The 576716-nt window shown below is 37.3% G+C and overlaps 6 protein-coding genes and 3 pseudogenes across 50 annotated transcripts; 4 read left to right on the top strand and 5 right to left on the bottom strand.

Moving 5' to 3' along the window:
- Positions 1-22258: 22258 nt before the first annotated feature.
- LOC105481136 (myosin light chain 1) lies at positions 22259-48193 on the top strand. 4 transcript variants are annotated; one of them, XM_011740467.3, is made up of 7 exons: positions 22259-22555; positions 35861-35888; positions 39823-39966; positions 43967-44140; positions 44589-44666; positions 47282-47324; positions 47880-48193. In XM_011740467.3, exons 1-6 carry the CDS (start codon positions 22277-22279, stop codon positions 47308-47310), a joined length of 732 nt encoding a protein of 243 aa, XP_011738769.2. In that variant the 5' UTR covers positions 22259-22276; the 3' UTR covers positions 47311-47324; positions 47880-48193. The 4 variants fall into 4 exon arrangements, with proteins under 4 accessions (XP_011738769.2, XP_011738768.2, XP_011738771.1 ...); XM_011740466.3 differs by having other exon boundaries at positions 22269-22555; positions 47868-48193; XM_011740469.2 differs by lacking the exons at positions 22259-22555; positions 35861-35888 and adding exons at positions 34745-34841; positions 35584-35608.
- Positions 29794-31587, top strand: LOC105481135 (ATP synthase subunit f, mitochondrial pseudogene; annotated as a pseudogene).
- A 74522-nt stretch (positions 48194-122715) lies between the features above and the next one.
- On the top strand, positions 122716-172418 carry LOC105481134 (acyl-CoA dehydrogenase long chain). Of its 2 annotated transcripts, none has more exons than XM_011740465.2 (11): positions 122716-123000; positions 127512-127667; positions 130174-130311; positions 131727-131891; positions 138670-138736; positions 143121-143285; positions 144242-144343; positions 145790-145903; positions 154120-154247; positions 156564-156650; positions 160434-172418. In XM_011740465.2, exons 1-11 carry the CDS (start codon positions 122924-122926, stop codon positions 160525-160527), a joined length of 1293 nt encoding a protein of 430 aa, XP_011738767.1. In that variant the 5' UTR covers positions 122716-122923; the 3' UTR covers positions 160528-172418. The 2 variants fall into 2 exon arrangements, with proteins under 2 accessions (XP_011738767.1, XP_011738766.2); XM_011740464.3 differs by lacking the exon at positions 122716-123000 and adding an exon at positions 123098-123779.
- Positions 172419-178124: 5706 nt separating this feature from the next.
- On the top strand, positions 178125-317490 carry LOC105481132 (KAT8 regulatory NSL complex subunit 1 like). Of its 6 annotated transcripts, none has more exons than XM_011740455.3 (15): positions 178125-178145; positions 195304-196420; positions 221239-221380; positions 236314-236511; positions 240924-241045; positions 263343-263547; positions 295914-296076; positions 299503-299610; positions 308024-308152; positions 310073-310191; positions 311000-311124; positions 312619-312673; positions 314435-314547; positions 315441-315609; positions 316473-317490. In XM_011740455.3, the coding sequence occupies exons 2-15, from the start codon at positions 195333-195335 to the stop codon at positions 316701-316703; spliced, it is 2967 nt and encodes a 988-aa protein (XP_011738757.2). In that variant the 5' UTR covers positions 178125-178145; positions 195304-195332; the 3' UTR covers positions 316704-317490. The 6 variants fall into 6 exon arrangements, with proteins under 6 accessions (XP_011738757.2, XP_011738753.2, XP_011738755.2 ...); XM_011740451.3 differs by lacking the exon at positions 178125-178145 and adding an exon at positions 178319-178555; XM_011740453.3 differs by lacking the exon at positions 178125-178145 and adding an exon at positions 178417-178519.
- Positions 247847-253250, bottom strand: LOC139357301 (large ribosomal subunit protein eL6 pseudogene; annotated as a pseudogene).
- Positions 272158-314435, bottom strand: LOC139357303 (uncharacterized). 4 transcript variants are annotated; one of them, XM_071073907.1, is made up of 3 exons: positions 311119-314435; positions 304665-307411; positions 272158-283238 (listed from the first exon to the last, which is right to left on the bottom strand). In XM_071073907.1, exon 3 carries the CDS (start codon positions 283037-283039, stop codon positions 282245-282247), a length of 795 nt encoding a protein of 264 aa, XP_070930008.1. In that variant the 5' UTR covers positions 283040-283238; positions 304665-307411; positions 311119-314435; the 3' UTR covers positions 272158-282244. The 4 variants fall into 4 exon arrangements, with proteins under 4 accessions (XP_070930008.1, XP_070930010.1, XP_070930009.1 ...); XM_071073909.1 differs by having other exon boundaries at positions 304665-304751; XM_071073908.1 differs by having other exon boundaries at positions 311139-314435.
- On the bottom strand, positions 317480-336773 carry LOC105481133 (ribulose-5-phosphate-3-epimerase). 11 transcript variants are annotated; one of them, XM_071073913.1, is made up of 8 exons: positions 336582-336719; positions 335899-335929; positions 333131-333224; positions 329569-329648; positions 323529-323668; positions 323005-323139; positions 322077-322163; positions 317480-319966 (listed from the first exon to the last, which is right to left on the bottom strand). In XM_071073913.1, the coding sequence occupies exons 3-8, from the start codon at positions 333157-333159 to the stop codon at positions 319844-319846; spliced, it is 594 nt and encodes a 197-aa protein (XP_070930014.1). In that variant the 5' UTR covers positions 333160-333224; positions 335899-335929; positions 336582-336719; the 3' UTR covers positions 317480-319843. The 11 variants fall into 11 exon arrangements, with proteins under 11 accessions (XP_070930014.1, XP_011738759.1, XP_070930015.1 ...); XM_011740457.3 differs by lacking the exon at positions 335899-335929 and having other exon boundaries at positions 336582-336721; XM_071073914.1 differs by lacking the exon at positions 329569-329648.
- A 1805-nt stretch (positions 336774-338578) lies between these two features.
- On the bottom strand, positions 338579-570191 carry LOC105481129 (unc-80 homolog, NALCN channel complex subunit). Of its 23 annotated transcripts, none has more exons than XM_071073862.1 (66): positions 569855-570059; positions 568864-568912; positions 565925-566081; positions 564408-564709; positions 555436-555559; positions 551652-551725; positions 547964-548103; positions 525298-525559; positions 524067-524201; positions 522090-522306; positions 521248-521388; positions 519933-520201; positions 518526-518894; positions 513017-513163; positions 509484-509631; positions 508354-508502; positions 505764-505930; positions 504922-505020; positions 500708-500922; positions 499496-499602; positions 497696-497792; positions 490235-490407; positions 463221-463433; positions 457437-457608; positions 454430-454563; positions 452321-452486; positions 446265-446468; positions 444203-444303; positions 435669-435869; positions 427354-427461; positions 426062-426200; positions 422312-422493; positions 421608-421739; positions 418251-418437; positions 417266-417397; positions 412350-412493; positions 409389-409489; positions 408304-408390; positions 405352-405535; positions 403547-403641; positions 402388-402477; positions 401691-401792; positions 399653-399833; positions 397973-398241; positions 395941-396075; positions 394272-394410; positions 393495-393591; positions 385206-385322; positions 383645-383815; positions 380004-380096; positions 378585-378620; positions 378032-378250; positions 370161-370361; positions 367882-368215; positions 366814-366939; positions 365430-365553; positions 364487-364693; positions 361474-361658; positions 360713-360878; positions 358775-358954; positions 355508-355646; positions 352931-352987; positions 345597-345678; positions 344414-344525; positions 343575-343774; positions 338579-342509 (listed from the first exon to the last, which is right to left on the bottom strand). In XM_071073862.1, exons 1-66 carry the CDS (start codon positions 569944-569946, stop codon positions 342243-342245), a joined length of 10344 nt encoding a protein of 3447 aa, XP_070929963.1. In that variant the 5' UTR covers positions 569947-570059; the 3' UTR covers positions 338579-342242. The 23 variants fall into 23 exon arrangements, with proteins under 23 accessions (XP_070929963.1, XP_070929966.1, XP_070929964.1 ...); XM_071073865.1 differs by having other exon boundaries at positions 343575-343771; XM_071073863.1 differs by having other exon boundaries at positions 417266-417394.
- Positions 529098-534188, bottom strand: LOC139357302 (zinc finger protein SNAI1 pseudogene; annotated as a pseudogene).
- Positions 570192-576716: the final 6525 nt, after the last annotated feature.

Genomic DNA, 576716 nt, shown 5'->3' with positions numbered 1-576716 from the left:
TACATATATAGTATATACATATTATATAGTGTATATTATATAGTATATATTATATATAGTATATAGAATACATGTCATATATGATATATAGTATATATAATATATAGTATATGATATATATTTTATATCTCTCTCTCTCTCTCTCACCACAAGAAAGTCACTGCACCAACCTAACTGCAGCCAAAAGACCCATACAGATATTTGGTCCTGTAAAAGCACCCAGAAACAAAACCAAGTGATTATACACACATACACCAGAGTCACACCCTCAAGGGAAAAAGAATAAAAAGTCAAAAATCCCAATCCAAATGATAGCAGCTTCCAAAAAGAAGTGTCAGCTCCCTGTGTTCAGAGGGAATCAGCACATGAACTCTGGCAGTACAAAAACCCAGAGAGTTTGTCACCTCCAAAAGACTGTACTAGCTCCCTAGCAATGAATCTTTTTTTTTTTTTTTTTTTTTTTTTTTTTGAGACAGAGTCTCGCTCTGTCACCCAGGCTGGGGTGCAGTGGCGCGATCTCGGCTCACGGCAAGCTCCGCCTCCCGGGTTCGTGCCATTCTCCTGCCTCAGCCTCCCGAGTAGCTGGGACTACAGGCGCCCGCCACCTCGCCCGGCTAGTCTTTTGTATTTTTTAGTAGAGACGGGGTTTCACCATGTTAGCCAGGATGGTCTTGATCTCCTGACCTTGTGATCCGCCCACCTCGGCCTCCCAAAGTGCTGGGATTATAGGAGTGAGCCAACGCGCGGGGCCCCCTAGCAGTGAATCTTAACCAGAATGAAATGTCTGAAATGAGAGGTGCTGAATTCAGAATCCAACACAAAGAAAACAGGAAAATGATCCAGGATCTGAAAGACAACATAGCTATATAAGAAAGAACCAAACAGAACTTCTCAAATGGCAAAATTCACTTAAGGAACTTCAAAATACAACTGAAAGCCTTAACAATAGACCAGACCAAGCAGAAGAAAGAATTTCAGAGCTCAAAGACCAGTCCTTCAAATCAGTTAAGTCAGACAAAAATAAAGAAAAAAAAATTTTTTCAACATGAGCAAAGTCTTTGAGAAATACAGAATTATGTCAAGTGACCAAATCTATAACTTGTTGGCATTTCTGAGAGAGAATAAGAGAAAGTAAGAAACTTGGAAAATATATTTGAGGATATAATTCAAAAAAATTTCCCCAGTCTTGCTAGAGAGGTCAACATGCAGATACAAGAAATCCAAGTGTATTAGTTAACTTTCATGCTGTTGATAAAGACATACCCAAAACTGGAACAAAAAAGGTTTAATTGGACCTACAGTTTCACATGGCTGGGGAGGACTCAGAATCATGGTGGGAGGCAAAAGGCACTTCTTACATGGCGGCTGCAAGAGAAAAATGAGGAAGAAGCAAAAGCATAAACCCCCATGATATCCATCAGATCTCACGAGACTTATTCACTCTCATGAGAATAGCATGGGAAAGACTGGCCCACGATATTCAATTACCTCCCCTTGGGTCCCTTTCACAACATGTGGGAATTCTGGGAAATACAATTCAAGTTGTGATTTGGGTGGGGTCACAGCCAAACCATATCACCAAGGAACTCCAGTGAAACACTATAGATAATGACCATCCTGAAGGCACTTAATCATCAGACTATCCAAAGTCAACACAAGAGAAAAAATCTTAAAAGCAGTGAGAGAAAAGGACCATATTACCTAAAAAAGAAAACCCATCAGACTAAGAGGCAGGTTTCTAATTTTTAACATTCTTAATGAAAAGAAATATCAGCCAACCATTTTATATCCTGGCAATCTAAGCTTCATAAATGAAGAAGAACTAGAGTCTTTCCACACAAGCAATTGGTACCAGAAATTTTTACCACCAGATGAGTCCTATAATAGATACTTAAGGGAGTTTTAACCATGGAAGTGAAAGAATGATATTCACTACCAGAAAAGCAGATGTAAAAACATAGCCCACAGATACTATAAAGCAACTATAAAATCAAGACTACAAAGCAACTAACTAACAACACTATGATAAGAACAAAACCTCACATATCAATACTAAGCTTAAATGTGAATGGCCTAAACACTCCACTTAAAAGACAGAGTGGCAAATTGGATTTAAAAACCACCCATCCTTCTGCTGTCTTCAAGAGACCCATCTCACATGTAGTGACACTTACAGGCTCAAAGTAAGGGATGAAGAAAGTTCTATCATGTAAATGAAAAACAAAAATAATAGAAATCTTTTTTATTATTATACTTTAAGTTCTGGGATACATGTGCAGAATGTGCAGGTTTGTTACATAGGTATACACGTGCCATGGTGGTTTACTGCACCCATCGACCCATCATATACATTAGGTATTTCTCCTAATGCTATCCCTCCCCTAACCCCCCACCTGCTGAACGACCTTGGTCTGTGATGTTCCCCTCACTGTGTCCATGTGTTCTCATTGTTCCACTCCCACTTATGAGTGAGAAGACATGGTGTTTGGTTTTCTTTTCCTGTGTTAGTTTGCAGAGAATGATTTTTAGCTTCATCCATGTCCCTGCAAAGGACATGAACTTGTCCTTTTTAATAACTGCATGGTACTCCATGGTATATATGTGCCACATTTTCTTTATCCAGTCTATCATTGATGGGCATTTGCATTGATTCCAAGACTTTGCTATTGTGAACAGTCTTGCAGTAAACATATGTGTGTATGTGTCTTTATAGCAGAATGATTTCTAATCCTTTGGGTACACACACAGTAATGGAATTGCTGGGTCAAATGGTATTTCTGGTTCTAGATCTTTGAGGAATCGCTACACTGTCTTCCACAATGACTAATTTACACTCTCACCAACACTGTAAAAGTGTTCCTATTTTTCCACATCCTCTCCGGCATTTGTTGTTTCCTGATATTTTAATGATCGCCATTCTGACTGGCATAAGATAGTATCTCATTGTGGTTTTGATTTGCATTGCTCTAATGACCAGTGATGACGAGCTTTTTGTCATATGTTTGTTGGCTGCATAAATGTCTTTTGAGAAGTGTCTGTTCATATCCTTTGCCTACTTTTTGATGGGGTTTCTTCTTGTAAATTTGTTTAAGTTCTTTGTAGATTCTGGATGTTAGCCCTTTGTCAGATGGATAGATAGCAAAAATTTTCTCCCATTCTATAGTTGCCTGTTCAATCTGATGATAATTTCTTTTACTGTGCAGAAGCTCTTTAGATTAATTAGATCCCATTTGTCAATTTTGGCTTTTGTTGCCATTGCTTTCGGTGTTTTAGTCATGAAGTCTTTGCCCATGCCTATGTCCTAAATGGTATTACCTAGATATTCTTCTAGGGTTTTTATGGTTTTAGGTCTTACCTTTAAGTCTTTAATCTATCTTGAGTTAATTTTTGTATAAGGTGTAAGGAGGGGGTCCAGTTTCAGTTTTCTACATATGGCTACCCAGTTTTCCCAACACTATTATTAAATAGGCAATCCTTTCTCCATTGCCTGTTTTTGTTGGGTTTTCAAAGATCAGATTTTTGTAGATGTGTGACTTTATTTCTAAGGCCTCTGTTCTGTTACATTGGTCTATATATCTGTTTTGGTACCAGTACCATGCTGTTTTGGTTACTGTAGCCTTGCAGTATAGTTTGAAGTCAGGCAGCGTGATGCCTCCAGCTTTGTTTCTTTGCTTAGCATTATCCTAGCTATACAGGCTCTTTTTTGGTTCCATATGAAATTTAAAGTAGTTTTTTCTAATTCTGTGAAGAAAGTCAATGGTAGTTTGATGGGGATAGCATTGAATCTATAAATTACTTTGGGCAGTATGGCCATTTTCACTATATTGATTCTTCCTATCCATGACCATGGATTGGTTTTCCATGGTTTGGGTCCTCTCTGATTTCCTTGAGCAGTGGTTTGTAGTCCTCCTTGAAGAGGTCCTTCACATCCCTTGTAATTTTTATTCCTAGGTATTTTATCCTCTTTGTAGCAATTGTGAATGAGAGTTCACTCATGATTTGGCTGTCTGTCTATTATGGGTATATAGAAATCCTTGTGATTTTTGCACTTAATTTTGTCTCCTGAGACTTTGCTGAAGTTGCTTATCAGCTTAAGCAGATTTGGGGCTGAAACAATGGAGTTTTCTAAATATACAATCATGTCATCTGTAAACAGAGTCAATTTGACTTCCTCTCTTCCTATTTGAATACACTTTATTTATTTTTCTTGCATGATTCCCCTGGCCAGAACTTCCAATATTATGTTGACTGGGAGTGGTGAGAGAGGGCATCCTTGTCTTGTGCTGGTTTTCAAAGGGCATGCTTCCAGCTTTCTCCCATTTAGTATGATATACTGTGAGTTTGTCATAAATCGTTCTTATTATTTTGAGATAGGTTCCATCAATATCAAGTTTATTGAGAGTTTTTAGCATGAAGCGGTGTTGAATTTTATTAAAGGCCTTTTCTGCCTGTACTGAGATAATCATAACTGATCCCAAAGAAATACAAACTACCATCAGAGAATACTAAAAACACCTCTATGCAAATAAATTTAAAAATCTAGAAGAAATGGATACATTCCTGGACACATATACCCTCCCAAGACTAAACCAGAAAGAAGTTGAATTCCTGAATAGACCAATAACAAGTTCTGAAATTGAGGCAGTAATTGTTAGCCTACCACCAAAAAAAACCCAGGACCAGATGGATTCACAGCCAAATTCTACCAGAGCTACAAAGAGGAGCTGGTACCATTCCTTCTGAAACTATTCCAAACAATAGAAAAAGAGGAGCTTCTCTCTAACTCATTTTATGGAGACCAACATCATCCTGATACCAAAATCTGGCAGATAACACGACAAAAAAAATTTCAGGCCAATATCCCTAATGAATATTGATGCAAAAATCCTCAATAAAATACTGGCAAACTGAATCCAGCAGCAAATCAAAAAGCTTATCCACCATGAGAAAGTCAGCTTCATCCCTGGGATGCAAGGCTGGTACAACATACACAAATCAATAAATGCAATCCATCACATAAACAGAACTAATGACAGGAGTCACTATTCCTATGTCAGATAAAACAGACTTTAAACCAACAACAGTAAAAAAGGACAATGAAGGGCATTGTGTAATGATAAAGCATTCAACTCAACAAGCAGATTTAACTATCCTAAATATATATGTACCCAACTGGAGCACCAGATCTGTAAAACAATTACTTCTAGATCCAAGAAAAGGCTTAAATTGCCACATGATAATCGTGGAAGACTTTAATACTTCACTGATAGCATTAGACAGATCATTGATGCAGAAAACAGTGAAATCCTAAACTTAAATTTAACCCTTGACGTATGAGAGTTAATCGACATCTACAAAATACTCCAACAACCACAGAATATACATTCTTCTAATCTGCACATGGAACATAAACTAAGATTGACCACATCCTGAGTCTTAAAGTAAATCTCAATAAATTCAACAAAATTGAAATCATATCAAGCATCTTCTTGGACCACAGTGGAATAAACCAGAAATCAGTACCAAGTGGAACTCTCAAAACCACACAAATATATGGAAACTAAAAAACTTGCTTCTGAATAACTCTTTGGTAAATGATAAAAGTAAGGCAGAAATTTAAAAATTCATTTCAACAAATGAAAATAAGACACAACATACCAAAACCTCTGGATGCAGCAAAAGTAGTGTTAAGAGGAATATTTATAGCACTAACCACCTACATCAATAATATAGAAAAATCTCAAGTTAAAAATCAAATATCACACCCAGAGGAACTAGAAAATCAAAGACAATCAAAACTCAAAGCTAGCAGAAGAAAAGAAATAATTACAATCATTGCAGAACTTAATTAAATTGGAGACCAAAAAAAAAAAATCACAAAGGGTCAATGAAATGAAAAGTTGGTGAAAAGATAAACAAATTGATGGACCTCTAGCTAGATTAATAAAGAAGAAAAGAAAGAAGAGATCTAAATAAGCACAATCAGGAATGACAAAGGTGATATTACAACCAATCCCACAGAAATACAAGAGATTTTCAGAGACTATTATGAACCCCTACATATATAAACAAATTAGGAAACCTAGAAGAAATACATCAATCCTGGGAAACACATAATCTCCCAAGATTTAATTAGTAAGAAATGGAAACCATGAACAGACCAATAATTTGTTCCAAAGTTGAACCAGTAATTTCAAAAACCTACCAATCAAGAAAAGCCCCTGATCAGATGGATTCACAGCTAAATTCCACAGGACAGACAAAGAGGAAATGGCACCAATTCTACTGAAACTATTCCCAAAACTTGAGGAAGGATTCTTCTCATACTCATTCTATGAAACCAGTATTATCCTGATAAAAAATCTGGCAAAGACACAACACAAAAGAAACCCATAGGCCTATACTCCTGAAGAACATAGATTCAAAAATTCTAAACAAAATACTAGTAAACTGCATTCAGCTGTACATTAAAAAGTTAATTTACTGTGATCAAATGAGCTTTATTTTGGAGATGCAAGAATGGTTCAACATATGCAAATCAATAAATATGATTCCTACTCACCGTAGCAAAGACATGGAATCAACCTAGTTTCCCATAACTGGTCAATTATAAAATGAAAATGATACACCGTAGAATACTAGGTTGTCATAAAAAAGAACAAAATCATGTCCTTTGCAGCAACATGAAAGCCATTATCCTAAGCAAATTAATGCAGGAAAAGAAAACCAATACTGCATATTCTCATTTATAAGTGAGAGCCAAACACTGGGTACTCTGGACATAGATATGGGAACAATAGACACTGGGGACTACTGTGGGGAGTGAGGAAGAGGGTAAGGGTTGAAAAACTTAACTGTTGGGTACTGTGCTCACTATCTGGGTGATGGGATCATTTGTAACCCAAATCTCATCATCATGCAATATACCCATGTAGCAACTTGCACACATACCCCTGAAACTAAAAAAGTTGAAATTATAAAAAAATTTTAATGTGATTCACCATATAAACAGAACTAAAAACCATCTCAATAAATGCAGAAACAACTTTTGATAAGATCTAACATCTCTTCATGATAAAAACTCTCAAAAAACTAGGCATTATAGGAACGTGCCTCAAAATAATAAGAGCCATCTATGACAGACCCACAGCCAATATCGTACTGAATGGACAAAGTTGGAGGCATTCCCTGTAAGAACTGAAACAAGACAAAGATGTCTACTCTCACCTCTCCTATTCAACATAGTACTGGAAGTCCTAGCCAGAGCAATCAGGCAAGATAAAGAAATAAATGGCACCCAAATAGAAAGAGAAGAAGTCAGATTACCTCTTCACTGATGATATAATCCTATATCCAAAAAAAACAAAAGATCCTGCCAAAAGACGCCTAGGCCTAATAAACAACTTCAGTAAAGTTTCAGGATACAAAATCAATGTATAAAAATCAGTAGCACTTCTATCACCAATAGCCCCTGTGGAAAGGAGTTTGGAGATTTAAAATCATTCTGAAAAAAAAAAAAAAAAAAAAAAAAAACCTGCACTCATATTTATCACAGTAATATTCACAATAACAAAGACATGAAATCAATGTAGGGGCCCATCAATGGTGAATTGGATAAAGAAAATGTGGTACACATACACAATGGAATACTACATAGTTATAAAAAAGAATGAAATTTCCTTTGCAGCAACATGAAGGCAGCTGGCAGCCATTATCCTTAGCAAATTAATGCAGAAACAAAAAAGCAAATACCACGTTCTCACTTATAAGTGGGAACTAAACACTGGATCCACACAGATATAAAGATAGAAATAATACAATGAGGACTGCAAAGGGAAGTTGGGGGGATGGAAGGTTGAAAAACTCTCTGTTGGGTATTATATTTACTATTTGGGTAACAGGATCAATAGAAGCCCAAACCTCATCATTATGCCATGTAATAAACCTGCACATTTACCCCATGAATCTAAAATTTTTAAAAACGATAAGAGAAACTTCGGAAACTGTGCAAATAAATGGAAATCAAACAATAACAATATGCTCCTGAATGACCATTATTGGGTCAAAAAATAAATGGAGGAAATCAAAAATAAAATGGATGAAATCAAAATACAAAATGCCAAAACCTATGAGATACAGGAAAACCAGTGCTATGAGGAAAGCTTATAGCCATAAATACCTACATCAAAAAATAGAAAGATTTAAAATAAACAATCTAATGATGCACCTCAGGTAACTAGAAAAACAAGACCAAACCAAACCAAAATTAGAAGAAAAATAAAGATCAGAGAAGAAATAAATAAAATACAGAAAAAACCCCAAAGAATTAATGGAACAAAAAGTTGTTTTTTTCAAACAAATAAAAAATTAACTACTTTCTATACTAACCAAGAAAAAAGGTGAAAAGACAAATAAACAAAATGGAAATAAAAAACATATTACACCTGGTACCACAGAAATACAATAGATCAAAGACTATTTGAACAAATATATATAAACAAACTGGAAAACCTAAAAGAAATGGATAAATTCCTAGACACATACAACCTACCAAGACTGAATAAAAAAAAATTAGAAAACCCAAACAGACCAATAACAAGTAATGAGATCAAAGCAGTAACAAAAAGTCTTCTAACAAAGAAAAGTCCAGGACCAGATGGCTTCACTGCTGAATTCTACCAAATTCAAAGAAAAACTAACACCAATTCTCCTCAAACTATTTCAGACATTGGAGAGGAAAGAATTCTTTCTAATTCATTCTACCAGGCCAGAATTACCCTCAGCCTAAAATCAGATAAGAAAGCAAAACCACCACTAAAAATACTGTAGACTAATAGCCCTGATGAACATAGATGCAAAATGCAAAAATCCTCAACAAAATACTAGCAAGGTAAATCCAATAGCACATCAAAAAAATAATACACCATGATCCCTGGTATTTATCCCAGTGATTCATGGATAGTTCAACATATGCAAATCATTGAATGTGACACCTCACATCAACAGAATGAAGAATAAAAACCATACAATTATTTCAATGAATGCAGAGAAAGTATTTGATAAATTTCAACATCCCTTCATGATAAAAACCTCAACAAAGTAGGCATAGAAGGGATGTACCTCAACATAATGGAAGGCACATATGACAAACCCATAGCTAAGATAATACTGAATGAAGAAAAGCTGAAATCCTTCCCTCCAAGAACTAGAATAAAACAAGAATGCCCACTTTCACCACTCCTATTCAACATAGTGCTAGAAATCCTAGCCAGAACAATCAGGCAAGAGAAAGAAATAAAAGGCAGCCAAATTGGAAAAGAGGAAGTCAAATTGTCTCTCTTTGCCAATAATATAATTTTTTGTCTAGGAAAACTTAAAGACTTCACCAAAAACGTTTTAGACATGATAAATTCAATAAAGTTTCAGGATACAAAAATCAATTACAAAAATCAGTAGCATTTGTATACACAATAATGAAGTAGCTGAGAAAGAAATTAAAAATGCAATACCACTTATAATAGCTACAAGAAGATAATGAAATACCTAGGAATAAATTTAACTGAGATAAAAGACCTGTACAAGGAAAACTAAAAAGTACTGGTGAAAGAAATTGAAGACACAAAAAATGGAAATACATTTCATGCTCATGGATCAGAAGAATTAATATTGTTAAAATGGCCATGCTGCCCAAAGCAATCAACAGTTTCAGTGGAATCCCTATCAAAATACCGATGTCATTTTTCACAGGATTAGAAAAAACAATCCTAAAATTTTCATGGAACCAAATAAGAGCCCAAAAAGCCAAAGCAACATGAGCAAAAGGAACAAAGCTAGAGGCATCACATTACCTGATTTCAGCATATATTACAAGGCTATAACTAAAACAGCATAGTATTAGTAAAAAAAAAAAACAAAAACAAAAACAAAAAAACAGTTACATAGACTAATGGAATAGAATGGAGAATCCAGGCCAGGTGCAGTGGCTAATGCCTGTAATCCCAGCATTTTGGGAGCTCGAGGCAGGCAGATCACTTAAGACCAAGAGTTTGAGCTCAGTCTGGCCAACATGGCAAAAACCCATCTCTACTAAAAATACAAAAAATTAGCCAGGCATGGTAGTATGTACCTGTAATCCCAGCTACTCGGAGGGTAAGGCAGGAGAATCACTTAAACCTAGGAGGTAAAGGTTGCAGTGAGCTGAGATTTGCCTCTGCTCTCCAGCCTGGGCAACAGAGCAAGACTCTGTCTCAGGAGAAAAAAAAAAATAGAGAGAATCCAGAAATAAATCTATGTATTTACAGCCAACTGATTTTTGACAAAGGTGCCAAGAACACACATTAGGGAAATGACAGTATCTTCAATTAATGGCGATGGGAAATTTAGATATCTACATGCAGAAGAATATAGATATCTTCTATCTAAGCCCCTATCTTCACTACATCAAATAATAATTCAAGGTAGATTATAGACTTAAACATAACATTTAGAACTATAAAACTACTAGAAGAAAACGGAGGGAAAACTCTTCAGTACATTGGTCTGGGCAAAGATTTTACAGCTAAGATCTCAAAATCACAGGCAACAAAAATTAAAATAGACAAATGGTAGCATATTAAATTAAAAAGCTTCTGCATATCAAAAGAAACAACCAAGAGAGTGAAGAGACAACCTGTTAAATGGGAGAAAATATTTGTAAGCTATTCATCCATCAAGGCATTAATATCCAGAATAGATAAGGAACTCAAACAACTCAACAACCAAAAAACCCCCACAAATAATCATATTAAAGTGGGCAAAGGACACAGATATTTCTGAAAATAAGGCATACAAATGGCCATATACAAATGGTATATGAAAAAATACCCAACATCCACTATGCATCAGAGAAATGCAAATGGAAACCACAATGAGATATCATCTTACTCCAGTTAGAATGGCTGTCATTAAAAAGACGAAAAATACCAGATGCTGGTGAGAATGCAGACAAAAGGAAACTCTTACCTGTCGATGGGAAGGTAAATTAGTACAACCACTATGAAAAATAGTATGATGATTTCATTAAAAACTAAAAATAGAACTACCATACAATCCAGCAATTCTACTTCTGAGTATTTATCCAAAGGAAAAAGAAATCAGTACATGAATATCTGTACTTGCATGTTTGTCTCAGTCCTAGTCACAATGGCAATAGCACAATAGCACTATCCAAACATCCATTTGTCTGTTGATAGACACTTAGGTTAGAATCAATTCAGTAAACAATATAACCATGAGCACTGTCTCATGGAATTTATGGTCTAAGTGAGATGGACAATAATCAATAAATGATGCAAGTATTATAAGCTATGAGTCCACCAAATGAAGTATTGCAATATGGGATGAGAGGAGTGTGAAACCCCTTTGAAGAGAGGACTCACTTCTAAGGTAAGACCTGAAAGACAGGGAATAAAAGCCTTCATCGAAAGAAAGATTAGAAGAACAATTCAGGAAGAAAGAACATCATATCATACCAAAGAATGAACTGAAGAAGGCCAGAATGACTGTATTCCAGTATGTGAGGGGGACAGTGACACGAGATGTTGTGGGAGCTCATCCATTCCTCATGAATATTCTAGGAAACATAAATCACTGGGAGGGGACATACTATAAAAATAACTCTACTCAAACACTGGTCTGCTTTAGATAGGCCCCCTCCTTTACACCTAAAGAAGTATTTACAATTTGAGGGAAGAAATGGAATCAGACTAAGCATAAGACATGAAGACTCAGAACCTGTTGGTTCCTCATCCTCCATGCTCCAACTAGGTGTTTCTCCCTTTGCCAAGATATCTGGAATTTCCAGACTTGCAATATTAATGCACAGCCCTGTACATGGTCTTATATACCTAAGATAAGAGAGCCCAGTCATGAAGCCAGAGAAATGCAAAATAAGAAATTTTGCTACAATTATTTAGCAAAAGTTAAAGAATATGAAGACTAAATCTGAGGGAAACCCTAAGGTATATTGGATTTAACCATTATTGGAGACATAAACAGGTTTAGTCAGAAAGTTTCTGGTGCATCTCAAGGAATTATGTGACAGCTTTAGAGTTTGAAGACCACATTTCTTGAGTGTTCAGACTTAAAATTCTGTCTTTGTGTAAGACCTTTCAGACTGTTTGTTGAAGAAAGAGACTGTGAAATGTAAGGCCTAGAAGTCATATTGTAACGTTGCAGGCTAGCCAGGTGTTGAGGGACCCCTTGCTATTTATTTGGCCATGTTGTAATGCCCTTTCCAATCCCAAATTCAGTCTTGCTTCTAGAAGATTATTGAAATGGGACTTGTGAGATATATAGTCTCTTTCAACAAACAGCAATATAATTCTTCCTTTACACATTCCAGGGAAGAAAAAAAAAATCTCCTTTCCAGTCGGTACACAGGCTGTGATGCACTGAAACTACCTGAATCCTAACTGCCAAAAGGGCACCAGGGAGGATTTTAATATATGCAGTACCAGTGTGTCAAAAGCAGCATCTTACGAGAGATTTAATCTTCATTTGAAAGAGTGCGACACAAATGGTCCCGTGGGGCTCACCTCCAGGGCTGCTGATGTTTTCACACTTGATGAGAATCAATATGTGTGCTTGATCTTGACTACAAATATTTCATTAGAAGCTGAGAAAAGGGCCCCTGCTACCCCATTTTGCTTTCTTCCCGGCTTTACTGGTCCCAGTTTCTTCCATGTCAGAAATGCCCATCACATTTCATATAAAAGAATGCATCCAGCAAATTAAAAAGCTAGAGACCTGAAGTGGAAATTAATAATTACAGGGAAACAGGTGTCTCACATTTTTAAAATCCTGGCCCTGGTTTACAGCAGCATAAGGGTGCCCTTTGTGCTGTTTCCTCCTCTAGCAGAACTGCTCCAAACACAAGGACCGGGGCTGCCAGTCCCTCAAGAATGCCTAACGTGCCATAGGGTGGCCTCCTGGAGACATGAATACTCTCTTGGGCCCGAATTAGAAAACCTTGACCAGGACAAGTAGAAGCAAATGCACTGTCAGCCATGGGCTATTCTTGTCCCTGCAGTTGTTGCCCATCTTCAAAATGGAGACAGCCAGACTCATGCTGTCTGAAGACCCTAAGACAGGCTTGACACAGGGTCCCTCTGTTTTTTATCCCACCCAATGTCATTCATTTTTACCTTGGAAGGCAGTATTATTTCTTCTCCCTATCAAACTTTGTATTAAAGCATAACATACATTTGGAAAAATGCAGAAATCTTAAGTGTACAACTTGATGAATTATCGCAAAGTGAACAAATTTGTGTAACCAACAGCTCCTTCACTACCCGATCCTCCTCTCCACTACCCAACACTCCTCTCCACTACTATCCTGTCTTTGAATACCATCAGGTAGTTTCTCTTAGTCTTGAACTTTATATAAATGGAGCCATAACACTATGTGAGACTGATTCATCTTACTACATGTACCTGTAGTTTGTTCATTCTTATTGCTGGGTAGTGTTCCATTACAAGGATATATGATATTCTATCCATTTTACTGCTAATGGGCATTTGGGTTGTTTCCAGTTTTGTGCATTTATGAATATTATTGCTAAAGATGTTTATGTACTTTTTTTTTTTGAGATAGAGTCTTGCTCTTATCACCCAGGTTGGAGTGCAATGGTGTGATCTCAGGTCACTGCAACCTCTGCCTCCCAGGTTCAAGCAATTCTCCTGCCTCAGCCTCCCAAATAACTGGGATTACAGGTGCCCACCACCACGCCTGGCTAAATTTTTGTTTTTTTAATAGAGACAGGGTTTTGCCATGTTGGTCAGGCTGACCTCAAATTCCTGACCTCAGGTGATCCACCGACCTTGGCATCCCAAAATGCTGGGATTACAGGCATGAGCCATCATGCCCAGTCTATGTACATCTTTATGCATATACATACACATCTGTGTGGGACATATGACTATGAGCGAAATTGTTGACTTTTAAGATATGCACATGTTTAGTATTTATTCTTGGCCTTTTTGTCCTGGATGGTGCTTTTCACTTTATTTCCCAGAAAAATATCAGCGGCCAAAATGTCTTTTGCCAGTTTCTTCTTGGAATTATGCTAAATACTGTAGGATGATGATGAGTTAATGAGCAGTCATTGCCCTTGTACATTTCTGCTCTCAACTCCTTCTCAGGAGGCAACCAAGAAGGATTTCTGATCACTAGTCTGACCATTTGGTTACTGTTCTCTTACTGCCACAGCCCCTTTTCTTGAGGTAGTCCCTGCATCGTGTGCCCTTCCTTGCCATGGTCTGGGATTTTCTGTCCCTTTCATACTCCCTGCCTCTTGCCAGAATCACATACTACAGCATCAGAATTACCCAGTGAAGCAATCTCTGAGCAATTTTAATCACTATAAATGTCCTTCCTTGAGAAATCCTACACCCCCACCTCCAGGGGAAGCAGCATGTTAACCATGTAAAGAATCACGCTGACTCAATTTCTACATGACTTACTATCTGCTTCATAAAACAAGATTCCTGAGCACTGGTTCCAGGCTGGCCCTGGACACATCATGACCTCTAACAAGGTAACTCTGAGAGCAAAAGAAGAAAAATACCAGTCTTCACTTACACAAGGATTGGATTTATGAAGTGTTAAAGAAACAATACTAATTTAAAACTTAGCGATGAAAGGAGTGTAAACATTAAAAAAAAATCATCTTTATTATTCAGTCCCAGTCCTTTATCAAGCTTGCACTTAAACACCCATCTATTCTTAAAAGGAAACAGTTTACATTTTAGAACATTTTTGGAGTACCTCATAGTCCCCAGTTAGAAAGTTATTTATTTGTAACTGAAAATTATTTTACTCATCCCTGATAGTCACACATAAAGAACAGCTGATGACTATTCTCTTAATAGCAACATTTTATCAATTAAAATTGCTTTTAAGCCACCATTTTCTTCCTTCAACTAAATACCTCCAAAGCCATTAACTTCTCTGAATGGGTTCTAATAGTCAATTTTGTTCATCTTCATTCTTCTCTTCTAATTATTCAAATATTCAAAATTATTTCTCTGGCTCAGATTTTGGGGCTCCAAACTGTCTTGAATCATTTAAGTATATCTGGCAACAGCAAAACCCATAACATTCTTTCATTCATTTATTCATCCATTCCTTTAAAAAATGTTTTGAGCTTACTATGAGTTGGGAGCTGGAGATTCATTGGAGAACCAGAAAGATGAGTCCCTGATCTGATAAAGCTCACTTCCTAAATATATTAGAAAACAAATAAAAATTTAAAAATTATAAAGTCCATGAGAATAATAAAAACAGTTGCTGGGCTAAGTAATAACTGGAGTAGGAGTAGCATGATTCCATTAGGTCTTTCAGAGAAAGTAACATTTGGATTAAAATCGAAACGATCTTGGGTAGTAGCCGTGAAAGAGTATATAGAAAAAGTGTTCTGAGAAAATGGTACAGCAATGTCAGGCACTGAGGAGAGAAAGTCAGAATGGCCAGAATATAACCAACAAGCAGGCAAGAACTCAGAGAAGTTCAGGGAGACAAGTGGGGACTAGAGCAAATCCAGCCTTGTTGGCCATTGTTAGGAGTTCATCTTGTAAGTTCCAAATGTGATGATACCATTAATGAATAATGACATACATAAAATTTTCTCAGATAAGTGCTAGGCTTATGATTATTTAGTTATTGTGCATTCTTCCAATTTGTGTACACCCAAGATCTCCCTGCCATTGGCATTGCTAACATTCCAGTAATTCTTTTGCTTCTTTGAGGCCCTCTTCTTCTAAAACATAAACTTCAATTGGATCCTTTTTTTTTTTTTTTTTTTTTTTTGAGACAGAGTCTCGCCCTGTCACCCAAGATGGAGTGCAATGGCGCAGTCTTGGCTCACTGCAACCTCTGCTTCCTGGGTTCAAATGATTTCCCTGCCTCAACCTCCAAAGTCACCCACCACCACGCCCAACTAATTTTTCATATTTTAGTAGAGACAGGGTTTCACCATGTTGGCCAGGCTGGTCTCAAACTCCTGACCTCGTGATCCGCCCACCTTGGCCTCCTAAAGTGCTGGGATTACAGGCATGAGCCACTGTGCCCGGCCGTATCATTTTTTTTTAACAAGGCAAAATGTAATTCTACTACAACTGAATAGCTGAGGTGTGATCCTCGTTGTTTTTCACATGTCGTTATCCTTCCCTTAGTCATTACGAAGTGGTAGGGTTTAGATTTCATTAAAACTGGGTTGTACTTCTGTTTTTGACACTTTGTTTTTTGTTTTATGGGTGTTTTTATTCTGTTGCCCAGGCTAGAGTGCAGTGGCATAATCATGACTTACTGCAGCCTCCAACTACGGAGCTCAAGCGATCCTCTTGCCTCAGCCTCCCTTCAAGGAGGGAGTACAGGTGTGCACACCATGGCTGGCTTGTTTTTAACACTTTTACTGTGGGCAACTAGCATGTAACTTTACCTCTGAGTCTTTTTATCCATAAAGTGAAAATGATAATACCTACCTCAGAATTGTGGGGATTAAAGGAAATGGAAATGTTAACCCTCAACAGATGGCCACTAATAATACACTTTTCAAAAAGCAAAAACCATAGAACTTTGCAGTAAAAATGAGACACTGGATTTTACCCTATCCATTCTTCTAATTTTGTATTTAAGCATCTCTGAAGCTAAAATAATTGTCAGTAGTCACACAGCTAGTAGCTAGTTAGGAATAAACCAGATCTCACTAAATCAATATTCTAATAGAAAAATAATTCAACCACCTACTATTTGCTTTAGCTTTGAGGTTGGGCTTTATGAACTCCATAATTATTCTCTGAATCAATCACAAATGCAGTCTGATTCTTAATGAGGCAAGTTGAAATTGGAAAAAACTGTGGTCCAATAAATGCTACTTATTAGGGCTTGGGAGATTCAGAACCATGAACTCTACTTTTTACTCAATTTGTTAAGGGGGAAAAAGTCAATAAGATGATGTGGTTTCTGTATAGATTTCATCCACCAAATGTGGATTGTGACTTATAGACAGCTCAGGAGAGGAAATAAACCTTAGTTGACCGAAGAACCTTGGTAAGCAAATTATTGGAGATAGTGGATGTGTCAACTTAGGGCCAAAATCTTGAGGAGGAACTGTGGTGTCATTAAATAATGTGAAAGCCACTTACTTCAAGTGCTTACTATTGAAAAGTTTTCAAGTAGTTATCACACATATGAACTGATTTATGTAAATGTAAGGGGAAACAATCCTGAGTCTTAATTGCAAGTTTAACAAGTTGGCTTTTACATATGGTTTTGCTTATATTTAATCTTTATTGTTGACTTTTTAATTTTTTATTTTATTGTTTATTTATTGTATAAGCAAAGTGTAGTCAGAGAAGAAAAATAAAAATATAGATTAGCAAATAAAATTAACTCATAATTCTACCACTCAGAAATAACTATTAACACAAGTATGCACACACAGACACACACATGTTAATTCACACACTTAAATTCTTACTTTGCTCTATGACAAAGGGAATTAACATAAGCTTTTAAACCTAATATAGTACTTCATTATATCAAAAAAATTCATAAAAATGAAAAAGATATTTCATACTATACACTTCAAAATTTCACAATTATTGTGCTAAGTACTTAATTACCCAACAATCCCTTTTCTTCAGGAATGTATAAAGGCGTTATGACAACAAATTCAACTATAATTCAACAAGCTTTATTAAACACTTTTAATTGTTCCAATATTTAAGAAAATATAAAATAAGGACTATATTTTTAAGGAATTATTCCTGCAAGGAGCACACAAAAATTTCAACTTGGGCAAAATGATTGATAGGAAGCAAGAAATACACATTGAATTTCTGATCAATGTCCCTCTTCAGTGTTTCCATTACAAAGTGGCAACAACACTTCCTAACTCCTCCTTCATAACAGTATTATAAAAGCAGATAAATTTCATTATGCACTTTGCTCTCTCAATATTTTTTAAAGTTTGCTGTCACCTACTTGCTATTCCAGTCCTCTGGATAGATGGAATTTCTACTATAGTTTGCAGACACAGAAGATGAATTTTTAAATTTTATATATCTAGAGAGAAATCAATCTTTTTGTGGGGTAGCAGGAAGGACAATTGATGAAGCCACTTTTAACCTACTTTGTAAGTTTGGGCTCTTTTACATTTTTTTCTAACTTGGTTTAGTATCTCCTTAATACTACCAGGTGCCTTATACACTGCTGCTTCTTTTGCTTGGAGTTCTCTTCCCCTTCCCTTCACCTATAAACTCCCCTCTTCCTGTGGTTCCCAATCCAATTATCCCTTCCTTAAGGAGGCCTTTGCCAATGCCTACAAGTCAGTTTTCCCAGCTCCCATGTTTGCATATTCCCAGTTTATATCCTCTTTCAAATATCTCAGTTTTCCAAGGGAACAAGAACCAAATTCATCTTGTTCAACCAGTAATACTAATGCCTATCATATAATAGGTGAGAAATATATGTGGAATGAGTGAATGCCTGTGGTTGCCTGGTCAGTGAAATGAAGGAGAAATACTGGTCGCTCTCATTTCCCAGGCCCAACATTTCCAAATAGAAAATAATTATTTTATCTTAGCCAAAAGAACCAAAAAACTTATACTATCATACAAGAAATAGATTAATAACGTGGCAAAGCTTGGCTATGTGGCAAAAGAAACACAATGGATTAGAGATAGACTACAATAGACCAACTTTAGTAATGATTTTTTTTTTCCTTTTGCCATTCCCTGCATTTTGGTATCTAAAAAAACTTAAGCAAATGGTACAGTTAAGTATGAGGAATACTTGGAAGATCTGGACACACAGCATGTCAGCTGTCACCAAGAACATGAATCCTCAGCTGTTGCCCTTTTTTTCTCCTTAGAAGTAAGTCCTGTCACACAGCACTATAAAAAGGAGGGGGCATGTCAAGAGAAATTTCATTTTGTTCTGATTATCATATTAAGTTACTCATGATCATTGTTTCAGAACACCTCTAAATTTGTTCTCCACGTGTAATTTCTATGAAACTAATAATGCCTATGTGACATACATATACATTGTGTCCAATAGGATCAACCATTTCAAAAAGACCTCAGTGCTATAAATTGTGAATATTTTTAGACTTTCCTTCTATAATATACCAGACCCCAAACACAAAGAATGTTGACTAAGAATGAGATCTTACACCTCTTTTCTTTGAAGTTTCAGATTTTCTACGTTTTGTTGTTGTTGTCATTGGTTTGTTTTAGTTCTTGGTTGTTTTTTCTAAAATAAACTTTTTATTTTAGAATACTTTTAGATTAGCAAAATAGTTGAGAGGAGAGTTCAGAGAGTTCTCAAGTATCCCACACCAAGTTTTCTCTATTGTTAACATCTTACAGTATATGGTACATTTGTCATAACTAATGAGCCAATATTGATGCATCATTATTAGCAAAAGTCTATGTTTTATTCAGATATGCTTAGTTTTCACCTATGTCTTTTTTGAGATGGAGTTTCACTCTGGTCACCCAGGCTGGCGTGCAGTGGCATGATTTCAGCTTACGGCAACCTCCGCCTCCCGGGTTCAAGCGACTCTCCTGACTCAGCCTCCCGAGTAGCTGGGACTACAGGCATGCCACCATACTCAGCTAATTTTTGTATTTTTAGTAGAGACAGAGTTTGGCAATGTTGGCCAAGATGTTCTCCATCTCCTGACCTTGTGATCCGCCCTCCTCGGCCTCCCAAAGTCCTGGGATTACAGGAGTGAGCCACAGTGCCCGGCCACTAATGCCCCTTTCTTTTCGGGATTCCATCTAGGATACTACATTACGCTTACTCACGATGTTTCCTTAAGCTTTTCAAGGCAGTAAAAGCTTCTCAAACAGTCCTTATTTTGGTAACATTGACAATTTTAAGAAGTTATTGTCAGAAATTTTGTAGAATATTCCCATAATTTGGGTTTGATGGGTGCTTTTCCTCATGATTAGACTGGGCTATGGGTTTTTGGTGGTCAAAGACTACCTCAACCACATGGTCAAGGTTAACATCAAAGTAATGTCATGCCATGCTAAGAGCAGATACCCTTGATATAAGAATGGTACTTTGTGATTTCTACTTTGAGGGAAAAATTCTACACCAACATATATTCCTCTGTGCATTCACAAATCAGTAATATATGTAGTTAATAACACAAAGGGATTTAGATATATAGTAGAATCAAGCAATTTCCCTTCATATTATGAAATAAAGTGCTCCTATTTCAAATTTGGGGTATTTGAGTTTTTAAGTCCAAGATCATTGGTGACATTACTAATGTAAAGCATATTTGGAGTGAGTGGATAAAACATATGGATTAATATATTTTATATTGTTTTAATTTCTTTTTTGAATGCAAGGAAGATCAAAATATTTTTGCCCAGAACACATAAATCTCCTTTATCTGTTTAACTTTGTCATAGATTTTAAGGGGTTTGTGCACATGAAACAAAGTATTGATGCAAACTATGAGTTAAAGCAAAATATATCTATCTATCAGTAATTGCAGAAAATCCCAGTCTATCTTTGAATGATCCAAAGGAAAACTGGTGAACAAATTTCTGCTATTTATGAAGATATTTCTGTTATAAACATAGCATTATTTTTAAAATCTATTCTGATTATTTAAATATGAGAATATTCTAGGTAAAATATGTTCAGATTCTTCTGTCTTGTATGTAAAAAATGAGCACCAGCAGCTAAATTTAGGTAATGATTGAGTCCTTGGTATGGGGAAACAAGGGAAGGAGCTATCAAAATGTTTTTCCTGTAACATACATGGATAAAATAATCCAGTAGTTCATGCCACCATGTGAAATAGGAGACTGATTAATTGTGGGTCAATTGTAACTAAGGTGAATTATTTCTGCTCTGAGAGTCTTAATCTTGCTTAGTTGTAATATATGGCAGAAATAGTGACCTTCTCCAAGTTGGTGAATGCTTTTATATCAGACCCAAGAAAGTGGCTAATGAATCTATATCTTTAAACACAACTACATTTAACAATTAGAATATGTGTGTATTTATAATACATTTGTATACTTGTATGGATGTATATATACACACATAAAGTAAATGTATATGTGATGTATATATACCCTTTATATATCTAAAATGTATAAATGTGCTTTTAAAACCCAAACTATTTTTTAAACTAGTTAATAACTACTCATTAATTAAATATTTCACAAGTTAAAACAACAGAAATGAGAGTGGGATTGAGCAATAACTGATTACTAATTGTAATCCCCTCTCTGGGCAGAATTTACCACATGCAAAGTTATAAAGTGCCCATTGGTTGTTTTATATTTCTTAATATGAGTCTAGCCTTGCAAACGGAGGAAACCAAGGACAGAAAAGGAAAAACTTTCAAGTTACCACAACTTGCACAGTGTTGATAATTAAAGCTCTTTTCTCTCTTTATGTCTCTAAAAATGTATTTTGTCTCTCTCATATGGACAAAAGATTTATGTGATAATGAGACTTTGCACCATTTAGAAAATAAATATCTACTTTTATTGAAAGCTACTTTACTATTAGAAAATTTGTTTTGCAAGAAGGTAAATCTTGCTGTCATTTCCATCCATTTGATATGCTCCATTAAATTATACAAAGAAAGTTAAATTATAGGAAGTCATGTTGAAGTTATTTTAGCATAGAATTCACTACAATTAAAGGAGAGAAAGACTGCCAGAATCTGTGCTCCCTAGAAGGGAAGCCACTTTAAGACATGATGGGCTTTCCTTATATGTCTGCTTTTTTATTTTTAACCACCACCACCTCTTTGCTGACCAACACTTCCTTGCAAATTATGGCAATGAGGGAGGAGCATGAGCAAAGAACCTGTGTGAAAGTTGGTGATACTCCCTGACAAAATTCCAAGTTGAAATGGAATCCTTCAGTAAAGTCTCTTAGGCAAGGAGGGAAAAAAAAGATTTACAACTTCAGCAGAACTGTAATTCTACCAAGAAAAAGTACAGTCAATCTACCTCACTGTCATCAAAGGATCTGAAGCTGGCTCTGTCATATTTCTTTCTCCTTTATATATGGGGGTGTGGGGGCGGGGGGGGGAAAGGAGAGAGAGTTAAAAAAAAAAATTGATGAAGCCCTGACCCTTTAGATTCCATTTATAGTCTGAGCCGGAATGCCATCCCCCTTGACTAGAGAACTATCCAATCCAGCCGCATGTGTCAAGATTCTATTAGGCACTAAGTGAAATATATATGCATGCCCTTATACCGTTTAACACTCTGGGTCCACCTTCAAGACACTGGGCTGTGGATCAACCGAACCACCACTCCTCTTCCAAGAATCATTTTGACAGGTTCTTTTGGAGGAACTCCTTCTCTTTTTAACCCACCCTTTAAAAAAAAAAAAAAAATGGCACCAAAGAAAGACGTGAAGAAACCTGCGGCCGCGGCTGCCCCGGCACCGGCACCGGCACCTGCACCTGCCCCTGCCCCAGCCAAACCCAAAGAAGAAAAAATTGACCTCTCTGCCATTAAGGTAACTAAACGGATGAATTGTGTGGTCACTGAAACATCTTTCAATAGTAAAGAACTCTAGGAACTTGCAAAGGCGTGTATTTTTCATTGAGAGGAATAGCATTATTTAATGAACTGGTAGATTTTGAAGAAGAGAATTCTGCTTTAAAAAATGAATCCCAGCATATAATTTCAAAGATTATTAGAGTATGGTATCATATGTGAAGCCTGTGCTTGCTCTACTTTTTATTCTCAAGTTTCCATTTTTCCCTAAATTGCACTTTTACTATTTAGGAGAAAAGTATATATATTTAACGGTGTTGCATTTAAGAATACTTAAACCAGTGTTTGGGTTTTAAATAAAATCTCTCTGGAAACCAGATCCCTTACCTTACAACTACATCAAAAGGAAAGTTTTAGCCCCTACTTATTTCCAGAAGTTTAAAAACAGCTGATGGCCCAGTTGTCCTGTATGTATTTGACAGCTGCTCTATTTTTTGCAATTCAAGTTAATTCTCCCTTCAGCTTTGCCTAATAAAATTTGATATAACACTAAATGAGATATCAGTGCAGAAAATTATGCACTCAAGTGTTTCAGTGACTGTAACTGTCATCTTGTTTATTTGTTCACAATATTTAATTCAGAATTTGTGAGTTTCTTCTAAATGAAACTAACAAAAATAATTATAAAACTTGTTATTGCATGGCTTTTAGCTTATGTCTTAGAGTATTTGCATACTGATCTTGAACTAAGAAAAATGTGATTAATTATTGTGTCAACACTTTGCTGTGATCAAAGTTCTCAATTGCCAAAAGATTATCTGCTTTTGGAAAATGGATACGTCTGTTAACTTCCAATGATGTGACTCATTACATGTGCACCTTCTCTTCATTCACTGAGCTCTGATTGGCTCATATCACAATTTGAAAATTTTAATCTAAGGAAACCTGCCTTATATGGAAAACCAATGAGCAAAAGTACCCATGAGGTGATCTTTCCACTTAAACCAAAAGTTGTATACATAATAAATCTCAATTTTGCCAATTTACCATTGTTTACTTGTGACTATGATGCTGACCCATAAACAAACATTTCATTATTTAATATAACTGAAGAATTTTTTAAGACCCAAAAATATTTAGTTAGATCATCCTTAGACATTATGTAATGAAGTTAAATATATTCATAATTTGTATAACATTCCAGTTAAACATGAAATTTTGTTTAAAATATAAGTAAATTATCACAAATATTTAATCTTTAGCTTGTAGGTATTTGAAGTATTTAAAAAAATTGGTCATAGGATATAATATTGGTTAAGAACTGTTCTTAATGTATATCGATTTAGGAGGACATAAAATGCATGTCAGCTCTTCTGATAAATGTTTTTCTACCTTGAGGACTGCATGTATACAGTTCTTTAAGAGGAAACCAAATTTTTCATCTCCAGCAATCCTAGTTAATGTATCCTTTACATATGCATACTGACTACATTACACAGTGAGATCATAGCCATGATAGTAATTCTGACTGTCCCTCATCTTTAACTCTTCACTCTATAGTAACATTAGAAATATGAATCAGTGTCAAAGCTATTCCTTTTTATACTTATTGTGATTTATAAAACAATGTCATCTTTTTGTATCTGGTATTACAAACTTCTGGAAAGAAAAGAAGATGTACCTCTTTACCTAAGAAGCAAACAAAGTGTCTAATAAAAACAGGCATTAATTTTCTTCCCTGAGGACTGTGTAAGAATGAGTACATAAATAAAAATGTAGTTTGGCAGGTGAGAGATCTCCAAGAAAAGACAAAACATCTCTTTTCTAATCCAGAAATTAAGCCAATTACTTATTCATAGTCAGCAGAGAAACAACACTTTTCAGAATCTTGAAAAATTGTTTATTCTTCTGTCAATATGTTAAATTGAGTTGTACAAGCTCAATACTGTGTAATATTGTGAGGATACAATATGAGTTTGTACAACTAAGCAAAAGAAGGAAATACCCCTGGAGTGTCTCTGTGAGAATGGGGCATGCTCCATCTTTATTATTTCATTGCAGAACAAGAGATGTGATGGATTCCAGTAAGGGACACAAATCAAAAAGAAGTTAAATGACTCTTGAAGAAACAAACAAACAAAAAAATAACCTTTATCTTCCATTCAGAAGGCCCATTTGTAACAGACAAAAAAAAAAGAGAAACAAACGGAAACTAACACACTTTTGTAAAGAAATGTAAATGTCTTCAATGCTTTGCGTTCATTAATATGAAATAAATCAGTGCATATTTAGATGTATTCTAGCACAGCCAAGAAACTGATACAACTTGAGAATTTTATAAACTTTAGTTTTATCCCAGGAGGTAACAGGCCTAATTAAAACATACATTAAAACATTTTACATTATGATGCTTTTAATCACTTAATAATGTTTCTAGATATATTACCTCATAAAAGCTATACAATTTTTTCAAGCGGAGAAAATGAACTTTAAAGAAATTAATAAACATACGAGTGCATGTGTCTTTATAGCAGCATAATTTATAATCCTTTGGGTATATACCCAGTAATGGGATGGCTGGCAGCACTATTCACAATAGCAAAGACTTGGAATCAACCCAAATGTCCATCAGTGACAGATTGGATTAAGAAAATGTGGCACATATACACCATGGAATACTATGCAGCCATCAAAAAGGATGAGTTTGTGTCCTTTGTAGGGACATGGATGCAGCTGGAAACCATCATTCTTAGCAATCTATCACAAGAACAGAAAACCAAACACTGCATGTTCTCACTCATAGGTGGGAACTGAACAATGAGATCACTTGGACTCAGGAAGGGGAACATCACACACAGGGGCCTGTCATGGGGAGGGGGGAGGGGGGAGGGATTGCATTGGGAGTTATACCTGATGTAAATGACAAGTTGATGGGTGCAGCACACCAACATGGCACAAGTATACATATGTAACAAACCTGCACGTTATGCACATGTACCCTACAACTTAAAGTATAATAATAATAAATAAATGTTTAAAAAAAAGAAATTAATAGAGCTGTTATATGCATTCATTAACTTCCCAAAAGTTCAACAAAGAACAAAACTTAATTGGATTATAAACTTTCTTTCATAAATCATATAAGATTAGAAACTTAGCTGTCCCTTAGACTTTGAGTAATGCTGTAGTTTAATCATAACTGCCTTTGTGTAGTACTATAGTCACAGCCATGGTAAAATTTAATTTCTCCATAGTATTCCCAGCTAATATCTGTGTTTCATATTGTAACATACTATATTTAATAGCCATATATTTGATTCCTCGATAAATCTTGAATAATCTTGAATATAATTAATTAGTTTTATCACCTTCTTAAATGTGCTTTCCAACCTGATTTCCTGGTTAGTTATTAGTTTACAACATTTCTTCAATTGTTCTGACACAAATTTTATGATACTCTCTGAAGGAATGCTTACTTGATGTCCAATCCTAATGGATTTTCTATGAGTACCCTTTTCAACAACAAAGTACTATTGATATTTGAACACTAAAGTTATTGTCTTTGGTGGTTCTAAGCACTCTTTGCCTTCAGAGAGCTAATACTTCCAGTAACAATGCCAGACCAAAAGAACACAGCCTAACAGAATCCGTTACAGGAATTAAAACCCAGCATAAGTATGGTTGTAGGTTCAAAAACAAGAATACACATTGTTCAAAACTGCAACCAAGTAAAATAATGAAAGTAATAACATAACCATATGCCTAGATTCTAGATCTTCAATGTGTAAGTAAATTTTCTGCATGATGCATGCATTGTATGGCAGTATTGCTGTGAGGTGATGGTATTGTGAATTATGTCTCTCACTGTGCTGTTTGAGTTTTAATTCTCATTGCATTCACCACTTAATCAGGTCAGCCCTGACTAGATATTGTGAGCGGTATTATAAAACATGGTAAACGTACAGAATGCATTGACAGAAACTATCAAATAAGAAATCTTGCTTCAAAAATTGACCACATGCTTGGGAAGATTTAAACTTTCAATTTAATGTATAAGGTAGAAATCTAATGTTCCCAAATGCATCTACTTACTGATGGGGATTCAATGGAGGCAGATAGTTGTATATGCATTGTGGCACCCAATTTGTTTTGGCCCAGGTATAGGATTACTTTTGTTCACCTGTAAGTTCTTTTTTCTTATTTTTAACAAGACTAATATAAATCCAGTTTCCTTTAGAAGAATTTCTGAGAAAAATCAAATGAAGTCATGCTCCACGAAAGGCTCTGAAGTTTATAAAGCTTTTTGTAACAATAACCAATATTCATTGTGAATTTACTCTTTGCCATGTTATCTTATTTAATCCTCACAATATTACACTGAAGTTGTGGTATCCACAATTTGCAAGTAAAGAAACTGAGCTTAAAAGAGGGTAAGTGCTATACATATGATCAAATAAGTAGTTAAGTGATGGACCTAGGGTTTAACTTAGCAAGCAAAATCCAGAGTCAACTGTGTTATCCATATCCAAAACTATCACCCTCATTTATAAAAAGTAAGTTACTGTTTCTAAGAATGTGTAAAGGAGCCCTTTTTACTCTTAAGGGTATGAGGTAGAGTGGTTTTTATATTGCCCTTCACAGTCCTGTGTAACCAGAAGAGGGGATGACAGACACATCAGAGCAAGTTCACCAAGACTTTGACCTTGACCGTTCACTACTATTCTGTTCTACATTTCCCTGTCTTAGCACCTGACAACTTGGGTGTTCTGTTTTACAGAAGGAGGGTGCAATATCAGGAACCTAGAAATATTCCTACTCCTTTTGTTCCATCTTCCTATAGGATATTGTAAATGGAAAATGGATATTTTTAAATGCTATTAGATATAATGAAACTGATTAAGATTTTTTAGTACTTTTGTTCAATTAAATACACATACATCAAATATGACCCTCAATTTTTGCCATCAGGCTAATATTCTAAGGAGGGTATGAGATCTCTATTTACAAATAAACAGCATTATTTAAACTGGAAATCCCAACCTATATTCTTTGGGATGGTATGCAGAAATACAATGCCACATGTATAATATGATAAAATCTTAACCCTAACTACTCTGAGTAAAAGAACACATGTAGTCAATTTCTAATTAGAAAAACATAGGTAAAAATATGTATAGATTGTTTCTAACTTTTCCTTACATAATCTTAAAAGTTTGTTTTCTTTTACTCTGGCCTTTTAATAGTTCAAATTAATTTTTAATACAACTATAATGTTAGCCAATTGCAATATTAATCCATTTGCAATGTGAATATAACCTCAGGAGCAAATCAGAAATTATTTGACACTATTACTAGGTATCAGTATCACATTTCCTCTTTCAAATATCTATGCTGTAACAGAAGAGAACAGGTGGGGAGAAGTGGGAAAATATTAAAGGGCATTTTGTAATTTTCTCTAGAATTATATTTTGAAGGATAATGTCTTTGAAAGGAAAATGTAGCTTTGAAAATAAGAGATCTGTTCAACAATTAATAGTGAATAACACTTTTAAGTAAAACTAAATATTTGCGGGATAAGGAGACCATAAAGTGACCGTGCCAAATTTAGCTCTCGGCATTTTAGTGCTGCAAATGAACCCCTGGCAAGTTGTTTTTAGAACTCAATCCATAATTACCTAGTATTAAGCACCATCTGACTCATGGTGGAAAGGATTATATTTAGTCTGCTGATACTACACTTTCTTCTGCTGCTCTTCAGACTGAAATACTTTTCATATAAAAATAAGATTTTCTGTGGTTTATTTCTATATCAACTTCTACAGTTTGTTTCTTACCTTAAATCAGAATGTGAAGGGCAAAAATTACAATATAAAAGTAGAAATGGCTTCAATTATACTAGTTAAAAGGTATATTATATGGATGATAAATTCTGGCTATTCTGGTCACAAATTAATAACAGTGAAGCCAGAGAAGAAAAGCATCCCTAAAAATGTAACTACATCTTCTCAACTTTATGCTCTTCCTTTCACTGTGATAAAGTACCTATTAAATGCCCAGTGGAGTATGTCTCCTGTTTATGAAAAAAATCCAACTGGCTTGAATATGGTGTTATGAAGTTATGTTTTGCTTAATTCCTGTTTATCTAAATCACTTCAGACTAATATTACCTGTTGAATTTTTAGGCATCTTTCCTTTTCCATTAAAATGAGTGAATTGAAGTAGATTCTACTGACAAAAGGATGGAAAACTCACAACCTTGAAGAAACATAAGAAATCCTAGAAATCGTGCAGTAGAATATTTTATGCTGACGAAACTATAGCCTAGATGAGAGAAGTTAATCAAAAGACACATGATTTATAAGAAAGCTAAAACAAAATTCCCAATCTAGTTCTCTTTCCATAAGTTCTCGAAGTCTCCAGAATGGCAATGCCAATATTCTTATCCCTGCTGTCACAAAAGGAACTTTTATTCCAAATAGGAAGAAGCAGATACTTATGTCTTAAAACACACAAAGAATTTTTTAAAATAAAAGAATGAACAAAAACACAATGTAGGTTTTTAAGAAATTACATGCAAACAAATGCACAAAGGAGACAAAAGTATGGGCAGCTCTCAAGAAACTTTAAATTTCTTTATCAATTATTAATCATGAGAAAGCTAATGAGAAAACAGAAGAAGTGTAACAGGTTGTGTTTCTAGATTTTTTATTAAAATTCACCTAGACTTAGCTTAGTTCCTGTAGGTCTGAATTGTTTTATTTTAATAATTGAGTTTTTGCTCTTATGTGACTGAATTCAGTTGACTAATCTAGGACTTCATAGCACAAAATTAAATATTTTATCTCAGACCAGATCAATTTATGCAATATAACCATCTAATCTCTCTTATATTAGAGAAACTGGGCTGGTGCCATATTCTCAATACTCTTAATTTCCCCTGTTTATACCATATTATAGTAACTAGCCTAGATATATACTAGCCTAAGTATGTCCTATGTTGAAGTCAAAAATGCAAAAATATTTATTTCCTTTGACTTAAGTGAGTTATTCTGAAGCACAAAACTCCCAAGAGTTCCCAAATAGTGCTTTTCCTGGCCTTTTATGGTGGTTCCTAGAAACTCTGTGAGATTGGAGTGAAAATTAGGTAAAGTAAGTTTAAGGATTTATATACATCCAGGTCTTTGGTCTCTCTGCCAGGCGTTAAATCAGAGAGCATACAGCAGTGTTTTCTTTGATTGAAAACTGGCCCTGATTATATTAGCTTCTTTAGCCTTTCCAGTCATTAGTCCCCATTGTATGTTGCAAGGACCATCGAGTTCTTTGAAGAATGTAGTCCATGTTCCTTCCCAGGGCATTTTCTCCCAGTATTCAATATTACATGTCTCCTCAATTATCTTTAATTACAGCTCTTCTTCTTTTACTAAGGCTTACCCTACATCAATTCCAGAGCCTGTTTGATTAACAGCATTTTAATATTTTTTTCTATAATTCAATTCTTTCTGTTAGGTTGGTACAAAAGTAATGGCAAAACCGCAATTATTTTTGCACCAACCAAATAGATACATTGTATGATGTTTAATCAGTTAACTTAATCTCATTATTACTATTAGATGCTTCTCCAAGTAAAAATGAATTTGTAAACATTGTAATAAAAATTCTTTTTAGTAGCAGTATGTTGTAGACTACTATTACCTAAATCCAACATCATATGATAGCACGAATCATAAAAATGTGGAATGTAACTAGTTTACTAAGAGTCTAAGATAAATATGTAGGCTAGAATTTAAAAGAGCCTTAAAAAAAAATTGGGGATTGGAAAATTAGAAGTCCAGGTCAAAAACATTTATATAAAGTCCAAAGGAAGGTGCTAGAAATATAAAGGTACATATATCAATAATTCAAAATGAGCATGCTAACTTTGAGCAGGTGAAGTCTTTTCCCTCATGGTACACAACCTTCTAGAGAAGAAGTTTATATCTGAAGGGGGAGCTTAGGATATACATATTCTAATGATTTTAACTTAATGAAAATCTATTGAGCTTCAAATATAGGCAAGGTATTCTACAGAGAGTTATGGAGGGATAAATCCTAAGAATAAGGCAAGCATACAGCGGACACCAGGACTCCAAGATGGCGTCAGTCCTACCATTGAAGGACAAGAAACTTCTGGAGGTCAAACTGGGGGAGCTGCCAAGCTGGATCTTGATGCGAGACTTCAGCCCTAGTGGCATTCTCGGAGCATTTCGAAGAGGTTACTACCGGTACTACAACAAGTACATTAACGTGAGGAAGGGGAGCATCTCGGGGATTACCATGGTGCTGGCATGCTACGTGCTCTTCAACTACTGCCTTTCCTACAAGCATCTCAAGCACGAGCGGCTCCGCAAATACCACTGAAGGGGACACACTCTGCACCACCCCCTGACCCCATGACCTTGGCCCCAGCCCCTCCGTGAGGAACATAATCTCGATCTTGCTGAAATTTTTCATATCCTAATGGGAATTAACCTCCAAATAAAAGATGACTGGTACATGTAAAAATAAAATAAAATAAAAAATAAGGCAAGCAAAGTGCTCTATTGGAGACAGGTTGGGGTAGGTTCACATCCAGGTCTACATCAAGAACAAATGACTTCGGGAATGGCCTAAGCTTCCCAGAAGCTTACAATCAAGAAGGTAAAAAATTTTCAGTGGGATGAAGACCTGGGTGATGTTGAATACTGGGGAAAACAGAGAGGAAACGTTTCTCTCAAGGGAAACAAATGTTATCAGGGCTTGTCGCATATTCAATTTCTAAAAAGAAGCAATGAGAGAACATTCCAGAGAGAAGAAAGGTAAATCTGATTTTTAAAACTATTTGATGACAGAGAACTCAAGCGAAAACCAGCCGACATTGTGTATTCATATTACACAATTAATTTGCCTTTGTTCAAAGGACTGATTACCCCATCGTTATAACCCCAAGGAAGAGAGAGAAGATAAGTTGTGCCATTTATGAAAGTAAACCAGACAGAAGAATCGCTTGAGCCTGGGAGGCGGAGGTTGCAGTGAGCCGAGATCGCGCCATAGCACTCCAGCCTGGGCAACAAGAGTGAAACTCCGTCTCAACAACAACAACAAAAAAAGTGTGCCAGAGAAAAAAATTGGATTTCCCGTTTATTCTATGAGCACAGAATCTAGTCTTCTAGTTTTTAAACTACAGTTTTTTTTTTCTCTAGACCATACTGTAGCCTTCCCTACTGTTGTCAAATAAAATGCTCAAATATTTATGTTGATTCTCAGTAAGTACCCAAAAAAATCCAAATGCATTCTCTATGTGACAAAGGTATGAAGAAAGACTAGGGTGAAACAGTTAACAACTGCATATCACTTAACTGCTTCTATTTTAATAACAAACTTTATAGTATCCAAGTCATTAGGAATAGCTTATTCATAACATAAATACAACTTTTTTTTTTTTTTTTTTTTTTTTTGAGATGAAGTCTCACTCTGTAGCCCAGGCTGGGGTACAGTGTCGCGATCTCAGCTCACTGCAACCTCCTCCTCCCGGATTCAAGTGTTTCTCCTGCCTCAGCCTCCTGTGTAGCTGCGACTACGGGCGTATGCCACCAGGCTCGGATAATTCTCGTATTGTTAGTAGAGGCGGGGTTTCACCATGTTGGCCAGGCTGGTCTCAAACTACTGGTCTCAAGTAATCTGCCCACCTAGGCCTCCCAAAATGCAGAGATTACATGCATGAGCCACCACACCTGGCATAAATAAAACGTTTTATTTTATTTTATTTTATTTTATTTTATTTTATTTATTTTGAGATGGAGTTTCACTCTTGCTGCCCAGGCTGGAGTGCAATGGCACGATCTCAGCTCACCGCAACCTCTGCCTCCGGAGTTCAAGCAATTCTCCTTCCTCAGCCTCCCAAGTAGCTGAGATTACAGTCATGCGCCACCACTCCCGGTTAATTTTGTATTTTTAGTAGAAACACGGTTTACTCCATGTTAGTCAGGCTGGTCTTGAACTCCCAACCTCAGATGATCCGCTTGCCTCGGCCTCCAAAAGTACTAGGATTACAGGTGTGAGCCACCACACCCAGCCCTAAATACAAATTTTAAACTTACTTTCCAGTTTACTCAATAGATTTTACACAGATTAACCATATTTTATATCTAGGCAGGGACACTTTTTTACCTGAAAAAAATTATTAAATATGAAAATAATTATGTTTAGTAGGGCAATTTTGATGGTTAATTTTGTATTATAGTTATTAGCTCAACTAATGATATATGCTAGTTCTCAATAAGACAATTCAAATTTAATAATGTAATTACATAAATATAATTAGAAAGCTAAAAAAGAACACAAAGATAACATGGTAGGCTCTGATGCTTTCATTTATGTCAAAAATTGTAAGATTCCAAATCTTGTAATATTCAAAGCTTACACATTTCCACCTTTGTCTTTCCCTTCCATTTGCCCCTAATGATTCAAAGCATTTTTAATTTTTCTATTAAATTTCAGTTCCCAATAACCTTTCAAAAGGTCAAGCTATTTATGAAAATGTTTACCTGGGTACTAATAATTTTAAAATTATATTTTCAATCTTCATTTTGGGACTCAAGATTCTATGAGATTTTTTTCACTACTTATAAACTTAGAGCCAGAAGAGATGTGTATATTAAATGCTGATTTCTTCTGAAATGGTTTGAGGAGAAGCTACAAAGTATATGTCTTTCTAGAAGTGACCATCCCCTTAAAAACAGTTGCTGAAGCAGTACTCAAGTTACAATTAATCTCCAATATACATTATGCCTGTGAGCTGCTTTAAACATGTAGAAAACTGATAAATATTTTGTCTGAACTTTAGCGGACATCCTAGGAGAATCTTTCCCTGTACCACTTTTCCCAATACCATTTCCAGAAGGGAGTTGCCCGCTATTTTCAGGTAAGCTACCATGAAAACCCATTGCTGGCCAATCCCCTAGATACCTTTAAAATTCTAAAATACAGTTTTAGCTAGGCAAGGTGACTCATGCCTGTAATCTCTACACTTTGGGCAGGATGATGGCTGGAGGCCAGGAGTTCAAACTAGCCTGGGCAACCTAACGAGACCCTGTCTCTACAAAAAATCAAAATAAAAATTAATCGGGTGCAGTGGCACATGCCTGTAGTCCTAGCTACTAAGGAGTCTGGGGTGGGAAGATCACTTGAGCCCAGGAGTTCAAGGCCGCAGTGAGCTGTGATTGTGCCATTGCACTCCAGCCAGAGTGACAGAGCAAGACTCTGTCTCAAAAATAATAAAATAAAGTACAATTTTGCATTCCACAAGCTCTGCCTTGCATTCTTTTGCCTTCTTGGTCTAGGGGCTGAGCCACAGAGTATTTGCCAAGGCAGAAGCAGAAACAGAAACAGCATGTTCTAGTAAGAACTTATGCGTAGTTTAAAAAAAAAAAATGTATAGGATGAGAGAAAAAGAATGTAAAAATGATCTATCAGCTTTTCTGCTCAGAAAAACTTCTGAAAATAAAAAAATATGACTACTCAGCCATTATAAAGATAACAAGGAGGGAGGAAAATAACCAGACCTAACGTCAGGAGACTAAAGGAGAATGGTAAAAAGCAGAGATGAAAACTATTCCTGGTTTAGATTATGCTTGCAAAAGAGTGATCTTTAATTGGAGATTGCAAGACCCAACCAGATTGTCACTTGGGTGCACCCTAAGAAACATGCAGAATGTGCACGGCCTTTTCAAGTCCTCTGAATTTTACCATAAAGGATAGCACTTCAGAGGATGTTCCTTCTATTATAGCAGTTGCCATTTGAAACCCCAAACCAGTCCCATTCAAAAACTTGCATTAATACCAAAACTTGCTGACTAGAAGTTTTCAAAATCCATGGTCATCAAGAGAAGGGTCTGGCCCAAGACCTTAAAGAACTTCTAAGCTCTTCTGCCATCGAACAAATAGGAAGCTTCTTAAAAGAAGATGCTCCAAGAGAACTTCTTGGAAATAAAGACCATAAAAGTACTGACAGGCTTCCATCTCACTATGGCTGTCCACTCCCAGGTTCTAGTCACCCAAAAATAGCTCTCAGGGTACAGATCCATCTTTCCCTTTGCCCTAAGAAAGCTAAAGAACTCTCCAAGGGGTGTGGCAACTTATCTCTGAAACCTGATGCTAGCTGTGAGGTCAAAGCTTGCTCAGAAATAAAAGGAAGCCTCAGCCAGGGAGGACCCCACTCAGGGACCGGAGCAACCCTCAACTCACTCTTCGGCTTTCCTGCTGTGTTGCAGCCCAGCCACTCCATCATGGTGGGTCGTATGAGACAATGATTTGTCATTTATAGGAGAAAATAGATAGAGGATATGATCTTACTGAGAAGAAAGATAGGCAAAGAATGGAACTGAGGAGAGAACATATTCAATATGAGTCTTTAGTATCTACTTTTGGGTTTTGTTGAGATCCATTAAAGATAGAAGAAAATAATTAGAGCTGTTTATCAACTGGAAAAATACATGTTACTTACAAGAGCTGTGCTTTATGCTTCACCAACTCTTGCTGTATCACATAAGATTCATTATACCTAAATTTAGAAGAAAAAAACCTGTAGCTACAGCAAAATATTATACCTTAAAATACAATCCAGTGATGCTGATAGCTAAAACTAAGTAAACAGCTTTTGATGCATTGGGTTTTGTATACTTTTCTTTAAGTACTGGCTAAATAGAAGACAGACTTAAGGTAGTCTTTTTAATGGGTATATCTGTACTCAAACAATGTGTATCTTATTAGACATATCTTAAATATACTGTAGATTTTCCTAGAAGTATTAAATGTAGCATTTGTTAAATCATTAAGATACAGAAAGATATTCCCTAATTATCTTTTGCAATAGCTTTTTATGTTCCTAGATTCAAAAGTGTCCTAAGGCAACCTTCTTATGCCAATACACCTACATAGCTTCCTAAAAATCTCAGAGCAACCAGCACTCATTCTTCTGTCAATGCATTTGAAAGAGTACTTGTTTTTTCTTTCTCTTCCTCGCCACTGCAGTCCTTCAGTGCTGACCAGATTGCTGGTAAGTGAATTGAGTTTCTCTGCTACAGATGTAGGCACAGCACTGCCTAGTTTCTGCAATATTACTTATCTTCAAGGCATGTTTCATTGCAGCTCAACCTATTAGTGTCCAAGCTATGCCTGAACTCTGAAAAGTAGGCTGACTTTTGGAGCTTACTTTGAAGATTACTCAGGGAATGAGCTGGATACAACTAAAAATCAGAACATTTTTGTTTGGTTAAAACATTCTTTGTGGTCAATTTCTTTCTAACAGATCGAGTTCTCTAAGGAACAGCAGGATGGTAAGTTTAAAAGCTATGGTTGTTAAATGTGCACACTCATAAAGATGGCATGTGTGAAAACCAACTCCCTTGGGATGAGATTAGCTCTTCCTAATTATCCCCACTGGTGTTGCCATTCTAAATATAAATTGCTCTCGATCACTCTAAATATAAATTAGCTCAACCTGAAACCCTCGCTGATACTCAGTAATCAAAGGTTTAACAAGATAAGCACCACAGAATAGGCCCTTATATTTACTGATACCTAAATAAAACCAATTTGATACAATAGATAATACCATATAGAGAGAGAGATTTTATATATATATATAGTAGATTTTAGATGGCTAAATTGCTAATATAATCCCTAAAGAGGGATTTGACAAGTCTGAATTGTCAATTTGAAAAATAAAATTGATTATAAAACTGCCCAATTACTAAAACTATATCATTTCAATGGATAACATAGTGAGTTGTAGAATAAAAATGAATTCAGAAACAAAGAAGAAGGATTAATTTATCCTAGAACTATAGAAGGAACATTAAATGTATCCTGGTTTAACCCCTCCCTGAGACATGCAAGACAGAGTCCAGAGATGTGACAAGACTTTGTCAATGACTCGAAGAATTAGTGCTAGGATCAAAATCTGACATTAGTTTAAGTTGATTAAAAATTTATTTTATAAAAACAATTACTAGCTAGGAGACTCGAAACTCTTAAGATTCAAGAGAATCTGAATAGTTTCCCTAACAAGTCAACTTTTTCACCTTTGGGTCTTTGGATCCGACAGATCCCATTAGTCCACAGGAGCTTGATGTTTTCTAGGAAGTACAGTGAGGAATGTTTTACGGAGTGAAAGAGTCACATATCTAAATGAACTGAGACATAAATAAACTTATAGATGGAAGGACGAGAAAAAATTAGCTTCAAAATATTGTATAAATTAGAATATCAGTCATAAGTAGTATGTCTATATTACATATATTATGATATGCAAAATATAAATAATTATAATTATAGGTGATTAATAAGAATCTATTCAAATACTCAGTTCTCTACCTAAAGGATTCCTATTCTTAAAGTCTGTTTCTGTGTCTGAAATAGTTCATATTTGAACACAAATTGAGAAAAAAGGGATATTTACTGTAGTTCAGACTCACATGCATCTGCATCATGGTTGATGGCCTCATGTAGACAGATTAGATGATTTAGTGACTCATAACGCAAGATTATTTGAAATTATAGCATGAAGGACTTTTTTCTCATTGAAAACAGTTGGTGATTCTACTATAATTTGTTTGATTTTTAATGCATTTTACTAGTGATGCTGCTACATTGTCACCCGCTGCATCCCAGTCCTCTCAAATAGCTCATTTACAGTTGTTGTGACCAAACTATTGTAGGATCAAGCAAGGGAAGACTTAAAAACCCTTGCAAGGATGCGAGGATTTAATGTTGAACATTAAACCTTTTATTCCGTCTGTGAAATAGATTTCAGACACAGAAGTTCAGTAAACATGGGTGTAGCGTACTGTTTTCTTTGTGGCAGGAAAACAAATGCCAGCATTTTAAATGATGTGGAAAACCTATAGTTTCTTAAATGAAAGTATTCTTTAGTTTGTTTCATTGTTTAGCAGTTAAAGAATTGTGTTCATGGCTGCTCTATTGGAATCTATCACAGGATTGAAGGAAAAGGGGCAAAAACTGGAAAATTACAGCATTCTAAAGGTCTAAGTCTTGTGCTGTCCAGTAGACACTAGGCACATGTGGCTATTTAAACTTTAATTAATTAAAAATAAAATTTTAAATCCATTTTCCTCACTTGCACTAGTCACATTTTAGTGTTCAAGAGCAACAGTTAATAGTCACCTTTTTGGGCAGCCCAGAATGACAACAATTCCATTATTACCAAAAAGTTCTAGAACAATACTGTTATACACCAGAAGTTAGCAAACTTTTTCTTAAAAGGGCCAAATAGTAAATAAGTTAGGCTTTGCGGCCAGTATAGTCTCTGTAAAAGCAACTCCACTCTGTCACTGAGATGTGAAGAAAGCCATAGACTATTCATAAAATGGGAATGGCTGTATCCGAATCAAATTTTATTCAAAAGAAACAGGCAACCAGCCCCTGGAAAATAGTATAACCAGCCCTGGTATTAATTCTTCAAGAGAATAACTAAAGTTTGGGTTAAAAATCTGGAGTAAGAAAAATAGTGTCTTTCTGGTCTCTGCCTTTAAATCACCAAAAGTGTTAATGTCAGAGTGATTCTATTACAGCCCATAAAATCCTCTTTCCCCTTCGGCATCTGACCAGGGTAATAGTGAACCTGCTGAGCAGTCTGTTCATGAAAGCCTGAAGCCAGTAACAAGAATAGTTCAGTTTCACATGTCCCTTAGAAAGATGAAAAATAATATTTGACTAATGACTTCTTAGTGCCTGCAGCAAGTTTTCTAGCGTAGGGAATTGATCTGTAGCCAAACTGCATAGAATCTGAGGGGGAAGTTTTTAACAAATAATGGTAACATGATCTGCAGTGAATTGTGAATATAATGTCAGTGTGATGTTAGATTAGGATATGGAGGAATAGTAAGATGGAATATTTTGCTGAGTAATCTATCTAGACAGCACCTTTTGATCTGAAACCACTGATAGCCTAAAAAATGCTTTCACTTTTACCAATTTATTCAAAAACGATTTTTTGAGTATTGTTGATATTAACTCCAAGTCACTGTCAGTACTTTTGGGTTTCCCAGAAAATGTAATCTAGTTTATAAGTCCTAATTAAAACGGTTTTCCTGGCCCCCAAATTCATAGTAGCACCCCTTTCTGTCTTTGATATACATTTCTAAACTCTTTGTCACTATAATTTTGAAAGTCAAACCAGTTCTATCAAAAGAGAATGATGAAATTTAGAGAAAGTAAGCAATGCAATTATTATAATTAGAATAGAGAACACTTTAAAATATGATTCAGAAAAGAATGGGAATGGCTGTGTATACTTAATATACACACATGCACACAAAATGAATCAAGCAAACTGGGAAAATGTGACTAAAATTGATGGAGCCTACCAATGTGAATATCTTGGTTGTGATAATACAATTTTGCAAAATGTTACTACTGGAAGATACTGGGCAGAGCATACAGGAGATCTTTCTGTATCATTTCTTACAGCTGCATGTGAATCTACAATTTTCTCCATAAAATTGTAATTACAAGGCATACCGAAATTCTGAAGTAGATATAGCAACATATGTCATATGTATTATTTGAAAAAACAGTAAAGTATAAAGAGATTCTCACAGCAACAATGGTATTATCATACCAAAACAAATATTTCTCCTTCTGAATTGATTACACCTGGAGACTAATAGAGTCACACATTAGTTAACAAACTATAGAATGTATGGATTTGTCTCACCTTTCTAAATTTTTCCTGAAAAATAAAGGTATTCCTGGAGAAAACTGGTTAAAGGGATAACCTAGGAAATTTGTACCTCAAGAGGAGGTTTTTCTATATAATTTGAAAAGTCTGAGTTAACCTCACATACCATGAGCCTGATTGAAAATTTGTTCTTTTTGAAATTTTGTTAATCTTGTTAATTATATGAGAGATTATTAAAATTTCTCAGGGCCTTAGAATGTTTTTTAACCCAATCCTGCTTTCCAGGCAGGTAAAGAAAATATGAATATGACTAGGAGCCCCAATTTCCATATCTGATTAACAACAACAGGCAACTTAAAGTTGGAAATGCTGCTTTAAAATAATCCCAAAAAGAAATGCTAAGTTTTTGCCAATGATAGTTGGAGATACAAAAAGAGAATCCAGGAAAACAACTTGCACAGTTGGCAAAAGTTGTAAAACAGAAGAGTTTGAACTGAATTTTTGATTGAGTTAGATTTAATAGGTTAGAGGAAGAAAAAAAGCACTCTAATGCTTCTTGCTTTTTGCAGAATTCAAGGAGGCATTTCTCCTGTTTGACAGAACAGGTGATTCCAAGATCACCTTAAGCCAGGTTGGTGATGTCCTTCGAGCTCTGGGCACAAATCCCACCAATGCAGAGGTCAGGAAAGTTCTGGGAAACCCCAGCAATGAAGGTAACCCATCAATTTTTCCAAGAAGTGTTGAAGTATAGGGAAGTGTGCAGCAGTGTGTGTGTGTGGTATGTGTGGGGTGTGTGTGTGTGTGTGAGAGAGAGAGAGAGAGATTGATTTAAAAATGTTTCACGTAATAGGGCTCAGTTTATTCCTGATTGTGGTAAGTGCGCCTCTTAGCCATATAGTCTCAGCCTTTTTCTTTACAAAATAAGTTAAACTTCATTTGAGAATTTGCAAGCATGATAAAATGTCAATGTTTAAGATTAGATATTAGAAATAATATCTAATGTCAAATGTCAATGTTTAACTTTAGATATTAGAAATAATATCTAATGTCAAATGTCAATGTTTAACTTTAGATATTAGAAATAATACCTAATGCTATCATCATTTCAAATGTTCATAATTAAAGGCTAATGAAATAATATCCAAATCTGCACATTTTTTCAGACTTCAAATCTTCAAAGGCAAAAACACATTTTGGCAAAGATGTTAAATATGACTTAAAACACTTTATAAACAATTCTGAGTAAATTCCAGTGGCACAGTTCTAGAGAACTTCTCTGATAAAAGCTGTGGAAATGAAATTGCAACTTTGTCAAGCAACTGAAAAATACATGCTGCCTACCATGTGCTCTGTCCTTTGACACACTGCTTCTATGAGTGGACAGAAGCAGGGTGTCAAAAGACAGAGCACAGGGATAATTCTAGGAAAAAAATAAGTGAGAAATATAAGTGGCAAAATTGCAGAAGTCATTTACTCCATCCAGAAATCCAGTCATTATTCTAGAATAAGGAAATTACTTTTAATCCCAATGGTTTTACTGAAAAGTATAATAGTCTAACAGAAAATGACACTCAAACAAAACAGACAAGACACATTTGCAAATTGTTTGACAAGGGATTAATATCCCAAATGTATAAGAAACTCAACAGCCAAAAAAAAAAAAAAAAAAAAACCCACAAATAATCCAATCAAAAAATGGGCAAATGAACTGAATAGACATCCTTCAAAAGAAGATATACAAATGGCCAACAGGTATATTTTAAAATGCTCAACATCACTAATCACCAGGGAAACATGAATTAAAAACCATAATGAAACACCACCTCACCCGCTTAGAATGGTCATTGCTAAAAAGACAAAAAATAAATGCTGGGGAAGATGCAGAGAAAGGGGAGCTTTTATACACTGTTGCTGAGAATGTAAGTGCAACCATTGTGGAAAATAGTATGGTTTATCACAAAACTAAAAATAGAACTGTTATATGATCCAGCAATCCCACTACTGGGTATATTTCTAGAGAAAAGGAAATCAGTATGTCAAAAAAAAATCTGTATTCCCATGCTTATTGCAACACTATTCACGATGCCCAAGATATGGAATCAACTTAAATGTCCATCAACAGATGAATGGATAAAGAAAATATGAGAGAGATATATATATACAATGGAATACTATTTAACCATAAAAAATGAAATTTTATCATTTGCTGCAATATGGATGAGCTTGGAAGACATCATGTTAAGTAAAATGAGCCAGGGACAGAAAGATAAGTCTACATGTTCTCACTCATATGTAGAATCTAAAAAATTTTATTTTAGAGAAGTAGAAAGTAGTGCTTTCTAGAGACAGGGAAGGGTGGAAGGAATAAGAGACAGCCAGAGGTTGGTTAATAGATACCAAAGTATAGCTAGATTGGAGGAATAAATTCTAGTGTTCTGAATAAATTCTCGTGCTCTAGTCCCTCCCGAGTAGCTAAGACTACAGATGTGCACCACCATACCCAGCTACTTTTTGTTTTGTTTTAATTTGTTTTGTAGAGACAGGGTCTCGCCATGTTGCCCAGGCTGGTCTCAAGCTCCTGAGCTCAGGTATCTGCCCTCCTTGGCCTCCCAAAGTGCTGGGTTTATAAGCATGAGTCACTGCACCCAACAGAAACCTTATTTTTAAATGCCACTTCCCAACTTACTAAACATCTATCTTTAATGAAGAGAGGAGGGAATAAGAGACAGCCAGAGGTCAGTTAGTGAATACAAAATTAGAACTAGATTGGAGGAATAGCTCTAGTGTTCTAAAGCACTATAGGATGACTATGCTAGCAGCAATTCATTTTCAGATAGCTAAAAGAGTTGATCTTGAATGTTCCCAATACAAAGAAATGATAAGTGTTTGAGGTGATCGGTATGCTAATTATCCTGATTTGGTCATTACACATTGTACATGTATCCAAATATCACACTTTACCCCATAAACACGTACAATAAGTATGTGTCAATAAAAAATAATTTTTGAAAGAGATACAAAACTGAAGTTTTTCAAATAGATATTCAGGCTGTCTATCTTTGCCATTAGGAAACAGAGAGGGGCGTGAGATAACAAATAATCTTTTTCTTTCCCTTGACAACTGAAAATTCTTTGGAGACCTTCCTTTGTTAGAAAAAGAAAACTTGATTTCAACAAAACTCAAAATCAGCCTGCTGACTTCATTTTCTTTGGAAGGAAATATCCAATTATACCGTGCAGAAAAGCCAAGAGCATGAGATCAAGTGAGCAAGCAATAGGACAAACCCTATTTTTATTTTTTCTTTCTTTCCTTCTTTCCCTGAGGCAGAGTCTCACTCTGTCACCCAGGTGGGAATAAGTGGCATGATCATAGTTCATTGCAGCCTCAACCTCCCGGGCTCAAGAAATCCTGCCTCAGCCTTCCAAAGTGCCAGGATTACAGGTGTGAGCCACCACACCCAGTCAAATCTAATTTTAATTTTAATTTATTTATTTGAGATGGGGTCTCACACTGTCATCCAGGCTAGAGTGCAGTGGCGTGATCTTGGCTCACAGCAACCTCCACCTCCCAGGTTTAAGCAATCCTCCCACCTCAGCCTCCCAAGTAGCTGGAGACTACAGGCATGTATCAGCATGCTGGCCTTTTTTTTTTTTTTTTTTTTTTTTTTTTTTTTTTGTAGATATGGGGTCTTGCCATGTTGCCCAGGCTGGTCTCAAACTCCTGAGCTCAAGGAGTCCACCTGCCTTGGCTTCCCAAAGTGGTGATGTTACAGGTGTGAGCCACTGCAACCTGGCTGAAACCCTTAAATGTCACTTTCCAACTTAGCAAACATCCATCTTTCATAAAATTATTTGGTAAAATACTCATTTATTCAGCATTCAAATTTAATTTTTTAAATATTACTCAATATAATTTCAATGTAAAAGTATAAATAACGTATAATAGAAATATAGAAGAGTAGTAAAAAGATTTGATTTGGTGAATACATAACTTTACCCATTTGCATACATCTGGATAGTATAAAATAGACTGTCTAGATTTTCCATGAATAAGATTTACCTTGTCAGAAGACAATAAAGGCCTATCATCTCCAGGCTTCTAAGGTACAAAGAAGTCGGGAGATCACAGAATATTTGACACACACTCTCTCCTTGTAAACTTCTTAAATTACTTAAAATTTAAAGAAAGGGAAGGCCCTCCAAAAGCTGGGGACAAAGGTGGAATATGTACTGAAGTTAAGTTTTACTGTCTTAATCCACTAGTGAGTTTGTTGTATCTCAGTGCATTTTTCTATGGCTTGCAAGTATTTATGGGAAATATTAAATGGACAATACTAAAAATAAGCTACCACTTATTAAGCAATCAGTTTATCCTAGATATTATATTAAACTTTGCATTCATTACCTCATTTAGTTCTCACAATAACCCTATTAGTTATCTCTATTTTACAGATAACTTGAGGCACAAAAAGGTTAACTTGTGCACTGTCAGAGTTGCAAATGGTAGACTAGGAATAAAAGTTCAGGCACTGGAATTCCAACCCTCATGCTATTAACTATTACCATATTCTTGATATTTTAGCAATTTACCAGCTGAAATTTAAGCTGTGTCAAGGTTTTTCAGATAACCTAGAATAACTTTTGAAGTTTAAATTGTGACTCAGAGTTAGTATTATGGTAGCTAATAACCCTCAAAATTGCAATTTCTTACAGAGCTGAATGCCAAGAAAATTGAGTTTGAACAATTTCTGCCTATGATGCAAGCCATTTCCAACAACAAGGACCAGGGCACCTACGAAGACTTTGTTGAGGGTCTACGTGTCTTTGACAAGGAAGGCAATGGCACAGTCATGGGTGCTGAACTCCGCCATGTTCTAGCCACCCTGGGTAAGGGAATTTATTTCAGTGGACTTAGTGAGACAGAATATATAGAAAAGAACATGACAGGAGAATCATGTCATCACCAAAATAGGAGGAAATACTACAAAGGGAAAATGGGGGAAAAAAAATAGTCAAAAGTTAATGACCATTTCAATTGGCCTCAGTGGCAGTGAGTTTGGTGAAAATGTTAACTTAAAATATTGGTAATGAATAAGTAAAGGAAAGCATAGTAGTTCTTATAGGATACAGTTTGTATGACAAGGGATAATTTGTATTTAATTAACTCATTCAAAAACCAATTAGTTGACAATGTATTAAGTACCAAAAGAATGGGAAAGTCACAATTCCTATATGCCAAGAGTTTAGTCTCCAGAAGCCCTTGGCTGATTACCTATGGTGGATTTTGAAAATACCACGTGGACTTCTTTCTAAAAGGAGAGTTTTGTTTCATCAGGTGAAAAGATGAAAGAGGAAGAAGTGGAAGCTCTGATGGCAGGTCAAGAAGACTCCAATGGCTGCATCAACTATGAAGGTAGAATCAATGCTCACTGGTGGTTACAGCAACTCTTAACTGATCAGATTGATGATGGGCTCCTTTTGAACTTCTTTTCCTCTTCCTTCCTAATTGACATACATATGACAACAAATTGCATAACTCTAAAAAGATATGTGAGGATCTGAACATATAAATAACATTTATTCCAGTGTGTTTTAGCAATACTGTGCATTGTTTTTAAGCTTAAAATGTGTTTTCACATATATTTTTTGTTAGTTCTTCAAAACATCCCTATGAGATAGACAGGGCTGATGTCAGAATCAAATTTAATAGAATATTAAACTTGAAGAAATCTCAATGTCTTTTACTAGTATGAAGCAATTATGAAAATGAAACTTCGGGCCAAAGAGGTTTAGTTACTTGGTGAAGGTCAAACAACTGATGGCCAGGCTGGTACTAAAATTTCTTCTCCTTGTCTAGTGTTCTTGCTTTAATGAAAGTCATCCCACAGTTGCCAATTGTTTAAATCCTACCACCAAGTTATAGCAGCTTCACCCAGAGGGTGTGAAAGCAATGCACTACACAAAACAAAGATGCATAATATAATTTACAAATTTAATTTTTTTACATTTTTTTAAGAAAATGTAAAAATTTTTCTGTCCCCAAAGAGAATGAACCCAGTTACATATAAATAAAGACAAAAAGAGAAAAACATAGAATAGAAGAGAACAAGAGGGGAAGAAAAGAGAAGAAAGGAAAGGAGGGAGAAGAGGACAAAAAGAAAGGGTTTAGCCAAGCTTATCTTCACTGACAATCTTGATTAAACTTCACTTTTAATTCTTAATTCTTAATGTGACAATTCTTCACATTTGGCTATTACCATAAATACACTCCATAGAGAATCATTCAATAAATATTGTTTGAACAAGTGGACAGTCATCTAGAAAATAAAGTCAAATCTGAATTTTATGCCAGGACAAATTTCAAATAATTTACATGTGAGATGTAAAAGCTAAAAACAAAGAGCACAAAAATCACGGAAGAATTCATTTTATAACTTTGGAATGATTAAGTTTTTTCTTTCTAACAGTGACACAAAAACCAGAAGGCATTGAAAATGTTGACAAATTTAAACACATACTTTTAAAAGTCTATATGGCAAAAGCCACTAAAGCAGTCAAAAGACGGATAGCAAACCAGAAAAAAAAAATTGCAATTAATATCAGAAAGAGCTAATTTTCCTAATAAAAAAGAACTACTACAAATAAAATATCATATCCAATAGAAAATTAGCAAGTACATGAACAGACAATTCATAGGAAACAAAATGAAAAAATGAAAAACTACATTAATAATTTTTAAAAATGCAAATTAAAACTACACTGACGGCTGGTCGCAGTGGCTCATGCCTGTAATCCCAGCACTTTGGGAGGCCCAGGCAGGCAGATCACTTGAAGTCAGGAGTTCCAGACCAGCCTGGCCAGCATGGTGAAACCCTGACACTACTAAATATTCAAAAATTAGCTGGGCGTGATGGCGCACGCCTGTAGTCCCAGCTACTCAGGAGGCTGAGGCACGAGAATCGCTTGAAACCGGGAGGCAGAGATCACATTACTGCACTCCAGCCTGGGCAACAGAGCAAGACTGCATCTCAAATAATAATAATATAAAACTACACTGCGACATCATTTTTCAATAAGCTGATTGCCAAAGATTAAATGTTTGGGCACACTTTGGGCTGAGTAGAGGGTATGGAAACAGGCAATTTCGTGTATTACCGATGGGAATGCATATTGTTAAAACCCCTAGGTGATGATGTGTTACTACTAATAGCAGCAAATCTACTTCTGGAGAGACTTAGTCTCTAGATATTCTTTCACTCAAGTGAGATGACCATATATAGATGGTTATTCATTACTGTGCTGTTCATAATGGCCAATTTTTTTTAACAATTTAATGTCCATCAATGTATAATTTCACCAACATATCAATGTGAAAACAATCGAATGTCCATCCATGTATCAACGTGAAATTCTCTGCAGCCCTAAAAAACAGGGACACTCTTGTGTACAGTTATAATATCTATAAGATAAATTATTAATTGAAAAAAGAAATACAAAACAGTATATAGAGTATGCCATTTTGTGTTAAAAGATTTTTAGAAACATATTTATGTGTTCTTGTATGTGCATAAACAGCTCTGTCAATTTAGCTATAAAAAGGGGAACCAGTTGCCTGGCAGACAGTGATGGGAAACACTTTGTTGTTATATATCCTTTCATATGTTAAAAAAAAATTTTAACCCTAGCTGGGCACAGTGACATGTGCCTGTAGTCCCAGCTGCTTGGGAGGTAAAGCAGGATCGCTTGAGCCCAGGAGTTTGAGTCAAGCCTTGACAACACGAGACCCCATGTTAAAAAATAAAAATGTATGTGAATGTACCACTTATTCAAAAAATTAACTTGCAAAATCTGGGCAAAGGTCATAAATCCACTACTAAGAATTATGAGCTATACACCTTAAATACAAAAGAAAAGAAACTACTGTTACAGCTAAAAATAGGATTGAGCTAACTCATTAAACCTTTCTTTTATTACATTTGACTGTTTCCTAACTCTAAGTTGTCTATTTTGTCTATTTTGCCCCTACAGCTTTTGTCAAGCACATCATGTCTATCTGAATGGAGCTCTCAAGGTATATACCTGTTCCCTCTTTAATATTTAAGGCTTTCTTGATACTGTGTTTTTTAAAACTTGACAGCTTCAGTTTATATGCTGTAGATTAATATTAGTTCTTAATTAAGAGATGTTTATTTAATTAGAAAATACTAACACCTTGAGATGGGTTATTTAGAAATAAAGCATTTTTGCATGAGTGTATAAGCAAAACTTATGAGGTTTTTGTTTCCATTCATAAATTCTATCTTTGTGACTGTAATACAATTATGCAGTGGACTACCAGAGACTAGTTGATTAATTTAATTGGAACAGAACACTAATAAAAGCACAGGCAAATGTTTTTTGGATAGCTAAAGTAGTTTTTAACAGTTTCTGCTCTAGAAAACCATGTTATAACAGTCCAAATTCAAGCACTTGCAACCAGGTTCTTACAACTAGGAAATGGCTCATCTTTTAAGTGCTGGTTCGCTTTGTGCTTTTTATTCTCTTACACTTCACATTATTTCCTCGGGGGTTTTATTCCTGAAAAGATGCAATCAATATCTAATTCGTTTTCCAGTTTTCTTTACAGAACAAGCATTGTTTAGGAAGACTGGCTGGAAACTTATTTTAATCACACCCATGACAAACTCTCCAGATCTGTTTACCATCATTCAGAAAAACAAAGCAATCTGGACTGTTCATGACTGAGCAACTCCCTGAATTTTTATACATCTTCAGTTTTTCTCTGAATTGTATTCATACCACACAAAGTATCTGCTGCTCTAGACGAGAAGAATAAAATATTGACAATCTCAAATCCAAGCACCATTCTTTATTATCTACTATGAATCAACAAACATTCTTAAAACAATAAATCAATAAACAATTTTGGTCAGTCTGAAATGTTAAAGTCACATTGCATTTTTTATTTTCTTAATGAAAATAATTTTTAAAACTTCAATTATTTTGTTAAATGTAGAGAATATTGACAATTTATAAACTTTTAAAAGAAGAAATCACTGCAGTCTACATAGCAATAACAAATTGAATAATAAAGATAATCGTATGTTATTGAAAAAGTGAAATAGAAATCTGAGGAAATTCAAACTGGATAAGAGACATTTTTCTAAAAACTATGCAGGTAATTTAAAGCGAAAACAGTTTTCTTCAGATTTGTGTAAATCATTTTGTTCATGGCTTGAACTATTTCACTTCTAGTGACAATCTGGCCTATTAGAAAAGTCTAGCAAGACCTTGATCCTTCTCACTTAATGTCTTCAAGGATAAGATTTAGAGTGACCTTTCAGCTGTAACTTTTAAAAAAACCCTCTGGGATGGGACTGTTGCTTAAGGACTCAAGATCCTGTTTATTAATATTCTCTCTCCAACTATAATTCCCTCCCCTTTGCATGCCCATGTCCCAAAATATCAGTTCAATCTTTTAATAGATGTCAAAAGTGGTAAGACAAATTAGCAGAAAAGTTCATAGTATAAACTTTATTTAAGAATGCTATCACCTATCATTTTTTCTTTAGGACACAATCTGAGGGTAAAAAATTGACTATTTAGAAGAGATGAGTGGTCAATAGTTCTCCGTACCACCCTCAAAAGATAATTGTAATATACAGGATTATAAAATATTTGAAAAGTACCTGCCTGCCTATAGATCTTTGGAAGCTGAAACAACTTTCTCCTGATTTTGGGAGCTTCAGATCAACGTGTTCCTTCTGTCTAGCAAAGGTCACTCAGATTTCAGTGGCAGAACTTTGATTTCAGCCTCTGTTTTGTAGTTGATATGATGATGTTGTGACACTGCAATCACTCTTAAGGAAAGTGCACTATAGTCTCATGATCTTTAAGGCCAAGTTTCCCTAAGACCAGGAACTGGAAATATCACACAGCATCATCCAGTAGAACTTTCTGTGAAAATGAAGATCTATATCTGCTCGGTCTTATATGGTAACCACTAGCCACATGCAGCAATTAAAATTTGAAACGTGGCCCATGTGACGGAGGAATTGAATTTTTAATTGCTTTCTTTTAATTAATTTAAATTTGAATTTAAATAGTAACATGTGGCTCTTGACTACTATATTGAACTACTGTTCACAGCCCTCAATATGTATTTATCTGCAGGTGTTATACCAGGCAATTAAAATTGTTTGTTTTAATTACAAATGACACTATGTAGAGAAGTTGACTGGTACAAATAATTCAATCATAAAAGGCTCATTTTTGTTTTGGGATATGTGGCTAAATGTCATTTCTTCTATACTCCTTTAAAAATTTTTAATTAGAAAAATGTGATGTCTGCAAGGTATTACATTTTTAATCTCAAGTTTTATATTTAGTGATTCTCCCTCAAGACCTTATAAAACCAGTTTAACCCTCAATGGGATAATATCTAGTACATTGTCATGGGAACTAACCTTATTAAATTACCATGTGTGAAATGCCTGTAACTCAAGTAACAGCAGGTGCAAAATAAAGTAGCAGGAGGAAGAGTGACAGTAATTTTTAACATCTACACCAGCTGGCAAAAATGACAGGTGCCTAATTCCTCAGTCTTTAAAAATAACTTTTGAGAAGCCTATGCAGCATAAGCAAATATTTTCAAGCTTATTTTTTAGTTATCTTCAAGTTACCTTTCTGACAAAATGTAATACTATACACAAATTTTTGCTGAAAATTTGAAACTTAAAGAGTGCACAGGAACTTAATTTATTCTCTATGGACAAAACAAACTATTATTATATTGGGGAAAAATTTAATTTTTAGATTTCACAAGAAAAATTCAAGAAACATTGTCTCACATGTCCATGTGAAGAGACCCCCAAACAGGCTTTGTGTGAGCAACATGGCTGTTTATTTCACCTGGGTGCAGGCAGGCCAAGTCCGAAAAATGAGTCAGCAAAGGGTGGTGGATTATCATTAGTTCTTATACGTGTTGGGATAGGCGGTGGAGTTTCGAGCAATGTTTTGCAAGCAGCGGGTGGATCTCACAAAGTACATTCTCAAGGGTGGGGAGAATTACAAAGAACCTTCTTAAGGGTGGCGGAGATTACAAAGTACATTGATCAGTTAGGTTGGGGCAGAAATAAATCACAATGGTGGAATGTCATCAGTTAAGGCTATTTTCACTTCTTTTGTGGATCTTCAGTTGCTTCAGACCATCTGGATGTATATGTGCAGGTCACTGGGGATATGATGACTTCGCTTGGGCTCAGAGACCTGAGAAACATTATATAGGAAAGAATTCATAATGTGTCTTTCTTGAATTCTATCTACACTTCTTTTCCCGTGGTGGCAAATATAACTTGAAATTTAAGAGAACAGAGAAAAAGTATCTTCATTTAAGTTCTAAGTCTAGAGGAAGTCCTGAATCTATAGATATATTCGGTAAACCACCTCTATATTCCAAAAAGAAAGAGGAGATTAAACAACAATTATTTGGAGTCCAAAGAATTATGCTCGCTTGAATTATCAAGATAACTGAAGCTAATGAAGAACAAAATGAAGAAATAAATTCAGAAATGATCTTAACTTTACAGTTTCAAGCTATGAGAAGTCAGTGCAAAAGGGAAGGGTGATGAGGTTCCAAAGACCTGCTGGGAATCTTGTCAGAAATTTCACACCAAGATCGATTTTTTAGTTGATTATTAATAATTGGTAAGAAAGAATACTAGCTATACCTTGCGCTAGCCTTCATCTGCCAGCAATGTGATTATCCAGAGCTACTCTGCCTCCACCATGGCCATGCAAAACCAAAAGGCAGTACCATTCTCAGACAAGGGCAAATGTGGCTGATGCCCTGGATCTTATATTTTAGAGGGAGCCACTCCAGCCCTCCTCCAGCCACATACCCACAAAGCCAAGGAATCTATGCAGAAATAGAGCATGCTGCTCCAGAGCTGGTGGCCCCATTTCTAGACCACAATTTGAATTCCCAGGATTCCAGACTACCTTGCTTGAATGGCTGGCTTTAAGCTTTCTTCTAGGACATGGGTGGGATTCTTCTTAGGTCCATCCCCCTAAGGGAAGATTGCCACTAGTGTTTTCAATCCTAAGATCAAGATGTGCCAAAGCCAGCTGTTTTTGTTTTGTTTTGTTTAAAGTAAGGATGAGTTGCCTACAAGATCCCTACAGTGCAGGATGGAGCTAAAGATGGGAATTGAAAGAGGTCAGGCCACTGTATTCTGGGGAAGATGACCAAGGAGGTCAGAAGTTCTAACCTGGTCATCTAAGTTATTATAAAGCTATATTTGTCAAGGGAAGACATAAGAGTATTATTTAACAGTTTGATAACAAATATTTAAATTTATGGTGTGTATCTCTGTTTGTACTTTTGACAAAGGCCTAATAAATGTAGGGGTGAACCTTCTGGGAAGGAATAAAGTTCAGACTTTTCAGGGACAGATATTGAAATTGCCCAGAAATACTCAGTTTCTTTCAACTTTTAAAAAATGATAGCAAATTCCTTAGTCAGTAATCATGTAGTTAGCAAGAGGAATTTTAGTAGCATGAAGGTTAGATTTTTCTTTCTATCCGTGAAAAGACAAAAAAGATTGTCCTTTCCTATTGTCTTCTTTCAACATGTGAAAGAGAAAACATCAACTTATCTCATAATAGTCTGTATAAAATGAGAATAAGTACAATGCTATTAGCATAGTAGTAAGTAATCAATAATGCTTGGTGGTACAATAAAAAAGTGTAACTTTAAAGTAATAAGCAAAAGTGTATTTGGGGAAAAATATTTTTTATACTTTTTAAAAACTATGTTAGAGGTTCAACACATAATATTTATGAAAGTATACTTCATGGTAATCATTTGATGACAACTGGTGAAGTTCAGTTTGAACTATAATTCAGCAAAAATGTCCAAATGTCAAACATGCTTTCTTCTGTTTGCTTTTCCACCTTCATCTGTTAGACTTCTTGAGAGGAATCAATGCATGCCCTAAAGAGTGGATGATTCAGGGTCAGGCTTAGGTTTGAATTCTACTGCTATCACTTCTCAGCTGTTTGACCACAGGAAATTACTTGTAGTCAATTTCAAGGTCATCTTTTACAAAATGGAATTTAAAAGAGTTGTTTTGTGAATTAAAATAAATTAAGAATGTAAAGCAAGATGGCTTACTAGAAGACCCTAACACTCATCCCCCTCATAAAGACAGCCAGAACAACAAATAAACTGCATTTAGTGGAAATAACTGAGGGAGAGGACCCAAGTGCATCAGAGGAGCAACAGAAATCCTGGTGAGCACAAAAACTCAGGACAGTCACATGGAAAACAGAAGGAAACACCAGGTTTCCACCACCCCATCCCCAACTGCAATCAGCTTGGAACCAGGAACAACTTCCTACAGAAAGAAGGTAAAGTCTCAGGACCCCAACAACCCCAATCAACACCTTGGACACCTACAGACCTCACAACTGGGGCCCCCTGCAGCCCTCACAGGCACTAAGCTCCACTGAGAGAGCCAACTGGAGTCCACATAGTTGTGTGCTCCCTCAGAGAAGAAGCTGACACTGTGCTATATTCCCTATGGCTCAAGTAGCTACTGTGCTACACCATTTTGGAACTGGGACTATGACTGGAGTGTGTCTCGTCCGAGGGGTGAGTAGCTATGGCTCCGCTTTATCCCTGAGGCAAAGCCACTACCAAGGCACCACAGCCCAGTGGCCCAACATCCCTGAGCTGAGCTGTGCACAGCTCTTACAATCTTTCCCACTGGGGCCATTCAAGGTGGACCTGCTCCACCTACCCCTACCCCCAACCCCTAGGCCAGAGTTGAAGCAGTACCCTGTCTCCTGGTAAAACAGTATTTTGACCATTCAGAATGGCCATGTCTTCCCAGTGCTAAGGGTGAAGCAGTGCCTTGCATCCCACAAAACAGTGCCTTGGCCACCCAGAGAGGACATTCACTAGTACCTAAGCGGAAGTGGCACTCCACATCCCAGGGAAATAGTGTTCAAACCACCCAGAACAGTCATGGCCTCCAGGCCTGGGCTGAAGCAGCACATCACCCCTGGGGAATAATTGCCCTGGCCATGTTGAGCATCTGTGCATCCTAGGGCTGAGATGACATAGTACCTCACATCACAGGGAAACAGAGCAGTGGCTAGGCTGAGGCATACTGCACTATAGGCCAAACAACTCTAATACCTTGTTTCTCTGGAGCTGGTCACCTAGAGTCTGAGATGCTGAGACACCTCTTTCCCTGTGAAGTGGAATCATTGCTGTGCTGGGTCCTTGTCCCCTGGGGGCCCAAAAGACAACTTAGCTCTGCCATTCTGGGGTACTTGCTGCTGATGCTGCATCTGGCTTCACAGGGCCTGAGATACTGCCAAGCCCAACCATCCATCCCAGGGTCATCTCTGAACCAACCTATTGGCTCAGGTACCTAAATTTCAATCACACCTTGCTCCATGGGTACAAACCTCCAGACTACCGTTTCTTCCCCAGAGTTGGGCCAGCACTATGCCTTGCCCTCCAGGGGTAGAGTCATAGCTACAACCTGGCCCTCCGGGCCCAAGCTGCTAGGGGGTTCCTGAGCCACAGATCCTGGCTCTGTGGACAACCTCCATTCAACTCTGTCACAGAGTACAAACATGTACCCCAAGACTCAGCTACTACAATAGACTTGTAAGACCTTGAACCTAGGACCCCATCCCCACAGCCACTCTGAAAACCTGCACCTGGAACCTAATGCCACTACACCTGCCTATAGGCTGTCTCAGACCTGATACCAAGATGGATCTCCTCAGTTATGTCTCCCCACTGTGGAGAAAATGAGAATAGGAGGTCTCCAAAAACCCTTGACACCTATGACATTAACAATTTATGCCATCACTGCCACTGCCACAAACCTCTACAGCCTAGGCCACTGAGGCACTCACGGTTATTCCTGATATTGAATGCCACTGAAGCAGCTGCACGGAGACTGTACCACTGCACCTATCCAGAAACAATCACAATACCCTTCTCAACTGGTACAGTAAAACCCACCTACAGATGAAAGCTTTTCTTTATAAAAGTTACTCTAGAAAGTTTGACTATATTGTGCTTGTTCCAAATTGTCAAAAGACAAAGCGAAAATTCCAAAAACATCAAGAGAAAAGCATCAAGTCACATATAAGGGAATACCCATTACACTAACAGCAGATTTCTCCACAGAAATTTTATAGGCCAGGACAGAATGGGATGATATATTATATCTAGTAAAACTATCTTTCAGAAATGAGGAAGAAATAGTCTTTCTTAAGCAACTAATGAAGGAATTCATCAACACTAGACTGTCCTTACAAGAAGTGCTCAAGAATGTCCTACATCTGGAAGCAAAAAAATGATAATTATTATCATGAAAACATGCAAAAGTATGAAACTCACTGGTAGAGCAGATACACAAAGAATAAAGAGAAAAGAATCAAAGTTTGTCACTACAGAAAACCACCCAACGACAATGATAAACAATAAAAGAGGCAGAAACAACGGATATACAAAACAACTGCAAAACAAAATGACAAGACTAAGTCCTCACTTATCCATAATAACCTTGAATGTAAACAGATTAAATTTCCCACTTGAAAAACAGACTGGTTGACTGGATTACAAACATAACCCAACTACATGCTACCTACAAGAAACTCACTTTACCTGTAAAGACTGAATTGAAAGTGAAGGGATGAAAAAAGGTATTCTGGCTGGGCGCGGTGGCTCAAGCCTGTAATCCCAGCACTTTGGGAGGCCGAGACGGGTGGATCACGAGGCCAGGAGATCGAGACCATCCTGGCTAACACAGTGAAACCCCGTCTCTACTAAAAAAATACAAAAAAAAAAAAAAAAAACTAGCCAGGCGAGGTGGCAGGTGCCTGTACTCCCAGCTACTCGGGAGGCTGAGGCAGGAGAATGACGTAAACCCGGGAGGCGGAGCTTGCAGTGAGCTGAGATCCGGCCACTGTACTCCAGTCTGGGCGACAAAGTGAGACTCCGTCTCAAAAAAAAAAAAAAAAAAGAAAAAAGGTATTCTATGCACACAGAAACCAAAAGCAAGCATGAGTAGCTATATTTATATTAGAAAATACAGTTTACATCAAAAACTTTGGGGAAGAAAAAGACAAGAAAGATCATTATATAGTAAATGTTCAGCAAAAAAATTAATAACAATTATAAATATATATGGACCCAACCCTGGAACATCCAGATATAAAAAGCAATTATTAGAGTTAAAGGGAGAGATAGACCCCAATACAATACTTAGAAACTTCAACTTCCCTCTCTCATCATTGGACAAATTGTATATACAGAAATCAACAAATAAACATTGCATTTAAACTGCAGTTTAGACTAAATGGACCTACCAGACACTTAAAGAACATTTCACCCAATTGTTCAAAATATACATTCTTCTTTCCATCAGCACACAGAATATTTTCAAGGATAGACCACATTATATGACAGAGAACAAGTCTCAACAAATTTAAGAATTAAAATCATGTCAATTATCTTTTCTGACCTCAATGGAATAAAACTAGAAATCAATAACAAGTGAAACTTTCAAAATTGTACAAATACATGGAAATTAAACAACATGCTTCTAAATAACCCATGGGTCAATGAAGAATTTAAGAAGAAAATTTAAAAATTTCTTGAGGCAAATGAAAATAGAAATACAACATACAAAAACTTATGGGATGCAGCAAAAGCAGTATTAAGAGGGATGTTTATAGCAATAAGAACCAAATCAAAAAAGTACAAAGAAGACAAGCATGATGGCTCATGTTTGTAATCCCAACACTTTGAGAGGCAAAGGCAGGAGGATCACTTGAGCTCAGGAGTTTAAGATCAGCCTGAGCAACCCAGGGAGACCTTGTCTCTACTCAAAATTTTAAAAATGCTAGCTGGGAGTGGTGGTGTGCACCTTTAGTGCCAGCTACTTGGAAGGCTGAGGTGGGAGGATCTCTTCAGCCTGGGAGATCAAGGCTGCAGTGAGCTATGATCATGCTGCTGCACTCCAGCCTGGGTTACAGAAAAGGTCCTGTCTCATAAGGAAAAAAAAAAATAGAAAGGTTTCAAATTAAAAAAAAATCTAACAATGTGTCTCAAATAACTAGAAAAGAATAAACCAAATCCCAAATTAACAGAAGGAAAAAAATAGCAAAGATCAGAGCAGAAATAAATGAAATTGAAACTAAAAAAAATACAAATTATCAATAAGGTGAAGAGTTTATTTTTTGAAAAGATAAACGAAATCAACAACACATTAGCTGGAGTAAGGTAAAAATATAATTAGAAATGAAGGGAGAGGCTGGGTTCCAAGATGGCCAAATAGGAACAGCTCTGATCTGCAACTCCCAGTGTGATCGATGCAGAAGACGGGTGATTTCTCCATTTCCAACTGAGGGACCTGGTTCATCTCACTGGGACTGGTCGGGCAGTGGGTGCAGCTCACAAAGGGCAAGCTGAAGCAGAGTGGGACATCACCTCACCCAGGAAGCACAAGGGGTCAGGGGATTTCCCTTTACTAGCCAAGGGAAGCTGTGACAGACTGTACTGGGAAAATCAGGACATTCCTGCCTTAATATTGTGTTTTTCCAATGGTCTTATCAAACAGCACACCAGGAGAGTATATCCCGTGCCTGGCTCAGTGGGTCCCACACCCACAGAGCCTTGCTCACTGCTAGAGCGGCAGTCCAAGATTGAACTGTGAGGCAGCAGACTGGCTAGGGGAGGGGCATCCGCCATTGCTGAGTCTTGAGTAGGTAAACAAAGCAGCCAGGAAGCTCAAACTGGGTGGAGCCCACCACAGTTCAACGAGGCCTGCCTGCCTCCCTTTGTAGACCCCACCTCTGGAGGCAGGGCATAGCTGAACAAAAGGCAGCAGAAACTTCTGCAGACTTAAATGTCCCTGTCTGACAGCTCTGAAGAGAGAAGTGGTTCTCCCAGCACTGTGTTTGAGATCTGAGAATAGACAGACTGCCTCCTCAAGTGGGTCCCTGACCCCATGTAGCCTAATTGGGAGACATTTCCCAGTAGGGGCCAACTGACACCTCATACAGCTGGGTGCCCCTCTGAGAGGAAGTTTCCAGAGGAAGGATCAGGCAGCAATATTTACTGTTCTACAATATTTGCTGTTCTGCAGCCTCTGCTGGTGATACCCAGGCAAACAGGGTCTGGAGTGGACTTCCAACAAATTCCAACAGACCTGCAGCTGAGGGACCTGACTGTTAGAAGGAAAACTAACAAACAGAAAGGAGTAACATTAACATCAACAAAAAGGACATCCACACCAAAACTCCATCTGTAGGTCACCATCATCAAAGACCAAAGGTAGATAAAACCACAAAGATGGGGAGAAACCAGAGGAGAAAATCTGAAAATTCTAAAAACCAGAGCACCTCTTCTACTCCAAAGGATCACAGCTCCTCGCCAGCAAGACAACAAAGCTGGACAGAGAATGACTTTGACGAGTTGACAGAAGTAGGCTTCAGAAGGTCAGTAATAACAAACTTCTCCGAGCTAAAGGAAGATGTTCAAACCCATCGCAAGGAAGCTAAAAACCTTGAAAAAAGATTAGACGAATGGCTAACTAGAATAAACAGTGTAAAGAAGACTTTAAATGACCTGATGGAGCTGAAAACCATGGCATGAGAACTATGTGACGCATGCAGAAGCTTCAGTAGCTGATTTGATCAAGTATAAGAAAGGGTATCAGTGATTGAAGATCAAATTAATGAAATGAAGTGAGAAGAGAGGTTTAGAGAAAAAGAGTAAAAAGAAATGAACAAAGCCTCCAAGAAATATGGGACTATGTGAAAAGACCAAATCTATGTTCAATTGGTGTACCTTAAAGTGATGGGGAGAATGGAACCAAACTGGAAAACTCTCTTCAGTGTATTATCCAGGAGAACTTCCACAACCTAGCAAGGGAGGCCAACATTCAGAGTCAGGAAAAACAGAGACCACCACAAAGATACTCCCCAAGAAGAGCAACCCCAAGACACATAATTGTCAGATTCACCAAGGTTGAAATGAAGGAAAAAATGTTAAGGGGCAGCCAGAGAGAAAGGTCAGGTTACCCAAAAAGGGAAGCCCATCAGACTAACCACATCTCTCAGCAGAAACTCTACAAGTCAGAAGAGAGTGGGGGCCAATATTCAACATTCTTAAAGAAAAGAATTTTCAACTCAGAATTTCATATCCAGCCAAACTAAGCTTCATACGCTAAGGAGAGAAAAAAAATCCTTTACAAACAAGCAAATGCTGAGAGATTTTTGTCTCCACCAGGCCTGCCTTACAAGAGCTTCTGAAGGAAGCACTAAACATGGAAAGGAACAACTGGTACCAGCCACTGCAAAAACATGCCAAATTGTAAAAACCATCAATGCTAGGAAGTAACTGCATCAACTAATGGGCAAAATAACCAGCTACATCATAATGACAGGATCAGATTCACACATAAGAATATTAACCTTAAATGTAAATGGGCTAAATGCCCCAATTAAAAGACACAGACTGGCAAATTGGATAAAGAGTCAAGACCCATCAGTGTGCTGTTCCAGGAGACCCATCTCACATACAGAGACACACATAGGCTCAAAATGTGTGAGTAAAAAAAAAGATGGAGGAAGATCTACCAAGCAAATGGAAAGCAAAGAAAAATGGGTTGTAATTCTAGTCTCTGACAAAACAGACTTTAAACCAACAAAGATCAAAAGAGACAAAGAAGGCCATTACGTATGATAAAGGGATCAATTCAACAAGAATAGCTAACCTATCCTAAATATATATGCACCCAATACAGGAGCACCCAGATTCATAAAGCAAGTTCTTAGAGACCTACAAAGAGACATAGACTCCCACACAATAATAATGGGAGATTTTTTAACACCCCACTGCCAATATTAGACAGATCAATGAGACAGAATGTTAACAAGGATATCCAGGACTTGAATCAGTGCAGCACCAAGCAGATCTAATAGACATCTGCAGACCTCTCCACCCCAAATCAACAGAGTATACATTCTTCTCAGCACCACATCACACTTACTCCAAAATTGACCACATAGTTGGAAGTAAAGCACTCCTCAACTAATGTAAAAGAACAGAAATCACAACAAACTGTCTCTCAGACCACAGTGCAATCAAATTAGAACTCAGGATTAAGAAACTCACTCAAAACCGTACAACTACATGGAAACTAAACAACCTGCTCCTGAATGACTACTGGGTAAATAACGAAATGAAGGCAGAAATAAAGATGTTCTTTGAAACCAATGAGCACAAAGACACAATGTGTCAGAATCTCTGGGACACATTTAAAGCAGGGTGTAGAGAGAAATTTACAGCATTAAATGCCCACAAGAGAAAGCAGGAAATATCTAAAATCAACACTCTATAACATCACAATTAAAAGAACTAGAACAGCAAGAGCAAACAAATTCAAAAGTTAGAAGACAAGAAATAACTAAGATTAGAGCAGAACTCAAAGAGATGGAGATAAAAAAAAGAAAAGAAAACCTTCAAAAAAAAAAAAAAAAAAAAAAAACAATGAATCCAGGAGCTCATTTTCTTAGAAGATCAACAAAAGAGACCTCTAGCAAGACTAATAAAGAAGAAAAAAGAGAAGAATCAAATAGATGCAAAAAAAAAAAATGATAAAGAGGATATCACCACTGATCCCACAGAAATACAAACTCCCATCACAGAATACTACAAACACCTCTGCACAAATAAACTAGAAAATCTAGAAGAAATGGATAAATTCCTGGACATGTATACCCTCCAGGACTAAACCAGGAAGACACTGAATTCCTGAATAGAACAATAACAGGCTCTGAAATTGAGGCAGTAATTAAGAGCTTACCAACCAAAAAAAGTCCAGGACCAGACAGATGCACAGCCGAATTCTACCAGAGGTACAAAGAGGAGCTGGTACCATTCCTTCTGAAACTATTCCAATCAATAGAAGGAATCCTCCATAACTCATTTTATGAGGCCAGCATCATCCTGATACCAAGATGTGGCAGAGACACAACAAAAAAAGAGAATTTTAGACCAATATCCCTGATGAACATCGATGCAAAAATTCTCAATAAAATACTGGCAAACCAAATCCAGCAGCACATCAAAATCTTGTCCACCAAGATCAAGTCGACTTCATCCCTGGAATGCAAGGCTGGTTCAACATATGCAAATCAATAAACATAATCCATCACATAAACAGAACCAAAGACAAAAATCACATGATTATCTCAATAGATGCAGAAAAGGCCTTCAACAAAATTCAACAGCCCTTCATGCAAAAAACTCAATAAACTAGGTATTGATGGGACGTATCTCAAAATAATAAGAGCTATTTATGACAAGCCCACAGCCAATATCATACTGAATGGGCAAAATCTGGAAGCATTCCCTTTGAAAACTAGTACAAGACAGGGATGTCCTCTCTCACCACTGCTATTCAACATAGTGTTGGAAGTTCTGGCCAGGGCAATCAGGCAGGAGAAAGAAAAAAAGCGTATTCAATTAGGAAAAGAGAAAGTCAAATTGTCCCTGTTTGCAGATGACATGAATGTGTATTTAGAAAACCCCATCGTCTCAGCCCAAAATCTCCTTAAGCTGATAAGCAACTTCAGCAAGTCTCAGCATACAAAATCAATATGCAAAAACCACAAGCCTTCCTATATACCAATAACAGACAAACAGCCAAATCATGAGTAAACTCCCACTCACAGTTGCTACAAAGAGAATAAAATACCTAGGAATCCAACTTACAAGGCATGTGAAGGACCCTTCAAGGAGAACTACAAACTACTGCTCAACAAAACAAAAGAGGACACAAACAAATGGAAGAACATTGCATGCTCATGGATAGGAAGAAGAAATATCATGAAAATGGCCATACTGCCCAAGGTAATTTATAGATTCAATGCCATCCCCATCAAGCTACTAATGACTTTCTTCACAGAGTAGGAAAAAACTACTTTAAAGTTCATATGTAACCCAAAAAGAGCCCACATTGCCAAGACAATCCTAAGCAAAAAGAACAAAGCTGGAGGCATCACGCTACCTGACTTCAAACTATACTACAAGTCTACAGTAACCAAAACAGCTTGGTACTGGTACCAAAACAGATATATAGACCAATGCAACAGAACAGAGGCCTCAGAAAAAACACTACACGTCTACAACCATCTGATCTTGCACAAACCTGACAAAAACAAGCAATGGAAAAAGGATTCCCTATTTAATAAACGGTGCTGGAAAAACTGGCTAGCCATATATAGAAAGCTGAAACTGGATCCCTTCCTTACACCTTATGCAAAAATTAATTCAAGATGGGTTAAAGACTTAAATGTTAGACCTAAAACCATAAAAACCCTAGAAGAAAACCTAGGCAATACCATTCAGGATGTAGGCATGGGCAAGGACTTCGTGACTAAAACACCAAAAGCAATGGCAACAGAGGCCAAAATAGACGAATGGGATCTAATTAAACTAAAGAGCTTCTGCACAGCCAAAGAAACTGCCATCAGAGTGAACAGGCAACCTACAGAATGGGAGAAAACTTTTGCTATCTACCCATCTGACAAAGGGCTAATATCCAGAATCTACAAAGAACTTAAATTTACAAGAAAAAAATTAAACAACCCCATCAAAAAGTGTGTGAAGGATATGAACAGACGCTTTTCAAAAGACAACATTTATGCAGCCAACAGACACACAAAAAAATGCTCATCATCACTGGTCATCAGAGAAATGCAAATCAAAATCACAATGAGATAACGTCTCATACCAGTTAGAATGGTGATCATTAAAAAGTAAGGAAACAACAGGTGCTGAAGAGGATGTGGAGAAATAGGAAGGCTTTTACACTGTTAGTGGGAGTATAAACTAGTTCCACCACTGTGGAAGACAGTGTGGCAATTACTCAAGGATCTAGAACTAGAAATACCATTTGACCCAGCAATCCCATTACTGGGTATATACCCAAAGGATTATAAATCATGCTACTATAAGGACACATGCACACATATGTTTATTGCGGCACTATTCACAATAGCAAAAACTTGGAACCAACCCAAATGTCCATCAAAGATAGACTGTATAAGGAAAATGTGGCACATATACACCATGGAATACTATGCAGCCATAAAAAGGATGAGTTCATGTCCTTCATAGGGACATGGATGAAGCCTGAAACCATAATTCTGAGCAAACTGTCACAAGGACGGAAAACCAAACACCACATGTTCTCACTCATAGGTGGGAACTGAACAATAAGAACACTTGGACACAGGGCAGGGAACATCACACACTGGGGCCTGTTGTCGGTGGGGAGATGGGGGAGAGATAGCCTTAGGAGAAATACCTAACATAAATGATGAATTAATGGGTGCAGCAAACCAACATGGCACATTTATACATATGTAACAAACCTGCACATTGTGCACATGTACCCTAGAACTTAAAGTATAATAATAAAAAAAAAAAGTTAGGAATCAACAGATACTGGAGAGGACGTGGAGAAATAGGAATGCTTTTACACTGTTGGTGGGAGTGTAAATTAATTCAACCATTGTGGAGGACAGTGTCCGATTCCTCAACGATCTAGAACTAGAAATACCTTTTGACCCAGCAATCCCATTACTGTGTATATACCCAAAGGTTTATAAATCATTCTACTATAAATACATATTTATTGCAGCTTGTTCACAATAGCAAAGACTTGGAACCAACCCAAATGCCCATCAATAATAGACTGGATAAAGAAAATGTGGCACATACACTGCATGGAGTACTATGCAGCCATAAAAAAGGATGAGTTCATCACCTTTGCAGGGACACGGATGAAGTTGGAAACCACCATTCTCAACAAACTAACACAGGAACAGAAAACCAAACACTGCATGTTCTCACTCATAAGTGGGAGTTGAACAATGACAACACATGGGCACAGGGAGGGGAACATCACACATCAGAGCCTGTTGGGGGGTCTAGGGGTAGGGGACAGATAGCATTAGGAGCAATACCCAATGTAGGTAACAGGTTGATGGGTGCAGCAAACCACCATGGCACACGTATACCTATGTAACAAACCTGCACATTCTGCACATGTATCTCAGAACTTAAAGTATAATAATTTTAAAAAAGGCAATACAAAAAAAAAAAAAAAGAAATGAGAAGGGAGACATTACAGCTGATACCACAGAAATATGGAAGATCATTAGAGACTATTACAAACAACTGTATGCCCACAAATTAGAAAACCTAGAGAAAACGGATAAATTCCTGGACATATGCAACCTACTAATGTTGAACCAAGAAAAAATAGAAAACCTGAACAGATCAATTATTAGTAACAAGATGGAATCTATAATAAAAAGTCTTCCATCAAAGAAAAGTCCAGGATCTAATCATTTCCATGCTGAATTCTATCAAAAATTTAAAGAGGGACTAAGACCAATTCTTCTCAAATTCTACCAAAAAATTGAAGAGGAGGGAATTCTTCCAAACTCATTCTATGATGTCAGCATTACCCTGATACCAAAACCAGACAAGGACACAAGAAAACTATAGATCAATATCCCTGATGAACATGGATCCAAAAATTCTCAAAATACTACCAAACCAATTTCACCAACACAATAAAAAGATTATTCACCATGATCAAGTGGGACAGATCCACTTGAAAATACATACCATTTCAATAGATGCAGAAAAAAGCATTTGATCTAATTCAACATCCCTTCATGACAAAAATTCTCAACAAGTTAGGTATAGAAGAAACATACCTCAACAAAGTAAAGGCCATATACGGCCTTTAGTAAGTTTTATATGTCCAAACCTACAGCCAATAACACACTGAAAAGGGAAATTTTTAAAGATTTTCCTCTAAGACTTGAAACAAGACAAGGATGCCCACATTCACCACTTTTATTCAACACAGTACTAGAAACCCCAGACGGAGAAATTAAGCAAGAGAAAGAAATGACATCCAAATTAGAAAAGAAGAAGTCAAGTTGTACCTGTTTGCAAACAATATAATCTTAAATATATAAAGCCCTAAACGCTCCACTATAGAACTGATTATGAATTTAGTAAAGTTGCAGGATACAAAATCAACATGCAAAAATTAGTAGTATTTCTATATATCAACAACAAAATAGAAAAAAGAAATCAAGAAAGCAATCCCATTTACAATAGCTACAGAAAACAATACCTAGAAATAAATTTAACTGCGGAGGTGAAATGAAAGATTTCTACAAGGACAAGTATAAAACACTGATGAGAAAAGTTTTAAGAGGATACAAAAAAAAATTGAAAGATATTCCAGTTCATGAATTAGAAGAATATTGTGGAAATGACCATACAACCAAAAGTGATCTACAGATTCAATGAAATCCTTATCAAAATATCAATGACATTCTTCACAGAAACAGGAAAAAAATTCTACATTTATGTGGATTCACAGAGACATCAAACAGCCAAGGCAATCCTAAGCAAAAATAACAAAGCTGGAGGCATCACAATCTTAGTCTTCAAAGTTATATTACATATACACACACACACACACACACATATATATATATATATATACACACACATACACACAAAGCTATATTAGCCAAAATAGCATGCTATTGGAATAAAAACAGATAGACCACTGGAACAGAATAGGAAACCCAGAAGTAAATCCACATATTTAAAACCAATCGATTTTTCACAAAGGCACTAAGAAGATTCATTGAGGAAGGAACAGTCTGTTCAATAAATGGTGCTGGGAAAACTGAATATTCACATGCAGAGGAATGAAACTAGACCCCTCTCTCTCACCATATATAAAAATCAACCTAAAATGGATTAAAGAAGACTTAAATGTCTATGAAAAACTAGAAGAAACAGGGAAAATCCTTTAGGACACTGCAAAGATTTAACAGAGAAGACCTCAAAAGCACAGGCAACCAAAACAAAAATAGACAAATGGGATAATATCAAACTAAAAAGTTTCTGCACAGCAATAATAAATAAATAAATAAATAAATAAATAAATAAGGCCAGCACAGTGGCTCACGCCTGTAATTCCAGCACTTTGGGAGGCCAAGGTAGGCAGATCACAAGGTCCGGAGTTCAAGACCAGCCTGGCCAACATGGCAAAACACCATCTCTACTAAAAATACAAAAATTAGCCAGATGTGGTGGCAGGCACCTGTAATCCCAGCTACTCAGGAGGCTGAGGCAGGAGAATCACTTGAGCCCATGAAGCAGAAGTTACAGTGAGCCAAGATCATGCCATTGCACTCTAGCCTAGGTGACAAGAGAAAGACTCAGTCTCAAAAAAAAAAAAAAAAAAAAAAAAATTCAACAAAGAGAATCTGCAGAATGGGAGAAAATATTTGCAGTGTATTCATCTGTCAAGAGATTAATATCCAAAATATACAAAGAACTCAACAGCAAGATTAATTACAATCCAATTTTAAATAGGGCAAATGAGCTGAATCGACATCTCTCAAAAAAAGACATACAGATGGCCAAAAGGTATATGAAGAAAATGTTTGACATCACTAATTAACAGAGAAACGAAAATCAAAACCACAATGAGATTTATTTTACTCCAGTTAAAACAGCTTTTATTTTATTTTATTTTTGTCTTTTAAAACAGACAGGGAATGATGGGTGCTAGAGAGGACGTGGGGAAAGTGGAATTCTTGTACACTGTTGGTAGAAATGTAAATTAGGCCAGCTACTATGGAAAACAGTATGAAGGTTTTTCAAAAAAACTAAAAATAGAACTACTACATGATCCAGCAATACCACTACTGGGTATATAACTGATATGGTTTGGCTGTGCCCCATCCAAATTTTATCTTGATTTGTAGCTCCCATAATTCCCATGTGTCATGGGAGGAACCTGGTAGGAGATAACTGGATCATGGGGGTGGGTTTTTCCTGTGCTGTTCCCATGATAGTGAATAAGTCTCATGAGATCTGATGGTTTCATAAAGGGCAATTCCCCTGCACATGCTCTCTTGCCTGCCACCATGTAAGATGTTACGTTGCTCCTCCTTTTCCTTCTGCCATGATTGTGAGGCCTCCCTAGCCATGTGGAACTGTGAGTTCATTAAACCTTTCTCTTTATGAATTACCCAGCCTCAGGTATGTCTTTATTAGCAGCATAAGAACAGACTAATACAATTGCCAAAGGAAAGGAAATCAGTATATCAAAGGGATATCTGCACTTGCATATTTATCTCAGCACTATTTACAACAGCCAAGATATGGAATAAACGTAAGTGTCCATCAACAAATGGATAGAAAAAATGTGGTATACACACAGAATGGGATTTTAGCCATTCAAAAAAAATTCTGTCATTCACAGCAACATGGATGAGCTTGGAGGACATCATGTTCAGTGAAATAAGCCAGGCACAGAAAGAGAAACACTGCATCTTCTCACTCATATGTGAAAGCTTTAAAAGTTGATCTCATAGAAGCAGAAAATAGAATAGTGGTTACTAGAGGTAGGGTAGGGCAGGGGTGGAGGAATAATCATAGGTTGGTTAACACATACTACAAAAATACAGCTAGATAGAAGGAATAAATTCTTGTCTTCTATAGTACTGTAGGGTGACCGTAACAATTTATCATATATGTTCAAGCAGCTAGAAGAGTGGATTTTGAGTGTTCCCAACACAAAGAAATGATAAATGTTTGACATGATGGATATGCTAATTACTGATATGATCATTACTCATTACATACAAGTATCCAACTATCAACATTTTATCCCATAAATATAATTATGTTTCAGTTAAAATAAAAATTTTAAAATGTGAATTATTTGGCATGTGGGAAGCACTCATATTTTTCTTCTTTTCTTCTGGTACAGTCCTCTGGGTTTATGAATGTGTCACACTACTGGATATACTTTATTCGTATATTAATCATGCAAAGATCAAGTTCAAACTACAGAGAAATCTATTCATTCAAACTAAGCCAGAAATACGGATGGAAATTAACAATGCCCTACCCCAAAACAATTTATTATAGAATTAGCAAGTTCCATTTAGTTTTTCTCTTGTTTTATCTCTCTGAGACATGTAGTATTATTTATCCACTCTCCTTAAAACACTCTGTTCCTTGGTTTATGAGCTCCTGGGATGCTACACTTTTGCTTTTTTCCCTAACTTTCTTGCTGCTGCTTTCTCTGTTCATCTCTTAAATCTTTTTGCTGCTCAGGGTTCTGTCCTCAGCCCTCTTTTCTTCTCACACTATACACTCTTTCTGGGCAATCTCAATCTCTCCATGTCTTACATTCTCATCTATACACTCCTGACTCCAAATCTTTATCTTATACGAGGTAAAGTTTCTCCCATGAGCTTCAAGACTGTGTTCAACAACTTCCTGGACATAAGCCACTGATGTCTCAAAATCATCTTAAAATCAAATATCCAAAAGAGAACTCTTATAATTTCTTCCAACTAATTCACAATGTCATATTTGACTTTACCCTCTACCTCATCCCTGTTCCTCACACTCAATCAATAATCTATCTCCTTAATATCTTTTTAACCAGTCTAACTCTCTATTTTTTGATTGTCATTGCCTTTGTTCACACAATCATCAACCTCTTCCTGGATGATCACTGCAGCCTACTGTTTTGCAGCCTACTTTGACTCCCATCTTACTACCTTCATCTCCAACTCCATTATAACCTAGTCTCATCATTCAATCAGAGTCATCTTTCTAAAATGTAAATCTGATTATGTCACTCTCCTGCTTTAATCACTTTAAGAGCGCTATTGGTCCCAGGATAAGTTCCAGATACTCTCCACCCAGCTTGCAAAACTTCTAATGATTGATCTTTTTTTTTTTTTAAAGTCTTGTTCTGTCACCAGGCTGGATGGAGTGCAGTGACATGATCTCGGCTCACTGCAATCTCTACCTCTGGGTTTGAGCAATTCCCCTGCCTCAGCCTCCCTAGTAGCTGGGATTACAGGTGTGTACTACCACGCCCGGCTAATTTTTTTTTGTATTTTCGTAGAGATGGGGTTTCACTATGTTGGCCATGATGGTCCCAATCTCCTAACCTCCTGATCTACCTGCCTCAGCCTCCCAAAGTGTTAGGATTATAAGTGTGAGCCACCACACCTGGCCATGATTGATCTCTTTATATTCTCCAATCCTCATCTTTCACTACTCCTCACCTATTCTCACACTATACATGTTAGCCATGCTGAATTCTTGACAGCTGCCCATACTCCCAACACTTGTTCATTTCTGGAAATTTTCAAATGCTGTACCTTATCTTCAAAGGTATTATACTTCCTCCTTCCACAACTTCATCTGACTAACTCCTGCTTAGCCTTCACAGCTCAGCTAAAGTTCTGAAGTCCTGTAGCCTAGGATAAATTGGATATCTCCCCTCTATTTTTCTGTAACATTGTGTTCTAACCCACTATAGCATGTATTAGGCTAGATTTTTACTGCCAGGACTTTCTATTATCTATATCCCTTATTAGATATTGAATATAAACACACAATATTAATACAGATATGATTGAATTAAATGAGATGCTTGAAGACAGGCATTGAGTCTTGTTCACTGCTTTTCTGGTTTCTACTACTTTTCTTCACTATTACACCTTTCAAGAGAATATTATAGTGGATATTCAATTTTTCATGTCCCAGTAACTCAGCAATGAGAAAACAAAATTTTTACAAATGTTTTATTTCCACAGACAGTGAAATCACTCTTTTAGAAATTATTAGTGATCAGGTCTAAAGCTATTTTTTCAGTTCTCAACCTCTCAGAAATATTCAGTATGACCTCTTGAAATTCTCTTCTTTGGTATCTGAGGAAAAGACTGTTTTCTGACTCCATTGCTCTGATTTCTCTTTCTCTGCTTTCCACATGTATTTTTCCTCAGATGTTCCACGTGTTCTGTCCTCTGTCCTCTATTCTCATTTTCCACTTTCTTATTCTCTTGCATTACAAATGTAATTCAACGCTGGCAACACTCATATCTGTGTCTTTACCCAGACCCATCTCCAGAGCACTAAATTCAGCTAACTGACCACTGACCAAACAGGTTTGTTGGACATCAAGAGGCATCTCAGTTTGCACACATCCAAAATCAAAGGAATTATCGTCTCCAAATATATGTTTTCTCTTCTTCTCTTACATTTTGTATCCTACATCCACCTACTAGCCCGAATCAGGAATTTGGGAATTACATTCAATATGTACTTCTCCCTCTCTCCACATCAATCCAATCATCAAAAACCTGATGATTCTACCCTGAAGGTTTTCTTCATTTTCACACTTACATAGTTAAACCTCCATCATCTTGCCATCAGACTACCAAAATAACCTATAAACTGGTCTCCTTATTTTCACTTTTACATCCGATCTTTCTAAATATTAAAACTATTTATGTTATTCTTCTGGTTTAAATATTTAATAACACCCTACTGCCTAGAAGTTAATGTCCAAAGGACTTCAATATGTACAAGGCCCTTTGGGAACTTTCTCAGTTTTATCTTCTGGTATTTCTTAATTATTCTTCCCAATCATGCTTAATGGTGTGGTGGTAGATAAGAGGATAGACTTGAGTTTAATATGTTCTAGCACATCCTAGATACGCAAACTTCATCATTTCATATATTAAATAGAATATTTACAAAGTTCTGCTGTGAAGATTAAATGAGATAACATAGGTAAAGTTCCTGAAATATTGTAGTAGCTAAATAAATGAAAAGGTTGCTATTATTGCAATCATAACTTTTTGAACCAATAACAAAAACCATAAGATTATCTCAATAGATGCAGAAAAGGCCTTCAATAAATTTCAACATTGCTTCATGCTAAAAACTCTCAATAAACTAGGTACTGATGAAATGTATCTCAAAATAATAAGAGCTATTTATGGCAAACCCATAGCCAATATCATGGTACATAGACAAAAGCTGGAAGCATTTCCTTTGAAAACTGGCACAAGACAAGGATTCCCTCTCTTACCACTCCTAGTCAACATAGTATTGGAAGTTCTGGCCAGAACAATCAGGCAAGAGAGAGAAATAAAGGGTATTCAAACAGGAAGAGAGGAAGTCAAATTGTCTCTTCATAGATGACATAATTGTGTATTTAGAAAACCCCATTTCCTCAACCCAAAAACTTCTTAGGCTGATAAGCAACTTTGGCAAAGTCCCAGGATAGAAAATCAATGTGCAAAAATCACAAGCATTCCTATACACCAATAATAGGCAAGCAGAGTGCCACATCATGAGTGAACTCCCATTCACAATTGCTACAAAGAGAATAAAATACCTAGGAATCCAACTTACAAGGAATGTGAAGGACCTCTTCAAGGAGAACTACAAACCACTGCTCAAGGAAATAAGAGAGAACAAAAACAAGGAAAAAAATATTCCATGCTCATAGATAGGAAGAATCAATATCATGAAAATGGCCATACTGCCCAAAGTATTCCCCCAGGCTACCATCGACTTTCTTTGCAGAATCAGAAAAAACTATTTTAAATTTCATATGGAACCATAAAAAAGCCCATATAGCCAAGACAATCCTAAGCAAAAAGAACAAAGCTGAAGGCATCACGCTACCTGACTTCAAACTATACTACAAGTCTACAGTAACCAAAACAGCTTGGTACTGGTACCAAAACAGATGTATAGACCAATGCAACAGAACAGAGGCCTCAGAAATAACACCACACATGTACAACCATCTGATCTTCAACAAACCTGACAAAAAGAAGAAATGGGAAAAGTATCCCTATTTAATAAATGGGCTGGGAAAACTGGCTAGCCATATGCAGAAAACAGAAACTGCACCCCTCCTTTACATCTTATACAAAAATTAACTCAAGATGGATTAAAGACTTAAATGTAAAACCCAAAACCATAAAAAACTAGAAGAAAACCTAGGCAATACCATTCCAGACATAGGCTTGGGCAAAGATTTCATGACTAAAACACCAAAAGCAATGGCAACAAAAGCCAAAATTGACAAACGGGATCTAATTAAACTAAAGAGCTTCTGCACAGCAAAAGAAACTATCATCAGAGGACAGGCAACCTACAGAATGGGAGAACATTTTTGCAATCTACTCATCTGACAAAGGTGTAATATCCAGAACCTACAAGGAACTTCAATGTACAAGAAGAAAACAACCCCATCAGAAAGTGGGCAAAGGATACGAACAGACACTTCTCAAAAGACGACATTTATGTGGCCAATAAACATAAGAAAAACAAGCTCATTACTGGTCATTAGAGATATGCAAATCAAAACCACAATGAGATACCATCTCACACTAGTTAGAATGGCAATTATTAAAAAGTCAGGAAACAACAGATGCTGGAGAGGATGTGGAGAAACAGGAATACCTTTACACTGTTGGTGGGAGTGTAAATTAGTTCAATCATTGTGGAAGACAGTGGTGATTCCTCAAGGATCTGGAACCAGAAATACCATTTGACTCAGCAATCCCATTACTGGGTATATACCCAAAGGATTATAAATAATTCTACTGTAAAGACACATGCCTATGTGTGTTTATTGCAGCACTATTTACAATAGCAAAGACTTGGAACCAACCCAAATGCCCATTAATGATAGACTGGATAAAGAAAATGTGGCACATAACACCATGGAATACTATGCAGCCATAAAAAAGAATGAGTTTATGTCTTTTGCAGGACTTGAATCAAGCTGGAATCCATTATCCTCAGCAAACTAACATAGGAACAGAAAAGCAAACACCTCATGTTCTCACTCATAAGTGGGAGTTGAACAACGAGAACACATGGGCACAGGGAGGGGAACATCACACACTGGGGCTTGTCGGGGGGTGGCAGACAAGGGGAGGGAAAATATTAGGACAAATATCTAATGCATGTGGGGCTTAAAACCTAGATGACAGGTTGATAAGTGCAACAAACCACCATGACAAATGTATACCTATGTAATTAAACTGCATGTACTGCACATGTATCCCAGAACTTAATGTAAAAAAAAAAAAAAGCAGCATTCTTTACATACAAATAAATTGTTATAAAAATTTCTATTCAGAGAATGATTTGACATCTTGTAGGTATCATCTCGTCAGTTGATCTTTCCTCACTTAAGTGGAGAAACCACTTAAAATAGGTGGAACACTATTTTAACCAGGATTATGTGACTGTGCCCAAGTTCAATAGAAAAGCATGTTGATTAGAATTGAAAGAATTGTGAATATTTTGATATCTGACATAAGATGGGGGCGAAACTAAGGGCATGCATGTCATTAAATTGCTGCTCCTGAGAATCTAGGCGATTCTCTTCTTCAGTCTATTAATGTCAAATATTATAAGGACAACATTAAGCTTATCCACATTTTGAAATTATTCATCTGGTTCTGCTCAATTTACACAGGTCAATGAATAAAACATTAAAAAACAGCAGCCCTCATCAATTTATACTCTGTTGCTGGGAAATAGATAATTAAATAAGTTATATAGGAAATTATAAAATAATAGTGCTATAGGAAAATATAAAGTAGGGGAGAGAGAATATGGAGTGCAAAAGGAAAGGGACAGCTAGGGGGAAAAAAAAGACCAGTGAAGAGCAAGTTGAGAAAGTTGAGAAGTTGAGAAAAAAATTGAAATACGTTAACCCAGTTTATTTCACATGGTCTTAATTCCAAAAACGGTTTCTTCTGCATAGATAAGTAATTCAAAATCATTGGTATATTTCCTTACCAATATATAAGTTCAGAATCTCTGTCAAATTCATTAAGTTGAACATCATATAGAAAAAAAAACTTACCGATATTTAATCTAGTAAAACTAGTGCATTTCTGCCATTGATTTTTGTCTCAACAATCCAAATTCAGGTTTCATTACTTTTGGTAAATAAAGTACAATAAAACTTTATGCTACAAAACATAACCACACACTCCAAAAGTGGAGAGATGTACCTTGCTATTATTAATGATTATCTATAGATAAGTAAAATTATAAGGTTTTTGTTTGTTTGCATGTTTTCTTTATGTAGGCATTTTTGGCTTTTTTTAAATTTGCGGTGTATTACTTTTGCTGTTAACAAAAACAAAATAAAAGCTGCGTTTAATCTTTAAAACTCAATGGAAAAGGAATTGGGTCAAAGGAAGATTTCAGTGATGGCTGTTTTCTTTTTTGTCGTTGTTTTGGGTTTTCTAAAATTGTTTTTTAGTACTTGCAACGATGACAACAAAAGAATGCAAGGAATTTTAGGTTCTTAAAAAACCTCAAATTAAATAAAAATTAAACAGATATTTAATGAAAAATAAAAATTAAATAGATATTTAATGAAAAATTCTACACAATTACCAAAGTTACCTAGTTTTTATTTAGTTGTTCACAGAGGAAAAAAAAAAAAAAACAACAGCAATTTTCTCACATGATTTCAAAACACAGGAATGAAGGTATTTCTGTTAGGAATTACTTTGCAAGAACCCTTGAGTTTTCATTTACTTTGGGAAATACGGTGATATGGTTTGACTCTGTCCCCACCCAAATCTCATCTCAAATTGTAATCCCCAGCTGGGTACAGTGGCTCACCCCTGTAATCCCAGCACTTTGGGAGGCCGAGGCGGGTAGATCACGAGGTCAGGAGTTTGAGACTATCCTGGCCAACATGGTGAAACCCTGTCTCTACTAAAAAAAATACAAAAATTAGCTGGGCATGGTGACACATGCCTGTAGTCCCACCTACTCGGGAGGCTGAGGCAAGAGAATCGCTTGAACCTGGGAGGCAGAGGTTGCAGTGAGCCGAGATCACGCCACTGCACTCCAGCTTGGTGACAGAGCAAGACTCCGTCTGAAGGAAAAAAAAAAAAAAAAAAAAGGAATCCCCATGTATCAAGGGAGGGACCAGGTGAGAGGTGATTGGATCATGGGAGCAGTTTCCTCTATGCTGTTCTAGTGATAGTGACGGAGTTCTCAGGAGATCTGATGGTTCAAAAGTGGCATTGGCATTTTCCTCTGCACTCTCTCTCTCCTGCCACCATGTAAGATGTGCCTTGCTTCCTTTTCACCTTCTGCCATGATTATAAGTTTCCTGAGGCTTCCCCAGCCATGCAGAACTGTAAGTCGATTAAACCTCTTTCCTCTATAAATTACCCAGTCTCAGGTAGTATCTTTATGGCAGTGTGAGAACAGACTAATACATGTAGCTGGACAGTGTTCCTGTTTACTGATTTGCTAAGCCTCTGCATTTGTAATGTGATGTGTGTACTATCCATGATGATGGTAAACCAAAGTAGCAGAATTGGCTTCCAAGTAAAATCACTTGGTTTGCCTTTTGCCTTGGCAGTCAGGACGCTCAGAACCATTTTAATATATTTTATAATTCTCCTCATATAGTTATTTTTTATTTCCTCTACACCTTTTCATCTCAATTTTTACCTTTATTTTGAATTGTCCTATTGAAAATTCTTTTACTGTAAGTCATATGAAATCTGTTTGGAAATACTGGTGGTGTAAATTATAATAAGCATATTGTTAGACTACATGGCTTCATCTTTCTGGATATAAACTTTATTTACTACCCATGAAAATCAACTTCCTGGATCAAATAAAAAAGATAATAAAATGGATCATAAGGTTTCTGGACATCAAGCATTTTCCACCAAATAATATTTCAACGAGTAATGTATAACTAAATCAGAAATACATTGAATTTCCCTTGAAATTTACATGGCTTTAGATTGAGCCTAGCACCTTATTTGCTGACTTTGCTAAACCCAGATAAAAAGGGAATTAACTGAAGTTTTCTAAACCAACAAAATTATAGTTTTTCTGTTCTAACTGAAAAAGGTCAAAATTGAGAACTGTTATAATAACATAATAGAAAATATAAAGACCTGCAAGGAACTAATAATAAAATGAACTCCTTTATTGTGGATTTCCTTACTTCAGTGACCCAACTTGCATATGAAAACTCCTTCATAATACCTGTATGTAACCATAATTGAAATTAAAATCCCATTCCATTCTTGATTACTGTGCCATCACAGCCTTCTGTGTGTTTTCTGTTATACTATGCTAAGCTTAAATGCAAACCAAAGAGAATCTGTACATAACACAAGCCTACCACCAGAATCCTCGACAGGCTTAGAAGTCAATCTTGTCATTTGATGAATTTCTGTCCCAGCTTTATTAGAGAGATTGTGGAAAACAGGAAACAAAAGCATACACTAAAGACATTTTTCCCCAATGGCCACTTCTTGATTTTTAAAGAAACAGAAATTAAGTATTTACATTACATGTTTTCCCTTCAAGAAACTCTCGCAGAACCAGAAAAAGTTGTCCTAAACCATGGGTTTCTTTCCAATTTCATGACATTGTAAACCTTGTAATAGTTATTTCTCTTTGCCATGATGGTTGCAACTCATCTCTAGCATCTATGCAAGACTCTATAACATGAATTCCTGTGTATGAGTCTTTGAGGTTTAACTTTTGTACAATTTGCTCTTTTGAACACTATTCAATAACATCCTTTAGCCATGTCTGATATGCTAAATTAATCTTTTTAAACCTCCAGTCAAATGGCTGTTTTCACCTCTCTTGGTGTCATTTCCTACAAAGTAACAGTTCATCTTTGGCCAGCAAAATTATCTGGGTTTGTGCAGTGAATTTACCCTACGGTTGTCTTTCCAGAATTATATTAATGTGATACTGAATTTTGTATATATCCTATAAAAAAGTTCAAAATTGAAAATTAAAGGTGTTTATGGTATGGATAAGAAGTAGATAGTCCATAAACAATGAAAAATAAAATGAGAAAGATAAAAATTAAGTACAATAAAGCATTAAATCAGCCCTAATACCATACTCAATGTGTTGGTTGACTGGATATTCAATTATGAAATAAAAGAATAGAATTTCAAAATGTGAAATACTGGAAATGTATTATCTAATACTTGAGATTAAAAGTCAAGGAAGATTCTCTTTAGTATAAGTCTTTGGGTCACTTTGCAATACAGTTTTTATAAACACTTTATAGTAACTTTATCCCCCTTAATTCATCTAGTTTGCTTTTCTCTTTTGTGTACTACTGAGCTTACTAATGCTTTGATAAGGTTCCTCACCCTTTTAGGAATGAAGAGAAAGATACAATTTTCAATTAAATGTTTATTGAACAAATGACAGCTCATTTACTGTTTCTTAAAGGACTGAGGAAAGTTACTTGCATTTTTTCTGCTCTTTGAGTACAGTGTTGTGATAGAAGGTTACGGACTAGAAAGCCAGAAAGATTTAGATAAGAAATTATAGGCAGGCCACTTAGTCCCACTGAATGTTTCCTTTTTTGTAAAATACGGGGATACTACTACTTTCCCAGGTATGTGCATTAGGTGAAATAGCCTGAATTTGTCATATATAGTAGTTATTCTGTGTTAGCTACTATTCTGATGACCATGTGTAACTTACTGCTCTGTGTTATAAGTTTTGCTTCGGCTACTGTGTGTTCGTGTGTGTGTGTATCTACATACTGTATATATAGATATATAATAATGTAAAACATCTGATTTCTCTGGTTAACTTTAATAAAGGAACTTACATATTTGTGGTTAATTCTCTCACAAAGACCCCTTTGGGATTTAATATAAAAGAATTGGGAGTAAACTATTAATACTTGGACTCATGGAAATGATTTACCCACAGTTAGGGAGTCACCTGGTTGTCTATCATTCTAAAAATACATAATACTATGTAGGCATGGATAAAATAATTTTGGGAAGGAAAATACAAGAATTGGTCTCTTCACAAATACCTAGAAAGCCCTAAAAAACCGTCTACCTAAAGATAGGAGGCATGCCAGTTAGTCTCTAGTGACTCCCTGTGGCAGAGCCAATAAAGGAGCGCTGAGCTTGCTGGAGGAGCAGCAGGCAGTGCTGAGAACGTCATTATAAGGAACCAAGCCTTTGAAGCTGGGGAAGTGGAATGGGATTAACAGGTTTCAAAAAGCAGGAAAAAGTGCTCCTCCTCCAAAGAAAAAGTCTCCATTTACTTTAATTACTGACACTTATCTCACCTTGCAAGCTCTAATTATGTAAAGCAAATGCTTTGGTGGTTTTCTAATAATTTATAACTGGAGATGGTCTCTGTCAGCAAGACTCCTCTAATCCAACGCATATCCCATCAGACAGAAAACAATGCCAACGAATGAAAGTATTTTCCACCATTTCCAATCTCCCTTTTCATTTAATTCCACCAAGCATGCTTGACTAATAAGATAAAGAAACATATTAGAATAGAACTGTTCTTGGGAATCGTATTGTATATGGTTTCAAGAAATACTTTAGTGTGCTCCACGTAATATGGAGTCCAATCCCAAAGTTACTGAACTGCCTTCTAAGGAAGGTAGATCCAACTAATTTCAGGTTTTTATTTTTGGTGTTTGTTTTGTTGAGCACAAAGATAAGCACGACACGGAAATTTGGCCCACGTAATAGAACTGCAGTAGTTCTATTATAACTTATATCATCAGAGAGTGTGACAGAGATTGATGGAGGGTGTTGATAGGCAAGAGGGGCTTTCAAAGAGAGTCAGTCTAAAGGGGATTATGAAGCTATTTGCTATAGGATATATAATATAGAGACTCTTCTTGCTTTCTCTATGAAGTCTCTAGAAATTTCTAAATGACTTCCTCATATTACAAGTGGGTTCTTTCAGGACAGTGAAAGAGGCAGATGAGCTGACAACAGACCTACGCTATTCCTAATGATAACACACACAAGTCTCAATTTTAACACATCCATATTAAAGTGTAGTGGTTAAGAGTGGATTATTGTATCTGCCTGGGTTTAAATCCAAATTCTACTTCTTACTAGTTCTATGAACTTGGGCAAGTTACTTAATTTAAACTCAAGTCGAGATTCCTCAGCTGTAATATAGGAATAATAATAATGAGCACAACAATTTCTACCTAACAGAATTATGATATTTGAGATGATTCACATTAGGCAGTTAGCATAGTTCTTAGCTGTCACTAGATATTGGCCATTGTTATCATTATAAGGACTACAGAAGATCCAAACTTTTACTTCCATACTTTTGTTCATTTTGTTTCATCCATCAGGTATGCCCTTTTCCCTCTTCTCTATAGGGAGAAATCCATTTATCTTTCAATACTCAAGTTATTCATGCCCTTTTAGTTGAAGATGTCTGTAACCTATTCCTTCCCCACACCCAAAACATCTCTGTGCTTTTACAGCATTTATGTTGGCAGTGTGTTAGTTTCTGTTCTTCCCCAATAGTTTGTGGCTCTTTATAGAACACGTATTACATAGTTAACAACAGTTGACAATGTAACCCAAAGGTAATGATTAATAAATCTTGGTCAACAGGAATGAACCGATGTACTAAAATAAACTTATTTACTTTTCTGATAGATAATCAGCATGTGGGAAAAATTTTGTCAAAATATTAGTGAGAATTGTTTTTTACTCTATCTCCTTTTCCCTCTTCTACCATCAGATATTTATGAGATATCTCTTTTATGTCAAGTATTGGGTCTTGAATCCCAAGGTCAGTAAAATATGGTCTTATTCTTAAGGAGCTCACAGTCTGGATAGACTCAGACATAAATAATTACAAGGTAAACTGAGTTTCAGGATGTTGTGGGATGTTTTGTGGTTTTGAGTGGTTTAAGAAATTCAGAAAAGTTTTCCTGAAAGATTTGCTGATAAATTTTAGAAAGGAGATTCTCATGGATGTTTATTTATAGAAAAATGCCAGATAAAGCAATTTTTATAATATGCTAGAGAGTATATAAGTTCTCTAGAACCTGCAATTTTATATGAACAGGAAATTAAAGGCAGGGACTTGTTCAAGTTTGCAAAGCAAGATAAGGATCAGTACTCGTACATTCTTACTTTGCTTAGGGTTCTCTTTAGCACATCCTTCTGCCTCTGTTATATGGCAATAGTTGTTGAGATTCTGTCTCATGACTAAATTAGTAACATGCTATTTTAGCTAAGATACAGATTCTTGTAAGGCAGAGATAATGTCTTTAGAGGATATGGGGGATTTTGACCTTCCAATATCTGTTCCTTCTTCTTAACCATATCCTAATTTTCTTTGAGGAAATACCTCCACCCCCACTGCATTCACTCTTGGTGGGACAGTACACAGAGTTGCCTTCTCCTCTCCCACCAAAGGGGACTTTGGTCCTTCTCTACAGCTTTTCTCCTGTGGTCCAGATAAGATGTGAAGCATGATGTAGCAGTGAGAGTTCTCCCCAGAGAAATAGAGCCAATGGGAGATAGATACCTAGATACCTAGGTAGATAGATATACACACATCCATTTATGTATCTATCTCTATATAGAGGTAGGTAGGTAGATAGGTATGTAGATAGATAGAGAAAGAGAGAGAGAGAGAAGTTAAGGAGTTGGTTCCTGCAATTGTGGAGACTAGCAAGTCTGAAATGCATAGGGCAAGCCAGGAGCCTGGAGATTTGAGTAAAAGTTGATGCTACAGTTTTGAGTCCAAAGGCTGGAAGCTTAGGCAGAATTTCTATGTTGCAGTCTGAAGGAAGAATTACCTCTTCCACAAGTGTCCTCATTTTTGCTCTTAAGACCTTCAACTGACTGGACAATTCTCACCCACATTACAGGGGTTAATCTGCTTTACTTAAAGGCAACCAATTATAAATGTAAATCACATCTAGAAAACACCTCTTCAGCCACATCTAGACTAGTGTTTGACCAAACAACTGTTACCACAGTCTAGCCAAGTTGACACATAAAGTTAACTATCACAGGTAAGCACGTGACCTCAATACTAACAGGAAAGTTTCTTCTAGTGTCTGAATTCTTCAGCAAAGTGACTCCGTGACAGAATAAATTATTAGAGGACATTCGTCCTAGAGCAGCAGTCAGGTAAAAATGTATCAGGGATAAATGTTCCAGGGATCATCTTCCTTTGGGAATCACCACAATTCTATTTCAAGCCTGATCCTCCAGACTTTCCTGTGACCTGGAAGCATCTCCATATTCCTCCATTAATTTTCATTTATCCTAAAAGAAGCCAATCAGATTGTATGACTTGCAGGTCAAGAAACCTCCAATAGCAACTTTTTTTCTGCTTTTTTAGACTAGTCAAGTGCAATAGTAAAATGGGGGGAAAGAGCAGAACAAGGAATTTTATCTGTAACTGACTGTGACCAATCAACTGAGGTAACTCTCTACCTTCGGACCAGCCTAGAAACTTTTTGAGTATTTGATTTTGGATGAGGCCTTGGTTTCACCAACATACCCAGCTTTTTTTTTTTTTTTTTTTTTTTTAAAGAGATGGGGTCTCACCGTGTCTACCAGGGTGATCTCAAACTTTTGGCCCCAAGCAATCCTCCTGCCTTAGCCTCCCAAAGTGCTAGGATTACAGGTGTGAGCCATCATGCCTGACCTCTACTGTTTTAAAAAGAAATAGTTCTAGGCTGGGCGCAGTGGCTCACGCCTATAATCCCAACACTTTGGGAGACCAAGGAAGGCAGATCACGAGGTCGGGAGTTTGAGACGAGTCTGGCCAACATGGTGAAACCCCATCTCTACTAAAAATACAAAAATTAGCTGGACATGGTACTAGGTGCCTATAATCCCAGCTACTCAGGAGGCTGAGGCAGGAGAATCATTTGAACCCAGGCAGCAGAGGTTGCAGTGACCCAAGATCACACCATTGTACTCCAGCCTGGGTGATAGGGCAAGACTCTGTCTCAGAAAAGTAAATAAATAAAAATAGTTCTAAATAATAACAGAAAAAGCTATAATGTTAATTAACTAAGCAGTTTACATACATTTGGTTGTTTACTCATGAAAATCACCCTATGAGCTACTAATACATAGTATTATTATTTCCATTTTAAATATAAGAAAGTCAGAGCTCAGGGAGATGAACTAACTTATTCAGCATTACACAACTGGGAAATAGAGCTGCAATACGCAGAAGGTCCAGGATGACTCCCACATTCATTCTCTAAACCACCTCAAATGTTTTCAGTTTTTTACATTGTAGCTCTTTTGTATGGAAAAATATTTTTATAAGATACATAAAATATCATTTATATATTTCTCATAAATATATATTATATATAGGTTCTCATATGGATACTCAAAAGGAATAATTGAGGAGAAAATAGAAAAAAAAAAAAAAACCACCAAGAGAGAATAAAGTATCCAGGGACTGGCAACAATAGGAAGCCATTACTACCTCAGATCCCAAAAGAGAATGCTCCATCTTCTCTTGCTTCCCATATTTCAGTTGGCTGCAAGTGCCTTCTGGTGACAAAATCCAACCAGAAGAAAGGGGCAAGGGAGTGTAGGTATATATTAGAGTCTGGAAATATTAGATCTCCTGGCCACAGAGCAAAGTAGGAAATGTTAGAAAATGGATTCAGAGAGGCCCACAGAAACTAACTGGGGTACTTTCTTAATAGAATGCTAAACAGTGTTTTCTTGAGAACTTACCATCATGATCCTCATCAAATCAACCTTCATTATGATCTCCCATTGTTAACACATATAGAGACCACAGAAACTTCCCTTCTCCTGCACAGCATGGTGAGTATCCCACATCCTGCTGCATAGCATCGGAACACCTCTGCAGGACTTGCTATGCCATTATGAAACAGTTCAGCCAGCAGCAATAATCCCCAGTCTCCCAACATAAGTGAGTCTGTGTTGGAAAACGGAAGAGAGTTGTCAGGGTGCGTGTACCCTTCAACCCACTGATATCAAACCAAGTGATAGGACTGGCAAGACAGCCACTCAAAGAACTCGGCACAGGCCCCTGAAGTTAGGAAATCTTAAGGTCTTCCATCTTCACTCCTGAAAATGTCTGAAGGGACTTAAAAGGTTCTGCCTAGAGATGCATGTAAGGCAGCAATAGGAAGAGAAAAAGGGTGCATAGGAGGAAATTGTACTGCCTCCTCTGCAGGGCAAGAGGGCAGAGTTTTGCCTTGGGCCAGGTGGACCTGTGGAGGGAATCATCTGGAACCACTCTGAATCCTACTCCAGAGCACTGCCTGGAGGGCCTCTGAGACTCAAAAAGTGCCTGTGTCTGGTAGACTTGGAAGTTCAAGGTTGAGAGCTCAGTAGGATGAGCCAGAGAGGCGATGGCCATCCACAGGCATCAAATGTGCATTCCCCACAGCCAGAGGGAAACCACTGCTCTACCACACCACACCAGCCACTGAAAGTTGTTTTCCTTTTATCTGAATTCTCTCCCCAACCCACTCCCCAGATCTGTCCATCAAGGCTAAGAAAAAGCAGCTAGGGAGGAGGTCCGCGGGGAGTGAGGAAGACAGGAGAGGCTGAGCCCATTTCTCACTACAGCTGTCCAGGAGTGAGTTGGGGCTAAGGAGACATTTTGCACTGGATTTGGAGTTAAAATAAATTGGACATTTTAATTACTAAGATAAAATTTTTCTTTTGACTGAAAGTAACAGGAATGGGTTTTGGTTTTTTGTTTTGTTTTTTAGAGACAGGGTCTCTCGCTCAGGCTGGAAAGCAGCAGCACGATCATAGTTGACTGCAACCTCAAACTCCTGAACTCAAGTGACCATCTTGCCTCAGTCCCCCAAGTAGCTCGGACCACAGGGTCATGCCACCAAACCCAGCTAATTTTTAAAATTTTTTATAGAGACAATTTCTTCCCATATTGCCCAGGCTAGTCTTGAATTCCTGGGCTCAAGCAATCCTCCCACCTCGGCCTCCCAAAGTGTTGGGATTATAGGTGTGAGCCACTGCAGTGGGCCCAGGAGTGTTTTTTTTATGATGTAAGAGTAGAAAATTCACTGTAAATGTTGGAGGATTTTAACCAAGAGGGAAGATGTCAACAGAGAGCAGCTTAAGGGGATTAGTGAGGCTGAATAAAGCTGTTTCTTGGCTTCTACTCCCTCAAGTTCAGCCCACTCAAACACAGTTATTTTGAAATACAAGTCCTTTTTATCTTGCCTCTTTAAAAAAAAAAAAAAAAGGCAATGATGGCTGTGCAGCTATATCACTGTCTTTGTGCTGCATCATACCATCCTCTGCAGAATTATTAAATCAAATGTCAAAAGAACTTTTCTGGCTCACGTCTGAAATCCCAGCACTTTGGGAGGCCGAGGAAGGAAGATCACTTGAGGTCAGGAATTTGAGACTAGCCTGGCCAACATGGTGAAACCCCATCTCTACTAAAAATACAAAAATTAGCCAGGTATGGTGGCACACGCCTGTAATCCCAACTACTCAGGAGGCTGAGGCATGAGAATCGCTTAAACCCAGGAGGCGGAGGCTGCAGTGAGCAGAGATTGCACCACTGCACTCCAGCCTGGGTGACAGAGTGAGACAGAGTGAGACTGTCTCCAAAAAAAAAAAAAAAAAAAACCTTTTATAAATGATTTGCTTAACTCCCCAAATGTCATTTTCTTCTTTTGACTAGTTAAATTCTAAAATCCATTATTTGTATAATACCTATGCAATGACCCTCACCCTAATTACCTCCTTGTTTTTATTAAAGTTATTTTTTAATTTTTTTATTAATAAAAGCTGTTACCTCAGCTTTTATTAAAGTTATTTATGGAGGATTATCTCTTTTTATATTAAAAAACATCCTTTTTATATTAAGAATTTATCATAGAACAATTTGGATGTAGGATGATTTGCTACTCTGAAAAAAAGTAGCAAAAGCCAATCACATTTTATTTCACTTTTTTCTCAAAATCCTTTTAATATTTGACCTTAAACAAAATATGAAGGATGGGCTACATTAAGCAGTTGTGTAACCTGAGTTATTCTAGGCTTCCCCAGATTGTGGAAACAGATGGGCTGACAATAACAGCAAAAAGCCAAATTTCACTAATGTTCCATTTCCCATCCCCAAATTTATTGAGACAAGACATTCAGGCTCTTACATAGGACACTCACTCCCCTCACTCTGCTCCCAGCGTTTCCAAGAATCCCCAGACACTCATGCACATCCTTCCTACCAATCATACTCAGCACCCAATATGAGCCACCATGTGCCTTTGCTTGGTGGCACCTGCTGTGTACTACCAAATCTGCTGAGGACTTGCCATTTTCCACAGGCATCCATTGGTCACCAGAATATTTATTGGACACCCACAATTTGCCAATGTGCATCTGCTGCATTTGGCCATGTTCCTCAGGCACAACTATCTCCTACCCCTACTGAGCCACTGACACCTCTTAAGATGTCAAAACAACAGTTTTCTGTTTAGAATAAAAGATAACGCCACTTTATCCTTATGTTAAATTCTATTAAAGGGTCCCTACACAATGCTGCTGCTATGATCAATATTTACAGTTTAAAGAAATTTGTTTCAGTTAAAGTATGATTTTGTACCATGCACAGGACACTGTGTAAGGATACACAATTTTTGCCCAGATGAAGAGTTGAACAGGGCCTGTTAGCCAATGTACTGCTGGGTAAGCTATTGGCGAGAGGCTATACCTCCTTGAAAGATGAGAAGACTTTCTTTCCACAAAGGATGCATCATCTTGCTGAGCCAGAGTCTTGTGCTCCCAGGGCTGCATCTGCCCAAAGGGGGCATCTTATTCTGGTTTGCGCAACGGTGCTACAAGGCGTGGCAGCAGGTTGGGGCACACACATTCATTTAGCGGGGCTGGGGTGGGGACCCAAACCAAGTGACAGCCACGATGTGGTATTTAGAATCATGCTTCTCTCTATTCACCCACCCCCAAGAACCAAGAACTAAGGCTTTCTTACTTCATCAAATATATCGTGCACATCCTCATCTTTCCTTAATAAATTTTCGCAGAAGTCTCCTGGTCCTCCTTGCGAAGGAGCTTCTGAAAAGCTCTCTCACCTAATACACTAAATATGATCAGACATAGATTGTATCCTTTAGACTGAAGCTAGGCTACTATCATTAAATAGTTCTGTGCAGTGTCTAAATGCTTGATGTGATTTTTCATGAAATCGTTTCTGTAGTAATATTTTATATTTGGAGGAACACCTTGTTCCATAATCTGAAGTAAATTAACTGTACTTCCGGGGTTTACATTCACCTTGGGCTGCACTGTCCTGCCCTTAAGATGTGCAAGTTTTCGATGGAATGATCATAGCAAGCGTGGAGATTCAGCATGTTCCTGCACAGGTCTTTAAGCAACATTTGCAGACTTGACAAGGACTTTTATTTAGTCAAACAAGCACTAAATTTAACATCAGAAGATGTGAGTTCTAATTCTATTATTTCCCCTGGCTCTGGCCACAGTCCAATTTTCTAGGCCACAAAATGATGACAAAACCAATTCCACTTATTTTACATGATTCTTATGAGTATCAAATGGAAAGAATTGAGGAATTAGAAAAGCACTGGACAAATGTAAGTCATCATTATCATCTGCTAGCCACAAAGACCTAGAAATATTTTTTATCATTAAAAACTCTATATATAGTGGTGCCTATTTAAATGTGATATTTTAAAAACACATAAATAGAAAATATATTTCTCCCCTTTATTTTATCACATTTTCAAGTACTTTTACTGTCAATTAAATTTTAAAGTATAATTACTCCTTTTATTAAAAATTATTTAACTTGCTAATGTCATCAATCATTTATATGCATACCTCTTCCCCCAACCTCATGATACATGTGGAAGGAGCACTGGACAGGGAATATGGAGCCCTGCACACATTTCTTACTGGCTGTTGAATTTGAGTAGGCTGTGTCTCTTCTAGTATTTCCTTCTGGATCCTATGATTTTAAGAATTTCAATAAACAGAAGCAATTTAACTATTGGAGCACAGTCTTGCCTGCAGATAGAACACTACATTCCCTTAAGAAAACCTAGGTTATTTCCTAGTATCTGCTATAGGTGGTTAGTGAAACTAAAGAGATAGAAATTGTTCTGGAACAGAGACGCTTTGGTAGTTGGAAGAAGGCGGAGCATAAGCAGGCTGCTCCGAGAAACAAATAAGTTGACTGAGGTTAAATGTGCATTAGATGTGGTAATCAAGTCAGGTTCGTTACTGAAAAACTGAAACAGAGAGGGCCACAGAAGAACTACAGACAGGCTAAGTGACAGAATACTCTTCTTTTACATCTACATTTTAAAAATCTTTGTCCCATTTACCTACTCATGTGTGAAAGTAATTGCTTTTGCTTGTGTGTAAATCTTTTTGTATTTTTCTGATTATTAGCTCTGAACTTTCAAAGAGTCAAAGCAAAAATGAAAACAAGGGACTACATCACCATCACTGTTTTCTAAAAGGAAGTATTAGCAATTTGACTACATAGATATATTTAGTTTATGGAACCCATTTCTAAGGGAAATTACGTCAAGAATGCAGCTTTAAAAAAAGCTAACGGGTTAAGACAAATATGTGAACAGTATTAAAAGTAATTTCCTAGTCTGTTAACTGTCGGAAGGTCAATTGAAGTACCAGTCCATGGTGTCAAAGCATTAAAGACAGGAGAGGTTTCTTTGAGTCACTTTTAAATTTCATACTATTTTTCTTCCACAACTGACCATGGCGTTTTAAAATGATGCACAGATTGATTGCTGTGATTTTTGTTTTATTTCTTAGGGTATCTAGTAGGACTTTTTGAAACTTTATTTTTGTAAATTCACAAGTTAAAAGAAAACATACAGGAAGTCCCATGAATCTTTCATCCTACCTCCCCCAATATGGACATCTTGCATAACTATTGTACAGTAACAAAAGCAGGAATTTGACATCAGTATTAATCCACGGAGCCTATTCAGATGTCACTAGTTACACATACACTCATTTGTACATGTGTGTATATGTTTGTAGTCCTATGAAATTATATCACATATGTAGCTTTATGCAGTTGCCACAATGAAAATATAGAAATATTGCATAACCCCAAGACTCCCTCTTGTTACCTTTTTATAGCCACACACTTCCTCTCAGATCCCTAACCCCTAATTTGTTCTCTATCTCTATAATTGTGTTATTTCAAGAACGTCATCTTATTTCAAGAATTTACATGAATACCTTGCACATGCATTTCTTGTATGCATGTTATACATCAATAAAAATTTAAATGTTAAAAAAAGAATTTCATAAAAACCATCATTCATGATTGGCTTTTTTTGCATTCAGAATAATTTGCTCAAGGTCCATTCAAGTTGTGTTTATCAAACTGGGTTGTTAAAATCTAAAAGAAGTCATCATTCTTCACATGTCTCATTTGAAAGTCAATCCATGAAACTCTAAATATTCATCCTCATTTGGTGTGAAAGAAAAACGGATTTACTTTTAAGTGAGGCAAGTATTTTCAGTAGGAGCTCCTACTATTCCTGTCTTAATACTGTTTCTTTGATCAGATAATTATGTTCAGAACATATGACTAACCACAAAGAAAAAGATATTGTTCTTCCATCGTTCTAGATTAACTGGTCCAATATATCTTAGATTATACTTCATTAGAGCGTTCTAATGAAATTATTACCAAAAATATGCTTCATAAGGAAAATAGAGATTATAAGTATTTCATCTCCAGTTGATGTAGCCATGATGGGCAGCAATATTCTTAAATTAGTTTATGGCAGAATAGACCATTGTTAATCTCTTAAAGGAAAATGCCTCGAACAGTTAAAAAGGGCAGAGAGAAGAAATAAAAGTGCACTCTGAATATCTTAAGTTCACATCATCTTGTTACTTTAACTAAAATATGGCCTTTCCCTGAGAACTGTTTTCTCTGCTAGTGAAAATGTCTTGCTTCCTATTTTACTGACAGAAGAAACTAGAATAGCCGCCATAAACTCTCTCCACCTCTCTACCCACCTACTTGCATTTCTACCCATACAGTCTGCCTTTCCTCCAGTTACTATGGAATAGCCGACTGCGACCACCTGGTTAACTTGTCCATCTTCTGCTTTCTCAAGAACATAACTTCTGCAATTCTGTCCCCCTCATCCCTCCAAGGAATTGTTAATTGTCCCTCTATTTGATCGTTTCTGTCAATATACGTACTTGTAATATTGCCCATGTTTTAAGAAACCTTAATTCCACTTTCCCCTCTATCTCTTACCCCTACTCTCTGCTCTCCCTTACAGTAACACTCCTTGAAAACATCTCTACTTATTGTCTTCCTCTTTTTGAATCTACTAGGGTTTCATGCCCACCACTCCACCAAAACTGCTCTGATCAAAGCAATATTGTACTCCCGTTTTTTAATTGAATTCTCAGACCTAAACTTAATTGACCTGTCAGTTGCATTTGACAAAACTGATCACTCCCTCCTCCTTGAAATACTGTCTTCAGATCCCTATGCTCTCCTGGTTGTCCTCCTGTCTCCTGAAAGTTCTTTTGTTTTCCTGACTTCAACTATCTGGTTTTCTCTTTACTCACTTCCTAGGGGATCCCATTCAGTCTCATAACTTCAGGTACCATTTATATGCTGACAACTCTCAAATTAATTCTGTAGCCTAGCTATCTCCCTGAACTCCAGACTCACATAACATAGTGTCTGGTCAACCTCTTCTTTTGGATGTTTCATAGTTATCTCAAGCATGAGATATCCAAAAATGAAATCCTAATTTGCTCTTCCAAAGCCTCCTCCTCAGTTTTTCTCCTTAGTGAAAAACCTTGAAATAATTCCTGATTCAGCAATTTCTCTCATTCCTCACATTCAATCTATTAACAAATCCTTCAACTCTAGCTGCAGAATAGGTGCAAGTTTTGACCATTCTGCATCTTCCTCTACTACCAGCACTCTGGTTCTCAAGCTCCCAGAACTCAATTGCATTATAGCAACAGCTTTTAGATTCATCTTCCTACTTCTATCATCATCTGTCTTACAGTCCATCCTCCACAACACAGCCACAATTATCCTTTTAAAATTAAATCAGATTATCTCACTCCTCTGATCAAAACCCTCAGTGCATTTTCTGCTCACTCAGGGTAAAAGCCAAAGACCTTACAATGTTCTACAAGGTCTTACATTGTCTAGCTCTCACTACATCTCTCATTTCATCCATTATTCCCCCTCTTTTATATTCTCTTCTTGCTACTCTAGTCTTGCCGCTTCTCGAACATGGTGAGTACACAAGGCCTTTAACCCTGTTATTTTCCTGCCTAGACAGCTTCTCCAAGTTACCCTCTTGGCTCCCTCCCTCACTTCCTGAATCTCGGCTCAGATGTAACTTATCATTGACCCTAACCAGCAACTCATCTCATTCTGATTCATTTATCTTTTTAGACTTTATCACTTTCAGATATGCCATTATTTGTTTATCTAATATCTTCACCACTACTACCACCACCAGCAGAATATAAGCTACATAAGAGCAGTCTTTGTATACAGCACCTTGAACAGTGCCTCGCACAAAGTAGGTAGTCAATAAGAATTCTTGGGAAATATTTATGATACAAAATATAGTTATACTAATTATCTTTAAAAATGAAAACATGTTGTTCTTTTGAATTAGGTTTTTAATGGAAAGAGTTTTAAATGGTTTCTTAATTTTGAGCACCTGAAAGCTTTAAAATTATGTTTATTGATATTCAAGGAAACTTATTTTGGCATTACCCTCAAATCAAACAGTAGAAGAAAATATATTTACGTCTCATATTTTTAAAACAATTTTTTATGAAACAATTTCTGGCTCACAGAAAAATTGCTAGGTAGTACAAAGAACTTCCATGTGTCTTCCACTAAATTCACAACCATTTTTATATAATACAAGTACAATGTTTCCACATTTGCTCTATTGTCCTCTCTCATGTTGTAGGGTCCCCAGCTGTCTTTCTATATTCTGACCAAAAATCATGAAGTGCCTGGGCCACTCTGTGACCCAGCCATCTGCAGGCCTTTCCCAGCAGACTTGAACCAAAACTGGGGCCTTAAACATTCCCAGGTATCTAAGACATTGCCCAAAACACTGAAGCAAACTGTCCCTGCCCTGAGCCAGATTTCTTAAAATCTTAAATTTCACACCCTGACCCCCTCACTGGAGACATACTTAGCTAGAACACCTCTTTTCTCTGTCATGAGGATTGCTGCAGCACTCCGTAAGTAACTTCCCCTAATAAATGCTTTGGCCTGATCACCCTGGCATTTAGTGCTTCTTTCTTTGGAATCTCTACCAGCCCCAAACACATGCATATACAAGGGAGTAAGCTGCAGACATCAGGCCCTTTTATTCCTGAATATTTCAATGTAATACTGATTTCTTAATATCTACTAATTTCAAATAGAAATAAGTAATCTAAAATACCATTAGTGAAATATAAGCCCACAATACAATTCTTTCTGATTGCGTTAAGATTAAAATAATGCATATACTAAGTTCTTAGTTGCTTAATGAGTATATTATTTACTTTGTTCCTCTCATAAAAGAGCATAGAAACACCTAGTAGTATAACTTGGTGAGCTTGGGCAAAAAAATGACATGTCCTATAGAAAAAGTAGCTTGAATTGGAACTATCGGTCTTGTGTATTAGTAATATTTCCACCAGAAAAATGAATGCAGATTGTATATGATTGTCATTCTGAACCCCTATTAACCTCAGCAGGGATGGCACCAGGTTTAAAAGGCCGAAGAAGAGACCCAGATCCAGCAAATAAGACATGGGGTTTCATTTGAGAGAACTCACATACCAGGGCAGTCCAACGGTAGCAGGCTGAACAGGAGAACCAGTCCCTGCTTACAAAAAAAAAAAAAAGCACGCAATTTATACAGCACTTTCGGTTAGCAACCGCCCCCACCAGCCAGCAACTTCCACGTGGCAACACATTTCTTCAGTTAAGTTATTGCTTTCAAGTGTGTCTATTATAAGGCTCATTCTCAGGGTGTGCTTAATTAAGTGATTGCTGTCACGTAAGTCTACCACACAGCGATAGAGGCAATAGATTATCACAAAACTCTAGGAATAAAACAAACAAGCCAATGCAACAACTAATCCTTATAGCAATTCCCAGGTAAAGGAGAGTATGTAGAGTGGAGAGAAAGGGGGGTGAAAACTGGAGGAAGAATTTGAGCTGAACTGATAAGGGTGACTTGGGTTCCAATGAATAAGAAAAGGAGAGGAGGGGGCTATCTTAAGAACCAGGCCAAGAGAAAGACCCAGAGACAAGAATGTGAAATGTGTGCTCTGGGAGCCGCAAGGATACTAGTATGGTCAGAGTGGAAACGTACATGTAAGAGAATAGCACAGAGACTTTAGGCAAAAGTGGCAGGGCCTGATTGTAAAGGACCCTGCGTTTTAGCCTATGGATTTTGAACCCAGTGAAAGTGTTTAAGCAGAGAAGTGAAATGAAACCACTAAAATTATTTGAATGGAAAAGTAAAGATCTCAAAGTGAGGCTCTAAGAATATTTTTAGAAAAATAAGAAATTGAAGAGGAACTCAATTGAGCCACTGTGCCCAGTCTAAACCTAGGAAACATTTTTTAAAAATAATTTATGTTCTTTCCTCCAAAAATTCTGATTTAAGAACTCTGGAAGACTATCACAATGATTCAGCTGTATTGAGCCATTGGGAAAACAAAATATAAAGGATTTGTTGAATGAATGAGAAGTCAGTTATCATTTTAAAATTTTAGGCCTAAATATCTAAAATGTAGTGATATTATAATAAATCAAGAACCTCCTTAGAGGGTAATCTTTATGAAAAAGGGGACCATGTCATCTTTATTTGCCAATGAATTCCTTGTGACTAGCATGGTGCCTGGTGGCTGGTGGTCCTTCGGCCAATATTTGTTGAAAATGTGAATGGATTAATTCAGGAGAATAAATGAAAAAATAGTTTAGGACAAAATAAATTTTTGAGAGCATGAAGAGATAATCAGCAGACCACTAGAAATACAGACTGAAAGTTGGGAGATTGTTAAACTGAACTGATCTAACCTCTACGCGTATTAGAAGCGTCAATCTAACACTGGAGGTTTTAAAAATATACTTAGCACTGGGGATTAAAAAAAAAAGATGCTGTTTTCACTTTCAAGATACTAAATCCATATTTAGATTGCTTTTCTAGATGAAAGTGATAATTTGATGAGATTTTCAAAAAAGGTGAGCTGGAAAATATTAGCCGAACAAACAGATGTCAGAATGGAGAAGGTTAAGAAATGTGTGGGAAACTGAAGGCATGAAATATAAGTTACCCTTTGAATAAATTTGGAAATGAACATAAAAATGGGAAAAAGGACAATAAGAATCAAAGGAAGGTTATTGCCATTTGAGATATACAAAATTAATATTTTTTTCCAGCATAAAAGGAATTAGGTCCAGAAAGATTTGGTAATCACCTTCCTTTTTGCTACTTCTATGTTCTTTACATATTTCCTTTATTGCCCAAATCATACCAAGTATAACTAGGTCTGTATTTCTGTTTCCCTTTCTTGACTCCTCCTTCTCTCATTCTCCTTTGTAGTCTTCGCATCTGGCACTTACGAGGCGTTCAATAGTTTGTTAAGCCTGAACTGAAAACTCAAAATGAGAGAGGATAATTGAAGGAACATGATCCTGAAAGAGGTAGGTATGTTTAACGTGGAGGAGAAAGCCTTGGGTAGGGGAGTGTGGTGGTGAAGACGCTTCAACCTTTGACACAAGGAGAGAGAATTGGATCTGTAAAGTAGAGGCTCATTAGGAAATACAGCGGTAGAAAACTAAGACAATCCCATCAGATGAAGTTGATTTGCTAAAGTAGGGGGTTGTCTTCTGAAAGGTGTGGAAGGGAAGCTGAGGAGAATATTAAATTCACCTAGGAAACTTTTTTTTTTTTTTGAAATGGAGTCTCTCTCCGTGGTCCAGGCTAGAGTGCAGTAGCAAGATCTCAGCTCACTGCAATCTCTGCCTCCCAGTTCAAGTGATTCTCTTGCCTCATTCTCCCAAGTAGCTGGGATTATAGGCATGGGACACCATGCCCCAGCTAATTTTCTTTTTACTTTTTCTTTTTTTTTTTTTAAGTAGAGACAGGGTTTTGCCACATTGGCCAGGCTGGCTGGTCTCGAACTCCTGACCTCAAATGATCTGCCCATCTCAGTTTCCCAAAGTTCTGGTATTACAGTCATGAGCCACTGTGCCCAGCCTATACCTAGGAAACATTTTTTAAAAATAATTTATGTTCCTTCCTCCAGAAATTCTGATTTAAGAGCTCTGGAATGAGACCCTTGGCTTTGACATTTGTAAAACTCTTGGGTGTTACTAACATGCAGCCAGAGATAAGAATTGCTGGCTTGGTAGAACTTTAGTATTCAAATGCAAGTACTTAGCGTCAATTACTCATACTGTCTAGATTCCAAAGAGAAAAAACAACAGTAGACCAGGAAATGTCACATCTACTAAGACAGTGAACGTGATCATTCTGTGTACTTATACTTCACTGACTCTCATCTCTGCTTCAGCTGGTATAAAAGAAGTTGTCAATTATGGTGCTGGTTTTTCTCTACAAGCTCACAGACTTCTGAGAAGGTAAGTTACCCTTAATGATATTTCTCTCTCTCAAGTTAGCGACTGGAACCCCTTTACTCATCTGAATGCAGTTTTTATTTTATGCAAGTTAAAAATGCAAAACTTCATAAACATAACAGTCATGTTCCTGTTGAATATCAGATATCTCGTCGAGCAATAGAAAGATCTCAGTTTATTGATATTTTCAACACCATCGCAGTCACAAATAAGATCACTTCACATAATCCTGCTCTCTAAGTCTCTAACCACATCATCAATAAATGTAAGTGGGCCTATATTTACTTAATAAACTGATTAGGGGAGATTGAATGCAGAGTGTTAAGGATAATAATAATCTTTGGCAAAGAAAGGGAAACTAAATGAAACACTAGTCTGTTTAGCTCTTATATAAAAGTAGTAGTTGGTTAATATCCACAGTAAATAGAAACTTGCAACCTGCTCCTGGAAATTTTTATCTTTTACTTTGCTTCAATTATTTACTTAACAAACAACAAAAATTCTTCTGAAGCCACTCAGTGGTTAGCCTTCTTTCAAAATTAATACAAAATAAGTTTCTTTCATCCAAATTTAGTGTCAAGAATAATAGCTAACATTTTTTAGCTTTCTATTACTTGTCAGACACTGAGCTAAATGTGTTATTTCATTTAATCCTTAAAATGTCACCACAAGATAACAGCTATTATTATTATCCTAGCTTACAGAAGAGGAAATTAAGTGTCAGAAAAACTTGCCCACAGTCACAGATTCTGTAAATGGAAAAACCAGAATTAAACCCAAATCTTTCAGCAAGCACCGGGCACGGTGGCTCATGCCTGTAATCCCAGCACTTCGGAAGCACGTGGAACACCTGAGGTCAGGAGTTCGAGACCAGCCTGACTAACATGGTGAAACGCTGTCTCTACTAAAAATACAAAATTAGGTCAGGCACAGTGGCTCATGCCTACAATCCCAGCACTTTGCGAGCCCGAGGTGGGCAGATCATGAGGTCAGGAGATCGAGACCATCCTGGCTAACATGGTGAAACCCCGTCTCTACTAAAAATACAAAAAATTAGCCAGGCATGGTGGTGGGCACCTGTAGTCCCAGCTACTTGGGAGGCTGAGTTGGGAGAATGGTCTGAACACAGGAGGCGGAGCTTGCAGTGAGCCGAGACTGGCCACTGCACTCCAGCCTGGGCAACAGAGCGAGATCCATCTCAAAAAAAGATAAAATGAAAAAAAGAAAAAAGAAAGAAAAAGAAAAAAAAATACATACATATGGTGGCATATGTATGTAATCCCAGCTACTTGGGAGGCGGAGGCAGGAGAATCACTTGAACTGGGGAGGTGGAGGTTGCAGTGAGCTGAGGTCATGCTATTGCACTCCAGCCTGGGCAACAAGTGTGAAACTCTGTCTTGAATAAATAAATAAACAAATATTTCAGCATAAGCTCAAGTACAAAACCACTGTGTTATATTATATATCAGAAATTAGAGCTGAAAGCAATTACATGTCTCCTAATTAAATCTGGGGTGTGGCAATTTCTCTGGACAGTCTTTTTGTGTTCTCACAAACTTCTTAAATTGAGAACTTACCTGTGTGAGAAGGGCTCCTGCTATTCTTTTGCACACAGCAAGAGGATGCTTATACTACATGGGTTTTTGTTACTGATTCTTTTTAAGGAAAGTGTATGTTTCAGCCCACTTGCATAATAAGGTATTTATAGGAATTGGAGACAAAGGGTTGGAGTGGTCAATGCAAGTATATCGAAGGATAAAGGCTGTATAAAACTACATCAAGTGCCTGTACTGTTTAGATTTATGTTACTCTATTGCCATCTTCTGGTTTTATTATAAAATGCATTTTATAAATGTTGATCTGGTTTGTACAGGTAGGGAAGAAATATTTTCATAGCATTATGTATCACAGAATGTGAACTTTGCATACCTTTGGACTAAGCTCTTTGCTTTATATATAATTTACTCATTTGTTAATTTATGTATTAAACAAATATTAATGAATCTAGGATTGAGCTGACTGCCTGTGGGAGGACAGCCAAGATGTGGCTCATTCCATAGGGAAAATCTAGAGCCTTAAGGAAAGTAAAATGTTTATTCAAAGTCATCCAGATGTTCCACAGACATACGGCAGCCAGAGTTTATCATTACACAAATATATATATGTGTGTGTGTGTGTGTATATGTTCCTTAAAGCTATATGAAGCACTTAATTCCTTCAGAATATATGACTCTTTAAACAGTCATGTAAAGTAATACAAGAATACAATATCCATCCCTTGTCTACACCCTTCCACTCTTATGCCCTGCCATTGTTCCCTTTGAACTTAATGTTCAGCATTATTGAAGGTTTGTAGTCAGCTGCACACAAATTGGAGAATGTTGTTCATTAAAACACTATAGCACTGATACAGTTTCATAAACCCAAATGTATCTGTAGAACAGGACAAATACAAAATCAGATGAAATTATCCTAAACTTTTAATGACTTAGAGTTGACATATCAATAGAAGAGGAAGCAGCAAACTGGTAACCCACTAACTGAAGCTAGCTAAATCCCACTTCGTTCAATCTGCATTGTGGATTTCTTTTCAATTACTTACAAACATTCAAATATTAGGGTATTTATATAACAATCCTAGTTTTTTATTATGCTTGAAAAATTGAAAGATCTACAACTAGATGAGCCCTGCTCAATGGTAACAAATGGGCTGGCGCTGAGTAGACTTTGTCCTCTGTGGATGGGGCCTGGATACTCAGTTTGCCTTAGTCCCCACTGGATATCCCTATATAATCCATTTTTTTATTTAAAATTATTCTCTCTTTAATAGAATATTTCAAGCATAAAAAATTATACAATAATGTAACAGCCACCTGAGTACTCACCACAAAGCTTATCAAATATAAGTTTACAAACAGAAATGAAGTATTTTGTAAAACTCTCCCCTGATCCCATCCCTGCCCTCCCCATCATGAAGTAACTACTATTCTGATTTAGTTCTTATTATGTTGCAGGAAGTCAGGGACCCTGAATGGAGAGACTGGCTGAAGCTGCGGCAGAAGAATATAAATTGTGAAGATTTCATGGACATTTATTAGTTCCCCAAATCAATACTCTTACAATTTCTTATGCCTGTCTTTAATCTCTTAATCCTGTTGTCTTCATAAGCTGAGGATGTATGTCACCCTGTAATGATTGTGTTAATTGTACAAATTGTTTGTAAAGCATGTGTGTTTGAACAATATGAAATCTGATTGTAAAACATGGGTGTTTGAACGATATGAAATCAGTGCACCTGAATAGGAGAAATATCACTGAATTCTTTTCCCAGTAAGGAATAACCCTGGGGAAGGAATGCATTCCCAGGGGTAGGCCTATAGATGACCACTCTGGGAGTGTCTGTCTTACGCAGTTGAGAGAAGGGATAAAATACACCCTGGTCTCCTGCAGTGCCCTCAGGCTTGCTAGGATTGGGAAATTCCAACCTGGTGAATTCTAGTCAGACCAATTATCTGCTCTTGAACCCTGTTTTCTGTTAAGATGTTTATCAAGACAATGCGTGCCCAGTGGGACACGGACCCTCATCAGTAATTCTAATTTCACCCTGGCCTTGTGATCTTGCTCTGCCCTTGTGATCTTTTATTGCCCTTTGAAGCATGTGATCTCTGTGACCTACTACTCCCTATTCGTACACCCCTCCCCTTTTAAAATCCCTAATAAAAACTTGCTGGTTTTGCAGCTGAGGTGGGCATCATGGAACCTGCTAATATGTGATGTCACCCCCGGAGGCCCAGCAGTAAAATTTCTCTCTTTGTACTCTTTCTCTTTATTTCTCAGACTGGCCGACACTTAGGGAAAATAGAAAAGAACCTACATTGAAATATGGGGGGCTGATTCCCCTGATATTATTATTCATATGCATATTTTATACTTTGATGACAAATGTAAATATTCATAAATACAGTATACTATTTTTTAAACTTTTTATAATGATATGCTTTGGCTGTGTCCCCACCCATCTCATCTTGAATTGTAGCTCCCATAATTCCCACGTGTCATGGGAGGGACCCGGTGGGAGGTAACTGAATCATGGAGGTGGGTCTTCCCTGTGCTATTGTCCTGATAGTGAATAAGTTTCACAAAATCTAATGGTTTTATAACGGGCAGTTTCCCTGCACACACCCTCTTGCCTGCCACCATGTAAGATGTGACTTTGCTCCTCCTTTGCCTTCCACCGTGATTGTGAGGCCTCCCCAGTCATGAGGAACCGTGAGTCAATTAAACTTCTTTCCTTTACAAATTACCCAGTCGCAGGTATATCTTTATTAGCAGCATGAGAACAGATTAATACATATAAAGAGTATCTTATTATAGAAAGTCTGTGCCCTGATTTTTTAACTTAGTGTCCTATTTTGGTTTTATGTTTTTGCTTCTTGTTTTGAAACTGGGTCTTGCTCTGTCACCCAAGCTGGAGTACAGTGGCACGATCTTGGCTCACTGAAAACTCTGCCTCCCAGGTTCAAACAATTCTCCTGCCTCAGCCTCCCCCATAGCTGGGATTATAGACACCCACCACCACACCTGGCTAATTTTTGTATTTTTAGTAGAGACAGGGTTTCACCATGTTGGCCAGGTTGCTGTTGAACTCCTGACGTCAAGTGATCCACCCACCTTGGCCTCCCAAAGTGCTGGGATTACAGGCATGAGCCACCACACCCAGCCAACTTAGTATTATATTTTTCAGATTTATCCATATCACCATTTTAACTCCAGTATAGTATTCTATTATAGACTATGACAGAATTTATTTATATATTCTGCCTACTAATAAAGACTTAGGATATTTCTAATTTGTATATGATTACAAATAATTCTGCAATACACTTATAGATGTCCTTTTGTGGGCAGATGTGTTTTTTTCCTAGACTGATGGTTTCAAACAGTGTGTTTCAGAATCACATGAAGGGCTGGTTAAAACAAAGATTGGGGGTCCCACCCCCAGCTTTTCTAACTCAGTAGATCACAAACATTCAAATAATATATTCATTACAACACAAAGAGTTAATTTTGCTCTTTAATCTAAAAATATTTTGTATATATTTGGTCTTTTGTCATATTTTGATATTTTTCTTATTTTTTTCTAAACCTTTTCACTATGTAGAAGCAATTTTCCTATATCATTCTTTTGTTACCTAAGACATTTTACACTTTTGTTCTAGTGACAATTTTAGAATGATGTCTTAATGTAAAACCCATTGATCCTCTATTAACTCTCTCCTATGAGCAATGATAAAATTAGTCTGCTTTCATTACCTGCCCACTAATCTTTCTCTTTCACCATTCATTTTTAGTGAATAATATTATTCTTCTAGTTGTTTTCCTTTGTACTATTAAACATGATTCCCTAATCAAAACTGCATGCAGTCCAACACTCATTCATGATAAGAATTCCCAGCAAACTTAGGAGTAGAAGAGAATTTTCTCCACTTGATAAAGAACACCTACAAAAAAAAAAAAAAAAACCCTACAACTAACATTACATTTACTGTGATAATCTGAAAGCTTTCTTGCTAAGATCAGGAAGAAAGTAAGGACGTCCCTTCTCACCAGTCCTTGTCAACATTTATTGGAAGTCCTAGTTAATACAATAAGAGAAGAAAAAAATTAAAAGTATGTAAATCAGAAGGAAGAAATAAAGCTGCCTTTGTTCACAGATGATATGGTTAATGTATAAAATCCAAAAGAATCGACAAAATGTCCTGAAACTAATAAGTGATTATAGCAAGATTATAGGATACAAGGTTAATGTACAAAAGTAAATTATTTTCCCATATAGTAAATTATTTCCCTATATATGAACAATGCATAAGTGGAATTTGGAATTTAAAACATAATACCATTTACATTAGCACCCAAGAAATGAAGCACATGTGTACAAATCTAAAAAAATGTGCAAGATCTGTATGAGGAAAAGTACAAAACTCTGATTTCTTTTTATCAAAGAACTAAATAAATGGACAGATATTCCATGTTCATTGATAGAAAGACTATGACATTGTCAAAATGTCAGGTTTTCACAATTTGATCAATAGATTCAGTGCAATCCCAATCAAAGCTCAGTAAGTTATTTTGAGATATTAACTAATTGGACTCTAAAATCTACATGGAGAAGCAAAAGATCCAGAATAGCCGACACAGTATTGAAGGAGAAGAACAAAGTCAGAAGTTTGATACTACCTGACTTTAGGACTTACTATTAAACTACAGTAATCAAGACAGTGAAAGAATAGACAAACAGATCAATGAAATAGAACAGAGAATTCAGCAAAAACAGAGTCAACTAATATTTGGCAAAGGAGCAAAGGCAATGCAATGAAGCGAAGATTCTCAACCAGTGGCGTTACAACAACTACACATCCACATTTTAAAAAATGAATCTAGAAACAGACTTTACACCCTTTACAAAAATTCAAAATAGATCATAGACAGAAATAGAAAATGGAAAGGAACTAAACTGCTAGAAGATGACATCAGAGAAAACCCAGATAACCTTGGTTATCACAATGACTTTTCAGATATAATGCCAAAGGCACAATCCATGAAAGAAACAACTAATAAGCTGGACTTCATTAAAATTTAAAACTTCTGCTCTGCAAAAGGCACAGACTGAGAAAAACGCTTGCAAAAAGTGTAATTGATGAGGAACTGTTATCTAAAATATACAAACAATTCTTAAAACTCAGTAAGGAGAAAGCAGGTTTAAAACCTGTTTTAAAAATGGGCCAAAGACTTTAACAGACCCCTCACAAAAGAAGATAAGCAGATGGAAATAAGCAATGAAAAGACGTTCCACATATGTTATCAGAGAGATGTAAATTAAAACAACAATGAGATACTACTACCCACTGGGAATGTTTTTGAATGAACGAAATCCAAAACTCTGAAAACATCAAATGCTGACAAGAATGCAGAGCAACAGGAACTCTCATTTCTGATGGGAAAGTAAAAAGATACGGTTACCTTGGAAAACAGCTCGCTGGGTTCTTACAAAACTAAATATGCTCTTACCATATGATCAGCATTCACATTCCTCAGTAGTTATCCCCAATGAATTGAAAACTTATATCCTACAAAAACCTATACCTGCATGTTTATAGAGGCTTTATTCATAATTGCTGAAACTTGGAAGCAACCAAGATATTCTTTAGTAGGCGAACAGATAAATAAACAGTGGTACAACCAAACATGAAAGCTACATGCTGTATAAGTCCAACTACATGACATTCTGGAAAAGGCAAAACCATAGCAATAGTGAAAAGATCAGTGGTTGCTTAGTGATGAGCAAGGAGGAGGGAATGAATAGGCAGAGCACAGAGGATTTTTATTCCATTATTTAATTATTTTTATTAGGTATAATACTATAACACTAGACACATATTATTATACATTTTTCAAAACCAACAGAATGTACAAACACCAAGAGTTGGCTCTAATGTAAACTATGGACTTTGGGTGGTAATGATGTGTCAATACAGGTTCATTATCTTAACAAATGTACCACTCCGGTGCATTGATGTTGATAGTGGGGAGGTATACCCAAGCAGGACAGGGAACATGTGGGAATTCCCTGTACTTTCTGCTCAATTTTGCTTTGAACCTAAAGCAGATCGAAAAAAATAAGTCTATTTTAAAGATACAAAAACAAAACACACTATATGCAGGCCTTCTACCACCAGTTCGATTGCCAACCCATGTTTTATTTTTATTTATTTATTTTGAGATGGAGTTTTGCTCTGTTGCCCAAGCTAGAGTGCAATGGCGTGATCTCAGCTCACTGCAACCTCCACCTCCCAGGTTCAAGTGATTCTTCTGCCTCAGCCTCCCCAGTAGCTGGGATTACAGGCACCTGCTACCACACCCAGCTAATCTTTGCATTGTTAGTAGAGATGGGGTTTCACCATGTTGGCCAGGCTAGTCTCAAACTCCTGACCTCACGTGATCTGCCCACCTTGGCCTCCCAAAATGCTGGGATTACAGGCGTGAGCCACCATGTCTGGCCTGCCAACCCATTTTTTGTAAATAAATATTGCCTTTGCAATTCAGAGTGAGCCCCTCACCTTTAGAAAGTATATTTTTTCCTGAACTTTCTGAAAACTGCTGCCACTGGTGCTCTAATCATCCTGTATGTTTTTCACTTTTTCCTGTAGGCGTCTGCTCAGTTTCAGCCCTACTCACATCATTTCCCACATATTTTTGCAAACGCAGGAGAAACTTTCTATATTTAAGGGTGAGTTCCTTACTTTCATGAAGCATATTTTTGTGACTTCTGCCCAGTAGCATCCTGCACTTGGTGGTTGCAAAGGAGGGTTATGTCTTTTGCATTTTAGGAGAGGCTTTTCCACAAGCAATTTCTTACATCCATCAATACTGGGCCATCTCATTGTTCTATGTACTTTGTTTCTACTTCTTATGAGGTTTTTATCAGTTCATGGGTGCTTTGTGAAGACTGTATTTATGTTAAACTCTGTAAAATATTCCCATCTCCTAATTCAGGAGAATATTGAGTTTGTAAGTTGTTACAAATGGAGTTTATAAGTTGTAAGTTGTTAGAGTTGCTTTTTAAATAATGTTTATGAGTAGAAAGAGAAAGATGTTGACTCAGGTAGTCAGGTACACATCAAAAGCCTCCTATGAATGCAGAGGTTGTATATTATACTTTATCTAATATGTCTACATGTCTCATAATGGAAACAGCAATAGATGCTATGCACTGGCCAGATTCCCCACTTCAGAAAGGTGGCCCTCATCCCCAGCTCTGGGAGTGTGGTAGAATGACAGCTTCAGCCCAACCTCCAGTGGCAGCCCACATTCAACACCAGGTTAATGCTGGTCTGTAAAGGCCTAGCACTCTTGTCTCAATTCACAAATCTGAAGGGTTATCCTATCTTTAGAGCTCCCTGTGGGATTGGCTGCGTCCCTTGTTGCTACAACATTACAGTTTAATTCCTACTTCTGACTAATGCTATTTTCTTTTATCCTTACAGATATTGATCCTAAGACTACTCCTCAATAAACTTTCTACAGGCACATTTCCATCTTAAAGTCTTCTCTAGGGACCCAGTCTAAGACCACTGGTTCGATGTGCGTACTGAAGAGGCAAATTCTAAAATAAGACTTTTGGAGCTGGATCACATGTCATCACTGGCAATGAGGATTCCATCACTGGAGGTAGAAAAAACATGAATATCCCCCAGCAAGCTGTACCAATGCAATTGTTAAGACTTTCATGAGTAGTAAGCTCAGGTGAAATGTAGATCAAAGGCAGTGCACTGAAAGGAACCAAATCTGAGGCATTTGAGAAATTCAGAGGAAGAAGTAAATATTAGGCCTATGGTATTAGATGACCTTGGGGGATATATTAGTTTGCTAGAATCACTTTCTCAAACTAGCACAAACCACAATAATTTACTGTCTCAGCTCTGAAGACTAGAAGTCTAAGACCAAAATGTCAGCAGGGTTGTTTCCATCTAAAAACTATGAGAGAACCTGTTCTATGCCTCTCACCTATTTTCTGGTGGTTTTCCAGCAATGTTTGGTGTTTCTGGGCTTGCAGAAGCACCACCTTCATCTCTGCCTTCACTTGGCATGCTCCCTTCATGTCCAAATTTCTCCTTTTTTTATACAAATACAAATCATGTTGAATTAGGTCAAACACCAATAACCTTATCTTAACTTAGGTGATTACATATGCAATTACCTTATCTCTAAACACAGTCACAACCTGAGGTAGTGGGGTTTAGCACATAAACCTATGGGTTGGGCATGGTGGTTCACACCTGTAATCCCAGCACTTTGGGAGGCTGAGGCAGGCGGATCATGAGGTCAGGAGTTTGAGATCAGCCTAGACAACATGGTGAAACCTGTCTCTAATAAAAGTACAAAAATTAGCTGGGCATGGTGGTGCACGCCTGTAATCCCAGCTACTCGGGAGGCTGAGGCTACTTGAACCTGGGAGGCAGAGGTTGCAGTGAGCCAAGATCATGCCATTGCACTCCAGCCTGGGCAATAGAGTGAGACTCCACCCAAAAAAAAAAAAAAGGAAGAAGGAAGGAAGGAACAAAAAGTGAGAGAGAGACAGAGAGAGAGAAAGAAAGAAAGAAAAGAGAGAGAGAGAAAAAGAAAGAAAAGAAAAGAGAGACAGACAGAAAGGAAGGAAGGGAGAGAAAAAAGATATGAATTTTGGGGAACACAATTCAACTCATAACAAAGGTGAGGGAGAGATGTGTTAGGGAAAAAATGAGAGGACAGAGGCATATTAAATTTAATTTAATTCTCAATTGAAGCATAGATGTATAAACTAGGGACATTCTTGAAAACATGTAAAGAGATTCTCATCTCTCTCATTTCAGGCAGAGGAATGGCTGAGGATCATGCCTGGGATTTGATTTCAAAGATATCAGGGCTCCAGGGGAAATTGAATTCTCAATCTTGGCAAGTTTGAGGGTTCACTAATTGGAAAGTACTGAGACCCTACAACATAGGATGAGGACTTTGGTTTGAGACAATCAAGAATCTCGAATCTCAGGTCCTCCTAAATCCTCAGGGTCTACAGAGGTGGCCCACTCCTCCCTATTAAAGACTAGTACTCTCTAATGACTCCAGGTGAAGAGGCTCTGTCTTGAAAAGCAATATGTACCTCCTTCAAGATTATTCTCATTCCCTCTCTTCTGACCACAAGAACAATAACTCAGGTTGTCACAGTATAATCTGGTAGAGGAAGTGCTGAGCCTACTAATATAGGAATAGAATTCTATCCCAAGTGAGCTGCAGGAACTAGCCAACATGTACTGGCAGGAGGGATGAGAGTATGTATGAGATTGGATCTTTACGGTGATGGACCAAGAAGAATTGAAAATAAAGTTAAATAAGCAGAGGTGGGCCAGGCGCAGTGGCTCATGCCTATAATCCCAGCATTTTGGGAGGCCAAGGTGGGCAGATTACTTGAGGCCAGAAGTTCAAGACCAGCCTGGCCAACATGGCAAAACACCGTGTCTACTAAAAATACAAAAATTAGCCGGGCGTGGCAATACACACCTATAATCCCAGCTCCTTGACAGGATGAGGCAAGAGAATTGCTTGAACCCAGAAGGCGGAGGTTACAGTGAGCCAAGAGCATGCATTTCAGCCTGGGCACAGAAAGAGGCTCTGTCTAAATAAATAAATAAATAAGGAGAGGTTGTCAATATGGGAGCACTCTCCAGTGGTACAAGATTTAACACCCAATAAAGGACTTCTGTAAATGGTAATATTCTGCTATAAGGATATTTTCAGACAGCATGGAGAAAGCATTTGTCCACAGAAGTGAAATAGAAATGCTAGAACTGACATGACAGTGGGAAAAGGAATCAAAAGACCCTCAGAAGTTGGCATGCTAAAATGGACATATTATGTAAGTCTGAAAAACCCAATAGAGGAGTATATTGAAGGACACTCTGTCTGCAAAAGTAATACATAAGTAGTTCTGAGAGAGGCATCAGCATCATTAAATTCATTGGTTTCTATCTCCCAGAGGCCAGGGTTGACAGCTATTACAGAGCTGAGCTCTTTCATAGGAATTGAGATCATAGGCTCCTAGATTAATAGAGGCCAGATGGGCACACTTACCAATAAGCAAGATGAGCACAGATATTGTAATAACCAGTAAGTTAGAAGGATTAACCAGAGAGACTTGACCTGCAAAGAGAGAGATCTATGGAGATAATTAATAGATCATAGCATAACCAGGAGCAAAACAGAAGCAAGGTATTGCTCAATCTATAAAATCTAAACAAAGCAAGACTGGGTGATCAGGAGCTTGAGGGCAGTTGCTACAAGTAAAGTCACAGTGACCTCTTGCTCAATTTTCAGACATGAACTAGTTTTCAGACCCAGAATTCTCTTCAGACTGAAAAGAAACTGGAGAAACAATCCTGAAACACCACAGCAGAAGTACACAATGATAGTTCCCTCATCTTCCCAAAAGGATCTATGGCCATTTACTCAGATGACTGAGAACTGTTAACATACATACTAGAGACCCAAAGTATTATCGTGGCACCCATGACAGTGTGGTAATATATAGAATCCAGAAAATAAGTGGAGTCCTAGCCCAGATTTGCTTCACGGTGGATCCACTATGTCCATGGACACACCACTGGTCATTCCCTAAGTGTACAATGGAAACAGACATACATGGAAATTTTTCAGAACTCTCACATTTGTATCTTGGCCTACGATATAAGAACTGTTATAGTGGGTATGTGAGTTTTCTAGGGATGCTGTAACAAAGTATCACAAATTGAGTAGCTAAATAAGAGAAATTTATTGTCTCACAGTTCTGGAGCCCAGAAGTCTGAAATAGTGTCAACAGGGTTGGTTCCTTCTGAGGAATATGAGGGCAGAGTCTGTTCCAAGCCTTCCTCCATGGCTTGTAGTTGGCCATTTTTTTCCCTGTCACTTCACATCATCTTCCTTCTATATATGTCTGTCTCCAAATTTTCCCTTCTTATAAGGACACCAGACATAGTGGATTATGAGTCTACTCTCTTCTTAACTGATTGCATCTGGACAGCACTCTTTCCAAATAAGAGTCAAGAAAGGAGCCAGGAGCCAAGATATGCGAGCGACTTCTAGAAAAGAAAAAGACAAGGAAATGGATGCTTCCCTAGAGGATCCAAAAGGAACACTTTGATTTTAGCCCAATGGAACTGATTTCAGACAATAGAGTTGTCTGCATAAGTTCAATGATAGTTTTTTTAAAAACAATTGGAGACATTATTTATTTTACCAAGGCTGAAACTAAAATAGCCTCTTTTTAGGTAAAGTTGCAGCAAAACCAACTCAAAAGGAGTCTATATAGCAATCAATTCTTGCTGCATTTTATGCAGACAGTAAGGCAAGCATAATAAGCCTAAAACTTCCCTTGCACACAAGTTGGCCCTGCTATAATTTTCTCTTTAATAAAAAGGAGTGGCTAAAAAAATTGTTTCAAGGGTAAAGTGTAACACTTAATACTAGATTTCAGTCTTTACTTTTTGAGTACAGATTAAATCATTATTTTTTGGCTACAATAATCCTCTAGAAAGTACCAGATGATCATTTTTCTTCATGTTTTTAGCTGATGCCCTAATGGAATAGGTTCCTTTTTCAGACTCCTGATCTCCAGAACTGTAAGAAAATAAATTAGTGTTCTTATAAGACATCAAAATTGTGGCAATTTGTTACAGCAGCAATAGGAAGTCAATACAGGAAGACAGAATTCTTAAGAGGTGAATGCAGTAAACTAGCGGTTCTCAACCAGGACTCTGCCTTCCAGTCACTAATTCACAAAATCAGATGTGGGAGCAGGTATTTAAAAAATGTTCCTCAGGAGACTGCAATATTCACTCACAGTTGAATGAAAGCTTTCAGTAGGTAAATGAGAGATCAGAATTCAAAATTTCATGCAAGAAATAGGCCTTCTAAGCAAAAACTACATTTCTTTACATCCTGGCAATTATTTATAATTTTCTCAAGTTATTAAATTTTCTCAAGTTATTAAATCCCCCTACTAACTCGAACATTGTAACTAAATAGGTTGGGTACAAAGTTCCTCCCATAAAGTTGGAATTTATGTCTCCAACATATTTGATTCTCTTTGGCCAATAGAGTTAGGTGAAAGTGAACCAAGGCCTCAAGAAGCTTTACATGTTACTGATTATTATTTTGTGTTCCTGCCACCCCATGAGAAGGCAATGAGAAGAACCAGAGCCTTCCTAGCAAAATCCCAGCAGACTTAGGCATGTGAGCAATACATGCTTATCACTGTAGTCCATTGAACTTCTGTGATTTGGGGTTATGCAGCATTACTGCAGCAAAAGGTAACGGATATAATGGGGTTGCTATATTCTTACAGCTGAAAGTTTGTGACTGTGATGATTTTAGAGCCGTACATGTTAATCATGTCCTCTGAAAATAAACTCAATTCTGAGCCTGGAAAGAGAATCTCTTCCCCTGGACTTGATGCCAAGAAAGCAAGAGTGAGCAGATCTGAAATCTAAAGGGAGACTTTAGTGGCCAGGCCTGGAAGTGGCCTATGTTCTTTTGACCTATGTGCCATAGGCTATAACTCATCATGTGATCACACCTGGACTCCCTTGGCTCCATCTAGATGTGAGGGGTCTAAAGAATATAGTCTTCCTTTATGCTCAGGAGGAGAAAGAAATGCTTGGTGACCACGTGGCCTTGACCCTGCCATATATGTCATTTGCATCTGGTAAAATCCTCTGAACATAATGTAACTTTTTTCATATGATCATCTTAAAAATTTGATTTGCAGAGTGAATTTTTTGTGTGTTTACTTTATTCCCCATCCAGATTGATTCCGTCAATCAGGCACACACAGAAGCACACATTTATTGAGTTCTATGGATACAAAGATGAATATGACCTGGTTTTTGCCCTTAAGAGCTTGCCGTCTTGGGAGAGAAATGGGCATAGACATTATAAGCTGATGCAAAAGGCACAGTTATAGAGATATTTACAAACTGCTAATGAAGCACAGATGAAATAGTTTCTTGATGGTGGGGACTATCTCTTATGTGTCTGTGTATCCCCACAAGTACAAAGGATGTGCAAGGGGAGTCTTATGTGTGCTAAATACTCAGAAATATTTGATGAGTGGGTACAAATGGGTAAGTGAGCCATTACAAAAATGACAGATGATTCCTAAGGATTTTAAGACATACAAATCACTCACTTTTTATACATTTATAAACAGGCAGGTACAGATACCAGCAGATACAGATGCAGATACAGGTAGTTATTTGGATTAAAGAAGCTGGCATTTTCATGGGTTTTAGAAAGGACCATGTAGCCCATGACATTTACTACCCGATGTCAGAGGAAAAGCATAAGCAGTTCCTTTCCTTGAACATTTGCCTTCTAATTGAATAGGCATTGGAATACACAAACGAGAGGGTTTTTTTTAAGGATTTGCTCTTTCTTTTGTGTACTACAAAACATGAGTATTTCTCAATGATGACAACAATAACCACCATTTATTGAATGTTTATTGTATTCCTGTCTTTGTGCCAACCACCTGACCTCCATTATCTGAAAAATCTTCCCAACAACCCTATGACATAGATATTGTTATTCTTCATTTACAGGTGAGTAAATGGAGGTTGAGAGAATTTATGCTGTACCTACCAAATCCATGCCTCTTAGTAGCTGGCCTGTTCAAATCAACCTGTGTATAAAGGAGCCTTCAGAAAATTCAGGCCAGCCAGAGTAGTCTCCAGACATTTGGTAAATTCCAGCTGAGCCTTGACCTTGCCCAGCCTTCCTTTGCTTCTGCTTTAATTTTTGAGATAATCTCTTAACTTTGATGGACTTCTTGGCTCCACATTCATGAACTTTCCTGCTGTCTGACATGTGACTCCATCACAGTACATAGTCATCTTTATAGCTAAATGACTATTAAAGCCTCCAAGTATTTGGACAACCTTTCTATATCTTAATTATCTGAAATTTTATGCTCTCCCTTGAAGAATGAATGCTCTAATCTCCAAAAGGTAGAAAAGATAAAAGTCTGACATTTCTAACAATTGCTTATCCTAGACCAGTACAGTTAGCCAAAATTATTACTCAGTTTTAGAAGCTAGACAAAACTCTTTTGCACATTAACCTATTTGGTATTAGTTTTTAAAGTCCCCAGTATTGATTATGAACTCTGGGTCAAAGGATACCAAGGGCAGTATTTTCTTAAATGGTATTAGTAAAGGGGACTTTGACATTTTCTCTCTTGCTTTCTCTAAAATGGAAAGAACAAGCTATTGAAAGACATGAACAAAGTAGAGACTTAAAGCTAACATTGGTAACCCTTATCCAACCCTGGGATTTGGCCACAACACAAGACACACGCTGTCTTGCATTTTAAATCATCTTACACTAGTCTTATCTTCCTAACTTTATTTCAAACTCTTTGAAAGCAGGAATTTTATCATGTACAATGTCATACCCTCAACATTAGGAGGAACTTAGTATTTATTGAAAAAGAGAATGAATAAATTAATTAATAAATACATTTTGCTGTCCTTAGCCTTGGGGACTTTTTAATCTCCTCCCACATCAAATCTAAATTTTTCGGTTTGATAGTCAATAGTAATAAAAAGACTAGCCAAAAATAATTGAATAATTACAATGAAGCCAACACCTGTGCTGTACCTTTCACAAGCAATCAATATACATAATCCCCACAATGACTGTAGACAACTGGCAAAAGGCAGAACCAGAAGTCAAATCCAGGTAATCTCATACCTAAATCTGTACACTAAACCCTATAGCACACTGCCTTACCTACCTACTGAACCTGATTTCCTACTTCTTTTCAATAAACACCTTCCAATTAGACTCATTTCCTTATCATCCTTCCTCTTTTCTTCCTCCCTATAAGCCTTTCTTAATTTTTTTCTGCCCTCTTCTAGTGTCTTGCTTTTTCTCTCCGTTCTGTTCAGTCTTAAAGGTCCAAGTTCAACTACATCTGTTGAACACTTACTCTCACCCTCACTGACATTTCAACTAATAAAAGCATGCCCTGTAGAACTCTCAGGTAAAAGATGTGAAATATCCCTCAAGGGAAACATAAATGGCTCAAAGGGTTCATGAAATCCTGGGTGATTCGCCTAAACTATCTGGGTACTTTGCTTGACTTTTCGTTTCATTTAACACAGCTAATTCTATATTCATAAACATACTTGTTCTTATTTCACAAAAGGAAACATAGTAGACAAAAACTGATAAACATTGTGTTAACCAAATGTGATTCAAATTAACTTTGCCATTAATGGAACAAACTAGCATCAGAGTCACCTGTATTGAAAGAGACATCACATTATTTATATACTGTTGGGAAAATAGCTGAGGGTTGGGAAGAAAACTGAGGCAGGGCTTGCATGACTGACATAATGTCCTCTGGAATGTGTCTAGACTTGCTGGCTCCTTGCTTCTAGCCCTCCTAGTCTCCTATTCCCATTTTCTCAAGTAGCACAACACATTTCATATAAATGCTAAACCATCACAGCTGTAGATCATGCAACTGCCCTTTTGAGCCCCACATTCTCACCACCTGTTTCTCTGTTGGATTACCAATAAATAGCATGGGCTCCCAGAGCTTGGGGCCTTCACAGTCTCCATGATTGTGATGGCCCCCCGGTCCCACTTCTGTCTCTCAAACTGTCTTTTCTCAATCCTTTGACTCCGCCAGACTTCGTCCCCCACAACCTGGTGTGGGGTCTGGCCACCCCAACATTCCTGGTTGCTCAACATGGTGTGGCAAAGACCCCAGTGAAGGAACACCAGAGCATGCGAAAGTGGAGGACGCATTGTCAAAGGACACCAGAGGAGGTCTAAAAGAAGCTCGGTGGGAAAGCTGAGTGCTCAGAAGAACCAGAGTAACAATGGGACAAAGTGAAAGCAGACATTCTGCTTACTTAAATTTCTTAAGGCATTTATTACGAAAAGGGGGAGTGAAAGTTAGTACTCAGAATTTGTTTTCACTCTCTAATGCAGTAAAGCAATGTTGCCCATGGTTCCCGGAACAAAGGACTATGGAATTGGATGAATGGGAGAGAATTGGCAGATTTTTTTTAAAAAGCATGTAAAGATGGAGCAAAAATTCCAGTCTCGGTTTGGTCAATGTGGGCACTAATAAAAGTAGCTCTTGAGGCATTTCAAACAGATGATGAGGCAGATTCAGATGAGGAAGAGGAGGATGAGTGTAAAGAACTAAATTCAGATTCTGAATGTGAGGAACAGGAAACGGGGGAAATTAAAGAAAGGGATACCGAAAAAAGTATGTCGGCTCCACTTGCTGAACTAAGTGAAAGGTCAACTCTTCTCTCTCCCCTTAATGGGTGAGAAGATGGGTTAGCTACAAAACGTTGCTCCTGTAGTTGCAACATTAAAACCTGGAGCAATTGGTGGTACTATACAAAATTCTGTTCAAAAGGCTAGAACTGAGGGAGACCTTGAAGCATGGCAATTTCCCATAACTATAATCCAACAGGGAGGACAGAATATAGCTAACTGGACTACCTTTCCTTTTAAGCTGTTAAAGGAATTCAAGCAAGCCATTGGTCAATATGGGCCAAATGCTCCTTTTGTGCAAACTATTAAAAAATGTTTCTCTTGATAATAGATTAATACCATATGATTGGGATACTTTAACAAAATCTGTTCTCACTCTATCTCAGTACTTGCAGTTTAAAACCTGGTGGGCTGACGAAGCTCAAATTCAGGCAAGGGAACATACACGAGCACAACCACCTGTACCTGTTTCCTTTGAACAGTTAATGGGAGTCAGACCTGATTGGGGTCGACTAGTAAATCAAGCAGTAATGGAGGATGTTGCCATTGCTCAGCTGTGCTCTGGATGCTTACAGGCATGGAAAAGGATAAATGTTACAGGGAAAAAATATCCTTCCTTCAGTTCTGTCCGACAGTGACCTAAAGAATCATATATTGATTTTATTGCTTGGCTCCAAGAGGCTGTGTGTAAAGCTATAACACACAGCTCAGGATGTTGTAATACAGCTTCTTGCATATGATAATGCTAATGCAGAGTGTCAAACTGCTATTAGACCCCTGAGAGGGAAGACTCATTTAGCTGAATATATTAAGGCTTGTGATGGCATTGGAGGTAACTTACATAAGGCTGCTCTTTAAGCTCAGGCTAGGGCTGGATTAAAAGTTAGAAAGAATATGCCCCATTTCTCAGGCTCTTGCTTCAATTGTGGGCAATTTGGACACACAAAAAAAGGAATGCATAAAAGGAAGCCAAAGGTGAAAGCTACTACCTTCAAACAACAGAAAAACCCTGGTGTATGCCCCCATTGTGAAAACAGCAATCACTGGGCAAGTCAGTGTCATTCTAAAATTAGCAAAGATGGACAGACTCTCTCGGGAAATGGGAAGAGGGGCCTGCCTTGAACCGCTCAACAAACTGAGGCATATCTGGCACAGCCAGTGTCCTTACAAATGTACAATTGTCCCCTGCCACAGCAGGCAGTACTGTTGTAGACCTCTGCAGCACAATTCCCATCTCCTTGCTTCCCAGAGAGCCACCAAAAAAGATCCCTACGGGGGTTAGGGGACCCTTACCCTCAGGAACAGTTGGTTTATAACTTGGAAAGTCTAGTCTAAATTTGAAAGGTGTCACTCTGCATATGGGAATAATTGATTGTGATTATACTGGGGAAATTCAATAAGTCATTAGTTCCTCAACTCTGGTCTGCCTCCCCAGCAGAGAGAATTGCTCAGTTGTTGCTGTTACCTTACATAAAACTAGGAAGCAGCACAGTGAAAAGAACAAGAGGCTTTGGTAGTACTAATCCAGCAGGAAAGTCTGTATATTGGGTTAATTAAGTGTCTGACAAAAGACCTATTTGCACAGTAACTATTCAGGGAAAAGATTTTGAAGGACTACTTGACACTGGAGCTGATGTCTCTTATTGCCCCAGAATTGGCCCCATTGGAGCCATTATGGCCCCAGCATTGGCCTAAGCAAAAAGCATCCATTGGTATTGTTGGAGTAGGAGCTACCTTGGAAGTTTTTCAAAGTTTCTTGATTTTACCATGTGAAGGGCTGGATGGCCAGGAAGGGACAATTTAGGCTGTTAATTTATGGAGTAGAGACTTATTGCAACAATGAGATGCTGAAATATCTATTCCTATGGATCAATTCCTATGTATTCCTATATATTCCTATGGATCAATGTAGTAGTAATAGTAGACAAATGATAAGAAATATGGGATATTGCCTGGGAAAAGGACTAGGAAAAGATAAAAATGGCCAATCGGAACCTTTAGAATTAAAAGGACAAATAGATCAGACCCGATTGGGGTGTCATTTTTAGAAGCAGCCATTGTTGAGCCTCCAGCTCCCATTCCTCTTGTTTGGCTAACTGCCAAAATGGTTTGGGTGGAGCAATGGCCACTGAAATAGGAAAAACTGGGGGCTTTAAAAGAACTGGTACAGAAACTGTTGCAAAAGGGTCATATAGAGCCTACTTTCTCCTCCTTGGAATTCTCCTGTATTTGTTATTAAGAAAAAATCAGGGAAATGGAGAATGTTAACAGATTTAAGGGCTGTTAATGCTGTAATTCAACCCATGGGAGTGCTACAACCAGGGTTACCTTACCCAAAAATGATCCCAAAATACTGGCCTCTCCTAGTGATAGATCTAAAGGATTGCTTTTTTACCATTCCCTTAGCTGACCAAGATTATGAAAAATTTGCTTTTACTGTTCCCTCCATAAATAATAAAGAACCAGCATACAGATACCATTGGAAAGTAGTACCACAAGGCATGCTGAATAGCCCAACTATTTGCCAAACTTATGTTGGGAAAGCTATTAAGCCAGTTAGAGAACAGTTTTTAAAATGTTATATTATCCATTACACGAATGATATTTTGTGTGCAGCTAAAACTAGGGAAGAATCGATGATGTGCTACCAACAGAACAAGCTGTAAATGTGGCAGTGTTGATTATAGCCCCCAATAAAGTCCAAACTTCCACTCCCTTTTAATATCTAGGAATGAAGGTAGAGCAAAGTGCTATTAAGCCTCAAAAGGTTCAAATTCAAAGAGATAATTTAAAAACCTTAAATGGCTTTCAAAAATTATTAGGAGACAACAATTAGATTCATCCAACTTTAGGCATTCCTACCTATGCTATGTCTCATCTCTTTTCTACTTTACAAGGTGATTCTACCCTTAACAGTAAATGCCCCACTGTCCAAAGAAGCATTGGATGAACTTTAATTGAGGAAAAAATTCAGCAAGCACAAGTAGAATGAATTCATCTGATACAGCCCTTACAGTTTTTAGTTTTTCCTACTAAGCATTCAACTACAGGAGTTATAGTTCAACCGGATGAACTGGTTGAGTGGCTCTTTCTACTTCACAATACACCCAAAACATTCACTATGTAGTTAGGTCAAATTGCTGTGCTAGTAGGACAAGTGAGGCTGCGCACAACAAAGCTAATGGGATATGATCCAAATCAGATTATAGTTCTGTTGCGGGAAGTCAGGGACCCCGAACAGAGGGACTGGCTGAAGCCACAGCAGAAGAATATAAATTGTGAAGATTTCATGGACATTTATTTGTTCCCCAAATTAATATCTCTATAATTTCTTACGCCTGTCTTTACTGTAATCTCTGAACATAAATTGTGAAGATTTCATGGACATTTATCACTTCCCCAATCAATACTCATAATTTCCTATGCCATTCTTTAATCTCTCAATCCTGTCATCTTCCTATGCTGAGGATGTATGTCACCTCAGGATCCTGTGATGATTGTGGTATCTGCAAAAATAGTTTGTAGAGCATGTGTGTTTGAACAATATGAAATTGGGGCACCTAGGAAAGGACCAGGATAACAGCAATTTTCAGGGAACAAGGGAGATAACTATAAAGTCTGACTGCCTGCAGGGCCTGGTGGAACAGAGTCGTATTTCTCTTCTTGCAAAAGCAAATAAGAGAAATATCACTGAATTCTTTTTCTTAGCAAGGAACAGCCCTGGGAAAAGAATGCACTCCCAGGGGGGAGGCCTCTAAAATGGCCACTCTCGGAGTGTCTGTCCCATGCAGTTGTAGATAAGGGATGAAATACGCCCTGGTCTCCTACAGTGCCCCCAGGCTTGTTAAGATTGGGAAATTCCAGCCTGGCGAAATTCTAGTCAGACTGGTTCTCTGCTCTTGTATCCTGTCTCCTGTTATGATGTTTATCAATGACAATACGTGCACAGCAGGACAGGGAACCTCATCAGTAATTTCGCCCTGGCCTTGAGACCTTGCCCTGCCCATTCACCTTGTTATATTTTATTGCCCTTGAAGCGTGTGATCTCTGTGACCCGCACCCTATTCGTACACCCCTCTCCTTTTGAAATCCATAATAAAAACTTGCTGGTTTTGTGGCTCAGGGGGCATCACGGAATCTGCTGACATATGATATCACCCCCGGAGACCCAGCTGTAAAATTTATTTCTTTTGTACTCTTTCTCTTTATTTCTCAGACTGGCTGACACTTAGGGAAAATGGAAAAGAAATTAAAATGTTTCTTTATTTTTCGGTCTGACACTTAGGGAAAATGGAAAAGAAATTTAAATATTTCTTTATTTTAATTATTAAAATTAGGGGCTGGTTCCTCCAATATCTGGCGCCCAACGTGGGGCTGCCTATTCTTCCAGGAACCAAATGGCCTCCATCTTAAAGTATGCTTACTAGGAAATGCCCCACCTACTTTAGGAATAAATGCAACTTAAGGAAAAAAGTAAGAGAGCTGAAAAAGCTGATGCCATTTGAAAAAAAAAAAAAAAAGGGAAGGAATGAGATTTAAATGGTGCTCAAAGCTTCTCCGATACAAAACATTTGGTCATGTATTCATAATTTGCTTGAAATTTCAAGCAAAGTGAAGATGGCAATAACAAAAGGAACTTCTTACAAGAGAAGAGAGACCCACAGAGCTCTGGAGTTTCTGTTGGAACAAGACTCTTCTGTTTTGCTTAAATGCAGTTAAGTTTGTTAAGCCACATAGTTCTATTAACTAATCAACAAATTCAACAAGCCTATGTTAATTCTCAAGAATGGCAAGTTAATTTGGCAGGTTTTATTGGCATTCTTGATAATCATTATCCTAAATCTAAGATATTTCAGTTTCTAAAATTAGCATCCTGGATATTTTCTTCTATTACTCAAAAAACCCCTATTAAAGGGGCCATTACTGTTTTTAGTGATGGATCTAGTAATGGAAAAGCCTATTTGTAGGACCTTAACAAGTTTTGCAAACTGACTTTGCTTCTGCTCAAAAGGCTGAACTTATGGCTATGATAACAGTGTTAAAAACGTGTAAACAGTCAGTAAACATTGTTTCCGATTCAGCCTATGTAGTGGAAGCCACACAAAGTATTGAATCTGCCTTAATTCGAAATGTGACTGATGAACAACTTATTTTTTTTAATTTCATTCTTTACCACAAGCAGTAAAACAAAGGCACTCACCTTTCTATATCACTCATATGAGAGCACATACTGACCTCCCTGGCCCTTTAAACTTAATCAAAGGGCAGATGCATTGGTGTCTGCAACTTTTGCTGATGCACAAACATTTCATTCTTTAACCCATCTTAATGCTGTAGGCCTTAGAAGAAGACATGGTATATCATGGAAACAAGCTAAATTGTGCAACACTGTTCTGCCTGTCAAGTTCTGCATTAGCCACATCAAGGAATAGGAGTTAACCCTAGAGGTTTATCTCCGAATTCCATCTGGCCGATGGATGTAACGCATATTCCTGCTTTTGTAAAATTGTCTTTTGTCCATGCTTCAGTAGATACCTATTCAAATTTTATCTGGGCCACATGTCAAGCAGGGGAAGATACAGTTCATGTTAAAAGACATCTTTTATCTTGCTTTTCTGTTATGGGAATTCCAGAAAAAATCAAGACTAGTAATGGCCCAGGATACTGTAGTAAAGCCATTGCTACATTTTTGCAGCAATGGAATATTGCCCATACTATGGGTATTCCATACAACTCCCAAGGAAAGGACAGGCAATAGTGGAAAGAGCTAATCATACTTTAAAAACTCAAATACAAAAGCAGAAGGCAGGAGACCAGGAATATAAAACACCACATATGCAACTGCATCTAGCTTTATTAACATTAAATTTTTTTAATTGGCAAAAAGATCAACCCATAACTGCAGTGGAACAACACCTGACAGGGCAAAAGGAAAATAAAAAGACTGGACAAGATATATGGTGGAGGGATGAACACACAAAGAGCTAGGAAAAAGGAAAAATAATTACATGGGGAAGAGGATTTGCTTGTGTCTCTCCAGAAGACAATCAGGTGCCTGTGGGGGTGCCTACCAAACATCTGAGGATCTATCATGAGCCATAGCATCTAGTAGACCCACCTGTACAGTGCGAATTGAAGGTTTGAAAAGACTCTATTTGCTTTCCCCGTGCCTTCTGTTAGAAGGGGCCTGTTTCTCATTATCAGTGGCCTCCTGGCTACAGTCACAAAAATTTTTGTTCTGTTCCAGTAGATTTACTACTGTGGGGGTGAGGGGTATGCTTGTGTTTTTGCAGGAGATGAATGAACCATGTGGATGCCCTCAAGATGTGTACGACCACAGAACAGGAGACTAGAGGGACCCATGGATCCCAACCATGGACTGGGTTCCCCCAGTACAAGCCATGAGCCAGTTAAATCTGAATGCGAAGATGGAACAAACACAGACCGGAGTCACAATGCTTAATGGACCAATGCTTTCTGACTCAGCTCCTCTCTACCACGAATACAAGAGACCCTAATAGCTAGGCAGGAATATCATCACCCCTATTCAGCATGAGGAAGTTATAGAAGACGGACCTTCATCCTTCTGCAACCCCTAGGACTAAGGGTCTTGTAAAAGGAAAAGGGGAGATATATGGGAAGCATTCAAACCAGAGCGACTCTAGTAAGAATGATAGCTAGTAATGAATATACTAATAATGATACCTTCTCTTTTACAAAAAAGAGAAGTGGGGCATGTTGGGAAAAAAGCTGAGGGTTGGGAAGAAAGCTGAGGCAGGGCTTGCATGACTGACATGTCTTCTGGAATGTGTCTAGACTTGCTGGCTCCTTGCTTCTAGCCCTCCTAGGCTTCTATTCCCATTATCTCAAGTAGCAGAACATGTTCCATATAAAGCTATACCGTCACAGCTGTAGATCATGTGCTTGCCCTTTTGACCCTCATGTTCTCACCACTTGTTTCTCTGTTGGATTACCAATAAATAGCATGGGCTTCCAGAGCTCAGCCTTCGCAGCCTCCATGATTACAATGGCCCCTGGTCCCACTTCTCTCTCTCAAACTGTCTTTTCTCAATCCTTTGACTCTGCCAGACTTCATCACCCCCACGAGCTGGTATTGGGTCTGGCCACCCCAACAATATACCAATTCTGCCATTGAAAAACCTAAAAGCAGGCTGGGTGTGGTGGCTCACGCCTATAATCCCAGGACTTTGGGAGGCTGACGTCGGAGAATTTTTGATCCAAGATTGGTTGAATCCTTGGATGTGGAACCTGTGGATTCTGAGGATGGACTGTACTTCCTCTAAAATGAGGAGACTTGGGGAATCTTTCATGTATTTCCTAAGGACATTGGCAGCAATTCTTAAAGCCTGTAGAAGAATCTTGCCTCTGTCATCTACATGGGCACCCCTGACCCTACTCACAGGCTAGAAACATGGCTACCAACATAATTTGATTTGAGGAGCATCACAAAGTCTGGGGTGTCCAATTTATTTCCCCTACAGTTCTGCTTTAGCACTCTTGATCTGAAAAATCACGATTAAAGTCAGTTATTTGTTTCGTTTGTTTTTGTTTGTATGTTTTTTGTTTTCAGACAGTCTTCTCTGTCACCCAGGATGGAATGCAGTGGCACCATCTCGGCTCACTGCAACCTCTGCCTTCAGGTGTCAAATGATTCTTGTTCCTCAGCCTCTGGAGTACCTGGGATTACAGGTGCATGCCACCACACCTGGCTAATTTTTGTGATTTTAGTAAAGACAGGGTTTCACCATGTTGGCCAGGCTGGTCTCGAATTCCTGACCTCAAGTGATCCGCCCCCCCCACCCCAACCACCCTTGGCCTCCCAAAGTGCTGGAATTACAGGTGTGAGTCATGGTGCCTAGCCTAAAGCCAGTATTTGAATTAGAAAAAACAAAAACACAAACAGAAAACCTGATTTTTCCCTAATTGATTATAAAAGGCCATTGTTAAAAGTGACCATCACCTGAAAAGACAAGGAAGGCTTGTGAGTATGTAAGTGGAGAAGAACAGAAACAGCTAACATTTTCTGAGTGTTATGTGCCAAGCCCAGTGCTGTGCATTTACATGAAATATCTTGTTAGTCACTGAAAGCAACTTTAGAAGTGGTCCACACTTCTCACACTTTAGTGTACATGAGTCATCTGTGAGACTTGTTAATAACACAGAATCCTCTACCTCATCATCGGGAATTCTGATTCAACAGGTGCTGTTGCTGATAGTGACTGTCAGAACATACTTAGGCGCACTAAAGTAGTTTTTATTATCATCCTCATTTTTTAGAGGCTCAGCAAGACCATGCAGGAGAAGGGTTCTGTGGTATAATATGAAATATATTTGGTCTTTGTTCCTGGTTCCTGTTACAGAGTTCGTAAAACTCTCGAAATTTCCTGAATGATAGAAATGTCTTTAGTTACTTATAATGAGCCCAGGTCCTAACACTTGAGTTTATGCTAATGAGGTGACTTAGGGTGGGCCCCTAGCTAGCCCAGACTAAGGCTGGTCATCAGAATATTAAGAGGTTAGAAGATTAGAGGGTTGGAATTTACAGCCTCACCCACCAATCTCCAGAAAAGCAGAGGAGGTGGACATGAAGCTCTCTAAAAACGAGATTTTATGAACTTGGAGGCTTCGCAGTCCCCACTCCTCCCACCCCCACCCGGTACCCTCCTTTATGCATCTCTTCCATATGGCTATTCCTCAGTTAGATCCTTTATAATAAACTGGCAAACATAGTAAAGTGTTTCCCTGAGTTCTGTGAGCCATCTTGGAAAATTATGGAACACACAGAGAAAGCGTTGTGGGAACCCTAATTCATAGCTGGTTGGTCAGAAGTAGGGGGCACAACCTGGGACTTGCCATTGGCTTAAGTGGGGGTAGTCTTGTGTAATGGAGCCTTTAGCTTGTGGAATCTGACACTACTCCAGGTAAGTGCATCAGGATTGAATTTAATTGAATTATAGGGCATCAAGTTGGTGTCCTCTGGAAAATTTCTTGTTATGTGGAGGAAAAAAATCCCACATATTTTGGTTGCTGAAGTGGAGTGTATTGAGTATGAAGAGAGAGAAAAATAGTTTTGTATCCTCCTTTACAGGTCCCTTATTGCCCCTACACTGGTAGGTTACTTGATCAGCTAATTATCACCTTGAAAGACCAAGAGTTTTGTTAACAACTGTTGTGAAACCTCCATTCTGGTCTTTGTAGTTTAAGAGAATTTAAACAAGAGACAGGCAGCAAAGGAGATTCAGTATGGAAGGATTTATTGCAATGGAGAAAGAATATTCTGAGGGTTAGGTGCAGAATAGACAGTATACCCTGAAAGATGATTCAGAGAAGGCTTCTGGTGAGGATGGGACAAGGTTGACTGTTACTGGGGAAACTCCCTTTATGGGAGTCTTACATGATTTTTCATAAAGGGGTGAGAAGAAGTGTCATTAGTAAGCATGTTCTGGATGGTCTTCTGGGTGCACATGTGCAGTAGCTTTACATGCTTGTTCATACATCTCATGTCTTATTAGCATCTTAAATCTCCATCCCGGGGTGTGTTTTTTACTATTATAATGAGTAAAAGGGTCAGTCTGAGGACAGGTCAATCAAAAGGCTCATGCTCTCTACAGGGGACATTCTCCACTGGAGATACTTTTGCTTGAATGAGCTTACTACAGTGCAAATGCTGGGGCTTCTTGTGTTGAAGGTTCGGTTGTCACAGCCACTGCTTTTAGAGGACATGGCTACTTCCTTTCCTACCTATCCTGCCTTTGTTTGGTCCCATGAGCCAGCATCCCCTGTCACACACTACAGATGGTAGAGTAGGGATGGTAGGTCATAAGTCCAGAATTCTAGCGAGACTGATGGAGGTTTGTGCTCGAGCCTCTGCCAACTAAAAATATTCACATTCTTCTAATTGTTTATAATATAATTAAATATTTCTTTTTATTTATTTTATAAAGATAGGGTCTCCCTGTGTTGTCCAAGCTGGTTTTGAACTTAGAACCTCAAACTATTCTCCTGCCTTGGCCTCCCAAAGTGCTGGGATTACAGGCATGAGCTGCCTGCCTGGTCAAACTTTCTTTTTAAAACTTCCTCTTTATGTTCTACATTCAGTTAGTTAGTTGCTGATTTCCAATGCAAAATGCCTCTTTTTCACTTCTACCATTTCAAGTCCATAGTAACTGTCCTTGATTAGTAAAATGGCCTTAACCTCCTGCTTTACTTCCTTTGAAATCCACTGTGCACATTCTTTCGAGTTCAAAAATCTTCAGGTATTTTCTATTACCAAAAAAAAAAAAAAAAAAAAAAAATTTCAAGAGCTCAGACTTCACTGAAATGAAATGTAGATTATTAAACACCATTGGTGACTTAAGTGAAAAAGTAATGGCAAGATCTGAATTCAAGTCAAGTATTATTGGAAAACTGAACGTGGCGGTTTTTATTTGCATATTACATATATTTTAATTTTTTTCAGCAGGTAGCCACTAATTTTTTTAAGAAAAAAATGAAAAGGGCACAATTCTTTGAAACCAGTATTTAAATAGTTGCCTACTTTAAGTAAATCAATTTCCAACGTTACAAAATAAACTTCAGGTACTTTTTTTTTTCCCCCCCCTGAGACGGAGTCTCGCTCTGTCACCCAGGCTGGAGTGCAGTGGCAGGATCTCGGCTCACTGCAAGCTCCGCCTACCGGGTTCACGCCATTCTCTTGCCTCAACCTCCCGAGTAGCTGGGACTACAGGCGCCCGCCACCACGCCTGGCTAATTTTTTGTATTTTAGAGGAGTTTCACTGTGTTAGCCAAGGTGGTCTCGAACTCCTGACCTCATGATCCACCCAGCTTGGCCTCCCAAAGTGCTAGGATTACAGGCCTGAGCCACTGCACCCGGCCAACTTCATGTACATTTTTATGGTTAGGTATTTGGCGTATGTGGGGGCTCCATAGCTTTCATCCGTTACTCAAAGCGCTTCGGGACCCTAAAAAGGCTCAGAACTGCTTCGATAAACAAGAAAGAATGCCGCAAGCAAAGGCAGCAGTTTCGCTGTAAAATCCTATTGTTGACATATAAGAGGGCCGTGTTGCCTCGCTACCAGCCTGTGGCGTTGTTGGGGCTCCGGAAGGGCGCGCGCGGCGCCTTTATCAGGGCGTGTGCGAGCGTTTATTTGGGAGGACACCACACGTGGACGCCTCAGCCGACCGTTCTCCTTCCCGGGGCCCTGCCCCGAGTCGCCGAGTAGCCGCAGAGTCGCCTCCGTCGCCCCGCCGCCCCTAGTGTTCCGGCCATGGCCGCGCGCCTCCTCCGAGGGTCCCTACGCTTCCTGGGCGGCCACTGTGCGGCGCGTCCGCTGCCCGCCCTGCGGTGAGTGGCAGCCGGGACTTCCGCGGCTGCCGGCCGGGAGGCTGTGGGGCGAGGCAGCGAGTCACTCCTGTCGCTGGCTTCAGGCGGGGCGGGGCACGCGCGGCTGCGAGTGCTCCCCAACTCCGGCGCGGGGCTAGAGCTGGCCTGGTTTCCCGGATCCTGCGGACTGGGTGCAACCAGCTGCGGGGCGGAGGAAAAAGGGGTGTCAGCCGTGCGAGGCCACGTCGGGGAAAGCCGAAAGATTTCTCCAGAAGCTCATTCCGGAGCCCCATTCCAGCCCGTCTAGTTCAGCGGCCTGCAGTGGGACCCGAGAGCCTGCGTTTTGGGAGGAGGTGGTCACCCACTGGGCCTGGCTGCAGGAGCGCGGGCTGCGATCTATGTCCCAGTTCGAGCTATGAATCCGTCGTTCCCCACGGCTTAGACTCGCCACGCGGTAGTGAACTTGGGACCCGGACACAGTGCCCGGCCTGCGGCGCGGACCAGAAGTGTCCAGGGCAAGCTGGGATAGAAATGACTTGGCGAGGGTTCCATCAAACAAGGAAATTAGGTTTAGATTTATCAACAAATCCTTTAAATACAGAGGATTAATGAAGAGAGAGTCTAAGGTCTGAGTGGCTCAGTGATTCTTAAGGTGGTGTTTATAATATGATCAAAAGTTTCAGATACCGTCTGAAACATAAAATCTATTCACTGGGTAAACAAATTGAAAGCATGGAGAATTCATTATTTAATAAGGGTGAAGGAACTGGCAAATTTGCAAATGACAGCATTGGTGTAAGGTACTCTAATTTTCTTTGAGAGCTATGAAACAAAATGCCTACTCTTCCTGGGGAGGTTTGGGAAGACTTCACTGAGAAGGTGATTTTTCTTTAGGATACATACTTAACTCTTACCTGGAACATTATAAGACAGTGATCCTCAAACTTTTGTTTGTTTTATTTTATTTTATTTTATTTATTTTTGAGACGGAATCTCACTCTGTCGCCCAGGCCGGAATGCAGTGGCACGATCTCCGCTCAGTGCTGCAACCTTTGCCTCCCGGGTTCAAGCGAGTCTCCTGCCTTAGCTTTCCTGGGTAGCTGGGGCTATAGGCGCGTGCCACCAAGCCCTGCTAATTTTTGTATTTTTTTTAGTAGAGACGGGGATTTCACTATATTGACTAGGCTGGTCTCGAACTCCTGAGCTCGTGATCTGCCCGCCTCGGCCTCCCAAAGTGCTGCCTCAAACTTTTTAGTAACAGGACTCCTTATGCTCTTAAACTTAGAGGACCTCAAAGGACTTTTGTTTATGTAGGTTATATCTATCTTATGTCGTTATCAAAGGGTGTCTACAAAACTGAGAAACTTTACAAATATTTAGTTTGTTTAAAAGTTACAATATCTGACGAGTTGATGGGTGCAGCACACCAACATGGCACAAGTATACAGATGTAACAAACCTGCACGTTGTGCACATGTACCCTAGAACTTAAAGTATAATAATAAACCCCCCCAAAAAGTTACAATAATCTCATTACATATTAACATAAATAACAGTTTTTATGAAAAATAACTTTTCCTAAACAGAAAAAAAGTGAAAAGAGTGACATTGTTTTACATTTTTACAACTCCCTTAATGTCTGGCTTAGTAAAAGATAACCAGATAATTATATCTGCTTCTGTATTATCCATTGGCGTAAGTTTGATTGAAGCATGGCAAGAAAATCTACCCTCAAATAGAGAACACTGGAAAAAGGGAGACCTGAGAGACCCTCTGAATGGGCTGGGGGGCTTCAGTTTTGTTGTAACAGCTTTTTGACCTTTAATGTGCAAAGGAATCACTTGGAAATCTTGTTAAAATACAGCTTCTGATTCGGTGGGTCTGGGATGGGGCCTGAGATTGTGTCTTTAAAACCAGCTTCCAGGTGTGTGGAAGGTGCTGGTGGAGATTGTCTCCCTTTTAAAATGTAAAGGAGGCTTAAAAAAAATTATAGCCTAGCAAATAAGATTAGTTGCAGTTTATTGCCTTAGAGAAAAAAATGCCAATTTTTCCATTACAGATTTCTTCATCTTTAGATTAAGAAATACATGTTGCAATAAACTTGCTGCCACGTGTTTTGATTTTCTTCCCTCTGCATATTCTCTCCTGACCACCTTTGACTGACCTGAAAGTCTTTATTGTTTTGGCATTTCTTTTGCTTTCCTGTGTCTTAATGTATTTTACTTAAAAATATTGCAGATATTTCCTTAACACAGGATAGGCTATTCAATTTTAAGATCCAGTAAGACTCGGTTTTAAATTCTGGCTCTATTATTTACTTATTATGTTGACAAATGATTCGGTGTCTTACGGCCCCAGTTTCCTAATCTCAGCATAGTTTTTTCCTGAGGAAAACTCTCTAGTATGGAAAATCTGTATGGACAAATACGTGCTTTATAGTTTTATCTCTACTAGCAAGAAAAAGGAGTCGATCATTTCCAGTATAGGGATAAAGTAAATGTTAGTTTATTTAATGCAACAGGACAATGGTCAAGCTCCCCTGCATGTCTTGGTCCCCTGTTATCTCTTCTTCCTAGAATCTCTGACCTCATCTACTCTTCTCAGCCCACTCTGGCTACACTTGCCTTCTTGCTTTTCTAGAACACATCCGACACGATTCAGACATACAGCCTTTGCTCTAGTTGTTCTTTTATCCTAAAATTATTTGACTCTAGAGGTATGCCTGGCTAACTCTATCACCTTCAAGGGTTTGCTCAAATCTCACCTTTCTGGTTTGACCTACCCTGACTGCAGTATTTTTTTTTTCTTTCTTTTTTTTTTTTTTTTGTTTTGTTTTTAGTGACAGGGGCTCGCTATGTTGCCCAGACTGGTTTCAAACTCCTCAGCTCAAGCAATCTTCATGCCTCAGCCTCCCAAAGTGCTGGGATTACAGGTGTGAGCCACCAAGCCAAGCCTACTACATTATTTCATACAGCAACCTCTGTCTCTGCCTCCCCCCAGCCAGATACTCCTGATACCTTCTCTACTTTTCTTTTTCCATAATACTTATCACCTTCTATGGTATTATATAATTTGCTTATTTATTGTTTATTGTTTATTCAGTCTCCCTTTGTTAGAATGTAAGCTTAAAAGCCAAGATCTTTGTCCTCATCTTAGTCCTTTGTTCATTATTGTATCCCGAGTTACTAGAACAGTGCCTGGCACAGAATTGGCACTCAGTAAATATTTGCTAACTAAATGAATGAATAAGCCACTAAAAACATGATAATTAGGGAAACCTTAGAAATAGGTTGTAATAGCGACTGGGTGCAGTAGCTCATGCCTGTAGTCCCAGCCCTTTGGAGGCCAACATGGGTGTATCACTTGAGATCAGGAATTCAAAAGCAACCTGGTCAACATGGTGAAACTCTATTAAACATGGTGAAACTCTACTAAAAATACAAAAATTGGCTGGGTGTGGTGGCAGCACCTGCAATCCCAGCTACTCCAGAGGCTGAGGTAGAAGAATGGCTTGAACCAGAAAGGCGAAGGTTGCAGTGAGCCAAGATTGTGCCACTGCATTCCAGCCTGGGCGACAGAGCCAGACTCCGTCTCATAAAAAAAAAAAAAAAAGGAAAGAAACATGTAATAGTAGAGTTATTTTTTTTAAGAACGCTTTAAGTCTACTTTGATTAATTACATGAAATAGATCTTTTCTGGATAAGGACTAGAAAGGAAAAGGCAGGGTCCAACTAAGGAAGAAATACACTAAATCAGAATTTAATGCAAAATAGAAAAAGCATCCTTTGGCAAGATTTGAATATATGATAAGTTTTTTAGATGTGAACTTGAAAATGTACAAAATGATGCATAGATTTTCAAAATTTCTTTCAGGGGTACTTCAAGGAAAAAAAAGCTGAAGACCACTGAACTAAAGGAACTACAGAGCAGTCTCATTTTAAGCTCAGTGTGGGAGGGATGGGAGTAGGTCCTAAATAATTCCATTTTACAGAATCTTTATCAGAGATTGATGAGTATTTTTATCTCCACCCAGATTGTCTTTGTAATGTGGCAATTACATCAACACAGTTTGCATCTTATACACCTGCAATTTGAAATTGTGTGATTCTGGTTAAAATACTAATTTTGGAAGCTTTGCATTATTTTAAACATTGTACATGATATGAAAATTTATCAGTATTACTCTATTGTACTATTTGAACTTTACATAATGTAATCCATATGTCACATGACAATACTGCATTTCACCTCAAGTCAGACCTGTGGTTAGTTCTAGGCATCGTCTTCTTTAAGGATTTGGAGATGGAGACTGAGTTGAATACTGATAAGGTACTTCTTAATTCCAGCTATATGAGGTAGATCCCATCAAAAGTGGTGGCACTCAAATTTGAACCCAGGTTTGTCATAATTCAAACTCTCTACTCGCCTCTCAAGTTTCTCTGTGAAAGAAATCCATGTTGTTCAGTGGTATTAATTCGGATATGAAGAGTAACAATTCACTTACTTTTCCTACTGCATATATATTTTTTAAGATGTTCTCATTCTGGAGGGGAAGAACGTCTAGAAACTCCTTCTGCTAAAAACTTAACAGATATAGGAATTCGAAGAATCTTTTCTTCAGAGCATGACATTTTCCGGAAAAGTATAAGGAAGTTTTTCCAAGAAGAAGTGATTCCTCATCACTCAGAGTAAGTGGCACATTTTCCTCTAATGAAATGTATGCTAGGGGTGTGATAGGACCATTTCCTAGAATGCCATATATTACTATACAGAAAACATAATATGTTCAGGGCTTTATTAACATTTTTACTGCTCTTCACTGTAACACTATAAGATCCCAGGATTCTTGCAGTTTTTAAAATGAATTGTAAAATGTACTATACACAAAAAAGAAAATTTAAAAATTTGCAACTTAGTCTAAGAGTAGTATTTTTGAAAACCATGGGTAACTGGCAACAAAATACTAGTCAATTTCTTAGTCTTTCTTTTTCTGCTTCATGAATTAATTAAACTGTAAAAACACAAAAAGTCAGCATAATGCAAACCTTGGTAAGAATTGGTTACCTCTGGATATTTCTTGATTAACTAATTACTATTATTTTATTGATCAGAAACTTATCATTTCTATTACAATAAGATTTTGCTTCATTTCCAAAATTCACTCAATGCCAGTACAGATGCTCCTGAATTTAGTAGGGGTTACAAGTTGAAAATATCATAAGTCAAAAATGCATTGTTATTATGTTAACACTGTTCTTATGTTATAAAAACAAAAAAATCTCAGCACAGTTATATTAGAAGCAGAAATTAGAAGATTAGTAAAAATGAAGAGAGAAATGGTTCAGGAACATCATAGGTTTGTGAGGTTTTACACACCTAGCCTACTACACGCGATAGTTTAGGCCAGCCTACATTAAACATGCTCAGAACAATTACATAAGCCTACAGTTAGGCAAAATCATCTAACACAATGTCCACGTTGTAATAAAGTATTAAATAACTCATGTAGTGTATTAAATATTCTAATGAAAGTGAAAAACAAAACGGTTATATGGATACTTGAAGTAAGCATGTTTTCAACTGAATGTGTATTGCTTTTTCACCGTCATAAGTAAAAAAATTGTAAGTTGAACTGTCATAAATCAGAGACATCTGTATTTTACAACATTTAGAATGGTTTTTAAATAGCATTAAAAGTAACTTCCATTAGGTTTTTACTAATACCTTCTTGGTAAGAATGACCAAAATAAGCTACACTCAGAAGCCGGAAGCCATAACTAGTCTTTGGTGAAAAGCGACTAGCTTCTGTTTTGGGGGGTTTTGTTTGTTTGTGTGTTTGTTTTTTAAGACATGGTCTCACTCTCTTGCCGAGGCTGGGGTGCAGGGACGTGATCATAGCTCACTGCAGCCTTGAACTTCTGGGCTCAAGCAATCCTGCCTCAGCCTCCCAAAGTGCTGGGATTACAGGTGTGAATCACTGCATCAGGCTTCAACTAGCTTCTTATAGACAAGAGAGACATGGTACACTTTGCTCTGGTACAATCTCTTTTGTTTATTTCTTTACTGCTTTTAAATTTTGTTCCAGAAAAAATATTGAGAAGGCTTTGAAATAAAATAACAGGAGCTGACAAATTTTAAGTCAATAATAAAAATATTTCCAAAGCTACTTTAGGCAACAACTGCATTCAAAACACACATGGTAATCCAACTCTTAAAAATTTTTGTAGTGTCTCTAATTACCTTCAATCAGTATCTTCAAATACCCCATGTCTCACTATAATCCACTTAAAAATACAAAAATTCTCTGATATTTTTTCACTATCTCCAGCTAGCCATCTGTTTCCTCATTCTGCCATTCTCATTTTTAAAGAAGAAAAGCTGAGGTTGCCTATCTTACACAAATGTCTAATGTTTTCAGAAGTTCATTTGATATAGAGCTATAGTGCGAGGTGCTTCTGCTCTCCTGTTCTTCCTAAACTATAATGAGGTTCCCTATTTTGTCAGCTTCTATATGCTTGTCCCATAAGTTCAGCACTTTAAGGAAATATGCCAAGGAGAATTGCCTCTTACAATACAGGTTAGGCAGATTCCCATGACGACATGCCACAACTAAGCTTGCATGTAAGAGTACTAGCTGAGCAAAACTACATCAGTGGGTATAATTTTCAAGTCCAATAAATAGTCAAGATGGGGAAAGACAATGGCAAATACAAATAAGAGGAGAGGGCTGGGTGCAGTGGCTCATACCTGTAATCCTAGCACTTTGGGAGGCTAAGGTTTGAGGACTGCTTGAGGCCAAGAGTTCACGACCAGCCTGGGGAACATAATAAGACCCCATCTCTACAAAAGAAAAATTTTTTTTGGCCTTGTGGCATGTGCCTGAAGTCTCAGCTGCTCAAGAGGCTGAGGTGGGAAGATTGCTTGAACCCAGAATTTTGAGGCTTCAGTGATCCATGATTGTGCCACTGCACACCAACCTGGGTGACAGCCCTGTCTCCAAAAAAAAAAAAAAGCAGAAAAAAGGAGGAAGAGAAGTGATCAAAGAGTCAGAGTCAAATAGAAGTATATGGCTAATGCAAATAATTACCTTAAATTAAGAATGCATTTCTGCACAAAATCATTCATAAGTTCAAAGTTGTAGCCATTTAAATAATATGAAAAAATCTCTGATTTTAAAATATTTGGTATTTGCAGATGGGAGAAAGCTGGAGAAGTAAGTAGGGAGGTTTGGGAAAAAGCTGGAAAACAAGGACTGCTTGGTGTCAATATTGCAGAGCATCTTGGTGGAATTGGAGGGGATTTGTACTACGCAGCTGTTGTCTGGGAGGAGCAGTAAGTATGGAGAGCTTTAAGGCTGAGTCTTGTTTTGTAAACACACCACTCAACTTTCTGAAATGACCAAAAAAAAAAGTTTTCTAATCTTGGAAGATTGAAAATTCAGTGTAAAATGTAAAGGACTATACCACTCATGCACTCTTATACATTTTTTGAATGTGGGATAATAAGAAAATCCTTTTAAGTTGCTGAAATAGGTGCTATTAAAAATTAAAGAGATCTTTTTTTTTTTCCTGTCAATGCTTATGATTACTTTTTGCCCTTAGAAAAGATATTTGAAAGAGAACAGCAGAGTAGAAAAATGTTTCCATCAAATATACTAGAATTTTAATATATAAGAGCAAATAAAGATTGCAGTTGAAAAATGGGCAAAGAATTTGAAGCAATAATTCATCAAAAAAGAAATGCAAATAAGTTTTTTTTAATGAGAAAACTTCATCCTTACTAACAAATGCAAATTAAGCTTATCTGGAGGTATCATTTTGAGTATCTATAAAATTAGTGAAAATGAAAAATCCTAATACCCAGGGCTGACAAGATTGCAGTGAAAGTGACACACTGTTGGTGGCTTTATAAATTAGAACAATAAATTTTGGGGGGGATTAAAAAGGTGAAAACATATTTAAAAAATATGTTCCTGCTTTTTGACATAGAATGCTACTTTGGGGAATTCATTTTACGGAAATAATTTACTAGGAAATACAGATGCTGTGTTCAGAAATCATTGTCATGTTAGGTCACAGTCCTCCAAATGTTGAAGCAATCTAAATGTCCAGCAGTGGGAGAATGGATAAGTAAATTATGGTACATAAACAACTTGTAATATTTTGCAGCTATTTCAGATTAAAATCTACTAAGAAAAAATAGGATTTTGTTGTGTCATAGAATTTATTTTTAAATTTTAAATTTTTATTTGTGTGTGTATGTGTGTCATAATTTTAAAAGAAAATAGCAAAGTACACAATTCACTCCATGACTCCATGTTTTGTTTTGTTCTGTTTTTCTTTTTTTCTATTTTTTGCTTTTTTATTTTTGTTCTTTTGTTTCTTTGTTTTACCAAGACTCCATCTGATTAGAATATATCCTCATGGCAAAGGCCGTTAGAGGAATACAGTTATTATTCCACTGTGTTAGAGGAATATAACTGCAGGTGATTCATATTTTAAAATATTTTATCTCTCAATTAAATAAGTGTTCATTGAACTCTGTTTAGCACTGTTATTGTGTTGAAACCAGAAATTTTAAAATTAGTAAAAAAAAAAAAAAGAGAACACAGTCAGAAATGTCATAGGTTTGTGATGAGACAGGCCACTACCAAACAGTTTGACAGGATCTTTAATACGTTGTTGTTATAATAGTCATTTTTTAATTGCTAGTTTATGCTCTAATTTTTCTTCTTTTTTCATTCTAAGAGCTTACTCAAATTGTTCAGGCCCAGGTTTTAGTGTTCATTCAGGTATTGTCATGTCCTATATTACAAACTATGGCTCAGAAGAACAGATTAAGCACTTTATTCCCCAGATGACTGCAGGCAAATGTATTGGTGCTATAGCAATGACAGAGCTTGGAGCTGGAAGGTAAGTTAATATTTAGTTGACTTTGGATTCTTGGAAGCAGTGCCTTGACATTTTCTTAGTACTTGGTTAATACATAGACTGAGCTATGTGCTAGGAGGAATGCAAAGATGAACACAGGATAGTTCATGACCTCAAGTAGGAAAATAACAATAAAGCAGATTATAATGTATGCTATGTTTGAGATATTAACATAGTTTTATGCAAAGAAAATGGTAGTGTGTAAGTCGAATTTTCACCATAATGAATTTTACTTGTAGGGTGAGATTCACATGTAAATGTCAAGCAGTTTGTTACAAAGTTGTACTTGGAATTCTGGAGACAAGGATGGAGTAGCAATAGGTTTTAAAAGTCTTTCATTTATAAGAGTTGATACAATAGGAATGAACAAGATCACCTATTCAGTTATTTGCTGGTTATTTTGTAAATGTCTTCAGTGTGCCAGGTATACAGTAGTGAACAAAACAGATGTGGCCTCTGTGCTTAATGAAGAGAAAGGCAAGAAATAAGCAAGTATATATGTTTGTAATTATAAATTATGATAAGTACTGTGAAGGAAATGTACTGTGCTATAGACTAATGGTATGTTTGTGTTTGGTGGGATATGGAAAAACAAATTTAGATATGAATGCTAACAAAGGCCTATAAAAAGTTGTATTTAAACTGAGGTTTGACAAATGGGAAGGAACCAGTTTTATAAGAATGGGGGAAAGAGCTTCCACAGAGTGGGGACCTGATCCTCAAGAGGAAAAATGAAAGACAAAAAAGGAACAAAGGAGGAAAATCTGGGCATTATGTTTCATTTGGAACTGTACAAAAAATGATGGAGCAAGAGAGACAGAAGGATTGAGAGTTTCAAAGAAATCCAGACACGAATAGGAAGAGAAGTCAGTTGGAAAGGCTGTAGGAAAGGAGAAAGAAGTTAGTAATGTGAAGGCCACCATGATGTTGAGAATGGAGAAGAGGTTCTGGCAGGCCTGATGATCCTTTGTGATTTCAGTAGGGTGGAGGGGCAGAAGTTACTTTTTATGGGAGTGAGGTGGTTGAGAAAACAGAGGCAGAGGACTCAGAGTCATCTTTCTCAGAGCTGAGTGGTAAACAGAAATGGAAAGAGAGGGCAGTGGTTTGAGGCAAACTGGTACGGGAAATGATGTATGTTAAAGACAGTAGCAACTTGTGGGTCAACAGAAAGCGAACAGTGCAAAGGAAGAACTTAAAGATGCCAAAGAAGTGGCAAGTGAAAATCCAGGAATTGTTTTTGCAGAGGTCAGGCCCTCCTTTTTTATTGTAAAATTTTCTTTTCTAACAGTGTTATTTATTTTTAAATCTCTTAATATTCTATAGCATGACTTGCAATATGTTTACATTATATTTATCTTTTTAAGATATAAATCCCTAATTTTAGGTCAATACTAACACTTAATTTTGTCAAAGATTAAACGCTTCTGTTCACTTCTGTTGCCTAAAAGTGTGATCTAAACAAGTAAAAATTTAACCTTCTTCCTTAAAATTTGCTTTTAATTTCATTCTCTAAAATAACTACCTGGCTGACTGCCAATATTCAGATTGAGTTGTATTAGCTCTGTGGTTAGCATGTTCCACTTCCAGCTCATTGCATGTTAGCGCTCACAAAGAGGCTATAGAATAAATGAGATCTTGATTTATCTCTAATTTATACATGCAAACAAAGGTTCGTGTGTGATTTTGGTTTAAAGTCTTTGGCCTTATCTGTGGTTAAGTGTATATAATTAAGAAGGAAATCTAAGAATGAGGATGGAGAAAATAAGCAGATTTCTTTCTTTCTTTCTTTCTTTCTTTGGAAAGTCATTGAAAGTCATGAGAGGATAGTAAATAAGTCAGGTATTTAGAGAGATGAGCAAAGAGTCCATGTGGGTAAGAGAATATAAGAACAGAGAAAAGCCACAGTTGAAGAAGAGTACTAGAGTGTTGAGGAATTATGGAATTATGGTGTAAAATTGGCATGAAATAGGGAAAAACACGTGGGAAGAAAAGAAGATAGAAGATGGAATGTGGTTCATTTTGACTGCCCTCGGAGATGAATTGAGCACTGTCTGTATTTTTGGTTTGATTTGGCCTCCACAGAAAATAAAGGTTGCAATTGCTGAAAAACATCCAGAGTTTCACTGGCCCTTTCCCCTTCCATGGAGGAACGCTTCATTATATATAATTACGTATCTTTGTATGTTGTATTACTTTAGCATTTTATAAATGCTTTCATATTGATTTTATTTTATTATTTTTTAAAGAAATGGAGATGGGGGTCTCGCTATGTTGCCCAGGCTGGTCTCAAACTCCTGGACTCAAGCAATCCTTCTGCCTCAGCCGCTCCAAGTGCTAAGATTATAGGTGTCAGCCACTGCACCTGACCTCATGTTAATTTTATTATATGGCTATTATGAGATATATGGAATATAAAGATACGATTTCTATATAAGAAGAAAACAGAAAATAATAAATGAAGTATTTTGACCAAGTTCATAGAACAAATTGTTGACAGCATTGGAGCCAGAGTGTTCTGATACCAGCTGTGTGATCTTGGGTAAAAATCTCTGAGCTTCAATGTCTCTATCGGTGAAATTGAGATAATGATACTTAAGAAGATTATTGTGAGGGTCTAAACTGTTGGCTTTACTAAGTAGTATACTTTTTCATTTTTAATATTTCATATATAACATTCAAAAACTTAGGAAAAATTTACAAACTGAGCTATGCCATTACCTTTATTTCCTTTGATGTATCCCTGTATAGGAAGATTTTTTTTTTTTTTTTTTTGAGATAGAGTCTTGCTGTTGTCACCCAGGCTAAAGTGCCATGGTGTGATCTCAGCTCACTGCAACCTCCACCTCCCACGCTCAAGCTGTTCTCCTGCCTCAACCCCCGAAGTAGCTGGGATTACGAACACCTGCCACCACATCCAGCTAATTTTTGTATTTTTAGTAGAGACAGGGATTCATCAGGTTGGCCAGGCTGGTCTTGAACTCCTGACCTCCGGTGATCCGTCCGCCTCAGCCTCCCAACGCACTGGGAATACAGATGTGAGCCACCACGCCCAGCCTTAGAAGAATTGTTTTAATAAACTATGTGCAGACATTAGTTAGTGATACTTTATACATACTTATGATGAAAAATATGATGTTAGAATACAATAGTATTCAGGCCAGGCACAGTGGCTCATGCCTGTAATCCCAGCACTTTGGGAGGCCAAGGTGGTGGATCACCTGAGGTCAGGAGTTCAAGACCACCCTGGCCAACATAGCAAAACTCTGTCTCTACTAAAAATACAAAAATTGGCTGGGTGTGGGTAGTGTGCACCTGTAATCCAGCTACTTGGGAGGCTGAGGCAGGAGAATTGCTTGAACCTGGGAGGTGGAGGTTGCAGTGAGCCGAGATCGTGCCACTGCACTTCAACCTCAGTGACAAAGTGAAACTCCATCTCGAAAACAACAACAACAAAAAAGAATACAATAGCATTCAACTTTTGTGTTCACAATCTGCATCCACCCTTTTGATGATAATCAGACTACAGATTGGTTCACATACCTGTGCCATTTAACCTATGTTTCAGATAGGTGGCTCTGTATTATACAGTCTCTTTCTGAAACTTACTGTGATATTTGAAGTGATTAGATGTGTAATGGATAAGCCTTGAATTCGTGTGTTGGGGGGTCCCCAAGACTACCCCCAGGTTCAAATGATTTGCTAAGAGGACTTACAAGACTCAGCATATATTGTACCCATGGCTACAATTTATTATAGTAAAGGATACAAAGCAAAATCAGCCAAGAGAAAGTCTCATGGGCAAAGTCCCTAGAAAGCCAATAGCAGCTTCTAGGAGTTCTCTCCCAATGAGGTCATACAGGACATAATTGCTTCAGCAAGTTGTGACGTGTGAAATGTTGTGTGCCAAGGTGTAGCTCATTAGAGACTTGGTGCCCAAGGATTTTATTGGAGGTCGGTCATATAGGCACCCTCTTCCTGGCATGTACCAAAAGTTCAGATCCCCAGAAGGAAAGCAGGTATTCAGCATAAGCCTCATTGTTTGCACAAACAGTTTATACAGTAAGCCACTTTGATGGGTACTGGGAATGGTGAGAACTCTCCTGAAATCCGGATTCCCAGATGCTAGCCACAGGCAGTGTTGCAACAGGCCTTTCTAAGGATAGCACTCTCAGGCCTGCTCTATTAATTCTTTTCTGTATACTTGGCATTTTAATAATATAATTTAATAAATGTTTATTGAGTGCCTGTTATGTACAAAGCAGCATGCTAGGCACAGAGCATATAAATATGATCTTGATACACCACGTGTTTTCAAAAAACTTGAGTCAGATAAGTGCAGTATGTGGGAAAGATAATTGCTTTTTATTATAATTGCAATTGAAAGTAAGTGCTCTAAGAGAGTATATTTGTTGCCTGATGGCATCTGTGACAAATTATCACAGACTTGGTGGCTTCAGACAATAGAAATTTATTCTCTTACAGTTCTGAAGGCTAGAAGTCCAGAATCAGTATCGCTGGACCCAAATCAGGGTATCAGCAGGGCCACACTTCCTCCAGAGGTTATAGGGGAGGATCCACTCCTTTCCTCTTCTATCTCTTAATGTCTGTTTGGCATTCCTTGCCTTGTTGCCTCATCACTGCAGTCTTTGCCTTTGTGGTCACATTGTCTTCTCTTCTGTCTATGAAATCTCTCTTTACCGCTCTCTTATAAGGACATTTCTGATTGCATTTAGCGCTCATCCAGATCATTCGTGATAATCTCTCTATCAGAACATCCTTAAATTAAACACATCTGCAAGACTGTTTTTCCATGTAAGGTAGCACAGCCTCTAGGGTATCGGACCTGATATCTTTGGTATCATTATTCAGCCTAATACAGAGAGTGATTTTAAAAAAATGCAACTGGGTGCGGTGGCTCACGACTGTAATCCCAACACTTTGGGAGGCCAAGGTGTGCTGATCACCTGAGGTCAGGAGTTCAAGACCAGCCTGGCCAACATGGTGAAACCACGTCTCTACTAATAACACAAAAAATTAGCCTGGCATGGTGGCCTACGCCTGTAATCCCAGATACTGAGGTGGCTGAGGCAGGAGAATCACTTGAACCAGGGAGGCAGAGGTTGCAGTGAGCCGAGATTGTGCCATTGCACTCCAGCCTGGGCAACAAGAGGGAAACTCGGTCTCAAAAAAAAAAAAATGCTGAGGGACGTAAAATATAAACACCACTGTGTTACTCTGTTTTTGTGTTGCTATTAAAAAAACCCTGAAACTGGGTAATTTATAAAGAAAAGAGGTTTAAGTGGCTCACAGTTCCACTGGCTATATAGGAAGCATAGCTGGGGAGGCCTCAGGAAACTTACAATCATGGCCGAAGGCATAGGGGAAGCAGACATGTCCTACATGGCCAGAGAAGGAGGAATAGAGAGAAGAGGGATGTGCTACACACTTTTAAACAACCAGATCTCATGATAAGTAACTCACTAACACAAGAACAGCAAGGGGAAAGTCCATCCCTATGATCCAATCACCCCACCAGGCCCCCTCCTCCAACACTGAAGATCATAGTTGAACATGAGATTTGGGTGGGGACACAAAGCCAAACCATATCACCCACATAAAGAAGAATAGGAAAAATTACACAAGTAATGTGGACTATTTATATACTGTGCTGTTTATTGTAGGATATTTAGATTTTGGGACCTAAGTGTTTTAACAATAGGGGATTATTTTTTAAAATTATGGTAAATCCATGATGATGTTCCGTTCAGCTAATAAGAAGTCATTAGATATTATTAACAGATCAAAATCATATTATATGGTTCCAGTTTTATAAAAATGCATATATATGTATAGTTATATCCATAGGAAAATATTGGAAAGATATACCTTTAAAATGTTCATTCCAGGAGATAAAATTATTTTTAAAATTATTTTTCTCCTTTGGAATGCTCTCTATATTCTTAATATTTTCTTTAGTAATATTTGCTTCTTTTATATTTAGAAAAATAATCTGTTCTACGCTTAGAGCAGGTTTGTTAGAAAAAAAATGGCATTTGAGACATGCTCTTTTTTTTTTTTTTTTAAGATAAATTCTCACTGTGTTACCCAGACTAGAGTGCAGTGGCATGATCATGCCTCACTGCAGCTTCAACTTCCCAGGCCCAAGTGATCCTCTCACTTCAGCCTCCCAAATAGCTGAGACCACAGGCATGTGCCACCACACCCAACTAATTTTTTTTTATAGAGATAGAGTCTAGCTTTGTTTCCCAGGCTGGTCTCAAACTCCTGGGCTCAAGCAGTCCTCCCCCCTCAGTCTCCCAAGGTGCTGGGATTATAAGCATGAGCTACCACGCCCTGCCTAATAGCTAAATTTTAGATCAATAGAGATAGGGGAAGGAACCAAGGTGTTTAAAGGCAGCAAAGTACATGGTGACACGTAATCTCAGGGATACAGTGAGGTTTGAAATATTATGTGAGTCTCATTGGGGTCTTGAATGTTAGTTGGGTTTCGTTATACTACTGTATAAAATCTGGCTAGTTTATATAATAAATCTTAATCATATATTCATTTGTGTAAGTGCTTTAGAATATAATAGGTCAGCATGGTTTTTCAGTGCAATTGTGTGAACATTCTTAATATTCAGCAATTTTATAATGGTGTAGCCAGTTTGAATAATCTAATTTACATACATACTTATATAATTTACATAATTCAATTTTTATCATTTGATGAATTGTTTATCCTTTCTTTCGATTACAGTGACTTACAAGGAATAAAAACAAATGCTAAAAAGGATGGAAGTGACTGGATTCTCAATGGAAGCAAGGTGTGTAGAGAGGGACTTCTATAGCCTTTCTTTTCAGAGTCATGCCGTGGGTAACAATGTCTCAGAGACAACTCATTAATTCTGTTAAATCTAGGGACTCATGCAGGAATTGAATTTACCTAAGCTGTTTTGGAGACAGCAAATTTACAATAAATATTACTTAAGATCTGTGATAGCTTCTTCTATGTTTCATTTTGCATGCCCCCTCACTAATATGGCAAAGGTTGTTTTAGCTTCCAAACAGCCCTTATCAAACCAGAAAAAGACAAGGTGAGACTCACATTGCTCAAATGTGGGACAAATATTAATAATACTTAAACTTTATGTTGATAAAAGATTGGGGAAAAAGCTTTCTCATGTAGATCAAGAAGAATTTCAAAAGATTCTAGGAGAAGGACAGGCACAGTGGCTCACACCTGTAATCCCAGCACTTTGGGAGGCTGAAGCAAGAGATTGCTTGAGCCCAGAAGTTTGAGACCAGCCTAGGCAGCAAAGTGAGACCCTGTCTCTACAAAAGTAAACATTAAAAAAATTAGCTGGGCATGGTGGTGTGCCCTTTGGTCCCAGTTACTCACTCAGGAGGCTGAAGAGGGAGAATCACTTGAGCCAAGGAGGTTGACATAGAGTAAGACCCCCCTCAAAGAAAAAAAAAGATCCTAGGAGAAAAAGATATCAGTGATACAGTGATAGAATTTGAGAACCATTCAGTTCTACTAAATCAAACAACTCACTGATAGAATTGGAGAGTGCTTCCAATTAAGGTTACAGATGGGCTCAGGATCCCTGATATCAATGAGGGCAAATGCATTTGGTATCACCGAGGGCAAGTGATATTACCCACCTAAAATAGTATCTGGTATATACTCAGTAAATATTTGTTGTTGACTGAGTGTTACGTGAAGGAAAGATGATCATTTTATTTATGGTTATAAAACAGTCTTTCTGAAAATATGTGCCAAGGTCTGTTGAAGAATTAGTTTTTATATGTTTGTTTGGGCTAATAGCTCTGTATTTACAAAACTGAATCATTGGTGTTCTTCAAATATACTTTAATAAATATTTGTCTAAATAATTTATCCTAAGGATTATAATTAAACAGATGATAGCTCCAATATATAATCAGTTAACTCCTCGCATACAGAAGGCTTGTTTTGAAAGAGAGTAGGATATTTGGTTCGAAGTGAAAGGGGAACCACATTCTCTTATACCTCTAGCTCTCTAAGCAGGCCTCATCTGCTCAGCCATAGTGTTTTGTGGGAACCACACAGGAAAAGTACCATTGACTCTGTTTCAAAAACTCTATTAGAAATAACAAAAAATTGAAAGCAAGTAAAAGTAAAGGAATGGGTAAGCAAATACAGTGCATCTGAACGAATGTGCAGCCATTAACATTAGCACCACAAAGTTTTTAACGGTACAGGAAATAATTATACATTAAGTGAAAAAACAGGAGATAGAATGCAAGTACAGAAACATTTTTACTATATTAAAATTAAAAAGATGAGAAAGGAAATTATGAATGATAGTTGTATTATATACTTATGGAGGATTATATTTTCCCTTTTCTTTAGAATTTTACATTCTCTATATAATATCTGCAATGAGTTTCTGTTATTTTATAAGCATTTAATATCCTCCCACCACCCCAAAATGTTGACCCTCATTAGAGGTAATTTCAGCCCTATTCAAACTTTTGAGTGTCATAGTTAGAAAACAAACTGAGAAAATCCACTGGCAAGGAAAATTCTCATATAACTCTGTTAGAAAGGGGGATCCATCATGGTGTTAAAATTCACATTAGGTCACACTGTTGTAGAAATGGTTCAGATTTTATTGATCCTTTGCTGTAATTACTTCCAATAAGACCTTCTGGAGAACTCCACTTGATTTACCAAATTGAGCTCAGCGTATTAAAATGAATAGTTTTTGCCCAATGAATTGCTCCTCCCTTCCTTTCCATTCCATTGTTTATTTATTATCTGTAGTTAAAACGTGTATGAGACCACTTTAGAGCATATTGTAGATACTAATTCCTGGATGCTGTGTGATGCAAAACAAACAAAAAGCACTCATAGCATTTCAACTGTGGCAGCTACACAGATACTAGGAACTACACAGAAAGGTAGGAACTTGGTAGACTTTTAAGATTTTTGAGCAAGGGGGTGGTGTAATCGAGCAATACTGTTGAAAAAATATTTTTGCCAAGATGTATAGAAATTTTTTTGAGAAACATCTTTTTCAAAATATATTTTTAAAACATCCTTTGGCCTCATCTGTGCCAAAAAGAATGCTAAGCACTTAAGATAGATATATGAATAGGAAATGGCTAGGAGCTCCTAGTAAGGAGGCATGTTGATGATCTTTTATTATTGTGTCACCTATAACCATACTGCCACCACTATCTTCATTTGCTGTTGTGTAGACAACACTAACGTTATTTGCCCATTTTTCATTATTTGTATGTTTCAGTGCTGTGCATTTTAGGTGATGGGAGTAACCAACATCATTTTATACCCCTACTATTTCAAAGGGAGAGAGATTAAAAACAGATCATTTTGGTAAATTTGAGGTGTTGTAGGAATGCTTAACCCAGCCTGGAGAATTTGAGACCTTTTGGCCAGTCTGATGTCTAAACCGTCCAGGATGAGTACAATTCATTGTAGCAGAGTTGGGAAAGCGCCTTTCCCAAGTAGCAGAAACAAGATTTTCAAAGACTCAAAGGTCAGGAAGATCTCGCAATGTGATGGACAGCAAATAATTTAGTAGCTGACTGGAGAACAGGAAATTGGGGAGAGTGGGACAAGCAATAAGGCAGGTAAGGAGAGGTAAGCTAGTGCCAGTTTGTGATAAGTTTTCTATTTCCTGCTAAGGGTTTTGAATTTACCCTGAAGCCTATTAGGAGCTATTCAAAAATGTTTAAGTGTGAAGGCAATATGATCAGATTGCATTTAGAAAATTCTCTCTGACATCATGATGAATGATACAGCTGTAGAGAGATCAGTTGTAGGAACTTAAGAAATGATGAGGGTTGGAAATAAGGTAATTACAATAGAATTGAAAGGAAGTGAATAAATTCCAAAAGTATTAAGATGGGTTAGAAAAAACTAGATGCTGAATTGAATAAGAAGCAGGATGACAGTGTAATCTATTGAAGCATTCATTGAGATAGAGAAATAGGTTGATAATCAGGATTAGATAGGAGTAGGGGTGGGAAGGAGTATGTCCCACCCATGAGTCATCAAGTGGAACTGTTCAGAAGCAAGTACATATTCAGGTCCAGGTCCTATCAAGAAATGTGGCTTACCAGGAGTTCGAGGCTGCAATGAGCTATGATCACACCACTGCACGCCAGCCTGGGTGAGAGAGACCCTGTCTCTAAAAAAAAAAGAAAGGAAACATGGCATAGATAAATATTTGGAGTCATCAGCATGTAGAGGGTGACTCAAGCCATGAAAATGATTGAGATGAACCAGGAAAGAGGCAGAATGAGAAGATAATTATTAATATTTGCTTGGAGTATATTTTGTTTTCTGAATCAATATCATCTGATAATCCCTCTCATTTGCTTGTCATTTTTCCCTCCTTAATCATAGTTTCCTATTTAGGCCTTTTTAAAGGAAGCAGGATATCAATTACAAAAATCAAAAATAGTCCTTTTCAAAAACTGATACATCTGAGAATAAATAATATAGCGCCATTTACAGCAGATTTTCTTTCTTTTTCTTTTTCTTTTCTTTTCTTTTTTTTTTCTAGAGACAGGATCTCACTCTGTCACCCAGTTTGGCGTGCAGTGGTACAATCATAACTCACTGCAACCTCAAACTCCTAGGCTCAAGCGATCCTCCTGCCTCAGCTTCCTAAGTAGCTTGAACTATATATAGGTGCACACTACCATATCAGCTAATTTTTAATTTTTTTGTCTCTGCTATTTTGGCAAGGCTGGTCATAACTCCTGAGCACAAATGATCCTCTTGCCTCGGCCTCCCAAAGTGCTGGGCTTCCAGGTGTGAGCCAGCAGGTCCCGCCAGATTTTCTTTTCTTACCAGTGTCTTCCTTCTAAAATACAATTTATCATCATAATAGACAATTTGGTTTCATTTTTAAAGAACATAATAATCTCTGCTTATTATTATTGTGTATAATATTAATAGTGAAAAGAAAATCTATAGGTTTCATTCTTTGAAGCATTAAGTAATTTTTCCCCGATCCTTGATAACATCATGTGTGAATAATCAACTCTGCAGGTATTTGGGTAGGGTACTGAGAGACATATCGAGCATGCCTTGTCTGTTTTAGTTTTCTGGAATGTGCTTTCTCCCAATAATAACTTGCACATAGACTTGAATTATCATGGTGCATTACTAGTGTACTTGGGGTTTTACAGGTGTTCATCAGTAATGGGTGGTTAAGTGATGTTGTGATTGTAGTTGCGGTCACAAATCATGAAGCTCCCTCCCCTGCCCGTGGTATTAGCCTTTTTCTGGTGGAAAATGGAATGAAAGGATTTATCAAGGGACGAAAGCTACATAAAATGGGATTAAAAGCACAGGTGAGTGATAATGTAAATCATATTCAGATACTAATTGAGTTTACTATTAATCAGATAGGAGACTTATAAAGAGGATTACATGTGGCACAATTTTATTTCCTATGCTGAATTCCTAAAATACGCTTTTCTGATGTGGTAATGAGATTTATTCCCATTTATACCTCTCTATCTCTTTCTGATGGTCAGCAATAGAAATGAATCAAGGTATTTTGAATATCTGCTTTTAGAAATGGCAGAATTAACTGCATGGTAACAAGCCATCTATTTGTAAAATGTATTAAAGAAAAATATGAAGTAAAAATAGAAAGTGTGGCCAGGCATGGTGGCTCACACCTGTAATCTGAGCACTTTGGGAGGCTGAGGCCGGTGGATCACCTGAGGTCAGGAGTTCGAGACCAGCCTGGACAACATGGTGAAACCCTGTCTCTACTAATAATAAAAAAATTAGCCGGGTGTGGTGGCAGGCGCCTGTAGTCCCAGCTACTCTGGAGGCTGAGGCAGGAGAATCACTTGAACCCAGGAGGTGGAGGTTGCAGTGAGCCGAGATCACGCCACTGCACTTCAGCCTGGGCGACAGAGTAAGGCTCCCTCTCAAAAAAAAATTAAAAATAAAACAAACAAAAAAACAGAAAATGTTCTTTCTATACATTACCAAAAACATATTTTTTGCTTAATATGTATTAGAAATCCTTAGTTCCAAGTACCTTGAGAACTGGACAATATTAGAGCAGGAATGATAGTGTGTTGCAGTAGGAAAGCCACAAGTTTTGGAATCAGATGGCTGTGAGTTCAAATCCCTGGTTTATCACTTACTAGTTATGTTCATTAACCACTCCAACTTGGCTTCCAATTTGTTTTTTGTTTTTTTGGAAAAAATAATATTCACTCCAATATTCACTGGGTTATTGGAAGATTTAAATGAGATCACGCTCTACATTTTTTGTATGGTCTTTTAGGATACTGCAGAACTATTCTTTGAAGATGTACGGTTGCCAGCTAGTGCCCTACTTGGAGAAGAGAATAAAGGCTTCTATTACATCATGAAAGAGCTTCCACAGGTCAGAAGTGTTTAAAGATTCCATCTTTTGACTAAATAATGAATTGGAATAGAATAATATAGAAACATGCTATTTCTATATTATGCATGCAGATTTATACATGCAAAACTTGTGAAATAGCTAATCATTTGAGTATTAAAGTTGTAATAAAAGTATGAGTTTTATAGGGTGGGTAAGTAAAGTAAATAACTGAACTCAGTAATATCCAATCAAAGGTTATAAAGTGAGTAGGAAAAGCTGGGTGCGGTGACTCATGCTTGTAATCCCAGCACTTTGGGAGGCCAAGGTAGGCAGATCACAAGGTCAGGAGATCGAGACCATCCTGGCTAACACAGTGAAACCCCGTCTCTACTAAAAACACAAAAAAATTGGCTGGGCGTGGTGGCGGGCGCCTGTAGTCCCAGCTACTCGGGAGGCTGAGGCAGGAGAATGGCGTGAACCCAGGAGGCGGAGCTTGCAATGAGCTGAGATCCCGCCACTGCACTCCAGCCTGGACGACAGAGCGAGACTCCATCTCAAAAAAAAAAAAGTGAGTAGGAAAAACAGATATTTCAGTTCTGTGATTCCTTCTTAGAATGATTTTAGCTTCTTAACTACAATTCAAAAACTTAGCTCTTTGTAAGGAAATGTCATGTAAAACATTTGATAGTTTGCCAGTTTTTAAATAACAACTGTGAATCAAAGGGAAAAGTGTAAAATTCAGACTGAAAAGTTTTAGCCACATAGGGTCAGTCCCTAAACAGCTATGGTTTTAAAGTATGGTTGACAAGTGATTATTGAGCCTCAGATGCCAGTGTAAGGGGGTACTCCTGCCTAGTGACTACCATGAAAATCACCAGCATGATGGATTTAAACTAAGACTACTTTTACATTAATAGGTAGAATTTAACTTATGTGCTGTAAGATGTTTATTTCCACAGATATATTGAGTCATACAGTGTGCAGAGATTAATAACTTGAAATAAGCAACTAGGGATTGTTTTTAACTCATATGTGAGTAAAGAGAAGAAAAAATTAAATAAATTGCATATATATAATGAAGACAGTCATTCGTGGGCATGGTGTTATGCGCTTGTTATCCCAGCTACTTGGGAGGCTGAGATGGGAGGATCACTTGAGCCCAGGAATTACAGGATGTAGTGAACTGTGATTGTGCAACTGTACTCCATTTTTAGTAACAGAGTGAGACTTCGTCCCTTAAAAATTTAAAAAGATTTAAAAAAAATAAAAGTAGTCATTCATAAAAATAAAGGATTTGCTTTAGAAAGTGACAAGAGGTATGTCAAAAGAATCTCATAAATCTTTTTTCTTATAAAGAGTTAAGACATAAATTAATCTTTATGAGTTTATTATAAAGTTAATTTATAGGATTTATCGTAATTGAAATTGTGTGAAAATCACTTGCATAATTAGAGTAATGTTTAAGACCTAATTTTTGTGTTATAGGAAAGGCTGTTAATTGCTGATATGGCAGTTTCAGCTAGTGAGTTCATGTTTGAAGAAACCAGGAACTATGTTAAACAAAGAAAAGCTTTTGGCAAAACAGTTGCCCACCTACAGGTAAGCTTGTCACTGTGGTTTAGTATTAGATGATATCAACTTACTCATCTGAAATGGCCTGGGGTAAACAGAAGTTTGGGGTTATTTTCATGTAAGGTGATATTAGAAACCATGGAAGTGGATGAGATCACTAAGGGAGAGATAGTAGAGAGTAAGACAGGAAGTGGTCTTAGGACACAGTCCTTGAGGAAGACTACAAGATTTAAAGGTAGAATTCATATGTGGAATTCATATTGTCTGATTAGGAGCAGCCTGTAAGATGACTGATAATGAATGAACAGTTAGAAAGGAGAAAGCAAATTAGGAGAACTTTGTCACAGAAGCTGGAAGGAAAGAGCATTTCATGGAGTAGGGAGTGGGATCAAATGCTGCTTAGGGGAAAAATAAGATGAAGAGCAAAGAGTGCTCATTGAATACAATGATATGGAGATTATTTAGTAGGAGCCATTAATGGACGTGGAGGGTGACAGACCCAAGTGAGTAGACAGAAATGAGGAAGTGAAACAATACTGATGGTGAGCAGCTCTTTCCTGAGTTTGGCTGTGAATGGTAGTTGAGTGAAAGGGTGGTGCGGGAAGAGGGGAGGGGAAGGAGATTTGAGAGTCAAGGGAGATATTTGGGAGTTATTAATTTTTTGTCGTTATTTTTAGGATGGGGATGTGGGTGCATAGTTTAATACCTACATATAAAGAAAGGATTTAATAAACGGGGAAAGGTTGTAGATAGGAAGGAAATAATCAACTGCATAAGGTCTTGGAGAAAGGGTGAGTTTGTGGATGCAGACACATGGAAAGATAGGCCTTCCCATCAACAGGAGAGGGATTCCTTCATTTGCACAGGAAGAAAGGAGCAAAGGACATCTATGAGTTCAGACAGATACATCACTCTGTTGGTAGAAAACTGCAAAAGTTATTTATAGAAGACTTCTCTTTCTTTAAATAACGTGGCCAGGCACAGTGACTCACACCTGTAATCTCAGCACTTTGGGAAGCTGAGGCAGGCAGGATCACTTGAGGTCAGGAGTTTGAGACCAGCCTGGCCAACATGGTGAAACCCTGTCTCTGCTAAAACTACAAAAATTAGCCAGACATGGTGGTGCACGCCTCTAATCCCAGCTACTTGGGAGGCTGAGGCAGGAGAATCACTTGAACCCGGGAGGTGGAGGTTGCAGTGAGCCGAGATCGCACCACTGCACTCCATCCAGCCTGGGCTACAGAGCAAGACCCCATCTCAAAAATAAACAAACAAACAAATAAATAAATAAATAACAATAGGGAAAGTTAGTCCTTGAAAGACAGGTGAGTGAAGGAGGCATGGAGGTGTTGGAGAAGGGTGAGGGAGGTACGAAATACCTTCTTCAGAATGAGAAATTGAACTTTCTGCTTTTTGTGTATCAATCAGCTTTATGATAAGAGTTTAGCTTCCCAGGTACAAACATAGAGAAAAGACAGATGATTGTGTTTACCTAGGGTTAAGTTTCCCCAGGAACTTGAGGGTTTTTGCAAAAGAACTCAGTATATGGTGGCCACAGTCACTAAATATGCTAATTAAATTTTAGACCCTATAGTTTCTTTTTAAATGAAGGAATAGTTTATAATGCCTTCATGCGGTCATCAAATTGGTGAAACATTTCACCAGCAAAAAACCTGGAGTTAGGATTTGACTTAAAAATTTTTCAGTAGAATGACTGGCTGAAAGGCTTTATGAAGGGAAAGGTAGAAATGAAACAACTTGGTGGCTTTTCAGGACCAGCATTCTAGAAATTATGTTCAAGTGTGGTTTATGTCCTAACCCAGCTACTTGAATCTCTGTAGTCTAGGCATGTTCTCTCTCTCAAAAATAGTTTCCTATTTGTAAATTTATAAAATGTGTTTGATTTGCAAAATTGTGAAACCTTATGACTATAAATCTTTAAAATTTATAATGTTTGTAAATATTTATAAAATATTTCCCTATTTGTGAATATCAGAGATTGCCTCATAGCGTTGTTGTGAGGATTATGTTGTAGAAAAAACTGAGTTCTTGTCACATGACCGGGATAATTTAGGCACGCAGACACATTGTAGGTTGACTAGGGCAGGATTTATTAAATGAAAATGAAAAAGGAACTCTCAGCAAAGCGAGACAAAGTCTTGCTAGCAGGTCTCCCACCTCACAGATTGAATCCTAGGTCAGCACACAGGAACAAGAGAGGCTAGGCTCCTCTCCTCTGCAAGCGGTGTGAACTTCCCGAGGCTCCACCCCATCCTCCCGGTGCACAGGCATTATTCAGAAAGGATCAGTTGGGAAAGGGCAGCCTTCATCTGGGACCAGCAGTCGGGGTTTTCAGCCTTTAGGCTGTTTAGGCTTGAAGGCAGGGTTTTGCCAGAGACCCTGGGCTGTCACCTGTCTCTATCAGTTAGATAGGGTAATATACATAAAGCGTTTGGAATATTGCTTGGCAAAGTAAGCCCTCATTAAAAATTAGCTGTTACCCTTATTTTATTTCTTACATAATGCCTTGCTCCGTTTTGTTTCAATATGGGAGAACTTTTTATCATCTACTTCCTCTTGTTCTTGATCTAGACCCTCTCTGTGTCATTTTGGGAACTATTTGCTACCTGTATTGTCATCAAATTAACTTTTTTCATCCTGAAAAAAAGTATTTACATCCTAACTTTTCTTATTGACATAACAAACCTAAAACAGTTGTTCTGAATCTATAAAAATGAGGTACACACTCAATCAAGAAAACATTTAACAAAACAATATGACTTAACTTGCCTAAATTGTGATTTCCTTAAGAGCAAGGATGTTATACTTTATATTCCCTTTCCTTTATGGATCACTGATTTACACGTATCAGTGGTTCTCAGTGCATGCCCTTTCCTCCAGGTGTTTAGAAGTGTCAGGAATGGGGTAGGGGTGGGTGTGCACAGTTGGCTGGAGGTATAACTTGTATAGTGCCCTGGAGGACAGTGTTGTTCAATGTCCTATAATGCACATTTGGATTACAACTAATTGCGTCACTCAAAATATCAATAATTTCCCATTGGGAAACACTGACATATATCATTTATTCCTTTTTGCCTCACTGAACAAATATATATTGATTGCCTCCTAAGGTAATGTGTTCAACTGTAATTTGATGGATGTGACTCTCAAAACACATACTACACTCCTGGCAATATGAAGGAAGTGTTACCACTTGATATCACTCTGATTTTCTCAACTGTCCCCAAAGTGGAATGAGTATCATTTGCTTCTGATATCCAACCACCACCACTTAAACATCAAATGTTTACTAAAACACTTATACCAAGGCCAGCATGTTGGGAGGCCTAGGCAGGCAGATTGTTTGAACCCAGGATTTTGAGACCAGCCTAGGCAACATGGCAAAACCTCATCTCTACAAAAGATACAAAAATTAACCAGGTGTGGTGGCGTGTGCCTGTAGTCCCAGCTACTCAGGAGGCTAAGGTGGGAGGATCGCTTGAGCCCTGGAGTCAGAGGTTGCAGTGAGCTGAGATTGCACCATTGTACTCTAGCCTGAGTAACATAGCAAGACCCTGTCTCCCTGCTACCCACGAAAACAAATACAAAAACAAAAATATAACTTTAACCTTATTTTGGCTTCATACTACATGACAAGGATGACTATAATATTACCCAGATTGCCTGAATGACTCAGAAAGCATGTAATTTGACATTTAACCATGAAGAAAATAGAAAAGTTGTCCATATTGTTTGTTATAGAGGAAAAAGATTCTTTTAAAATATACATTTATTGTATTTTAATAGCAAAAAATAAATAATTTTAATCATTCCTTTTTAAAGAAGTGTCATTTTATTGTTGCCTTCTTTCAAAGTTAGTTCCCTAAACTTTCAGTAGGTGGCAGTAGCATTCTACTTCCACAGGTCACATTGATAGCTAGTAGTATTGTTTTCCAAGTAAGAGAAATTCCAAAGAGAATTCTGAGATTTCTGAGATATGTCTTCTGATCTTCCTATTTTATCTAAATAAATATATTTGAATAATATTTTCATATTTCAAGCTAGGAATATATTCAGAGACGATGAATAACCAATACTGTACATAGCTATACCTTGTATTCGAGAGCTGGTTACACTATGGTTCTAGTTATTCAATTGAAATAGAAGAGCTTTAAATGTTACAATATACTTGGCGACATGTCATTTTATAACTATATAACTATTCAGTTTCCATTCTCTTTGTTATCCTTGAATTTTGAACGTTTTGGGGCTTTCTGACCAGTTGAAATGCATGTCACAAAACTTATTTTCTTTTTAGAACAGAAACCTACCATATGGATGTAGCAATAATTATTGGGCTTTTTAAAATCTATACTCTCCATAGTTTATGTCAATCTTATGATTTTTCATGGAATAGACAATAAAATAGTAAAATCCAGATGTTAAATAGTAATAATGGATATTATGGCTTGACTGCTCCCTATCTGCCAGACACTGCTAAGTGAATTGCCTCATTCTTTTTCTTCACAAATCTATATCATAAGTACTTTAATTATTTTTATTTTACATTTAAGGAAATTGAGGTATAGAGAGGTTAAGTAACTTGCCCCAAATTACACATATATTCTAATTCCAGAACCTACACGCTTCACTTATATACTGTTATTACTGCCCAGAAGTGCAAAGCAGATGAGCCTTTTTTCTATTCCTATTTCCTTCACTCAGTGGACAATGAAGTGAAAATGGAATGTTTTTTCTAATCTAATGAGAGTTCTTGGTTAGTCATTTCCTATGTGGTATGTGTTCTTAATTCTAAGGGCATAAAGAATTAGGCAAAGGAATAGAAAGGAAAAAAATAATAATACTTCTCCTTCACATGTCTCTAAAATGGGAATATCCAGTTCTTAAGACCTTGAGCATGGGATTAATTAACTATCAAATAGCAAACCTAGTGTGTTTTATTTTCTATTTTAACCATAATATATTAGAGCAACTGCTGCTGCTGTTTAAGGGAGTACTGGGCTAGATAACCATTCCAAGGTGTTTTCCAGTTCTGTAATTCTATGATTCTAAGAATTCTGTCATTCAGAACTCTGAAAAAGACTCTATCCAGCCCACTCACTAACTTCATAATAATTTTTTAATGCTAACTGCAGTATTATTTATTAACAAATATAAATGACTTAAAAATACTGCTATGAGCTTGTCGATCATTCACAAAGAGTACTTAGCTAATAATGTGTGGTCCAATTTTTAGTACCTTTGATTAGAGGATGATTTCAGAAAGCATAATGCAGTGTCTGCAGTGAAAAACAAAGACCAAATCTGTTTAGTAATGCTCAACCCAATGGCAAGAATACGTATTTCAAGTTTTTATCCCCACAGAGTAAATTATATACTCTTGGAGACATTATTCTCAGACCTCTGAACTTCACTGAATGCACTGATGCAAGAATTCTAAATCATTCTATTCTGGTTTGAAGTTTTACTTCAGCTTCTAGAAGTTTCCAGCATTTACATTTACAAAGGAACAACTCTTGTATGAGAGAATCAGGCTTAGATATCTTTACTCTTTCATATTGTAAAGACAGTGCATAAATTCCCAAATGTGGCATCACGTAGGCAAAAAAAAAAATCTTAAGATTTGTTGGATCCACCCTTATTTTCCAAATAGAGTGTCATACATAGTGTCATTGAACTAAACTAGGAGTAGACTTAGAAACCATCTTCAGGGATTTTCATGGAATACTCATCTGTTTTTGATATATAGTTTATTTCCCTATTTTTTTTTCTTTCTTTTTTTTTTTTTTTGTTCCATCTTTAGATTGTCTATGAGTAAACTGGAGTGTATGGGCTGGCAGTGGGAAACTTTGTGCTGATTAAAGGGTAGATATTTGACCTAATTAAATATATAATGAATAGAAGTGGAGATAGAAAAAGTAAGGGAAACAACAAGAGGGGAAGAAAGTTTTCATGTGGCCCAGCATGTTCAGAATTAGAGGCCAGAATACAGAGATGGAAGGAGTGGGGTGCCAGTCTTCTCACTGCTTAGTTTTGGAATCATTCAATGCCAGTTACATTCTCTGTTTCTAGAACAGGGTAAAATAAAACCAAGGGAAAGACAGTCAGTTGGAGTTTTCATCAGCACAGTAGTTATGTTGATATACCTGTAAGGAATCTGCCCCTCACAGCTTCTACTCCACCTGATACACCCTGGTCTTGGTTGGTCCTGGGTCTTTTTACACTCCCATTCTACTCTTTTCCAGAAATGGTTAAGTATCAAAACTGTCCCAACCAACAATGACACTGAAAAAATCAGTTTTATAATTTTAGAACTGCTGTAGCCAGCATTAAAAGCAGACCCTGCATCTTCTGAGAATCTGGCCCACCACCCTCCTTTGAGAACACAGCTGTGGCTTTGGACTTGACAGTGTGTGTTTAACTTCTAGTTTGAGTTTCACTGCACCACCTTTGCCGGTAACTTTCCATGTGTATGCTTTCTATAAGCCACAGTGAAGTTCTTACTCATTTCACAGCAGAATGATCAGAACTCTGTTTCTATCTGTATTTTCACAAAGAAGATAGGGCCAGCTGACCATATCGGGGCCTGGGACCTAAGAAATCAACTAGAATGGGGTATACTTTTGGAGGCTACCCAAAGTGGGAACCCAGTATTTCAAGTTCAAGCCAATTTCCTGAGGAAAGCTCAAGAGTCAGTGCCAGAGAGAACAGATATAAACTCCAAGTTCAGTGTGAGATCCTAGAGTCAGGAATGAAATAAAACTTGATTGAAGCAAGGACAGTCAGGAACAATTGACAATGGTCTAAATAGAATGCTTTCCAAAAATGCTAATGGGTTGTCCATGGCCAGCAGGAGGAGGTAGGTACATAGCTGTATTAACATTGATACTCCCAGACCATTCAGTCCAAGCTAGAGACTGGTAAACAAGCTATTGGGAGGTATGGGAGGTATATTTATCCATTTTCATACTGCTATGAAGAAATACCTGAGACTGGGTAATTTATTTTTTTTTAAAAAGGAGGGTGTTTAAAAGACTCACAGATCCACATAGTTGGGGAGGCCTCATAATCATGGTGGAAGGTGAAGGAAGAACAACAGCACATCTTACATGATGGCAGGCAAAAGAGTGTGTACAGGGGAACTGCTCTTTATAAAACCATCAGATCTCATGAGACTTACTATCACAAAAACAGCATGGGACAAACCCGCCCCCATGATTCAATTATCTCCCACCAGGTCCCTCCTACAACATGTGGGGATTATGGGAGCTAAAATTCAAGATGAGATTTGGGTGGGGACACAGCCAAACCATATCAAGAGGGATCATGTGAAGGGATGAAAGAGGATGAGGGTACTGGACTTTGATCTCTTTAGTGCTCTGATTTTATTATATTGCTTTCTACAGATCTAGATTAAATACCATGCAATATTAAATAATACCTTATAAATATTTTGATGTGTTTATGAACATATATAGAACCCCTTTATCCCTCTAGATGTTAGAAGCAGAGCAGGAAAATCTGTATACTTAATTTCATTAATAAAGAAAAATCTTCAAGGATTTAGTCTCTGGAGGAAAATACAATAGGTGTTTTTGACAGCTGTACCTAAATAACTGTACCACAAGACGGTGCTCACACATTAAAGTAATGCTGTTTTTCAAGAAGTTTGCCTCATCTAAATTTTAGAATCTGAAACAAGACATTTATGTTTTAAACTATTTTTGCATCTTTTAGTACAAATTTCCTTAGCACTGAAATACAGTGGGTTTTAAATTTAGCTGATTTGCTAACAAATGCCCTCTTTATGGAGAAAAAAAACAACAATTCCACTTTTGTTTGCCCTAAAGATCTTTTATTGTATAATTTCTGATATGTTAAGTGGGTTAAAGTTTATATTTCTTACTTTGGGAGGCCGAGGCAGGTGGATCACAAGGTCAGGAGATTGAGACCATCCTGGCTAACATGGTGAAACTCCGTCTCTACTAAAAATACAAAAAAAAATTTAGCTGAGCGTGGTGGTGGGCACCTGTAGTCCCAGCTAAATGGGAGGCTGAGGCAGGGGAATGACGTCAACCCAGAAGGCGGAGCTTGCAGTGAGCCGAGATCGTGCCACTGCACTCCAGCCTGGGCGACAGAGCCAGACTCCGTCTCAAAAAAAAAAAAAAAAGTTTATATTTCTACCAGGCTCACTTTTTTCTTTTATTTACTTTAAATTCAAGACAGTGCAACATAAATTAGCAGAATTAAAAACACATATATGTGTAACCAGAGCATTTGTGGACAACTGTCTCCAGCTGCATGAAGCGAAACGTTTGGACTCTGCCACTGCTTGCATGGCGAAATACTGGTATGTATGCTACAGTAATTAGAGTGTGGTGTGTGCTCAGACTGTTATGGAATAATGCCAATTTTAAGCTCAACCTTGAGGGTCTTAAAGGAGGAAATCTGTGAAATGAAAAATAAAAGTAAGACTCAACTTAAAAAAAAAATGCTAAAAAGTTCCATTAAGCATATGTATAATGTGCTAAAAATTATTCAAGTTGGTATTTAATTTTTTTATCCTAATAGGCAAGCAAAGTTAGTATTTAATTATTAACTTGCTATTGAAAATAAAGTATTAAGAGTGGGATAATGAAGAGTGATATTGATAGGATGATGAATTCGTTCATTCAAGTAATAGTTTAATTTCAAATTATATGAAGAGCGACAGTATAGTGAGGCTGAAAGGGAACAGTAAAACTTAGGAGTCTTGAGATAGAGTCCCAATTCTTTTATTAAATAACTATAATAAACTTAATTCCATCCAGGAAAATGTTTTTATCATCTGTGAAATGGCTAAGTTGGACACGATTTTTCTATTTAAGGTGCTTTCCAAATGTAAGAAAAAATTCATGAAGAACTGGCTGTCCAATCAAAGTTTCACAGGCTGTATTAAGTGAAAGGAAAATAAAAATCCTGTTAAGCTTAGAAAGACTTCAATTTCAATTAAAGATTATTAGCGATGGTGTTAAAGATGAGTTGATTGAAAAAACATCCCTGTATGTCAGACTTTTGTATATTTTAAGATTTTGGAATATACGGTCTAAATCAGATTCTGGAAGTAGATTTGGTTTCCTCTTTTTAAAAACAAACATTCTCACATATCATTAGCCCAAGAGTAACCTAGAATAAATTCCTGTCATTATTCATTAACTTGTGTTCAGTTCAGTCACAAGTAGAACAGGGGAAATATTTTGTGCTTTATGTAATGATCCCATAATAATAAAATTGCCAGATTGAAAAGTAGTGTGGAATTACTTTTCAGAAACTTGCACTTTTGAGGAGACTTTTTGTATTTACATTTACAACAAGTTCTTTGACTAGTGGCAAAAAGTGTAAAAAAAATTTACATATTTTTGGAAAAAGAAGTTCAGATAGCCATTGACCTTGTTATTTGAAAACCTCAGGTTTATACACATGCTGGTATTTCACATTGAAGCACAGGAGGCAGCTAGTTATAGCCCAGTAAATATTTCACTAAAATACTTGCCAAACATAAAAAAACTATCAAATTCCAACCATTATTGTCCCCAAAGTCTTTTCTATTAATAATTATATTGTTAATATATTGCTTAGAAATATCCTCACCTGTCGTATGGTTTGAGTTTAAAATTATTGTAAATTTAAAAAAGTATATATCTTTATTTTTGCTTTATGCTTCCCACTATTGAAAAATAAGTAGTGGGGTGCTGTACCTTGCCACTGTAGTAACTCCTACTGGAGAAGCTGAGGTGAGAGGATCCTTTGAGCCCAGGAGTTCAAGACTGTAGTGAGCTATGATTGTGCCACTGTACCCCAACCTGGGCCATAGAGTGAGTGAGACTCCATCACTAAAACAAACACACAAACAAACAAAAGAAAGAAAAGACAAGTAGAAAAAAATTTTGAACTAACATATTTTTATGTTAAGGTGAATAAAATCTCTATTATGAATTTTAATGATTGAATTGTGATATTATCAGAAAAGAATGTTTCTCAAGCACTGCATGTTTATATATACAAACATTATATATAATACTAATATACACACTTAAGGAATAATAATCTCTATATAATTTTCTAATGTTTCCTATATGATCGCATACACTTTGTTAGTGTGCCCTCTCAGGTTTTCACTGTTATCTTCAATTTATTTCTGAAAAGTCAGAACCCTAAAAAATTGCTGTTTTATACTGAAATTCAGAATCATGATCTTCAAGTAGAAAGTGACATCATTGGAGAAAAAATGCATATTACAAGGGCAAAAAGAACTAGGTGGCTGAGTAATTTAGATCATATAGAGAATCCAAATAAATTAGAACATATTCAAGTTTTTACTGTATCTTTTTCTAGCCTGAAATAGCGAAAACCTAATCATCTGAGCTTTCTACCTTTTGTTTCTAGGCTAGCAAAAACCTAGCAAGAAATATACTTGATGAAAAATATATTCTTATATGAAAAGTCTCTTGAAATTTATTTCATATGTAATTTTTATCATCTTCTTTGCTTGGCTAATACACCGTTCTAATCGCTTAATACATGTGCACATTTCAACAATTGTAAATAATTAATTTTCTGGTTTTGAAGCACCTCATGAAAATCCATTTCAAACATTTCTTTTCTGCCTTTTATTTTGGTCATTTAGGGCATCTGAGTTACAAAATAGTGTAGCTTATGACTGTGTACAGCTCCATGGAGGTTGGGGATACATGTGGGATTACCCAATTGCCAAGTAAGTATAGATTTTTGATATACTCCTCTTTATGATGTGAAGAAAAAGGAAAATTTCTTTACTTTGTACATCAAATGTAGAGGGAAAGGAGGTGTGCAATCTTTTGAATTTTTCAGCTCAATACAGACAAAATGTATTCAAGCAAATGGAAACAGCTTTTTAAAAATTTTTTATCAACTCCGTACTAGGATTTTATCTTTCTTAAAGTAAAGAGACCAATATACAAAAGCTTGATCCTTGGCTTTATTTGAATCATTATATAGAAGGACAAATAGTATTTTCAAAAATTTTTTTAATTTTTAATATTTTATTTTATTTTATTTTGTGACAGTCTCACTCTGTCACCAGGTTGAAGTACAGTGGCATGATCTGGACTCACTGCAACATCTGCCTTCCAAGTTCAAATAATTCTTGTGCCTCAGTCTCCAGAGTAGCTGGAATTAACAGGTGCGTGCCATGACACCTGGCTAATTTTTTTGTATTTTTGGTAGAGGTGTGGTTTTGCCATGTTGGCCAGGCTGGTCTCAAATCCCTGGCCTCAAGTAATCCACCTGCCTTGGCCTCCCAAAGTGCTGGGATTACAGGCGTGAGCCACTGCGTCTGGCCAAATACTACTTTTTTTTTTTTTTAACTGAAAAAAAAAAAAAAAAGCAATATAGAAAATTTAACTGGCATATGAAAATGTAAGTTGTCACATATCTTAAATATCTGATTATTTGTTTTGTTCTAAAAAATAAATTTAAAATCTTTGTTTTTTCTAAATAGATTTTTTATTTCCTTCAAATTGAAAAAAATCAAATATATCTTTTTATCATATATGAATATTCTTACCAGTTTGAAGCAGTACTAATTTATAAATAGGCAGTGTCCTCATCCATATTTTTTCCTCAATCTCCAGAATTTCCTTTTCTCTTAACATAGTATTTCACCTCAGAAGTCTCCCCATAGCTTTTCTCCTTATCACCCTAGAAAATATATTTTTCTTATTATTTAGCAATGATTTTGGTTTAGAAAAATTTTCCCAAGGAAATTTTTGGTTTATACAGAAAAGTACAATTTGTTCTGAATCTGAGAGTAAGAATGCTATAGACTTCTAAAAACGTTTTAAGATTTTTATCTTAATATAAAGTATCTAAAGGAAAAAAATATGAAACCCACATTCAAACTGGCAGCCTAATGATTTCAAATTTATCTTTTTGGCAAGTATAATTGGAAACATTTAATATGCTTATAGTCCTTAGTGAGAAAAAATATTTTACTAAAATTACATTAAGAGCAGAAGCTATGTAGTGGCTCAATGTTTGTGTGGTTTAGTTCACATTTAAGAAAGGCCTATTAGGTGGGGAGAAGGCAATCATCTAAATGGCTTAAGATTAGAGTGTGGCATAAGCCTTGGTCTCTGTTTTCTCCGAATCAACTCCTTCAAGTTGGTACCAAGCAAACATTGTAGCTTGATGGCTTATTTGAAATCTCTGGTTTTAGTTTGAGAGACTTATATTCCCTTTAAGAAACAATAATCACCTTTCTTGGCCAGTTTGTTCAAAGATTGTATGAATTTTTAAACTAGACTTCTATTTCTCATCCCATGTATCGCCTAATATCAAAAAAGCCACTTAGGCCAGGCGCGGTGGCTCACTCCTGCTATCCTAGCACTTTGGGAGGCCAAGGCGGGTGGATCACCTGAGGTCAGGAGTTCAATACCAGCCTGGGCAACATGGCAAAACACCATTTCTACTAAAAATACAAAAAAAATAGCTAGGCGTGGTTGCGGGCGCCTGTAGTCCCAGCTACTCCGGAGGCACAAGAATTGCTTGAACCTGGGAGGCGGAGGTTGCAGTGAGTCGAGATTGTACCACTGCACTCCAGCCTGGGCGACAGAGTGAGACTCTGTCTCAAAAAAACAAATCAACAAAACAAAAAAAGCCACATAGACACAGTAGGCAATATGTGGATGTAATGTAGAGACTTTGACTTGATTAAAGTTATTCTAATTGTGTTTCTTATATCCCCCAGACTAAACTGCATTAGTTTATATATATGTTGCTGAGTGTTGGTTTCATAGATAAGAGGTGCTTTCTCTGCTTTTTTATTTTGTTTTTTTGTTTTTGTCTTTTTAAATAACTGGTCTTCAGCATGTGGGTTTATTTAAGTCTTACTCACTAGACTCGAGGCTGTGAGGAGTGAGATTTAAGCTTTGCCACTTAAAGATTTCTCTGCCATGCTAGGAAGAGCAACCTTAGATGTAGAACTTCATTGCAGTGTGGTTAAACATTTCTGCTGCTGCCTTTCACTGTTAATTTTAGTTGATGACTAAATTTAATTAGTAACATATCAAAGGTCTACTAATCTCTGCTTTATCTACTCCATTGGAACTTCTTTAATGTAAAAAGAAGCCTAGCCCATTTAAAAATATATATATATATATCTAAATGCAGTGCGATTGCTGAAGTAGGTTTACAGTAGGTAAGTGCTCAAAATGCAGGTGCTAGATTTTGTAGAGAATAGCAAAATCTGTTCAGAAAAAAAATTTGAAAATATAAATATCTCAAGCTTTTAACGTTTTCAGCCAAAAGTTCTGAGATTCTAAATTTCCTTTGTAATACAGTAAATCATATCAGTAAATATTTACTGAGTGCCCATTTCTTTGTAAGGAACCCTGATGAATATGGAGAAGAGTAAGTCCAAAAATGGTATGTTCCTAGAGAGCTGGCACATTTAATTTGTCTTAAAAATCAAATTTAAACAAAACAAAACACCAAGATTATACTTGAGAAAAAAAAGAAAAAAGAAAAAAAGCCTTTGAGTGGGTCTACCAGGAAAGTCCAAAGTTCAATAACTAGCTGTAAGTGCTTTGGCCAATGAAAGTGTTGCGATATACAAAAAAAATATTTGAAAAAGAGGCAGAATAGCTACATCCTCATTCCAGTCTGCCAATGATGTGTTGTTAGTGACCATTAAACAGCAACCATTAATTAGGAAATGTATTAACTTCTCTCTACCTTAGTTCCTTTACCAGGAAAACAGTACTAACATTTATCCCTCCCCAATCCCAGAGCTGAGAGGATAAAATGAGATGAGAAAAGACAAAAACAACTGCACAGTGGCATGGTCATTATCATGACTATCAAAAGTGAACTTCTGATGATATTTGGTTTTTTTTTTTTTTTTTTCGGGGAGTGGGTGGGTATGGCAATGGACTCAGCCACTTTGTATTTTAACTCCACACATCACTGAAGTGACTATTAACCATTTCCAAAAAACAAGTTACTTGTTAACTTTCTGGGAAATAATATTTGCTAAAGCATCAGTTTATATTTCTAATAGTGATAGTGGTTGTGAGAATGCTAGAAAATATGAATCATTTTTCTTTCGTTTTCTATAAAACCAGTGGATTTCAACTTTTTAAGGAAATGTTAAAGATAAAAAGAAACTAAGACATTCTGTCCTTTTCCTAATCTAAAACAGACTTTTTAAGAGTGTTATCATATGTGCTGAATTTTACAAAATTAAATCAGCTGATATATACTTACTATTTTTATTTTGAATTTGTAATCTCTTTAATCAAATTAATACAAACTATACATACTATTAACGTCTTAATAGTTTTTTTTACTATTACTCCAATGTAGGATGAATGCCATATTGAAAAAATTAGTAATTTGTGAAGGACTTTTATTGTTTGTACTTCATTAAATTAATAGTTTAAGAGTTACCTGGTAAGACAAAATTTACAGTTTCTAAAATGTTTTATTTATTCATTTAATCATCTTCTGATTTATCCAGAGCTTATGTAGATGCCAGAGTTCAGCCAATCTATGGTGGTACAAATGAAATAATGAAGGAGCTGATTGCAAGAGAGATCGTCTTTGACAAGTAGACATCTGCCCACATTCTGGAATCCTATTACAGCTAATATGGTTTTAAATCTGCTCAAGATAAAATGTAACTTGGAAGCGAGGAACACTAAACATGTTTTTACCTGCTCTCTCTGTAGAGAAGGAAATAAAATATAAATATAAAATTAACACAGTGGAAGGACAAATCTTTGAAGCCAAAATTCTAGTTTTCCAATATAAGGTTTAACTTACAGTTTTTTATGTAGCCAAAGGTAAAAGATTTTCTGAATCTAGATGCCTAGGTGTTTCATTTATCTCTAAAATTCTAAAAAGCATAAATTGTTCAAATCTTCAAACTGAGGCAGAAATAATTTTATGTCGTTATAATATGAAAACATTAATAAGATAGCACATTGACTTTTAAAGGGAAAAGTAAATATACTTAGAATGTAAACTCATTTTGGCTACCATTTGCTGCAAATTCCCTAGAACAGTGGTTTTTACCACTGTACTCCAACCCCCTGTTTTTAAGCAATGGAACTCTTTCTTCAAACAAAAGCTTATGCAGAACATCTCTGTGAAAAGCAGTGAGAACTGCTTTGATTGAAGCCGGAAGCCGTAATACCTTACTGCCTTGAAACCCCCAGGACTCAGCTAAGTATTTGCCTAACTCTGACCAGGGAATGCCTTGGCTCTGTCAATTGCTGACACCTGATAACACAGAATAATCCATCATTCTTTAATTTTAAGATATTGGTACATTTTATAGGTATCAAAGCAATGGCTTTTTTGCAACAGTTAATGTGTTTAGTAACTTAATGATTACTTTATGTCTTCTATAAACCAGGCTGTTAATACAGTGATGACAAACAAAACTGGCAAGATCACTAAAAAATAAGTGAATAAACAAATAAGTAGTAAAATAAGATAAGAAGTAAATATGTAAAGGAAATAATTTCAAGCATAAGTGAAATGTAAATAATTAAGCATTTAAAATTCAAAAGTGAGGAAATGACATTTGATTTGAGACTTAAAAGTAATTACAAAAAATAAACCATTAATTTAAAGTAGTTTTAAAATGGAAATAGATGTATTCTTACTCAACTTAGAACACAAACATTTTGTTTGGTATTGTTGATATTAAACATTGTTTTTTAATACAACCATTACAGCTGGAAAGAGGAGAGGGAAGAAAAAATATTTTGATACCATTCTTTTTTTTAAATTTTTTTTTATGCTTTTTTTTTTTTTAAAGATGGAGTCTCGCTTTATCATCCAGGCTGGAGTGCAATGGTGTGATCTCTGCTCACAGCAACCTCCGCCTCCTAGGTTCAAGCGATTCTCCTGCCTCAGCCTCCTGAGTAGCTGGGATTGCAGGCACATACCACCACACCTGGCTAATTTCTGTATTTTTACTAGAGACGGGGTTTCACCACGTTGGTCAGGCTGGTCTTGAACTCCTGGCCTCATGTTCTGCCTGCCTCAGCCTTCCAAAGTGCTGTGATTACAGGTGTGAGCTACCACACCTGGCCTTTTTATTATACTTTAAGCTCTGGGATATATGTGCAGAACATGCAGGTTTGTTACATAGGTATACACACGCCATGGTGGTTTCCTGCACCCATCAACCTGTCATCTACATTAGGTATTTCTCCTAATGCTGTCCCTCCCCTACCTGCCTGTCTTCCACAGGTCCTGGTGGGTGATGTTCCCCTCCCTGTGTCCATGTGTTCTCATTTTTCAGCTGCCACTTATGAATGAGAACATGCAGTGTTTGGTTTTCTGTTCCTGTGTTAGTTTGCTGAGAATGATGGTTTCCAGCTTCATCCATATCCCTGCAAAGGACATGAACGCATCCTTTTTTATGGCTGCATAGTATTCCATGGTGTATATGTGCCACATTTTCTTTATCCAGTCTATCATTGATGGGCATTTGGGTTGGTTCCAAGTCTTTGCTATTGTGAACAGTGCTGCAATAAACATATGTGTGCATGTGTCTTTATAGTAGAGTGATTTATAATCCTTTGGGTATATACCCAGTAATGAGATTGCTGGGTCAAATGGTATTTCTGGTTCTAGATCCTTGAGGAATCGCCACACTATCTTCCACAATGGTTGAACTAATTTCCACCCCCACCAACAGTGTAAAAGTGTTCCTATTTCTTGACATCCTCTCCAGCATCTATTGTTTTCTGACTTTTTAATGATTGGCATTCTAACTGGCATGAGATGGTATCTTATTGTGGTTTAGAGTTGCATTTCTCTAATGACCAGTAATGATGAGCTTTTTTTCATATGTTCGTTGGCCACATAAATGTCTTCTTCTGAGAAGTGTCTCTTCATCTCCTTCACCCACTTTTTGTTGGAGTTGTTTTTTTCTTCTAAATTTGTTTAAGTTCCTTGTATACTCTGGATATTAGCCCTTTGTCAGATGGATAGATTGCAAAAATGTTCTCCCATTCTGTTGGTTGCCTGTTCACACTGATGATAGTTTCTTTTGCTGTGCAGAAGCTCTTTAGTTTAATTATATCCCATTTGTCAACTTTGGCTTTGTTGCAATTGGTTTTGGTGTTTTAGTCATGAAATCTTGGCCCATGCCTATATCCTGAATGGTATTGCCTAGGTTTTCTTCTAGGGTTTTTATGGTTTTTAGGTCTTACATTTAAGTCTTTAATCCATCTTGAGTTAATTTTTGTATAAGGTATAAGGAGGGGGTCCAGTTTCAATTTTCTGCATATGGCTAGCCAGTTTTCCCAACACTATTTATTAAATAGGGAATCATTTCCCCATTGCTTGTTTTTGTCAGGTTTGTCAAAGATCAGATGGTTGTAGATGTGTGGTATTATTTCTGAGGCCTCTGTTCTGTTCCATTGGTCTATATATCTGTATATCCATTTTGGTACCAGTACCATTTTGGTTCCTGTAGCCTTGTAGTATAGTTTGAAGTCAGGTAGCATGATGCCTCTAGCTTTGTTCTTTTTGCTTAAGATTTTCTTGGCTATGTGGTCTCTTTTTTGGTTCCATATGAAATTTAAAGTAGTTTTTTCTAATTCTGTGAAGAAAGTCAATGGTAGCTTGATGGGAATAGCATTGAATCTATAAATTACTTTGGGCACTATAGCCATTTTCACTATATTGATTCTTCCTATCCATGAGCATGTAATGTTTTTCCATTTGTTTGTGTCCTCTCTGATTTCCTTGAGCAGCAGTTTGTAGTTCTCCTTGAAGAGGTCCTTCACATCCCTTGTAAGCTGGATTCCTAGGTATTTTATTCTCTTTGTAGCAACTGTGAATGGGAGTTCACTCATGATTTGGCTGTTTGTCTGTTACTGGTCTATAAGAATGCTTGTGGTTTTTGCACATTGATTTTGTATCCTGAGACTTTGCTGAAGTTACTTATCAGCTTAAGGAGATTTTTGGCTGAGATGATGGGGTTTTCCAAATATACAACCATGTCATCTGCAAACAGAGACAATCTGACTTCCTCTCTTACTGTTTGAATACCTGTATTTCTTTCTCTTGCCTGACTGCCCAGGCCAGAACTTCCAATACTATGTTGAATAGGAGTGGTGAGAGAGGGCATCCTTGTCTTGTGCTGGTTTTCAAAGGGAGTGCTTCCAGTTTTTGCCCATTCAGTATGATATTGGCTATGGGTTTGTCATAAATAGCTCCTATTATTTTGAGATACATTCCATCAATACCTAGTTTATTGTGAAGGGGTGCTGATTTTTATTGGAGGCCTTTTCTGCATCTATTGAGATAATCATGTGGTTTTTGTCATTGGTTCTGTTTATGTGATGGGTTAAGTTTATTCATTTGTGTATGTTGAACCAGCCTTGCATTCCAGGGATGAAGTCAACTTGATCATGGTGGATAAACTTTTCACTGTGCTGCTGGATATGGTTTGCCGGTATTTTATTGAGGATTTTTGCATCGATGTTCATCAGGGATATTGGCCTGAAATTTTCTTTTTTTTTTTTTTTTTTTTTTTGAGACAGAGTCTCGCTCTGTCGCCCAGGCTGGAGTGCAGTGGCGCGATCTCGACTCACTGCAAGCTCCGCCTCCCGGGTTCACGCCATTCTCCTGCCTCAGCCTCCCGAGTAGCTGGGACTACAGGCGCCCACAACCGCGCCCGGCTAATTTTTGGTATTTTTAGTAGAGACGGGGTTTCACCGTGGTCTCGATCTCCTGACCTTGTGATCCGCCCGCCTCAGCCTCCCAAAGTGCTGGGATTACAGGCGTGAGCCACCGCGCCCAGCCGGCCTGAAATTTTCTTTCTTTTTTCTTTTGTTGTTGTGTCTCTGCCAGGTTTTGGCATCAGGGTGATGCTGGCCTCATGAAATGAGTTAGAGAGGAGTCCCTCTTTTTTTATTGTTTGAGATAGTTTCAGAAGGAATGGTACCAGCTCCTCTTTGTACCTCCGACAGAAGATGGCTATGGATTCATCTGGTCCTGGGCTTTTTTTGGTTGGTAAGCTATTAATTCCTGCCTCAATTTCAGAGCCTGTTATTGGTCTATTCAGGGATTGGACTTCTTCCTTGTTTAGTCTTGGGAGGGTGTATGTGTCCAGGAATTTATCTATTCTAGATTTTCTAATTTATTTGTGTAGAGGTGTTTATGGTATTCTCTGGTAGTAGTTTGTATTTTTGTGGAATCAGTGGTGATATCTGCTTTATCAGTTTTTTATTGTGTCTTTTTTATTCTTCTCTCATTTCTTCTTTATTAGTCTGACTATAGGTCTATCTATTTTGTTAATATTTTCAGAAAACCAGTCTCTGGATTCATTGATTTTTTGAAGGCTTTTTCATGTTTCTAACTCCTTCAGTTCTGCTCTGATCTTAGATATTTCTTGTCTTCTGGTAGCTTTTGAATTTGTTTGCTCTTGCTGTTCTAGTTCCTTTAATTGTGATGTTAGGGTGGTGATTTTAGATCTTGCCTGCTTTCTTCTGTGGGCATTTAGTGCTATTAGTTTCCCTGTAAATACTGCTTTAGCTGAGTCCCAGAGATTCTGGTATGTTTTCTCTTTGCTCTCATTCATTTCAAAGAACTTCTTGATTTCTGCCTTAATTTCGTTATTTACCCAGTAGTCATTCAGGAGTAGGTGGTGTTCAGTATCGATGTAGTTGTGCAGTTTTGAGTGAGTTTCTTAATCCTGAGTTCTAATTTGATTGTACTGTGGTCTGAGAGACTGTTTGTTGTGGTTTCTGTTGTTTTGCATTTGCTGAGGAGCGTTTTATGTCCAATTATGTGGTCAATTTCAGAATAAGTACAATGTGGTGCTGAGAAGAATGTATATTCTGTTGATTTGGGGTGGAGAGTTCTGTAGATGTCTATTAGGCTCACTTGGTCCACAGCTGAGTTCAAATCCTGAATATCTTCTTAATTTTCTGTCTTATTGATCTAATATTGACAGTGGGGTGTTAAAGTCTCCCACTATTATTGTGTGGGAGTCTAAGTCTCTTTGTAGGCCTCTAGAAACTTTCTTTATGAATCTGGGTGCTTCTGTATTGGGTGCATATATATTTAGGATAGTTAGTGTTTCTTGCTGCATTGATCCCTGTAATGCCCTTCTTTGTCTTTTTGATCTTTGTTGGTTTAAAATCTGTTTTAGAGAGACTAGGATTACAACCCCTGCTTTTTTTGGCTCTCCATTTGCTTGGTAGATATTCTTCCATCCCTTTATTTTGAGCCTATGTGTGTTTTGCACATGAGATAGGTCTCCTGAATACAGTACACCAATGGGTCTTGACTGTTTATCCAATTTGCCAATCTGTATCTTTTAACTGGGGCATTTAGGCCATTTACATTTAAGGTTAATATTGTTATGTCTGAATTTGATCCTGTCATTATGAGGCTAGCTGTTTATTTTGCCTGTTAGTTGATGCATTTTCTTCATAGTGTCGATGGTCTTTATAATTTGGTACATTTTTGTAGTGGCTGGTACTGGTTTTTCCTTTCCATATTTAGTGCTTCCTTCAGGAGCTCTTGTAATGCAGGCCTGGTGGTGACAAAATCTCTCAGCATTTGCTTGTCGGTAAAGGATTTTATTTCTCCTTTGTTTATGAAGCTTAGTTTGACTGGATATGAAATTCTGGGTGGAAAATTCTTTTCTTTAAAAATGTTGAATATTGGATTTTGAATATTGGCCCCCATTCTCTTCTGGCTTGTAGCATTTCTGCAGAGAGATCTGCTGTTAATCTGATAGGCTTCCCTTTGTGGGTAAACCGACCTTTCTCTCTGGCTGCCCTTAACATTTTTTCATTCATTTCAACCTTGATGATTCTGATGATTATGTGTCTTGGGGTTGCTCTTCTTCAGAAGTATCTTTGTGGTGTTCTCTGTATTTTCTGAATTTGAATGTTGGCCTATCTTGCTAGGTTGGGGAAGTTCTCCTGGATAATATCCTGAAGAATATTTTCCAGCTTGGTTCCGTTCTCCCCATCATTTTCAGGTATACCAGTCAAATGTAGATTTGGTCCTTTCACATAGTCCCATATTTCTTGGAGGCTTTGTTCATTCCTTTTCATTCTTTTTTCTCTAATCTTTTCTTCATGCTTTATTTCATTAAGTTCATCTTTAATCTCTGATATCCTTTCTTCTGCTTGATTGATTTGGCTATTGATACTTGTGTATGCTTCACGAAGGTCTCCTGCTGCGTTTTTCAGCTCCATCAGGCTATTTATGTTCTTCTCTAAACTGGTTATTCTAGTTAGCAATGCCTCTAACCTTTTTTTCAAGATTCTTAGCTTCCTTGCATTGGGTTAGAACATGTTCCTTTAGCTCGGAGGAGTTTGTTATTACCCACCTTCTGAAGCCTACTTCTGTCAATTCGTAAAACCCATTCTCTGTCCAGTTTTGTTCCCTTGCTGGCAAGGAGTTGTGATCCTTTGGAGGAGAATTGGCATTCTGGTGTTTGGAATTTTCAGCCTTTTTGTGCTGGTTTTTCCTCATCTTCGTGGATTTATCTGCCTTTGGTCTTTGATGTTGTTGTCCTTAGGATGGAGTTTCTGTGTGGACGTCCTTTGTGTTGATGTTGATGCTATTCCTTTCTGTTTGTTAGTTTTCCTTCTAACAGACTCCTCTGCTGCAGGTCTTCTGGAGTTTGCTGGAGGTCCACTCCAGACACTTTTGCCTGCGTATCACCAGCGGAGGCTGCAGCACAGCAAAGATTGCTGCCTGTTCCTTCCTCTGGAAGCTTTGTCCCAGAGGGGCACCCACCAGATACCAGCTGGAGCTCTCCTGTATGAGGTGTTTGTCGACCCCTGCTAGGGGATTTCTCCCAGTCAGGAGGCAGGGGAGTCAGGTACCTACTTGAGGAGGCAGTCTGCCCTTAGCAGAGCTTGAGTGCTGTGCTAGGCGATTTGCTGTTCTCTTAAGAGCCAGCAGGCAGGCATGTTTAAGTATACTGAAGCTGTGCCCACAGCCACCCCTTCCTCCGGGTGATCTATAGACGGGAGTTTTATCTATAAGCCCTGACTACTGGGGCTGCTGCGTTTCTTTCAGAGATGCCCTGCCCAGAGAGGAGGAATCTAGGGAGGCAGTCCAGCTACAGCAGCTTTGCAGAGCTGCGGTTGGCTCTGCCCAGTTCAAACTTCCAGGTGGCTTTGTTTACACTGTGAGAGGAAAACCACCTACTCAAGCCTCAGTAATGGCAGATGCCTCTTCCCCCACCAAGCTCAAGCATCCCAGGTTGACTTCAGACTGCTGTGCCTGGAGTGAGAATTTCAAGCCAGGGGATCTTAGCTTGCTGGGCTCTGTGGGGGTGGGATCCGCTGAGCTAGACCACTTGGCTTCCTGGCTTCAGCCTCTTTTCCAGGGGAGTGAATGGTTCTGTCTTACTGGTGTTTCAGGCACCACTGGTGTATGAAAAAAAAAAAAAAAACTCCTGCAGATAGCTCAGTGTCTGTCCAAATGGCTGCTCAGTTTTGTGCTTGAAACCCAGGGCCCTGGTGGTGTAGGCACCCAAGGGAATCTCCTGGTCTGCGGGTTGCAAAGACCGTGGGAAAAATGTAGTATCTGGGCTGGAATGCACAGTTCCTCACAGTACAGTCCTCATGGCTTCCCTTGGCTAGGGAAGGGAGTTCCCTGACCCCTTGCACTTCCTGGGTGAGGCAACACCCCAACCTGTTTCAGCTCATCCTTCGTGGACTGCACCCACTGTCTAATGAGTCCCAGTGAGATGAGTTGGGTACCTCAGTTGGAAATGCAGAAATCACCCTATACCTACACCATTCTTTTCTAGAACTATACAGCTTTGATTTGCTCTTAGGCAGAAGTTTGTATAGTTGCCAGCTTAGGATCTTTATCATATGCAAAGTGGATTAAAATAATTTTTTATTAGATTTTACTGTATTTGTGGCTTTCACTTTTCTCCTACTGCCAGAAAGTGATACAGGACTAGACGGACCCCTTCCACACTGCCCCACTTCACTGCAGCCTCTTTTCCTTCCATTCCCAATCTTGAAGAAAATTAGATTTTAGGAATGAAATATCTGTAGGTTAAAAAAGTAAATTAGCACAGTGGGAAAAGTCTATTGTGTAGAGATGGATAGAGTTAGGTTTGAATGACTACCATTTAGGAGCCACTCAACCTCCGGTATGTTGTTTACCTTCCCAGGATTTTGTCAGGTGCAAATGACAAAAGAAACCCAGTTGAAACCACCCTAGGCAAAAACTTAAGTTTAGTTGCTTAAAAGTATTGCAGAGCAGCTCATATAAAGGCCTGCAGGAAATGGAGTTTCAAGGGCCTGATTCTGGAGCTGAGAACTCCCAGCCTTTATGCTATATCCATTTATTTCTACTTTTCTTTCAAATTGGCCTAATGAACCCTGTAGAAGACCTTCATTATGAGCCCTGTAAAAATGACCTTGTGCTGCTTCAGGCCTGCATCCGTCATTATAAGGTAGGGGAGAAATGGACTATGATTGACAGTTCCATCAGGAATATGTGGACTGGGAAAAGCAGTCTCTGAAGCAGTGTGGTATTATCAAAAGAAAAGGAACAAAAAAGGCTACTGGGCAGACCTAAATCTCTCTCCTTCTCTTCCTCTTTCTCACACACACACGTGCACACATACATAGTGATTACATTCCTCTAGAGCTAGGAATAGGTTCTAGTAATTTTTGTATAGCAGAAAGTGAAAAGATTTCTAAGGTAGGATATTTTCTTGCAATGATCTCTGGTATATTTTCTATTCTAAGCCAGTGGCTTTCTTTATCTTAACAACTACAGTCTTGTTTTACACCCCCAAAAGAAGCATGTTTTGTATCATGGGCTTAAAGCTGAAACAAACAATAAAAGGGAATTCACAATGTGCTTCTTAATCTTTCATTTGGTTTTTATTTCTTAAACAGCTTATCTTTATGTTTTGCTTGTGTAGCTTTGATTGTTGTCCCCTAGGGAGGGAACTTATCATCTGTATCTCATGCAGTGCTGAGTGCTCAAGAAACGATAAATAATAATAATGCTCAAAAGAACAGGCTGGACCAACACAGCAAGAAAGAAACATTGTGTAAATATAAATGAGAGTTTAAAAGCCTGAGTAATTTTGTTTGTTGGCTAAGAGTTTTAGGATCATGATTGCTTTAAAATTACTCTTGACCTTTCTTTCTTTGATGGTGTCATTGAAAACTGTTTTGATTTGCTATTTTAAAATCTAACTCTTCAAATTTTTACTAATCTAGTAATTCTAGTAGTTTATTACTCAAAGTATAAGATTTCTAGCAAACTTTTTCTCATGTCAGTATTATTTTTGGCACACACAGCATTTATTTATTTGGAGTCACTGGAAAGATTTGACATTGAGATTGAAACCAACTGTAGGTCTAAGTCTGTTGCTTTACAATAAATGAGGAAAAGAAGCTCTACTATAGTTTTTAAAATGTCATTTTTAAGAAAAAACGTATGGAAAACGTAAAACTTACTAAAAAATAGAGTACAATAGAATGAACCTCCAGCTTCAACATTTGCCAATCTCCCCCAGTTTTTTCCTCACGTATTATAGGACAAATTCCAGACTTAATGTTACTTCACAAACACAAATGTATTTCAGAATATGTTTCTAACAGGTGAAGATATTTTTATATAGCCACAAGGTTATTATCATACTTTTAAAAACTTAACACATAATTCCAAGTTCACATTAAATTTTCCTTGACTGCATCAAAAATGTCTTTTGTAGTTAGTTTATTCAAATCAGGATCTGAACAAGGTCCTCAAATTGTATTTGGTCTCTCTCTCTCTCTGTCTCTCTCCTTTTTAAAATAGCAGTCCTCCCTTTTCTCTTTTTCCTTTCTCTTTATACATTTTATTTTGAAAGTTAACATATAGCATATTTTCCCTGTTTTGGTATTCATACATAACAGTAAAATTGCCTTTTTTGGTTCTCTGAATTTTAGCTTTTATAGATTGATGTGATCACCACCATAATTAGGATATACAGAACAGTCTTATCATCCCCAAAAAACTCCCTTAACAGTCTTTTCACCTCAAAAAATTCTGCCCTTTATATTCATACCCTCTCCACACCTATTACTGTTGGCACTCACTGATCTAATCTCTGTCTTTACAGTTCTGTCATTTTGAGATGGTCATATAAATGGAATCATATAGTATGTTATCTTTCGAGAATAATTTATTTCTCTTAGCAAAATATATTTATGATCCATCCATGTTGCATGAGTCAATAACTTGTTCCTTTTTTGGTGCTAACTGTAGGCATGTACCACAGTTTATTCATTCATCTGTTTACAGACACAGTGGTTAAGATTAAATCTTACCATCTTGTTAAGGTTAAATATCCAGGAGAGGACTTACTGTGTCACATGGTAAGTGTGTGTTTAAACTTATAAGAAACTGTTTTTCCAAAGTGCCTGTACCACTTTACTGACCAACCAGCAATGTAAGAGTTCCAGTTACTTTGAATCTTCTCCAGCACTTCGTTTTCTTAATTTTTGCCATTATAATAGGTGTGTAGAAGTATGTCACCGTGGTTTTAATTTGAATTTATATCTAATCATGCAGAATAATATATCATGTGCTTACTTGCCTTTCACATATTACCTTTCTTTTGCCCATTTTTTGATTGTATTGTTTGTTTTCTTTATGTTGAGTTTTGAAAATTCTTTATATATTCTGGATACTGTCAAGTACAAGGCAAAGCTAGGCTAACAGATTCAGCTACAAAAAAACAAGACCTTTTTAGACCCAGTTTATTGCTTACATAGAGAGTAAAAAGAAGAGTAGCTAAAGGAGCTAGCTCTTCATTACCTTTGTATAGGGAGACAGTGAAACAGAAGTCAGATGACCACAGCAAGGATGATAGGATACCCTGTTGCTGAGGAGCCCATTCCATGATACTGCTAAGCAGTTTTTTTATAGCTGCATTTGTGCCTTAAGTGTAGTGAAACAGAAACCCTTGTACCTCATCAGAAACCATGAGATAATGACAAAGGGTCTTTGGCAGCCTTCTTGGTATAGAGGGAAGCCAGTAAGCAATGGCATGTAGCAGTACCTCACAAGCCCCCATGCTTTCCCATTCCAGGAGGATCACAAAGCATTCTGCCAAGATTCAGCTGCCATTCAAGCTGTGCCTATGTGGCCTATGCAAGGTTGTCAGCCGCTGTGGAGCTGTTCTTTTATAGATACAAGTCCGTTGTTAGATACGTGGTTTGCAAATATTTTCTCACTGTAGCTGGTTCATTCTCTTAACAGTTCATTTCTCAGAACAAAAGTTTTTAATTTTGATGAATTTCAGTTTACCATTTTTTTTATTTTGTGGGTCATGCATTTGGTGTCATGTCTAAGAACTCTTTACCCAAACCCAAATCATAAGGTTTTCTTTCTATGTTTTCTTCTAAGAAGGTTATATTGTGTATTGTTCACTTAGATCTGTATTCCCTTTAGTAATTTTTTAATAAAGCATGAAGTTTCATGTTAAGGCTCACTTTTTTTTGCACATAAATGTCTAACTGTTCCAACATTACTTATTGAAAAGAGTATCTTTTTAGACTGGATAAAGAAAATGTGGTACATATACACCATGGAATACTATGCAACCATAAAAAAATGAAATGTCCATTGCATGTCCATGGGAGGGACATGGATGGATCTGGAGGCCATTATCCTTAGCAGACTAACTCGGGAACAGAAAACCAAATACCGCATGTTCTCACTTATAAGTGGTAGCTAAATGATGAGAAAACATGAACACATAGAGGGGAGCATCACACACTGGGGCCTTTTGGAGGATGGAGGGTGGGAGGAGGGAGAGGATCAGGGAAAACAACTAATGGGTACTAGGCTTAATACCTGGCTGATGAAATAATCTGAACGCAAAGCCCCGTGACACAAGTTTACCTATGTAACACACCTGCACTTGTACCCCTGAACTTAAAATGTTTAAAAAGAAGAAGAAATAAAACTTTTTTGGGGCAAATTTGTAAAAATGGCAAAAGAAATAAATGGCATCCACATTGGAAAGGAAGAATTATCCTTGTTTGTACATGATATGATCTTATGTTTGGAAAAACCTAGAGTCTCCACCAAAAAAACTATTAACACTGATAAATAAATGCAGTAAGTTGCAGGATACAAAATCAACATACAAAAATCAGTAGCATTTCTGTATGCCAACAGCATACAATCTAGAGAAGAAATCAAGAAAGTAAACCCATTTACCATAGCTACAAGTAAAATAAAATATTAACTTATCCACTTGATGAAGTTGTAGAATTGTTGAGAGGGACTCAGGAGAGTCACTTTAAAGGCCCTGTTTGCTTTCCTGCTCTTCTTTCTGCCTGCTGCCTGGGAAATGGATAGTTATGATTGGGGTTCCAGCAGCCATTTAGGACCATGAGATTGCTTTGAAAATGGAAGCCAGGGCTGAGAATGGAAGAGATAAAATAATAGAAAGGAGCCTGGGTCTCTGGTGACTTTGTGGAGCTGTTATAACAATTCTGGGACAATTAACCTGTAGGCTAATTTTACTGCATTTCATTGATTCTTAAGATGCACTATTTATGTATCATTAAAAAACCACTGCCAATCAAACTCATACAATACTTTCTTACTGCATGAACTGTGAAGTTATTCTGATCTCTGAAATGTTAAAGTATGGAAAAAATGTGTCTTAGAATCAATAAAATATGTTAAAGGATTAACCCTTCTGTTTTAAAGCTATCATTATTTTGAGTTTTCTCATACATTATACACAGTCTATCTTCCTAGTTTTTAATTTTTCTGCCTGTCTACATTTTAGACTGAGAACTTCTTGTGGTTTCTTAGTCCACTTTCATTAGAGAGTTCCCATTTTAAGTATATTTTGATGAGTTTTGACAAATGAGTGTACCCATTTGACTTCCACCATGGTCAGGATATAGAACTTTTTTGTCACCCTTTAATCCCATCCAGGTCAATTCTCCCCACCCCAGCCCTAAAAAACCACCGATTTGTTTTCTGTCATTATTTATTAGATTTGTCTTTCTCTAGAGCTTTATATACATGGAATCATACAATATTTATGATTTTGTCTGGCTTCTTTCAGCATACTGATTGAGACTCATCCTTGTTGTTTTATATATCAGTAGTTTCTTCTTTTTATTTCTGAGTGGTATTCCATTATATAAATGTGCTGTAATTTATTTATTTTTATTTTTTATTTTTTGAGATGGAGTTTCGCTCTTGTTGCCCAGGCTAGAGTGCAATGGCATGATCTCCGCTCACTGCACCCTCTGTCCCCTTGGGTTCAAGTGATTATCCTGCCTCAGCCTCCCAAGTAGCTGGGATTATAGGCATGTACCACCATGCCCGGGTAATTTTGTATTTTTAGTAGAGATAGGATTTCACCATGTTGGTCAGGATGATCTGGAAATCCTGACTTCAGGTGATCTGCCCACTTTGGCCTCCCGAAGTGTTGGGATTACAGGCGTGAGTCACTGTGCCCAGCTCTTTATCCTTTCAAAGGTGATGGATCTTAGGGCTATTTCCAGTTTGAGGCTGTTGTGAATAAAAGTGCCATGGATATTCGTATACACAGGAAGTCATTTTGTTCCCCTTTAGTCATGGGCCAGTTCTGTTCTCTGTTGTACTTAGCCCTGGTTTGAAGATTTTTATAGGTCTTGCTACCTACCTCTACCCTTTGCTTGTCTATAGATACTGGTTAAAGCTAAGTCTGTCCTGAGTAGGGATTATCATGTTTAACCCTTCTGCTTCTTCTGTTTCCCTTTCTAAACCTGATCATACAAAAAGAATTAAATATACTGGAATATAACAGTGGGGGACGGTTTCTCAGGGCATAGAAATATAGAGAAATAAATAGTACAAGCTAGGATAGGATGGGATGGGACGGGACGGGACGGGACGGGATGGGATGGGATAGGATAGCTTTCTATTCTGTGAGAGGTAGTGAGGAAAGAACTCTGGCTTTGGAGCCAGTCAGGTCTGTCTTCAAAATGGGCCATTTATTAGCATAAGAATCTAGGAATACTAATCTCACTGAGCTTCATATTTTTTTTCACCTGGAAAATGAATATAACATTCACTTTGCGGGATGTGAAAATTAATTTATCCAGTCAATAAATATGCGTTGAGAATCCACATGTGACAGAGCCCTGTCCTAGGCTCTGGGGATACAGCAATGAGCAAACCAGCAAAAGTGCCTGACTTCATGGAGCTTATGGTCTAATTTAGGGCGATAGACAACAAAAGTTAAAAAATCAAAATCTATGTTACATTAGATGGTGATAAGTGCTATGGAGAAAAAGTCACGAAGGGGGATAGAAAAGCCCCTTTTTGGCTGTGAGTTGCTTGAAATTAAAGATTGATCTTTCTCCTTTATCTCTAGCATTTATCACAGTGTCAGCTATACTAAGTGTTGCATGAATGTGTTTCTTGAGTGAAAGGAATGACTGAATAAAAACCAGTGTTGAAGAGAGAAGTTTATCTCATGAAATCGTTGTAATACTGCTTACCTGGACATTTTTACAAGCTTCCAGATAGGTAATTATTATGTCAGCAGGAATGGTGCCCTTTACTTCTCCTTGTTCTTGCTGGATTTTAAAGTGTTCTATTCTTACCACTGTTACATTTTTTTCTTGGAAATCAGAATGCTTTTAATGTACCTTCTAAATAATATGTCCTTGATTTAAAAAAAAATTAGCTACATGCACTTTTCAGGCTGTTGCTGAGTAATATAGAAAATAATTTGGCAAATGATTCAGTATGTCAATTTTTGTAATAAGGAGAACTGATATTCTATAGTGTCTGGAAAACTGGCATGTATATGCTACATATAATAAAATCATGCTTTAGAACAATATTCAGTGTCAAGGGATAGTGTGCTTAATATGTAGCTAAATGGGATTTTAAAAACAGTATGCACAGTGTCATACATATAAAATACAGCAGGCTTTGCATATGATTGTGGTTTTCTTCTTTGTGCTTTCCTATATATTTTATATCAAACCCGTATTATTTTGTTAATCATCTCCCCACATTCCTATTAAACTGAATATAAAAGGAATAGGGAAAATGTACATGTATGACAACTTGATAGATTGAAATATTTATTTAAGGTCTGTAACATCTGGCAAGCAGCAGGGCTGACTAGAAGATAAAAGAATTAATCTGGAGTGGCCAGGTGCAGTGGTTCACATCTGTAATCCCAGCACTTTGGGAGGACAAGGTGGGCGGATCACCAGGTCAGGAGATCTAGACCATCCTGGCTAACATGGTGAAACCCCATCTCTACTACAAATACAAAAAAAAAAAAAAAAAAAGCCAGGCGTGGTGGTGGGCACCTGTAGTCCCAGCTAGTCAGGAGGCTGAGGCAGGAGAAAGGCCTGAACCCGGAAGGCGGAGCTTGCAGTCAGCCGAGATGGCACCACTGCACTCCAGCCTGGGCGACAGTGTGAAACTCCGTCTCAAAAAAAAAAAAAAAAAAAAAAAAAAAAAAGAATTAATCTAGAGTATTGGAAACAGCCTACCTCCCATGGCTATGTGATGAACAAATTAGAAAATATATGTAGAAATGCTGTATGAATTACTATTTCTGTAATTACAAAACTTAATACCTTTGTCATACCCTATAAACTCCATGACAGGGACTTTACTAATATATCTTCATTAGCCATCACAAAACGTGTTCAATAAACATTTGGCAAATATATAAATATTTTGTTTGGTAACAAAAAATTATTTCACAGAAAACTGTACCATCAAATGATTTGATGTCTCTACAGTTCCCTCAAGTTAAAATCTGAATTTCTGTCATTCAAGATTTACTCAATCTAGTTGACAACGTACTTTTCTACCCCGCAAATATTCACACAACATCTCCTCAAATCACCCAAGGACACTATCTCCTGAACTACTGATGCCTTCCTCCCCTCTCTAAAGTATTTTAAATATCCAACTCAAATCCAGAATTTTCCTTTGATCTATCTTAACACATGCTTATTAGACGTCTCGAACTGCTAATTAAAAAAACAAAACTTTAAAAAATTTTTTATTCATTTTTGCATTTCTCTCCCCAGGGACTAGGACAGTCCTTTGAATATGGTAAATATCCAATAAATACTTGCTGATTTAATTATTTTTCACAACACATCATTAGCTTACAATTTTTATTACAATGAAAGTAAATCAATTTCCTAAAATTCTTCCCTTGCCCCATATTGAGGTGCAATTATTCAGTAAATTTTTAAAAATTATCTCCAATAAATGCAGCTGGTCATAAAAATTATTTCAGTAATATCACAATCTACTAGAAGAACCAGGAACAAGTAATTTTGCAATTTTGCAATTCCAGTTATCTATGTTACGGATTACGCTTTGTTATGACTGCAGTTCCTTGGATTTCTCCCCTCTCCCGCCCCTGGGATCTTATCCAACTGATAAGGTTAAAATAATGGCAATCATCCTTCTGACTTAAAAAGCCTATTGCTCTTCGTTCCTTAAATCATTTCATGTGTAAATTAGGTGCTTAGGAAAGGCTGTGATACAACATCTAAGAAGCTACATTTAGAGTTGTTTAAAAAAAAATCTAGTTCGTGGCTGGGGAAGTGCCCAGGTGCAGGTTTGTTTTGTGGTGAGTGGAGCGCGGGGTCAGGTGCAAGACGCTCAGAAGTGTTTTTGGGTGTCGCTGGCCAACTATCTCCACATAAACTCCGTTTATTTATTTGACAGTGTTACTACAGAGGGAAGTCCAGCGCCACTCAAACCAGATTTGTAGAGACTTAAAAATGCTTTCTCTGGTGTTTTTTTAAATCATAAAACCACCCTATTGGATCCAAGGCAAATTTGTCACCTACTTCAGGTGAGGTCAGAAAGAATTATGAGTGAATTTGAGCGCACGGCCCAAATAAAAGCAAACGCTTGCGCACTTCACAATTGTGAGAAATCTCTTAAAACTCGTGCTTGGAGCGGCGGGCGAAAGCCGCGGACGCCAAGTGTAGTCGAGGCCCCTGCGCGGGCGGCAGGGAGTGAAATCGACTGATTTTTCCTCAGCATTGTTTTCCTGTCACGGAGGTACAAAAATAGCAAAGCAGGGGTGGAAAGTCTGCCGGCCGTGTTTTTTTTTTTTCCCCTTCCCCCGGGCTGGCACTGGGAAAGAGAAAGGAGGAAGCGGGAGCTGCGTGGAACCCGCCCCAAGGGAGCCGAGGTAAGCCCTGCAGCAGAGTTAAGGGCGTTGTGCTCCTGCCACTTCCAGAACACTCCGAGCCGCTTCCGCAGGCCCCGCCCCCTGCCGGGGTTTCCCCGCCACCCGCTTCATTTGCATGGCGCTGCCCCTCCCCCGTTGCCATTGGCCGGCGCCGGGCCCCGCCCACTGCTCCCAGATCGCGGCGGGGTTCCGTCCCCCCGAGCCGCACGGAGCTGCGGGCAGCGGGCGGACTGTTAAACCGCGGCGGCGGCGGCGGCGGCGGCCGGGGCGGGAGAGGGGCGCGCTCTGGAGACGAGACAGCGGCGCCCCGGGTGGGGGAGGCGGGCGGGCAGCTAGAGATCACCTCAGCAGCCCCCACCACGGCCGGACCGAAGGTGCGGCGGCGGAGGGGAGCCAGGGCGCCCCAGCAGGCGAGTGGCCGGCGTCTCAGCGGCGGGATGACGGGGGTGGGTCTCCCCTCTTGGGGAAGGCGGCAGCGCGGGGAGGGGAGAAGACTGCCGGGTGGACTTGCGGGTCAGGCGACCGACCGGCAGCCCCTTCGCCCCCCGAATCCTCTGGGCTGCTGGACTCTGGTCTCGGCACGGGATCGCGCTCTAGGGCAGGGGTCCGACCGCAGCCAAATTTAAACGGCTAAACTTAACAGCCTTGGCAGCTGGGGAGGGAAGGGGTCTAGGGAGGGGTGGGGGCGGACCTAGACGGCGGTCACGTGGGGGGTGGGGCTTGGCAGACCTCCCTTTTGTTTTGGCTGGCGCGTGCGCAGAAGGCAGAACACGTGGTTTCCTGGACCCGCCTCTTGCCTCTTCGGCTGAGCCTCACCCATTGCGGGTGTGGCGACGGATCTTTTGAGGCAGCTGTGAGGCGGAGCAGACTGGATTTGATGAGACCCCTGTTTTATTTATTTCACACTTTCAGGAAAACGTAGATTTGGGCTTTAGAGTTAGATGGGATCGAGCAGAATCTAGCGCATTATTGAGGGATGGTCCTTCCAAGTTTGTGTCACTTCGGTGTGCTGAGGAAGGGACCCGTCTTGCTGGAAAAAGTGAGACTGCGTGGTGTTTGGTAGCAAGAAATACCAGGCGGTATCCTGGCCGTTTCAGAAACCGCAGGAAAAGAAAGAGCCTGGCTTTGCAGCCCGGAGGGCAGGCACTGGATGGACGTTCTCGTAATGTTTTCTTACTCTGGGAGAGTCCGTTTTTGTTTGTTTATTTGTTTGTTTGAACTGTGGTAAGCACATTGCGTTTTTGATTCCCCAAACATCAGGACAGTCACGTTCTGGCGAGGTTTAAGAAACAAACTTCCTTCGTCTTTAGCCAGTTTGCTTAACTTAATCTGAGTTTGGGTCAGTAATATTTTTAAATATTGCTGGATGAGGCAGGTTTGTTAGCGACAAAACCCAAGTGAAATGTTTGTGAGCACTGCAGACAAAACTGCCAATTTCTGACTAGGAAAAAGTGTCTCTAAAAATAATTCAGTATTGAGAAAGAGGCTTAGTAGTGAGTGGTCTCTGCCTTTCCCGTTCTTAATAAGTAGCCATTTCTTTGGGTTAGTCACCTCTCTGATGTCAAATTTGTTTCCTTTTTGTAAAGTTTCATAGTATGGTTTCTGTCTTAAGAGATTGTAAGAAAGAAGAAATCCCTTGGGTTAGGAAAAGTGATTCCTAATCTCTACCAATTGCTAAGTAGTGTTATTTTTATAACAGAACTCCATTTTTTTTTTAAAAGCCCGCATGTTGGGGAAATTAAACAATGAATTAGTCATGAAATAGAATATATTTGATTATCTTTAAAATCTGTTGTAACTATTATCTTTGGTTCTCCCTCAGTTTCCACCTACTTATTCAGATCAGTGTCTGCGTCTGCAACCATTTCCTCATGGTTTTAATCTACATAGATTATTCTCTCCCGCATAGATTATTCTCTCCCTACATAGATTATTACTCCTGTCTGGAGTAATTTTTTATGTGAAACTTCTTAATCCAGGCCAATTCTCTCACATTGACTTTTAACATTTACATTTTAATTTCGTTTCGTGATGTGCATTTGCAAATAGCAATTGATTATTTTGTTAAATATTATTTATTATAAAGTAACTTGGAAAATAGATGAGTGCAAATAAGAAAAATAAAAATATTTTGTACTTTAAGTATTTCTGTATGCATATATATGTATTTTTCCTAAAACTGAGATCATATGGTATTTGCATTTAACTCAGACGTTCCCATATCATTAAATATTCTTTGAAAAAATATTTTTAATAGCTGCCTAACATTTCACCAGGTAACTATCGTATTTTAAATTTTTTCTATTGGCACATATGTGAGATGTTTCAGGTTTTGCTAGTGTATATTTCACTACAGACAATATCCTTTTACATAAATCTTTGAAATTTCCCCCCCTTAGATTTGTAGAAGACGAATTACTGGGCCCAAAAGTCTGTTTTTGTTGTTTGTTTGTATGTGTGTTTTTTAAGGCTCTTGTGTCATCACCAAATTACTTTACAGAATGTTGTATTGATTTACACTGATCTAGTGGTTTGCGTGTGCCTCCCATTATGTCTTTATCACCTAGTCTTAGGCTTTAAAACTAAAAACCTTGCTTTAATTTGCATTTAAAATTTTTCACTCTAATCTGTGATGTATCTATTTTATTTTTTAACTTATTGTAAAGTGCTTGAGAGAAAGAAATATATTTCATGTTTGACATGCTGCAGATCACTTAGTGGGTGCTCAATAAATACTTGCCAGTTGGTTAATATTTATCTTTTTTGTCTGTGGAAGATCAGGAAATTGTCTTTTGCTTTTTGTTTTACTCAGTTTACTAGTACATTGTTAGTAGTATACTATTATTGTTGGATTCATAACTTTTACTACTTTTTCATTCAGGTGAGGCCTCAGTGATCTGATCACAGTTGTCTACTAAAAGGTCAATTAACTTCTCATAGCCCAGCTGCTGCATTATCAGAGAGATTCATCCAATTTTGATGCCATTTATCATGATACCTTAGATTATTTCATTTCCTTTACTCATTCATCTGTCTGCTATGGAATGAACATAAAGTTTCACTGATCAATGTAGTTTCACTTGTAGCTTTTACTGTATTTGGCAAAAAACGATGCCTACTGTCTAAAGTTCCTTTATTATTGAGATTGTTCTTGGTAGCTCACCTATTATTGCCGATAGCATCCATTATGCCCTTTAATCTACCACATAAATCTTATAAATACTACATAATCCTTGTTTTCATGATGTTTTTCATGCATTCGAATAATCTCTCCATACCCTTATTTTGTCTATGTAGTATTAGATGGTAGTTGGAGGAGGCAGAGAGCTGCTTTCTTCAGGTATAGAATTGTGCTTAGGGTTGTTTACTGATTGGGTTCATCAAGATACAAACAAAAGATTGGGGCTGCTTGCAACAGGAGTGACAGTTATTGGGCAATTAGCAACTAATTTACTAATTTTAAAGCATATCTCTTGTATCTCTATCCTTAAAGCTGATACTGCATTATAGTACTTCAATGGAATAATTTACATCATGATGACCCTGAATCATAAATACAATCTTACATTACTTTTAGTATGTTCCATTTAGAAAGGCAAGGAAGATACATAATTTCCAGGAGATTTCTACCTTTCTTTTTCTTTTAAATGTTGTTTTATAGGGACTTTTCACTGAATTGTACTCCTTATTCCCTAATCATGTGGGATAAATAAACACCCAGCAAATTTAATAAAAATGGTACTATTAAATGTGCCAGTAGATAGTCTATAATAAAAATCCAAAGACTATTCATAATGGAAATTTTAAATACTTAATGTTATTTTTAGGTTCCTAGAAACATTTCTATATGGACGTGAAAATTCAGTAATATTGAGACTTTGTTAATATTTTAAAAATATTTGTGAACTTTTGTTTATATAATATTGAGGCTTTGTTTCCAGTCCAAGACAATTCTCAAGTGTGTTATTTTTATTTAAACAATTTTTTATTTGGCAGTAGGTCATTAATCAGTGTTTATTCATGTGAAGTTGAATTGAAGCCAAAGTATATAGACCGAGTAAATGTGATAGTGTACTTCTACATGTAGATTTTTGGATCCAAATTGATACAGAAAAAAATGACTTCATTTATATTCCTATGAGTCATGCACTTACAAGTGAAAAGTAATAATTCTGCTTGAAGTATGATCTGTTTGATGTGTTATGTAGCCACCCAAGTGGCTTTATCTTTAATTAAATTCCTTTGGTCTTCAAAGAGAATTCCTTTTTAGGCATAGTTTTCGAAGTGGAAGAAGTTCTTGCTTATAAAACATCATTGAATATAAAGTACTGAGCTGACTGAATCCTAATCATGCCAATTACTGCAATGTTTTCTGCAGTAAATTGAGAATTCCTATAAAGTGGCATGAAGAAATCTTGAAAACAACACTGTATTTTGTATTCCTACCTTCCATTAATTCCTGTATTTTTGAGGAATGAAATTGTACCAGTGTGAGGTCATTCTTTTTTTGTTTGTTTAATTGGACTTTTCCCTGCTACAATTCAGAAACTTTGAATCCTCATGTATTTTTTATTTATTTTTAAATTTTTGTAGAGATAGTGTCTCTCTGTCACCCAGGCTGGAATGCAGTGGCACGACTGCACTCCTCTAGTCCCCTTATAGTCTAGTGATAATGTTTAAAAACTTCTCATATTTTGCTAAAAGAATTTGTCTTTTTTCTGCTCTTTCTTTCTTTCTGTGATTAGCCTAGGTTAGCTATATGAAACATTTAGGTCACAAGTGTGGAAATAATTTATTATTTGACCCTACTTCAGGGTTCTCCCCCCTCTCAAAATACTGTTGGCAGTCTTTTCACTTTATTGTAGCATTAAGTGTAAATCTACTGTCTTTCTGATATTTTTTCCTTGTTTGTTTCTTTGCTGTGCATTTAAGAGAGCTGGGATTATCCAGATTCCAGTTAAAAGAATAAATTTAATGTTCAGGGGCAGATTTGGATAGGGTACTTTCCATGGCATATATGGAATATATGTATGCATTCTAGAATATAAATCAGAATCTGGAGCAATATTTTAGGGGATAGGAATTCAGATTTGGCCTTTAATCTTTAATGTACATTCTCAGGAGGAAGAGTGGTTCTTATATAGATTATCAGTTTCAACTCTGAGCGTTGAGATTAGCGAATTTTTAATTTTTCTTTAGGAAGTTTGTCAAAAAGTATTTGAAATATGTGACCTATGTATTAATTTGTAAAGCTCTGATTATTAACTGTCTACACCAACTCAGTAACTATTGACTTGGTAATTATCTCACTGTGTACATGCTCCTTTTGAGGATAATGGCTTTAATGTATTTCATGATGTCCAAGGGATCAGATTGCATTTAATTAATACAAAATTTATAAATATGTATGGTTGATAAATCTTTAAAAATATAGATTAAGCTCTAATGGAAAGTCTGGAGACAACAGGGCAAGATCTTTTATTTGTAGTACAGTAGTCCATCTTTATTTTTGGGGTATATGTTTCCAGATCCCCAGTGGTACCTGAAATCTCAGATAGTACTTAACCCTATATATACTTTATTTTTTTCTAACCATACATACATATGATCCAGTTTAATTTATAAGTTAGGCATAGTAAAAGATTAGCAACAACAGTAGTAGAACAATTGTAACTATACATAAAAGTTGTGTGAATGTGCTGCTCTTGCTCACTCTCAAAATATCTTACTATACTGTATTCACCTGTTTTTGGATTGCAGTTGACCACAGGTTACTGGAGCTATGGAAGTGAAACTGCTGATAAGGGGAGACTACTGTAATACAATTTCAGAACAATTAATAGTAACTCATGCTTTCCTTGATTCACAATGAACGTTTTTTGGATTAAACTGTAGACCCAAAATTAGAATTTTTGGTATAGATTTAACTTTATAGTCTATCCATTGTTTTTATCAGATTAATTTAATTTTATTTATAATAATTTCAGAGCAACCAATAGCGACTAATGCCTTAATTAACAGTGATTGTTCTTTTGATTAAATTGTAGTCTAAAAATTAGAATTGATGGTATAGATTTAACTTTACAATCCCCCCTTGTTTTTTATCAGATTAATTTTATTTATAACAAATTTAACCAAAAACCAAAAAAATTGATTCTAGTTTTTAAAAATATTTATTATTTAAAGACATAAGCTTTGTCTTGTCTTACTGAAATTCTCTCTGGTGTTTTTTAATAAGACACTAAAAAAAAAAAAAACAGAGGTACACTGAGATTGGAATTGCTTACTAGAGGATTATTTACTTGATAGACTATCTGTAACAGTTTTATAACAGACTGGTTTTTGTTTATTTGTTTTGTTTTGCCGTCCATAACACTTCTGGGCTGCTGATGTGCTAAGGAAGTTTTCTTTTTTTTTTTTTTTAAGTGAAATTGGAATGTAAGTTGAAAATTCTGTTCTAAAAACATAAAAGTATCCCAGCACTTTGGGAAGCCAAGGCGGGTGGATCACGAGGTCAGGAGTTTGAGACCAACCTGGCCAACATGGTGAAACCCCGTCTCTACTAAAGATACAAAAAAATGAGCTGGGCATGGTGGCACGCATCTGTAATCGCAGCTACTTGGGAGGCTGGGGCAGGAGAATCACTTGAACCCAGGAGGTGGAGGTTGCAGTGAGCTGAGATTGTGCCATTGCACTCCAGCCTAGGTGGCGAGACTCCGTCTCAAATAAATAAATAAATAAAAGTAAAATTTATACCCAAGAAACATAATTGGTTTTTGGATTATCTAGAACTGTTGCCTATTGACAGAATCGAGATTATGTATCTAGTTGCTCTCTTTGAAAGAGTACTGATATATTTTCATAACTTAAGTTTTGCTTCTTAAATTCCGTAAACTTGATATTTTAGTTTCTGTGTGTTGTGACAAAAAGTTTAATTCTTCTTTCCAGTTTTCTTCCTTCTAGGTTCTTTGAAGTTCTGCATCATTAGACTAAATTCTTTTAGAAAAGGGACCTATTGTGCCTAAGTATCCTGGGTGTATATGAAAGAAATAATCATCAAAGATGATGGTGGTGCCTAGAGTAATATAATGAAGTATTTTGGTAGTCATAAAGACATTTCTTAGATTTAGCAAGGATCCAAATACTCCTGCCCAGTTATGTGTGTAATTGGAAACCTAAATAATTAGAAACTGAGTATTTATAGGAAGATCAAGGTGATTTTTAGAAAGCTATTTGAGGATTTATTTTCCATAAACTTTCCGTATAGCCTAGAATACTATAGGTGCCTGAAAATATTAAGCAATATATTTGGCCAAAAAATTGGGGGACTGAAATACAACAGTCGATAATTGATCCCTGGTTATAAGGCTTGGCACAAATACAGAGGAATAGAAAATATCAAGATGTTTATATATTGATTACATGTTGATATATGATATTTTATATATAGGATGAAATTAAATTTAATTTTTCATGTTTCTTTTAAAAATATGTCTAGTAGTAGAAAGTTTAAAATTACATGTGTAACCACGTCATATATCTGTTGGACAGTTACATTCTATACTAATGTTTCCTAATTTTTTTGCCTTGAGACTCCTTCACAATAAAATATCTCATGAACCTTCTTCCCTGAAACTTTAAAATAATTTTACCATTTTGGGTAGTATTTATTCAAGAAATATTTATTATGAGCCTGCTATGTGCCATAAACTATTCTAGAATACCATGACGAGTGAACACATAACACCTGCCTTCATGTAGCTTTTGATCTATTTGGGGAAAATATGTGATGAAGTAATTTCTAGTAAAAATTTTTTAATGGACTATTTGTTGTAAGAACACTTTTGTATATAAATTTCAGGTAATACAATTTTATATAGTGCTTCATTTATTAAGTGATAGTTTGGTGTTCTCTGAGCTTTCTGGATATGTGGTTTGGTGTCTGACATTAATTTGGAGAAATTCTTAGTCATTATTGTTTCAAGTATTTTTTTCTTTTCTTTTTCTCTTCTTCTGGTATTCCCATTATGCATATGTTACACCATTTGTAATTGTCCCACAGTTCTTGGTTGGATATTCTCTTCTTCTCCAAACCCCCTGCCATCTTTGTTCTCTTCCCTTTTTAGTTTTGGAGGTTTCATCTCTTCAAGCTTAGTGCTTCTTTCTTCCACCACGTTCAGTCTACTACTAAGTCCATCAAAGGCATTATTTCTGTTGCAGTGTTTTTGATTTCTAGCATTTCATTTTTATTCTGTTTTAGAATTTCCATCTCTCTTCTTACATTACCTGTCATTTGTTGCATGTTGGCCTTTTTTTCCATTAGAGGCCTTAGCATATTAATCATAGTTGTCTTAAATTCTTGGTCTGGTAATTCCAACATCCCTGCCATATCTAATCTGGTTCTGATGCTTGCTTTTTCTTCAAACTATGTTGTTTGCCTTTTAGTATGCCTTGTAGTTTTCTCTTGAAAGCTGAACATGATGTGCTGAGTAAAAAGAACTCTAGTAAATAGGCTTTTAATAAGATGTAAGGGTAGAAAAGATGTTCTGTATGCCAGTGGTAAAGTCTGTCTTTCAGTGAGCTTGTGCCCTGGGCTGTGAACTTCACTCCTGCTTCTTAGTTTTTCCTCCACTTAGATAGGATAGAATGGCTAGAGGCTGCTGGAGTTGGATATTTAGTTAATATGTAACTTTTTAAAAGCAAGACTTCTCAATACATTCCTTAAAAAGTAATATTGGCCTTGCCGTCTTCACCTTGCTTGACCTCTTTAGCATTTGACAGAACCAACCATGTTATACACTTCTAAACACGTTGGTATATTGATTTCATACACTTCTGGATTTCTTCCTATCTCACTGATGATCTTTTCAGTTTTCTTTTAGGGCTCTTCCTCTTTTATAGCTCCTCTTCCTTTGCTCAAGTAAATGTTAGTAAACCCCCACATTTTGCCCTGGGCTCCTTTCTCTTCTTTGTTTATACCCACTCCCTAGGGTAAATACTATTTATATGCCAGTGACTCTGCAAAATAATCTCTCTAATTATGAATTCTTGCTTGAACTCCAGACTTGTTTTTATAGCTGTTTCCACTTGAATGTTTAATAGACACTTAAAAAGTAACATATCCAAAACAGAAATTTTTATGTTTTTCTTCTTCAACTTTCTTTCTCCCTGAGTCCGCCCCCTTTCAGAAAATAGCACCACTGACCTGACCACCCAGTGCTCAAGCCAAAAACCTAGGAGTCATCCTTGATTCCTTCCTTTCCCTTAATTCCTGTTAAGTGTTTGTCAAACGTTGTTGACTCTGTCTTGAATTTAATTTTTAAATTTTTATTTTTTTATATATGTAAATATATATACCTGAGGCACTGAATTTGGGGGTAATATATTACACAGTAATAAATAATGAATACACTTGGATATGAACACCAATTCTTCATATCTATTGGATATATCCAATTAGTCTTAGATAAAAATATATGTGTATATATGTTTTTAAAAATAGAGACAGGGTCTCACCATATTACGCAGGCTGGTCTCAAACTCCTGGGCTCAAGTGATCCTCCCGCCTTGGCCTCCCACCATACTAGGATCACAGGCGTGAGCCACCATGCACACTCATCGTCTACCCCATAAATATATACACCTTCTTTGTACCCACAAAAATTAAAACAAATTTTTTAAAAGAATTTTTATGCTTTTCAAATCAGTATTCCTCCTTACTCATTTTGCCTTTAACAAATTGTCTATCTGTATAAATGAAATAATACCTAAAAAAAATAAAATTTAAAACTATATCATGGTCAAAACCACCATTCAGCATTAATCTGAGTGATAAACTCAGTGACTTTCAGTAATATGCACATCTGATTTCTACTAACTCTTGAACACATTGTCTTCTGAATATATATGTCAGAGGTTCCCAGCAGTACTATTTTAAATAATTATTTTTAAAAGTTTAGTATTTAATTTTTAGGAAGTCCAATTTAGCAGCGTTTTGTGAATAATGCTTTTGGTATCATATCTAAAAAAATCTTTGCCTAAAGCAGTGTCACAAACATTTTTTCTAATTTTTTTTCCTAGAAGTTGTACGGAGTCTGGCTCTGTCGACCATGCTGGAGTCCAGTACCAAGATCTCCGCTCACTGCAAGCTCCGCCTCCCGGGTTCACGCCATTCTCCCACCTCAGCCTCCTGTAGCTGGGACTACAGGCGCCCGCCACTACGCCCGGCTAATTTTTTGTATTTTTTTAGTAGAGGCGGGGTTTCACTGTGTTAACCAGGATGGTCTTGATCTCCTGACCTCGTGATCCGGCTGCTCGGCCTCCCAGAGTGCTGGGTTTACAGGCGTGAGCCACCGCGCCTGGCCAATAGGTCTGACCATTTTTATATAAGGTAGAAATATGTATTCAGGTTCCCTTTTTTTTTTGCCTATGGATGTCCAGTTAGTCTAGAGTGATACGATTTAAGAAACAAGGCTTTCTACATTTAATTGCCTTGGTATCTTTGTCAAAATAATCAGGCCAGGCGCAGTGGCTCATGCCTGTAATCCCAGCACTTTGGGAGGCTGAGGTGGGCAGATCACCTGAGGTCAGGAGTTTAAGACCAGCCTGGCCAATATAGTGCAACCCCATCTCTACAAAAATACAAAAATTAGCCGGGCATGATGGCGGCTACCTGTAATCCCAGCTACTCGGGAGGCTAAGGCGGGAGAATCACTTGAACCTGTGAGGCAGAGGTTGCAGCAAGCCGAGATCACTCCATTGCACTCCAGCCTGGGCGACAGTCTCAAAAGAAAAAAAGAAAAAAAAAAAAAAAAAAAAAAAAAAGGCCATATGTGCGTGGGTCTGTTCCTGAGCTCTGTTCTTTCCATTTGTGTGTTTATCCTTTTGCTAATGCCACACTGTCTTGGCTACTATAAATTGGGAAGTAGTGTGAATCCCTCAACTTTGTTCTTTTCCAATTTGTTTTGGCTATTCTGGTTCCTTTAACTTTCATATAAATCTTTGAATTAGCTTGTAGATATCAGCAAAATGTCTTGCCAAGATTTTGTGCCTAAACTTGTAAATCAGTTTGAGGAGAATTCGCATCATAACAATATTGAATAGTTTTATCTGTGAACATAGTGTAATGCACTATTTAGGTCTTGATATTTTTATGGGTGTTTTGTATTTTTCAGTATAAAGATCATGTGCATCATCTTTTATTTAGATTTATACCAAAGCATTTTTGCAGGTGTTAGAATTATGACTGTTTAAAAATTTCTATTTCTAGTTTTTCATTTCTAGCATATAGAAATATAAATGAGTTTTGTATGTCGACCTTGCGTTTGCTGCCTTATTAAATTCATTAGTCGAGGAGTTTGATTCCTTGGGATTTTCTATGTAGAAAATCATGTCATCTGTGAATAGAGATGATTTTACTTACTTTATAATCTGTATGCTTTTTATTTCTTTTTTTTCTTGCCCTACGGTACTAACTAGGTCTTCCACTACAACATTGAATATGAGTGGTGAGAAATGTCTACCTTGCCTCATTCCCAGTCTTAACGGCAGAAACATTCAGTCTTTCACCATTAATTATGAGATGAGCTATAGGCATTTGTGTAGATGCTTTTTATCAGATTAAAGAAATTCCCTCTCCTTGCTAATTTGCTGAGTTTTTCTCATGAATGAATATTGAATTTTGTCAAATGCTTTTTCTCCATTTATTGACATCATATCATATGGTTTCTCTTTAGTCTTTTGATATGATGAGTTTTAGTTATTGTTTTGTTTTGTTTTGTTTTCTTTTTTTTATTTTTTTTTTGAGACAGAGTCTTGCTCTGTCGCCCAGGCTGGAGTGCAGTGGTGAGATCTCCGCTCACTGCAAGCTCTGCCTCCCGGGTTCACGCCATTCTCCTGCCTCAGCCTCCTGAGTAGCTGGGACTACTGGTGCCTGCCACCACACCTGGCTAATTTTTTGTACTTTTAGTAGAGATGGGGTTTCACTGTGTTAGCCAGGATGGTCTCGATCTCCTGACCTTGTGATCCGCCTGCCTCGGCCTTCCAAAGTGCTGGGATTACAGGCGTGAGCCACCGTGCCCAGCCTATTGTTTTCTTTAATGTTGAACCAGTCTTGTATTCATGAAATAAGCCATACTTGAACATAGTATCCTTTCTATATATTTTTGTTTTGTACATTTAAAAAATAGTAATTGAAATAGGTGTTGTTACTACTTGTGAGTACCAGAATCCATTGAAATGCCTTTAAATATCATGATCAATTCATTTATGAATTTAGTCAAGAAATACATGATAATTACTGTGTGCCAGACATTATTCTAGTGCTGGAGATTAGAACATTGAGTTCTTGCACTTAAACTACATTCTTTCCTAGAATGTAATATAATGTCAGGTAGCTATGAAGAGCAATAAAGCAGTGTAAGGGAATGGAGAATCATGAACCAAGAGGCTGAAGCTATTTTAAATATATTGGTCAGTGAAGGACTCTAATGAGGTGACCTTAGAAGAGAAACAAATGAAGTGAGGGAGCCAGCCATCTTATTTGTAAAAAAATTTTTCAGGCTGAGAGAATAGCAAACACAAAGTCCCTGTGTCAGAGACTTGCTTGGTGTGTTTCAAATATAGTATAGAGGCCAGTGTTTCTGGAGTGTAGTAATTCATGGAAAGAGTTGTAGAAGGCAAAGTAGTCAGGAACCTGATAATACCAATTTTGTAGGCTATAGTAAGGACAACTTTGGATTTTAAATATACTGGCAACCACTCATTTTCTCACCAGGTATTTGTTGGGCATCTTCTGTGTGTCAGATAGATTTGCATGTTGAGGATACAGTAGTTAATAAAACTGTTCAAAAATCTAAGCCTTTGAAGAGCTTAGAAGTGTTAGTGGTAAGTGTAGTTGTTTATATAATATGAAGGTCATCAGAAGTGGTAGTTTGGAATATTCAGTTGGGAAACATTGTTATATAAAATGATTATATATCTAGATAATTTAAATAATTGGAAGAAATCTACTTGTATTTTATGCTAAAGCTATACTGAACATAATTTAATCTTTTTTATTTATAGGAGACATAGCTATTTTCATTAGTTTCTTTTGGTTGCAAAGTAGAGAGACTTATTTAGGCTAGGTTTGGAAATCGCAGAATAAGAGCTATGATATATCCAGGTCTTTCATAGACCAGAGCTTAAAAGTCTTCATATCCAAGTGTATTCATTATTTATTACTGTGTAATATGTTACCCCCAAATTTAGTGGCTTAAATTACATACTATTTCATCATTTCTGTGGGTTGAGAATCTAGGCATGTAAGCTTAGCTGGGTGCCTCTGGCTCAAGGTCTCCATAAGGCTGTTGTTAATCAAGGTATTGGCTAGAGCAACAGTCATCTCAAGGCATTACTGGGAAGGATCTGTTTCTCAGATCACTCACATTGCTGTTAGCAGGCTTCAGATTGTTTGCTATATGTTCGTTGAAGACATTGTTTCTTTACCACGTTGGTCTTTCCACTTCATAACATGGCAGCTGGCTTTCCTGAATAAGAGAGGGTGGCCAGATGGAAGCCACAGTCTCTTTGTAACCTAATCTCAGAAGTCATCTCATCACCTCTGCTACATTTTCATTAAAAGTGAGTCACTAAATCCAGTCCTTATTCTAGGAGAGGATTAAACAAGGGCATGAATACTAAGAGGGTGGGGATTATTAAGGTCATTTTGGAAGCTACTTATCCTACCAGTAAGGCCTAGAAATCTCACCAGAGATTTTGTGTATATGTTTTTTCTAGTTCTCTACCATAAATGGGCCTTAGCCACTTTTAATCTTTGCATTTTTTCCCTTTCTCTTTTTGCTACGAATTGTATTTCTTAAATACTAATCTGCTTTTTTTTTTTTTTTTTTTGGACAGGGTCTTGCTCTGTCACTCAAGCTGGAGTGCAGTGGCATTATTTTTTTTTTTTTGTAGAGCCTGGATTTCACCATATTGCCTAGGTTGGTCTTGAAGTCCTGGGCTCAAATGATCCACCTCTTTGGCCTCCCAAAGTGCCGGGATTATAGGCATGAGCCACTGTGCCCAGCCATGTGTATCTTTTTTTTTTTTTTCTGAGACAGTGTCTTGCTCTGTTGCTCAGGCTGAAGGGCAGTGGTATAATCACAGCTCACTGCAGCTTCAACGTCCAGGCTCAAGTGATCTTCCTGCCTTAGCCTCTCAAGTAGCTGGTACCACTGGCACATGTCACCACACCTAGGACATTTTTTAGTATTTGTAGAGAAGAGGTCTCCCTATGTCATCCAGGCTGGTCTCGAACTCCTGGACTCAAGCAATCCTTCACCTTGACTTCCCAAAGTGCTCAAATTACAGGCATGAGCAATTGCACCCAGCCTCATTTCTCTACTTGTTATATTTAGCTTTTCACTATCTTTATCCAGGGACTAAGATGAATTCTCCTGCCTTGTGATATTTCACCTCTGTCCCTGCTGCTAGCTAGTTTGATTATATTCATAGTACCCTGTTCAGATTTTTGAGAGGGACAGGTGTGTGGTGTGGGAGATAAAGTTTAGTATCTTTTGAATATTGCTGTAACATCAGCAAGAACTGTGATTAAAGCAGTTTGCCTCAGAGAACAATGTAGACACTAAATACTATTATGGGTGTTTATTGATTAGAAGATATAGGTCTTTGAGTTGGTCACGGAACAACTTGAATCTTGAAAGAAATTTCCTAATGCTAGCTTGTTTTAGAATTGTTTTTCTATTTCCATAAAAGAAGAGTATAAACTGAAAAAAAAAATCTTTTTTTTTTTTTCCCATTTAGGATAAATGGGAATTTATTTGCTTATTTTTGAGGCATTATATAAAAGTGTATAAATTTTGAGACATACTGAATTTGGGGAAAACTCATTGAGACATACAATAAAGTGTATACATAAAAAAAGTCTATAATTTTTTTCACTCAGTATTAACAACTATTAACATTTATTCATTTTGCATTTAGTCTTTTCCCTTCAAGTAGTAAGATTTTGTAGTTAAAATGCAAATCCCCTTAAACTATTACTTTTAATTCTGTTTTATGGAACCTAACTTGATGCAACTACTGTTACAAGTTTGGTAGATATTTTTCTGGTTCACTTTTTATTCTTGCAGACAGACACGAATGTATACATATATATGGTAAGGTTTTGTGTTTGTATTATATTTATATGGTACTATACTATATATATTTTACAGTGTTCTTTTTTCTTTTTAACTTGATATTGTTTTTAAGGTCTTTCCGTATTGATGCTTTAAGTCATTCCTTTTTAACTGCAATATAGTATTCCGTTACATTTTTTAAAATCTATTTTGTTATTGTTAGGCATCTAGATTGTTTTGAAAGGATGTTTTGCCATTACGAACATTACTCTTTGGTACCTGTGACAAACACATTTTCTACATTGTGGTCAAATTACTGAACCAATTTATGATCCCAATAGATATGAGAAGTCTTACATCTCATGATATGTATGTGATGTTTTCAGAAAAAACATCTGTATCAGTTTGGTGATTGGAAAACTGGGCTCTTGTTTTGTTAATCTATATTCCCCTGATTACTAGTATGATTAAGTCTGTGTTTAGTGACCATTTGAATATCATCATCTGTGAAGTGCCTGACTGCTCTATCTTTTGCTCATTTGTAGGAATTCCTCCTATAATCTAGATACTAATACTTGTCTGATATATATGTTGCAAATATTTTCTCCTACTCTGTCATTTTGCTAATAACCCTTTTTTTTTTATTACATAGACATTGTTGTGCTTTTATTTTCTTCTTGATCATTTTTGTTGGACTTTGTAAAGAATCAGCTTTTGGTTTTGTGTTTTTAAGTAGGAATAAAGGAAGTAGAGTTATAACTAGCTCTTGGGGACAGAAACTGTGAGAGTGTATCCATTTAAATGACTATCAACTGTTATGTGCTGAAACAAAAATTATGGCATATCAAGGTTACAAAATACTAGGTATCTTTAAAAAGTTATAATTGTTGATGATGTACAATTATTTTACTAACCAGGCTTCGTAATGTTTAATGGTACTGGGTTGCCTTTTTCTGTGAATCAATATATGGATTTATACTTTTGATAATATGCAATGAAATTTGTTTAATTATGGGATAAATCTTTAGTGGTTATCTGACACTGTCTCCACTATTTTCTAGGCAGGAGTAATGCCTTCTGGTGCATATTCATTTGTGAAAAGGGTAAAATTGCAGATATTTTTAGAGGAAACATTGCATTAGGCAAGTTTTTACTATTACATATTTTTAACAGCTGTGAAGTTATATGTTTTTAGTTCTGTTCACTTAGGTTGTCTTCTTTTTTTTTTTTTCTTTTTTTTTTTTTTTGCGTCTCACTCTGTTGCACAGGCTGGAGTGCATTGGCGTGATCTCTGCTCACTTCAACCTCTGCCTCTCGGGTTCAAGCGATTCTCCTGCCTCAGCCTCCCAAGTAGCTGGGATTACAGTTGCCCACCACCATGCCTGGCTAATTTTTATATTTTTAGTAGAGACAGAGTTTTGCCATGTTGGCTGTGGTAAACTCCAACTCCTGATCTCAGGTGATCCGCCCACCTCGGCCTCCCAAAGTGCTGGGCTTACAGGTGTGAGCTACCACATCCGGCCTCACTTAGGTCTTCTTACACATTATTTATTATATTTTAATTCTTGTTATTAATACCGTTCAGGCTGTGATGATTAAATTCAGGAATAGAACTTTAGAGCAATTTATTATATTTTATAAAGATAAGTAATTCGTATTTTTGACTGAAAGTGCGCAATTGAGTCACATTTTCAATTGTTATTATCAGATTCTAGGCTGGAATATTTTTTCTTTGGACTGTAACTAAATGTAAAAAAATGGAATTCTGAGATATAATTACATCCACAAATATTTGTTGAACACCTATTGTGTACTAGCAATGTGTAGCTTTAATTGGAGCTTTAGCTATTAGGCCCCCAGTCAGAGGGAAGAATAGCTTTATCTTTGTTGAAATAATGTTGGGAGTTGGGAGATGAAGGGGGAGTTTTGTTCCTTCATGTTTTAATCAGAAATATCGAACATGTTGCCCTTAGAAAAAAGTATAAGCATAAAATTTTTTTCTAGATATTTGACCATTTATTTTTACATTATTGTAGGTTTCCATTACTTATCTACAGGAATCGCCATGACCCCAGCTCTGAGGGAGGCAACAGCAAAGGGTATCGGCTTTTCATCTTTGCCAAGTACCATGGAGTCTGACAAGATGCTCTACGTGGAAAGTCCAAGAACTGGAGATGAAAAGCTAAAGGGAGACACCTTTTCTCAGATGCTTGGATTTCCAACTCCCGAATCTACTCTTAATACTAATTTTGTGAATTTAAAACATTTTGGCTCCCCTCAGTCTTCAAAACATTACCAGACTGTTTTTTTAATGAGATCTAATTCTACATTAAATAAATACAATGAGAATTATAAACAAAAGAAATTAGGGGAGCCCAGTTGCAATAAGCTGAAAAACATACTGTATAATGGCAGCAACATTCAGCTCGGTAAAATCTGTCTTTCTCATTCTGAAGAGTTCATCAAAAAGGAACCTTTATCAGATACCACGAGCCAGTGCATGAAAGATGTACAAATTATTTTGGATTCAAATATAACCAAAGACACTAATGTAGATAAAGTACAACTACAAAACTGTAAATGGTATCAAGAGAATGCACTTTTGGATAAAGTTACTGATGCTGAGATTAAAAAGGGTTTATTGCACTGTGCTCAAAAGAAAATTGTAGCTGGCCACTCAAATGTGTCTATTAGTTCTTCAGCTGCTGAAAAAGAGGAGGAAGTAAATGCTCGTTTACTTCATTGTGTAAGCAAACAGAAAATTTTACTTAGCCAGGCTAGAAGAACTCAGAAACATTTGCAGATGCTCCTGGCAAAGCATGTTGTTAAGCACTATGGTCAGCAGATGAAATTGTCTATGAAACACCAACTCCCCAAAATGAAGATGTTTCATGAACCTACCACAATTTTGAGTAACAGTTTACCTAAATGCACTGAAATTAAGCCAGAAGTTAACACATTGACTGCAGAGAATAAATTGTGGGATGATGCAAAAAATGGCTTTGCACGGTGTACAGCTGCGGAAATCCAAAGATTTGCATTGTCTGCTACAGGGCTGTTGTCTCATGTTGAAGAGGGTTTGGATTCCGATGCAACTGATAGCAGCTCTGATGACGATTTGGATGAATATACCCTTAGAAAAAATATGGCAGTGTAAGTGCAAAATTATTATTAGACTATTTTCTATTCCATATATAGCAGCAATTATCTTAGTTTCCAGGTACATTGACAAGAAATGGATTTTCTAAAATCTTGATGCTATACTCTTTTTTTTTTTTTAATTTTTATTTTTGAGATGGAGTCTCACTCCGTCACCCAGGCTGGAGTGTACTGGTGCAATCCTGCTCACTGCAACCTCCGCCTCCCAAGTGCAAACAATTCTGCTTTAGCCTCCTGAGTAGCTGGGGTTACAGGTGTGTGCCACCACACCCAGCTAATTTTTGTAGTTTTAGTAGAGACAGGGTTTCACCATGTTGGTCAGACTGGTCTCGAACTCCTGACCTTGTGATCCACCCGCCTCGGCCTCCCAAAGTGCTGGGATTACAGGTGTGAGCCACCACACCCAGCCACCATAATCTTTTATGTTATAAAACTTTCAGTGAATTTTTAAAATGTTTTATTTGTTAAATTACTGTGTGTGAGTATATAAATACTATTTAAAAATAAATTTACCAAACTAGGAAAAACCCATACGGGAATAATGAAATTATTGAACTATAAATAGGCATTTTTTCTATTCTTGAATAGAATAGTCTGTAGACAAGGCCTAATCTTTGTTTAAGTGATCTAGTTAATATGTGTATCTAACTAAAAAATCTTAGTCTGTACATACGGAGCCCTCATTGTCTTTGGGAGCGTATCAGTTGAGAGCACATGTGTGTTGACGTACTACTTTTTTTCCTTAACTGTCTACTCGTTGTACTTACAACTTTCAGAACTGGCCTTTACCAACTCAGTTTTTGCTAGCTTAGTATAACTAAAACAAAACTATAATGTCAGCTGTAAGATATCTATTGAATGCTTATAATGTGCTAGACACTAAGATTCAGTTGTGAGCAACGTGTTCACAACCTCTGCCTTTTGGGGCATGTACTTGAGAGACAGGTATCACGATATTAAAAAATAAAAAGCAGAGAAAAGTAGTTTCAATTATCACACCATGATAACACTACAGACCAGCTCTGTCCAATAGAAACTTCTGAGATAATGGATCTTTTATATGTGTGCTATCCAATAGGCACTAGCCTTATGTGGATATTAAACACTTAAGATTTGGCCAGTGATACTAAGGAAATGAGTTTTTAATTTTATTTAATTGACTAAATTTTAATTGGTCTAAAAAGCATAATTTTTAATCTAGTTTTCAGGGAATCTATTACTGTTCCCAAATTAATGTAAATTATTGTTTATATATATGGCATTTTGGGGGAAAGAAGTCTGTCACACATGGATACGTACAGGGGAACAACACTTACTGGGGCTTTTTAAAGGGTACAGGGTGGGAGGAGGGAGAGGATCAGGAATAATTAACTAATGGGCATTAGGGTTAAAACCTGGGCGATGAAATAATCTGTATAACAAACCCACATGACACAAGTTTATCTATGTAACAAACCTGCACTTGTACCCCTGAACTTAAAAGTTAAAAAAAAACTTTTTCAAATTCTCAAAAATAAATGAGAATTACAGTATTGGAAACCAAACACATTGATGTTTACTAAGAAATAGAAGGTCAGTGTATTAGTTTTTATGGTGAGAAATAAAATATAAAGCAAAGTGGGCATTCTAGTCTTCTAGTGTTCTGATATCACTGTAGTTGAAATTTGTTTGCATGTGGAATTTATAGTAGTTAATAAGCACAGATTATTTTTCTGGCTGGCATTGTGCTAGTTATTTAACATATGATATCTCATTTAATTCTTTCAACAACCCTAGCAGGTAGTTGTTATCCTTATTTCACTTAAGAAGAAACAGACTCAGCATGGGTTAAGTAACTTACCCATGATTAAAAAGCCAAGTAAGTGGCAGAAACAGGATTTTGCTCACATACATGACTCTAAACATATGCTTATTCTCTTGTAACATGCTGTTTTCTCAACATTGCATCATTGATACTTATAGCTACAAGAATTATTAGGTACATGTGTTCTGAAAGAAGTCTGAAAGTTTACCAGTTTTTGTGTATACAATACTTTTGAAGTATTTAAATATAATTTAGTGGGCACATTCAGTAAATTAAGTATTTTTTGTTGTTGAGAAGAGCTAATGGAGCGATTTGTCTTTTTTAAGCTAGAAACAAGAATAAGAAACTTTTGGTCAGGGTGTGGTGGCTCACGCCTATAATCCCAGCACTTTGGGAGGCCCAGGTGGCCAGATTGCTTGAACCCAGAAGTTCGAGACCAGCCTGGGCAACATAGCAAAACCTCATCTATACAAAAAATACAATATAAAAATTAGCCCAGCATGGTGGTGTGCACCTGTAGTCCCAGCTACCTGGGAGGCTAAGGCAGGAGAATTGCTTGAACCCAGGAGTTGGAGGTTGCAGTGATTCCATATCACCCCCTTGCACTCCAGTCTGTGTGACGAGAGTAAAACTCATATCAAAAAAAGAAAGAAAATTTTGTTTTCTCAGACCGTTTTGAACTATAATGTTATTTTCATTAGTAGTCCCTTCATTGATTTCCTATAGTGCCTAGTCTGCCATACAATTTGTCATTAAATTGTGTTTTGTCCTATACAGTTTGCTAATATATCTGCTAGTCTTTTTTTTTTTTTTTTTTTTTTGAGACGGAGTCTCGCTGTGTCACCCAGGCTGGAGCGCAGTGGCCGGATCTCAGCTCACTGCAAGCTCCGCCTCCTGGGTTTACGCCATTCTCCTGCCTCAGCCTCCCGAGTAGCTGGGACTACAGGCGCCCTCCACCTCGCCCGGCTAGTTTTTTGTATTTTTTAGTAGAGACGGGGTTTCACCGTGTTAGCCAGGATGGTCTCGATCTCCTGACCTCGTGATCCGCCCGTCTCGGCCTCCCAAAGTGCTGGGATTACAGGCTTGAGCCACCGTGCCCGGCCATATCTGCTAGTCTTAACCAACCCCTATTAAGGGTAGATACCACACTTTTTACTTTCTGATAATTTCTTTTTTTCTTTTTCTTTTTCTCTTTTTTTTTTGAGATGGAGTTTCGCTCTTGTTGCCCAGGCTGGAGTGCAATGGCGCGATCTTGGCTCACCGCAACCTCTGCCTCCTGGGTTCAAGCGATTCTCCTGCTTCAGCCTCCCAAGTAGCTGGGATTACAGGCATGCACCGCCATGCCCAGGTAATTTTGTATTTTTAGTAGACATAGGGTTTCTCCATGTTGGTCAGGCTGGTCTCAAGCTCCTGACCTTAGGTCATCTGCCGACCTTGGCCTCCCAAAGTGCTGGGATTACAGGCGTGAGCCACTGTGCCCGGCCAACTTTCTGATAATTTCTTATCAAAGGCATATAAATTTTGATTTTTCAAAACATTTTGAGATTTACATTTATTTCTTGAATTTGGTGAGGCAACACTAAGTTTAGACATTTGTGTGAAACATAACACAGAAATGGTGAAATTCAAATGATAGAAACACTTTTTTTTACAAAATAATGTACCTCCTATTTTTAACCAACTCTGCAAGTTTGTTAGGTAAACTGAAGGAAAGTAACCTGGAAAAAATTGGGTTCTGGTTTGAGAAGTTTATTTCTCCTACTCTCTTTCTTTTTCCCATAATCAGCTAGAGGGGATTCAGAGACTCTAGACATAAATTTTAAGAAAATAATGAATCTAAGAAATTTACTATCAGTTCATTAAGGTAGGATTCTGGCCTCTTGCATTATTGGCCTCTTAATATTATGATTAATACCTTGGTTGTTAAAGACCCACCTGAATTTTTTGAAGGTCAAATAAACTTTGCTTTAAGGTTAAACTCATCTGATCTATACAAATCAATAATACTAAATTTATGTAACAGCTCTTTATATTTTTTATATCACTGAATTATTCGATACTTGTTTTGTTTTTGTTTTTTTGGGTTTTCTTTAATACTTGAAATCTATTCAACATTTCTTGGTTTCATATATCTTCCCATACATTAAATACAAAATTTTGTTTTGAATATTTTTGCTAACACTAGTAGATTTCTTGTGGGAAAGACTGTATTCAACATTATATTAATTTTGAAGTTGACTAAATATTAAGAACAAATGACATAACTTTATTTGTATCTCTTGGTGTGAATATAAAAGCAGTTTCTGTTTTTTAAAGTTGGAATTAATCAGTTCTATCTCAGGTCATTAAATTCATATTTAAATATAAAATATCCTTATAAGTTTATTTTTGTTATTTTCTTCTCTACGTTTGTGAAAAGAGTTTTCAAATCTACATGAGTATTTTTAATGTATAAAGTTCAGAGTGAAACTTTAAACATAAAATACTAAGTAAACAGATGCATTTTGTGGTTCTAAATTTTTTGGTGAGTGCTAACACAAATTTTCATTGTCTTTATTGAATATGTTGATTTCTTAAAGTATAAGATCTAGAGTGGTAAATACTAAAGTTGACTTCAACTTAATTTTAAGCAGCTTGAGTGTTAGTACTACTCTTTCATCGTATAGCCTAGTATTGTCTTCTGTTTAATGATTGCTTGGTATTTGTTGAGTGAATGAATGACTATTTCTGTATTTGTATATGTAGTTGTAAAGACATAAACATTGAGGCTGGCAATCTGAAATTTCTCTCTTCTATATATGGTTTTTAAAAATTTCATTGTGGAGTTGCATTGTGTTTACTTAATGTTTTTTCCATTCCTTCCTTTGTTTCTAATATTAAACTGGCCACAGGATGTTTCTTGTACAGCATAGACCTTCCCATAAATGTTCAATGACTGAATAAATGAAATATACCAAAATATGGACATTTAAAAGTAATGATTTTATTATAATATTCAATGTTTGCAATTTTTAAAGTTGATAAGTAAAATGCATTATATTTACCTTAAAAATTTTAGATGGTATTAATATTATATGCCTTCTATTTTTCTTTGAGTCAGTAGCCCTAATAGGAAAAATTGATCAGGAAGTTAGCTGTGAAGGAATATAATTGTTTTAGAAAATTGGATACTATTCACATTAGTCATTACAATTACCTTTTTTTAAAAAAAATATATATTTGGCTTGACTTTTTTACTTTTCCTCCAAAAATGTAGTAGGCAATAAATTAGTTCATAATGATATTACTAATAGACTTTAATTCATAATGATGTTACTAATTGACATTAATAATAACTTTTGGTTGAGAGGCTAGTATGCATTCAAAGTAAAAGAAAGTCACTTTCCTTTGGAAAGCATAGTAGGGAGACTTTGTTTTTTGTAGGTTTAAGATGTAGTCCTTCCATTGTAATATGAATAGATTTTTGCCTCCAGTGTTCTTTTTATTTGTCCAGTAAGGTCCATGAGCACTGAACTGGTTAAATGTGAGAGGATGTGGGTGAGTCACTGACAAAAGTTGGCTACGATTATGTTATTTCTCATCTGATGGTAGAGCCATAGAATTCTAGCATTTCTTTTCTTTTTTTTTTCGGGGGAATGAGTATCAGTTACATTTTTCCAGACTGCATTTTGGGGAAGCACAGATTTTGACACAGGCATGTTTTAATTTTCCAAGGGTTGTGGAAAAGGAAGAAATAATGCTGCTTGTCTTATTCCAGGAAACCTACCAATATCTTCCAAATCACACAATTGTTTCAAATGTTGGGGAAAAAAAATCCCACTCTATCCCTAAATTGGTCACCATATATTCAAATTTTCTTAAAGTTTTTACTTAGATATGTAAATAAGCAGACTTGATTAAGGGAATTCTTTTCAATAGATTTAGGCATTCACCAAAGAAGAAAGGGGAATTGTTGATGTTTAGTAAGAGCTTTTGGGAGACTCCAGATTAAAAAATAGAAAATAATTAATTTTTTGCAGACCCATAGAAATGGATACTCATGGTTTTGTTCTTGCTTTCCTGCTTTGCTAATGGAAAGGAAAAGAACTGAAAAGCAAGGTGATCCAGTATTTCCCTTTGAGGAATTGGATAAATAGGAGTAGAAACTCAGTGCCAAGATTCAGAGGGCAAAGAGACTGATAACATTTCATTATTCATTGTAAACAAGAGTAACTTTGTATTTGTATAATGTGGAGTTTATAGGTTTTTTTGTATTTGTTATCTTTTTTTATTCCCTGCATGTCTGACAGATGGGACAAGTTGAATTTTGTTTTATTTTGTTTATAAGGAAAACAAAAAGTTGAGTGAATTCTAGGGAATTTGCAAATGATACTTAAATGAAGAACCTTTTCCTTTCTGTGGGAGAAGTGGAAGGGAAGTAAAGGGCAAAAATTCAAAAGTGTAATTGTGAATGAACTAGTAGCTAAAAATGGGAAAGAAATATTTTATTTATTTTTATTTTTATTTTTAGAGACAAGGTCTCAACTCTGTTGCCCAGGTTGGAGTACAGTGGCATAGTCATAGCTCACTGCAATCTGAACTCTTCAGCTCAAGGGATCCTCCTGCCTGAGTAGCTAGGACTACAGATGTGTGCCATCATGATTGGCTAAATATTAACATTTTTTTATAGAGACAAGGTTTAGCTATGTTGCCCAGGATGGTCTTGAATTCCTGGCTTTAAGCTGTCTTCCTGCCTTGGCCTCCCAAATTGCTGGTATCAGAGCATGAGCTACCATGCCCAAGCAAGAAATATTGTCTACTGTGGCATGTGGACATCTTTGAGGGAAGTAGTACTTCAATCAAAATAAGCTCATTTGATTTTAAAAAGGCTTTTTTTTTTTTTTTTTTGCAACGTGATGTTTAAAAGACTACATGTGTACTAGATTTTCTCTCAGTGTTGTTAGTTAGTTAATGGCAAAGCTGGGATTTTAGCCTGGATCCTTTAACTCCCATTTAAGGCTGTACTTCTATATCTACAGACTTTAGCTGGCTTAGGCCAAAGTTAAATTGACTGAGTCATTTTCAACATCCACATAACAAAAAGAAAAAAAGGTGCTTTGTTTTCAAAGGAAAATTAAGATATTACTATAAAGTTGAAGTTTTTGATGAAAAAAAGCATCAGATTGCTTGTATATGTATTAATTTCTTTAAATCTTGCTATAAATTAGTGAATCACAATCCTCTCTTCTTCACCCCAACACATCTGAGGATGACCAAGTAAATAACTCTTTTGATTGCCTTGATTCTCACAGGCTGGGGAGAAGTGGAGAAACTCATCCTCTTGGACCATATTGCTTAGAAAAGTCTACAGGTGATCATAACATAATTTTCTTTGAGACTTCTATATAATATGTATCACTTAAATGTTCTATATACCTTTACTTAAAAATAAACCACCTTCATAGATGAAACAAAATGGCATTTATGTCCTGTATGGAGAAAGCAGAATAGTAAAGCTGTTTGCAGAAGTTATGCAGGTGTTAATTGTATTTGTCATCGGAAATGATCACCTTTGTTTTCCTAATTTTGACAAGAAAGCACAGCTCAGCTGAGTGATATAAGCAAGATAGTCGGGTAGGAGATACCAGTCTTCATTCCCGAACAAAAAACAAGAACTAGGTATCTTTCCGTGAATGAAAGTAACCTTGGGAGGGCTCAAATGTTTAAGTACAAATCTGCAACAACATAGTGGAGTGAACAAACAAACAAAAATCCAGAGGATAACTGCACAGAAAGGATAGCTGGGGAGACTGGCATACCTGAGACATCTGGAGATGGCTAGAAACAAAGAAAGGTGGGGGCTGTCAGTATCAGGTACATGGTGGGTGCTACCATAGTCACCACTGGCCACAACATCAGTATCTTTTGCCATTGAGGTGATCAACAGCCATCACCACTGTGGATCCCTAGAGAGGAAGATGTGGTTGCATCCCCTACCCCTACCACCGCCACCAAGAAGGAGCTGCGTGTCCAAGATTGGGACCACCACCCTCCCAATCCTAACATGAGCCCCAGACTCTAGAGCTTCAACTGCCCCGTGCATGCCCACACACCAGACCTTGGCTCCATGACCACATATCCACATTCCAGATTCTGTCCCACTATGCACATTCTCACCTCAAACACAAGAGCCATCGTGGCTGAGGACTAGCCTCAATCCAAGCCTTGGAGCCCAGGTTGCTTTGCTATGAACATTGGCTCCATTGCCACTCTTTCAACATCTGTGCCTCTGACATCTGAGCCATCATCACAATGTACTAGCCCACTCCTTGGACCCCAGAACCTTTGTAATTCCCTGTGTGCCCATGCCTCAGAAACAAGAACCACTGCCTTTATGGAATAATCTGTACCCTGGGCCCTGGAGCTGTGGTTTCTCTGTCTATGAAACTACTTCTACCACAGTGAGTCCATGCCCCAGACCCTGGAAACATTGTAGCTCTGTGTGTGCTGCTGCTTTGGATCTCAGCCCCCTGGCAGCTCCAAAAGCAGTCACATCTTGCACATTGTTACTAACATGGGAATGGGGGAACCTGCACTCTGGATATGGGTGCCACCTCAGCACTAGACCCTGGAGCCATGGTTCCTACACATGCCCATGCTCCAGAATCCAAATTGTTAGCTGTTTCATGGATGACTCATATGGGATACCATTGCTGTCACCACTGCAAATGCACCTGCAAGTTAGACCCAGTGCCAAGAGGGATTCCACTGGCCACAGCTTTCCTGGTAGGAGAAAAAGAGATCAGGAGGACTGACCCCACCAGTCTTCATGACTGGAACACCCAATAGCCCTTGCTACTGCTGTAGACAGTGGCTGCTGAGGATCCTTGTGATCTTTGGCAGTGCTAACATCAGTTGATAGAGCTATACAGAGATTTTGCTGCTATGCATTTACTGGAGTCAGACGTGTCACACTGCACCCAGCTGTTGTCCTCACACCCACCTGAAGGAGAAGTTTTTTTCCTCACTGAAACCAGTATATGAAGTCAGAAGGAGGTGACTGCTTCATCAACTATGCAGACATTAATTCAAAGTAACAAGCAACATGAAAAGCCAAAGAAGCATACCACCACCAAAGAACATGATAATTTTGCAGGAACTAACCCTAAAGAAATAGAAGATCTATGAATATCTTGGCAGATAATTCAAAATGATTCTTTTAAGTAAAATACGAGAGAACACAGAGGGGCAATTCAACAAAATCAGGAAAACAATACAGAAATAAAATGAGAAGTTTAACAGAATGATTGAAATTATTAAAAAAAAAGATAGATAACTAGGCAGAAATTCTGGAGCTGAATATAAACTGAAGAAAGTGAAAAATGCAACAGCATCAGCAGCAGAATTGATCAAGCAGAATAAAGAATCTGTGAACTCAAATACAGGTTATTTGAAAATATCCAGTCAGAGAAGGAAAAATAATGAAAAGGAGTGAAGAAAGCCTGTGCAATTTATGGGATATCCTCAAGAGAGCTAATGTTCACATTATAGCAATTAAGGAAGGAGAAGAGAGAAGGGGTAGAAAGTATTTTTAAAGATATAATGACTGAAAACATCACAAATCTGGGGAAGAGAGCTAATTGTTCACATTATAGCAATTAAGGAAGGAGAAGAGAGAAGGGGTAGAAAGTATTTTTAAAGATATAATGACTGAAAACATCACAAATGTGGGGAGAGATACCACATTGAGGTAAAGGACGGTCCAAGGTCTCCAGTCATTTTCAAACCAAAGACCATACTACAACATATTATCATCAAACTGTCAAAAATCACAGAGAGACTATTGAAAATAGCAAGAGAAAATCTTCACATACAAGGGAGCCCTCAGGAAGTTATCTGCACATTTCTAAGCAGAAACTTTGTAAGCCAGGAAAGTGTGGGATGATATATTCAAAGTGCTGGGGGGAAAAAAAAACCTACCAACCAAGAATACTTTACCCAACAAAACTGTCCTTCAGAAAGGGAGAAAGACGACTTTCCCAGACAAACAAAATCTGAGAAAGTTCATCATCACTAACCTGCCTTACAAGAAATGGTAAAGAGAATTCTTCAGGCTGAAAAAAACAGAATGCTAATTAGGAACATGAAAACATATGAAAGTGTAAAACTCACTGGTGATAGTGAGGAAATAGTCAATTCAGAATACTCTAATAATGTAATGGTGGTATATAAATCACTTATGTTTTTATAATTAAAAGACAAAGCTATTAAAAATAGCTACAATAATTTGTCATAGGATGTACAATATGAAAAGATGTAAATTGTGATATCAAAAGCTAGAATAGGAATAAAAGTATAGAGATTTAGTATATGAAATTGAAGTTATTATCAGCTTGAAATAGACTCCTGATAACTATGAATTGTTCTCTTAAGCCTCATTGTAACCACAAAGCAAAAACCTATAGTAGATATACAAAAGATGAAGAGAAAGGAATCCAGGCATATAATTACAGAAAATCACCAGATCACAAAGGAAGACAGCAAGAGAGGAAGAAAGGAACAAAGAATCTGATTTAGAAAAAAAACAGGCCAGGTGTGGTGGCTCACGCTTGTAATCCCAGCACTTTGGGAGGCTGAGGTGGGCGGATCATGAGGTCAGGAGATCAAGACCATCCCGGCTCACACAGTGAAACCCCGTCTCTGCTAAAAATACAAAAAAATTAGCCGGTCGTGGTGGCAGGCGCCTGTAGTCCCAGCTACTGTGGAGGCTGAGGCAGGAGAATGGCGTGAACCTGGGAGGCAGAGCTTGCAGTGAGCGGAGATTGCGCCACTGCATTCCAGCCTGGACAACAGAGCCAGACTCTGTCTAACAACAACAACAAAAAATTTAAAAGAAAAAAATTGTGAACACAAAGGCAATAATAAACCTTTACCTATCAACAATTGCCTTAGATATAAATGTATTAAATTATCCAATTTAAAAACATATTGTCAGTGAATGGATTTTTTTTAACACCCAGCTAGCTATATGTGCCCTGTAAGAGGCTCACTTCAAGTATAAGGACACACACAGACTAAAAGTGAAAGAATAAAATGTGGTATTCCATGCACATGGGAACCAAAAGAGAGCAGGGGTGGCTACATGTATATCAGAAAAAAATACACTTTAGGTCAAAACATGTAAAAAGAGACAAAAAGGTAAGTAGATATTGATAAAGACACCAGTTTGTTAAGAGGATAGTACATTATAAACGTATGTAACCAATATCAGAGAATCTAAATATAGCAAATATTAATCGATCTGAAGGAAGAAATAGACTGCAATACAATAATAGTAGGAGACTTTAATACCCCACTTTCAACAATGAATAAATCATCCAGACAGAAAATCAAAAGGAAGCATTGGGCTGGAACTATAGTTTATGCCAAATGGACCTAACAGACATATATAGAATATTCCATCCAACATCATAATATACATTGTTTCCAAGTGCATATGGAACATTCTTCAGGATCATATGTTAGGCCCCAGAACAAATCTTAACCAACATGATTGAAATCATATCAAGTATTTTTTCCAACCAAAATGGTATGAAATTAGAAATAAGTAACAGGAGGAATTTTGGAAAATTCACAGATATGTGGAAATTAAGCAAAATGTTTCTGAAAAGCCAGACATTAAAAAACACCTACATTAAAAAAGTCATCTCAAACAACATTATACTTCAAGGAAGCAGAAAAAGAAGAACAAACTAATCCCAAAATTAGTACAAGAAGGAAATAAGATCAAAGCAGAAGATATTAGAAAAACAATAGAAAAGATCGATGAAAGCAAGAATTGATTTTTTGTAAAGATAAGCAGAATTAGCAAACCTTAGCTACAGTAAGAAATGAAAAAAGACCCAAATATATAACATCAGAAATGAAAAAGGAGACACTACAGCTGATACCACAGAAATATAATGGATCATAAGAGACTATTATGGAACATCTCTATGCCAACAAATTGCATAACCTATAAATGCATAAATTCCTAGGCACATAGACTCTAACATGAATCATGAAGAAATTGGAACTAACCAATAGCAAATAAAGAGATGAAAACAGTAATAAAGACCCCCATCAAAGGAAAGCCCAGTACCCGATGACTTCACTGTACTCAAAAAAAATTTAAAGAGAAGGGAATACTTTCAAACTCATTTTATGAGGCCAGCATTACTCTGATACCAAACCGAGAAAAGGACGCTATAAGAAAAAAACAAAAAAAAAAAAACAGATTATAGGCCAATGTCCTTTGTGACTATCCTTGCCAAAATACTAACAAACTGAATTTAACTACACATTAAAAGGATCATTCACCACAGTCAAGTGGAATTTATTCCTGGGATGCAAGGATGGTTCCACATATACAAATCAATAAATAGGATACACCACATTGATAGAATGAAGGACAAACACATATTCTTATCTCAATACATTTGCAGCAAAAGGATTTGACAGAATTCAGGCTTTCACCAAATTAGGTATTGAAGAAATGTACCTCTCTACCAATAAAGGCCATATATGATATGAATTGGGTTAACATTCAATTTAGTGGCAAAAACTTGAAACCTTTTCCTCTAAGACCATTTCAGTCTGCTTGGGCTGCTGTAAGAAAATACCTTAGACTCAGTAACGTATTATCAAAAGAATTTTTTTACAGTCTGGAGGCTGGGAAGTCCAAGACCAAGTTGTCAGCAGATTCAGTGTCAGGTGAGGACTTGTTCTTTGCCTCATGTTGGTGTTTTCTGCCTCTCATCTCACATGGTGGACAGGGAAAACAAGCTTCCTCAGGCCTTTTTTATAAGGGTATTAATCTCATGATAAAGGTGGAGCCTAATCACCTAATTGTCTCCAAAGGCCCAACCTCTTAAGGCCACCACATTGGGAATTGGGTTTTAACATATGAATTTTGAGGACACTGTTCAGATCATACCCCTATTCTGACCATTCTATTCAACATATACTGGATTTGCTAGACAGGTTTGTTAGGCGTAAAAATAAATAAGAGAGAAAAAGAAAGGAAAGAAAAGAAGAAAGGAAGAAAAGAAGGACAAACAAGAAAGAAAGGGAGAGAGGAAGAGGAAGGGAGGGAAGGAAGGAAGGAAGGAAGAAAAAGAGAAGAGAGGGAGGAGGGAAAGGGGAAGAGAGAGGAAAGAAAAGAAAAAAGCATCCAAATCAGGGAAAGGAAGAAATTAAATTTTCTTTGCAGATGACATCTTAGAGATAGAAAACTGTAAAGACCCCATCAAAACAATGTTAGAAATACATTAGTTAGAGTTTCAGGATATAAAATCAATCTACAAAGATCTGTATTATTTCTATACACTAATATTAAGCTGTCCAAAAGAAACCATCCTACTTAAAATGGTAAAATACTTAGGAATAAATTTAACCATGGTGGTGAAAGATCTGTACACCAACAACTAAACATTGATGAAAAAATGGAAAAAGAGACAAATGGAAAAACATCCTGTGTTCATGGATTGGAAGAATTGTTAAAATGTCCATACCACCCAAAGCAATCTACAAATTCCATATAATTATTATCAAAATTCCACTGGTATTTTCCATAGAAATGGGAAAAAAATTCTAAAATTTATGTAAAACCAAGCAAGACCCCACGAACCAAAGCAACCTTGAGCAAAAAGAACAAAGCTGGAGGCACCTTATTACCTGACTTCAAAATACATTAAGAAAACTATAATAATCAAAACAGCATGCTACTGGAATTAAAAGCACACATATACTTATGAAACGGAATAGAGAGCCTAGAAATAAATCCATGCATTTATGGCCAATTATTCTTTAACAAAGATGCTATGAGCACACAATGAGGAAGGGATAACCTTTTCAACAGTGTTGGGAAAATGGGTTATCTACATATCAAAGAATGAAATTGGACCCTTATCTTACCCCAAATTCACACATCAACTTGAGGTGATTGAAGACTTCAACATGAGACCTGAAACTGTAAAACTACTAGAGTAAAACAGAGAAAAAGCTTCTCGACATTGGTGTTGGCAAATGTTTTTTGGATATGCACTCCAAAGCACAGGTAACAAAAGCAAAAGTAGACAAATGAAATTGCATCAAACTAAAAAGATTTGACACAGCAAAAGAAACAGCAGAGTGAAGAGACAACCTATGAATCGGAGAAAATATTTGCAAACTATACATCTGAAAAGGGGGGATTTCCAAAGTACATATGGAAGTTTAACAACTCAATAGTAAGAAAACAAATAACCTGATTAAAAAATGGGCAAAGGGGCCAAGGAGGCGTAGGCTGGTGGATTGCTTGAGGTCAGGAATTTGAGACCAACTTGGGTAACATGTCAAAACCCCGTCTTTACAAAGAAATACAAAAATAGCCAGGCATGGTGGTATGCACCTGCAGTTCCAGCTACTCAGGAGACTGAGATGGGAATATCACTTGAGCCCAGGAGGTTGAGGTTGCAGTGAGCCAAGATCGCGCCACTGCACTCCATCCTGGGTGACAGAGTGAGACCCTGAATCAAAAAAAAAAAAAAAAAAAAAAAAAAACTATACAAATGACCAAGACACAGCTGAGAAAGTGCTCAACATCACTAATCATCAGGGAAATACCCATTAGAACTACAGTGAGATACCATCTCCACCTATTAAAATGGGTATTACAAGAAAGACAAAGAATAACAAATGTTGGAGAGGATACAGATAAAAGGAAACTCTTGTACACTGTGGGAATGTAAATAAGCACAGATATTACAGAAAATGGTAAGGAGGTTTCTCTGGAAATTTAAAATAGAATTACCATATGACCCAATAATCCTACTTCTGAGTATATATCAAAAGGAAATTAAATCAGTATGTTGAATTGACACCTGCACTCTCATGTTGATACTCATTTACAGTGGCCAAAGTATGCAGTCAAACTGTGACCACTGACAGATGAATAGATAAGGAAAATGTAGTGTGTGTAGGTGTGGATGTCAGGAGGAATAAGTTCTGGAGATTGTCAGCATGGTGACTGTAGTTAATAATAACATACTGTATTGAGTCCCTGACTTATGATGGCTCAACTTACAATTTTTCAACTTTAAGTTGAGTTTATTGAGACATAATTGAATGCATTTCTTTTCTTTTTGTTTTGTTTTGAGATGGAGTCTTGCTTTGTCACCCAGGCTGGAGTCCAGTGGTACGATCTTGGCTCCCTGCAACCTCTACCTCCCAGGTTCAAGCAATTCTTCTGCCTCAGCCTCCCCAGTAGCTGGGATTACAGGCACCTGCCACCACACCTGGCTAGTTTTTATATTTTTAGTAGAGATGGGGTTTTGCCATGTTCTCCAGGCTGGTCTTGAACTCCTGACCTTAGGTGATCCACCTGCCTTGGCCTCCCAAAGTGCTGGGATTACAGGCATTAGCCACTGCGCCTGACCAATTCAATGCATTTTGACTTACGATATTTTCTATGTTCTTACCATAAAAAATGTTAAATGTTCCTACCATAGAAAAATTATATGAGGCAATGGATATGTTAATTAGCATGGTTTAATCTTATACAATGTGTACATATAGGACAGCATCATGTTAATATATAAATATGTACACCATAAATATGTAATATTTTTGTCATTTGAATCTTAATAAAGCTAAAAATGATTTTTAAAAAGCATGAATCCCAATGTTAAGCTTCCTTAGACAAATCTAAATACTACAAATATTGTTTGTTTCTAAAAGTTTTTTATAGAATTCATATTAACTTTTTAAAATGCTTCTATCTTTTATTTTAGATTTATGGCATACGTATGCAGGCTTGTTACATGTATATATTCCATGATACTGAAGTTTGGGGTCTGATTGATCCCATCGTCCAGGTAGTGAGCATAATACACAAGTTAGCTTTTCAACCCTTACCCACCCCACTTCCTCTCCCCTCCATTAGTCCCCAGTGTCTATTGTTGCCATATTTATGTCTATGTTTAATATTTAGCCCCCACTTATAAGTGAGAACATGCAGTATTTGGTTTTCTGTTACTGTGATTAGCACTGTTTTTAAAAATAAATTTTCATAGTTGTAAAAAAAAAAAAATCACAACTCATGAAAATGTGTACTTTCGATGTAACATGCTTCTTGGATTCCAAAATGCACCTTTTTATCACATTTTAATGTTTCTAATAGTGAGATATACCTTATACAGTTATGTACAATTTCTTTTTTTGAGTCAGAGTCTTGCTGTGTTGCCCAGGGTGGAGTGCAGTGGTACAATCATGACTCACTGCAGCCTCAACCTCCTGGACTCAAGGGATTTTCTCAACTCAGCCTCCCTAGTATCTGGGACTACAGGTATGCACCACCATGCCTGGCTAATTTTTCTATTTTTTGTAGAGGCAGGTTTTTGCTGTGCTGCTTAGTCTAGTCTCAAACTCCTTAGCTCAAATGATCTGCTTGCCTCAGCCTACCGAAGTGCTGGTATTACAGGCGTGAGCCACTGTGCCTGGCCAGATGTATACAATTAATATTATATTATTTTCCCACTTCAGGGAATTATGTTATGAAATTGATGGTATTTAAAATTTATGTCATCTTTAGCACTGAGGAAATGCAATATTCCAAATTTATGCATGTAAGCATCAGGATCATTTAAAATAGCATATTGCATAATATTAAGATTGTCAGAAATATTTTTCATTTAATGTCTAGTGATATTTTAAAAATGTAATTCGTTCTGTTACAGCATTTTAAAATGTAAATTTGTGTGTATATTTGGCATTTAGGAGAATGATGTCAATGTAATGTAGATTTTTACACACTTTGTGTGTATATCCACAATGTGGGTTGTTTCCAGATTACTTCAAACATGTTAGTGTTTTGAAATGATGAAGATCAAGCTTTTCTCAACTAAAGAGGAATTCTTAGCAGTATCTGAAGGTCTAAACAAAATGCTAAAAATCCTGTAGAAATATCTTCCTGTAGCTCAATAAGTTGCTGGTTTATTGGCTATACATTTTTCTGTGTTTATGAAGCTTTAAAGATATTTTGCTTGTGTTAAAAAGAAATTGATTAATGAAAAATGCTGTCTCTAGAAAATATTTTTAATTTTTGTTAAACTGGTTTCTATTAGAACTAATGTCTTCAAGGATGCACATCAAAAAAAGAAGCATGAGACCCGGAATATGAAGCTTTAAATGTGGGCTGCTTTATTTTAGGTACAAATGCCAGTGGAAACTTTCAATTTTTATAATAATCATTATTGTTTTGTTAGGGCTCAGATTTAAAAGTTCCTTAGGTATTGTGTGGTCTGCCACTAATGATCTTCACAATAAGTCTAGCTGTTTTTATTTTGCAGAATATGAGGTTATACAGAAGGGCGTATATTGTGTTAGAGTAGGAATGCCTGTACTTGATTCTGGCTTGGTGGTAGTCGTCTTTTTGATTAATAAAGGTAGTTTTAATTTTTATCCTGTTTCTTTTCAAGGCCCATTATAGTGTTTGGCAGGCCCATCGCTAGCTCATTTGTGTGCATTAGGAAAATATTTTCCTTCCACTGAGCAGATGTAGATTTGCAATGGCAGGGTTTGGAGTACAAAACTCTTGTTGGATTTTACTTGCCCCTTCATCCAGGCCCATGTACAGTTTAGTTTGAAAACACTACATGGTTGCCTGGCTTCCTGAACAAAAGTGACACATGCACATACATACACATAATGCTCATTGAACAGTGAAATTGTTTCTTTAGCAAATAAATGTTTTGATTAGTTTAACATTTATTTACAGTATTTCCTTTTAAAAAATATGTCCTTATTTGTCAATGTTTGTTGTTACACAAAGATTTTACAAACATATTTAAGACTATTTTACAGGCTATAACTTTCAAAATTCTTTCCATACAAGAGAAGAGGTTTGGTAGCGATAGAGTGCATAAATATTTCCCAATCTCTCCTTTTTTTTCTTTTTTTCTTTGGGGGGTGGGAGGATAGCTAATAAGAGAACAAGACTAAATTTGCCCATCCCTTGCATGAATTATTTTTAATTAATACTGAAAATTTCAGTTTAGGCAGTTGACACTAGGTTCTGCCAGAGTTCTAGGCAGAATTGCGTAAGATCTCAAGATGTGTTTACTCCATTTATTCTTCCTTTTTGGAACCCTTTTTAAGTTCCAATCTCAGATAGTCCTTGGACATCCTCAATTGTACCTTTTAATGTGGTTTATTTTCATGCCAGAATTCCTAGAGGTCACAACTGTATAGTTATTTTTTTGTTTCTGTTTGTTGTTTACTTCATGAATGTGTGCATATGTGTGTCTATATTGTGTGTGTACAACTTGATAGAGTATGTAAGTTATTAACATATGTCAATAAGGCTCATCTTAAAGACAATGAACATTTTAAATGCGAGCTTGTTAACCCAAATGATCCTAATAGTATGAAATATTTTTGAGGGAGGAATATGTTATTTAAGGTATATGTTAAGCCGTTATAACAAGGAGAACTCAATATAAATATACATAATTTATTTTTCTCTCATTTAACTGTCAAGAATTAGATACACTTTACAGGATTTAGCAGAGACCTTTTGGCTTTGCTGTTCCTTAGGATGCTGCCCTTGCCTGCATTGTTGAGAGTCACTGGTACTTCATTTCATTTCCATATTCAGTCATTTTTAATGGCAAACCCAATCATTGATAATGGCCAGACCTAGAAGTTGTGCACATAATTTTGGCTCACATTCTATTTTCAAGGACTTTGTTGTATAGTCAGACCTAACTGCAAGTAAGGCTGGGAAAAATAAGGTCTCTAAGCTGAGCTGCTGAGGGCTCAGCTGAAACCCAAGGAACTCTATTATCCAAAAAGTATAGGAGGATGGACATTAGGGGAAAAAAAGAAGTCTATTCAGTTTGCCTCTTTGGCTACCCAAATGTCCATGTACCTCTTTCTCGTTCATAAAACATACCATCTTCTTAAGGATGATAACCCAAAGTCACATTCATTGGGTAAAGTCCTCTGTATCAGGTTTGTATGTGGTTCATCTTGATGTGGTAACCAATGAACTAATAAACAAGTTTCCTAATTTTCTTGACCTCTTGCTTGTATGATGGTATAGGAACAAGGAAAATTCCCACTGGAAAAAAAAAGAATGGGTCATATATGATAGTTCCTATTCCTTACAATAATACACTTCTTGCTCTGGCAGTGGAGTAAGGTCTTGCTAGGACCTTAATTTTGCTTTCTGAGATAAGCTCCCTTGTCTTTTGTCTTTCATTGTCCCTGACCTTGCTCTTTGGGAATTACTCTTTGTCCATGATTCTTTGTGACTGTGTCTAACATGGGTGTTAGTGTACTCTTATTGGAGACACCACTGCATTTTCACCCTGCTTTCTCTTGGTGCGGATTTGGTTCCCAGGGACAGTCTCTGTTAGGCCTGTGGTGGTATTTTGCTAGTCGAGTTCCCTCCGAAATGTAGGTTTCCATTCTCTTTTCTTCCTGTCAGTTATATGTGAAAATATCACAGCCAAAGATCTCATTTGGTCATAGTTGTTAAACCTACACACTTATTAATTTACTAGTTATATTCCTCGGACTATCCACCTCTCCCTCAATTTGATAACTGCCTTAGTGTAATGGCTACCCTACACATGCTCTAACAAAGCTTTAAAGTAAGCTGAAGTTTAAGAAGTTGAACAGCAAGTAATATAATAACCTGTCAGAACAGAATTGATCACTCTTTAAGGAAGACCACAAAATCCACACATTCAACAACATAATATTCATAGTACCATTAATATGTATATTTATATAAAACCTACTAGATGTGTGTATGTGCATATGTGTGTATTCAACTATTAGGCATGCAAAGAAGCAGAGAAAAATCATTAATGGAAACTGACCTGGAAATGATAGTGATCATGAAATTAGTAGGCAAAGAGCTTAAAATATCTATTGTAAATATGCTCAAGGACTTAAGAGGAAAATGTGAACATAATGAAATAAATCGAACATATAAAGAACCATTGAACTTTCAAAAGCTAAAAATATCTGAAATGAAAACGACTTCAGCTAACAAGAGAATAGACATTCAGAAGAAGTGGTTAATAAAAATCACTGCTGACTTCTCACTAGAAGGTATGTAAGCCAGAAAAATGGAATGATATATTTAAAGTGCTGAAAGGTGGGGAAAAAAATCAGTCTAAAATTCTCTGCCCAGTGAAATATTTTAAAAAACAGACACAAAATGACATTTCCAGATAAGTAAAAATAGAAGTTGTCAGTATACCTGCACTAAAGAAATTTTAAAAGATCTTCAGGCTGAAGGAAAATCATACTGGGTAAAAACTGAGATTTACATAAAGGAAAAAAGAAATGTTAAGAAACGGTAAATATGTGGGTCTGAAATATGTAGATTTTAAATCACACATTTCCACATAACTCGTGAATGAAGAAGTCATAAGAAACTTAAAATGTTTTGAACTGAATAATACTAGAAACATGACATATCAGAATTTGAGGGATGCAGGTACTAAATTACTGAAGTAGTGCTGTATGGCTGTACATGTTTATATTAGGAAAGGAGAATAGTGTAGTCTGTGGTCTAAGTCTCCTACTTAAGAAACAATAAAAATAATACTAAATTAAACCCAAAGCAAATAGAAGGAAAAGATGATAAAGTTTGGATATTCACAGATTATAAAACATAAAAACAATGGAGAGAATTACAAACTGCTAGCAAATTATTTAGGAAAATACTAACAGCAGGAAGAAGGAAAAATATCACTATAGGTATTCCGGCATTGTAGAATAATTGGGGAATACAAACCATTCTCTGTATTCCCAGGCTCTTTATCTGTGTATCAAGTAACTATGAATGGAAATAGTCAAGAAAAATATAAAATAATACAATAAAAAATAAGAATTAAAAAGAGTATAACAATTGTTTGTATTAGGTGTTATAAGCAATATTTACATTGTATTAGATATAAGCAATCTAGAAATCAAAGTATACAATAGAGTATATGTAGCTTATGTGCACATGCACGTCATTTTATATAAGGGACTTGACCATTTCCACAGATTTTGGTATCCTCAGGGGATCGTGGAACCAATTCTCCATGGATACTAAGGGATCACTGTATAATGAACAACTACATGCCAATAAATTCAACAATTTAAGCTACATAGGCTAATCGACCAAACTGACACAATGAGAAATAGAAAACCTGAAAAACCTGTTAAAAAGAAAAATTAATAATTATAAACTTTCCCACATAGAAAACTTGTGACCCAGATGGCTTCACTGATTAATTTTTTTGAAACTCAAGGAATAAATCATTCCAGTCCTACATAAACTCCTTCAGAAAATCAAGGAGGAAGGAATACTTCTCATTTTATGAGGGTAGCATTAGCTTGATTCCAAAACCAAATATGACAAGAAAACAGCAGATCCATATCTTCTTTGACTATAGATGCAAAGAGAAATCCTAAATGAAGTAGCAAATAGGGTCTAGCAAACTGTAAAAATTCATCATGACCAAATGAGTTCATACCAGGAGGTCAAAACAAAGATGTAAGTTTGTGATGCCGACAAGTAATTAGTACCAAGAGAAATTACATTCAAAACCACTTAAGTTTAAATAGCTTGTACTTATTTCTTTTAGCAAGCTTAAGTGGTGGCTGAAAGCAAGCAAGGATGGGAATTGAAGTCATAATGCTACCTTTCTGGGGAATGAGTGATCTCTCACTGACCAGTTGGTCTCCACTCACCAATGTCTTTGATCTTTACTAGAGGGACCCCACATTATGGTCAGCATGTGGTGGTCTGTGATCAGTTTTGCATACTCTAGAAAGATTCAGGGAGTCAATGGCAGACCAGGCTTTTATATGCTAACTGGGGAGTTGGGACACTCTGAATATGCTGGTGCATTAGTTATATGCTAATTGGTTACACTGTAAGTTATGTAAACCATTAACATTGATTATATAAGTTGTTTACATAAAATGTTTGACTTTGGGGTATAACATGTTGATCTTGTTTGAGCAAGTTAGCCATATATTTATCTGTAACATCTTAATTATTAACAATCTTACTTTTTTTAGAAAAACATGTTTTCTAGGAGGGAAACATTTTTACCACTTATAAGCATAGCAAACATGTTTTATTCCTCCTATTAAAATGTAGGATAAGTTACCCTCTACAGAAAATTTATTTCAGGCCGGGCTTGCTGGCTCATGCCTGTAATCCAAGCGCTTTGGGGGCCGAGGCGGGTAGATCACTTGAGGACAGGAGTTGAAGCTCAGCTTAGCCAATGTAGTGAAACCCTGTGCCTACTAAAAATACAAACAATTAGCTGGGTGTGGTGGTACATGCCTGTAATCTCAGCTACTCAGGAGGCTGAGGCACAAGAATCACTTGAACCTGGGAGGTGGAGGTTGCAGTGAGGAGAGATCGCACCACTATACTCCAGCCTGGGCGACAGACCAAAACTCTGTCTCAAAAAAAAAAGAAAATTTATTTCATATATCACAAAGCGTCCGATGTAATTTGGTTTACTTAATCTGGTATTGCTATTTTTCTATATGAGTATAATTTAGTGTAGTATATGAACATAACAATGATTTTTATAATCCTAACTTGAGTATCAGAATATCTTTACCAGAAGTACAATAATATGAGTTCTATGACATTTTTTTCTGTTATATTTCATTATTCACTAATCATCAATATTATAGCCAAACCAAATTGCATATTATAGGGGAATTTTCCTACTGGAGCAATACTTAATGTTTAAGATCATCTTTGATTGCCCTATGCTTACTTCTAGGCCATACTTCTGCAAGTCCTATCAACTTTAAAATGAACCTTGAATCTGTCCTTTTATCTACATATCTTTGTCTCCCCTCCCCTTCCCAGTCAAAGCCATTTTTATATTCAGTGTTTTATATTCACTATATTTAGTGTTACAAATTAGCGTCCTAATCTCAGTGGTTTCACACAGCAGAGGTGTACTGCGGCTTACATAAAGTCCAGTGTGATCTAGGCTATTCTCCTCCTCCATTTTGTAGCTATATTATCTGCAGTCGTGGTTTTGAAGATCCTCAGGTGACCTGGAAATGACAATGTCACTTTTGCTTACAGCCCATTTGGTCAGAACTAGTCAAATGGCTCCAACGTAAATGCATAAGCCTGGGAAGTGTAGGGTGGCACGTGAAATATTTGGAGATCACAATGATCTGTACCACACCCAGATTATTATAGGTAACATCTTAGTTGTTTTCTTTACTTTCTTTCATTTCCTACTACAGTGCTTTCTCCACCTAGTAGCCAAAGTTCTTGGAAAAAAAAAAACTACCTCCTTGCCAGTAGTTTCCACTTTGTTTTAAAATCCAAACATTTTATCCTCACCTGTGCAAAATACTACATGCTAGGGCACTTGCCTTCTCTGATTTCATGATTGGCATTTAGTGTTGCTAACTGTTATCTATGAATAGTGTATTTTGAATAGGCATTTTATTTTGTCCACAGTTATGAAAATGTGATTTTTAAGTGTCAAATTTATGAAACCACAGTAATGACTATAAACAATACATAATAATACCAAGAGAAATCGTCAATCATATGGTGTCTTTAATCACATTGTATGCAATTAGAATCCTTAAAAACAGCAGCCTTTCAGAAACATTGATATAATGTAAGATCCTGTTATAGTGAATGAATTCTATATAGCAAAGCCATAATAATTGTGTTCTGTTTATCTGACAGCAAATGATCTCTTAGAATAAATATTTTCTCCGATTAAAGATTATTTGAAAGATATTCCATTATGGTCCAGTGCATTTTAAAAAATTAATAAACTATTTTTTAGAGCAGTTTTAGGTTCACAGCAAAACTGAGTGGGAAATACAAAGAGTTCCCACATATTCCCTGTTCCCACATACTACAAACGCACAACCTTTCCCACTGTTAATATCCCACACCAGAGTGGTGTATTTGTTACAATTGATGAACCTACATTAACACGTCATTGTCACCCAGAGGTCATTATTTACATTAGTCTTCACTCTTGGTGTTCTACAGTCAGTGGGTTTTGACAATAAATGAATTTTTAGATAAGTTTTTTATAAAGTTTATATGTTGTCATTAAGTCATTGTTGCCCTACAGTTATATCTTCATTTTCTGTCAGTTTTTTTTTTTTTTTGTGGCAATCTGCATCTCCTAATTAAATATCACACACATATACCACCCATAATCCCCAATAATTTTTCTCTAGCTGTAGTGCTCTTGCCAAATGACAGAGGTACTAGGAGAAGCTAGGAATCAACCCTTATTTTTAAATATGCATGAAAGAAAGGCTTTATATAAATTCTTTGTGATCTCTAGGTTGTGAATCCTAGGAATCAGATTTTTAATGAACTGTTTATCTTAACAAATATTTTAAGGTCTATATATTTGGTATGCTTATTTGAAATGTAGCAGAGCATTTATATTTTTTATAATTTTTGATGGTTTTAAAAAAATGATTTAAGTAGTTAGCTAATAATGATGCCTATTTTAGCAAATAAAAATTACTTATAGTAAAATTGAATATGCTGCAGTTTATTACATGGACTTAGATTTAGCACCATTCAAATGGATTGTCTGGTACTTGACATCTACTTACATGTAAGTTTTATGTAACAGTTTTTACATGGTGTTTGCATTGTCATTCACGTTTCCTTTTCTTTGCTGATTTATCCCTGTTTAAGACCTTCTGCATTGATAAAGAATTGAGTAGCAGAGGAATTATCCTACTACAGGGTATGTAATATTTAATGAAAATGGGTATTTGTGGGGTGGAAAGGTAAGAAAATTAAATCTTTTTCTTTGATAAGAAGTCAATCTGCCATTCTGTCTTCCTGTAATTACATGTTGTAGAAAGGAAATTTGCTTTTATTATGGGAGTTAAGGAATTATTAAGCAGTGTCTGTGAAACTTGATTGCTTTTGTACTTTGAGTAACAGCGTTTGTTTTGTTCACAGTAACTGTAGTACTGAATGGAAGTGGCTTGTAGACAGAGCACGAGTTGGCAGCCGATGGACTTGGCTTCAAGCCCAGATTTCAGACCTAGAATGCAAAATCCAACAACTAACAGACATTCACAGGCAAATTCGTGCCTCCAAGGTATTGTCTGTCTATGTTCTTCTACTTTTGTTGAAAATTGTTAATGTTTTCATTCCTTCTCATTTCATCACAAAAATAATTGTTACAAGGTTTTATAAGAATGTAGCCAGTTTATGTCAAAATGTTTGGTATATTAGTTATTATAAATTGAAGCTATCTTTGTAATGGCTTTTTGTATTTAAGATCATTTTATCATACTTTTTGAGCAATTCAGAACTTCCTTATTGGATTCCAGTTAATGTAAGTGATAAACTTGTTTTCAAATTTCTAAATCATAAAATACATATAACAAAAACCTTACCATCTTAACCATTTTTTAGTGTATAGTTGTGTTATTAAATACATTCGTAATGTTATTCATGTGTCACTATCCATCTCCATAACTCTTTTTACCTTTTAGAACTGAAGCTCTGTACCCATTAAATAATAACTACCCACTTTCCTCTCTCCTCAACCCCTGGCAACTATGTCTGTCTCTTATGATTTTGACTATTTTAAGTACCTCATATAAGCAGAATCATAACAGTTTTTGTTTGTGGCTAGCTTATTTCACTAGCATAATGTTCTCAAGTTTCATAAATATTGTAGCATATATTAGAATTTCTTTCCTTTTTTAGATTAATAATTTATTGTATGTATATACCACATTTTTCTTATTCAGTCATCCGTTGATGGACACTTGCGTTGCTTCCAGTTTTTAGCTATTGTGAGTATGCTGTGAACATGGATATTAAAATATCTCTTTGAGATGCTGTTTTCAATTCTTTGGGGTAAACACCCACAAGTGGAATTGCTGGATCATATGGTAACTCTATTTTTAATTTTTTTGTGAATCTACCATACTGTTTTTCACAGTGGCTATACCAGTTAACATTTCCACCAGCAGTACACAAGGTTCAAATTTCTCCAGATTCTTGCTAACATTTATTTTCTGTTTATTTTATAGTAACCATCCTAATGAGTGTGAGATGGTATCTCATTTTACTTTTGATTTGCATTTGCCTAATGATTAGTGATGTTGAACATCATTTCATGTGTTACTGGCTTGGCTTTTGGATATCTTCTTTGGAGAAGTACTTATTCAAGTCCTTTGCCCATTTTTGAATGGGGTTGCTTGCTTGTTTATTTTCTTGTTGCGTTTTAATTCTATATGTATTGTGGATATTAATTTCTTATCAGATATATGATTTATAAATATTTTTGCTATTCTGTGTGTTGCTTTTCTTTTTTGAGGCAGAGTCTTGTTCTGTCACCCAGGATGGAGTACAGTAGTGTGATCACTGCTCACTGCAGCCTTGACCTCCCAGGCTCAAGCAATCCTTCCACCTCAGACTCCCAAGTAGCTGAGACTAGAGGCTCGTGTCACCATGACTGGCTAAGTTTTTGATTTTTTGTAGAGATGGGATCTCCCTCTGTTGCCCAGGCTGGTCTTGAACTCTAGACTCAAATGATCCCCGAACCTCGGCCTCTCAAAAAGTGCTGGTATAACAAATGTGAGCTCCTGTGCTCAGCCTTGTTCATTGCATTTTTACCCTGTTGATATTATCTTTTCCTGCCCAAATTTTCAAAAATTTTCTGAAGTCCCATTTGTCTACTTTTTCTTTTATTACCCGTGCCTTTGATGTCATATCTAAGAAATCATTGCTAAATCTAATGTCATGAAGCACTTACCCTATATTTCTTCTTAGGGTTTTATAGTTTTAGGTTTTACATTGAGGCCTTTGATCCGTTTTGTGTTAATTTTTGTGTATGGTGTTAGGTAAGGGTCCAGTTTCATTTGTTTTCATTCAGATATTCAGGTTTACCTGGTTGAAAAGACTGTTTTTCCATTGAATGGCCTTGGATTGGAACCTTTGTCAAAAAACATTTGACCATATATGTTAGGATTTTTTTCCGGGTTGTCTATTCTATCCCATTGGGATATAGGTCTGTCTTTATGCCAGTACCACATGGGTTTTTTTGTTTTTGGTTTTTAATTTATTTTCTTCTTTTTTTTTAAATAGAGACAGAGTTTCCCTATATTCAAGACCAGGCTGGTCTTGAACTCCTGGGTTCAAGCCATCCTCTCACCTCAGCCTCCTAAAGTACTAGGATTATAGGCATGAGCCACCATGCCTGGCCAGTATCACATTGTTTTGATTTCTGTAGTTTTGTAGTAATTTTTGAAATCAGGACATGTGAGTCTTCCAGATTTGTTATTTGTTTATATATATTTTTGAGATAGAGTCTCAGTATGTTGCCAAGGCTGGAGTGCAATGGCATGACATCAGCTCACTGCAACCTCCACCTTCCAGGCTCAAGTGATTTTCATGCCTCAGCCTCCTGAGTAGCTGGGATTACAGGCATGCACCACCATACCCAGCTAATTTTTCTGTTTTTAGTAGAGACGGGATTTCGCCATGTTGGCCAGGCTAGTCTTGAACTCCTGGCCTCAAAGTGATCTGCCTGCCTCAGCATCCCAAAGTGCTGGGATTACAGGCGTGAGCCACCGAGCCCAACTCTAGATTTGTTTTTGTTGTTGTTGTTGTTGTTGTTGTTTTTGATGTTGTGTTGGCTTTGAGGTCTCATGAGATTTTGTATGACCTTTAGGATAAGTTTTTTCTGTCTATAAAAAGAGTTGTGGAGATTTAGATAGGGATGCACTGAAACTCTAGATTGCTTTGAGTAGTTTTGACATCTTAACAACATTAAGTCTTTCAATCCATGAATGTGGGTTGTGTTTCCATTTATTTATATCTTCTTTAATTTCTTTCAGCAATGTTTTGAGGTTTGTACAAGTCTATCAACTCCTTGGTTATTTATTATATTCTGAAGTGTTTTATTATTTTTGATTCTCTTGTAAATATAATTGTTTTTGTGACTTTCTTTGCAGATTGTTCATTGTTAGTATATAGAAATGCACCTGACTTCTGTGTCATGCCACTCACTCCTGACCTGTAAGGTTTCCCATTGAAAAGTCTGCTACCAGACATATTGGAGCTCCATTGTATATTGTTTCTTTTCTTGCTACTTTTTGAATCCTTTCTTTATTCCTTCCCTTTGGGAGTTTGATTATTAAAACTACTTGAGGTAGTTTTCTTTGGATTAAATTTTCTTGGCGCCCTATAACCTTCTTGTACTTGAATATTGATATCTTACTCTAGATTTGGGAAGTTCTTTGTTATTATCCATTTGAATATATTTTCTATGCTGATCTCTTTCTCTTCCTCCTCTTTAAGGCCAGTATCTTAAGTTTGCCCTTTTGAGGGTATTTTTTGGATCTGGTAAGTGTGCTTTATTATTTTTTATTCTTTTTTCCTTTGTCTCTTCTGACGGTATATTTTCACATATTCTGTCTTCAAGCTCACTAATTTTCTTCTTTTTGGTTAATCCTGTTGTTAAGAGACTCTATCTAGTGCAGTCTTCAGAATGTCAAGTGCATTTTTCAGCTCCAGAATTTCTGCTTGTTTCTTTTCAACTGTTTCAGTTTCTTTATTAAATTTATCTGATATAGGATTCTGAATTCCTTCTCGTGTTACCTTAGATTTCATTGAGCTTTCTCAAAACAGCTATTTTCAGTTCTCTGTCTGAAAGATCACATATCCCTGTCTCTCTGGCATTGGTCTTTGGTGCCCTATTTAGTCCATTTGATGAGGCCATGTGTTCCTGGGTGTTCTTTATACTCGTAGATGTTCATCTGTGTCTGGACATTGAAAAGTTAGGTATTTATTAGTCTTTGCAGTGTACACTAATTTGTACGAGTCCTTCTTGAGAATGCTTTCCAGATATTCAAACAGGCTTGGGTGTTGTGATCTAAGTCATTGGTCACTGCAGTCATATCCCCAACTTTAGTAACGCTGCATCTTTTGTAGACTCATAGAGGTACTACCTTAGTAGTCTCGGGTAAGATCCAAAAGCATTCTCTGGATTACCAGTCAGAGACTCTTGTTCTCTTCCCTTACTTTCCCCCAGGGAAACATAGTCTCACCCTCTGTACTGAGCTGCTTGGAGCTAGGAGAGGCATGACACAAGGACCACTGGGACTGCACAGGGTCAGATCCGAAGACAGCACAGCACTGGTCTCACCTAAGGCCCACAATGACCACTACCTGGCTATCGTCTGTGTCTCCTCAAGGCCCAAAGGTTCTACCATCAGCAGGTGGCAAATCCACTCAGGCTTCTGTCCTTCCCTTAAGGGTGGCAAGTTCTCCCCAGCCCCAGGTGGGTCTAGAGATGCCATCTTGGGCCTCCACCTGGTGCTGTATTCTACTGCAGCTGAATTGACACCCAAGTCACAAGACAAAGTCCTCCCTACCCTTCCTTCCTCTTTCCTCAAGGAGAGCAGTCCCTCCCCATGGCCACCACTGCCCCAGGGCCACAGCAAGTAGTGCCTCTCTATGGCCAGTGTTTACTAAAGGCCCAAAACTTCTTCATTCAGCTTTTGGTGAATGCTGCCAGTCCTGAGTCTCTCCCTTCAGGACAGTGGGTTCCCCTCTGGACCAGGGTAGGTCCAGAAATGCTTGGTGCTTTACCCCACTGTGGCCAAGCTGGTAACCAAGCTGACTTTTAGTTCTTACAAAGATGCTCTTTTATGTGGCTAGTGTTCAATTTGGTGTTCCTATGTTGGGAGGTAGTGGGGGTACAGTTGCTGGAGTCTTCTATTCAGCCATCTTGTTCTGCCTCCCCTCTCTCATGCTATTTTTATGGCAACATTTTTATTAGAATAGATTTAGGGGTAGATATTGGTATTAACAGGTGATTGGTAGAAGGAAAGGAGAGTTTTGGAAAGTTCTTGGGCATGTGCAGTTATCGCTTCATGCTAACTCATGGGTTGCATCAAGGGGGTGTTAATACGAAACATGCAGTGGAAATTTACTACAAACTCAAGAATTTTTGCTAGTTATTGACTTCTTACTCTTTGGGTTATAGTTTGAGTTTCAGTATCTCAACAAGTTGTTTCTTTTCTTATCTGTTATCCTATAAACATAGGAATTTAGACTGGTTTTCTTAACTCTTTGTGGCATGGTTTCATAAATGTTTATAATTGTTTTATCTTGTTATACTGAGTCTTATTAATATATAATGTCCTTATCTCTTGTAACTTTTTTTAATTTAAAGTCTCTTTTGTCTGATATTGCGTATGATTTTAAAAAATCCACTTTCAACTTATTTGTGTCATTGGACTTAAGTTGAATCTCTTGTAGACAGTATAGAGTTGGATTCTGTGTTTTTATCTATTCTAATTTCTGTGTTTTAGGGAGTTTAATCCATTTACACTTAATGTAATTACTAAGAAGGATAGACTTTTGTCATTTTGCTATTTTCTATATATCTTATACCTTTTTTTGTTTTTCATTTCCTGAACTACTGTCTTCTGTTGTGTTTAGCTGATTTTTTTTGACCCTGAAATGTTTAAATTTCTTTCTTATTTCCTTTTGTATATATTTGGTAGATATTTTCTTTGTGGTTGCCCATGGGGATTATATTTAACCTCATAAAGTTATTACATTATAATTTTAATTTATTCCAGTTTAACTTTAGTAACATATAAAAACTCATTTCCTTTACAGCTTTGTTCCCACCTCTTTTGGTTATTGATGTCACAAAATTATATCCTTATACTAATGTGTCCCAAAGCATAAATTAATAATTATGTTAAATATATTAGTTTCTTAAATTATGTAGAAAACAAAATGTGGAGTTACAAACCAAAGTTACCACAAGCCTAGCTTTGGAACTAATATATATATTTTTAATGTACTAGTTATTTAAATCATGTAGACAGCAAGGAGTTACAAACTGTTGTTAACAATAATACTAGCTGTTATAATTATGCGTGTATTTAACTTCATTGAGATTTTTATTTCATCAACAGCTTTAAGTTACTATCTAGGTCTTTCATTTAACCTTGCAGGACTTCCTTAAGTATTTTCTGCAGAGTAGGTCTAGTGGTAAATGACTCCCTCAGCTTTTGTTTACTTGAGAGTGTCTTAATTTTTTTTTTACCTTTGAAGGATGATTTTCCCGAATATAATAGGATTTTGGGTTGGCCAGGATTTTTTTTGTTGTTGTTGTTATTTTGTTTTCTACTTTGAATATATTGACCTAACTGCCTTTGGACCTCCAAAGTTTATCATAAGAGGCTACTGATAGTATTATGGAGGATCCCTTGCCTGTGCTTCTCTCTTGCCGCTTTCAAGATTCTTTTTGTCATTTAATAGTTTGATTATAATGTTTCTTTGTAGTACTCTTTGGATTCACCTTATTTGGAGCTCATTCAGCTTCTGATATTTGTAATCATGTCTTTCATCATATTTGGGGAGTTTTTAGCCATAATTTCTTCAAATATTCTCTCTGCCTCTCTATTCTTTTTCTGGAACTCCTACATTTATATGTTGGGCCACTTATTAGTGTTCCACGTGTCCCTTACACTTTGCTCACTTTTCTTTAATCTGTTTTCTTTTTATGCTTTACACTTGATTATTTTTACTGTCCTGGCTTCAAGTTCATTGGTGTTTTTCCTGCCTGTTCACATTTGCCTTTGAATACCTCTAGTGAATTTTTCATTTCAGTTATTATACTTTTCAGCTCTAGAATTTCTGTTTGGTTTCCTTTCAGGTTTTCTATTTCCATACTGATGTTTGCATTTTGTTCATAACATCTTTTTCTTGACTTTTTTTACATCTTTTTTTTAGCCTTTTGAGCATCTTTAAAACAGTTGTTTTAAAGTCTTTGTCTAATAGGTCTTCCATCCTGTTTTCAGGGACAGTTTCTGTTTGTTTTTTTTTCCTTTGAATGCTCCCTTTTTTCCTGTTTCATTGTATGCTTTTTGTTTGTTTGTTTTTGAAAACTGCACATTTGAATCTAATAATGTGTTAACTCTGGAAATCAGATTCTTTCTCTTTCTGCAGGACTTTTAAAATCATTTTTGTTTATTATTTTGATTCTCTCTGTTGTTGTTGGTTGTTGGTGTAGCAAGAATAAGCCTGAAGGGTATAGTTAAAATCTCATTTTTTCTGAGCCTGCACCTTTTCTTGGAAATGCCCAGTTGCTTTCTAATTTTCCTCATTGATGCAGTTGTTTTAAAATGTCCTGCTTTTAATATCTGGCTCACAAAAGGGGAAAAGAGAAAAATGAAGAGAAGATTTATTTTTTTTAAGGGTGCTGGCCCTTTAAATCCCCAGGAAGGCCTTCAGCCAGAGGAGGAGGGAATTGCAATAAAAGGAGGGAGGTACTACAACAATGGTTGTTTGCCTCTTTGTCTGTACCTCTGTGATCAAAGGTTACAATCAGTGATCAGAACACAGATCCCTAATCTTTGCAGAGCAGAGTCCTTTTCCCCTACCCTGGCTTATGCAGGCTGTATGTAGATTGCTTCCGAAATATATGAATGGCTGCCTGCCATGGGACTAGGAGTGGGGATGGGTAGCTGCTATTGTGCTAAGAGCTAAAATTGACTGCACGTTTACTGTCCAAACCTGCCCCTTGAACTTGCAAGTCTTCAGTAAACTCCAGATTTTTGAAATAATGACATTAGACAGATTCTGCCAATGAGGTGGTGTCTAGGTGGGGAGACAGATTCCTGGTGCTTCCTGTTCCAACACATAGAAGTGATAAATATTTGTGGTGATGAATATGCTAATTACCCTGATCTGATCACTATGCATTATATGTATTGAAATATCATTATATATACCATAAATATGTACAATTATTATTTGTCAATTAAAAAATAAAGTAGAAAGAAATAAGAGACATGCATTGATAGGAGTTTTAGACATTTGGTTCTCTGGACACTTAAACTTTGTGTCTTTGTACATCTCAGAATATATTCATTTTACCCTCACTCTTAAATGGTATTTTAGTTTGGTGTTAAATTCTAGTTTGACAGTTATTTTTCTTTAGCACTTTAAAGATTTGTTTTATTGTTTTGTTTGATACTGAGGAGGAGTCTACTGTCAATGTGATTGTTTTTCTTTTTGGAGTACTGTCTTTTCTATCTGGTAACTTTTAAGATGTTCTTGTTTAGTTGATGTTCTACATCCTTACTAACAGGTATCAAAGGATTGTCTTTATGTGCTTGGTACTCAGAGTACACATTTTTAACTGTACAGTTCCCTGAATTTTGACAAATGTTTACTCTTGTAACTGTCACCATGATCATAATGTAGGACGTTTCTATAACCTTCAAAAATTTCACTCCTTCCTTTTTGCAGTCAATCTCTTTCCTTCAGGCTCTTTTCTCTGGCAACCACTAATCTGTTTTCTATTGCTATAGTTTTGCCTTTTCTAGAATTTCATATAAGTCAAATAGTAAAACATGTAATCTCTATTTTGCTCTTTCACTTAGCATAATGCTTTTGAGGTTCATCTGTGTTGCTGTATGCATAAGTAATTTTTTCTTTTTTATTGTTGAGCAGTATTCCATTGTAGGATTGTACTATATATAATTTGTTTATCTGTTTCCTAGGTCATGGGAATTTAGGTTGTTTTAGTTTTTGGCTATTATGAATAATGTTGCTGTATATATTCATGTATAAGTCTTTGTGTAGGCATGTTTTTGTTTTTTTTTTCAGAGTCCACATTTGTTTGTTTTAATTTCTTTTATATTTTTGAGACAGGGCCTTGCTCTGTTGCCCAGGTTGGTGTGCAGTGGCATGATTACGGCTCCCGCAGCCTTGACCTCCCAGGCTCAAGCGATCCTCCTGCCTCAGCTTCCTGGGTAGCTGGGACTCCAAGAATGCACCACCGCAGCTGGCTAATTTTTGTATTTTTGGTGGGGATGGGGTTTCGCCACGTTGCCCAGGCTGGTCTCGAACTCCTGGGCTCAAGCTATCCACCTGCCTCAGGCTCTTAAATTGCTGGGATTACAGGTATGAGCCACTGCAGCCAGCCCAGAGTCCATGTTTAGTCCAAGGTGTTACATCTTTCTTCAATTCTAGCATATTCTCTGCTACTATCATCCAAATAATGCATGTTTGTCAATTTTTTTCTCTTCCATTTTTGTGAAATTCTCATAGGTTGAGAGGTTCAAACAAATTTTTCATGTCTCTTAACCACTCTTTAATGTTTTAATCTCATTTGTCTCTCTGTACCACAAGGAATTCTTTATTGTCTTTTAATTTGCTAATTCTGTCTTTGACCATATTCTGCTTAGACTTTGTCCTGTATATTGGCTTTTATATTGGCTTTTACTTTGTGATAATGCTTTTTATTGATAATTTTTAATTAGGTCGTTTTCAAACCTGTTTAAAAACATGAATGAAAAGGAATAGGTTTCTAGAAATTCAAGACCTTATGAAGTTAGCAAAACTGCCTCTCTCTGCACTTTATATGATAAGAGATAGGATTGAGAAAACCTTTGAATAATAAAGGACAAAAGTGATTTGGAGCTAAAGATCAAACTAAGGATACCATTTTCTGCAAAACCTTTGAGCTGGATAAAATTACACTTAGGGCAGTGGAGGAAGATTAAGAATGTGGATTTTCCATCAGAACTTAATAGCTTATGAGACCCCCCACAAGGAGGCAGAGAAAGAGGGACAGGAGGAAGGAATATATAGGTAGGTACAGGAGTTAGAGGGTGAAAGAAATATCCTTTGAGAATGCATCAGAGAACTGTGGGTGTGATTGTCAGTACATGGAACTGCCTGAAAACAGATAGATGGGAAGCCTTCTGAGTTTCTGAGTGAGTTGTACCAAAGAAATTATAAGCTTGACCTATAAAAAGCATTTTACTGGCCAAGACTTAAACCAGTCCTTAGGATGCCAACCTTCTATGAACAAGAAGCAGGCTAAGAGCTTTGCAGTTCCTAAAGAAGTCATAAACATTTACTGATATTGCCAAGGAAGGTAATATAAAAGAAAGAAACTTTATATTTATATTTTTATTACCAATATAAATTTTAAATTTATATTACCAAGGAAGGTAATATAAAAGAAAGAAGCCGGCTGATTCAGGAGCCATAGAAAACAGTGGATGGAAAGAACCCTTTAATAGGAAGCACAAATCAGGGCCTAATTAAGCCATGCCCCTAGGGTAATGGCTTGCCATTACAATATTGGTCCAGCAGAGTGTTAACATTAATATAGACCAATAGCTGACATATATTTTTTATTCTTTACATTTCCAAGTGGGAATGTTCATTGTGGTCTGTTTTCCCAAAGAATCAATAATACAAATGAGTTCTTATGCATTCTAAATATTGCTAAATATTTATTTGTAACTTTGTTTTTGTGGGAAACAGTATTCTATATGGTCATACTGTAGACATCCTGGAGATAATCTAATATTGAAGGTTGATAGGGATAGATCTTGAAAGAAAAAGCTGAGAAGGGAAGGGATCAGAGCCCTTGAACCATGTAGTTTGCCTAGCCCCACGTCGGGGTCTGCACGTCCACAAAGATTAATAAATTTTAGGCTCTATCTATCATGAGTTTATATTCTGGTAAGGGAGATAAAACATAATCGTTTCAGTATATGTAATATATTCAGTAATACCTGTTTTTTTAAAAAAAAAATTATACTTCAAGTAGAATACATGTTTTTATAAGATATTTGGAGTGCCATAGAGAGAATACTTATGGGTAAGAGGGTCAGAGAAAACATTAAGAGAAGAAAGTGACATCTCAGTATGACTTTGGGGGATGAATAGTAATTTTTTGATGAATCAGTGGAACTAGAGAAAGGCGTTTTTTACAGGTTTGAAGGTGTGAAACAACATGATCATTTTCAGGAATGACAAAGTAGTATGGTATTTAAAGGAGCAGAAAGTATGTGTTATACGAGAAGAGGAAAAGAAGCTAGGAAGTGATGAAGTATGTTTAACACCTTGTAGGAATTAGTGGTGTGGCATCTGTAGGAAGGTAGAAGAAGGACAGACATAAAACCTTAGGCTTACTAGTTCTGTGAGATTTGAGGGAACCACATTCACTAAGTGTTTCCTGATGAAAGTTTCATGTTACATTAGTTACTTTTTCTCATTGTTCACTGTTATCTTTACAGGAGCCTTCAGTTTTTGAAAGCCTTCCCAGTCCTTTCAAGATCACCACATAATCTCTCTTCTTTGATCGGTTTCCTTAAAGGATATAATTTCACACATGTATTTTATAGCAAATAGAGTTCTAAGAATGAGTCCGGTGTAAAATAGTTTAGATATTTCCAAGAAAGTGGGTTTGCAGTTAAATTAATGAATAAGATTTGTATTTCAATCTAGACAATCTGATTCATAATCCTTTAACTTGGGAAAGGGTATTTTAATATTCTCTATTTTCTAAGCAGTACTGTATACTTCTTGGTTAAATTCTTTTAAAAGTTTCATTGCATGTTTATATAACATCTACTGGAATAAATTGTTTTAAGGAAAGCCGTCTAAACTTCCCTGTAATAATTTATATGGCCTTACCTTTTTCTTAATTCAGGATAAATGTGTATCTGGCCCTTTGTTCCCTTAATAATAGCATTATGTATATTTTATGGAAAATGCCACAAAATTATGCTATTAGAATACAATGTTTTAGTTATTTTAGTAGTTTCTCATTACATTTATTAGGAATTAAAGTATTTAGTTGTTTATTTATATGCAGCTTAGTTGAGAAGTTATTATGTAAGAAAAACATCACTTTCCTTGCTCTTACAGCTTCTTGAGTTATTGTAAGAAAAAAATTGAGAAGGATGGCCAGTACTGTCTTGAAACAGAACTTTCTGTTTAATGTATTTTAAATGTAAAAAAAAAAAAAAAAATTGTTCTCAGTTAAATTAGAGATAAAGGGAAATGAAAGAGATTGAGGGATGCTGTTCTGTAAATATCCTGTTTAAATAAGTGCTAGTTTGTGCCTTAAGTCAGAAAACACATCATTTGCCCCTTTACCATTCTTCATATGGTCTAAACTCTGCTTAAATTTTTAGAGAAGAAAGCAGTTATTAGCAACATCCTTTGGTGGTTCTTGTGACAGCTTTGTCAACATATTACAGATTCCTGTATTTCCTCTTCTCCTCGCTTCAAACTTTCTAATAAGACAACAGATTCTTCTCACACTCAGAAAAAAATTGAAATATTTTTCTTGGGAGAACACTGGCTATATCAAATGGTTTGTCTCTTAGATTTATTTTGTTAACCTGCAGTAGGGCCTTCCACATTTTAAATTGTACCTTTTGTGTGTTTCAAATTTTTTATTTAAAGTTTTACTTAAAATTAACTTTGGTGAATTTATGTGAATAATAGAGATGTTGCTGAAGTAGTTTTTTTTTCACACAGTATTTTCTCTGTGAAGACCCTGCGTTGTCAAGAGTTGTCTTCTCAGAAACAGTTGATTGGCTTTCATTTTATGCTAGAGTTTTCACTTGTTTCAGTTGTTGTAACTCATTTTTCTAAAAATATTTCATATCTTTCTTATCTATGTTGTTTTGTGTATGAGAATATCATTTTACTGATTTTAAGAACAGAAACTCTCTGCTGTGTCCCCAGAGGATTAAATATTCAACCCTTTCCTCTCCCTTCTTGGCAGTGGCGGATCAGAATGGGCCACTCTCCTCATACTCCAAGAGTTTTGTGCAGGGTAGTAGTTTATGGGGGAAGAAGCAGATTATGAAGTTGACTATGAAGGTCTCTCTGGTTGAATTCTAATTTTTTTTTTTTAAAACAGAGTCTCTGTCACCCAGGCTGGAGTGCAGTGGTGCAATCTTGGCTCACTGCAACCTCTGCCTCCTGGGTTCAAGCAATTCTTTTGCCTCAGTCTCCCAAGTAGCTGGGACCAAACGCATGTGCCATGATGCCCGGCTAATTTTTATACTTTTAGTAGAGACAGGGTTTTGCTATGTTGGCCAGGCTGGTGTTGAACTCCTGGCCTCAAGTGATCCACCTGCCTCAGCCTCCCAAAGTGCTAGGATTACAGGCGTAAACCACCACGCCCTGCCTCCCTGGTTGAATTTTAAAAATAAAGTTCTTTATTAAACTAACTATAGCAGGCTTTCTACTTACAGAAAGGTAGTATTCTAAAGGTTTGGAAATAGAACTTTGAAATTCAGAATAGAATTTTCCCATAGATGCAGATTTATAAATATGGATTATGAAATCAGACTAATGTGTACAGACTGAAATCAGACTAATCTATACAGACTGGCCCATAATATAAACTGGAATCAAACCAAAGACAATTGAAGTTAAATTGATAAGGTGGAAACTTGTGTTTCTTTTACATGCAGGTACTTATGAAGAAACCTAGTGAGAGACTTGTAGGAATTTTGAATGGATACTCTGAAGAGTTTTTCAGATTGATGATACCATATCTATTATATCTAATTTAATTTTTAAAATACCAAACGAAATAAGAACTTTTGAGCATGTTTCTTCAGATTTCTTGACAACCATATTTGTTCATTCTAAGAAAACAGTAATTGGGATCGAGTGGATCCCCTTCTCCTTGGAAAAGTCAGCATGTTAGCACTATTCAAAATACAGATTTTAAAAAAAGTGCATTTAGTACTTTTACAGAAAATGTTGCTACAAAATAATAATATACACATATAATACCATAACTGAATATGTGCATTCTAAAGTTATATATTCTCTAAATTATGTAGTGCAAACTAAAACTCATATATAACACATTATTACCTATAGGCAATTTCCATCTTATAAATAAGACTTACGCATGATATAGATGGCCCACAGCAATCATTTAATTCATTCCATTTTTGAAATAATGAACACTAATATTAATATGTTAGTTATTTTTTATTACAAGAATATAGTATTTTAGCCACATTAAGAGTGTAATACTTTTCCAACTAGCCTATAGGAATTTATTAGCATTTTTCTAATATGTAATATATATTTGAAAAATACATATTATATATTATTTTTCAAATATATATTATATATTATTTTTCAAATATATATTATATATTATATATGTAAAACCTGTGTGTCTATATAATATATAATATATGTAATATCAGTATATATATAACAATATCTGTGTATGTTTAATATCTATTATACAGTATATATTACTGTATTATTTTCAGGAGGAAGGGTGGTAGAAGGGATAGGAAGGAAAGAAATTTTACAATGAGAACTATGAAACCATTAAGATCATTCCTTTGCACTCCTTTTTTCTCTTTCTCTGTTGTCTCCATTGCCTCTGAGGAACCTAAAGTTGAGAACAGTTGGAGTGAGGAAGCTGGGGAATGGAGGAGAAAGCCGAGCAAACCAGTTGAGGAATAAGTATGTTTGTGAGTAGGAGGCAGGGAGTACAGAGACAACTTAATCCCTATTCATTCCCCTAGTTCCTTACATTTGAGAATATACCCCATCAAAGTTGTAAGCTTGTGTCTTTATTATTAACACAGATATCCTGAAAGCAGTGGGAACTTTGGCCTAGAGAGTACTCTTTCTCAGTGGTGCAATCCTATCCCTGGTTGCTCAGGCTGACAGCAACAGGGGCAGGGCTCCTTAGGGTGCTCTGAAAGGAGTTAGGATAGAGTTAGATTGTTGTTTGGATGTTTGTAAATTTGGTATTTTAATTTATAAAATTGGGAGTGCTCAAATGTAAAGCACAAATAGAAATGCTAGTGACCAAATATCAGAAGATTCTATCAGGAAATATTCTGATTTCAATCTGAAATGTCCATATTCTGTGTATAATATGCCTTTAATTTTATTTTAATGTCATGCTTTTAATGCCAATAATTAAAACCAATTAGAAAAAAACTGCATGTATTTAAGTTAAGAAAATATTTTACAAGTCCAGCCTATCAGCCATATATGTTATTTTAGCTGCACATGTTTTAAACCAGCCAGTTCTTTACAGAGTTAAACTATACTTTCAAGTTTATATTTTCTGAATTCCAAGGGTTAAGAGGAAGCATAGATTCAAGTGCATTGTAGCATTAAAGGTGGTTTAATAATCAGTTTGTTTTCATTTCAACTTTCTCATTGTTTTTTGTCTAGGGGATAGTGGTCCTAGAAGAATGTCAGCTTCCAAAAGACATTTTGAAAAAACAAATGCAATTTGCAGACCAAGCAGCTTCACTAAACATTCTAGGGAATCCTCAGGTTCCCCAAGAGTGTCAAGATCCTGTACCGGAACAAGATTTTGAAATGTCACCAAGCAGCCCTACTTTACTTCTTCGAAACATCGAAAAACAGGTAAAGTCAAAGTAAGGATATCAGTGGTATGAAATAACTTTTCATCGATTTTATAAACTATTCAAATAAACATCATTATATGTGTATCTTCCTGGCATATGGGTTATTAAACTAGGCCATTTGGCATTAAATACAATTAAAATATTTGCCATATGACTGGTTTCCATTATAATACCAATATAATTAAATTTATTTAAATATGATATGTAAAGTAATGGTATTGTTATGGCCATAGGATGATTATTTTTACAGGGATTGGAAAATCTTTTTTCTGACAAAATTGTTTATCATTGGATTTTTTTCAAGGAGAGAGAACAGTGGTACCAGTTAATATGTCTTAATTGGTGTTTGACTAATTTATTGATCAAGATTTTTAGTGAAAGGTAATATTGGAATATGTATTTCTTCATAAAAAATGATTATGTAAATGTAAAGTCGAAAAAGCTCCTAACAATTACTTTGATTCCAAAGCCTTCCTTGATATTTAAATTCCATTGTGGATATCTCTACAAGCTTAATTATTCTGGCCAGTATATCCTATATCTGTCCTTGGAAATTGAACAATTTATTTTGATTTAGACTTTAGTGGCTCTTAAACAAACTCGGTTTCTAGGACTTTTTTACTTTAAAGCTGAGCCATTCTTCACCATAGTTGCATCATTACATTGTTTCTCTGGGAAATGATATAGATTCATGCCTGCCTGCATCTAATTTTCCTGAGTTTTTCTGACATACCAGGAAATAACTAAATACAGGTTACTGTATTGTTCCTGGTAAACCAAAATATGGTATAATTTCTTCCGCCCTGTATTTGTTAAATTTATAATTGCCCAGAGTTTTTCTTAATTGGAATGTATAATCAAGGCACTTATGAATATTTTGTAATTTAGAAAGCTGTTTGGTAATTATCTGATGTCAAATTAGAATGCACTTGACCATATAGGCAGTGATTTAAATTAGTTTTTGTTATATTTCTATATTCCCACTTTCCTCTTTCTTTTCCCTCCCCTCATTCAATAGGATCAAGTTGTGTTGATCCTAGTTCAGTTTGATCCTAGTTGTTTCACATTCTAGAGTAATTTATTTGCTTACTCAGTCAAATCTACTTTCACCATCTTTAGGTCACTACTTATTCATTGGAAATTCATTGGAAATTGTAATCTGATTAAATTAATTCTAAGATATTTTCATTTCTAAAAGATTTCTTGTACTTTTTCCTTTCTCCTTGGTATCCCCAGTTTTCTTAGGTTGGACCTGAGATGACATCAGAACTGCCTAATTTGCGGATCCTAGTTCAGAATGAAATTGTGGAGCCCTTTGTTAAAAAGTTATGAATTTAAAGACAGTGACAGTAGAGCACTAAGCAAGCATAGCCCCCATCTGCGCTTAGCCTGGTGCACAGGTTGCATGCCCATGAAGCTGGCCCTGGGTAGCATTTTAGGTCTCATTGCTGATGAACTATCAGGGGGCTTTGATAGTATAGGGAACCAAGAGTTGTGAGAGCAGTAATGGCTCCATGTAAGGAGAGCAGAAGAAAAAGATTCAGAAAGGGCAACAGCAATTACTTGTAGAGGTTGTTAATAAATTGCCTATGAACAAGTCATTTGTTCTTGAAATGTGGTAATAATGATTTTTATAGGCCAAGTTTTAAAAGCTTAAGTTGTTTTTAAATACTTGTTGGCCAGGCATGGTAGCTCATGCCTGTAATCCCAGCAGTTTGGGAGGCCAAGGTGGGCAGATCACTTGAACCCAAGAGTTTGAGACCAGGCTGGGCAACACAGGGAGACCCCGTCTCTACCAAAAATATGAAAATTAGCTGGCCTTGGTGGCACACACCTGTAGTCCCAGCTACTCAGAAGGCTGAGGTAGAAGGATCACTTAAGCCCAGGTGGCAGAGATTGCAGTAAGCCAGATGGCACCACTGCACTCTAACCTGGACGACAGAACTAGACACTATCTGAAACAAACAAAAAAACTTGTTGCAGAAGATAGTCTAGGAGTGAGTTAAGTGGTAGGGATAGCAAGCCCATTTTTATGCATGGTTTTCTTAGGATAATCTACTGATATATAACTGTTCACTCATAATCTTTCAACTTGACTAAAGTAGTTTTGTTAGAGTTGGAAGTTAACATATAAAGGCAATATTGAGTTGTAGACTATCATTTAAAAAATAACTTATTGATTCATAGTATTAATACATGCTCGCATTGTTAGATAATATATAGTTTATAAATTGAAAAGTATTAATACCTTATTTTTAGTACTTTAGGTCAGCTGTTCGCAGCATTTTTGACATGAGGGACTGGTTTTGTGGAAGACAGTTTTTCCACAGGGTGGGGGTGGGGGGATGGTTTTGAGATGAAACTGTTCCGCCTCAGATCATCAGGCACTAGAGTCTTATAAGGAGCAGCAACCTAGATCCCTTGCACGTGGATTTCACAGTATGGTTCGAGCTCCTATGAGAATCTAATGCTGTGGGTGGTCTGACAGGAGGCGGAGCTCAGGTGGTAATTCTTGCTGGCCTTCTGCCCACCTCCTGCTCCGCAGCCTGGTTTCTAACAGGCCATGGACAGGTACCCATCAGTAGCCCGGGGGTTGGGGACTTCTGCTTTAGGTGATTTAAAATGAATTTGCTACTGGTGTATTTACATTATAAATCTTGTTAAGAGTAGCTAGTGTTTTAACTTACAGTTGATTAGTTTTTGTTTTCAGAGTTCAAATTATGCTTCTCTTAATTTTACTTTTCTCATTCACATTTTCTCTGTGACTTTTCTATTCCCTGTATTCCCCATATGACTCAGGTATGCAAGATTTTATTGGGCCAGAGTAGGCTGATTCTTAGGGTAAAGATAGGGATTGTAATTTCCCCCTTCCTGGCCCATTATTCACATATATCCAACTAGCGACTTCCAGTGGCTTAAAAGATTTTAGATGATGTTTTTTGGAGGTGGAACAATCACAGGAGTGTTTTAGTGTTTCCAGTCAGAAGATATGAGATACTTCAGAATTTATTTGCATGACTAAACTAATGATTACTTGCTAAATGGATGAAGAATCCATTTCTATTGGTGATTTTAAAAATGAGCTTTAATCTAAAAACTGAGTAATAATTTTTAAAATGACATCATTAGGTGCATATTATCTTGAAAATAAATGATGAAAACATTTCAAGGTCTTTCTCATGAAAGACTTTTTGAAAGGATGAAATATTAGTCTTTATTATATTATTTAGTCTCATTTCTAATAGCATGTTATTAGTTTCATACAAATGATGCATTCTAAACTAATTATTCCATATACCCCTTTATTTCACAATAGAGTATCTTGCAGTATTGAAAATGTTGAACTACGTCTGTATGTTTTAAAAAGTTAGTCACACTATATTAAGTAGGAAAACTAGGTTTTAAAAAATTGATGTAGCCTGATTTAATTAAAATTATATGTGTGCATGTTGAATGTACACTCATGTTTACATATACTCAGGAAACTTAGTCTGGAGGGAGAAATATATACCTAAATGTTAGCTCTGGTTTTCTCTTTGAAGTATGATTACAGATGACTCTCTTTTCATTTTTAAAATGTCTGTATATTTTCCACTTCTTCTATGATGAATTACGGGTGTAATGAAAATAGTTGTCATTCTTTTGTAGAAATGTACTATTCCTTTTTATGTGGCCTTTGCTTATTATAATTGTGATTGTTTGAGAATATTTATGCATATTATAATAATTTAATATTTATTGCATATATTTAAATTTGGGACAAATGTCAGTGAAATCTTAGGTGCTAAAAAAAAAAAAAACCCTGATATTTTTGAATTAGGAAAAATATTGAGAAACAGTGTGCTGTTAGATTTAGGCCTGAATTTGAATCCTAGTTCTGTTTCATACCAACTTTATAGCCCTTGATCAAGCTACTTAATCTTTTTTTCTTTGCTAGAATTTACTCATCTGTACAGGTATTAATAATAGTGATGTCAGTACCTCTAATACTATCTTCTTTGCTGGTTAGTTGTAAAGATTAGAAATATTCTATGTGTGGTGCCTGATATAATGCCTGGCACATAGTAGGCACTTAATAAATTGTATCTGTGATTTTTAATTATTAATTTTCCTGCCTCAAGGGAAATATTATATAAAGGCTGTTAGCTGGGTTCAAATGTGTTAGATGATGGGATGGGTAGATGAAGGAACTATAATAAAAAAAGGATATGGAAAAGAATGTATAATTAAAGTATAGATTTATTTGTAATAAATGGAAAAATCAGTTGTATAAATTGTCTATCTAATAAAATGTTTACTGAAATAAAAACACGTGTCATGAGACGTTAAGCATTAATTGGCACTATACATGTGAGCTTTAACTCACATTTCTTGCTTAGCAGTAGTAAAAGGTTGACTGTTTCCTTGCAGAGTGCACAGTTGACTGAGATCATCAACAGTTTGATTGCCCCTCTCAACTTGTCCCCAACTTCATCACCCCTCTCTTCCAAATCCTGTAGCCATAAATGTCTGGCTAATGGCATTTGCAGGAGGTAGGTATCAATGGGATAGCTTAGCTTTTAAATTTGACTTTGCCTGTTTCATCTTATTTTGATTTTGTTTTGACATTTTAAGTATTATAGTTACTTTTTTTAATACATTAGGGACTGCTAGAGTACAATCAGTATACCATGGATACATTTTTTGATAATATTAAATTTACACAATTAAGGTAATGATAAATCTAGGAATGAGGGAGAAAGATTTCCGGGAAGTTTCATAATGTTTCTTAAAAAAAGAATAGCAGTGATAACATTTGCTATAGAAGTACTGCCTTATTTACGATACCTTCCATTTTGTAGCTTTGGTATTCTTGAGCTCCATGCTGTCCTTGCAATGCATTTTGAAGAGAAAAGACCCTAGATATAATTTAGGCACAGAAGATTGGTAGCTGTCACCCATTAGATTCAGCTTAAGTTTTAATCATTTTGTATTTTAGCTTTATATAAGGTAAATTTTTATCTGACTATAATTAATAACTCTGATAATTATTAGCAATTTATCTGTGTTATATTAGCAAAAATTTATATTCTATGAATCCTAATCCTTTTTTGGGAACAGCATTTGTTCTACTTTATTTTGTTTCCTTTTCTCTTAGAACTTTTCCTTTTGAAGATAAAATTAGAAGACATACTAATAGAATATCATTTTATGTGTGCGTTGTCTAATTTTTTTCAGGTAAAATTGGAATGTTGGCTTCTTTGCCTTAATTACCATAGACAACTAAGTATAATTTTATATTGGGAAATATTTGTATTAAAATTATATAATTTATTATTTTAATAACTTTCTAATATAGCATAAAATGAAAATTTATACCATGGTGAAAATTATGCTAAGTAGCCATCAAATTCTTTGTGAGATTAGTGGATATAAACAAAGTCTTAAAATAAAAAGCTGAGGTGGGCAGATTACGTGAGCTCAGGAGTTCGAGATCAGCCTGGCCAACGTGGAGAAACCCCGTCTCTATAAAAATACAAAAAATTAGCCAGGTGTGGTGGTGCGCTCCTGTAGTTCCAGCTACTCAAGAGCCTGAGGCACAAGAATCACTGGAACCTGGGAGATGGAGGCTGCAGTGAGCCAAGATCGCGCCACTGCACTCCAGCCTGGGTGACAGAGCAAGACTCTGTTTCCAAAAAATAAATAAATAAATAATAATAAATAAAAAGCTAACGTTTGATTTTTATTTCCAATTGGTTATTTTGAACATCTAATCTTTAATTTACTGTTTTATTTATATTGAGTTATGTATCCATTGTTCTATCGTGGGAACAGTTCTATTGGTTTTGCTTTATTTTTTCTCGACTTTATATTCATTCCTCATATCAATGATAAAACATGTTGAAAGTAAAGATTCTGTCATATAGTATGGGATAACTATGATATTTTCATTTATGAGAACATATCCTAATTAGGAAAGTCAGAATGTATGTGAATGAATTTTAAGCTGACCCATAAAACACATCAAATTGGTGTGTAAGCATTGTGATTTGGGGCTAATCCCATTTTAGATAATACTTTGTTTAACTAATCAAGTAGTACACAGTTGCACACATAGTTACATGTGTGTGTTCATGTGTTTGTGAATTTTCATTTTAATATACTTGCCTGTATTTCTGGTCATTCATTTGCAGAACATTGATTGCATAACTATTTATTGTATGCCACATAGTCAAAGTCCTAGGGACACAAATATGAAGACAGAAATCTTCACTTGTAAATAACTCAGTCTGGTTGGTGAAACATGTAACTACTTAATAAAATACTATGTAATAAAAATGGAATTGTGTGTAGTTGTTTGAATACTGGCTTTTAATAACTGTTACACTTGAAAAAGATACCTCATAAAGATATGTAGATCCAAATGAAAGAAATGGAAAATTGGCCATGCTTACTAAATTACGTTTTTTTAATTCTGTCTACTAGTAGTTCAAAGGTTTTTGTTGAAATCAGCTACTGAATACTGTCTTTCCTCATGTCAATTAGTTGTTGCTGCAGACTAATTGAAAAGATTTGCTTTCAAAAGTTTTAACAAGTTCAGAACCTATGAAAATGTTTTGATAGATTTAAAAGCAGATAAAAATTTTGTTTTTCATATTTCTGAAGTGTGCTGATATGTTTTAATTAATGACATTTTTGGCAACAATGAACTCTTTTTAAAATAGTTGCTACATAATGTGTATTTCAAAAAGCATTTATTTTCTCATTTTTTGTCAAAATATCATATTTTCCTTGCAGGAAAGGTATTTATTTTCTAACATTTTCTCGATAATGTAATACTTTATCTACTTTTTATCAAAGAGAGAGTGATCAAATTTAGAACAATTGATAGTTATCTAAAATGCATAGTTTATCTTTAAGTTTAATAGTTCTTTATAAATGCTTTGTTACCAGATAACCAGCAAACTACCATGTAAAACAAAAGATTTTGGGGGATACTCCTGACTCCTGATTTCATTAAAATGTTTTGTAAAGATGCCATAAATTGTGATAATATGTATAAAAAAGTCTATAAATCTATTTAACCAGAAACATAGAAACTAGACTATATTGCAGATAAGAAGAAGAATAACACTGAAGGAAAAGTAGCAAATTTTGAGGAAACGTGGTCTATTGTTTCATATGCCAAAGAGAGTACTGAAAATATCTGTTGGTTTTTTCAGTAATGAGTTGAGACTTTGGCAAGAGAGACTTTGACAAGAGCAGGATGGAGAAAGAGGTAAGAATGAATTAATAAGAGAATTGGAGAAGAAGTGGAGAGAGGGAGTCAAGATTACCCTTCAAGGCCACTGATTTTAAAGGCCATGATAAAAGGGACATACAAAGTCACAGAAAATATTTTTGTTTTTAAGATGGAGGAAATTTAAGCATCTTTATTAAAATAAAGGGAAAGGAAGGAGCCACAGGTGAGAAATGTAGAAACACCTTATCACAAAGTTATGGAGGTATCTTATTACAGAAAATATGCCTGTTCTTTAAAAGTAGTGTGAAATAGATTAAGATAGGTGTGGATGCATTTGTTTCTAAGGTGATAATAGAGTAGTTAAGAGTGGTAAAGGGAGCCTGAGGAGCTTTGACAAGCAAAACATTTTACCTTTTCCCTTCTTCCTTCTCATTTTCCCTCCCCTCCTCTCCTGTCCCCTTCTTTATTTTTGGAGCCTGAGTAACCACCCCTAGGAAAGGGTGTTAGTGGTTTATAAGAAGTTTTTTTTTTTTAATCCCTTAACTATAAATATGTTTATAATGAAAAGTACTTAATTGATGCTTATACAACTAGTTAAGAATTCAACTTTTAAAATATTCTCTAATTGAACTTTTTATAAAATAAATACATAGTAGTGAAATTCTACAAATCTAAGTTTTTAAATATTACTCATGTTTGAGAATATTACTATAGATTTTTAAAATTAATTGGAGATACAATTTTATATTATAGCATTATATGAAATAGCTTTGATTCAAAGATATCTGGATTGAAGTAATGTGAAATGTATCTCTATGAGCCTTTTGACACTGGGAGTAGAATATCAAATGAGGCCTAATTTTATTTCTTATGTCTTGCTATTTTCCAATACCTTTGTTATTTTTCCTTCACATAGTTCTATATGAAGAAAACATCTTTCAGATTCAAATGTTTATATGAGTAAGGGCTTAGTCTATTTAATGGTATTTCAGACTTGACAGTTAAACCACAAAGCACTTTCTGAAGACGTCCTTGTTAAGCATATAAATACTTCGCAGAAGCATATAAATACTATTAATGTGTTTATGTATTTATAATAAATGGGTAGGTAAGAAAACTCGTAAATATTTTTCAAAATTATAAAACATACATAACAAAAATGTACCATTTTGACTATTTTTAAATGTAAGTTTAATGGCATTAAATACAATCAAAATGTTGTATAATCATCACCACCATCCATCTTCAGAACTTTTCTTGTCTTCTCAAACTGAAACTCTGTACCCACTAAACAATAACTTCCCATTCTTCCTTGCTGTCAGCTTCTGGCAACTCCCACTTTACCTTCTATATGAATTTGACTACTCTAGGTACCTTATAAGTGGATCACACAGTGTTTGTCCTTTTGTGACAAACTTATTTTACTTACCATAGTATCAGAATTTATCTACGTTGTAGCCTGTGTGTCAAAATTCCCTTTTTAAGGGTGAATAATACTCTATTTTTATATAGACAACATTTGATCTGTGGATAGATATTTGATTGCCTCTGTCTCTTGGCTATTATGAACAAGGCTGCTATTAACATGGATGAACAAATATCTGTTTGAGTCCCTGCTTTTAATTGTTTTGGGTATTCTAGAAGTGAAATTGCTGGATTATGTGATAATTCTGTTTTTAAATTTTGTTTATTTCAAAAATGAGAAATTAGCAAATGTTAATTGCCAAGCCAAAAGCTAAGAGAAAGCCAGAGCTCAAAAAGTAAGCAAATCACAGCAGTCTGCTTTTTGTGAGGCTAAATTTAGACAAAATTAAATTGAAGTTTTGATATATTTTGGGGGAAGGGAGGAGAGAAACTAAAACTAAATCCAGCAAAATCAAGCTGAAGTTTTAATAGATTAAAGGTAAATCAGGCTGGTTGAGATGGCTGATGCCTGTAATCCCAGCACTTTGGAAAGCCAAGATGGGCAAATGGCTTGAGGCCAGGAGTTCAAGACTAGCCTGGCCAACATGGCAAAACCCCACCTCTACTAAAAATACAAAAATTAGCCAGGTGTGGTGATGCATGCCTGTAGTCCCAGCAACTTGGGAGGCTGAGGCACAAGAATCTCTTGAATCCAGGAGTCAGAGGTTGCAGTGAGCCAAGATCGTGCCACTGCCCTTCAGCCTGGGTGACAGAGTGTCTCAAAAAAATAAATAAATAAATAAATAACCTAGGTCGAAGCCCTTGGCTCTGCCCATGGCAGGAAGATGAAATAAAATCCTTGTATTTAGTAGGGACCATTCTCTTTCAGGGGCTATGCCATTACAGTAAAGGTAAATTAGAAGTAAAACTGTTTCCCTTTCTCCACCACTAGGGACCATAGGGAGATTTGCCTTGGGGCTAAGCAGAGCAGAAAATTAAAAAAAAAAAGCCTATCTTTGAGATGGCTAATCATGGTGGAGACTTTTTATGTGGATTTTCAGTCCAAATTTGCATCAATGAGTGATCCAAGAGATCGCTAGTTTTAAATGGTTCTGGAATGGCAGAGGCAAATGCAGATTTCCTCTGGAGGAAGGCACCTTCTTTTTTAGCCTTGGGAAATTCTCATGAATAATTTGCCAAGGGCAGGGGTTAACAAACAGTCAAATATAACCAAACATAAGGAGACAGAGCAAGAAGAGTAAGAATAAGGAGCACATAACAGACAGCAGAAAAAGATCATAAAGTTTTCAGACATTAGAATTATCAAACACTGATCACTTTAAAATGGTAGCCTAATTATAGAAATAAAAGATAGGCCTAAAATACCAGCAGGGAACAAACTATATCAAGTGACATAAGCATATTTGGAAAAAGGCTAAGTAAGACTTCTTAAAAATACTGAATATGATAACTAAGTAAGTGGTTTCTGCAGCAAACTGGACACAATTGAAGAGAGAATGTGTGACATAGAAGAAGTACCAGAAGAAAAGTTCCAAAATGTAGCAAAAGATATGAAACAATGGAAAATACAGAAGAGTCATTTTAAAATGTAGAGAATATAGTGAGAAGGCCTAATATGACACTTAGTTGGAGATGTGGAAGAAGCACTATAGAATGAAATAGAAGAAATATTTGAAGAGAGAGTGACTGAAAAATTACTTGAACTGATGAAAGACACCACATTCAGGAAGCCAAACACAGATTTTGGATCAGGACAACTAAAAAGAAATCTACCTCTGGACATAGAGGAAATGTGAAAAAACAAAGATAAATGGAATGTCCAAAAGCAACCAGAAGTGGGAGAAAGACATAATCTTAATTGAAATATAGACTGACAGCTGACTTCTCAATGGTAACAATAGGAGCCAGAGTACAGTGGAGTGGTACCATTAGTATGTTGAAAGAAAATAACCATTTACCTAGAAACTCTATACACAGAGAAATCATCTTTCAAGTCTGAGTGTGAAGGACAAACATTTGGAGACAAACCAAGGCTGAGAGAGTAGATTAGTAGACTCTAAACATAAAGGATATACTTTGGGCAGTAGTATATTATCTGGATGGAAAATTTGAGATGAAGAAGGGTTGAAGAACAGAATGGTAAGTAACCATATGGGCATGTGTAAGTGAACAGTAGTAAAATAAGTCTAGTGGGGCTAAAAAGAGTCTATAACAGCAATAACATAGAGGTCAGAAGGATAAAATGGATTCAAATTGTACTGAGGTGCTTGAATTATTCAGGATCTCAGTAAAAAGTACTGATTTGGCTTTCATTATTCCTAAATTAAGTATAATAGAAGAGCTTCACATAAGAGGGGCATTTCCTGAGTGCTAATAGTGTTCTGTTTCTTGACCTTTGAGTGGTGGTTATGGGAAAGTGGAAGAGTAAGGGGAGTTATTGCTTCATATTTACAAGCTAAACATGAGATAAATGCTTTAAGTACTTATGCATATGTATCTTACATTTTGTATTTTTTAAAAGGTTAAGAAAAATAGGATATAAACTATATACTTCAAAAAGGATAAATAGAAAATAGTCACATAGGAAGTCACATTTGCCTTCATAGTTTTGAAAAAATACTTAAATGACATTATTCATCCTAAACCTATGAACAAAATTTGACTAGTCCCACAGGAATGTGGTATTTAGTTTGTTGGTATGGAAACAAAATACTAAATCTTATTTCATGTTACCTTAAAATTTGGTGATGGGGACTGATCTAGTTGTTGAGTTTATAATTCTTACCCTTTAGCTGTCAAATCTGTCTTAATCTCAGATGTCTGTTCTGTCTTTCCTGAAAAAAGTCATCTTACATACTTTTAGAAGGCAATGAAAAATGTCTAAAGGAAAGGACCAATAGTTACAGTTATTTTAATTGTCCTCTGTGACCTGAAAAGCACTCTTAAATTTAGTTATGAATTTTGAGGTACACACTGAGCTGAAATGTGTAAATTAATACAAACATTAGATATTATAGTAGCAATATAATAGGAAGTTGCAGAATGTTTATAGATACAGGTAAAAAGGTATATTTAAAATTAACATGGCTGGGCATGGTGGCTCATGCCTGTAATCCCAAGACTTTGGAAGGCTGGGCAGGAGAATGGCTTGAGCCCAGGAGTTTGACACCAGCCTGAACAATATAGTGAGACCCCATCTCTACAAAAATTTTTTAAAATTAGCTGGGCATGGTGGTGCACACCTGTAGTCCCAGCTATTCAGGAAGCTGAGGTGGGAGGATCTCTTGAGTCAGGACAGTTGAGGCTGTAGTGAGCCATGATCATGCCACTGTACTTCCGCCTTGGTGACAGAGTGAGACCCTATCTCAAAAAAACCCAAAAAACAACAAAGCAGGACATTTGGTAATTTACCGTGATAATATATACTTTGTTTTACATAATCTTAAAATTATTATGGTGCCTAAATACTTATATTCTCTGTTCCAAAAAATTTATAAAGTCTTAACCCACATTTGTCAATCACTCAGTGTCCCCTCTAATCCAATTTCTACAGTAATATTATCTTGAAGGGTAAATGCTGGGTCTGTTAAAATGTAGTATGCTACTCAACAGAGCACTGACGAAGAGTTCAAATGTATGGCTTACAGTAAACATACCAGATATTGGGAAACAGTATATGGTTGTATGAGAAGTAAATGAAATAGCATTTATAAAAACTCAGAACAAAACTTGGCATGTAAGAAACAGCCTAATAATGTTAGCCATTGATATTTTAATGTGAGGACATAAAGTATATTAAACTTTTAGATATAGTCTTATTTATTTCTTATCTTAGATAGTATACTAGTCATTGATTCAGCTATTCTTACTCTTTAAAAACAAGTGCTTCAATGTGGACCTGAATTAGGGTAAGGATTTGGGGGCATTTGTAGGTATCCCTTCGCACACAACTGTGTAGATGGCACAGTAGGCCAGCTGTTACTAAAGACATTCATTATACAGTTACTAGGAGTCACTGAGGCACGATCTATTTTTCCATCATCTCTTGGGAAGTTGTTTTCTTTCTTGCCTTTGGTCTACTTCATTTGTATGGGACTCTGTAACTAAATCAAGCACTCTAAAAATCAGCATAAAAACACTGTTAGGTTTTATTCTCATACAAAATCTGTCTCCTCAAAAGACCATCTTGAGACTTTTAATCTCCCCTGCACCCCTCCCCCCAAAATTTTAACTTTTTATTTTTAATCAGTTGTAATGTTTTTATAATTTAGTGGCTTGAAGGCAAAGTAGTTATGAGAATACACAGCTTTTATGTATTTTGTTTGCTTTAGACATTTTGTGACCTTGGGCAGGTGTGTTAATTTTATACTGCACTTCTTTATTTTAAATTTAATGGAACATATTTTCTAAAGTAGTTACTAGTGTTAATATTCTTCCATTTTAAATATTTATTTTAAAGAATTCTATTTTTTCAAACAATTACACTAAAAGCATAAAGGTTCCAATCCAATCTGATGTATATATCTTTATAACATCACTGTTATGCTCTTTTGTATGTAATAATTTTATATTAGCCTAAATTGAGAACTGGTAAATATAGAGAAATTACTGTACTCAATGTGCCTTAATGACTTTAAACCCTACCCTAGAAACTATATGGAAAGAGGTATCCATGACAGTAAGAGGATTGTGGATTCCACTTAAGTTCCTTTTTCAATTAAACTGGGAAGAATTGTTTAAATAAAATGTCTTACACATTGCCTTTTTTGTGTGGTACTGAACTTAATTTTCTCCCCAAAATGTATCAGTCATTTAATGAGATTCTGCATAAGAAATTTAGGACACCCATTTGTGAGGGTAAATTCCGTTCATCAGGGCAAACACAGATTGCAGGTAGCCCTGGAACTGAGGAATAGCTTTGATTTTTGGTAACATTTGCAAGTCCACAGCTTCCTGATCAACCTTACACTACTCTGTAATTTCATATGTCTCTTTTTTGGTGTTGAAAACCCCACCTTCCTGATGTCTGGGTTTCCACAGCTGCTGCTGCTTAAAGTAAGCATCAGTAAGATGTTTGGGGATTTCTATTGCTGAAAGCAATTTTTGTGGAGGTGGCGATGGCAAATTTCTGGTGTGTTCCTTGTAGAGGAACTCGATTGAGGACTAGAGATCCAGTTACAAGTAACAAGCCAATGCCCACCTGCTTCAGGAAAACCACCTTCTTGCCTCTGTGGCGTCCAGTGAGGATGATCAGAATGCTCCTGGGAGCTGGCTTGCAGTTTTCTTACGTACTAACTGGCTTGGAGTTATTTGCTGTGGCTCAACAGCTTTCAAGGCACGTCTTCCCTAAGATAGTATCAAGGCAATTTGTGAAGTTTAACCACCTGGGTACCACTATTCTTGTCACCACCAACTGATTTTCTAATGGCTGCAAGAACCTTCTCCTTTCTGTTTTCAATCTTGGATTTAGAGGGTGAGTATTTCCTTTTATACATGTCTTTTCCTAGAATACATAGCAGATTGGGAGTATCTGCCAATTCTTCTGACAAGGACAGGATTTCGGCCTTTGGATTTTTAGCCTTGAAGTTACCCATTTTCACCTTGCCACTAGTGTCAGCCTTCTTGCCTTCAGGTTTCTTCTCCTTAGTATCCGGCTTCTCGACTTTTTCACCTGCCATCTTGCAAGATGGGAAAGAGCTGAACTTAAGTTTTTTGATAACTCAGGTTCATCACCATGATCACATTCTCAGGGGCTACTGAGATAAATAGCTGTATACCTATAAAACAATTCACTGAATAATCAACAAGTACCTACTGAGTGACTTCTGTGTGCCAGGCATTTGGATTGGGTACCAGGTATTTGGTAATGAACAAAACCAAATGGAATTTCTGTCCTTGTAATATAAAGTCTAGTTGTGAAAAAAAATGACACTACCTAAATGATCACACAGATGTATAATTTTAAACCTTGATCAAGTGCTATGAAGAAAATTTTCATTGTTAAGAATATTACTTTGGAATTAGATCACAGTTCAATCCCAAATTGACCAATTGGTAGTATTGTGATCCTGCACAGCAATCTGAATCACAGATAGAATGAGAACAGCCTGTTTTCTGGGTTGTGTTGTGAAGATCAAATGAGGTAACAAATGTGATATTATTTTGTTAATTTTTTACTTGCTTATTTGTCTTTCTGGACTTGAATGTAAGCTTCAGGAAAGTAAGAATTTTTTGGTCTATCTTACTTAACTGTTATTTTCCTTAGCACTTGGATCAGAGAGTCACATCATGGGCATGAATTAATATTTGTTGAATGAATGAAATGTTCATGATTTTTTGCCCGTACTCAGCATTCATAAGGAATATTTTGTACTTAACATATTTTTTCTTCCCTATCGTCAGATTGATATTCTGTTTGTTGCTCTCGTGGCTGTCTCCTGTAGTTCTGCTTCTCTTCATAATTTGACTTTGGACTAGAAAATCAGATAACCAATGTGATAGATGACACAGATGTCTCTGTAATAAGAGACATTTAAAAAAATCTGCAAGTAAGAGAGAAGGCCTCTCTTAAAAGTAACAGGAGGATGGCCAGGCATGGTGGCTCATGCCTGTTAATTCCAATAATTTGAGAAGCTGATGCAGGAGGATCACCAGGAGTTGAAATCCAGCTTGGGTAACATAGGAAGACTCCATCCCTACAAAAAAAAAAAAAAAAAAGTGAGCCAGATGTGTTGATGCGTGCAGTCTCAGCTGCTTGGGATGCTGAGGTGGGAGGATTGCTTGGTCCCAGGAGGTCAGGGCTGCAGGGAGCCGTGACCATGCCACTGCACTGCACCTAGGTGACAGAGCAAGACCCTGTCTCAAAAAAAAAGAAAAGAAAGAAACAGGAGTGAACTTTCATGCATAGACTTACTGAGATCTCTTTTTGTTATTTGAAGGCCTTTAAAAAATTTCAGCTACATTCTATATATATAGTTGATGTTGCCAGATAAGTAACCTCATAAATGAAATATTACAGTTCTTCTAATAAAGCATGCTTATTATAGCTTTATATCACATTATGTCATAATTTTTGTATATAATTAGGAGACATTTAAATTTTTAATTTTTAAAGGTTAGCCTCATTCTGTTTGTTTACTAATTTTTGTGGATCATATAGAACTTCTGTTTGATATAATTCTCTTAAGTATTTAAGTATTCATACTTAAATATGAATTCTTCATAATTTACGTATTAATTGTAATGATCTGTCCTCACAGTGCATTTAAAGTAAACGTACCTGGTTAATTATTTCCCAGGGCATGTTTGCACACTTGCTATTTATTGATTACTATTATCTTTTAATAACAATATCTCCTAGAAAAATGTCAGAGTTTTTTTTTTTAGCTTTATTAATCTTGGCAGTATGGTCTCAGATGACTCACCAGGAACTGTGCAACTAAGAAGATTGAGTCTTTAAACAAATGAAGCATTACATTTTATTATCATAGGGATAGTTTTTGGTTTTCAGATCTCATACTCTAAAATGAAGATAAAATGTTATAAATTAATCCTTGTTTATCCCATGGGGTATTATCTTTCAGAAAGTGAATTCCTACTTGAAATAGTGTCTAGATTTTTGTCATTGTTTTGTTTTTGCTTTAATGAGTTCCAGAATATGACATGAAATTAAATTCCAATGAATTATTGCCATGCTATTTATTTCTACTAATGATAATTATCTTGTGTGAAATGCAACTATCCTTTCTTAATTGGATATCATAATTGAAAAACTGCAGTTAGGCTGGCAAACTAATCACATAAAAAGTAATTTTTTTACCCTCAATATTTTCAATAGTCACTTCTCAGTTATGAGATAACATTGTTTGTTAGAAGCATATTCTAAGTTGATGTTTTCAGTATAATTTTGGATTCCTGTGAATGACAATATTATAATAATGATTAATATTTAATTATGATACATATTATATACATAGTTTACTTTTTCCTTTATACTCTTAATATAAGCCTAAAACCTAATCTTATATAAGAGAATATATTAACAAATTGTGATACAACCACTAGATCTAATATCATGTAACTATACAAAATTATGTATATAGAAAATGTATAATCATATGGAAACATGCTTATATTGGAATGTTAAGTGGAAAAATCAGGACATTAAAATTATAGTACAATATGATTTTATAGAAAAAAGATTTGAAGGGTATAAATGAAAACTGTATTTCTGTTGAGAAGATGGGATTTTGAAAAATATTTTAGCTTTTATTCAAGTTTTTTTGTGTTTTTGTTTTCCTTAAAATATAAAATAGTAATTATCTGTAAGTGTCTCAGATCAGACAAATATTTGACAAACTTTATGTCTCAATTATCAAGTAGAAAAGTATGGCTATCGGTTTCCTCATCTTTTTGCCTTTGTGTATTAAAACGTCCCACTTTAAGTTAAGAGCCAGAGATAAGAATGACAGGTAGTTCTATAATAAATTGGCATTTTCTCCATCTACTTTTATTGTGGAAAACTTCAGACATATAGAAAGCATAGTAAAGTGAACCCACATATTCTCAGCTTTAACAGTTTTCAAAATTTTGCTAATTCTTTTATTCCTTTTCCTGACACACACTTTCTTTTTCTAGGCGTTTGTAAAGCAGTTTCTAGTGATGGTTATTTTAACTGTAAATAGTTCTTTATATTTCATTGATAAGCCTTTTAACATACCACTTTATTATCAGATTTAATACTGTTAACCATAATTTGTTTGTTTTGACATTCTCTATCCATATTCAAATTTCTGCAGTTGTCTCAAAATTATCTTTTTACGATTAATTTGTTAAAACCAGTATCCAAAGTCCATAAATTACATTTGGTTACTATGTCTCCTAAGTCTCTTTTATTTTCAAAAGCCATTTCAAAATGTATTAGACATCCTAATAAAAGAGAAAAAAAAGTCTGGGCCTGGTGGCTTATGCCTGTAATCCCAGAACTTTGGGAGAGAGGAGGGAGGAGGGAAGAAGAGGAGAAGAGGGGAGGAGGTAGGAGTGAAGGGAAGAGGAGGGGAGGGAGGAGAGGAGGACAGGTGGGTGGATCATGAGGTGAAGAGATTGAGACCATCCTAGCCAACATGATGAAACCGTGTCTCTACTAAAAAATACAAAAATTATCTGGGCGTGGTGGCACACACCTGTAGTCCCAGCTACTTGGGAGGCTCAGGCAGGAGAATCGCTTGAACCTGGGAGGTGGAGGTTGCAGTTATCCGAGATCATCACTGCACTCCAGCCTGGCAACAAAGCAAGACTGTGTCTCAAAAAAGAGAAAAGAAGAAAAAAAAAAAAAAGAAATCACTATATTGCTCAGAGTATATTTTCTTGCCATCTTTTTAATATAGCTTTTCATAGTTGAGATCTATTAGAAGTAATTTTATACCTTTTTCAGTTAATATTATATCTGAAGCTTTTTATACTTAAAATACATATTTCCCACTTTAGTCGCTACAATAAGATGAATCTCAGATTTTCTTTTTGAGACGGAGTCTCGCTCTTGTTGACCAGACTGGAGTACAGTGGTGTGATCTCAGCTCACTGCATCCTCCGTCTCCTGGATTCAAGTGATTTTCGTGCTTCAACTAGGATTACAGGTGCCTGCCATCACACCTGGCTATATTTTGTATTTCTAGTAGAGACAGGATTTCACCATGCTGGCTAGGCTGGTCTCGAATTCCTGACCCCAGGTGATCTGCTTGCCTTGGCCTCCCAAAGTGCTGGGATTACAGGCATGAGCCACTGCACCCGGCCTTAATTTTTTTAGATACCACATTTTATTTGTAAAGAATGTCATTTTACAGTGTGTACTACAACACATTTTCTTATTGTTAGAGTTGAAGAGACTTGCATTTTTGAGTAAGAGGTGTAGTTTCTCTACTTATTACCCAGAGTAAGGGAAATGGTCTAGGCACTGTTTTCTCTATACCAGGCATGCCAGATCTTGATCTATATGATCATTTGAGAGAGGTATTTACTTTTGGCAATTGGAGGATAAGTAATGCTCTTATTAAGTTTAAGTCTTATTTTTTATTAGTTTCTTTCTTTTTTTTTTTTTTTTTTTTTTTTGAGACGGAGTCTCGTTCGGTCACCCAGGCTGGAGTGCAGTGGCACGATTTGGCTCACTGCAAGCTCCGTCTCCCGGGTTTATGCCATTTTACTGCCTCAGCCTCCCGAGTAGCTGGGACTACAGATGCCCGCCACCTCGCCTGGCTAATTTTTTTGTATGTTTAGTAGAGATGGGGTTTCACCATGATAGGATAGTCTCGATCTCCTGACCTCGTGATCCATCCAAATTTGATTACTGCCATCCTAAATGCCATTGAGTTGTCTGAATGTGTGACACATTTGTATCTCCCAGTACTATCAAGGATAAAAGAGGTGATAAATTCAGATATTGGAAGGACTCTGTGTAGCAGGGAAAGTATGGAAAAAGTTGCTGCCTACCTTAGTTACAATAGGTTGAATTCATCAAAGAACTTCCAACTGGAAAAGGAGAAACTTGAAATAGAGATTACAAGTCATGCAAACACGTTGATTCTTAAGTGCATGTGTTTATGGCTATATTAGTTTCCTAGGGCCGCTGTAGTTTAAGCCACTAATTTGTGGCTTAAAATAACAGATGTTTCTTATGACACAGTTCTGGAGGCTAGAAGTTCAAAATTAAGGTGTCAAGACCATGCTCCCTGTGAAGGTTCTAGGGAATCCTTCTTTGCCTCTTCCTAGCTTCTGGTGGTTGCCTGCAGTCCTTGACTTTCCTTGTAGGACATACACACATCACTCCAAACTCTGCCTCTATCTTTACATGGCGTGCGTTCTTTGTGTGTGTCTTCTTGTAAAGAAATCACTGATTTGATTTAGGGCTCATCCTCATCCAGTGTGTCCTTATCTTAACCAATCACATTTGCAAAGTATTTCCAAATAATGTTACATTCTGAGGTTCTGGGTAGACATGAACTTTGAGGAGACACTATACAACCCAGTATAGTGGGTGTGGGTATTTGTGTATATGTGTATGGGTGGAGGGGGGCACCTAGGAATGCACATTCTAATTATTTTATTCAGAGTTTATTTCTACTTAAGTAGTTTAATTTGAGAGTGGTGTGAATGTGGGGGAAATGTTAGAAACTACTGACTTAAAACAATAGTTTCAAATTATATGTTGAATAAGTCCTTATTTGCTGCTATTCCTTGAACTTACTTTCCTTGGCTCCATAGTGTATTTTAAAGCGAAGGGCAGGATATATGCACTATGAAGTCGTAATATGAAAAGATGGAGGCCATTAGTTTAGCATGTGCTGGTATTGGTCTGTTTTTTCCATAAAGTATAGCTCTTCAGTTAATCGTTGTCCTGGTATACAAGGGAAGTCTTTAGTTATGACCACCTTACTGTGAGTAGTTCCTGGCTTTTGAGGATATCTTAAGGATATGGATCTTTCACACTCCTATGCTGAAGATCCTTGAATTTTCTTTTCCTGTGCTTGACATTGAGTGCTGAATGTAGTTTAGTACACGTCTTTGATTCCAAATGTCTAAAACACTTTTATCACATACCATTAAGTAGCAGCATTTTCCAAAGCAGTCATCTATCATGTTGTAATCTTTCTGATTGAATGGTAAATGCATCCTTAGAAATTATCAGCATTATAGTATTTCATCAAAAATGGAATATGCACTTTGGGAGGCCGAGGCAGAAGGATCGCTTGAGCCCAGGAGTTCCAAACCATCCAAGAAACTTGACAAGACTCCGTCTGTATGGAACGTAAAAAATTAGCCAGGCATGGTGGTATGTACCTGTAGTCCCAGCTACTCGGAGGCCTGAGGCAGGAGTATCACTTGAGCCAAGGAGGTTGACACCGCAGTGAGCTATGTTCATACCAGATGCACTCCAGCCTAGGAGACAGAATGAGATTCTGTCTGAAAAACAAAAAACCCTAACTTTTGTAAACCAAAGAGTCAGATTTAGAAGGAAACTTCAAGACAGTGAAAATACGTATCTTTTTTTAAAGTTGTCTTGTAGCCTTCTATTTAGAGCTTTTTTGGCTCTTAAAATGTTCAACATTTACTCATTTGCCAAACTAGTTAGGTGTAGTATATGTTATGCATATGCTGTACTAAACCTGGTTTATATGATAAGCCTGACAACATATATGTATGTATAGTATTTCTTCATTCCGTCAACAAATAATCATTGTGTATCTGCTATATGCAAGGCATAGTATCAGGAATTTCTGATGCAAGGATAAACAAAATAGACACAGTCTCTGCACTACTGACAGTCTAGAGAGGAAGACAGATTCATCAGATAATCATGCAAATAAATATAAAATTATCACTATGAAAATGCTAGGAAGGAGAGGTGAACAGTGAGTGCTCACCTTCCAGAGCTCGTAGGGAATTTGACTTAGTCTTCGGAGGGAAACCATGCAGGAGCTCAAAGAAAACTTCCCCAAGGAACTGACTTTGGAACTGAGTTAGATGATTATTGGAAAGTATGTAGTGAAGAGCATGTGTGAAGATTCTAGGAAGCAAAAATAACATGTAGATCTTGTACAGTATGAAGTGTGAATTATTTATAAAGAAAGGAAGCAGTGTGGTTGGAAATGTCAACCTAAGGAAAGAAAATGAGGCAAAATTAATATAGAGACTTTATTTGGGTCAAGGTTGAGGACTGCAGCCTGGGAAACATTGGGAAGTGCCCCATTTGGCCTTTGTTACAAGCAGGGTTTTTTTTGTTTGTTTTGTTTTGTTTTGAGACAGAGTCTTACTCTGTTGCCCAGGCTGGAGTGCAGTGGCACAGTCTTGGCTCACTGCAACCTTTACCTCCCGGGTTCACGTGATTCTCATGCCTCAGGCTCCCGAGTAGCTGGGACTACAGGCGTGCACCACCACGCCTGGCTGATTTTTGTATTTTTGGTACAGACAGGGTTTCACCATGTTGGCCAGGCTGGTCTCAAACTCCTGGCCTCAAGTGATCCACCTGCTTCAGCCTCCCAAAGTGCTGGGATTACAGGCATGAGCCACCGTGCCCAGCCACAAGCAGATTTTTAAAGGCAAAAAGGGACAAGGGACTTTGTCTAAGCCCACAAAAGGGGTTGATACAAATTTTTGTTTGACATGAATTCTTACTGGCTTACAAAAGTAACATTGATTATTGATTGGCTATATGTTGTTGAACTATAGTTTGTTAAGGTGTCTAGTGTATGGTATGTTATGGCTATTTGGTGTCAATTAGTCTAGAGCCCACATAGCAAGTGACTTCAAGAGTTAAGTATTGAGCTCAAGCGGGGAGCAAAACATGACTGCTGTCACATTTTTGTTTATTTTTGTAGAGACAGGGTCTCGCTTTGTTGCCCAGGTTGGATTCAGACTCCTAGGCTCAAGAGATCCTCCTGCCTCAGCCTGCTTAGTAGCCGGGACTATAGGCATGACATGTCACATTTTAATGCTTCTCTGGGCCCGGTAATTTAAAGGGACTTGCATTTCTCAGATTAAAGGTTTGTTTTCTTTATCAGAACACAGAGAACAAGGGAAAGCATCATGCAAGATGAGGCAAGAGAACTATGGCAGAGGCCAGACCTATCAGGGCCTTTTAAAAGATTAAGGATTTAAGTCTTTCAAGAGCAATGGGAGGTTGTTGGAAGATTTTAAGCGGTGCGTGTGTGTTTGTGTGGCAGGGTGGCAGGGCAAGTATGACAGGATCAGATTGTTCTTTCCAAATAATTGGTATAGAAGGGACTAGAGGGGATGGACAGTTCCAAAGTCAGTTCCTTGGGGAAGTTTTCTTTGAACTCCTGCATGGTCTCCCTCCAAAGACTGGATCAAATTCCCTGTGAGCTCTGAAAGGTGAGCACTCACTGTTCACCTCTCCTTCCTAGCATTTTCATAGTGATAATTTTTTTATTTATTTGCATGATTATCTGATTAACCTGTGTCTTCCTCTCTAGACTGTCAGTAGTGCAGAGACTGTGTCTATTGGACTAGATGGATGAGGGAGACCAGTTACAAGGTTATTGAGTAACCCTGGTACAAGATAGCTTGGATTAGGGAGGAGGCCAGGGAAATATAGAAAAGTATAAGCCTGAAACCCACTGTCACTACTTCTCCGTCCTCAATTATTTAATTCCTTTTCAGACCAAGTTATGTTATATGCCTGCAACCCAAAGGATCTAAACTATATCATTTGGAAGATTTTTATTATTCTCCAGCATCCAGTTGGAAATCTGAAAAAAAACAATAATTTATTTCTTCGCCTGGTTCTCTCCCACTTGTAAGCTTGCTCTTTCAGAAGTACAATGATAACTATATATATATATAGTTTTATATATATATATATATATTTTTTTTTTTTTTTGAGACAGAGTCTTACTCTGTTGCCCAGGCTACAGGGGCTCGATCTCAGCTCACTGCAACCTCTGCCTCCCAGGTTCAAGTGATTCTCCTACCTCAGCCTCCAGAGTAGGTAGGATTATAGGTATGTGCCACCAGGTCTGGCTAATTTTTGTATTTTTAGTAGAGACGGGGTTTAACTATGTTGGCCAGGCCAGTCTTGAACTCCTGACCTCAAGTGATCCGCCCACCTTGGCCTCCCAAAGTGCTGGGATTACAGGTGTGAGCCACTGTGCCCAGCCAATAATTGTATTTTGATAATTATTCTGTAACAATATTTGATGGTGGCCTATTGCATCCTCAGTTTCTAGGATTTCATAGGTACACTTTAATCTCAGTGGGAACACTAAGCCTTATCATTTATTGAAATAGTCTTTTTCTTCTGGACCTTCTCCTCTTCTTATTGTGACTTTAAAAATTTTTTTTAAAGACTGTCATTTAGCCAGGTGTTGTGGTGCACACCTGTAGTCCTAGCTACTCAGAAAGCTAAGACAGGAGAATCCCTTGAGCCCAGGGGTTTAAGGCTGAAGTGAGCTATAATTGTACTACTGCCTTTCAGCCTGGGCAACAGAAGGAAACCCTGTCTGTAAAAAATAAAGAAAGATTTTAAAAAAGCAATAAACCTTATTTTTTTAAAAAAAGAATGTCATGTGATGATGGTGTCTTTTATTGATTTATTAATGATATCCTTGTCTTACAGATATCATTAAGTTCCTATTTTAGTCAATACTTAATTACCTGAATCATCACCTCCTGGGGAAAAAGCTTTAGATTACAAAGGCACAGGATCAGACTTGTGTTGTCTTCCTCAAAATTTTCTCAGGATTTTCCTCATGTTTTGCTTTCAGTGAGGTTCATTGATTGGACTGTCTCATTATTGTTAATGTGTGAAATAAGTGAATTTATCAGTGGTTTGCAATAACCATTTACAGTAACCTTCATCCGTTATTTATGGAAATGATTTTGTACTACATTAGCTTTGATGAGAATATGCAGTTTGCACATTGATTTGTAGTGAAATAAACATATTTCACATCTTTAAATTTTCATGCATTCCTTCATTTATTTGAGGGTAGATGTTGATACTTTGCAAGAATCCTTATTAATTAGAAAGTGTTAGAATCTAAAGATAAATTGCCTGCAGTTGGGAACATAAAGAAAAGAATAAAACTGAACTTTTTTTTCTCTGATAATATGTCAGCCCCTTTAGAAATTTAAAAATTATATACTGTAATGCACTACATAATGATGTTTCTAGTCAACGAAGGACCACATATATAACAGTAGTCCCATAAGATTATAATGAAGCTGAAAAATTTCTATTAATCTGGTGACGTTGTAACTATGATAATGTTGTAGAGCAATGCATTACTTTTTCTATGTTTAGATACACTAATACCATGTCTATCATGTTACAGTTGCCTGCAGCATTCAGTATGGTAACATGTTTTACAGGTTTGTAGCCTAGGAGCAAGAGACTATACCATATAGTCTAGGTGTGTAGTAGGCTCTACCAACTAGGTTTGTGTAAGTACACTCAGTGGTGTTCACACAAATACAAAATCATCTAATGACGCATTTCTCAGAAGGTATCCCCATTGCTAAGTGACACGACTGTATAACATTTAGTGACACAAATAATAAGCTTTCCAATTATCTTTAAGCCAGCCTATGAGCCTCTAGCCAGTACAGAAGTTGTGTCCTTTCATTTCATAAGATGTGGGCTCATCTTCTTTGGGCTAAGCCTTCTGTGGGGAGGGGAAAGCTAATATCTCATTAACAGCTAGAGTTGTAAATAGAGGTAAAAGTTAGTTAAGTAGGTCTCAGGCTCCAGAATAAGCTTTTAATTTTCCCTAGACACTTCTAGAACAATGTCTTTTAAGAGCCAGTGTAAGTTCTGCCTAAAGGTGCTTCTGACTTGCTGGACAAAGAACCTCTTTTGGTGCTGGATCTACTCCTAACTTCCTGGATCCTACGTCTCCTAACTTAACTGCCTCTAATGCCAGCTACCTACTGAAATCTGTCTTCTTCTTGACCTTGACTCCCTTCTATGCCAGCCACTTAGCCTGTTCAGTGCCTAACTTCATACTGGCTCTCCTGTATGCCTTCTGCTCCCCCTTGATATGACAGAAAATAAAATCTAGTTATGAGATTGGACCTGTTAATTTGAGAGAAGCATTATACCCTAAATCTTTCTTAGCCATCAACATGATGAAAGATTTTTAGAACCTTTTATTTTCCGAGACTTAAAGCATTCTTGCTAGAGCTCTCTGGAGACTTAATATTTTAAAAGTGAAATAGTTGTCATCAGCTCTTTTTTTCTGTACTGGTCTGGCCAGTAGTACATAATCAATTATGTATTTGTTGAATGTATGATAGTCACCAAATACCATGTTTAATTATTCTGTTTAGTGTTATCAACATAAGCCATTCAGACACCTTTATTTCTGGTTTCTCATTACTATGTGAAGCATTCTTGAATTATTTACTTTATCCACAAGCTAATATAATATTTTAGAGTAGCCATAAATATGATTCAAACACAATACTGCTATAGAAAAACCATATTTTATATTTACTGGTAAACACCAATTCTACCAAATAGCATATTTAGAACTTACATATTGAACAGCAGTATCACATAGTAGCAGATTCATTTGTTAATATTGGAATACTAAATTGACTAGCTTTTGTCTACATAACTAAGGTTGAAATTGGTACCTTGTAGGGCCTGAAAACCTTAATTATTGTATATATAATAGTGTAAATGAAGTTAAATTTATGTGGCAATGAGGGTTATCCTCTTGATGTTCTGATATTATAAAATATTTGAAATATTTAAATATGTTCAAAAATATATAAAGAACAAATGTAAAATTATTATGCTGTTTTCATGTGTAGCTTAGGTGATCTGTTTCATTATTTTATAGTTGTTTCTGTAGCACTGGAAAATTTTTTTTAAATCCTAAAATATAGTAGGGTTACAGCTCTGTTTCAAAATTCACTGAAATGTTATTAATATATAGTGCTTATATAAGAGCAACTAATAGCCAGGCACACTGACTCATGCCTGTAATCCCAGCACTTTGGGAGGCCAAGGTGGGTGGATCACCTGAGGTCAGGAGTTCAAGACCAGCCTGGCCAACATGGTGAAACCCCATCTCTACTAAAATACAAAAACTAGCAGGCATGATGGCGGGTGCCTGTAATCCTAGCTACTTGGGAGGCTGAGACAGGAGAATCTCTTGAAACCAGGAGACGGTGGTGTGCAGTGAGCCGAGATCGCACCACTGCACTCCAGCCTGGGCGACTGAGAGAGACTCCGTCTCAAAAAAAAAAAAAGAGAAACTGATAATGGAGTGATGACTTTAGCCCTTTTAAATACCTGTAATCTATGTATTTTCATCGTACACAAAAAGAATTTTGTGTAGTTAAAACACTGTAATTGACATGAATTATTGATTTACAATGAGCAATTACATCACACTAGTAAACTCGTGAGCATTTTCTAACTTATGGGATATTTGTTTTGCAGGAGAAAATAGATGTAAAAATGGTTTTCATGACTTGAATATGTAATTTCCCATTAATACAAAATATTTTACTAATTGTTACCACAAAATTGGTTAAAATTAATACTCTTCTGTCATAATAGATCAAGGCAATTTACATTTAGTTTTCTTTGTCTTTTTTGTTTGTTTGTTTTGTTTTGTTTTATTCCCTTCCCATCCCCTAATTATTTCGTGGCATTTCAGTGCATCAGAGAATTTAGATGAGCTGTCTTCCTCCAGTAGCTGGTTACTTAACCAGAAGCACAGTAAGAAAAAGAGAAAAGACAGGACAAGACTGAAATCTTCATCCTTGACTTTCATGAGTACATCAGCCCGAACAAGGCCACTTCAGAGTTTCCACAAACGAAAACTCTACAGATTGAGCCCTACTTTTTACTGGACTCCACAGGTAAGGCTGCCTTTGGGAAGAAAACATGATCAAAGATTCACCATCAGCATATTTCATGTATGAGAAGATGTAGATTGTTATTTAGAATAACACTTATTTTGAATAATTACATGTATAAAACTTACAAATATAGTTTATAAATGATATAGTAGATGTTAATAATACTAAAGTGGGCTTTAGTAATTTTTTAAACATTGCAAGCAGTGTACTCTGAAACTTCTCACGTCCCCAGTTAAAAAAAAAATCTATTATGCCTAAACTAATTTGAGAGATAATGAAATGTCAAGATGATTTTTAAAATGTACTGGCAAAGATAAGAAGGTAAACACAAATGTACTACGTATTTGTCTCATAAATATTTGCTCAGAAGAAGAAAATCTGCACAGCTTCAGTTATTTGGAAGAAGTAACGTTGCTTTCCTTTTTAGGTTTGGTATTTATTAATTTTGTTGAGTGTTCCTTTTCCTTCTTTTAGAATATAAGCAATACAATTTTAGATGTTCATGCTTACAGTTTTTACAAATTAAGTATACTTCATTAGAAACATTCATTTTGAAAAACATATTTTTCATGTGTGAACAAAATAATGGGGATACTTCCGTTAGTGTACTTCTAAACCAGCTGTGATGAAAGGAAAAATAAGTTATCTCTAGTTCTTGCTGGATATGCTTCCCCCCCCCACAATTATTTTAGATTTCTTAATATATCAAAGGAAAGAAATTATTGATACTACTATTTAATAGTTTCTGATTATCATTACATTATCTATTTAAATATGTTTGTATTAAAATAAAGATGTTTGTTTTATTAGGAACCAATTGTAAACTCTTTTATCAGGGTCCAGTTATAAATAGGAATGTGGATTCTGACAAATTAGCTTTTATTAAAAGACTTTTCCTGCTGGGCGTGGTGGCTCATGCCTGTAATCCCAGTACTTTGGGAGGCCAAGGCAGACGGATCACTTGAGGTCAAGAGTTCGAGACCAGCCTGGCCAACATGGCGAAACCCCATCTCTACTAGAAATACAAAAATTAGCCCAGCGTGAAAAATACAAAAATTTGCCCAGCATTGTGGCGGCTGCCTGTAATCCCATCCACTGGGGAAGCTGAGGCAGTAAATCTGATTCCAAAGCCCATGTTCTTTCTATAAACATTTATAGCAACAAGAATAAACCAAATCTTTTGTGGGCCTGAAATCAGTAAAGACAGTATATTTCAGGGTTTGTAAGGTTAGAGGTATTAGGAAATATATAGAAAAGATGAGTTTTGAAAGATAAGCAGAGTTTTGAAGGTTATGGTGAAGAGAAAGAAAGAATTTTAAGTGAATAATTGGAACAAAGATGAAAAAAGTAATGGAGAATAGCAAATTCTGTTACCCTCAGCTTGTCTGCTATATTGTCAACCCAATAATTATTTACCTTTCTAAACTTAATTTAAATGTCATTTCTCTCAGGAAGCCTTCCTTGACATCCCCAGAATGGTATATATATTATCATATATATATACTATACATATATAGATTTTGTTTTAACCTTGCTAAGTTGGAATTTATTATACTATTTTATAATCATTTCTGACTTCTCAGAAAAAAGTATGGTATGTTTTCAGAGAATAGGGGCTGTATCTTTTTATTTCCAGATCTACAGGGCCTTGAAGAGTACCTATCTGATAGAATGTGCTCAATAAATAATCGTTTAATGTGTTAAAGAATTAATGAAGTGGAACATAGGAAAATATTTAAAAGGCAATGGAGAATGGGAACTCAAAGTGTGTGTGTGTGTGTGTGTGTGTGTGTGTTTCCTAGATTTGCCTACTGCGATGGTCTAGAATAGTGATATTCCATATCCCATAGAACTTACATTTTTTTTCTTTATGGAAAGTCTTGAGAACCATAGAACTTTCTGTAATGATTCAAATGCTCTATAAATCTATACTGTCCAATATCGTAGCTCCTAGACACATGTAGCTATTGAGCACATGAAACATGGCTTATGTAATTGAGGAACTGAGGGTTTTTTTTTTTTTTTCATTTTTTTTTTTAGAAGTTTCACTATGTTGCCCAAGCTGGTTTTGAACTCCTGGACTCAAGTGATCCTCCTGCCTTAGCCTCCCAAAGTGCTGGGATTACAGGTGTGAGCTACTGTGCCCATCCTGAATTTTTAATTTATTTTGTTTTTATTAATTTTAATTTAAGTAGCCACATGTGGGTAATGGCTACCAAATTGGACAGCACAGATCTAGACTCAGACTTATCCTGATAAGTAATCAGTATGTCCGGAACTCATATTTTGTTTTCTAATACCATTTCCTACTAAAAGGAATCGGGGATTTCTGGAGAAATGGCTGGTCTCCAGGGCTGGGGAAGAAAAGGTATGATCATCTTGGAACATCGTAATGTTAACAGAAAGCAAGGAAGTGTTTTAAAAAATGATAAAGTCCTGTTGAAAGAACACAGAAGCTAGCTTGAAGAGGCCCCTACTGGCCAAATCTAGGACTATTTGCTATCAAAATAAATAAGGACAATATTGAACCATTGAAAAAATAGGAACTCATGAGTCCATACTGATGATAGATAAATTGGTGAAAAGGAAGACTTTACCATATGCTAGGATGCTGATTAATAAATGTAGAATAAACAGTCACATTAGAGAATCATTTTACAATCATCATAGTAAAGATTGATTGGACAAGAATCATTAATGGGTATAAATCTGGGGTCAGGATTGAGGAGAGGTTTGATGAGGAACAAGATATTTGCATGATCTTAAAGCAGGGGTCCCCAGTCCCCAGGCCACAGACCAGTACTGGTCCGTGGCATATTAGAAATGGACCACACAGCAGGAGGTGAGCAGCAGGTGAGCGAGCATTGCCACCTGAGCTCTGCCTCCTGTCAGATCAGTGGCAGGAACACACGGGAACTCAAATCCTATTGTGAACTGTGCATCTGAGGCATGTAGGTTGTGTGCTCCTTAGGAGAATCTAAAGCTTCCTGATCTGAGGTGGAACAGTTTCATCCTGAAACCATCTCCCCATCTCCTACACCCCCAATCTCCTGTCTGTGGAAAAATTGCTTTACATGAAACTGGTCCCTGTTGCCAAAAAAGTTGGGGACTGCTGTCTTAAAGTGCCTCCTGCCAGTTGCCAGGGGGCATATAGTAACTATATATAGAGAAACAAACAATACTTTGCCTGAGTGATCAAAACTACTATCACCTGTGAGGGAGGATATAATAACACTGTGTAGTATTCTGACCAGAAATGTATAACCTGAATTTAATCATGAGTAAATATCAGACAAAGCCAAAATCAGACATATAGTATTAAAAAACAACAACCGGCCAGTGTTCTTTTAAAAATGTCAATGTCATGAAAGCCAGGAAAGGCTAAGGACTTGTTCTAGATTGAAAGAGACACTAAAAACATACATGACAACTAAATGAATATGTGATCTAGAGCAGAATTCTTTTCAAGGGAAAAAATTACTGGGACAATTGAGGAAACTAGACTATTGATGGTAGATTAGACAAAATATTTTATTAACGTTGAATTCCCTGAATATTATTGTTTTTGCAGTTATGTAAGAAAATATCCTTATTCTATGAAATACACATTGAAATATTAAGGGTAAAGTGGCTAAGGCATCCATTGTATATAATAAATAAACTTTCCTTCTGGAATAGTACCAGCCATGTACAACCAAAAAGAGAGGGGAGTGAAATATTTAAAATATTTAAAAACAAAAGCTAATGCTGTAGTGGGCAGAACTGTGTCTCCCCCCGGCCCGCCCCACACACACACCCTGAAAGATATGTCTATGTCCTAACTCCTGGTTCCTAGGAATATAACTGTTATGGGTTGAACTGTGTCCCTAAGAACTCTTATATTGAAGTTCTAACAGCTAGCACCTCAGAATATGACCTAATTTGGAAATTGGGTCATTAAAGATGTAATTAGTTAAGGTAATCAGGGTGGGCCCTAATCCAATATGACTGATGTCCTTATAAAAAGGGGTAATTTTGGTCGGGCATGGCAGCTCATGCCTATAATCCCAACACTTTGGGAGGCCAAGGTCACCTGAGGTCAAGAGTTTGCAACCAGCTTGGCCAACATGGTGAAATCCCGTCTCTACTAAAAAATACAAAAATTAGCCAGGCATCGTGGTTTGTGCCCGTAGTCCCAGCTACTTGGGAGGCTGAAGCATGAGAATCGCTTGAACCTGAGAGGTGGAGGTTGCAGCGAGCTGAGATCATGCCATTGCACTCCAGCCTGGATAACAGAGTGAGACTCTGTCTCTAAATAATTTAAAAAATAAAAATAAAAAGGAGGAATTTAGACACAGATGCATGCATACAGGGTGAATGCCACATAAACATGAAAGTTGAGGTCAGAATGACACTTCTACAAGCCAAGAAACACCAAAGATTGGCAGCAAACACCAGAAGATAGAGGATACGCCTAACAGAGTCTTCCGCTTAATGCTCAAAGGAAACCAATCCTGCTGACATCTTGATTTGACTTGTTGTGGTATTTTGTTAAAATACACCTAGCAAACTAATACAGTGGATTTTTTGTTAGTAAGGTCTTTGTCGTTGCAATTAAGGATCTTGAGATGAGATCATTTTGAGTTTAGAATGGGTCCTAAGTCCAGTGATTGTTGTCCTTATAAGAGAAAGGAGAGGGCCAGGCACGGTGGCTCTGCCTGTAATCCCAGCACTTCAGGAGGCCAAGGCGGGTGGATCACAAGGTCAGGAGACCGAGACCATCCTGACTAACACAGTGAAACCCCATCTCTACTAAAAATACAAAAAATTAGCTGGGCGTTGTGGCTGGCGCCTGTAGTCCCAGCTACTCGGGAGGCTAAGGCAGGAGAATGACATGAACCCAGGAGGCAGAGCTTGCAGTGAGCTGAGATCGCGCCACTGCACTCCAGCCTGGACAACAGATCGAGACTCTGTCTCAAAAAAAAAAAAAAAAAAAAGAAAGAGAGAGATTTGAGACACAGAGAAGGCTATATGAAGGTGAAGGCAGAGATTTGAGTTATGCTTCCACAAGTTAAAGAATGTCGGGGCCAGGCCAGGCACAGTGGCTCACGCCTGTAATCTCAGCACTTTGGGAGGCTGAGGCGGGCAGATCATTTGAGGTCAGGAGTTCCAAACCAGCCTGACCAACATGGTGAAACCCTGTCTCTACTAAAAGTAAAAAAAATTAGCCAGGTGTGGTGGCAGGCGCCTGTAATCCCAGCTACTCGGGAGGCTGAGACAGGAGAATTGCTTGAACCTGGAAAGCAGAGGTTACAGTGAACAGGGATCCTACCACTGCACTCCAGCCTGGGTGACAGAGTGAGACTCGTCTCCAAAAAAAAAAAAAAAAAAAAAAAAAGGAATGTCAGGGGCATTAATTAATTAATAATTTAAATTAAAATCAAGGTGTTGGCAGAAAAAGTAAAATTTAAATTTAATTTTAAAAGAAGAATGCCAGGAGCCACAGAAGCTGAATGAGTCAAGAAAGGATTCTCCCCTAGAGCCATCAGAGGGAGTGTAGCCCCGCCAACACATCAATTTCAGACCTTTGTCCTTCACAACTATGAGAGAATTAATTTCTGTTGGTTTAAATCACCCGTCTTATGGTAATTTATTATGGCAGCCCTAGGAAACTTATACAGAGTTTGGTGCCAGGAAGTAAGGTGCTGATGTAACAAATACTTAATGGTGGAAGTGGCTTTGGAACCGGGTAATGAGCAAAGGCTGGAAGAATTTTAAGGTGCATGATAGGGAAAAGCCTAGGTTTTGTGAGAGCTCAGAAGGAAATGAGGAAAATAAAAGACAAATCTGCTCTTATCTTAGAGAATACATATGTCATCATGAACAGAATTTGCTAGAATTCTGAGTGAATAACAGAATGAATGTTAAAGGTGCGTTTGGTGAAGTTTCAGAAGGAAATGAGGGACACGTTATTAGAAACTGGAGGGAAGGCTATCCTTGTTATAGTGGCAGAAAACTTGGCTGAATTATATTCTACTGTGAGGTGGAAAACAGAACTTGTAAACCATTTACTTGGATATTTAGCTGAGGAAATTTTCAAGTACAGTGTGGGATTTGTTATCTGGTTTCTTCTTGCTTCTTATAGTAGAATATGAGAGGAAAGAGATAAAGTGAGTAAGGAGCTGTTAGGTTAAAAGCAACCAGAACTTGATGATTTGGAAAATTCTCAGGCTATTACAAAAAGTGATATAGCTTGCTCTGGGGATTACCCAGAGCAGAGACAAACTTTTCCTGGGAAGGTTAGGTATATAACTCATGGATCCAATCAGTCATCTAAGCAGAAGCCAGGAACAGAGATAGGGTTATCCAGAAAGAATTTTGAGAGAAACTCCTGTGTTAATGCCATGGATTCCCTTGACATATGTGAGAATCCCACAAGGATTTTGAGAATTTTATGCCAGAAGCAACACTACCAGCTTAAACCAAAAGGGGCAAAGACGAGACAAAATGAAAAAGGTTGTCAGACCCCCAAAATTTTACAGGCAGGAAATGCACTGATAGAACAACTCAGTTGCAAACACTTATTACCCGTCAATAAAAAGGAAGGTAAATCAGACCTAAATGTGAAAGGAAAACAATAAAGCTTCTAGAAGAAAACACAGGAGAATGTCTTCATGTCCTCGGGGTGGTTGACTTCTTAAACAGAATACAAATATCACTAATCAGAAAAGATTGCTAATTTGGACTTTGTTAATTATGAATTAATTTTCATCAAAGACAGCATTAAGACAATACAGTATACACTGAGCAAAGACATCTGCATTGTCTGTGTGTGTGTGTATATGTTCAACATAGATTTTATATCCTGAATATATGTGTATATTTTAAAATGGCTAAAAAAAGAAAAAAAGAGATAAACAACCTAATTAAAAATAGGCATAAACACAGTTACATACTTTAAAATAGTAAAGTGATAACTTTTGTTATATGTATTTTACCACAATAAAAGTTTTTTTAAATAAAAAATATGCGGCCAGGCGCAGTGGCTCACGCCTGTAATCCCAGCCTTTGGGAGACCGAGGCAGGTGGATCATGAGGTCAGGAGTTTGAGACCAGCCTGGCCAACATGGTGAAACCCCATCTTTACTAAAAATGCAAAAATTAGCCGGGTGTGGTGGCAGGTGCCTGTAATCTCAACTACTTGGGAGGCTGAGGCAGGAAAATTGCTTGAACCCGAGAGGCGGAGGTTGCAGTGAGCTGAGATTGCACCACTGCACTCCAGCCTGGGCAACAGAGCAAGACTCCATCTCAAAATAAATAAATAAATAAAATTAAAATTAAAATATGCATAAGACTTGAACAGATCTTTTGTAAAAGAGGATATCCAAATGGCCAATAAACATATGAAAATATGTTTAAAATCATTGCTTATCAAGGAAATGCAATTAATACTACATCTATCCTTTTTTGTTGTTGTTTTTTTTGGAGACAGGGTCTCATTCTTTCACCTAGGCTAGAGTGCAGTGAAGTGATCTCAGCTCACTGCAGCCTCAACCTCCAGGGCTCAAACTCTGAAACATTCCTCCCACCTCAGTCTCTGGAGTAGCTGAGACGACTGGCACATGCCACCATGCCCGGCCAATTTTTCCTTTGTATTTTTTGCAGAGATGAGGTTTCGTCATATTACCCAGGCTGGTGTCGAACTTCTGAGCTCAAGTATGTGCCCACCTTGGCCTCTCAAAGTGCTGGGATTACAGGCGTGTACTGCTGCACCCAGACTAACATACATCTTATTCTTATAACCCAGCAATTCCACTCTTAGGAACTCACTCAGGAATAATGAATACATATACACACAAAGGCCCTCCGGAGAAAGAGAGCAATAGAATATATATAGATATATAAGAGAAGATTTATTATGGGAATTGGCTCACATGATTATGGAGACCAAGAAGTTTCATAATATGCTGTCTGCCAGCTTGAGAACTAGGAAAAATTCCAGTGGTGTAATTCAGTCCAAGGCCAGAGCCCTAGGACCAGGAGGAGGAGGATGCCTCATATTAAGTACTGGAGTCTAAAGGCCAGAGATCCAGGAACACTGATGTCTGACTGAGGGCAGGAGAAGATGAATGTCCCAGCTTAAGAAGAAAGGGAATTTGCCCTTCCTCTGCCTTTTTGTTTTATTTGTGCTGTCATCAGATTAGGTGAGGGTGATCTTTACTCAGTCTACTGATTCAAATGTTAATCTGTTTTGAAAACACCCTCACAGATACACCTAGAAATAATGTTTTACCAGCTTTCTGGGCATCCATTCACTTAGTCAACCTGACACATAAAATTAACCATCACAGGGCTCATAACGGCTTTACTCATTAAAGCCCCAAACACAAAGCAATCTAAATGCCCACCAGCAGAATTGTGGTATATTTATACAGCAATATAAAGGATGGACTACTGTTAAAACAATAAAGATGTATCTCCCAGACAATATGTTGAGTGAAAGAAGAGAGAACAGGCCTAGTGTGGTGGCCAATGCCTATAATCCCAACACTTTGGGAAGGCTGATGGGGGAGGATCACTTGAGCCCAGGAGTTCAAGACCACCCTAGGCAACAAAGTGACACCCTGTCTCTACCAAAAAAAAAAAAAATTAGCCAGGTTTGGTGGTTAGGGCCTGTGGTCCCAGCCACACAGGAGGCTGAGGCAGGAGCTTATTTGAAGGAAGCTGAGGCTGCAGTGAATCATATCTGTGCCACTGCACTCCAGTCTGGGTGACAGAGTCAGACCCTGTCTCAAACAAAAACAAAAACATACTCTATGATAAATACAAATAAAACTTACGGTGATGATAGAAATGAGAACTGTAGTTACTTCAGTGGAGCATGGGGGAGAGTGTAGAAGTTGACCAGGAAAGGGCACAATCTAGGTTTTTGAATTGAAAATGTGTCATACGCTTGCTGGTGGTTACCAGGGCGTATACCTATGTAAAAATTCATTATGCTGTATATCTTTGCCATAGAAGTGGGCATGTGCCCCATGCTGCACATTCAGAGTAGCCTATCCCTGTTGTTTTGGCCATCTATTGTTGCATAACAAACTATCCCCAAATGTAGTGATTTAAAATCATTTTCTATTATCTTTCATGATTCTGTGGATCACCTAAGTAGTTATTCTTCAGCCTTGCCTAAGGTCTCTCATACAGTTGTAGTAAGATTGTGACTGGGGTTAGCCATCTGGATGCTTGGATGGGCTGGAATAGCTGGGATTCTTTCACTCTCTGTGGCTCCCAGAAATGCAAATATAGAAGCTAACAGTTCTTCTTAAGACTGAATCCTAGAACTAGCACAGTGTTTTTGTGTTTAATTTATTAGTTAAAGTGACTCAGTGTAGGATTTAATATAGGAGGGACTATACAAGGGCAAGAATACTGGGAGTCATGGTTCATTGGGGCTATAATTGAAAACTACTACAGTCCATCCTCTGGTTCCCTCTTTCATATGTAAAAACCATTTAACCCCTTCTTCCAAGACCGCTGATATCTCAACCCATTATGGCATTAGGCTCAGGCTTGAAGTCTTGGACCTCATCATCAAGAATCATGTCCATGGCTGGGTGGAGTGGCTCAAATGCCTGTTATCCCAGCACTTTGGGAGGCTGAGGCAGGTGGATCACCTAAGGTCAGGAGTTTGAGACCAGCCTGGCCAACATGGTGAAACCCCGACTCTTCTAAAAATACAAAAATTAGCCAGGTGTGGTGGGTGGATGCCTGTAATCCCAGCTACTTGGGAGACTGAGGCAGGAGAATCCCTTGAGCCTGGGAGGCAGAGGTTGCAGTTATCGGGAGAACCCCATCCCCAATATTCAATGTGTGTTCTTTTCTCTTTCCCTAAGTGTCAGCTGGTCTGAGAAATAAAGGGAAAGAGTGCAAAAGAGAGCAATTTTAAAGATGGGTGTCTGGGGGAGACAACACATGTCAGCAGGTTCCATGATCTCCCTGAGCTGTAAAACCAGCAAGTTTTTATTAGCGATTTTCAAAAGGGGAGGGAGTGTATGAATAGGGTGTGGGTCACAGAGATCACATACTTCACGAGGTAATAAAATATCACAAAGCAAAGGGAGGCAGGGCGAGATCACAGGACGGGGTGAAATTAAAATTGCTAATGAAGTTTCAGGCACACATTGTCATTGATAACATCAGGGGACAGGGTTTGAGAGCAGACAACCGGTCTGACCAAAATTTATTAGGTCCTCATCCTAATAAGCCTGGGAACGCTACAGGAGACCAGGGCTTATTTCATCCCTTTGTCTTCGACCATAAAAGACAGCTGCCCCCAAAGAAGCCATTTTAGATGCCTACCCTCAGGGATGCATTCTTTCTTAGGGATGTTCCTTGCTGAGAAAAAGAATTCAGTGATATTTCTCCTATTTGCTTTTGAAAGAAGAGAAATATGGCTCTGTTCCACCTGGCTCAGTGGCAGTCAGAGTTGAAGGTCATCTCCCTTGTTCCCTGAACATTGCTGTTATCCTGTTCTTTTTTCAAGGTGCCCAGATTTCATATTGTTCAAGCACACCTGCTCTACAAACAATTTATGCAGTTAACACAATCATCACAGGGTCCTGAGGTGACATACATCCTCCTCAGCTTACGAAGATGACGGGATTCAGATTAAAGTAAAGAGAGGCATAAGAAATCACAAGGGTATTGATTGGGGAAGTGATAAGTGTCCATGAAATCTTCACAATTTATGTTCAGAGATTGCAGTAAAGACAGGCATAAGAAATTTTAAAAGTATTAATTTGGGGAACTAATAAATGTCCATGAAATCTTCACAATTTATGTTATTTTGCCTTGGCTTCAGCCAGTCCCTCTATTCAGGGTCCCTGACTTCCTGCAACAGCTGTGAGCCGAGATCGTGCCACTGCACTCTAGCCTGGATGACAGAGCAAAACTCTGTATCAAAAAAAAAAAAAAAAGAATCATGTCCAGGCACCTCAATTGAGAGGCAGGCAAACCTTTCTGAGGTGTTAATAAAGGGTCTTACAGTCTCATCCTTACATCTTGACACTGAGGCCACAGTTTTACTGGCAGTTCCCTGGATTTGGTCTTCTACTGTTACCGTATCTAACTGTGAGAACCTTTTAGTGTGTGGAGTAGCTGGAAATGAGAAATAATATTTTTTAACTGGAAAGTACTGGCTCTATTTTCTCTAACTTCTGCTTGAAAATGTAACAGATGCTTTTTTCTTTTCTTTTTTTTTGGGGGGACAGAATCATGCTCTGTCATCCAGGCTGGCGTACAGTGGTGTGCGATCTTGGCTCACTGCAACCTCCACCTTCCAGGTCAAGTGTTTTTCCTGCCTCAGCCTCCCCAGTAGCTAGGATTACAGGCACCACCACCACGCCGGGCTAATTTTTGTATTTTTAGTAGAGACGGGGTTTCACCATGTTGGCCAGGCTGGTCTTGAACTCCTAACGTCAAGTGATCCACCTACCCGAAGTGCTGGGATTATAGGCATAAGCCACCATGCTTGGCCTAACAGCTTCTTTTTAAGATCATTCTGCACCATCCATACTTTATCATAGGCAAGTAAACGAAACCATCTGGCCCTTTGCACATTCTGCCTAGAAACCTTAGCTAACTCTATGAGTTCATAATGTACTCCTTCTATACTCCACATTTTTGTAAGGAAGTATTACACTAATTTTTTTTATTATTATTATTTTTGGTGGAGGAGGGATGAGGTCTCACTCTGTCACATAGCCTGGAGTATAGTGGTACGATCATAGCTCACTGCAGCCTTGACCTCCCAGGCTTAAGCAGTCCTCCCACCTCAGCCTCCCAAGTAGCTGGTACAAGCATGTATTACCACACCCAGCTAATTTTTAATTTTTTGTAGAGACAAGGTATTTCTATGTTGCCCAGGCTTCTCTGGAACTCCTGGGCTCAAAAAATGATCCTCCTGCATTAACCTCCCAAAGTGCTAGGATTACAGGCATGAGCCACTGCCCCAGCCTAATTTTTCTACTAGAGCAATAAGATGGAAGGGATAGAGGTATACTGATAGGCATAATTATTTAGAATAATTATTTGCAGAGGTTATTATCCCTTTGCTAGACAGGATTAATAAAAAGCATAAATTGTTATGCATTTTTTTACTTGACTTTGCTCATTTTACAACACTAATGATAATGTCAAATAATAATAGCTAATATTCATTAAGCAAGTATGTGTCAGGCATCATTTTAATTTCTGTATTAGTCCATATTCATGCCACTGATAAAGACATCCCTGAAACTCAGTAATTTATACAGGAAAAAGGATTTAATGGACTTACAATTCTACATGGCTGGGGACACTTTGCAATCATGGTGGAAGGCAAGGAGGAGCAAGTCATGTCTTACATAGATGGCAGTAGGCAAAGAGAGAGAGAACTTGTGCAGGGGAAGTCCTCTTTTTAAAACTATCAGATCTCGTGAGACTTACTATCACAAGAACAGCAAGGGAAAGCCTTGCCCGCATGATTCAATTACCTCCCACTGATCCCTCCCACAACATGTGGGAATTCAAGATGAGATTTGAGTGAGGACACAGCCAAACCATATCATTCCACCCCGATCCCTCCCAAATCTCATGTCCTCACATTTCAAAATCAATCATGCCTTCCCAACACTCCCAGAGTCTTAACTCATTTCAGCATTAACTCAGAAGTCCACAGTCCAAAGTCTCATTCGAAATAAGGCAAGTCCCTTTTGCCTGTGAGCCTGTAAAATCAAAAGCAGGTTGGTTACTTCCTAGATACAATGAGGGTACAGTAATTGGGTAAATATGGCCATTCCAAATGGGAGAAATTGGCCCAAAACAAGGGGGCTACAGGCCCCATACAAGTCCAAATTCCAGCAGGGCAGTCAAAGCTCCAAAATGATCTCTATGACTCCATGTCTCACACCTAGGTCACACTGATGCAAGAGGTGGGCTCCCGTGGCCGTGGACTCCTGTGGCTTTGCAGAGTATAGCCCCCTCCTGGCTGCTTTCACAGTCTGGCATTGAGTGTCTGTGGCTTTTCCAGGTACACAGTACAAGCTGTCTGTAGATTACCATTCTGGAGTTTGAATGAGAGTGGCCATCTTCTCACAGCTCCACTAGATGGTGCCCCAGTAGGGGCTGTTTATGGGGGCTCTGACCCCACATTTCCCTTCTGCACTCCCCTAGCAGAGGTTCTCCATGAGCACCCCACTACTGCAGCAAATTTCTGCCTGGATATCTAGGTGTTTCCATACATCTTCTGAAATCTAGACAGAGGTCCCAAACCTCTTTACTTCTGTGCACTTGCAGGCTCAACACCACGTGGAAACTGCCAAGGTTTGGGCTTGCACCCTCTGAAGCCACAGCCTGAGCTCTACATTGACCCCTTTCAGCTATGGCTGGCAGCTGGGACACAGGGCACCAAGTTCCTAGGCTGCACACAGCACAGCGACCGTGGGCCCAGCCCATAAAATCACTTTTTCTTCCTAGCCTGTGATGGGAGGGGCTGCTATGAAGACCTCTGACATGCAGTGGAAACGTCTTCCCCATTGTCTTGGGAATTAACATTTGGCCCCTCATTACTTATTCATCTTTCTGCAGCCAGCTTGAATTTCTCCTCAGAAAACAGGATTTTTCTATTGTATTGTCAGGCTGCAAAGTTTCCAAACTTTTTTGCTGTTTCCCTTTTAAAACTGAATGCCTTTTAACAGCACCCAAGTCACCTCTTGAATGCTTTGCTGCTTAGAAATTTCTTCCGCCAGATACCCTAAATCATCTCTCTCAAGTTCAAAGTTCTACAGATCTCTAGGGCAGGGACAAAATGCCACCAGTCTCTTTACTAAAACATAATGAGTCACCTTTGCTCCAGTTCCCAACAAGTTCCTTATCTCCATCTGAGACTACCTAAGCCTGGATTTCATTGTCCATATCATTATTAGTATTTTGGTCAAAGTCATTCAACAAATCTCTAGGGAGTTCCAAACTTCCCCACATTTTTCTGTTTTCTGAGCCTTCCAAGCTGTTCCAGTCTCCCAGTTCCAAAGTTGCTTCCACATTTTTGGGTATCTTCTCAGCAGCACTCCACTCTGTTGGTGCCAATTTACTGTATTAGTCCATTTTCATGCTGCTGATAAAAACATACCCGAGACTGGGAGGAAAAGAGACTTAATAGAGTTACGGTTCCACGTGGCTGGTGATGCCTCTCAATCACGGCACAAGGTGAAAGGCATATCTCACATGGTGGCAGACAAGAGAAGACAGCTTGTACAGGGTATCTTCTCTTTTTAAAACCATCAGATCTCATGAGACTTATTCACTATCACAAAAACAGCACAGGAAAGACCCACCCACATGATTCGATTACCTCTCCCCAGTCCCTCCCACAACACATGGGAATTCAAGATGAGATTTGGGTGGGGACACAACTAAACCATATCAACTTCTAAATGCTTTAAATATATTTTTAATTTGATATTCATACCCCATTTTACTTAGAGAAACTGGAGTATAAAGTGGAATGAGAAGATACACATATTTAGCGCTATTTAAATGAATATGCATACAAATGTGGTAGTTTTCTCTTAAGTGTTAATGCCGAATCTTTACTTGTTTCATAAGCTTGATTTCTACATCTGATTTGAATCTTTTATGAGTTTTTCAGACTGTTTCTTTCTATGACTAGCCCATATAATCAATTGTTAAAATGTCACATAGTTTCTAAGGCTGTTTAAGAATGTTTGGCTCTCTTATTCTAAGAGAATCACATCTTTGGTGTCTAAGCCAGTTTATTCATTACTGGTACACTTTAGTTTATGCTTGGAGAATCTATGCTTTTTTTGTGTTTGATAATGTTGCTTTATCTACCTAAAATATAGATGTATCTTTAGATCCAGAAAATACACTGGTAGGCATAGCTAGATGTGAACATGTTCTTCAGAATAATACTCTAATATAATTCTTAAAATATAAATGTGGCTAATAGCATTCTTTAAAATTTCACTTGCAATTAATAATTTAAAAATGTTTATCTGATCATAATATGCTTCTTCAGCTCCTTCTTGATAGTATTTATACCCAGTTACCATGCAACCTTAGGCCCTATACTGTTGATGTCTCAGCCGTAGATAACAGAAGGCACCCTGATTAACTCCTGGCAAAGGAAGTTCTCTTTCCCACTGGGAAAAGTGAACACAGGCCTCTGGCATCCAAAGTTAGAATTCCTAATACAGTTTCTATAGAAGCAGGTTGTAGGTGATTGGACATACAAATTGTTTATATAGGAAGCTAACAGTTACAATAATTATATTTTGAGTTAGGGCAGTCTACTTACTGTATTATAAGATTTTAGTTAATAAACCTGAATGTTTGAGCAAGGATAGGTCAAGAAGTGTATTCAGTCACTTCGATCAGAGGTTATTTTATATGAAATTAATAAAAGTAGAGATAGTTGGTTGAAAGTAGGGAAAAGCTCAGAGTTTTATTTGGTCATGCTCCCAATCACCTTCCTCCATACTGGGGGTGGGGAGTAGCAGTGGCGATTACTTCTTCTCTATTAATACTTGCAGCCCTTGAGCAATAATAAATAAATTGATGTGATGTAAATATCAGAAACATGACCTGGAAGGAAGTTTTAAATAAATGAAACTTTATTTGCAGGACACTCACTCACTTATCTTTTATTATCCCCCTCATGGGGTTCCCACCCCTCTGGTATCTAGTGATGTTATGTATGCTTCCTGTTTGCTCATGGTATTCTTCAGATTACCCAACTCTTTTCTTTTCCTCTTATTTCTGTACAAATATAACTGGACTGTTTTGTCACTAGTTGACCCGCTAATCTCTGGTAAGCTGTTTACCAATGATACTGTTACTCTGAAGAATGCTATTTGCATATCGAGACGCTGGTCTTGCAGAAATAGTAAATTCAGTTCAAAATGGTCACATTATTAGATTATGGAATGTTGGGTGGGAAACTATTTTGAGCAGGATAATCTTTTCATTTTTTATGAATTTTAGCATGTAATTCACAAGCCATTTCATATTTATGAAAACAGCTGTAGTGACCTAACATGTACAAATTGAAGTAAAATTAATGAATATTATAACCTTTATGAAATAAGGCAGAACTATTCCTATTTTAATTTGTTCATCTGTGATCTTTTATCTGTCTCCTATGGCAGATTTGCAGAAGTAGTGTTTGTAGTCTGTATCATCATTGTTATTTCATAGATTCTCAAATCATAATGCTGAGTGGTTTAATAAGATAATCCAGTGGTATGAATTAAGGTATATATAATAATTTCATTTGAAAGTTTCATTTCCTTTTTAAGATGTGAATGATTAGGTTTGTAAACTTTATGTGAATGCAGGCCACTTTTTTGGAACAAATAATAGAAGATTTTAAAGAAAAATAAGATATCATCTCATAGAAATTTAAATTATTACTGGAAGCTGGGCATGATAGCTCACGCCTGTAATCCTAGCATTTTGGGAGGCTGAGGTGGGTGGATCACCTGAGGTCAGGAATTCGAGACCAACCTGGCTAACTTGGTGAAACCCCGTTTCTACTAAAAATACAAAAAATTAGCCACGCATGGTGACACGCGCCTGTAATCCCAGCTATTCGGGAGGCTGAGGCAGGAGAATCGCTTGAACCCAGGAAATGGAGGTTGCAATCAGCCGAGATCATGCCATTGCACTCTAGCTATCCCCCCCCCAAAAAAAAAAAAAAAAAAAGTTACTTAAGTAGTATTTTTATGCTGCTGGGAAGGCAACTCTTTCTTTGGTGCCACACCTACTGCAGCATCTGCTTTAGAAAATGGGAATTATCTTAGTTGAGGATTTCCTTACCTTGCTGTAACAATTCTGTACTCCAGGGACTTCTATGGGTTGACTTGGAGATACAAATTTATAGCATGTATAACATATTTCTGTGAGAAAATATGCTTTATATAATTGTAGATAAATTTGAAAGGTACCAAATTAAAAAGAGTCTAAAAGTTATTTTTTGTAGGGAAGCAGCACATTTTGGTGGTTTCATACATAAGTTCTAGAAGACACACTGGATTGTAGTCCTTGTTCTACTTTTTAATAGTGTGCAGTACTGTGCAAATTACTTACTACTTTGTTTTCCTCATCCATAAAAATAGGGCTACCTTCATATGGCTACATTCAGCTGGAGGGCCAGCTGTGCTGGAGGAAGTGGGACTCACTTGCTTTTCTGGCAGGTGGTGCTGGCTGTTGGTTGGGGCAACTCAGTTCTCGTTGTGGCCTCTCATGCTGCATTAGCTAGAATGGCTTCCTTCCATGGCACCTCAGGACAGTGCTCCAATATGACAAGGAGGAAGTTACATGCCTCTTGAAGCCTAGGCTCCAGATCTTTTTTTTTTTTTTGAGACAGAGTCTTGCTCTGTCACCTAGGCTGGAGTGCAGTGGCGTGGTCTCAGCTCACTGCAAGCTCCACCTCCTGGGTTCATGCCATTCTCCTGCCTCAGCCTCCCGAGTAGCTGGGACTACAGGTGCCTGCCACCACGTCTGGCTAATTTTTTTGTATTTTTAGTAGAGACAGGGATTCACTGCGTTAGCCGGGATGGTCTCGATCTCCTGACCTCGTGATCCGCCTGTCTTGGCCTCCCAAAGTGCTGGGATTACAGGCGTGAGCCATAGCGCCCAGCCCTTTTGTTTGTTTTTTTTGAGAAAGACTCTCACTTTCTCTCCGAGGCTGGAGTGCAGTGTCAGCGATCTCGGCTCACTGCAACCTCTGCCTCCAGGGTTCAAGTGATTCTCATGCCTCAGCCTCTCAAGTAGCTAGGATTGCAGGCGGGTGCCACCATCCCCAGCTAATTTTTGTATTTTTAGTAGAGATGTGATTTCACCATGTTGGCCAGGCTGGTCTTGAATTCCTGGCCTCAAGTGATCTGGCCACCTTGGCCTCACAGAATACTGGGATTACAGGTGTGAAATACCACACCCAGCCCAACAGATCTTAAACAACATAATTTTCACTGCATTCTGTAGGACAAAGCAAGTGACTTGGTCAGCCTAGATTCAAAGGGATGGAGAAATAAGGGCATACACACAGGGATGGAAGAAATTTGTGACCTTAATATTAAACAATCTTTGCCTTGGCCTCTGCTTTGGGACACAAGGACAACTCGCTGAATCAGCAATGAAGAAAAGAAAAAAAAGGCTACCTTCTAGAGGTGTGTTGATATTAAATAAGAAAATACATTTGAAAGATACTTAGCTCAGGCCTGGCATGATGGCTCATGCCTGTAATCCAAGCTTTGGGAGGCTGAGGCAGGCAGATCACTTGAGGTTAGGAGTTCGAGACCAGCCTGGCCAACATGGTGAAACTCTGTCTCTACTAAAAATATAAAAATTAGCTGGACATGGTGGCGCGTGCCTGTAATCCCAGCTACTTAGGAGGCTGAGACACAAGAATTGCTTGAACCAGGGATGCAGAGACTGCAGTGAACTGAGATTGCACCAGTGCACTCCAGCCTGGGTGACACAGCAAGACTGTCTCAAAAAAAAAAAAAAAAAAAATTATTTAGTCAGTGCCTGGCATATAAATCCTCATCAAATGTGAATGATGTTGATGATGATAATGATTCAATGATTGGCACAACATCAGGGAATCAGTGATGGTTTTGGTGTGGAGGAGTGAAATGATAAAAGTATTACTTTTGAAAGATTAATTTGGTTCCTTGGACAGTACCATTTGCAGTGGGTGGAGAATGGAGGAACAGAAATTAGCTAAGAGAGGCTGTGTGCAATGGCTAGGTGAAGGTTCCCAAACCTCAGTTCTTGACTTCTGCACAGGTTCACCACCACATGTAAGCTGCCAAGGCTTGGGGCTTGCACCTTCTGAAGTAATGGCCTGAGCTGCACCTTGGCTCCTTTTAGCCATGGCTGGAACTGAAGCAGCTGGGATGCAGGCACCATGTCCCAAGGCTGCACTGAGCAGGGGGACCCTGGGCCCAGCCCACAAAACCATTTTTCCTCCTAGTCTCCAGGCCTGTGATGGGAGGGGCCGCCGTAAATGTTGCTGACATGCCGTGGAAACATTTTCCCGATTGTCTTGGTGATTAACATTCTGTTGCTTGTTACTTATGCAAATTTCAGCAGCAGGCTTTAATTTCTTTCTGGTAAATGGGTTGTTCTTTTCTACTGCATTGTCAGGCTGCAAATTTTCCAAACGTTTATGCTCCATTTCCTCTTGAATGCTTTGCCACTTAGAAATTTTTTCCACCAGATACTCGAAATCATCTTTCTCAAGTTCAAAGTTCCACAGATCTCTAGGGCAGGGGTAAAATGCTGCCAATCTCTTTTCTAACACAGGGCAAGAATTACCTTTATTCCAGTTCCCAACAAGTTCCTCATCTCCATCTGAGATCACCTCAGCTTGGACTTCACTGTCCATATCTCTATCAGCATTTTCATGAAAGCCATTCAGCAATTCTCTGGGAAGTTCCAGACTTTCCCTCATGTACCTGTCTTGTGAGCCTCCAAGCCTCTAGGAAGTTCCAAACTTATCCACATTTTTCTGTTCTCTTCTGGGCCCTCTAAACTGTTCCAGTCTGTTCTGTTACCCAGTTCCAAAGTCGCTTCCACATTTTCCAGTATCCTGATAGCAGCACCTCACTCTTTGCAGTACCAATTTACTGTGTTAGTCCGTTCTCACCCTGCTGTAAGGACATATCCAAGACTGGGTTTTTTAAAAAGGAAAGAGGTTTGACTCACAGTTCAGCATGGATGGGGAGGCTTCAGGAAACTTACATTCATGGAAGAAGGGGAAGCAAACATGTACTTCTTCACATGGTGGCAGGAAGAAGTACCGAGCAAAGGGGAAAAAGCTCCTTATAAAACCATCTCATGAGAACTCCCTATCACAAGAACAGCAGCATGGGGGTAAACACCCCTATGATTCAATAACCTCCCACTGGGTCCCTCCCATGACATGTGGGGATTATGGGAACTACAATTCAAGATGAGATTTGAGTGGAGACATAGCCAAACCATATTACTGATATACAGAAAAGAAACACAGCTGATTTTTATGTACTGATTTTGTATTCTGCAATTTTTCTGAATTCATTTAATAACTGTAGTAACCTTGTTTGTTCTTCGAGGTTTTCTATATCTAGGAACATGTCATCTACAAATAGGGAGTATTTTCTTTCTTTCTTCTTTGTCTTTCTCCTTTTTGTCTTTCCCTTTCCCATTTCCCTTCCTTTCCCCCTTCCGTTCTTTTCCCCCTTCCCTTTCTTTCCCTTTCCCCTCCTCTTCCCCTTTCCTACCCTTTCTTCTTCCCTTTCTTTTTATTTCTTTTTCTTGCCTAATTGCTTTGGCTAGAACTTCTAGTGCAATGTTGAGTATCAGTACCAGATCTTAGAGGGAAAGCTTTTAGTCTTCCTGAGTATGATATAAACTGTGAGTTTTTCATGCCCTTTATCATGTTGAGGAAGTTCAGTCTACATGTTTGTGAGTATGTCTCTTAGAATCCCAGAAGCTGAATTGCTGGGACAAAGAGTATTTACATTTATAAATTTTAATTTTTTTTTGCCAAATTGCCATCAATAGAATTGAACCAAATTACATTCCCACCAGAATGCATGAGACTGCCTGTTTGCCAACATCTTTATAACACAGTAAATTATTAAAATTTTGGGTTTTGCCAATACAATAGGTAGAAAATGGTGTTATAGTCTAGTTTCAATTTTTTTTTTTTTTTTTTTGAGACGGACTCTTGCTCTGTCGCCCAGGCTGGAGTACAGTGGTGCGATCTCGGCTCACTGCAAGCTTTGCCTCCCTAGTTCACACCATTCTCCTGCCTTAGCCTCTTGAATAGTTGGGACTACAGGCACCTGCCACCATGCCTGGCTAATTTTTTGTATTTTTTTTTTTTTTTTTGGTAGAGATGGGGTTTCACTGTGTTAGCCAGGATGGTCTCAATCTCCTGACCTCATGATCCGCCCGCCTCGGCCTCCCAGAGTGCTGAGATTACAGGTGTGAGCCATCGTGCCTGGCCATCTAGTTTCAATTTACATTTATTTTAATATGAGTTAGATTGACCATTCTTTGCATATGTTTAAGAGCCATTATATATTTCTTTCTTTCTTCAAGAGCCATTATATTTTCTTTCATTTATATAATGTAAACTGATTATACCGTTTGCTCGTTTTTCTGTTGAGGATTTGTTGCCTTTTTCATATTGATTTGTAGGAGCTCTTTATTTATATTAGGAAAATTGTATTTTATTACATTTTTTTCTGATATATACATACATATTAAGGAAATTTGCCTTTTGTTTTTTATGACTTTTTTTTCACAGTCTTTTCTCTTTAATTGTTTTCTTTCTGTGCAGAAGTTTTTTTTTTAATGTGATTGATCAACCTTTTCATTATACTTTTTGGGTTTTGAGTCAGAATTCAAAATTTTTCTTATTTTGAGTTACAAAATAATTATCTTGTATTTTTTTTCTGTTTGTTTATTTGTGTTGACATGACTCTTGGTTTGTTTCCCACGCTGGAGTGCAATGATGTGATCTTGGCTCACTGTAGCCTTCGCCTCCCAGGTTCAAGCAATTCTCCTGCCTCAGCCCCCCCAAGTAGCTGAGAGTACAGGTGCCTGCCACAATGTCTAGCTTATTTTTGTATTTTTAGTAGAGACAAGGTCTCACCATGTTGGCCAGGCTGGTCTTGAACTCCTGATCTCAAATGATCTGGCCACCTCAGCGTCCCAAAGTTGGGATGCTGGGATTACAGGCATGAGCCACCACGTCTGGCCCGTTTGTTTTCACTAGAGATTATTTTATTGCCCAATGTTAATTGTTCAGGAGAAGTTTGGAAGGACTAAACAGCCATTGTAATCCAAATGATACTTCACCTATGACCAAAAAAAAATGAACCATTATCTTCCCTTCAGGCCCTCAAATAAACTTGAAGTTACCTGATAAAAAGCATTATACACATTGCATTTAAATGGCTATAGTTCTTAATATGCTCTCATTTATGCTGTCCTTTCATATTGATGAGCATAAGGTTAGTTAGCATCTGCTTAACATCAATGAGACTTGAGAGATGCAGAATTCCACTAGGTTAAGCCTGCCAAGTTGACAAGTCCCATTCACATATGCAAAGCCGACATATGCAAAATTTAATTGTCTTTCCATTTAGGAAGGACTCCTATTGAGGAAGCAGACCCTCATGTACAATAGCAAAGGCATATACAACTATTTAGAATAGCTTACTTATTATGTCTTTCCTTCTTTCTTTTCTTCCTTCCCTCCTCCTCCTATCTTCTAGTAAAGAAATATTAAGTACCTACTGTGTGCCACACACTGCCTAGGCATTGGAGATAATCATGGTGAGCATGATAGAAAGAGTTCCTACCTTCATAGAGCTTATATTTAATTGAGGGAAAAAGTGTAAATGTTAACTAATGCTGTGCTTTGGGGAAAAAAATAGAACTAAAGTAAGGAGATAGAGAATTCTAGGAGAAAGGAGTTTATTTCAGATAGGAGAGTCAGAAGTACTTTCTGGCATAACTGACGTTTGCTTAGAGACTTGATTGAAGTGAGAAGGGAACAAACCACACAGAGATCTAGAGGTAAAGCATTTCCAGTATTTCTGAGTCATTAAACATATGAGGAAAAGCCATCAGCAAGAAGGAGAATATAGCTGACCTTGGAAGAAATTAATAATTCAAAGAACAGAAAATAACTTCCACAGCAGCTTGTTGTACTAAAGAAACAATCATGAAACAAAACAAAACAAAAAAAAGTGCCTTTAGAAATTTAAAATAAGGCCTGGTGTGATGGCTCAGGCCTGTAACCCCAGCACTTTGGGAGGCTGAGGTAGGAGGATCTCTTAAGCCCAGGAATTAAAACCAGCCTAGGCAACATAATGAGATACTGTCTCTACAGAAAATTTAAAAATGATCCAGGTATGGTGGTGTCCACCTCTAGTCCCAGCCACTCTGGAGGATAAGGTGGGAGGACTGCTTGAGCCAGGCAGTGGAGGCTGTTAGTGAGCCTTGATAGATCGTGCCACCACACTCCACCCTGGATGACAGCAATACCTTGTCTCAAAAAAAAAAAAAAAAAAGAAAAAGAAAGTACGAAAGAAATTTAAAATAAAATAACTAGAATTAAAATTTTAGTATAAGAACTAGAAAATAGAGTCAAATAAATCTCCCAGAACACAAAGAAAAATTATACATGACTATTTCCACAGCTAAAATGAAGACATGAAGTCTACAGTTTGATAAGGCCCACAAACTTTTGAGCATTATGAATTAAATAAACAGCCCACACTTAAACAGATTCCTATGAAATTTCTGAATATCTAGAACATAAGATGTTAAAGCTTCTGAAGGGAAAACAGCTAACAAAAGCAAATTATGACCTATAATGGGTAAGAATGAAACTGCCATTGAAATTCTCATTAATGACTCCAGATGCTAGATGAAAATAGAAAATTGTCTTTAAAGTTCTGAAGGAAAATTTTTTTGATTGTAGGGGTGAAATAAAACTGTCATTATTTTCACATGAAGTAATTTCATAGAAAATCCAACAGAATCAAAAAATTAGAACTATTTTTCCACATTAGTAATAACCAGTTAAAAATATATTAAAAAACAAGTTACATTCCCAAAAGCATACTGTCAATTTTCTAACAATTGACTATATATATATGACTACTATGGAAACAAATATAAAGCTTTTATATAAGATATAAAGACTTAAAAGTGGGAGACATTCAGTTTCCTGAATTTAAAGTAATCTTAGTCAAAATACCAGCTGTCTATTTTGGAAACTTAACATTCAAAAGTGAATATGGACAAATAAAGGTCCATGAAGAGAAGGGGAGGAGGGTGGACAGGACTACCAGATACTGACTTACAGTAATACAGTATGTGGGAACTAGCTCAAGTATAAACAAATGGGCCCAGAATGAGTTCTCCATAGCAATACTATTTATGTAATTTAAATATTAAAATATGTTAAAGGCTCAAGTGATCCTCCTGCCATGAAATGTTCATCATGTACATTCCATGCACACTTGAAAAGAGTGTATGGGCTGGATATGGTGGCTCATTCTTGTAATCCCAGCACTTTGGGCTGGGATCAGGAGTTTCAGACCAGCCTGGGAAACATGGGGAAACCCTGTCTCTACAAAAAAATACAAAAATTAGCTGGGCATGGTGGTGTGCACCTATAGTCCCAGCTATTTGGGAAGCTGAGGTGGAAGGATCACTTGAGCCCTGGAGTGGACTGTGGCACAATCACAGTTCCCTGCAGCCTCAACCTCCTGGGCTCAAGTGATCCTGCACCTCTGCCTCCCAAGTACCTAGGACTATAGGTGTGTGCCACTGTGCCCAGCTAATTTTTTTTTTTTTTTCTGTAGAGAGGGTCTCACTATGTTGCCCCAGGCTGGTCTTGAACTCCTTGGGCTCAAGCTATCCTCCTGCTGTGGCCTCTCAAAATGCTGGGATTATAGGTGTGAGCCACTGCACCTGCCACTCTTTAAAGTTTTAGGCATCCACTATAAGGGAGACTACTATATTTACACAGCTGCTTCAGCAGTCTACTGGCTAGCGCTTGAGTGGTATGTCTGCTTTTGCTTTTTACCTATTACTTTATATTTAAAGTGGTTTTCTTGTGGATGTTATATATTTGGGTGTGGCTTTTTTATCCAATCTGAAGTTTCTGCCTTTTAATTAGAAGTGCTTAGACCATTTATACTTGATGTAATTTTGATAGGGTTAGGTTTAAATTGACCATCTTGCCATTTGTTTTTTATTTTTCCCATGTTTTGTGTTTTTTTCTTATGCTTTTTTTCCAACCCCTGGAATTAATTGTTTTTAAATTTGTCTGTTGTTTCACTCTATGCATACATAGATTATTATTTAGCAAAAGATTAAAAGATACCTTAAGAGGATTTCTGGAGCCTTTCTCTGCTTCTTTTCTGGCATTCTGTTCTGCAAGTTACAGCTGCCTTGTTCTTCCCCAACTCAAATATCTATCTCTGCCAGTCAGCTAGACTGCTACTCCCTACCTGAGCCACCTTGTTTGTGCCAAAGTCTGGGAATATACCACCATGCAACAAACTGGTAGATATACAGGATTGCCTCATTTGTTGTTCATTTCCCAGAGATACCACTCATGTGTTGCCTATGGTCCAAGTTCTGAAAACAGTTGTTTGACATCAGTCCTATAGCTGTTCTTCATGGGCAGAAATGAAAATGCCTTTTCTACTGTCAAAACTGATTTTTTAATAGCAACTCCAATTGTAGCTATTGCTTAATATCTTTTCTCCACAAGTTTGAAAGTGTCTGTGATCATCTCTGTCACACATTGCATTCCTTGAGAAGCACTATAATGTCTAGTTTCTTATTTTAGCTTCTGATTTCCTATTATAGTATGCCAGCCAACAAAATCATTTTATCGAAAGAAAATTTTTCTTTTAAAGATAGGGTCTCACTCTGTTGCCCATATTGGACTCAAACTCCTGGGCTCTAGTGATCCTCCCACCTCAGCCTCCCTGAGACAGTTTTTTAAAGGTCAGAGTGACCTTTCAGTTGCTAGGTCCAATTCTGCACTTCTGACTCCAGTGATATGGTAGGAATGTTACCGTAGAAAAACCTCCAGGTACCACAAAATAGAATGTAAAATATAAAGAATATTTTGTACAATACAGAAATCATCTGGTTAAAAAAAAATGCTCAGAATAAGAGAAAGGGAGAGGAAAGAGAAGTGTGGTGGGGGGCAGAAGAGAAACATACTAAGAATCCAGAGAAAGAAGTGACCCATTGAAGTCTGAAGCTTTCTTATGAGTATTTTCCAATTAAACTCCATAGAAGTTTTTATTTGATATTCCTGAGAGTGACTGGAGGCAAAAACCTGGAAGATGTGAGGAATCATTTTAGAAATTCTGCATAAAGCCAAGAGCCTCCAATGGCAGGCTGTAGACTTTGTGAATGGGTGAACTAGAACTCAGATCTACTGCACAGAGATGCAGAGAATTTGCCTTTCTTAGCCGTGGGCTGTGGTTGAAGAGGGAAAATAGAGTGTCTACGTAGAATTTAAAATAAGAAGTCAGGCCTCTTTTATTTTTGAAGTTTGAAATCATGCTACTCAAGTGTTTTTGTTTTTGTTTTAAAGATAAAAATTGGGTTTTAAAATAGGTTAGAACAGTAGTTCTAGATGACTGGCTCAGACAATAGACATCCTTTCTAGGGGAATAAACTCAACAGAAGCTTCCAAATATCCCATGAACAAAGTTTCAACAAAAATGAATTCCCAATAAGAAGAAAAAAAAAAAATCACAGAACACACAAGATGAGAGTCAGTAGAAATGAACAAACAAAAAACCATACACATATGTGTTAATATATGCATGCAAATGTATGAATATACAAAATAAATCTCTTAAAATGTTTGTGTGTGTGTGTGTGTATATATATATGGAAGATAATTGGAAGTATATATATATACACACACATACACATACACAAACATTTTAGAGATATTGTATAAATATGTATACATATATACACACACATATACACACACATATTCCTACAAAATAACTTCAAATATTAGAATTATCCTATACAAAATGTAAAAGTAAGTAATTTTTTTAAGGAAAATACATCAGAAAATTGCTAGTATGATTAAAAAGTGTATAGACAGAGCTAAAGAGAGAACTGAGTTGAAAGATTGAGCTCAATAAAATTACACAAAAGAGAGCACAGAGAGAAATAATAAATGGAAATTGAAAAAATAATTAATAAAAATAAAGGTTAGAGGAGAAAGTCTAACTTAGGTCCCCAGAAGCTGGCTTCTACAACCACTATTACCCTGAAGCTCTGGCAGGAAGTTTCAGATTTGATGCAAATGCCAGTAATGATAGTTATGGGGGATGCTTTTGGTGATGTTTTAGGAGGCGTGAAGCACATGGCCAGTTTTCACTTCAGAGCATTTTTGACCAATGTTTTCCTCAGAACATTTGCTGAATACTGAGGCTGCACAGAGCAGGATGCTTAAAACATAAATGGCAAAAGTCCCCTGTAAGCAGGGTGGCATTGTTCAGTATACTCTTAAGATTAGAGGTCTGGATGACTGGGGATAATTCTATAAAATAAATATTTGGTTGAAAACCTTGAGGGGCAAATCATATGTATGAATCATACTAGGGCTGCCACCCAGATTTAACTACTCATACTCTCAGATTAAGGAGAGAAGTCTCTATTTTATCCAGCTAGTAGTGGGGAGAGAGAACCCCCACTAGAGAAAGATCACATCCTTTGGAACCTATGTGGTTTTTAAAACATACCATCTGTCATTCAATCAAAGATTAGTAGGCATGGTGAAAAGAACTACATGACCAAAATTCAAAAGGAAAACAGACAATAGAGACAGATACTCAAGTGAGTCTGATACTAGATTTAGCTGGCAAAAACTTTTAAATGATTATTTAAAAGGAATGCCTTTAAATGCATTTTATTTAGAGAATGCCTAAATAATCCTGAACAGAGTGTTAGTAGAAATACGGACATTAAAGCCATTCTGATAAAACCTCAGATGGAAATGAGGAACATGTTATTGGAAACTAGAGGAAAAGTGCTCTTTGTTATAAAGTGGCAAAGAGCTTGGCTAAATTGTGTTCATATAATTCGTATGTTTAAAAAAAAAATAGAGAACAGGTAGAAGAAAACACATGATTTCACCAGATAATTAGGTATCTTTTTTTAAAAAAGAATTATATAAACATTCTCAAACTGAAAATATAACATGAGGAATTAATGCCTCACCAGATAAATTTAACTACAAATTAGGTGGAGCAGAAGATAAAATTAGTGTACTGAAAGACTTAATAGAAAAAATTAATAGAAAACACTAAAATGGAAGCACAGAGATAAAGAAAAAAATACAGAAAAATAGAGAAATGTATGACTAGATGAAAAAAAATCCATATATGTTATTGGAGCCTAGAAAAAAGGAGAAAGAATAAGGCAGAAGTAACATTTGAAAAATAATATCCCTCAAATAAAGGTCATCTATCCATAAACTCAAGAAGTTCTGTGAACCTCCAAGAGAACAAATACATGGAAATTACATCAAGGCATATGTGATGGTTAATTTTATGTGTCAATTTGACTGGGATAAGGAATGGTCAGATAGGTAGTAAAACAGTATTTCTGTGTGTGTATGTGAGGGTGTTTCCAGAGGAGATTAGCATTTGAATTTTTAGGCTAAATAAAGATTATCTTCATCAATGCAAGTGACCATGATTCAATCTGTTGAGGGGATGACTAGAACAAAAAGGTAGAGAAAGGCTGAATTTGCCATCTCTGCTTGAGCTGGTATATCTTCTCCTGCCCTTGGACATTGGCACTCCTGGTTCTCAGGCCTTTGGAGTTGATTGGTCATTGGTCTCCTGATTTTCAAGCATTTGAACTCAGACTGGGATTTACACCATTAGCTCCTCTGATTCTCAGGCCTTTCGATTCTGAGTTACACTATCGGTTTTCCTGCAGATGGCAGATGATGGGACTTCTTGACCTACATAATTGCATGAGCCAATTCCTATCATAAATTTTTTTCTTTCTCTCAGTTCTGTTTTTCTGGAAAGTCATGACTAACACAGATTTTGGTACTGAGAAGTGGGAGTGCTGCTGTAATGAATGCCTGAAAATGTGGAAGTAGCTCTGGAACTGGGTAATGGATAGAGGCTGGAAGAGTTTTGAGGTGCATGCTAGAAAACACCTATATTGTTGTGACCGGATCTTTAAAAGTGATTCTAATGAGGGCTCAGAAAGAAAAAAGGAGCACTTTGGAGAAAGCCTCCATCTTCTTAGAGAATGCCTAAATAATCCTGAACAGAATGTTGGTAGACATATGGATGTTAAGGCCATTCAGATAAAACCTCAGATAGAAATGAGGAACATGTTACTGGAAACTCGAGGAAAAGCAATCCTTGTTATAAAGTGGCAAAGAGCTTGGTGAAACTGTATCCATGTTCTAGTGTTTTGTGGAAGGTAGAAATCGCAAGCCATGAAATTGGTTATTTGGCTGAAAAAATCTCTTAGAAAATTGCTGAAGGACTGACCTGGTTCCTCCTTCTGACCGCTTATGATAGAAGCCAGAAGAATGACTACAAGAGGAATTGTTAATCAAAAAGGAAGCAGAACTTAAAGATTCGGAAAAGTCTTAGCCTACTCATATTGTAAAGAAAGAAAAAGCCAGCTTTGGAGAAAACACTAAGGGTGTGGCCAAGGGGCCTTTTGATAAAGAGATTAGTATGGATCAGCCCTCTCTGCAGAAGCCAGGAGATATTCTCCAAGACAACAGAAGACAATAGAAGAATGACCCTGAAGGCAGTATAGAGATAATGGAGGCTGCCCCTCCCAGCATAGGACCAGAGTGCAAAGTCCCTTGGGGCAAAGAAGTTTCAAATATGGAGCCACTTGAGCCTGTGAGACCTCGGCATGCACTGCCCAATAGAACCTTACATTATGGGTTCTGCTCCCCACCACTGGCTTCTCTAAAGTGTGGCTCTGGTGGGCCTGGTATAGTGTAGGCTGTGATGGCCAACCCTGTAGGCAGCACAGGTGGTAGATTTTGGTGGTGTCTACAGTCTCTGCCAACACTTAGGGAGCCATGGCTTAGGCTATGCGTGGCAAAGCCACTGGTGCATGATTCTAGCCTAGGAGAGCCACAGGCCCCTGACCCCAAGTTAGCTTGAATGACAGAGGCAGAATAACCACCTGGAAGAGCCACAGACTTCGGACTCCAGCCAATAGCTGTGGGGATGGGACCATAGCCTACTGAGTCTGGAAGGCAGAGCATCAAGCAGAAGGTTATTCTGGAACCTTCAGGTTTAATGGAATTTTCCCTGTTGGGTTGGTTTGCTCAGAACCTGTCATTTCTTTCTTCTTTCCTATTCCTTTATTTTGGAATAGGAATATCTATCCTATGCCTTTCCCACCATAGTATTTTGGAAGCACATAACATGTTGGTTTTAGAGGTTCACAGTTGGAAAGCAATCTGCCTTAGGATGAATTGTATACCTTGAGTCTCACCCATATCTGATTTAGATGATATTTAGATGAGATTCTGGACTTTGGATTTTTCAGTTGAGGCTGGAATGAGTTAAGATTTTTGGGCTGCTGGGATGGAATGAAATATTCAGCATGTGAGAAGGATGTGTATTTTGGGGGGCTTGGGTGCAATGCTATAGACTGAATGTGTCTCCCCCAAAACTCATATGTAGAAACCTAATTTCCAATGTGATGTTATTTGGATAGGGCCTTTGGGAAGTTATTAGGTCGTGAAGTCATTAATGGAATTAGTGCCCTTATAAAAGAAACCCCAGAAAGCTCTTCCTTCCATCATGTGAGGTTACAGCCATCTATCAGTGAGAAAGTAGACCCTTGTCAGACACTAAATCTGCCAGCACTTTGATCTAGTACTTTTTAGTCCCCAGAACTGTGAGAAGTCAATTTCTATTATTTACCTAGTCTATGGTATTTTGTTATAGCAGTCTGAATGGACCAAGACAGAAATCTTATGGTAAGGCCTGCTAAAAAAGTAGAGACACAGAGAAAATATTAAAAGCAGCCAGAGCAAAACAGGCACATTACTTTCAAATGGGGGCAATAATAAAACCTATAGCTAACTAATCACCAGAAATAATGAGAACCAGAAGAATGAAAGTATCCTTAAAGTACTGGGGAAAAAAAAAAAAAGCCAACCCAGAATTCTGTATCCACAAAAATATTAAAAATGGTAAGATGCAAATGTTTCAGACAAGTAAAAACTGAGAGAATTCGGAGAAAGCAAACCTACACTATGTTAATAGCAAAGGGAGAATATGATCCCACATTGGAAGTAGGGAATTGTACGAAGGCGCTACAAGCAATGAGACCACATAAATATATGAGTGGTATGCATGAATGTTGATGATACAAACAATAATAGCAGTATATTGTGGGGTCATAAATATATGTAGAATTCAAATGCCTAACAATGATAATGCAAAAACATGAGAGTAAATGGAGTTCTAATGTCCTAGTATTTTCAGGGAAATGGTAAAAGGAATAATTTGTATTATACTGTAAAGCCAACTGGCTAAGGATGCACATTGTAATCTCAATGGAAACCACTAAAATAAAGTAAAAGAATGAATAAAAAGTAAGAGATGGGAAACATTTAAGAAAATATTTGATTAATCTTAAAGCAAAGTAGGAATCAATGAAATATAAAACATGCATACAATATAGAAAGTGAACAAGTCCAGTTACTGGCTCCTTGAAGAGGTTAACAAACTTGATAAACTCCTAGCAGGATTCTTCAAGAATAATCTTACTTTGGTTTGACATTTTAAAACTCGGTTAATGTGGCCGGGTGGGGTGACTCACACCTGTAATCCCAGTACTTTGTGAGACTGAGGCAGGCTGGATCACTTGAGGTCAGGAGTTCGAGACGAGCCTGGCCAACTGGTGAAGCCCTGTCTCCACTAAAAATACAAAAAGTAGCTGGGCACGGTGGTGTGTGCCTGTAATCCCAGCTACTCAGGAGGCTGAGGCAGGAGAATCACTTGAATCCAGGAGGCAGAGGTTGCAGTGAGCCAAAATCCTGCCACTGCACTCTAGTCTGAGCAACAGAGAGAGACTCTGTCTCAAAAATAAAATAAAATAAAAAATACAATCTGTTAATGCAATTTGTCACTTTAATAAAGTCGTGTTATCATTTTATTAGGTTCAGAAAAAGCATATGATTAAATTCAATATTAACATATTCTTTTCAAGTTCTTTTGGCAAGCTAGGAATATATTCTGATAAAGAACCATACCAAAAAAAAAAAAAAAACAAACAAAAAAACCTGCAATTCATAGCATTCTTATTCTGATAAATTAAAGGCATTCCCATTACCATCAGGAACAAAACACAAATGTCTCCCTTGATCATTTTTATTCATTATTAAATTGGTGAACCCATTCAGCATGGTTGGAACTCCCTAAAAATAAAACTAGTAGGATCGAAAGAAAAAAAATTACACTGTTATTATTTCCAGCTAGTATGTTTAGATAATCAAAGATGAGAAGAAGCTGTATATTATTAGAAAAAGAAAGTTTATAGCAAAGTTGTAGAATACTTCAATATATAAAAGTTAATTGTATTTTTAAATCCCTTTTATGATTGAATAAAAAAGTTAATTAGGAATATATCTAGCAAAATATTTGTAAAACTTTGTAGAATTGGAAAATTTTAAAGATAACCTAAATAAATGTAGAGATATGCTATTATTTATGGATGCTTTTGCTGTGATATTCTAATATGGTTTTTCCTTGCAGACTTTGCCTTCAAAAGAAACATTTTTAAACACTACCCAAATGCCTTGCCTGCAATCAGCTTCAACTTGGAGTAGCTATGAACGCAATTCAGAGTCTTACCTATTAAGAGACCATGTATCAGAGTTAGATTCCTCTTTCCATTCTGTTCTATCATTGCCATCAGGTAAGCCTCCTTGTAACAATTTCTAAGTAACGATATTTTCTATACTGAAATCTAATCCTCTAGATACAGAGAATCTAATATAATCTGATTTTACCAATTTTTTTCAGTAGATACTAGAACTAAGCAATGCCTTGAGAACTAAATTTGTTATAGAGGAATTAATCTAGTCACATGTACTGTTAATATTCTATCTGTGTAAGTTGATTCTTTAATTCCTTCTAAACGAACTTGATTTACTTTAGGAAATTAATAGGTTTTTATCTTGTTAAATTTTGAGCATTTTATTGGTAACACAGCTGTGCTGTTGAAATGTTTCTGAGTAACCGTAATTCAGTGTTCTTTTTCTAATGTACTGTTATACATGGAGGTTTCCCTGCCATAAAATATTTCTCCATTTATAATCTGCATTGAATTTCTCAGTGCAGAGGGAAAACTGTGTACCTATAAGTATAGTCAACCTCAAGAGTATCAGTATTCTATAACTGAGTAAATGAGGCTTATACATCCTTACATCTCTAAAGTGTTTTTTATTTTATTTATTTATTTATTTATTTTGAGACAGGGTCTTGCTACTGTTGCCCAGGCTGGAGTACAGTGGCATGATCATAGCTCACTGCAGCCTTGTCCTCCTGGGCTCAAGCAATCCTCCCACCTCAGCCTCCCAAGTAGCTGGAACTACTTGGGTGCATGACACCACACCCAGCTAATTTTTAAATTTTTTTGTAGAGATGGGATCTCACTATATTGCCCAGGCTGGTCTTGAACTTCTAGCCTCAAGTGATCCTCCCATCTCAACCTCCCAAAAATGCTAGGATTACTCTAGGTGGTTTTCAATTTTCAGTTCTTGATTTTTGTGGAACCTTTTACACTCTTGTCTATATTGGAACTAAAGTAAATATTTAGGGGAGAAAGAAAATATCCCTCACATTGGTTATCTCAGGTTCTTCTCTTTATTAGGGGATATCTCAGCTTGGCTTTTGTTCCATTTTCCGCTTATAGTTCTAATGGTCTTTTAAATTCTCAAAATCAAGGGACTGATCCTATTTGTAAAGCTCTGTGTTTTGAACCTGTCCCCCTGCCCTGAATCTCAATTTAGTTTTTTATCAGTAGTAGAGTGGCTTCTTAGCTACACCATTACCTTGATTTAAGTTTCTAACAAGAACTATTTTATTCTATATTTAAGGAAACCTTAATAATATGATGAAATAATCCATATAACAATAATAATGTAGCTAATATTTAGTATTAGCTACATATTGAGCTAAATATTAGTATTAGCACATATTGAGCCATGTATATATTAAGCACATTACATTTTCTTGTTTAATTCTCACAACTCCATGAGAATAGATATCTTTGTTCTGCTCATCTGACATATGAGAAAACTAAGCTTCATGATATTACTCATCCAAGATTACTTGGCTAATAAATGATGAGCCAGGATTTGAGGTAGTCATTCTCCAGAACCAAACTCCTCACCATTACTTTACTGCCTGTTTTCTTATTAGCAAATATATTTCTCTGATGACATAACCCTGAGAGCTGGTATAAATACTCCTTATCCTAAGACTCTTATGCCCCCTCTAATAAATAAGATTAGATTGTTTATCTACTATTTCGTTATATCCATTCCTTCTTACATTCAATAAAAATCTCAATACCTACTATATGTAAGTACTAAATAAATGCTAGGAGTATAAATACAAATAAATCCCTCAAGGTACTTGCATTCTAGTTTAAAACAACTGAAAGGTAAACTAATAAGTACAATAAAAGGCAATGAAATAGTTTTATAAAAGCTGACAGGTCATGTGTGGATATTAAGAAAGGAATATAGACGGAACAACGACCTTTTCTTGTTAAATCATGTTTTCGCACAAATCACAAAGAACAGTGGTAGAACTGGTAATACTCTCCTTATAATATTGCTTTGGAGAAACAAATGCAACAAACTTATGTTTAGGTAATTGGAAAATATCAGAATCCTGAAATGTTTAAGGAGCATTTTAAAGAAGAATATTTAATTTTTATTCCCATTTTCATTTTGTCACCTAATTTTCATATGATCATAATACCAAGATTCAAACTCATCTTACATCTGTCCCTTGGAACAAATTCCATGATGATACTCATGAACTAATTTTTGTTTTGCATATTTTCCCACACTTGAGTATGGATCTGCCACTAAGATACATCCTTTGAAGAAGAGAGAATTTTTTTCTGTTTAAAATCCAGACCCAGCCAGGTGGGCACAGTGGTTCATGCCTGTAATCCCAACCCTTTGGGAGGCTGAGGTGGGAGGATTGCTTGAGCTCAAGAATTCAAGATCAGACTGGGAACACAGTAAGACTTTGTCTCTAAAGAAAAAAAAATTTTTAAATTAGCCAGGCATGGAGGTGTGCACCCGTAGTCTCAGCTACTTGAGAGGCTGAGGTGGGAGGACTGCTTGAGCCCAGGAGGTTGAGAATGTAGTGGGCCAGAATCATGCTACTGCACTCCAGCCTGGGCAACAGAGCCAGCCCCTGTCTCAAGAATAAAACAAACAAATAATAAAATCCAGGCCCTTCCTGGGTCTATCTTCATTTATGTATTCAAATTAAGTTTCCTTACAGTACCTTCTTTCAATAGCCAAATTTTCATTATTAACTGAGTTATAAAATATGTTCTCAAGGAAAAGTTAAGTGTCTCTTAATAAATACTTTTTAAGATGATTTTGTTTTTTCATTCTTGGTTGAAAGAAAAAACCTTTAGTAAATGTGAAGCATAACTACTACATTGCTTAACTCCTCTTTGGTTGTGAGAGTACAGAATACAAACATAGTGAATTGAAAGTCTCCAAGCCTCTATTTAGAAACACAACTAGGTTGTCAACAGGTTTTAATCTTTATAAAAGTAGATTCATTGTGATATATAATATAGTAAAATAAGGGAATATGAACTTTGATGTTTTCATAAAAGGTTGCATCTGACTTATAGTGGTTTTCTCCCAAGAAGTTAAAAGTATGTAATTTTTTGGAAATTTCATTATTTCAAATGCAAAGTTTGTCGGGATGGGATGGGAATGGATTTAGCAGGTGTAGGTTTTCTTAAAGACTTCTTGGGTATATTTGTTTCCATTCATCTGTGAATAGTATTTATTAATATTTAGAAGTACTGTTCATCTTATGTACTATTTCAGGAAGTTCATGAAGTTGTTTCTCTGTTAGCTTTTTAATTTGTTGATTAGGTGCACCTAACCAGTAATTTCTAAAATACTGCTACCAACATGCTTGGAAAGAGTATTTTGTCAATTCTGATAGTTGTTACATTTCAAACTTTTGCTTATTTTCTTAAGCTTATGTGCTATTTACAGAAAGAAAGCAATTTTAATGTTACAATCTGTAATCCTGGTATTTGAAAATACCTTTTTTTACTTTATTTTTCCAGATGTGCCTCTTCATTTTCACTTTGAAACACTGTTAAAAAGGACTGAAATAAAAGGCAATCTTGCTGAAAATAAATTTGTAGATGAATATATCATATCTCCATCACCTGGTATGTCACATTTACAGTTCTTGTACTTTATATGCCTTTTTATGTCTTTATACTTACTGTTTTTGCATTCTAAGGAAATAAAATTTAACAAAAGAATAAATGAAAATCCTTAATTTTTAATACTCACTTTTTACAAACCATGTACACATAAAATACAAGAACAATCTTAACATGAAATGTGCAATACCTATTGAATAATTATGAACTATTACTGATAAATAAAAATTAAATATGGAAAAACAGTATTTCTGTATGGTAAGATCAATAAAGATATAAATTCTTCCTAATAGTTCATATGATTAATGTAATATAACTTGAAGTTCTCATAGAATTTGTTTAACTTAAAATAATTCTAAAGCACAATGGGAAGACTAAACAGGGGAAAATATAAAAGGAATTACTATAAAAGTTTAGAGAAAATCTAGCCAACCCACATATGGAAACATGACAAAAATCTATAATAATGTAGATTCTATTTTGCTCCTATTCAAGAAAATAGATCAATGAAATAAACTCTATAGTTGATTATTTATGAGGGAAGAATTGTATATCAGTGGGAAAGTGGAACATTTCTCATGGAGAAAATATTACTGTTAGTCTTTCCCAGTAGAATTCTTTTACATACTCATTTAATGCTATTAATCAGAATAGCTTCTAGTTAATTCCAAGAATTGTACATAAAACGTTAAAACTACAAAATAAAACTTGAGGAAATTATAACGAAATGTTTATGAGTTCTATGAATGTGGGTGAATTCTATGCTTGGAAGCAATTAGAAGAAAGAAAACAACATATTTTGATTAACCACAAAGTTAAAATCTAAACATCAGAAAAGTCTTATAAATTTAATATAAATTATTTCTATATGAAATAATCTACCTCAAAAACTCAAGTGAAATGAATACCTGTTAGAACTGGGGTATTATAAAATAAATTTATAAAAATAACAGCTTTTATAAGTACCAATAGTAACTAGATAGCCTATGTAAAGGAATAAAATATGTTAGACACATTGACAATGAAAATATAAAGTATTTTTCATCAAACTTAACAAGTACCTACATGAGGACTACTTCAAAAGTTTAGTGAGAAACATGAGGACATTCCTAGATGGAGAGAAATATCCTCTTCCTGTCAGAAGACAGTATCATAACTGAAGTTGTCAATTTTCCCTAAATTAATCTACAAGTAGAATATAATCCTAATCAGAATCAGAGGTATTATTGGAACAAATTTATTCTGAAGTTTATCTCAGACAGAAAATGTTGAATTAAATTTTTTGAAGATTAATAGCAGGACTATGAAGTTATAATCATGAAAACATGGTTCTGATAGAAGGCAGATCAAGGGAGCTTAAAAAAATTCTAGAGACAGAAGTTGGTATTTCCTACTATGTTGAAAAAATGACTTAGTCAATAAAGAATAATGACAACAACAAATTCTTATAAAGCATCATTTATATGTCAGCACTGGTTGAAGGGCTTTATATTACTTATTTAAGTCTGTATAACTCTGTGAGGTAGGTATTACTATTCTCCTTGACTAATCTTCCCCAAATTACAGTTGAGTAATAGAAGAGCCAGAATTCAAACCCAAGCAGTCTGGCTTGGAGCTATGCTCTATATAACCAAGTTTCCTTTGTAATCAAAGGTATTAAATAACGACTCTTTGGAAGAATTAAAAAGTGAGATCATTAACTCACAAAGTGCTTTAAAACAAATTTAAGTTGGATGAACATTAAAATACATTTCAGATGGATTAAAACGTTCAATGTTAAAAATGAATGTCTTAAAAGAATAACAAGAAAAAGTGTACTTGATGATAATGAAAATAATAATATTAACTGAGCTTATAGTCAGACACTATGCGAAAGTTTACTACTTTTGCCTGTAACATTTATGATTTTAAACATAATCATCAAGTTTGCACAACTGTAGTAAAAATAGTGCCCTCAAATATCTTGGATATTAAGAATTGATACAAGCCTTTTGGGGAACTCTGCGAAATGCATTACAAGGCCTTTAAACTATGTATTTTTTTATAAGTTCAGTGTGGCTTAAAAACTCCCTTGTTTACTTTTGTACCTATTCCCCATAAATGTTTACTGACTGTTAACCCTATGTTCTGACCCAATTATTCCAAGAATCTAGTCTAGTCCTAAATATGAAACCTTTATTCACAACTATATTCATCTTATCATGTTTTTGTGATAATGAAAAATTAGCGACAACTTGAAGAGCACAATAGGGATATGGTTAAATATACTACAGTGGAATATACAGCCTTAAAAAATATCTTAAAAGTTCATATAAAGATGGAAACATACTCATCAAAGAATGTTGTGATATAAAAGGATGAAAATATTTTACTTGTGTGTCTGGTACAATTATAGCCATGTAGAAATATTTATTCTTATATCAACCAAATGCAATGTGTGGACCTTATTGAGACTGATTTGAATAAACCTGCTGTTTATATACACACACATAATTTTTGAAATGAGAAATCTGAACATGGACTAGCTGTTAGATATTAATGAATTATTGTTAATTTTGCTACTTGTAATAATGCATTGTGGTTACATAAACCCAGATGCACTTTTTCAGTTTGTTAGAGATTCACACTAACATATATGCAGATGAAAAGATATGTCTGGGATTTGCTTTTGAATATTCTAGCAAAAATGTTGGTGGGAGAGATGAAATAAGATTCGTTGTAAGTTGTTCACTGCTGAGACTGAAGGATAGGTATATGGGAGTTCATTATTCTAGTCTCCTTTTGTGTTTATCTGAAATTTTTCCACAGCAAAAATTAAAGAGAAAAAAGATGAAGGCACCAAGGATGAAAAACAATTATCTATGCTAAGGGGAAAAAGCCTAAAATACAGAAAAATATAAGTAATATGTGCAGTTACCTTTTAATGATGCGAGTTCACTTGTTGGAATCTGTCCTAAGACTAGATTTTTTTCAAAAGGGAAAAAAATGTATCCATGAAGATGATTATTTTAAGAATGTCTTTAATAGCATTATCATTATGATGATAAGTATCATGGTCAACAGCTAGGAAATAGCTAAAGAACATTGTTTCTAATCAGAGGAATGTTATACAGCCATCTGAAAAAATAAGAGTTGTGATAAAAATATAAGTATACATTTAATTAAAATTATTTCATATTTGATATATGAAATATAAAACGTATTGACTGAAAGAGTAGGCAAATATGAAAATATATGCTATTAGAGATTAATTATGTTTCTTTTAATGTTGTTCTATTTGATTTAAAAAAATAAGGCAGGTCGGGCGTGGTGGCCTATACCTGTAATCCCAGCACTTAGGGAGGCTGAGGCAGGAGGATCACCTGGGCCCAGAGTTCAAGACCAGCCTGGGAAATATAGTGAAACCCTATCTCCACAAAAAATACAAAAATTAGCTGGGCATGGTGGTGTACACCTGTGGTCCTAGCTACTTGGGAGGCTGAGGCAGGAGGATGACTCAAGCCTGGGAGGTTGAGGCTCCCACTGAGCCATAATTATACCACTGCACCCCAGGATGGGTGACAAAGTGAGACCCTGTTTCTAAAAAGAAAAAAAAAAAAAATAAGGCAGTTAAACGTGTTAGGCACACAATTAAGGGGAATGCATAAATAATGTAATGAGAAATTTCATCCTATATATCTGTCTTAAATAGCTGGTCATTAATTTTTCTTTTGCTGTTAGTGATTAGAGTTCAGAATTTATTAAGCACTTAGTGCCAGGCACACTATTAAGTGCTGAAGAATCAAAGGTGAATTACAGGAAGTCAAAATTGTAATGGAGGAAGACACAAATAACTGTTATATAGTATAATGGGGATAAACACATTTGAAGGCTGAGTGTGGTGGCTCATGCTTGTAATCCCAGCACTTTGGGAGGCTGAGGTAGGGGGATTGCTTGAGCCCAGGAGTTCAAGACCAGCCTGGGCAACATGGCATGGTGGTGCATGCCTGTAGTACCAGTGACTTAGGAGGCTGAGGCAGGATTGCTTGAGCCCAGGAGCTCAAGGCTGCAGTGAGCAATGATCGCACAACTGCACTCCAGCTTGGGTGACAGAGTGAGACTCTATCTTAAAAAGAAATTATATAAGATATAAATAAGAAGGAGTATGTAACTCTGCTTAGAAGGCAGAAAAAGAGAGGTTAAGGGAGATGAGAAATGGGCAAGGAGAGGAACTCTAGAAAGATGGTGATGCCAAGTGCAGCTTCAACTACTGAATTGGAATTTACAGAGAAAGAAGGATGAAGTGTTCCAGATTAGTGCTTCTCAAACTTTAAAATGTAAACAAGTTACTTTGGGGATATTGTTAGAATGCAGATTCTGATTTAATAAATCTGGAATGGGACCTGAAATTCTGCATTCCTAATGAGGTCCCAAGTGATTCGGATGCTGTTGCCCCATATTGAGTAACAAGTCTTTAAAGAACAAAAACAAACATATGTCTTGTCATGGAGAAATGACACAGTATGATATATTCAAATATCTATAAATAAGGACAGGTGCAGTGGCTCACGCCTGTAATCCTACCACTTTGGGAGGCTGAGGCGGGTGGATCACCTGAGATCAGGAGTTTAAGACCAGCCTGGGCAACATGGTGAAACCCCATCTGTACTAAAATACAAAGACTGGCCAAGGGTGGTGGTGCACGCCTGTGGTCCCAGCTACTTGGGAGGCTGAGGCATGAGAATCACTTGAACCCAGGAGGCGGAGGTGCAGTGAGCTGAGATGGCACCACTGCACTCCGGCCTGGGCAACAGAGCAAGACTTCATCTCAAAACAAACAACAACAAATATCTATAAATAACTTGGCATTCCGGTAGGGCAAATTGTGTGAAGGCAGTAGACAGATCTTTGCTTGGATTTATCCTGTATGGTCCATTAGATTTGGCAGTTTACAATGGAATTGCTGAATTTCAGGCAACAAGCAGAGAAAAGCCAAACTGTAGTGGGATGAAAAGTGAATGATGACTAGTTTAATCATGAGGATACCAGACAAAACCAATTTAAGAGTTTATACTTACCAAAATATTCAAAGTTATGAAAGTTATGGAAGACAGTAGAACTGTTTCAGATATGACCTTAATGAGATCTGACAACTGCAATGCCATCTGCAATGAATAGTTGAAATTATCTGTAAATAACATTATAGAGATATTGGTGAAATCTGAATAAAGTCTATAGATTAGCTAATGGCACTGAACTGCATGGCTACATAAGAGAATGTCCTTTGTTTTCAGAAATACATTGATGTTTTTAGGGCTAAAGGGGCATCATGTCAGCAACTAAATTTCATTTGTGGTCTGAAAGAAGGAGGTAAAGCAAATGTGATACGATGTTAACATTTGGGGGATTTCAGAAAAGGGTCTACAGAAATTTGTTCTATTTCAAGTTTTCTGTAATTCTGAAATTATATCTCAGACAGATGGAAGAGGAGGAACAATAGCACCATAACCCACACAAGCAAGCCAGAAACATAAAGCTCATTTTTGTCACCTACACTTCCTCCTGTCTAAACCAATTGCCAAGTTGTCAATATGATCTTATGTGTTTCCTTTCTTGCCTTCGACTACTCTCACAGTCCACCATGATCTCTTATCTATACTTCTGAAATAGACTTTTAATCCATGTTTCCCCTTTAATCACTGTAGGCAGTGATCTCTTCAAAATGCAAATCTAATGTCACACCTGCTCCCCACACCATCCCGTTAAAACATTCGAGAAGGAATATTCTTAACACCTTAAAGCCCTATCTACATAGGCTGGCCCCTCCCTCATGATTCTTTCTCACCATGCTTCCTTACTCTACACTACATAGCTGTTTAGTTCCCAAACTTGTCCTGTTCCCTTGGGCCATTGTACATGCTATTCTCCTCCTTCCCCTAGCTATCAGCTATTTCTGTTCATATTTAGAATCTATGACTTCATCTGGGGAAGCCTTTCCCAGAGCTCTTACTAGTACTCTTATACATTCTCAGTAACATCATGTAGTTTCACAACTGAAATGCGTATTTTTCTATCACGTTACGATTGCATTCCTTGAAATAACACCTGTAAACTACAAGGGCTGCTACAAATCCTAGTTTTGCTTACCTAGGGTTTAGAATAGTGCTTGCCATGTAATTGGATCTCTGTAAAGTTGTTGGATGAATAAAAGGGAAGGAAGTAAAGACAGGATATATGAGAAATGCTATCAAAGTGTGATCTTAGGATGAACTCTACGAGAGGACTGGGAGAGCAAGAACTGAAAGGCTGGGAGGTTTATCAATAGAACAGGTGAAGAGGATGTGTAGAATTGCCATACATTTCCTACTATTTCAAGGGTCCATGAAAACCTTACAAGACAATAACGAATTAGAAGGAAAATGATAAATGTGAAGAAAACATTTGAATAAAATTTAATTTAAAAATCAACTTCTGTGAAAGTTAAGATTCTTTCACAAAGTTTGATGTTTTCAGAAGAGTGGAAAATTGCTTGTGGAAAATAAGAGAAATGTTAGTTGTCTACAGTTTGCTTAAATGCTACAGCAAAATGTTATTAAAAGAATGGACACTTTTAATACCTACATATGTTTTAACATATACATTTTAAAATCCACCTCTCACAATTCTAGTAAGTTTAGATTACTCCTGCCATGCTGTTTTCTTGTATTAATAACTTTCAGGGTATCATCATCTGTGATGCACTTATGATTTAATTTTCATTTGCTGTTTGACATTCAGGTGCATCGTTGAAATCTTAGGGTTTAATATTGATTCTGGAAAACACTTCAACTATCTTCAACTATTCCCTCCTTTTCATTCTCTCTAGTCTCATCTGTTACCCCATTCTGGTCTTTTTCCCTCCATATTTTCTATCACTCTATTCCATCAAGATATGGAATTCCTCTTCCAGACCTTGATTTTGATTTTCAGCTGTTTCCATTGTTACTTAGCCTAGTGATGATTTTAACATTTGGACAATTATATTTTCTATTTCTGACACTTCTCCAGAGGGCCTCTTACCTGTTTCTCTTGGCAATATTAACTGTTAAAAGAGTTGCTAATATGTATTCCATGAATGCTCCATTATTTCTTGAGATGGTTCTCCACTTGTGGTTTGTACCTGTTTTTTGATTTAGTGTTGGTATTCAGATTTTTGGAGTTTTCTATGCTCATCATTGAAGCTGTGATACTCAGTTAGAACTAACTGTTCTACCACTGCTGTTTATGGGACACTTCTGATGGGAAGGGAATTTATACTACATTTGAAATTTTCAACTAATTTGGGGATGGGCCGGACATTTCAAAGCGGGGCACTTTGGCATTGCCTTCTCTCTCCAACCATTCATTTATCTGCCTAAAGCTGATTTTGTTAGTCTGAGATATTGACATGTGCAGTCAATATCCAGATAGTTGTCCTGCTTCCAATTTTCCTTTCTTGTGGGTCTAGACCACCTTTGGTGGCATCGCACCTCTTTGTGGCAGTACTTCACTGTGTGCTTCTGCTCTGGGTTTCCTCTTCAAATTCCACATAGTATTAGTCTTTCAGAGATTCCTCAGAAATTCTGCCTTATAAGTTCCACTTTTTGCTTGCAAATATGGATTTATATGCGCATATCTGTGCATGTACCTATGTAAAAAGTATTTGTCTATCATATTTAGGGTCATTTGCCATCTTGAAACCAGACGCTCCTTGTCAGCTGGTAGGCCATGCCCTTTATATCAATAGTGTGAGTTTGGCACTTCAGCTTACATATTTCTTTTTCCACTCCTTTCCACATCTCCAAACCTTTCAAAAAAGGAAGCCAATTTGGTTATTAGACCAAGGCTGGAAATAAGGGGGTTCAGATATACAATCATGGTAACGCTAACATTTACTGAACACTTATCACGTCAGATGCTTTTACTTACTGCTACAGGAATAAACTCAAGTAATCATTATAAACCCAAGGTCGCTATTATCCCTATTTTACAGGTGATGCAACTAAGGCATCAGAGATGTTAAATGATTCAGATTCTTGCTCTAGTCTCACCATGTTGAATCTTACTTGGTCCCAAATGATTTCCAGATTTAGGGTAAGCAAGAACTTAAAGATTCTGATGATCGCCAGGATTTATGTATCTGAGCCAATCCTCACTCTATAAAGTTTCTGTAATTTGGAAGACTTTGAGAACAGATCATCTTCCCTTTTCATTCCCCTCAAAAAAAATGAAGAAAATACAAGAAACTGGAAATTCCTGGGGATGTTTTTAGTTGGAGTTGTCTGTCTTGGTATTTAAGGTTATATTTATCTGTAATTTTGAAATGGTATCTTAAAATTCTGCAGTTACAAATAAAAACATTAACATGTTCACTGTGTTAAGGAACTAAAACTTAAAATTTCCTTTTCATTTGTTTTAGTACATAGTACTTCTCTGAATCAATGGAGAAATGGATATTCACCTATACGTAAGCCTGAAATAAGGTCAGAATCTTCTGCACAACTGTTACAGGGAAGAAAGAAAAGACATTTGAGTGAAACAGCATTAGGTAGGTTAAAGTGAGGATATAAGCAGTAGTGATGTTAAAAATAAAAAATTCTGATTTTAAAATAACCTGTCTCATGGGAGTTTATAATCCAGAACAGCCACTAATTACACAAAACATCTATGACTCTACAAACATGAAACAGCATATTCGTAGTTAATTTAGAATTATTTGTGGACCGGTATCTACCTACTTTATGGCAATTATTTCCCTCCTATGTTCCCTGACTAGTTGTCTTCTACCAATCACTCCCTGGATGGGATTTAATCTTCAAAGTTGTGTTTTAGGCTCAAAATAGGCTAGTGTAAAGTTGCCTTATAGAAACTGTTAACCATTTATGGTACCTACTGTGGAGATGTTGATGCACTGCAGATTCCTCAGGATTTTGAGAAAGTGAACAAGCTTCAAGTGAAATGCTAAACTACCCTGTTCAATTCTCCTTACAAGCCTATAGAGTTCCAAGATGATCAAGAGAAAGCTTTGGAAACTAGAACTCTTCTAGTAATACAAAGGGATTTATTTTGGAGATTTGGGACAAGATAGTTGCCACAGTTATTGCAAATGATAAAAAATAAAAATTAACTGGCAAGATAAATTAGAAACTACACCCAAGATGTATTAATTATACAGAATGGATTTAATCTGTTTATCTCTGGTGTCTTCAGATATCCCACGATAAAAGACCTACCTAGTCACTACCTGATAACTATCTGATCAGCTACATTGTAGCAAAAAGTGAACAAATTCCCACACATGTTCAGAGCTGGTTTCATTAAGCTCTTTAGTGTCTCACTCTAAGAACAACCAAGTATTCACCTAGCTTTTGAGGAACTTTCATATATGCATACCAAAACATAACTAAGCTTTAAAAAAAAAAATCTAATAAGATGCAACATGAAGTATATATTACCTAAGGTATAAAATGTTTCTCTTAAATTGACTGATACTTTAGCTCTAACTTCAAGTTTGATGTACATACAGGAATAAAACAAAGAAATGTCATACTACACAGAAATAACTAGATAATTCCAAAAGGATAGGACATCTGGTCCAGCCTGTCAAGTCAATGTAATGAAAAATGATTTATTCTAGACTATAAGACACCTAGGAGACAATGGCCAATTTTAACATATAGATCCTTATCTGAAGAAACTAGCTATAAAGGACGTTTTTAACAAATGGAGAAATGTAAATATGGACTAGGTATTAGATTTTATATTATACAGGAAAATATTCTCATTTTAAAAGATCTGTACTAAAATAAGGGCAGTACGTAAATGCATACATATATATATTTACTGTATACACACACACAACAGGGAACCAAAACAGGGAAAAAAAGGAACTTGGAAGAAATACAGAAAATACTAATACAAGTAAACTTCTAATCAATATCCTGAGAGAAATGAGAAATTTCATCTACGAAACAAGAACAGGATGCTATTTAAAAAAAAAGAGTACTAGAGAACAAGTACTTTTGGAAATATGTATTTTAATAGCAGCATTTTTTCAAAAAATTCAGAGTGTTCAGAAGACCAAGGACAGACACCTCACAGAAATTAGAATAAAAAGTCAAATATGAAAAATGAGACTAGATAAGAAAACTAAGATAGTTCTGGTGGTTCAACCACAAATAGGAGTCACAGGAAACAAGAATAAAGGAATGAGATGAAGGATTATTCAGGGAACAATATGAAATATATTGGATAAAAACTGCCAAAACCCCAGAAAATGGAGATAACTTATGGCATGACTGTAAGACTCCTCTTTTTTCATTTCCCTTTTTGTTTTCTAATACACGAATTAAAAAACAAAAACAAAAAACAAGGAATCAATCACCTGTCATCTAATTAGGAAAGTAATTCTAATGATACCTATTAGTCATGTTTAATGTGTGATATTCAATGGCTCTTTCCACGGCAGGAGAAAGAATTAAACTTGAAGAATCTGATTTTCAACACACAGAATCAGGATCCCATAGCAATTTTACAGCTGTTTCTAATGTCAACGTTTTATCAAGAATCCAGAATTCATCATCACGAGTAGGTTTTTCTCTATGTTGAACTCTAAAATGGCTTTAAAAATAAAAACACCTGATTTTGAAAATAATTTATATTTTGCTTATCTATAACAGCCTTATTTACTAGCACATATTAATAGACATTTATAACTATCTTGTTAGAAAACAACAAATTTGATTTATACAACTTATTTTTAACTATGAAGCTAAAAGTTCATTAATATTTGGTTATAGCTTCTTTTTAGGTGTTAAAAATTTAGATTATCATGATCATCTCTATTCCTTAACATATGAAGCTAAATAAAATCTTACTAATGAGAATTCAGGACTTGTCTTGTTCTTATCCTGCTTTTTTGGTTATCTGGCCAGGGTACAGAGAGGTCAAAAGGTGGCAGTGTTTAGAAATGAACAGTCTGAAGCTCAGGAACCAGGAACGCACAAATGAAGAGTATACTGAAGGGCTGACCAAAAATATTTCACTGCCTTTCCTAATAAAAAGTGGGTTACTGATCATTTCATTGACATTTAGGGTGATGTATGTTAGTCTTTTCTGATAAAGAGTTTTGCATTTAAGACTTTTTTTTATGGTCTTAAAAATAAGCTTGTATGCTTGCACACATAAATACATTACACATCTACCAAGAGATTGTTCTGATTTACAAAATACAGAAATATTTTCTTAGTTTTCTGAACACATTTTAGACTTTATAACAATGTATTTACAAAAATTATGTAACGTGTACTGCCATATTTATGTAACTGATGAAAGGGAGGGTATCATTAGAAATAACTAGACAGTACTGTAAATCTACTGTAATCCTGCTTTGCAGAATACTGCACGACGGAGATTGAGAAGTGAGAGCTCTTATGACATAGATAACATTGTGATTCCCATGTCATTAGTAGCCCCAGCTAAATTAGAGAAACTCCAATATAAGGAAATACTTACTCCAAGGTACGTATACTCACATCTTCATATTTTTCCTTCTTCCTTCCTTCCTTAATAAACTTAAATTTTCAAAGTGAAGTTCGAATTTTAATTAATCAAAGGAGGATCCTTCTCCCAGTTCTTTCATAGCCATGGAGGGGAAACGGTGAAAAAAAAAAAAAATTACTCATGCCTTTAGAAAGTGTTATATAGTATCGCAGTTTATTTCTGAGTTTTTATTAAGATTTGGGAATTCCTAGACTACTTTAGCATTCTTAGTCTTTATTATTCAATGTCATTTAGTTATCTACTGTGTATATGACACTAAAAGGCACTTTAGTGACATAAAAACTATAGCAACAAATAATCCTTGCCCTTAAAGATACAGGTGTGACATAAGTTGCAAAGTTTTGACTTTTCATGGGGTATTCACACTGTAAGACAGTAATACCTGTGACCAAAAAAAAAAAAAAAAAAAAAAAAAAAAAAAAATTGTGATGTATTGCCAAGTCAGCAATAAACACATTCAAAAGATGAGTGGGAAGGTCTGGGAAGTCACCCATGAAGGAATGGGAAGGTGGAGACGGTATTTACATAGCGATACCACAACAAAGGCACAGGACAAGCGTGTAAGGTTTAGCCAGATACTGTTTTGTGCAGGTTGATAATGGGAGGCTAGAAACAAAGTTAGGTCCAGATTGTGGAGGTCCCTGAATGCCATACGCAGATCTGCTCCCTACTGGCAGTAAAGTTAGCCCAACTTTTTAGAAATGATGAGTGCAGTTTCTTAAGAATATAAATATGACACCAGGAAGTAGAGACAGAAAAGGTTGCAAACAGAGACAGGTGGGTGACAATTTCAGTTAATTGCTATACATCTCTATTCTAATTTCATAATTTCTTTTATTCATAATTACCTTGAGGTATGAAGAACTCTAATATTCTATAAGAGTTCTACTATGAGAACTCCTATAATCTGTGGATACTTGTTGCATAAGTAATGAGTAACATTTGTGGCTATGATGTTCTATAGCAAAAATATATTTCAACTTGCAATGGTAGGCTGGAGCTAGCTGGCTGAGTAGATAGTTAAATATAGAAGACTTCTGTGAGCCAGTTATTAAACTACTGATGACTCAAAAGGGGCTATGGTAGGTATTTTCACACCAAAGAAACTGGCAAACATACAAACCAGGGTTTTTTTCCTTCTGTTGCTTTTTGGCCAGGCCAGGTTTATCAGCATACCACTAACTTCAGTCAGTACATAATTATTATGTATAAAATGCAGCTATACAGAACAGACTATTCACCATAAAGCCAAAAGTCACGTCTCATTTTCTCTTTTATCCTTTACTCATAATACAAATATTTTTCTTTTAAAAAAATTAAGTATTAAAACACAATTTGAACCATGAAGTGCCAAGGAAAGAAAATACTAATACACTTAGCTGTGCTTAGAGTATAAAATTGCCACATTTAGATAAATAAAAGCTGTTTAACATTGGTTTTTCTCTTCAACAGCTGGAGGATGGTTGTTCTTCAGCCTTTGGATGAATATAATTTAGGCGAAGAAGAGGTAAGCTGCCTTTCATTTAATGGGATAATTATACATTATGTATAATGAAACCTGCTTGCTTTGACATTCAGGGAATTAAAGGAATATATAAACCCTTTAACTTACACTGATTTTTTTTTCCTTTCACTTATGAAAAGGAAGTTCTTTTAAAAGAATATTCAAAAAATGTTTTGTGCAAATTTGACTACCAGCATAATACACAAATACACAATAATTTAAAAAGCCAAAAAAAAATACAGCATTTGTTTGAGTTTTTGAGATACTGAATTTACATGAATATCCACATTCATTGTCAGTATTATATTTTTCTGCATGAGATTAGTCTCACTCATTATTTTAAGGTTTAAATGCCATTTTCAGAATCGTAGGGCCAATTTGCTCTTCAGTTTGGAAAATTTCGGACTTTAAAAAAGTAATGTGGTATATACATCATGTAATACCTGTAGAGTCTAGGGTGTAAGAGGAATCAGACATTAATGTTTCTGTAGTGAAATATTCATAGTTGAGTTGGATAAACACTAAAAATAGCCTCACATCATTACAGATCAGGCTATGTCACCAAATGAATTCTGAAAAATTTGTTTTTGCAGATTTTTGGATTTTGGAATTGCAGGTAAGGGGTTGTGAATATGTATGGATAAAATTTTATCAAGATAAGATTATAGGGAAAAATACTTTATAACCAAACTAATTCCAAAGTGATGGTCTCTAGAAGACACTGTTGAAGACACTTAGTTTCTGTCAAGTAACAATCTTTCTATGTCCAGTGGTCACGTTTTTCAACTACCAAAATTTACCTTTTAATGCCCTTTCCTCTTCTAATGTATTCTTCCTCATTTCTGAATGATCCTAGCCAAGAAACCCAAATTCTTAAATACCATAACCAAGGTAGTATTCCAGGTTCGAAACCTTGATAAGTCATTCATTAAATTAATTCTGATTTAAGCTAGTTTTATACTTTTCTTTGATATTAACATCTTAGAATAGTGTGTCCTCCACAATCCATAAAAGCTCTTGAATGAACAAAGCATTAAGACTACTGGTACTAAGCTATGGCAAATGGAAAGCACTATGAACTCATCTGTAGTCTACCGAAGTCTTCAAATATGAACCAATAGTACACAAGTATTTTTAAGTTTTTTGAGGTAGGAGGATCGCTTGAGCCCAGAAGTTCAAGGCTGCAGTGAGCTATGATTGCACAACTGCACTCACTACAGCCTGGGCAACAGAGACCCATGTCTAAAAATAACAATAACAAAATAATTTTAAAACATTTTTGACTCCCCTTTTATAGGAATTTGAAGTTCATCTGATAACATTTGTTCTCTCAACTTACACAGATAGCATTTTAGTTTGCTTCCTACTGTTTTCTACATGAGAAACTCTTTGAAACCTTGAAACTCGATCTTGTATTTCTTTTTTTGAGACAAGAGTCTCACCCTGTCACCCAGGCTGGAGTGCAGTGGCACGATCTTGGCTCACTGCAACCTCCGCCTCCTGGGTTCAAGCAATTCTCTGCCTCAGCCTCCCAAGTAGCTGTGATTTCAGGCACCCACCACCACGCCCAGCTAATTTTTGTATTTTTAGTAGAGACAGGGTTTCACCATCTTGGCCAGGTTGGTCTTGAACTCCTGACCTCGTGATCCACCCACTTTGGCCTCCTAAAGTTCTGGGATTACAGGCGTGAGCCACCGTGCCCAGCCTGATCTTATATTTCAAAATGTTTCTGATTAAAGCAAAAATATTTATTTCTAATTCCAGATAGAAGATCTTTCTGATGAAGTCTTCTCCCTAAGGCACAAAAAATATGAAGAGAGAGAGCAAGCCAGGTGGTCACTATGGGAGCAAAGCAAGTGGCACAGAAGAAACAGCAGGCAGGTTATAAATTTAAAACCCCAAACCATAGAATTCATGTGAAATGAACAAAACCTCTGCATGAGTTTTCGGTGAGACCACTGAAAAGGAAACCATGATGTTGTAACATCAGCTATTTGTGCACCAGAAGTAAAATACTACACAGAATGAGCTTGTATTCAAAATATATTTGAGCTGATTCTATAATGATGAAATTATGTATTTTACTGTTTCTTACATTGTCAGCCTCAGGAATAGATTTAACTAACTAACAATGTGAAAATTCTCTGTATATATAAAGTAGTTCATTTCAATCTACTTTAATAATGGACCTCACACTGGGGACTGGAGTTTAGGTAATCCATTTTAACATCACTACTTCTAAAATATGTTTTTTTAAAAAAAAAATAAAAAATTTCTCAAGAAACCTGTTTAGTCTAAAATGCAAAAAAGCCTAAAATACTTTTAGAAACACAAATGAGCTTTGAGGGAAGGGGAAGTAAATCAGACATAATTACTATGTGAGAAAATCCCTGTTATTTTATATTTATTATACATTTGATCATTTTTAAAAGAGCCAAAACTCAAAAAGCAAGATTGTGTGAAGTCTGGTAGTCGTTTTAGTTAAGGAGTATCTTTTGTTTAATTAGTCAAACAAAAGACAAAAACAAACCAAATAAACAGCAAGAACACCCCTCCCCCTATTATAATTCGGTAAAATATTTCATAAAGTACTGTTTCATCCTCTGAGTACGAAAGTAATAAATAGCACCAGAGGAATTTTTAAAAATCTTTGGGCAAAACTGTTTAAAGTTACCAAGTTAACTTGACTCAGTGATACCTTGGGTTGTTCATAAGTTTTCAAGACCTCAAAAAATAACAAATAATTGTGTTTTCCTGATTTTCTTGCTAGAGCTTACAGTAAAAATGTTGAAGGACATGACTTGCTTTTGAAAGAATACCCTAATAACTTTAGTAGCAGTCAGCACTGTGCTGCTGCAAGTCCTCCTGAGCTTCCTTCAGAGAACCAGGATCTGTGTGCATATGGCTTACCTTCTTTAAATCAAAGCCAAGAAACCAAGGTAAGTGCAATATATATGATTAAACTTCCCATTCCTTGCCTTTTAACTACTTGTTTGTAGAAACTACTTGAAAAAAATTAATTTTCTTTATTACATCATTACATAACAAATTCATTAAGATAGTTAGGTAGAGAAGATCTGTATTCCAGCATTTTGTGTCCACTACTAACTACAGTCACCTTGCGTAACAAGTCAATACGAACCTCCAAGTACTCATTCATCTATTAGAGAATGGAGTACTATCAAAGTTTCATTACAAAACAAACCTGATTGATGAAGAATAGCACCTGCTACATGGCCAACGTTAGCTGCTATTTCTTTCTCCTCATATCTTAAGATTTTTACATGCCTCACCACAGACCCAGTTCCTACCTTAAAGGTACTGCTTTCTAACACTGCATCCATAAAATTCTTACACCTTTCTTCATAAATAGACACTGAAAAAGAACTAGATCTAGAATGGAATAGAGATTATAGAATTAACAGGCAAGTTGCAGAAAGCTCAGGAAAGAAAAATTAATAGGTACCTTTAATAATGAAAATGAAGACATTGTAGAAGTATATCAAACCTGAGAACACTTTCCCAAAGTGCTCTTAGGTTGGAAATGAAGACCACTGCCTGTGGCAGCATTTCCTCTTCTTGGCAGAGGCAAAGTAAAGAAATAAATCCCAAAAGTCACTCAAGAATTCTCAGTATATTCCCTTTTGAGTTGCTATTTAAGTTGAAATGAAAATTTGTACAGTTATGTGCTAAAAGAACAGAACAATAATTATTACAATATAGATATGTACAGATTACTTGTTAGATGAATTTAAACAAAACAAATTAGTTGAAACTTAACTGAAAATGTTTCCCCTTTCAGTCTTTGTGGTGGGAACGACGGACTTTTCCACTGAAGGGTGAAGACATGGCAGCCTTATTATGTGAAGATGAAAAAAACGATCGGGTTGAATGGTCAAGCACAGCTTTCCATGGTGAAATCTTCGGTACCAGTGTACCAGAGAATGGCCACCATCCAAAAAAGCAGTCAGATGGAATAGAAGAATACAAAACCTTTGATCTAGGACTTACTAATGTTAAAAAAAATAGGTGACAGGGAACAGGTTAAGAAAACTATGTAAATGTAGGAAAGATGGGAGGAAATAAAGCCCTGTTCTGGATCTCCCATCCCCTCCAGAATAAGAGCATGTTCTGCATGTATTAATCTTTTATGCTGTTTATGAAACAGGCAAGATAAGTCTGTTTTTCCTTCTGGAACCACAAGGGTAACCAGCTTTTCATCTACAGACAAGTGGTAGTCATTTGTGTTTATCATGCAACTTACAAACACCAAGATATTAATTGCTGCAACTTGATGTCAAATCACCTTACTGGGTAATTTTTAAGACTATGTACCCACACCATACATACATACACATATATACACATATATACAAACCTGTGCGCCAAGTGACAGCTATTTTTTTTATATACATGGTAATTCATTAAAATTGCCTTAATAATATATTAGAATATACAAATATGTGTGTATAAAATAAACATACACACACACATCCCCCTATGTAGTTTTTGAAACACTGGCAATGACCCACTCCCCTTGGAAATGCATGTATGAACTACCCTATGAAATGTAAGCTGCAGTATAGATAAAACACAGGTTTCCACTGATAAAAGACATCTGAACATCTTGAATATAGAGATTAAGTTTTTTGTTGTTTTTTTGTTTAACGTGTTTAACCAACAGTAGAAGTTATTTACAGAAATTTATATACCAGATAACACAAAACTTCTTTATCCAAAATCATTGATATCTTTGGGACTAAACACAGGCTACTTTCTGTTTACTCCTAACAAAATAAAGCAAGCAAATTTGAGTTAAATATTGGTGCAATTTAATACTATCACATCTTTGAAAACTCAATTTGAGTTTTACCAATTAATGTGTCTCATGAAGACACCAATTTAAAATGAGCCACAAACAGTGAAGTCCTATCAGTATAAAATTTGAAAAAAAAAAAAAAATGATTGTATTTCTAGATTAGCAAGAAATTAGTAATTCTGCCTGATTTCTATTTCTAGCTAATTTGGTCATTCTTTGCCATAGCTTACTCTATTCAAATAAACATATATTCTTGCTTGCATCCTAGATTGGGAATTAAACATTTTCAAAAAACAAAGCTTCAATATTTGGATACTAAAGAGTATATATGAAAGAAAATTCCTTTTGAAGCTATAAAACCATTTTTTTATATGTGAAAGTTGAGGACAATTTATATAAATCACTTTTTGTCATGTAAAAACGTTATTCAAGTTGTACTACCCACATAACTGAAAATATTGGCCATTTGGCCTAATCTGTGAGGTTTGACACTAAGTTTTTGTTAGAGATTGGAAATTATACTAGTCCTTTTAAGGGGTAAAAAATCCAAATTCAATACTGACAAACTTTTGCTTGTAGTTTTACTGTACATTTATTTTTAAAGAAAAAGAAAACAAAAGCCAGACAAACCCAAATTGTCCAGGCAAATAAACTCAAATCTTTGTCATGTCTGATATTATAATCTTCTATGTAAGTTTTTTAATTAAAGTTATTTCTATATACCTTGTATTGCTTGTTATTAAATGCGACCTACTCATGGCACAAAGCTTTCCTAAGCTGAAATAAAAACAAACGTTAACAAATTTTTACCTTGTAATGCAGGAAGAAACCCAAGCAAGCTCTAGTCTAAGCTTAACTGTTAGCATTCTTACTTTTTGAACCTTATTTCTCAAAACTTATAGTAGCCTCAAGAAGTCTATTGATACTGGTACTGATATTTCTTGCCATATTTATAACACAGCAAGAGTATTTACAGGAATGAAATAGCTGACACATATTTTTAGACTCTCTATAATTCAAACAGTTATAAATACTTAGTTTATGGATTGACTCTGCATCCTGTCATCTTTTCGCCTACCTGATCTTTCTTGGAATAAAATAATATATCCTTGGGGTCAAGATCCATAGTTCCAGAATATTCTCAGCCATCTGGTTCTGCTACAGTGTAAAATTAGACTGGAAATAAGACAATGTTAAGTAAAAAGCTTCTTACCTAACCGACCTCCCAAGGGCTCCATTTGTAAAAGTACAGACCAGAAATTCTACCACTTCCTAGATCCTTTCAGGGTACCATCCTACTACTGAGCATTAATTTCTTCATTTTTTAAATGGGGACAAAAATACCTGCTTTATTATTACCACTTACTTATAGAGGTGATTTACAGATTTAATGAGAATATATCAAAGTACTTTATAACTCACGAAATATAAACTTATATAATGCTATCTACTTTGTATTGAGCATATTCTAAATTCTGGGACTAGTACTGGAAACTTTAGGTATATAGTGTTACCTCTTAATTCTCAACACAACCCCACAGTTGTTATAATTACATTTAATGTATAAATGAGTTAGGAGAAATGCAAAAAAGATTGGGTGATTTGTTAAAGGTCCAGCTAGAAAGGGGCGGTCAGAATTCAACCCAGTATTACTTCCAAACAGAGGTTTTACTTTTTCCTTTCTACTCAGAGCTAACACAACAGCATTATTTAACATCCTTAAGAATGGTGGGGAGGAATCACTGAATAATCTGCTTTGACAAAACACCCTGATAAAATCTATGCTTGTATTTTACAACCCCTGGGTTTCATACATTGTTTTTATAGTTTTCACACATCAAGTGTAAGGTTAAAAGTGATAGATTTTAAGAACCAAGAATATGGTATGCCATCCCACCCAAACTTATAAACAAATCACAAATAACATGAAATAGAAAAAAACCATAAAGACTTCCTTTGCTTTTGGAAAACAGCTGAGAAACAACAAAATTCTTTTCAGAAGTACAGACAAAATTTGTTTTTGTAGTGTAGTCAATATGCCCTCCTTAGGCATTAAGACACTTTTCTGTTTGTAACCTTAATACAGCTGTATTTTTACTCTTTATAAAAATCAAGTCTCTCAATAAAAACAGTATCTTACTCACTAATCATTAAGCTGCATCACTAAAAACATAGTTATACACACCAATTTCTAACCTCTTAGAATATTCTGCACAATCAGTTTTAATCACTGGAATGAATAACTGCTCAAAAAAGCAGTGCAGCTTCAATTGCATTATGATTTGGTAGTCAATATTCCTGTTTTCCAGTACAAGGGAGATTTCATGAACAGAAACATTGGGCTCCTTATGGTTTCATCGATCAAGAGAACGTTTCTGAGCAGCTTCTGAGCAAACATTTCTTAATAGGTTGATCACAGATCTGGGGTCTTCACTCCTCATAATAGCACTGCCAGACACAATCATGTTAGCTCCTGCCTGGAAGAAGTAAACAGTTAGGTTACGCCTCAAAGGAAAATGGAGAAAAACCTAAAACAGAATTCCTGGACTAGAATGTCTACCCTTGCATCTGTCAACATTTCAATCATATGAGAGCCACTTTGAGATTAAGCAGACTTAAGCAATCTAGTTCAATAAGAAAAATTTAAAATGTTCACAAATGAGGATGTGAGATTATTTTTAAATGTGTCTAAGAAATCATTGACCTTTCTGGTAAACCAACTCTTAATAATCTACATGGTATCTTTGCTACTCTTTACATAAGGTTTATTAAAAGCCTTTACTCCTCAAGCCCACTAAGGTTTTTCCCAATATGCACTAATGCTTTTATTAGTTACTAAAAAAAAAAACAACTTTTATTCTTAATTTGTGAGTGTGAAAGGACAATTATTGCTACCATGTGAAATTATCCATAAATTACGGCAAAATTAAAGTGATTTCTCATTTTTGTGTCAAAAAATGGAATGAATGTCTCTCTTTATACTTCATTGCATTCCAGAATGGTTTTGAAGTGGCTTTAAAAAAGTTTTTAACTATGTTTAAATATGGAAGCAAAGAAATTAAAAAAGAAAAGCTAAAAAATTGGGTCCAAATGTAACTCTGAGCTTCCTAGGATTTGATTCGAGGATGGAAACCCAATCTGTTTTGTGATTCACTGCTAGAACAAAGAGGGAGAAGTGGGAGAACCACAGGCTGAGGAAAATTTTTCCAGACAGTGTCACTTTATGTATGACAGCATTTCTAACAATATTCCTCACAGAAATTATAAAGGTAAGTTTTATAGGGTTAATACTGCAAATATCTCTTCAGTTAACCCATTTATGCCTAGTGTTCCATTATTGGAATGCTAAGCTTGTGGGAGTTCTTCATATCCTGCTGTTTAAGATCATCACCAAGGTCTGATTTTTCACAAAAAAAATTTGCAACCTCTGGCATAAAAGCAGAGTAGTATACTGGCAAAGCACAGTTTGTACAAAGAATTCCACAAGCAGTCAAAAGGATATGAGCTCAGTCATTATCTGCCCAGCCCCTCCTGCATAAGTATTTACTACTGTCAAGCTTTTGATGGGTATATATCAAGCAGAAAAGTGTGAGAGTTATACAGAACCTGGAAGCAGATACACCACACTGTGAAAGAAAAGCAGGTCATGTGAGTTTTATTTTAATCACTTGTGGTGCTACCAGGAGGGCTGGCATCCTCGGGAGCCTGACTATGCTAGACTAGCTATCTGAAAAAAAAGTAAAAAAAAAGTTTTTATTTATATACAGATAGCCAAAGAGGTATATAGAGACAGCCAAAGGGGTATCAGGGCTAAATTTTAATCAAAAATGGTTCTAGCAAGTTCTTACAAGGAACAACTAAGTAATATATAGGTTCTAAAGAATAACGTAATAATTAGGTCAATTAGATTTCTCTACTTTTATCCCCCTTGGAGACGAGGTATCTTTTAATTCCATATTTTGGAAAAATTTCTCACTTCCAAGGCCCTGGAACTTAATGATCTTCCAAAGGGCTGAAATTCAACATATTATTTTTTAAAAAAGAACTTTCTTCAGCCTTCCTGAGACAACCAGGATTTACTATTTAACAATTTATGTGATTTTAGAATATCCACTTATGGGCCGGATGCAGTGGCTCACATCTGTAATCCCAACACTTTGGGAGGCCAAGGCAGGCAGATCACTTGAGGCCAGGAGTTCGAGACCAGCCTGGCCAACATGGTGAAATGCTGTCTCTACTAAAAATAAAAAAAATTAGCCAGGCACGGTGGCAGGTACCCGTAATGCCACCTACTCAGGAGGCTGAGGCAGGAGAATCGCTTGAACCCTGGAGGCAGAGATTGCAGTGAGCAGAGATCACACGACTGCACTCCAACCTGGGCTACAAAGACAGACTGTCTCAGAAAAAGAAAAAAAAAATCCACTTATGGCTGTTTATTTTCCTAGTTGTACATGTGAACAAAAAATACTTTTCCAAGAAAGAAAGTCAACTTAGGAACCATAGAGGGAATCGCTGGCCCATGAGACAATGTCCTGGAGACATACTTGACAGGAAATTGTTCTAGTCAGAGTTGAAGAGCAATCTCACCTCTGCACACTTATGGACAGTGTCAGGACCTACTCCACCATCGACCTCTATATCCAAAGATGGGAACTGGGTCCTCAACCAGTGAACCTAGATATATACATGAGGAAATAAGTAACTCCTAAAGTGGATATGTCGGTGGGGGTGGGGGGGTAGACAACCAAATAAACAAAAAAATCCAACAGCCAAAATTAGCACTTAAAACTCCAATTGTCTCACACAATAACTATACCAATACAATATATTACCAGGGAACACTTGATTTTTAATAGCAAGCTTTGTTCTATTTGGCAAACAGCAATCTGTAATGTCTTTATAGAGACTGTGTGTCATGGAAAGAAGACAGACAAATCCTCAATAGTCAATGACAACTTCCAAGAGATTTAAAGGTTACAGAGATAACAGTTTCAAAAGACAACTTCAAGACTCCTAGGCGTGGTGACTGACGCCGCTAATCCCAGCACTTTGGCAGACCAAGCAGGGAGGACAGCTTAAGCCCAGGAGTTCAAGACCAGCCTGGGTACACAGTGAGGCCTCCCCTCTATTAAAATATGTAAGAATTAGCTGGGCATGGTGGTGTGCACCTGTAGTCCCAGCTACTCAGGGCGCTGAGGCAGGAGGATCTCTTGAGTCCACGAGGTCGAGGCTGCAATGAACCCTAACTGCATCACTGCATTCCAGCCCAGGTGACAGAGCAAGACTTTGTCTCAAAGAAAGAGAAAATTTCAAGATAAAGATGTAATACTTCTCTAATTTTCAAATCAGAACTCTATTACAGCATTTATTATATACTGTATCAGAATGATCTGTAAGCATCCCCATCTCCTCACCTTCAGAACAGGTTATGCCTAAATATACAAGCCTTTCAATAAATGCTTACTGAATGAACACACGGTAAAAGTCTCACCCCAAAATCAAATACTTCTTTTACCTTTGGCATCATATCTTCCATGAATTTCTGCCCTCCAAACCCCGGTTCCACTGTCATAACCAAGGCCATATCTATTTGATTAGCCCATGGTGCCAAATACTCAACTGAGGTTCCTGGTTTGATGGCAAGGCCAACCTGTAACAGACACAAATATGCTATATCACATTGACATTTACAATTCCCTCTGTATTACATTATGTGGCACAGCAGGCCCAGTAGAAATATCTGTTCTTATTTTTCAAAAGTTACCAAGACTATTAAATGTAAGTATTTCCAGCAAGCAGTAGCTTTCAGAAAATATTAGTGGAATATATAAATGCTATTTGACAAAGAAGTTAAATCCTGGCATCATAGATGAAGAACAGCTGCTAAAGTAGGCAATGGGCCCTGACTGTGCCACTGCACTTCAGCCTGGGCGACAGAGCAAGACTCTGTCTCAAAAAAAGAGAAAATTTCCTGTTTCCAGCAAATCTTTCCCAACTGACAGTGAATGTTACAAAACACTCTCATCACTGGTTTCTTACCTTCATTCCATTCTCCCGAATATCTTTAATCAAAGCCCCTGGGTTCTCAGTAGCCTCGAGATGAAAGGTGTACTGATTGGCTCCTGCTACAGCCATTGGCTTTACCCACTGTTCTGGCTTGGACACCATCATGTGCATGTCTAGAAAGAAAAGACACTTCAAAATATTACTGAAAAATACCTGGTTCATGCTATTGGAAGCCAACCTGTATGCAGTTTTTGCCACTTCGGATATGAACTCTTTGGGCATCACACAAATCATTATTTCAATAGTTATAATTCAGTATAGGTAGTTTCCTCTTATTCTGAAGACATGGATTTAAATTCATTTACAAAAACCCTTTTCCCACAAAAAGCATACAGTGCTGTATATAAAAAGTTAACATCTAAAAATCAGGAAATCTAGGTCCAGGTCCAGGAAATGCCACTCTACAAAACTTAAAGAATATGTCATATTATCCATGCAGACTAGTTTCCTCTAGGAAAATTAAGTGATTCTTTTCATTTCTTCTTTCAATTTATTGAGCAATTACTGCACTATTAATTATTCTAGGTCCTAGGGTTAGAGCAAAAACATGAAACTCTCCTGTCACAGGGATTACATTCTTAATGGGACAGTCAAACAATAAACAAGGAAGTAAAATGCACACTAGGTAGGCAGTTAATATGGCTGGTGTGCATGGGGAAGGAGATACACCAGTCAGAGGTCAGGGAAGCACGTGGTGAGGAGAAACCCTACGGCATTCTGCAGGCCATTGGGAGAAATCACCACAGTGAAGTGACAAGATACTATCGACCGAGGAAGCTACGATAGCAATAACCCAGGTGAAAAATGATGGCAGCAATTCAGGATGGATATGTTCTGAAATAAGAGCAAAGAGAGCTGTGGATGGATGAGATGTGGAGGACGAGAAGATCCTCCACGGATAGACAGATGAGAGGAAAACAAAGATGGCATCAAGGATTTTGGACTTATTAACTAGAAGAATGGAACTGCCATTAATTGAGAGGCAAAAGACTGCAAGAACAAATTTAGGGGGAAGGACATGCTGACTACCAAGAAACCTGATATCCATCCTAATGCTAAAGCTTGATCCATATAAACATATAAGGTGAAAATGGGCATGGCCTGCTTAAAGATCTTGACTTAAATCATAATAGCATTTCATGAGAAGGAGAGGGCAGCTTAAAACAAGCTAAACCAAGAAATAACACTGTGAAGCATCCTGTGTTTGATAAATGTAGTGAGGAGAGGTTTTGAGTTTTTTATTTTGCTAGAGGAAGCACATTTCTGATACAGCCAAGCTATACTTAAGAAAAACAATTTCTAACATTCCAGAACAATTATGAAATACAACAAAGCCTTTAAAAAAAAAGTCAGAAAAAGAGAGTATAAAGCTTGACTAATAAAGTCAAGATTAACATTTGTATTTCTAATCCACCAAAAGTAACTGCATGAGAATTTTTTTTTTTTTTTTTTAAATAGAGATGAGGTTTCGCTTAACTCCTGGCCACAAGTGATCCTCTCATGTTGGCTTCCCAAAGTGCAGGGATCATAGGCATGGGCCACCACACCCGGCCTAAATTAGAACATATTTTAATAGGTAAAACTTTATTCTTTAAAAAAAGTATTAAATCTGGTGTTTCTTATTCTTTGAATTATAAACAAGGAAAATTCAAGCTGGTTGAAAATACCTACTCTATTCATTCCGTAAGTTACCAGACTGCTAGCTATGTCATCCTTACTCAATCTCTAGCATCCAGTAACCACTAGCAACCCTCAACGGAGAATTTCTTTGGTGTTTAGGGAGTCAGTAGCTCAGCAAATCCGTGTACAGTTAACATTAGATCAGCAATTCTCAAACATTCTATTATCATTCTATTATCATCTATTACAATCATAATCTATTATTCATAAAATTGGTCAACAATATGCTGATTAAAAAGAATCTAAGTTCTATTAAATTCTAAGTTACATTAAAAAAAACACTCACTATATATGGCTAGGTGTGGTGGCTCAAGCCTGTAATCCTAGCACTTTGGGAGGCCAAGGCAAGTGGATTGCTTGAGCCCAGGAGTTCACACTCTTAAAAATTAATAAAGACCCCAAGAAACTTCTGTTGATATGGGTTATATTTATAGATATTTAATGTATAAGAAATTCAAACTAAGACATTTTCAAGCATGTAATTTTTGGCGGGTACGGTGGCTCACACCTATAATCTTAGGAGGCTGAGGAGGGAGGATGGCTTGAGCCCAGTTTGAGACCATCCTGGGCAATGTAGTAAGACTCCTTCTCAATAACAACAGAATAATTAGCTAGGCATGGTAGTGTGATCCTGCAGTCCCAGCTACTGGAGGGGAGGGGTGAGGTGGGAGGACTGCTTAAGCCCAGGAAGACTGAGGCTTCAACGAGGTATGAAGGCCACGACTACACTCTAGCCTGGGCGACAGAGCAAGACTGTCTCAAAAAAGATACCTCTATTACATATTAATTAAGAGTGGTATTGTTTGTTTTACATTTTTGCAAGTCTTTGGTGTCTGGCTTAATAGAAGACACCTATATTCTCACATCTGTTCCATATCCAATCTGTTGTAATACAGATGTTCTATGACTTACAATGGGGTTACATCCCAATGAACTCATCCTGAATTGAAAATACTGTTATGTCTAACTGCATTTAATATACCTAACATACTAAACGTCATAGCTTAGCCTAGCCTACCTTAAATGTGCTGAGTGGTAATTTTATAAAGGTTAGCTGCAATGTGCACTCTGTAAACCCTATCAATAAGCTTTTCATTCTTTGTTACATTAAAACCCATTGTTTGTCTTGTATTTTGAATGGGTATTTTAAGTACTGATTTACTGAGTTACACACATCTGACAAACAGTGACAGATTTCATTCCATAGTACCCCAAAATTACATTTGTTAAAATAACTACAGATCTCATCAGAAAAGCTTGTTAACTGTTGGGACGCTATCAAATCCACAGTGGTAAGATACACAAGTTCTTCAAAATTCTAATTTTGGGAACAAAAACTGACAAGGTATCTTTCCTTGAAGAGACAGCCGCATTTAGTTAACATTTTTTAAAAGTCATTAAAATAGCCAGGTCTGAAAAACCATAGTTTATCTCTCAGTTGTTCTTTCAAATAAACATAGTGTTCTGGAGGAAAGCAGCTAGTTCAGATCATACCTCTATGGTACAAGCAGTTTTCCTTGAGAAAACCATTATGTTCCAACTCCAATATGCAGCAATGCAGCACAAGTGCTTTATATGCACTTCCTACTTTGTCACACAAAGTATTAAAAAGGCATGTATTCAAGGACCAAGATTTATTAATTTGTACTGCTTCATCAAGGATATTTATTGCAAATGCATGATGATGAAGAATATAACAACTCCTGATATAGTCCCTGCCTTGAGTTGGTTAAGGCACAAGCAAACTAACTCATCAATGTTTTTGAACCATCAGTAGAAATAATGGTAAATAATTTCCTAGTATTATGAAAATAGTTTTGATATACTCTCATGGATGACCTGCAAGGGTCTTAAGGAATTGTGTGAGTCCTTATACAAAGTACTTGAGGATCACTGATTTAGACAATAACAAGAACAGACTTTTCCCTATCACTTTATTTCTTAGACGTTTATTTCTACTCAACATGAAAACTGAAGAGTTAAGAATGTTAGTGTTACATATACAACACAACATGTAATCTTGGTCCTAGAATACATTCATGTATCAATTATCCAACAACCAAAATCCAAGAATTAAACAAATGTTTCTTAATATAAAAAACAAAGGTAGCTGGGCTCAGTGACTTACACCTACAATCACAACACTTTGGGAGGCCAAGGCAGGAGGATGGCTTGAGCCCAAGTGTTCAAGATCAGCCTGGGCAATACAGGGAGATCCCATCTCTACAAAAAGTAAAAAAATAAGAATAAAAATAAAAATAGCCGGGTGTGGTGGCACACACCTGTAGTCCTAGCTATAGCTGCGGCAGGAGGACTGCTTGAGCCCAGGAGTTCAAGGATGCAGTGAGCTATGATTGTATCACTGTACTCCTGCCTGGGTAATAGACGGAGTCTGTCTCTTAAAGCAACAACAACAACAAAAAGCCAAAAACCGAAAAACAAGGGTCACAAAATCCAAACATTAAAGTAAATGGATTTATCTTTCAGATAAAATTCTAGAAATATTAATTAGCAAGTTTATCAACAAATTAAAAACAACAAGAAAAAGCAGATTGTGTGTGGTGTCAGCAACACAGGATTGTTAAAAGGAAAGGCACTGACAGGAAATGATATAGACAATAGTATGGTGTGACAATGGGAGCCCAAATAAAAGGGAGGAAAAAGGAAAAAAAAAAAGAAAGCATTAAAAAAATTCACACAACAAAGCCAGAAGCGAGGATTCTGGCCATTGATTGTACAGTGGGAGCAAACAATGCTATGTATTTCATCCACCTCTCACGGTCATGAGAACAACCTTAATTCAAAGGAAAAGTCATGGTATCTGCTATATAAGCTAACTATGGCTTAAAAAAAAGTTTAGATAATCAGAGGACTATATCCCATTATCTGGAAATTTCAAAATGGTGAACATATTGGTGGAACATTGTTTCCTCATGCCACATAAATGAGGTAATAATGTACATTTTCTTTGGTGTACTCAAATGCAGAGGCTGAAGACTGTATCTAACTGAATTTTCTGTGACATTGGAAATGTCCCATAGCTGCACTGCACAATATGTGACTGCTGAAGACTTGCAACGCGATTAATGTAAATAAGAAACTGAATTTTTAAGTTTATGTAATTTAATTAAAAAAAATTTTTTTTTTTTTTGACATGGAGTCTCACACTGTCACTCAGGCTGGAGTGCAGTGGAATGATCTCAGCTCACTACAATCTCCACCTCCCAGGTTCAAGAGCTTCTCATGCCTCAGCCTCCTGAGTAGCTGGCATTATAGGCGTGCGCCACCATGCCCGGCTAATTTTTGTATTTTTAGTAGAGACGGGGTTTCACCATGTTGGCCATTCTGGTCATGAACTTAAGTTTATTTAATTTTAGTAGCTACATGTGGCTTATGACTACCATAGCGAACAGCACAGAGTCCTTCATAAAACTGGTCAACAATATGCTGATTAAAAAGAATCTAAGTTCTATTAAATTGTAAGTTACATGTAAAAAACTATTTAGGCTAGGCGTGGTGGCTCAAGCCTGTAATCCTAGCACTTTGGGAGGCCAAGGCAGGTGGATTGCTTGAGCCCAGGAGTTTGAGACTAGCCTGGGCAACATGGCAAAACTCAGTCTCTTTTTTAAAAAAAAGAAAAAAATAAATAACACTACTTAAAAAAACGTGTACAATTTCTCATGTTTAAGAGATCTGACAGCTGAGACATTGCTAACTTAATATAAATCACTTGTAGGCCACTAAGTAATCTTAAAAATCTTAATTTACATTGTACTATGACATTGGAGTGAATATTTAGGCACCACTTGTAGAAAGCTCCAATTTGCACAAAACAAATGGCTTCTGGACCATAAATCAACTGATTCATAAACTCATTTAACAATCACACTGAACCCTGATCATGTCTATGCTTAGCTTTAGGAAAACCACAGTAAATAAAGTGGATTCAATCCCTGCCCTCAAAGTTTACAGTCTAATAAAAGTCATCGCAGATCAAAGGAAGTTCTCGGAGGAAAATCAACAGGTGATAAGATAATTGGATAAAGGTTAATTTGGGAGAGGGTGCTCAAAAAGGCCTCTCTGAGGAACTGACAAATGACTTGAGGCCCAAAGATGTGGCAGCCAGCCAAGCCTCTACCTTTCCACGCAGATGAGCCAAGGCCCAGAGGCAGGAAGAAGTTTGGCTTGTTACTGGAGTCACGCCAATGAAGACCCAGCATAGGGAAGTTGGGGAAAGGGAGCCAGATGAACTTGGAAGTTAAAAAAATCAACCATCCAGTTTTCCTTTACTTGAGCAACGCATCCAGCTTCAGATGGCATAACACCCACTTACCAAAGAAAGGGTCCTGGCCTAGCTGCTTTCGAAGGCTTTCTACCACAGGGTGACCAAAGGTGATGTTGGGAACAAAATGCCTACAAGACAAACAAAATCTACTCTGAAAATGTTTTCAATTCAGTTTCTGTATCTCTCTCAATATGAATTCTGACACGGGTTGAGGGGATTGTGTGCAATGTTTTTCAATTTAATACTTAATCATCAGTATTAAATAATACTAAAAATACCGGGTTATTTTGGTTTTACCAGGTAACGTCTTCTTGACATTTCAACAAATCATGTCACATATATTTTCATAATGATTTGACTCTGTAATTCACAACCCATGACAGGTAGAAATGGAGAGATGACAAAATCAGAAACCCTCAGGCTTTATGACTTGCCCAAGTCACACACTAGTTAGTAAGTTCTGGACTCTTAACATTGATCTAAATCCTAGTCTGTCTCACGAGGCCTGTGACTACTTCTAATCACTTCTACCACAGGGCATTAAATGATAGTTTCTTTAAACTTTCTTAAAGAAGACTAATAAAGAAATGTGATGTGTTTATTAATAATGACCACCTTTCACTGAGGGTTTACTACATGCCAAGCACTGTAATTTACTTCACTTCATCTTCACGACAGCCTTATAGAGTAGATGCTATTATTATCCCCTTTGAAGAGCACAAGATAAATAAAATCCTTAAGTAACTCAGCTAATAATTTGTGAAGTAGATTCAAATTAAGTCTACCAGCTGGGTGCAGTAGCTCATTCCTGTAACCCCGATACTTCAGGAGGCTGAGGCAGGCAGATCACTTGAGGTCAGGAGCTCAAACCAGCCTGGCCAACGTAGTGAAACCCTGTGTCTACTAAAAATAGAAAAATTAGCTGGGAGTGGTGGCATGCACCTGTAATCCCAGCTACTCAGCAGGCTGAGGCAGGAGAATCGTTTGAACCTGGGAGATGGAGAGTGCAGTGAGCCAAGATTGCGCCACTGTATTCCAGCCTGGGCAACAAAGCGAGACTTATCTCAAAAACAAAAACAAAAATGAATCAAGTCTACCAGACCCACGGTACTTATCCTTTACCTTACTCCAGTTAATCTTTTTGTTCTATCACTAGTTCACTTAAATATTTAACAAAACCAGGGCCAGTCTCAGTGGCTCACACCTGTAATCCCAGCACTTTGGGAGAACGAGGTGGGCGGATCACAAGGGCAGGTGTTCAAGACCAGCCTGGCCAACATGGTGAAACTCCATCTATATTAAAAATACAAAAATTCGCTGGGCATGGTGGCGTGCATCTGTAATCCCAGACACTCGGGAGGCTGAGGCAGGAGAATCGCTTGTACCCAGGAGGTGGAGGTTGCAGTGAGCCGAGATTGCGCCGCTGCGCTCCAGCCTGGGCAACAGAGCAAGACTCCGTCTCCAAAAAAAAAAAAATAAAAACAATAATCATAATAATAAAATCTCCTATATGCAAGTACCATACTAGGTGCTTCAGAATACTGTTTTGTAAAGAAATATGCTCCAGTTCCTGTTTTTCCTAGGAGCTTACCATCTCACTGGCAAGAGATGACAGAGATTGACAGCTAAGGACTCACCAGAATTCACAACCCTACTGCTATCGTATAGTTGTCAGTGGGATGTCAACTCAGTCAAACCTTCTCATGCTCAGTTCCCTTTACATTCAAGTGACTCATGTGACTTTACATCCCAGTTCCCAGTTCCCTTTACATCCAAGTGGCTTATGTGAATAACTCTCACCACCGGACTGTGAGTGCAAGTAACGTGTGTCACTGCAGAGTCCGGAAGGTTAAGGAGAATTCTTTTCCTATTGCCACTTTACCCTTCTGCCAACAAAGCCCTTACAGAATGGAAGAGACACAGAATGGAAGAACACTCACGGTGAACTCTTACATGAGGAGAAACTAGAACTAAGCTACTGAAATCTGGGCTTTGTTAAAGCAGCAGGTATTATCCTATATGAGGATTACAAGAAAAGCTATACAATAACAGGCAGGTAACATGTGATTATAGACAAAATATACATAAAATAAGAGCAAGTATTAGAGAACATTAAGAAAGAAGTTCATGAGATTTACAAAATAGGATTTATAAAGATGGGAAAAGAAACAAAGGCTGAAAATGAAGCAGAAGCAGAAACAAGCAAGTTATAGTCAAAGACGTGGAGAGTGGTATTGACCGACTTTGGCTAGTGTGAAAAAAAGATGGGAGGTGGGTAGTATCACATGAGAGGCATCAAAGGCCAAGCTCATTGTCTGGACTTTTGTCCTGCTGGAAATATGAAGTAAGATCTTAAAGCAAGAAATATTAATAAATAAGATAGAATGGGAAATAAATTACAACAGGGTAGGTAATTGCAACTGCCACTTGGTAAGTGGCAAGGAACACTAAGAATGACGAAACAGGCAAAACTGATCGGATCCGTTAAATGATTAGGTGTGTGGGAGGGGAGTTAAAATACAAACTATGTTTAAGGCCTTACAGTTAAGATGACAGGTAGAATGACTGTTAATAAAAACCAAACTTATACATGGGCCACACACAGTTCTAAAGACTTTCTATATATTAAATCATTAAAACCTCACAACAACCCTATGAGGTAGGTACTTTTATTAACTGTATCCTACAGATGAGGAACAGAGGCCCAAGGTCACACAACCAGTAAGCGCTGGGGGCGGGAGTTACACATAGGCACTACGGCTACCAAGTCCAGGCTCTTAACTACTATGCTCATCTGTCCCTATAACAACAACTAACAAAACAAATGGGGAACAAGTCTAGCGGAGAAGAGATTCAAGAGAGAGAGGTAAGGATTCAGGACACGTCGGAGAGGGACAGGTAAGGCGGATGGGTACACTTTCACTCAATAACACCTTGGTCTTTGGAGGTTTAATTTCTATCATGAAAAAAGTGATTCTACCATTTGCCTGAGCAATGATTGTCAGGGCTGTGGATAAGATGTATGTGTTTACTTAAAACTTGAAATAAGGGTCACAGAAGCAGGCAGTAAGGCCTACTGAATGCTTTACAACTCTGGAATTAAAGATTTGAATTTCACATACTGTTCTTTTATTATGCTGTGTAGTCTGGGAAATAGTTTTGTTGTCTTAACAGTAGGTTTCATTTATTATGAAAATAAAAGTATAATATCCACCTCCCGAGTAAACACGAGAACCAAAAAAAAAATACACTTCTACTTTTTTGGGAAAACCTAAACAAAACGTATAAAAATACTATCCCTACAGTTATGTGACTTAATTTGTGCTTCTGAAAATCAATTAAATGCTAGGTTCACAAAGTATACTGGAAGAACAAAAAAGGAACCAGTAGTCTCAAAAAACCCAAAGGCTATGCTGAGCCATAACAAAAAAGGGCTACAATCCTAAGCATGAAGTCAGGGTGTCTCAAATTTACCAAACAGTAACGATGAGAGCAGTTCTAATGTATTTACAGTCTCCACCTCGGCCTACTGACTCCAAAGAGGACCAGGAATCTGACTTTTTAATAAATGCCAGAGGGAGTTAACAGACCAGCTTGGAAAACACTTAACTGTTTCACTTTAATGGAGAGAAACTTCATTAAAAATTATGCTTCATCATTATCTTATTCTGCCTCTTTTTCCTTTATTTTCTGGAGTCGGTTAACTGTGAAAGAAATAAAATACAATAAAAAGGTATCCCTTTCTCCCAGGGACTCACTGGAATTACACTATAATTTTTGTAATGCAACGATACAATTTTCTCTCTCACATTCCATCATCACTCCTAAGCTTTACTTACATAATTCTAACACAATCTACTGCAGACAGATCAAGCCATTTACCCCTATCTCCCAACAAGGCAAAGATGGTAAGAGGAGGATTAGAGTCGCTATAAAAGGTACAGGACTGTAACTAGAAAACAATCTTCCTATAAAAGGTACAGGACTGTAACTAGAAAACAATCTTCCTGTGAATCAGGAATCACAAACTCAAATGCTGCTGGGGGTTAGTAGATAACATCAAAGAGCAAAACAGAGCAGATAGGGAAAGGCACCAAATGAAGTACATCCCGGATGACTCAAGGTGACGCTGCCCCTGTCAGCTCCAGCGCGTGTCACCTTGTAAGACTGAGGACCCAGTGCTGGAAGTCTTAGTTTTTTTGTTTTTTTGTTGTTGTTGTTTTTGTTTTTTTCCCCCAAAAGTGAGAAATGCAGCAAAAGTCAGAAATGTGAAATCGTCCCAGTTTTAAATCCTGGTAGCTAATTTAGAAATTAGTTTGCTAATTTAGAAATTCTTTGCTCTGTTCCCATGGTTAGGATGAACACATTCTAGTCACTGTCCTGTCATGATGTATTTATGTTTTCTAGTTTTTTTTCCCCCAGAGAATCCGCTTGTCCTTTGTTTCACATATCCAGTCATGCTAGTGCTCCATCTTCCACAGTACTCCGCAAACCGGTTTCCGAGTTTCTAAATGAAGAAATTCAGTTGTAACCAGGGGAGAAATTGGAGGTCTCGGTGGGGAGGAGACTAGAAAACAACAAGCACATCCAAAGTGTAATGTTGGATGAGATTTTAAAAAGGGGCCAGGAAAAAAAACCATGAAGGCAGTCCTGAGAGGGAAGGCACATTGTGGCTGCACTTTCATGGCCCTAGCCTAGTAGACACCACAGCACATCACGTAGGGGCCCTGGCACCAGCTCTGCCGGCCTCTGCGGAATCTGGTGAGACATCAGGGAAGAAGCTGAACCTCCCTACACTGGTTTTCTCCTTTGCAAAAGGGGAATAAAAACAGCTTTTAACTCAGAAAGTAGAGAAGATTAAAAGAGAAATAATTTTAAAATTGTGTATGCAGAATTCAGTTTCTCCAAACCAAAGTACCTCCTGGCAAAGGGGAAGAGGAATAAATAAAAAACAAATACTTTTTAAAAATTTTTTTGTTCCCAAAACTCTGATCCATTTTATGGATCCAATTTATCTTATTGAGCTCAGTCTGCCATAGAGCTGCGAGGGGACAAAAGTGACTCCTGAGAGACTCCTCCTATTATGATTAAGCCATTCATTCATTCAGCCAATGATTACTAAGCTCCTTATGGTGCTTTTCCAGCAAAGAATACATAGGTGAGCAAAAAGAAAAAAAACTTGGCTTTCAGGAAGCTTACAGGGGAGCAGGAAAGACATGAAATAAGTTAATAACAGTAAGTATACAGTTAACAAAAATAAGTATACAAATTATTAGTTGCTTTTTTGAGGCCAAAGACCATTCCCTGTAAACATAGAACCCACAGAAAGCATTTAATTTGAGACAACACAAGTTGCTGCATTGCTTCCAACCCTGGCTCCACTATTTACGAGACCACTGTCAGATGACTTAACCTCTCTGTGCCCAACTCCTCGCTGTCAAATGCTGGTGGTAATAACATCAATTTCAAACGGCTGGGTGAGTTAATTCACACACAAAAAAACACCAGAACGGAAACAGTCAAGTGCTCATAAACATTGCTATTATGGTTATCATTAATAATCCTGACTGGTGAACTGAAACAATTACTTTCCCCAACCATTAACTTACTCAAACATAGTTTAATTAAAACCAAATTGCTTTCTGTGTCAAACAGATTCACAAATATACATGTAGCTTATTCCATCCTGTGACCCTCTAGGTGTTTACTCTAGCACAAAAATGTAGCTACTTATCTTTGAGGTACACACTCAGGGTATTACCTGTGACAGTTTAAGGCTTTCAAGCAAAGGTGTTAAAAATGAAGTAAATAAGTACAATTACATATAATGGCCAACTAAAGGCCAACCTTTGTGAGAGAGAACATTTACTAAACTTTTTACACATTTGGCCTATTCTTAGTACTCGATGGTCAAAGTTTTGTCATTATCAGTTGGGTGGACTCCTAAGGTAACTGAGTAAAATGCAAAAGAGAAACAATACATTTAACCACATAGAGCAATGGAAGATAAAATTCTTCAAAGTCAGATTAACATTAAAAAGAAAAGGAAATCATCACCTTTTGAAAATGACACCAATTTGCAAATTGAATGAGGAAACACAGGGTTTTTACCTATTTAAAATAAATTTATTTTTCCATCCCCACTCAAGATAATGGCATTTATGATTTTTACAGTCAGTTAACAGTGGGGCTTAGAGAACTACTTGGCAAACCCAGGAAGGGCCAAGCTGCAAGTCTGTCACAATCTTCTGTAATCTTGAGGGAGTCTTACTATTTTCTGTGGGGTTGTTTCCTCATTCTATTACCAACTTCAGAAACTAATATCCTGATTCCAAACAATATTATGTGCTGTATCTACAGTGCTTAAAAATTACTTACAAAAAACTGACCTCCCTGAAGAGCAGGGTGCCTGAAGAGAAAATAGGAAATCAGACTTTTAATAATGATGTAACTAACAATTACAGAGAACTTAATATACGCCAGGCACTGTAAACCTTACATGTACTCGCTCATTTCATCTTCCAAAGATGCCTAAGCGGTAGGTTCTATTAGTAGTTCCATTTTTCAAATTATGAAACTGAAGCTCAATGAGGTTAGTGGCTTGTCCAAGGTAACCCAGCAAGTGGCAGAACTCGGGAACCTCGCTGCAGGTGCCAACTTTAATCGTTACAGAAGTCTGTCTCCCCAGCTTTGCCACTAACTAGCTATATGAGCTTGGGCAAGTCATGCTTCTCCCCTTGGGCCTCAGTTTCTGTAGCTGAAAGTGAAGAAACGTCCTAAAGATTTAGGTCGCTTCCGGGTCCTAAGTGATGGAAGACCACACGTTACGTGGGGGGGGAGGGGAGGAATTGAGGTTTGGGATCCGGCCGCAACCCAGGACGCCGCGACAGTTCTGCTCCTGCCAGAGCCTCCAGGGGTCCTACCCAACTCCCCTCCTAGCATGGCGTTCAGAGTGAGGCGCTCGGTGGCACAGGGACGCGGTACATCCAACAAGCACTCAATAAAGGTGCGCTGATCCCGCCCCCCGCGCGGCAAGCCCGACCGGAGCCCGGAGGAGTTACCCGTCCATTACATCCAGGTGCAGATAATCGGCCCCAGAGTCTAGCATCCGGAGGCACTCGGCCCCTAAATTGGCCAGGTCGCTGTTGAGGATGGACGGGCCAATCTTGCAGCCCGACGCCATACCGCTGGCTCCCCAGAGCAAGTTACCCCACGAGTCCCCCGGCAAGACTAGAGCGTCACTCCGATTGGGCGGGCAGTTTTGGCCCCGCCCCTTCTCCGTACAGGCTTCCGGACTGTACGGGAAGCAGCGACTCTGCGATGAGGAAGTTCCGCCTCCTCCTGGCGTGAGGCGGTCTCTGCTGTCCGCCTGGGGCGGGGCGTGGCACACGGGAGTCGTGTTCCTAGTTCTGACCTTCCTTCTTATGCTGTTTGAATCTTAAAGTCCTCGCAGCACTCAAGGCGTTTCTCAACCTTTTTTCGCTTTGCTTCCCCTACAGTTCCTTCTCCTCGGTTCTTGACTTCACATCACCTTTTGTTTCTCCACCCTTTGCATGTGCGTTCCTTTCCTCTCCAGCGCCTATGCTGGCCCTTTAAAACAACAATTAAAAACCTTCTTCCCTCGTATTTCTCTTAGAGCTCTTCTTTTGAGCTGGAGGAACCCTGGCTCTGCTAAATACTAGCTGGGTGACCTGGCAAGTCACTTCTTACTTCGGTTTCCTCATCTGTAAAGACAGTGCCCAGCTTTAGGGTTGTATTAAATGAGTGAAGCCAGATAATGCGCCCAGCAGGATGCCTGGTGCTCAGTACAAAATGGTAGTTATTATTACCCTCTTTTTCTGCCTCTGCACTTCCTCCTCCTTATCTTTTTTGTTTTTCCCTCTGTTGAGGCTCAGAAAATAATAGTCCAAAGTGAAGGCCTCAGACGCAACAGTGTTTCTCTGATTTCATGTCCTGCGCTCTTCTCAATCTCATTCTCCCAGGAGGCAGGTCATAGAAACTAGAGCCCCTCTTCCCTAAGAAGAGTCATTGAAACCAGAACTCCCTTTTCTTGAAGCCAGCCATAAAACCCAAAAGCATTACTCTAGCTTTCCTCCACCTTTCTGTGTAAAAACTGGCCAAAAATTATTTGACCTACTTCAATTGTAGGTTATAAAACTCCTCTTCTAGAGAAGGTTCTATCCCATATCCAGGAGAAGGGAATGCTGCACAGAGAGGCCAGGAATCCAAACTAGACTGGCCAAGGCCGGGTCAGACTATTAGCATTAGATCGCCTATTTTGTCCAATCGTATTTCTACATGGCTGTCCATACTTTGTTGAACCTAAGTATAAAAATGGGTAATCACCCCTGTACCTTTGGATCTTCATTCTAAAGGCTCCAGTGTCAGGTAAAACTATGATCAAATAAGTTGTTATGCCTTTTATCCTGTTAAACTTCTTTTTGTCAGTGATGTTCAGGAAACCTTTGGAGGGTGAAGGGGAAGTATTCCCTTGACCCCTATACCTCTCCAGTGCTCATTCACAAATTGTGATAGGTTTGTGTGCTGTTCACGGTTCAGAAATGGATAAGAGTATCCTGATGCTAAATGTGCCTAGGGTCAGAAAAAGAGACAGAAGTAAAACCACATGAGGGGGAAAAAATGGACTTAGCAAGAGCAATCCTTAAGGGGTCAGAATAGAGCACTTTGTATAAAAGACGGAAGTGGTAACTTGGACCACGTGGTGTTTCTGGCCACATTGTGAGGACAACCAGATCTTTAACAATCCCACTGGGAAATCTACCAGTTATTCCAGTAGGTCAAAGCCTGGGCAGAGAAGTTTATTTTTATTTTGAAAGGTAGATTTGGAAAGCATGAGTAGAGCTCAGTTTGTTGGGAGGGGTGACAGGGAGTGTATTGGAGGTGTCTAACTGGATGGTCGTGACCTCAGGCCAGACTGGGGAGGTTGAGGATGGACAGCAAGGCATTAACAAAGGCACACCCCAGGGATCCAAAATGAACATCTTCCTGAATGAGTCAACCTATTCCCTACATTAAGAAATGAAACAGGCATCTTAAATGTTTTTAGATGTATTTTATTATATGTGCATACCTAAACACAGAAGTCTTAATATCTTTCATAAATATCTTTCATAAACATTTCAGTATTTATTCATATGTATTTTTTCCATGTTCTTTGGTCATTCAATGTTCATAATAGACTTTATAGTTATCTGAGGGAAGTCGGCTGTGTAGTCAATCTTTTGTTTTAACCTATAAAATGGCTAATACAGGATTTTCATCCTGTGGTCACAGTGACTATTCAAAGATTTATGGAGGTAAATTGATCTGTAATCCTAAATGATCATAAAATAATATAAGTAAATTTGTCTTAAGCTTTTCCAAATACATTCTGCCCTCAACTTGTTTTTATTCTCCTGAGTGTCAAACCAAAACTTGTTTCTGAAATGCTGCAGTTGAAACCCACTAAAGTAAAAGAAATGGGACTTTTTACCCCCTAGCAAGACAAGGTCATGGAATTGGAAGAGTGAGGTCATAGGGCAACAGCATGACTTGGTGTGATAGCAGCAAATTCTGGAGACTGTTCTATTAAAGTATCCTTTATAACTTGAGGAAGGATATTTAATTCATGTTTTTGACTATAATTCTATTCATTTATGACCCTTTCTTCCCTGTATTCTCATCTTAGATACTCTCAGAGGTGGGCAGCAGAGTGGAGAAAGTTCTTTGTTGACTAAAGGAATATAATGCTAAAGAAGAGAGGAGCTATCACCTTGTTTAAGGTACTCTTGGAGGCTTGAAAGAGCAAACCAGTTACTCCCAGCCTGTGCAACAAGCCCTAACCAGATCACTAGTACCACAGATTTTTCCACCAGCACTGCCATGCCCATTTATGCCTTTTGATTTTGACACTGTAGTTCTAAGTGCCTTGTCTTAATGCACTCAATAACTCAGTTTCTTTTTCAGAAAAATGACATAGCTTATCTAATAGAAATCTAGAAAGCAGCAAATACTGAAAAATGAAAGTAAAATGTTTTGCTATAGGAGATCCTATATCCAGGATTTAAACTGTTTTAATTGCATCTGAGTCATACTATCATGGATAACACATGGTTTATTCCAAGGTCTCTCAAAAGTTAATTTCAGAAGAAGCAACTTCTTTGTGGAGTCTAATTTTTTCTACATGGGAAGTGGGTACCTTTTTTGTTTTTCCTCTGAATAAGATAAATATCATTAAGCATCATGGCTGAAAAGAAATGATCTATATTACCAACACTGTATTTATCATATGTAGTAATTAGCTTTTAGTCATGTACTTAATAATATTTTGAATATTTATCTTGAACTTTTTTCTAATCTTCCCCAACTTTTTTTTTTTTTTTTAATAGTTATTCCTTTCAAACTCCAGGTAACAGTATTCCTGAGAATACATCTTGTGACAGTTTTATGCACATACATATAGATACTTTAGCCATTACACATAAACATTCAACACATTACATTCAACACATTTAAGGGCACCTTAAATGGAACAGATGCACACATCTGCAAAATTTCAATAGTCCCAGTATGAAAACATTCCTACTCTGTAAGGCCCTGTTTCTCAGAGTGGAGGCTTTTTTGCAAGATACAACATTGCTTAGCTTATTGAAAGTTTCTAATAGACTTCCACACACAAGAGTGAAGGAGTCAGGCTAAAAGGCAGACAGACCAGCATAATCATGTTCAAAACAGCCCAACAGTTTTTAAATACATATAAAGGTATTTATGATTCTTGTTGGATATTTAACAATCTTCTTTGACTTCTTTGCTATTTAAATATTTCATACAATTATACATAGATAATTTGAATCAAGAAACTGGAACAAAGCACACACATACATAGAGACGCACAATAGCCCAGACACTTGTAATTACCAAACATAAGGCCTCTAATGCTAATTGAGCAGCATAATTTTTAACAGGTGAAATATATCAGCTTGGAATCATAAAACCACTTAACATTTATATTCCTGCACTTGAGAATTATTTCAGCATTAACTGTAAATAACATGAAAATATTGTAAAACATAAAAGAGGTCATTTACTGCCTCCATTTTCTGAATTGTTAGATTTGAAATTTTTAGTTTTGTTCTTATATCTTTAACTCATGGATATCTTTCATTCTCTTACTGAATAGGACCATAACCCCAAATTATATTTGAAATTATAAACCACAATATAAACAATGCCTATTTAATAAGCAATTCTAACAAAAAATAATTTTCCTTTATGATTAAGGTGGGTTTAGTAGGTATCTTCTTTATATACGTACACATTTCACAGCCAACACACTCAAAGTTTAAGCATACAGAATGTGTTTTAAATTCATTGCAGGGTAATCAAAGTCTATATTTAACTTCATCTTGAGGACTAAAACACATACACGCACGCACACATACACCACCATACCAATTTAAGTATGTATATGAGTTTGTATATGCTTAGTTGTTAGGTAACAGTTTTCTAATGTAAACTGCTAAAATTTTGAAATTCAATTGTGAACCACATGATGCACAGCCCTGCTATAGGATCAGTAACACACTAGGTGTTGGCCTCACAAGCCTTCTAAGTGTTACACTTTTCTTGAAGTAACTGAACTTCAAGTTAAAGGCCTATTTGTAAAATATATAAACTGGAGGTGTCTATGAAGAAATTGCTTACTTTATACATTTTTCCTTATAAACTTAGATGTTCCAAGTATCATAAGAATATTGTTTCTATTAAGAAAATGTTATTTTATTAAACCGATTCTAACAACACTAACTTTAATATTTGAAAATATGCCCTCCAGGGCAGGCACAGGATACTGTAAGGAAAAGTATTACTAATCACATTTTCCAGTATCTTCTAATCTTGGTATTGATGTAGTCAGGGCTAGGAATAGGAATACCATCTCTTTTAAGTGATTATATTTACATTTGGTTTTTATAATTGTATAGGCTGTTCAGGTTCTTAATTCAGAATTATTTCTGATGATTTCTAGAATATTCTCTAATATTCTAATGTGATATATTATGAAATGGGATGATCTTATGCCATTTGCATTTTGATTTACAACATGCAATGAAAATGGTAGTTGAAAAATAAATATCTAAAAGTCCACAGCTCTCTATATAGTTTTTTTTCTTCATCTAAATGGCTGTATTGTCAATCAAAACAAAAATGGCTGTAGGCTTATTTGTTATTTAGTCTCCCCAAAGTAATGTTTTTCTTATTTTTTTAATGTAAATTGCTACTTATATAGCCAACCTGAATTAATATTTTTAAAACTATAAAAATAAATATTTGCATGAGATGTATAATGTGAGTAATCTCAAAAAATTGCATTCTATTTTTAGATCCTATTATTAATATTTCTCTGAAAGCAGTGCTGAATAGTATATATTTTTAACTGCTGAAGGCTTCTTGAATCATAAACAATGTACAGTGAAATGGCTCTTTCCCCTTATTCCTCCCTGGTTTTATGATTTTTGCACAACTAAATCCATTCAGCCATTGACTTTTAAAATGTTTATGAAACATTATGTATATTGGCAGCAAAACCTATTCAGATTTGTGCCACCCATTAAAAGTAAAGTGCTATTTTGTAATTAATCTTTTTCAAGCAAAAGTATTGAACTTGTAGTAGAAAGATCACTTTCATGTCTTCTCTATACCTGCAGAGCTTACAAGATACAGAATTAAACATGAGACTCATCTAAGACTGCATCCGTTTTCCCCAGCTCAGTGGGAGTATAGGTGAACTGGCTAGACAGTAGTGGGTTCTCCATGCCATTTTCCTCACTGATGTGAAGGACAGTGTCTCCATGCTGGAGGAGGCTGGATGTCTCGAGGCCTGTGAAGTCATCAGGGTCAGAGAGTTGGGTAGAGAGTGGACTGTGTGCAGTAGCACCTTGCGCTTCTGTGTCCTCCTTCTTTTCTCCTTCTTCAGTGGGGAGGTTCTCACTCTGTGATCGAAAGGATCATAACATTATGGAAAGATAGGATGGGTACCAGAGAAGAACATCAAAAAATGTTGTTGTCTAGTGGTAATGGGAAAAGGAATCAGATGGCTAGTCCCAGTTCCAGCCTTTGTAATAGGTAGGATATTATGTAAGCCCTTCCAACTTTCTAACCCTCAGTTTTTGAACCTGGAACATGAACACAATTTTTTGTCTTGCTTATCTTGTAAACTGTGAGGATCAAATGAGATAATAAAGCTTAGTGTTAAAATGTTTTTTAACCATTAAAGTCTATACAAATGTATACAGTAACATTGCCCTTTAGTTTTCCTTAAATACCACATGAGAAGAAGGTAAAAGTCTAAGAATTCATTGATAAAAATGAAAAGAAAAAATATACCAAAACAAGAAAAATATCAGTGGGAAAAATAGCAAAACAATGAGGAAAAAGATCAAAACGAAAAGTTCCTTTCATCTTATAAGACATAGAGGTTCTATATTTAAAGGCTTTATCTAAACTGGTAACTTCATTTTTTTTAATTGAAGTATCTTTCAGCTATCCTTTATCTGAAATGCTTGGAACCACAAGTGCTTTGGATTCTGATTTTGGAATATTTGCATTATATACTTACCTGGTTGAGCATCCTTAATCCAAAAATCTGAAATCCAAAATGCTCCAAGAAGCATTTTCTTTGAACATGAACTTCGAATGTTATATCAGCACTTAAAAAGTTTCAAATTTTGGAGCATTTTAGGTTTCAGATTTTTGTATTATGGATGCTCAACCTGTATAAACCTGTTGTAAATAGCTGTTTTAGCTGCAAAGCATTTTCTCTTGGGTTTTTCATAAGTAAAAATACCAAGGCTTTCCTTGGTCCTTCTTAAGTGGATATATTCCTGGCTATACTTTATATAGATTTTCTCTTTCATGATGGCAGGAGCAGTATCTGTTTGGATAACAAAGCATTGCAGACCTGGACTTAATTATATGGAATAAATGTGCATATCCAAGTGGCTGCTAGAAGTAAGTACACAGGGAGCAAGCCTTGCCTGTTTCTCTAGTGCCCTCACCTGCTTAGGAGACAGGCTGTGGAGATCCGCAACAACTATGGCGGGAGAAGATGTGAGGACTGGTTCGTCCATTGCTTCTGGTTTCCTAGATGGGGCTGGGCTGCAGCCCTGTAGTTGGCCTGTTGCAGGAAGTGCATCTGTTGGGGCAGCTGCTGGCTCTGGCTGAGCTTCAATGAAGGTCACAGATCGTTTCTGATCTGCTGCAGGTAGAAGTGAAACAGTAAATTGGGGAGAAGTTGGCGGAAATGAACTGTCAATGCTTAATAGTTGATTGTAACCAGTGTTTCCTGGGGATTTTTTTTTTTAAACAAAAACATTGCTGGTTTATTAATAAATGAGAACATGTTTGAACATTTTGCGCATGTTTGATTTTATCTTCTTACAAAGAATAAGACTTAGGTAGAAAAAACATTTTCACATAAATGGCCTAAAATAACATTTGTATAGAGCATTAGTTGAAGTTGATCATTCCTCATAACAACAGCCAAAAGGACTTAAAAGTTCCTATTATTCATCATAGCTTTACCTTCAATGACATATATAGCAAGCCCAGTTCTTGGCTTCAGTAAAGAAATCACATCCTTTTATAGTCAAATTTCCCAGTATTAGTGGTTTACCTTGGGCTCTTTCATTTTTTCTAGGTTCTTGGGGTAGAGACAGGGATTGGGGATGGCAAGAAGAAAAAAAGACACTACAGTTTTCTGGGAAACTCCTTCCCTTATGTTAGCACCCCCCAAAGGTGTGCTTATCTCCATCAGCTTGGTTTTTGTAAGCCTTCCTGGCTGAGTTGCATGGCATCATGTCAATGGTATAGTCAGAAGGGACACAGGAGGCCTTACCAGACGGCTTCGTTTTAGGTTGAATGCTCCTGCGAGTGGTTGACAGCCGAGCCCCATGGCGATTTCTGGATTCAGTCTGAGTTTTCTGACGTGATAGTAGAGGACGTCTTAGCTAAAGAGAATAGGCAGAATAAAACTTGCAAGAGGGTCTAACGGCTTAGGAGGAAATTGTTTCCTTATTTATATGTTTCTGTGAATTCTTATGGTTGTTCCTTACATTTATAGCTGATAAATTTATTTCTGCATATTTAACTATAAGTATTTTCTTCTGACATCCCCTTTAGCTAGTTCATCTCCCAATTATGACTCCTTTATATATGCCAAGAACATTGACTAACACAATTTAGATCATAAACTTGAGAATTTCAGTAATTTTAGGATGCAAAATGAGTAACTATTGCTTACTGATCAACCTTTGCTCATTGCTCATTTAAAACTTATAGTTGAACATATGCTTTCAAAGGGGAGGTTTATTTTTAAAACCTCAGATGCTGGCCAAGTGCCTGGTACCTCAATCAATAATGGGAAGCTCCTGTGGAAGCAACAGTGATAAGCCGCTTTCAGATTTTTATTTAGCAAGTGATGTAAAAGAACTCCATCTAAGATAATCTGTAAAGATGATCTTTACTTCAGTTTGCTTTAAATTAAATAACCTTGAAATGAGAAAGGACTTGTTTTTCTTTGCCTTTATGTAGAAACAGGCCTTAAATCAACTGTATAACAAATCTTTCTCTATCAGTAAGTTTGGCTGGTAAAGAAGGTTTCTGGGTAAGGAACAAACAGAATTATAGCCCCACTTACTTTACCACATAATCAGCTTTGCTAATAAGAACATTCAGAGCTAAAAGAGAAGATGGAAACATTTGGCTTGCCTAAGTACTTACCACGTTTTAAAGTTGCTCTGTGCTGCTTATTTTTGGTAGGGTGAATGCAAAATGTAAATTTTTTAAAAAGATACATTGTTTTATTTAGTTAGTTAGTTTTTAAGAGACAGAGTCTTACTATGTTGCCCAGGCTGGACTCTAACTCCTGGGCTCAAGCAATCCTCCCACATTAGCCTCCCCAGTAACTGGGATTCCGGGCACACCCAGCAGCAAAATATCTTAATATACATGGGCATTAAAAATCACACAGAGCTTCCAATTCGTAGGATGGTTCTCTTGTGCTTTAAGGGTCTACTTACCTGCCTCAGGCCCCTCTTCCTCCCCAGCGGCTGCTGAACGAGGAGGTTCTGTTGACCAGGTTCACTCTGTATACTTGCCACCCTGCCAAGCATCAACAGTGTTAGTGTACCCCAGAGAGTACAGGAGACCATCCTCTGGTGGGTGTTAGCCAAAACCACTTGTATGATACAGTCACTTCAAAGATACCATTATCTTTGAAGGATGGTTGGGAGAGTCCCTGGGATGGGCGTTTTCAAAGGTTTGGGAGGGAGGACAAGGCCTGTAGCCCCAAGCTGCCAAAATTGAGATTCTGTTTTCAATCACTGATGCCGTATCTATCATTCAGAAAACATTGGTTTGATCACACCCCTGGTTTGGAAGCCACCAAAAGGTATAAGATGTCATATTCTAATCTCAATTTTTTTTTCCAAGGGGAAGGGAAACGGTGGTGACAAACAAACACAAACAACTCTATCACATGGATGGGAACACCTTTTTAAAATTTCAATTTAAATGAAAATAAGATGGACAAATATTGAACACATCAGACACAGAATTTATTTGGGTGAAGGGGCACATTCAACACATGTTTGCAGCCTGAAGTCTCTGTGACTACCGAGTAAATGAATAGTCACATGGGTAAACAATTTTTTTAAAAACATGGTTTTAGATTTAAAAGGCTGGCAAAGTATAGCTATAGTTAAGCTATCATTACAACTCAGGAGCTTTAAAATCGAGTAACTGCACTCAAACATACCATGCAGTTTATAAAAGCAACAACCTGCTCCCCCCAAATGTACTGTGTATGTGTGTCTTTTGTATGCAAAAATGACTGGAAATAGTTGCTATTTAGTGTTGGGTGAAGCTGAAAATACTGACATGGGCCCATGGTCGTTTTTCATTCTGCATGCACGTATAAAAGGTATTTATAATGGGAGTGGGGGTGAAGAAAAGAAGTATCCTGTGCCCCAGAGAATATTATAATTCTGTGGATGATGCCAATGTGATTCTTTGGTTAATGGTTAATTAATTTCTGCTTTGCCTTTGCAAAAGGAGAGTCATCTACAGATAGTTCGTAAGAGTATAATATTCCACAGAGGAATTCAGAGTCAGCAACTGTCCAGGGAAAAGAAAGACTATATCTGTTCATTTCCATTTTTTTTTTTTTTTTAAGGGCTACTTAAATACCCAGCTGCAGTAGTAAGGAGAGAAACTGGTGGCAAGACAGGCAATCAGATGTTCCCCTTTTGTGTTAATAATTGGTTAATCATCACAAAGTTGACACAGTCACATTTGTCATTTTTTAAAAGTCTTACGTTTCCACTAAAAAATCAATGTGATTCCCAAATAGGGTTTATCACAGTTTTTATGAAATAAGGATGTAATTACACTGTTTGGGGTTCACCATAACAAAATTCATAAAGGGTACCAAAACAGGTGCTTTTTAAACTTTCTTGTTCTCCTGAATGTCAACTTCAAAAAGATCAATGTTCATTATCCTTATACATATATAACGCTGAAACAGATATGACCTTTCCATGAAGATAGAAAATTACCCCAAAGGAACAATGCAATAAATTCTGATAAGCAATCCAGACTAAGTTGCTGGCATGTTTGAAATGATATCTCCTTATTAATTATACATGTTAACGTGTCTGTTAAGTTGGAAAGAGTATTCAATAACCATATGCACAAAAGTAGAAACAAGTTTCTCCTAATACTAAGCAAAGCTTTCATTGGAATGGATTCTTCATTGACATCTAAATGTTACCTCAGTTCCCTTGGCCATTAAGAGGAGGTTAATACTTACCAACTACCTCCCATTAAGGTAGAGAAAAGAAGTTAGTTGATGTACAATGGTGTGAACATGAAAAGTGATGTACATAGCATGCTTTCTTGTTTTACATTTGATGTTGTAATGAGTTTATTGCTTCTAGAATACTAAAAGGAAGCAGGTAATAAAATGTTTTGAAAATAATAGGGCAGAGAAAATGAAATCGAGGCAGTCCACTTGTCTCATTTTTATTCAGGAATCTGTGATTGTGAGAAAAAATGGTGTAAGAAAAGAAAAGAAATTCACGTTACTTAGGGAGTGTTAAATGTCAAAACATAATGGTAATTTCATGATGATTATTCCAGGAGAGGATCATAAGCACTGAAATTTTCTCTATGGATAGAGAGGCTTATATCTAAGAGATGCATCAAGTTTATAGCTTTAGTATTTAGCTGTTCCGTAAATGATATAGCATTTCATCATGGAATGCACCCATCAAAGATGAAATTACAAAATATATCCTTGGAAATATCCCAGCTTATGAATTATACTCACTCTAAAAATGTGATCGCTAACATGTTTATATTTGGAATACTGAAGGCTGGCTTAACTCTGTACAGTTAGGAATAAGCATCCAAAAAAGTTCACAATGATAATTTATACAGATCATGTTTCTTTTTCTGGGGTTTATATCAAATTGAAGTTGCATATAAAAAGTTTCAATTTAGCTTCTCTCCACATCATGTAATATTTCAGTCATCTGCAGGGTTTGTGATGTATGACTATAAAATGTGCAATACTAGAATGAACCAGAAGACTAAGGGGTTTTCACTAAGCACCTCTCTATGTTATGTCCAGTTTTTATTTAAATTGTTTGAAACAGTCCCATCATAGTTCCTACCTACTACAACTGCAGTAATCAAAATTATTTTTCCCTTTAGGGAAATACAATGTTATATTTGATAATCAAATTTTAAAATATTATATTGTATTTTATGGTCACAAAATATCATACTCCAATAGACAACTGAATCCTTTCAGACAAGTGAAATATTTATTTCATGTTCTGAAAAGTTGAGACTATCTGTCGAAATATGTCAGACTAGTGGGACAACTTCTTAAAACTGTCCAACAGAGAAAACTGGTTTTCTAATTTTTTTTTTTTTTTGAGACAGAGTCTTGCTCTGTTGCGCAGGCTGGAGTGCAGTGGCGCTATCTTGGCTCACTGCATCCTCCACCTCCTGCGTTCAAACAATTCTCATGCCTCAGCCTCCTAAGAGGCTGAGATTACAGACGTGTGCTACCACACCTATTTTTTTTTTTTTTTTTTTTTTTTTTTGGTATTTTTAGTAGAGACAGGGTTTCACCATGTTGCCCAGGCTGGTCTCAAACTCCTGGCCTCAAGCAATCTGCCTTCCTCAGCCTCCCAAAGTGCTGGAATTACAGGCATAAGCCATGGTACCCAGCCAGGTTTCCTAAAATTTTTAATCTTGGGAATGAGATATGACTGATTTCCACAGTTTTGGCCATGTAATAGGGTGGAACAATAAGGATATAAGCAAATAAAGTTTTCTAAATTGAAGCTAACATCTTACAATATATTTAGGAGTAAATAATCTCTTATATTTTTGAGTCAATGAAAAATATCACTATGGCAAACCATATAATCTAGGTCTTAGAGAAGTAAATGCAACTGGGGTTCAGCAGAACTGTTGTGACCAATATTATCTACAAAAACCAAAAGCATCTTTTTTTGAAATGCAAGGAAGTAACTTATAAGCTAGGGAAATTCAGAGAATGCTAGGAAGACAATTCTGACATAGATGACCTCTTCTCTCCTATATCAGTATAATGCCCTGGATTGCAGTATATAAATATGTATGCTTCTCCTAATGGAATATATACCTAATACTATGGAGGTATATAGTGCATAAAGGATATATTTTATAAAGTGTATCTTTTATGCACTATATACACTTTGTCCTTTATAAAGGATGCACTTTATAAATAAGGTAGAAAGGACAGGTAAACAAGGGCCATTCACTAATGCAATAAAAATTCATATCACTCATTTCAAAATTATAAAAAAATTATAGATTGAAATAGATTTCTCACAAATTAAAAATTTAAGTAGAAGCACTAGGTGAGACCAGCACATGGAAAAGTGAATTCATATTTTCATTGCTTTTATCTGTGCTTTTGGTTTCAATTTTAACGTGGTTAGAGAAATTTAGAGGTGGCACAAAAGACATGCAGCATCATCGTTTACCCTGAGTGATTGCCTTGTGACAGGAATGCATGAAGCCAGCACTTCATGGGAGCGATAAGGCATCTGTAGAGAGCAGGGAAATACACAGTAAAATAAATCCTACTCCCCCTTTTCTCAATAAAAGATTATTGTTTAAAATTTACTTAACCTCAGCAACATTTGAGAAACTATATCTTAAGTGCCACATAATTTAGAGATTACAGGCTAAAACCACACTGAAAGAGGGAATAATCTGGATCTTAGATATACTGTGAGAACTGATTTAGCAATGGCAAAGTAGATATCTGTGTATCACAACACATTTTCTTAGTCATTAATTCTCAGCTACTTAAAAAGTTTTTTTTGTTTTTTTTTTTGTTTTTTTTTTTGTACTTTAAGAGTTCTTGCCAAGTTTTTATGCTTCGAAAGTGTGTATAATCATGAGATGGGTTCCACTATAGAGGTTATTTTTCTTTCTTTTCACCTAGACTATATAGTCTTGTTTAAATGTTTTTATTTTTCACTGTGATTAAAAGTATCCTTGCAAAATCAAATAGCATTATAACCTTTTTTTTTTTTAATTAAGAGTTGACTGTCAATTCCTGCCTTTCAAAATGTTCTAACATGTCTAACCAAAATCTAATTCTTTGCTGTAAACATCTGGCCGTAAGTTCTTGAATAGCCTCTGTATGTCTCTATTCTTCTGGAGAGAAAACATGTCCATGGATATGTGTGTATGTTTCATGGTAGAGACAGAGAAGGAACATCTACAATGAATTTCTATATCCCTAAGAGCAACACTCTCTAGAGAAGAGAATTCTCCCATGGAATATTATTTCAGTTTATTTATTTCCAATACAAAGAATCTTTTCTGCAGAGCATAGTGTTTCTAATAGGCTATTTCTGGGGATGAATCTAAAAGAAACCAGTTGGCACATTTAAAAAAAAAATCCTAGAAGTAATTTTCGAAAGGTATGGAAAATTTTATTGATTTCCACCTATTCATCAGGTTATCTTGGTCTCTTCCTCATTTAGCCCACTCCATCCAACTTACCCCTTTTGTCTAAAACAAATGTACTTTCAAAAGCAAATTCTCATGCAAGTTTGGTAAAATGTTATAAGAGGGTGGGAGCAGCAGAGTTTATTATTTTCCTGATATTCTCTAAGCTTTAAGGCCAGATTTTCATTAGGACTACTTTGGGTGTATTTTAGGTCCTCAGTGTTGGAGTGTATGCTAAGTGTAATTACGTGGTTAATGCCTTACTACTTCAGGATTTTAAGAGTCTGCAGCTTAAAGGAAGTTCATGACAAAAATAAGAAAATCTGGAAGTAAAAGTATATCTCCTATTTTATAAACCAACCTCCTAGTAAATGCCAAAAGTTCCTCTCCTCCAAAGAGAACTTGGTGACATGATGTAGTTCAAGAGATACAATTTGCAGGGTATGGCAAAAGTGGATGTGCTACTGGTTGGTAGAAAGCCTCTGTGCTATCAGAATTATTTCAGAAGCCAAAGTGAATGCCTCATCTTCCCATTTCTTAATGACCACAACTGGGTCTGGGTGACTCACACCCAGAACTAAAACACAATGGTCACAGAAAACAATGGATCAACAGCGGATGATGTAAGACAGTCATCAAAGTACTACCATGACTGACTAATTCAGTTGTAGACAAATCAATAGCTTCGGCTCTGAACCAGTCTCACCTACCAAAAACTTTGTGTTTATTTCCATTGACACTGGAACCAGGACACACTGAATTGGTTTAGAAAACTACAAATAGGTCCTTTGAACTCTGAGCCTACCAGAGAGGGCCAAATACTTGGGAGAATTCATAAAAATAATCTCAAACTCCTGCCTTCTTTCACCAACCCTGTACTAGTCCTTACTCATCAAGAGTAGAATTTGGCCTAATTAGAAAAGCCCCAGCACAAAGCTAGCTAAGTGGAAGTCTGATTTAATACTCTCTACTCTCAGTAGGACACTGAAATTGTCTTCTAATCAAGGTTCCCATCCCACATGTAATTTTAAACATTAAATACCTGCTTTCTTTGAAAGCAATGACCATCCTTGCTAGACTTGGTTCAGATCTCTTCCAACACCGTGAACAAAAAAGGGAAGTCCTCTTGAGGACTGTTTTGTTTCTCAACTTCCTCCTTGCCCCCCAAAGCTCCTGCTAATGGAATTAAGTCTTCACTCTGCAGCACTTTCACATTTACCACCAATAAGAGACTGATCTGTCAAGGCGAGGGCTGGCAAACACGAATGTCATGAATTATGGGTCTGGTTAAAAAAAAAAAAATACACCCGATGATGGACTACATTTCCCATTTTCAATTGCAAAAGAAAATGTGAAATCTGAACAAGATGCAAAGAAAACAAAAGACAACCTTTCACAGGAACAGCCTCTCAACATTTCCTCATCTTTGTGATAAAGCAATAAACATGGGTGTATTGTACTCACTATACAGTGCAAACCTGAAAGGGAATGTTATCTCTTGAGATGGCACAAAGATACTCTAAGAATGAACAAGAAGTCTTACCCCTAATGAGGATTAGTTGAGAGGTGTGAATCAACAGCACAAGATTAGGAATGTTTGACGTGGTTTATCTGAGTGTTAAAGGTGCAGTCCCCTTTTCTGAAGCTTTAAACCAGTAGCCAAGACATTATATTATTTGCATCATAAGACTTCTCTTACTTACCAAGAAATGTTTGTGTCTGACATTTCATGCAAGCTTTGGAGTCACCTTTGTGCTAGAACAGACATTCTTTATATAAGTGTTGCTGAAACAAGCTACTATAGAAGTCTGCCCAATAGCATGCATCAAAGAGAAGGAATTATAGTATATAAATTGTATCCACATTACTACTATTTTATAACATCATTGTCTGTTTTCTTACCATCCATGGTATTAGTTAAAAGACCTGTCTTGATTTAATAAGGGGCTTCTTGATGATGGGCCTCTGAAAAACAATTCTTAATAAATATCAGTGTGGGAGGGATTAATTAGATGGGATAAATTTAACATTTGGCATACCAAACTTTTTAGACATCCATGGGAAACGCCCCATAAAGAATTCTATAAATTTTTTTAAAGTAAGCTTTTCAGGCTTACTTGATTGAGATTGAGCTCTGAAGCTGAAAATGAAGGAGGGTTTGCTACACCTTTGACTTCCAGGCTCATATGTTCATGAACAACAAAGGGCAAGGAATGGAAATAGATATTAAGACGGGGCGAGAAGAGACAGAGAAGACAGAGAGACAGAGGAGACAGGGAACAGCTAGTTTCCCAGCACAGACACCAATAGACAGGTAGCATTGACACTGTACCTAGAGAGGCTGCCCTCGGCGGCCAGGCCCTGGGAGTCATCGAGGACATTAGGTTCACTGCAGGAGGGGTAGGGAGATGAAGCATTTAGGGAAAGAAAATGAAAAAAAAAGAAAAAAGAAAAAAGGCATGCAATTTTCTGCTTCCAAGAACCAAAAATAAATAGATTTAACAGAACAAGGAAGGAAAAGGAGACAGTCAACCATTTCACCTTGTGCTGGGTTTGTCAAGACATAGGACTCAAGGCAATGGGGGAGGAAGGGCTTTGGATGGATACAACTCTCAGAGGAGTAACCTATTTATTGGTCAAGAGTTAAAATCAACTCCAAATGGGCCCATAGGCTCTGAAACACATTGCAGAATGAATCTGTAGAAGATGAAACTATCACTTCCTTTGGTAACCATTTGACTAGGTGGTGATTATTTTTAACCTGTCTTATGTACATGGCGTTTCATTGACCAGGACCCTGCTTCTTTCTTGTGCATTCTAACGTTAGCACACAGAAACCACTTACCATGAACTGCCACAACCAAGCTCTTGGAACTGATGCCATTAAGAAAAGCAAAGAAAGAACACAACTTTCCCTGCTAATTTTGCAGTGAAAATGCAAGTAAACAAACGAAAGGAAGATATCTTGGAAAATTCACATGGAACTCGCATTTACCTCCTTACTCTCCATCCTCTAGTGACTGAATTGTAAATGCCAAAAGAAGAAACCTGTCAGGTTGGTGAGAGAATAATTAAATTGTTTATCGATTGATATGTATGTAGCTGAACTGAGATTTGTGAACAGAAACTGTCATGCTTTATCTGTCCTTCCTTCAGCGCCTCGCATTGAGCTAAGCATCTGTGAGGCACTCAATAAATACTTGTTAAGTTGGAGAGAACTAAACCATTTAGAAAACTGGAGTGCCTGGCCCCAAAGAATTGAGGCTCACCTAAAAGTACACCATAAAAACAGCCTCTGTCCCTAGGAAGAGACTCACTTCTCTTATGTACAGATACAGTATTATTACCTTCGCTAGTCTTCCAAAATATGAATGAAACCCAAACTATTTAACTACATTATTTTTTCTTGATTTCTAGAAAACGAGAAAATGTACAATCAAGATATGTATGATAGGACAAATTTTCTCCCTGCAATCAACTTGACCCCTTAATGAATATGTAAAAAGGAAATTGATGGCCTGGTTATTTTAGGTAAATAACAACAAAAAACCTCTATGAAATTTCTACAATTCTATAATTTAAATAAAACTTTCCAATAATTGATTTTTAAAAATATTCTTCATAGAACCATGCACATTGCTAGCAATTAAAAATACACTGATAGCTACCAATGTTAGCTGCTTGTGTGGCTTTATATCTTTTTTTGGACATGTTATTGTTTGGCTTTGATTTTGTTCACACTTTTTGTTTATAAGACTTCCTTTTCAAAGGAAAATTACCAAATAGTAGGTAAAACAATTTCTTACAATGATACAAACCTTTATATAGTATTAATCTTTGTAATAATTAAATGGTACTTACATAAAACATTGCCTTCTTAAAAAGTACACAACTTGCTTATTAATGATTTATCATTTTACCCTATTCTTTGATATTCTCCAAACTTGGGCTTTATTTCACAAATTTTATTTCATCTGTGTAGTCCATGAACCATTTGCTAAAGGATTTGGGTACAGGATAATTATTCCTACATATAAACTGGTTTTATGTGAACATCACAATATGCCCTGAATTTTATTATTTTCCATTTGTGAATTGTACTACAATGAATCTATAGGTATTAAAAATAAGCAACACACTAAAATCACATAAGGTCAATTCCTTGAAAAACTCAGTCCTGAAGTGAAAATATCATTGGTTCCAAAACATTTATCTACTTAAGATAAATGTTTTGACTCACGTCAGATCGTTTTCATTATACTTTTATTGTATATACATATCTTGGATTTTTTTTTACTTACATTCTTAAAAGACAGGACACACAAATAAAATATTTAAAGGGGTTTTGTCATGGAATCACAGAACTATAGATGGAGAAGTTACCTTAAAGGTCATTTTAGCAAACCTCTTCATTTTATGAAGGGAAGAACTGGATTACAGTTAAATGGCCTACCCGAGGTCACACGCAGCGGCACAGATCCTTTTCTGCTTGGTTAAGCGTCACTACCTACAACTGAATCCTAATAATATATCAGAAGCCTAAACTTTACCAAATACGTAAAGATGGTCCTAACTCTTGCCAAGTACCCATCATTAGCTTAGCTAATGATAAATCTGAAATACAAGAATGTCATTTGACAACAGAAAGAAAACCATGTGTCTATGGAAAATGTTTAAGGAGAGACAATACTTGGATGAGAAACTGGGATCCCTTCTACTAGCTTGGCTTAGAAAACTGCAAAGTGTTGCCTGCAGGAACCTAGCTGACAAATCCTTTGTGGCATGATCTATCTAAAAGCATTACCATTGCTTGCTTCTCTTTTGGTCTTTGTAGAATAACAGGAGTGTATTTTCAGAATTTATAACTTTGCCCCCAAATGCAGAGTATAATATAACCATAGCTCTTTACCTCTGGCTGGGTAGCATGCCCACCTCAGCCTGAGGTGCAGACATGCTGGAGACGTGGCTGGAGAATCGCCTCCTTCCAATGGCACTCAGGAGGTAAGCTTCTTGTTCACTTACCACGCTGGGCATGCTTATAGAGTCATCTAAAAGGGGCAAAGGAATACAGTGTTAAAAAACTATGACACTGATCAGAAAAACCCAACCAAAGCTGTACTTGGGTTCTGTCCTTGGCTTGTATACAACTTACGGCTGTCTGTAAAGCTAAATTATCATTGATCCCTTCATACAGATAAAAACAACTTAGACTTTTGGGGGTAATGATAATTCTTCACATCTATACATCTCCCACCCTTCTCCACTAGAACATCCTTCATGAAATAAATGTAAATTTTTACAAGTAGGCTATTTGTGAAAGTCAACAGGCATCAGCAAATTTAAGATTTGAGAAAAGCTAGCACATAATTTTTTAAAAACATTCCATAAATACTTCAGGGGACTTTGTTACTGAATGAGTCAAATACATTTCCTTGGCATTCAAAAAACTGCATTCAGTACAGTTAATAATTTCTAGACTGCTGAGGGAAAGACAATTTCAGACATTTTTAGGAAAAATATTTGAAAGCTATAAAGTTAAGAAATAAATGCTTATTTTAACCAAAATTTTAAAATTTAAGTATGTGATCTTGTTTTCTCCATAGAAGCAGTTTTTTTTTTTTTGGTTTTGGTTTGTTTTTTGTTTTTGAGACAGAGGCTGGCTCTGTTGCCCAGGCTGGAGGGCACTGGCTCTATCTTGGCTCACTGCAACCTCTGCTTCCCAGGTTCAAGTGGTTCCCATGCCTCAGCCTCCAGAGTAGCTGGGACTAGTGGCGCACAACACCACGCTTGGCTAGTTTTTGTATTTTTAGTAGAGATGGGGTTTCATCATGTTGGCCAGGCTAGTCTCGAACTCCTGACCTCAGGTGATCCACCCGCCTCAGTCTCCCAAAGTGCTGGGATTACATGTGTGAGCCACTGTGCCCAGCCAGAAGCAGAAATTAATGTACTCAAATTCATACGAAAATTAGCTTTAGCACAGTATTTATGACAAAGTGACCTAATTCTAAAAGAGCTAATGTTGTTTGTTGATGAACACTAACGTTCTTTGATAAACATATTGAGTTTTGGAGAATGTGTGCTACCATATAAGATCATCTGATACTATTTATTTAAAATACCAAAGTAATCATATTTCTAATTGAACTTATTTCAAATCAAAACGTGAATATAAAAAGTGCTAGCAATTTTAATTTGCTATATAATCACTGACTGACAATTGATTCTTGTTATAGAATGATATTTTTTTTTACATGTGTCCACAGGAAGGAGAATAAACAAATGTGCCTTAGAAATATAAAAAAAAAAACACGTGGTAGGATAGATTGAGCTATTTCTACAAAGGCCTTTCCCAAATCCTATTGATTATTCCCCCTTATTTGTACTCACATATCATGTAACACTTATGTCCCCAGTATTTGTTTGGTGATTAATCATGTGCTGTCTTCCACTAACTCTTTTGTTAAGTGTTCTTTATTGTAAATGTCTCTCATCTCCTCTACATAACTATATCTATTATAAGGTCTTAGAAAGCAGAGAACGTATCTTTCTCATACTTCCTTCTTCCTTATCTTATACCTAATAGGCCTTAATACAAGTCTGATCATTGAATGTAAGGAAGTTTAATTCAAAACAATGAACTGCTTTTCATAGCTCTCCTTGTTTAAATTAATACACACCCATATCACAAACACACAATACCATTTGTTAGTAATCTTGCTTTCATTGGGATCGTTGTGATGTCTGTGATCAGAGATATAAGCAAAAAATTGCATGGCTCCCCAATCCGCCTGCTGCCTCATCAGTATGTTAGTGTTGGCTTTTGGCCAGTGATATCCCTGTTTAAGTCTTACTTACTTTTCTTCCCTAGCTCCTTCCTACGGCTTAGGTAATCCATTATTTATAAGGTTACCTGCAAAATATATTTAGCTCTACAAAAATAGGTGATATCATTTCCTATAATTAATAAGAATTGCTGGGAGAGGCTACTTCAAGCATTAAATAAAAAATTGATTTTCTTTAAGTTTTACCCATACTTAATGGATATTTAAACTGCTGATCCTTTTCTCTTTCATGGTGTTTTCTCAGTCAAGATTTCCCTAATTACAACTTTAGCTGTATTTTCATGAGCAGTCACCAGGGTGATTTAGACACAAATGTGTCTATAGGTCAGCCGCAGGACAATATGATTTTTCCTTTGATCGATGCTGAAGCTAAATCTGCAAATATTACTGGGAAGTACTGACAAAGCATTTATTTTTTCTCTTCTCTTACATTCCCAACTGTCGTAGCACATTAAAACACTTTCATTCATCTTAGTTAATTAAAATTCTAACCTCAACTCTCATTTCTTCTATTTAATTTAGTTCAGAGTAGAGCATTTTGTTGTTGTTTGGTATGGAGAGCCTCTGAGTGAAGATCTAAACTTTGTTCTCATTCATATGGCATTGACAACACAACTTAGCTACAAACGCTATAACATACAAGTGGAAAATAATTTATGCAATTTTAAGACTCCTGAAATGACAGTAGCATTTAATGGAATCTTTCACCCTAATTTTACTTTTTATAACCTCCTGTGAAGCATATATATGTAGTATTTCTCCTCATGTCATCACACCAAATCTCTAGCACATACCTTAGAAGCTTCTGGGCTGACCTAGTCACTGGGGATTCTCTTAACTCAAATTTGGAGTACTTTCCCTCAAGACAGCCTGCTGGTTTACATACTGGCTGGCAGAGCCAACTGGTCTTTTCTGAGTCCTAGGTATATACATGGCTCACTTTTCCTTGCCTAATGAGGCCATTTAGGTGTCGATCAACCCTCTAAGCAAGATGTCCAGGAAAAATGAGAGTAAGTGCTTTCCTTGGTTAGTTATCCACAATTTAAATGGGAGTTAGTGGAAAAAGTTGACTATACAGGTTTAAAGAAAATTTAGGAGTCACTAACGATTTGCTTTTTTCCTGAACTCTTTTTAAATGACCAAAGGATATCAAGAAATGTATAGAAAAGCAGGCATCAGGAGTCATGGAATCAGTCATATTTTCCCTAGAACTCCTTCTGTAAAAATGACTAGGGGATCAGAAGTGGAAAAGGTCAGAGGGCAGTAATCCTTCCCAAGCCCCTGCTCCTATGGCCAAGCCGTGTCTTCCACCCACATTCTTTGGAATGACCTACTTTCCTCATCTTCCTCATCAGTCCGACTCAGGGTGTCCTGCGAAGCTTGCTGGGATGGCTCACTATCCTGCTCCCAGACAGTGCCCGTGCCTGTGTTAGAGCGGGACATGGTGGCCAAGCTCAGGCGGTAAGCAGAGGTGGAGGTGCCCACGGTACTGATGGATGTCTTGCCTTGGTAGGCTAGAGGATTCGAGAGACCAAAGGAAATGCATGGTGAGAATCTTAAATGTCTGCTTCAAAGTCCTCCCTGATCACTTGTAATTTTTAGGAAAGGTTCGTTAAATAATGTGTCTTTATAACGAAGTTGCAAATGAAAGTGGGGATTTTTTATTTTAAAGAATCAATATTGGCCACTGATATAATTAAGTAGTTCCCTTGCCAGAACATAACATCTGTAACAATATTAAATGCTTTGACATTGTTGCCTTTCTTATTGGTTTTCTATTTTATTTTCCAAGGTTGGTAGGATGCAAATTAACTTTGACCTGAATTGTAACTTCCAACTTGGCAATTTTTACTAAGAAATATATCTTATCTGACACAAACATATCAAAGTAATAAATAAGTTGTCTGATGTGAACCCCACAATCAGAATGCATAATCAAAACTGTTTTCATTCTCATTTTCTGGAAATTACAACCTATAAAATACCCCTCATTTCTTTTTTTTTTTTTTTTTTTTTTTTTTTTTTGAGACGGAGTCTCGCTCTGTCGCCCAGGCTGGAGTGCAGTGGCCAGATCTCAGCTCACTGCAAGCTCTGCCTCCCGGGTTTACGGCATTCTCCTGCCTCAGCCTCCCGAGTAGCTGGGACAACAGGCGCCCGCCACCTCGCCCGGCTAGTTTTTTGTATTTTTTTTAGTAGAGACAGGGTTTCACCATGTTAGCCAGGATGGTCTCGATCTCCTGACCTCGTGATCCACCGGTCTCGGCCTCCCAAAGTGCTGGGATTACAGGCTTGAGCCACAAAATACCCCTCATTTCTATGTCAGGTTATTTTATTACAAAGTAGAATATTTAAATGATAATGTTTAAACTTCACCAGGATTATACTTATCAAGTTTTTGTTTTTACCACATTGTCTGCAAAGAACAATAAAAGCTTTCAAAAGAAAGGAAATAACCCTTCCCTCCCACAAAAAAGAAGACCTATCACATATTACATTTTACTTGTGGATAATGACTGCCCTCTAATGGCAAATAATGTTTTATTTTCCTTCCTCAGTAATCTAAGGATATAAGAAAGAAAGCAATGTACTCTCAAAGAATACCTGTAGAATAATGTAAAATAATGTAAAGAAAGTACTTCCTAGTTTGCCAGCTCTAAGGGAATCCTTCCCCTTCTGATGTGTGAAAAGTTAAAGGCTTTATAAATCAATCATACAGATCTGTTGAAAAATCCCCTTACAATAATCATTTTCTATGCGATAGTAGTAAGTTATGTACTTGTAAGTTATTTACCTATTTTCTACTGTGTCTGTTTCCTCATTCTTTACAGGGACTTTCAATTATACACCTTGAAGGTATTTGTATAGCTTAAAGGAAATAATCTGCCATTAAATAGAAGTTCAATAAATGAATGTCCCCCTTCTCTTTTTCAAAAAGGAAATAAAGATAATAATTTAAACCATTTTTTCTCCAATTAAATATTCAAGAAAGAGATTAACTACTAAAGTGAAGATTAAAAAATATATAGAAAAGGAAGAAAACTAAATTCTTATGATATCCTTTTAATTTCTATTTCGTTACTGACAAAAGAGGAAGTCAAATCTAGTAGTGGTCAAATGGCTAACTTAGTAGAAATCATCAAATCTAGTAGTGTACCAAAATGGCTAACGTATTCATAGTTCCAAAAAGTGTGGTGACCTGGACGGAGGGATTCTTTGTAGGCTGTAAGTTCCATTAGTCAAAACAAATTCACAATACTCTCAGGCACACTCACCCGATCCACTATGAACTGCCTCTTTTAGAATTTTTAGTTCACTGTTGAACTCAGCAATGAGCGAGCTCTTACACAAAGGGCGTGGTATGAAGCGCCGCTCCAGCTGGTCGGCAATATGCTGCCGGGCAGAAAGCTCTTCATGATTCTCTGCTGGTTGGGCCAGCAGCTGAAAGGAAGGCATAACATTCTCAGGGTCTCAATTTTCCATCAGTAAAATGGGCTAATTGCTGTACCCATTGTTGCGAGAAATAAATAAGGTAAAGCATGTGATGTTCCTAGAATGGCACTTTACACAGGAAGTGCTTAATAATTACATTGTTTTAAATCACTACCCTAAGAAATTGGGGCATGAAAAGAACAAACATAGATGGGTACTGGGGGTCTTGGAGGAAAAAACATACGTTAAGTATCCTATCTGTTTATTTAAAATCAGATCTCAGTCATGCCACTGAAGATAGAAGATTCTCCAAACTATTCCACTGTACCAATCTTTTGGGTGGGTAGAGTGGGGGATGACTAGTAGGGAGTGGGCAAAGTTTTACAGACTCCAATAAAGCTCTTACTGTGAAGGCATTTCTAGTGTGAAATTTTATCCTCTGGAATATATTTTTTGGTGGTTTTCTCATCAAGCATAGTATTAACAGGCCCTACTAACTGGCAACAGTAGGTACCATGAGCACTCCTGCCATATTCCTGCCTCAGTAGAGAGCCACACATTTATTCGAGCTTGCCACTTTCAGGAGGAGAAGCACACACCACACCTTGCACTGGATGAAAGGGCGCAAAAGCACAAAGATGGGTATTCGGGTCCGCACGATGAAGTCGAGGAAGTCCCAAAGGGCCAGGCCTCCCACCTTCCGCAGAGCCATTTCCTTCACCTGGAGGCTCAGCCAGTACCACTGGCTTCCGAGCTGCCTCTCAAAGCAGACGAGAATCACCTTCAGCGCTTCACACCGGGAAAAGAGAAAAGTGAGCCTGCGGACCTGTGCTTCAGAGGAACCCAACCGACATCCAGAGCCCTTTTTGCACCTTTAGAAATTTTCTAAATTTCTAAACTCTCCCCATGTTTCTAAAAACTTCATATGTATTCCCAAGCAAGAGTATTCTGAACATCGAGACAAAAACGTGTATGTTAAGTGTTTTGATTCTGATGAAGAGTACCCAAGTATCTTTCTTAAGTGCATCTTAAGAACTACTATTTTGGAAAATATAAAGCAATGTGGTCGACTGAATTGAAAGGAAAATATTTTATAAACATGATGTGTGGCTAACGCTTTACCTTCCAAAAGTTTTGTCATAATAACTTCATGGTGATATGGACATATCACTCACATTCTTAGCTAAAACATGGATCTTAAAAATCTTTTCCTTTTTTCTTTTAACCATAAAAATAAATATTTGTGTTACTAAAAGAAAATAAAACCATGAAGAAGTGCACAAAGTTAAAAAAATTAAGTCCTTTTCCTTCCCAGTTCCCTTCCTGACCCCACACTAAACTGCTCCCCAGAGGTAACCAGTAAATGCGTTCAGTGTATCTTTCCAAAAATAAAAAACAGCTCCTTCCTTCATCACACACTACGTCTATTACTAAACCCTGCTAGATTTATTTTTCCGTATCTCTTTCCTCTCAGATTCTGGCAGCCCTTCACAATCTACATTTATTTTTATTTTTCAGGAAGCAGATTTCCCAAACCATGTCAGGACAAACCAGAATATTGTGAAGATGTCAAAGATGATGACAGGAGCTCTCTCTGCCACTACAGCTTTTACCGTGGAGTCTGCCACGGGACAGTCAAGTGACCTGAGCCTTCTGGACTGTTCTTAACGCCCATCAATCTCAGCACCTAAACAATGTGTATACTAAACACATTTTGATTCTAATTAGGAAAACACAAAAATCTTTCTTAAGGGCATTGAGTGACTAAATGCACAAAGAAATCCAATTCTCTAAAATCCTCAAGAGTCATATATGCCTTTACCATCCTTAGGATGTTTCCAGGAAAGAACCATGCCATGTAACACAGAGAGAGAGATTGCAAGATTCTTTCTTACCCATATTCCTCCTCAAAATCTCACTTTTCACAGCAAATGCTCATCTCAATTCCTTTCCCTCAACTAAACAAACAAACAAACAAAAAACAACACTCCTCTTTCTCTACCCTAATTCTGATGAAGTTTTCACCGTTACTAAGCCTGTTGGCTCTCTGCCACTCTACTTTCCACCTAAACTTCCATCAGCCCAACACACAGCAGTGTATAAAAGGGGCTCAAGAACAGAGACTCATTCTAGCTTTGTCACTTATTAAGATATATGCCTTCAGGCAAGTTATTCAACCTTTCTGGGCCCCAGGCTCTTCACTCCTAAAATGCGAATAACACTAACTTCTTAGAGTTATTGAGAGGATGAGAGGATTCTATGTGGTAATAGTGTAAAGCACAGAAAACTGCTTGGTGCACAGTAAGTGCTCGAAATAAATGTAAAAATAAACTTAAAATACAGGTTCAGTAGCCTGGCCACGTAACAAAGTAAAAACAACTCTTCACTGAAAAGGCAGACAGTGGAGAGGATGGCAACTCATCAAGTGTCTTCTCATATCCTTCCTGTACATGGTAAACTTCTTTTCTCCGTCATCCTCTGTGCAATCCTAAACTTCATGTAGGGCTCTATGATAGAGCCTAGATTTGAATTCTACTTTGAATACCTTGGCCAACTGAGCATCCATATGGTTTGGTCCTGGGTACATGCATTCCTTGTGTCTTTTTCTTCTTTTTAATTTTCATTGTCAATCCCCTCATTTTCAAACACATCCCATTATAATGCAGTTCAAACATCCCCCATACTCCAAACTCCAAGGACTCATTTTCATCAGTGTGTTTGTGTTCATCTTATACTTCCCACCAATATCTGCTTTGGTGAATTGAAAAATGTCAGGCAATACTTTCTCATTTTTGAAATTCCCCACTGCCAGTGCCCCTTATTCTCAGCGCTATGGCAAGAGTACTCTTTTCCTGCTGGCCCAGTTCATTCAGGGCTAAACAGTGGCTTTCCATTGCTCCATGGGTCAGGACCAGGTTAAAGGCAGCACGGGATAATGGGAAAGTAGGAGTCAAAGAGGGAAAGGGATTGGGAAGCCTATGGGAGCAGGACTGGATTGGCCTCACTAGAGTAATGATCAAGGTGGAGATTAAAGACATTTTAAGGGAGGAAAAATAGCTAGTAGGGGGCATAACATATTGCAAGGTCACCAAATCTTGCTGCACAGGATGTAGACTACCCAACTCCAGAACCCCATTTATATAGGTGACAGACCAATGAGCCCCACGTGTTGTGCAATGTTGTGTCTTTGTATACTAGACTGAGTTTAGATCTCATAGCAGCTACTGAATCTCACTAGTGAACTTGTACTTAATCAGCATGGAAGAATCTTTACTGCAGATGCCTTCCTTACAAACCCAGACACTCTTACATAAAACAGCCAAGTAATTTAGGCATGGCAGATGTGAAACCATGTTGTTTTTTGGCATATGTTTACTGAAGGAAACCAGACTCTTTTGCAACGGTAATGTTTCTTGTTCAAGTGGCTTCTTTAAATACATTCTGGATTGAGGTTTCTTTAAATATATTCCGGTTTAAGGTCTCTCCAAATTCTTTCTGAGTTAAGTTGGAACTTAACTAATTACATCTAATTATTTATCTATCTAGCTATCTACACATATGTTTTCACATATATATACATACACATGCACAAACAGAGAGATAAAGAAAGTACCAACCCAAGTATGCTGCCTGGCTGGTGGACTCAGCCAGCCCTTCCCTGCGCAAGTCTTTCCCTGCATCCCCAGGGGTGGAGCAGTGGGCTGGGGAGCTCTCTAACATGAAGTTCTTGCTCCTAGATGTGCTGATGATCCGCGGTGGCAGGAGCACATTGATGACCGTCTGCAGCAGCAGCTGCACCTCAGGCTGCTCCAGCCAGGGACTATCTAAGGGGCAGAATTTGGAAGAGGGAAGTGGAAAGAAAAACATCACAAGGTAGACTGTCCACATTAGATACAGAAAAACTCAGCTCTTTCCAAGTCCAAACTACAACACCCTAGAAATTCAGGTGTTTCCCATCAAGTACAGCTTTACCAATGGACAGAGACAGTGTTCCTGGCACCTGAGTATTTTCTCCATAGTGGGTACCCAAAACCTTGTGGTCTTAGCCAAATGTCTCGCTTACCATTTCAATCTCCTTTCTTTTTGCAAATACTCATGATGCACTGTACTTACATTTGAGATAAACTTTTTTTAAAAGAATCCCTCTACCCCTAAGAAGAAAGAGTAATGAAAATACATTGTAATTTAATGATAGTGGCAGGATTTCTGCTAAACCCAGTGTCTGTAGGTTGTACAAGTTTGTTCACCTGTCAATTCTTATATTGTACTTCAATGAATACCATTTTCTCAACTGAATTGAACCACTGTTCCCTGATTTTTGCTGTACTGAAATGTCTTTAAATAGGATGTATCTTCTAAGAAGTAGAGCAGAGAAACTCTGGTCCCAGGTAGCTAAACTGAAAAGAAAGAAAAACTCTTATTCCCTAAGATGACCCTATTTAAATCATTCAGATTGACTTCAGTGATAGCCTTCATGGGAACAGGAAAAAGAAATAGCAGCCTGACATTTAAGAAAACACAATGACAATGATAAATTTCCTTTAGTTAAATTAATCAGACCTTTGCTTCCAGATCCTACTGTGAGCACAAATGGGATGAGCAGATTTAAAAGCATCCCCTCCCTTCGCTCTTGATTGGTGAATGGGGAGATCACATGGCTTAAAGGAAAATCTTCTTTTAAAGCCTGTGCAGCAATAATAGAAAAAAAGATTAATTGACCACCACACCCATTTAGTATGTTTGTTTTTACACAGTATGATGGAGACGGTGACTCCCTGCTGGCTGCTCCTGTAAACTATGAGTTCAATTGTCATCTGTAGAGCATACAAGCTTCACCCAAAACTGATACTTTACCATTGTCTTGATATAATTGAGAGCTATATACCTAAAAAGATAGTAACATCTTGAATATTAAATGAAAAATAAAAATACTTATGGTCAGGTACAAAAACAACTTCATGTCCCCATTAATTTTCTCTATTTTTCCACCAATAAATATTTTAACAACAAAGGAGAAGGAAGAAAATCAGAACTTCTCACTTGCTCCATTTGGGAGTTATTCCTCTGGCACCTGCCATGAAAGGCCTTCTTCAAGCCAGGAAACAATATGCAATATAGAAAGAAATATGTGATCTTTGTACATAAGTTATTAACGTGTATCACTTTAGGGATGTCACTCTTCTGCACAGTAGCCATAGCTCTTACTTGATCTCTTTTCTATCATCTACCCATTCTCTGGATGATGAGCCATCAAGTTTGGTTGTCAAACAATGGATGGGTCAGTTATCCACTTACATCAGTTGTGTACTTTCCATTGATTAAAGAGCTTTCCAGTGATTTTTCATTGTGTAAAACTGGTTGACACACAGAAATACTCAGGAGACCTGGGATTCTGCAGTTTTGTTTTTTTTTTGTTTTGTTTTGTTTTTGTTTTTGGCCTTGGGAATGATTACTTTAATTTTAAGAAATAAATTAAGGGGGAGAATTTCCTTTAAAAAAGCACACATAATATTCAACCCACAATCATTAAAGAAAATTAAGATATTCAAAGTCTAGTGATAACATCTGAAAGAATTTTATATTGCAATTCTTTCTGAAAATAATTTAAAACCAGACTGTGAATATTACTGCCTCTTTTAATTAACAATTGTGAGCTGATTATCTGTGAACCATTATTTTGCACACATTTTAAATGACTGAAGTGGTTCCTGAAGTTGTGGCAGGACTAAATGACTCTGCTATATTTGAGATCTCAAGAAGAATTACAGAAGCACAACTTAGGGCCAAGCTCAGGGCTGAAGCTCCAAATCTATAAAAGTTTGGAGATGTTTACACTTTTGTTTCACAGATTTTGCCCAGCCTTTGCAGAAAAAACGAGAACACCATGATCTGGTGCCTCAACCAGCAACTTAATGAGCGTGACAAACAGGTAAGGCAGTCACACCTGTATCTGCAACGCTACAAGCCGGACAACAGCTGTGCTGAAGGGTAGAGGTGGTGAGAGATAAGGGCTGAGATGAAGAAGGGGTAATCCGTCAGCAACACTGGAAGGTCCTACCACTCCCATGACCTGAAATACAAACAGAGCACATGACCAGCCTTGACTATTGCAACTTCATGCAACCGTAGTAAGGGAGTCTCAATGATGATGATAATAAAAATAATAAATTGAAGGTTGGGCATGTTACTTTCAATCATTTCTTTCTTGATGCCTTCTGAAGGCATGTAATGTCTGGAGTCAGATCGAACATTACACTGAATTCAGCCAAGGTTTTGTAGAATGTTGTTTATAGTTAACTATGTAAATAATGAGAGATGAATCAAAAAGCTATTCTAATCAGGAAATTGGACACTTACTTGTGAATTCAAAGGAATGCAGTCAACATTCCTTGATGGAGCAAATACTGACAACAATGATGATGGCAACAGCTCTATTTGCACTAGGCATTCCAACTACAGATTTATTGCTCAGCTAGTGAAGCAGCAGGTCCTATTTAATGAGATGCTCTAACATGGTTTCTATACATTTTACAAAACCTTGTCAGGACCAGACTCTAGATATTACATAAACAATTAAAAATATTTTTTTCTTCACATAAATCCTAGACTGGCCAACTCATAGTGTCATTTTGCACCATAAAAGAAAAAAATCGTCTTTGCATTTTAAGTTCCCCCACCCAGACTACCTCAACTTCTAGCCAATTGTGCAGGCTCCGCCACCCCACTCTCCAACTGGCAGCCCTCAACTCTCAGCGCAACTTGAAGAGGTGAATTGTCAAAGTAGCGCATGGGAAGCAGCACACCAAAATCCCTTCTGTGTAGGGATGGGTTCCTGGATCTCCCCACACACCACCTTGAAATGTACCTCACTATTTTCAGTGTCACCTGAGCCGTCTGTTTTCATGGGCAGATAGGGGCACAAAGTGGTTGACCTGTAAATCTTCAATTCAGAGAAGTCAATAGCAGAGTTACATTGTGCAAAGTTTCGTAAGATTGCCACTTGGCTACTCACCAGATTGACACAGACATTGATCAGTGACCTAAGGTGAGGCAGGAAGGATATGATTGGCTGCCTCTGAAGTGTCAAACAAACCCCTTCAATCAAATTGCTGGCAGGCTCCCACTCAACCTGTCGCCTGGAATACAATATAGGCGCCATTAGCGGCTTGGCTCCCTTCTGGAGAGTCTGAAACAAGTGAATGAGACAGTGATTCTGACGCCATCTAAGACAGGATGTGTCTCTGGGATGAAGTTTACCCATATTGTTCCAAAAGCACAGAGCACACTGGGAGGGGAAGAAGATACTGAAAACGTAGCAGAGGCAGGCCTGCCCCATTCGACTAAATCTATTGAAGAAAAAACAAAGATGATGAACGGGTTGCATTTTAATTTCCCTGGTTTTAGCTTTGACAGAGGGTCCTACGACTACCATCGTAGAAAACTGATCACAGGGATAATTACTCCCAATAGAACTAATCTGACCCCAGCTACATTTCTGAAACCTGTTTATCAGACTACACATGCCCATCAGTTTTTACACCAGACTACCACTGATTTGATTTATATAGCTTAACTCCTGCCAAGAAGATCACATTAGAAGAAAATAGTTTACTTAAACAATGTTCTTTCTTGGCCTCCCAAGAAATGATATGTATTTTTTGGCTACTTTGTATGGTAGTATAAATGGTGTTACTGTATACATAACCCAATTAAATGAATATGGAATTTTCTGTAATAAAAGTCAATCCATTTCATAATTGTCCTAGTACTGAAAGATTCATCCCTATGGCCCCAAAATAAACAACTTGGGCTTTACTGATATTAACAGTATTTCCTTATATTTTCCTGGCAATACTTTCTAAGCTTATATTTCCTAGCAAAATGGGATCTGCAACGACAAATGGAAACATATTCATAAATGAGGCTATGTGACATCTCCGTCACTGAAGGTAACGTGCAGGTCAGGTTCAGCCAACATTTCTTGTGTTGAACTGAGATCACCTAACAAATTTAAATCCAAGCCAACTCCATATTCATAGCATATCTCCCAAGAACATTGCCTACCACTGGCCAAGCCTGTGTACTAATCCAGAAATCTACTTTCGGGAAGCATGATGTTCTTTATAGTGGGCTTAATTATATGAGAAATGGGTCATTTTTAGAGATGTTTAACATCTTTAGATACCAAGTATTTAAGAAAGGAATTTATTTCGACACACCCTTGTGAGACAGTTATAAATCTTTGATAAGCCATTTGCTGATAGACACAAATGTTCTATTGGGATCACTAAAGAAATAGTGTTTTAAAACAGGCATTTCCATGCCATTGAAATAAATAACCTTGAAATAATGTATAGGCAGTCATCACCATGGTATAAAAGAATATAAAAACAAATAATCAATTATTAGAATAAAAATTTTCAATTTGTTTTAATGACTCCAGAAGGCTGGATTAGTGTGAAGGAGATGATGGACTAATATCTGAAAAATTCTGATGAATTGAACATTAAGTGCTATAAATTCTTGGGAAGGAGTTGCACTGATTTTTGGGTTTAGTTTACAAGGACAGAAAATGTTCTCACTAACCCAAACTTGAAATTTCTGAGTAAGTGGGTTTACCAGTATTAACCTGTTGAACTATCTGCTCACTATCACTATAGTTTCCAAACTGGGTTCACATCTCTGAGTGGTTCAAAAACATCTGCTAATATGTAGGCTACCAATGAATATTTCCCAGGTCACTGAACAAAGATCAAGCATTAATAGTGTTCATTAGCACCACACTGAATTAGGTTAAAAAGTGAAAATTAGGTGTTTGTTTTCAATCCTGCGAATTTTTAAGCTGCTGCTTGGCGATTATTGTAAAGCTTGGAATTTCTCTAAACTGGTACCTAAATATGTTAACTAGCTACGTTAAATATAGTATATTGAACATAAAATTCATTTTCTTTTCTCATTAGTTGTTCCATTTATAACGCCTACCCTCCCTTATTTTAAAAGGGATTAAAGGGTACTAATTGAAATTTTTATTTGTGTCAGATGAGGAGCGTGACAGCTAAGAAATGGATAGATTTTTCAAGATAAGCACATATACTTTTAAAGAAAATGTTAGTTTTCTCAAAATGTAGGCTTTGCCACTTAGGCATTCATAGACCCTATTAACCATGCACATATACCAGAGAAAACTTTCAAGTCATTCATTCAACTCCAGAATGATCTACCATCTTAAAAAATGAGAAATCTTAACTTTGACATTTGTGATAGCAACAGCTAACTAGGAGGCATTCTCACCTCAAAGTAGGCATCTTATGAATTTTGTTGAACATTCTATCCAATCTTTTTAAAATGAGGATGAGGGCTGGCCTCACTGCCTCAGCTGTCCAGTCGGTAATGGGTAGCATCTCCATGATGTAGCGCCGAAGCCCACGACTCTCCATTGTCTGAGTGTCATATGGTGCCAGCTTCAGAAGGGAGTGTGCAATTTCTGCCAACCTAAAATATATACATGCGTATATATGAATATATAAAATAAGCGTAGAATTACACAATGGGAATTTTTCTACACAGCATCATATTAATCACCCCTTCCAGACCACCTACTGCCTGAACTAAGAACATTCTTCCCAACATCCTCTATCCCTCTGCTCTCCCATATACCAGAACAGTGATACCTACACATCCATATTAATAGAGAATCATAGAATGTTTCAGAGACGACATGTAAAGAGCATCTGATAAGGAAACTACAATCCAGAGATTAAGGATAGGCCAAATATATTTAGAGAATGTCACTTCTGAGGATGTACATGTATATTATATATATGACATATATGCATATAAAAGAGAACCTAACTTTAATGAACAATAAAATCACTAATATCAAATGTCCTTGGAAATTTCATGGCTTCAGAACTCTCTCAGTACCCATAGTCAAGGTCAAAGCCACCTTATAAAAAATGCTCTTGGTTTTTGTTGCAACCCAAAGAGTTCTTCAGGCTCCATTTCCATTCCTCTCCTTTAAAGTCTCCTCCTCTCTTTTTGTCTTATACATGGATCCTTCCTCTCTGTTGAGATTCTTTATCTAATAGACCCAGTTGTACCGTCTGGATGACATTGGTTTTGGTTGTCTCTACTTCTTAGATTTCCCAACTCGGTTCCATACAGAAACTGCCAGAGGGAAAGTTGTGCTTCCCTCAGGGTTGGCCCAGGCTTGCAGTCACCAGACCCAAGTGTTGATGTTCTAAGTGTTAGATTTTCTGAAGGAGAATTGGCCAAAAAGATTAATTGGGCAAATAAGGTTTCTAGTAAATGTAATAGTTAACGAAATAATCTTTAGAACTAGATATGGATTACCAATTTCCAAATAATAAAGAATACAAATATAAAGATGTACATAGCCTTAAAGCCAACTTAATTTAATTTTGTATGAAGGAGAAAGTATTTAAACACTTTACGGTGGCTCCTGTTAAAATATACTGAGCAGATCCAGAATGTGTACAAGATAATATTAAGAGGTAATGTATATTCATTCATAAAAGTATCTTACAACATGCTGTATGATTTGAGCTTGATTTTTTTTTCCTCAAAAAAAGCTTATATTCTAAAAAATACACCTAAGATACAGTGGCTGAAATGTTCATATTCTTTGTCAAGATACTGAAAATTCATTTGAAAACAAATATCTTTAGGAAGGGTAATACATTAAGTTACTACCACCCATTATTTGAATCTTTGGCTTCAATCAGTACATGTTGAGTTAGTCAGGCAAAGGATTCTATGGAACTGGAATGTAGGACAGAGGATTCCTGATGGAGGAGGCGAGCAGACAGGCATAATATTACCTAGGAATGCATGTGTGGATGGCATCAGCAGGAGCAGCCATACCATACATGGAAAGTTTTCAGGATTGTTACTAAAGAGAGGAGGAGATTTGAGATAAACGGAAAAATAAGGTTTGTTTGTTCGTTTGTTTTGACAAGTTTGTACTGGAAAAGCTCTGGAAATAATCTTCCCTGAGTCATGGAATCTTAGGGTTGAAAAAGCTCATAATAGTCATAATATCCTGTAGGCAGTCAGGTTCACACTGGCACCTCTTATTTATTTTTATTTTTATTTTTTTAAAACACAACTTAAAAGGAAAATGAAAAAAATATAATTTCCCAGGACTTCCAATAATCTCATAAATAAGAACTTCTGGCTGGGCGTGGTGGCTCACGCCTGTAATCCTAGCACTTTGGGAGGCCGAGGCCAGTGGATCATGAGGTCAGGAGTTCAAGACCAGCCTGGCCAAGATGGTGAAACCCTGTCTCTACTAAAAATACAAAAATTAGCTGGGCGTGGTGGTGGGCGCTCATAATCCCAACTACTCGGGAGGCTGAGATTGCGCCACTGCGCTCTAGCCTGGGTGACAGAGCAAGACTCCATCTAAAAATAAAAAAGAACTTCTAAGGTCTGGGCCCAGAAATCTATATATTTTTAACTTTTTTTTTGGAAAATCTCAAACATATAAAAAAGTAGAGAGACGAGTATATAGTAAGCCCCCAATATACCCATCACTCAACCTCAGCCTCCCAGGTAGCTGGGACTACAGGTGCACAGCCCCATGCCCTGCTAATTTTTGTAGTTTTTGTAGAGATGGGGTTTTGCTACGTTAGTCAGGCTGGTTTTGAGCTCCTGGATTCAAGCAATCTGCCTGCCTCAGCCTCCCAAAAGTGCTGGGATTACAGGTGTGAGCCACTGTACTCGGCCTACAGTGACTCTTGTTTTACTTATACCCTCAAACACTCCCCCTTTCCCCACCCTAGACTATTTTAAAGTAAATCCCAAGCATCATACCATTTACCCAGACATATTTCAGTATGTGTCTCCAAATTATGGACTGAGGAAAATTAAACACAACACAATATGACATTTAACAAATTAAAAATAATTCTTCTTTTTGAAAAATTCCAATATCCAGTCAGTTTTCAATATTCACACACTATCTCATACTTACTTTTTGTTTTTTTAGAAATTAGGAAAAAATAAGGCCCATAAATTTCAATTTGTTGATGTCTTTAAGTCTCTTTTAATATGTAGATTTCCCCCTCTTCTGTACTTTTTTGCTATCTTGACTTTTTTTTTTTTTTTTTGAGACGGAGTCTCGCTCTGTTGCCAGGCTGGAGTGCAATGGTGCGATCTCGGCTCACTGCAACCTCTGCCTCCCAGGTACAAGTGATTCTCCTGCCTCAGCCTCCTGAGTAGCTGGGACTACAAGTGCGTGCCACCACGCCCAGCTAATTTTTGTATTTTTAGTAGAGATGAAAGTTTAACTATATTGGCCAGGATGGTCTTGATCTCTTGACCTCGTGATCTGCCCACCTCGGCCTCCCAAAGTGCTGGGATTACAGGCGTGAACCACCACACCCGGCCTTATCTTGTTATTTATTAAAGAAATTCTCTGTAGCAACACTCTACTGATTGAATCTCCACAGTGTAATTTAATCTATCCTACTGCCTTTGTATTTAATTCAATTGGAAGTTAAATCCAGGGCCTACAACTGCAGACTCAGTTTTGATTTTTTGGCAAGAGTACTTAGCAGGTGGTGTGTGTGGTGTGTACTTCCGCCAGGAGGTACAGGATTCCTAGTTGTCACTCGTTTTACGATATTAGCTGTTCTTAGTCACTGCACAGATCCACTGACGCATTAGGAGTAGTGCAGTGGTAATATCATATAATTCTTTATCTCACATATTGTAATAAAGAGAAATTGTGATTACTCCAAGAGAACAGAAGAGTGAATAACTGTTTGAAAGGATCTAGAGGGTAAGAGCTCCTCAGCTGATTTTGATAGACATCCTGGTTTACAAATCACAGCCAAGGCCATTACCTCTCTGATTATTTAGAGTGTTCTACAATTGCTTTATGTGACTAGCTCCATGGATAGAAAATTCACTACTGTACAAGGCAACTTATTTCCTCTTTGGAGGTCCACACTGTGAGAGGTTACTTTCATGTTAGGCCTCCAAATTCCCTTTAATTTCTTCCTACTAGGCTTAATTCTGAAAGCATAAATCCAATCCATCTTCTCCATCATGACCCTTCATTATCAAGAAATAGTTATTGTCTCCTAATTCCCACTGTTTTCTCTCCAAACTGAACATATTCACATTGTCCTGGAATTGTGTGTGAATGTGAGTGCTTTAAAGAAATCATTTTAAAGGCTTATACATTCTTTTGTTTATCTCTTTCTCATGAATTTGATATACAGAAAATAATTCTTTACTTCTCAGGTTATTTTTGTGACAAATAAGAGTATATCTATATGCACTTATTTCTTTTCTCTTATTATTTTAAAGGTAACATTGAGAAGTGCTTGTGAAATAATCAATCTGTCTATTTTAAGTTTCCAAAGAATACTTAGAGCTGAATTTAAGAGCCATTTTATGGATTACTACCTGAATTTATCTAATTCCCGGTCACGTGACAAAATAAATTCGTTTTGCACATAAAACAAAATTTCCCTTTCCCACAGTCTTTGCTGTACTATCACATGCATAACCAAAAAACTTTCCTATGGTTCTTTCCCAGTGGGAACAGAAGAGATTTTCCCATTGAGAGGGTGAGGGAGATAGGAAAAGAGAAAGAAAGAAAATGAAAGAGATAGAGACCACACATGAGAGAGAGAGAGAGAGAGAGAGAATTTGCAGATTCTGTTATCCAGCTGCTTTGGCAGCACTGGGTTGGACAAATGAAGCAATACATTTCTGTAGGGCAGAGACTCTATCTAATCAAGAATATTTTCATCAAGAGCCTTGTAATCAACCATACATTCTGCAAATTCAGAAGTACAGATTGCCTTAGCAATGCTTCTTAACTTGTTGGTTTGATTCGAATTATTTCGGCAAACATTTGTATTTTTTATATCATCCCATTTCTCTTTCTCTTTTTAAAAATCAACTTTTCATTCTTGGGTGACATTATCTATTCTTATAATTTAAGAACGATTTAATACTACCCTCAATTCGCAAATTTATATATTAAGCTCTGACTTCTACATATATTCAAGGGCACCCTTAATTTATAAGAGGAGCCTTAATTACATCCTTTGCTTAGTGTAAGTTCAAAGCATCTGGATCCGCCCCTACTCAGCAACATAGAATATCTCTATTTGGTCAGAGACTATGGCAGGCCTGTCTTTTTCAAAAGGTTGTTGTGAGAAATGGCATTAATAAAGGGCATTTAGTCTAAATATTCCCTGGGCAATAAAAATGTTGCCCTCCTATCGACCCAGGCCATGAAATAGCTGTGCTCTTGAATGACATTATCCTGGCTTCAGATCAATTGCTTTTGCTGAACTGCATTATGACATTGTGGCAACTTTATATACTAACAGGCATCCAGCCATGTACAACCAGCACTTTATCTACTATAGGGATGTTGCTGAGGACTCTGTTCTCACCACTCTTTCCTTTAACAAACACCAACCAAGAGACTGTTGAAGCTCAGAAAGCAATACCCCAAAATGAAGACCTCAGAAGCCAAAGTTTTTCACTGATCTTCTCCTGCCCTCCTCTCTGTGGCCTCTCATTCTTTTCCAAGGCTAGTCATGGAAACTGGAGACCCTTTTCCTCAAAGCAGGTCATTGAAACCAGAACCCTTTTTCCTGAAGCCAGTCATAAAACTTAAAGATATTACACTAATTTTACCCCATCTTTCTGTGTAAAAACTAGCCCTACAGAAACTGTCTGACCCATCTTGTTTGACTGTAGGTCATAAGAACGCCCCCTTTCCAGAAACGGTCTTGCCCCATTCCCAGAAGGAAGGAATGCTAACCAGAAAGGCCAAGAAGAATCTAAAAGCACAGGCCATGCTGGGTTTCCTCACTTGGTCTAATGAGATCATACCCTTTTTGTCCAATCATATTTATACATGGCTATCCATACTTTGTTAAACAAAAATGGAGAGCTTCCCCTGTATTTTTGGGTCTTCATCCTGAAGGCTCCTGTGTCAGGTAAAACTATGATCAAATACATTTTCATGCTTTTTGATTATTATCTGTCTTTTATCAGTTGATTTTCAGCAAACCTTCAGAGACTCAAGGGGAAAATTTCCCTTGGCCCCTACAAGATTTTTCTTGTTCTTCGTATTTTAAAAAAGTATTGTTTTACCGAGCAACTGTTTTGTTTTTAACTTATTTATATTATGATTTTGTAATTAATCTTTTTTTCACTCATTGCTTTGATAACTAAGAAAGTCAAATTTATGGTTCATGAATAAAATCTAATATGATCTTACATTGATTTCCTGTGCTAATCTTATCATAAAGATAATTAACTCCTTGAAAATCTTTCACATTATCCTGACCCTATAATTTGTATATACTCTCCCTTCACATATTTGCTGAGTTGCCTCAAATCCTTTACATAATAATACATAAATGCCTATGAGATTATAGTACTTGCAACTTTGTATTATAGTTATTTTCTTATGTGCCTCTTGCATTGAGCCATGATAATCTTGAAGACCAGGACCTTAGTGTACATCCCCAGTGTTTAACACAGTATTTGGACCATTCTCATTAGCATTAGTATCTATTGTGTCCAGATCAGTGCCAGGCTCGGAGCTAAATCATTTCTAGTTCATTTAACCTTTAATAGGTATTGGCCTCTAGAGGGAGCTCCAAGCCTCTCTGACTCTTGCTGTCCCCTCCCTCCAAATGCCCTAAGGAAGATCGTCAGGTTATGGGACAGTCACTATCCCATAGTCTCTCTCTCTCTCTCTCTCTCTCTCTCTCCCCACACACACACACACACACACACACACACACACATCTATCTTTTAGGAATATTTTTCCCTTTCTCTCACAAAATGGCCATTGGTCATAGTGATTTTCTGACTCTGGGAATGTGATGTTTCTCTGTTCACAGAATCGCTTAGGTCAGCTAGAGCAGACCAGTGGAAAAGGAAGTGGAGGGGCTGAATAGATCCCTAGGTTGCTATGACAGCAAGACCTTGACACTCCAAATGTCCCTCCCCTTTCTCTGAAGGCTCCCTTCTAGGAGCTGAACTTTTCAGTGTGAAATAAGCTCTTCCTCATTACTGCACAGCAGGGAGTGTGAACTCCAGTGAGGCCCTGGGGTTCTCCAGGGCAGTGCTGGGTGTGAGTGTGCAATTCAAAGAATGTGAAATTACACTGGAAGAAAAAGAACCTGCATTCACTGTACATTTCTGTCTTCTCATTTTCCTTCATTGAGTACTTCCTAAATTTAAAAAAGGCAATAACCAGGAAACTGTGAGTTTTGCCAAATTGCAACATTATTTGGAAGTGGCTGGACCTAACTCTACCTTAACCTTTATAGATACATTAAATTTTCCAAGTGAATCTTCTGATATCCATGACATTTTTCTTTGAAGGGATTTTCATCACCCTTAACAAATGATTATAAATCTGAATAGAAGGTCTTCTGGAATCACGTTCCTTTTGAAACACAAATACAGCCTTTAGCATGAATTTCAAGTGAAATAGCAACCCTGTAGGAAGATGAAATATGAGTGCACAGGGATGTAATTCTGGGGCCTTTCCCTAGCACACTAAGAGCAAAACATGTAAATGACAACTGGCCTCATCTAGTTCAGAATTCTTACCAGGACACATTTTTTTTAACGGTTGGAAGGCTGTTTATATAAAGGGGATATATATAAACAAGTTGGCTGAATTAAAACTGCTTACTTTCCTGCAGGGTTCATTACAGGCTTTTTAGGGACCCTGGAAGCAGAGAGCAGTTGTGCGTTCCTCATGTAAAATAACAGAGAAGAAACATTCAATTCTTGTGAAAAATTAGAATCTGGGCAGTAAATAATAGTGAGAAGGCGGCTACTTTTCTAAGAATTCAGGTGATAAAATTTCCCTTTCTTTCTTTTTTACTGAGAAGCGAACATATAAACTATGCTTTTCTGTCTTAAGAACACTTTCCCCTTGTCCACCCTAAGATCCTGTTTGATGGACTTAATGCACACTTGGCCAGAGGGTTCTGTATGATGTGTACCTAAGTCACAGGAAACAAATCTTTCTATCTTAAGTGTTTTTCCTGGAGAACGCCCACTCTCAACCCAACACACACATTCAGACATGTGGGCCAAGCTGTGTTCACACTTGGGGCAGGGAAAGCGAGGCCAGTACCTCATGTGAGACTTCACATCCAGCAGTTCCAGGGCAGTGACCCGAGGCTCCCCAGCCAGATTTTGCAAGATCTTCAGCCGCGGTCCACAGTGCTTATAGAACTCTGTGCAAATATTCAGTAAGGACTCCCGGGGTCTTCTGAACTCTTCCCGAGCAATTCGTTCATCCAGTTCCTCTCTGGGAAGGCCTTGCCCTTCCTCCAGTAAATGAAGGTTTTCCCTGGGAAATTGTAAAAGATTAACTAGGGGTCTCAAAATGTATTCATGTGGCAGTTGTGAGAAGAGGGTATCACACCGAAGAAAAATATAAGAATCCTAATGAGTTAACGAATCAGTAGGATGAGGCCAAGGAGAACCTCATCCGAAGGATAAAGAAAACTTCTCAGCCTAGAAGAGATTGTCATCCCAAATTGTAGTAAAGCTACTTTTTGGGGTTTACCCGGAAATAGTATGTTATTCGTCAAACGAAATCTAACAGAGCCATAAACCAGTTTAAAAGGCAATCATCTCAAGATGTCAGAATTGGTATGAAATTAGAGCAAGTTTTTCTGTACCTGATAAAGTGCAGTTTGGCTCCTTGTTCCTGGTACCTGGGAGTTAGAGAAACAGTCTACATAACTATTAGAGCAAGAACAGGGTCCTTTGGTTGGGGCTTCTTATAGACTTCTTCATATGACAAGTCCTTGAAGCTATATATTTTGATAAGCTCACAAATATACATATATTACTCCTAAAGTATAAAAGCTTTATCTTTCATTTGGCTACCACATATACTGCAATTACAGCTGCTACAAAAGCTGTTTTATTGTTGTGTGATTTGGGTAAAGACAACTATTATAAAAATATATACAAACTCATGGAATATAGCCAGATGAGATTAATTTTTGGACATTTTGAAATTTAAGTTATAGTTTTAATACCATGTGCTCTGTCTTAAGTGATGGGAAGGAGAATCATGGCTGACTTCCTTTCAGTTCTGGAGATTTACTGCTTTGTGATTCATGGATATTAAGACTTTAGAAGCCCTTTTTCTTCTTTAGAAGCCCTCATTTAACCCAATGAGCCTAGAGAAGTCCCTAAATATCACTTAAACTACAGTATATCATTTTCCCTTAATATAGGAAATTGAGGCATGAGTTAACGATCACACCAGGCAATTTATAGCTGGATTTGGAATTTATTTTTGTTTTATTTTTAATATGAATATATATGATGAGCAGGGAATTAACTTTACATGAATAATGATACACACTTAAAAATAGGCTTCAGAGAGAGTGAAAATTTATTGAATTTCTCCTTATGATTTCCATGCCAACTACTTCATACTGGGAAAAGAGAACTTTTTTTAAGCTGATTTTTGGTTTGCCCTATCTTAAATCTCCCTTGTAGAAGGAAACTAATTAGGCTTTTTGTGTATTTCAGAATCTTTAAAGCTAACACAGATGGAATGAAACGGGTAAAATATTAACTAGTATAGCCAGTAGCTGAGTTACACCAAAACAAAAGAAGGAGATTAAGTTAACAACCATGAAAAGCATCATCTGAGGGCATATGTCAAAGTTTGGATGAAATGTCTGCAGAAAATCTGTCCAGATGAAGGTAAGTTGACTCTTAGTGCCCTGGGAATGAGAAACCACCTCCTGATTATTATTGTTTATTTGCCTTTTGTTGAAGGCAAATGAAACAACACCGGACTAGTTCAAAGACCACCCAGGAGGCAGAGAACATCTAGCAGGCTCAAGCAAACAAAACAACACAAATGCCTATTTATGAAGTTGGTTTAGATTTCTCTGGCAATTTCAAAAGAAGCCTTGGTATTTTCTTGTAACTCTAAACTCTCACCTTCTTTTCTTTTCCTTGGAGGTTTTCACACTCAATATTGACTATTTTCAGGATTCCTTTCATTCGCAACAGCTGACATTCGGGTTGTATGAAATTGAGAGACCATAGAAGAATAAGGGCCAGTGAATTACCTGGTGTTCACCCCAGACGACATGGTGTGATTGGCTGTGGTGGTTCCCTTATGACCTTGGTCACACCTGCTCATCTGTGGGGCTGTCATGGGCCTGTAACAATGACAGTAATCACCACAGCAAAACAACAACAACAACAGAAGTGGAAACATTTATTAAATCCTCAAGTTACTGAAGCACACATAAGTTTTAAGTTAGTTTTAGAGTCTTCAAAAGACAGGCTGTCTAGCTTTGGGCTTTTCTGTTTGTTCTGAGAGGCACTTTAAAGGAACATTGATTCCCAGGGGTTTATAAGCTCATCATGATTTAATTTCTTCCACTTCTTGGCTCTGAGTAATAAACTCATCAAAATGACTCTTCCAACAAGACATTTATGAAATATCTACAGACTTCTAAGTCTGTACCAGTGGAGAGTTAAGAGCTCATTCTTCAGTTTTACTGGTAGTTCATCATTCTAGATGATAAGTAAAAGGCAAGGATGTATGTACCACTTTGGCCACCTACACTACAACTACATTATCTACATTAACTACACCTACATTATCAACTACTCTATTTTTTCTGAGAAACTATCAAAGAATAAAAGAATTCTCCTAGTCATATCACACCTAACGCTACCCAGGAAAGTGAGTAAATTCGTATCTATTGTAAGTCAGTAATTTAGATGGTTAGTAATAGATTTGAATTGTCTCATTTTATATCTGCCGGATTTACTTTAAATAATAGGTAAAATTTGCCTCTGTATTGGCATCTAGGACGAAAAAGGCATAATGCAGTTTTTTAAAGCAACTGCTTTTATGAAATCATCAAGGCTTGCTTCTTTGTTGCTTACTTTCTGTCTGCTGGGGATGGCTAGAAAGTAAGCTTTTAACAATCACACCAGATCTCCTTGTCCTGTGCCTGTTGTGATAGACACAATTTAGAGATGGCTCCCAATATCTTTGCCCCTTGGTGTTACTCTAGTGATTATGTTACATTATGTGGCCAAAAGGGGGAGTGTCTGCATAGGCCTAATCTAATCATAGCAACCCTTCAAAAGCAGAGTCTTCTCTGGCTGGGGGCAGAGAGATTTGAAGCATAAGGATTCAAGGTGCTATTGCTGGCTGGAAGGTAGAGGGGAGCATGTGAGAAGAAATGCAGGTGCCTTCTCAATGCAGAGTGGGGCCTGGCTGACAGCCAGCCAGGAAATGGGACCTCAGACCTAAAGCTGCATGGAACTAGATTCTGCCAAAAAACTGAATGAGCTTGGAAGTGCATTCTTCCCCAGTGCCTTCAGATAAAAGTTCGGACTAGCTGACAACTTGACTTCCACCTTGAGAAACCCTGAGCAGAGAATCCAGCTGAGCCTGCCTGGATTCCTGGCCTACACAACTGTGAGACAATAAGTGGGTTTTGCTTAAAGGCTGTAAGTTTGTATAACATGTTATACAACAGTTAAAACTAATGTACTTGTGATATATTTATGTAATACTACCTATACAATTGTTAAATTTCTTTTGTCTTGAGATTAAAAAAACTAGGAATGTGGAGAAATTAGGGGATTCTTACCTTCTTTTTGTAAACACAGTGAAGCCAATTTTGGTTTGAGTAACTACTACCAACGAATGAGGCTAGTCTTCTCTGCCAAAAGAATATTAAATGCACTGGAATATTTAAAGCCACAGAATTTTAAATGCTAGAGCTCCATCCATAACTCTTTGTGACATTTTGAGTAAGTCAGTTTTGGATAAGTTAATTGACTTATCCTTATAAAAAGGTATAGAAATGAGGAAAGCTTTAACATTATGTAATATGAGGAGAAATAGGCTGACCATGGTGGCTCACACCTGTAATCCCAGCACTCTGGGAGGCCGAGGTGGGTGGATCACTTGAGGCCAGGAGTTCAAGACCAGGCTGGCCAATATGGGGAAACCCCGTCTCTACTAAAACTACAAAAATTATCCGGGTGTGGTGGCACATGCCTATAATCCCAGCTTTTTGCAGGGCTGAGGCATGAGAATTGCTTAAACCTGGGAGGCAGAGGTTGCAGTGAGCCAAGATCATGCCAGTGACCTCCAGCCTGGGTGACAGAGTGAGTCTCTCTCTTTCTCTCTCTCTCTCTCTCTATATATATATATATCTATATATATCTATATATATCTATATATATATAGATATATAGATATAGAAAACTATATATCTGTATCTGTACATATATAGATATAGATATAGATATATAATAGAAATACAGGGGCAATTGGGAACTACTGACTGCTTTTCTTTCCTCTAGTTGTAGGAAAAAGCTAGTTACATAACCAGATGGGTACAGAAAGAAGAGTGTAAGTCTTTCCTTCCTCTTTAGGATATTCTTCTGGGACTTTCATGAAACCATCAGCAATAGCACAGAAAACTATCTCTCCTTGGAGGAGGCAATTTGTCATGGCTTTCTGAGCCAACTCTTCCCATTTCCTTAGATTAGGTGCATATGAACATTTCAGGATGATAGTCTACAGAAGGCTTTTGGGCAATATTCTGCTTGTCTAGTTTGGCAATGTAGCTCATGATTAGAAACTAAACATCTATTGATGTTAATGAATTACAACCCACTTTCTGTCTTTCTTGCTGATGCATGCTGAAAAAGTCCTTCTTGGACTAAAGGGCTTCCCCCTTACCAACACAGCAAGATGGGGCTGGGGGAGTTGGTGCCTTTTGGTGGAGGCATAGACAATTTCACACTAAGGATCTGGAACTTTAGATTGGACACACAGCATGGCAGAATGGAATGGAGGAGCAAAGGTAAAAGGTTTCCCCATCCCTATCCTGGGGAAGAATATTTCCTGGCAGCTAATTTAGATGGGAACGGAGCAGGAAAGCCCATCGTATGCGTAGTGTCCTGCATCCACCTTCCCCACTCAGATTTTATTTTATTTTGATCTCATCCAGGGCTCCCTGCCTGCCCCTTTCCTGCCATATGGCAGTTTAGTGACTCTGCTTCTGCACCCAAGCATCTTGCGACAGGACTAACTGCTTGAACTTTGTTTAGGGCTGAACTCTGGTGCCAATTTACCTTCCCATTCCCAAATTTCTCATCTCCCAGCATTGTTTAGTCCTGTCCCACAGAGAATCTATTAATTCTAATAGTAGGACAACATTCTGCTGTTTATACTGGTTATGTAGTTTCTGAAATTATAGTTAAAAAACACAACACTTCACAAACAGTAAAATAATAAAAGAATACTTAGTCTAAAATAATAAAATACTTAGTCTAAAATAATAAAAGAATTCCATGTCTCATAAAATAATATAATAACCAATAAAAATGTAGATTACCTCTTTAAATTCACTAAATTGGCCCTCTTACACAAGACGTGTTTACCACTGGGTCATAACTGCTGGAGAAGCTCAGCAAGCTATATGCAAATGTGTGTTTAGCAATGATAGTAAGAATATTATTACTATTACTACTACTACTACTAATCAGAGTGCTTAACATTATTTATTCAAATAACTCAGGAACTGTTCACAGTTATAAGGCATAAAGGGCTGAGTTTAGGAGATATCTGTAAATAAAGATTGGGTTTTCGATTTTTACCCATCACATTTTTTTTTTCCAGTGGATACATATGATGTAAGGCTGCAGCTATTTCTGCCAATGGGATTACCTGGTGAGGACCTCTACACTGTATAAAAGGGCCTGTAGGGACGTCGCAAGAGCAGCAGTGGCCGCAATCTCCTCTCGGGCAGCAGGTACTGTCTCCACCTGTGATGTCTGCCTCTTTAGCTTTTGTAGGTAACATGGAACTAAGGCTTCCAAGACCATCAGCATCTGAAGACTTTAAGTGACAGAAAGAAAACCGAGTCACCTTTTACATTCTACTTTTGTTGGTTGTGTCACATTTAGGAGCACAGAACAATGAAAAGCATCTAGAGATAAAATGAATTCTAAGCCCCCTTGCCTCTCCAAATCAAAAGCAGTTAAAGCTGCTGGAAATGTTGACCAACAATTATTAATTCACTAACTACCTGCTAAAAGGTGATGAATCTTGCCTTAAAGAAACATGTGATCTAGTCGGGGGAATTAGCCATACATACAAATAAATGGTTGAAAGAATAACAGAATAATAGGTGGAGCTATATAGTCCATCTAGAGAAACAGGCTTCAGAACAAAACTTCAATTCAGGAGTTTGCTGAGAGTGATTTTCCAGCTGCAACAATTTTGAGACAACATAAAACCCTTTCATGGGAGGCTGGCTTCCTAAGCTTAAGGAATTAAATAGCAAACAATGTTGGAAACAGCCATTATGATGAGGTCTGACAATGCCTGCTTACCAACGTGAGTGAACACCACTCACTGGATAGGGCCCACACTCAATTTAGTATTGGGGTGTCAGAAACACCTTGAAGGGGAAATGGAGATTAAGTAGTTATTATGCAAAGTGGGTTTTCCCCTCTAAAGTTGTAAAGTGTATAACACCATCAATATAGATTTTTTTTTTTGAGACAAAGTCTCACTCTGTCAGTCGCCCAGACTGCAGTGCAGTGCCATGATTTTGGCTCACTCCAACCTCTGCCTGGGTTCAAGTGATTCTCCTGCCTCAGCCTCCCCAGTAGCTGGGATTATAGGCGTGCACTACGGTGCCCGGATAATTTTTGTATTTTTGGTAGAGACAGGGTTTCACCATGTTGGCCACGCTGGTCTCAAACTATTGGCCTCAAGCAATCTTCCTGCCTTGGCCTCCCAAAGATCTGGGATTACAGGCATGAACCACCACACCCAGCCATCTTTTCTTTAGAGATTCCCCAATTATGTTAAAGTTTACAAATTGTGGGTTCTAGAAAACAGCAGGGATCGGTTGATATCCCAGAGAATCTGAAATCAAGTTTCTTTGATCCATTCTTTTCCCTACAGATACCAATGAGTTTTTGCTATGCTCTTTAAAATACTGAATACTGGTTTCTGGTAATATAATTTTGCCTATAATGTGTGCTCTACAAGCAGGAAATGGCAATTATCAGAATTTGGTGGGTATGGAGAAAGAGCTATGATACTTTTTTGAGTTCTCCTATTTTTTGGCAACTTAAAAAAGGAGGCAAGAAGTCGGTTCTGCTTTCTGAAATAATAAAAAGTACCTTGCTGCAAACTAATTGTCTTACTAGAAAGGGTGGACAAAATTTTTAAAACATACTGAAGGTATTAGGTAGAAGCTAAGGCTAGCAGATACCTTTTGTAGGTACCAGACTTCTGGGGGAAAGAAAGCTTCTTCGGTTCATCCAGACATTGTGCAGCACTCTTTTTTTCTAGGCATCTGCTAGTTTGTAAATTGCTTAGGGCCAAAAGGCTAAGGAAAAATCCAGGCAGAAATGTCAGCTAAGAGTTATGAAGCTAAGCAGAATTTTCAGTAGCCTCATTATGGCGAAGAAAGATATATTGGAGTTCAGGGACTTCCAAAGAGGAGTTAGACCCATGGAAGGCTGTATCCTAGGAGTGTGAAATAGATAGAACAGCCCTTACAAAGACTGAAACCCAACTTTTAAATCAAATGAATCACAGACTGAATTAAAATGATCTGCCCTACCACAGTTACTAGTCAGAGAGTAAAATGAATCATTTTTGGAGGAAGATAACATCGGGTAGATCCTCAAAGCATTTCCAACTTTTTTTAATGCAATACTCAGTAGTCAAAATTACCCAGTCCTGCTAAAACCAAATGATCAAAATCCAAGGAAAAGAACAGACAATATAAACAGAGCCACAAGTGATCTACATATTAAAGTTATCAGAGACAGATTTTTATAAAATAATGATTAAAATGTTAAATAAGAGAAATAACAAAATGGATAATTTCATCAAAACTCTGAAATCTATTAAAAAAGTGGAAATTCTAAGAACTGAAGACTGAAATATTTGAAATTAAAAACCTGAAAGATAAGTGTTAATGGTAGATTAGATACAGGAAGAGATGAATGTGAACTGTAATAAAGAACAATGGAAAACATCAAGACAGAAGAACAGAGGGTAGAAATGATAGAAAATACAGGAAAGAACATAAGAGACATATATAGAGCACGGGGTTAAGGAGGAAAAATATATATATATATATACATAAATGGAGAGGGGAGAGAAAATGGGATAAAGGTGATATTTGAAGAGTTATTTGTCAAATTTTCTAAAATTGTTGAAAGTTATCAAGCTTTATATTCAAGAAACACTATGAACCCCAAGAAGTATGAATACAAAGAAAAATCACAACTAGGCACACCACAGTCAAACTGCTTAAAACCCAAGGCAAAGAGAAAATGTTAAAAGTAGCCAGAGAAAAAGACACATTAGGGCGGGGCAGTGTGGCTCACGCCTGTAATCCCAAGACTTTGGGAGGCTGAGGTGGGCAGATCACGAGGTCAGGAGTTTGGGATCAGTCTGGCCAATATGGTGAAACTTCGTCTCTACTGAAAATATAAAAATGTAGCTGGGTGTGGTGGTGCATGACTGCAGTCCCAGCTACTTGGGAGGCTGAGGCACGAGAATCACTTGAATCCAGGAGGTGGAGGTTGTGGTGAGCTGAGATCGCGCCACTGCACTCCAGCCTGGGTGACAGAGCGAGATTCCATCTCAAAAGAGGAAAAAAGAAAAGAAAAGAAGAAAAGGACACATTAAATTCAAATGTGCAATAAAATCTAATGCTGATTTTTCAACAGATATAAGTCAGTAGAAAATGGAATATCTTCTTTTTTATTTTATTAATTAATTTTTTTTTTTTTTTTTTTTTTTTTTTTTTTTTTTTTTTTTTTTTGAGATGGAGTCTCGTTTGAGACAAGGTCTTGCTCTGTTGACCAGGTTGGAATGCGGTGGTGCAATCTCAGTTCACTGCAGCCTTATCCTGGGCTCAAGCAATCCTCCCACCTTAGCCTCTTCAGTAGCTGGGACCACAGACATGCAGCACCATACCCCACTCATTTTTGTATTTTTTGTATTTTTTTGTATTTTGTATTTTTTGCTTTGGCCTCCCAATGTGCTGGGATTACAGGCATGAGCCACCGTGCCTGGCCTGAATATTTTCTTTAAATTAAAAAAAAAAAAAAAAAACTGCCTGCCGGGCCCGGTGGCTCATGCCTGTAATCCCAGCACTTTGGGAGGCCGAGATAGGTGGATCACCTGAGGTCAGGAGTTCGAGACCAACCTGACCAACATGGAGAAACTGTGTCTCTACTAAAAATACAAAATTAGCTAAGTGTGGTGGCACATGCCTGTAATCCCAGCTACTCAGGAGGCTGACGCAGGAGAATTGCTTGAATCCGGGAGGTGGAGGTTGCAGTGAGCCAAGATTACACCATTGCACTCTAGCCTGGGCAACAAGAACAAAAACTCCGTCAAAAAAAAAAAAAAAAAAGTCAAAGGTAGAAAATAATAAAGATAAAAAAGGAAAGAAAAGGCAGACAATAAAACTACAATAGCAAAAATCAACAAAGCCCCAAATACTGATTATTTGTAAAGGGAAAGCTATTGATAAACTCCTGGAAAGAATAATAATAAGGGAGGGAGCAAAAATTCCCAGTATTAGAAATAAAAAAGTGAACACAATAAAAACCCCATAGTTGTTAAAAATTTAAAAAAAGAGAATATCAGGAACAAATTTATACCAATAAATTTAGGTACTTAAATTAAATAGAAAAATTCCTAGAAAAATGTGACTTACCAAAGCCACCACCAGGATAAACAATCTTAATTTTAAAATGTTCCCACAAGAAACGACATTACTTACAGTTTTGTGTATAAATTCTACTCAATATTTTGGAAAGACAAAATGCTCATCTGAGGCAGGCACAGTTGCTCTGCCTGTAATCCCAGCACTTTGGGAGGCTGAGGTGGGAGGAGCACCAGCCTGGGCAACACAGTGAAACTAACTTTCTCTCTCAAAAAATCAAAAAAATTAGCAGGGTGTGAAGGCACCCACCTGTAATGCCTGCTACTTGGAAGGCTGAGGTGAGAGGATTGCTCGAGCCTGGGAGATCAAGGCTGCAGTGGGCCATGATCCTGATACTGAACTCCAACCTTGGCAACAGAATGAGACTCTGTTTCAAAAATTAAAAAAACCTAATCCACACTAAATTTCTACAGAGAATAGGAGTTTTAAAAAAAAAGGAGTGGGGGGCTGGGCACGGTGGCTCACGCCTGTAATCCCAGCACTTTGGGAGGCCGAGACGGGCGGACCACCTGAGGTCAGGAGTTTGAGACCAGTCTGGTCAACATGGTGAAACCCCCTGTCTACTAAAAATACAAAAATTAGCTAGGTGTGGTGGCGGGCGCTTGTAATCCCAGCTACTTGGGAGGCTGAGGCAGGAGAATTGCTTCAACCCAGGAGGGAGATGTTGCAGTGAGCCAAGATTGTGCCATTGCACTCCAGCCTGGGAAACAAGAGTGAGACTCTGTCTCAAAAATAATAGAAAATAAAAAGGGGGGGTGGTTGGGGGAGACACTTTCCAATTTATTTTATGAGTCCAGCTTAATCTTCATATCCTTGATACTATAGCCTATAGTATAGTCAGGCTATAGTATTATTACAAGGACTTTATAATAATGGAGGGTTAAAAATAAACCTGCTAAAATGTTTACCAGTGGGTAGTTAATAAAGTAGTAGCTAAGCAAGACATCCTTTTTGTTTAAGCACTTGTAACTTTTTTAAGTATCCAGAATTGGTTTATCTTGAATGACACAGAACTACCTAGAATATCTCTTCTACTCCTAACTTCCCTGTGATCCTAGCAATAAAATTCATTAGATAATACCTTTATAAAAAATAAAAATTACAGATATAGCTCTCATTAACATAGTTGTAAAAATGCTAAAAAAATTGCAAACCAAATCTGGCAATACTGAAAAATGATAATTATAATATACAACCCAAATACAGTTTATTTTTAAGGAGGCAGGAAAGTTTTAATTTTGAAAATAAATCAGTGTAACCTGTAACCACACTTAGAAAATAAAGAATACAAATCATATAATCATCTCTATAAATAGGAACATTTAGTAATATTCATTGTCCATCAATAAGAAAACTCAACTAAACTAAGAATACAAGGCAGATTCCTTAATAATTAATTTATTAATGAGTAATAAAATTACTTCCTTAATCTTTACTGGTATATTACAACAAAATCCTTTAGCAAATATTATTCTTAGTGATGAAATACTGGAAATCCCCTCCATACCCTGAGATCAGAAATGAGACAAAGATCCCACCATCATCACCATTATCACTTCTTCTTTTTTTTTGAGACAGAGTCTTGCTCAGTCCCCAGACTGGAGTGCAGTGGCGCGATCTTGGCTTACTGCAAGGTCCGCCTCCCGGGTTCTCGCCATTCTCCTGCCTCAGCCTCCCAATTAGCTGGGACTACCGGCGCCCGCCACTACGCCCGGCTAGTTTTTTGTATTTTTTTTTAGTAGAGACGGGGTTTCACAGTGTTAGCCAGGATGGTCTCAATCTCCTGACCTCGTGATCCACCCGTCTCGGCCTCCCAAAGTGCTGAGATTACAGGCGTGAGCCACCGCGCCTGGCCTATTTTTTTTTTTTTTTTTTTGAGACGGAGTCTCGCTCTGCCACCCAGGCTGGAGTGCGGTGGCACGATCTCGGTTCACTACAAGCTCCGCCTTCCGGGTTCATGCCATTCTCCTGCCTCAGCCTCCCAAGTAGCTGGGACTATAGGCACCCGCCACCACGCCTGGCTAATTTTTTGTATTATTTAGTAAAGACGAGGTTTCACCGTGTTAGCCAGGATGGTCTTTTTTTTTTTTTTTTTTTTTTTTTTTTTTTTTTTTGAGACGGAGTCTCGCTTTGCCGCCCGGGCTGGAGTGCAGTGGCCGAGATCCGGCTCACTGCAAGCTCGGCCTCCCGGGTTCACGCCATTCTCCTGCCTCAGCCTCCCGAGTAGCTGGGACTACAGGCGCCGCCACCTCGCCCGGCTAGTTTTTTGTACTTTTTGGTAGAGACGGGGTTTCACCGTGTTAGCCAGGATGGTCTCGATCTCCTGACCTCGTGATCCGCCCGTCTCGGCCTCCCAAAGTGCTGGGATTACAGGCTTGAGCCACCGGCCAGGATGGTCTTTATCTCCTGACTTCGTGATCCGCCCACCTTGGCTTCCCAAAGTGCTGGGATTACAGGCATGAGCCACCGCGCCCAGCCTCCATCATCACTTCTATTCCATTTTGTATTAAGGTTCTAGTCAGTGCATTAAGGACAGAGAAAGGAATAACGTGTATAAATAAGAATTTGAAAGGATAAAATACAACTCTCATGATTTGCAGATAACATAATTAATTAAATAGAAAACACTAAGAGATCACACATATAAAATAAAAAATACTGCTAACTTCATTTGAAAATGGGCAGAAGACTTCAGTAGGCACTTTGCACAAGGAGATGTCCACATTTCAATAAACATTTATCTGAAAAGCTTCCAAACCTTTTAATTTGCAAGAGGAAAATGGAAATTAAAATGATAATGAATGTCACTACAACCCAAATAAAAAGACGGAAGATAACAAGTGTTGATGAGGCCATAAAGTACTAGAACATTTACATACTGTTGGTGGGAATGAAAATTGAAACCACTTTTTGGTAGTATCTACTAAAGCAAGAAATACTTATATTCCATGACTTAGCCTAGCATTTCCATCCATAGAAATGCATACATATTTGTGTACAAAAACATTCACTGTAGCATTATTTATAATACCTTCAAACCAGATCCAACACAAATGCCTGATAACAAGCGAAGAAATAAATAAATTGTAGCATAGTCATACAGTGAACTATTGTAAGTGAATGAAAAAGAATCAACTACTGTTACACACATTTATATGCATTTATATGAACGAATCTCATGAAATAATACTGAATCACAGAAGTCAGCCATTAAAGAGTAGCTACTATACTATTTCAGTTAAATAAATTTCAGAAATAGGCAAAACTGATTTATCATATTAGAAATCAGGATAGTAGTGCCTCTATCTGATTTTTCTATCCAAGTGGTAGGTAGATGTGATAACATTATGAACACTTATGGAACTGTAAAATTGTGATTTTTAAATGTTTTATGTGAATGTTTCACTTAAATAAAATACTTTTTTAAAAAAAATTAAGTGCAACAGAGACTTGCTATTACAAATGTTGAAGTCCTGTAAGTATGTTACTTATTCCCATGAGAGACATCCCAGGGAACCACTGCTTAAGAAAACCTGACCTTACTGACATATCAAGATGTCATCTGGTTTAAACTGACAGAATGGAAAATTAGGGAGGATTTAAAAAAATTCTAATTTAACTTAACAATATTAGACTGGCCTTTAACTCACAATGACAAGCGAATTTGATTGTGAACTCTCATACCTTTTGATTTCAATGTGTTTCAATTTTAACGTGAAAGATAATTTTATGACTCAATGGAAATTTGGTAAAATTTGAAATGGAGAATTTTTTTTTTTTTTTTTTTTGAGACGGAGTCTCGCTCTGCCGCCCAGGCTGGAGTGCAGTGGCCCGATCTCAGCTCACTGCAAGCTCCGCCTCCCGGGTTTATGCCATTCTCCTGCCTCAGCCTCCTGTGTAGCTGGGACTACAGGCGCCCGCCACCTCGCCCGGCTAGTTTTTTTGTATTTTTTAGTAGAGACAGGGTTTCACCGTGTTAGCCAGGATGGTCTCGATCTCCTGACCTCGTGATCCGCCCGTCTCGGCCTCCCAAAGTGCTGGGATTACAGGCTTGAGCCACCGCGCCCGGCCTTGAAATGGAGAATTTTTTTTTTTTTTTTTTTTTTTGAGACGGAGTCTCGCTCTGTCACCCAGGCTGGAGTGCAGTGGCCGGATCTCAGCTCACTGCAAGCTCCGCCTCCCGGGTTCACGCCATTCTCCTGCCTCAGCCTCCCGAGTAGCTGGGACTACAGGCGCCTGCCACCTCGCCCGGCTAAGTTTTTGTATTTTTAGTAGAGACGGGGTTTCACTGTGTTAGCCAGGATGGTCTCGATCTCCTGACCTCGTGATCCGCCCGTCTCGGCCTCCCAACGTCCTGGGATTACAGGCTTGAGCCACCTCGCCCGGCCGAAATGGAGAATTTTTTAGTCAAACTTAGGTGTTCCCTATGTTGTGGGAATTTTAATATTGGAGAATCTATATGCATTTTATTTTTGCAGTGTCTCAATTGCAGTATCTCTGACATATCCAGTTAACAATGTAGCTGGACACACTTGGAATGGAAAATAGAGCAGAGAGAAGATGTTTACAATCGTCTATAGAATGGATTTGGAGTTAACTTAATGCAGGATTCGATCCATTCTGGAACTTTTTCTAGATCTGTGGTATTATAGGAAGAGCAGGAAAGTGGGAGTACGACCATCCTGCAGCTTTGCTCTCCTGAGGGCCACAGCCACATCTGTGCCTGACCACAGGCATACTGTTTTTCTCCCCATTGCTCAAGAAGACAAAAATTCGAGAATGTTGGGGAAAACATTTCTTACTCATTCTTCATGTTTTCTTCCAGTAAAAAAGAGTTCAATTAATATAAATCTTGGCTCTTCTTGACCCTTATTCATTCTCTTATGGGGGAGAGAAACAGGCTTAAGGTGCAGGGAAAATGTATAAAGATATATTCGGCATAATCAGCCTGGCTCCTTCCTTCTTCCTGGAAGAGCTTGTCAACAGAGTACAGCTTTTAATAGATCAGATTTAAATCTCAGACCAGAGCCAACATCTTTGAATTGGGATGACTCACTCTTCATGGGAGTCTTTTGAATTCTCTGCACTTGGCAAAATGAAGGCAAGATTGATATTCTTGCCCCTTGTGTTACAGAAATTCTTATTGCCCCTTGAAAGGAGTTTTCTTAAATAAATATCTGTTATGACATTTCGTTTGCTACTAATTTATATTACTTGTGAGGAAAAATATTTTCTAACAAGACTAAATACCTTAGCATCTGCACAAGATCCAAATTAAGGGATTTCAAATGAATGAAGATATACTATTGTTTTCCAGAACCTATGCTATGTTTCCTAAACTTAGTTTGTTTCTTCTTTTCTTTTTTCTCTCTTTTTTCTTTTCCTGACAGTCTTACTCTGTTGCCCAGGCTAGAGTGCAGAGGTACAATCACAGCTCACTGCAACCTTGACCTCCTTGGATTAAGTTATCCTTCTGCCTCAGCCTCCCAAAAAGTTGGGACTACAGGCGTGCACCACCACACCTAGCTAATTTTTAATTTTTTAAATTTTTTGTAGAGACAGAGTCTCACTATGTTGCCCAGGCTAGCCTTGAACTCCTGGGCTAAAGGAATCTTCTTGCCTCAGCCTTCCAAAGTGCTGGGATTATAGGTGTGAGCCACCACACCTGGCCTAAATTTACGTTTTGAAAGTTTACTTGTCAGAATGTTACAGACTGATATTACTCAGCATAACCTTTGTATTCATTCAATTTTATTTTCTTTGCTGTATTTACTTATGACAAGGCACAGAATAAAGGGCTGCAGATACCTTCTGAATGATTCGGGAGCGTATGCCACCACAGTGACACAGAGCTTAATGGCTTCACTGATAGAAAATGTCAGATCTTCGTTTCCATAGCAGAAATCTGAAGGAACAAAAAGTAAAGGCACACCATCAGAGTGGATTCAGCAGGAGATAAAGAAGCACCTATTACTCCTAATGTTATAATTCCAGTACATACTATAGCTTTTTCTTGTTAAATTTTATTCCTACACCGTGAAAACTACTAATTTCTTCATCTAAAGGGAATGAAATTCTGTTTTCTAGTTTTGAACAATCAGATGTAAAATAAAAGTACTTTTCTGATGTGTTTTAAAAAATCTCAGATAATAGAAGACACTGAAGGGCATTTAAATTGTCTGAGGTTGAGGCTTTATCCTTGAGTTGTCTCTGGTTCTACACATTCCATGATAATAAAAGACCATTTTGGAGGGTTATTCACTTAAGAGTTACCCAAGATAACCCAACTTTCTGAAAACTGCAGTGCTAGAGCAATGGTCTACTGAGCATCATTTTAATACAGTTTTCATGGCAGGTAATTCCCTACTCTTTAGGATTCATAAGAAATTTAAGAAAAAAAAAGTACTCATTCAATTTCGACTACTGTTTAATTTATTTTTGCTACTTTGATTTAGCTATATATACACACACATTTAAATATATGTATATGTGTGTATTTTATACACACACACACACACACACACACACACACATATTTAACAATTGCAATGAGAGAAAGAATGTCAAAGCAAGTTTTGCTTTTACCTAATGACTTAAGAGGCTTCTCAGCTTTGACCAGTTCTAAGATGTCTAATATGTCGGTGGTCTCTCCCTCTAGGGACTGCAGCAAGTCAAACAGGCACTGAGCTGACACACCTTTGCTGGGCCCATTATTGGCAGCATCCTGATAAAGAAAAACAATTTTAGTTTATTGACTCCCACCACCGTACAACTATAGCTTGACAGGAATTCAAATTTTATAAACGCTATTACCAGTAACAACTACAACATCTACCTGGAATTCAGTTTACATAATTCTGCATCCAGCAATGCTGTGATTTTGGAGTGGTACACCTGACTTTTAAGGGATCTATTAAATTCTAATCTAGAACAAAAGAGGTATTTGTAAAAGCTCATAAAAATACAGCAATATATGAACTTCCAAAAAGTTCATATCAATGATTCCTTTAATCGAAGATGGTAGAACTAAGGAAATTTCTACAATTGATTGGTTGAATACTACAAATATGTTTGAGGAACATATACTTATTTTAACTAACAACCCTGGGAATTTCACAGGTCTTCTTTGATAATGTATCTCCACATGGAGATACTTACAATTTCAAATCTATTTAAGATGGCTTCAAATAATTCATTGAAACAACAAATCCTTATGAAGTTCTTGTGTGTCAGGCACCACGCTACGCACTGAAGTTATAGAAAACCAAAACCAAAATGCAAATAAAACAACAATACAACAATAACTAAAACCAAACAAACAAGCAAAGACAAAAACATACAAAGGTCTTGCTTTCATGAAGATTAAATTCTGTTGGTTGAGTGTGTTAGAAATTCATGTTAATAAAACAAATACATATAACGTGATATGGTGGTAAAAACTCTGAAGAAAAAGAAAAACAAAGCAAGGTAGGTGGTAGAGAGTGACAAAAAGGAATGAAAATTGGCAAACTTTCCTTTTACCATTTTCTATTTTCCATCTCTTTTATGAATTGAATATTTAAAAAACTGTAGAGTTGGTCTATTTATGTGTTAGGAGCTGAGATGAAAGCTGAAGAGGAATGTTGAAGAGAAATGATATGCTTGTTGAAAGAAAACTTATTTATGGTATGCATGTCTCATTGGTTAAAGAAAGAGAGCTGAGAGACTGAATATACAAGCTGTCAATGACTAGATCATACATAAAAATAGAACTTTGACCCACAACCTGCAGCAACCTTCTCAGGAAACCAACCCATTGTCTACAATAACCAGCCCAGGAAGCCAGCCTAAGTCAGGCTTGTAGGAAGTCAGGCTACTAGCTCCAGTGGTGATCAAACAATAACCTCTGTAACAATTGACCCAAAGTAACCAGGACTTGCATAATAACTGAGAGCTTTCCTAATTTTTGTCCCTGCTTCCAACTTAGGACCAACCAGAGAAAGCCCAATATACACCCCTAACACATCATTTATAAGATGCCCCACTTCTAGTTAGTTCACCTGCAGGTTCCCCAGGACAATAGCTCCAATCAGGACATACCTGAAGCCTCCACTTTTTTTCAGTATACAGCTTTCCCACTCCTCTGCCTGCCTTTGTATCTCTGCCAAAACACAAGTGATGGTAGCCAACTCCTTTGGCATAGTAAGCTCTAATAAATAACCTTGTTTTTCTAACTTTGTTGGTCTTCATTTTTTTTCCCACAGAGCTTACTCACAGGAAATTCCAGGAGAGGGGCCACACTAGCAAACAGCTGGAGCACAAAGGGTTTCCGGTGTAGAATATAGAACTGGTGACAGGCAAATTCGATGGCTTGACGCAGCTGGGGATTGCTTTCATAGTCAGAGTACACCTATGGAGAAATGCCAGATATTTGAAAAATGCCTTAATAAAGTATCAAAGTTGTATTCGCTTTTAAAACTCATGGTCATAGGAAGCTTGGAGGGAAATAGCTAACTTCGTAAACTGGTAGAGAGGAATGTAAAATGGTATAAACTTTCTCTAGATAAATTTAGTAATACACCTCAAAATGCTAAAAATCTAAACATACTTCTTTTCCAGGAAGTTTGTGACTAGGAATTTATCTCAAGGAAAGGACTAGACACTTGTATAAGCATGTATACATAAGAATGCCTGCTGCAAGACTGGTTATAACAATGGAAAACTTGAAACAAATTATTCATAAATATTACTTGCTTAAGTGAATTACGGTATATACAAACCATAGCATACTGTGTAGTAATTTAAAAAATGCTGTAAGGCTAAATGTAGCTATATAAAATGCCTACGATATTCTTAGTGCTATATGAAAAAACTAGGTTACAAACTTGAAAATATATAATTGTGTGTGTGTGTGTGTGTGTGTGTGTGTGTGTATGTGTGTAGGAAAGAGTGCTAGGATTTGGAAGTATAAACAACGATTACCTGGGAGAAAGGATTTTAAGTGGTCCTTATTTTTGCTTTAAACTTTCTTCATCTTTTCAATTTTGTAATGAACATTCTTGCTTTTGGTAATCAGTAAAAAAATACTTACTAAAAAATAGAGAAAATTGCAACTATCTAAAAATGGGGAAGAGAGTCGTGCAATAGCAACTTTCTTGCCCCCATAGGTTTAGCAAACTTCACTTTGTATAAGTATGTGTTGTGTTCATAATTTTTATCAAAACTTCCTCAAAAATAGAGAACTAGGATGAGCCCCTGCGCCCTGCCTGATTTTATTTAGTACTCCTAAATGTAGCCAGCTATACATTAGACACGAGTAAATAAAAATTGTTCTCTAAATTACCTTCTCAAATCCCATTACATCATATTTACTGGGAATGAAAATCTCTATTCAGTTAGAAGTCAGGGAATCTCTTGGGAGAAACATCAGCTAAACACTTGCCAAAATACATGTGACTCAAGAACAGAAGTCCTCAAACTTTCTAAGGCAGTGGTCCTCAACCTTTTTGGCACCAGGGACTGGTTTCATGGAAGACAATGTTTTCATGGACCAGGGTGAGTGGGGGGGATGGTTTCAGAATGAAACTGTTCCACCTCAGATCATCAGGCATTAGATTTAGGAGCATGCAACCTAGATCCCTCACATGCACAGTTCACAATAGGGTTCTGGCTCCTATGAAAATCTAGGGGTGGGGGTTCCTTACAGGCCACAGACCAGTACTGGTCCATGGCACAGAGGTAGAGGCTTCCTGTTCTAGGACATCAAAACTACTTGAAGGTCTTGTCAAAAACACAAATTACTGGGCCCTGATCTCTGAGTTTCTGATTCAGTAGACCTGAGATGGGCTCCAAGAATGTGCATTTCTCTTTCTTTAAATTTTTTTTCTTTTTAGAGATGGGGTCTTGTTATGCTCCCCAAGCTAGTCTTGAGCTCCTCACTTCAAGAGATTCTCCCACCTTGGCCTCCTAACGCACTGGCATTACAGGTGTGAGCCACCACACCTGGCTAGAATGTACATTTCCAACAAGTTTCCAGTTGATGCTGATGCTGCTGGCCCAGGGAGTACAACTTAAGAATCACTGTCCTAGACTAAATGGGAAATATCCCAAGTCTGGGGCTCTCAGAGTAGAAAGGAATATTGAGAACTCTTGCAAATTTATGGGGGGATTTCATTTGTTGCCTTCTGTTGTCACAAAAGAAGATAATAACTCCATCATTAAAAAGTTTCAGTATAGATCTAGGTGAGCAGCTAGATATAAGCAGTAGTCATGTTAATTTTCTGGTTAGGAGAGGAGGTTCTGGGCACCTGCAGCATGGTGGGGAGAATCCACTGGTAGCCGCTGAGAGAGAAGAGGTGGTTGAAGTGCACCGCGGTATTGATGACGGTGGCAGCGTACTGCCTGAGCAGGGCACTGTCTTCTGGGTGGAGGATCAGAGCCCCGTTAAAAACATTGAGGAAAAGCATGATTTCGTCTCCCCATGGAAACTCGCTCGGCATGCCCAGGAACATTTCCTCCAGGAGCTGGATCCACAAGCTTTTCTGAAGAGTGTCGAGGCCAAACAGTTCCTTTCCAGCTGTGAGAACATGAAACAGCAGAGACAGAATTAGCCCCACACCAATCCTGTCAGCCTGGGAGGTGATCAAACCCAAGGCGCTGCTGTTCTCCGTTTGTTCCACCTCCAGGATGTGAAGATCTACTGCTGAAATGTTTTCCAGCACAATATTACTGGCCTTAATAGAGCACTTCCTGTTTCTCCGTGGACTTTCATCATCACCTCTTAACTAACTGTGGGTAAGGCAGAGCAGGCATTGGCAGCGTTTTACTGCTAAATAAGCTGTCAGTTGGAGAAAAATAAATTATTTCAGCTAGAAAATGGCAGGGATGGGACTACTGCTTGGTCTTTTAATTAATGGTCAGAGGCTACAGCTCTATCTACTCCTGCTGAAGCTGAAGCTTTTTTTTTTTTTTGGAGATGGAGTCTCACTCTGTCACCCAGTCTGGAGTGCAGTGGCGCAAATCTTGGCTCACTGTAACCTCCATCTCCTGGGTTCATGTGATTCTCATGCTTCAGATCCCTGAGTAGCTGGGATTACAGGTGCCCGCCACCATACCCAGCTAATTTATTTTTTTGTATTTTTAGTAGAGACAGGGTTTCGCCATGTTGGCCAGGCTAGTCTCGAACTCCTGACCACAAGTGATCTGCCTGCCTGGGCCTCCCAAAGGGCTGGGATTACAGGCATGAGTCATTTTGCCCAGCCTGTCTGAAGCTTCTGGATGAGGGCGATAAAGCACAGGGATGCTAATTTAATTGTCTCAAATTAATAACCGAGTAACAGAGCAAGGCTCCAAAGTGGGTCTCTTTCTGTGTCTATGTCTCTTTCTCTCAATTGAGGCATTATTTAGAGTAAAATGCAGAGATTTTAAATGTGGAGTTCATTGAATTTTGACAAAAATATGCACTATGCACTCATGTAAGCAACATTCAATCAACATACAGACAATTTTCATCACCCTTCTGCCCCTTTCCAGGAAATTCATTTCCTCCAAATCCAGAGGCAACCACCATTCTGATTTCTATCATTCTAGATGAGTTCTGCCTCTTTTTGAACTTCACACAAATACCTGGTCCTTGTTTAGTCAAGTATTCTCCTACCCCAACAACACCATCCTACCCACGCTTCAACTGCTGATGATTAGCTTAGAGCAGTGGTTCTCAAAATTGGGTGCTTGGGATAGCAGCATAAGCATCACCTGAGAACTTATTAGAAATGCAAACTCTTGGGCCCCATCCTGAAACGCAGAGGTGGAGGGCGGGGCCCAAAAATCTGTGTTTCAACAAGTCCTCCAGGGGTCTCTTGTGCAGACTCAGGTCTGAGAGCCACTGGTTTTACGGCACCCTCTGCTGATTCAGATGCTCTCCATTTGAGAACAAAACAAGTGCGTTAGAAAAAGCCCCAGAGAGGCAATGTTTCTTTGTTTGATACCTTGAGGATCACTGAAGAGTGAAAACTCAGCATCAATAGCACTTCGAGGGAATGAGGGTAGGCGGAGGAGGTCTTCCTGAAGCATGGAGACATGGGACTGTTTGTGGGCTGTGGGGATCTTCTGGGTTAGGGAGATGAGAAACAATACCCGCCCTACTTCTTCCAGCTTCCGGGTGAACACCTGGAGAAAATAAAAGCAGGAGCAGACAAAAAGGAGAATTAGAAACTCCAGATTTACAGAGAGAAGAAACTGAAGGAAAAACCTTTAATGGCAAACTGGGTCGATAAAGTGGGAAAAGTGAAAAGAGGGAGACGTGTTTTTTTTCCTTTATCAGAAGAAAGAGCAAACAATACTTAATTGCCTCTCACTTCCTTCTGCCTGCTTTACAGAAGGAAATGTAGGAAATGTTCCTTATGGAGTTTTAGGCTGGAGAGGAGCATAAGGCAGGCATTGTCAAGAATAGTTCAATATTAAATAGAGCCCATTTGTTTGGATGCTATAATATGGAAGACCTTCACTAACAGGGAGCCCGTCAGTCAGTTCCAATTGCTTCTACCATTGCCACCAATGCCTTAAGCTGTTTCCTGAGAGTTCCGGGTTTGTCTTTTAAAAGAACAAAGACTGATGTGAGATCCAGGAAAAACCTATCTTGGGACAGAAGCTCATGGGTCCTTGATTGGCGCTCCGAGTTTAAAGGGCATACACATGGGGCTCTTGGTTCTCAGGTCCTATTCTGTTGATGATTAGGAAGTTTATATGCAGTGAGTAGCTACTGAGGAAACTTCTGAGCTAGACTCATAGGCCTCCATATTATAATCTCCCTGAGGAACTTAGAAGTCTAAAGGCTCTAACTTGAAGTGTACATGACAGCAAGAACTCCATTTGATGGCATTCTTTGACAACTTGTTCTTAAACATGATGAACACACACACACACACACACACACACACACACACACACACAGGGAGAGGGGGAGAGTGAGAGAGAGAGAGACACTAGGGAAGCACCATTATTGATTAGGGTTTTAATTATCTTATCCTAAAATCATGGGCTGGGGTAATTTGGGGAGAATGGTTTTAGAAATTGTTTATATTTAAGATGTAACAGTTTTGCCCAACATCTCACACCTTGCAACACATTCAGTATTTTCTTTCTTTTAAATAGAATGTAGGTAGTTAATGGTAGCTATATTTTTAATTACTTAAGTGGTCTAATTCTATGCCATTCTCACTCATTTCATGAAGATGTTTTTGGATATTTTGATGCCAAATTATTATCCTTGATATGTACAGAAAATTGAAATGATCAAGTATCCTGAAATTCTTTAAAGATTTTATTTAAACAATGAATGCAATAAATATGCAATATTAAAATTGTATCATTTTTAGAATTGTATACTAAAGTTATATTTTGCATGCAGAATAGTGACTTTCCTTAAGCTCAAAGTCTGATTTGAGATTAGATGTGAATATTATTCTGTTCTTCAACCTTAAACCTAAGTACAGCTGCTAGACTATATCTCTTCCTGTTTCAAGATAAATTAATAACATGCCCAAGGTCAGATCCCCGGTCAGAGGCAGAACTGGGACGAAGTCCAAATCTTTGAACTTTAGTTTAATGCTTTTTTTTTTCAGGCATACTAGAGTGACCCCTTTTACTTTGTAGCCAGCTAGTGTAAACCACTGGGATAACTTACATAATTACATTATGTGTATTTCCAATCCAATTTTACAGAATGTGAAATGAAAATCTACATTTAGAAAATAATAGGTAAATAAATTAGAATATTTCTATTGTTTATACTCAATAATTCATCATTACACTACTCCAAGTGAGTGTTTCTTAACACCTTTAAGCAATGATCCAATTTGTAAATCTTATACTATTTGGGGGAACAATTTATTGAGTAAGGGCCAACTATGGTCTCCAGAGAGGGTCATAATGGAATCATAGAATCTCAAAGTTGGCAATATATGAACAGATATCTACTCCAACAACATGACAAAACCATGAAATAAAACTGACGTGGTCAGACACCTGTTTCTGAATGAGTTCCTGTCCCTTCTCCGGATGCATATGTACAAGGTTCAGCTGGGGAGATACTGACCTCCGGAAAGGATAAATATCTCGAACATAGGTCTGTGTGGATTACACAAAGAGAAAAAAAAAGAGTTCAAAAGATTAAACATTTATTCTCATTTCTTCTTTACCCAAAGGTCTAAGTACTAGGATGCTATGCCAGGAAAAAAGCAGCTAAAGGCAGTGTACTAAACAACTCTTTGGAAGATCACTGTAAAGTGATGTCAGCAAGCATCCTGAGGCCCCTTCTGCTCATTTGATCAGGTCAGCATGGTCATGTTTAACATGGTAGAACAGAGATGCAAAACGGCATTCAAATTCCAAATAGACACACACAGGTATTATAAGGGCAATGTAATTTTTCATGTAATAATGATCAATAACTAAGTGTCTTATCTAGCTTATCTCATTTAACTATTACAACTGCTCTAGCATGGATACCATTATCATTACCTTCATTTTACACAAAAGAAAACCAAAGGGTAGAAAGGTGAAGTTGCCAGTCAAAAGCCCCACTGATAGTAAGATGGTGTGACCCAGGTGGTCATACTATTAACTTCTAAGAAGCGATGCCTCCCTGATTATGAGCCACCCTCAGGTAGGCATGATAAGTCTTTGGCACAACTCAACAGGGATGTCATTACTGGTGTCTTACCTTATTGTAGTGGATAAGGTTCCATCGTTTATCCATAAGAAAATAATGTGTTGACTGGGATTCTGGGATGTTAAAAAACTCCAGACACTCCTAGAACAATAGCAACAAATTTTACTAAATGTTTACCAGGAAGATATTATGTCCTAGGTAGTAAGCTGACAGATACAAATTTCGAAAAAACAAGGTAACCTCTTACGAGGATTATATATATATATATTGATGTCTTACATAAATTGTATACATTAGATATGTGTGTGTCTTATATAAACTGTATACACTAGATATGTGTGTGTGTATATATGTATACATACACACACACACACACACACACACACACACACACACACCATGGCTGCATATATACCCACACAGAGTTATCCAAAGAATGGTACCATAAAGACTGATAATGTGATATAAACCATCTGCTCTCATAGTGTCCAAGACGTACGATTATAAATCAGACTGAGTGATGGACTGTGGAGGAACAGTGGCACCTACTGGTCTCAGCATCAGGAAGAAAACATGTTTAGAGAAACATTTAGGAATAATATAAACTATCATGCACTGTGCACATTATATAGTATATACTAGGTATAGATAACTTGTATAACCTGAACCAGTATCTCAGTACTGTTGAAAATGAAACTGAGACTAGAGAAGTCCTATCACTTGATTTAGGTCACACTGGTTGTGGTGAAGGCAGCGTTTGAATGTACTCTGTTTGCCTTCCTGCTATCCCACCATTCATCATGAGTATAGAAATGGAGTAGTTGTTGAAGTTGGGCCTTAGAAATTCTCTGGAGATGTCTGAGTGAAGCCAAAAGGAGCAGTAATGACCCTTTCCACTGAAATAAGATGCATGAGTTTGGAAAAGTTGATTTTTTTCCAGAGGTCTCTTCTACTTACATCTGGGCCCAGAACTGTGTTCCTGAAAATCAGATTACTGACAGTTTACTGACTAAAGTCAGTAGAAGTGGGGAAAATTATGGAAGGAAATAGCATAAGGGAATAATAGTGGGGCAGATTTTAGAAGAGTAAAGAAATGCATAAACATCCATTGAAAGATAGAAAAATGCCATTTTCTTCTAAAATGAATCTTCAATGAGGTGGCCATAGCATTGTCCTTAAAAAAATTATTTCTGTTAAAAGTTATTCCTACCTTCAACAGGGCTTCAAACTGAGTGTCTTCATGGACTGGTAACTGGGTTGGGATATCGCACTCATTCTGTCCATGAACTACCAAGGTTTTAGTACCTACGAAAGATAAAAAGAATAATAAACTGACTTTTGCTATAGGAAAATTTGTATTTCAAAGCATAAAGTATTAAAATATTAACAATAATCTGATGTTTTTACTGTTAATTACAATACTTAATTCATAGTTACATATATATTTATTTTTTTATCTGGAAGTTTAATATTAATACATATATATTTTAAATATATTCACTTATTAAAAGTGATAGGTATGGAGTTCTCAATACTTTTTAAAAAGTTTTATTTTTAGTAGAGACAGGGTTTCGCCATGTTGCCCAGGCTGGTCTCAAACTCCTGACCTCAAGCAATTCACCCGCCTCAGCCTCCCAAAGTGTGGGGATTACAGGAGTGAACCACCACGCTCGGCCAAGTTCCCAATACTTCTACCTGTCTTTTACATGCATAATTGTATTTAAATCTCACAGCAACCCCATGATGTGGGTATTATGATTTTTATCTTACAAATGAGGAAAAAGAGAAATGGAATAACTTAAGAGACATATTTATTTAGTGGAAGAGTTAGACTTCAAACCTCAAGCATTGCAACAAGTAATACATCCCTGTTTTCTAGATGAGGTGACCAGGCAATAAAGGTTAAGAAAATATAGACAGAGATATTAGCAAAACCAAAACAACTACTTGAAATGTAGCTTAAAGCTACATTTTCTGTATTCTTCTTGGCTGATTGAGACAATATTTATTCTACTTCATTCATTAAATTACAAATCTTTGTGAACATTATGATATACATCGACTTTTAGTGAGTTGTCTTTAAGTATGTTAAAAATAGGAGTTTCTTCGCTATAATAAAAACGGATTACTTTTTTTGGATAATCTACAGAACGTATACATACACAATTATCATTTATTGAATGCTTATCATAAGCCAGGTGTGGCAGCAAGTATTTCACATATCTCAACTCATTTATTCCTCACAATCGTGAAGTATGAATTATATCCCTATTTTATACACAAGGAAAGAAAGCTTTGAGAAATGATGTACTTCTTCACAGTTAATACTAGTTATGTGACTAATAAATGGCAGTGCTATGATTTAAACACAGGCTTCTTTGCTGAGAGAACCTGTGTTCTCATCTCTACATAACTCTGTCTTTCACTTTTATTCAATACATGTATCATCTCAAATTTTCTTAGTCACTGCACAAGGATAAAGGGATTGTCAAAATCTTTGTCTTAAGGCAAAACAAGCTATCTGAAGTGAAAAGGAATCGTATCTTGAGTTTACATCATGCTTCATGTTCTTTTGTAATGCTCCTTCTTCCTGCTTTCCCCTTTTCCAATTTTTCATAAAGCCTTCTCTCATGGAGTTTACAAAGAACTGGAGTCCATGCCATACAAACAATATTATTCTCCTTGCACTGCCAAAAATTCACTCAAAAAAGCTTTCAGTTCAGCTGGCTCTCTGCGATAGACTTAAATAAATCTTCAACCTTGGCAGCCCTTCAAGGACTGATTCATGCGGATCTCAGTTTTGAGTCTCCCTTTTCAGCTGGCAACCGCTGACTTTTTAAAGGGTCTATTGTATTTCCTCTGATTATATTAAACAAAAATTCTTTGAAGCACTCAATACTGCGGGCTAGGACTCTGAAAATTTTCTCATGAATGAACGAGCCTCTTAGTCTTTCAAAGGACTATTTATAATTTTTTTTTTTAAAGTTATGTTACTAAAAAGTACTAGTGGCTTACCTGGCATTGAAGCGGTCACCAGGAGCTTCACCTCGCACTGCTCCTTCTTCATTGTCTGCTTGAGATCCTTGAAGAAGAGGCCCTCCACGTAACCCACCACCTCCCACAGGAATGTCAGGGTGGCTGAAATGGCATCCATCCCCCACTCGCAGGGGGTCCGCACAAAGTACATGATTAATCCTACCTAGAAGTCAGGATAAGAAGAATTCACAAAGCTACAATAATCCTGAGCTCACATTCTCATTTCCTTAGCTTTTCTTGTTTTAAACTCGATCTTCTGTGCCTTCGTATTCTCCATTCAAATGCTTCTGTAACACTTTCAACGTTACCAGGAGAGGGCATAACTGGAAAACTGACCACACAGGCTGCTGTACATTTTCATATATCACTAAAATGGCGAATTCTTAAGAAAAAAGCAGACCATTCCCCCCGCCCCCCACCCAGGCATCATGTCACTTGGTAGCTAGGTACTTAAGCCATCCAAAATTCATCTGTATATGAAGTTTGCCCAAGCACTATTAGCAGCTTGGATTATGTCTAATAGTCTCAAAGCTAAGAGCACTCTACTTGGCTAAGTTGGTGAACTTCAAAATTTTTGTGTGTCTTCTTTTTTTTGTTTTTAAATTTAGGGGTACACGCGCAGGTTTGTTACACAGGTAAATATGTCATGAGGTTTGTTGTGCACATTATTTTACCAGCTGGGTTGTTTGCATACCTTCTAATGTAATTTGGAAAAACTGTGTGCCCTTTTGCACTTTTTAAAGTTGACATCTAACATGTCTCATTCGAAATTTATTTTTTATTAATAGGAGGTAGAATATGTTCAGCATTCTATACATTGAAATAAGATGACGACTGACTACAATTGGAATAGTTGATGAAATAAGTTTCAATTATCTTATTCAATAATGTGCAAATATTCAGAAAGAAATAGTGTACTTTTTTTTTTTTTCTTGTGTGTTTTAGCCACTGTTTCTTCAAAAATTTTGTAGTCCTGGAAAACTTTCTAGTTATGTTGAAAGAATCAGAGTTGCAAACCTAATTTGTTTTGGTGTTCTAAATGCTGGACACCCTAAGGATGGCCAACTCTCACCCTTAATAGAAATTTATAAAACATAGGACCAGATAGAAAGTTCTATGGGTTAAAGTGCATTGATCAATCAGAAAAATCGATTTCTTAAAACTATTAATAACATAGAATACAGATTCTTTCTCCAACCTACATGCCTGTCAGTGCAGCCTGGTAAGCTCTGGGATGATGGGGTGGGTCTTCCTTGTGTGCGCTAGAATAATGGTTGAGATGGCAGATTTACTCAACAAGTGTTAGTGCGTATCTGTAAGTTGAGCATTTGGAGATTTATTTCTTTTAAAACTATCTGGGCATCAAGGTCTTTTAAAAATATTTTTGTTGCGGAGCTAAAGAATGGAGGAGAGCAGTGGTCTGGGCAAGCATTTCTCCTATTCAGTGACCTGGGGGAAGAGGCAGGTACACGGACAAGCGAAAGAAACACTGAAAGCACTCTCGCCTCCAGTCCCTGTTTGGGCTCCTTCCATACCAACCTGGATGCAGTGTAAATTTTAGCAGGGCACACACTTAAACTGAGGGAGGCCCTAACATTTCGCTTTCCAAATCCACCTTTGGTTTTTGTATGGTGTAGACAGAACCCAGAAGTAGTGGATGTTTGGCTGGAAAGCTTTCCAGATAGAACGGCCATAGGCTGTTGTCACTGAGCGGGTTGCTGTAGCTGGTGGACTTCCTATGTTAGAGCCATATGGGACTCATGGCAAGAACTCAAGGGGTCTAAAGCACCCAAAGAAGCTGAGGGGAGGTTGAATCTCCCAGCAAACACTTCCAGGAGCAGACAGGCTTTGAGTGACAGTAGCCATGGGCTTGAGTTTGTGCTCATCCAGCAACCAGCCAAAGAACATGGTCTCACAAACGAACGACTCAGATAAAATGCAAGGGGTAAGATGTGAACGAAGGTCTTTATTCTACCCAACTCCACATAGCTATAGAGACAAAAGCAGTGGGAAGGAGGGAGAATTCCTAGAGACTATGCATTTTTATCCAAGAGAGACTGAAAACCACCAAAAAGTACTGTTTATGTTTTGGTACCGGTCTGAACTTAAATCTGGATTGGATATTTATTCATATTTTTTCCCTTGGCAACCAGCAAGTAGACACTCAGGAGGAAGATGACCAAATTAGTCTTAGACAAGAGAAAGGAATTACAAATGTTCTCTGCACATGGGGGTTGTGGTGTGAGTTAAATTTATCACCCTGCTAGGGATGCATATGCATATGGATAACTGAAGGAGTATGCCCAGCACAGACACTAATTTGGCTATTGGTCTGCCTGGATTAAGGGGCAGTTTCAAGCAGTAGTCATCAGGTTCTAGTCCCCAAACTGCATATTCATTTGGGGTTTACAAAAAGAATGTGAAGAACTGGTAAGTCTCAGAGGATCAGGAAAGAACTGCCAGGGCAGTTAAAACTGTCATAGACGCTGCCATGGAAAAATACATACACAGAAACTTTCCATCTAGGACAACAGTTGCATCTGTGTGTGTGTGTGTGTGTGTGTGTGTGTGTGTGTGTGTGTGTGTGTGTGTGTGTGTGTGTGTTTAAACACAGATAGGAAAAGAGGAAAAAATACTAAAAGAACACATGTTTTCTCAACAGAAAACCAAAATAAAGAACAAACATAAGGAAGTTATATATTGCTAAAGGAAGACAGAGAGGAAACTGACATTTCTATTGACTGCCCTCCATATGCCAAAGAGTATGCCAGGCAAGGGCTTCCCCGAAAGTATAGGGAAGCGTAGGTGAATTTAGTTGACCAGAATTTGCCTTTAGTGACATAATTAATGGAAATTTATTGAAAAAAAATCTCCTAAGACCTTTTCATCATGGTGCTGCTTTGTAATTGGAAATGAACATTTATAACTCACCAAATAGTTGAATAGGATGTGAGATGTCTGAGCAGGAAAGTCTCCAATATTCAAGAGAAGTTTGCGCAGCATGTACATTAACTCATCCTGAAAGAGGAACGGAATTTTTAATGTTTCCTTCAGCTGCCATGCTGTAGAAAATAAAATTAACTTCTTGAAAATTCGGGATTGGGGGAGGGATTTTTCTTACTTTTGCCCACATATTGATTTTAATTATGTTCAAGATTTTCATATAGTATAGGTGATACTTGTTAAGTAGTATTTAAACCATCTGGAACACCTTTCTCCTAGGAGCTAACACTTAAAAATCACTGAGCAGCACACGACTTTGTTCTTTTTAAATTGACACTGTGTGTGTGGGTCACAGGCAAGTCACAGGAAAGTTGTATATTTAGTTAACTCTATTGGCCATGGTAGCCTGATATGATGGGAATGTGAGGAGGACCTATGTTGAAAAATCATTAAACAAACCAGGTTTTTGTGAACTTCCTAATTCTGCTTTCTAGATTTTGAGTCAAAGAGAAAAAGAGAGGTTACGAGAGGATAGATTGAAATGTCTGTAATTAACTTTACCTTTCAGAAACTAAACTTAACCTTCCAGTGAATATGACTATAGTATATAAATGAACAGATAATTTTTAATCATCGCTGTATTTTGCCATTGCTTGAAAAACTACTTTTATTTGGCATATTATTTCTTACAGGGTGGTCTGACAAATCAGGATTTGGGTTAATGAAAAATTTTAACATATTCTAATAATCATACCTGTATCAGACTGCCAAGCAATCAGAATTCAATGAAGGTACTCAATAGTAGGAACATTATACTTAATTTAATCTTGCAGTATTTTAGGATCCTCACTAGCAATGTAACATACACATATGGAAGCATGAATTAATGGAGAAATTAAAAAGAAAACAGCAATTAAGTATTGCTCATCATTATCATTATTTAAAAAGTACTTATTGGCTGTGTATTGGAGGGCATTGAGTTGCATGCACTGCACTACAAAGTTCTTTGCATGATTTTAACAGTGTTCACACTTGTAGCCACAGAGCTACACTAAAAAGGAAGAGGAATTTACTTGTCTATTGCTGATGGTCAGTTTTTCCAGAAAATGTCGAAGAACCGTTGATGGATCTTCAATTAGACAGTTCCATAAGACTTGTTGAGCCACAGCACTCACTTCAGAAGAGAAAGAAAGTTGAACATTTGTCTTAAATGGAGATAAGTCTATGAGACAAAGTATTTGACAATTTACAAGCTTTAGTATCTCCTTTTTGCCTTAAAAAGGCTCTGTGAACTCTTTTCTCTTTTGAAAGGTAGATATTTGTTCTCTTGGTTGTTGTCTCTGAACATTTTCATATGTAAAGAACAGGTTACCAAAAAGTGTAGGAGTTGTCTTCAGGTATCAGCCATGCTTTTGCAAAGAATATCTCTGTGAATATATGCAATTGTCTTTGTTGTGGAAATCACCCCAATAATAGCAGTAGTAAGCACTTATTAAATTGCAGTCATAGTTTATTGTTTATTTTATGGAGAAACTGTGAAGGACTATTTGGCTTTTGAAAATATGTTTTGGTTTAGAATGCATATGAATTAGGGATTTTTTTTTTCTGTCCACATGAATACTTCAAACAGTATCTCCTTCAGCAAGATAAAGTAGTTGAGCCAGTAACAATTAGGTTCTCACTTCTAATGAGGAAGTCTTAAGAATAAATAATCCTAATGAGAAAGAAAGTGCTATTTCCGTGGGGAAAGTGGTCAGGCTAAGATTGTCCAAAAGTGCCCAGACTAAGAAAGCAGGTGGGTAAAAAAGAGGGCCAGTAAACACCAAATGGTCTTTAGTTTGAACGTGTTTCCCAAATCCATTGGTTTTCAAAAGTAGGAATACAGAATTTAGCATAAATTTTATTTCAAATAAATGATACCAATTTTTGATTCAGAAACAAACCATGCAATTAAAGTTAAAGGACATATACATAATATTAACAAAAATATAAATCCAGAGCTGTAGCTTTCATGTGTCTCTACAACTAATTAAAATAGGTGTGAGTTTTTCTCACGTTGAAATTGATTACAAAAATATCTTTACATGTGAAATAAGCCAGGCACAGAAAAATAAATACTGTATGTTTTCACTCTTTGTAGAAGCTAAATAAGTTGATCTCTCAGAAGCAGAGAGTAGAATAGTGCTAACTAGAGGCTAGGAAGGGCAGGCAGGAGGGAGGCATGGGAAAGGTTGGTCAATGGATACGGAATTACAGCTAGATCGCAGGAATAAGTTTCAGCGTTCTTTAGCACTGGAGGGTGACTGTAGGTAACAGTAATTTATTCTATATTCTCAAATAGCTAGAAGAGAGAATGGTGAGTGTTCCTAACACAAAGAAATGCTATTTGAGGTGAAGGATATGCTAATTACCATGAGTTGATCATTACACATTGTATACAGGTATTGAAATATCACTGTACCCCATAAATATGTACAATTATGATGTATCAATTAAAACTTCAAAATGTTCATATTATTTTTATTTTCATTGCTTAAGTAAGGCAGTTTCATGCTTAAAACATGAAAAATACAAAAAAACGCAAGGAGAAAAATAAGACTGGGAAGTCCACTCATCACAGAAACAATTATTAACGGTTTGGAGTACGTCCTTTCACATACATGAAACATATACTTACGTGCATTATTTTATTTTACTTTATTTTTTTGAGATGGAGTCTCACTCTGTTGCCCAGGCTGAAGTGCAGTGGTGCGATTTCGGCTCACTGCAACCTCCACCTTCCAGGTTCAAGCGATTCACCTGCCTTAGCCTCATGAGTAGCTGGGATCACAGGCATGTGCCACCACGCTTGGCTAGTTTTTGTATTTTTAGCAGAGACAGGGTTTTGCCATGTTGACCAGGCTGGTCTCGAACTCCTGGTCTCAAGTGATTCGTCTGCCTCGGCCTCCCAAAGTGCTGGGATTACAAGCATGAGCCACCATGCCCACTCTACTTACATGTATTTTAAAATAGTACTATATATAGAAAATATTCTTTGATATTTGGTTTTTTACTTAGCAATATATTAACACTTTTTATATTAATATTCATCTAGAATGCAATTCCAGTGCTCACGGAATGTTATCATATGGAGGTACTATGATTAACTATGATTAGGGATTTATAGTCTTTCTAAAATTTTTTATTTTAAATAATGATCAATGTACAACGTCCTTTATATAGCCCTCATGAATGTCAGGAAATTGCTAGAAGCCAGATCTATGTCAAAAATTTTTCACACTTTTAAGGTTTTTGATACATATCATGAAACTCTGTTCTAGAATGCTTGTACAGAGTTTTATACTTCATCAGCAAAGTATGAGGATGCTCTTTCTCCTGCTTTTTCGCCAGCAATAGATATTTTCATTTAAAATAATCTTTGCCAACTTTGTAGCCAAAATGTAAGATTTAGTTACTGTTTTAAACAACAATGTTGTTTCCAGGTGTTAGTGGCCATTGGATTGCCTGCTTATATCCTTTGCCCATTTTTCTAATGGGGTTTTTAAAAATTATGAATGAGTTATAAGAGCTTTTCTAAATGTAATGTTAAGAAATTAACCTTTGTCATCACAAATGTTACTCATGTTTTCCCTTACTTTATTGTTTCATTTTGCAATTATTCTTTTTAGGTAGTTAGTACATCTGGAAAGGTAATCACATAAGAGAGATGGTATTAGTGGTGTCAAGTTAATAGCTAAAAGTGACTGTTTGATTTCTATGTGGCCAAATTAGTGTTCTGTTCTCTGGTCACAAACAATGCTCCTGGACCCAACTATCTATTTTAAATGCAATTTTTTGGCCATAAAGGTAGAGGGAGAAGGAAGTGGAGAGAGTGATAGTGTTAGTGCAGTATGTTGGAAATCTTTAATTATAATATATGCATAAAACAGTTCAACACGTGGTCAGTAGATAATGTGTTTAAGAGCAACCTACTGTCTTCTATCAGATAAACAGCTTAAGAATATCACTGATGATCCAACTGTTCAAAACTGTACCTGCTACTCCATCTTCCCGCACCTCACCATCCTCCATCAGATGAACAATGGGAAGTACTGCTGCACAGATGCATGCTGGGAACACTGCTTGTGGGGGCTGAGGCACATGGTGGTTTGGCGTGTGTTCAGTGGTATGTTCCTCATCTAAAATGGGAGACAAAATCAGGGTGCTTTTCTCAGTAATGTAATTCTTTGTTGTTATTGTTGTTTTGAGACAGGGTCTCACTCTGTCACCCAGGCTGGAGTGCAGTGGCATGATCACCGCTCACTGCAGCCTCGACTTCTTGGGCTCAAGAGATCCTCCTGTCTCAGCCTCCAGAGTAGCTGGGACCACACAGGTGTGCCACCACATGTAATTTTTTTTATTTTTTGTAGAGATGAGTCTTCACTATGTTGCCCAGGTCAGTCTTGAACTCCTGGGCTCAAGCAATCCTCCCACCTCCACCTCCCAAAGTACTGAAATTACAGGCATAAGCCACTGCATCTGGCCTCAGTAATGTAATTTTAATGCAACATTTCTCAGTTCAAGGCCTACTTATTTAACAGCATAATCCTACCAATGAGAAAATGCCAACATTTTAAAAAAGATGACATTACACAAAGTGCCTCTGCATTTTATAACAAACAAAAAAACCAGCCCACTTTCCAAGTACCACTATTCTTGTTTGGTAGAGAAGCAAAGCACAGACATTCTGGGACATGTGGATCAGCTCAGAATGTTAAATCAATGAAGATAAAATTCTAAGCAGAGACTAAGACATTTTTCATAGATGCAACTGGTTGTGTGCATGTAAGTGTGTGCAAGATGGTAAGCAGTAATATGGGGTAGAAGAAAACACACATGCATTTAGGATAAGAATGACATAGCCCACTCATATTAATGTTTTCATCCTCATTGATAAATACAATAACAAATTAATAATAAATATAATTGCATATAGGAATAAAGGAAAAAGTTTAGATTTAGTAGGCGAGGAAGGTAGAAAAGATATTTAACAGCTTATTAATATGAAAATATACATGTCATTTTTCTAAAGCACTAAAGAACTGTGAGTGTTTGATTCTCATATTAAAACTTACATGGCTATTTGGAATTTTAGAAGGCCTATGGACCAGAGGGTAAGAGACTTATACTGTCATTCTCAGTTCTGGCTTTGAGAGGTGAAGCCAGCTGAGCTTCTGGGTTGGATGGGGACTTGCAGAACTTTTGTGTCTAGCTAAAGGATTGTAAACACACCAATCAGCACTCTGTAAAATTGCACCAATCAGCACTCTGTGTCTAGCTAAAGGATTGTAAATGCACTAATCAGCACTCTGTAAAATGGACCAATCAGCACTCTGTAAAATGGACCAATCAGTGCTCTGTAAAATGGACCAATGGATGTGGGTGGGGCCAAATAAGGGAATAAAAGCTGGAATAAAGTAAAATAAGGGAATAAAAGCTGGCCACCTGAGCCAGCAGTGGCAACCCACTAGGGTCCCCTTCCACACTGTGGAAGCTTCGTTCTTCCACTCTTCACAATAAATCTTGCTGCTGCTCACTCTTTGAGTCTGCACTACCTTTATGAGCTGTACTCACTGTGAGGGTCTGTGGCTTCATTCTTGAAGTCAGCAAGACCAAGAACCCACCAGAAGGAATAAATTCTGGACACAGCCTCATAGTAGATGCATACGGAAATCTTTAAAAATGTATATAGATATAGTGGGCCAAGCACTTCTGGAACAGTGGAGTATAGATCCCTGAAATCTGTTCCTCCATAAAAACAATGAGAACACTGTGAAATACACTTTTTTTTCGGAGCTTTCAAAATTAACCAAAAGCTTGGAACTATTTGAGGACCATGTATTAAAAAAACAAACAAAAAAAAAAAAAAAAAAAAAAAAAAGGAAAAAGAAACGTAAACTCTTGGTGAGACCAGTAGTATTTCTGGCATTTTAACTTGCCCTACTTACTCACCTCTCCCTCTTCCTAGGTCCTTAGGAGCCTTGAAAATTGACAACCTTGCAACCATTGTAGCTGTGAAAACCAGCAGCCTAGTAGCCACTGGATGGGCAGAGCAGTTTTGGGGCTCCCTAAAAGCCTCAACACCAGAGAATTGTCACTACTTGACCTATCTAGAACCCCATGGAAAATCCCTATTCACTGGATTTGTCTTTATTTAGCTTGACTCAAAGCTTACTTAGTGCAAATAGCTTTATCCCCAGGGCATTTACAAAAAAAAAGAGAAAAAATCAGCAACAATTACTTAACATCGTAGCTGTCTGAGGTGTTCATATCAGTTGGGAGAAGCTGGAGGCTGACAAAAAACTTAAAAGGGAAATCTGGGGAATGAGATTTCTAGAGGGCTTGCAAATCACTGGCATATTCCTGGGTATCTAGATGGCTGTACATGTGTACAATGTTGTGCACATGCCCAGGAAGGACCTGAGAAATTCCTGATCTCTCATATTTGGCTAACGTTTAAACTCTACACAAACAGAAAGTACAAAAATGAAGGCTAAGGCAGAGTTTTAAACTACTGGAACACTGAAGATGTGCCTCAACACATCCAAAGTGGTCCTCAGTAAAGGCTGGAAGACCTGGAAGACTTATTAGTTCGAGGCACTTAAAATCTCTGTCTAATCATTACCTGACCACTAATGCAACCAAGTGGGGATTTCAGTGCTCATACTCAACAAAGCTTAGGGACTTTACAAAATTAGTCAAGGAAAATTACTAAACAAACAAATAGCAACACAATAACAACAAAAAACCCTCATGAGGAAAGGGGGACAATTGATTTGCAGAGTTGCCACATTATATAATTCAAATTGTCCATTTTTCAATAAAAGTTATGAGACATATAAGAAACCAGGAAAATATTGCCCATATACAGAAATAAAAGTAGTCAACATAAACTAACCCTGAGGAAGCTTAAATGTTGGACTTACTAGACAAAGATTTTGTCAGCTATTATAAATATGTTTTATTTTAATATGTTATACATTTTATATAAAACATACTATCTTATAAAGTTATAAGATAAAGGTATAAATAAAACTATGTCTTTGACGTGGCATATGTTATATATTAAAATGGCAGACATAAATCTTACCTTATCCGAAACTGCAATAAATGTAAACTGACTAAATAAACAAAAGGCAAAATTAGCAGAATGGATAAAAACAAACAAATATGAATCAACTGTTATGTTCTAAGATACATAATTTAGTTTTAAAGACACAAATAAGATGAAAGAAAAGGATGAAAGAAGATATGCCATACAGACAGCAATAAAAAATGATGTGGAGTATCTATGTTAACATTAGAAAAAGTGTACTGTAAGTGAAAAATTTTTACTACAGGCAAAACAGAGCATGTTATAATGATAAAATGATCAATCAGAAAGACATAACAATTATACAAATATCTGCATATCAAGATTTCATGGTATTGAGAGAAGGATTGACATACAGATCAGTAGAACAGAAATGAAAGACCATAAATACACTAATGTTCAATTGATTTTTGACAAAGGTGCCAAGAAAATTCAAGGGAGAAGAATAGTCTTTTCTATAAATAGTGCTGGGACAACTAGTTATCTAAATGTAAAATTCTAACTCATAATATAACAAATATTAACTCAAAGTTGATCACACGCCTAAATATAAATGCTAAAACTCTTAGAAGAAAACATAGGAGTAAATCTTTGCGACCTTGGATTAGACAATTGTTTCTTAGATATGACACTAAAAGCACAAATGACAAAAGAAAAAACACACACATTGGATTTAATTAAAATAAAAAACTTGTGTGCCTCAAAGTTACCTTTAAGAAAGTAAAAAAGACACTCACTTCTCAGCCTTTTGGCTAAGATCAAGTGAAGAAAGTAGAAAGACAAATTATGAAATGGGAGAAAATATTTGCAAATCATATATCTGATAAGTGACTTATATACAGAATGTATAAATAGTTCTCATAATTTAACAGTTAAAAGACGAATTGCTAGGCCGGGCGCGGTGGCTCAAGCCTGCAATCCCAGCACTTTGGGAGGCCGAGACGGGTGGATTATGAGGTCAGGAGATCGAGACTATCCTGGCTAACACAGTGAAACCCCGTCTCTACTAAAAGTACAAAAAAATTAGCCAGGCGTGGTGGCAGGTGCCTGTAGTCCCAGCTAGTCGGGAGGCTGAGGCAGGAGAATGGCGTGAACCCTGGCAGCGGAGCTTGCAGTGAGCCGCGATCGCGCCGCTGCACTCTAGCCTGAGCGACAGAGCGAGACTCCTCTCAAAAAAAAAAAAAAAAAAAAAAAAAAAAAAAAAGACTAATTGCCCAATTTAAAGTGGACAAAAGATTGAATGAACACACTTTTACCAAGAAGATACACATATAGTCAATAAGCATATGAAAAGATGCTCCATATCGTTTGTCATTAGGGAGGTGCAAATAAAAATCACATTGAGTTACCACTTTACACCCACAGGGATGGTTAAAATTAAAAACAAAAACAAAAAAAAAACTAGGGACACACACTGAAATCAGCTGAGGAGGTTTTAAAAACATTGATGGGTCTTACCCTCAGAGATTTTGATTTGGTCTTAGGTATGGTTGGAACTTTTTTTTTAAGCTTCCCAGTTGGTTGTAATATACTGTAGCTAGGTGGAAAACTATTAACTGTCTAGAATAATGTATTCTGAACCCTCAGCAATATGATTACATGCAATGTAATTAAAATAGAGCCAACTTAAAAATGACATTGCTGAGGTAAATCAACAATATTTTTTTTAAAGAATGTCATGCTAATTTTTTTAGAATGTCAAGTCATGAGACAAGTTATTTAATGAAGACAGTGTAATCAAGTGAGATAATGATATTAACCAGGAAGTGTTTCAAACCACATAAGTCAGGAGAAATAAACGTATGCAAGAGGACACACCTTCAGCACTGACGGCTGAACGCACTGACCAGACTGACCCGCGGCGGAAGGAATAATTCCTGTGGGAAGTGCTGGAGGTGCAGGATGGACTCACAGACAGTCGACGGGATGCCAGATTGGTGACTTCTTCTACTGGCAAACAAAATGGGGAATGTGAACTTTGGCTTTATAACAAAACAGTTATCATTATCACATTGCTCTTATATCACAAATGCTTACTGCTCTCAGACCATAAGGCTTAAATTTCTTTGAGTGTACTTAGAAAAGGAAAAATAGCCGGGCGCGGTGGCTCAAGCCTGTAATCCCAGCACTTTGGGAGGCCGAGGCGGGTGGATCACGAGGTCAGGAGATCGAGACTATCCTGGCTAACATGGTGAAACCCCGTCTCTACTAAAAATACAAAAAACTAGCTGGGCGTGGTGGCGGGCGCCTGTAGTCCCAGCTACTTGGGAGGCTGAGGTGGGAGAATGGCATGAACCCGGGAGACGGAGCTTGCAGTGAGCGGAGATGGTGCCACTGCACTCCAGCCTGGGAGACACAGCGAGACTCCACCTCAAAAAAAAAAAAAAAAGAAAAAAAAGAAAAGGAAAAATAAAAATTAAAAAAGCTCTACAGAGGAAAGACAGAAAATATCCCCTGAAGTTTTTACAAAAGCAGGGCAGAGAATCACTCAATTCAGAATGATTAATCATTTTTTGATACCAACTGACAAACTGCACTTGTGAAGGTTGAAAGATTGGTTGCATTTACTTTAATACACCTACTGGATTCAGCAGTTCCTCAAGTCATTCATTTAATGTAACTAATGTCCACCTCTGAAAATGGCTAACTCTAAACTTCAGAAAGTTTGGTTAGTGTCAGGAAGTGAGAGAGAGACGGAAGGGGGCATATCACCTCATGTCACATAAAATTGTCAATGTTAATTTCAGAGCACGTTATTTCCCTGAGACTCAGCCCCCCAAGAAATCCTGTGTGCAGAGGGCACCTTCTTCTTCCGGCTCTGAGCTGGGCGTGCATGTGGGCTCATAGCAGGCCTCCTGGGTGATGGGGATGGCGGTGATGAGGCTGGCTTCTCGACCAAGACGTTTCTTTTCTTCCTCCTGCTGCAAGTTCTTTAAGATGTGTTCTGCCCTTTGATGGGAGCGGGACACAGCCCGGGCTGAAAAGGATTTCTGTGGAGACATAAAGGCAAGCTCATTTAATAGCAATTCTTCTGCAAGGTCACAGGCATAAAGAGTGTTCGAACGAATCACACAAATGTAGTAGTTTGTCCTCAGGAAATGTTAGGATACCCATGATCCAGTTTCATGGATATTTGTCTTTTTACCAAATTTCCAAGCTGCGTATAGTTAAGCTATTTTTTTTTTCATTCAATCAGAATGATTCTTCAAGAACATCTATAATTTCTGGAAAGAATCCTATTTCATCTTAGGATGTGGGGGGATATCAATGATTTCCTGTTTAAATATTAAGATCAAATAAAATTTATAAGTACTCCATTCCTTTCTAGAATTTTTTTATCTGTTTTTAAAAGGACATTTATTTTAGGCTGGGTGTGGTGGCTCACGTCTGTAATCCTAGCACTTTGGAAGGCTGAGGTGGGTGAATTACTTGAGGTGAGGAGTTCGAGACCAGCCTAGGCAACATGGAGAAACCCCGTCTCTACTAAAAATACAAAAATTAGCTGGGTGTGGTGGCACATGCCTATAATCCCAGCTACTCAGGAGGCTGAGGCATGAGAATTGCTTGAACATAGGAGGTGGAGATCACACCACTGCACTCCAGCCTGGGCAACAGAGCGAGACCCTGTCTCAAAAAAAAACCGAAGGACATTTATTTCATAAGGTTAATAAAATTGAAAGTCAGAACCATGGAAAGGAGGAAGAAAGAGATCTCTCATATAAGCCAGTTAGTTATATGGCTTATTTCATTTCTGTAGCTCAAGTATCTGTCACACTATAAACACTTAATAATATTTGTAGGAACAAAGTTATGGAATGAAAATTATGAGAGCTGATAGTGTTACTAAGGTTGAATATAAAATCTGACTCTAACAGTAGCTAAAGCATACTGGAAAAATATTAAGAAAAACTCACTCCTCCATAGATGAAGGATCAGGAACAATGAAGAAAAGAAGATTCACTGTAAAATAGCTATTCTATTCATGTCTTAATCATGATGCTTATGCCCAGACAAATTCCAAGAGCTCCAAGAGCTTTGAAGACAGAGTCAGTGGTCCCTGAGCAGAGAAGTGATCACTGGAGTTCTTCTCTAACCTCTTGAAGTAATGTTTATACACAATGGCAATTCCACATCTCTTTGTTGGCTTATAGTCACACGGTGTTTAAGAGACAGGCAGGGGATGTTGATCACTCTTCTACAGGGCTGCATTTGTAGACAATCCCTTTATGGAGGATCTTAACGTAAGACTAAAGGTTTCCTATGTTGAATGACAGAGTAGCAATTGAGAGCATTTTTATTTTACTTTTTATTTTTTATTTTTTTGAGATGGGGTTTCGCTCTTGTCGCCCAGACTGGAGTGCAATGGCACAACCTCAGCTCACTGCAACCTCCACCTCCTGGGTTCAAGCAATTCTCCTGTCTCAGCCTCCCAAGTAGTTGGGATTACAGGTACCTGCCACCATGGCCAGCTAATTTTTGTATTTTTAGTACAATCCATTTTCAGAGCCAGGTAGCTAAGCTGGTTTATTATATTAAGGCATAAGGTAAGAACTGTGGAATGAGAAAAATAACTGGATATAAAATCAAGGGACTTGATTTCAAATCTGCAGTGAGCTTGGAATACAGACTGTGGCCAGCTCAGATGAACCCATCACCTCTTCAGGAGACAAATCAAAGATCTTTATGTTGGTGGCTCAGATGCTGAAATTACTGCCCATGTGGGAGAAGAACCAGGTGTGTATTTCCCTTCGGCAAGGTACCATCAGATATGAAGGTAGAATTAAAATAAAATGGGCATACTGTGATAGGAAAGAGTTTAAAAAACAGTTCTCCAAAGAAAGCTACAAATGCCTAGAAATGCTATGAGTAATATGGAAAGATGTTCAAACTAATTTCATACATTCAACTAACTTTTTCAAAGAAGTGTGAATAAAATAAACAGTAAGTGGTTTTTGGCCATTCAAAGTGGCAATTAAAATAATAACATTAGTCAATAAGATACTTTTCAATTCTACTCTATAAGGACAAAGTGATATGACTTTTCTGGGGATATTTTGTGAGATGCATCAAAAACCTTTAACGGTTATTATTTTATTATTGTCATAAATCCCATAGGAATTTATGCAAGGAAATAATGATAGATTTGTGCAAAGAGGTGTTCTTTTTTCTATTTTTGCTTTATTTTCCAAATTTTCTACATTACTCTTGCAATTTAGAAAAATACTATTAAACAGGTGAAAAAGGCATATTTTGAAGATCAGTGTTTTCTTTTTTTTTTTTGAGACGGAGTCTCGCTCTGCCGCCCAGGCTGGAGTGCAATGGCCGGATCTCAGCTCACTGCAAGCTCCGCCTCCCGGGTTCACGCCATTCTCCTGCCTCAGCCTCCCGAGTAGCTGGGACTACAGGCGCCCGCCACCTCGCCCGGCTAATTTTTTGTATTTTTAGTAGAGACGGGGTTTCACCGTGTTAGCCAGGATGGTCTCGATCTCCTGACCTCGTGATCCGCCCGTCTCGGCCTCCCAAAGTGCTGGGATTACAGGCTTGAGCCACCGCGCCCGGCCGAAGATCAGTGTTTTCAAAAGGTGCATATTCTTGTTTTTTGTCTATAAATGGACTGTGTTCTAAATCTGACCATTTATGAGTTATATTACACATAGCAGTAATAAGAGCAGGGGTCTCAGAGTGATGTCTGTGATGATGATACTGATGATCGACAAAATGAAGAATAAACTAAGGTTCAAACAAGGAAATAGCTGCCAACTCTCTTCTTTTTCTTATTTTTTCAGGGCTAATGTCTTTAACTTGGCTTACATATTATTGGTTAAATGAGTATGTTCATTATGTAATAAACAGAGGCAAAAGGGCTACCTTTGGCCAAGAAATCAATGCCTAATGCTTTTAGTAGCTTTAGAAGGTGGCTTCTGCTTTGATTATAAAACAATACTTTTTTTTTTTTTTTTTTTAGATCTGCAAGTGCTCACTACTGGATATTATTCCCTCTATTATATTCACAAGGACAAAGACTTTTTGTGCTAAGTTTCTGTGTTATCATTACATTCTTATGATGAGAATGAACAAATTACCGCAAACATGAATTGTTCTCTTTTACATGTACACCATGGAACCTGGAGATATTGGAATGGAAATGTGTGTTACTCACAGACTGGTCTTCATTAATGGGGTCCTGGACACTCCCGCTGCACTGAGGAACCCAGGGAGGGTCAAACATTGGGACAGATGGCATTCCAAGCACCGGCGAGGGAAGGGTGAAATTGATACTGGGAGGCGGAATCTGTTAGTTGACATCAGAAAAATTAGGTGAGAGGGAATATAAGCTAGAATGAGGCTGAAGTATAATAATGACACAATCTGTCTTAGGAAGTGTTAAGGATCCAAGTGACTTCGCACAGAATGTGCAAGAATTTTAGAAAAGGGCTATTTGCCAAGATTTTCTGTTATAGAGCACAGGATGAACCTATCTGGGCCTCAGTTTACTAATTCATTAAAGGCTTTCAATCAAATGATCTCTATTTGAGTTTATCACCCATCCTCCAAAACACACCTGTAAGTTTATATATAGCAAAATGATTAGAAGATAATTCCCCAGACTTTCATATGCTTACCTCTGGAAATGCTGGTGAGATTTTGAGGTTTATAGAGACTTGATTTTCTTACTCTATACTCTTCTGTGTTTTAACTTTTTAACAGTAGGAATACATTCATGTATGTTAGGTTTACTTATATAATCAGAGAGAAAAAATTAGAATATCTTTGGCCACACACTGTGACTCTGAGGTTCAAGGGTTTAAACAAACAGTGGTTTGGGTTTGCTAATGTAACTCCTCTGTGAGAAGTATCCCTCACCTTAAAAATCTGCTGTGCTCCTTCCTCCATCCGGGGCCAGACCTGATAGCGAAACCTCCAGAGCGTGTGGAACTTGAGGACAGCGTTCAGCCTCTGCACGGTCTCTGGGTGGTGGAACTCTGACATCAACATGTCGGACACGGCCTCAGGCACCTTCACTGCACACAGCAGGAACATGGCAGCTGGAGACAGTCAATATTTCATCAGCTATGCTTTTAAAATGCTGCTGAGTTCCCGGGGTTGGGGAGAAGTGGAAACTGCTTATATCTTATGAAAATGACTCCTGAGATATATGGAGCTCGGCTACCAGCACTGGCAAAAGCAAACCTTTGTACCACCCACAGCCTTCCAATAGCTGGTGCGAGGGCAGCAACAACATGACATTTCAGTAGAATCACTCACGCTAAGCAAAGTTTCCTTTGACTCACAGTGAAAAGCGAATGCCACAGGAAGCAAATGAAATAAGAAAAGTACATCTTGAAGTATGATTTTTAGGAGATGGCTAGAGTCATCTCTTAGTAACCCAAGGACAATAAATAAAGTTATCCTTTAAAAACTACCTCAGTTACATTGGCTACATTTTTAAAATTCCACATCATAGACTCTATTAGAAACATATATCCTTCCCAGAGATAGAAGAGGTTGAGAAGCCAAAAGAGATTTAATGAGTCATAATACCATGAAAAATTTTTGTGAAAAGCCAAATATCAGTAAGTGAAAGGCCAAGTTCCACGGTAAGTTATAAAGCTAATGAATAATGACTTTGTAAATAAACTTTATAATACAGATAGAGGAGCCAGTGGCAGTTATAAAAACATACCCTACATGATTATGTCATGAATCTCTCATGTTCTCTTTCACAGAGCGTAACAATGTGTTTAGGCAGTTGTCCCAGAAGAAGTGGGGTTAAATCCTAGTAGTTCTGATACTTCCCTGCCAAAAGATCTTGGGCAAGCCTCTTAACTTCTCTTAGATTCCAATTTTCTTTATTGGTAAACCTCCCAGAAAAACAATAGTGATAATGATAATACTAATACCTTTTAGAACAATAATAATACTAATACCTGCTTCCAAAGTTGTTTTTAGAAGAAAATAAAAGAATATATAAGAAAGTGCTTTGTGTAGTGAAAAGTACAACACATTTCTAATGCATGTTGTTTTTTAAAAATAGAGGCAATATAGTTGTAATGGGAAGGGCATCTATCTGTGCAGTCAGAAAATCTGGGTTTGGTGTCCTTGCCCTTTGAGCTGTGTGAACTTAGATACGTCCTTCCAATTCTCTGACTCAAGTTGGCTCATCTATAGAATGGTTTATCAATAAGATAACGAATATGATCTAGTTCTATAACAAATGCAAGTTATTGTAATCACTATCTTTTGATAATACTTTTCTTTAGCCTACTAGGTGCTTAAATCTCCACTCTTTCTCCTTTCTTTGCTTTTCTTTAAAATGTACTCTACCCTGCCTCACTTTTTAAACACTCGGCTCATTCTTTAAGTCACTGCAGAGTTCCATCTTAATCTCATGAAAAAGTTTTCTTGTAATGCTCACAAATCCTCAGATCCAAAGGTAGTTTTATAGCAGTTGTTTCCTTTCAGTTTTTAATACCTTCATAACAATCACCTTGAAGAACTATTTTCCTTTGCTTCCACAGCTTGAGATTATTTGAGTTATGTACTTTTCTCATCACTTTTTCTAGCTGGGCTTCTTCCTTTGGTCCTCTAGACGTGGAGGAGACCAGTGGCTTAGTGGTTATTCCTCATCTCTTTCTTCTCTACTGACCCTCTCCCAGAGAGCCCATCTACTCTCATTATTTCAGCTGTCATGTATATCAACTTGTTCCCCAAGTTTACCTCTAACTTTGGCCTTCCTCTTTAGTTTCAGTGTCATGTCACCAACCATATATTACCAACTCTCCTTCATCTAAAAATTACTATTTCTTTTTGAAAAAATTTTAAAAATTTATTTTATAAATATGTACATAATATTTGTACACATAGAGTACATGTGGTAATTTCATTATAAGCATAGATTGTAATGATCAAGTCAGATTATTTAAAATATCCACCACCTCGAGTACTTACTGTTTCCATGTGTTGGAAACATTTCAAGTCCTGTCTTCTAGCTATTTTGAAATATACAATACTTTGTTGTTAATGATAGTCACACTACTGATAGTCACACTACTATGCTTTTGAACATTAGGACTTATTCCTAACTGTACATTTGTACCCATTAGCCAGCTTCTCTTCATCCTTCCTCTACAACAAAACACTATTTTTAAAACCAAAGTATTCCACATATTGCTGCAGTATCAAACTTAGTAACAATTCACACTCTGTATACAAGATTGCTCTATGGCTCAGAAGCCACGACTGGTTTTTCACAATTCAATGCAAGGTCCACAGTCATAAGCCTGATATTCAAAGCCGGTTACAAGCTGAGTCCTACTCACCTTTCTAATATTATGCACTCGTGACCCCTCTACAAAAGCCATGCTAGTCTTCAGTCTCCTCAGGCTTCCCAAAAAGCCCAGTGCACTTCCACATTCACCCAGTTTTGCACCCACCATTTTCCCCGCCTGGCTAACTTCTAGGTGTTCTTTAAAGGCCAGTCCATTTGTTTATATTTAAGTTTCCATGACTATCCCACATTTGGGAAGTGTGCCATTCCCTGAACTCCCATAGTGCTCTCTGAGAAGCAAAAACCTAAGCTTTAATGTGAACAAAGATATTTTACCAAGATATTTATTGCAGTGTGGTATAAAAGAGCAAAAGGCTGGACTCCACCTAAATTTTCATCAATAGGTCTTGGTTAAATAAATTATGATATGTCTATTCATTCAGTGGAATATTTTGTAGCCATTAAAAAGAGGTAAAACTATAAACTGACATTTAAAAGCAGTCTGCTAGACATAAATGAAAAAATTCAAAGTGCACTTACAGCATGTCCCATTTGCATGAAAAACAAAACATGCAATATATAACTTACATACATATATACATATATGTGTGTGAGTGTGTGTGTGTGTATATATATCTACACATAGTTTACCCTAGAAGGATTCCTGAGAAACTTAAAAACTGTTGCCTCTGCGGAAAGGAATGGCGGGGGGAGGGGGAAGGGGGCTGGGGAATGTGGAGAGCGGAGCGGGTCACAGGAGAGAGGGCAATACTTTTAACTTCATACAATTTTGTATTACTTGAATTTTTATCATGTGTATTTTGAAATTAAAATAACCACATACAAATTTAGGGATCTGTACAAAAAGTGGAAAAGTGAAGAATACACATTTTGCCTCTAGCTATGTGGCCTTGGACAAATCACTTAAATGTTAACACATTTGCTTCGATACCACCTTTTGGACATAGAACATTACTCACATAAGATTTGATAAAGTTAATTATGGTGGTGCATGTTAAATCTAGGAGAGGACACAAAAAATAATTCTGTCTCTTGTGAAATATAGTGAAAGTGCAGGATCTGGGGAAAATCATTCTCTATCATTTGGTAACACCCTGAGAGAGACATATGCTTTGGTGCAGACCATATGGTGAAATTGGAAGGCAGCACACAAACCCTGGGTCTACCTTCCTATAGCACACAGCTCTAGAGTCTACAGTTATAGCAATTGCCATTAACTTGACCTAGGAGCAAAAATAGAATGAAAGCCCCTCTCTCTTATTTAAACACTTGGATCAGTAATGGCAGTGGTAGCAGGCGCAGGGTTCCAGGGGGTCTTTATTTACCTGCTGCCCCTGCCATGTGTTCATCCATGCTGAGCAGGAGCTCCCAGGCAGCTGGCTGGATGTCTCCATACATCTCCTCTGTCAGAACTGGTGCTGCCTTGATTAACAGAGATAAGGGAGCAGGCGACAAGCTCATCACCTGGGAAAAGATGGAAATCATGTTTTAAAATTTTTTAAGACAGTGAATACTACACTTCTCCTGAAACTTAAAAGCCACTTCCCCTCTCTCTGATTGCCTAAAGTGACCTTAAAATACTTTCTAAAATGGGAGCATATTTAGTTGACAGCGCATATGATAAGCTTTATACCTTATTAACTGAAGCATAACTAGAAAAAAACCCACTAATTTTATGATGTTTTCACCACAAAATTGCTTTGCAACCATCAAGGAGTAAACCATAGATTGAGTACAACCCCATGAGAAAAGAAAGAACCCAGGAAATACATCTTTGTGTTAAAAGTCTTGATAGATTTTTAAAGGCTCCTATTTTCATTCCTAATAGTAGATTTCCACTGAAAACTATAAGCAGCCTGTAACTCATGAAAAAGCCCATTTGAAAAGTTACCTGAGCCAGTGTGAACATGCATGACATTTCCCTTCGAAATACATAATACATTGTGGTTATTGCCCCAGATTAACCCACAAAATCCTATTTAATCCATTGTTTCTGACAATTTAGGTGACAAATGTAGGTTCCAGACAAGTCATCATCATTTCACATTCCAGAAAAATATGAACAGTTTTTTTTGGGGGGGAGATAATGATTTAGAGTTTATGTTGTAATAATAACATAACAATGTGTCAAGCACTGGATAAGTAGGTACATGTACCATTTTCTTTAATCCATGCAATAATTCCTTGGGACACGTCTAGTGTTGTAACCCCCATTTTATAAATAAGGTGACTGAGACCAAGAGAAATCAAATAACTTGCCCAAGGTCCCAGAGCCAGAGCAGCAGACATGGGATGTGAACCCAGACTGTTTCATTCCAAAACCCATAAGTGTAGCTGTTACACACACGTGGGAAGTTAGCTCTCCTGCAGTGAGGACAGTGGGGACAGCTGTGGTTCGAACCAAAGTTCCCAAGCCTTGCCTGTGGAAGCTGGTTATCTAGCAAGAAAAGATTTTTTTTCTTGCACACTTGGTGGCACTCTTGCTCACCAACTGAAGGGGCTTTATGCCAACACTGTACCAACTGACGCTGTATGTCCCAAACATTAGTAAATAGGCTGTCTGGAGTTCCCTCCCTGTTAAAAGTTCCATGAATCCTTCTGATCCAGGTGCCAATACCTGAAGTCTGATGTACTTCAGCATTCCGGAATCTTTTTTTCCTTCCAGATTGGCATCTGAAACTCTCTTCTTTAGAGAAGGTGTCCTCAGGCATGACTTATCTGAGCACTGAAAAGAACAGGGATATGTAAAGAAGAGTGGTGTGTTTTCTAAAAACCCAACAGTGCTGTATGTCCCCGCAGTTCTCCAGGCAACCATCTTCTAGTGGAAGGGATAATTAAAGGCCTTTTGGTGGGTCTACATTTTCTAAAATTTATAAAAGTAGTTTATTTATAAAAGCAGTTAATTTTATAATAAAAAAATAGCTTAGAGATATTGAGTAATGAAGTCCTCTTTGACCTTTGAGAAAACTGGGATCCGGAGAGGTGGAGAACTTGACTGAACTGCAAAGCTAGTTATTAGCAGAAAAGGGAAAAGACAAGGATCTCCCCATTTCCATTTCAGGGCTAATTATATTTCATCAAGAAAAACACAAATCTTTTAAAATATTAAGTGAGATAAAATCCACTCTATCCAATAGTCCCTTCACAGGGTTGGATGCTACAAGTTGAACAACTTGGTCATAAAAGAGAAAAAATATTTCACAGAGAAGTGTTAGGAAGTTAAAGGTCAAATACAGGACTCGTCAAGGAAGTATGAGTTCATAGTATCCATTATCAAGGACCTAGCTGTGCAGGTAAAATGATTTCTTTTCAAAAACCATACTCTTCTGTAAGAGGCAACAGCTCTTCTTAGAAATTGTCTCCTCAACCAGGTGATTCACCTACATAAGAACAGATAAGACAATTTCTTCCTCTAACTCCTTCAATGCCAAGAGATGGACTGAACAGTGCAGCTGGGAGAAGGATTGAACCTAACGAAGGCAGGCTTACTTATCCAGAGTCCTGATTCTTCTATTTTTGCACTCCAGGCTGTGCAAAGAGGGAATGGTTCTCCTCACATGGAATAAATGCTCATTTGTTTTTCCAGAGGCATGTCAATGAAACACTTTCTCCCTCTAGCCAAGGGAAAAAAAAATGAACTTCTTAAGAATTTTTGAACAGAGCTTCATAGTGTTATGGATAAAGATATTTTAAAAGAAAAGGCAAATCTAAAAGTGCATGGATATTCCAAGAAAGTCTTTCAAAACTCTGACAAAAAGACCCAAGAAAATGCATCTATTATGTGACAAGTATAGAATCAACTTTTAAAATGAACGTACTTGAAAACAAGTGCATCAGAGCTCTTGCTGTGCTTTCTAAAGGAAAAATCATGGAGGTGCAGACGTGGGAACACATATTATTTGGAGAGATAACTATTGCTTTGCTTTTTTACCCTGTGTATGTGAAAGCAATATATAGCATAAACAGTATGCCCATTTTATATAGTTTGAAAACTGTTCTAAAATCATATATAGGAATAGTTTTCCATACTAATGTACAGGTGTATCTGACCCTTGCAAAAGAGTCAAGATACTAAAAACTGCAATCTCTCTGTTTTATTCTTTATATTTATAAAATAATAAATGTACATTGGAGCATATCTGGAAAAGAAAGAAAAATTATGAAGAAAACAAAAGTCTCAGTAATTCCTGATGTGGTTTAGCTGTGTCCCCACCCAAATCTCATCAGTTCCCATAATCCTCATGTGTCATGGGAGAAATCCGGTGGGAAGTAATTGGATCATGGGGGTGGTTTCTCCCCTACTGTTTTTGTGATAATGAGTGTGTCTCATGAAAGTTGATGATGTTTTGTTTTGTTTTTGTTTTTGTTTGTTTGTTTTTGAGATGGAGTCTTGCTTTGTTGCCCAGGCTGGAGTGCAGTGGCATGATCTCGGCTCACTGCAACCTCTGCCTCCCAAGTTCAAGCAATTCTCCTGCCTCAGCCTCCCGAGTAGCTGGGACTCTAGGCACCACCATCACACCTGGCTAATTTTTGTATTTTTAGAGATGGGGTTTCACCATATTGGCCTGGCTGGTCTCGAACTCCTGACCTTGTGATCCGCCAGCCTCAGCCTCCCAAAGTGCTGGGATTACAGGTGTGAGCCACCATGCCCATCTGAGCTGATGATTTTATAAGCTTCTGGCATTTCCCCTGCTTGCACTCATTCTCTCTCCTGCTGCCCTGTGAAGGGCTGCCTTCCACCATGATTGTAAGTTTCCAGAGGCCTTCCCAGCCATGAAGAATTGTGAGTCAATTAAGCCTCTTTCCATTATAAATTACCCAGTCTAGGGTATTTCTTCATAGCAGCATGAGAACAGACTAATACAATCCACAACCCAATGATAGCCATTATTAGTTTCCTTTCAGCCTTTTCCCCCATGCATCTTAGCACAACTGTGATGATGCTATGTGTGGCACATAATTTTAAATGATTCATTTTACTATGATTTTTTAATGAGTATTTTTTCATTACAATTTTTTAAAAATATAATTCTTAAAATTTTCAAATATTTTACCACTTTCTCTTTTGGTTGGACATTTTGTCTCCAGGAATTCTTTTGAACAATTACTTCTTGATTAAATTACAGGAATTTTAACCAGGCAGATACAGGAAAATACTCAGCGCGCGCGCACACACACGCGCGCGCGCACACACACACACACACACACACACAAAGATGAGCATTTATATTTGTCCCCGATACTCTGTGCTTCTGCCTACCAGGAACAGAAAGTATAAGTCAAGCTCTTCAAATATTTAATATCCTACCATGTTGTCTTAGGAAGCATGGTGTGTTCTGGTGGCCTCATGATACTTAGGGTGCTTGTTTTAGTGGAAAAGGAAGGAAGCAGGAAGGGCTTTCACATCAAGGTGATAAGCTGGTAACTCTTTTTTAATGACTTGATTAGAAGATAGATATCACAGAGATGGGGGTACATGTGTGATGGGTACTTGGGTACACTCTTGTAAAGGTCTTAAAGTCCCTCTACTGGTGTGACTCCTAACTCAGACTACTGGAAGGAGTAGGAGACTAGTTCCAAAGGCATCTACTAGTGGTCCTTTGAAAAGTTAGAGATTTCACTGGACTATAAGATGCACCTAGTGGTTGAAATGACATATCAAGCAGGGATCTGTAGAGAAACTCAAGACTAGCAATCCAAGACCAAAGGACAGAATAGAGATAGATTCTGGAAACAATAGTGACAAATTCTGTCCTTTGGTCTTGGGTTGCTAGTCTTGAGTTTCTCTACAGTTCCCTGCTTGATTTGTAATTTCAACCACTATGTGCATCTTGCAGTTCAGTGAAATCTCAAACTCTTCAAAGGACCACTAGTAGATGCCTCTATTAGCAATAAATAGAGATTAGTGATAAATTCTGTCCTTTGGTATTAATAAATTAGTGATGAATTCCTCTACTCAGTCATTGTTGAGGTGGTTCTACCGGAGGGAGCTGTGTTCAGTGGGAAGCAGTTATGCAGCCTCATGATCTATCAGGGATACTTGGGAATCCTTGCTATGGGATAGTGTAAAACTTGGACCAATGCCATTTTTTCCTATGTATCTGTCTTAGAAAAATCCATCCTAGTTGACTCTGTGTCTCCTCTCTGCATCCTGACCACTTTTGATTAGATTACCAATGCAAAACCAATTTTTTGACTGGCTAAGGATTTATCACTTGTGGTGTTTGGCCTAAAAGAGGAGGAGATGGCCCCCTCAAATTCCTGTCCTAGGGAATTAAGAGGAACAGAGTTTGAATCATTTAGTGATGGTTGCTGTGCAGAAAAATAATGATGCCATCTTGAAATTTTCAGTCTACATCAAAGACGAATACAGCAACAGGAGCGGCCAGGGGACAGAATGTTAGTGCAGATGGAGACAATGCAGAAAGAAGCTGAGATGAAAGACTATGTTCATCCTGAAATGGACAGCAGCTTTGGTTCTCATTGCCCTGAGGCTTAGCTGATTCTTTTTCTGTCCCTAGTTTCATGAGATTCTACTGTATCCTTTGAAGAATCTCCCTAATTGTTTGAACAAGTTCAATCTTTTGTTCTTTACAACAAGACTACTGACTAGAGAGGAATAATAATGGTTTTAAATAAAATTTTGCCTATTCATTGAATAATTCAAGAACATTTTTTGATTTAACCATATGCCAGGAACTAGACTAACTTCTGGAGTAGGTACCTGCACTCCTAGAGAAGTGTAGGAAAGACAGATGACAAACACGTAAACAAATGAAAAGTCAAGATAAACAGAAAAGGAAATGCATGCACGAAGGAGGACTTCGTGCGGAAATAACAAAGTATTTATATTTTTCTTCTTTTTTTAAATTCTAAAATAATTGTAACACTATAACAAGGTGTTTAAAATTTGGGGAAATTGAAGTCAGCCTACTGGGCTCTCTGAGAAAGGAATTTCCTCATGTTTCTGGGAAGAAGGTTATGCCAACAGAAATGCAATATTTCCCAAAAGGTAACCTAGACTCTTTGTGCCTCATACACCTTTAACACATGAATTATGTAAGTTATGGTGGACAGTCATCCTGGCCCATGAAATTAAGACCCAGGGCCTGGTCCTGGCCTTACAATAATGTTGTTCATAGATAGCTTTAGGAAAAATGTTGGTTCTGCAGGAAGTCAGTTGACCTCTTGACATTGGCACTGGAGTTTGCTTTATGGAATTTACCCACACTGTGTCCTTTATTTTTGTGAGCATGTATCACAATTTGTTCCCCCCTCCTTTTTGGTTGAAAGGCGAAAAATTTAATCTGCTCCTTTTTTAAATTAGCAAGCATTAATTAAACATTTACTCTACTTATAACATAGCTTTGGACAAAGTACAGACATAGAGGAAAAATCTCAGAATTCTTTGGTAAAGGTGATATATACATGTAGAATGACAGTTTATTTTTAAAAAACCCTCAAGTTTGGAAGTACACTAAAATAGACTAACAGATTGTACAGTGAGTCCCTGAGCATTGAAATGTAGATTAGCAAATCGATCAGAATTAGATGGGTTACAAAATGTACTAGCTGCCACAAATATACTCTGCCATAAAAAACTAATTAAAAAGAAAACAGGAATGAAATACCAATTGCTCATAAGACACGATTCTAATCAGAACACTGCTTTTACTCTTGCTTTATTGCCTACTCTGTTTTCATTTATCATCTGGGAATGTGGGCATTGTTCATTTATCTGGCAGATTCACAACAGGCAAATGAAAAGTGCCATGACAGAAAGCAAAGAGCTTGTGGAGGAGGCTAGCATTTTCGAAATAAAATGTTTATCACAGAGGAGTCAATTCATCTTTTCAGCTCTCTACCTGAATGACTAATTTCAAAGTGTTAAAGTTAGAAGCCACTTATTCATGCCTTACTTTTCCTTTTCTTTTCAGAAATGTAAGCAATAGCAGAAAGTTGGTAAGCCTTTTCTACTGCTTCAGGCCAGTGGCCTGGTTGAGGCAGAGTGGAGGGCACTCATGAAACACCCTAGGACTATAGCTCTACTCACTCACTTAATATTAATGACTGCTCTATTATTATATAAGTGAGTACTCTGTTAGGTTATCATGCAGGATACAAAATGTGAAAGACTTCCTCAGTTCTCAAAAAGCTTATTAAGTGGAAGAACATGCCACTGCTCACAGGATAAAATGAAAGCCTTCCCACGATCCCACAAGGTCTGGTCTCGAGCTGCCTGTGCAGCTTCATCATGCACCACAGTCCTCTGTGCTCCAGTCATGGCCCTTCATACTCACCTCTTCCCTCTGCTTGGACACTCTGTATCCAGTTAACATCTATGCATCCTTTAGTCAAAGCTCACCTGTCACTTTATTGGAAAGGCTTTTATTTTTCCCTACAAGACCAAAGCCTCATTCATAAGCTCTCTCAGCATGGTGAAGCTCTCCATTATTTCACTTATTGCAGATGCCATTTTACATCAATTTGGGAAGTTTATTTGATCAATGTCTATCTTGGACTAGATTATGTGCAGTATATGAGGGTACAAACTGTATTTTTTTTTTTTTTTTTGCCCATTATTGTACCCAGTGCAAAGTATGGGCTCAGTATGATCTACACGTTCTTTACAAGTTTGTTGAATAGATGAATGGCTGGCTGGCTGGCTGGCTGGATGGATGGATGGATGGATGGATGGATGATTTAAATAATGAGAAAACATGAGTAAAATACCATTATAATTTAGTTGAAGAAGGAAATAAGGAAAATAACATTAAGTGTCCATCTGCAGTAGGCCCTGTGCTTAACACCTGAAGATTCAAAAAAGGTTTCATGGAGGAGATGGCATTTGAGTTGGATCTTAAAGAATGTTTGGGTTGGGCTATGTTAGATTAGAGGCCCAGTTCCAGCAAAAAACACAGCAGTAAGAAATTCTGAAGTGTTTATGGAGAACAATGATCAATAATTTAGGCTCATATATTTTTGAAACTTTCAACGTATATGGTTTTAACCTAAAGCTAAGGGAGTTTTTATAGTAACAAAGAATTTACATAAATAAAAATAGATTTTCTTTAAATGCAGTGCCATTTACGTTTGAAATATATATATGATTTATATACGTATACATGTATGCACACACAAACATATTTACTTCTTTTCTTTTTATGTCATTATTTAGCAGTTTATTTGTACCCCACACTGGTCTACTCTCCACCTTCATTCCCCTCAGAATTTGTATTATTTGAATAACATGAAATGCAAGAGAGTCTAGTTTAAAAAGCCCTGATTCTGATGTTTCATATTTCTAAGGTTAAAGTCTAGCTAAATACATTATAAACTGTGAATAATCCCAACTTTCTGAGCCCCTACAGTTAAAAAACCTGTAAAATAGGGATAAAATAACTCTTGCGATGGTTTTTAAGATTCAAAAGGCACTTGCCAATGAAATGTACTTACTTTATACCCTCACACATACATTTAGAAAAAATACTAAAAGATCATACTCCATAGGATGAACTTGCATACTTACGAGGTATATCAGATATGTAATTTTAAAAGAGTATTTTGTATTATTAAAAATTTCTTCAATGAACATGTATTGCTTTCATAATAAAAAAGTTGTAATTAAAAAAATCCCTTAGTGAGTGCTAAGGTATAAAAAACTGCTACACAACTCAACTGTGGATTTTTGTTGTTATTGCTCATATTCTCTCATTGTTTGATGTATATATTATTGCTTACCCCCTCCCCAGTCCAAACCTGGTTTGTAAATTCCTTAGAAAGATTTTCTGCTTCTAGGTTTTATTTTTTCTTAACAGAATATCTAGCCTAATATTGTGCCAACAGAGGGCACATAATAAATGCCTGCTGAAATGAATAGGTGTTATATAAAAATCTCTTTGCAAAACCGCTTGGGAAAAGCAGCTGCAGGGGCGGCCACAACATTCAGTCAGGCATCTTGGCTGTGATGCCTGTTCAGGGGCAGGTGGAAAATTCAGGCCTTCCCTGGCAGGAGCACAGCAGCCCTGGTCACTGTCTTCGTCTCCTGCCAGCTCAGCTGCTCAGGGTAGTTTTCAGAAAAGGGCAGCTGAATACTTGAAAAATGTAATAGTTTCTTGAAGGAATCTCCTTTAGTCTGATTTGACCTAGATGACTCTTTTACTTGGCTGGGAATAGTGGGCCCATTTACGCATATTTTTTAGTACATAGTTGTGTTAGTTTCCTGTTGCTGCTGTAACAAGTGACCACAATCTTCACAGCTTAAAATGACACAAATTTATTATCTTACAATTCTGGAGGTCAGAAGTCTAAAACAGATTGGCAGGGCTGTGATTGCTTCTGAAGGCTCTAGGAGATAATCCATTTCCTTGTCTTCTCTAGCTTCTAGAGGCTGCCAGCAATCCTTGGCTCATGGCCCTGCATCGCACTGACCTCTGCTTTTCTCACAACATTTCCTTCTCTGCCTCTGACCCTCCTGACTCCTTTTTCCACTTATAAGGACCCTTATGATGACACCGAGAACAGCTGGATAATTTAGGACACGCTGCCCATTGTAAAATTTTCAGTCACATCTGCAAAATCTCTTCTGCCATGTGAAGATATTCACAATTTCCAGAGATTAGGATGTGAGTATCTTTGTGGGAGAGGCATTATTCTGCCTACCACAATAACTTATTCATCATCATCATCATCCCTATGCATTCATATTTATTTACAGAGTAAGGCAAAACCTGAGGAAAGATTCCATGTTTACTCATGGACAAAAAGACAAAACATTTGTCTTTCTTGTACATCTCTTCTGCTTTTGTTTAGATGCACACAGACCTGATTGTTACAATTGCATTTGCTTGAAAATTCTTATTTCCAGAGAAGAAATTGTTAGGACATCATGTTCCCTAGTATTGGAATATCACTCAGTGGTCGTTTACTTACTTCTTTCTGTTTCTTGCCCCGGAGAGCCACATTGCTGATGTTGCTGCTTTCCCTCAGAGAGTCCACACTGTCTCCATAGAGTAGCTTAATGGCTCTGACCAGTCGGGCACAGGAGCGGCTGTGGTGCAGGTAGCAGTGGGGATGGCAGTAGTCAACGTGAGTGCAGATGAAACTCTGCTGATTGCACAGCAAGATCATCACCTGGAATACAAGCATTCCTGAGACTCAGCCAGGCAACCTGGGTACAGACAAACTGAACATATCTATGGGGTGGAAGCTGGGAAGTCAGAATGTCAGCTTCCCTGGATGTGTCTTGAAATCGCAATGATCCAATAATTCCCAAAGGAGAACAAAAGTTCTTTATCCCTTTAGCCTTTTGTTCTCCCTCCATTCCTACTTGATAGAAGGATCTCTTTGAAACATTAAAAGGTTAATAGGTCTTCAAAAAATTAAAACAATTATTGTGGAGCGTATGGTTTCCAAATATTCTCAAATGGAGATTCTGAACTTAAAACTAATTTTTTTTCCAGTTCTTATGTTGGGAAAGGAACCAGACGGAAGGGCACAGACTGGTGAGAAATTCTGTCCCAGAGGATCTGGCTAGCCTTTGACAGCTGTGGGACACCTTTAATGCCAGCCCACCCATGTGGGACTTAAAAACATTTCCACTTCTTCTCCTCTGGCCAATAATATTCAACTAGAACTTGAACCTTACTGTACAGTCTCATTTCCACTCTCTGCAAAGTGCTCTTTTTCCTCTGGCTTTTAGAACATTCTAGCTCTTCTCTTGTAGCTAAATCCAAATCAAATCCTCACATCTCCTATAATTCTCCCATTAAAATTACAGAAAGGAATTCAGTTGATTTAAAAGATATGGGTTATTTTAAGATAAAGAATAAAGGCCCTTGCATTTGGAACTTCTTAAGGAGCTTTTCTTAAAAGGCAATAGCATACACAGAGCCACAAGGTCAGTAATAGTGTGCACAGTATCTTCTGAATGCTTCCATCCTTCATGAATCTATAATAGTTCCCACCTTGACAACTAACCGGTGAGGGACTGTGTGCCATATTGAACACAAAGAGAGCACAAAACAAGACGATGTGGGCAAGGCCAATACGTTGATTACAGGCACGTGAGAGATCCTAAAGCAGAGGACCTAGCTAAGCTGTGCCAGAATTCCTGACCCATAAAAACTATAAGATAATAAATGTGTATTGTTTTAAGCCACTAAGTTTGTGGTAATTTGTATGCAGTACTAGAAAATTAATACATTCCCCCTCTAATCATGTATATTTCCTGCAGGAAGTCCACACTGCACACAATTTCCTACAGGAAGTCCACACTGTCCACACACACATATATATATGTTATATAATATATATATTATACACACACACACCCCACACACACAAAGTCAGCTCTCCATATCCATGGTTTCTGTATCCGTGGATTCAACCAACTGCAGATCAAAAATATGCCAAAATATCTCCCCTAAAATTGTGTTTTTACTAAATATGCACAGACATTTTTGGGAATCATTAACAATACAGTATAATAACTACTTATATGGAATTTACATTGTATTAGGTATTGTAAGTAATCTGGAGATGATTTGGAGTATGTGGGAGGATGTACATAGTTTATATGCAAATACTATACCATTTTATATCAAGGGCTTGCTCATCTGTATATCCTGGTATTCATGGGAGGCCCTGGAACCAATTTCCATGGATATCAAGGGATGACTATACACACACACACACACACACACACACACACACACATACACACATGTATACAGGCATACCTTGGAGATATTGCAAGTTCAGTTCCAGACCACCACAATAAAGCAAATGTTGCACTTGAGTGAGTCATACAACTTTTTCTATTTCCCAGTGCATATAAAAATCATGTCTACACTATACCATAGTCTATTAGGTGTGCAATAGCATCATGCCTAAAAAACCAATGTACATACCTTAATTAAAAATTCTTTATTGCTAAAATATGCTAACAATCACTTGAGCCATTGGCAAGTTGTAATTTTTTTTTTTTTTTGCTGGTGGAGGGTCTTGATATTGAGAGCTGCTGACTGATGAGAGAGAGAAGTGGTTGCTGAAGGTTGGGGTGGTTGTGGCAATTTCTTAAATTAGACAGCGAAGAAGTTTGGCCCATTAATTGACTGTTCTTTTCATGAAAGGTTTTTCTCTAGCACGTGATACTGTTTGATAGCATGTTACTCACAGTAGAAATTCTTTCAAAATTGCAATCAACCCTCTACAACCCTGCTGCTGCCTTATCAACTTAATTTATGTAATATTCTAAATTCTCTGTTGTCACTGCAATAACGTTCATAACATCTTTACCAGGAGTAGATTCCATCTCAAGAAATTACTTTCTTTGCTCATCCATAGAGGTACTTCCTCACCCATTCAGATTTTATCATGAGATTGCAGCAATTTAGTCACATCTTCAGGCTCTACTTCTAATTCTAGTTCTCTTGCTAGTTCCACCTTATCTGCAGTTACTTCCTCCACTGAAGTCTTGAATTTCTCAAAGTCATCCATTAAGGTTGGCATCAACTACTTCCAAACTCCTGTTAATGTTGATATTTGATCTCCTCTTGTGAATCACAAATGTTCTTAATGACATCCAGAATGGTTAGTTATTTCCAGAAGCTTTCAATTTACTTTGCCAAGATCCATCACAGGAATCCCTATCACTATCTGTGGCAGCTATACCCCTGAAAAATGTACTTTTTTTTTTTTTTTGAGACAGAGTCTCACTCTGTTGCCCAGGTTGGAGTGCAGGGGCACGATCTCAGCTTAGTGCAAGCTCCGCCTCCTGGGTTCACGCCATTCTCCTGCCTCAGCCTGTGGAGTAGCTGGAACTACAGGTACCCGCCACCATGCCTGGCTCTTTTTTTTTTTTTGTATTTTTAGTAGAGACAGGGTTTCACCGTGTTAGCCAGGATGGTCTTATCTCCTGACCTTGTGACCCACCTGTCTCAGCCTCCCCAAGTGCTGGGATTACCAGCGTGAACCACCGCACTCGGCCACAAAATGTACTTCTTAAATCATAAGACTTGAAAGTCAAAATTACTCCCTGATCTGTGGGCTGCAGAACGGATGCTGCATTAGCAGGCATGAAAACAACATTAATCTTCCTGCACACTTCCATCAGAGCTCTTGAGTGACCAACTACATTGTCAATAAGCAGTAATCCTTTGAAAGAAATCTTTTTTTTTTTCCTGAACAGTAGATCTCAACAGTGGACTTCACATGCTCAGGAAACCATGCTGTGAAACAGATGGGCTGTCATCCAGGCTTTATTTTTCCATTTATAGAGCTCAGGAAGAGTAAATTTAGCATAATTCTTAAGGGCTCTAGAATTTTAGAATGGCAAATGAGCACTGACTGAAACTTCAAGCTGCCAGATGCATTAACCCCTAACAAGAGAATCAGCCTGTTAAGTTTTGCAGCCAGGTATTGACTTCTCTCTAGCTATGAAAGTCCCAGATGGCATTTTTTTCCAACAAAAGGCTCTTCTACATTAAATATCATTTTATAGTATAGCCACCTTCATCAATGATCCCGGTTAGATCTTCTGCATAACTTGCTGCAACTTCTACATCAGTACTTGCTGCTTCACCTTGCACTTTTATGTTATGGAGGTGGCTTCTTTCTTTCAACCTCATGAAGCAACCTCTGTTAACTTCAGACTTTTCTTCTACAGCTTCTTTACCTTTCTCAGCCCTCACAGAACTGAAAAGAGTTAAAACCTTTCTCTGAATTTAGTCCAGACCACTAAAGCTTTCTCCATATCAGCAATTACACTGTTTCACTTTCTTATTGTTCATGTGTTCACCAGAGTAGCACTTTTGATTTCCTTCAAGAACTTTTCCTTTGAAATCATAACTTGGCTGTTTGGTACAAGAGGCCCACCTTTGAGTGGATCTTGGTTTTCAACATGCCTTCCTCACTAAGCTTAATAATTTCTAGTATTTGATTTAAAGTGAGAGACATACAACTCTTCCTTCACTTGAACACTTAGAGGGCATTGTAAGGTTATCAATTGGCCTAATTTCAATACTGCTATGTCTCAGGGAATAGGGAGACCCTAGAAGAGGGAGAGAGACAAGAAGCAGCTGGTCCATGGAGCAATGAGAACACACATTTACTGATTAAGTTCAACATCAATATGGGTGTAGTTCATGGTGTCCAAAAACTGACAATAATATCATCAAGGATCACTGATCACAGATCACCATAAAATTGATAATCATGAAAAAGCCTGAAATATTGTGAGAACTACCAAAACGTGCCACAGAGACACAAAGTGGGCACATGCTCTTAGAAAAACAGCACCAACAGACTTGCTCAATGCAGGGTTGCCACAAACCTATAGTCTGTAAAAAATGCGATATCTACAAAGCACAGTAGAGTGAAGTACAATAAAATGAGGCATACCTGTATACACACAGACATGATACATAAATATACATATTTGAATGCATAAGACAGTGAGGCAGTCAGGATGAAGGGTATGATGTGGAGAGAAAGGATATTCGCTGAGGTGAGGACAATGTGAAGACACACCACATTTCTCCTTGAGGCATTTGCTACATCTTAGGCACAAGTGGCCAAGAAGCTAGGCAGAGCCTTAGGCAATCTCACGGGGGCTAGGAGGTAAAAATTAGAATTTAGAATTACCAAAGAAGGGAGAAACTGAATAGTCTAGATCCTGTAGAGAAATGAGGTCCAAATAAGTCAGACTGACACTGGGTTACAGTTTTCCCTTCTAGGCATTGACTGATTGAGCAGCTAAGAAGAAAAGCAAAGACCAGGTGACAAACAGAGTACAGACTTTGGCAATTTCATTGTGATGGGGAAACAAAAATTGTAGTTCCTGACTCATCAAGAATGAGAGGCCCTGTGACATACCCCAGACTCTCACTGGGAGTCTTGGACATCTTCATATAAAAAGATGTGCGTAGGGGGTGGGGAAGGACAGGCTAGAAATAGTCCAAGTCCAGCTAGTGTAGTCCCTGACTGGACTAAAGTGATCTGCTTCTTTGTTGTCTGCCAGAGGACAGGGTGAATCCTCTCTGGAAAGAGAAAACATCAACTAGAGCTTTGGTGCTTTTTTTAAATTAATAAACTTTATGTTTTAGAGCAGTTTTGGCTTCACATCAGAATTGAGCAGAAAGTACAGAGAGTTCCCACATATACACTGTCCGCATACATGACAACCTCTCCTACTATCAACATTTTGCTTTACAGTGGTACATCTATTAGAATGAACTTATATTGACACAGCATTACCACCCAAAGTCAACAGTTTACATTAGGGTCCATGCTTTGCTTTGTACATTCTATGAATTTTAACAAAAGTATAATGACATGTATCTGCCACTGCACCTCTATAATTTTTTTTATACACCATGTTTAGTCAATATAATTACAAGGCATTTTAGGAGCAGGACCAAGAAGAGTAAAGAAAATAGATTCATATATTGAACTTATTAGCTATGGACCTGATCAAAATGTCTGCACTCCCATGTTTCTTGTGGCACTGTTCACAATAACTAATATTTGGAAGCAACCTAAATGTCCATCAGCAGATGAATGAACAAAGAAAATGTGGTATATATACACAATGGAGTACTACTCAGCCATAAAAAAGAATGAGATCCTGTCATTTCCAACGACATGGATAGAACTGGAGATCATTACGTTAAGTCAAATAAACCAGGCACAGAAAGACAAACATCACATGTTCTCACTTATTTGTGGGATCTAAAAATCAAAACAATCGAACTCATGGATACAGAGAGTAAAAGGATGGTTACCAGAGGCAGGCAAGGGTAATAGAGGGTTGAGGGAGAGGTGGGGAAAGTTAATGAGTACAAAAAATAGAATGAGTAAGACTTACTATTTGATAGCACAATAGGATGACTATAGTCAATAATAACTGTACATTTCAAAATAACTAAAAGAATGTAATTGGATTGCCTGTAACAAAAAGGATAAATGCTTGAGGAGATGGATACCCCATTCTTCTTGATGTGATTATTTCACATTACATGCCTGTATCAAACACCTCATGTAGCCCACAAATATACACACCTACTATGTACCCACAAAAATTAAAAATAAATTTTTTTAAAAAAAAATCTGTGATCAATTACGAATACATCACAATGGAAATTTTAAAATATTTTAACTGAATGATAATGAACATATATCAAGCCTTGTATGATGCAGCTAAAACTGTTTCTAGATAATATTTATAGCTTTAAATTCATATGTTAGCAAAGTGGTTGCAAATCAATTATCTGAGTATCTGTGTCAAGAAGTTAAGGAAAAAAAAAACAAATTAAACTCAAAGAAAAGTAGAAGAAAGTAATAAAGATACCAGAAAATATTAGTAAAACAAAAATTCAACATTCTAAAAATGACAAAATGAAAATCTGGTTCTGGTTCTTTTAAAAGACAAAATAGACAAACTCTTAGAAAGACACTACTAAAAAAAGAAGAGAAGACAATCTACCAATATCAAAAACAATAAATATAAATCACTGCAGATCCTAGAGAATTTAAAATAATCTTAAGAGAATATTTTAAACAATCTTTTTGCTAATAAATTTGAATATTCATATTAAATGAAAAAAATCTCAGCAAAAAATATTAGTTTACCGGAATTGCTCCCAGAAGAAATATAAAATCTAAATGGTCTTAGCTGTATTACATAAATTGAATCTGTAACTTAAAACTCTCCCACAAAGAAATTTTTAGGTTTAAAAGGTGTGATCAGTGATTTCTTCCAAATATTTAAAGAAGAAACAGCACTGCTCTTACACAACGCTTCCAGAGCTGTTTATTTATGGAACACTACACACAAAACTAAAAGGCATTATTGAAAGACATTTAAAGAGGCTCTAAATAAATGGAGAAACAGACATTAGTGGAGTGATCATTTTAAACATTGGAAGATTCAATATCATAAAGATATGATTCATTTAAATTCATCTATGTATTACACTCAAGGCTGCTTTGGAAGTTTTTTTTTTAAATTATTTAAAATAGGGTGATTCTAAATGAATGTGAATCTAGCCAAGAATAGACCATGCCATTGTGAAGGAGAAGAACAACAAAATTGGAGGACCTACATTTATATGAGGAAAAGGAACCAGACACAACATAGTAGTAGCATATGATGCCAATTACATGTATTTCAAAAATAGACAAAATGAATCTATGGTGTTAGAAGGTAGAACGGTGGTTACTGTCAGGGGAGAGTAGCATCTGGTAGAAGACCTGTGTAGGATTTCTTAGGTGTTGATAATGTTTTCTCAACCTGGCAGTGGTTACACAGGTGTATTTACTTCATAAAAATGTACTGAGCTGTATACATAGGTTTTGTATGCTTTTCAGTGGGTAGGTTAGAGTTCAATAAAAAGTTTACTTTAAAACACAGCTGCCTCAGAGATTCTCAAATCAGTCAATTCTGGGGACTGCTTCCATAGTGAAGGTGAGCCACCACACACCCAAGGACCATTACGCACCAGCTAGAGCTCATCTGACTTTCCCAGGAAGTCAGATTAAAATTAGGGTGAGCGGTGACCCCAGTGATGATCCTAGGGATACCCTGCCACTTGTATAACCGAGCTTACATTTCCTTACCATTCTCCTTACTTTTTTTTTTTTTTTTTTTGAGATGGAGTCTTGCTCTGTCCCCCAGGCTGGAGTGCAGTGGCACGATCTCGGCTCACTGCAAGCTCCGCCTCCCGGGTTCATGCCATTCTCCTGCCTCAGCCTCCCAAGTAGCTGGGACTACAGGCGCTTGCCACCATGCCCGGCTAATTTTTTGTATTTTTAGTAGAGATGGGGTTTCACTGTGTTAGCCAGGATGGTCTCGATCTCCTGACCTTGTGATCTGCCCGCCTCAGCCTCCCAAAGTGCTGGGATTATGAGCCACCGCGCCCGGCCCCTTTCTCCTTAACTTCTTTCTTCATGCTCAGCTCGAGTCTTGAACTCTACCCCATGCCCACAGTTTCCTAGGGATCACCTCCTGCCTGTGCCCTCTGGCTCACCCTTGGACACATGGCATTCACCATCTTAGAGTGACCTTGCCCCAGTTTAAAATTTGGTCTAATACATACCCAAGAGCAACACCATGACCTTTCTCAGAATTCGCAGTAACCTGTATAAAACTGATGATGATACCTACGCTGTGTCACTCAGGTTATCTTGACCACTAACCTGGCCTCATGATTTTCCCTGACTTATGGTGACCCACAAGCCAGCCATAACAAAAAAAGCTTGGTCTGAGTTAAGCTTAAGATGAGTACAGTTCAGCAGAATACCAATCCTAGAGAGTGTTGAGATATTCAGCTAAAACATAAGCCCCTGCTTTTTCTTCGAGGCTAGATTGGATTTGATGATTTAGTATAATCTCGTCCTCCCTCCTCAGATCTTTCCCAGGGTCTAAAGAAATTGATCTCAGGGCTCTTTCTGAGATTTCTACTTACATGAAGCCATGACATGTTTCTGTGGTAATTCTCCTCCGTGCCGGCATTACTCATTCCCTCTGGCTCGATGCTGGGCTCGCTTGCACTCCAAGGACTCCCTTCTTCAAAAAAAAAAAAAAAAAAAAAAAAAAATACCAAGAAAGGTTTCAGTGTTCGGTCTCCCTGGAGAGCATGTTGGTATGGTACAGTTGCCCATGCTTCTGAATCCTAGGGCAGACTACCATGGCCCAGTGGGTTACAGGGCATAGCACTGACTTGGAGGAATATTAACAGGAGCTGTCCCCTTCATCACCAGCTGAACTGGCAATTTCAAAGACATTTATGATCTCTGTTATGGTGGCTTCCATTTTGAGAGATGGGAGCAGAGAAGAAAAACAGAGTCAAGTCCTTGAATTGCTGAGATGAGCCAGTTATTGACTGAGTGTGCCCAAATCCATTCCAGACTGACCAGACCTTGCAGGTGTATTTAAGGAGGGACAGCAACCAACCGGCCTCACAGTGACTGCTGTCTCCATTGTTCTGTGACTGCAGCTAGCGCTATTCCTCTAGCCACCAGGTTTTGCTACCACAGCTATGTCAAAGATGGGCAGGTACCTATGAAAAACTAAGGGAATTCGGAAGCAATTATGTCCAACTGTGGACAGCCCTTGTGTCCAAACTCCTCTCTATGGCAAAGTATAAAGGAGATATCTCTCAAAAATTCCCTACTTGGTACACTACATAACAAAGTTTTCCCTCAAACCTACAAAATTTTATAGATCTTTTTAATGACAAAACAATGTCTTCAACCTGGTTATTTTGACTCAGTTGGTCAGGATAAATCGATCAATTTAAATAATTAATTGCAATAGTTTTGCCCCAAGTTAACTGATAATAATGCTCTAGCTTCAGACTTATAACAAAAGAAATCATACATACTTTTTAAAAAATGTCTCCTTAGGAAATAAGCAGAATCTTAAGTAATGCATAAATCAGCTATTTTCAAAGGCGAGGGTGGGTGGATACAGAAGCATTTTCTATTTTAAACCTTCTTTGATGAAATATACTCGGCTTTTATTTCAGCAGACTTGATCGATAATTTATCCACACTTCTTGCTGACTTTTGAAACTACTTACCTAGTAAGGAGAGCTTTCTATTTTGCCTTGCATACAGAGACTGAATGGCAAAGTGAATGTGCTTCAACTTTTACCTAATATTTAATGTTAGGCAGCTGGTGAGTTCTATTTTCATGCCTACTGTATCTTTTGCTTGTCTATTAAGATACTAATTAGGGCCCATATTTTGGACTGCTGTATTTTGGTATTTGGAATTTCTTTAGAGCCTACAATGACAATCTATAACTCTCAGGCTTTGACTGTATATTAAGTTCATTCTCAGGTGTTTGACACATTGTAAGGTCATCTTCTAATTTATCTTTACAGCATCCTTGCATTGTAGGCAAGAATTATTCTCACTGTGTAGTCAGAGAAAACAAATCCCTGAGAAGCTAAATGACTTGTTGAAGATCACTCATTGTCAGGTCTAGACTATCTTAACACTCTGATATTTTGGTTGTTCATATTGTTAAATAGAGACTTTAAAATATATAGAATCTTTAGGTAGTCCTCCCCAAGGGAATTACTACATTTGACATTGAAGGTTCTGATCAAAAGAATGAATACACAAGTATCTGAATTTCAAAGACTGTCCTGGTCATTAAAGTGTTTTCTTTCTCTAACATATACTCCACACCCTTGCTGCTCAAAGTGTGGTCCTTGAATCAGCAGCATCAGCTCCACGAGAAAGCTTGTTAAACATGTAGAATCTCAGATCCCCACCCCAGATCTGCTGAATCAGAATCTGCATTTTAACAAGCCTCTCCAGTGACCTGTATGCACATCAACGCTTCAGCTGCCTTGCTCTAGCAAGGGTAGTATGGTTTTCAGGCTGAATAGCTTGTCTACCCTATGGCTCTGCCCTCCATCTATTTATGTGTAAGAAAATGGACTTCAGCTTGTTTCAGGACTTGGGCCCTGTCTTCCTACCCCCCACGTCCCTGCACACCCCACTCCTCTATGTTACCTAGGTCAGTGACAGTGTCCCTGCTCTGGGACAGCTGCAGCTCCTCAGCCTCAGACTCTGAGTCCTGCCGTGATAACTTGCTGCTCTTTAAGCTGCCGACCCGGCGAATGCTGGACAAGGAACCCCCCTTCTTCACCTGGAAACTGCGGGTTCCTTTAATCTGGAGCAGACGAGAACCTCCTATCCTGATCTTCCTGCTGGGAACTGTATTAAAAGAATAAAATAGGGCTTTTTCCCCCTTAGTGTTCCCCAGCCAGTGTTATATCCATCTCTCCCCAACTTGTCCCTGATCAGCCGCCTCTGCTGGCCTGGATGAGCACTCTGAACAAGGAGCTTCTCCCAAGCCCCCAGTCCTGCAGGACCCACCAGGAAGGGCTGGTGCAGCTTCTTTCTTGGACACAAAGCTCATCGGAACTGGGAACAACCTGCTCTCTTTCTGGCCCAGGTTTCACAAGCATGAGTGTGCCTTTGGGGCAGCATCAACTAGGACTATTAGTACACTTGTATCACAGGATTCCTTGATTCAAGAGAACCACAAACCATTTGCTTTTGCTTTCCTTTCAAAATGGGACTTACAGACTTCTGTAAGCTGTCACGTAAACCCCTTCATTTTGGAATACCTCATTCAGAAATAAGAACCAAAGGTGCTTCTTTCTGCAATAGTCAGCAGTGGCTTCCACTCTGCTCCTCAGAAAAGGCACTAAACAATCTGTTTTCACTCGGGTGAGCATGAGTGTGAAATGGCTTTCTTTTCAATGTACCTAATGATTTCATACTATCCTCCTCTCAGTCAAAAGGCTGGGTGAAATGTGATTCCAAATGGTGCAAACCCCTGAGCCAATCTTATAACAGTCTATGCATACCAAGAAGAATATGCATTATTCATCTTTAGTCTTCTGGAAGAAATAGTAATTAGTGAGGAAAATAAAAGAGTAAGAGAAATGCATTTAAACTTGGAGCCTATCTTTATTTAAATCAACAGTATCCTTATTTCCCATAGTCATATACACACCTTCCTTTTCTTTTGAAGATTTGGTGTTGTCAAACATTGATTTTATAAGGGTGGGATAAAGTAAGTTTTAGGGCTTAAAGTCCATTATCAGGAAGGAGCCAGTTTTATAAGCTTAGCATCTTAAGACATGAACAAGATTTCTTACTAATTGTTTAAGGCACAGTTACTAATATTTTAAAAGTACCAATCAGAAAGTCTGCATGTTAGTTTCAGGTTTCTCATTCACGAGAGAGTTAATATGTGACTGTGATAGAACTTGTATAACTAAAACTTTAGCTAAATGTATACTTTTAACACCATTTAAAGGAGGTCAGAAGACTGTCTCCTGAACAATGTGAAAGTTCTGATTTACTGTTGTGATGGAGAAATAAAAAAATTATCACCATGCAGCTGGTAAAGGCCCCATGGAGCTCCCTGAACACATCTGAGTAGAATTTCACATCTGGATGGAATTTCTTGTGGCACAGTTAGACAAATCCCACAAAGATTATGAACCATAATGCTGCATTTTAATTATGGCACAAAGCACACACTATATTTTTCGATATTATTTTTATGTTTAGTTGAGACTTTATCACCTATCTGAAATACGTTTGAAACAGAATATAATTAAAATTTTTTAATGACTACAAGTGCAATTTCATGTCTAAGTAGATTCAGAAGTACAGAAAATATTAAACAGATAATTCTTAGATTTTTACAGAGGTACACACTAATATTCTTTGCCCAATTTTATGACACTTTTTGGCCTACAGATGCAGCAAAATAAACCCAAATTAATGTAATCAGAAAGAAATTTAATTTTGAGAGCTTGTTCCACCAAAAAGGATAGTTGGAGATATCCTATAGCACTGAAAAATTACAGTTCAGAATTGTGGCATTGGTTATTTACAAGGGGCACAGCAGTTAGAATTTATATTTGGTATTGTACATGAAAAACATCAGTTGAGATTGTGCAGCATTGAATTGTAGCCTTTATCTCCATGACAACAAGAACTAGTATAAAAGTGAAACAAATCCATCTAAATTGGATAAAACATCTTTGGCCTTTTCTTTCACCTTACATTGTATCAATTAGCAAGTTCTGTTGGCTGTATATTTCAAAATATCATAGGATTTTGACAGCTCCATCCCCTTTTCCCTGGACTAATGTAACTACCTAACTGCTTCACCTTTCCCTCTACTCCATAGATTGAGTCATCTTTTAAATGCATAAATCATAAATACACACTTTATATCACATTTCTGGTAAAACCTACCAACAACTCTGATGCACTTAAAACAGAATTAAATTTCTAACCACATCTACCAGACCCTGTTTGCCCTTTGCATTACATTTCCGACCCATCTCCTACTATTCTAAATAATTATTTCAGTTGAATTTTTCCTGGTAGAATCTGAATTGTCCTCAGGGTGTTTATTTCAAGAACTGGCATTTTCAGGTTTTATAAAACCAAATGGTATAAAATTTTAAAAACTGTAATTAGCAGTGGCTCTATTGTCTTCATTTTCACATAGGCTTCAGTAGCTGACAGCTTGTCAAATGGATTAAGGAATATTTAGGAATCTTTGGGAAGATTTTTGTCAACTGATTAAGGACATTTTATGGAGATATATATATAATAGCTCCAGTTTTCCATTCTTTATTAAACAACTTTCATATATTAACATAACCATTCTGTGAGTAGAAAAAATATTGAGCATTTGAGTGTTGAAATATTAAGCCAATTTACATAAATAATAATCATCAAATTAAAGTGTTCTTAAAATTAATCAGATATTTTATTTTATAAAATGGTGTAAAATTTACTCTGCTGAAGTTTAATCGTGTAGTATTAGTAATTATCTACTATCTTAAATACAATTAGCATAATAACTTTGAATGACAAAAGATTGCCTTCTAAATTAAAATCTCTTTGGGATATGTTTAAAAGAGAGAAGCTTCTCATCACATGCAGTATAATTGTCTGAAGTAAGTAATATTTGAAAAAATATTGATTTGATACTTCTTCATCCTCAAAAATCGCTCAAGATTTGACTTATCCTTCCTGCAACATGGCCTCTTTGGGCCATAAATTCAATAGAATATGATATATGATTATCTGTATTTTAAGAATGTTGTGACATTTTGATCTTGAACTATTCAAACTTTTCCCAATGTATATCTATTCCCTTTAAAATATTTTTTGTTTTCTCTACACAGGGCTATTCCTTCTAAGAATCATTCATTCGTTGTTATCCAAAATTTATTGACTCATTGTCTGTAGGATGCTAGAAAACACTTCAACACATAAAATAACCTTTGACTCTTCTAGCAAATGTGCAGATGTTCTTTTAATTGAAATTCACTGGAAAAACATGGAAGGGCAATGGAATTTTTAAAATGGCAAAATCAAATAGTGAAGTTGGCAGTTTAAAGGAGGCCCTAGAGGGCAACTTAAAACTTTGCAATCTTTAGTTCATAGTTAGGATTTTCTATGTGGGTTCTAATCTAGATGCTCACGATGTATATTTAAAAACCCAACAACAGCTATTTATTGTGTACCTACAATTCACCAGGTATTAAGTTTACACTTCACTTGCATCGTCTTATTAAAAGTTTTCAACATCACAATGCAGTAGGTGTTAACCCAGTTTTACAGAAAAGAGAACTGTGTCTTAGAAGGTAAATAACTTGGACAAGGCCACATAGTGAGTTACTATATTTCACCCATTTTAAGTTGTTCACATTTTAACATATCTGGAAATCAGTATTTGACATGCAAGAGATGACATCTTATGATCACTTGCACCAGGTAGCAGTTGTGACACCTTTGTTATTGCTTGTCTGTGTGAAAAATGTAAAACACCAGCAAAAAGATAAACAGAAAGACAGGATCTTTTAACCCTAAGGAACAAAGTGATAGTGAGGGGTAGGTGGGTGTGTGAGGTGGTAAGTCAGATGTGTTTAGCAACATTCCTTAAGAGGGACTAAAGGTGGGCTAACTTCATATGGGTGCAAGTTGGCTTAAGTAATTAGCACAAAAAGCTTTACTCCTTTTGTGAATCCGTCTAAGAAACGATGCATCACTAACATTGTGATGGCACAGAGGACGTTATCATATATAGAAACATAGACATTAGATAACTGTGAGTTGAAAAGTAATTAAGAGATTTAAACTCTGAGTTGACGATGGTTTACAAAAACTTTAACCAGTTTTTATATATATATATATATATATATATAGGATTGCATGAGAATTATATATAGTAATAATAATAATAATAATAATAATAATAATAATAATAATAAACATCTAATTAGGTCTGAAAGTCCTTTTTCAATAAGAATAAAAGACAAGCAGCTGGGCGTGGTGGCTCATACCTGTAATTCCAACACTTTGGGAGGCCGAGGCAGTTGGATCACCTGAGGTCAGGAGTTTGAGACCAGCCTGGCCAACATGGTGAAACCTTGTCTCTACCAACAATACAAAAATTAGGAAAATGTGGCACATATACACCATGGAACACTATGCAGCCATAAAAAGGATGAGATCATGTTCTTTGCAGGGCCATGGACGAAGCTGGAAACCGTCATTCTCAGCAAACTAACACAGGAACAGAAAACCAAACACTGCAAGTTCTCACTCATAAGTGGGAGTTGAGCAATGAGAAACATGAACATAGGGAGGGGAACATCACTCACCAGGCCCTGCCACGGGGTGAGAGGCTTGGGGGGGATAGCATTAGGAGAAACACCTAATGTAGATGACAGGTTGATGGGTGCAGAAAACCACCATGGCACGTGTATACCTATGAAACAAATCTGCACGTTCTGCAAGTGTATCCCGGAACTTAAAGTATTAAAAAAAGACTTACGGACAGAGGGACAAAAACATGCATGACCAAATTAGGCCAAGGTGTGTATGTGCATGCAAGTGGGTGAATTTAAGTTAATTATAATGGAAATGATATGTACAGATGGAAAATACTGAACTATTTTTAAAATACCACTGTCTAGAAAACATTCTTAGCCAGGCCAAAAGAAATTCTGTAAACGCTGTAACACTTTTTTCTTAAATAACATGGTTCCATAAATAACTTTTCTAGGTCATTCTTATCTACTGAAAAAATTCCAAGCAACCTGTAGGCTGACTATATTACTAGAAGACTTATAAGGTAGTCTCCCATTTAAAAAATCAAATATAAAACCTTCACATCTGGTTAATATCTGGTCTATTGCATGGTTATGGAACTTGTTCTAATGTGCATTTAGCAATGCAGAAAGACTGTAGCTGTTCTTTCTCTCTTCATAGTTTCATAAAAATGATTAAATAAGCCTAGTGCTTTATTAATTGATGAGATTAGCCCTACAAGTGTTTAGCAGAGGTGTAGTTTTTAAAACAAGATTCTGTTTACCAAATTAGTTTTACATTAAGTAATGGTCCCCAAGAATTTGGTACGAATGGATGCCATTGATGTTAAGATAATTGAGAAATATAATATTATTTTTTCTCTTTTTATTATGTTTTACATTTTAACAAAAGCATATTAGGAAAATTAAAAAAAATACAAAAATTAGCCGGACGTGGCGGTGGGCACCTGTAATCCCAGCTACTGGGGAGGCTGAGGCAGGTGAATAACTTGAACCTAGGAGGCGGAAGTTGCAGTGAGCCGAGATTGTGCCACTGCACTCCAGCCTGGGAGACAGAGTGAGACTCTGTCTCAAAAACAAACAAAAAAACAATAAAAGACAAGCTAAGTGATAAGAGAGTATTATGTAAAAGTTCAATTGGGAGTATTTTTCTTTTCTTATTGGTAAATAAAATAAGGGTTCATCTTACAGCTTTAATGGAATAAGGAGAGTTTCTGAGCTGGAATTGGAAGCCAGGCTTCTCTGACTGCCGAGACCAACTTTTAACAAGCATGATTTTCCATCATAAAGCCTACACAGTCAGTACTGTAGGGAGTTAACAATTTGGGGACACAATTTTGTAGTTTAGACCCCAGTGCAAATATCCTATGAGAAACCCTGAAACATGAAGGAGTCTTTGTGTTTCCATACCTTTCTTCTCCTCGACTCCTGCATCTGATTTGAGAGTGTGGCTGCTGCTGTGGAGAGAATCTTTTGAGTCTTCGTTCTCGTCCAGGACCCCAGCAAAACTGATCTTCCTCTCATATCTGTGCCGATCCAACTCGGGATCCAAACGAAGTCTGCAGCTCTCCAAGTCCTAAAATGCCAGTAAGGAGCACGTGAGTGCTGGCATCTCCCCGGCACTGCATTGCTCTGGCGGCAAGCCTCCCTCCATTTTGAATTATACGCAACTGCGCTTAAACAGCCAGATTCCTTTATCTGCTGCTAATTTTAGATTGTGACCATGCAAAGCTATTCTAGACTTTAAAAATAAATAAAATATTTCCTAATTCATAGTATTTTTCCCCTTTTCCTCACATGCTTTACCTTCCAAAAGCATAGGCCTTGATCCAAATCCACAACTATCTTCCTTACCTTCTAACTCTTTGTCCACAGTTTTGGCTGTATCTTTGGCCTTTATCTTTTATTTAAAAATCACGCATCAAGCATGGATGTGTTAGGTACTGAAGGATAAATAAGGAATTTTTTTAAATCTCTAAAGAAGCTCAGAATCCCAAGATAGAAACTAAGAAGGCAAACAAGTGATAAACTTTAAGACTGAGAGTAGGAGCTCAGAAATCAGGCTCGGAACTGTGCTCGACAGAATAATAGCTCCCCAAAGATGCCCTAATCCCTGGCACCTGTGAATACGTTGCCTCACATGGCAACAAGGATTTTGTAGATGTGATTAAGGCTAAGGACTTAAAGATTGGGAGATTATTCTGAGCTAGCTAAATGGGCCCAATCACAAATCCTTAAAAGTGGAGAGCCTTTTCAGGCTGCAGTCAGCAGAAGCTGTGGCTATGAAAGGAAGATGAGAGAGATACCATGTTTCTAGCTACAAAGATGGGGGGCCGGGCGCGGTGGCTCACGCCTGTAATCCCAGCACTTTGGGAGTCCAAGGCAGGCGAATCACGAGGTCAGAAGATTGAGAGACCATCCTGGCTCCAACGATGAAACCCCGTCTCTACTGAAAGTACAAAAACTTAGCCGGGCGAGGTGGCGGGCGCCTGTAGTCCCAGCTACTCGGGAGGCTGAGGCAGGAGAATGGCGCGAACCCGGGAGGCGGAGCTTACAGTGAACCGAGATCGCACCACTGCTCTCATGCCTGGGCGACAGAGCAAGACTCTGTCTCAAAAAAAAGGAGGAGAGGAGGTGGATTGTGGATTGTAAAATTTGCTTAAATGGTAACACATAGATTGTTTACGTTATGATTGCTCTGGGAGAGTGCCATAAGTCTTATGTGAACCGAGAAAGGAAAAAAATGAGTTAGTCCAGTTCCTCAGCTCCAGCTGGATGATGCCTGTGATGACCGAACCACTGGAAACTTGGTGCCCCTGAGGGAACTAGGAGTGAAGGAAAATTGGCTCCAAGGTGTGCCCCATGCCACACACTCTGTGAATGCGCCTGGTTCTTGTGTAGTATTTCTATTTATATCATTGGTTAAACAAATCAGGCCCTCATGGTACACACCACACATGAGTGTATATGCATGCACACACATGCATGCACACACACACGCATGGTCTTATTTCTGTCTATCCATAATCTATAGGAAATGCTACAGAAATAACAATGTACGTTTGGGGATGTTTAGACACTAAATACTGGAGTACTTTCAACCATAATTTAAATGAGAACACTCATTAAGAAGCAAATTTTTATACAGATTTATGAGAAGTTGGTATAAAAAATTTATTGGTGAGTTCTGGAAAATATTAGCCATAAAACTCCTCATATTTTCAGAGTAAAGGAAGCTAAAAGCTCCTAGATATTCCCAGCATAATTGATAATGATCAATGAAACACTATATCCAGTAGGACAACCTTCACTGATTTCTAGATCAACTTTGGAGTTATTATTATTTGTAATGAGGAAAAAAGCATTTCTTTTTATGTTTCAAAATCCCTTGGTTGAATTTTTAAAATTATGTGATACATTAGCCATGGAACATTTAAGAAAACTGTGAATCTTGGAAACCCAGACACACGCCTGGCCTCACCAAGTAACCTGATTATTAACATGCATGCTTTAACTTACCACCATAGGCTCAGTGCGAGGTCTGGGCAGGCAAGAAAAGGTCTCTCGCAGGAAGGTGGTAATCTCCAGAAGAAGCTGACATGCTGCCATCTTCAAGGCAAAGGGGCAACCGCATTTAGAGGGGTTCACAGTACCTGTGAAATGAAAGTGTTCTTTCATAAGGAGACAAATCAACAAAAAATACAGAAATGCATAGTTTGATGGACATAGCTACACATGTGTAAAATCAAATTGAATATGAGAATGTTACCTATATATGTCCAACATTCAATTACATATGAGGACTTCATCTATATCTATGTAAGTTCAATTTACCTATTCCCTTTAGCATGATTTATGTACTACCATAAGCATCTCTCTTCCTCCATTTTGCAAATTCTACAGAGTGCTTCAGTATTAAAATATCGAACAAGTAGAACTAAATTATTTTCCTTAAAGCATCGTAGAGTAACAAAATGCAGCTCCAACTGAACTAGAATAGCTTTTAATGAAAACAGAAATGGGAGGTAATCTCGCAAGATTTCTACGCTGCTCTTCAATCAGATTTAGACTATGCATATGGCAGTGAACTAGATTTGGAGCTACAAAAATTCTGCCAGCTCATTTTATGAGGGATGTCTGTCTTGCTGTTCTGAGGGCAGTGAAGTTGTTTCAGCTCTAGTTCAAATGTGTTTCTGCAACATAGACAAGACATACTTACTGGATCACACATATCATACAGTTTGTGCAAGCTAGCCTGTCAAATTAAGGCATAGCTATACTAGAAATGTACAAATATTCTCTTTTGCTCTGAAGAATATTGACCTTTGAATTAGTAAAGCATTGTATCCACTAGAAGCCAACTAATAGTTTTTGCTCTAAAGATAGATAATGGCCACAGTAACGCCATAGTGATTTTTTAAATTCTCAGAATTAGCTCTCAGATATGTGTCATCACAACTGATGGCACAGGATGATGCAGAAATATATTGATTAAGTGTTCAGAAAAAATCAGAGCCATGTAGAATTCCTTCTCTTATAAAACAAAGGAAATGGTTGTCTATTTTAAATAATCAAGTCATCAAGCAATCACAATACCATTACATATGAACAGTCCTAAAAATATCTCTAAAATGTTTCCTGGATATTAAGCTTTCTTAATTGAATAGAATACAAACTTCATGATTTCATTTGAAAATAGGTGGAAATTATGGTCTTTCTGTAGAATTTAAGCTATTGTTTTCTCAGGAAAACCATTTTCTCTCCCGAGTTAATTTGTTGCTGGGGACTTTGCCTCTCATCAAGAATGGAAAAGACAAGCTTCTGTAGAATTTCCAGCCCGAAAGTTGCTTGCACCATAATTAGCCTTTAAATGCAAGATGAACTGTGTATTGACTTGAAAGTGGAAGTAAAAATCAGACATATCAATCTTATATATGTCTTATAGGGGCTATTTGACTAAATATTGTCTGGATATGCAACACTTTTTTAAAAATGATTGAACACTAGACATTCAGTATAGACTTTTGGGTCTGTCTTTTCACTCCTAAGGTTATCATCCAGGCTTTTCTTACCAGTCCTGTAGACAATGAGCTTAGTCTTAGTCTAGGCTCTTTCATGGCTATCATATTAAATATCCTGTTTTAATAAACAAGGATTGAGTTCTACCTAGTCTCAACAAAAAGCTAATATTCTAGGCATAACATACTGGTAAACGACACTTATGCAGTCTAATGGGGATTCAAGTTGTTTTGGCCTATAAGGATGCATGCATTTAATGTTGCTTCAGCTTCTCTCTGTTCTGAAGGCCCCCCTGGAAGTTCCAGGGTGGTTTAGAATGCCCTCTGGCTAGATGGGTCTTATGGTGGGCCTTCCCTAGGTTCTGTGATTGCTGGATAAACCTCATTGTAAGATAGTTTAGGCTATTGTAGATATTTTGGGGGCCAACCTTCATTATTAGGCTGAAAGACTGACATAACAATCTGGTGTTTTGTCAATGGCTACGTCAAGAAGATTTGCTCTGATTTGATAAGGTCTTAGAAGGGGCAACATGATTTAAAAAATGCAAAAAAAAAAAACACTTTGGAAGGAACATGGAAGGGAAGATCATAAGAGTTTTCTTTGATTATTATTCAGTCCTGCCTAATGTTACACTCCATCCATTCTTTTACATTTCATGACTGCAATGATGCAGTAGGTCTGAATCACCTAATGAAGGACAACTCTTAACATGTAGTCAGGGAACTTGAATTTCAAACCACAGGGGAAGATCAGAAGGAAGAGATCTCAATACGTTCACCATATAAAGATACTAATTCCATAACTATAACTGGAATTTTGTATTCCATAAAAGGCAGTGGTACATATACACAAAAGCTTGTATGGTATAGAACACATGTATACACAAAATGATGTTGAAGAAGGATATAATAGGAATCCTTTTGTCTCTACTTTTCTATGATGAGATTCAGTTCCAAATTTAATAAATAGGTACAGTACAGCAGACATTCATAGTTCTAGCAACCTCTGAATATTTTAATATTTCAGTGTGTCATGTTAAATACTATAATATACTCTGTTTAAAATTTTCAGTATTTTACTGATTTGGAAAATCATATTCAATTTTATTTCGTCTGATTTTGTTTCCTGGAGCAACAACAACAACAACAAAAACACACAAAAAAACACAAAAGAAACACAAAACCTGAAAAATTCTCTTCTAGGACAGTAAATTTTCTGCAACTGTAGTCTTTCAGAGATGTTTTCTCAGAGAAGTCAAATACCAATATTTGTATAATAGCAAGAGTCAAAGATGAAAAGTAATAAATGTTCCATCTTGCCTGCACCTCCTTGCCCCTGTCTGTCTTCTCTTTCTGGTTCTTGCCTTGTCTCTGTGTGGCTTTATGCACATGCTTTACACCATGCACAGGGAAAAGGGGATAAGGCGCAGTGGGAAGACATGGGGAGGTGGTAAGAATATGAAGGAGAAAAGAGAAGTATTAAGTGCTCCTAAAGCAGAGGTTCTTACAAGCAGGGGTTCTTGTAGTAAAGGGAGTCTCCTTACTGTCATCTAAAAAGTCTTCCTCCTCATCCTCCTTTCTAAGTCTCCTCTTGGTCTCCTCATCGTAAATGAGACCCAGAAGGTTGGCTGGGCTCTCACTTTCCCCATGGCACAGCTCATTCAATCGGACGCCAATTGCCTACAATGGGAAGGAAAACAATGAAACGGCACAAACTAAGTCAAACTCTAAAATAGGCTCTCACATTACAGCAGACATAAGCAACCAATTAATGAGAATTATTTCCAGCATAAGCCTCTTCTGTATGCTACAGTGTTGTTTCCACCATATTTGCCAGTATGGAAACCAGATATGGAAGAAATGACTATCCCCAAGGTCATCCAGTCTAAAGATTTATAAAAACTAGGATGACACCTTTGTATATTTGTACAAAAGTTTTTCTGAAAATATTTCCATTTACTCAAAGGTTATTTATTTTATAGATATGATAAAAGGGAGTACACAGTTGCTTTTAATGGAGGATTTTGTTGCAGTAAAACATCAGAAGGCACAGTTCCTCAGAGTGCTTCTGATTATGCTATTTTTAATGAGAATGTCACTGTCACGCTAATGAGTTTAGAAGTTGGCCAGAATTCTGTTGCTGATTTTTTTTTCTATATGTCATTATATATGTACTTATTGGCTTCTTTTATAGACTTTGTTCCTCTTTCCATAATACTCTATGAATTAATAAGAAATGCTAAGTTTTCTTTTGGTAGACTGCCCAACAACATTAGAAATATGACTCTTAATAACTCACCACATGGACAAGATTGGTTTTTACATGGTATTCTTAGAACTAACATCCTTGCTATCTGTTATTGAATCATCAGGCACTACTGTCTGGTTTATCAAAGGAATTTTCCACAAGAAGAGACAAAAAACACTATTTCTATCTAATTTATTTTATTTCCAATTATACACTGCATGCAACAATGGAAGAGACACAGGCTCAGGAGTGAGAGAGAAAAAGTTAAACAGATCACTGAACTTGGGGTTTGACAATTTGGACACTCTCTGTTTAAGTAAGAGCAAAATTCCAGCTAACTTTCTTCTTTCTTTCTGTATCATACTTTGCAAATATTTAGAAAAGTTACTAAATTCTCAGCAAGTAAGAAAATACACTTACTACTGAAAACAAACATGCTCAAGCTCTCTAAGTGAAGATTATGCTCATAACTCTTTAAATGAAAAGACGTTTTTGAATGTTGTAGATATCTGGAAACAAAAAGTCTCCCTAAACTCTGGAATTAAGTGAGGAGCTAAAAACCAGGAAGCAAAAACCATACCAAGGAGAAAGCAGTATAGAAAGCAGTATGTGGGATTCTAAAATTTTAGCTGCTAACTGGGTAAGTTTTAAGCAAACAAAACAAATTGTAAAAACAAAACCACCACCACACCAAAAAGCCTTATCCTGGTGCTGCTATTTTGGAGATCCTCTGTTAAGGAGGAGACATGCAATTATGAGTCTGGAATGGAGCCAACAAACTAAATAGTGAGACTCAAAGGGGAAAAATGTCTACATTGACCATTCCAGGATGTTGTAACTAAGCAACTTAAATTAAATCCACAGTTTATAAAGCTTAAAGGGCTGCTCAAAAAATGAACTTGTCTGGTATAATACTGTATGTCTAAATAATAATTTATATCTCTATTTCTCATCCAAAGCTAGAATAATGCCTCAGGGCTATGTTTTTTCGTCTCTTCCTTCATTCATCAAATATTTATTAAGTGAGGTAATTTGTTAGGTATTAAATACAACATAAAGTTGAGTAAGTTGTTAGAGTACATTAGTACCTTTGTTTAATGTGCCCTGGTAAATTATAAGCCCACATAAGAAAGATTCCTATTTGGCAAATAGGAAGGCTAGAAGGGCTGGGAGGTTTGCCCAAGGTCGCTCAGCAGGATTCAAACATAGGATGTCTGACTATCTATGCCTGTGTTCTTTCTTTCTTTCTCTCAATGAGCTTACAGTCTATTGAGGGATGTAATAACATAACAAAACAACTAATTAAGTGGCTAAAGAGACTGGAAACACTTTATTAGCTCATAAGATAGATTAAATTCATATCAGAGAGGGAGAGGGTCGCGGAGCTGTGGGACTGGAAAACTACATTTTGGGTACAACATGCACTACTCGGGTGATGGATGCATTAAAATATCAGAATTCACCGCTGTAAAATTAATCCATCTATGTGGTCAAAAACTGCTTGTACCCCAAAAGTCATTGAAATAAAAAAAAATAAAGAAATAAAGATAAAATTTAGTTCAGAGAACCACAGAAAATCTCACAGAAGGTCTCAAAGTTTGTAGACTTTGACAAATTGGTGTTTTGACTGATGGAGAATGGGGAGAGTAGACATTCGAGGAGACGGTCCTGAAAGATTTATGTTCATGGAAATGCACCATGTGCTCAGAGACTGCCAGAGGGGCCACTGAATTGAAGTTCAATTTTGAAGGAGGAAATAATGTACAGGAAGGCTGAAAAGGTAGATTTGGATCAGATCCTACAGTTCTTGAAGTTGAACTTCATTTTACATTCTTGAGAAGGATGAAAGGTAGTTTCTGAGTGGGGGAAGTAACCTGATCTCTCATTCCAGGGACATTGTACTAGCTGCCCAGGAATGCTGAGACAAGTATGGACTCTGCTTTCAAAAATTCATGTCAGAACCTATTATTATTGAACATATAGTAGGAGGAAAGTATTTAAATACATATTCTTTGGGTACATTGACTCATTTGAGTTAATCACCCATAATCTTGGAATGGTTTGAGTGAAGGTCATGGAGAGGGAAGTGATGCCAGGCTAAGCAGTTTGGGTTTTATTCTGAGGGAAAAGGAGGGCCACTGAAAACATTTTAAGTGAATCAGAAACACACTATAATTTGCATTGTAGCCTAATCACTCTGAGAGCAGTTTGGAGAATGAATTAGAGGCGGCAAGTCTGGAGGCTGGGAGATCAGAATGAATGTCATATCTTGGGTGGGCTGGGCTATAGGAAGAACTTTTCACTGAGATTGTGTAGGATGCATTAAATGAGAGGAGACTGTGAGGAGAAGACCAAATAGGAAAAAAGTTTAATCATCCAGATGAGAAGTCATGGAATCAGACCTAAGGGGCTTCAGTGACACGGAAGAGGTGGGATCAATAGGGGAGGAGATGGGGATATGCTCAAAGGTTGGCATCTCAGATGACGGTGGTGTCAATAAGAATAGAAAGCTCAGAAGGGTTGTAGGTGGCAATGTGTTTACTTGAGGAGAAGGGTTTTATTTTGGAAGACTGAGTTCTAGTATATTAACTGAATGTTTCCAAAGTGCAGCTGGCAATGTGGGCCTGGGATCTGAAAATTGCTATGGTTAGGGAAGTCTGTACTTACGGGTTATAGTTGGAAATATAAAAATAAACGTAACCCTAAAGTAAATTATATAGGAAGAAATTAAGAGAAATCCTGGAGAATATCTGTTTATGAGGAGGGAGGAGACAGAGGACTAGGAAAGGACACAGAGAATTAGGCACAGAGATGCAAGGAAACTCTGGAGCATAATGGTTTCAAAAAGACAAAGATATGTGCAGTTGGCAGTGTCAAATGCTGCAAGAAAGTCAGAAGACACTTCTCCTGAAAACACCTGTTTGTGAAATCTCTCGGTCACAATCTCCCTATAAACCTGAAACTCTCAAATGCGCAGCACTTCATGGTTTTCCCCTCCTGAAGGAAGCCAATGGGATTATCAATTGTGACTGTTGTTTCAGAGAAGCCTTTCAATAAGACCTTCCTTGAATGAGATACGTAATAAATGAGGGGCTGAAACATCTCTCCACATTAAAGAGATTATTGGTGTCTCTATGTATCTCATGATATGCATTTCATTGACACTGCTTGACTTGTATAAACTCTTGTGCTGTTAAAACCAAATATAATTAAATGCAGGATAAGTACTATGGAATCACATAATAACTTAGCTCAATTATTTACAAAAACAGATATTACATAGGAGAAACTGTGTCTTCTCATATATATAATGTGCAATAGAAGCCTGAAAAGGGCAGTGCTAAGTCTTGATCATCGACATTAGCATTAATAAAGTGTTCTACTCCATTGTATCATATGTACATATAAATACACACACACACACACACACACACACACACTCATGTATCCTTTTAAACAGGATGTCTTTATATAGAAAATTAAACAGGATGTCTTTATAAGAAAATCCAAAGAACAGCAAATGAAGTAAAGACTGATACACTTGTAGAAAGACTGCACATATACTGAATACAATTCATGCCTTTTGAATAACTCAGGCACTTCACAAAAAAGATGTGGGTAAAACTGGAGGAAGAATACCCTCAGTTGGTAAGCACATTGGTAGACACATTCAGCTGAATTATTAACAGAAATTATAATAGTTATTCCAAGTAATCTTTAAGAAAAGAGGAATATATGGAACCTCTTTATGTATGTTTATGTTCAGCTCTGTCTAAAATTAACAGAAACAACTTGGTCCTCTTGAATTTCTTTTTATTCTTCACCTTTTTTCCTTCTATGGTAAAGAAGTTGGAGTTATTTTAAGGGTCCATTTTGTTAGAATTCCTAAAGAAGTTTCATTCATTCACTTTTAAATTTATTCACTTACTCATATGCATACATACATATGTGTGTATGTGTGTGTGCAATTTCCAAAGGCTTTCAGGCAACTTAAAGGAGGCACATCAACAAAAGAGAAAATTTCATTAAGAAATTAGAAAAAATCATGTCGTACCATATGACCCAGCCATCCCATTACTGGGTATATACCCAAAGGATTATAAATTATGCTGCTATAAAGACACATGCACACGTATGTTTATTGCAGCACTATTCACAATAGCAAAGACTTGGAATCAACCCAAATGTCCATCAGTGACAGACTGGATTAAGAAAATGTGGCACATATACACCATGGAATACTATGCAGCCATCAAAAAGGATGAATTTGTGTCCTTTGTAGGGACATGGATGCAGCTGGAAACCATCATTCTTAGCAAACTATCACAAGAACAGAAAACCAAACACCGCATGTTCTCACTCATAGGTGGGAACTGAACAATGAGATCACTTGGACTCAGGAAGGGGAACATCACACACCGGGGCCTATCATGGGGAGGGGGGAGGGGGGAGGGATTGCATTGGGAGTTATACCTGATGTAAATGACGAGTTGATGGGTGCAGCACACCAACATGTCACAAGTATACATATGTAACAAACCTGCACGTTATGCACATGTACCCTACAACTTAAAGTATAATAATAATAAATAAATTTAAAAAAAAAAGAAAAAATCATGTCCTACAAAACATAAATTAGAATAGAATCCAAAATAAGGGTGTATTTTACAATTATAACAACAACTATCAAAAAGACAATTCTTGATGAATACAGCAATTAGAAGCAAGGCGTTGAAATCTAATCTGGGAGATGGAATATTGGTTCCTCTACTTACTATTAATATATATGTAAACTTTGGTAGGGCGCTTGACCTGTATAAACTTCAGTTTTCTTAACTGTGAAACAGAGAGAGTAATTTCTGACCTCATAGATTTATTGGGACGATTAAATGAGTTGTTTATTTTTCCCCCAAAGGGTTCCCTTCAGTACCTGGTACATATCAAACACTCAACAAATTGTCTTCAAAACCAACACAATCAATCAAAAAATGACTCCACTTCACTCAAGCATCCTAATTGTTATAGAAGAAAACCGAAAGCTCACGTCTCCCCATTGGTAGAAGAGCTTGGCCGCATTCCACTGCAGCTTCTGGTTTCGCTTGTTGCCCACAATGGGAGAGCGTCCCCGGGAAAGGCCTTTCTTGGTGATGTTTACATGGTGCCCTTTCATCCACTCTGGCCAGTTGCCACGATTGCAGCGGTGAACAAAACGAGCACATTCCAGGAACAAGGCTGCTCTGGCCACCACAGGTGCTTCCTGAGTAGGGTTGTTCAGGAAAGAATAATGTGGGATTAATGAACAATAACTTTAAATTGGTCTTAAAGGGAATGACTGTGTACTTTTAGTTTATTTTCCTCTTCATGTTTTGATTTAGTTTGACCATATTTCCTAGGGTTGTGTCTGTACAGCCAAGACAGTAGTGAGAAATCTGGAAAGTAAAATCCCCAAAGAAAACGTGGATCTTGAAGAATTAGACATTTTAAGTAGGTTTCTGTGTTGCTTTCTCCTTCTTCTCAAGAATCTCAAGTAATTACATGTCTCCAACTTTGTATATTTAAGGGTGGCAGCGATTTGAGTGTAGAGTGAAAGAGCTTTTAGTGAGGTCTTAAATATGAATCTTTTTTTGAACCCTAAAATTTTACATGAAGCAAACAAATATTCCATTTCTAGAATTAGTCTTATTTTAACCAAGAGCGTCAGAAGTAATTTTGTACCAGCAATAGTCTTTTGTCTATAACCATCCGTATGTTCCAAAGAGGTAAAATTGCTTCTGCACATTTTGGCTATTAAAAAAAGGGAGTTCAAGACCAGCCTGGCCAACATGATGAAACCTCATCTCTACTAAAAATACAAAAAATTAGCCAGGCGTGGTGGAGTGCACCTGTAGTCCCAGCTACTCAGGAGGCTGAGGCTTGAACCCGGGAGGTGGAAGTTGCGGTTAGCCAAGATCATGCCACTGCACTCCAGCCTGGTAGACAGAGTGAGGCTCCATCTCAAAAAACAAAAAAGAAAAGGAAGCTCAATCTTGTTGAGTTAGTCTTTTTTTTTTCTTTTGTCATAAATAACTGACTGGATTATACTTAAATAGGCATGGTTTTCATTGAAAATATTTGATAAAGAGGAGATTAATTGATAAATGATACAGCATTTCTTCAGAAAAATATCACTCCACCTTGTCATGTCACGATGTGCTTGAAAAAAAAAAAGGAAAAAAGAAGAAACATCTTTTAGTTGATATCCAGAATCTGGTAAGAATCAAATACTCTACTGAAATCTTTGAAAGTTTTTTTTTTTTTTAAAGTTAAGGAAAGAAGTAATGAGAAGTTTTCCATAGAAGGTCAATAGATCATAAGAAAATATGTATCAACTATTCATGTGTATTTTGACTTGTGTCAGTTTTTTAAAAAATATATCACAATATTATTTATCATTTTAGGGTTACTCAGTAACCACAGATTTTCAAACTGAAATAATTTTTAATAACCATTGTAAGCAATGTATCAATCCATAAAGTTAAAATAGAGGCTAATATAGAGTGTCAATTACATGTCAGTTAACTTTTAGAATTATAATATATAACATCCCTGTGATCTATAAATAATGTCCCTCATTTAAGATTTTTTAAAATGAGGTATAATTTTTCACTATCATATAGCATGAAAGGGGTGAATATAGGAACATAGGATTCAACCCAAGTCTCACTGATGCCAGTCCTATGCCAGTTTCTCTTTGGCATTTACATTGTCTTAATTTATACTCCCATAAATCTTAGTAAAAGATAATTTCTAGAGTGCAAGTAGAAATTAACTATTAATATTTAAAGTGGGACATTAGTTCCATGTACTATTGTTTTCTAAAACATAAATATATAAACATATCATTTCCCCATTTGAGATCTATTACAGGCTCCATACTCAACCATAAAACAAAGATATCCAAGCTTTGTGATTTGGGTCATCTCCTTTTCTATGCCCATCCCAAGTGCTTTATGATCCAATTATTCAACTTAGTTGCTGTCTCCCAGATATGACATCTTCTACCATTCCATATGTTGTCTCATGGCTTGCAGAGCCTTGAAACTCCTTTTCTACCCAGAAAATTCCCATTTTTAAGATTCAGGATTCAGTTAGTTACCTCCTCTGAGAAGCCTTCTTAAATCCCTTCCCTGGTCAGGCAGAGCTGGTTACTTTACATTTTTGGGTACCAAAGTATCCCAAACACACTGGATGATTCAAGTAAGTTAGTTCCTTAAGCCTTTCTTCATTGTATATGTCTTAAATGCAGCCATCAAAAATTACAACGAAAATATATTTATGTAGGTACTTAATTTTACAAAGAATATTATGTATTACCACAACATGAAAAATTAACCTATGTGAAAGACAGAATGCAAGATGAACACTAATGGTGAGAATTTATCCTTAACAAAAGCTGGATACTAATGATGAGAGTCTATCTCATCAACTGCATGGGATCAAGACTAGGAAGCAGGTCACAGGGATAGAAAAACTTGAGATTGCAAGGAGTCAGATGACCTTCTGCATTAAACCCAATAGTATTGCAGTGCCATACCATATAGACTAAATATCTATATTCTTTCTTGTATTAAGTATTCATTTCACTAAACAGTTCAGATATGCAAATCTGTGTCTGGAAAAGGTTGGAACATTTGTCTCTAAAACAGAATGTCAGTTTAGAGGTCAGGCAAGTGATGCAAATTTATTCTTAGCCTGTCACAATATGACACATTCCCAATATAAAGCAATGTGGATTCAAAGCTTAATGACAGGAAGACATAAGTAACACTGCTGAAATAGCATTATATTGTGAACCCTGGCTCCTTCAGGATTAACAAGGGTGAAACTTAACGTGGACCACATGTATGGGGTAGAGGATCATTTTATTGCCTCTAAGTGTTAGATGGCAACTGAGAGGATTAACAATAGATGAATGAACAATCTAAATAGTGATATGTGAGGCTTCCTATGTAGATTAGTTTGCCTACTTTAGATAAAATAATTCTTAAAAAATATTACTTAAAAATTATTTTAGCTGCTTAAGAAGCCCAAGGCATTTTTGAATCTAAACCAACTTCATTTCTCCTGCTCTCAAAAACTTCTCATGATAAAACTGAGATATTATGAGTTACAGGCTGTGGGAAATTCGAATCCAAGTTTGGAAATGAAATTGATATCAATATAAAAATAATTCTCATTAACTATATGGTAAAATATTAAGGGGGAGGTTGGTTATTGTCTGATGAATTTTATGCATGTAAATAGCCAAATCCATTAATGTTTGGAAATGTCACTGTTTGCATCAAGGAAGATGACATAGAGTCATTCAAATATTGCCTTTTTATTATAATCATTATTAGCCTAGTGGATGATGTCAGTCTTAGAAATTCTATATTCAAGATGGCAGTAAATAATACTAATTTATGGGGTATTTTAGTATATATATTACTATACTGAAAATTGAGGGTGATGCTAAGGTTCAAAGCCAAGGGTACTGATGTCCAAGATCATTAGTCAGCAGCAGCTAATTAAGTTTGCTGAGTTTGCAATGTGTGTGCAACAGCATTCAAGGAATTCTGGTGTGAGTGTGGCTATGTGGAATCGTTTTCATTCAGTTCCTTTTAAAATGTAGTTTAGAAAGTATTGATTTCAGGGGCAGGGTTATGGAATACCTTGGACAAAGGATTCCTCCTGAGCATAAAGGAAAGTCAATTTTCCCTCTTTTGATGGAGCTTACCTCTTATGGCTCAGTGCAATCTGAAGAAGCAGCAAAAGATGGAGGCATGACATAATGGATAGGGATGGATTCACATCACAGAGAAAAACAGCACAAATGGAGAAAAATGAATCGGAAGAATGCTGCATAGCTGAAAAGAACCACAGAGTATCAGAGGAACAGTTACAGGTGAACATCTAAACAAAATTCGACACCATTGGAATACCATAGAGAATTTGCTGGTGGTCCTAAAAGAAAAGTAAGCATATTTAAATTTCTTCTTTCTTATTAACATGTCTGCCCAGATCCCTTTTTATGCTCCATAATGTCACAGAGAGGCTTCTATTCCATTATATTATAACTTTGTAGTTTCCAGACAAGCAAGAATCGATTTTAACTGAGAAGGCAAAATATTAGATTGAACCTATGAAATTTCTAAATTTGAAGGTCAGAAATAGTCATATCAGCAATTTCATATAGTTCAATCTTGTATGAGGTGTTCTCTGCATGGGTTACAGGCTTGTCCAGTTGAAATTACAAAAAGTTAATGAATGTCAATGCACAGCATGGGGGGTCTCTAACAGTCTACAGCTAGAAAACGTCAGGAGTCTGGCTACTTTCCTCGACTTCTTTGCCATTTTTTTTCCTTGAATTTTATAAGATCATTATGTATATTGAATACTTCCTTTATGAAAGTGAGGCAGAGAATTGAGACACTAATTTCGGCAGCTGTGCTTTATTTTGCCTGGGGACCTAAAAAATATTGTTGCCAAGATATGATGGTTAATTGAAGCTTATAATTGCAATACATTCCTTTCCCTGGAGAACTATATCTAAGCTTATGATGTGCAAAGAAACCTTGACTGATCCTGAAAACTCATATAACACTGGATAGAAACTGTTTTTAAAGACTAAATATTTTACGTGGGCCCCTGGGGAATTACATATTTTTTTTTATTGCCTTACAAAATAAAATATAAAGCTGTTGCTGGTGCAGGATACCTGTTTATCTACAACCAATGGGAATAAGCAGTTATTTTGGGTCTTAGTAAGCATTGGAAAGTTCTTTACTAGGGGACATATACTTCTGAGTCAGTATTTATTACTTAGTTTGCATTGAATTCTCTGCCTGACTTGGATCAATAAATAACTGACTCGCTAGCTAACAGGCTGCCTCCTTCCCTGCCCATTTCTACAGTAGCTGTGGATAGGCCGAAGATCAACATTATAGGTTAGCACAAGGTCTGGAAGGCTAGTCATTTTAGCACTTACTCAGATCATGCTAATATTTTGGGTATTTTAAAAACCAAATGAGGACTTCTGTTTCTGACAATATGATGAATTAAGAGTGAAGAATTCATTTGATTTAGAACACCTGAAATGGTGGGTAAAATATCAAAAAATGTCTATTTTTATTTTGCTTTTATTTCTAAAGTGAGATTGAAGACAACTGGAAAGTAGAAATTACAAGAAAGTGCAATTCTGGAGGTGGGAGTAGGGATAAACTAGATAGAAATATTTGTCCTGAAGGTTTCTGCTGACTGTAGAGAGACCAGATGGGTTTCCAATGGGCCACAAGTTAAAAATTGGCACAAGTGGGTTGGTGGTCAGATCATATACTCATGTGACATAAAGCCAGGATCCACCCGCAGTGGATGAATAAGAAAAAAATCTGCCCCAAAGAAGTTGGTTTGCCTGACAAGGTTTGGCTCTGGGTAGGACAGAGGAGGGGAATAAAAGGAAAAAGTCTTTTATGAGAATGCTTAACAAAATCCCACATTCTCGTACAAGTTTGGCGCACCAGGAATGGGCTAATTCCATGCCCCTCAACCCCCAAAAATAATTTTAAAAAATGTTCTTAGATTGATAATGTTTCCAGGTGTCTGATTCATAAAACAAGTTCTTAGAGATCTACAAAGAGACTTAGACTCCCAAACAATAATAGTGGGAGACTTTAACACAACACTGTCAATATTAGACAGATCAATGAGACAGAAAATTAACAAGGATATTCAGGACTTGAACTCAGGTCTGGACCAAGCAGACCTAATAGACATCTACAGAACTCTCCATCCCAAATTAACAGAATATACATTCTTCTCAGCACCACACAGCAAGAGTTTCTTTGAAACCAACAAGAACAAAGAGATGATGTACCAGAATCTCTGGGACACAGCTAAAGCAGTGTTAAGAGGGAAATTTATAGCACTAAATGCCTACATCAGAAAGCTAGGAAGATCTCAAATCAACACTTTAACATCACAATTAAAAGAGTTAGAGAGACAAGAAGAAATTAATCCAAAAGTTAGGAGAAGACAAGAAATAAGTAAGAACAGAGAAGAATTGAAGGAGATAAAGACACGAAAAATGCTCCAAAAAAATCAATGAATCCAGGAGCTGGTGTTTTGAAAAAATAAGCAAAATAGACCACTGGCTAGACTAATAAAGAAGAAGAAGACAGAAGAATCAAATAGACACAATAAAAAATGATAAAGGGGATATCACCACTGACCCCACAGAAATACAAACTACCATCAGAGAATACTATAAACCCCTCCATGCAAATAAACTAGAAAATCTAGAAGAAACAGAAACATTCCTGGATGTACACGCCCTCCCAAGACTAAACCAGGAAGAAGTTGAATCCCTGTATAGAACGATAACAAGTTCTGAAATTGCAGCAGTATTAATAGCCTACCAACCAAAAAAAGCCCAGGACCAGTTGGATTCACAGCTGAATTCTACCAGAAATACAAAGAGGAGCTGGTACCATTTCTTCTGAAACTATTCCAAAAAACTGAGAAGGAGGGACTTCTCCCTAACTCATTTTATAAAGCCAGAATCATCCTGATACCAAAACCTGGAAGAGACAATATAAAAAGAATGTGCCTGATGAAGGTCAGTGCGAAAATCCTCAATAAAATACTAGCAAACCAAATCGAGTAGCACATCAAAAAACTTATCCATCACGATCAAGTCTGCTTCATCCCTGGGATGCAAGGCTGGTTAAACATACACAAATCAATAAATGTAATCCATCACATAAGCGGAACCAAAGACCAAAACCACATGATTATCTCAATAGGTGCAGAAAAGGCCTTTGATAAAATTCATCATCCCTTTATGTTAGAAACTCTCAATAAACGAGGTATTGATGGAACATATCTCAAAATAATAAGAGCTATCGATGACAAACCCACAGCCAACGTCATATTTAATGGGCAAAAGCTGGAAGCATTCCCTTTGAAAACCAGGACAAGACAGGGATGCCCTCTCTCACCACTCCTAGCCAACACAGAAGTTCTGGCCAGGGCAATCAGGCAAATAAAGAAATAAGGGGTATTAAAATAGGAAAAGAGGAAGTCAACCTGTCTTTGTTTGACAACATGATTTTATATATAGAAAACACCATCAACTGAGCACCAAAACTCCTTAAACTGATAAGCTATTTCAGTTAAGTCTCAGGATAGAAAATCAATGTGCAAAAATCACAAACATTCCTTTACAGCAATGATAGACAAGCAGAGAGCCAAATCATGAATGAACTCCCATTCACAATCGTTACAAAGAGAATAAAATACCTAGGAATACAGCTAACAAGGGATGTGAAGAACCTCTTCAAGGAGAACTACAAACCACTGCTCAAGGAAGTAAGAAAGGACACAAACAAATGGAAAAACAGTCTATCCTCATGGACAGGAAGAATCAATGTCGTGAAAATGGCCATACTGACCAAAATGATTTATAGATTCAGTGCTATTCCCATCAAATGACCATTGACATTCTTCACAGAATTAGAAAAAACTATTCTAAATTTTATATGGAATCAAAGGAGACCCCATACAGCCAAGACAATCCTAAGCAAAAAGAACAAAACTGGAGGCATCATGCTACCTGACTTCAAACTACAAGGCTGACTGACTTCAAACTACAAAGCTACGATAACCAAAACAGCATGGTACTGGTACGAAAACAGACTTATAGACCAATGGAGCAGAACAGAGACCTCGGAAATAACAACACACATCTACAACCATATAATCTTCGACAAACCTACTGAAAACAAGCAATAGGTAAAGGATTTCCTATTCAGTAAATGGTGCTGGGAAAACTGGCTAGCCATATGCAGAAAACTGAAACTGGACCCCTTCCTTACACCTTACACAAAAATTAACTCAAGATGGATTAAAGACTTAAATGTAAAACCCCAAACCATAAAAACTCTAGAAGAAAACCTAGGCAATACCATTCAGGACACAGGCTTCATGACAAAAAAAATACTTCATGACAACAATGCCAAAAGCAATTGCAACGAAAGCAAAAATCAACAAATGGGATCTAATTAAACTAAAGAGCTTCTGCACAGCAAAAGAAACTATCATGAGAGTGAACAAGCCACCTACAGAATGGGAGAAAACTTTTGCAATCTACTCAGTTGACAAAGGTCTAATTTCCAGAATTTACAAGGAACTTAAACAAATTTACAGGAAAAAAAAAACCCCATCAAAAAGTGAGAAAAGGATATGAACACTTCTCAAAAGGAGACACTGTACCAGCAACAAACATGAAATAAAGCTCAACATCACTGATCATCAGAGAAATGCAAATCAAAACCACAATGAGATACCATCTCATGCTGGTCAGAGTGGAGATTATTAAAAAGTCAGAAAACAATAGATGCTGGCAAGGCTGTGGAGAAATAGGAACACTTTTACACTATTGATGAGAATGTAAATTAGTTCAACCATTGTGGAAGACAGTATGGCGATTCCTCAAGGATCTAGAACCAGAAATGTCATTTGACCCAGGATTCACATTACTGGGTATATACCCAAAGGAATATAAATCATTCTACTATAAAGACACATGCACACGTATATTTATTGCAGCACTATTTACAATAGCAAAGACATGGAACCATCCCAAATGCCCATCACTGATAGATTGGATAAAGAAAATGTGGTACATATACACCACAGAATAGTATGTAGCCATAAAAAATGAGATAATGTCCTTTGCAGGTATATGGATGAAGCTGGAAGCCATCATCCTCAGCAAACTAACACAGGAACAGATAATCAAACATTGCATGTTCTCACTTATAAGTGGGAGTTGAACAATGAAGACACATGGGCACAGAGAGGTAAGCAGCACACACCAGAGCCTGTTGGGGGATGGGGGGTGAGGGGAGGAAACTTAGAGGATGAGCCAATAGGTGCAGCAAACCACCATGGCACACATACACCTATGTAACACACCTGTACGTTCTGCACATGTATCCCTTTTTTTAAGAAAAAAATTAAAAAAAGAAATTCGTTGATTTTAGACTTTTAGTTAAATATGCATGTGATTTCTATAAACACAAAAGGAATATAATAATCTACAAACTAGTAAAGGAAAATAACTTTTAAAATGTGAAACTATACCAAAGCAAGAGAAATAAACCCTAACACAATCTAAAAGAAGGCATGAAATTGAAACAAACACACACACACAATGAAATAACAAAAAGTACAATAAATAAGCAAAAATGACAGAAGTGAATCTAAATGTATCAGGAATCACAATCTGTACAAATAGACTAAATTTTCTGGAAAAAAAATTGTTTAAATGGTGAACAAAATTCAATATAAACTTTCTTTCTTTTTTTTTTGGAAACAGGGTTTCATTCTGTGGCCCAGATTGGAGTGCAGTTTTGTGATCTGGGCTCACTGCGACCTCTGTTTCCTGGGTTCAACTATTCTTGTGCCTCTGCCTCCCAAGAAGCTGGGATTACAGGCATGTGCCACCACACATGGCTAATTTTTGTATTTTTAGTAGAGACGGGGTTTCGCCATGTTGGCCAGGCTCGTCTTGAACTCCTGATCTCAAGTGATCTGCCCACCTTGGCCTCCCAAAGTGCCGTGCTTACAGGTGTGAGCCACCATGGCGAGCCCAAATACTTCCTTTTAATAAGACATACACCTAAGTAACAAACAGAAAAGTTGAAAGTAAAGGATTGACAAAAAGACATGCCCGGCCAATACTAACCTAATGAAATTGTTGTAGCTATATTACCATTGTAGAAAAACATATCTTAAGGTAGAAAGTATTACTAAAAATCAGCATGCCACTTGATGATAATAAAAGGTTCAAATCATTAGAAACTTGTCATATTTCTAGATCTGTTTGCTTCCATGTAAATAAAACAAAAAATGTCATCACTGTAAATGTAAATGAACGTATTTGCCATCATTGTGAGGGATTTCAACACAACTAACAGTAACTGACAGATCAAACAGTGAGAAAACAATAAGGATATAGATTCAAATAACCCAATTAACAAGTTTGACCATATGTATATCAATTACTGTGTTCTACAACTGGAGAATACAAATTCTTTTTGACAACACATGGAACATTTATAAAAACTGATAATATTCTAGGTCATAAAGGAAGTCTAAATTAGTTCTAAAGAATCAATAACTTAGAAATTAATAACACAAATTGATTTCTAACAAAACCCTGGATTTTATAAATTAAAACACACACATATCTAGATACCTATGAGTCAAAAAAAATAATTAAAGAAATTAGAAAATACTTAAAAGTAAATTAAAACAAAAATACTGCTTATCAAAATTTATGGTATGCAGTTAAAGTAGTACTTAGAGGAAAATTAATAGCTAAGTTCTTAGTTTACAACAGAGAAAAGAATATCAATGAACTAAGTAATCAACTTAACCAAAGAATAATGCAATTAGCCCAAAGCATGAGAGAAAATAATAAAAATAAGAGCAAGCATTAATAAATTAGAGAACAAACATACAATAGAAAGACTAAAAAGGAATAATGAAATAGACAAATGACTGGTACATCTTGTTAAAAAAACTGGAAACAATTTTAGAAATAAAAATACATAACTACAGATACTGCAAGGATTAGAACTAATAAGAATGTATTCTAATTAATTTTATGCCAACAAACCTTAAAATATAGGTTAAATTGATAAACTACTGAAAAAATTAAAATTACTTAAACTGTCTCAGGAAGAAATAGAACTTTTGAATAATCATTTCAGATCTGAATTTCAATCATCTCTAAATATCCGTGGACTCAAGGCAATTCCAAGAATAAATCAAAGGATTTTTCATGGACTCTGATAAGCTAATTATAAAATTCATGTGGAAGAACGAAGAGCCACGACTAGCCTAAGTGATGTTTTTAAGTGATGTTTAAAGTTCTAACATTAATACAGAGTAGGTTGACTCAGGATACATAGAAAATGGAACAAAACAAAACCCAGGCCAGGTGCGGTGGCTCATGCCTGTAATCCCAGAACTTTGGGGGGGCAAGGTGGGTGGATCACCTAAGGTCAGGAGGAGTTCTAGACCAGCCTGACCAAGATGGTGAAACCCTGTCTCTACTAAAAATACAAAAATTAGCTGGGCGTGATGGTGGGTGCCTGCAGTCCCAGCTACTTGGGAGGCTGAGACAGGAGAATTACTTGAACCCAGGAGGTAGAGGTTGCAGTGAGCTGAGATCATGCCACTGAACTCAAGCCTGGGCAACAGAGCAAGCCTCCATCTCAAAAACAAACAAACAAACAAACAAAAACAAACAAACAAACAAAAATCCCAGAATTACATCATGTTTGTAAGGACACTTGACATTTGATTAAGATGGAAATGCACATCTGAGAAGAATGCATTAACTAGTCAATATATTGTGCTAGGATAGTTATTTTTCCACAGGAATGAAAGAAAATAAAGAAAATGAATTCCTATCTTATACTATTCACATAGAACATTTTCATTAAAGGCTTAATTGTGAAAGTTAATCTTTAATACTTTTAGAGAAAAATATAAGAATGTCTTTGCTACCTTGGAATTTCAAGACAGAAGTGCTAGTCATGAAGGATAATTTTTATGAATTAAATTAAAATTTCCCTTCATTAAAATATATGAAAAAAATTGAAGATGAAAACAAGCTGAACACTGGCAGATGATGCAATGCAAAGAAGAGAAAAAAGATTAAAATTGACATCACCTATAATCTTTTACAAATTAGCAATAAAAGATAAATAATCTTCCAATAAGAGAATGAACAAAAGACACAAATGAAATCTTTTACCAAAGCAGAAACAGAAATGGTAAATAAACTGATGACAAGACTTCTCAAGCTTTAGGTTAAAATATAGATTACAGGTTATTACTTTAAAGCACCACATTGTTAAAAATAAAAATATTGGGCAATATAGTGTTGGCAAGAATACAGAGAAACAGGAGTTTTCATTATACCGTTGGCATTTATTTGGAATTTTTGCAACTACTTTGAAATACAATTTGGTATCATATAGTAAAAGTGTGAGTCAATAATTTTACTCATAGGTTTATTTAGGAAACTATATATGAATCGAGACCCATACACAAAAATATTTATACAGATATAGCTAAAAAATTAGCCAGAATTTTGAAAAAATTAAAATGTCCACCTAACATAGAGTGGATATATAAATTGTGGTATGTTCAAACAAATGAATACCATTCATGAGTAAACATTAACATATTAACACTAAATGCATTGACAAGGAGGAACTCAAACATAATGTTAAACAAGAAAACGGATAGCATGACTTCCTATAAATTAATTTCAAAACCAGACAAAACAAAGCAAAACAAAACAAAATAATATGTTCTCTAAAGACACATACCAATGTGATAAAATAAGCACAAGAAAGATATTAAAATAAAGTTCAGAAGAAGAGTGTCTTCTCAGAGGTAAGGGTGTGTGATTAGGTAAGGGAACACAGAAACTGGAAATGTTTTATTTGTGTCATGGATATGTGACTTTTAGTTTTTTTTCCTTTAAATTCTATCTATTTATGATACATATTCATTTTGTTTTATTTTATTTTATTTTATTTTATTTTATTTTATAAGTTCTGGGGTACATGCCCAGGATGTACAGGTTTGTTACATAGGTAAACTTGTGCCATGGTGGTTTGCTACACCTATCAACTCATCACCTAGGTACTAAGTCCAGCATGCATTAGCTATTTGTCCTGATGCTCTCCCTTCCCCTGCCCCGCTAACCCTGCTGACAGGTCCCAGTATGTGTTGTTCCCACGAGTCCACGTGTACATATGTTCTCATTGTTCAGCTCCCACTTATGAGTGAGAACATGTGGTGTTTGGTTTTCTGTTCCTGCATTAGTTTGCTGAGGAAAATGGCTTCCAGCTCCATTCAAGTCCCTGCAAAAGACATGATCTCATTCCTTTTTATGGCTGCATAGTATTCTATGTTATATATGTACCACATTTTCTTTATCCAGTCTATTATTGATGGGCATTTGGGTTGATTCCATATCTTTGCTATTGTAAATAGTGCTGCAATAAACATATGTGTGCATGTGTTTTTATAGTAGAATGACATATAGTCCTTTGGGTATATATGCAGTAATGGGATTGCGGGGTCAAATGGTATTTCTGATTCTAGGTCTTTAAGGAATCACCACACTGTCTTCCACAATAGTTGAACTAATTTGCATTCCCACCAACAACGTAAAAGCATTCCTATTTCTCTGCAGCCTCACCAGCATCTGTTGTTTCTTGACTTTTTAATAATCACCATTTTGACTGGCGTGAGATGGTATCTCATTGTACTTTTGATTTCTATTTCTCTGATGATCAGTGATGTTGAGCTTTTTTTCATATGTTTGTTGGCCACATAAATGTTTTATTTTTTTGTTTTGTTTTGTTTTGTTTTTTGAGACACAGTCTCACCGTGTCACCCAGGCTGGAGTGCAGTGGAGTGATCTCAGCTCACTGCAAGCTTTGCCTCCTGGATTCGCACCATTCTGCTGCCTCAGCCTCCCAAGTAGCTGGGACCACAGGTGCCTGCCACCACGCCCTGCTAATTTTTTGTATTTTTTAGTAGAGACAGGGTTTCACCATGTTAGCCAGGATGGTCTCAATCTCCTGACCTCATGATCTGCCTACCTTGACCTCCCAAAGTGCTGGGATTATAGGCATGAGCCACTGCACCTGGCCTAAATGTTTTCTTTTGAGAAGAGTCCATTCATGTCCTTTGCCCACTTTTTAATGTTTTTTTTTTCTTGTAAATTTGTTTAAGTTCCCTGTAGATTCTGGATATTAGACTTTTGTCATATGGATAGATTGCAAAAATTTTCTCCCATTCGGTAGGTTGTCTGGTCATTCTGATGATAGTTTCTTTTGCTGTATATTCATTTTTAAAATCTGCACTCTCATGTCCATTGCAGCACCATTCGCAATAGCCAGGACATAGATTCAACCCAAATATCGATCAACAGGTGAATGAATAAAGAAAATGCAGCACATACAGGTGGTTCCAAGATGGTCAAACAGCAACAGCTCCAGTCTACAACTCCCAGCGTGAGCAACGCGGAAGATGGGTGATTTCTGCATTTCCAACTGAGGTACTGGGTTCATCTCACTGGGGCATGTGGGACAGTGGGTGCCAAACAGTGGGTGCAGCCCACTGACCATGAGCCGAAGCAGGGCGAGGCATCACCTCACCCGGGAAGCTCAAGTGGTCAGACAATTCCCTTTCCTAGCCAAGGGAAGCTGTGACACGACACCTGGAAAACTGGGTCACTCCCACCCTAATACTGCACTTTTCCAACAGTCTCAGCAAACAGCACAACAGGACACTATATCCTGCACCTGGCTCGGAGGGTCACATGGCCACAGAGCCTCACTCATTGATAGCACAGCATTCTGAGACTGAACTGCAAGGGGGCAGTGAGGCTAGGGGAGGGGCGCTTGCCATTGCTGAGGCTTGAGTAGGTAAACAAAGAAGCCAGGAAGCTCGAACTGGGTGGAGCCCACCACAACTCAAGGAGGCCTGCCTGCCTCTGTAGACTCCACCTCTGGGGGCAGGCCATAGCCAAACAAAAGGCAGCAGAAACCTCTGCAGACTTAAATGTCCCTGTCTGACAGCTTTGAAGAGAGTAGTGGTTCTCCCAGCACGGAGTATGAGATCTGAGAATGGAAAGACTGCCTCCTCAAGTGGGTCCCTGACCCCCAAGTAGCCTAACTGGGAGGCACCCCCCAGTAGGGGCAGACTGACACCTCACATGGCTGGGTACCCCTATGAGATGAAGTTTCCAGAGGAATGATCAAGCAGCAACATTTGCTGTTCAGCAATATTCACTGTTCTGCAGCCTCTGCTGCTGATAACCAGGCAAACAGCGTCTGGAGTGGACCTCCAGTAAACTCCAACAGACCTGCAGCTGAGGGTCCTGACTGTTAGAAGGAAAACTAACAAGCAGAAAGGACATCCACACCAAAACCCCAACTGTACGTCACCATCATCAAAGACCAAAGGTAGATAAAACCACAAAGATGGGGAAAAAACAGAGCAGAAGAGCTGAAAATTCTAAAAATCAGAGCGCCTCTCCCCCTCCAAAGGAACGCAGCTCCTTGCCAGCAATGGAACAAAGCTGGATGGAGAATGACTTTGATGAGTTGAGAGAAGAAGGCTTCAGACAATCAAACTTCTCCGAGCTAAAGGAGGAAGTTCGAACCCACCGCAAAGAAGCTAAAAACCTTGAAAAAAGATTAGACAAATGGCTAACGAGAATAACCAGGGTAGAGAAGTCCTTAAATGACCTGATGGAGCTGAAAACCATGGCATGAGAACTACGTGATGAATGCACAAGCTTCAGTAGCCGATTCGATCAACTGGAAGAAAGGGTATCAGTGATTGAAGATCAAATGAATGAAATGAAGCAAGAAGAGAAGTTAGAGAAAAAAGAATAAAAAGAAATGAACAAAGCCTCCAAGAAATATGGGACTATGTGAAAAGACCAAATCTACGTCTGATTGGTGTACCTGAAAGTGACGGGGAGAATGGAACCAAGTTGGAAGACACTCTGCAGGATACTATGCAGGAGAACTTCCCCAATCTAGCAATGCAGGCCAGCATTCAAATTCAGGAAATACAGAGAATGCCACAAAGATAGTCCTTGAGAATAGCAACTCCAAGACACATAATTATCAGATTCACGAAAGTTGAAATGAAGCAAAAATTGTTAAGGGCAGCCAGAGAGAGGTTGGGTTGCACATAAAGGGAAGCCCATCAGACTAACAGTGGATCTCTCAGCAGAAACTCTACAAGTCAGAAGAGAGTGGGGGCCAATATTCAACATTCTTAAAGAAAAGAATTTTCAACCCAGAACTTCATATCAAGCTAAACTAAGCTTCATAAGTTAAGGAGAAATAAAATCCTTTACAGACAAGCAAATGCTGAGAGATTTTGTCACCACCAGGCCTGCCCTACAAGAGATCCTGAAGGAAGCACTAAACATGGAAAGGAACAACCGGTACCAGCCACTGCAAAAACATGCCAAATTGTAAAGACCATCGATATGAGGAAGAATCTGCATCAACTAACGAGAAAAATAACCAGCTAACATCATAATGACAGGATCATATTCACACATAAAAATATTAACCTTAAATGTAAATGGGCTAAATGCTCCAAATAAAAGACACAGACTGGCAAATTGGATACAGTCAAGACCCATCAGTGTGCTGTATTTAGGAGACCCATCTCATGTGCAGAGACACGCAGAGGCTCAAAATAAAGGGATGGAGGAAGATCTACCAAGCAAATGGATAACAAAAAAAGGCAGGGGTTGCAATCCCAGTCTCTGATAAAACAGACTTTAAACCAACAAAATGGCTTTCTTTGTCATAAGAGACAAAGAAGGCCATTACATAATGGTAAAGGGATCAATTCAACAAGAAGAGCTAACTATCCTAAATATATATGCACCCAATACAGGAGCACGGAGATTCATAAAGCAAGTCCTTAGAGACCTACAAAGAGACTTAGACTCCCACACAATAATGATGGGAGACTTTAACACCCCACTGTCAACATTAGACAGATCAACAAGACAGAAAGTTAACAAGGATATCCAGGAATTGAACTCAGCTCTGCACCAAGTGGACCTAATAGACATATACAGAACTCTCCACCCCAAATCAACAAAATATACTTTCTTCTCAGCACCACATCACACTTATTCCAAAATTGACTACATAGGTGGAAGTAAAGCAATCCTCAGCAAATGTACAAGAACAGAAATTGTAACAAACTATCTCTCAGACCACAGTGCAATCAAACTAGAACTCAGGATTAAGGAACTCAAAACCACTCAACTACATGGAATCTGAACAACCTGCTCCTGAATGACTACTGGGTACATAACGAAATGAAAGCAGAAATAAACATGTTCTTTGAAACCAATGAGAACAAAGACACAACATAGCAGAATCTCTGGGACACATTTAAAGCAGTGTGTAGAGGGAAATTTATAGCACTAAATGCCCACAAGAGAAAGCAGGAAAGATCTAAAATTGACACCCTATCATCACAATTAAAAGAACTAGAGAAGCAAGAGCAAACACATTCAAAAGCTAGCAGGAGGCAAGAAATAACTAAATCAGAGCAGAGCTGAAGGAGATAGAGACACAAAAATCCCTTCAAAAAATCAATGCACCCAGAAGCTGGTTTTTTGAAACGATCAACAAAATTGATAGACCGCTAGCAAGGCTAATAAAGAAGAAAAGAGAGAAGAATCAGATAGATGCAATAAAAATGATAAAGGGGATATCACCACTGATCCCACAGAAATACAAACTACCATCAGAGAATACTATAAACACCTCTACGCAAATAAACTAGAAAATCTAGAAGAAATGGATAAATTCCTGGACGCATACTCCCTCCTAAGACTAAACCAGGAAGAAGTTGAATCCCTGAATAGACCAATAACAGGCTCTGAAATTGAGGCAATAATTAATAGCCTACCAACCAAAAAAAAAAGTCCAGGACCAGACCAGCACTCACAGCTGAATTCTACCAGAGCTACAAGGAGAAGCTGGAACCATTCCTTCTGAAACTATTCCAATCAATAGAAAAAGAGGGACTCCTCCCTAACTCATTTTACGAGGCCAGCATCATCCTGATATCAAAGCCTAGCAGAGAAACAACAAAAAAAGAGAATTTTAGACCAATATCCCTGATGAACATTGATGCAAAAATCCTCAGTAAAATACTGGCAAACCAAATCCAGCAGCACATCAAAAAGCTTATCCACCGTGACCAAGTGGGCTTCATCCCTGGGATGCAAGGCTAGTTCAACATGTGCAAATCAATAAATGCAATCCAGCATATAAACAGAAACAAAGACAAAAACCACATGATTATCTCAATAGATGCAGAAAAGGCCTTTGACAAAATTCAACAGCCCTTCATGCTAATAAATTAGGTATTGATGGGACGTATCTCAAAATAATAAGAGCTATTTATGGCAAACCCACAGCCAATATCACACTGATTGGGCAAAAACTGGAAGCATTCCCTTTGAAAACTGGCACAAGACAGGGATGCCCTCTCTCACCACTCCTATTCAACACAATCTTGGAATTTCTGGCCAGGGCAATCAGGCAAGAGAAAGAAATAAAGGGTATTCAATTAGGAAAAGAGGAAGTCAAATTGTCCCTGTTTGCAGATGACATGATTGTATATTTAGAAAACCCCACCGTCTCAGCCCAAAATCTCCTTAAGCTGATAAGCAACTTCAACAAAGTCTCAGAATACAAAATCAATGTGCAAAAATCACAAGCATTCTTATACACCAATAACAGACAGCGTGAACTCCCAGTCACAATTGCTTCAAAGAGAATAAAATACCCAGGAATCCAACTTAAAAGGGGTGTGAAGGACCTCTTCAGGGAGAACTACAAACCACTGCTCAATGAAATAAAATAAGACACGAACAAATGGAAGAACATTCCAAGCTCATGGATAGGAAGAATCAGTATCGTGAAAATGGCCATACTGCCCAAGGTAATTTATAGATTCAATGCCATCCCCATCAAGCTACCAATGAGTTTCTTCACAGAATTGGAAAAAACAGCTTTAAAGTTCATATGGAACCAAAAAAAGAGCCCACTTAGGGTCAAGTCAACCCTAAGCCAAAAGAACAAAGCTGCAGGCATCACGCTCTGACTTCAAACTATACTATGAGGCTACAGTAACCAAAACAGCATGGTACTGGTGCCAAACAGAGATAAAGACCAATGGAACAGAACAGAACCCTCAGAAATAATACCACACATCTACAACCATCTGATCTTTGACAAACCTGACAAAAACAAGAAATGGGGAAAGAGTTCCCTATTTAATAAACGGTGCTGGGAAAACTGGCTTGCCATATGTAGAAAGCTGAAACTGGACCCCTTCCTTACACCTTATACAAAAATTAATTCAAGATGGATTAAAGACTTAAATGTTAGACCTAAAACAATAAAAACCCTAGAAGAAAACCTAGAGTTTTCTTCAGGACATAGGCATGGGGAAGGACTTCATGTCTAAAACACCAAAAGCAATGGCAACAAAAGCCAAAATTGACAAATGAGATCTAATTAAACTAAAGAGCTTCTGCACAGCAAAAGAAACTACCATCAGAGTGAACAGGCAACCTACAGAATGCAAGTAAATTTTTGCAATCTACTCATCTGACAAAGGGCTAATACCCAGATTCTACAAAGAACTCAAACAAATTTACATGAAAAAAAAAAAAAAAAACCCCATCAAAAAGTGGGCAAAGGATATGAACAGACACTTCTCAAAAGAAGACAGTTATGCAGCCAACAGACACATGAAAAAATGCTTATCATCACTGGCCATCAGAGAAATGCAAATCAAAACCACAATGAGATACCATCTCACACCAGTTAGAATGGCGATCACTAAAAAGTCAGGAAACAACAGGTGCTGGAGAGGATGTGAAGTAATAGGAACACTTTTACACTGTTGGTGGGACTGTAAACTAGTTCAACCATTGTGGGAGACAGTGTGGCGATTCCCAAGGATCTAGAACTAGAAATACCATTTGACCCAGCCATCCCATTACTGGGTATATACCCAAAGGATTATAAATTATGCTGCTATAAAGACACATGCACACGTATGTTTATTGCGGCACTATTCACAATAGCAAAGACTTGGGACCAACCCAAATGTCCATCAATGATAGACTGGATTAAGAAAACGTGGCACATATGCACCATGGAATACTATGCAGTCATAAAAAATGATGATTCATGTCCTTTATAGGGACATGGATGAAGCTGGAAACCATCATTCTCAGCAAACTATTGCAAGGACAAAAAACCAAACACCGCATGTTCTCACTTATAGGTGGAAATTGAACAATGAGAACACTTGGACACAGGAAGGGGAACATCACACACCTGTCATGGGGTGGGGGTAGGGGGGAGGGATAGCATTAGGAGATATATCTAATGTAAATGACGAGTTAATGGGTGCAGCACACCAACATGGCACATGTATACATATGTAACAAACCTGCACGTTGTGCACATGTACCCTAGAACTTAAAGTATAATGAAAAAATTATTTTATTGTAAAAATAAAAAGAAAATGCGGCACATACAACATTCATTACCACTAGATTAAGAGGATAATTTGATAGTTTAGTTTTGTTATTACTAAATTATTTCTAATTTTCTTATGATTCAAAAGAGAATCATAAGGTATTTCCTTTCATGCATTCATGTCTCCTTGAAAGGACCTAATTTGCATTGATTATTAAATATATTGGATGTTAAGCCCCAATATGAATTATACTTCTTGCAATAAGCCTGGAAGTAAGTGTGAATTAGGCCTATGGTAACTGAAGGTCTTTTCCTAGGAGAGTCCCAGTTTATGTCTGTTTTCCTCACATAATTATTGAAAACTCTTTCACTCTTGAAAGTGTCCTATTTTGAAAAAGAATTATATATTCACTTCTTCTAAAGCTGTCTATTTATGAGGCTAAACAATTTAACATTAGATTTCCTCCATTCATAGACTAGGGATAATTCTATGATTTTTTAAAAATTGTTATTATACTTTAAGTTCTAGGGTACATGTGCGTAACGTGCAGGTTTGTTACATATGTATACTTGTGCCATGTTGGTGTGCTACACCCATCCACTCGTCAGCACCCATCAACTCGTCATTTACATCAGGTATAACTCCCAATGCAATCCCTCACCTCTCCCCCCTCCCCATGATAGGCCCTGGTGTGTGATGTTCCCCTTCCATGATCTTATGGATGGCCCTATATTTATGGAATTGTTCCTAAAGCAAACTGGCATTATTATTAGTGTTTTTCATGCTAATAAATTACCAGTAAATTAGAAATCACTGCTTGTGTATGTTACAAATTCACCTGGATAAATAAGGATAGACTATTTCCCTTGAAAAATAAAGGAAATGGAAATACCTTTTGCTTGAACTGTTTTTCTTTTTCTTTTTGTTTTAGTTTTGTATTTGTAGATTATATAAACCTAGAGATGAAATGAATCCTTTCTAAAACATGTCTTTTAAAAGATGCCTTACAGTTGCATCTGCTAAATTAACCCTAAAGAGAAAGATTGTGAGGAAAAGCTGTGTTGGACTTAAAATTGAATCAATTATCCCTACATTTAGTGGTCGTAGCAATAATAAAAGTAGGATTGTTTAGAACCAACAGAAAAACAGGTCAGCAAAACTTTGAACACTAACATTTCCAATATTTATTCCATCTAATAATACTTTTTAATTCTGAAGAAAATTACAATCTTAAAAAATCACATTTAAATTCTATTATTAAGGTCATAAAACAATGAAACCATTGTAATATAAAAATTATGTCAAAATGCAAAAATTATATTTAAGCTGCACTTAAAAATAAATATAACAAAGCAAAACAATAAAAGAGAGGTTGGAGAAAATGCAGGATTGAAATATGATGATGAATTGAGCACATTTATTTTTCCCCGCCTCCTCCAAATTCTATCTGATGAAATGGCGGAATCTATGTTTCTATCTATCTCTATATATCTATATCTATCTGTATCTGTATCTGTATCTGTGCCTATATCTAGATCCACATCTGTACCTCATTTACATATCTACCTAGCATATCTACATCTGTGTTTATTTCTATGTTTATATCTATTTATATTATATACATGTATCTAAATGAAACCACAATGCATTGGAAAACATATAAAACATACTTAAAAACTGAGGCATTCTTGCAAGATTGGAAGCAGGTGAATCAGATATTGGATGAAACCAAATACAGAGGAAACAAAAGCTAAAAATACCTTTAGCAGATAACATCAGTGAAAGTTGGCATAACCCTGAGGAACTCCTAACCCATATCAATAGGTATGAGCAATTGCAGTTGTCACATCTGTACAAATGACAGTAAACACCAAATGCTACTTTGATTCAAGCACATACAACATGGAGCTGCATTACCTTCCTCTCAGTCTGTCAGAATTCACCAGCCCCTTTAGTTCCTTCACTTTCCATAGCTGAGAAACTGATTGTGAGTGTGTCCTTATTTGGGGTTCATCTCTTGGCTTAATCCTTTTGCTCTCATACCAACAAATAAGATAATGAATGTGAAGGTGCTTTATAAACCATCAAGCATAATGAAAACGTTACGATTATTATTCTCTACCAACACCTCTGCCAACCACCACCACCACCATCATCACCTATGCCTTTTATCCAACCAATCATGTCTACCCAGATTCTCTCTCTTTTTGCCTCATAATGGAAACTACTGAGCTCCTTTAACCCTTGACTGATTCTGACCTCTGGAATTTTGACCTCTGAATGCTATACACAGCTTGACCCTGACCTCGAATCAAAGACTGTCAGGTATGAAAGGAACTCCTACTACCCACATACTGCTTGATCCTCCTGTACATTCACCCCCACTGGATCCAGTCTAGTAACAAAGACCTCGGTATTTCCAGACGCAGGCTACTCAATCAGTGGACACGTATGTTAATGAGAAAATGCCTCTTTACTTGATGGCTCAAAAGACACTGCTTATAAGCTCCAGCACTCCTTCATTTTCTTTCTTACCATGAGACTTATGAGATCGAGAAGGCCCAGCAGGGCCAGAATAGCTTCCACAGGAAAAGAAGAAAGGAGAATCTAGCGGTGTGGTAATCATCTAGTTATAGCCTTATTTTGGTGAAGTTAAAAAGAAATTTAAGTTTTCTACATGATCCAGCCCAATTTAATGGTAGGAGTCAAGCCTCAGTCAGAAACAGAGTGTACTTAGAACTGGGAACTCTGGTATGACATCATATCAGAAACTCTAAGTAGTACAGCAGTTGGATATCAGATAGGTATAAAATCATTTGATGAGAGGGAATGAAGTCCCGATACCCCAGATACCTGATTATCAAACTGTTCATCAATATTCTTCTTAAAATAACCCCCATAAAGCCAGTATTAATTTGTTTTATTGGGATTATTTTTTAAATCTCTAAGTGTGTTGCTGTCTTTATGACAAGGCTTTTGTTTCTCCCATGCTCACATATCTTACATAAAGTCTAAAAGCTTTCCATGTAGGAAGTAATTATGACAGGTTTCCTTCTGTTTCTATATCACCAATGAATATTAATAAAGTAATTTCCATTACTTAATGAAAGAGTCTCTTTTTGACAGTAATCATGCATTCATTGAGGTTGAATTCTCAATATTTTTGGGTTCATGGGTGGGTTTTGGGGGACTCCATAAACTTTCTGATATTATAAATTAAATTTTGTCTATAAATGTACTTTTCTTGAGAGAATTTCCATAACTTTATCCAATTTTGAAAGAATCTATGTCCCTAAATGTTAAGAGTCACCAGTTTAGAGAGTGAATGTGTGGTATGAATCTTTAAGATTGAAAATCTTACATTTTTCTATTATTAATTCATCATGTGTTCATATGATAAGGAACACTTTTAAGGATTCAAATGCTTTGTGACCATTAAAAGTCATTCACATTCTTTTTTATTATAGGAGGGCATATACATTTAAGCACATTTTCAGTATGTCAAAGAGATACCCATTCTGATTTATTTAAGTCATCTTTTTTACAGTGATAGCATATGGCATTGCTAAAAGAGTCCTGAATGGAAGCAGAAGAATCTGTTCTGATGCCAGTTTTTGCAACAACTAATTCATGTGACCTTGAGCAAACTCACCTCAGCTCTTGGGGCTTTTGTTCCCTCATATGGAAAACAAGCAAATGAAAAGACCACTTGATAGAGCCCCTAACATGGCATGATCCATATTTATGCAGAAATTTCAGCTCAGGACCTCTGAAAGAATGTGAGGCCTAGACCTTTCCCGTGAATGAAGGACAATCTGTCAACTCTCATCAGGTGCTTATTTTACTTTAAAAATGGTCAAGTATAATGAAAATTACTTGACCTATTATTACTATTATTATCCTCTACTATTATTCCATCATTTTCCAATTTCTACAGCAAGCTGTGCCTATATTTTTCACTCAGTTTTCCAACAAGTTGAAATAAGATGACTTGTTACAATTGTCCTTAATTTCATTAGTCAGTTACCTGAAAATTCTGACGCCTCACTTGTCTAAAAATTTTCCAAAAGTAGCTGTGACTTTAGGATTGAGACAACGATGGACATGATAGTACCCTTGGAGCACTTCAGCTTCAACCATCTGTAAAGCGGCAAATATTACTGTGTATTGAATAATTGTTTGATCAGCTTCTGTCACCTTCACTTTCCTAACCACATTTAAGCTATTGGGTATAAAATACGGAATTTGTTATTGTTGCATGCTTTAAAGTAAGTGGTCTCACATAATATTTTAATAAGAGAGTCAGTATGGTAGAATACAAAATAGAAGGGCTTGGAAGATAGACCCAGGTTCCAATCTGGCTCCATCCTTTGCTGACTTAGTAGCCCTGCCTATTAATCGGTCTTTCCGTGCTTCAGTTTTTCCCTTTGGCAACAGGGTGGGCATACAATAAATACTAATCATTCATTAATCAACCTTAGAATGCTGTAGACTAAGATATCTGGAAAAAAGATCACTATACAAACACAATCTTCACTGGAAAAAGTGAAAAATAGGTGCAGTCCTCCAGTTGAGTTTTGTTGTGTTATCATTAACAGAACCATGTCTGGCACACAGGAATCCCTCAGAAGACATTTGCTGAGTTAATTAATCATTATATGGTGAGTATCTTATAACTCACATTGCCTCTGGGCTTTTTAATACCACCACCCTTTCCATTTGATGTATTTGGTATGTAAAGAACTACTAACTCTTCCTGTCTGACTATATACAGTCCAAAATTACTTACTACTCAGGGAGGAGTTGAGGAGTTGAGGAGTGCTCCACTCACCATCACTGCTCTCATTATCACACAGTTAGTCCAAGAATTCCTTCTGTTCCCTAATCAAATCCTGCTGCTTACACCACTACTGACCCTGCATGTGGTGTTTGATATTTTCTACTCATATCAGCACTTTCAAATCATTGCCAACCTGAGAGTTATAAAGTAGGAATCTTGGATATTTTAATAGGCATTTCTTTTACTTTTTTTAAAACTTGTAAATTAACAGAGCATTTCTTAAGTTCAAATAAGATGTGGTACAGTTTACTGACTATTAGTATTTTTGGTGACTGGCTGTTCATACACTTTTCCATTATTTAAGAGTTTGATTGTTTATTCTTTTCTAATGAATTTATTGCATTTATTTATTTTAATCTGCTCCTTAGGGAACAGAGCAAGATGTGATTAAGACAAACCATGCATGACTCAAAAGAGTGACAGCTAAGCTTCCACTGTCCCACCTAGAAAACAGGGGATTGGCTCCTTGCCTTGTTAAGCTCTCCTGCTTTAGGCAGACATCTCACTGTACTTTGATTGTTTAATTGCCACAAACCCCAGCTCTCCTGGAGACCTGTGATTCTCTACATTTTACAGTCACCATGGCACATATCAATACACATTGAACATGCTGCAGTTTTTAAAAAAATCTCAATGGTCACTACCCAATAATGAGAAACTGACTGAAAAAAACATCTTTTTTTTCTTTTTTTTTTTTGAGACGGAGTCTTGCTCTGTCACCCAGACTGAAGTGCAGTGGTGCGATCTTGGCTCACTGCAAGCTCCCTCCGCCTCCCAGGTTCACACCATTCTCCTGCCTCAGCCTCCCAAGTAGCTGGGACTACAGGCACCCGCCACCACGCCTGGCTAATTTTTTGTATTTTTAGTAGAGACAGGGTTTCACCGTGTTAGCCAGGATGGTCTCGATCTCCTGATCTCGTGATCTGCCCACCTCGGCCTCCCAAAGTGCTAGGATTGCAGGCATGAGCCACCACGCCCAGCCTGAAAAAATCTTATATAATAGAAAGCAATCATTTTGGATGATTATAAGTGGTACTAATGTTTCAGCCTTAAGTGAAGCCACATACCTTGCTGGTCACTAAATATCCTGAGAGCAAAAGCTGCAAATGTCACAGAGAAATTTCACGAATTATATTATAAGGTTTGTATTATTTTCCAATGTAAAATATGAATAACCACTGGTCACTCATTTGTGTGTCATAAAACCTGAAATAAAGATCATTTATTGGCAGGCTTAAAATTTTTTGTTCTAATAAAAATCTATTTCAGTTTGTCTTTTTAAAAGGTTAAAATAAAATACTTTTATTTATTGATGTTTACTTGGTATTTTGTACCGTGTTTATGCGGCATATGATGACTTTATAAATAAAGGTAAATAAATTGAGAGGCTGAGTTCAAAATTCACATGTGGGCCTAATTTACCAGACAAAAACACTTTCTAACCAAGATCCACTTCATACTCTTTAATCCCTTACATGTGTATAATACCATACAATGTTCAAAGTGCTTTTGTGCAATTCATTTCAATTGATCCTTGTTTCATATTTTTCCTCCAATTGATGGATAATGAAATCAAGGCTTGGCGAGTTTAAAGGACTAATACATGGCAGACATAGGACCAATAATATAATAATAATGGCCCACTTTATTGTGTAGTTCCTATATTTCAGGCACTGTGATGAGGGCTTTATATCTAATACCTCGTTTAGTTTTCACACTAGCCCTAGAAGGCAGCTATAGTATTGTTATTGATCTTACACTCATTTTACAGAGGTTCAGGTGGTAAATGTCAGAGTGATTTTAACTCAGTTAGTCTGACTCCAGAGCCCTCACATATTTAGACAGTCTATTTCCGAGGGCATATTAATTAGGATGTTTCTCCCTTTCTTTTCTCTCACCTCACCATCTTTCTTCCCCCTTTTATCACTAATTCTGAAAAAGCAAACAAACAAACACAGGAGGATTACAATTGGGGATTCATGCTTACCTCTGTTAATAGTATTACTTGGGATGCGGGGTAGGGTGGGAAAATTCTTTCACCAACTTACTAGATCCAAGGCGGCTGCTAGGATGGAGGCATCAGGAATGGTCCCTGGCTCACAGCAGTTCAAGAGAAATTGGAAGCGTTTCATGCCTTGTCGGATTGCTCCAAGATTCACCACGTTTTTGCTTTTTCCACCATCTTGGTTGGGAGAGAGATGATCATCAAAACTGTGGCAACCTATAGGAGAGGTGCCATGGTGGAGGAACGAAAGAGAGAGAATGTAATGGATCACAGGTTTAAAAAGAGTTTCAAAGATACAACAGTGTGTTTACTACAGTGTTGGCCAGAAAACTTTCTCCTTCACTCCACTTCCTTGCTCTCCACCCTAATGTTTGATTTAAACACATCCTGACTTTTGGGAATCTGGTAACACGTGACATATGAAAATGTAAGATTTTACCGAAATATTTAAATATAGTGTTTGATCATTTTACTTGCAGGTCTTCTTTTGAATACTAGTAAGAGCTTTTGGTGTATTTAAAATTATTCTTCCTGTAATCAACAACTTCTGTTTTTATGGAAGTTGCAGTCACTGTGCAAATTCCAATCTGTTACAACAAATTGATACAGCATTGGTACAGCATTGCGTATAATGTGTACATTGTGTACAGCATGCTGTACAAATTGGTACATTTTGGTGTGGTGAAAGCATTGTAGTGAAAGGAAAAACCTTTTATCAGTTACAGCACAAAGAATCACTGGCTACTGGAGGTTCAGAATTAGGGTTACCACTCTAACAATTTGCATTCATAGTAGATAAAAGGGGGTGTTTACAGTTATGGGCCTGGGTTTATCATGACAGTGCGCCACACACAAGGATGTCAGCCACCATATCCACTAATGTAAAAATGCGGGAACCTACTCTATCAGGGAACACATCATTTGGAAGCAGTTTAAGCCTGGGACACAGATTCACTTAGACTTTATTATCACCAGATTTAAAAATTATGGCAAGGCATAAAAATAATTACCAGCCTTGGTCTACAACTTTCACAATGACTCAATCATATTGACCTATGTCAGTATGAAATAACATGATGTCTGGGATTTGTTTTACAATACATTTAAAAGAGCATGAAAGATAGATGAAGCAAATATGGCAATTTCTAAATTATTTTTCCAGTGGGTGATGAATATTTTGGATCCATTGAACCATTCTCTTTACTTTTTGCCTATGTTTGAACATTTTCATAAGCTCAAAAATGGCCTCAGAAGATAAAGTATCATTAGTGAAATTTCCTATATTTCATTCTTTATGGCTTTGTTTCTTTTTCAGATACAAATATTCCATATTCAAAAATTCAAAATTCAATACCTTCAGTGTTTTTTTGCCAGTTAGTATAGCATTTTTTTTAATCATATGCAAAAAGAACTACCATGAGAAGAATTTGATGGTGGAAAAAATTCAAAAGACAAAATCTCAAATGATACAAAGCTATAGATGAGGAACAAACAATTCCAGGAGAGCCTTGTTTTCAGGCAGCTCCCTTTCAAAATGCTACTCTATTTCCTCACCGGACACCACCAAAGCTACTAGAACAGGTATATTCCTGTTATTCTTTATAACTATATGTCACTTCATTAATCATTTATATATACCCCTTTAATAGTATATAAAGTATACTAATATGTATACCAAAGAATTCTCATCTGTTAAAAAGTATAAACAGTCCCTTAAACTTTGAATTGAAGAGACATCCCAAATAATAAGATTTTTCTTTTTTGTGAATCCAGTTGTTTTATTATTTGTTACTATAATTAAGATTTAAAATACATTAGGTAATAACTACCTAAAATTTGTAATGGAATTAATACATAAGACCAGATAGATGATCAATGAAGTTATTCTTATTTATCAAATTTAGTAAGAACAGTTGCCATTATTTTATTTAAGGAAGCATTAAGAATATGTATTTCACAGTTTTCTTCAACTTTTATTTGACAAGATTACTAATTTCAAAAGAATTTTATTCAATATTGCTAAAAGAAGTGTCATTTTAATTGCAAGAATTTCAAAAATAATGCAGTTAAGGAACGTAAGTAAAATAACGAAGACAGAAGTCATCAAAACACTCACTGACAGCAAGAACCTATATTCTTTGCTTCACAGAATAATATGTATTTGTTACAGGTGAGAAGATAAGCAGAATCCTATAAGCACAGGACATAAGAGTCATGTTATTAATAAAAGCTAATTATAATGGAAATTTTCCATTGTATTTATATAGCATTAATAGATAATAATATTTTTTTTTTGATATAATTTTGGTACTATTTTGAGCACTTAGTAGATCCCAAGTACTGTATGAAATGTTTTATAATTAATTTTCTTTATTTTTTGCAATAGCCCTATAAGATAAGTTTTTACAAATGATTTTAAAAGAGAATGTATTTTTGGGATGTATGGGTCTGTTGGTGAGGAGATAGTGGTGGACAGAGACAGAGAGATAAAGAAGGAACAGGTTAAGCAGCCCAATCTGTTTATACAATGGACAGTTATAAAGGCAAGATTTAAATCCAGATCTACTGACCACAAACCTGCACTCTTACCACTATGCCATAATGTAATCTCTAAAATACCAAATGTTTATATGGAAGAAGGTCAGACTTTTATACTCTGCTGAAGGTAGTGATCATGTTAGAAAAACTTAATGTAAGAAATAATTCCTCATTGTACATGTTATATTTCTTGGGTTTTCTCCTGTATCTTTAATGATAAACTGACGATAAAATTGTATCCTGCTGGCATTCCACATTTTACTACTAAAAGAAATGTCAAAAAGTAATTTGGCTGCAAAATGTATTTTTTATCAATTTTTTATAGCAATACACTAGGATGTGAGAATGCCTCTTGGCTTCCTTAGACATAATGATTACTTTTTTAGCCTCAGTATATTTTAGTTGCATTTGTTTAATATTTATTTTTTATGTTGAGGTGTATATTGAGGTGTAATTATAATTCTATTTACATAGAATGCATTTTTATAAGCTTTTAAATCCAAGAAGGGATGTATAAAAACATCCCACTTGTTTTTTAATATTATTTTTAATTGGCAGATCATTATCATATACATTTATGGGTACAAAGTTTCAGACATATAAAATCTAGTATTTCTTTAAGCAGTATTTCCCATTGTGTTGATGGCACAGCTGAGAACATAGAAGATATGCAGTTGATTAGTTGAAAAAAATTGTTTTAATTAATCAAACACCTTCCCTCAAATAGAGACAACATGATTTTTAGAATGAAATAATTTCAGTGAATATGAAAACACAAAAGAAAAAGATAGCTGATTTCTGAATGTAATTTCAATTCTATTTCACGTTCACCAGATACAGTTTTCATTTATTGAATAACTTTTAAATTTTAAAGAAATTCTATTGGCATTTCATCTCAAATCACTGAAGTTGAAGTAATGCGTTTAAACTGAGGGTAAGAAGGTTTGACGTTTGTTCTCTTTAACAACTTTAAAGAAAGAAACAAATTCTGTAATTAAGATAATTTAGATGAGAAAAGACAACACATCTATCATGGTTGGGTACTAATCATTTGTACACATAGATTGCAAAAGAAAGAAAAAGAAGGAAAGGGAAGAAAGAAAAGAAAGAAAGGAGAGAGCAAGAAAGAAAGCAAGAGAAAGAAAGAAAAGAGAAGGAAAGAAAGGAAGGAAGGAGAAAAGGAAGTAAGGAAAAAAGCAGGCTCAAAAATACAATGATGTTTGCACGATTAAGGGAAGTAGTTGTTGTAAAATATGATGTACTTAGATTAGCAGATAATGTTGTTTAAGCTGGAGATACTTATTTTCTGCAAGCAATTCCAAAGGAATAATCTCACAGCATATCTTTTATAATTTTTAACAAGCAAGAGAACATAGGCAAAGAATAGTGATATATAAGCTATATTCTCTTGCCAGCCCAAAGCACATAAAATATTCCAGATAACAATCTCAAATACTATGGCTTTGTTTTCTAGACATGCAAAAATAAACTGCCGATATTTCAGGTATTGTTGACACAAACTCATTGTAGAATCTGGCTCTATGAATATTCCATATCAGATCTTTTGAATCTGTGAATGGAATACAAAGAATATACGAAACAATGGCTAAAATCCATAGGAATCGTGGTAAGAAAAACACAAACTCCAGAATGAACTAATGTTTGTAAGAAATGCTAATGATAACATGTTTAGAACATGAATAAGAAGAGAATGTAAGAGAATTAAAAGGAGAGTGGAAACAAGTCAATTATGCTTTTATCTTTTCCACCAAGAAGAAAAATCTACAAATGGGGAAGTATAGTGCCGTAATCAGTTAGGTCAGCTATAAGGAAATGCCATAGACCGGGTGACTTAAAACAACAAACATTTTTTTTTTTTTTTTTTTTTTTGAGACGGAGTCTTGCTCTGTAGCCCGGGCTGGAGTGCAGTGGCCCAATCTCAGCTCACTGCAAGCTCCGCCTCCCGGGTTTACGCCATTCTCCTGCCTCAGCCTCCGGAGTAGCTGGGACTACAGGCGCCCGCCACCTCGCCCGGCTAGTTTTTTGTATTTTTAGTAGAGACGGGGTTTCACGGTGTTAGCCAGGATGGTCTCGATCTTCTGACCTCGTGATCCGCCCGTCTCGGCCTCCCAAAGTGCTGGATTACAGGCTTGAGCCACCGCGCCCGGCCAACAACAAACATTTATTTCTCACAGTTCTGAAGGCTGGAAGTCTGAGATCAGGGTGTCGTCATGGTCAGGTTCTTGGTGATGGCTCTCTTCCTGGTTATGTCCTCACGTGGCTTTTCCTTGGTGTATGCATGCAGAGAGACCTTATGTCTCCTCTTTTTTTTTTTTTTTTTTAATAAGGGCATTAAAATCCCATCACAAGTGCCCCCCTTATGAGCTTATCTAAACCTAATCACCTCCCAAAGCCTCCACCTCTAAATACTATCACTTTGGGGATTAGAGCTTTGAGACAAATTTTTTGGGGATATACACATTCGGTTCGCAGTAGACAGAAAAAGTTCACTTAAGAAGAAATATTTGGGCAGGCATGGTGGTTCATGACTGTAATCCCAGCACTTTGGGAAGCTGAGGTAGGAGGATCACTTGAGGCCAAGAGTTCAAGATCAGCCTGGGCAACATAGCAAGACACCCCACCCCCCACCCATCTCTACAAAAAATGTAAAACAAATTTAGTGGGGCACGGTGCTGCATGTCCGTAATCCTAGCTATTTGCAAGGTTGAGGCAGGAGTATCATTTGAGCCTGGGAGTTTGAGGCTGCAGTGAACTATGATTGTACCATTGCACTCCAGCATGGGTGACAGGGGAAGACCCTGTCTCAAAAAGAAAGAAGGAAGAAAGGAAAGAAAGAAAGAGAGGAAAGAAAGAAAGAGAGAGAGAGAAAGAAAGAGAAGAAAGAAGGGAGGATGGGAGGAAGGGAAGGAGGAAGGGAAGGAGGAAGGGAGGGAGGTAGAGAGGGAGGGAAGAAGGAAGGAAGGAAGGAAGAAGGAAGGAAGGAAGGAAGGAAGGAAGGAAGGAAGGAAGGAAGGAAGGAAGGAAGGAATTTTGAAAAAAGAAGAAATATTCACCAAATGTGATTGAGTTTAAGCCTCAGTTATACTTTAGTGCATAAAGAGAACTTAAAGATGTGATTGCAGCTCCAGTCAAATGACATCCAGTTAGCATGACACATACCTGGAGAACACACTTTAGCTCCACACTTCATTCTCAAAAAAGCACAACAAACATTTCTTTATAATACTGACGTCTGAACGTGAGACATATTGTCTCCAAAATATTGTGAGGAGTGGAAAGAGTGTAAAAGGATTGAAAATTATGAATGTCCTGGTTATTAGGAAGATTCTTAAAACCACAGAGACTAATAAACTTGATTTTTGCCCTAGCCAAATTCTATAAGAGACAATTAAATAAGATAGGAACATTTTCAAAAGAGAAGTAATCATAGGAGTCACTGTAACTTCATTATGCTGAACTAAGTCACGTTCTTCTTTTTGATAGAGTGTAAGGATATCATAGGCATGTTCTGGAAAATTCTGATGATGTTTCTGTAGTGATATGGGAAAGTTCTCTGATCACTAGAAAATTACGGGCATGGTTCACTAAAAATCTGTACCCACAAATTATTAATCAAAGTCAAGTAGAAGTATTCTTAGAGTTATATCTTTGCATTTGTCCTGTTCAGAAATAGTATGAACAACTTGGACGAGAACAGGGAAATGTGCACGTCTTTGCAGACAGATCTTTATAGTAGAAAGAAGAAAAGACAGAGTTTGATTTAGTTTTGATTCTCTTTTCATTCATTTGCTTATTTAGTTATATTTTAATATAAAATCTCAAATATTATGGATTATAAAGAGTGGAAAGAGTGTAAAAGGATTGAAAATGGATACTTCTCAAAATTATGGATTCTGTCTCTTAATTTCCTTCCTGGGTAAGTGACTTAACTACCTCTTAAATTAATGAAATAATAAATTTTCATCATTTTTGAAATGAAGAACAAATAATGGCTACATCAAAATATACCACAAAATATTCATCCATGTGAAAAAAAGCCAGCAAAAAATTAATCAATACAAACCAATTACGTAATGTGAAAATAGAAAATGTAATATTAAATTGTGTTCATATACTTCCTGTGGTCCTCAAGCTTAATAGTCACACTATCCACTATACTAATTAATTTTAAATATGGCATACTGCATTCCATCCTAAGTTCCACATTTTGTAAAAAAGCATATCATCTAACTAAAATACATAATAAAAATGAATCAGAATGGTGACGGATCTAGAGACACTTCCACGTAAGGAAAAGTAAAGAAATCAAAGATGTTTAGCTAGCAGCAGTGAGATCAAAAGAGAGAACATGAAATGGATAACATATGGAGTTTGCATGGTATGTGTGTGTGAGAGTGTATGTGATGTGTATGTGTGTGCATCTTGGTACAGACGTCATAACTAGGACAAATGAAGCAAATTTGTGGATAAGTATGTCTTCAGAATGTGAAGAAAAATTATCTAATAATTAAGGCTGTCTTGCTCTGGAACAGGTTGCTTTGTAAAGTTATAAACTCCCCCTCAGTGAAAGTGTGCAGAGGGCGGCTGGCCACCTGTCAGGGATATACTGAGCAGAATTTGTTAGTAGATAGGTGGGTGGATAAAAGGATCTCTGGAAGTTTTGTAAAGTTCTCAGATTTTAATAAAGGATAGAACAGCAGAAGAGGCTGGATCTTACTCTTTGCAAACCCAGTGCCCATCACAGAGTGAGGAACATAGTAAGGCTTCCGTAAATGTCTGTTGAATCAAATTGCAAAAAGAGAAGCTATAGATAGTGGTAAAAGCGTGTATGAGAAAGAAATGAATGAAAAACCAATGAAAATAGAAAATGGAACACTTAATCTAATCAAGTTTTTGTTCTGTTTGATGAACGTTGAATAGAATTCTTAGGATGAATGACATTTACCAAGACGCTTGAAGAAATTCTCCTCTTCATCTCTTCCATTTTCCATTCCACTTCCTGGCCCACCTTCAGAAAGCTTCACAGCACTGGTGAATTTGACCTGAAAAAAAAAAAAGAAAAAGGAAAGTAGAGAGATAACAAGATTCAAAGGTAAATCGTTGTGGTTAGATCAATCCTTGACTTGAAAATGAGTTGTTGACTCATTTTCATGCGATTACTTTGCTCTTCTGGGTCCCACATCTGGTTAGTTTAGTCATCAGTGTAGTTCATTCTCATGTGCCAAAAAAGATATCACTGTAACTACAAAAAGGAACCAGGTCCCAGGTAACTAAAGCTAAATAATCTGGTGCTATAAAAATAATTGAGATATTCTTAGAGTTTAAATCTGGTAAAGTCCAAACTGAAATAATGAATAGCAAGACATAGTTATTCTTTACAAACATCACAACTGAGAATCAGACCAAAGTGAAAGATAGCCAAATAGAATACTTTAAATCTCTGAAATAATCAGTATAAATTAATTTATAGAGTGCATTATAATGAAAATGTAATAACATGTTTCTCTTTCTAAGAATTAAAATATGTTCTTCATCTTGCTTTTAGGTCAGCAGTACTCAAAATTTTTTGCACAGCAAGGAAGCTATGAGCCACACAAACTCCAATATTTGACTTATGCTTTTCTAGCAAATAGAAGGTAAGGAAGGAATGATACATATATTTTCTAAATATCCAATAGTCTTGCATATTACTTGTATAATTTCAAAATATCACTTTTAAAACAGACTAGATAAAAGAAAATGGTTTGGCTGGGCAGGGTGGCTCACGCCTGTAATCCCAGCACTTTGGGAGGTCGAGGCATGCGGATCACAAGCTCAAGAGATCGAGACCATCCTGGTCAACATGGTGAAACCCCGTCTCTACTAAAAATACAAAAATTAGCTGGGTATGGTGGCACGCACTAGTCGCAGCTACTTGGGAGGCTGAGGCAGGAGAATCGCTTGAACCCGGGAGGTGGAGGTTGCAGTGAGCCAGGATCACCTACTGCACTCCAACCTGGCAACAGATAGAGTCTCTGTCAAAAACAAAACAAAAACAAAAACAACAGCAACAACAACAAAAAACCCACAACACAACAAAACAAAACAAAACCCCTGGTTTTACTGAGATTAGAAAACAAAAGAATGTAAGCAAATAATTTGTATACATATAAGGAAACATAACTCTTACATTTGCTGAAAATTAGGTATACAAATGACCAGGCCATGGAGCATCCACAGAGAAGACTCTTGGAAGAAATCTTATGCTACTCCAATGCTTCACAGTATTATGAAGGAGGAGTGTAGTGAAAACAGTCATCCTGAGTTTCCTTCTTCTTTTCAATACAGAAAATGGTTCATATGGTGCCAAAAGTAGTGGAAAAAGAATGGATTATGTGTGTCTTAATATGTAAAAGGAATCACTGTAAAATTACCGGATTCTTGGATAGGAGTTTGAAATGTCAGTCATTTCATAGGTGTGTCAAAAGTTAAAAATGGCTGGAAAAAATGTCTATATACATCTCCACATCTGCATTATAATTTTACATAATTTTTGACCACACTTTTCCTTTTTCCTTTCCTATGATAGCCTACTACTTAAACATTTTAGTTTCCATTGCTTATCTAAGTTTCCAAAGTTAGTTCATCTGGAGAGTTTCTTCAGCTTTTCCTTATTTGGTTCCTGCAGGTGTTTGCTATTTCTCAGCCTTCACATGTTTCTGTCAGCGACTTCAACATTCACTTACACAAGTTATGTCCTGTTTACCTTGGAGCTTTGTCTGATGAAAGAGAGTCGGTCCACAGAGCTAATGTCTAGGAGGTCCTCCACACCATCTGCCAGGCCTGAGAGGGATGATCTTTTCAGCCAGTTCCCTATTTAATAGTTAAATCATTTAGATCAATGTAGCATTTTCTACCCAATCAATTAAACAGAAATGTCAGCATAAGCCCAACAAGCGATGAAAGTTACATTACTTGGACAAATAGAAAAACAAAGTGTTTTCAATGTACATGCTTTGAATAAAAATGTTCAGTGTTAGACTATAAAATTACATGAGCATGTGGGGCCAGGACAAAAAGAATCTGGGTTGAGATGAAACCATCATTTATCCAGCTTCACATCTCTCATTAAAGATTGTGAATGTTACCTCCTAAATATTTCTCAAATGTGTTCATTTATCTCTGCCTACATGGCCACCACCCAGTTCAAGCTTCCATTTACTTATACCTAACCTACTAGCTAACTTTCCATCTGGTCTCCCTTATCTACTCAAGCTCCCTCCAGTATGATTTCCACTCAGTGATGTTTTGGAAAAAGTTTACTTGCTTGAGTTACTCTCCTGTTCAACATCGCATCTTGGCTATCCAGGGATGTAGAATGAGAAGTCAACCTGACCTGGCCTCTATCATTCTACTATAGCCATACAGCCACTTGTCCCCTTGTTTCAGTTCCTTCACTTCCCTCTGGCCTTCTAATATCTTTGCATATAATGGCTACCTGGAGTGCTCTCGTTCCTTCTCCCAAGTATCCTGGAGATCTTAATGCCACTATCACTAGAAAGCCTTCCCTGATTTCTGCCTCCTCCCCCACATTTGGGTCAGGTCTCATTGTTGCATGTTTTCATAGAACTATGTATATTTCCTTCATAAAATTCATGGTTTGCAATTATACTTAGTTGTATGATTATCTGCTTTAATGACTGGGGCTCCTACTATATTGCAAGTTTAGCAAAGTTGGGAGGGTGTGTGTATTTGTTCGCTATTTAATCCTTGATGGCTAGTGTAGTGACTGCGCATGGAAGAGGCATATACTAGGGCATTAAAAAATACATGTAGAAAAAATTAAATGAATGAATGAATGAAGTCAGTTTAGGTCTTATGACATGAAGATCTTCTTTTTCAGCCCTACTATGCATTACTGAATTGATCTGAGGACATGGTTGGTAATAAGATAATCCATAAACAAATACAGACATACTTTTACCTATGGGGAGTTTAAGCTTCTTTCGGAGGGAAATTCTGCGGGATCTTGAGCGGGCACGTCGGTCAGAGGTGGTCCCTGAGTGGGCAGTGGTGCATTCTGAAGTGTCCTGCTCAGACTGGCTGCTGGTGTCACTTGCTGCACTCTGGGACTTGAACATCTTACGCCAGAAATCTTTCCGCCCCAGGTTGGCTCCTTGCATTTGCTCATCACTGTAAGCAAGCAGAGGATAGAGTTAAACTTCTGACAACACTTGAGAAATTCTCCTAAATTTCTTTCAACTTCCTGTCAATGATATTTAGGCAAATCATGCAAAACAATCTTTGATGGACTGAAATGTGGGAAGAGTGGGCATTGAAGTGGGAGGAAAGAGATCAAGGTTCATCTTCTGAGCTCTTCTTGAAAATAGTCATGTCTCAGCTATAATTTGAGGTGGTCGGTTTTTTTCAACTTTAATAAAAACATTAAATATTATTGCAGGTATTCATCTGCAGGTGTGAGTCATAATACCAGAAGCACTTACAATTTCAGTAAATATTTAACTTTTTTTTTTTTTTTTAAGATGGAGTCTTGCTCTATCGCCCAGGCTGGAGTGCAGTGGCACAATCTCGGCCCACTGCAACCTCTGCCTCCCGGGTTCAAGTGATTCTCCTGCCTCAGCCTCCTGAGTAGCTGGGACTGCAGGCACCCACCACCACACCCAGCTAATTTTTTGTATTTTTAGTACAGATGGGGTTTCACTGTGTTAGCCAGGATGGTCTCAATCTCCTGACCTCATGATTCCCCCCGCCTCAGCCTCCCAAAGTGCTGGGATTACAGGCGTGAGCCACCGCGCCCGGCCAATATTTAACTTTTTATTAAAGACCCCTGAGGTTTGTGCAGTACTGTTCCTCATTCCCCACTCATCACCCCAGTATAGTATCATACTTGAACACCAAATAAACTTACAAAAAATATTTAAATGAATGGAATGCCATCACACCATACCCGGGAAATGCATCATCCTACAACCAGTAAGTCAAAGAAACTTAGGTAGGGCTTGAAAGTAAAAAATAAGTACAACTCAGTAGGGCAAACAGGAACACCTGCAAGGGGATTTTTGATTAGGGCATTCCACAATAGGAGAAAGACCAGTGGTCAATAACATGCAGAATTTAATCTCACGAGAAATTAAAAAACAGGCAGCTGAAGTAAGATCTTTATTTTTACTCAATAAATTAGCAATGATTAAGGGAGTTCATGGTGGGGGGGGCGGTGGTGGGGAGGAGAGAAAGCAATAGTTCCTATCATACTCCCAGTGGGGAGGTAAAATGATCCAACCTTTCTTTAAAGTAATTTGGCAATACGATATCCAATGCTTATATCACCGCCCTTAACAGAGAAATTCAATTTCCAGAAAGTAATCTCATGGAAATTATGGGACAACATACTAAGATGTAGGTACTAGAAGGTCAAATACTCACTGAGTTATTATTGGTCAACTTACAAAAGGAGGAAACAATCTAAATGTTCAAAACCAGGAAAACAGTTGAATAGATTATGGGATTTCCATATGGTGGTATACTCTGTAGTCATTATACTTTTATTTTAGAGGACTATTATATGAAAAATATTCACTATATACTGCGAAGTGAAAAGGCAACAATCAAATGGTTTTAAAAAAACATCACCAGGTTAATTGGGAAAGAAAGTACACCATGTGACCACGTGTCTGAGTGTGGTTTTGTGTGCACACATGCTCAAAAATGTCTCCAACATAATACACAAAGAGTTAACAGAGGTTATCTCTAGTTGGTGGTATTTCCATTTTTAAACTACTTTCCCTTTATGTTTTTCTGTGTTTTCTACATTTGTCAGCTTGAGCAACATATATTGCTCCAGTAATTTGGAAAGGAAAAGGTATAGAAAATACATAATGAAACTTATTTATGGGGTTTTACATATTGATTTTCTTACAAGCTTTGGGGCTGAATCAACCCAAAATTTGACAGTACTGTGTACAGCAATCATTTTCTATAGATATTTATATGGGTATCCAGAATTTCTTAAAATCTCATCAGAGTACTAAATATTTTTAAATTCTTTTTTTAAAAATAGGGCCTTCTGTTTATCAAAGATGGTATGAATTTAAATTGGTTTTCTAAAATTTGATTTCTTAGTTACTTTTTATCAAACAATCACAGGGTATGAAGCATTTCTGACTTTTGGTAAATGCATGGCATAATGATATGTGTATGACTATGTGGTCTGGCTATAAAAACATCTGGGGAGGTTATAATTTCTCAGTTTCCTCAATAAAATGTTACATTGGCTTTGTTCAGTGGTGTGTATCAATATTGAGTTTCAGAGAAATGAGTACATAAAACTGCTTTAATATGACTCAGGGAATGTGACTATTATTTAAGAAAGAAGAAGACACAGGGCCACAAGGGGAGAGAAGGAAACAGAAAGAGAAGCTAGAGGAGGAGCCAGTGTCATCTGAAGTAACCACCATCTTTCTCCAGTGCTAACTAGGGGACATTTGACATGGTTACCTTTTGGGCCTATTGAGATCATGAAAATTTCCATGTTTGACATTTTATGACATCACTCTAAGTGGAAATATTTATGTAGAGGCATATTAAAACATGTATCTTCACATAAGAAGAAAGAATAGATGTGCTAAATGCTAAGAAATTAGGTGGTATTTACAGAACACTGAACTAAGAGAATATTTTGGAATCTAGAAAACTTAATAACCTAGAAATATTCAGTCGATGGCTTTATTTTTTAAATCCAATTTGCCTAGTTGATCATTCTCATTGATCAGATTAGCTCAATAGTTGCTGGTGTTATCTGAGTGTTATCTGAAAAGAAAATCATCTCTTCTTTTTTGGGCAGACTTTCTGTGTATAAAGCCTTTTAACTAGTCTCATGGCTATTCAATCACAGAACTTTGTCTTTCACATTGATTTTTTTTTCCTTAGAGCTTATGTTTGATTTTTTACCATGTCCTTAAAGGCTACCTTAAAGGGAAAACTAAAACTGAATTTTAAGAAAGGAAGCTAAAGAAAACGAAAGCTTAACAATAATCTGACACTTTTATCCTTTCATTCATTGATTGAATCATTCATTCATTCAATCATGAAATATAGATTAAGTGCCTACTATGAGCAAGCCCAGTCTCCATACTGGGGCTAGAGCCATATGCAAGAACTCACATGTACCGTGAACCCATGGACTTGATCTACTTAAACACTAAATAAACACAAAACACAAAACACTAAATATCACAAATTTGTGTTTACTACAAAATCTCTAAGATTTTGAAGTGCTCCAAGAACTGTGTGGGCATTTTTTCTTTGAAGATTTTGTTCACTTGCTATGGATTACTAAGGTCCTATCTGATGGCTGTTTGCTTCTCACTTTGATTTCCCTGACTGTGAAGAAAGGATACCATAATACCTAGAATATACTGTAGGATCCCTAGAAGAAAAATCACTTAATACTGAGTAAGGTTTGGGGAAGCAGAATGGTATACCTTAAACGAAGTACATGTTTTCACTCCACTTGTGGATTAGTAGTTCTCAAACAGAGAAAAAATACAAATAAAACTTGCATAGAACTAGGCTGTACAATTAGTGTCTACACTAACCCTTATATTTTCCGAGGACACTAATTTAAATATGTTTTTTATTTTTCCATTACGAAAAGTGTAGACTAACTGATGTCAGAGGACACTGGAATGGATCTCAAGAGAGGACCAAGGTATAATGGGGTACAGTCTATGCTTCAGTTAAATGTAAGCATTGGAAAAGTTTTTGTTACTTCTTTTGAGAAAAGCTTCATTAAGTATATTGACAGCCATTCATACATTTAATTTTTTTAAAAATTATAAGAGATTTTAAGCAAGAAACTGGAAGACACTCCCAGCCCACCTGGTATATATACTATTTTTCAAGGTGTATCTTCAGTAGTGTGCATGAAAAGCAGAAGCGAGGGAGAGATTGGAGATGGGAAATGTAGTTAGGGAGGCTTCTCATAGGTACAGACTGGTTATTTGTGATTTGGCCTGGAGAGGTTAGTGGCATTGGGAATGAAATGTAAAGGGTAGAAACAAGGCAAAGTTCAAAGGAGATGAAAAACAAAGAAATAGCAGTTTGGAAAACAGAAATTCTTCCACAGTGAAGTGCACAGCCCTCTGCAATGGAGACAAAGCCAACGCTACTTACTGCTCTGGAGTCTGTGAGGGGCGACCGGACATGAAGCTGCGACATTCCTCAGGTGCAGAGGATATCTGGCCTTTATCCACAATGCTTCCTGCCTCTGACCTATGCAAATGGTGCATTCCAACAATTACAGCAGAGCAGGTTAGCAACTCTTAATACTTCATACACTTCATAAACAAAAACATTCTGTTGTAGACAACTTTGCTGCTTGTGAACTTTATGTCACCAGGAATCTATGTTGTTTAGAATTTATACCGCATCATTAACTCAGACCTAGCAGCCTTTTTGCTTCACAATATCACCATTATTGCAAACAGAGTCATTAACTGCAAGCAGGATTTTAAGTTTAGGAGTTTATTTTAATTTTTAGGTAGGAGTTAATATACAATAGGCATAAAATAAATATGTTTACTAGAAGGAAAAACAACAGGCTATTACTTAGCCATTTGTCTTTTGCCACATTTAGAATAGAATTTACTGAACAGGATCATATGGTATCAGTAATTGCTTTTCCTTTCTGAATAAAAGTGTAAATTATGTACAGAAGAGACTAAAACAGGTAGCATTTTACCATTTAATTAAGAGCTACGACGTGAAGTTCAAGTATATGAAAATTCAAGAACAACTGAGCTCTAATTCATATTACAGGTGGCATTTATTTGACAGTAAATTCATTCCCTTTCTAAGCTGCAGCTGCACCACACCAGTGAAACCACTTATGCAAGATAATTTTACCATTCCTATACTGAAGTTTCACCACAGGAACCACACAGACAGTACAACAGCAGATTCTATTCTACTGACATAAGGCAAACACTCATATTCAGAGAGTTCAAGCTTCCAACCTTTTACTGCCCACAGGCTTAGATTCCTGTTCATTCTCCTCCACCTTTTTCCCTGGTGCTAACTTCTCCGCACTATCAAGCAAAGCGCTGAGGGCCACTCTCCTGAAGACATTCCCGTGAGCCTCTTTGATAAACTGGACCAGCTGACGAATGTCACAATACAGTCCCTGTTTGGAGGCAAGAAGGAAGTTGGGGAAAGAAAGATAGCTGTGCGATTAAATAGTTTTTCCAGGTAGAGAGGAAGAAAGTAATTCCTTAGGCTTAGATGAGCATTGGAATTATTAAGACAGGACAGTTTACTACTGGTGAAGCTGGTGGTATACTCCCTCTACAATGTTCCTATAGAAGAACATTACCAAGGCCTTTGCTGGTCATCCTTGGTATGAAAAAGGATGGTTATCACGCTTCATTCGGAAAGTTGGCTGCATCATTAGAATACATTAATTTACATTTTAAACTATTGGATTCCCAAGCTTTAATTTTCTCTTTTAATTATAACTTCTGAAGAGATGCCTGCAAAGAAAAAGGTAGTCAAAAATTTGTTTACATTAGAGATTTTGGTCCCTGTTCAGCTTCTCCAAATTTTCTGCACCATTATGACAAAATATATTAAGTCCTTTAGACACTTCTACCAAAGACAGATTAATCAAAAGATGATGCGTTTTGCTGGACAGATTTAGCAAATTACATATATGTTGTAGCCCATTTGAACATGAACTTGACTACAAACTCAAGGTGATGTAGGGCTATTAAAACCAATATATTGGTGAATCAATATTTTAAAATATATGCTGGACTTTTACTTGAGAAATTAAACTTTGTATCCAGCATTTCTCCTCTCTCTCTGCTCATTAAGAAGGCAGTTACTGTATTTTTTTTGCCTTAGGAAAAGTTCATGGTAAGGCAGAATGCAGAAGTCTAAAGAACACTTACCTCAATAGTTTTGGTTTTCAAAACCTAAGACCACTGGGACAATTATGTCCATAATTTTTAGGAAAGTAGAAGGTTAGGACCCTTGGGGAAAACATGGATGGAGAACCCTTTGGGTTCGGTGGGAAGCAGGGCCCTGTGCCCCTCACTCTGCTCTGCAGTAGTTCCTCTAGGAATGGGGCAAGACTCCAAAAAGGAAAGATTCCAAACTCACCAGAGGGTGCACAGCCCTAAGCACACAGCGAAGAGTACTATGTGAAACCAGAGGTGTGGACTAATAATTGAGACCTGTGGAACCTCCCCAGTCTCTAGATGCTACCTAAGACTTGGGGGTCTTTACACAACACTGTGAAGTGGGAAACCCCTAGAATGACAGAAGTTTGATGTCCCACTGTTCTTACGGGATGGGAGTTCAAAGTCAAACTTAAGAAGATTCCTTTTTTAAAAAATTAAGAAATACAGTATTTTTCTATACATGAGTTCGTAAAAAAAAAGATGTATAAGCAGTCATGTATATCATAATCAACCTGTTAAATTACTTTTGCTATGACCAAATTGCATGCATGGATGGTGCCTGTGTTACACTCAAGCTCCAAGAAACTTGCTGGGTTGGCTTTGGCTGTCAGCAAAGTTCAATTCCTTTAGTTTGGGATTTTATCCTGTTTATCTCAAGTTAAATGAATTGTTTCAATAGTTATAATAGCTTAAAATAATTTCCTTGATTTGGGTACATTAGCTGATAGGGTCCACATGTGCAAATGGGCTGATTTCTGCATAGGAGTCATAATATCTAACAGACTGGTAGGATAGAGAAATGCTACTTTGCCTCCCAAAGATACCTGAATTCACCTGTTTGTGTCAGGTTTTTCAGCCTTAATCTACATTTTAGTATCCCAAACCACAATCTTCTTGGTGGTAATTAAGCACTAGCCTTTTAATTTTTTTATTTCTATAGGTTTTGGGGAACAGATGGTATTTGGTTATATGAGTAAGCTCGTTAATGGTGATTTGTGAGATTTTAGTGCACCCATCCCCCAAGCAGTAAAAACTGAACTAGATTTGTAGTCTTTTATCCCTCAACTCCTTCCCACCCTCCCCCTGAATCCCCAAAGTCTATCGTGTCATTCTTATGCCTTTAGCGCTAGCCTTTTATAACCTGGTTCTTCCCTATCCTATTGTGACTTTAGTGGTTTAATTAACAGTCTTTCAAGACAAGTAGCTAAAAGATTACAGACAGTGCTTAATAAAAGAAAACAAAACCAATTTCAGCAACATATTTGCATTAATTTTTAAAGTAAATATGGTTTCAAATAATGCTTGGGATAACATTCTTCAGTATTTTATGTGCCAACAAACTGTGCTCTAGAACCTTCTTTCTGAAGGGCTCAACATACTTCATAATTATTTCACCAAACACTCCATAACCTTTGAAATGGGAGAGGAAGATAGGTTAATTTACAAATAGGATAATGAGTAACAAGGAGAAGAAAAGTGTTATGGCTCCATTACGACTTACTGGTGACACAAGGGAAAATAGATATTTAAACTTTAAGGTGTAGACTTTTAGATTTCAACTTCTCTTACTCATAGCCATGACAATGACTACTTTTCTCAGGGCAGAGACTGAGACCTCCTGTGGGAAGAGAGGAGAGCTTCTCACCAGATTCTCAGGGCTGTGCAATTCATGTGTGGTTGAAGCGCAGCGTGTGATGAGGGATTTAAACATGGCACTGACGATAATGCCTTCCACATTTTGGGCTGTGGATTTGTTGTCCACTGTGGTGAAGTTATTTCCAAACCCAGCCTTGTCTGGAATGCAAAGGCACAAATTAAAGACAATGTTTCCTTTAAGCTACACAATGGGTAGGAGTAAGGCAGTGCTTGACACCCAGGAGTTAGTGAAGTGCTACATGAAATACAGAAACAACGAATTAAAGATGACCCTGGTTTAATAATCTGTAGGCAGACCTGGAAATAAATGAATCACAGTGTCCTTCAGAGCCTTTACTATGATACAACCAATTACATTTCCGGAATGGTTTTGTTGATAAATCTTAGCAAAGGAAAGGAAACCAACTCTTAACGTTAGGAAACACTTTTAGGCTTAGAGTAGTTTTAAATAGGTGATTACTTACAAAAAAAAAAAAAAAAAAAAAAAGTTCCTAAATCACCCCTCAAGGGAGAGTTCATTTTCAAGCTTTCTGGTGGTGAGAAATGCTACTTTCTCAATGGAAATTGTTCAGTCTGTCTGAAGTGGAATAAGGTGAGGCCAACCAGGTAACTGGGAAGAGAGAAGGAAAAGTCAGGCAGGAGCCCTGCAGTGAAGTTCACATAGGCCCTGGGAAAGACAGAGTCCTGCCAAGAATTTCAGAGTTCTTCCAGAGATTTCTTGGGCAGGTAGAGAGGGGAAACCTCCCACCTTCCTCAGAGCCACCTCCTTTTTGCAATATGATCACTGTCTCAGAGATCATACAACAGAAGGTTATATGAGAGAGAGGAGTCCCATAAGCGGTAGTATAAAAATTGAGGGGCTAGATGAGAACTCCACAAGCTTTACCAAACTTTCATTTACTGTGGTAAGTTGTCCTCAGAGAGCCTCCAAAATGTGTCATCAGAGATAATGTGCAAGCTTTTCTTGTTTATACACTATACATACACCCACACACATGCATGGACACATACATATCTTTTCCTCTAAATTCTACCTCCACAAATTTAGTGTCCCCTTGAAACACTACCTGCTTCACCTCACAACGACTTCTCCTAGAACTTGGGTGCAGCTTTACTTACTGTCAGTGACTGGCTCCATACAAAATCCTAGCAAAGCATGCAAGAAGTCCACTACATTATTGAGAGAGTCCTTGTTCACATAGTCCCTCATGGTTTGTCGGAACTGCATCTTATCTAGCTTGTATAGCTTAGTGAGGCAGTTCTGGGCCTGCAATGAAGGAAGAAAAGTGAAAAAGTCACAAGTACCAGCTTAAGCTACGGATACAGGTAATCTGAGACAGACGCCTGCAGAAGGCAAGGGTTTCCAACCACCCCACTGGCCGGTGACAGGCAACTCTGCTAGCCCCTCTTGTGTGAGTAAGATGTGAGCAGAGACAGACTGAGAAGTCTGAGGGTGTTTACGTTGAGAACAACTGCTCCATAGGAAAAACCCCAAAGCTCAAAACTAAGGTCTAATGCTGGTCCCAGAAATATTTCAGTATTTTCACCAAGATCGAGATTTTAAGATCTTAATGAAAAAAACCTCAAAATTTGAAATATAGGTAAGTGATAGAATTGACAAGCCATGTTTAGAAAACCTCAAAGGCTTTGTGCAGTGGGAAGATGTGTACCACACTACATCTGAATAAAAGAGATAGAAGAATGTCTATACAATGGAATGAAATGGGGCAATGACCGAAGTCTCTGAATAAAAGAGATAGAAGAATGTCTATACAATGGAATGAAATGGGGCAATGACCGAGGTCTCTGAATAAAAGAGATAGAAGAATGTCTATACAATGGAATGAAATGGGGCAATGACCGAAGTCTCTGAATAAAAGAGATAGAAGAATGTCTATACAATGGAATGAAATGGGGCAATGACCGAAGTCTCTGGGTTGAGGGGAAAAGGGGTAAGGATCAAGAAAGAAGGGGTGGCTTAGTGAGGGCCACCTTAATTACAGATGGAGAACTTTGGACAACCAGGCACAGGCACTGAAGTCAGATTAGGGAAAGCAATTCCTGAGAATTAGGATTTTATTAGTGCCCTTAAGTGTGGTCCAGAAGAAAATTTAGTTATATGATCATTTTGACAAATCAAGGCCCAGGAAAAAAGCCTTGGAAATTTTGAGAGAGAGAAAAAAGATTATAAAAGACTGAAACTTGGAATTAGCAATAGGCTTCTTGGTATAACCTTGTTATAATCTCTCCACCTGTATTGCAAAGTCAGATGGATTGATACGTTTTTCACTTTTCCTTTATTATGTCCTAGATTTGAAATTAGGCATTTTTATTCCCAGGGAGTTTACAAGTTTCCAGATATTGAACAAACTCATTTTTTATTGCAAAATAAATGCTGCTAGCTATAAAATGAAGTTTGCCAAGCACTTAGGTAAAATATATTTTGCATGAAGAGGTATTTAATTGTCATTCCATAAAGAATTTGTGAAGATGTTTATTGTAGCATTTATAAAGCTCTTTAAAACCCTGAGTTGGCAGGCCCTGAAGTACAAATTATTCTGTGTTTTCTACAAAATACACCAAAAAAGGAATAATATCAAATCTTCTCTTTAGAGGATATTAAAATGTTTGTATGGTCTGTACGAGTTCAGTGGGAAGTTTAAGCAAGCATAAGAATATCAAACTTTAAATACTTAAATTCTGAAAGAATATCCTGAATTTCCTCAAAAGATATAAAACTTTTAAGAAATGAATTCGTTTTCAATAATTGGGGACTACCAGCTAATGATTAGGTTAATACTGTAAGATACGTTGAGGCATTATATGACGAAATTGCTGGGCACTTCGACGAATATCGTTGGAATAACCTTCTGTTTCTTGGAAGAAAAAAGGCTACGTAGAGGACCTTGTCTGGTAAAGGTGAGAAATATTCTTAGTATCTTAAAAGTTAAGTAGTTTCTGAAAGGTCATTGGTAGAGAAATCTGAAAATATTTAGCTTCTGGAACTGGACATTTCTCAAGGAAAATTTCCCGAATTTCTATCTCTTGGACAATGTGTTTGCTGAACATAAATAAGCAAATATAATATCGATAATGAGCATTGAACAGAATAAGATAATAGAGGAATTGTCCCATAAGTCAAATCAATTAGACAGGTAGAACACTGGCTGGATGCCCTCATAGGAAGTGTTCAGGGGAGGAAAGTATGATGAACTAAGTGATAACAACAACTCCTCAAATGGCTTCTGATCCAACTCACCCTGCTTTCTGTGAATCCAGAAAGACAAATTTTGGATATCAGAGCCAGTTTATACTTCCAACTAAAGCACGACACTTTTTATTATGTTTATTTATTATGTTTTAGTGTTTCCTGTCATGAAATTGGTCTTCTGTATGGGGAGTGATGTGGTTTATTTGTCTTTGAAGGCATTTATTCATACTGTAATAGAATTTAAAATCAAAGATAAAAAATCAAATACACATGTGCAAAGATGGGGAAGATGCCAGATTTCTATAGCCTTATTAATTATTATTTTCAATTTTTGGCCTCAAAATCTAGATCTTGGTCAAAATTTTCAAGTTTCAAAATTTAGAAGCTAATAGTGCAAATATAACCCCCATATACACATAATAAACGAAAATAACACAACATAATAAACGAAAATAACACAACATAATATAAAAGAGTAAAACAGAAAAGGATAGATAGATGGATAGATGAGAGATGATAAATCAAGCAAGAAAGTCAGCATGCTAATATTGTGTGAACATTTCATGACAAAACCTAGTATCAAGGAAAAACGGGCTGGCATTAGATTTTGACATGATCCTAAAACTCTGCCAAGATATGCCAAACGATTTCCAGGACTCAAATTTGCATCAAACTCTTATTTTTAAGAGAACATTTTCTTATGATTTTAATTCAAACATACATATGAAGCAACCATCCCAGCTTAGACTGTGGAAGTAGGTTATTGTTCAAATTGAAAAAGAAAATTAACAGTCAGCAGAGGCAAATAAAAATGAGCTGGAAGACCATTTCCAGTACAGAATTATGTTTGGCAAGCACAAATGCAGAGTTTCAAGTTTCACACAGTTGACAAGGACATGATCTCAAATATTCAGAAGGCAAGGTTCATTCTCAAATAAAGCAGCCAGAAAATGACTGGCTACTTTTACAGTCCTGTTTTGTCCCAATAAGGGCCATTTTCCATGTCTTAGGAAGGACAACAAACCAGGTCCTAAAACTTTGACCCCTTTCTCCAATATGCAATATGCTTCTGCAGTACCCAGGCAGATGATTAAAGAGTCATTTGTTACAGGCCATCAAAAGCTTGCTAAATGTGTTCATCTGTGCAAAAGTTCTTTCAAGCTGCAATTCACACATTCCAATTATATATACTTTCACTAATTGGGATTTGGTCTGCCCTAGGCAGGAAGCAGAAATGTTTTCCCAATTAAACTTTCCTAAGCCTGGGTTTTAGATATCTTGAGATATCTCATGAGAATCTCCTCACCCCAAAACAGCATTAATTACTCCTACAAAATATAATATTTTTCAGGGAACACTGACCCTCATTGTCAAAGGACTCATTCTTAAACAGAAAGGAAGGAAGAGGGAGAGGAAATGGAGTCTACTTTAATTCTCTTACATTCTCTCGGAATACCTGGTGTCTCAGACGATCTCCAGAGAGCCCTCGATGTCCTTCTCCACAACCATAGGCACATCCCAAAGACTTCACTATTTTGATGAGCATTGTTAGAGCAAGCCTATGGTTGCTTACAGGTGTACTTTCATCCTGGTACCCACAAATAAGAAAGAAAGAACAGTCTGTTTACTTTGTCACTGAGGTCCTTTCACTAAGGTTCTATTGTATGATTAAATCAAGTTTATATGTTTTACAGGGAGCACTTGCAATTTGGAAAACAGAATTGTAATGGGCTCAACAAACAGGCTCAGTTTTCCAAAATTTAGCATATGATTTAAAAGAAAAAAAAATCTATGTATTTTGAACACCCCCTGTTGCTAGAGAATATCAGTAGAGACCTTTTTGTTAGAAGATATGCTTTTTATATCCTTCACTGCTGTCAGACAACCACCTAAAGAGAGACAGTGGAGACTATCAGTGATGAAAGCAATTAAGTTTTATTAAAAACTATCCTCATTGGTAGGCTTCTCATACACCGGGCAAGGATTACTGCCGAGTTTCTGGAACTGATCAAAGTCTGGAACTTTGAAATTTCATGGCAACTTCTGACATTTTTGAGGGCTTTTTTTTTCTAATTGTATACTTTACTGTATTATAATACACATGCACAAGCAAAGTGAGAATATACAGAACTTTATAAACACTTTCAGCTTGATTCTTCCCTTGAGGATAAATAGGAAGACCCCCTGAGACAAGTCATGAGAATTGATATCATCCTCTCTTTTGCCCAATTTAATCTTTGTTGTTAGTGGAGAACATGGCTTCCATAAAAGGAACTTCCTTGAATTATTTCCGAAGAAGCATAAAGAAGCAGTTGCCAAGAAATGATGCAGAGCCCAGTGTGGAAGAATCATTTTCTTCAGGAAGCTGCAGCCTGTCTCAGTCCTTCTACCACATTCTATCATCAGCATGTACACCATAAACCTGGATTCCAGCACTTGGTCCTTAACTGCACATGATGTTAGATAAGTTAACTAATCTCTTTGTGTTTTTGTTTCCTTACCTATGAATTAAGGATTCTAATAGCTGCCTTTCCTATTTCATAGCTTTACTGTGCAGAGCAAATTAAATAATGGATGAGAATTGTTTTGCAAATTGTAAGGGACTTTTCCATAGCCACATGACTGGGTTGACGCATAAACTTTGGAACCAGATGTAAGTACTCAAATGTGCATGTGGTATGGAAGGAATAGGGGCTTATCTATACATTAGCATGGGCTTTACTATAAGATTGACTTTCTCCTTCCCTAATGTTATCCAGTTGGTCCCCCTTTTCTTATCTGTAAGCTTTTCTGGTGGAGGTGGTACTGAACTCCAGATATTCCCCCTTGGCACTGCAGCATTCATTCTCTGAGCTATTCAACGTACTGATGGCTCACTGCCCTCAGATGAGTGCCTCTGAAGGCCACAGCTAGAGAGCTGCCTCACCCAACATGATACTCTCTTCCTGGAGGCAGTCTACCTCTAATGACTGGACAGGGCCATAAAGGGACCCCAGACGTGTTTGCTAAAAAGGTCTCTTTGCATCACCTGGGGACTACTTAAAGAGCCATCCCAGCTTCAGAGCTCTCTGTGATTAGCTTAGGCCTCTATTACAACTACACTGCAGTTCAATTTCTCCCTATGCCCCATCCTGCTTCTTCATATCTAACAGAGGTTAATCCTGTGATGACACTCCCGTAAATTGCCTGCACACATATCTTCATGTTGGAGTCTGTTTCCAGGGAGCCCTACTTAAGATAGCTTAGAAGGTTGCAAATAGAAGACTCAAACTTATCAACTTCTGTGTGTATATAGGTTGACTATCCTTATTCAAAATGCTTGGACTAGAAATATTTTGGATTTCAGATTTTTTTCAGATTTTGGAATATTTGCATATATATAATGAGATGGGAATAGGACCCAAGTCTAAACACAAAATTCATTTATGCTTCACATAGGCCTTACATACACAAGCTGAAGATAATTTTATATAATTTAATAATTTTGTGCACGAAATAAAGTTTTGTTTGCATTTTATCTGTGACTTGTCACATGAGGTCAAGTATGGAATTTTCTACTTGTGGCTTTACGTTGGAACTCAAAAAGTTTCAGATCTTGGAGAATTTTAGATTTCAGATTTTTGGATTTTTAGTTTGAATTCTGATTTTAGTTTCAACCTTTACTAACTATATAACCTTGGACAAACTGCTTAACCTACCTGTGACTTACAAAATCAGAATCATAATATCTGTTTCACAGAGTTGTGAGAATTAGAGTCAAAACATGAAAGGCACATAATATCAAAACTAATTATTATCAATGATTAATAATGTCAAAACTAATTATTAATTAAAATAATAATTAATATTATTTTAATAAATAATATTAATAAATAATAATATTTAAATAATAATATTAATTAAAAATAATATTATTATTTTAATAAATAATATTAATTAAAAATAATATTATTTTAATAAATAATATTAATTAAAAATAATAATAAAAGTGTGGGGCACTGCTTTCCTCTGGAGCACCTTTATGCAAATTAGAAAAGGCACCCCTCTAGGTGGAGAATTAGAAGAAGATGAGCCCTCTGTTAACTAATCTCTTTGCAAGCCTTTGGTGAGTGGTTCCAAAAGCGGAGGTTGGACTGGATTTCAATCCTCACTGGCCTCTTTAGTCAACGGACTTTGTTTACGGGGCTCTGTACAGGCTACAAAGCCTTATGCAGCAGTGCCTCAGAAAAGGTTATCCTGAGCAAGGGCTTATTTGGAAGACTGATTTATGCATATTTTAAAATTATTACAAGCTCCTTTAAAAATTTTCTAGCTCTGAAAGCTCTTTGTAAATATCTATTCAGGTTTTTATTTCTTTAGACCTTCAGATGTCCTTGGAATTCAGATTGCTTTCATAGGAGAATTCAGAAAGATGTAGCAACTTACAGGCAAAAAAACTGAAGATATTAAATAACATTCCAAGCACTCAGTACAAGTTGTGGCAAATATAGAAATGGAAATTAGATCTTCCTTTCTGTCTTAATCAATTCCTATGCTTCTGTTATTATTAAGTTGCAAAATTAGATAAACCTTCTGATTCCACTGAAGATAACAGATGGGTTTGGGGCAGAACAGACCTTTGTGAATCACAAACAGAAGGCACTTGACCCACCATCAGGTTTTATTTTATAAACTATTTGTACTAAAAAGAATATTATTTTGGGAACTAACTATGAAACATATATATATTGGTGGCTGTATTGGAGACCACATAATCTGACTTTAAAAATCCCATACTGATGAAAAGTGATAACTTTGGTCAGAATAACATCTGTTACATCAAGCTATAGATTCTAGATTATATATAGGTTCTAAATAGTCAAGATACTTGTAGGTTTTCAATAAAAATGTGGTTAAAATGCCACTTGGATAAAATTTCAAAACTAAAAAAGGAAAAGCACAAATGAAAACGAAACACTAATTATGAACCTCAGAGATCCTTAGCATACACACAAAACCTCATCAGTTTAGTTGGAACATCTAAGCTTTGCTGATAAAAGCTTATCAATATTTCATAATATTCTCTTTTTTTCTTTTTAATTTCCCTTGAATATTATAATGGGCAAAATACCATTTCTAATTTCTTTGTTGAGACAGAGTTGATAGGTAAAGAATGGAAATTCAGTAGGAATCTCACCAGTTTCTGTGTTTGTAAATTTGGTCCTTATAACTTGTATTTGTTTGCTAATTCCTAAGTAATTGATCACTGAATGATTCTTTAGATCTTAGCATCTCCAATCAAATCTCTTGTGATCTGTACCATTATTTATAATTTTCATTTACAGTCAGATCTGAGGTTCCTTGCATTGTCCTCAGTGATGGATAAGGTGCTAAGGTGTTGGGAAACTTAAAAATCAATAAAGTTTATTAGAATTGCCTTATGATTAATATGATTAAGGCAGGAGAAGAAAATCCTAAAGAAAAGATTCAACAACCAAGATTATCGGAGCAAGAATATTTGGATCAGAGTCCATGAATATTGGGAAGACAGGAGTAAACAATAAAATGAAGAAACCAGATGATAAATGCATATTAAACACGTGTCAAGTGGGACTCGAAAGAAATGAGGAAGAAATTGTGAAAGAGGAAGGAGTATTGCAATGCTTGCTCAGATGTGAAAATCTTATCGCATGTAAGAAAAATGGACAATTTATATTTTATACAATATATATCTAGATGGTATATATCTAGAACTCTACACAGTATAACTTCACATGTGTAAACACTTGACATGATGTGTACAGTATTTGCTAGAGATTAAAATCTTGTTGATTTCAATTTCTGAATATCATTTTCTAGCTAAAACCACAAATTGAGATTAGTGTAAGTTATGTGAACTTAAGCTGTAGTAATTTGTATTTAAAATTAAAGAAGAAAACCAATTATTGATGTTAAGAAATCATATACCAGATGTTGATGAGGCAGAGGGAATTAAATTTAGGAACAATTAATAATAGAAAGACTAAAGCCACCAGGATGTGCCACATTGAGACATGAGAGGACTGAGTGAGACTAAGAGAGTTATTCCCACTTCAAACCAACACCAACTAATCAAGCAAAATTCTTCCCTTGCTTTCTCCTTAACTGTGGTTGAAGCTGGCTGCCATAAATGTGTTACTTAAAAGAAAAAACTTTATACTGAGGGAAAATTATACTGCTTGTTATGGGCTGAATATTTGTGCATTCGCAAAATTTACATGTTGAAGCTGTAACCCCTCAAACTGATGGTATTTGAAGATGGGTCTTTGGGAGGTAATTAGGGTTAAGTGAGGTCATGATGGTGGGGCCTGGTCTAGTGGGATTGGGCCCATATAAGAAGAGACGCAAGAAAGCTCTTTTGCTCTCTCTCTCTTTTGCTTTCTCTGTATGCACAAAGAAGAGGCCATGTGAGCACACAATAAGACAGTGGTCACCTCTAAAGCAAGAGAAGAGGCTTCCGACTAAAATTAAACCTGACAGCACTTGGACTTCCCAGCCTCCAGAATCATAAGAAATAAATTTCTACTGTTTAAGTCATTCAGTCTATGGTATTTTGTTATGGCAGCTTGAGAAAACTAAGACATTCCTCAATCAGGTCAGAGTCTAAAAGTTTTGAGAAAGGTTATACTTGATGTCAGACTGAGAATTATGGCAATATAGCATAACTGAAATGTTCTCTTGCAGAAATAACATGACTAGAGAATTAGCTCTAACACTGCTTGGATTGCAATAGATATTGGATTTAGAGTATAGTTTCATCTAACTGTTTCTACTAATGCCTACTGAGAACCTAATGAAGAGATTTCTCCACTCTCCACTTTTTTGCTCTAGTGACTAGGTGCTGTTCAGAGTCAATAAACTGCTGGCAAGCAAGCTTTAGAAAGAAATTAGTATGACATTTCATGAGGACACATAAGGTGGTTCAGTCATACCTTCTCTTGGTTCTTATCATTCTTCTCATAAGGGCCGCCTCCACCTCCTCCACCTCCTCCTCCATCACCTCCTCCGCCTCCTCCATCTCCACCTCCTCCTTCTTCTCCTCCGCCATCTCCAGCTCCACTAACAGCAGGGCCTCCAAATCCACAGGTGGAACTTCCAGATACTCCTTTGAACTGGAAAGCTCCCTCACTTGGTCTCTTTTCCAAAGTTTCATTTTCCTTGTTTTCACTCTTCTTTCTATTCTTTTCTACACACGGCACCACACCAAGTTGAAGCAAGCATTCCACAATATTTAGCGCCACGTCACAGATACGAGAGCTGATGTCATGATTAAGGACAAGATAAACAGCCTTCAGAACTACCTGAGGAAGACAATATAAACACTGCATGATTAAGTTACCTGCACTCCCTCTTCCTAAAGAGATTTGGTTATTATGTTTAATCCATTTCCTTAGGCTAGTCTATGAAATTGGGTAGAAATAATTTAGACAATTGTCAAATTTTCCTATAAAAGTTGCCATGGAATCTTGTGTATTTTCTTAATAGAGAGTATAAGTCACCCAAAGTATTAAAAATATATACACGTATTATCTCATGTAAACTTTCCAAAACATGCTATGATATCAACAATTAATGAGGATATTGAAGCATAGTGAGTTAATGGGAGAGTAATTATTTGTCCAAATGGAAACTTGTTCTATTGATTTTTTAAAATAAAAGTGTTTTAATCCCCTGCTTTTCATTCATTACTAATAATGGATAAAGAACAGTGATTTCCTTTTGCTCGTTCATGACTGTATCATTATTCATACTTCATTTAAAGTACAAAATATTTGCATGTTTAAATTATGTTCCTTTATTGGTTTTAATACAGTAAATTATTTGCTAAGCCAGGATTCCTAATGTGCAATAAAAATTTTGTGAAATATAATTGTAAAATATAACAACCCCTTCATTTGCTAATAACTATACTCAAGATAGGCACTCTTGAGAATGCAAGCTTAAATCTTTTAAGAACTTTTATTCATTTTTTTTTCTGGCTACACAGGAGGTTTGTAGTCCTGTTGATATCAAAATAAAATAAGTGAATAATTTTTTGCCCTCATTCTAGACAAAAGAGACTTATTAAACACATACACATGTATATTCAGGATTCACTAATGGTTTTGGATTATAAAAATATTCTGAGATCTGATCAAATGTAATGCAATGCTTGAAAAAAAAAGTAAGGTGCACCTATGATGGTTGACACATTGGTGAATTTTTTCAATGGGTGGCTTTTTCATTTCAAGGTTTGATAATTTCTAAGAATCTATATGCCCATTTTATACAACGTTGCAAAAATGCACCAAATAATTAATATCTGTCTAACTTTGGTAAGAAAAATTCTTGCTTCTTACAGAAAGATCAAGCATTCCATTCTTGTGGACAAAGTTATTGGTCCCATCAATATGTTCTGTGTCCTCTAGGTAGCTGTAGTTTATGCAGGAGTCTGTGAGGCTTCGAGGTAGGTTAGCACATGCCAGAGGTTCATGTGGCATCTCCGGGATAGGCACCTGGTTGCAGAGTTTCCTCATATGCTCATTGAAAAAGTCTGCGTAGCCTACGTTAAATGACGCCAAAGTGGTATTGAAGGTCGCAACTGTGATGGTGGAGATCTGAGATCGCACTAATAAAATGAAAGCAATGTCTTAGCTCTTCCTACATTAACCTACAATATCAGTTAGACATTTATACTATTACTTCAATCATGACCACAATAACAGCTGAGTTTTTGAAAATATTTAACTTATAGTCTCAAAGTTATTCTCAACTCTCATGGGACTACTGAAGCTACTAAGGCCATATGATGTGTGGAAAATATTAAAAGTTGTAGAAAAATGTGAATTATAACTAGCTTCCTTAAGGCTGAGATTAGGATTTAACTTCTGCTAACACTGACTTAGTTTAGTTGATCAGAATAGATGAATTTTACCCACTGTTAGGTGATAGATTATACTGATACAAACTATTTGTTTATAGCATTTTTATCTAGTATATTAAGGAACAACAAACATGAATAATTTTTTCTCCTTTGGCTAAAAGTAACTGAATATAAATTTGTCATGGCAACTAACAGATGTCATTGAATATTTGAAATACAGTGCAGATCAAAGAGGGACTAAATTTATGCTTCCATGAGAACATAAGAAAAAAATCAATTATTCTGTTAAAAGTACAGAATGAGAACCTGTCTTGGATTACACCCAGAGACACATGTTTGTTCCACATAAAACACACAAGAACTTATCTAAAATAGAAGCTGTCTGAAAAAAAAAAAATTGGTGGCCTTGGAAGGCAGTGACTTTCCTCCTGCTGAAGGTATACAAGCCCTTCAGAGGGATCTCATAGAGGGGATTGAAGCACTGAATCTAGATGTCTTCCAAGGTCTCTTTCAGCCCTGTGGGTCTATGATCTTTTGAGAACAAATATGAATGGCTTGTCCTTGCTATCCCTCTGAGAGGTATGGTGTTTACAGTGCGGTATTAAATAGTTCTTGCTGCTAAGGATATGCTAAGAATGGCTAACAAGTAAATTACCAAGCAATACAGCACAAGAATGCCAGTTTTCAGAAAACACAGGAAGCAGATTACAATGGGAAAGTAACATGGTGTAAGGACAGAAAACAAGAAAAGAAATCTGAACTCCTGCCCGTAGGCCTCACCTCCTACCCACCTTCCTTGACGGTGTTTTCTCCATGGCTGTTGGAGGGGTCCGGCAGGTCGCTTACCAGGGTGTGATGGGAGTGGGAATGCCTGGCACTCAGACTCTCCATCTCAGTGGCTGCATCTGAACTGCCTCGCCGGGTCAATTTCCCTGGGATGAATAAGAGCACCCCACAAGAGAGTTTTAAAATCTGAAAGGTTTTCTGCCAAGATATTGTCTTTCCTAAGGACAGCAGGGAGAGTGCGGGGCTGTTAGGAAAAGTGTGAAACACAGACAACAAAGCAAGAACTGAACTTGCCATGGGGATACTCAGGGTCAGGATGATTGATGAAGCTGCCTGTGATAAGGTCAGCCCCAATCTTAGCCAAATGTCAGAAAACATCTGTTGTGGCCCAGCTAGCTGTCAGCTCCCAACTTTAAACTGGCCTATTTAATATGCAATCCAGAAAGAAAAAAAAAATATATATATATAGCTATATATATTATATATATATATATCTTTGTTGTTTTTTGAAAAATAAATCCAAGTTTAATAAATATCTGCTGTCTAGATTCACAATGGAAATTAATGCACAGAGCGCCCTAAGGCCACGTTTCTTTGTCTAGAATGATATAAGAAATAAGATTGTTACCTGTCTAATTTCACAGAACTCTTGCATAATTACTTCAATTATCTGGATTTATTCAGCTGTGAAAACACAGCATAATTTTGGTACTGGAGAACCTGCATTTGAGCCCCAGATTTCTTGGCTGAACTGTTCGAGAAAGATTCAAATTTGCCCAGGAGCCCTAGATCCAGTTCTAAACAGGCCACTTAAACTCTGCCCTATTTTGGAAGGACTCGTGGTCACCTAAAATGGTGGTTTGCCAGCCTCCTTTCTCAATTCCTCGCCTGTCTTCTCCGAGCCCAGAGAAACTTCCAAAGGAGAATGCGCTGCGCGTGGGGGACACATCCAGGTGGTCCTCGTGAAGCAGAAAGGGCACTCCCATTCTCCGTGGCCTCCTCTTGCCTGTGTGGTGGAATGGAATGGAGCCTTTCCTCTCTCGGTCTTCTTTGCGACTCTTGAACTACAGTGATGAAAGGTGTAGAATTAGGGACAGGGCAAAGAAAACGTTACAATCTGCTTCCCAAGGGGCTCCATGATCTGCAATAAAATATAAGAAATGTTCCAGGAAGAGGAGACCCAGAAAGTCACTGAATATCATCCAATAGAAATTGGAGAAGTTTCATGTTAAAACAGTGAAAGAAACTAAGTAAAAGGTCACTTATTCCATGGGTCTTTCTCCTGGGTTGGGTTAGACTAGTGGTTTGCAAAGTGTGGTCCCTGGACCAGCAGCATCAGCATCACTTGGTAACTTATTAGAAATGCAAATTCTCAGACATATTGTATCAGACCCTCAGCAGCTGAGGTCCAGCAATGTGTGTTTTAACAGGCCTGGTAGGTAATTCTGACGCACACTAAAGTTTGCAAATCACACGGTTAGAGTCACTACTTGAACCAGCCTGTCTTTTTCTGTTCCATTTTTCATGATAGTGATCCATTGTTCCAATTAGCCAACTTTAAATGTGTGCCACTGTTTGTAATTTCTCCTCATTTTGCAGGTAAGAAATTGACCCTTAGAAATTTTAGGTAGCTTGCCCAAGATTGAGTCCAAACTCAAAAGTAGGTCTTCTAGTTGAACACTTCATATTTTTCTGCCATTACTCTGCCTCTCTTTTTTGTAAGTATATGGAGATAAACAGCAAATAATATGTGTAGACCTATGTATATGTGTATATATAGTGGTTTGCTTTCTCTTTTCCAAAACTGTTAGTTTAATAACAGAAACTAACTAATAAAGAGTCAAAGAAGATACAGACCATACATTGCCACAAACTCATTATTCCTACCAAACAAGTTCAAAACCAAGTGCAACTAAAAGTTTAGAATTGCTAGGGAAGCTTTTAAAATATAACAATTCCTTAGCCTACCTTCAGCAATTCTGGCTTAATTGGTCTGGGATTGAGCCTGAAGATTTTTTAAAGCTCCTTAAAAATTATCATATGCAGCCAGTATTGAAAACTATTTTTTCCTTTCAAATAATCAATGTTTTAAGAAAATTGATGGCCGTTGTCTTTTGTTGCATCATTAACAAAGGCAGAAAACCGCTTACTTAGCAACACTTTCAGCTCATAATAGGTCAATATCGTGTTATTTGTTCTTCGTCGGCATAATTAAACTAACAGTTTTGGAAAAAAGAAAGCAAACCACTATATATACACATATACATAGGTCTACACATATTATTTTCTGTTTATCTCCATATACTTACAAAAAAGAGGCAGAGTAATGGCAGAAAAATATGAAGTATTTAACTAGAAGACCTACTTTTGAGTTTGGACTCAATCTTGGGCAAGCTACCTAAAATTTCTAAGGGTCAATTTCTTACCTGCAAAATGAGGAGAATAAGGATGTCATTGGATTAAATGAGAACTATTTATAGAAAGTACTTGATAAAAATGAGTTGAACCATACAAATGAAAGTTACCATCAATGTTACCACAATTATTTCCACCACCACACTGCTTTACACTGCTTTATGCATATGATCAGGATTGAGCTTCACGACAACCCTGTGGAGCATTTAGAATAGGAAGTTCACTCATACACACAGAGGGACTTGCACAGGGGTATGCTGCAAGTCAGTGTTACATCTAGGAGCTGACTTCGGTTCCTAAGATCCCTTTCCCACCCCACCCCATACCGCAGTATGATCAGAAACATCTCATGTCCCACTGACATTTTTTATTTACCAAAATATCAAAGAGCATAAGCATTTCTACCCACCTTTTTAAAAATATTCATGCCCAGGTCTGAAGAAAGATCTGGGACTGCAGACCTACGCAGATTGGTCAGTGAAACTTTGGAAAAGGCCTCAGAGCTAAGAGATTTTTCCTCCTCATTACACTTCATGGTGAGATCCTTAATAAAGGAAGACAATGATCAAGGACTTAGGACTTTACATCCAAATACTTTTCTTATTGAAATGTCACATTTTTAATAGGGATGCGCTACTGCTTTGATACCTTTGAACAATTGAACTTGTATGTCTGGACTTCTGGAATCCAAATTCTGCTAGTGAGAATATGTATTTCATATTAATTGTAATTCCTGTTTGGAGTTTTCGGCAGTGAGGTCATGTAGCCCCAGATCTAGAATGCTAAGAAAATAGAGAGAAGATGGATCTCTCTCTCTCTTTTTTTTTTTTAATTAAAAAGAGTGGTTTTTTTTTCCATTGAATGATTCAGTAAAGCAGATATCCACCTAGGCAGAATATCTACTACTAAACAGATTATATTTCTTTTTACCTCTGCTATTGCTCATGTTTGTTTTCAGAATATGCAGAAGCAAATTTCAGACTCAGCCAATTCACATTTAAGTAAATCCAAACAACTGGAACACACTACAAGTCACATTTTTCTCTATATTTTCAACACCTGGTGTTGATGAGAAAGAGGGCAAGAACAAGTGTTCAAGCTGATATTAGGTCATTCATTTATCAAAAAGCAATTGTCATGAGGATATCACCATATCAGTACACATTCAGTTTACTTCTCCAAACATTTATAATAAATAGCAAGACTATCAAAATGCAGTATTCCTAATAATGACATTAAGACACTAAAAAATGTTGAGTTATGCAAAAGAGGTTACACCATGTTTAGTAAAATCCTATGTCACAGATTTTATGATATTGGTAATCAACAGATTAAATGTCAGAACTCTCTGTTAATTACTACTTTGATTATCCATTAGACCCAATTTTCCACTATTCTAGATAAACAAAGACTTATACTAAATTAGCATGTGTAAGAGGTGCACTTCTTCAAATGATTAAGTGCTAAAGGGCAGCAAAGGTCAAGCGTGCAAGATGGAAGGCAAAAGATAATAGCAACAGTGTAACCCACCAACCAAAAAGTCAGCACTAGAGTACATAAGAGCTGGATGCACAGAGAAAAAAAGAATCCATTATGGCAAAGTTGCTGGTTTGAATGACAATGAACTGAGTTTTTCTTACTTGCGTTTTGTGGGTGTTCACTAGTGAGGGAGCTGCCGCCACCATGGAGCTACTCCTGGGTCTGGGCAGGAGAGGAATATCTGGCTCTGGAGGCTTTTCTGGCTTCTCTTCCAACATATGTCGCAGCCTTTGTAGATAGTACATCAGAGACCACTGAGTGCCTTCCTCAGACCAATGGGGCTGAAGTAGGCAGCGCAGAACAGCAACGTCAAAGTAGGTGGCATAGCGGGACCTTTGGCACGGAGGTATCACAAGAGAGGCCCTGTTCCCAATGGCAGAAAGAAGATAATTATACTGGCAATCAAGCTTTCAGAGGGGCAGCACAGCATGGCTTATAGCTCTACTTTTCTCATTTGTTTAGTTATTCATTTACTTGTTTCTTATGTGGTTTACTCTAATATCCTTCCAACTGGTCTCTCTCATTCCATTTTCACTAAAAATCTCTTGAAAGTAGAGATATTGAAAGAATTTTGAGGGATGGATAGGAATTAGCCAGGCAAAGTTGAGGTTTGGGTAGGAGGGAGGATTGGCGTTTCTGTTAGAGGGAACGTTGCCTACAGAGGTATGAATTTTTAAAATCATGAGTTTGATTACCTAAGTAATTGGTGAGTAATCTGGGTGATGGACAATGATGAGAGTGAGAGCTATAGAAATAGATGAGGTTCAGATTACAATGCTTCCTTTATGCTAAGATCAGGTATGACTTTTACCCCGATAGAAATAGAAATGATATTTGCCTTGCCTACTTCATTGAGCTATTTTAACTTCAGTTGTGAAAATACTATGTAAAATAACTAAAGAAAAGCTACAAAATGATAAGAAACTGAAGTTTTTCTACGAGGAAAATAAATAAAATAATTTTGAGAATTCTAAAGTTATATATCCTTGCAAGAGAGCAAGACTAATTTTTTAAAAATCTCAAGTTCCTGGGATTCTATTATTCAATTTAAACACATAATATATTCACTACCTAGTGTTCAATTTAATTCTACTACAAAGTAGTTTTAAGAAATTACTCAGATTAATACATCACCCTATGTATCTTAGGTGCAACAAACTGAAAATTTGTGTCCCCAAAAATTCAGATTTAAAGGTAACTTTAACTTCCTCACCTTGAAGAACATATGGCCTGGTGAGAAAGACAGGAAATAAATAACAAAATATAAACTTAGAACTTCTGGGATCCAAGATGGTATCCTAAATCTAAAATCTAAACTTAACTCCCAAGCAAAATTTCCTTCTGATTTAGGTGATGCAAAAGAGAGATGTTCGTACCCTCCCATAAACTAGCAAATGATGCTACCCACACACAAAGTGCTCTCACAAAAGACGCCGCCACGGAGAGTGAGTAGGGATTTTCCTAAACTTCTTAGGCTCATATTTTTTTTTAATTAAAAAGTCTACGGCTCACTAGTGGTTCAAGAAAATAATTCCATAGGACACAGCTACTATTTTAACCTATTAACTAGAATAAAAACTATGGAGTAAGGACTTGGATGTTTGGTGAAACTTTTGTCTCACTTGATACGTTTGTTATGAGTCATTGATAAAATACATTTCTGACTGTGGGTTTCAGTAAAAAGTTCAAAAATACAAACCCAAACCATATCTGTGCCTTGCAAATTATTTTTACAGCTTTTCCACTTCCCTATCGAAGCACATACCATACTTTATTATTTTTTCTCTTGTTAATAGCACTGTCTGATGGGTTGAGGTGCAATTGCCTATGTACACAATGGTTTTGAATTTCAAAGCTATCTTACAGTCTAATATTCTTGAATATTTTGACAAGTAGGAAATAAATATAAATTGAAGTTTAAACACAAAAGTGAGTTGGCAGTCATATGAAAAGAAGCCTTCTACAATCCCCTAAATTCCCATATGTGCTATGCCAGAGTTTATCCTTTTTCCAGAGACCTAGAATATTCTTTGGACATCAGTTTTGTGACAACTTTTAATCTATCATAAAGTCTCATAGAATCTCCTTCCAACCACTTCTCATCAGTTCCACAGACACCACCCTAATCCTAGCCACTAACATCTCTCATCAGGCTTATTGCAATTACCTCCTACTAATCTACTAGTTTCTCCTCTTATTCCTCCACTCCCTGGCTCAAACCCTTTCAGTACATTATTCAATCCCCTTAGAATAAAATGCAAGCTCCCTTACAGTAGTGAACCAGGCCTGAATAGTCTGGCTGGGTTTACCATTCCAAACTCACTCTCTGTTATGCTTGCCCTGGTGTGCCAGTTATTGATTTATTGCCTCTCAGCCCCAGATACATTTTTTGGTAAAAAGTCCTGTTTTAATATTTTCTCAAATTGTCCAGTATGCCACTTGTTTACTCCTGAGACCCTGAGTGCCACTTGTTTACTCCTGTGACCCATTTTGAAGGAAACTAAAAACCTTTTCATTTCTGCCCATTTCCTAAAAGGCTTTCACTGCTCTTCCCTTCCCCCACCCATCCCATTTCTCCTTAAAGATTCATGACGCAACCCACTCCTCTCAGCCTATCATTTATACCTCAGATGATAGGATTTCTTTCCCCCCGCCCCCATGCTGTAATCTTGGATTTATAAACAAAAGACAAAGTATAGGGTTGGCTGGCTACCAGCTGGGTAATTTTAGGTCCTCAAGGCTTTGTGACAATCATTTGGTTTATTATAAGAGCCTGTGAAACTGTTGTTTTCTTGACTAGGCTGCTATGGTTAAGACAGTTATTACTAGTTCAACCAAATTATTTCCTCCCCATTGGAATAGCTGGTAGTTATTCTTCACCCGTTACCCTCTGCCCCACACTTTAAAGTCCCCAAATGTTTCTAGTTAGTAAATTAGATCAGGGAGTTCCATAAATTACTTCAAATCCCTAGAGCAGTGCTCCACACAAGATAACCATGAACCACGTTCATGAGAATCCTTCCTTCCAAGGATACCAAGGAGGGAGGTTGTTAAAAACGCAGGCACCAGGTCTTGCCCCAGACTTCCTAAACCAGAATTTCAGAGGACATGGTCCTGGAATCTTTATTTTAAACAATATTCTCAGGTACTCTTGAATACTTTTTATTTAAAAATACAAAAATTGCTTTATTGGATATCAATAAACTGCACACATAACTATACAAAACGTTTCCTTGATACAAAATGTGTGAAATATAAGTACCTATGTACCTTTAAAAATGTAAACATCTTCCTCCCAGGCCTACCTGTTGGGCTCCCAAAAGAGTTTTGGGAGATACATCGGGCAGACCAGAACACCCCACTTAGGCCACCGACACATGACAACCATTACTCACAGTCCCTTTTGAGACATTGTTAAATTGCCTGGGAAACAGGTGCCAACCGCGCCAAACAGGAAGCTGAAATAGCTGTCCGGGCTCAGGGCATCTCAGGCTCTAGACATGTCCTGGTGTCAGTCACCGCCTTGGAAGGCCCCGTGGCTGAACCTGGGGGTGGATTATTGCATAGTCACACCTGGTGGAGGGTGGCCTGAGGCCTCCTTCGAGGAGGCAGTGGGGAGGGTCCCCTGACTGGGGTGGATACTTCCCAGTCAGTCTGTCAGTTCTTGTCCTGTAGCTGAAACAGCTGCATCCAAACAGTTCTGAATACACAAACACATGCAGAAAAGCCAGTTCAAGAATGCCCGCGAGCTGGGGCTGCCAGCTGCCCTCCCGCCAGCCATCCACAGACATGGCCACGGAAGGTCCTCTTTCAGAGTCCACTGAGGGATCCAGGCAGAGGAAACAGAACCAGAAAATGGTTTTCATCAAAGTCTCGTGCGACTGATGCATCCAGAAATGGGGGCGCTCAAGAGGGAATTCTGTGGCATGAGGACATGGTGACCTCCTTCCTTCTGGAGCTTGGGGAGGTTGTTGGTTGGCGCGGGGTGGGGTGTCAGGTATGGAGAGGAAGTGGGAGCCTCTAGGGTCAGCAGGGGCCCCCTGAGCAGCCCGACTCTTGGTGCTTGTGGAGCAGGGCCATTCGGGAGAAGGTTCGAGTGCACGCCTGGCACTGGTACTTCTTGATGTCCAAGTGGGTCTGGAGGTGGGCCCGCAGGTTGGAGCGGTCGGCGAAGGCACGGCTACAGTGGGGACAGGAGAAGGGCTTCTCACCGGTGTGGGTCCGGACATGGCCCCGCAGCAGCCAGGGTCTGGAGAAGGCCTTCCCGCAGGTTCCGCAGACGAAGGGCAGCGTGTGGCTTCGGATGTGTCTCTTGAGGACACCCAGGCTGAGGCATTCCTTATTGCAGTATTGGCAGTTGAAGGCTTTTTGAAACTGGGAATCCTTGGCTTCAGAGACCTGGGCCAGCTGCTTGGGCACTTGGCCCAAGCCTGGGGAGGTGGCATCGGCCTCCGCCTCCAAGGAAGAAGCTGAAGTGGAGGAGAAAGACGAAGGAGCCTGTGAGGGTGGGCTGGGGGACTGGGAGCCTTTCCCGCTGTCCTCATCTGACAGCGAGGTCAGTTCTGCCACCTTGGGACTCTCCTGGGAGAGTCCCAGTTGGAGGGAGGCCCTGGCAGTTGGTTGGGCTTGGAGCGCCAGGAAAGCGTCCCAGATGAGTGTTGGCGGCGAAGCAGAGGGGTTAAGGATCTCCGAACGTGGCATGGCTGCCAGCAGGTGGGCCCGGTGGTAGGGCTGCTGGAAGGTAAACTCTGGATTAGAGTCCGGCAGTTCGCTGTAGTTAGGCTTCCGATCAGGGTCAGAGGGCTTCCTGACGAGGAAAGAGCGCGGCATGGTGGCGAGGCACCGAGGTCGCTGAGTAGCACAGAAGTAGTGTAGGCGACCCACTCGCTAAGCGGAGTTTTGGAGCAATGAGCGCAGCCGCCCCGCCAACTCCCTTAAGTACTCCAGGGGCGAGCAGGGCGGAACCTTTCCGGCCACGCCTCTTTATCACTTTCGCGCCAATTGGAGGCGCGCCTCCCCCGAAGGCCACGCTCTGAGCAAGTGGGCCGGGCGGGGCTGGGCTCGCACCGGAGCAGCTCGTGCCCTCCTTAAATACTTTTTTTTTTTTTTTCAGTGGCGCGGTCTAGGCTCACTACAACCTCCCCTTCCGGGTTCAAGCGATTCTCCTGCCTCAGTCTCCCGAGTAGCTGAGATTACAGGTGCCCGCCACCACGCCTAGCTAACTTTTGTATTTTTAGTAGAGATGAGGTTTCTCCGTGTTGGCCAGGCTGGTCTCGAACTCCTGACTTTAGATGACCCACCCGCCTCGGCCTCCCAAAGTGTTAGGATTACAGGCGTGAGCCACCGCGCCCCGCCTTGAACACTCTTAATAATCCCATATGGAGGTGCTGTAACTGAGAAGATATGCTGATGGTGTTGTCCCTGAGGGCAATAGATGAATAAATTGGTATCTTTCTCTATATACAGAATTTATCGACTGAAAGTAATTAACAACTGTACAGTTGAGTCCCATAAGCATTAACTATTTTCTAACAGGGCATGTTAGTTCAGCAAATGATGGGCTGCAGAACAGCAAGAATCCAACAACGTAAGGTTGTGATCAGAGAGCAGAAATGTATCCGTATCTTATGTAATCAAAATTTGTTAAGTAAAATCACATTTCAATTGCTTGATATTGAAAGAGACTCCATTTGAAAATATCAATAAATTAACAAGACGTTTGGTAGCAAATATTTAAGTACCTCGCTTTAAGGTGTTATTCAATCACTAGTTTTTTGACTTAATGTGTGAGCTGTGCTGCACTTAATATTCAGTAAAAAGCAAGAACTATCAATAAATATTTTTATTTCATTTAAGACAGCATTATCAGGTACGATCAAAGTATCACCATCCAATAAAGTCATTTTAATTAACCAGCAGACTAACATGTGAGAAATACATTTTCACAACTGGATAAAAATGACGTGAAGGAGGCCTGGCCAGGGGGCTGCTGCCTGTAATCCCAGCACTTTGGGAGGCCAAGGCAGGCAGATCACGAGGTCAGGAAATCGAGACCATCGTGGCTATCACAGTGAAACCCTGACTCTACTGAAAATACAAAAAATAGCCAGGCATGGTGGCAGGCACCTCTAGTCCCAGTTACTTGGGAGGCTGAGACAGGAGAATGGTGTGAACCTGGCAGACGGAGCTTGCAGTGAGCTGAGATAGTGCCACTGCACTCCAGCCTGGGGAACAGAGCAAGACTCCGAAAAAAAAAAAAAAAAAAAAAATGACATGAGGGAAGCTTCTTAGATCATGTGATAGAAAAGTTCTTTTCAACTCTAATATCCTCTGAATCTAAAAGTTATTTCCTGGAAAAAAATTAAAAATAAAAATGTTATAAAAGAATATGAACACAACTTTTCTTCTAAATGATATATGTAAAAATAATGAAGAAAAGCACATATATAAAAAGTTAATAATGTTTATAGCTACCTGATGGCTCATGGATGATGTTCACTTATTTTAAAAATGTTATATATTTACATTTTTTTCTGTAATTGATTCTATACAAAAATTACATGCGTAGAATAAACAACATTATGACAGAAAAGAATTTCAAAACTGGCAAGAATCTCTTTAGTCTATTTTCCAAGCAACTATGGCTTTGGAAAGTCAAGTTATTGTTAATTAGGGTTGAGATCTGATAGCAGAAAGTATTGAAGGCAGATAAGCACTTGGGAAATACCAATCTATGGAAGCAAAGAACTGTCAGTCTTGACTCTATGCAGTATTTACTGAAGCATAAATTAACTCTCTGCATATAGTAATTAAAGATGAAATCTAACATTAATTTAAAAACTAGCTACCTGTTTACTTATTGCAGAGTGCAGAGAAGACTGATGTGTAGTTCATTCAAGTTCAGAGCAAAAGAGATAATGAATTGTATTTGATACAAGTAGACAGCTTTTGTTACTAGGATATTTGCATTGCTTTCTTATTAAAGTTCTCTTCTTTTCTGATCAATACATGAGCTCTTCCAATAAAGACACATTAACATTTGTATTTTCTGAAAGTTCTACTTTGTGCATCATTTCCATGGCAACCAACCACTGCAGCTGGGCAGAGAGAAAAAAGCTAACTCATTTTTCCGAAGTGCCACTGATTCATATCTAATTAACACACGTGAGTGTATGTTGCTGTGGGTGACTATGTCAGGGAATGCATATATATATATATATATATATATATATATATATATATATACACACACACACATATAGTGCTTGAGTGTAGACATATCAGAGAATAAGAAAAAAATGTTCACAAATAGTAGTCTTGAACGTTATAGCTGGCTTTGTTTTTACTGGCAAATCAGAATGGAACCATTAACACTTGATTTTGCCAGAGAAAAGAAACATCATTTACTGTCTATATGTCTATATTTCTAAATTTCTATGCTTACTATGGATGAGAAAAATTATGTAAGAAATATTAGCTAATGAATACTTTTATGACCTCAGGATTTTACACTGATCTTGGTTTTTATGACATGTTTGAAAGTCAGACAGAGGCATAGTGTTTGAAGTAAAAGATTACTTACTCTTATTTGAAATTAAGTTAAACTTTTTGGAATTTGTATAAGATACAATTAGTGGAGGAGGAATGCTCAAGAATCGATGTGAAAAAATATGTACAGAAAGAGCCATAAACATTTTAATATATTAAATGATGGTGACATTATCATTATTATAGCCAGCCTCCAACATAGCCCCCAGTGATCCCTGCCTCCTGGTATTCACATTCTAGTGTGGTCCCCTCCCACACTGCACTAAAGTTAGTTGGTGTGATCCAAAGAGTATAGCAGAAGTGATGGTATCTCATTTCAGAGATTAGGTTATAAAAGATTAGGTTATAGAAGATGAGGTTATGAAAGATTAGGTTATAAAAGCATCCATTTTGGATGCTCCCTTTCTTTCTTGAATAATTTGTTTTGGGGAAACCAGCTTCTGTGTTACGAGCAGCCCTATGGAACACAGATTGTGAGGAATTATGTCCTCTGGCCAACGGCCGTCTGAGTGAGCTTGAAAGCAAAGCCTCCAAACCAGTCAAGCCTTCAGATCCTGCAGGCCGGGCCAACAGCTTGAGAGACTCTGCGCCACAATCACTCAGCTAAGCTGTTTCAGCATTCATGATCCTCAGAAACTATGCAAAAAAATAAATGTCCTTTGTTTTAAACTGCTAGGATTTCGGATAATTTGTTATATAGAAATTGACAACTAATACAGACTTTGGAACCAAGATAAAACCCTAATTTTGAAAATGGTTTCTTAACAAGAAGTAAGGGGTGTACTACTGGGAACTGGAGAAGGAGAATCCTTGTTATATATTAACAGAAAGTTGCTTAGCTGTGATGTGGAAAGTTAAAAAATAAGTGCCTAACCAACTGGGTGATCTAACAAAGAAGACTTCCAAATAAAGTGTTGAAGGTGACTTCTAATTTCTTCTTGCTGCTTATAGTAAGTTGAGGGAGAAAAGTTATGAACTAAAGGAAGAACTGTTAAAGACTAATGAGCTGGAACTTGATTTTGAAAAATCTCAGCTTCTCCAGATGGCAAATAATTCTAAAATTAAGAAATGGCTTCCAATAAAATATCAGATATAAAGAACTTTTGGAAAAACGTGGTCTAAAGATGAAGCCAAGGGTGGGAGTTGTACAGTCGTTTGTTAAGGCTTCAGAATGATCCTAGACCATACCCAAGAATGCCGTTCCATTAGATCAAAGGCCCTCTCAGAGCTTGCAGTGAGCCGAGACCGCACCACTGCACTCCAGCCTGGGCGACAGAGCCAGACTCCGTCTCAAAAAAAAAAAAAAAAAAAAAGCCCTCTCTAAATTAAACGTTGAGAGTGTGATTCAAATCCAAATAGTTATCACTTCTTTTTCATATATGTCATATATGTAAAAATTATCATATATGTAAAAGTTATCATATATCATATCATATATGTAAAAGTTATATATATATAACTTTTAAGAAACTTAAGTGCCCTTAAGTGCCCTTAAGTTTCTTAGAGGTTCAACAGAAGCACAAAACAGAAACGAGATTATCTCAAAGAGATTTGTAGATGTGGATTTTTTCCATTCTATTGGACTGTAAAAATATTCACAGTGAACCCACAAAGTTTTAAAAATAATTATATCAGCAAAAACACTTCCAGAGACAGTACAAGAGGAAAAAAGAGGCTATTAGACTCCCAAAACTTTACTGGCAGGAAGCAAGCTGAGGAAACTACTCAGCTGTAAACGCATGCTATCTTTTTTGAAAAAGGAAAGCTGATTTGGAGGATAGAATTAATAGCCCAGAGGGTGGAGCCAAGAGCCATGGGCAAGAATAGCACTGAGTTTTAATCAAGGACCTTCCAACAATTTTTCACCTTAATTTCAAAGCTAATAAAGACCAGTGTCTCTCATTTTCTCTCTTTGAATAGACATGTCCAGAGCAGGTATCCTATGCCTATTTTACCATTGTATATTGGGCGTGTTTGGTGCAGATAACTGTATCTCTTTAGTCCACAGGTATTTTAAATCACTTTGGTAACATCTCATAGGTAATAGATGAGTAGGAAGTAATGATTAATGTAGAAATACTTGTTTGGAAGCAGTTGTAGAAATCTAAGTAAAGGCTGGCTATGGCGGCTCACACCTGTAATCCCAGCACTGTGAAAGGCTGAGGCAGGAGGATCACTTGAGGCCAGGAGTTCAAGACCAGTCTGAACATAGAAGGCAACATAGAAAGACCATGTTTCTACAAAAAAAAAGTTTTTTAAAATAGTAGGACTTGGTGGTGCACATTATCTACTTGGGAGGCTGTGGCAGGAGGATTGTTTAAGCCTAGGAGTCTGAGGTTACAGTGAGCTGTGATCATGCCATTGCACTCCAGCCTGAGTGACAGAGTGAGACCCTGTCCCTAAAAAATTAAATGAAAAAAAGAAATCCAAGTAAGACATGATAAGGATATGAACTAAGCCAGTGACTATGAGGTTGGAGAAAAAAGATTTGACAGACATTAAGAAGGCAGAATGTAAAGGACTTGGTGTGGAGTGAACCTCATATTTTTGACTAGAATATCTAGGCCAATAGTGGTGGCATATACTGACATAGAAATAAATGAGTATATGAATATTTAAATAATACAATAAATGTAAACACTTTAGCACGATTTTGCACACATAGATATCCAAAAAGGTAGTTCTTATTGTTATTCTCTTAGTCCGTGTCCTAAGTAACTACCTTTCCCCAAATCTGATTTAATTATGTCACTGATAACTTTGTTATCATCAAATAAAATGAAACCCTTGTGGAGGTGGTGGTGGTCATAATGCTTACTTTTGAATCAGTGGAAGGCTAATATGGGAAGAGTTTGTACATCTTCAAAAGCACTGTGTAGCCAGATTTTAGGAGAGACACCCTTGATTCCCATCTGATGGTGTTCACACCCTTTATCATCTTCTCTTGAGTGTAGGCAGGACCTGTGACTTATTTATGACCAATAAAATATGGAAAAGGCAAAGGGATGTTACTCCCATAATTAGGTTACTTATATGACAAAGTTAATGAGACATCACTCCTGTGGTTATGTCACATTATAAACACTGTATTAGCAGACTGGAATTAAAGAGGATTTCTCTCCTTCGCTGGTTTTCAACAAATCAGCTGCCATATTTTGAGTTAGCTTATGAAGAAGGCCACATGGAAAATAACCGTGGGCAGGCTTCAGAAACTAAGACCAGTCACCAGCCAATATCCAGCAAGAAAATAAGGATCTTAGTCCTAGAACTGCAAGGAAATGAATTCTGTCAACAACCTGAGAGAAACTGTAAGTGGATATTTCCCCAGTTAAGCCTGTGAGGCAACTGCAGTCCACGCCAACACCTAGATTTCAGCTTGGTAAGACCTTGAAGCAGAGAACCCAACTAAGTTGGGCCTGGGTTTTTCCCTACAATTGAAAGATAATAAATGTGTGCTGTTTCATTTACTAAGCTTGTTGTAATTTGTTACACAGCAGTAAAAACAAATGCAAGAATCATAGAAACTACAGAAAAGCAAATTTTGATCACCTACAAGAACATTCCACTAAATAGAGCTACCTAAAAATAAAACAAGCTTCATAAGGGAGCACTAAATTGATCATTGCTTAAAGTTGTCAGCACATCAGCTAAGTTATAGGATACTGGATTGGCTATCCTCACAGAGTCCCTTCCATATTACTTTTAATATTTTTGACTTTCAAATTTTTGTTTTAAGTTGATGGATAATATTACATATTTATGAAGTACATTGTGATGTTTTAATATATGTTTACATTGTGGCATGATTAACTCAAACTAAGTTACAAATTCATCATCATCTCACATACGATTTTGTGGTAAAAATATTTAAAACCTGCTCTTTCAGTAACTTTGAAATACACAATGCTTTATTGTTTATTATAGTCACCACTCTGTGCACCAGATCACTAAAGCTCCTTCTTCTCATCTAACTGAAATTTTATACCCTTTGATCAACATCTCCCTTTCCCCACCCATCCCTCCTCCCAGCTTCTGATAACTACCATTCTACTCCACTTCTATGAGTTCAACACTTTTTAAGATTTCATGTATAATTTTAAATGCTTATCACTATTGACCTGGGACAGTGAATCAGTGGATAAATACGAACAACCCTGTTTATACAACCAAAATTGGTATCAAAGTTTCATATTCTCTACCAGCAGAAGATTATTCAACTGGGCCACTTGCTTTTAAGGTCCAAAGAAAGACACAAAGACATATACATTATTTACCTATTATTTTTTAAAGCATAAGATAGTAGTAATTTGGTTTAAAATCGTGTTAATATGACTGTGCTTTCAACAATTCTAAGAAATCTTTCAAAAACAATGCACCCATGTAGCCTGATTCTAGTGCCAGTTGGAGGTAGATCATTTAAAAATTATCAAATGAAAAGGTAAGCCAGATACTAGGAGGAAATATCTGTGAACCCTTTTTTTTTTTTTTTTTTTTGGATAAAGGACTGGTATCCAGAATATACAAAACATTCTCAAAAATTTAATAATAAGACAACTCAGTTAAAAAGGGGCAAAATATTTCAACAGACATTTCATCAAAGAAGATATTCAAATAGCTAATAATCACATGAAAATATATTTATCATTACTCATTAGGGAAAAGTAAATTAAAACCACAATTGGATCCCACTTCATAATCACTAGAATGGCTATAATAAGAAAGAGACAATAACAAGTGTTTTTGAGGATATAAAGGAACACACCTTCATATATCGCTAGAGGGAATGTAAAATGGTACAGCCATTTTGGAAAACAGGTTGGTAATTTCTTAAAAAATTAAACTTGAATGTGCCATGCACCCCGCCAATTCTACTCGTAGGTATCTACCGACGGAATTGAACACCTATGTCCACGGAAAAATTCATAAGTGCTCACTTTTAGCAGCATCATTCATAACAGATAAAAAGTGGATATAACCCAAATATCTATTGACAGATGAGTGGATAAAAAATAAGATAGATCCATAAAATAGAATATTATTTAAAGACAACATGGGCCAAGATGACTGGCTAAAAGCCGTGGTGCTCGGAGGCTCCCGCTGAAAAAAAAACATAAGCGTGTGAATCCTTCACTGGAAACCAAGGTATCCAGGCTCTCTCATCAAAATTGACTAGAAGGCTGGCATCACTCATGGAGAGAAGGAAGAACAGTGTGGTGCAGCAGCCCACCTGAGAGTCACATGGGGAAGTCCCAGAACTCCCTCCCCGCAGCCAAGGGAGGCGGTGAGTGAACTTGCTACCAGCCAGGGCGACAGTGCTTTTTCCGTGTAACTGTGTAACTCACGGATCTGAAGATTCCATTCACGAACCCATGCCACTGGGGCCTGAGCGTCCTAACCCCGGAACACTCAGATACTTACAGCCTCTCAGCTGGAATCTGCTTAAAGCCTATGGAACTCCCAGGGAGAGGGGCAACCAGACGGCTGTGGCAGCCTGCTGTCTAAGCCATTTGAGTTCCTTGCGGAAGGGGCAGCAGCCAGCACTTGGACTGGCAAATGCCTAACACACTAAGCTGCCTGAACAGGGAAAGGCAGGCACCCATTTCTGTAGCTCCAGGCTGTGCTTTTTCCTTGCTGGAGCCAGGGTGGCTGGACGGCTTGGTCCCAAGACTTGTCCCCACAGCCTAACACACTGGCTGTGGCAGTCTGCAGCCACGAGTGCCTCTTCAGGCCTAAACCTGACCCATCCATCCTCATTGGGTGGGGGTTCCCTGCAGCATCTCCAATAATTCTAGACAGAGGCTCAGGGACAGAATTCAGATCTCCCTAGGCAGAAATGCCCCTCCAGGGGGAGTGGTGGCCACAGTCTCTGTGGACCAGCAGATTTAGCCTCTCCTCCTGGTAGTTCTGAGGAATCTGGGAAGTCCAGACGAGTGAGTTTCTCCCCAGTGAAACACACCCTCTCCACCAAGGGACAAAGTCCTTTGTTAAAGAGGTCCTGCCCTCTGTGCCACCCAACTGGGTGAGACCCTCCAAGAGGATTTTCAGACATCCTGTACAGGAACGATCCTATTGGCATCATGTTGGTACCCCTCGAGGTCAGAGGTACCAGAAGAAGAAACAGGCACCCATCTTTGCTGCTCTCTAGGCTACTTGAATGACATTTCCAGGCACGGGAGCAAATCAGATGAACAGAGCCTGAAGTGAACCCCCAGCAAACTGCAGCAGCCCTACAGAAGAGGGACCAGACCGGACTCTTGAAGAAGAAAAACAAGCAGAAAGCAACAACAGCATCAACAAGAACAACAACAAAAAGGCCCCAACAAAAACCCCATCCAAGGGTCAGCAGCCTCAAAGACGGAAACTAGACAAACTCACGAAGATGAGAAAGAATCAACCAAAAAATGCTGAAAACTCAAAAGGCCAGAGTGCCTCTTCTCCTCCAAATGATCACAACATCTCTCCATCAAGGGCACAGAACTGGATGGAGGATCAAATGGTTGAATTGACAGAAGTAGGCTTCGGAAGATGGGTAATAAAAAACTACACTGAGCTAAAGGAGCATGTTCTAATGCAATGCAAAGAAGCAAAGAACCTTGATAAAAGGTTGGAGGAATTGCTAACTAGAATAACCACTTTAGAGAGGAACATAAACAACCTGATGGAACTGAAAAACACAAAATGAGAACCTCATGAAGCACACACAAGTATCAACGGCCGAATCGACAAAGTGGAAGAAATGATATCAGAGTTTGAAGACTACCTTACTGAAATAAGACATGCAGACAAGAATAGAGGAAAAAGAATGAAAAGGAATGAACAAAGCCTCCAAGAAATACGAAACTTCATAAAAAGACTGAACTTAATGATTGATTGGAGTACCAGAAGGAGGTGGGGAGAATGGAAACAAGCTGGAAAACACACTTCAGGATATTATCCAGGAGAACTTCCCCAACCTAGCAAGACAGGCCAACATGCAAATTCAGGAAATACAGAGAACACCATTAAGATCTTCCATGAGAAGATCAACTCCAAGATACATCATCAGATACCCCAAGGTCAAAATGAAGGAAAAACTCTTAAGAGCAGCCAGAGAGAAAGGCCAGTTCACCTACAAAGGGAAGCCCATCAGACTAACAGCGGACGTCTCAGCAGAAACCCTACAAGACAGAAGAGATCAGAGGCAAATACTCGACATTCTTAAAAGAATTTTCAACCCCAAATTTCATATCCAGCCAAACTAAGCATCATAAGCAAAGAAGAAATAAAATCTTTTCCAGACAAGCAAATGCTGAGGGATTTAGTTACCACCAGGCCTGACATGCAAGAGCTCCTGAGAGAAGCACTAAATATGGAAAGGAAAAACCGGTACCAGCCACTGAAAAAACACACCGAAATATAAAGACCAATGACACTACAAAGAAACTGCATCAACTAATGTGCAAAATAAACAAGTACCATCATGATCACAAGATCAAATTCACACATAGCAACACGAACCTTAAATGTAAATGGGCTATATGCCCCAATTAAAAGACACAGACTGGCAAATTTGGATAAGAAGTCAAGACCCACCTCTGTGTTGTATTCAAAAGACCCATCCCACATGCAAAGACACACATAGGTTCAAAATACAGGGATGGAGGAAAATTTACTAAGCAAATGGAAAGCAAAAATAATTAAATAAATAAAAATAAAAAAATAAAGCAGGGGTTGGCCAGGCATGGTGGATCACACCTGTAATCCCAGCATTTTGGGAGGCCAAGGTGGGCAGATGATGAGGTCTGGAGTTCAAGACCAGCCTGGCCAACATGGTGAAACCCTGTCTCTACTAAAAATACAAAAATTAGTCAGGCATGGTGGGGGGCACCTGTAATCACAGCTACTTGGGAGGCTGAGGCAGGAGAATTTGCTTGAATCCAAGAGTCAGAGATGCAGTGAGCCGAGATTATGCCACCGCACTCCAGCCTGGACAACAGAGGAAGATTCTGTCAAAAAAAAAAAAAAAAAGCAGGGGTTGCAATCCTAATCTCTGACAAAACAGACTTTAAACCAACAAAGGTCAACAAAGCCCAAGAAGGGCATTACTAATGGTGAAAGGAACAATTCAACAGGAAGAGCTATTTTAAATACATACGCACCCAATACAGGAGCACCCAGATTCATAAAACAATTTCTTAGAGACTTACAAAGGGACTTAGACTTCCAAACAATAATAGTGGGAGACTTTAACACCCCAATGTCGGTATTAGACAGATCAATGAGACAGAAAATTAACAAGGATATTCAGGGCTTGAACTAAACTCTAAATCTAGTGGACCTAGTAGACGTCTACAGAACTCTCTACCCCAAATCAACAGAATATACATTCTTCTCAGTGCCACATGGCACTCATTCTAAAATCAACTACATAATTGGAAGTAAAACACTCCTCAGCAAATGCAATAGAACTGAAATCATAACAAACAGTCTCACAGACCACAGTGTAATCAAATTAGGAATTGGGATTAAGAAACTCACTCACAACCACATGATTTCATGAAAACTGAACATTGAAAATTGCTCCTGAATGACTCCTGGGTAAATAATGAAATTAAGGCAGAAATCAAGAAGTTATTTGAAACCAATGAGAACAAAGAGACAACGTACCAGAATCTCTGGGACACAGCTAAAGCAGTGTTAAGAGGGAAATTTACAGCACTAAATATCCACTTCAGAAAGCTAAAAAGATCTCAAATCGACATGCTAACATCACAATTAAAAGAGCTAGAAAGGCAAGAACAAACTAATCCAAAAGCTAGCAGAAGACGAGAAATAACTAAGATCAGGGAAGAATTGAAGGAGATAGGGACATGAAAAACTCTCCAAAAAAATCGACAAATCCAGGAGGTTTTTTTTTTTTCGTTTGTTTGTTTGTTTTTTTAATTAACAAAACAAATAGACCACTAGCTAGACTAATAAAGAAGAAGAGAGATAAGAATCAAATAGACACAGTAAAAAATGATAAAGGGGATATCACCAATGACCCCACAGAAATGCAAACTACCATCAGAGAATACTATAAACACATCTATGCAAATAAATTAGAAAATATAGAAGAAAGGGATAAATTCCTGGATGCATATACCCTACCAAGACTAAGCGAGGAAGAAGCTGAATCCCTGAATAGGCCAATAAAAAGCTCTGAAATTGAGGCAGTAATTAATAGCCTACCAACCAAAAAAAGCCCAGGACCAGATGGATTCACAGCTGAATTCTGCCAGAAATACAAAGAGCTGGTACCATTCTTTCTGAAACTATTCCAAACAATTAAAAAGGAGGGATTCCTCCCTAACTCATTTTATGAAACCAGCATCATCCTGATACCAATACCAGGAAGAGACACAACAACAACAAAAAATGTCAGGCCAATATCCCTGATGAACATTGATGCAAAAATCCTCAATAAAATACTGGCAAACCAAATCCAGCAGCACATCAAAAAAGGTATCCACCATAACCAAGTTGGCTTCAACCCTGGAAAGCAAGGTTGGTTTAACATATGCAAATCAATAAACATAATTCATCGCATAAACAGAACTAAAGACAAAAAGCACGTGATTATCTGAATAGCCACAGAAAAGACCTTTGATAAAACCCAACGTCCCTTCATGTTAAAATTTCTCAATACCTAGGTATTAATGGAATGCATGTCAAAATAATAAGAGCTGTTTACGACAAACCCATAGCCAATATCCTATTGAATGGGGAAAAGCTGGAAGCATTCTCTTTGAAAACCAGTACAAGACAAAGATGCCCTCTCTCACCACTCCTATTCAACATAGTATTGGAAGTTATAGCCAGGGCAATAAGGAAAGAGAAAGAAATAAAGGGTATTAAAATAGGAAGAGAGGAAGTCAAGTTGTCTCAAGTTTACAGACAACATGATTGTTATGTAGAAAACCCCATCATCTCAGCCCAAAAACTTCTTGAACTGATAAGCAACTTCAGCAAAGTCTCAGTTTACAAAATCAATGTGCAAAAATCACAAGCATTCTTTTACACCAACAATAGGCAAGCACAGAGTCAAATCATGAATGAACTCCCATTCACAATTGCTACAAAGATAATAAAATACCTAGAAATACAGCTAACAAGGGATGTGAAGGACCTTTTCAAGGAGAACTACAAACCACTGCTCAGGGAAATAAGAGAGGACACAAACAAGTGGAAAAACATTCCATCCTCCTGAATAGGAAGAATCAAAATCATGAAAATGACCATACTACCCAAAGTAATTTATAGATTCAATGCTATTCCCATCAAACTACCATTGACATTCTTCACAGAATTAGAAAAAAAAAAAACCTTAATTTATTTTTTTAAAATAAAATAATGAGTTTACAATAAATTAAATTTAAAATTTATTTTAAATTTTATATGGTATCAAAGAAGCATCAAAGGAGACCCGTATAGCCAAGACAATCTTGTGCAAAAACAACAAAGCTGGAGGCCTCACACTATCTGACTTCAAACTATACTATAAGGCTACAGTAACCAAAACAGCATGGTACAAAACAGACATATAGAGCAATGGAGCAGAAGAGAGACCTCAGAAATAACATCACACATCTACAACCACCTGATCTTCGACAAACCTTACAAAAACAAGCTATGGGGAAAGGATCTCCTATTCAGTAAATAGTGCTGGCAAAACTGGCTAGCCAAATGTAGACAACTGCAACTGGACTCCTTTCTTGTACCTTATACAAAAATTAACTCAAGATCGATTAAAGACTTAAATGTAAAACCTAAAACCATAAAAACCCTAGAAGAAAACCTAGGCAGTACCATTTGGGACACACGCATGGGCAAATAATTCATGACTAAAATGCCAAAAGCAATTGCAACAAAAGCCAATATTGACAAATGGGATCTAATTAAACTAAAGGGCTTCTGCATAGCAAAAGAAACTATCATCAGAGTGAACAGGTAGCCTACAGAATGGGAGAAAATTTTTCCAATCTACCCATCTAACAAAAGTCTAATATCCAGAATTTACAAGGAAGTTACATATTTACAAGAAAAAAAACAAACAAGTCCATCAAAAAGTGGGCAAAGGATATGAACAGACATTTCTCAAAAGAAGACATTTACACAGCTGACAATCATATGAAAAAAAGCTCAACATCACTGATCATCAGAGAAATACAAATCAAAACAATGAGATACCATCTCATGCCAGTCAGAAAGGTGATTATCAAAAAGTCAGGAAACTATAGATGCTGGTGAGGCTGTGGAGAAATAGGAATGCTTTTACACTGTTGGTAGGAATGTAAATTAGTTTGACCATTGTGGAAGATAGCATGGTGATTCCTCAAAGATCTAGAACCAGAAACACCATTTGACCAAGCAATCCCATTACTGGGTATATACCCAGAGGAAGATAAAGACACATGCACACATATGTTTATTGCAGCACTATTTACAATAGCAAAGACATGGAACCAACCCAAATGCCCATCAATGATAGACTGGATAAAGAAAATGTGGTACATATATACCATGGAATACTATGCAGCCATAAAAAGGAAAGAGATCATGTGCTTTGCAGGGACATGGATGAAGCTGGAAGCCATCATCCTCAGCAAACTAACACAGGAACAGAAAACCAAACACCACATGTTCTCATTCATAAGTGGGAGTTGAACACTGAGAACACATGGACACAGAGGAGGAACAATACACACCGGGGCCTGTTGTGGGATTGGGGATGAGGTGAGGGAACTTTGGGGACAGGTCAATAGGTGCAGCAAACCATCATGGCACTCATATAGCTATGTAACAAACCTGCATGTTCTGCACATGTGTCTGGTTTTTTGTTTGTTTGTTTTTTTTTAGAAGAAATAAAGCAAAAAAAAGAATATTATTTAGCAATAGAAAGGAATGAATTACTAATACATGCTATAATGTGGGTAAATCTCAAAAACGTTATGCTAAGTGAAAGAAGCCAGATTCAAAAGGCCACAGACTGTATGAATCCATTTATATGAAATGTCTAGAAATGCAATCCAATAGAAATAAAAAGTGTATTAGTGGTTACCTGGGGCTGGGTGTGGGAATGGGAATGGGAGTGACACAAGGGATGGGCACAAGGGACTTTTTTGGGTGATGAAAGTATTCTTAAATTGGATTGCAGTGGTAGTTGCACAATTCTGTAAATTTACTAAAAGTCATTAAACTGTGTATTAGTTCGTTTTCATGCTGTTGATAAAGAAATACCTGAAACTGGGAATACAAAGAGGTTTAATTGGACTTACAGTTCTACATGGCTGGGCAGGCCTCAGAATCATGGCAGGATGTGAGAGGCACTTCTTATGTGGTGGCAGCAAGAGAAAAATGAAGAAGCAGCAAAAGCGGAAACCACTGATAAACCCATCAGATCTTGTGAGACTTATTCACTGAGACTTATGAGAATAGCACAGGAAAAACCGGCCCCCATGATTCGATTATCTCCCCATGGGTCTCTCCCACAATACATGGGAATTCTGTGAGATACAATTCAAGTTGAGATTTAGTGGGGACACAGCCAAACCATATGATTCCACTCCTGGTCCCTCCAAGTCTCATGTCCTCACATTTCAAAAACAACCATGCCTTCCCAATAGTCCCCCAGAGTCTTAACTCATTTCAGCATTAACCCAAAGGCCCACAGTCCAAAGTCTCATCTGAAACAAGGCAAGTCCCTTCCGCTTATGAGCCTATAAAATCAAAAGCAAGTTAATTATTTCCTCGATACAATGGGGGTACAGGTATTGGGTAAATACAGCCATTTCAAATGGGAGAAATTGGCCAAAACAAAGGGTCTACAGGGGGCATGCAAGTCCAAAGTCCAGCGGGACCGTCAAATTTCAAAGCTCCAAAATGATCTCCTTTAACTCCAGGCCTCACATCCAGGTTATGCTGATGCAAGAGGTGGGTTCCCATGGTCTTGGGCAGCTACACCCTTGTGGCTTTGCAGAGTACAGTCTCCCTCCCGGCTGCTTTCACAGGCTGGTGTTGAGTGTCTGCAGCTATTCCAGGTGCATGATCCAAGCTGTCAGTCGATCTACCATTCTAGGGTCTGGAGGACGGTGGCCCTCTTCTCACAGCTCCACCTGGCAGCACTCCATTAGGGACTCTGTGTGGGGCCTCTAACCCCACATTTCCCTTCTGCACTGCCCTACCAGAGGTTCTCCATGAGGGCCCTGGACCTGCAGCAAACTTTTGCCTGGGAATCCAGGCATTTCTGTATATCTTCTGAAATCTAGATGGAGGTTCCCAAACCTCAATTCTTGACTTCTGTGCACCTGCAGGCTCAACATCACATGGAAGCTGCCAAGACTTGGGGCTTCCACCCTCTGAAGTCACATCTTGAGCTGTACATTGGCCCCTTTCAGCCAAAGCTGTAGCAGTTGGGACCCACGGCACCAAGTCCTTCGGCTGCACACAGCACGAGGACCCTGGACCCAGCCCACGAAACTGCTTTTTCCTCCTGGGTCTCTGGGCCTGTGATGGGAGGGGCTGCTGTGAAGGTCTCTGACATGACTTGGAGACATTTTCCCCATGGTCTTGGGTATTAACATTAGGCTCCTTGCTCCTTACTTATGCAAATTTCTGCAGTTGGCTTGAATTTCTCCCTATAAAATGGGTTTTTCTTTTCTGTTGCATAGTCAGGTTGCACATTTTCTGAACTTTTATGCTCTGTTTCCCTTTTAAAACTGAATGCCTTTAACAGTACCCAAGTCACCTCTTGAATGCTTTGCTGCTTAGAAATTTCTTCTGCCAGATAACCTAAATCATCTCTCTCAAGTTCAAAGTTCCACAAATCTTTAGGGCAGGGGCAAAATGCCACCAATCTCTTTGCTAAAACATAACAAGAGTCACTTTTGCTCCAGTGCCCTACAAGTTCCTCATCTCCATCTGAGACCACTCAGCCTGGTTTTATTGTCTATGTCGCTATCAGCATTTTGGGAAAAGCCATTCAACAAGTCTCTAGGAAGTTCCAAACTTTCCCACATTTCCGTGTCTTCTTCTGAGCTCTTCAAACTGTTCCAATCTCTGCCTGTTACCCACTTCCAAAGTTGCTTCCACACTTTTGGGTATCTTTTCAGCAATGCCCCACTCTACTGGTACTAATTTACTATATTAGTTCGTTTTAATGCTGCTGATAAATACCCGAAACTGGGAACATAAATAGGTTTAATTGGAGTTACCATTCCACATGGCTGGAAAGGCCTCAGAATCATGGTGGGAGGTGAAAGGCACTTCTTACATGGTGGTGGCAAAAGAAAAATGAAGAAGAGGCAAAAGCAGAAACCTCTGATAAACCCATCAGATCTCGTGAGACTTACTCACTATCATGAGAATAGCATGGCAAAGACCGGCCCCCATGATTCAATTACCTCCCCCTGGGTCCCTCCCACAACATATGGGAATTCTGGGAGATACAATTCAAGTTGAGATTTAGTGGGGCACAGCCAAACCATATCAAACTGTAAACTTAAAATAGGTTAATTTTACAGTATATAAGTTACATCTCAATAAAACTAGTCTTAAAAATGTTCCTTTTTAAAATACTATACGTTACTAGGCTATAATTTTATTTGAAAATAGGGATATACAAATGGTCTCAGGAGCTCTTGCCCCATAGGTAGAGTGTCAAACCTCATGACTCCAGGTGTCTCTAATTTCAACAGGGAATAAGAATAAATAGACTATTTCTTGTTTCTGGGGAAGGTGTTTGTAAGCAAATTCACTACGTACACCAAATAACAGGGGCAGGGTTAGAATATTTACAAAGAATAGACTTTTAAATTCCTATGTAATTTAGAAGCATTAATTTTAATACAAGGATCTAGCAGTATAAAATATCCTTATATATTAAAACAGATCCTTTAATATCTCTGCAACATAATCTTCTGATAAAATCATTTGAGTTCTGCACTTAAACATTTTAACTAATATCTAATTCAGACATCTCATTAATTAGAAGCTTCTTTCCACTTTTGCCCTAGTTTGTTTAAAAAAAAGCAATTCATAGCATATTTCTACAATTATTAATTATGCCTTGACCAAGAATATGTATACACATATTATGCAAACACATATTGTAAGGAACAGAGGCTATAAAAGTAGTTAAAATGCATATTTGATTTTTGGTGACCAGTGACACATTTTGTCCCTACCATTGCAATCAGGTACCTGGAATGTGATGGGCCTCTTTCCTGGGAAGTTTGGGAGGACAGACTTCCATCAAAGGAGTTTCCTCGGTGGCAGCCTGAAATGGTGGCCTTGGGTGAGATGGAATCTGACTGGAATGTTTCACAAACCACCTGGAGTCCCTTTTGGAGGTAGAGATAGCAGATTAGGTTTTGTTTTTTTTGTTTGTTTTTTGTTTTCCCTGTAGCTATATCCTCTAGAATTAGCTACCATACCACAACATGGTTCCATATATGGGTTTTTTTTTTTTCACCATAGTTAATTATGATATTATGGGCCAAGGGATTTTGATTTCATCTCAGAGAGAATAGAAACAGACTTCTAGGGATCACCCGTGTCATTTCAAGCATCAGGCAAAGTAATTTCATATATTTTGTTTCATTTTGTTCTTAATTATTTTCTTTTTCATTTCCGTACCCAGTATCTACAGGAGAGTTACATATCAAGAATTCATCATACTGAGGTGAACTGAATGGAAGCATGAGGCTAAAATAGAAGCACTAGGTTACTAGGAGCTAATCAAATTGAAGCCAGAACATGAGAACAGAAGTACAAGGTTAACTTTTTCTTCATTCATCAGTGGAGAGATGCAATACACTTTCCTAATCAGACACAATGACCTTTATTACCTTTATTCTGATTTATAAGTACAATTCAGCAGTTCTGTTACCAGGTAGCTTATTTTAATTACATTTAGCTGATAAATGTAATTCTGCCCAGGTAATGTGAGATATTTTTCCATAGATATTATAGGTGAAATTCTTTACTAAAGTATAAAGACCCTCAACAGTCTATCTGGAAGGTTAGCCCTTACAATTTTAATTTTTACACACCAAAATAAGGCATTATTCAATCATGATGGAAAGAGAGACAAATACAGCTAGAAATTCCATGAATTAAGTCTTCTGCACTTGACCATAAAATTCTTTAGCATAAGCATATTATCTGTGCCTCATGTTAGGTGATTTGAGAGATTTAAAAAATTAGATGAATCTGACCCTTAAGCTCATGAGCTTACAGTTATGTCTCAAGACAGGTAAGTATAGGTCAGAGAAACATGTCCAATAGAAATAATGCAAGCCACAAACAGCCACATATCTGATTTTAAATTTTGTAGAGACCACATTAAAAACAGTGAAAATGAACAGGTGAAATTTTTTTTAATAATATATTCTTTTTGACCCCTAATTATCATTTCAACATAGAATCAATACAAAAATTATTAAGATGTTTACTTTTTATTTTTTTTTTAAGACAGGGTCTCGCTTACCCAATTCATAGTGCAGTGGTGTGATCATGACTCATTGCAACCTCCATGTCCCAGGTTTGGGTGATCCTCTCCACTTAGTTTCCCAAGTAGCTGGGACTACAGGCGTGTGCCACTATGCCCCGCTAATTTTTCTATTTTTAGTAGAGACACAGTTTTGCCATATTGCCCAGGCTGGTCTCAAACTCCTGGGCTCAAGCTATCCACCTGCCTAAGCCTCCTAAAGTGCTGGAATTACAGGTATGAGCCACTGCGCCAAGTCTACATTCTATTTTATATTACATTTTCAAAATCTGATGTACATTCTACACTCTCAATTCAGACTAGCTGTATTTCAAGTGTTCAATAGCCACACAGGCCTAGAGGCTATCATATTGGACAGTGCAGGCTTAGACTAATTGGACAAGAGTTTAGGGGAAATTGAGATCTTAATTGGTCCTTAAAAGGATAAAATTTAGATGAAAGAAAGAGAAGATTCTAGTTAGAGGAAACAATCTGAGCAAGGATTTGGAGGCTAAAATGAGCAGGCACTGTAAGTTAAGAGATAATAGATAACTGACTGAAGGGATAATCAGAAACAGGGTCACTTAGCAAAGGTGGTGCCAAGTGGTGGGAGGCACAAAAAAACAGGGAGAGGAATTTGGTCTTGCAGCGACAGTCAATAGGATCCACTATAGGTTCCTAAGGAGAAAGGGACATGATACAAGGATGGCACTTGCATAAAATGCCTTACGTGGAATGGTGAGTTAATAAATAAATGATATATTAGGAAATTAGTCAGGAATTATTAGTGGTATTTATGCAAAGAAGAACAGTCTAGAAGTAGAAAATTCAATTAGGTAGGTTCAACTGCAATTTAGTTATGAGGGCCTGGATTTAGAGGATAGCAGTGGGCATAAAGAATAAAGAAAACATCTGAGCAACATAAAGAAAAGAAGACAATATGACTTAGCAGGAAATCAAATCAAGAGGATTAAGTATAACATAATATGAGATGTATGTATTTCATTGTATCTAAGATGTCATCATTTAGAAGACACACCATTATTTTATGTAACGTTAAGAAAAAAATACCCTGTTAATTAAACTAGGACATTTTATTTCTATCATTGGGGATTTTTAATTTTATACTTGTTGAAAGAGCTATTTTACATTTATTTATAGGCACAGCTTTTTTATTATATTTCCATCCTGTGTATATGTAAGAGGAAAGTATAAGTGAAATAAATTGGTGTAGGTATTCCTAAAACTACTTCACATTTAAAATTTTCAACCCCGAGTTGTTAATATTTGAGTTTTTCCAAAGAATAACCTCCTCTGTATCAAGAGTGTTATCTCTTAAAATACTTCTCCACTATTCCCTCTGACATATGCTTATAATTCACTGACCCTGATGATGCAAATTTAGATGCTGGAAATGACCAAATTCATGCTGCACAAGAATTACAACCATATCAAGACAGCTACCAGTAGGGAGATTATAAAAGGCCAAAGATTGTTAAGCATACTCAATTTCAAATATGTTAAATGTGAAAAATATATACATCTTACAGCATATAAATCACAGTGTCTGTACTTAGTAATTGCTCAGTAAATGGTAGATGTAATAGGACTCCAAAATTTCTAGGTTGAAGGGTAAAAAGAGTGATAATCTTCCTGGCAGCAGTAACAGTTGGAAAGAGGATCCAATTTTGATGGAAGGCAGCAAGTTTCACTTTGCACATGTTGAATTGAAAGTCAAAGCAGTTCATTTAATGCCATAAGTTAATGGTAGTATCGATTTCTATGTAGCTTTCAATTACTCTGGCCTTCATTTCTTTCTTTTCTTGATCAAACATGACAAATTTGCACTGAATTATATTCTGCATCTTATATCATATTTTGCATCTTCTGTTTTATGTGGGTTAGTCTTGACCCCTCATTAAACTTTAAGATTCCTTAAGGGGTAGGACTATCTTATAACTCCTTCCAACTCCCTCTTCCTGACCTCCAGCAGCATTATTCTACCTACATTAGAGTTACTTAACAAACATTAGGGGATTCAATAATTGAGAACAAGGTGATATGTTATTTAATCTGGGATGTAATGATAACTAACACTTATTGAGTGTTACATGTAAGCCACTGATATAAAGCACAACTCATTACACACTAAGCACTGAGATAAAATACTAGTTGTATATTGTCTTGTTTCCGCACCTCCATGCTTTGAGGAGATACAGAAAATTAATTTTCATACACGACTGATAAAAAAACCTGAGACTGTTAAAAGTTGCACATTCATAAAGGAGGAGTGGCTTTGAGCCTGGTAGTATGATTCTAGAACTCATGTCTTTACCTTCACACTACACTATGTCCAAGGACTTACTGCCTCCCTTCTTCTTATAATTATAATAAACTAACCTCTAAGTGTCTTGCATCTTGATTTGGTGATTCACAGGTCCGGCTTTGACTGTTGATAGGAGAACTTCTCTTAGCTGAAAAGATGGAAGAAGTTCCATCATTTTATAAGGTTATAAGTTCTTTCTATTTCATAAGTGCATTTCATTTTCAAATAGAAAAGCTATTTTAATAGAACATTATTACTTTAAAAGAAGACATTAATGCATATTGTAAGAGAAATTCAAATAACCAATTCAAAAATGTTAGCATTTTTTTGGGTTATCAATGTAGATATTCATCTCTTCAGTCTGACTCAGTAAGTTAAGGTGCTAAAAAGTTGGCAATACTAAAAATAACAATAATAGGTAACACCTACTCAGCACCTTATATATACAAAGTTCTCTAAGCATTTTACATATACAGTCACGCATCACTTAAGGACAAAGATACTTTCTCAGAAATGTGTTGTTAGGCAATTTCATCATTGTGCAAACATCATAGAGTTTACTTACACAAACCTAGGTGGTATAACCACCTACACATCTAGGCTATATTACATGGCCTAGCGCTTCTAGGCTGCAAACCTGTACGGTGTGTTACTGTGTTGAATCCTGTAGGCAATCATAACACAATAGTATTTGTGTATCTAAACACAGAAAATATACAGTAAAAATACGGTATGAAAGACAACAAATTATACACCTATACTGAGCACTTACCATGAATGGAGCTTGCAGGAATGGGTGTTGCTCTGGGTGAGTCAGTGAGTGAGTAGTGAGTGAATATGAAGGCTTTGCTAAATTTATTTTTTAAAAGTTTTTATTCTTTAATAATAAATTAACTTTAGCTTACTATAACTTTTTTACTTTATAAACTTTTTAGTTTTTTAAACTTTTTGACTCTTCTGTAATAATACTAAGCTAAAAATAAATACATCATACAGCTGCACAAAAATATTTAATTTCTTTCTAACTATTCTATAAGTTTTTTAATATAGTCATATATTTATAAATTTGTATTTTTATTTTACTTTTATTTATATATTTTTTATCTTTTATACTTTTTTTTTTGTTTGTTTTTTGTTTTTTGTTTTTTTTGAGACGGAGTCTCACTCTGTCGCCCAGGCTGGAGTGCAGTGGCCGGATCTCAGCTCACTGCAAGCTCCGCCTCCCGGGTTTACGCCATTCTCCTGCCTCAGCCTCCCGAGTAGCTGGGACTACAGGCGCCTGCCACCTCGCCCGGCTAGTTTTTTGTATTTTTTTTAGTAGAGACAGGGTTTCACCGTGTTAGCCAGGATGGTCTCGATCTCCTGACCTCGTGATCTGCCCGTCTATCTTTTATACTTTTAATATATTTTATAGTATATATTGCTACATATACTAGTATGTAGTATGTATAGTATGTATTAAAAAGTATAAAAGTATATTTTATGGTTTTTATACACTTATTTTATACTCATATATTTATTTTACTTTAAGAAGAATTTTTTTTTTGAGATGGAGTTTTGCTCTTGTTGCCCAGGCTGGAGTGCAATGGCGTGATCTCGGCTCACCGCAACCTCCACCTCCCAAGTTCAAGAGATTCTCCTGCCTCAGCCTTCTCAAGTAGCTGGGATTATAGGCAGGCACCACCAAGCCCGGCTAATTTTGTATTTTTAGTACAGATGGGGTTTTTCCGTGTGGGTCAGGCTGGTCTCGAACTCCTGACCTCAGGTGATCCACCCACCTCAGCCTCCCAAAGTGCTGGGATTACAGGCGTGAGCCACTGCGCCTGGGCAACTTTTTTGTTTTAAAACAAGTGCAGTTACTGCTTACTCACTATGTGCCAGGCATTCTCATTTTTGGTTAAGAACAAGACACAAACACACACATTAGCCTAGGCCTACCCAGCATCAAGATCATCTGTATCACTCTCTTCCACCTTCAGGTCTTTCCCAAAGGAAGGTCTTCAGGGGCAATAACACACATGGAATTGTCATCTTTTATGATAACAATGCCTTCTTCTGGAACATCTCCTAAAAGACCTGCCTAAGATTGTTTTATAGTTAACTTTTTTTAAAATCATAAAAATGGATAGTAGGAGTAGAAGAAATATACTCTAAAATAACAATTAAAAGTATGGTATAGTAAATACATAAACCAGTTATATAGTTGTCAGTTATTATTATAAAGTATTATGTGCTGCATATAATTGTATAGGCTATACTTTTATAAAACAGGCAGTGCAGTAGGTTTGTTTAAACCAGCATCACCACAAATACATGAGTAATGCCTTGCACTGTGTTACCATGGCTATGAAACTACTAGGTGACAGGAGTTTTTCACCTCCATTATGATTTTATGGGACCACTGTCATACACACTGTCATTGACCAAAATGCTGTTATGTGGAACAAAACTATAACTCGTTTAACCCTTAAAATAACTCAACAATACTACCATATTATTATGCCAATTTTACAGGGGAAGAAACTAAGATACAGTGAGTTAAACTTGCCCAAGGTCACTTGACCCTTGCATGAAGGTTATAGCCCAGACTGACTTTAGAGTCTGTGCTTTAACTATTACATTAAGCTGTCCTGGAGGTAAAATTCAAATCAGTTACATCTTTACCTGAGGACTAGGAACAGCGGGAAACTAAGACGGCAATGTCTCATTCAAATTGTGAGTAAACTGGTGCTGAGAAGGAAGGTGATTTATCAAGGTCACGATGTGCCATTGCTTTTTCTTCTGGCCATGCTGTCTAAGCTGAGTCTAATTTCCCCTCAGATGCTGGGTACTGCTTCAAGTCCACAGGCATCAGGCAGAGGGAAAAGAAACCCACTGTGAATATCATCCAGAAACCAAAGGAGGATGAGGTAAAAAGCCCAAGTACTTCCATGGAGGGACATGGTTTCTTAGTAGTTTTTATATATGTGTTAAATTATAGCTTATATATTAATAAAAAGGTTGTTTATTATCTGCACAAAACCCTTATGAATTAAGCAAATTATATATGTATGTGTGTGTGTGGTGTATTTTAAAAATATATACGTATGTATATATATGCTTCTGTAGATTTTCCACATAATTTATTTCTTTTTAAATTTTATTATTTAAATTTATTAAGCACTTACTATAAAGCAGGCACTTAATGCACTCTCATTTACTTCTTACTAAAAAGCCCTATAAGGTGGCATTATCACCTCAATTTTACATACATGGAAATGCTTAGGAAAGTTAGGTTATATACATAGTAAGAGATAGATTTGGAGATTTAGAGATAGTGTGAGCCTGCCATGCACTTTTCAATCTATCATGTTGTGTTCTTTCTACAATTGAACAATGGGACTATGTCATTAGACAATTCCTGAAGAGAAATGCTTAGATAGCAATACAACACTAAGATGATTTTTGTTAAGGAGCCTCTATTCCATTTACCATGATGATGATGGTAACATAACAATGATAATAATAATAATCGCAGCTGCCACTTACTATGTGCCAGACATTCTTCTAGGCAGTTTTACATATATTAGCTCCATTTCGTAACGATCTTGGAAGTAGTATTAATATGATATTTACATTCTCAGTTTCCAGATGAGGAAGCTGAGGCACAGGAAGTCTAAATGAATTGCCCAAAGTCCATGCACTTGATTCAGAGTAGTTTTTCCTCATGTGAATAAGCCCTATATCAGGACACTTAAATAACTCCATGGAGATATTTGCTTCTTTTTGACTTCTTAGAGGCAAATTATCCCATCACTCTAACTACTACGTGTGAGGGAATCCGCTAAAACTGTCCCGCTGAGTGTCCAAGTTACAAACCTGTAATGATGTTCCTGATGGGCTTCACCAGTGCGGTGAAGCCAGAGACTTCGGGCTGTCTGTGTTCCCACATGGGCTGCCATATGACAAGCCCACTGGCCAGACGGAAGGTGAGGTCAGATTCCTAGGGGGGGAAGAGAAGATCTATGTCCAATAACTGACATGTAACAACTGCTTAAAGGGACCAATCAATGCAAGGATTAATATCATTCATAAGGTTATTTTCAGAGTGGATTTATCTGCCAAACCTTCTCTCATCAGTCAGATGAATGTTTCTAGAGTAAACCAATGACCAAAAGTTATCACTGCAATTACTATGAAAATCCCAGTTGTCTGCTTTATCCAAAACTAATGACCAATCAAAACATAGCTTTGGGCAAAGCATTGAATACACAAACTATTGTTTTTTGTTTGCAGTGGTTGAAACTTGTTTATTTCAGGAGTCTTGGCATATCTCTTCACTTTGGTTATTATTATCATTCCTCTTAATTATTTAACTGTCCTTACTTCTCCCTTATAAGGCAAAATACTCAGATACTGGCTATTTTGACATTCTATTATCCAGTCCATCTCTTTTCTTACATTTTAGGGAATCAGGCACATATAATTTGACCCTTCATAGTGTATTATTTTGTAATGTTGTCTTCTTAATAACCTTTAATTTCTTGAGGGCAAGGATAAATCAAGCATTCTCCTTCCCTCTCAGCCTCGAGCATCATCACAATGTTTATCATAGCATTAGGAACTGGGTACACAACAGATACTCAATAAATACTTGCTGAATAGGGCTGACTTTATAACCCATACTCACTCAATTTATCTGTGATTCAAAGTATCTTTCAAGAGCATATCCTCTGCTATCATATTGTATAAGTACAAATATGTGACATTCTGAGATTATATCTTAAACACCTCAGTCTCTGAAAACAATGTAAAGATAGAAGTAGAGAATGTGATCCCAGATTAACGAATACAGCTGCGATCCAGGAACTCATTTACAGCAGTGATTTGCAACCCCAGCTTGCATATTATAATCACCAGGGGAGCTTTTAAACCTAAGAGGCCTAGGTATCACTTACCTCTCCTACCCAGACCCATTAAATTAGAATCCTGTGAGATTTTCTAATATCCCCCGATGACTCACACATAGCTGGGGTTGGAAACCATTGAGATTGAAGGAAAAGAACTCAGAAGCAACTGGAAAAATAGAAAAAGAAAAGCAACTCTGTACCTAGTAAAAAGAAACCTAAAGGCTAGACTGGGATTCTGACACCACTTGGCAACAGAGCCACACAGTTCCCACAATGGGAAAGTCTCTAGAATTCCCTGTGGAAGTATTAGAAAAGCACATAAAGCATTTGGTTAAATTCATTCTGCATATATTCTGTAAATATTTATAGAACACCTACCATATACCCGGTACTATTCTAGGTTTTAAATGCAACAGTGAACAAGGCATACAAAAATCTCTGTTCATAGTGTAGAGAGGAAGTGAAGGGCTGTCTCAGACAAAGTGTTGTCATTTTAGACCAGAGAATCAGGTGAAGCCTTATTGAGAAAGTGACATTTGAGTAAAGTTCTGAATGAAATGAAGGAGCTGTCATGTGGCTATCTCCAGGAAAAGTATTCCATGAAAGAGGATCAGCAAACACAAAGGCCCTAAATGTGCCTAGTGTGTTCAGAAATAGCCAAGAGACTGTGTGCCTAGAGTCAAGTGAATGTGAGAAAAGTAGAAAAAAAATGGGAGAAGTCATTGAGTGCCAGATAATATACTGCCTGATAGGTCTTGATAAGGACTTTAGCAATTATTAAGATGGGAAGCCACTGGAAGGTTTCAAGTAGCAGAGTGACATGATTGGATGTATATTTTAATAGGTTCACTCAGGCTGTTGAAAATAGTTTGAGAAAGGGCAACAGTGAAAGAAGAGACTATTTTGGAAGTTATTGTTATCATCTAGGTGAAAGATGATTAGACAGGGGTACTAATAGAGGGCAAAATGATAAGTGGTAGATTCTCAATGCATTTTGAAGATACAACTTACAGAAATTGCTAATTGTCTGGATGTGGAGTGTGAGAGAAAAAGATGTCAAGGATTTTTGGCTTTGCAATTAAGAAAGATAGGTAAGATGAAGTAGGAGCAGGTTTGGGGATTTCAGAAGCCTAGTTTTAGACATGTTAAGTTTGAGATCTCTGTTAAACATTAAGCTAGAGATACCGAGTAAGCAGTTAGACAGACAGCTGTGAAGTTAAGAGGAGAGTAACCCAAATTCCCTTGGAATGGACACGACGAAGTATGCATGGTATTGTATGTAGAAACAGGAAATTAACATTAAGCAAATCTTATTAGATTTGTCTCCGCAAATACAGGAAACCAAACCTCAATTGACCTTGTTTTAATGATTTATTGGTTTCTGAGCTCAGTCCTTTTCCATGTTTCTCATGAGAAATGTTAACACAAGTAAAACTCCAGTGGAAACTGCAGCAGGGAGTGATCTCTCTTGTACTGAAATCCTGGGCTTTAACATCTGATCTATTAGCATGACACAGCACTCACTGATGGTCATGGCCATCATTTTGTTTTACTTGATACATCTCCAAGTAGATTGTATATTTCTTGAATACAAGTTGAGATCTCCTTCTTCTGTGCACTTCCTCGAACATCAATACAATACCAAACTAATATGTTCATTAATTGAACATGTTTTACCTTCTCCAAATAAATCCAATCACTCTTCAGACCTGAATGCCTGCAGCACCTGTGGCCTTCTCTTGTGCTGGTATCTTCCTTTGTAAGTCTTCCTAACTTGGATGAATGTATAAACTCTGGGCCTCTAATGTCTCTTCTAGAGTTTCTTTTAATAGAACACACAATGCTATGTATACATACATAAGCAGAAACTCAATAACTGGAGAGGACACTCTTTATCATCCAAACAGTTGTGAAGCAGGTAGTCTAGAAGGTCCTGAGAAAAGCCAGAAATGTAAGCACATATAGAGGTAATATCCCCACATTTCAGATACTTTTCTTGCTTTCACTGAGAACCTGTTTCCATGATGTCATAAAGCAATTCTGAATGTATTTACTAGTAGCTTTGAGAGATTTAAAGAAACAACTATTATTTTAAGTTCTATTTTAAAGTTGTTTACTTTACACATATGGATTTTGTTAAAATCCCCTGAAGCGCTTGCTTTTTATTTTATTTCTTGCTGTTACTCCAGGACATTGAACAATAGTTAGCATATAGCAGGCACTCGATAAGTATTTGTTGAAAAAATAAGTGAACATGACAAAATCATGACAACGTTGATACCATATTTAAAGAAGATGCCTTAGTTTAACAAACATTCATCATTTTTCATTGATAAAATTAAATTTGGTCTAAAATTAATAATATATTACACAGGATTTTCAGACTGTGAATTTTATATAAACTATTTTAGCTAATTATAAATTAAAAGAATATAAAATATGCATTGAATAATACACTGTGTTACAAAAGCATTAGTCATTTATATTAGGTTTATTTACAAATTAGTGAACTAATTTATTCACTTAATATTATTTAAATACCTATTAAACACAGATACTATGTTAGTTATCATGTGTACAATGATAATTCCTACAAACAGACCATTTAGAATCTAGTGGGGGAGACAGCCACATAAAGAGATGATAATAAACAAAGTATAAAAATAAAGCTGTACCTAGAATATTATGGAAGTAGAGAAAGAGGGAAAGATGGATCTCAAATGAAGTCCTAAAGGATAAGTAGGAGTTTTCTAGAAAGAGAAGTCAGGTATGAGGGCATTCCAGTCAGCAAGACCAACATGAGAAAAGATCTGAAAAAAAGTATGCTATGTTCTTGGGGAGACTTCAAACATCTGGAGTTCACAGACAGGAGAAGTAGTCAGACAGGTCATAGAGGGCCCAGTTTACCAGACTAAGAAGCTGGAGTTGTACTCTCTGTATGATGAGAAATCACCAAATTATTTTAAGTATGTTGGTGATATTGTCTACATTTTTGATAGGTCACCTTGGTGTTGAGGTTAGATTTTATGAGACAAGCCAGGAGACTGAATCTAGTAAGAAAATGGTCGAAGTAAACAGTCCATGTAAGATATGATAAAAGCTTGGGTTAAGGTAGTTAAGTAGGAATGAAAAATATGTAATAAATTTGGGAAATATTTAGGAGAAAAAATGAGTAGGACTCTGTGATTAGTGGAATATGCAAGTAAGGATGAGGGATAGTGAAAGGTAGTTTGAGTTTTTGTGAATACATCCATTATCTAAAATATAGAATCTAGGGACGGGGCTCATTACAGGTGCAGTTTGAATTTCCCATGGATTATCTATTTGGAAAAGTCATTTGACAATTTGGTCTAACAGGCAAAGATAGGAGCCTGGATTTGAAATGTATAATTAGGTGACCTCAGCATGCAGGACACACATGGTAAATGAAGCCGAAGGAAGTCTTCCTAGGAGAAAGGAGAGTGAAAAGAACAAAGCGTGAAGAATGCATCTCTGCATGCATTCTCTGGGGAGCCCCAATGTTAAAGGGGCAGACAGAAAAGATGAGCTCTCAATAGAGATAGAGCAGACAGAGTCAGAGATGCAAGAAGAACCAGAAGGGTGTGGTGTCATCAGGAGAACTGAAAGAAAAGGGCATGATGGTAATTTCAAATGCAGCTGAGGTTTAATGAAATGAGGGCTGCAAATAGAGATTAGATTCAACAACTCAGAGGTTGTTCATGACCTGAGTGGAAAAAAAAAAGAAAACAAAAAAAAACCTCTGGTACAGAAACCTAAAAAACTGTAGTTTTATACAAAATCAGATGGGATTGGGTTTAAATTCCATCTTGGTTACTCACAATCTTTACTATTATCTCTATGGACCTCAATTTCCCTTCTGGTAAAATGGAGAAAAGATACACACATCCCTGTGGGTAGTTGTAAAAATTAGAAATGATAGTGAAAATATTCTGTCACATAATAAAGCAACTAGAAGCAAGAATAAAAGATTGAAGAGTAAATAAATGGGAGGTGAGGATATGGAGGCATGGGTTCATGCTTTGATTAAATTTTGGCCTCCCATGCCTCCTACAGCACCGTGTCTTATACAAGCCCCATCCTGCAACACTAAGTGCTGAGTGGGAACCTGAGGGGGAAAATCAAGGAAAGGACTGACAAGTGGGGCAGCACGGCACACTGGGTTTAGAGACCACGGTGTTGCAGAAACATTAGTCTGGATGGTTGTGTGGTTTCCCCAGCAGCATGCAGATTTCTGGGTGGGGATAGAAAATGTGAATTTTGGCCGGGCGCGGTGGCTCAAGCCTGTAATCCCAGCACTTTGGGAGGCCGAGATGGGCGGATCACGAGGTCAGAAAATCGAGACCATCCTGGCTAACACGGTGAAACCCCGTCTCTACTAAGAAATACAAAAACTAGCCGGGCGAGGTGGCAGTGCCTGTAGTCCCAGCTACTCGGGAGGCTGAGGCCCGAGAATGGCGTGAACCTGGGAGGCGGAGCTTGCAGTGAGCTGAGATCCGGCCACTGCATTCCAGCCTGGGCTACAGAGAGAGACTCCGTCTCAAAAAAAAAAAAAAAAAAAAAAAAAGAAAGAAAAAAGAAAATGTGAATTTTGGTCTTGATCTGGAGTTGGAGTCATGAAAGACAACTGCAAAGAAGCATAGGGATAAAAAGATGTTAATGATGCTGGTGAGGGGAAGTTTACATGGGTAGGGAAAGACGATAGGCTCCAACAGAGCCTGATAACGGCAGGCAAATGAAAGATGTAAGGCAGTGGCTCTCAATCAGGACCAATTCCCTTCCACACACCCATCTGTGAACATTTGGCAACATTTGGAGTCATCTGTGGTTGGCACAACTCAGGGGCAATGGGTTGTTACTGGCATCTAATGGATGGAGGCCAGAGACTCTACTAAATATCCTGCAATGCATTGAACAGTGTCCCACAATAAAGAATTATCTGGTCCCAAATGCCAACAGTGCCAAGGCCGAGAAATCCTGATCTAGAGATTGTACATTCCCAACAACTTGAAAAAACCAGATATCTCTCAAGCAGAGAAGGCCTTATGGCAAAAATTATCAAATGAATACTTTTTATTCTCTACAGCATCAAGAACAATGCTTTCCTCATAGCAATGACAAAATGATGAAACTATAATGATAATATAATAATATAATACAAAATGATAAAAATGTTATTAATACCACTAACAATAATTGTTTATGTATATCAACCACTGTGTAGTATTTTGTATGAATTGTCTTACTCCTTTTTAAATGCTCCATTCCCAAGCTATAAGTTAAACATGAGGATCTTCAGCCAGCTTTTCCAATTATTTGAGTAGTCGTCTCTCCTGAAAGGAGACCTTGCTTCTTTTCTACTAATAATACATAATACCAGCAGCAATAAAATACCAACACTAAAGACAACTAACATTTGTTAATGACTTTCTTTGTATCAGGTTGAATACTATAACTTGTTCAATCTTCACAATGCCCTATACATTTATTCTTAGGTCCAATTTATATTTGAGAAAATGGAGGTTTATAGAAATTATTTGCACAATCTCTTATAGAGTGCAGCAGGCACTGGATTCAAATACAGGCCTATCTGTTTCCAAAACTTAGACTCCCATCCATGTCTTAAAAATAAAATTACAGCCACCCTGGGCACTCCTATATTTCCACATTTTTCCAGGTGATATTTGTCAACATATAAACATCTTTTTGGGGCTACTTTTTAAGAAGACTTCTCTCCTGTCCTCTCCATTTTAACGGCTTCATTTCTAAATATGCTGTTTTTAGCACTTGGATCAGCTTCTGATAATGACAAGTCTACTCAGTGTGTCAGTCATTAAATATTTATTGAGAGCCTCATATACGACAGACACTATTTGAGACACTAGAGATACAGCTGTCATCAGGAAAGGCAGACTCCCTTCACTCAAGGATCTTGTTCAGTGAGGCTGAAGGGCAACAAACATGCAGACAAATGCATAAATAATTCCAGCTTCTGGTAAGTGCTAACAAGGAAAAAAATGTAGGATAGCTTGCTAGTTGCTCGAGAGTAGCCAGGGAAGTACTTTCTGAAGTGTTGCCATTTGAGTTGTGAGTAAACCAATGACAAGTACATGGCCATGTGAAAATCTGAGTGTAGAAGGTAGGGTCAGTGTTTCAAGTTGAAAAAAACAGTGCAAGGATCTGAACACAAAAATGCACTTGTCAAGTTTGAGCATGAGCCTCCCACAAGCCTGAAGGTGGTTAGTGAATGAGAGAAAGGCCAGTGAGATAGAGGGAGTTGAGGCCCAGGAGGTACGCAGGGGTAGGTCCTGCAGGGCTCACAGGCCAGGTGGACAGTCCCTATTAAAGCAGAGCTTCTTACTAAGTATCACCTGTATAAAATACTTTAAAATGGAAAGCTAGAGATTTTAAAATGGCAATTTAATTTGACTTGACACCTAAAGAGTTTAGTATGTTTGATGGGCAATGCGGTCAGTGTATGTGTTGCATTTTAGGAATTTATAGGTAGTTTCAAATCTATTTCTCCTAGCAATGGGGAGAGTTAACGGAAAGTGAATTTTTTAGGAAACTAAAAATGAATGAAAATACTCTCTAGTCTGTTCCCTTCATGGTGACTGTTAATGTTCAGAACCACCTTCATAAATACATTGCTAACTTGAACCACAGTTAACTTGATCCATTCACTGGATTATAATATTCTATTAAAGAGTAGATGAACATATCAATTCTTATCTTAGCACTTAAGTGAAATTTGTTAATTTATTCATTCACAGAAGTAACAAATAGTTCTTGATTTCTTTTCATGCGTTGGAACTGCCGTGTCTGTCTTACATATACTCACCCTGTGTTACAGCAACTGAGGGGTTAAGTAATATCAACAAAATCACACAGCTAAAAAGTGGTGGCACAGTGATTTCAAATTATATTGTCTCCTCCAAGTGGATATGATTGTATTTTGAGATAACTGGTTTCCATGTAATCCTGTTTTGTATTTTAAGCATTTAAAAATATTTTAAAAAGCAATTCTTAGGCTATACCCAACTGTCTAAAAGTCTACAGAACATAACAAGTTAAAACTTACTTTTTTTCGTTTTGAGACAGTCTCGCTTTGTCACCCAGGCTGGAGTGCAGTGGCATGTTCTAGGTTCACTGCAGCCTGTGCCTCCCAGGTTCAAGAGATTCTCCTGCCTCAGCCTCCTGAGTAGCTGGGGCTACAGGTGTGCACCATTACGCCTGGCTAAATTTTGTATGGAGTTTTGCCATGTTGGCCAGGCTGGCCTGCAACTCCTGACCTCAAGTGATTCACCTGCCTCCACTTCCCAAAGTTCTAGGATTACAGGCGTGAGCCACCACACCCCACTAAAATTTAGACGCTGTATTATAAGAGAGGTAGTTACAAGGTGCTATAAAAATGCGAAGGAGGTAATAATGAAGTCTAGATGGTGAGGTCCAAGGAATAGCTTCATGTTAAAGATGACATTAAAGTTGCAGTTTGAACACTATGACAAGAATAGAGGGGTGAAAGGAGAGTACAGCAATCAGCAAGGGCATATTCAGAGAACGGCTGCCATGGTTTCAAATGCTGGATCATGAGGTGGACAGTAGGGACCAATAGTCTATAAATCAAGAAAGCAATTTAAACCCTACGTCATAGTTGATCTTTTATTTTATGTTTAATATGTTAGGCATTATCGTGAGGCAGAGGGAGAACCACTGAGGATTTTTTAAGTAGGTAAAAGCTATGTGGAAATTTGTGTTTTTGAAGCAATGTTCAGTAGTTTAACACAGAAATAAAGTTCTCCATGCCCTGACTTGCTGTAAGGTCATACAAAGACATGCCCAACCAAATATGGAAATATCATTTGAAGTCTATCCTCACCACATCTCCACCCACTCCAGCTCTAACACTGGGTTTCTGCTTACCTTGATCCTGTGTACCAGGGGAGCAAACAGAAACACGAAGAGCTCCACGGTAGCCATGGAGTTCTGGAAGATCTTTCTTCGGTTGTTCTCTTCTTCATCATTAGAGCTGCTTTGGCAAGGCTGCCCTGGAGAACCCTGGTTTTCAACCTGGTGGATGAAAGCACTGCTGCTTCCACCCCAGCTGGAGCCTCGGTCTGTACCCCCAAATCGCTCATTGTTGCAGTCCTGGGGGGCCTCCAGAAGCATCCAGTGTAGAGTGTGAAGGAGCTTTGTCTCAGCAACACCCAATTTATCCTGGTGGCCTGCAGGGGACAATTACACAGGCAGGTTAAGGCAAACTCTGTGACCAGAGCAATAGATGTCAACGTTGGGTCTGGGAAGAATATCCCTGCTTTCTCTACACTTCTTACAACCACTGCTAGCAGGGCTCGTTCTTGTTTTTTGGACTCCCCTACTGGCTGTAATCTCTGCAGAATGATATGCTGCCATGGGGGCAGAAACTGCTGAATCACTTTTCTTCAGTTAGGTACCCAAATATATTTCCAAATAGGCAGCATAGTGGTTAAAAATATAGGCTCTGAAGATAAAAGCGATCCTATTTTAGACAATGTGACCTAGAAAGGTCCCTCTATGAAGTAATATTTGAGCAGAGGCTCAAACAAGGGGAGGAAATGGGGTGGAGAAGAGTATGTACACTAACGTGGGGTACATGGGTAGGACACATTGCCAGATGAGAATAGCAATCTGTAAAATATTCTAAAAAATAGTTCTTACGCACATGTGCACACATACTCACACACAGTACTACAAAGTTGGAAAATGTCTGAGGCAAATATGCCCAGTTCATGAGAGTGGTTGCTTTAGGAACTGAGAGAACAAAAAGGATGACCTTGGCTAGGACTCATCTTGGGCAGGTGAAGGTCTTAGCTTACCTCTAATATTTTAACTTTGTTGATGTTGTTGTTTGTTTGTTTGTTTTTGAGATGGAGTCTCACTTTGTCGCCTAGGCTGGAATGCAGTGGGTGATCCCAGCTAACCGCAACCTCCACCTCCCAGATTCAAGTGATTCTCCTGCCTCAGCCTCCCAAGTAGCTGGGATTACAGGTGCGCACCACCACGCCTGGCTAATTTTGTAGTTTTAGTAGAGACGGGGTTTCACCATGTTGACCAGGCTGGTCTCAAACTCCCGACCTCATGTGATCCACCTGCCTCAGCCTCCCAAAGTGGTGGGATTACAGGTATGAGCCACCACAACCAGCATATTTCAATATTTAAGAGGAGAAAATATTCATATATTACTCGTAAAATTAAAAAATTAAAAACAAGACAGCCAGTTTCTTTATTGGTAAAACGAAAATAATGATAGTATAAGTGTGAGGAGGATTTTGTGATAATTAAATGAGATAATGTATGCACAGTGCTTAAGAAAAGAGAAACTACTCAATACAGGTTACTATGATGAGTGTTGAACACAAAGGGCAATGACATGCAATAAAGAAGTAAGGCAGGGCACCAACCTAGCTTGTTTCGGTTTGAAAGCAGGGTTGCAGTGCAGTGGAGGACATGAGGCAAAGCAGCTTGCACCAGTTCCCATCTGGAAATGCTCTGAATGGCTTCAGAGAGAGCTGGAGAGAGGCCATGCAGCTTGTTTTCTACCAACACTCGCTCAAAGGACTGTAAATTCAAAAACAAAAACAATAAGAAAAGCCAAAATCCAAAACCATGTAAACTAAGAAACGGAAGATTCTGATTAGTGAAAAAATGAACAGCAAGGTACTGTACCCCTTAAAAGGTGCAAATTACTGGACCAAATTCTTTAGGGAGAACTCATTGCATTTTCTTGTATATGTTGATGTGCAATGGGTCAGTAATAATTTTCTATTATCTACCCATTTGCAGGCTTTTGAGCCAAAGTAAATGGCTTGAATTAACAAACGATTTTTATTTCTGTTAAAGTAAGCTTCCTCTAACAAATAGGAACAAAACATTTAACCTTATGAGATTTTTGGATGTATAGTTTATAAAATGTTGCTGAGTCATCCAAAAGGCTGTCACAACTGCAGACCAAAATGAGTTTTTTGTCAAAGTGTCTTGAGAAATAGAATTTATGTCAATTTCTTCAACTGGTGTTAACTAAGATATAACTTTTTCAAGGATTCTGATTTTGGAATCCCTGATTTATCTCATGGCTTGACAATGACCTGGCACAGAACACTCTCTACCTAATGCCTGGAACAATAAAAGATACTTAATATATCTGTGGAATAAAGAAAGAAAGAAAGGGAGAGCAGGAAGGAGGGAGGGAGGAGGAAAATAAGCCATCTTTACTTCGCTGGTTATTAAATTTTCTATCCTTGCCAGAGATACTCAGAGAGTATCAGAGAGCGTAGCACTCCAGAACAAGTAACAACTCTGACCTACTCAATTGTTTTTTTTTCTTTTGAGAGAGGAGAGAATATCACTGTAAGGTGTTGGAGAAAATGTAGTTACCAAATATTAGAATAAATTTAATAAACGTTTGACTTGTAAGAACATGATTGGCACTTGATGCCCCAGTCAAGAAAATTATATAAATGTTCTATATAATAATCACAATACAAGTACGAAGTGTTCAAGCTGTATTACTGGAATTATTACAATACCTATGAGAAAGACAGGTATCCTAATATGGCTTACTACAGAGATTTCCAAAGAAAACTTTTTACTTTTTGATTCAAAAAAAGAAAAATAAAAAATTCACCTTTATAATGAAGGGCACACTGAGGTTTTGGCAAAGAGCATAATGAGAGATGTAATATTTTGCTTTAAGAAACTAGATAAAGGCCTTTAGATATGTTGGTGATATAAATACAAATATTATAAAATTCACCAGTCCTCAGGTATCTAAGTATTCATTAAGTAAAGGGTGTGTATATTAGAGACTAAAAGATTATAAAGAATCTATACACTCTAATGACTATACTGTAGAGGATGAGTTATGCATTTCATAATCTCAGAGTGTTCTGGGTAATGTCAGTTTCTCCTTAAGTGTCACTAATACAACTTTTAATATTTTTTTTTAAACTTGGGAAATTATTTTCTATATTGAGATCTATGTATCTCTATCCCTATCTATCTATCCATTAATGTAACTTACTATTTGATATTGTGTGACTACATTAAAAATGTCAGAAATATCTGTGCCAAGAACAGAGAAAAGTCAGGATTATTTTAAGCTAGTATAATTGTCAGCATGGTTAAGAAAGTCTGAGATTTCAAGTGTCAAATTACTCTAACAAGCTAAGTTCAACAACAAATTCCATTAAAAGGTCCTTATAAGAAAGTTATATTTAAAAAAAAAATGTGTTTGTGACAACATTGAAAGACAGGAGATGCAACGAAACAAATTCCTACGTTGCGTGGGCAGGTATGTGTTTAACTTTCCAGTTGGCTTCCATCAGAATTTTTTGCCCTAACACATCTCAGAGCTCCTTACCACAAGGTCATCCACGTAGCTATTCGTAAATATGCATGGCAATATCCAAATTGGTAGATTTCCATTTTTAGGTTATAATATATGCAATGTAAAGACTTTTAGGTAAGCTCCAAATATTAATGAAGGCTGTGAAAAGTCCATTTTAATTTTGCTTCATGATTTCATGTCTTATTTTCTCAATTTGTAAAATAAGAATTTATAGGGATATAAGATTCCCTTAGAATCTCAGGACAAATGCATTTTATTTTGTATAAATATTAGCAGTATTATTTTCACAATTATTTTATATTATTCATTTTTAGAATTGGAAAACATATGCAAGACATAAAAGTGCAGAGATGCATATATTTTGTTCAAGTAGTTCTTTCACAGGCACTCTATCATATGAACTTCCACTGTAAGTCTCAGTTTTGTTGATTAAGGATTCGACTTCACACTTGCAGGGGGCAAAAAAACCCTCCACCACCTGGTTCTCTGTTGTCTCTCTGCCTTCTCTTCTACCACTGGATCCCTCCTCACCCTTTCACTTATTCCCCAGTAGGTGCTAATTTCCTTTAACATGTTTCCTCTGCTCTTCCCTCAGCTGTCCTTCCCTCCCTTCCCCTTGTGTCTTTGGCCAAGGTTCACATTAATAGATAGATAAGCCTTATCTATCCATTGCTTATAAAACTCCCCTCCCTAGTGCTACCTAGTATCTCTTTTTGCTTAATTTTTCTCTATAGTGCTTACCACCATCTGGCTTACTATGTATATACTTATTTGTTTGTGGCTTGTCCCCTTTCTACTAGGATGTAAACACTCTATTTGTTTTTATCATTGCTTTGTTCCAGCACAGCGAATTGTGCCTGGCACACAGTGGGTGATCAATAATATTTGCCAAGTGAATTAATATATATAGTCCATTTGATTTAAAACCTGTCTTTGGGTTCAAACCACCACACAGAATAGGGAAATAATTATTAAATGGTGAAAATCACATACCACACAAGAAGCTTCATATTGCTTCCCCAGTTTGGGCCTCAAAAATGCACTGAAAAATTAATAGATATTTGTTAATAAACATAAGTAAAATTATTATTAAAGCATCCTTGTGACATATTTTTCAATGAATAAGACAGGGTGCTATGAAATTCAAATTTCATGCTTCCTTATAGCTTTTTAATGAGCAGGTGTTGAACAGCTGATGACATTTTCTTTTACGCGTGTAATTGCATATATGAAAGAGAAGTGGATCTCGATGGTTTTTGGTATCCACTCTTATTCTGAAGACTTTTAAGATTTTAAATCGTCGGTGGTCAGAAGTGGTGCATTACTTACATGTACAGCCATAATAAAAACTGAAAATTGGACACGGCTTGTGGGTCACGATTTCCAGAATCTAATTTCTTACCTGATAAATCTCTAAAATAACAATAATAATAATAATAATAATAAAAAACCTTTTCTGTTTATTGGAATAGGTGTGAGGCCTTTCCAGGGTTAGGGGGGAGGGTCCCTTATCACAGATCCTCAGGAGCTTTAACTGGGGAGATTAATCTGAGCAAAATGGTTAACAAGTGGGCATAGCAGATATTCGCCAAACAGGAGCTGGAAAAACAACAGGTCACCGGGCTAGAATTACAGCAGGAGACGGAGGGGGAATTGGACGCAGGAGCACAACCAGTCATAATTATCTTTCCTAGTTCCCCGCCCCCTCTTCCCAGGCTCTCTGCCCTCCCACCCCCTAAAATAATGTATACATTTATTCGACAACTGCCAATCTGCTTGTCGTCAAACTTCACTGAAATATATATATACATATTTTAATGCGTGTTTTTAAGCGGGTGCAGAGGGCTTGTTTTCCAGCCCCAGAGAGGGAGCTGCAGGCTGTGGCGCGGCCTCAGCGGCGGCGGCGGCGGCGGCGGCGACCCGGGCGGCCCCGGGAGCGCCCCCAGCCCAGGGCGGCCCGCGGCGCGCCCTCTGCGCCCCTCACCTGGTTTGCCGCCACAGGAAGGTCTGGATGGGCAGGGGGATGCCACGGCCGCCGTCCTGCTCCTGGCCCTCGGAGCTCTTCCTCTTCACCATGATGGTGGCTCCCGGGAGTCCTACTGCAGGACCCAGCTCTGTCTCCTCGCTAGCCGCCGCCGCCGCCTCCTCCCGTTGCTCCCCCCAACTCTCATCCCCTCCTTCCCCGAGGCAGAGCCGGCTCTCTCCGCCCTGATCCCCCGTGCCTCTCCCCTCCCCCCACCCCTCCCCGCGCGTGGAACATGGCTGCGGGAGGAGGGGAGGGCTGGAGGAGCCGCGGAGCGAGGAGGGGGGCGCTCGGAGCAACCGTCCGCCTCGCCGCCCCCGCACCCGCTCCCTGCTTTCAGCACCTCCCACTGTGGACAGCGGCCCGCGCCGGGCTGCACTGCCGGAGAAGCGAATCCGGGGCAGCTTGAGCCTCAGAGGTATGGCCCAAGAAGTCCGCGCTCCGCATCGCAGGCGCTGGTCCCCTGCGTGGCCTCTTCAGCCCCTGGAATTCCGCTTTCCCCGCTCCGAGCTGCACTCAGGAGTGTCCCCTGTCCTGCGTTCCGACCTCAGCATCCAAACTGTCACCGTCTGGGTAGGAGGAGCTTTGGGGAACCGCAGAGCAGTCACTAACCCTGGCATCATTCTCACCTCTAACAAGGAGGTCAGGAGTCCAGGGTTTAGCCAGAGGAACACATGAAAATTATTAAATGTGTAAACCAGGAAGGGGAGGCAGGCTTGGCAAGTGAGAGGAAGCTTGAAAGATCTCACATGTGAGAAGTTACTTTTATATGATAACCACAAGAAATAAACCTTTTGTTTTCTTAAAGCAGGAATACAAAGTTCCCAAAGTAACCAGTTGTGGATATCAGTTAATTGCAAAGTGAGGAAGAACATTTGAATCATGCTGTGAGGAAATGCGGTTTATTACAGTCCATTAAATGCAATTGGGTGATCCTGTTCGCCCACAGTTATAGCTACCATTTTCCTTCAGTTGTAATAGTCAAATGCCTATATGTTTTATATATATATATATATTTGGATTGTTGTTAGATATATTATTTAGTAGTAAAACAAGTAGGCCGGGGAAGAGGGTGAGGTGGGGTGAAGCAATCGGAATAGTAACTACCTGCAATTCCTCCTCCTCCTCCTCCTCCTTCCTCCTCCTCCTTCTCCCCTTCCTTCTTCCTCCTCCTCCTCCTCTTCTCCTTCTCCTTCTCTTTCTCCTTCTTCTTCTTTCTTCTTCTTCGACTGAATCTCACTTTTCAACTAGGCTATAGTGCAGAGGTGCGATCACGATTCACTGCAGCCTTGACCTCCCAGGCTCAAGAGATCCTCTCAGCTCAGTCTCACCAACAGTTGGGACTACAGGTGTGCACCACTATTCCTAGCTAATTCTTTATTTTTGTAGAGATGGGGGGGTCGCACTATGTTGCCCAGGCTAGTCTCAAACTCCTGAGCTCAAGCAATCCTCTCACCTTGGCCTCTCAAAGTTCTGGGATTACAGGCATGAGCCACCATGCCTGGCCTCATCTTTCAGAGCAAAGATATTTGTGTAATCGATGAAGTGAAGAATCAGACTCCAGGTCGTAATCTCAACAGATGTAATATTTCATATATAATTAACAACATAGTAAATATTGATACTTTTCACCATAGAAATAAATTCTTCATTTACTTTCTTGAAGATATCTTTTATTATGAAACTCAAAAATATGGATCTTATGATCTCAAATATGGATCTTGAAACAAAGAAAGATTCTAAATATAGTTTATTCAAGGCATATTTGTTGAGTGCATTTTATATACTCATATAGCTATATGGAATTACATGGACTCTTGCTCACAAGGAAGTCTGAATATTAAGAGAAGACAGACATGAAAAGAGAAAAGAATCATGGGAGATATGAATGCAGATTCAGTTATGAACAAAGGGTCAAGGCAGAAATTATGTGCAGGAATCAGATGGAGACTTTCTATGACAGGCTAGAAAGTTTGCCTAGAAGACCTTTAAGCAAAGAAGTAGAAACTTCATATCCATTTAAGTGTGAATGACATGACAGGAACGTAGGGATTGTTTGAAACAGGCAAGACTTGTATTAATGAACACCAGTATAGAGATTGGAGAAATGTTTTATGAGATCCTGAACCCTGATCATAATAGCAACTACAGACAAGGGGGTGAGTTTGAAGAATATTGCAGAGGTAGAATTAATAGGACGTGATGACCAAGTGGGTATAGGAAAAGAAAAATGGCACATTGGTGAGGAGCTTAGGTTTTGAGCCAGACAGTTTTGGCTCTAGCCCTACCATTAACTAAATATAATATCCTAGAAAAGTGAAAAAACTCTGCTAAGATTTTCAAAGAATACCTTCCCCCATAGAGATGTTGTGAGGACTGAATATTAATACTTGTAAATGATGAGGACACATGGACACATGGACACATAGAAGGGAACAACACACACTGGTGACTTTCAAAGGGTGGAAGCTGGGAGTAGGGAGAGGATCAGGAAAAATAACTAATGGGTACTAGACTTAATACCTGAGTGATAATATACATAAATCCATACAACAAACCCCCATGATACAAGTTTACCTATGTAACAAACCTGTACATGTACCCCTGAAATTAAAATAAAAATTTAAAAAAAGAATTTAAGAGAGTCTCAGATCTATACTAAGCTTTCAATAAATGTCAGCAAAAGCTCCAAGTTTTCTGTTTTGAGCAACTGAGTAAGTGGTGATCTCATTCAAAGAGAAAGAGTTGACAAGAAGAATCGTGTTCTTATTTTATGTGTGCATACAATGGCATTTATGAGTTTTCCTTGAGTCTTTTTTGGAAATCTGAAATGGAGGTAGCTAGAAATATTTGTGTGGAATTTAAAAGAGTTAATTGGGTAGAAGAGAATGATTTTTTAGTTAACATTGTATAAAAAGTAGTTAAAACCTTGGAAGTACATAAAATAATCCAGGCAAATAAATGGAAAGAGAAAAGAAAGGCCCCATTTGGAAGTGTAGGGGACATCAACTTTATTGTCACAAAAAATGCTGTTGATGGATGACAGGATAGAATAGGATAGTGGGATAGGCTGAATTCTAAGACGGCCCCCAAGATTCCCATGTCCTGTTATATGCACACACCTTCCTCCAATTACTCAAGCAAATGCTAATCTAAGTGCTGCTGGGAAATGATTTGTATTAATCTTCTTGAGTTTTTAAATATTAATAATATTATTAATAGACTTTATTTCCTAGGGCAGCTTTGCAGTATATAAACACTCTTTTTCCTCTAGCCATAGTCTGTTCTGTTATTAACAGTTTTGCACTGGTGTGGTATGCTTGTTATTATTAATGAAGCAATATTGATGCATTATTATTAACTAAAGTCCATAGTTTATGTTAGAGTTGACTCTTTGTAATATATAATTCTATACATTTTGCCAAATAATGTAATCCATCATGAAGGTATCATAGTTTCACTGCCCTAAAAGTCTATTATGCTCCATCAAGTCACCCCTTTCCCTGTCTCTCCCTGCTTCTGGCCACCACTGATCTTTTTACTGTCTTAAGAGTTTTTACCATTTCCAGAATATCATATAATTGGAATCATATCGGATGTAGCTTTTTCAGACAGGCTTCTTCACTGAGCAACATGCATTTTAGTTTCCTTTACGTTTTTTGGTAGCTTAATAGCTCATTTATTTTTATTGCTGAATAATATTCCATTATATGTATATGTCACAGTTTATTTATCCATTCACCTATTGAAGGACATCTCAGTTGCTTCCAATTTTTGACAATTATGAATAAAGCTGCTACAAGTGTTCATGTGCAGGTTTTTTTGTGAATGTGAGTTTTCAACTCATTTGGTTAAATACCTAGTAGCATAATAGCTGAATTGTAGGCTAAGGCTATGAGAAGCCTTGTAGAAAATGCCAAAATATCTTCCAAATGGCTCTACCACATATTTTTTAAGAGACTTGGACATATTTACGGGTCAGAAATAGAGGGTCATTAAAAAAAGGAATGCTAAGAATAATTCAGAGAGAGAAATAATTAACAAACAAGACTCTGAAAGAGACTACATTTTAGGCATAGTTGGATTGATCATCCTTGGCTGCAGGAATAATTCCTACAATGGGAAATTAAAAAGTAATAATGGTAGAGGCTAAGTTAGCAGGAAAAGGGGAAGGATAAGAATAGAAGAGTTCAGGCTTAATGTCCTACGTAAACTGTAAAGGAATTGACAAGGTAATTTTGTAAGAGTGAGATTTCAAGGCAGAGGAGTAGGGCATTTTTCAGAAAAATATTAATGGATAATGTACAGATAATTTACATTGAATATTTTTTATATGTCAAGGTCTGTTTTAAGCACATTAGTCAATTAAAACAATATTTAAAGAGGAGAAAACTGAGACATAGCAAGGTTTTATAACCTGCTTGAGGTTATACAATAAATGAAGGAAACTGGGAAGTCTGACTTCAAAGCTCTCTTCCTACTTTCTACTGTAATACTGCATATTGTTAGTTGTGAGGGTTTGGACGAAGTGCTGTAAGTCATGTGAATGAAAACTGCTCAAGGACATAGGAAAGAATTACTCCATTGATGGTAAAAAATAAAGAAGAGCTAATGTCCCTTTCCATTCCCAAGTTCCCTTGAGGCAGTGAGTCTTGTGGGGAAATCTATAATAATAAGCATTGTTAATATCAGATTTTAAAATAACTTTTCAGTGAAGAATCAATATTACCATTGTGGTTTACTTCTCATGTACTCACTGAAAACCCCCAAATATTTCATGTGTGAAGAAAAAACCTGTCCTATCTAAATAGTTTATCTGCACTGCCTTCTGTCATACGTCTGATTTTGAATTCAGGTAAGCACTTTTGGAGGAAAGTTAAGAACTGAATTTGTGTGGTAAATTACACCACCACAGCCAATTAACCAGCTCTATGGTAATCACTACATGTTATTACCATCTCACTGTGCAAGACATTGGATTGGATGTGGATCTTTCCCATTGATGGTGCCCAGTGACGTAGTGACCTTGAGCCAGGAGAGAAAACTGGTTACTGGACCTTAGGAAGCATGTGAAAGGAAACTCTAAGATTTAGACAGGTGTAACTAAAGGTATGTCGACCCTCAAGGTTATCTTCTTTTTTTAACAGAAGGACACACTTTCATAGTGACCAGATTCCAAGTTGCCAGATGTGTATAAAAATATTCTTGGCAGATAGGCTGAACAGAGGAGAACTCGGGCTGGGTTTTGGAAAATATTGCTACAGTAGGCAGAATCTGGAATGCTTTGTAAGTACATGAAAGCTACTAATAATATTAACAGTCATAGTAGTTAATGAAAGCAGTTTTTGAAAAAAGCCTACCATTACCATTACTCCATGGCAATCCATTAGAAGTTGAAGGTGAAGTATGATTGCTGTATCATGCGTCAGTCAGGAGTGTATGATGATTACTCTGTGGCAACCCATTAGAAGTTGAAGGTGAAGCATGATTACAAAGGGCACACTTACCTTGGGGTCATTCCCACTATGTGGAAGTGGATACATCCCATGTGTCTTGTTCATCCTTAGCCCAAATAGCGGATCTGTTCAAAGACGACAGTCTCAGTAATACCTCAGTGCCAGAATAAAGCTGCAAAGCCCGTGGCCTATACTCATGTAAGCTCTTTGCACCAGCTGATAAGGCTCTCCATGCTCTGATGTCATTTCATACATCTCTTTCTGCTCCATTTTACTCTATACACATTGGCTTCTTGAGGACATTGTATTGCATTTTTTCTTTCATATCTTCATGTGGCTTGGCACCAGTCTAATTATAACTTCTTCACCTCATATGAGGCTATTTCTTAATTTGCCTGAAATAGTCTACCCTATCATGTTCCAGAAATGTTCTATTACATTCTTCTGTGTTTTACTTCATAAAATTCATCATTCTCTGAATATATCATATTTATTTGTTTTAAAGTTTGCTATGTTAAGCCTAGAGAATAGCATAATAGTCTGTAAGGTAACCAGGAATAAGTCTAACAAAAATTATTGAATACCTTTGTGGAAAAAACATAATAAATTGTTTAAAGGTATAAAGACTTGCAAAAATGAGGAAGACTCATTTTAATACGGACATATTTTGATATTCTTTAAATCTATTTTTTTTGTGATTTTTAATGCAACCTTAAAAAACTGTTCTTAAAATTCAGATAGGAAAGTACAGAATCAAAAATGGCTAAGATAGGTTTGAAAAAGAAGAAACTAGTTGATGAATTATAATGCTGTATAGTAATTAAGACAATGTGACAATAACATAGGAATAGAAAATTAACGTGTAGAAAAGAATAAAATGTCCAACAATGAAATCTAAGAAAATCACGTGACACAGTGGGATGTGTTGTCTCTACTGAGAAAAAAATAAGATTTCTATGTGAAACTGTACCAAATAGTAAGTTTAAGATGAGTTAGAGACCTAAATTTGAAAAGTAAAATTTAATTTTAAACATAGATTGTTTAAACTCCTGGTTTCTTATAAATTGAATTTTTCTTGTAAAAGACTAAAAAAAGTTAAAGCTACATAAGAAAGTATAGATCTTTTAAAATATTAAGTAGTCTCTACAATGAAAGACCCATAATAAATAAAAATAGATATTCTATACTGGGAAAAGATATTTGCAATACATTCAATCGACAGAGAACTAGGACCCCGAATATATTAAGAATTACTGCAAAATCAAAAAGCAAAGACAAAAAGTGAAAAAAAATGAGAAATGATAACATGCTCATATCTCATCAGTAGCCTCAATAATAATCAGTGTGTTCAATAATAATCAGTGTGT

Source organism: Macaca nemestrina, chromosome 11, assembly GCF_043159975.1.
Source record: "Macaca nemestrina isolate mMacNem1 chromosome 11, mMacNem.hap1, whole genome shotgun sequence".
Taxonomy (NCBI): Eukaryota; Metazoa; Chordata; class Mammalia; order Primates; family Cercopithecidae; genus Macaca; species Macaca nemestrina.
Note: the sequence above shows the minus strand (reverse complement) of the source record. Positions and strands in the feature narration are given on the sequence as shown.

Coding starts and splice junctions, on each gene's coding strand:
- LOC105481136 (XM_011740467.3), top strand. CDS start 22,277: ATGCCCTTATACCGTTTAACACTCTGGGTCCACCTTCAAGACACTGGG. Junction 35,889..39,822: donor CTCTAAGGAACAGCAGGATG/GTAAGTTTAAAA, acceptor TGCTTTTTGCAG/AATTCAAGGAGGCATTTCTC. Junction 44,667..47,281: donor TGGCTGCATCAACTATGAAG/GTAGAATCAATG, acceptor TTGCCCCTACAG/CTTTTGTCAAGCACATCATG.
- LOC105481134 (XM_011740464.3), top strand. CDS start 123,646: ATGATCAAAAGTTTCAGATACCGTCTGAAACATAAAATCTATTCACTG. Junction 143,286..144,241: donor AAATGGGATTAAAAGCACAG/GTGAGTGATAAT, acceptor ATGGTCTTTTAG/GATACTGCAGAACTATTCTT. Junction 156,651..160,433: donor TGGGATTACCCAATTGCCAA/GTAAGTATAGAT, acceptor TGATTTATCCAG/AGCTTATGTAGATGCCAGAG.
- LOC105481132 (XM_011740455.3), top strand. CDS start 195,333: ATGACCCCAGCTCTGAGGGAGGCAACAGCAAAGGGTATCGGCTTTTCA. Junction 196,421..221,238: donor CTTAGAAAAAATATGGCAGT/GTAAGTGCAAAA, acceptor TTTTGTTCACAG/TAACTGTAGTACTGAATGGA. Junction 263,548..295,913: donor CTTTTTACTGGACTCCACAG/GTAAGGCTGCCT, acceptor TTTTCCTTGCAG/ACTTTGCCTTCAAAAGAAAC.
- LOC139357303 (XM_071073907.1), bottom strand. CDS start 283,039: ATGAGGGAAAGTCTGGAACTTCCCAGAGAATTGCTGAATGGCTTTCAT.
- LOC105481133 (XM_071073916.1), bottom strand. CDS start 336,703: ATGGCGTCGGGCTGCAAGATTGGCCCGTCCATCCTCAACAGCGACCTG. Junction 322,164..323,004: donor TGGAAGATATGATGCCAAAG/GTAAAAGAAGTA, acceptor GTATATATCTAG/GTTCACTGGTTGAGGACCCA. Junction 321,865..322,076: donor CTGTCCATAAGTGTGCAGAG/GTGAGATTGCTC, acceptor TTTGTAGCCCAG/GTTGGAGTGCAGTCGTGTGA.
- LOC105481129 (XM_071073862.1), bottom strand. CDS start 569,946: ATGGTGAAGAGGAAGAGCTCCGAGGGCCAGGAGCAGGACGGCGGCCGT. Junction 446,469..452,320: donor AGGAGTCGAGGAGAAGAAAG/GTATGGAAACAC, acceptor CTTTTAATACAG/TTCCCAGCAGGAAGATCAGG. Junction 344,526..345,596: donor GGAAGAGGGGCCTGAGGCAG/GTAAGTAGACCC, acceptor TATTCTCTTTAG/CTAAGACGTCCTCTACTATC.